Source organism: Equus asinus, chromosome 25, assembly GCF_041296235.1.
Source record: "Equus asinus isolate D_3611 breed Donkey chromosome 25, EquAss-T2T_v2, whole genome shotgun sequence".
Taxonomy (NCBI): Eukaryota; Metazoa; Chordata; class Mammalia; order Perissodactyla; family Equidae; genus Equus; species Equus asinus.
Window position 1 is genome coordinate 45,305,081 of NC_091814.1, and position 416,520 is coordinate 45,721,600.

Genomic DNA, 416,520 nt, shown 5'->3' on the forward strand with positions numbered 1-416,520 from the left:
GCTAGCTTTTGGATGCCTTTGTGTGCCCACAAATAGTGCTGAGAGTGATACATTTTTCTGTAGGCCAATCTGACTCTGCAGTAAAACAGTTTCTCAGATGCTCCCAGTAAGATCATAAAGAAGTCCTCCTGCCTCCAAAGGAGGCAGCACAAGCAAGAGTGGATCTTGACAGCAAGAATAAGAATCTGTTGGCTGAAGAAGAGTTATTAAGAATAAAGGGCATGGGGGCTGGTCCGGTGGCACAGTGGTTAAATGCACACGTTCTGCTTCTCGGCAGCCCGGGGTTCACCAGTTCGGATCCCAGGTGTGGACATGGCACTGCTTGGCAGGCCATGCCGTGGTAGGCGTCCCACATATAAAGTAGAGGAATATGGGCACGGATGTTAGCTCAGAGCCAGTCTTCCTCAGCAAAAAGAGGAGGATTGGCACTAATTAGCTCAGGGCTAAGCTTCCTCAAAAAAAAAAAAAGAAAAAAAGAATAAAGGGCATAGTAAAACTACATTTAAAGACGATATGCTTTGTAAATAGCATATTTACAAGGAATCCACAAAAAAACTTGGAACTAATAAACAAGTTCAGCAAGGCTGCAGGATACAAGATCAATTTATGAAAATCAATTGTAGTTATATACACAATGAATAATCCAAAAATGAAATTAAGGAAACAATTCTTTTATAATAGCATCAAAAAGAATAAAACACTTAGGAATAAATTTTAGCAAAAGAAATGTGAGACTTTTAAGACCAAAAACTATAAAATAACATCAAAAGAAATTAAAGATTTAAATGGAAGATGTTCCATGTTTATAGATCAGAAGACTTACTATTGTTAAGACAGCAATATGCCCCAAATAGATCTATAGACTCAAAACAATCTCTATCAAATCCCGTTTGCCTTTTTTGGCAGAAAATGACAAGTCGAACCTCACAATCATATGGAAATACAAGAGATCCAGAACAGCCATAACATCTTGACAAAGAGAAACAAATTGGAGGGTACACATGTTTTGATTTCAAAACTTACTACAAAGCTATAGTAATAAATACAGTGTGGTACTGGCATAAAGATAAACATATAGACCGAACAAATAGAATTGAGGTTCCAGAAATGAAGCTATACACTTATGGTCAATCAATTTTCAACTTTCAACACATGTGCCAAGATAATTCCATGGAGGAAGAAAAGTCTTTCCATCAAATGGTACTAGGATGACTGGATATCCACATGCAAAAGAATGAACCCCTCTCTCACACCATATACAAAAATTAACTCAAAATGAATCAGAGACCTAAATATAAGAGCTAAAACTATAAGACTCTTAGGAGAAACTATACGCATAAATCTATGCGACCTTAGATTAGGCAGCGGATTTTTAGATGTGACACCAAAGTCACAAAAGACCAAATAGATAAATTGGACTTCATCAACATTTTAAACTTGTGTTTCAAAGGATACTATCAAGAAAATGGAAAGAAAAGCCACATAATGGGAGAAAATATTTGCATTTGTAAATCACATAATGTTTGTGTGTGATACATAATGTATGATTCCATTTATATAAAATGTTCAGAATAGGCAAATCCATAGAAACAGAAAATAAATTAGTGGTTGCCAAGGACTACGGTTTGGGGAGAAATGGAGAGTGCCTGCCAGTGGGGACAGGAGTTCTTTCTTGGGTGATGTAAATATTCTGGAATTAGTGGCAATCTATGCACAACTTTTTGAATAAAAACTACTGAAATGAACAATTTAGAGGGGTGAACTTTATGGTATGTGAATTATATCTCAAGAAAGCTGTTATTTTAAAAAGAAGAAGAGAAAAATAAAGAGCACGAGGGTAGACATGGAATGTGAACATTAGGCTGACTCATCATTGTGTCCATGAATGTGGGCCTGGATATACGCTGCTCCCACTTCTTAGAACATTTTCCCCAGCTTTCTGCCTATCCATGTCTTATAGTTCTAACATAACTGGAGTATAAACTCTGCCTCCCTCATGTCTGTATCTAAAAACCTTATGGCAGTACTACACCCTGGTTCTCCATCAAGGAATTCAACTAGGAATTGACTGCAATCAGGTACTTGCTAAAAATGCACTTAAGATGCGCTATTTGAAAGAGACAGTCTAATGGGCATGTTAACTAGCCATTCTCTTGACATTGCAAACTCCATCACTGTAATAAGTTATATCATCAGAAACAACGTACCTGGGCCACATGACTCAGCCAGACACAGGCATTTTGGTGATGGGTGATGTTATGCTATTATATTCTCTCCTTTTATAGTGGATCTATATAAGAAATATCCATTTGACGCCTTATCTATGTCTGCCACAAAACTGTAATTGAAGACCTTTTCCATTATATTACCAATGACCCTATGTAAGGGCCCAGATGATAAATTTCTCTTTGTTTCCAAGAAGAAGTTTGCTTCTGCAGGTGGGTAACATGGATATTTCTTTTTCCTTTCCTTTGCTTCTCTTCCCTTTACTTTTCCCAAAACATAGGAACTATCTAATGCAATAAAATGATCCACACATATGGAGTATGTACTATAAGCCTGCCCCGCCCTCTATATGCTTTATCTTATTTGACCATCGCAACATCCTGTGATATACACACTGTGATTGCCCCTCTTTATGGATGTGCAAACTGAGGCTGAAAGAGGTTCATGACATCCCACCCTTCACAACTTGTAGGTGGCAGAGGTGGGATTTGGACCTAGGCAGCCTGACTCCAGAAAGCGTGTTAAGCCCAGCTTCTGCTTTCACTTAGTTGGATAGCCCCCCCGAATTTCCTTTTCCAAGGCATCTGCAAAATTTTTGAATTAAGGGAGTGTACGTACTAAATACATGTTTTCTTTATTCCCCACATCTCCTAGCTGAAAATCTTCAATAAATAACATTGATTGATTTATTCCTCCAAGTTCTGTGATCCTTGGAAGAAGGACCCCACATAAATTCTGGTGGCTGTTTTTATTAATGATGTAAGAGTAGTAATCACACAGGCTGGAGGAGAGGAGGCCAGAATTGAAAACAGAAATAACTCATTTTACTTCCTAGATAAGGTGCCTAGAGGTGGCGCGCACCTTAGCAGTCTAAAGTTTGGAGCCTCTGGGTGCTTGTGTGTTGCTGGTGTGGATTTAATCATCTCATTTGATGTATGTTTCCATAGAGTGACAGGTACTCCCTGTCCCACTTCTGAACAGATTTACTCTGATAGCCTTGCAGGAAAAGACCTTTACTCAGCCAGCATAATTCAACTGATCTGTGGGGCTGCTTGTCTGTAAACACATTCATAAGCAAGATAGTTCTCAGCTCGTGGAGTTTGATTTATCTGTTTCCTTTCCTTTTCTTTCTCCTTCCTCCTCTCTTTTCTGACCTTACTGGTGAACATTGGTCAGACACCTGGCCCCTAATTGGTTGAGAGATTAAAGGCCAGTAGAGCAGCAAGTTTTTCATAAGTGAGGTCCTCACCTCCTAGCCAGACATTGTTGACCTTTTGGTTTCTCAGCCCCTGTACTTCCTGGGAGGCTCCCATTTTAGAGTCCTGAGCACTGCAGGAAGATGACAGGCTTATTCTCTGCAAGCTTCCTCCTCAAAGTGTGGTCCGTGGACCAGCAACAGCAGCAGCATCACCTGGGAGCTTGCTAGACTTGCAGAATCTGGGCCCACCCCAGACCTGCTGAGTCAGAATCTGCAGGTGAGTCATTTGCACATTAAAGGCAGGGAAGCACGGGTTTCAGGACACTGCCACCTCACAAGGCAGTCTCCTGAGTGTGCCTTGGACTGAATAAAAAGGTGCTGACATGGTGCACAGGAGTCACAAATAAGAGCACCAGCCAGATGTAGCGTGTGCCTTTAGTGGGGCTCTGCTGCTGTCGTTACTCTTTCCTGCTCTCTGAGAAGGGATGCAGACGTACATGTTAGATCTTTCCCTTCACTGATAGTAAAACATCTGGAGACGTGGAGTATTGTTTCCATAGTTATTAGAAGGTTCACTATAAATGTGCTTCGTCCAGGCAGTCATTGCTCCCTTTCTGGACTCCATCAATACTTTGCTCCCCTCTACTAGAGAATGCACTGGTCCAATTTGTTTATGCATTCCCCACCCCACCCCCCACATTATATTGTGCAATTCTTTATGGCCCAGAAACATGCTTCATAGAGTTTTGGATATCCTGCACTTAACCTAGTGCCCAGCACTTAGCACATAAAAGAAGGAAGGAAGGAGGGAGGGAGAGAGGGAAGAGATGGATTGAGTTTTAAGGAATTGAAGGGACACATGTACTCTGGAAGTTGGAGAGTATAGAGGAAAAGTATGCAGAGAGGTGAGTGTTCAGAAAGAAAAATTCTAGGGAGGTGAGTTGGCTTACAGATTAAGGGGACAAATTAAGAAGTAAGGTCACTTAAATATAAGTGTGGAGCCAACATGCAAATCCAGGTCTGTCTGACTAGTGGCCTCTCCTGCCCCACACTGCTTTTCACACCGTAAAAGGATAGCACTAGAAGGACCCCCAGTACCTGCATAGGAAATCCACAGTGAGCAAACCTGGCCCCAGAGAAGTGGAGTGACTTGCTCACAGTCACAGAGCTGACTGGCGGCAGAACCAGAACAAGAAACCAGAAGAAAGTTATGTGTCTACAGCCAGTCACACTACCTGAATTTTCCAACCTATCCTTCCAGGCCAGGAGCACAGACCACAGTTGAGAACTGGGTGTCTCCTCCAGTCTGCGTTCTCTTGGTCTACTGCTGGAAGGAGAAAGGACTCTTGAGTGCGCAGCAGAGTGTTGCCTTATTTCTCTTCTCTGCCATGGTCCCAGACCTAGGTCAGACACTCACCATGGTGACTGCTCAGCCTAAGACTTTTGGATGCTGGTGGTACCCAGATGTCTCCAGCCTTCACAAGGAAGATGTGCAGAAGTTATCAGATTTGTCAAGACCTTCAAACTCTAATTGGTAGTCTATACAAAACATCAAGAAATTGGAGGCAGGATGTTGTAATTAAAAACCATTGAGCTGATAGAGTCATCAGGAAACCAGCAAGTTGATCCCTCTATCTCCAGCCTAGATAGAAACACGTCTACTCTGTGCTTAAAGCTTCTCAGGGGAGAAACTTCGCTGTTTTTCTCTCACCCATGAGAGCAGCTAGCAAGCCCTGGGGGTCTAGTGGTTAAGATTCAGCGCCACTGTGGCCCAGGTTTGTTTCCTGATCAGGGAACCACACCACCCGTCTATCAGTTGTCACACTGTGGCTGCTGAGTGTAGCTGTGATGCTGAAAGCTATGCCACAGCTATTTCAAATACGAGCAGGGTCACTCCTGGTGGACGGGTTTCAGCAGAGCTTCCAGACTAGACAGACTAAGACCTGGCCACTCACTTCCGAAAAAATTGACCGTGAAAACCCTGTGAATAGCAGTGGAACGTGGTCTGATACAGTGCCAGAAAGTGAGAGGATGGAGCAAAAAGCACAGGCAGGGTTCCGCTCTGCTGTGCACAAGGTCCCTAGGAGTCGGAATCGCCCGGAGAGCACTGACAATAAGTTATAGCAGCTGATTATTTCTGCTAGAACCAATCCCTGGGAGAGATGTGAAGATACTCCCACCTCTTAGTAGTCCTCTTCTCCTGCCTAGAAAATTGTCTTCCCTCCTCCACCCTTACACTCCCAAGCCCTGAACTGGGTCCCTGTTGAATCTCAGAAGCCAGAAGTCATTTACCGGCAGAGAGGTAGAGAAGGAAGCGATTAGACTGCTATTCCTGGCTCTGCTAATAGATGCAACCTTGGGCAAGTTCTGCAACCTCTTCTTCCTCGTGTCAGAAATGAGTAGACTGGATGACCTCTAACAACTCTCCACTGCCAAAAATCTAATCCTCTATTTTGCCAGTGGGTTAACTTCTAAGACTTATTTCTTCCCAAGGGCATTTTAATTTTCATACAAAATATAATAGGAAAAAAGATCTCTCTTATATGCAAGAGAACAGACTTACATGATGAAATCACAGACTTTGGATGTGACATTTTGGGGCAGAACATCATTTAGGCAATGTATTCCATCTACTCATAAGGCAGCTGTGGCCATCATGATGACTATTTTCATATTTGTGAAAAGAAGCCGAGAACTGGATCTGAACTATTTGTGATACCCAGTACTTGAAGCAATCTTCATTTATATTTTTGGCTGCGGGTGCATGAGTATGTTTGTAGAGCATAGCATTCTATTATTAGCAGCAGGTATTAAATATAGTATTTAGTATTAGAAATATTAGTCTCAAGCATTAGGGTAGATTAGCATTTGATGTATTAGCTCTTTGGGGTTACAATTAAGGCTTGAATTCCTTATTGCTCTATCTAGTAACTGAATTGTGATTTGGTTCTTAATTCCACAATGAGTTCACCAACATTGACAACTCAGTACTAATTAATTAATGACAATTCTTTATTTGCAACTGTGTTTGAGAATAGGTGGTTCACATCTTCTAATTATTATAGACTTTTAAGGCAACAATTTTGACTGGGGACAGCCTCTACTTATTATGGCATTTCCCAGCCTAGCGTTCTGAGACATTCTATGCTGAATTGATGGTTTCAAGCCTTTAAAAGCCTAAGGAATCCTTCCCATCCTTTATTCCCCTCCCTTCTTCCACCTGCCTTCTAGAAGCAAAGTCTTTGGTCTGCTGCTTTGACTCAAGCTCTTCTACACCAGACACCCCACCACTGTTTCAGAACAGAAGGGTTAGGCATCCATCACAGATAACAGATGAGTAGGTCAAATATAAACATCTCTACTACTATAATTAATTAATAATGTCTTTTAGGCCTCCCATCAATATGGTACTTGCATCTGGGCTCGGAAGGGCCCTCCCAAATATTTAACAATGTGTAATAGTATTTTAGGTGGTGTTGAGACACTCAGCTTCATACACTTGATGCTTTAAACCTTCAAGCAGGCAAGAAGTGGAAATCTTGTAACTGGATGTGTATATTTCTAAAACCATAACACATCATACCGTGATCTTCCCAGAGCCTTCCTAAGACAGGAATCTGATAAGGAGATACAGAAACCTTCCTAATAACTCTATAGATACGCTTTTCCCTCCATCTAGTCTCTGATTTAGAGACTGCCACCCAAGGATTTCCATCCCTCAGCTGTGGGACTGGCCCAGGTGGGCCTCTGTTCCCACCAGGGCAATTACCTTCATGGTACTGAGGGTCCATGCTGCTAACTTTGTGCACAGCACATTCTTGATTCCTTTCTTCCCCACTCTGAATATCGCTGTGCACAGCGGGCCTGTAATTCATGAGTGAAATCCTCTGCTCACCCACTCCTATGGCATGTAGACATGCACACTCACAGTGCTAAAATCCAAATCTAGTGTCCACCTTACACCTCTCAAACCCCATCACTGGAAGGTACCAAAGACTTCCCACCACTTGCAACCCCCTTCCCAACAAAAGCTCACTCCTCTGGCAGATGAGCACCCCCACTGATAAAGGTGGCATCTGTGGTTCCATCTTCCACAGATGAGGAGCTTGATACAAATTCCCCACACTCCCTCTGGACTCGTTAAGTGGCTGAACTAGAAATAGACAGGCAGTACTTGTTTCACCCCTAGATCATCCCATCACTCCAGATTTCTACCCTAGAAGCCTTCAGGGGACTTGTGAAGAAAGAAATGCCCTAGGCTGCTTATCTACCAAGGATTGCAGGTCCTCGTGGATTGAAAGATGGCGCAATGATTAAATAGAATGCTGAAGTCTTCCCTCTGCAACAATAACTGTAGAAGCCTCTTGAGAAGACAGACATGACCATCCTTTCTGTCTCCCAGTTCATTTTGTACCAACTGAGATGTTCCACAGGTCAGGAATGAGGTACTTAGTATTTAGATGGTGACATTCGCCTGAATGAAATGAGGGTTGTCATGCCTACGCATTGTACTTGGAACATGAGGAGAATAGATGGAGAAGTGATTCTCCAAAAGATTTGCTATGAAATGCTTCCCATACCACCTGGGGAGGTCCTAAGGGGAGAATGATGCCTTGTTCTTTGTAGTGTATGTCAAACCCACTTTTTAGGCTGGGAAAGTGGCAATCAGCCAGAATGGAGAGAACCAATACCACATCTGCATCTTTCCCAAGTTCCTCGGAGGGTGATCCTAGACCATAAGCTTCAGTCTGGGAAATTCTCCTGATGTCCTCAGCAGTATAGGCAAAGAGGAAGCCCCCCTGAGCCGGTGTTTGCCCCAGCACAAAGGCTGCAGTTCCCCTTGTAAGAATTTTCATACTACTCTCCAGAGAGTGGGAAATCCTGGTGCAGGATCTGTGTCAGTTTTCACTCCTGGGGAAAAAGGAGATGGGAGCAGCCAGATAACTCTCTGGGAGAGTTCTGCCTCAACCCATTCTTCATTCAATACCCCCCCACCCCTACCCCTGATACGCACACCCCAGTCAAGCCAGACGTGCATTCCCTTGCGTATACACCAATCAACCAGCCTCCCACACAGCAATAGCCACCATCCGTGGACACCCACATTTCACACACACAGCAATTAAAATAAAATCCAGGCAGCCCAGGGAACTATACTCTTTTTTTCTCTTTTCTCTCTCATTTTCCCCCTAAAAAACAGCTTTTAAAAAAATATATTAAACCAGGTAAATTTTTACTCATATGTTCACGTGGCTGGAGCAGATTGACAAGGAAAACAATCACAAAATAAATATTTTTGCTTTTTGTGTTTTTTTTTTTTTAAAAAAAGAACATTTCCCTATACATTGTCTCCCTCTAACTTGACAGAGCTGCTTTCTCCAACAGAATAGTGCTGTTGGAAGAGGAGCTCTGGCTGGACCAGGAGGGGAACAAAGAGGAAGCCAGGGCCTCTGAACCAGGGTGGCAGAGGAAGCAAGGGGACCAGAGGGAGGGAGGAATGAGGAGGGGCGCCAGGCTGCCTGCCCGCTCTCAGCGGTCTTGGTCTTCTATTGGTGTCACTTTTGAGTTATCCAACGGAGGCGGCTTCAGGAGCAGTCAGTGTTCAGGACAGTGCAGAGGAGGCCGCGTACAAAAAGTAAGAACCAATGTGGGGAATCACGAAACAACGCCATTTTGAGAAATCTGGTTAAAAAGAATACAAAAGCGACTCCACAGAGGGGGAGGACGAGCTCCTCCCTCTCCTGTTGTTACTGTCCCCTCTGGCTTTCTTGAATGATAAGAATCACCTTTAAGGATTCGTTTGTTTCATGGTTTGGCTGGTTCTTTTTCTTAATCTCTCCCTTGGCTCCTCTCCTTCAACTGCATTCATTTTAGAAAGCACTGACTTCACAGATTCGAGATGCTGAGTTGTAGCCTTCCCATGTGAGTGTGTGTGTGAGTGCACGCATGTGTGCAGTGGCTGTCTCTTTCTCTCCTGCCTGCTTCAGTCCAAGCCCCAAGGTCCTGTCTGCTGGGTGCCTTCAGTCTCAGTGGAGCACCGTGTTGGCACTAAGGTGAGGGCTTGGAGGATCTTTGTGGCCCCGATTCATGGATCCCCGCCCTGCCCAGTACTGGCATGGGCCCCCCATTAGCTACAGAGTTTGCCTGTCTCATACTCCACGGGGTTTGGCAGCTTGGAATTGAAAGCCCTCAGGGAGGACTGGATCCTGCCCACCTCGTTGTTGGCCAGCTTGAGCCGATGCCGGAGCAAGCAGGAGAAAAGGTCGAGCCGGACTTTGCCGGGTGGAGAAAGCTGGTTTACCCGGTCCCTAAGCTCTATGAGCTGCAAGAGGGCAGAGTCCTGGGAACCTTGAGTATATGGGTAGTCTAACTGGAGAATTAAGTCCCGGATAGCATCTGGGTCAAAGGGCAGACTGTAGCCAAAGACCTGCAAGGTGTTGATTTTCATGTAGCCCAAGTTCTTGGAGGGATCGGTCATCTCCAGGGGCTCGTAGTAGATTGTCTCATTGGAGCTGTCATCCAGGGACTTGATTCGGCTCCGTAGGTAAACATGGACTGTCTCAAAGAAGGTCTTCCACCTGTTTCCCAAGGTGATAGTCCAGTTTTGGCACTGGGCAGCTGCATCCACGTTAGTCCTTTCCCAGTCTGGGAAGTTGCCCTCATTTACGGGCATGAACCAGCTCTCAGAGTGGCTGCCCCCAAAGGGGTTGACATAGATGGCCATGACAGGCTCCAGGGTACTGTTCTTGGTGAGGCAGATCTGCAGGGACAAGGCCAGCATCACGTGCACCAGCCCAGGCTTGTACTTGTTGCTCTTCAGGGTGAGCAGCATGCGCTTCCTCCAGGAAGGGTCAAACCAGCTGCCCAGACGCATGTCGTTGCTGATAAAGATGGAGTGCACCTCGATGCGGCTATCCCGCTTCTGCAGCAGGTACTTCAGCTCCAGGTCCTGCAGGTCTGTCTCCAGCCCCAGAAAGTTCTCCAGGGACTCGGCCACCTCTGGTCGGCACAACCCCTGGGCCAGCACGTAGCCTGGGTTGCAGCTCCCACAGCGTGTGCTGTTGTCTGGAGCACAGTGGGCACAGGCAGGCCCTTCACCCAAGGCACATGGGATTGGGCCCTGGCAGGAAGATTGGTCATAGGGGCAGGTGCAGCTGTGGCTCTGTTCCAGGAAGGTGCCAGGGAACGTGCTTTCTCCACAGTAGAGGAGAGACTGGATTCGGTTCCACCAATAGGACAAGGACCTTTGGGAGGGAAGATAAAATGAAGCAAGAGTCATAGGAAGCCACACACTGCCACCTTCCTGAAAGGTAGCAGGACATTGACTAATAGGTAGGAAAGGCGATGAGGAAGATAAAAGCCCAAGTTTTCTGAATGATGGAGACCCTACTGCACCACTTTGGAATGACTGAGTAGGGCCTAGAGCTTGGTGTCTGATGGATCAGCACCAGAAATATTTGACATCAAACTTGTCCTGGAAGCAGCCAAGCTCATCCCCGCAAGTACCACCTCATTCTCTATTCAAAAGCCTAGAGAAGATCTCCACCATCTTCCATATCAGATCTAGTTTTCAGCCTTCTAAATAAGATCTTCCAACAACTGCTCTCCAAACTTTCCAATGTCATGCCAACTTCTTTCTCACTTCATGGTCTCTGTCCTTTCTATTTTCTGTTTCTATCACTCTTGCACCAAGAATAGGAATTTTCTGTGGCTAGCTCTCTCTCAAGATTTAGATTTCAGCTCTTATGATACCTCCTCAAAGACATATTCCAGAACTCCCCTTTCAAAAGAACCACCCAGTCACTCTCTATCGTATAACCCTGTTTTTATGTAATCCACAGCAATGATCAGTATTGGAAATCACTGTGTTTACTTGTTGTTTTCTTGTTCACAGATGACCTCCCAGCAAATGTCATGATTGCAGGGACACTGCATTATTCACCAACATCTTCTCAGAAACTAGGATTGTTCCTGGTGCATGGCAAGCATTTAATAACTATCTGTTGAAAAAAAAAAATGAACCCCTCTCTAAAGCCCTTGCTGGTCTGTCCTCTCCACGCTGGCTTCCCTTCTTGCCTGTGCATCACTTAGAGTCGCCCCTCTGGGTTGCTGCAAGAGCAGCTGCCCTCTTCTGGAATGCTCCGTCTCCCATACACCCAGTCCGTTTCCATCTCCTCCCACACAGTCTGGCCAAGACTTTCTTCTCCAAGGTGGCTTTTCTCTCTGGCCTTTGCTTTTACTAGACTGTGCCTTTGATTTATATTCCATGATCATGAATTTAAGTGGCTTTAAGTGGCTGCCACATAGTTATAATTTTCTAGTTTTTATGTTTCTGTATATTTATTATATCTTCCCAATTAACAAATATCCCCCATTGTATAATATTAGGACTTACAATGTGGACTTAATAAAAACTTGTTGAATACGGGAGTGAATGAATGGATAAATGTGTGCCCATGAGCATACAGCCCCACCCTGTTCCCTAGGCCATGGGGCCTCAGCTTTCTTTCCTCCTGTGACTCAGAGCAGCCACTTATTTGAAACAGTCCAATGTGTGTATTTCCCACCATACGCAATTGGTGTACAAACTTTAACTCCACCCCTTGTTTTCCTAAAAGACTAATTAAAATGGAAATGAGTGAGAATTGGAGTATTAGTAGAATAACATCTGAATCTACTATAATCTATATAAAAGAAAAATTAGCCTCTCTCTTTCTTCTCTCTCTCAGTTCCCACGCAACTCCTAATGGAGAATGACATACAAGCAGGTCAAGATAACAGGAGACTCTAAAAGGCTGTGAGTGGGTTCCCACTCCCAGCTCTGCCATGTGGACAGAGGCTTCTCCCTGGCCTCAGCAGCTGTTGGGGGAAGGGGCTGAGCTCTGACTTGGGGGTCTGGGGGTGCTCACCTCTCCTTGGGCAGGCGGAAGCGAGGCTGCCGATGGCAGCGCTTGCAGAGGTTGAAGAGCCGGCGGACGATCCGATGGGTCTTCTTGAAGAGCACTTTCAAGCTGGCTCCCAGCTGCTGGTAGCGGTGCTGGAGGCTGGTGTCCATGGCCCAGAACTGGGAGATGGCAGTGGAGTTTAGGAACCTGTCGTCCGGCAGCCTTTTCAGCAGAGCTTGGAATTCCTCTGTGGGCAAGGACATAGGACTGAGCTGACGGGGAGCCATGCAAACCCTGGGAGGGGCAGGAGGGAGTTCCCCAGATCCAGCTGTCCCTTCAGAGTCACCGCATGAGGAAGGACACTTCATATCCACTCTCCCAGACCCTTTTATTTATTTCTTTTTAAAGAGCTTTATTGAGAAGTAATTAACATACCATAAAATATGGCTTCAGGATTCTTTCCCATCCTTCCTGTTCCTAATATGCTTCTGAATTTCAAAACGGATCTCTGTCACCACCCAAGGGGCCAGAGGTCCTGCTTTTGCTGATGACACTGGAGCGCATCTCTTTTCGCCTTGATACCTGCTTATAAGCCATTCACAATCCTGTCTCAATCAATCTTCTTCAATAAGACCACAACACCCTTATGCAGGATGTGAGGCACTCGTGAAGGGGAGAGTGCACAAGACTGGCCAATGTTGACACGGAGACCAAGCACCCAGCTCAGAAATCTCAGAAATCTTTCGGTCCCTGAGATCAGCCCCCACCTCCCCATCTTTCTCTTTGACTCTGGGATATACTTGCTCTGTTTCAAGCTTTAACTCTTGGCCAGATACCTGTTCTTTCCTGAAGCTAATCCAGAGCAACACGCTCTCTGGTTCTTGGCTCCTACTGCAAGTCTGAGTTCTTCTCAGAGCTTCCTGGGCACAACACGTTTTCTGAATTCATGCTTAGATCTCTGTCCAGGGCTCTGCTTTTACTTGGGACCTGCAGCTACCCAGTCTCCCGGTGGGGGTCCAGACAGCCCTCATTTACTCATTAGCAGTAACTTATGGTGGTGAAAGCCCAGCATCATCTCCCATGCACTTGAGACTTACGGACACATTCCACCACCTTTAGTCCAATGCAGCTGAGCTGGGGGACAGGACTGTGATGTCTTCCTTAGCTACTAAATACCTTGTCTGGGACTTGAAATGGCAATGCCTGGGGCCTCAACTCATCCTGATTTCCCAAGCCCCTGGTTCTTCATGCCCCCTCCCCCCACCAGACATTGGAGAATCACACCTAGTAATGACATTCACAACTAGCATGTACATAGTTCTGTTTATAGAACATTGCAGCATACAAAAGAGCATGGAGAATAACAGGATAAAATCCCACATGCCCACCACCTAGATTTTGCCATACTAGCTTCAGATTGTTTTTTTAAAGAAATAAGGCAAATCAAATATACTCAAAGGCCCTAAACTCCCCCTCCACCTCCATCTAGATGTAACCACTTGCTTGGATTTTTTTTATCATTACTATATATTTTTTAACGTTTTCTACAAACATATTTATCCATTAAAAATATTAAGTGCTGCCTAGTATGCTTTTAAACATCATATAAATAGTATTAAATACGTATTATATTAAATAAATTATTATATCAGTGTATTATGTTATCTATATTATGTATATAATACATAACCTTTTTCATTTTGCTTTGTTTTATCCAACATTATGTTTTTGAGATATATCCACGTAACTATCATTTATTCAGTATGAATACACCATGCAGAGTTCTTTATGGATTAATTTTATCCTCATTGTCCCATAGGAGCCTCTCGTCCACCTATTATTATCACTTTCCCTCTTTTACAGATGGGGAAACAGAGGCATTGAGAAGCCGCACAGCCAATACATCACAAAGCTGGTCAGTAACAGAGTGTCTTAGTCACTTTGAGCTGCTGTAACAAAATCCCACAGTCTGGATGGCTTATAAACAACAGAAATTTAATTCTTAGAGTTCCAGAGGCCGGAAGTCCAAGATCAGGAGGCCAGCATAGTCAGGTTCTGGTGGCAGAACTCTTCTGGGTTGCATATGACTGACTCTGTCCTCACATGGTGCAAGGGGTGAGAGATCTCTCTGGGGCTTCTTCTGTTTTGAGGAAGATTTGCCCTGAGCTAACATGTGTTGCCAATCCTCCTCTTTTTTTGCTTGAGGAAGATTAGCCCTGAGCTAACATGTGTGCCAATCTCCCTCTATTGTGTATGTGGGTCACCAACACAGCATGGCTGATGAGTGGTGTAGGTCCTCACCCAGGATCCGAACCTGTGAACTTGGGCCCCCAAAGCAGAGTGCTCAGAACTTAACGACTATGCCACAGGGCCGGCTCTGGGGCCTCTTCTATAAGAGCACTAATCCCATTCATGAGGGCTCTGCCCTCATCTCTCAAAGGCTCCACCTTCTAATATCATCACCCCAGGCATTAGATTTCCAACATACGAGTTTGGTGGGGATACAAAATTTCAATCCTAACACAGAGATTCAAAACCAAGTTCTCTGAATCTAGGTCTCAAGGTGACATTGAATTAGTTATACCTGCAACAAGCAGCATGTACTGGGCGCCTCCTAGAACTAGTCTATGTGCTTCATTCATTCAAGCGTATTCATTGTGCACCTTATGTTCAGGCACCATGGAATCCATAGCAAACGAGACAGACAAGGCCTATGCCCTCAGTTATGCTGACCTTAGCTTATTAAGTCCTTCAAACATATCTCTTTGGTAGGGATTATGTCCCTGTGCATATACAACAAAAGAAAACAACTTGAGACTTGGGTAGTCATATAACCTGTTGGAGGTCACAGAGACAGTAGGTCACTGAGCCAGGATCCAGGCTGAGTTCTCCATGTTCCTGTCCTGCACTCACCCTTTGACAGGGAGGAAATCTGGGCTGCCCTGCTGCTCACCTGACTCCTCAAACTGCCGGTTGTGAGTGGCCCAGGAGTCCTGGATCTGCAGCAGGCTGTCCTCCATGGCCTGGATGTCGGTGTCAGGACAGTTGCATTCTGGGAAGGTGGGACTGCACTTGCACCAACAGTCATTCCCTTTGCAGACGAGCTCGCCCTCAGAGCTGCAGGTGATGTAGCTGAGCGCCGCGGCCACAAAGCGCTCACGTAGGTACTCGGGCAGCAGCACCTGCAGGCCTAGGGAAAGGACGGGTCAAGGAATTGCTGGGCAGGACCAGCAGGGACTCAGTTTCCCACACCCAAGGCTGCAGGATCCCCAGCTGGGGTTCTTCTGACTTGTGCCTCCTGGGTCCAAGAACGGTCACCCCAGGGCCTGATCTTGCTGAGCTGGTTGGGAGAGAAGGCTACGGCTGCCCTCATGACAGATGGGGGAGGATCTGAAAATGAGGAATGTCAAAGCCAAAGGCTTAGTCAAGCTCCTCACATCAGCCACATTGAGAGCATGTATATCATATGAACGGGTTTATTGGCTACACATCAGCGTTTCTTGGATGGAACTGGGACAATGTTTCAGATAAAAGAAGAACTTACAGCCCTCATGGGGGAAGAATCAAGACTGATGGGCTCTGCCTCCAATAGCCATCCTGTTTCTGGCTTCACCGAGATTAGCAGCAGGCATCCTAGGATGTTACTGAATGCTGACCCTCCTGGCCTCCCACCCTTGCCCTGAGGACCAAGGAGGCTGCCCTAGCTAGGAGGTAGGGACAGGTGTTGTGGGTACGGAGTGGCCAGGCACTACACCAAGTACTTTCCAGGTATGGGCACAAGTCACACTCGTGGTCACGCTGAGGCTCTTATAGATGAGGAAATCCAAGCCCAGCCACCACTGTGACCTGCCCAGGTCACAGTACTACTAAAGTTGACTTGGTATCAGACCTGTCCTTGTCCCATCAGCTCAGACTGCATAACTGGCACTGGCTGCCCCATCTCAATATGAGTTGACTTTTAAGGCGATTTGAAAGTAGGATGGTGGTAGACACCCCAAGTTCAGTCCAGCCTGGATAGAGATGAATGGTTCTCAGCTCCTTTCTAATTAGCTGCCTCTGATGTTGGATATAATCCACTAAATTGCTCCACGCTTCACTTTTCCTGACCATCTGTGGTGGATATTAGTTTACCAAAAGCAGAATCTACTCCTAGTTGGCTTCAAGCCACAGAGGGTGGCTGTTGGAAACCGTCAAGAGATGAATGAAGGACAGGCACGCCTTTGTACGCAGCCCGGGCCAGGGTCGAGGTCAGTCCTGCAGGAGGCTCCCCTGTAGGGACATTGTGAGACGCTGCGCAAGGAGAGCAAGGGACATGAGGCCTTCTGCGTAGGATGGGCTCCCCTTCCCTCAAATGTCTGCCAGCTCTTCATTTGCATACCCTTGACCTTGTCCTTGGCAGGAATTCAGAGAGCCCAAAGTATGTACCCCAGTCTCAGCAGACCTCAGAACACAGCTTAGGATTGCAGCGGCAGCGGAGGTTTGTTCTTCTTGTTTGAGGTCTACCTCCTGTTCGGGACTGCTCCTGGATTTTCCTTTCTTGACACTGTGCCCGCAGTGGCGCTCGAGCAGCCGCCCCGCACACCCTGTTCACATGCTTGCTTTCAACACTCACCCTCCTCCAAGTCCTTTCCTTTCACCTCCCCCAATACCTCCCTCCTCCTCACCATAACATTTCCCATTGCTATAAAATAAGTGCCCCGAGCTATGTCTGCATGAGTGATGGGCTATAAAATTAAATGGCATAAACTATTCCAAATGAACCACCAGACATTCTGAACTTCACTTGTCGCTAATTTCCAGACACAAACCCAGCCCATCCAGGCACACAGGAGAAAAGGGACGCTAATGGCATTAGATGGCTCGAAATCAAGGAGTCTTTTACTCCTTTTTATTATATATTCCTTGATTCCTAAAGCATTGATGGGTCGCATCTGGCTCAGGTTACCTGGAATTTGTAATCGTAGATCCTGGGTGAGGGCTATTGATTTTATCATACAGAGACAATAATTTCTTAAATTCCGTTAGGTTTAAGAAAAATGAACTTTTCCCACTGCCAAACAGTTCCTTCTGAATCAGTTTGCATAGCCCTGCCCCAGGATGTGTGGGGGACAGAGAGAAGGAGCCCAGTGCCTCCCCTTATCTCCCAGCCTCCAGACCTAGTCTCGTTCCCTTTCCTTTCGCTTTCCTATTTAGGCTTCTTCTGTCTCCGGTCAAGGTTTCCATTCCTCTCAAGTTCTTCTCCTGGCTTTATCTCCCAAGGAAGATTGAAGATAATAACAGAAAGTAGGGACCACTCTCAGGGTAACCAACGGTCCCATAGTTTGTATAGCTCTTAGTTGAGCTAGAGATGGTGGCCCCATAACCACTTTGCAAAGGCCAGCTGTTCCCCAATGTGTCCTTAAAATAAAGCAGAGGGTTCTTTAGGTAACAAAGGAGATCACTGAACCAGATCAAGGTGTAAAGGATGGATGTGCTGTGGTTGTAGGAGAGTCACAGAGGCCTTGGGAAGGACTATGAGCTGGGAGGATTTGGGAGTCGAGCGGTATCAGCAATGGTCTTGGGTGCAGGGTAAACCATGTCAGCACTTTTCTCAAAAGAATGATGGAAAGTTGTTAAATACAGGTCTTTGAACTCTTGACAGTTCTTGTCTTAAGAAGAGTTTAGCCAAATGGTGTGGCCAAGACTGTTTTCTGCTCCTTGGTGAGCCAAGTTTTTCACCAGGTGTGAAAAGTGTGAAACCCGTCACCGCACAGCTTACCAAGTAACTGCACTTTGTTCTCCGGACTCTGCACCAGGACAGAGCTGACGGAGTCCAGATTGTCGTAGTTGCTGCAGCCCAGAGGGCCGGTCCTGGTCTCCGAGACCTAGAGAAATAAGCACGAGTGTGGATTTAGATAACAAGCAGAAACTTTCCCTTTGCACCTCCCTTCTCCAGTCATCCAGTCTCAGGCTCTGTGTCCCGCCTTTGACCAGCCAAAGGAGCAGCCTGTGTTTCCCCACACTAGCAGCATAAAGCCACTTTTCTTCTTTGTTCTAAGATAGTGAGTATCCTTGGTACATGGCTGGCAGGAGCAGTTTTACGTAAGTGGGAGCCTTTCAGAGGGCGCCAAAGGGAATTTGCATCTAGGAAAGAAAATTCAGTGCAGAGGAAGCTGGACTTTTCAGCTGGAGACCCCATTCTCCTCCTCAGAGGAAGACAGGAGGCCAGATGTGGACGCTGTCAGCCTGCTGGCGAGCCCAGCTGCATCCACTTGACGTGGTGCTTGCAGGCTTTAGTGATCCTGAAGATGAAGAGCACTAGAGAAATTTGAGTTATGAGTATTATTATTGGTATTAAACATTTAAGTCCCACCTCAGCACTGAGATGTCCTTAGAGAAAATCAGCCATGGGCTTAGTGCATATTTTAATAACTATATTAAATATACATAAACTCTTACAGCCATGTAATATGCCAAAACACCAGAGTCATTTTAAAATATTATAAAGTTGGCCTATCAGTTTTTCCCTGATGCTTAAAGTATAAGATGAAAAATGGGGAGCTTTAAATGCACTGAAATAATTATGTAACAAGAATGATGGGGACCTGAGGCCCTTTTTTCTCAGGATCTCCGAAGGCTCTGCCAACAATCAATCAACCAATCAACAAGTATTTATTGAGCAGCCACTGTTCAATTCCATCCAATTCATCAGACAGAGTGCTGCCTTTCTCAGAGTTCTTCAAGGAAGTCTGCCCTGGTCCCTCTGACCTTCTCTCCCAGATCCAGGCACCTCAGTTCTGCAGCAGGCATACGAGTTGTAGTTTTCTATCCTTTTATGCAAGTATTTGGTAAAAGTCTGGGTCCTCCACACACTAAAGTTTCCATAGAGGCGAGCTCATATTTATGTTGCTCGCTATGTTGCCAACAGCAGTTAACACAGAATCTGGCACATAGTAGGTACTCAATAAATTAGAGAACATATAAGTAATATGGTGCAGGCTTTGAGAGGTGGAGACGTGGGCACAAAGATGCACAAGTGATGTACTGTGTCCTCCAGGAGATTACAGCCCGTGGGAGAGGCAGGTACATACACAACTGACTGATACACATCCAAACGGAGCAAAAGTGACATGCCACAAAGAGCCCTGACAAAACACATCTCTAAACAAAGGGAAAACAAGGCAAGAAGTAGCAGAGGAGACACCAGCAGAATTGGTTCATAAAGCTAAGTAAGAATAGGATGGGAAGAGAAGGGAGGGAAAGGTACTCTGAGAAAAGAAGAAGGGGCAGCATGATCTACAACCCGCCAGCTCAAATGTGTGTAGCACATGTGTCCAGTGCCCTGCCAGTTACCACGGTGAACACCAAAGTGTAAGGGACATCCTTCTAGGGAATTAGTATACTTAGGCTTAAAAAATACACATGGAACAGAGTAATCAAGTGAGAGATGGTGTGATACTGACTAAAAATACAGTGGGGAGAGAGGCAGGAGAGATCCTGTGGTTTAAAGTAGTCTGAGAAGGCTTTGTGAGGAGATGAAGCCAAAATTAGTCTTGAAGGATAAGTGGGGATGGGAAGGAAGGAAGGGGAGTGGGAGAAAAATTGATAACTGCAGACAAAGACCAAAGGGCCATGATGACACAATGCATGAGAAGCAGTAAGGCCCAGCCTGAGCCAAGAAAGGGACCAAGACCATGACAGGGGCAGGAACAACCTCTCTACAGTTTGCCAGATCATCCTCCAAGACCATCGCAGTTAACCTTCACAGTGACTCCCGAAGACAAATCTCACTACTACCCTCTCCAAAGGAGGAAACCAAAGTTGGGAGAGTTATAGAGCCCAAGCTCACAGGGCTGCTGAGTAGCCGAAGCAAGATGGTAATTTTTGAGTCCTCAGACTCCAGTTCAATGCCTGTGTCTACTGTGAGGGCACATCAAAGGACTGCAAAAGATAAATAAAAATCCCTTTGGATGACATCACTCCTAAAAACAAACATTTTCAACAGACCAGTCCTCCCAATGTATTTTAGTGATCTGCCCTCTCCTCAGAATGAACCTAGGGCGAAACAGTGTAGACTTGAGATCGTAGTATCCCTATATTACACATGAGGAAATCAAGGCCAGATAGTCATGTGATTTATTCAAGATCACACAGCCAGTCACCTGCAGGGCTAGGATTCATTCAACTCACACATTCATTCTTTCCTTCCCTCATTTATTCATTTAACAAATATTCAAGGAGCGAGCAGAACTCATAGTGAGTAAGACCCAGTCGTTACCTTAAGGAGTTTACAGACAAGCGGAGACACGTTTCCATCATCCCGGTGTTCTGGTTGCTTGTTACCATGGGTCTGCCTCTCCCCACAGGTGGGCACTAGGTGTTGAATAGTGTCTCTATTGAGTGAGTGGGTGACAAGCTAAGTTGTCCGACTGCAGCGGAGAAGGCAGAGGCAGACTTTTCTCCAAGTAAAGTCTTTTTTATCTATATGGTATAAAAACCCCTAGGAAAAGAGCCATGGCTAAAGAAAGCTCAGATATTCTGGGGGAGACTGCCCCTCTTGGAATGAGGTGGCCAAGGTGGGATGGTGAGTGCAGTATTTGGGAGACTTCCCTGTCCCCACCTCCAGGTAAGCTGGCCACTACACTGTCACTGAGTCTTGCCCTGGATTTTCCATCCACCCACCCCTGAGTTGGTCACTCATCAGCATCAGGTCCAGGCTGGGCAGGAGCTATACACCTTATATAGAAGTAGGATGGCTCCCAAGGAGGAGAACAGCGACCATCCCCGTTCCTCTCCCTTGTCTCACCACTATCCTTACCTATCTACCACCAATCCATCTGCTTCCCTACCACCACCACCACCACCACCATCTTGTTCAGCGTTTAGGGGCTGGCTGTGATGCTGTTATCTGACCTTTACTTTGCTATTTCCAAAGGTCACTTCCCCAAGAGGATGATCAATTAGGTAAATCCTTGAAAGGGTGTGAGTAGCTTCCCTTTGTTAATCGTGGCACAAGGATGGGGATGAGGATGAGACAAAGATCATAATGCCCAGGCTCATTTCCTGTTAGGGGGAAGGATCCAAGCCAGATCTCCGAGCAAGGAAGGCCCATCAGGTTTCACTACATCCCTAAGTCATTGCTCTTTCCCCTGCTCTTCTGCTCTGAGCCACCTCTGTCCTCTCTAGAGAAGGAGGGAGGTGGGAAGAAGAGAGGGAGCTGGAGAGGGTCCTCCTGCACCTAGTGCCTGAGCACTTGATAGCAGGATGGCCTGAGGACCCCTCCCCCCAGTGAGGAAAGTCCCGGAGTCTCTGGAGGGTTGGTGCAGAGAAACCCGGGCCTTTCTCTGTCGAAGAGGCAGACAGCTTCGGCAGATTATAAAGAAGGCCCAGAAAGGTAATGGAAAGTGCAGTTCACTCAGGCGTGTGTGTTCAAAGAGCGCCTCAGATAAGCCTTCAGAAAGGGAAAATAATTGTGTGCTAATTGGTCTGTTGACAGAGACCGTCCTGCTTTCCAAAAGCCCTGATGGATCTCAGGTTCATTAGCAGATCCAATTTTACATAAATACCAGATCATGCAAACCCTCATTCCGGAGTCTACTCCCCGCACCCGCCCTTCACTTCCCCGTTGCTCTTGTCCTACCTAGGGGACACCTGCAAAGCTAAGAGCCCAGCAAAATGGGCTTCTGATTGTGAGCGATAGACTGGTCAGGAAGAGCACAGCTGATGGTGTGTATGCTTAAAAGAGCTGCAAATTGAAGCTCAGGCTGCTGCGGAGAGGGATTCGGACAAGTCAGTGTAAGGATGCTTTGTGAGAACCGCTCCCTTTCGCCATCCTGGGATCCACCTGAACTGTGGTGTGGGCTCTTTTCATCAGCCCATGAGCGTCTCAAACCCTCCCCACCTAGTCCTTCCTCAGCCTCCGATTAAGCACAGGGTGAGCTCCAATTAAGAAACAGGCCCCTCTCCTCCTTTACGGCTCTGATCCCTTCCCGGGAATTACGGACAGGAGGGATAAGTGTTCAGCCCTTTACAGTTTGCAAAGTATTCCATGCGGACTATACCATGTGGTGTCACCCCTACCCTATGGTAGAGTCAAGGGTGACAGTCACAATATTTATCAGCAGGTAGGACAGAGTGTGCTGACTAATCAGAAGATGGGCCAGCCATAATGTCAAAGCAGAACTCTGGAGGCTTCCAGAGGGGTATTACCCCTTTGGTTACCATGAAGGGGGAGATCTGGGGGTTCAGGGGAGGGATCAAGGTGGTTAGGGTGGCACACAGGGGGCTTGGGTGAAGACTATCTACAAGCTGGTATGGAAGTGTTTTAATATTTTCATAACTGGTGCACCCATATCTGCTGAATGTACGCCCCCGGTACAGGTGAGTTAAAGAGCTGGGAACTCCATGTCAAGGAGTTCAATAGCTTCTCAAGGTCATAGAAATAGTAAGCATCAAGGCTGAAACCCAATCCAAAGTCTTCTCACTTGAGTAAGTTTGTTTCTCACTAAACCATGTAGCCTGCCTTCCCGCATCAAGCATTTTATTGAGTGTCTCACCACATGCCAGATACTGTGAAGGGACCTGGCACTGTATGACACTGCAGAGTTTGTACTGCTCTAAGATCTCCTGTCGTGGTGGGGGTTGGGAGGAGGATACACGCACGTAAGCAGCTGCAACATAATGTGACAAATCCTATAAGAGAGGTGTGTGCTGACCAGGGGAAACCTTGCAACCGAGGGGGTTATTCAGTGGGATCTCAGAGGAATGTGTCGGGTAAACAGAAGGGGTAGAGTGCCTCTTTCTCCATGTTGGTGAAAAGAAGTCGTTAACAAAGGGTAAAAAGTAGGAGCACACCAGCTTAGAGAAAGAAGAAACAGGCGGATAGGCCCAAGGAATTTTTTTTCACCAAGGGTGAGCCTATGAGCAGAGCCCCTCAGCCTCAGCCACCTCCATCTGGAGCAAGGACAGCGCTGGAAGCCAGCTCAACTACTGCTAAGGCAGGTTCAGTGGAGGGAAGTAGGTGGTGGGTGCTGCATGGCCAACAAGAGAGTGCTAGCTAGCCAGGATGCTAGGTGCTTCCAGCCTGCTGGCCCTGGTTCTGTGGATCTGTAAGTGCTAAGTATATTAGAGCAAAGAGATGGGCTGTGGTGAGACACCTTTACTGTCAAGACAAGATGGGTGGGTCAACTCTATCAAGTGAGCAGAACTGTGGGATGGGATACTGACACCTCCCTTTGCTCCTTGGTCTAGTGGAGTGTCCTTGCACAAGTCACGCAGGTCATCAGAGCTCACAAAGTCATGTGGAGATAAGGGGCTGGACAGTGGAGGTCAAAGAGAACACTAAATGATCCTGTTTTCTCACGGTTCTCTGAATTGCATCCCATGAGGAGAACCCATTGTAGTCCTCCACAGAGAAACAAACGCTGGGTCATCAGCCCAAGGGAAGCTGAACACTCATCTCACATTCCATGTGTGATTGATTTCAAAAAGAGGCTTCCGAGGATGGCAGCTCCTCTTTTGAGGAGATGGGAAGTGGCTCTAGTTCTGGAAAATGCATCCACAGCACTATAATAGATGTGGATTGGGGTGCCTGCCCACCTCTTACTCCACTGCCTACACACCTTGCTGAGGAGGTGAGTCCCATAAGCCATGTTGAGACTAAATAACCCCTACTCTTCATATTGGACTCAGGTGGACCCTGAGCCAGATTCTTTCTCCAGGGAATTTGGTACAGTGATACTGAGAGAAAAAATTTAAACAGTGATTATGGACACAAAATTCAGAATAAATAATTATCAAGCACCTACTATGTCCCAGGAACTGAGGATACAACAATGAACAAGAGCATGGTCCCTGCCCTGATGGCACCGACTGAGAGATGAAACAGAAAGATAATACTCAGTCAAGGCCAGAGTCAGTTCCAGATCAAGATAAAGCTTACTGTAAACTGAAGTCATTGGGGCACAGAAAAGTCTAGAATAAACAGAGGACAGAACTTGGACAAGAGAAGCAGGAAGACGAAGCAGGTGGAGACGAAAAAGTAAAGACGTGTTCCAACAAGAAGCAGAGAGAGTAAACTGTGAGTGTTACTGTCCTTTTACAAGGCTCATGCGTCTGGATTGGATTTAGTGTCTTGTCCTTGGAGACTGTGATATTCTTCACAAGATCCTCTTAATAAACCAGCTTTACATTCAAGCTACCTTGAGTAGATTTGTTTCTTTCAACTAAAACTGCTTTTATGCACTTGTGCACACACTGAGAAGAGCCTAACCCATGTGGAAAATGGGGTCAATGACTCATTCATTTATTCACTCATTCATTCAACAAACCTCTCCTCATTACTCAGAATGTGGCAAAATATGTATTCTTACTGGAAACCAAAGATGAATGAGACCCAGTCCCTCCCACAAGGACCTCACAGTCTCAGAGGTCATCATGTTAGCCCACAATTATAGTTCAAATGATACGCCCTGTAGAAGAGGCGTGTGCTTGAAACACTGAGGGGGGGGCATTCGACTACCTTGGGAGTCAGGAACGGCTCCACCAAAGAATTATCTTTTTGAGCTGAGCAAAGAAGGGTGAGGAAGTAGAAAGTGCCACTCAGGTGAACAGACAAGCCTTGCAAGCAAAACAAACAGCAGGTGCAGGGAAGGGAGACACAGAGCATGGGATGTCTGAATGAAGACTGGTAGATAGGACTGGGTTACATGATGTAAATGGTAAGTGAAGGGATGAGGAGGGAAATGGGGTAGAGAAAAGTGAAAAAGGATTTTTTTGGAGATGAAACTTAGAAGACAGTAGGGACAGATCTTCAATGGCCTTACCGTTTTGTTAGGAAGAAGAGGAATGACCTCTTTTCCAGCTCCAGTTGTGCTGTGGCTCATGCATTCTATATTCAACAATTTTAGGATGAGCAGGCTGAGCTTCAGAGAAGTTTGGTAACTTGTTCAAAGCCCCACCATGGGCAGTGGCAGAGCTCAGACTCCTTGGGACTGAGCATCTGTTCTTTCCATTGCAACACAATGCCCACCCTGGCTGGAGTACAGGGGTTTGGACTCTGTCCCGTGTACAGTCAGGAGCCACTGAAGGATTTTAAGCAAGGGGATGATATTATATGATGATTTGCACTCATGCAAGCAACATAGAGGTTGAATCAGGGAGAAGAGCTGAGAATGGAGACAGGAAGCCTAGTTAAAAAGACAATGCCAGAAAACGAGGTCCTGAATCAAAAGAATGGCAGTGGGTATGAAGAGGACGCAAAGGGCAAGTTAAAGATACATGCAAGGGAATGATTACAGTGATTGACCAGGGAACCTAAGCTGGGTAAAGGGGAAATGAGGCCATGAAGCGGTGATAGAAAGTGAAAAGTTGGTCAGGTCAAAGGATAGGAAGGAACATTAATGGAATCCTTGAGTTGTTGATCTAGGCCTACCTTTCATGTCATGACACTATCAATTCTTCTCCAATTTTGACACAGCCCACACCAGGACCAGGGAGTGAGGGGCTTCCACAGGGGTCTATCTTCTTAGTAAAACCCACTTCAGGCTACTAACAGTTCTTTTTCATCATCTTAAGCCACCTAAGATACTAGCCTCCCAAATGTACCCTAAATCTCTGTTAACCTCAGTCAGCCTCCTCTCTCAGACTCTCCCTCCAAACACTGCACATCCCCTAAATGACCCCTTCTCTTCATGTTAACTTCCATCGGGCTCTCTGAATCTCATGATCAGCCCTCAGCAAGATCCCCTATGGACTCCATCTCTTCTCAAGAGTTGGCTTTACCATTTTGCGTTAACCACAACCTAGTGGATCCTGAGGGCATGGTTTCCTCCGCAGTCTTCTCTAGTTCTGACTGTCTGCTTTCCCAAACCTCACCTCCTGGGCATTGAAGTGAGGTGGGTCTGCCACTGTTATCCTGTACGCTGTTACTTAGATGTCTAATAGGAATGCCAAATTCAGTATGTCTAAAACCGAACTCTTGCTTTACTTCTTTCCAATCAGTACCTCCCCACAGTGTTACCCTTCTCAGTAAATGGAATCCCTCTTCATCTAATTGCTCAGGCCAAAACTCTTGCTGTTAATCTGAACTCCTTTCTTCCAATTCATTAACCAATCCTGTAGGCTTTACCATCAAAATATACTCTTAATCTGCCAACTTCTCACTAACTCTATACAGCCAGTTTTGTCCAAGCCACCGTTATTTCTCACCTTGACCATGACAATAGTCACTGCACTGGTCTCCAGGATCCCCCTTTGCCCTCTCTTCCCTAATCAGTAATGCCCTCATGATCTGGCCCCTGCAACCTCTGTAGCTTCATCTCCTTCTTCTCTCTTGACTCCACTCCAGCTATGCTACACGGTGTTCCCAGGTCATACCACACACACTCGCACTTGAGGACAACTACCCTAGCTCTTCTCTCTGTAGAATGCTCTCACTCAAGATCCCTGTGTGGCTCGCTTCGCACTTCATTCAGATCTCTGTTTAAATGACATTTCTTCAGAGAGGTCTTCCTTAAGTACCATGTCCCCATCACTCTCTATCCTCTTCCCTGGCTTTATTTCTTCATACCGTTAATGTCACCTGACATTGTGTATTTATTTATGTCTCCACCACTAGAATTTAAGCCTCATGAGGGCAGGGACTTTACATATTTTGTTCATGGATTTTCAGTCCCCAGAACAGTGCCTGACACATCATCGGTGCTCAATAAATATTTATTGAATGAAAAAATAAACGAACGAAACCTCTTTGTGAATTGTGGGTGTGACAAAAGCAGGCTTATAAGACAAAATTGACCTTGAATGACCACCCTAACTTTATATTTAGAATAAAAAAATCCAGCGTTCTCTAGTATTTTCACTGATCTTCTCTTCTCTAAAACTATGAACTTTCCTAGAAATCTCCTAGATGTAAGTAGAGAAGATGGGACGGGGGTTATAGGTATTAAAGTTACAGTAACTATTGATCTTTTTAAAAAACATACATGAGATCATATCACTCCTCTGTTTAAAACTCTCTGGTTTTGACATTGCACTTTGACAAATTGAAGTTCCTTATCATGGTCATGCTCCATGTTTCATGAAAACCGGTTCCAGCCTACTTCTGAACCTCATCTTGTACCAGCGTCTTTCTTCTTCTCCTTACTGCAGTCACAGCAGTCTTTTCTGTGTTCCACCACGGCACCGAGCTGGTTCCTGCCTCAGGGCCTTAGCACTTACACTTCCCTCTGCACAACGCTCTTCCCTCAGATCTTCACGCAGCTACCTTATCATTCAGATCTCAGCCTCAAAGTCTAAACCCAAACTGCCCTCCCTTGACCAATCTGGCTAATATTAGCTGCTCCCTTCTCTCACCCCAGGAAATCTGTGTCTTAACACTCTGCCCTTTCTTTATATCATTATCTGAAATTACTTTCTGATTTTTACCTGTTTATTATCTTCACGCCCCACTAGAATGTCACAGCTGGAGAGGAGGGACCTTGTCTACTTTCACAACAGTCCCTTGGCTGGAGCCTGCCTCAGAGTAGATGGCACATGACTATTTGCTGTACAGTGGAGACCCAGACCATTTTTTAGGGCTGGTTGTGCCTACATCAGAAAGCGTCTTGAATCAGTCAGTCCCAGTTGACGTGGAGCTGGTTAAGACTCCGGCCTCTCCCTCGGTTTCTCTCTGCCTCTCTGCCTCCCTCTCCCAGTACCTCCAGACGGTTACCTTGATGGCCCCTGTGGCTATCTGGATATGGTGCAGCCGTCGCAGCGTGCTCTCTCTGTCGATGAAGTAGGAGGCTGCCAGCTGGTGCAGGATCTCCAGGGACACAGCAGAGCTGTTCCCACTGCCCCCAACTACAGGGGCACCTCCTGCTGTTTCTGTCTTTCGGCTCAGTTTCCGCTTGTCCACAAAAATGGTCAGGGACTCTTCTCCTGTAGCAAACAACATGGGTTCATTGGTGAGGCCTTCTGCTCCTTAATCCCCAGTGAATAAGAACATGAAACCCTTGGCCAGGATCGATGGAGCTGAGAAGGAGTCTGGGGCCCCTGCTCTTGCCCTTTTCCCCATCCCTTGCAAACTTTAGAACACTGCCTTCTGACTGTGCCACAGGGTAACAGGCATCAGTGCCTGAGAGGCCCTCCTCTGTTTCCTTAATTCTGTAAGTCTCCCAAAGTTCCTCCCCCTCCTCCCCAGCTTATCCCTTTAACATCCTTTATTGATCTCCGTCTCAGGCAAGCTACCTCCATAGGGGAGATAAAATTCTCTTTCTCAAGTTGTTTATGCGAAGTCACCCCGGATATCTCTGCTCCTTTGGAAAGGGCAAAATCCTTGAAGCTCAACCTCCCTCTTTCCCATCAAACACTTGACATCCACCACACGCCCCAGCTGGCCTGAACCCTTCGAGAGCTCCTTTTTGTCCATCAGACAGCGAGCTAAATGTTATAATAAATCCTGCTTTCTTCTTCCCAGGGCAGAGAGAACTCTGCCTCTTCAGAGCTTTGATTCTGCCCTGGGTCCTAGCCACAGGTTGTACCATCCCCACTCCCAACCTCGCCCCCATCCAGCCCAGAATCATTGGAAGTGGTTTGGCTGGTTACCAACCTTTACAGAGAAGAAGCAGGGGTCAGGGACTCAACAGACATTTACTTCTTTGCCTATGGGTCTGACAGCTGCAGCCACAGCAAGTATGAGGATGTGGAGAAGCCTCGGGGTTCGATGGCTCAGTCAAAAGAAAACTGGGAGCGCCCCCTGCTGGCACGTGCTTAGTAGGAGCCTGTCCGCCCCCCAGCCACCTTACCCCACACCCCCAACTTAGGAGGATGCTTATAAACAAACAGCAATGTTCTGGGGTGAGTTTGGACGTCACGACACTATACTGTTCTCAGACAAACCAGAAAGAAAACATTTCTCAGGCAATAATAGGCCGGGAAGCACAGAGACCCGGGAAGACTACTGAAGCTATACTCAATGGATCTTAAAGCTATTTTCAATGATCTGGCAACCGATTAGCGTCGGATCACGACGTTGCTTACCTCCAAGGGTGGCAGAAAGTAAGAAATGAGTGCCGTACTTTTTGATCAGGTTTTCAGTAACCTGTTGCAGGTTGGGTCTCCTTCCGAGGAGGCGGATGTTCCGGATAAACTCTGGGGCAAGAGGCAATGGCAAACTGAAGAAGTCCTTCCTTTCCAGAACCAAGTTGTTCACTTTCCACCGGGCAAACTCCCTGGAGGAAAAGTCAAGGGATGGGGAAAGGCTCATTGTATTTGGGAACAGGAGGCATAAAATCTGAAGTAGGTGATGTGCTTCCTGCACTTGCGCACCTCATCATCTCTCTGTACACGTCTCTCCAGATGGAGGCACCCAGTCCCAGAAAGAGGCCCTTTCAGCCTCCCCCCCGGCCCCTCATTCCCAGGCTGTGAGAAAACACTATCCCAGTCGACCCCCATCAGGGCCTCCTGCCACCAGCTTTCTCACTGGAGAGGAGCTGGTTGGCTTATTCGTATGAAGGTAGTCATGGGAGGAGCGTAGTGGCAGAAAACAAACAATGAAAACGTTGCCACAGAGGTTTGCAGAGATATGATCTAGTCACGACTGCCACCCAGTGCTTGAGTCACCTCATCTATCACGGTCTCAGTTACCCATTTGCAAAGTCAGGAAGTTGGTCTACAACAACCGTTCTCAAATTTTTTGGCCTCAGGACCCCTTCACACTCATAAAAATGATTGAGTCCCCATATATGTGTGGCTTATATCTATTCGTAAATACCATTTTAGAAATTAAAACAAAATTTAAATTTATTTATTATTTCATTTAAAGATAGCAATAAATCCATTACATATAAGATAAATAACATATTTTTATGACAACATATGTTCTGAAACAAAACAAATTTATCAAGAAGAGCATCATTGCTTTGCATTTTTGCAAATCTCTTTAAGATGTGGCCCAGCAGAAGAGAGCTGCATTCTTGTATTTACTTCTGTATTCAATCTGTTGTGATAATTATGGGTATTCTTCTTTGGTTCCACACTAAACTCAACAAATGAGGTTTCTCAAAGGTTAGTTACAATGTGGAATCTGAAACTATATCAATGATATAGTTCACACTTTGTAACATTAAAATCCAGTGTTCTATATTGTACTTTGAATGGATCATTTTACCCTTCATGATTTTGTAACATCGTGCATTGATCATCTGGAAAATATGGGATCACTGAGTTATTCAGATCTTCCACGTTTTGACACTTTTCATTATACAATAGCAAAACATCATTTTCGTTAATATCACCACAAATCTCATCAGAAAAGTCTTTAAATATTGGAAGGCTGTCAAGCTCACAATGACAAATACGAGTTTTCCAAAATTCTAATTTTTGTTTGAAAGCTTAAATGTTATCATTGGTAACAAATACTGTCAGCTGTTTTCCTTGAAGAGGCAGGCTTACTTCATTCTTTTTTTAGGGGTGGGTGAGGGGGCATCTCTGCCAAACACTAAAGTCTGAATAACCATAATTCATCTGTTGGTTGTTCTTTCAAGAAAAATTCAGTTCCATGAAAAAAGTGGCTAGTTCATCTCACAACTCAATTACAAAAGTATTTTTCCCTGAGAAAATCATCATTCTCCAGTAGCCTCAGACATGCTTTATGTATACTTTCCATTTCATCATAAAGAATATTAAACAGATGTACTCAAGGGTCAAGATTTAATTAAATTAATAAATTTTACTGCTTCGAGGACATTGTTCCATGAAGCTGGTGTGCATGACTGTGTGTGCTTGTGTAGGTGCAACTGAGTAACGAGGCAGAGTGCTTGACGACTAGTGTCATTTGATGAGACTGCCTTTATTCAAATTAGATGCCAGCAGTTCTATTCACCTTTGCTTTTGAAGCTTCAGTGAAAATGTCAACATGCATGTCCTGAAAAGAACCACGAGGACCCACATTGTGAGAAGCCCAATTCCAGAGGATGGCAGAGTTCCTTTCCAGTTCCATCTAGAATTTTAATCTTCATGCTTTGCTCTTCAGTGAAATGTTTGTACTTTAAAGGGGACATATTCCCAAGGAGAATCTTTCCTGGACATTAATTTAAATGATCATATCCATGAGTAAGAAAGTAGTTTTCCATTGTCTCCCAAATTATATTAGCAAAGACCAGCCCCACTACCTTAGGAAACAATAAAATGGAAAGTCTTCTCAACCTTCTCACTCATCCCCACTCTGCTCTTCACGACAGGGCTAAACCTTGGCCCAACCTTCCCCCAAATCCATGGAGTACAAGTGACAGGACAGCAGAAAAATAAAGTGAAAATAAATAAATAAAAATCCATGCCCAGTTTGAGGCTATAGACTCCCCCCATCTAACTGCAGAGACTAAGACAGAGAGGAGGGGCGTGTGCCAAACGTTGCCAGGGGAACAAAAGAAATAGGATGACTAATCATTTGCGCTTCCAACAAAGTCTTTTAAAATTCCCACTGTGAGGTTTTATTTATCTAAGCAGGCAAGTTCATAATAATACATTATTATTTGCTTCCTTTATGCAGGAAAGGCTAAACCGTAATTAAAGTACAGGGTATTTGTCAAAAGTGTTTTCTATCCCAAATCCCACAGCAGTGTAAACAACAGTTGCTTGATCTCATTTGTCACTGGCTGGATGGCCAATCGAGACATGGAGTGGCTTAACAGATAAAAAAAAACAAGACCCAACTATATTCTGCCTACAAGAGACTCACTTCAGCCTTAAGGAAACATATGCTAAAAGTGAGGGGATCACAAAAGATATTCCATGCAAATGGAAACCAAAAGAAAGTTGGGGTAGATATACTTAAATCAGACAAAATAGACTTTGGCCAAAGATTGTAACAAGAGACAAAAAAAGTTATTTTATAATAATAAAGGGATCAATTCATCGAGAAGGTATAACATTTGTAAATATTTATATTTACACCCAACATACGAGTACCTAAATATATAAAGCAAAGATTAACAGATCTGAAGAGAGGAATAGACAGCAATACAGTAATGGCAGGAAATTTCAACATCCTGTTTTCAACAATGGATAGACCATCCAGACAGAAAATCAACAAGAAACACTGGACTTAAACTACAAGTCAGACCAGATGGAATTAACAGATATTTACAGAACATTCCATCCAATAGCAGCAGAATACACATTCTTCTCAAGTACACATGGAACATTCTCCAGGAAAGGTCATATGTTGGGCCACAAAACAAATCTTAACAAATTTAAGAAGATTTAAATCATATCATGCATCTTTTTCAACCACAATGGTATGAAACAAGAAATCGATTACAAGAAGAAAACTGGAAAATTCAAATATGTGGAGATTAAACAACATGCTCCTGAACAATCAATGGGTCAAAGGAGAAATCAAAAAAATCTTGAGACAAATGAAAATGGAAACAGAGGAACCAAAATTTATGGGATGCAACAGAAGCAGTTTTGTTGACATGGAATGGCTTAACAGACAAAAAAACAAAACCCCCCTCTTCTAAGAGGGAAGTTTATAGTGATAAACACATACATTAAGAAAAAAATAAAGATCTTAAATAAACAACCTAACTTCACACCTCAAGGAACTAGAAAAAGAAGAACAAACTAAGCTCAAAGTTGGTAGAAGGAAGGAAATGGCAAAGATCAGAGTGCAAAATGCATGACATAGAGACTAAAAAGACAACAGAAAAGATCAATGAAACTAAAAGCTGGTTTTCTGAAAAGACGAAAAAAAAAAAAAAGACAAATCATTAGCTAGATTAACCAACAAAAAAAGGATAGAAGACTCAAATAAATATAACTAGAAATGAAAGAAGAGACATTACAAGTGATACCACACAAATACAAAGGATCACAAGAGAGTGCTATGAATGATTATATACCAACAAATCAGACAACCTAGAAGAAATGGATAAATTCCTAGAAACATAAAACCTACCAAGACTGAATCACGAAGAAATGGAAAATCCGAACAGACCAATTACTAGTAAGGAGATTTGAATCAGTAATCAAAAACCTCCCAACAAAGTCCAGGACAGGATAGCTTTGCTGGAGAATTCTACCAAGCATTTAAAAAAGAATTAATATTTATCAAAAAACAAACTTTTCTAAAAAACAGAAGAGAAGGGAGAACTTCCAAACTCATTTTATGAGGCCAGCATTACCCTGATGTCAAAACCAGACAATGACACTACAAGAAAAGAAAATTACAGGTCAATATCCCTGATGAACATAGATGCAAAAATCCTCGAAAAATTTTTACAAACTGAATTCAACAGTACATTAAAAGGATCATGCACCGTGATCAAGTGGGATTTATTCTAAGAAAGAAAGGATGGTTCAGCATCCACAAATCAATCAATGTGGTACACTACAATAACAAACTAAGGATAAAAATCATATGATCATCTCAAAGATGCAGAAAAATCATTTATGATAAAATTCAACACCCATTTATGATAAAAACTCTCAACAAACTGGGTATAGAAGTTACGTAACACAACAAAATAAAGGCCATATATGACAAGCCGACAGCTAACATACTCAATGATGAAAAGCTGAAAGTTTTTTCTCTAAGATCAGGAATAAGACAAGGTTGCCCACTCTCACCACTCTTATTCAATATAGTACAGGAAGTCCTAGCCAAAGCAATTAGGCAAGAAAAAGAAAGAAAAGGCATTCAAATTGGAAAGGAAGAAGTAAAATTGTCTCTATTTGCACATGACATAATATTATATATAGAAAACCCTAAAGGTTCCACCAAAAAACTGTTACAACTAATAAACAAATTCTGTAAAGTTGCAGGGTACAAAATCAACACATAAAAATCAGTTGCATTTCTATAAACTAATAACAAAATATCAGAAAGAGAAATTAAGGAAATGATCCCACTTACAATTGCATCAAAGAAAATAAAACACCTAGGAATAAATTTAACCAAGGGGGTGAAAGATCTGTACACTGAAAACTAGAAGACATTGATGAAAGAAGTTGAAAACACAAATAAATGGAAAGATATTCTGTGCTCATGGATTGGATGAATTAATATTGTTAAAATGTCCATACTACCCAAAGCAATCTACAGATTTATTACATTCCCTATAAAAATTCCATTGGTGTTTTTCACAAAATAGAAAAAACAATTCTAAAGTTTGTAAGGAACCAATAAAGACCCCTAATAGCCAAAACACTTTTGAGAAAGAAGAATAAAGCTGGAGGAAGTCAAAACTACAATGAGATATCACCTCATGTCTGTCAGAATGACTATAATTTCCAAGGCATAAATAACTACCAAGACAAGAAATAACAAATGTTGGAGAGGATGTGGAGAAAAGGCAACCCTCATACACTGCTGGTGGGAATGCAAACTGGAGCAGCCACTATGGAAAACAGTATAGAGATTTCTCAAAAAATTAAAAATAGAACTATCATACAATCCAGCTATCCCACTACTGGGTATTTATCCAAAGAACATGAAATTAACAATTCAAAGAGATTTATGCAATCCTATGTTTATTGCAGCACTATTCACAATAGCCAAGACATGGAAGCAACTCATGTGCCCATCAACTGATGAATGGATAAAGAAGATGTGGTATACATGCACAACACAATACCACTCAGTCATAAAAAAAAAAAGACAAAATTGCCCCATTTGGAACAACATGGGTGGACTTTGAGGGTATGATGTTAAGTGAAATAAGCCAGACAGAGAAAGATAAACACTGTATGATTTCACTCATATGTGGAAGATAAACAAACACACAGATAAAGAGAACAGATTAGTGGTGACCAGAAGGGAATGGGATGGAAGGGTGGGCAAAAGGGGTAAAGGGGCACATATGTATGATGACTGACAAAAATTAGCCTATGGGTGGCAAGCACGATGCAGTCTATACAGAAACTGATATATAATAATGTACACCTGAAATTACACAATGTCATAAACCAATACAACCTCAATAAAATAACTGAAAACAAAAGAATAAAGCTGGAGGCATCACACTTCCTGATTCCAAACTGTATTACAAAGCTATAGAAATCAAAACAGTTTGGTACTGGCATAAAAACAAACACATTGATCAATGGAACAGAATAGAGAGCCCAGAAATAAACCCACACGTATATGGCCAATTATGACAAAGGAGTCAAGAATATACAATGGGGAAAGGATACTCCCTTCAATAGACGGTAATGGGAAAACTGGATAACCACTCATAAGAATGAAGCTGTAACTCCACACCATACACAAAAATCAGCTCAAAATGGATTAAAGACCTAACTTAAGACCTGAAACCATAAAACTCCTAGAATAAAACATAGGCAATAAGCTCCTTGACATTGGTCTTGGCGATGATTTTTTTAATCTAAAACCAAACCCAGCCTCCCTGTTTTGCAATAGGCCACACCTAGACTTCATTAACTGACAAAGAATTTCTATCGTATCATTTAGATTGCTAGGGGGAAAAAAAGGCAGGCATTCTTCCATTTTCCATAATTTCTTACAATGGTCAAAGTCCCTCACTGAAAGGAAAGGCCACCTTACCATAGGGGTGGCTCCCACTTCGATTAAATCTAATAAATAAAACTTGGTGGTCACATCACTTGCTCAGTCATTTCATTCAGGACTGCTGACCAGTACTTCCTACAAGAAGCTGGCCCTGACCATCCCATCCAAAAGAGCACCCTCTCTCACCCTCTGTCCTCACGCTCTGCTTTATGTATCTTCTGAGCACTGATCACTACCCGACATAATATATTTTTTAATTTTCTTTCTCTCCCACTAGAACATGAACTCTTTGAGAGCAGGATTGATTCTTTCTGTCTTATTCAACAGCAATAGAAGAATGTTAGATGTTCTAACAATAGAACAATAGTAGGTGTTCAATATATTTTTGTTGAATGATTGAGAGATTCTCTCGTTATTTTATTTGTTTAAAATAAATAGTCACCCATTTTATGTCATGACTTCCCTAGTCCTTTAGTTGTTTGCAAATTATTGACAACTTGATAAAAAAGAGTTACAGGATGAGAGTACACAGAAGCAACCACCAACTAGTGATTGATCTGGAATGAAAGTAAAGCATTTTAAGTATGTACACATACCAATGAGAAATTAGATTTGACTTACAAAAAGGTAACTTATAAGCATAATTTTGTGCTTTTTTTAATACATAAATCAAGGCACTCATGGTATTTTCTTACGCTTTGGGTAAGTCTGGGTTCTCTTCCATTGTCTTCAGTGGACACAGACAACTTCCAATGGCTGTCCACAGTCCACACTCTGAAGTCCAGCGAGTCCAGAGGCCCCATTCAGACTCTGCTGTGCTTTATGCCCAGTGTTAATGATCAACAGCTCCAATCCTTTACACTGGGTCTAACAACAATTTCTGCCACACTTGTAGTATTAAATATCCCCCCAAAAAGCAACAATCTTGGAGTTTTGCACTTTTCCTTAGTCTTCATCTTCCTTTTTCCAACATCAGACTTGGAAAGTTACATATTTTATCCAAACCAAAAGGAGTTTGAGTATATCTTACTTAAATGAGTGAGGATATCAAAGTTCAGAAAGCTAAGTAATTTGCCTGATATCACACGTCTACCAAGAGGGAAATTTGGGCTATTACAATTAGAAGAAACATTTGAGTAGTATTGCCAATCTTTTTCACGTTATCGTGTATGTTGAAAATTCTCTTTATGTGATACACCAGGATCAATGAATGAGCCTGCTCAGATCCGAGGAGAGAAGCACAAGGAGTCCTGCTACCCCAGACCCCACCCAATTGCTCCAAGGGCCAAGGGGTTCAAGATGTGGACACACCTGTAATCCATTCGCAGCACCACCAGGTGCCAGCATCCATACCAGTTGAGAAGGTCTATTCCATTCCTCTTTTGTTATGAAAAAACCATGAAACAGAGAGGGAAGTGGTTTGCCCAGAGCAATATAACCAGTTGGCACCAGTAGCAGACCAAAAAGCTAGTGTCCTGACCTTGTTCCCTCGCCCCCCACCCCACACCAGTGCAGCAACTATGATGATGGTGGCAATAGCGGCGATGAGACCCAGAGATGTTAAGAAAGTAACTTGCACAGTCACATAATAAGTGGCAGAGCTGAGATTAAAACCCAGGTCAACACCACACTGCTGTTTCTATGACACTATTTCCCCCTCTATAGATGGGTTCAGTGTATTTTATTGCATCCCAATTCTTTTTAAATATTTACTATCTTTTGACAAAAATATTTTCATTACCAGGAACATTTCATTCCTTCAATTAACTACACAAAACATGAATTTATTGTATATCCAAAACACAGTGCCATATATACACTAAAGCAAAACACCTTTTTGGATTAACGTGGTTTCAATACATCCATTTGCAGGAGGGGAAATTGAGGCCTCGAAAAAAATCAAGCCCGTACACGGGGTACCACGGGAGGAATCAGGGATAAAGGGCTGACTCCAGCTGCCATGGCTGCTCAGGAAATCATAACAGAGAATAATAAACGACTTCGAAAAATGAGTGATACTGTCTTAGGAAGCTTTTTATGAGCAAATAATAAAAAATAATGGTTAACATTTAATGAATTCTTAGTATGTGCCAGGCGTTCCAAGTATCTTACAAGTATTAACCAATATAATATTCAAAACACCCCATAAGAGGGAAAATATAATTATCTTCATTTTATGGATAAGGAAATTGAGGCACATATAAGTCAATTTGCCCCGTAGGTAACACCCAGCAGGTGGCAGAGTCAGGATTTCAACACAGGCTGTCTGGCTCCATGATCCACAGTCTTCCCCACCTCCCCTGTGAAACTCAAACAGGCAATCATGATTTTGTGAGTGGAAGAGTGTGTGTGTGTGCACACACGTGTGTGTTGAGTATGAGACAGAGAGAAGGTGAGAATTTCATTGAAGAAAAAATAGATACATAAGGATGGGAACTATGTTTGCAAAAAAAAAAAACCCACACAGCCCAAAACAATAAGCAAAACCTGCTTCCGGACACTGGCACGGGGTGTCAGTTCAGAGATAGGCATAAAGCCTCAGCTGCTGCAGAAAGGCTGAGGCTCTGAGGGCGCCCCGTGCCTCTCTCTTCTGCTTCACTGTTTCTTCCCTTTGGGGCCCTTCACTGAATCAGGATAATGGGGGAAACATCTGTGAATGGAGTTGCAGCCAGAAAGTGGTAAAAATGTGCTTACAGAACTTATTAACCTGGTTCTTCCCAGTATCTGAAAACCTCAGAAGGCAATACTGGAAGGGAGCCTGTGCCATTCAAAGAATAAACGTTCATTTCCGATTTTTCATTTAGTAGTTTTTTTCCAGTAATAAAATAATCAAAGCTCTTTTTTTTTTTCCCCTGGGAAAAGGATGTTTTATATATATCAATTATATTAACACACACTACTTCAACTAAGCCATCAACTTTGTTTCAATTAAGACATCAACTAAATCTCGATTTCAATTTAGTCATTTCTCCTAAAATTTTCTCCCTCTGCGTTTGTTACACGGTAAACAGTCTGAGAAAGCAAACATTCCAAGCCCCTATGGAAAGTGCCTTTAGAACAGCAGAGGCCACTACATAAAGGGCTCACAGGTTAAGCCAAAGGGTGACCAGAGATCTCCATGGTGGACTCTGCCTGTAAAGGTGTCCACACAGCCCTTCAAAAGGGCGCTTCAGCAGACTGCTACAATTAACGGAAGTTTAGTCCCCCCCCCCTTTTTTTTTTTTTTTGAGGAAGACTGGCCCTGAGCTAACATCTGTGTCCATCTTCCTCCACTTTATACGTGGGATGCCTTTCCACAGCATGGCTTGATAAGCAGTGCATAGGTCCACACCCAGGATCCGAACCAGTGAGCCCGGGGCTGCTGAAACGGAGCGGGTGAACTTAACTGCTGTGCCACTGGGGTGGCCCCAAGTTTAGTCCACTTTTTTTTAATCATGTTTTAGATGAGCCTAGAGTGAACAACATATATTTCTGTCAAAGGATTGACATACCTATAAAATCATTAAAAACATCCAAAACAAAGTTTAGGAAGGGATATCCGAATTGAAGGGTAAAATGCATGGTGTTATAGCAACCGTGCACACTGCTACCGATGCTGAGAATGTTGTAGATAGAAATCCTTCTATATATCTACATTCTGAAGGCATCGTAGTCATCTTTCTCCCAAAGTGCTTAACACAAATGGTCCAGATTGCCAATAAACGATGCTTCTGGTTGTACATGAGTTTAGGGATTTTTCCGAAATCCAAAGGGGCATGTAACAGGAGAGCTGAACCACAGCCACGCCAAGCCTCAGGCAACAGGAGCTTCAGCAGGGCTTTGGGAACCGGCCAGCTCTAGGTTTGAAGCAAACGGGTCTCCAATGAGAATACTAAATGGCTACAAGGTGTTCCTAGTTTGAAAGATGTAAATAAAAAGGGACGCCTCCAAGTCATAGTTACTGACTCTAATGTCACCAACCACCCTGCAGCACTGTGTTCCTCCCACGTTACACAAGGTCAACAAGAACTCTGCCAGCAAGTGTCCCCCACAGGGTCCTGTGCTCCTGGCGGTGAAAGACTCAGAGCACAGCTCGGGTCTTCCATCCCAGGTGCGGCTTCCAGCAGCTGCAGGCTGAGGCACCACCCTTCGGTCTTGTAAACTGAGAACACTGATCTGGCTTCCATGAGGAGTCATTACCTATGGAAGCCTCCCTCCCAATGAAGCCTTAAGGGAGAGAGTATTTTTTAAAAAATCCATAGTTTAAAAACAAAAACAAAACCATATCTCAATGAGGCTGAAATCAGTAGTAATGAATACTGCAACCAATAACGTGGGTGGTTGTGCTGAGACCTCATGCTAACAGTCAGATTATTCTGTGATCAGTTCTTCCAATGGACATATCTTTCCATCTGTGTGGGAAGCACATTCAGGCCCATTTCCAATTCCACCGATATGGCTGTCATTTGGAAAGTCCTACTTACTGTATCCTGAGTATGCAGCTCTCCCCATCCCACTCTGCTGTGGCACTCCTGCAGGCTTGGCATCCTCCTATCCCAGTGTCACCGTGCCCCTGAGTGCTGAGAGCCCATTTGTTCCTCCTGAGTTCGACTCCAGGCTGGGCTTACTGGCGAAGGAATCAATGCTCTTTCCTGCAGAGCCAACCAATCATTACCTGCTCACTCAGGCGGCAGTTCTCAGAATAGGTCCTAGGGCTCCCTGAGAGGTTGGGGAGAAGCCTTAAGGCAGCATGGAGCCCAGGATGCACAGCTCCAAGCACCACTTTGAAAACAATGGCAGAGAGAACAGGCTGTCACGGTGGGGAATATTGCCTTTCTCTATTCTTTGGCCCTCCTGATATATTTCCAATAACCTTTTTCGGGAGGGTATCTTCCTCCAACATTTACAGTTCAAAGGGACTGCAGTGCTGAAAGGGACAAGCTTACATTCTCCAAAAGGTTGTTTTGGTATGAACCATACTTGTAAAAAAAAAAAATAACCGGTTTTCCTTGAAAAATGAAGGGAGACACAGGACAGGTCATTGAATAAAATATTTAAGAACTTTAGAGCAAAAAAGATGGATTGGCCTTAAGCCAAGGGCACAAATAGTTTTCTCGTCATTTTTCCTGTGACTTAACTTTGTCTACGTAAACCACCAACCAATGATCATGGAAAAAAATTCTCACCCACCAACCTAGTTCTGGATAAATGCAAACATCTTTGTGTTCAGAGCCCACCTTTCTCTTGGAGAGTTGCCTTTCCCTAACTAGCTTGAGACTTGCCAATTTGACACAGGGGTCTCAGTAAACGCCACTGAGTACTGCTCTCTTCCTGCAAGTTCCAGACGCAGAGAAGCCTTTTCTTTCTTCACCCTTCTACTGATAGACCTCACATCCGGGGTTACTGCTCCCATCACAGAACTCAATCCACCAAGATAAGACAAGACCACTTTTTTTCCCACAAGGCTCACATTCTTCATCTTGAAAAATTCACATGAATGAGTTAGCCAACGTAGACATTGAGGGATACCAGTTATTTACGTCAGCAGCTCAGCTAAGATGCCTTCATGTTCTTTAGCTGGACATTTTGGAGGCTGGGATCATGCTTTGGCTCTTATAAAGAAAGCAGTATTTCCAGACACTTCACATCATGAGGAGATTTCTATCTCAACAACAGATTACTGTAATGTACTTGGCTATTACAGCCTTTACTGCTATAATGAATAAGACATGATTAATATGAGCTATAAAAAGAAATTATGAAAAAACATAATCTCATATTGGTGTGGAGCTTTCCTTTAGTTTTTAAAAAAGTCTGTACACATTTTCACACAAGCTCAACTATTTTATCTATGTGAGGACCTCAGGAAAGAGAAAGAAGAACTATCATTATTCAGCTATTAACCCTTTATAGGTTAACAAAGAGACAGAGAAACTGAGAGAGGGGACGCCAGTCTCAGTTGATCAGTGGCAGAGTTTGATGAGAACCCAGATCATGTTAAAAATGATTTCTGTCTTTGTCTATGACCTGTGTTCAAGTTCAGAGACCACTGTACACCTTCTTCATAGTTTCCAGGAAATTCTTTCTCCTCATTCACCACTGCAGCAGGGAGAAATCCCCAGGCAGGAAGGCTGCAATCCAGGAGCCCTTTGGTTAAATAATATGTCCACCCCTGCACCTCTAGGAGGCACAAGAGCAGAAATGAGGCTAGCCCTCTGCCAATGCCCCAGTGTCCCCATCCTTCCCACTGTCTAGAAGAATTCAAGAAGCCTGGCATGGAGGTAATTTAGCAGCCTGCTGTGTTCTCAAACAACGGCCCATAAACAATGATTGGCCAATTTCATTCTAATCTTCCCAATTTTGCACTAATTAAAATCAAGCTGTAGCTTTCAAACAGTTTAATTAAGGCTGATTGGGAGAAATGGGGAGGGGAGACTCAAGCTTCAGGAGGAGGAGGAGATCGTCACTGGTGAATCTCACGCTGCCCAGTTGGGGCTCGGGGGCATGGAGAGGGTACTGAGAGTGGTGTGCTTGTAGAGTCAACATGAAATACATTCCAATACTACATTGGAATGAAGGACCAGTGAATCTATGACACCAGAAGAAACTGAAAAGTGAGCTAAGATCTATCAGGCACAGAAACCCCAGCTCTGCCTTGACCTCCCAACCTGCTCCCCACAGCTCATCTGTTCCACTGTGGAGAAAACAGCTCTGTTCACCACTCTGCACCTCCTGTTGTGCTCATCTTCACTCAGCAAGCCGACAGCCCATGCCACGCTTCTCCCCAGCAAATGTCCACAGGCTTCCCATTATCTACTTAACTCTAAGAGAATTCCCCCAGACTGGCACTTCCTTCCATTATTCTACAAGTTGACTCCTTTTGCAAGGAGACAACCCTTCTGGCATTTGGGTGCATTTACTTTTTATATGGGCCATTCTTCCTTGGACTAGATATTTTTAGTTCCTTCAATACAGTTTCCAGATCCCTAGGCCTTTATGCCCCAAACTTCTCTACTTGCAATCTAGTTTGTCACTGTATTTCTTTTTAAAGATGGCAACCAAAATTAAACCCAATTCAGTAGACATGTTCTGAGCCACTGAGAGTACACGAGGATACAATATCTGAATACATCATTATCATCATCATTGTGACTATCATCAGAGTGTCTATTTACTGAGCCCCTATGTTGCCAGTCATAGGACTGGATGCTTTACATATGTTTTAATCACCACCACAATCTTACAATTGTCATTGTGGTAGATTGAATCCCCATTCTCGCCTGTATTAGAACGTCCTCTTACATGTGACTTTGCAGTATTACACACTGATAGAGAGGGAGCTTATTTCCCTCCCCCATCGATATTGAGCTCAGCTATGTGAATTTGCTTTGGATAGAGGAATACAGACAGAACTGAGAGCGTGCCAATTCTGGGCCAAGATCTCATGAGGCATTGCATGTTGCCACTCTCCTTCTTGCATCCCTGCCCTCGCCATGAGAATTGCTTCCCCCATGTAGCTTCAGGTACTGCCCTTTCAGCCTGAGACCCATAATAAACATCACTGGAGTAAAGATCTAATGGCCGCCTTGCAAACCTGCAGCCTGAAGCACAGCTAATGCGGCCAACATACAGATACGTGAGTGAGATAAATGATTATTGTTTTAAGCTACTGAGTTTTGAGGTTATTTTTATATCCATAATTGTGGCAATAGCTAATTGATACACTGATACACACCACAAGCTTTAGTCCTATTTTATAGCTGAGCTAGCTGAGGCTCAGACAATTTAAGGACACAAAGCTAACGAAAAGTGAAGATAGTCCATGATCTTTCTCTTATACATATTTCCTTTATTAATGCATCTGAATATTGCATTCCTTTTTTTTTTAAGACAAAAATAGTATGGTCGACCAGAACCCCACATTTTTTCCAACCCTAGATATTTTCTTTCAGAGCTAAACCAGGCCTCCTATATCCTACATTTGTGAAATTTGAACTTAAATTTAGGGCTTTGCATTTCACTTTCTTCTTGCATTCCACCCCTTGTGGCAGAGACTAGAAAGTTGTGCTCTAAGCTATTTCTGTTTTCCGCCTGGGCTCACAGACTATTTTTCCCGGCTTCCTCTTCATTTAAGTGTAGCCGTGTGACTGAGTTCTGGCCAGTGGAATGTGAGCCCAGGCCTAGACCATAAGACCTCCCAGAAGAGGACTCTGAGACCCTGGGTGATGACAGAGTGACCAGATAGAAGGAGTCTTTGTCCTGAATGATTTCATGAAGCAACCTCCTTTTAACTCTCCCATAAATTACATTGGACATGAGCAAAAAAAAAAAACTTGCATTAAATCACTGAGATTTGGGGACTGTTTGTTCCAGTAGTTAGCCTGCTCTGACTAATACTGCCTTGATCTTGCCAATCTCACATTCCAGCCTGACAAAGTAATCTTCACTCTTGGTTTTATTGCCTGGCTGGATAAGGGTCCCTTTCAATTACCTGATTTTATTGTCTTTATGGTCAAACATCCATGCTCCCATTTCTCCTCAGCTCAGTAACATTCCCATATGAGGTCTCTCTTCTTCTTGTTTTCTGAGTCTAGATGGAAATGGTGTTGGTCTTGAGGTCTGGACTTCTATGCTGTGGGATCATGGCATGTGAGTCGTGCTCTACTGCGAAAGCATCCGTCACTGTTAAGGATTTACTTGGGACTATCTATAACTATAAAGTCAATGAATAGATAGCAGGCTATAGTTAGGGAGAACAGTATGTGGATTTTAAGTGATAAATTTAATTGTGTATGGAGATCGCAGTAGAAACGGTTTGACAGAGTGAGATTGCCCCTTCTTTATTTCTTCTTTCTCAATTAACCTCTCCGCATTTTCTCTTCTTTCCTCTTCTAAAGATTGCCCACTCTATGATTTTCCACATTTATTCTCAGGAGACTCCTCACAAAAAGAATAAGTGCTCATCTTGAAATAAACCAAATTTGTTTTTTGGTTATCACCAAATAGTCCTATAAAGCAAGTCCTATTATTCTACCCATTTTACTTATGAGAAAAATGAGGCTCACCTGCAAAATAACTTGTCCAAGTTCACATGGCTAGAAGTATCAGAGCTTCCATTTAAACTAAAGCCACTGACTTTCTGCTGCATCTAATTCAGTGCCAGAACATCCTCCCCTTACTGAGGGGCTTCATTCTCTTATGATATCCTTACATGTGGCTGACATGGTACTGGGAGCTGGAGATATAAAGACAAAATAAAACGTGTTCTTTGCCTGAAGGAGCTCAGAGCCAAGTGAAGAGCAAATAGAGATAGGTAAACAAATAAATGAATGCACAAAATAAGTTCTATAGCAGAAATATGAACAGACTGATGGGGAGTCATAAGTAGGAAAAACTAACTCTCTTGCAGGAGCCAAGGAAGATTTCATAGGGAGGTGATATTTAAACGGCTTTGAAAGGCAAGTAGGAACTCAGCTGGCAGAGAAACTGGAAAGAGCTTTGCAGGAAGAGGAACAGGGCATGGAAAGAGCCTTCTGTGTCTGGTGAATCTGGAGATGTTCCCTGAGGCTGGAATAAAGGATAAGTAGGAAGAAATGGTGGGGCATAATCAGCGGAACAGGGTCCATATTCATTGAATATTTGTTGAAATAGTGAATGGATGGATTTGGAATGGACTTTCATGCTAAGAAAATGCATTTGGGTTTTACCCTTTGAGTACAGAGAGACCAAAAGAGGACTTTAGGCAGGTTGGATAGGAGAAGAGAAGAAAGTCCAAGTGGTAAACGAAGCCAGGAGAAAAGAGAAGAGACTGGCTTTGAAAGATGGTTCTGAGATGGAAGTCAAACGACTCAAGTAGGAGATGGGGACAGGGAAGAGGCAGCCAAGTGGCTGGTCATACCGGGAAGCACAGCAAAGAACAGGGGAGACAGAGTAAAGTGTATATGAAACCTGCTGAGTGCAGTTCTGGCTATGGTTTCATCACAGAAACTCAATCTGGCGGTCCAAAATCAAATCAAGTGGGAGGTGGATGCAATTCTTTGAGAAGCTGGGGGGAAAGTTAGGATTTTTTTCCCTGAATTTAACTTCAATGAAAAACTGGTATCCTCTCACCATTTGCTCAGCATGTATTTCCAACTTTTCTTAAAGCATTGATGCTTCAGTTCCAGAGCAGGGTCCCCACAGTTCTGAGGTGTGCCTAAGACCTAGATCCACCGTCACTAACCTTCAAGAGCTGCACAGAATTCAAGACGTGAAAGAAATCTGTGGAGAGGAAAATGCCTGATCTGAGAGACTCCAGAATGGGCAACTGATACTGATCGGTGACAAAGTTCTTGAGTATTTTGAAAGAGGAGCAAGCAAGCAAGCTCCCTAGAAGCCAGAATTTGTTCAGGAAGAAAATCTTATGTCAAAATAAATTTCTTACATTGTCTTTATGAAGAAAGATGGAAAAGGAAGAGTCAGGAAAAAGAGATAAGGACAGCTTGAAAGAGAGAATGTGAGAGGAGAGGGGAGAGGAAAGAACTTCTGGAGTGCTAAGAAGTCTAAGAATCGGGGTGAGTAACAACGACCTTCAAATATCTAGAGACCTGACGTGAAGAAGAAGCATTTAGACTTAACAGAAATTAGAGAAAGCAGAGTCAGGACCAGTAAGTGGAATTATGGTAAGAAAGACTGTGATTCAGTTTCAGAAAGATCTCTATAGTGTTTGGGGCTGTTGAATGGAAATGGGCCTCAATGAGCACGCAGGACTGGAACTGCTCAAGCCAAGGATGGTTGACCTTCCTGGGGATTTGTAGAGTGGCGTCCGCTTTGGGTAGGAAACAGGTGATTTTAAAGTTTCCTTCTAATTCACAGATTCAAGCATCACTCAGTTCTGTTATGGCATCCCCCATGGTCAGGCATCCTTCCACAGCCAGACACTGTCTGGCTTTGCAGCTTTGGCCTCTTGTCCCAGGCCAAGCACTGAGTCTGCAGTTCCCAGATTTCATCTCCTGGCCTGCAGGCAGCAAAACGAACATCGTTCTACTTAGTGTAACTGAAGACAAAAGAACGTATTATCAGCCTCTAAAGCCACATTTCTTCTACCAAGTCCCATTTGAGTCTGTTTCTCAATGACTGAGGTGGACATTAAAGGACTTGCACAGCCTCCCTTCCTTTCCACTCTGTCTTCATCAGACTCACAATTTAGAACATATACAGACCCAACCGAGCAAAGACTGGCTTATGGTGTTAAAGTTTACCTCCGTTACTAGTAAACCAACCATGCAGCCCATGTCGAGGGATCATTAGGTGTTTACATGCCTCTGTGGATCAAGGAGAGCTCACTCCCCAAAGTGTCTTCCTTCCTGTCCCTCCTCCGTCACTAACATGTCCCCAGGTAAGGCACGGGCTCTCCTGACACACAAGAAAAATGAGAATTCTCCAAGGCCCTGGGGCTGGTAATGAAGGGGTTGGAGCAGCTCTGGTTCTGGCTACCTCATTTTCCTGCCACAGGGCCTCCTGCCTGGCCAGTGAGACTCCTTGCTCACCCTGCCTCATTCTGACGTCTGGAGCTTGTTTGTTCTTTGCATGGGGGAGGGAGAAAGAGGCCCATTTCTGGGCTCAGGGGAGAGCCTGGCACGGCAGCACAACCAGGAAGCGTTAAACAGGTGCAGAGCGGAAAACACGGCAGGCGGAGGGAGCTCTGCCAGATTCCAGCATCTGCCCCAAACCACGTCCTGGGTGTGACAGCCCTAACCTGCCCACACCTGGATCTACAAATCCTAAAAGTGACCCAGGAGTCCCAGCCTGTAGGTCTCTTCCACTGCTTCATCTGATTCCATGGTGCTGTGGGGGCCAAGGGTAAGCGGAAGGGACCCAGAGCATATACCAAACTTGTCACTGTAAGAAAATCTAAATTTGCGAAGTAGCCCAATGAGCAGAGGTTATTTGCATCCCCAAAGGTTTCTTCTGGCTTTATGAAAATATTCCTCGAAATATAAGACATTTCCAAGTGGATATGTGTGCTTACAAGTCAGTAGCTACCTGATCCTAAAGTCAGGGGCTAGAGATTTACTTAACACTGAATTTTTATAAGCCATTGCCAGGCAAAAAATAAGATACCGCATTTTGGAAATGTCATTAAGTGTCCCTCTAGTAGAGGATTCAATTTATGGAAATTCAATTTACACTGCACCCTTATAGGAAAACACCGGCAGTGCAAAGTCAACACATACAGAATTTGCTGTGGGTGAATTGCTTCAGGAAGACCCATCTGTAACTTCCTCCCACTCAGGGTTCCCCAGAGCCCAAGTGCAGGTGGAGATCTCTGGTGGAAACAGAGGACTGCAGGGTCTTTGAGTGGGATGAGCCACTCTCCAACCCCCATCTTCTATATCCCAAAGATCTACTGGAATGCCAAAAGAAAGAGTAGGAGGGGCAGAGAACACAGGTGGTTACAACTGGAAGCACCATTCTCTCAAAGCATTAAGAATTCCAGGTTCAGAATATGTATTTGATTCAATAATAATCACTTAGTGGTCAGATCCTCTATTATATGGGTTGAATGTTGGCACTTCCTCTTGCCAGTTGTGTGACACCCTCTAAAACTCAGTGTCTTCATCTGTAATATATGTATACAAAGGGTATCTCCCTTGTAGATTTCTCCTAAGAATGATTTTAGCATATATACATAACAACTTAGTAAAATGTTGGGCATTTGATGAACACTCAATATATATAGTTATTATTACACATTAATGTTATTAATATTTCATAGTACAGAGGGAGTACTTTGCTTTCTTTCCCTAAGTTAAATAGAAACTTTGGCCAACGCGTTTGCCCTCTCAGAACAATCTATTTTCCTTGCTCCCTTACTCTTTTTATCCCATGGGGAAGTCGGGGAGGTTGGTGAGAGCCTGCTGTCCTGTGTCCAGGCTTCAATATTGTGTAGTCAATGCACTGAGATCTCTCCTGACAAAAAGCTTTTGGCTCTTGGACATCCATGCTCTCCAGTGGGCAGTCCCTTTGAGGGTTTCCTCCTCCTCACAATTAGCTCGGTTGGTGGAGCTCCATCTGAGGCCACCTGCCCAACCCATACGCAGTACGCAGCCATGCCTTCTCCAGTTGCTTCACTTAGGGCTGAGCAAATCAGTCAGATGGACCAACGGGCTCCAGCTGTCTTCCATTTGAGTGAGTGATGGATTGTAAAGATAGGAATCCTTGTCTCAAACTCAGGTCCAAACCTTCATCTCCAGCCCAGCTTTAGGGTAATAAATCTGCCCCACCTTCCCTCAGCTCCTTATGATTGCGTTCACTGTTTCTAATCCTGGAGGGGAAGATGGATGACTGACATGGGAACCAAACTCCTCACATACCACTTTTTACTGGTTCACAGACCTCAGCCTACTTCCAACCACTTGCTCCCATGGGTCCTCCTTGAGGGCAGAGCTCCCTGTAGCCTGGGCCATGTGTCATTCATGGCTGTGTCTCCAGCGCTCGTGGGAGTGGCCAGCACACACAGATGCTCAATAAATATGTGCTGAGTGAATAAATGCCCCGCCACATGCCACTCACTGTTCTAAGCAACATGGACTGAAATAATTTTCTTGTGGGAGATGTGGGAAGCGCTGAGGTGGGATAAATGTAGCAGAAGCTGAATAAAGAACAAAAAATTGAGAATCACTGACCCAGAAAAAGCTCTTCTCTGGAGGAGAAAAAAATGAAAAGAAAAAGAAAAGACCGCATAAGTAGCCAGTGTCCCTGTCTGCCTGCATCTGCGTCGTGATGGTTTCTAGATTAAGCCTACCTCACTCTTTCCTACATATACACGTCTCTAAGTAGCAATTCATTCATGAATAAAATTAATTATTTCTCGAAGCAAAAATTAATCCTCTTTTTTTCTGCCTGATTGACTCAAGATCTCTCTACTAAATCTCATCTGAAAACAAAACCAGTCTTGCCTTCTCCCCTTGGCTTTCCCAGATTTTCCCTTCATTTCTTGCACATTTTTCTTTTTACATTTTCTCTTTACAGACCATCTTTGCAATCCTATTTCAAGCCAGGGTGGATAACCTCCATTTAGCCCCCAAAAGACATGGGAAAATGTAGGGCAAGGGTCATTTGGTCCTGGGGGAACCTAGGACTGGCATCCATGGACCAAATCTATCCATCCATCACTGAGAGCGTACTAAATGACTTCTTCTCCCCAGTTATTGAGATGCTACATTCCAGTGTTTTCTGGTGTGTGTGCTGTCACTCAAACTAGACTGCCAAACCCCTGGAAATCAGTAGAACCCTGTTTTCTCTATCTTTTGTAGCCTGATGTAGTGCCCAGAATAATGCATTGCACAAAAGAGATGCTCCATAAATACCTGTAAGAGGACCAAGTAAGAAAATACACAGTGTGGTAAGCTTACCTGAATTCAATTTTTTAAGCATAAATGATGCTGGATTTTCAGTTGAACCAGTAGCTTCATAGGACCTTAAGGCACTCTTTGCCATTTTCTCACCAGGTGAATAGTCACACTCCAGTTTTCCAATAGCCTTTGGTCCTTCCTTCTCCAGATATGCAATTACTTTTCCTTCATTTTACTCACCCCTGATACAGGAAAAATGACATTCCCCTCCTGGTGAGAGTTTTTCGAAATTGCACCTTGGAAGAAATCACTGTCTAAGAGTCCCTTTTGGCATTTTGGAGGGACAAGACATGGCAGAAGTAACAGGGTGGGGTAGAGCAGATGAAAAAGGGACACAGTCACATGCTTCTTGACATTTGCCTTAGGCACATGGGCTGGCAGCTGAGTTCTTAAACCACACCCTGTGCTCCCCTGCCTGTGGCTATACTGCCGGTGTGCCTACCACACCATTCCCCAGCTTCTCCACCTGGAGGGCTTCCACTCACCCATCAGAGCTGGGCCTATACCTCACCTTTTATTCCAGCTTTCCTTGACCTTTCTATGCAGAGTAATCTAGCACGTTCTCCAAATGTACTTATGTGTAAATTCCATCAGATCAAGAACTGTGTCCTCTTTGTTCATGGTTTATTATCAGAATCTTGTAGAATCATAAGCCTAGAGTTGGCCCTCAAAAGTACTGATTGATTGAATATTGCCCTTCCTATGCTCTTGAATTGTAGTTGTTTGTCTATGTGCTATTTCTCCTGGCTCCAAGAGACCAGAACACTTTCTCATTCAGTTCTTTGTACACAACAGAAGCGTCATAAAGGTCTGTTGCACTCGTGCGGTATTTTCCATGTCAGAGATGGAGATAGGATTCTGTACAAGGATGAAGATATGCAGGCTTGATGCAAGCCCCTTGTGGAACTCGTCACCTGAGACTTCTAGACTGAAACTCCTTGGGCGAAGGCCTTATATTGGGTCTGCAGCCTACATTGCATATTATGTATCAGAGGTGCTATACATTTAGCCATCACTGAACTCTTGATAAAGCAAATTCTGAACATTTTGTTCTGTCCCTCTCCTACTCACCTCCGTGGACTGAGAAATGGTGCCTGTAACCATACTTGCCTGCACTACCACATTGTCTCACACTTTTCTCTAAGTTGTTTTCTAGTGTGTGCACCGTTCCTTTCTCTCCTTCCATCTTAAGGAACTCCCTTGTTAAACTATAAACCCAGTGAGGAGCACAGAGATCACCCAGTTTACTCTGGTGATCATCGTTTCTCCCGAAAGGCCCACCTCCTTCCCTGCCTCTCCCGTCCACGCTCACCTGAGAACCACGGCTTCCCTGTGGTGCCCTGCAGCTGCGTGATAACACAGCCCTGCTCCACCTCAGGAGCTGTCATGAATGCCTAGGAAATTGCTGGGACTTACCCAGGGCAGCAGAGGTTGCCTTTGGTTTATGTATGTGGATTGTGGTCTCTCAGTTGGAGATGGTGCCTCTCCCAGGGTTTGCTGTTTATCCAAATCAGTTAGTCCATGAGACGTGGTCTGGGTGATGAATCAGCTCTGGAGCTCGTCCTGTGATTGCTTCCACAGCTGCTCTCTGCCTTCTCGCCTCTCCATCTCCCAGGAGGCATCCACAGGCTGGTTCTGGGCCTTCCAGCCTCTTCTGCTTTTAAACTTTTCTCCCTGCTTCTGGGTCTATTCTTAGGAGTTTGTGTGCCTCGGCACTGATAACTCCTAAGTTTAACCTCCCTTGACTACTGTTCTCTTTCATTTGTAATATCTCTTGTAAATATCCTCACTACCTCAAATGCATCATGGGGGATGCTGCCTTACCATTAAGCCTGCTGTCCTTTTCCACCCTAGGCACTCCTGCTCTCCTCATCATCTCCCAAGCACTCAGTGTAATCAAACACAGTACTTCTTAAGCTTTAAAGTCATACTGTTCTTCTGGGGCTCTTGTTAAAATACAGATTCTGATTCTGTAGGTCTGCGGTGAGGCCTGAGGTTCTGTCAATTTTACCAGCTCTCAGGTAATGCCAATGCTGCTGGTTCACAGACCACACTTGAAGCAGTATGGATCAAATATTTGGTTTTTCTTATTTCTCACTTCCCTCACATGTAAGCTATTGCCAAATCCTATTTTTCATCTTGATGAATTGCAAACAGATTGTCTTCTCTTGGGGATATAGCTCTCCTGCCTGCTGAAAAGTTCTTTTGCCTCCACTGCCCACGTTCACCACATCCTCTGATTGGACCCCTGCTTGTCCTATTGGATGTTTCAGATGCACCTGCCAGAATACCTTCCTGCCTCAACACCACTTACGTCTGGGTACCAGTCCACCCTCTTGGTTTTCAGCTTTGTTCTACCTTGGTTCTCAAAATTTGCAAACTTTGCCCAGAATATGATCAGAATATAATGTCCCTTCTTGTCAATGAAGATATCTACTAATTTCTTTTTTTGTTCATTTGTTTTCCTCCCCAAAGACTTCTAATGTATCCCCAGACCCTTCCTTTCTAAGAAAGAGGCAGATATAAATGGAGGTAATAATGACTACGGCCCATAATTTGGAAGTATACCTAGCCTTGATTCTCTCTTAACCACCATATTATACTCATTGTTCTGTAGGATTTCTAACTTTCTCTCTTAATTTTAATTTATTCTTTCCGAGTTTTAAGTGTTTCATCATAGTGGCTTGGATTTTTTCCAATCTCATGATTATCTCTCTATTAAAGCCTTAATACAAAAAGAAATTAGAAAAAACAGACTGCTCATTACTTTGATTTGTAGCAAAGAGAGAATGGAACATTACCGCTAGAGTGTTTCAAGAAACCATATTTACATTTGCATCAGCTCAATTTAGGTGCCTGATTAAGTTGCGTGTCATGATGAAGATGCACTTACCAGTCAAAGGGAAGTGGTGTAGTCTAGGGTAACGAGCAGGAGACGTCAGGTCGGGAGCCCTGAGTGCTATTTCTGGCAATGACCTCTCCGACCTTGCCCACGTCCATCTCACTGCCCTGGACCATAATTGCCCCCATCTGCCTCATAGGACTTCTGTGAGATGTTGATACTTGAGTGTTTATTGTAGTGGGGGCCATGGGGTGGAGCAAGGAGGGTGGGCTTGGGGGTCACAAATGGAATTCGAGACAGGATCTCTGCTCTTATAGCTCTTACCATTAGCCTGTTAATAGTGTCTGAGAAGTGGGCTGATTGTTCAGATCCTGGCCTGACAGGGCTGGAGACATGCTGGGAGGTTGGCTAATGGAATTCAAAAGCTTGCCAAAAATTGGGTGAGATGACCAAGCCCATCCTGTTACTTAGGAAGGCTTAACAAGAGTGCATATTGTCTCTCTTCTCACAATGGTGCCATCCTGAGATTGTTCACTTCATCCCTAGGACCAGGCAGCTGGCAGTGACTAGTTTCTGTAGGATGTCCTAAGGAAGGCTTGCTCAGTTGACCATTCCTGACTTTAGGAAAAAGATCTTTACCTGCGGTGACTCTAAAACATGCTGGAGAACATCTAGCTCCCTCTGTAGCCCACAAGACCAGTAAAAGTGTGCCCCAGAAAAGATTCATTCTTTCTCCAGTTGAGTTTCTCTCCCAGCAGAGATGGATCGAGGGGCATCGGGTTAATATACTTTAAAAAGGAAAGCATGAGAACAATTTTTTTCTCCTTCTAATATAGGTTGTTGAATGCTAAGACCTCAGCAGACATTATGACAAAGATAGCACCCATGGCTCTCATCTCATTACCATTCTTGCATTGGCTAATATTTGTTGAGGACAATCTAATAACAGTAGGCAATATTTATGAAGCACTGTTCTATGTGTTTTACATCAATGAAAGCATTTAATTTTACATCACTCCATTAGGTGGGCACTATTATTGTCCTGATTTTATAAATAAGGAAATTGGGAAACAGAGAAATTTAATAATTTGGTCAACATTATACAGCTAGTAAGCTACACCTCCAGGATTAGAACCCAAGTCATCTGGCTCCAGAACCTTCTCTCTCAAGCACCTATGTCTACCTGAATGCAAACTTGAAATGGAGAGAGCAACAATCTCCACGGGGGCCCATGGTTAGAAAGGCCAGAGCTATTCTAAGACGAGGAGTTATCTCCTTAAAGTGAGAGCACACTCCGATGTCCAAAGAAGAATAGGGAGGATTCGGAGCTTAATATTAGAAACTCGCTGTGCAATAGTTGTGATCTGTTCACACAACTAGAAGGGAAGGCGGGTCTCTCTCCTGTTGTGTTTAGTAACCAAGTATCATGTGATTCTACACCAAATATCCCAGCCCCCCCGGCAAGTCTTATTCCTCCCCATCACCGTTCATCTCCTTCCTTATATGGAAGGCACACGTGGGTACCCTTCGATTTCTCTGTACCAAAACGTTTCTTAAAGAATTCAATGAAACACCAATTCTGTTCAAGACCCAATATTTCACAACAGAACATTTCCGATAGTCTCTGTAAGCTTTTTCTCTCTCTGCCCTTCTAGACAAAATGCCCTTCTGGTCATTGAGAATGACCCTCAATGTGTGTTTTGCCAGTTTTCTGTAACTCGCTTTAGTCAGAGTAAGCAAGGTCTTGAATTTGCCAGAGGGAATTGCCACTGGAGACAAAAGGGGAAGGGATAAAAGTGAAATCCCACAGGGATGATAGAGAGCCCCACAACAAGCATCCATGGATCCACCATTTTGCTTAATAACTAAAAGCAAAACTCCCAGAATGCTCCTGGCCCAGCTGTGTGTGACCATTCTCTCGTCACCCAACCAAAGGGTCACAAATCAGAATGCTGCCTTCCTGTCAGAATGACTGGTTACTGTTTCCCCAAGTACAGGTTCATGTGCAATAACTGACCCCAGAGAAACAGAATGGCACAGTGTAAGAGCCTGTCACATTAAATGATCAGAAAACCATTACCGACTGATAGAATGGTTGGTGGCGCAGAAGTGATTACAGACAGTCCCCACGGGCCTGCTCTGAGCGGCTGCTCAGGCATACGGGGGCTGCCAGGCCTGGGGCTGGGGCTTGAGGAAGAAAAATCTATTGAGGGGAGAAGAAAACTGATGGTTTATTCCCTCTAGTTTCTGGTTTCCACAGCCCTCTGAAGTGGATGGCGGTGTTGGGATTCCCAGCCCGATATTTCAGTTCTGGTATACATTTTAAAAATATATTTTGAGTGATAGCAGTGCTTCTGAAAGATCTGGGATAAACTGAGAAGTCTAAGGTAAATTAAATCTTGTTTTCCTGGACTCACTGCTTAAACACATTCTAAGCTGGATTTTCTCTCTCTCTCTTTTTTTTTTGGAGAGATGGAAAAAGAAATTCTTTGATAAAGAGAAGCATCGCCCTGAATTTACTTTATAGAAAATTTGTGGGAAGCCTATGTCTAGCTTCTTGTATATTTATTGAAGGTTGAGTTAACCTCTTCTGCTCATCTACCTCCACCTGAGCAGGTGTTAACTCAGTCCCTCCCAGCCTGAGCTGGCCACTCTGCCTCAGTGGCCCTATGTGAATTTCCACTGCAGTCTTTGGAGGATGGCAAGGACCAGAGCCCCCAGAGCAGAGTGTGAACTGCAGTCCCTTCTAAGACCAGACAGCATCCAAGCAGAGTGGAAGAGAAGGGGCTGAAAGGAGAGCTGGGCAGACTATTCCTAGAGCAGGATTTTGTTTCTGTGCCCCCATCAAGCACCCATCAACACCAGACCCTCAAACCTGACCTTGACCTTTCTCTCCATCCGAGTGTAAGAATCATGCACCAGGAGAAAGGCCTCTATAAATGGCTGCTCTTACCATTTGGGAATCTTCCAGTGCTAAATACCTTGACACCTTGTATCTGAGACTCTGTACTAACCTAAACAGACTGTATGGTTATTGCAGAAGTTAAAAAGCTCAGAAACAGAAAAATACCTCTAAAGATATTTTAAGAACCCAGACTCTGGAGTCTGACAACTGGGCAGTGAATCCTGGATGCATCAGTTACTACCTGTGTGCCCTTCAGCAAGTTCCTTAACTTTTCTGGACCTCAATTTCCTCCTCTGTACAAGGGGGAGAATAATTGTTCTTCCAACACAGGGCTGTTGGAAGGATTAAACAAGTTAATGTGCATAAGGCTTATAAAATGCTAGATCTAGCAAGAGGGCCAAAAACTTTAGTATGTTCGCATGACTGGAAATGAAGCATGTGCCAAACAATTCCTAGATGCTAAAAGAATAGGTGATTTTCTGGTTTTGTTTCTCTTTGTGCTTTTTCATGTTTCTCTCTCTCTCTCTCTCTTTGCATTAGAAACTAATTTGTAATTTGAAAACAAATGTCTTTAATAAAAAAAAAAATTCAGCAAAGCTCCCAGGGTAGTCTAAAGATTATGGGTGAAGTGAGGAAGAAAAGGGAAGGAGGACGAGGGGGCAAGTGGGCAGAGGGATGAAGGGTCTGAATTAAAGGATGCACTTGTGGGAGCCCCGAGGCTCACCAGAACGCCAGGTAAGGATTTCGAGAAACTTTCTGCTTTTGAAGTGCTGGTCCAGCAGCTGGGAATGTGTGCCTGGCTTCTCCCTCATCAGATGGAACAGGAGGGTCTCATGTTTGACTGTGAGCTCTGATGCTCCGCAGGACCGGCCTGAGGGGCCAGGAAGACACAGCCCACTTCCACGCGCAAGGCCAGCCAAGGCTGTGACCCTGCAAGGCTCCCCAGACCTCTGAGGCAGGAGCTGGAGCTGCCTTCCTTCATTTGCATGTCTAGGTAATTACAACTCATAAAAGAATCTAACCCATTAGTTAAAACCCGGCCCCAGCATTTGACTCTGACCTCCTGCATAGCCTGGGCCACACGCTGACTCTGTGCCGCCAGATTTGTCCTCAATTTATAAGCAGCACAACCTATAAATAGAAACCCTTTTGCTAAGTTCCCCAGGAGGCATCAGCAGGTTTTCCAGCTTGTGTGTTTTCTTCTTTCTTTTTTTAAAAACCAACATGGTAGGCTTTTTTCCCTGCCTGCTTCTCCCCAGCTCTCACTTTCAGTTCAGGCTGCGAGAGTGGCAGCTGGTGTGTGGCTGGGGCCCCGCCTGCCCAGGTTGGGCTGTGAGGGAAGCCCCTGTCTGGCTGGGAGCCCCCACTCACCTGTAGATCCTGTACCTGGTGGTGAAACCCTGGCGGTACCGCTCCATGAAGTCAGCATACTCCTGAGCGCGGTGGAAGGGGCCCCGGTCTGTGAGCAGCCAGTCCAGGGGTGGCTGCCCGGCGGAGGAGGCATGCTGCTCGGGGACCACTGCGGCGGCCGAGGCCGAGACAGCCAACACCCAACCAGGGAGGCCCAGTGCCAGCAGAGCTGCCCATGGGGCCGCCGCCAGCCGAAGCCCTCTAAACCGAGTGCCACACGGCCACCTCATGCTTCTCCCGGGCGGTTGGTCTCTTCATTCTCTCGCCACACTCTCCCGCTCTGTGCCGCTCCTCCGGGGCTCCTGGAACTAGAGAAGTACAACAGTGAGATGTCAGTTGAAGCCCCTGGTCTTACTCCACGGGCTTGTGGACATCAAACATCCCTGAGCAGGGCCCACTCTAGGAATCCTTGATCCCAGTAACACATCTTCATTCTAGGCATTGAGCTAAGCACTTGATGTATATTTCATTTATTTCTTAAAACAATCCTAAGGGAACATCACTGTCATCATTTTACAGATGAGATGAGGTTTAGAGAGATGAAGAAAGTTGCTTAAGTTCATACGGCTTTTAAGTGAAGAAACCAGAATCTTGAACTCAGGTGGTCTGACTCTCAGCTCTTAGACTACACTGCTTCCATGTTTCCTTTGTTGACTCAACAGCATCTACTGCTGTTTTCCTCTCTCAGAGAGGTTCCTCATGTCTCAATAATAGCCCTGTAGGTTGTGAGCTGCCTCTAGAAGCTTGGTGGAAGGTGACTAGCAACCCCCTTTTTCAGCTGGCAAATTGTGGGGCAGAGAAGGAGTGAAGTCCCATTGCTGCTATGAAGCTGGGTGAACTTGGGCAAACCACTTCCCTTCTCTGGGTTAGGTTTTCTCTTACAGAAAATAAAGAGGCTTGACTAGAGACTATCTAGGACTCCTTCCAGATTGGAACACCTGGTCCTTTCTTTTCTAGAAGGCCTTCCAGGGATGGAGTTAGAGCGGGCAATCAAACTGCCTATCACCATCATCAGAGAGCAGATCCAGGCAGACAGGATGCCTGTGGGGCCTCTCTCTCCTCAGCCTGCAGCATGAGAGCTCCCTGAGGGCAGGGCTGTGTAGCCTTCCATCCCAGTGCCTGAGAGCACATGGCAGGCCTTCAGAGATTCTTCTTGAAGGAATGAATGAGTCCAGGCCCTGTCTTCTCTGAGAAAGAGAGAAGGTGAGAAGGTGCCAGCAAAGATTTTGGCCACAAAACTCTTGGCTGCCTTGTGACTCATCACAGGCCTTTGATGTCCAGTGCCTGCACCTCATCTAAGGATGACTAGTCACCTTTAGAAACCTCTGGGCAGATGCAGGGGACTGATTCAGTACTGTTGGGGTTCTTGCAATTGCATGCGTTTCTTCCATCTCTACTTTCTAGCACAGGCTGCCAGAGTCTCGCCCATGTCCCCTTGCCAGCAGCACTTCAGTGTGTGCTAGAATGACTTCCAATCCCCAGAACCTGTAATTTGTGGCTTTGAGGACTTTCTCTGGACGCCAAAACCCAGAGATGGGCTCCCTGGAGATGAAGCAAGGGGTGTTGATTCCCCAGCACTTCCAGAGTCCCGAAGGGCAGGCAAAGTGGGCTTTGGCGTTTGATTCACGGCCCCTCCACAGTCCCCCAGTGTACTCTGGGGTGGTTCCAGCTCAACAAAACCAATAGACTTCCCTTGGACCAGTGGGAACCCTGAAGAGGCTGCCAGGAGGCTGGGGCCCAGTAGTAATCCTGGATACTGCAGGCCTAAAGGCTGACTGGAGTCTGAGAGATCCGGACCTGAGCATTTGTCCAGGATGCTTTCAAAAGAGCTGCAGAACCTGCTTGGAAGGATGGAGAGACAGAAGCATGAGTGGCCGGACCTTCACAGTCACTCCTCCGCTCCAGCTAGGAGGTATTGACCACCTACTATATGCTGGGTGATTCTTAGAAGTTACCCCAGTTAATTCTCACGGTAAGTTTGTTATATAGGCATCATTATTATAGGTTGACATTTCACTGGGACCCAGAGGAGTTGAGCAAGGAAGATGCAGCGGTAGATTATGAACCCAGATCTGGCTCCATGTCCAGACCTTGCAAAAGATGCTGCGCAGGAAGATGGACCCTCGCTTAACCAACTGGCTGTGAGGGGCTGGGGAAATAGGGAGAATGAGGTGACACCTGCCCTACCGGATCTTGAAGCATATGATAATGCTCCAATCATCAAAATAGGTGATCCTGGCACACAAATCGGATGGGCTGATCAACGATACAGAACAGATAGCTCAGAAAGAGAGTTTATTACACGAGAACGTTGAATATATTAAAAAAGGCATTGCAGACTAATTGGGTAGGGGATGGAATATTTTATACATCATATTGGGGAATTAGTTCCAGATGGATTAAAAACTTAAATATAAAAAACAAAATCCTATTTTTCAGAAGGAAGAAAAATCCCCAAGTGTTTCATAACAAGCATGCATTACTTTTAAATCAGGGGGAAAAGGATATAAACTAAAAGGAGGAATCAGCCTTGCGCATGGGGAGGTAGGCAATTTTTTTATAGGATGCAATCTGATGAGGATGCCCAAAATATTTCTAATTTAATCATTCACGCATTCGTTTATTGAGAAACATATACCGAGGCTCGTAAGTGCCAGACGCTGCTGAGCAGTGACAGGACAAAAGCAGGTGCTCATGACGTCATCTGAAACTCTACCATTAGTGATTAATTCCTCTTAGAAAACATTGTTCCGTTTTTAAAAGCATATTGATGGAGGGGAGGGGAGAATGCTCATTTTGGAGACTCGAGCCACTTGACACAGCAGCCAAGGCAGCAAACACAGTAAGGTGGACATGCCCTGACATGGGTGGGAAGACACTGTGGAAGGCAGGATTCTAAAATGGCCCCCAAGATTCTGTGTCTTTCTGCTCATGCCCTATGCAACCCACTCCCTTTGAGCGTGGGCAGGATCTGTGAATATGATGGGATACTATTCCCATGATCAGATTACTAGTCAGTTGATTTTGAGTTAATCAAATGGGAAAGAGTCCTGGGTGGGCCTGATCTAATCAGGTGAACCTTTAAAAAGAAAAGTGAAGTGTCAGAGAGACAAACTCCTGCTAGCCTGGAAGAAAGCAAAGAGCCATGCTGTGACCAGCCTAGGGGTCCGTGCGACAAGGGGTTGCAGTCAGCCCCTAGAAATGGAGAGCAATTCCCAGTCAACAGCTAGTCAGAGCATGGGAATACTGATTTCAGTTCTACCACCACAAGAAGAGAAATTCTGCCAACAACCACTGGAGCTTAGAAGAGAGCCCTGCTGCCCAGATGAGAACTGCTTCCCTGGCCGACACCTTGACTTCCGTCTGGCAACACCCTGAGCGGAGGACTCAGCCAGCCCGTACCTGGACCCCTGAAACCCAGAAACCGGGAGACGGCATGTTCTTATGATATTGTTTTACGTCGCTAAGTTTGTGATAACTTGTTACACAGCAATAGAAAGATAATATAGACACATAAAGGACAATGACACCCTCTCCCATTCTGCACAGGCCTGGGCGGGTGCGGGTTCCTCATGCTCCCTGAAGAAGACCAGCTGTTATTCTGGGCATGAGAAAAAGCTAGCATGGCGGTTTCCAGACGGAGCAGTGTGGATCATCTCCCCAAAGCTGATCCTCTCTGCTGAGTAATATCATGCCCCTGCCTAGACTGTGGCCCCCTCCAGGCCAGGGCCGGGTCTTCCCTTCTGTCACTCCAGCACTCACACCTAGTCTGTCCTTAACCACATCTGATGAGTCAGTTCCATACATTTCACAGAGGGATCATCGTGAGCCCGTGATAGTGTGTGGCCCTGGCCCAGCCGCCAAACCTCTCCATGCGCTGTGCTGTGACATGGGGGTGGCAGCCGCCACCTCAGGATGGGTGAGAGCACGTGTGCGAGAAGCTGTGTGCTCTTTGAAAGGAGTGAGCTCTATGAAGTCACCGTGTGCTTCTTGTCACTCTTTGTTCGCAATTATGCGTTTGCAGAGCACACAATGTGCTGGAACCCGCCTGGGTGGAGAGGATCAGCTTTAGAATCAAGCAGTTTTGATGGCGGCCCGAGGCTGCTGAGCACAGCAAGAACGCCAAAAACCTGGCCTGAGCATCACACGGTTTCCGCTTCGTTGGTTTCCCTCAGGATCTGAAGACGTTTCGACTAAAAAAATCTCTTTTTTAAGAAAGAGAAATTTTAAACAGATTTTAAAAGTTTCTTTAAAAGAAAAACTCCTGGAACATATTCCTTCACCTTTAAAAAAAAAAAAGGACAAAATAATTGCTACATTGACAGTTGTATAAAAATTAGGCTTTTTAAGGAGAACAGCTTTTGACCATATCTTGTTTAACCTCCACAAATAATATCAGTAGCAATTTTGTAACAGCGACCTGTCAAGCAAATTTTAACTGTCTAAATTCTCATGATTTCCGGTGGAACCACTAATGTTCAGCAGGTTAAAACAGCACCTTCCCCATGAGGCTTCCATTGGCTCTTTTTGTCCTAAAGCCGTCTGTAAGGAAACCTCCACGTGCCATGTGAGTATATCAAAATAATGGCCAAGCTAGCTCCTTGACGGGAAAATTATAAATTTCCTTGTGAAAGTCAAATACCTAAACCATTGACTTAGACCATCCTTAAGACAGAGTTTTACACCTACACAAATCATCAGTTAGCTTTGGACCAAAGGTTCAAATAAATGTCACGGTTTTCTTTTGTGAGTACATTAGCTCGAATCTGTCCATTAAGCCATGAATTTCAGGGGTTACAGTCTTGTCGATAGAAAAGACCAAGTACAGACAAGATCATGTGAGAAGCAGGCAGGGCAGTCTTCAAAATGGGAGAGCTTAGAAAAAGCATATCTCCTCCGCGCTGAGATGATCACCCAGCTGAGGACGCCGGGGACCCTTTTGTGTCCTCCTGATGGTCTCAATCTCCGTTTATGCTAAGTGGGTCAAGAGACAGAGCAATTAGGATTTGGGGCATCAGCTACTTATGTACTAAATCTTGGCGAGTGAGAGAGAAGTAGTTTCCTCTTTGAAAATTATTGCAGAGGGCAGGTTACATGTTGGAGGAGTGAAGGATATGGCTAAGCTATCGTTAGAGGCCAGAAGAAAAGGAGAAATAGGTGTGAAATTATATTTAGAATTAACAAAATTGTTAATGACGTTAACAACGATCATTAATAAGTGTGAATATAAATCATTTAATATTTGTATGGTAGTTACTGGTTATGGAGCAGGGATAATAAAATTACACTCAATCTTCACCTCCCGGATTTTATGTTCCCCTTTTAACGGATGAGAATAATGAGGCTAGGAATGGATACGTGAATGGCACAAGGTCATGTCTTTCAGGGGCAGATCCAGGTCTGCCTACTCTAGACCTCCAGTATTTCCACCTCACTGCACCACTTACGTGATTTACTGCTATAACGCATGTAGGCTTTGCCACTTATAAGTTGGTGCCCTTGGGAGCAAGTCACTTCCCTCTGGGAACCTCCCTATGGTCATCAGTAAGATGACTTGAGAGGTAAGATGTTCCCTAGGATCCTGCCCAGTGTCGAAATTCCATAATTCTATGCAAATATAAGGGGCCCAAATATAAGGGGACAGGCCTTCAGATTTTCATCTTCATTGGGAGGAGTCTCTGTGTTTCAGAAAGGGAGTGAAGCATAAGAGAAGTGAGGTATAAAGCAGAAATTCTTGCCTATTGGAGCAGTGACATTTAATAAAGTGATTAGGCAGTGACATTAAATAAGTTTTCAAGCCATTTGAGTGGTTAATTGGCCAACTCTATTAAGGAGATGTTTTCTGGAATAAATCCGAGGGCGTCAGTGGTAAAAACTCACAGAAAGTCTTCTTTGTTCTTGCCATCCACAACATCTTGATGCAAAACCTCCTGTTTTGACTAGAGAGGGAACAGAAGTGGCAGGCCATTCCAGGGTGGAGATTCCCGTTTAGATCAATGACTCTCATTCTCGTTTGTTGGGAAGACCTGCCACCCTCCACAGAAACTAACCACAGCGTTTTCCCCCAGATAACATGCCCCTGGTTGCGCCTCAGAGAGCCTCAGCCATGTCCATCATTCCCCCACGGCAACCCAGGCAGTGGCCACGGCCCGGCCGCCACCGTCCTCTCCAGGCTGTGACAGGACCTTCAGCCTCACCCGCAGAGCCGGCATGGAACCAGCCAGCCCTATCAGATGCCTTTCCCCACTGCTAGTCACAAACGACCTAAAACAGGTGAGCATCTGGATACACCCCCTGCATAGAATCAACTTAGCAATATTAATGATTATTTGTGCAATGGCATGAGCTACTCACAACTACTATTTACTAAACGTTCTTACATTCGTCTGAGACCTTTGAGGGGAGAGGCTGGGAGAGGTGAACGAACTTACTGGAGGTCACGCTGCAAGGAAGGGGAAGCGAAACTCGGATATTCTGACTCAAAGACCTATAAGTTGGCTCTCCTCATCCTCGCTCACCTCTGTCCATCGAACAGGCAATCAGTTATTAAGCAATTTCTATGCACCCTTGTGCACAGAAGACAGACCCAGCACTTTGGGTCATGGAAGAGGAATGAAACGTAGAACTTGGGGGTCCTGTAATGAGCTTAAAAGAATGATAGACACACACATGTAGCTTTAGTGACATTAAACCTTGTAGGCTGCAGCCCCTCAAGGCCCTAAATTTATAGGTTTTGCCGTGTGATGACCAGGACCTCACTTATCAAAGGATGGGTTCATCCGCCAGCGGCAGAGGCTCCATCCTTGCCTGCTGGCTGTCCTTGCCACTTTCCTTGGAGAGATGAGCTAACTGACAGGCTTGCCCAGAGTCTCACAGGACAAAGCGTGGGTCACAGTGTGCAGATCAGGGAGGCCCCTTAGCCCCAGAGCTTCCTTCAAGGTCACAGTGTCTCCAGGAAAGAGGCAAAACGCACTGCCGATCAACTAGAACCTCTAAATGGCAAGTGCCCATTTCAAAGCCCTGAAACCCTGATCTCCACACGAAGTAACCTTCCTCAAAGCTGTTTCCATTATACTTCTTTAAGAAACCCCAGCAGCTCTTTGTGGCGTTGAGAAAAAATCTGCCTTCCTCCGCCCATGGCACTGAGACCCCACGAGCCACTCCAGGGATGCTGAGGGGTTCTGAGCACGGACGGCGGAGCCAGGATGCCCCGCTTCTCACACTGGCTCCACCTCTCTCACCTCAGCTTCCTTATCTGTGAAAAAAAAGAAGAGCGCCTCCTCATAGGTCGTGCGGATGAAATGAGTTCACATCTGTAAAGCCCTTAAAAAGCGCCTAGCCTGTGGCGAGTGTTGGGTGTGTTCACTGTTATTTCTTCGATCCTTCAACATAGGCTGTTGGAGACCAGAAGAGTCCAGAGTCCCAAGGCCCCACCTCGGCTTTCGTTGGTTTGTTGTTGTTGTTTACAAGTGAGAAAACTGAAGGCTGAGAAGGTAAAGTGTCGGCTGAAAAGTGTGTCCTCATCAGCCTTGGAGGTCCCTACAGGTCACTCCAAGTGACTCACGGGTCCTCCTCCTCTGGTCCTCCATATTAACGACTGCAGAGGTGGGCAGTCCTTTTGCCTTTATCTGTGGCCTCCGTCACTTGATCCCCAAGTGTCCAGCTATGGGCCCTGCCATTGTACTCACTCCTGCCTTCCTTTCCTCTCTGTTAGTCTATATCTGTCCATGATGTCTTTTAGACTCATTTTCTACAAGAAACCTTTCAGAGCGAGGCCATATGTTGGTTAGTTGGTCACCCTCCCTTCCTACAGCCGCTGGCTCCTGATTAATTTCCACCTGATCCTGTCACAAAACTGGGGGAAAGGGTGAGATCCTAGAGGTTACCTGCCCAGTGATTCTTAGCCCCCTGTGGTGTGTGTATATGTGTGTGGGGGTGGGGGTATGGAGACAGAGAAGAAGGAAAAGAGAAAAATAACTGGTACCTTGGGTTGAGGTATATGTTTATATTTTGGAATATTTTGAAAACTCCTCCATGAGATTTTAACACAGTGCGAGTCCGTGATGGACTGCCCTTCACTTGGCACCGTACATGAGAAAACATAGGGCCACAGAAGTGCAATGAGTTACTCAAGGTCACACCACTGATTTGGGGCAAAACCATGACTTGAACCTGGTTCTCCCAATGTTAAGCCTACAGCTCATTCTGTCTCTATTTTACTCGTGTCCACGGTAAATTGAAATTTTCAGAAGCCGTAACACACGAGTCCCAGAAGTACCATCATCGTCACTGTCAGTTGTGCTTAGATGTTGGTTACTATGTGCCAGACACTGGTCTAAGCACTTCCCATTCATTGACTCATTTAATTCTCACAAAACCCCATGAGGTTGATGTTATCATGCCCATTTTACAGAGGAGAAAACCCAAGAACAGAGAAGCGAAGAATGTTCTCCTGGGAAAGTCCTCCCTACAGTCTAAATGACCCGTAAAGCTAAGATGCACAGACTGTGCTCTGATAAGGGAGCTGTAGTTACAGGAGGTTATCCTGGATTCCTGCACATCTCTCTCTCTTGAAATTTTGCTATGGATTCATGAAAAGTCTAAAATCTTAGAGTACAAAAGCAGGACTCACCTAAAATCATTCTCCTGGCGTGGATAAGGACCTGGAAGCAAACACATTGTTTCCAGGACTGTGTTTGTAAATATATGAGTTGGCCGACAGTTTACATGGCCGTTTACATGGCCTGTCAGCATGGCCTCATGAGAAAACAGTTATATTTCATTTGTGCTGTCTTAAAAACCATAAGGTCAGGCATGTTCCCCCAACCAGGGGCCTGGTGTAGGGCTGTTTCCTGTGTGCCCCTGAGTTGCAGTGCTTTCCCTCAGACCCCAACCCAACTGAGCCTGTGCTCAAGTGCCCCCTCTCCTTCCTTTCTGCTTAGTTCTCCATCCTGCTCCTTTCTGCCTCATCTCAGGGTGTGCATCCAAGGTGTAAGGGACCAGCACCCTGGCTGGCTCCTGTTCCTCCTGCTCTCAGCTGCTATCCTACTTCCCCAAGATTTGCTTGCCCCTTTGCCTGATTCCGAATTTCCCCACCACCTCTTAATATAATCTTTTTTATATATTCTGGCCAACAGATTGGTCCTCTTGTTACCAAGATTGCCTGAATCATGCCATTTGGTCCCTGCCTCTGGGTTCGCCCAGCCACTCTCCCTGAGCCCAGCTACTGAAGCTGGCTTAGTCATCTGCCCCACACCCCTGGGAGACATCTGGTTCTATCCTCCAAAGAGGAAACCTTCTCTGTTCCAGCCTCCTTCCCAACAGCCTGGCTTCCATCGCTTACTCCCCAGCTTGTTTCCCAGCAGAGCCAGCCTCTGTATCCACATAGCAGAGTTTAAGTGTTTCTCTTAGGCCTGGGAAGCCAAAATAAACCTAAGCCAATCACATAGAAATTGCTCATCACTGTGCAGGCTGCAGAACTGAGGTGGGGCTGACAAGCAATGCTCCATTCTGACCTGCAGCCCTCAACGTTACTCTTGCTCTTGGCTTTCTGCCAGGCCTGTCAAGGAATCTGAACTTTTAGTCCAAGCTCTGCCCTATTTGGGTTTGGCACGGACCAGAATGTAAAATGACAATACCCTGAGCTGTGCCAAACAGCAAAGAGCTCCTGAGATGTTACAGATGCAGCTGTGACCAGCAAACACATTGTTTCCAGGACTGTGTTTGTAAATATATGAGTTGGCCGACAGTTTTTGGAATTAAATATAGATGCTACATCACAAACTCTAGCTAAAATAAACTATATGCTGCTCAATGAATGTCAATAAGTGCACTGAGAAAGAATCATTATCCCTTTTTGTAGCGTTGTCTAAAAAACCATCCCTAAGCAGATTTTTTTCATTATTTTTTTTTTATGAAGGAGACTTTTTTCCCCCACAGGCTTTTGACTGGTGCCGGTGGGCAGCTGGGTGGACAGTGGCGCAAGGAGACAGAGTTGGTGCAGTGAGTAAGGTGACTATGTTGGGTATAGTGTGTGCGGTGTGGTGGCAAGGGTCAACTTGGAGGTTTCCCAGGCAGACTAGGAAATCGCACAACCTTTTGGGCTTGCTGGCTTTGGGGCACCATTTCTCAAAGTACAGTCCAAGGCGCACTGGTGTTTTGGAAAGACCTTCTGATGGAGAGCAAGCTTATCCATCACTGCGAGTCCTCTTCTCAGTTCTTGAGCCAAGTGACTCTCTTTCCCTCACGTTGATTTCTATAGGTTGCTTGTAGCATGTATATTAGCACCCTCTTAAATTAATAATAACAGGTTACCAGAAGTAGATAGTCATACACTAAAATCAGCACGCTAGAAGTTTACTGAGGACTCTCATTCAGTCTTCAGCTGAGAAGGCTTGTTGCCATGCAGTCCTTTGTGTTGATGCCAAGTCCATGATGCCCTGCCCAGATCACCAAAACTACACCGCTAGGAGGTGGTGCAAAACAAAGGGTGCTTCGAATTTAGGGCAACTTCAATGTTGTCCTGAGGAGTCAAGGTTCTACTTGTGTGGAGTTTTGAATTTATGCAATTGCTGTGTTGTTGCCAATTTCATTAATTTATTTATCTATTGTGCTACTCTTCAATTCCTTAACACCAAGGTCTTCCTCCACTAAGAAGTGGAGCTTGGACTTAGATAGACGGCAGCGACTGGGGCACTGCCTGCTGGTCCTTTTGCAAAAAGGTTTAAGAGCCTCCAATGGAAGAACTAGAATAATTCTTTAAAAATCTTAATCCAGACTTCATTCTAGCTCATGCTGCTACTGACTACTTCAACTATTTTTCACAAATTAAACCCTTTATAAGATGTGGTAATAGGTTTCCCACTTCCTTCATTTTAGGAAAGTGAATAAATATCTACTCATTCATTCCACTAATGTTTATTGGACAAAGAACACTCTATTTAGGTACAATAGAAAAATGCATGAAGCGGACGGTAGAAGAAAAGACTAAAAGGCAATGCTTGGATTTCTTTGAAAGAAAGGTGAGTGCAAATCCTTGTTATAATTCTCTTATGTGAGCCTTATTAGCTAAAGTCACATTAGGAAGACTCTATGCTGACCAGGATCTTCATTCACCCACAGCTCAGTGATAACTGAGGCTCGAATCAGCAACTTCTGAATCAAAACTATTATTTTCAGCCTAATTTTGAATTGATTTTCAGCCCAAATATTTGGAAAAATAGTATTAAGTAACTCTATTAAGAATTTTAAAAATTAAATCAAATATTCCATCCTCAAGTGTGGCAAATAACAGAGAATATCCTTAAGACAGAGCCAACCACTTACCTCAGTGGTTCTCCACTGGGGTGTGTGTTTGTGTGTGTGAGATATTTTTGCCCCCAGGAAACCTTTACCAATTTCTAGAGAAATTTTTGGTTGTAATATTGAAGGGTGGTGCTACTTCTAGTGGGTTAAGGCCAGGCAACTGTTAAACATCCTATAATGCACAAGACACCTCCCAGAACGAATAATTCTCTGACCCAAAATGTCAGTAGTGCTGACGCTGAGAATCTCTGACTTAGGCCAACAAATTCCAGAGATTCTGGACCCACAAAGGCTCTCCGAATAATGGGAGACCCACCTTTTAGGAAAGTTTTTCATGCATATCTGGTTGGTCAAGACATGTCACGGTGGCAAACACCAAAATTCCTTATCTCCACAGCTCCTTCTTCTAGGGCTCCTGTTTCACGATTAATTGGTCCTTAATAACAATAAGAACAAAAAAACTTTGAAAAGCCCTATTTATTGAGTGCTTATTTTCTACAGGGCACTGTGTTAAGCACTTTACTTCCAACAAGGTGGGTATTATTAATCCGTGAGCAATTAATATAAGGAAAATGAGATTCTAAGAGACTAAGACACTCGTATAACTTCCTCTTTCCTTTCTTCCTAATTCAGTCAAAAAACCAATAGGCAGACCTGTGTGAGGGGGTAAACCAAGTAAGGGTCTGAATCCATGTGAGGTTGGTGGTGGAGCGGGCCAGCAGCCCGGTGGAGTCAAGAAATTGTTTACATACAGGGAGATTTAGCCAATAAGTAAATATATTGAGAATAATAGGAGCTAAGGTTCTCATGGTCAAAGAAGGGAGTTATATATATGGAAAGGGCAAAAGCTAGAACAAACCCCATGGTGTGACCTTGGGATTAGAGGTATGAACTCATGGTTCTACATATAGATAGAGAAGTAGAGGGACAGAGAGATGGAGAGACAGATAGATAGGGAGACGACTGATAGATAAGTAAAAATGTGTGTGTGTTTGTGCGCGCGTTCGCTAAATACAGTGTAATATTCTGGATCAGATGCTGGAACAGAAGAATGATATTAGCGGAAAAACTGATGAAATATAAAGTTTGTAGTTTAGTTAATAATATTACACCAGTGTTGATTTCTTAGTTTTGACAAACGTACCATGGTTATGTAGATATTAAAATTAGGGGAAGATGAGTGAAGAATATATAAGAAGCCTGTGCTCTTTGTAACTTTTCTATAAATCTAAAATTATTGCAAAATAAAATGTTTATTTAAAATTAAAGTGTATATATGCATATATATGTATACATAATACATATATTCCCTCCTGGGAATCCATGAGGCCACATTTTATACACACACACACAAAGAAAACATTTCTTCTTGTAATAGAATACCAACTAATAAATGTACAAAAAAGGATGGACTTAGAAAATCATCATTTAGGAATTATCACAGTGATAATCTCTTCAGGGAAGAAACATAAATCAGTGCTAAACTAGGAGGTAAAATTTGGTGAAGAATTGGGTATTTCATAGTCTCAAAATATCTCCCTTGAAATACTTAATTGATTACACAGAGAAAAAAATCACTTTACAGTGGAGAGAACTGATAGACCATCTCTCTCAAGTAATCAGAGTTAACATTACCAGATTTAGACAAATAGAAATCATGGGCCACCTGACAGGATCCAGGAAGGTCACAACGTCACTCCTATGATATTCCAGACAAAAATTCATAACTTGAAGTCAGTGTGAGGAAACATCTGACAATCCTAAATGGAGGGATATCTTATAAATTAACAAGCCTATAATCTTAACAAAGCTTAAGGTCATCAGGTCAGAGAAGGACTGAGGAACTAATTCCTCAGATTGAATCAGTTCCAGATCGCAGGGTACTGAAGGGACACGACAACTGCGTGCAGCGAGTAATCTTGGGTTGGATCTTTTGTTATGAGACATTATTGGGTCAGTTGCAAAACTTCAATGGGGTCTCTGGGTAAAGGGCATATGGGAGTTCTTTGTACTCTTGGATAACTTTTCTATGAGATTGAAATGATTACAATGTACAAAGGAAAAAGGAAAGGAAAAAAAAAAGTCACGCATGGTTACACAGCTCATGCAGCCAACACTGAAATCCTAGTCATTCTAACTCTGACACCTATGCTATTTACCAAGCCATGATTCTAAAATGTTTGTCTATTGAAATAAATTTGGCATGTCTAAGGTATAGTTTAAAGACAGACAGACTCTCACTGTTTACAGCTTAGAAGATATAACTGGAGACTTGCCACATGTGGCTATATCCAGTGTTGTCCCATAAAAATATAATCCAAACTACATGGATGTAAAGGTGCTAGCAGCTACGAGTAAAAGGTAAAATGAAATAATTGCAATCAACTTGAATAATATATTTTATTTAACCTGATGAATCTACACTATCATCACTTGAACACAAAATTAATATATGAAAATTATTACCAAGGTATCTTATAGTTTTTCACACTGATTCTGAAATCTGTGGTGTATTTTACACTTATAGCACATCTCAATGTTGACGCTAATTTTTCATCAGAAATACCAGATTCCGTATTTAGATTTGAAACAATTTACAGTTGAAAAAATAAATTCATATACCCAAGTGATTCCAAGCATACTTAAAAATTTTCTAACAACCAAGTTGATATGTTTTAAAATTTATATTAATTAAAATTAAATAAAATCTAAAAACTTAGTTTCTTAGTGGCAGGAGTCACATAATAAGTGCTGAATAGCCGCATGTGGCTAATGGCCACCAAGTGGACAACACAGGGTCTGATAGCTCCACAATGCACCTGCTCCTAGACATTCCTGTGCATGCACATTGCTTACACCATTGCCGTAGAGAGAGACACACGGTAACATTACAAGGAGCAGTATAGTCTTTTCGTTTTGTTGCCTTAAGCATAAAGATTTTGAGTGAAGCATGGTTCTGCACAAGTGAAGGGACCAGAGGTCCTGGCTCCTGGTTTTCCACCTCCAGCTACTAAATTCATCTCCCTTAAATCATGGCTGCCTCTGAACTAGAACTTAGGTGAATAAGTATGCAAAGTACATAGCAGAATGATACCACAGGAAAAGTTCTTTACAACTGAAAGCACTAGGTGAATGTCAATTGTTCCTCTTATTATAAATTATTATAAATAAATTATTAGAGGCCAGAACCAGTGGACAGAAGACATTGCCATCACACAGACTTTGTACAAGTCGGTGAGTGAGCTGTTTGACTTCTCCATAATGATAATGGAGAAAGGATGCATTACCCTCTTCCAACCAACCTTCACACACCTGCAGTGCCAAATGAATTAGAAAATATCTGCAAAATGCTGTGCTCTCCAGAGAAAAGCGTTGCAAGTGAATCTATATTGATAATTGTTGCCAAGTGCTGCATTATGGAGACATTTTATTTTCTTTGTTAGGATTTTATGTATTTCCAAATTTTCTACAAAACAATGCATTAGTTTTGTAATCAGAAAAAAAACATTTTCTAATTAAAAAAATTGAATGGAAGGTGTTAGGAGTACTCTCTGGTCTCCATTTTTCTCATCGTCTACAGAACCGAGTGAGACTGGAGTCAGCTGTTCTGACTAGAGAGCATCAGCCACCAATTGGAGCAGCTGTCAGACCATCCTTTCATCTTCAACCATCTCAGCCTCACCCTTGGTTGCTCCACTTGCACGAGGCGGAGCTGGGGTTTAGTCGAAACAAACAGAAACAATTCATTGCACTCATTCACAAATGTCGCTCCTTCAGCTCTTGCCTGGCCACACCATCCTTGACATTCTGCCCACTCTACAGCCTGGTGCTTAGACAGTCCTGGGCCAGGCAGCCTGGGGGCATGGCCCAGGCAGAACCTGGAACTGGCGCTGGTGATTCAGGAGGACGGGCTTCCTGTCTCACCCCATCCATCCTCTCTCTCTGCCCTAATGAGCTGCCCAAAGGTTCAACCCACCTCCTGACATTGCAGCTGGTGCAGAGGGCCTAGGGAGCAATTAACCATATGCTTTCTGTGCTTGCTGTCCCCGGAAGTTTCAATTAAAGATGGTCTCCGTTCTCATGTTTTTTCTTCTCATCGTTTCTCAGAACCCTCCCCTGCCCCACAGGGTCACTGCATAATGGCTCAGATTGCCCTTGCACAACACCAAGAGACACCATTCCCATCGTAGTCTAAGTAAATGGCATCCCGCGTTGGTGAGCAGAACAAACCTGTGTGGTCACATCTGGGGCCATGACACATCCTACATTTTCTCTTAACTTCCAGAATCACAATTTAGCCTCCCTCTCGGTGATGCAGCACAGTTGTAGAGAGGTAGGGAGCATGTGCAAGAAAAGACGCAGACGGCAAAGAAAATCAAGAAAGTAAACTTGTCTGACCATGCAGGACATCTCGGGGTACCATCGACACACTGAAAGAACAGAGTCCTCTGAGGTGGCTTAACAGGGTTAAAACCTTTGAGGCTGTGATACAAATATAGACAGTCATGGAGGAGAGGCCAGAGAGTAACGCACACCGTTTATAGATTCAGTCCCTGCGGGGTATTTCTCTGAAGGGCAGTTGTCAGCAGTTAGTGGGTCATAACTGCCACCACAAGGGGTGGGGGGGGGATGGTAAGCACGCTTCTTAAAATACTTATCTTCCCATTTCCGTTGGGGTAACTTATTTCAGAGACACAAAACTATCCCCCCGAGACTGCCTCTCGACACTGTTCTTGAACCTATGCACATAGAGTCTCGCGCCCATTCCACAAACATCATTAAGCTTGATTTCTTCAAAACCCACAGCAATTTCCAGTCTCCAAAATGGAGGGACTTTTTACTACCTGTGGCTAATGCTTACTGAGTAATAACTGGGTGCCTGACATCGTTCTCATTGCTTCAGATGAGGACAATAAAGAGCATCGTGTTCTCCTGTTATTTTCTTTTTATGGACGAGGATATTAGGAGCTAAAGAGATTAAGTAATTTCTCAAGGTGCCAGCATTCTATTGCTAGAGTGGGTTGTCTGGATCCAGAGCCCAGGCCGTAACCCCTGGGTTCTGCCCTCCTCGGTCCACTTCTCCCTCACCACCCTGACTTCTCTGCAGCTTTGGCACTGCCGGCCTCTCCCGCCTGACTTCTCTCCCCCTGCTTCTGTATTTCCACCTTCTCTTGCTTTCCCTACCTCCTCCTCCAAACACAGCTTCCTGATCCACTCCCCTCACTTCATATCATCCTCCATCCATCCAGTGTGGGCCTGTTCTAACTCTCAGCTCTGGCAACCAGCCTTCTTGAGGGAGTGGGGAAAAGGGACCAACCGGAAAAAACTGTAAAAGATGCAGATAGAGAAAAATCCCAGAAAGATGGCTACCACATCAGCAACGAACATCTGGAATTCTAGACTCGTAGAAAGAAGGGCCCCTTGTTTCATAGAGGAAGAACCAGAGTCCAGAGTATGGTTACAAGGTCCAGGCTGATGTAGCCAGTGAAAGGAGAGCTGGGATTTGAATCAGGGCAGGTTTTTGCCACTCAGTCCAGAGACCTTCATCACACCCCACTCTTCTGAGAAATCTGTATGCTTCCAACAGAGACCTGAGGGACCCTGTTACCATCCACCAGGGACATCCACATGCCCGCCTTTACATAACTGGATCCAGGGCAATGTTTATTTTCAGGAGCCCCACTATTCCCCTTCAAAGCCTCTTTCTACCCTGCATTCCCACCTTCCCTTTGTCTTAGGCTCTGAGTTTTCTCAGAGTCTTTCTCTGTCTACCTGCCCACCTGCAAGCTTGGTTTTTCCAAGCTGTCAGCCACAGTGGCTCTAGGTAACATCTTTCTTCTTCTACAGGGTTGTTTTCAGCAGGATACAAAGGCCATTAGTAAATCAATAACCCTTTATTTAGAAAAGAGGGGAGGTAGGGACCTGGAGTTTTTAATTCAGATCTAGCAACTCCTGGGGCATTATCAGGAGCATTCTAAAATTAGGCCTTTGAACAGCCCAATGCTGCTACTGTTAGAACTTTATAGCCTCCTGCCCATAAACAGGAACAGCTTGCTATGGGTGGGATCATTAACTGAAATCTCCCTCTCCTGCAGCCATTATGTCTTCCCCTAACTCCAACACCGTATGTATTATCTATTGCCTTGGGCTCTTTGTTTCTTTTACTCTTGCCTGCTCCCTCTTCTCTCCATGCATCTCGTTCCTGGTCTCTGCATCTGTCCTTTTTCTTCTTTCTAGGAATCTTTGAGTTTCCATCTATCAGTGTGTTTCTATCTAACACACCAAATATTTCTGCCAGCACCTTACATTTCATTTGTCAACGTAGCCACATTGAGTATCCACAAACACATATGTTTCTGATATATTTACAAAGATGGTCCTCCAAAAGTCAGCACATGCCCTAGGACCCCTCATACTTCCTACCACCTTTGGGGACTCCTATTGTTGTTCCGTCCCTACTCCTATTCCAGTTCAATTGTCTTCAGGCAGAAAACAAAGACACAGCCCCGCAGACAAGCGTGTGAAGGGGACAAGATTCGGGATGGTGTGACCTCACTCTTTAAGGCTAATGCCATGATTTCTCAGATAACACACTTAAGATTTAATCGTACAACATTGGAATTCTGCATTTCCTTTGATCTAGCACAAAGATTCAGCTACAAGGATGTTTATTGCTTGGCAACTGAGAGAGAGAGAGAAAGTGCCATTTATGTCTCCAAAGTATATTAATTATTATTGTGTAACAAATTTTCACAAAGCTTAGCAGCTGAAAACAATAAAAAATATTGACTATCTCACACAATTTCTGGGGGTCAGGAATTTGAGTGGTTCTGGTTCTGGGGCTCTCACGTGGCTGCAGTCATGATGTAGCTAGGGCTACAGGCTTCTGAAGGTGTGACTGAGGACAGAGGGTTGGTGCCCATGATGGCTCATTTTCAGGGCTGACAGGTTGGTGCTGGCTGTTGATAGGAGATCTCTGTTCCTCTTCACAGGGACGTTTCCATAGGGCAGCTTGAGTGTTCTCACAACATGGAAGCTGGCTTCCCTCAGGCAAGTCATCCAAAAGAGAGCAAGACGCAAGCTGTAGTGACTTTTAGGACCTAGCCTTGCAAGTGCCATCATTTCTGCTGTATTACTTGCTCATGTAGACCAACCCTGATACACTGAGGAAGGGGAGCACACAAGGGTGTGGATACCAGGAACTGAGAATCATTGAAGGCCACCTTGAAGGCTGGCTACAACAATGGGGGAGACTTCACCAAGAGAAGTCCCCCTGGTGTCTCTCCTCACCAAGACTTGTTTGTACTGTGAGTCTGAGAAAGAACAGAGCTGGTCTGGCCCTGTTAGTTCTAGACATCTTTCTCTTTGCCAGCCGGCTGTCTGCTTGCAGTGGATGTACATTCTGCCTGCTCTGTCGTCCCCTGAATTTAGCATAGCAGGCTCTGCCTCTGTTGCATGGTGGTAGGTTGGAGGGGTAGCGATGGGCAGGCTTGTCTTGTCTAAGCCTGATTTAATTCCAGACGTAGGTCACTTTCTCTACTCACCTTTTTCAGAAATGAAGCTGATCTTCAGTTGTGTCTTATTCCTCTGTTGGATCCCAACTTTTAGGTATTTTTTTGGACTCCTCACATTCCCAATTATGTTTTATATTTCATAATGTGATCTTTATAATAGTAGAAAATTCAAAATAAATGGCAAATGATAAATTGTTAGAACAAATTATGGCATATCTATACAATTCAGTATAATGCAATTATTTAAAAGTATGCTATACAAGAATATTTAATGATATGGAAAATTGTTTAGGATATATTAAGTGAAGAATACAGGTTATAAAAAAGTATACAAATTATTATTCTGTTAAAAATAGTGCATATATGCTTAAAAAAGAACTCTAAGGAGATATATATACATATATATAAATATATACCAGTGTACCAATTGTAATTATCATTGGTTGGCAGGTGTATGAGTTGTTAAAATTTGTTTTTCCTAAATTTCCTACATTTTACAGTCATTACCTTCATAATGAGGAAAAAAGGAGAAAAAGTTTGCAAATGCTAGTCTGGGGATCAATTAAAAGTAAGGAGACATTTCTAATACCCTTTCTTGGAGAGAGCTTCAGGCATTCGAGTGTGGCCCAGCCCACTTCCGTAAGTTCACTTGACACCATTGACCACTGCCTCTTTCATAAACACTCTCTTCTCTTGGCTTCCTTGACCCCACCCTCACTGTTTTCTGCTTTCTCTGTGACCACTTCTTGTAGACTCACGCTCCTATACCAAGTCAACGCCTGTTGGAGTTTCTCAAACTCAGCTCCAGGCCGTTAGTCCTCATATATGCTCTGCCCCTATATGACCTCACCCACATCCATGGCTACCTGAGGCAGTTACCTGTAGATCGTGTGAAATCCATATCTCTAAGCTCAGGCCTCCTTCCTGATCTCGAATGATTTGTGTACAACCTAAGCGAGTACTTTAACTGGATGTCTCGAAACTTCCTCAAATTCAACACACCCAAAAGTGGCCTCATGATCTTATGCAGTTTGCTATCAGAGTGAAGGGCAAAATAATTCATTCATTCTTGTGGTTCTTAATCCTGAGTGCATATTGGAATCACCTAGAAAACGTTTTAAAAAAGGTTTATGCCTGGACCCCCAAAGATTCTGCTTTAAAAAGTCTGGGGTCAGGCCCTGGAGTGAGTACTTTTTCAAAGCCCCCCAAAGGATTTTAATGAGTAGACAGTGTCAAGCACAACTCATCTACTTATTCAACAGAACGCTGGTAGTCATTTTTGACATCTTCCTCTTCCTTGCTCCTTAAGTGTAACCTATCACTAAGTTCCATCAATCTGACCTCTAAAACATGCTCAAAGTTAACCGTAAGTCCTTGTCCTCTCTGTCACCACCCTAATCTAAACTATCAAAACTCATCTGGACTTTCAATGCATTCTCATAATGCATCAGATCTGAACATGTCATCTCTTTGTCCCTCCTGTGGTGGACACACCCTAAGGTAGCCCCCAATGAGTCAGACCCTTGAATAATCCCCTCCCTTTGAGTACAGGGAGCACCTGGTGGGAGGTCACGCTTGTGGTTACACTATGCTATATAAGACTCCATTCTAGCAGACTGGAGAGAGATTCTCCTCTGGCCTTGAAGGAGCAAATGGCAACGTGGTGAACTGCCTCTGCAGAGGGCCATGCGGCATGGACCATGGACAACCTCTAGGACCCAAGGGCAGCCTCCAGCCAACCTGTGGCCCCCAGACGTATAATTGCAAGGAAATAAATTCTACCAACAAGCTGAAAGAGCCCAGCAGTGGATTCCTCCCTAGAAACAGTCCTTTTTGATACAATTGATGAAGCTCAAATTGCTCGAAGACTTCTGTTCAAGCCCATCCTAATTAAAAGGGGGACAAGTTAGGAGAAGACAAAGTAAGGGCACAGATGTGCCATCATAATTTAGCTTTCTACAACTCTTAGACGTCCAAGTTCTATTCAATGCCTTTTTTATACACTATGAGGCACAATAAATGTTATTTTTATATCTTATATTTATCCCACAAAATATTGACTAATTGCTACCTGCTAAGCACTAATCAACACGTTGTTTAATTTACATTCTAGTGGAGAAGTCCAGACAGTAAACATTTCCACAAATAAATATGTAATGTATCAGGTGGTAATAGTTCCGTGGAGAAGAATGAAGCAGGGCAAGGAGATAGAGAGTCACAGGGAGGGTGTGCTGGTTCTCTAGAGTACTAAGTAACGGGGGTATTTGAGCGAAGACTTGAAGCAGGTGAGGTAGGCACCTGAGGGGACATTTGGAGGATGAAGGCATGCCAAGCCAAGGGAGGAGTAAGTGCAGGCAGGAGCTTGCTCTGCCAGCTCGAGGCTTGGCCAAGAGGCCGGAGGGGCTACAGAGCAGTGAGGGAGTGGGAGAGGGGGGTGATTTGAGGCCAGACAGGGAGCAGACAACCAGATTCCGTAAGACCCTGTAGGGATTTGCACTTTAATCTGAGTGTAGCATTATGCTGTACCAGGCTTGCTCTGTCTGCTATCCTGAGACTAGACTAGGATGCCAGGAGTGGAGCAGAGAACTGTCAGAGGTCACAAAGAGCGGCCAGGTAAGAGATGATAGTGGCTTGGACTAGGGTGGTAGCTGTGGAGGTGGTGAAAAATGGGCAAATTCTCTCTACATTTACATGTGGAGCCATCGGGATCTGCTGCTGCGTTGGCTGGGAGAATAAAGGAAGAAGAAGAGTTTGCCCGTATGCTAGAATTCAGGATATTTGTTCTTAAGAAGACATCCTTCAATCTCTCTTCTGCTCTGCTTTCATATGGCAACATTAACCAAACAATCTCGGGACGTGCCTGAATCCCAAATTTCTCAACCTAAGTAAAATTTAAAAATTAGAATGCTAATAAGCACTTTTTACCCTGAAAATGCTATCTTTTTTCCGTCTCCACCAAAGAAAGATGGGATAAAGGGCTTCAGCTGGAGCATGGTGAAGTCCACTTGAATACAAAGGAAATCCAGATCGGATGCTGTGAGTGACTAAATATGGGAATGAATCCTTAAAATAGCCCTGAATTCCAATCTGCCTTGGACATTCGGGGGAGGGTTGATGGCCCTCCGGTTTCCTCCCATCTCTGTGACTTGGGCTTCAGAAGGTCCTGATGATCAAAATGATCAGCTCCTCCTCCTCTCTGCTGGCCTGCTGCTGTGCAAAGTTGCCCTTAAGAAGTCAAACAGAAAGCGCTCCAGTGCAGACGGCCAAAGTTGGAAACCAAAACCACCACCCGCGGCAAATAGGTCATTGATTTTCTTCAAGTCTGGCCTACGACTCCTGTCTCTAAGAGAATTATCATGCTGCCAAGTTTAAAGGTTTATGACTTCAACCGTTTGGGAGCAATAAGGTATAAAAGGGTGAAAGATCTTTACATACGCTTAACCCCACCCCTAGCCCCATCTCACAACGAGAAAAATCTCTGAAACCGTTTTATTTTCTTTCCTAAAATATGACCTCGAGGATAAAAAGGGAATGCAACGTCTTTGTAAAGCTTATGTGGATGGTGTGTGTTCGAGCATCTACCAGTGCGTATCTCTCTTCAGGATTAGGAAGGCAGATGTCAGATACAAGAAATGACTGAGAGAGAACAAAATAAAAATAAAAATGGCCTTTCTTTTGCCTCTCAGAAATCTCCTAATTGACAAATTTGAAGGGCGTTGTGCAGGGCTAGCCCAACTTTTCTAGCAGCATGTGGCATCGATGTCACTCCCCTTGCTAAAACATATTCTTTCATTTCACAGCTACCGCATGGCCGACTGAGCCTCTGTCAGATGTCAAGAAGGCTTCGAGGTACAATGAGGGATGAAGAATCTGCTTCCTCAGCATCAGGGACCTTCTTCTCGTGCCCCTTCTCTGGCTAGTCCTTCTATGTGCTACGCTTTCTCGGCCTGTCCTTTAAACAGGGTGGGCTCCAGCCTGCCATCTTCCGGGGACTTTTCCCCTCATCCCCAAGGTTGCCAAACTTCCACAGTTTTTACTATCACCCATACAGCAATGTCTTCTAAATTTACATCTCATGCCAAGGTCTCACACTCGAGCTCCAGAACTGCACGTGTGTCTAACTGTGTGCACCTGCAGCCATTATTGGGTTTGTTAAAAAATTAAGTAAGTACGGCAGGCTTATTGCAACAAATAAAACAACACAGAGGTAATAAGGGCACAATCAGTTCTCCTTTCTCTGTTCAGTGTCACCACTCTGACCTCTGTCTGATTGAGGAATGTTAAGAGCTTAGTGCATGTCTTTAAGCAGATTTCTCGCATCCATATTCATACAAATCTACACGTCTGTTTACATGTTATATATATATATATATACATCTCTACATTTCTATATAAATTTTTCATATGCATCTTAATATCAAAGCATCTTATATTTAGACTTTAAACCCACACTTCTATGACCTTAGTTTATGTTTTCTTTGCTTTGAACCTGGAATCATACAACTGTTTCCTAACTCATCAGGCTACCTCCCAAATCACCGTATTCATATCCATTCATTTCCCTCCTACTAGTTATTGTTCTAAAATGCAAATCTGATCTGCCTAAAATCGTTTAGTGGTTCCTCATTGCTCCTATAAAAATGTTTCAACACCTTTCCCTTGCATACAAGGGCCTTCGGGATCTGACTTCAATCTCTCCAGCTTTAGTTTTTGTCACACCTCACACTCCATCCTGTGAACTTCATCCAATGCCTTATTCCCCCCCATTCATGCTGTGCTTCAGGTGTATTTCATGCTTTCTCCTGTCTCTGCTCTTTGCGCATGCTCTTCCCTCTACTTGGGTGGGGGTATGCACTAGTCAGCCTGGGCTGTTATAACAAAATATCATTGACTGGGTGGCTTAAACAACAGAAATTATTTTTGTCACAGCTCTGCAGGCTGGAGGTCTGAGATGAGGGTGCCAGCACGGTTGGGTTCTGGTGAGGGCTTCCTCCCTGGCTTGCAGATGGCTGGCTGCTTGCTGTGTCCTCACATGGCAGAGGGATAGATCTTTCTCTCTTCCTCTTCTTATAGGGCCACAGTCCTATGGGAATAGAGCTCCACCCTTACGACCTCATTTAATCTTGGTGACCGCCCCAGGATCCTGTCTCCAGATACAGTCACACTGGAGGTTAGCGCCTCAACCTGTGGACTTGGGGAGGACACAATTTGGTCCACAGCAGAGTTGAGGATTTTCCCTGCTTCTCAGCACAGAAGCTGAGTGGGTACTCTGAGCCAGACTGCCGGGGTTTGAAGCTTCCTGCTGCTATTTAGTCTCTGAATGACTTTCAGTAGGTTACTTACCCCATCTGGGTTTCAGTTTCTCTGTTGCAGCAGTTCTCAAGCTTGTGCATGCATCAGAATCAGCTGAAGGGCTTACTAAAACACGGGTGACTGGAGTCCACCCAAAGAGCTTCCAGGTCAATAGGTCTGGGGTAGGGACTGAGAATTTGCATTTCTAACAATGTCCCTAATGATGACGATACTACTATTGGAGGCACCACATTTGGAGAACCACTTCCCTATAATAGAATGGGGCTAATATTAGCACCTGCCTCAGAAGTTTCTCACTGTAATGATTAGATGAGTTACAGGGCAAAGTGGTCAGAGCACTCAGTGTCCAATGAATGTTAGCTGTCATTGTTATTCTCTGCCTGGCAAAATTGTATATGTTCGTGACATCACTCATCTTAAATTTCACATTTGCTGAAAAGCCTTCTTGAAATTCCCTGGCAGAATTTGTAGTCTTCTACCTATAACCTCCTTATACCGTTATAGAACTCACCACGTGGAATCGTAGCTACTTACTCCTCACACGAACGCCTGTGTCTTCCACGGGCTGAACCACTTAAGGATGGGAACTTTGTCTCATTGATCTTTGATTTCCTGGTATATGCCTGACACAGAGCAGTTGCCCATTGAATATATTTTGATTGAAGAAATTCATGCAGAGTCTGACGCATCTGCGAGTGTATATGCAGCCTTGACTGGACTCAGTAAGAGAAGTTATCCGGCCTCAGTCTTTCACCTAAATCCTAACACAGGAGATGTCTTCTTTCGGCAGAGGTTCTCAATTCCGACAACACATTAGAATCACCTCTTACACCAAACTGACACCTGGGCCCCTCCCCAGACCAGTCAGTGCAGGATCTTTGGGTACAGGGCCTGGGCACTGGGAAGTTTACAAAGTTTGTCGGGAGATTCTAATGTATAGCTAAGGTGGAAAACAACTGGACTAGAAGAATGCAATCTATTAAAATGTGCATTTCATTCAACATTATGAGTCTTCTACTCCTGACCGTGAATTTGTTTCTCTTATCCCAATATAAATTGCCAGCTTTGAACAGTTTTGAAAAGGGGTAAATAGAGAAATTAGCATTTGTAGAGCACTTTACAGTTTTCAAAGCACTTTCATACTCAGCGTGTCATCAAAATCTTAAAATAACCCAGTGAGGAAGGTATCATTATTCTTTACAAATGCTTTGAGGCAACGGTGTAGGGAGGGGGGGTACACACCAAACCGTTTTAAAAGAAGCAACGAATCAGCAGAATGCCATCTGCCAGGCTTTTTTGCTCTTGGCCTATCATATATCGACAATGCTCCCTACAGGCCATCTTTGCTGCTCATCTCTCACTTGGATTCCAAACGCTTTTCTCCGCTTGGTTTTTGGCATACCTTATTCCATGGCTGGTCAATGACTTCTCCTTTGCCCCTTGGCATCTCTAGGTTGGCGTGGATCTTCGCCAGCTGCTTTTCAGGGATTGACTCCCTCCCCCACTGGCAGGCGGTGGTGTTGGTTTGACTTCACTCTGCCCACAGTCAGCATCCCACAATTTCCCCAATCTTATGGTTAATGAAACTTCCATTCAGAGCAGTTGAATGACTTGCCTCGAGGCACAAGGTGAGTGAGTAGCAGTACTGGGATTCAAACCCAGATGAAGTAGGAAACAACTCAAGAGGACTAAGTGCTTTGAGATAGAGCACAGAAGAGGGAGAAGGATGCTGTAAGGAAACAGAGGACATTGGACACCTGCTTGTCCTACACAAGTCTGCCTGGGGCGCTTCTGAGTCTGTGGGCATAAGATCAGACTATCAACTAGTAACAATACTATTTCAAGATGGGTAAAAGGGGTCAAAAGGTTAAAAAAAAAAGTCAATTAGTTCATCACTCAGCATAACAAAAGAATCACAATTAAGCAATAAACCTAACCTTATTAAATGCTTCTTTTGATATAGCTGTTAAGTGCTTAAATAAGAAAATGCCACCAGCCTAGAAATAAATACAGCACAGAGATAGGGTAAAAGTAGAAAGTAAAAAGTCATCATGGTGCGTTGGCAGCACTTTTTCTACTCAGCAATCAAGAATAGGGTAAAAACAGGGAAAGTAGCAAAAAAAAAAAAATAAGTAAACAAATAAAAACACATGTAATAAAAGTGTTTTTAAAAGCGGTGAATGCAGCATACTTTGGAAGATTGTTATTTTGGGGAACGGATGTGATAGTTCTTCTGTATTGTATTTAGAGAAATGTTTAAACCCATGTAGTAAAAAAATAATAACGTAAATGACAGTGTCAGACAGAGTGACCTGCACTGCAGTAAAGATCCCTTACTGGGCCGTGAGCTGAGCTGTGGGCTGTTTCAGGGTTTCGAAAGGGAATAGTAGAGAGCAGCCCTCCGTGTAAGGGTAGGCGCTGTTTGGTGACCTGGTGGAATCAGTCGCGTGCGTGTGAGGATACAGTCAGCACGTGAGTCCACTCCATTTGGTGGGAAGAGTCAAAAAATCATGAGACCAGCGGCCGGCCCCGTGGCACAGCAGTTAAGTTTGCACATTCCTCTTCAGTGGACTGTGGTTCACTGGTTCGGATCCCGGGTGCGGACATGGCACCGCTAGACAAGCCATGCTGTGGCAGGCGTCCCACATATAAAGTAGAGGAAGATGGGCACGGATGTTAGCTCAGCGCCAGTCTTCCTCAGCAAAAAGAGGAGGCTTGGCAGCAGATGTTAGCTCAGGGCTAATCTTCCTCAAAAAAAAAAAAAAATCATGAAACCAATGGTATAAATGGATATTTAGCGATATGAAATAGGGTTTAAAAAATAAAATAAAACAGTAACAATAGTCAGCTAAATATGCTAGAATTTAAACATCCAAAAAGAGTATTTTGCTCATCAGAGTCCCTTAGGTCCACTGTTCTATTCCAGGAATGTGGCAATGACCCAAAAACACTTTTGGAAGTGCCTCCAAAACCTGATGCACATCCTTGTAAATATAATTAATCGTGGCAAATGGCTACCCTTTCGGGGGATAATTTACATTTAGATGAAAAGTCATTTAGAATAAAATATGATAAATAAGAAAGAAAACAGTGAAGATGAGTGGGGTTTGTTTAGGAAACACCTGGGTCATAAGCTTCTCGAGAATGGCGAGCATGTCATATTTTATTTTATACCTTTAGGCTCTGCCATACTGCTTGATAACTGACCAGTAGGTGTTTGATGAAACAATGAGCAAATGAGTGGAAATATTGTGTTATGAGGCCTAGAAGGTGATATTTTTCAAAGGATACCCAAAATGTTCTAATTAGTAGAGTATCATTGGAGGGAGTGTTGAGCCTCTCAAGCAGACTAGAGGCTGTTTGAGAGGCAGCTCTCACTGGGGAATGCAGGTCCTGATGTATATGCTTCACACTTGTGCACACACACACACACACACACAACCTCATCTCGTTACACTCCTACCTTTTCTATCCATATGTAAATATGTATGAGACATCCCTATATGTATGGAAGGAGAGTTAAATCTTCTTAGTCATGGGTAGCTGTTCAGGAGAGAGAGAAAAATGAAGCCTTATTAAAATCAAAAAGGGGATAGAAGGAGATTTGATACACTAAATGGTTAGACACAAGGTTTTGCCTGCAAATTAAGAATGTATCTTATCCCTACTCCTGATACCAGGCAAATGAACATTTCTCATCTTCTTTGCTGTCCTGTCCATTTAAACCTTACATATCCTGGTGAGGTGGAGTCCAGGACACAGCACAGTGTCCTCGGTCTGGACCTGGGTTCTCAGAAACATTTTATTGGGAGAAAGAACTCTACATCTATCCTCTTTGAATTGTGGATGACAAAACAATGGCAAAGTAAAATATCCTGTTTATGGAAAGAAGCAAGACTAAGATCATATTATAGAGAGATTTTTAGGGTGTTGGGAGGAATAGAAAATTTGTTTTCTTACAAGTTACCTTGGAAATGTTACTGAGAAAGATAGAAAACAAAAAAACCTCCCATGTCTCTCCTATTGAATAATAATGGGAGATAAAGAACATCAGTGTTATTCTTTTCTGCATGGTATGAACAATAAGATATATAGCTAAACATCTCATAAGCATCATTAGCATCTTCTTCACGTGTCAGTCTCTGTCTAGTCTTAACACTGGTATTTCTATTGCAACTACAGCATGTAAAAGTCCAGGGTCATGGACTGGGAAGAATGGAACCTTGGTTCCAGTGGCAGCTTTCGCCAATAACTAGCTCTGTGACCTTGAACAGTTACCCCCTGAGCTTTAGTTGCCTCCTGAATAAAATAAGGTGACATGAGTAGATAAGGGCTGGGTCTCCTTCCAGCACTGGCAGGCTGATACTTTTTAAACACAGTTTCACCATGTGATGGGAAAGACAAGCACAGAACAACACAATTCTGTAAATGCCGCAACAGTATCTGTTGAAAAGACCTCATCTTCGTTGAGAGTACAGACTGGACACCGCAAGGTTCTCACTGTTAAATTCTACCCGAGAGATGCTTTAGTGGCATGGTTCAAGTTCAACAAAGGACATATTTTATTTCCTTCCCCATGCAAAGAGAGGCAGATAAATAAATATTTTGTTAAATTTCCCAACAAGGGGGAAACTAAGAATTTCATGCAATTATATGGTTTCTGAAGGTTCTTCTAATTGAATTACCATAGGCGCCTGTTGGGCATTCCTGGCCATGTCCCCTATAATTCCATTTGTATTACTTCTGTGAATCCTATAAATGCCATTAACATAAGGCAGATATTTGCTTTCAATAAGATAATACAGATGACTTTGTCTAATTGTCTCTCTAATCCCTCCTTCTCACAGCCTGGAAAATCACTTGCAATTGCTCAAATTCAGGCATTTATTATTGCCGATCAAAACTGCTTTGGAAACATGACAGTGTTATTGAGGAGGATTGGCTCCTTCCCTTCACCCATCACAGGCTCTTGTCCTCCGACCATGCTCCTGTCTTCCAGGAGGATGAAATGAACTGTTTGTACTGAGATTCCCACATGGAAACCCATGGGGAGGAAGGAGAAAGGTGGACAGAGGCTGCCCCATCCTTACTGCCCTGCCTATGGACACAGACTGGTCTCAGGAGCAGTTTATGCCTCACAGCACAGGGGGGTTTCCTCTCCCTCTCCCTCTTCCACCCAATGTGAGCAGTGCTTTGCTATAGTTGGGTAGTTACAGCCACTGGAACAGGCTCACCCTGCAGCCTTTGTAGGCTGGCTCTCGGCATTCAGTCAAATCTCTGTCATTCTTGGGCTGCTCAATCTTGGATATTCCTAAATCCAGTCTATTTTTACGTTATTCAGGGTCTTTGCTTGCTCACTGTATGTTTTCAACTACCTGATTGCTCGTTCATTTCTGCATATTGGCTGAGCAGGGTAAACCCTGATCTCTTTTGCCCTTGTTCATTGCTCCAATGAGGTATTTGTAGGAAGGCTAGGATAAAATAAGTTTTAGGTATTCAGTGAATTGCATTTATTCATGTTCTCACCTACCACCATAAATAATCGAAAGTTGAACATAAGGCCTGGCCACTGGTCAGTGGTAGTAATAAACGTTGAAACTCAGTTGTACCAGGGAGATGAGTGATATTCTTAATAAGAATAGAGCTTGGATGGGCTTATTTCCTCCCCACAAACCAACATGTATGCACACACTCAGGCAGTGTAGGAAGGGGGAAAAAATAAGTTAGACTGAATTTGGGACCAGACGGCTCTCACAGTGGGTCTCTCTAATCTCTCCTATATTTCTGCAAATCACTTCCCTCTTAGACTAATCCTTTGATAATTACCAGGCCCGTCCACACACAGCCAAAGTGGGTATGCCCGGGAACACTGAGAGGCAGGAAGACATAAGCAGGAGGCTGTCAGATAAAGACTCCGGTCTCTTGTCTCAGCTGCGAAAGGTCTACCCTTTCCATGTTCAAGGAGTTTCAAATCAGAACACTGTTTCCAAGATTGGTGAGGAATCTTCATCAAAGACAGGAAGTAATGGGAGGAAATGAGGTTCGCAGGAGACCCCTATTATCTCCGCTCGTGGCAGAGCAATTATTGGAATAATTGCTCCACTGTGAACACAAATCTCACACTTAAAGTTTCCCCATTATTTCCATTAGTCCAATGGATCGATGCCACTTTGAAACCAATTTGAAAGAAATATGGCTTTTCACTATAATTTTTATTTTTTAAGGTAGATTAAACCAAGATATGTATTAAAAAATATTAGAAGAAATACATATTTTATATAACATAGAAAATAGATCTGATCTTTGTAAGGGTTATTCACTGCAAATTTTTAGCTTCAAAATATGCAGCTAGAGAACTGCAAATTTTTGTGTGTTTCCAGTCTGCTTTCTTCTGAACACATTAGAGGTGAAAGACACTTGAATCGAATGGACTAGATTTGGAAAGGGACCACCAGGCCATTGAGTCCTACGTCCCCAAGGGCTACTTCAGTTTGTACCCATCCTCACACTCTGCAGAGTTTTATCGAGTTTAGTTTGAAACGTCTCAAGCAATGCATTTCCCAGAGGAAAGGGGTAACAGAGCTCGCCGTTAAAAACTCTTCCCAACACAAGCCCTGGCTGCTCTTTGAAATTTAGCCCCAGAAACACCCTAAGCACAAATTACCACTTGCCCAATTAGGACATGAGTTTTGATAGAGCTTCAGTGATGAGATCCTGGATTAGCAAACCAGTACAGGCACACCTTGTTTTATTGTGCCTCACTTTATTGTGCTTCACAGATACTGCATTTTTTTTTTTTTTTTTTTTTTTTTTTACAAATAAAAGGTTTGTGGCAACCTTGCACGCAGCAAGTCTTTTGGCACAGTTTTTCCACCAGCATTTGCTCACTTCATGTCTCTGTGTCAGATTTTGGCAATTCTCGCAATATTTCAAACTTTTTCGTCATTATTGTATTTGTTATGGTGATCTGTGATCAGTGATCTTTGATGTTCCTATTGTAATTGTTTGGTGGCACCATGAATTGCACCCATATAAGATGGTGAACTTAAGTGATAAAGGTTATGTGTGTTCTGACTGCTCAGTGACCAGCTGTTCCCCTGTCTCTGTTCCTCTCTCTTAGCCTCCCTATTCCCTGAGACACAAAAATATTGAAATCAGGCCAATTAATAACCGTACAATGGCCTCTAAGTGTTCAAGTGAAAGGAAGAGCTGCTTGTCTCTCACTTTAAATCAAAAGCTAGAAATGATTAAGCTTAGTGAGGAAGGCATGTCGAAAGCTGAAATAGGTCAAAAGCTAGACTTCTTGCGCCAAACAGTTAGCTAAGTTGTGAATGCAAAGGAAAAGTTCTTGAAAGAAATTAAAAGTGCTACTCTAGTGAACACATGAATGATAAGAAAGTGAAACAGCCTTATTGCTGATAAGGAGAAAGTTATAGCGGTCTGGATAGAAGATCAAACCAGCCACAACATTCCCTTAAGCCAAAGCCTAATCCAGAGCAAGGCCCTGACTCTCTTCAATTCTCTGAAGGCTGAGAGAGGGGAGGAAGCTGCAGAAGAAAAGTTTGAAGCCAGCAGAGGTCGTTTCATGAGGTTTAAGGAAGGAAGCCATTTCCATAACATTAAAGTGCCAGGTGAAGCAGCAAGTACTGATGTGGAAGCTGCACAAGTTATCCAGAAGATCTAGCTAAGATAATTAATGAAGGGGCTATACTAAACAACAGATTTTCAATGGAGACAAAACAGCTTTCTGTTGGAAGAAGATGCCATCCAGGACTTTAGTAGTTACTGAGGAGAAGTCAATTCCTGGCCTCAAAGCTTCAAGGTGCAGGTTGATTCTCTTGTTAGGGGCTAATGTAGCTGGTGACTTAAGTTGAAGCCAGTGCTCATTTACCAGTCCAAAAATCCTAGGGCCCTCAAGAATTATACTAAATCTACTCTGCCTGTCCTCTATAAATGGAACAACAAAGCCTGGATGACAGCACATCTGTTTACAACATGGTTTAGTGAATATTTTAAGCCCAGTGTTGAGACCTACTGCTCATAAAAAAAGATTCCTTTCAAAATATTACTGCTCATTGACAATGCACCTGGTCACCCAAGAGCTCTGATGGAGATGCACAATGAGATGCACGTTGTTTAGATGCCTGTTAACACAACATCCATTCTGCAGCCTATGGATCAAGAAATAATTTCGACTTTCAAGTCTTGTTATTTAAGAAATACATTTCATAAGGCTATAGCTTCCATAGATAGTGATTTCGCTGATGGATCTGGGCAAAGTAAATTGAAAACCTCCTGGAAAAGATTCACCATTCTAGATGCCATTAAGAACATGCAATTCATGAGAAGAGGTCAAAATATCAATATTAACAGGAGTTTGGAAGAAGTCGATTTCAATCCTTTGGATGACTTTGAGGAGTTCAAGACTCCAGTGGAGGAAGTAACTGCAAATGTGGTGGAAACAGCAAGAGAACTAGAATGAGAAGTGGAGCCTGAAGATATGACTGAATTGCTGCAATCTCATGACAGAACTTTAACAGATGAGAAGTTGCTTCACATGGATGGGCAAAGAAAGTGGTTTCTTGAGATGGAATCTACTCCCGGTGAAGATGCTGTGAAGATTGTTGAAATGACAACACACAATTTAGAATATGACATAGACTTAGTTGATAAAGCAGCAGCAGGGTTTGAGAAGATTGACTCCAATTTTGAAAGAAGTTCTACTGTGGGTAAAATGTTATCAAACAGCATCATGTACTACGGAGAAAATGTTCATGAAAGGAAGAGTCAATCAATATAGTAAACTTCTTTGCTGTCTTATTTTAAGAAATTGCCACAGCCACCCCAGCCTTCAGCAACCATCACCCTCATCAGTCAGCAGCCATCAATGTCAACGCAAGACCCTCCACAAAAAGATTATGACTTGCTGAAGGCTCAGATGATGGTTAGCATTATTTAGCAATAAAGTATTTTTAATTAAGGTATGTAAATTTTTTTAGACATAATGCTATTGAACACTTAATAGACTACAGTGTAGTGTAAGTGTAACTTTTATATGCATGGAGAAACCAAAAGATTTGTGTGACTTGCTTTATTGCAATATTCATTTTATTACAGTAGTCTGGAACCGAACCCACAATATCTCTGAGGTATGCCTGTACTCTGTGGCTAGGAAACCAATGGAGACGTTATACTTTCCTGGACGGATAATGCTCCCTGGACCAATAATGACACAGCCAGGACCCTCTGCAATATGAAAGTGTTGGGGCACTTCTCTCGATTGTTGAGGGAAATCTTGGACTTTTGCCCATTGGTTTGGGATGATATAATAAGAAGAGCTAACATTTATGAGCCAGTCAACTGTGCTAAGCTCTGAATTATCTCATTGAGTCCTTACATAGCCCTGTGAAGAAGATATAGTGATCATCTACATTTTCTATATAAGGAAGCTTAGAACTGTTAAGTGACTCACCCATGGTCACATAACTAGTGGAGCCCAGAACTGAAACCAGGCTGTCTAACCCTACAGTCTGTTCTCCTAACCACACCCTATTGTGTATCACTTTGCCTGGGTCCAAGTAAACAGACTGTTACCCCAAAGCTCACTTCCTATCCTGTGAAACTGCAGTTCATTAATGAAGAAGGAACCATCAGATGGGTCCAGTTTGCCTATAGCTGCTTCAAAGGGGATCCACATGCTTTTCTTGACTGACTCCCACCAGGGAAGAAAGAGAGGAGAGAACAGGAGCCTGCCAACCTCGACAGATGGTGTGTGGGCTGTTTTGGAGATGGGAAGAGAGAGATTTTTGCTGGCTGACAAAGAACAAGGGAAAGAGATGGGAGAGAAGTGTGACATAAGCAGAAAGAGCTAAACTTGAAATATATGTGGAAAAGAAGATTAAAAGATAGGGACTGGTCTAGGGGACAGATGGGTAAATAGACTTGAAAGGGCATTTTTTAAATGGCACATAACTCCAGTCTAGTGAGGAAAAGTGAGTGAGGAGACATGATCAGAACAAGAGAAGCAAGCTCCCCTCCATAGTATTTTTGCAGTCTCCTCAATGGAATGATTCAAAAGACTCGTGATGGGTCCCCCTCTCCAGGGAGTTAAGGATCCACATTCATGTCCAAAGAAAACTTGCCCTAGTCATTCTAGCTTGGAGTCAGCCTCGCAGAAGAGCAAGAGACGGGAACATTTTGAGGAAGCCCAGAACTGTATCAATCTCCATTCGTTGTCAACTGAGTTCCAGAAAGGGGACAATAGATGTGACGAAATTTCTGTTCAGTCAAACCTTATGAGTACACCTTTACAAGCTCCAAGGACCTTCCCAAATCTTGGCTGAGAGATTACTGATGGTGTGGTCAGTGTCCCACATACTTTCCTTTCCCTTCCCCTCACAAGCCAAGCTTAAATTATTTGTGCACATGACTTAACCTTAAGATGGTTTATTCATGAAGTTGTCTTAAGAGACAGGAGATAGATAACCCGCTTTTGTGAGGGTCTCTCTGGAGAGTGGCAGCTGCACGAGGTGTTCCTCCATCAGGCTCTAAGAGGACGAAACATCTCAATGTAGAGGCCTCTGTTTAAAACGATGTTCAGTGTTGTGTAGGTCCCAAACTGAGAAACGTTTACATTGATACAGTTGTTTGAAGAAAAAAATCGAAAGATTCTATACGACCAGAAGGGCAGGTCTGTGTTAAGGAGGACAGATCAGTACTTCTGACTGGTTGGATCTGTAACAAGCCTGAAAGTAACTTACCATTCTTGGTTGTGGTTCTTAAGATTAGGGACAACCAAATGACTCATTCTGCTGCCTCTCTACACTATTCCCTTTAGACAGGGGCTTGTCCAGAGGCCGGGCTGTCTTGGACCCTATTCTGGGAGGTTTGGTTACTGAAGGACCTGATTACGAAATGGACCTTGTTGACAAACAGGTCTCACCTGTCAGAAAATCTTGCTGACTGCATCACAGGAGAACCCTTTTCTCTCAGATATCTTTCTTTCAGTTTCCTTAATAGCAGTCTTTGGCCATTTGTTTGGATTTTTGGAATCAAATCTGACTGAAACTCCTGCTTTCAGTTAAGGTCACATAATATATAACTGCAATTCTTAAGTTGCATTAAGACTTTTTAAATGTTTTGTCACAGTTAAGACCGCATTAAAGACATTAGTTGTGTCTCTCTCTTATCCTCCTCCACCCTGCCCTTTTTCACCTCTTCAAGAATTCTCTCCAGCTACAGATTTCCCTACTATTAATTTGTGCTTTGTCCTGAATTAGCTTAATTGAAAACATCAAGCTAATAAAACTAGAAAAGATGAATGTTTTAGAAAGGTATGGGCGGAAGGAGTGAGTTTTATTGTAAACCTATACACCGCATTTTCTGCTCTTCAAAAAAAAAGGAAAGGAACTCTCAGGAAAGATAGGTGTGGGTTTATTTTCTATAAACAATTACTGAGTTCTTAACCTACGCATAAGACTGAGTAGGGAGCTCTGTGAACTAGCACAAATGTAAAGTATAATACGCGCTCTGAGCTCTCAAGGAGCCTACCGTGGGATAAATCATGCACACCTTGGAAGGTAAGAGGTAATATAAGAGTTGAATAGGTATCAAAGAGTTATTAGACAAAATATATTAGTTTTCCACTGTGGGGAAAATTCTCCAGATAGCCACATGGATCACTCTCCCACCTTCTTATAGTGCCTGCCCAAATGTTATCTCCTCACTGAGTCCTACCCTGACCATCCCATTTAATCCTGCTGTCCTCCTCCAGTGCTCCAACCTCCCATACTATATTTTTTTTCCCATAGGATTTACCACCTTCTAACAAAAAATACAACTCACTTGTTTATTATGACTTTTTGCTTATTTTCTGTCTCCTCCCACCAAAATATAAATTCCATAAGGGCGGGGATTTTATTTTTTGTCTGCTTCGTTCACTGCTATATCTGCAGCTCCTAGGAAGTGGCTGGCACCTCGGAGGAGCTCAATAAATATTTGTGATTCTCATTATATGAGCTTGGAATTGAACTAGATAGAATGAATACGAAGCTCAATAAGTTACAGTACCTGCTGTAAGGAGCTCTCAAAATGATACTAACAACAAAGATACGCAATAATAACAGCAACAATGAGAGTCGTTATCGATGGAGCACTTATTATGGGCCCGTCACTGGGCTAAGCTCGTTATTTCACTATTTCATTTAATTTCCACAATAATCCTTTTAGATAGATATTATCTACATTATATTGATAAGGAAACGAAGGCGCACAAAATTTAAAGCATTGGCCCCAGATAACACAGCAAGAAAATGGTTGTGCTGGAATTGTGGGAATCAAGACTCCTTCACTCCAGAATCCATGATTTTTTTATCCTTTTAATTATAGAACTTTCTCAAACATATACAAAGTAGAGAGAATCATGTTATGAACCTCTCTGTATGCACCACTCAGCTTTAACCAACAATGATAAACCCATGGCAAACCTAGTTTCCAGAGTTTGCCATTTTGACCACTTGCTATGTGATCAAATAAGTGGAATGGAAATTTTACTCCTAATAAGTAGAGGAAGAGCAGGACTCTACACAGGGAGTGTTCAGGAAAGCCTCCATGAGGTCTGCTTTGGTTAAACTCCCCTCCTGTCCTTTTCCTCCTCCTTTTCACCAGCTGATCAACAAGGCTTAACATGAAGCCCCGGGGGATGGAATGTTCTGTTTCTGCTCTAGTCCTGACCCTGTGCTCAGGGTGTGTGAGGAGGCCCGATCCAAAGAAAAAATTGCATGAGAAGAACTCATTCTGGTAAGCGTACGTGCTCAGTTTGGGAAGGAAGAATTCTCCACTAAGCCTCATTACTGTGAACGGATTCAGAGTCCAGAGGAACAAGTTCAGAAAGAGAGACCTTCGAAGTAGCCAAGGACTAAGACCAGATCTCTCCATGGGCTTCTGGGGCTGGTGGCTGATGGTAGGTCAGTCAGCCTGGATGCACCAAGCATTTTCTGTTAAGGGATGGGCACAAAATTCTAAAGCAGGGAATAGCTGACTTAAGAGAGTCACAGAACGTGGGGCATTAAGAGGTGGGCACAGGGAAGGCTTATTTCCCAAAGGTCCTGATGTGATCTTGAGCAGCTCTTTCTAAGCTTCCATCATGGCAGAGCCAGCCCTCAGTTGTACCTCCTGCCTCCTTTCTTCTCCATACCTCTTCCAAGTGGTTGAGAGGAAGAATCAAGGATTTGGGTTAGACAGATATGACTTGGGTTGAGATTCTGCCTCTCCCACTTGTGTGACCTGAGGCTAACAACAAACTTACCTAAAACTCAGCTTCCTGATCTTAAAAGGGGGAAGAGTTTACATTTGTATAGTTTACATTTGTAGGGTTTCTAAAGTGATGCCCGGCACATGTTAATTCTTTGGAAATCTGGTTGGGAAGTTCTCCCTCATTGTCATGTGACACCTCTCCAGCATTCATTAACGAATAAGATGCAGAGTTCCCCAGTGGGGTTGCCTGTAACTAATATTATTCATAATTTTACAAAGATGGAAGTTAAAGTAACCAGGAGTCCTGGTTGGATTCTAAGTCCCAGTGCCCCACATCCCCCAGGTATGGAAGAGATCCAGGATCTGGGAGCCAAGATGTGTCTTCCTCAATTCCCTCTCACTCCCCAGGGCCATAACTTTGACCTCCTGCTACCTCCACATTAATACCTTTGAAGGCACTGATGAGGACATGTCTTCTACTGCCACCATGTGACTCCCAGGACTTGATAGTACAAGAGGCTGGACACCGTCCCTGTGCCAAGTGTTGGGATATGCACTGTATATATACATATAGTGTTTATCCGTATATATATATATGTATATGTATATATGTATATATATACACATATACACACACGCATATGTAGACATATGTAGACATGTATGTGTGTACATATACAGTGTATGTACATATACACACAGCATATGTATATATATATATACACACACAATATATATGTGTGTATATATACACATATATACAAATTTATTCCTTATAATAACATAGGTATTGTTAGTCTCCCTTCTCCTCTTTTTCTATCAAGGTTAGGAAACAGAGGGCCAAAGAGGTGAAGTAACTTGCCAAAAGCTAACATTGGAATCATGTCGTGCAGCCAGCTTGCCCCTTCAGAGACACCTCCATGCTCCAGGTCAGCGAGGGGGTTGAGAGTGGGGCAGAGTGACAAGGACCAGGCTATTGCATTCCCCACCAAGATGTCGGCAGGATGGTCAGATCCTCAACCCAGTTTGGGGATTTGGTAGGCACAGGATTCTGCACCTAATTGCTCTCCATGCATCATCGTTGTCAGGTTGTTTGGCTAAGCATATTTTGTGTTTAAGGACAGCTAAATCTTTCAGAGGTTCAGGCAGTCATTATAATAAATTCTCTGATGAATAAGGGGCAATGATCACACACTCTCATGTATGGAAGAGAATCCTGAGGCACTGAGGTAGCATGGCTCCTGAACAGGCTATGTCTGCTGGAGCTGTCACTTCTCCCTGGCAGAAATTTCCAGAAGCTGGCTTCTGAAGCAGAGGCTGTCTGATAGAGCAGTTAACAGGGCAGGCTCTGCAGGCAGACTGCTTGGGTTCAAATTCCACTTCCTAACTCTGTGATCTTGAGCAAATTATTAGCCTGTCAGTATCTCGGTTTCATCCTCAGTGAAACGGGCTTAATAAAAATGATCTGACTCAGAGGTTGTTCTGAGAAGTAAATGAGTTAACACATATTAAAAATGGAGAATCATGCCTGGTAAATAGTAAATGCTTAACAAATTATGGCTATTATAACAAACCCTTCTCCAGACTATAAGAATCCCCTGTGGTTAGTGACTTCCCCAAGTCCACACCCCCTTTGCTCATTCTCTCCTTTGGCAATTTAATAGGAGTAGTAGAGCTGGGTTGCAGTGTCCCCCTTGTCCAGTAGGTGTTGCCCACTCCCTTATGGCCATGTTTCCCATGCCAAATTCATCAAAAGTCAATAGGTTTTGAGCAATTAAATAAATAAGAGTTTCAAGGTCAAGACATATTGGGAATATTTGGTTAAACAAAGTTAAAACGTATTTTTTACTGCAGAACATTTCAGAAGCTCTAACACGCTAAGTGTGCTGTAAATATATGAGGGATGGGTGGGAGCGTACTCTGTTCCCAACTTCTCCAAGAACACAGCCTTTTTTTCTATATGACATCCATTAAGTACTTCAGGGACACTAATCTTCTACCAAACTGAATCGGGTAACATTTTATTTGAATTGCCTTAAAATGACGTTTCTCAAAGTGTGGCCTTTATATCACTTCTTGTTAAAATGCAGTTTTCTGAATTTTACACAAGATCTATGGAAGCAGACTCTCTGAAGGAGGGGCTGAAGCTTCTGCATTTTAACAAGCTCCCCAGGTGCACATTAAATTTTGAGAATCACTGCCTTAAAGAAAACGCTTCCCTAATTTTGGAATTCTATACCTTTGAAATCCTGAATACTAAATTTTCCTTAATAGGAAGGATACTTGTTGACTTCCCAGAAACCCCTATTTTAAGGAAAAGTGGGTGCTGTGGGGTAGATGGTGAGGTTTGTTTGTTTAGTTGTATAAACATTAAAAGTTTTCCCTGTGCTAGGTATTGTGCCAAGGAGCTGGGGACATAATGACAAATAAGACTCAGCCCCTGCCTTCAATGTGTTTACACCTATAATTAAGAAAGGCACCAGGGACACTGCTTAGTGTCTGGCCTAGCATCACTGTGGGGTCTCAGCTTCAGTTGCCTTAACAGTCAGTTGCACGTGGGATACAGCAGCTCATTCTGGAAATCAAAGTAGGGAGAGGAAGAATTAATTTCTCTTGTAAATGGCTCAGTCATGAGTGAACCACCAAGATATTGTTTTGTTTTGTTTTTGACATCTTGCAAAAAACTGCAATAGGAAACAGGACAAAGTCAAATGAAGCAAAGGATGAGAGTGGAAAGTAAGGGGAGGAGAAACCTAATCGCTAGATGAATTATGAGAAGGAAAAAAAACCCAGCCCTGCTGACTCTGTTCGGTTTAAGGTGAGAAATAACAGGATTAGAATGTCAAATTGCTGAGTCCTGCAGACCTGAACCATAAACCTTCTCTAAGCTGTTCAGCTTTTTCCCTGTGCAGTTGCTAATTAAATATTGCCTTGAAAGAAATAAAATAAAATAAAATAAAATAAAATAAAAACCCAAAGGCTTTTTGAGTCAAGCAGAATGCAATCCTTAGCCTGTAATGGGGGTGGGTATCTGGTTGACCTATCCTGGGAGCTGAAAGTGGAGGGCTCCACAGGAGGGACATCAAGATAATATCTCTGTCTGAAACTTTTCATAATCACTTCTTCTGTCGTGTGCAACCTTCCTAGTGTTTTGTCATGTGTAATCTCTTTGCCCTAACTAGCAGTAATCGAAAATATGTGGGGTTGTCCTTTCAGTGTGATTTATGCAGAGCTGTAAGCGGAGGATCCTAAAGGGCATGATAAGTAGTATCTGAAGTCCAAACGTCATCCAAGTGTCTGACAGGAGAAATGGCCAGGCAAAGATCAGGAGCTGCTTCGGATACGGGTGGCTCAGCAATTCAGCAGCCGCAGCCTTGGCACTATTATCGCCTTTTATCCAGATAATATCTTTATAAACTATTAACTTTCTTGCCCCTAAAGCTTGCTATATTGGTAGGTTCCGAAGTCTCTTCTCACTCATTTCATGAAAACATAGTGTCTGCGTCCCAAGCTTGGTAGTTTGTATCTTTACTACAAATATCTGACTCCAGCACCAGAGGCCACAGTGAGTCCATTTTCCGTTTCACCCTCCTCTCTACATGGAGCAGGTGTGCCGCCAAATAAGAATTTCACTGACAAAAACTCTAACAGAGATCTCCCTGGCCCTGTGTTCTTCTGGTGTTTGCCTGAGCAAAATCTATCATCACTCTATATGCATATGGCATGTGTCAACTGTTTTAAAATTAGCCAATTTTCCTAAGCATAAAAATGGATTTTTGTCATATCACATGAACCATATATCACAGAAACAAACCAATTTTTGTTGTGGTTTTTTTTCTTTCCAAGATGCATTAAGTCTTTTTAAGTCTCTGCCAAATCCACTTTGCTCACTGCATTTGTGAGATACATTTAAAGAAACCAAGCAGAGCAAAAAAAAAAAAAAAATCTCATACGGTGCTGTCACCTGGAAAGAAATCTAGTTCATTACCACACCAACCACGCCTAGGAGGCTGGGTTGTTTCACCTGCTTTCAAATAATAAATACAGTATTTGTATGCTTCCCTGCACTGAAAGTTTGGGATAGGGCAAAAATAATAAAAATAAAAATAAGAGGATTAAGGAAAAGAACTGTCATTTATTGAGCACTCTCTATGCACCAGACATTATAGGAAGTGCTAATTTTGCATTATTTCATTTCATACTCAAAACAATCCTGTGATATGAGTCACAGGATATATCGTTTACAGATGTGGAAATGGAGGCTTACATGGTTAAGTAACTTGGCAAGGTCACATACCTAGTGCATAGGAGAGTCTGACAAAGACCTGAACCCCACTTCATCATCCCTGGACCTATCCTCTCAATGACTAGGTCAACTCATGTGTGAGCGAAGGCCCATTAGACTTCTAGACGGATAATATCAAGACGCCAGTAGGCAGTAATGTCAACTCTTGCATTCCAGCCATCCCCTCTTAATGAAGGTGACATGGGTGTCATCATGAGCTAAGTTGCCCTGGGTTCTCCCCTTTGAGCTTTGGAGAAGGAAATGGGAGAGATGGGGTCTCCTCTGTTCTCCCACCACCAGCACAAGGCACTGTTTTCAAGGATTGCGGATTAGAGCAAGTCTTCTTTGGGAAACTCTGCTTGAGTCCCTGCATGATGCCTCCTAACATTGCTAAGCTCAGGAGTGATGCAGCATATGTACTGAATAGGCAGCTGTCTGTGCGGGTCCTTTTGAGGGGCCCACAGTTCTTCTCAAAAGGGAAAAACATGAGTCTCCTGCTTGGGTTAGAATCTGTGAATTTCTCTTTTGAAATGCTGGAGTGTTAACTGAGAGGGCAGCACATTAAATCATTATTAGTCATTAATACTTCAGCACGAATTAGTTGATCAGGTTACTGAGAGGTGTGAAGAGCCCTGAGGGAAAGAGAGGTGTTGATGGAGCGGGAGGGGAGTTGCCCAGGAGGGCTGACTTTGGGTGGCTGCAGGGGTTGAGGGAGGTGCTGGCAGCAGAGCAGCAAAGGGAGAATGGGTGGGGTCAGGAGGGAGGGAGGACCACAGTGTTGCTTCTACAACACACCACACACACACACACACACACACAGATCCTCCCTTGTCCTTTTGGAGCTTGCAGGACTGTACTTAGAGGCAAGGGTTTTAAGAAAGGTACCAGCCGCTCCTCAGCAGCCTCCAGGTTGAACCTCGCCGGCGCCTCCTCGGCCAGGGGGCTTGTAACACAGCCTTTTGCCTCTAGGGGTCTCCAGTGCCCCGAGGCTTCAGGAGGAGGCTGACCTTGCTCGTTATCCCTCAGGGCTCAAATCCCAAAGGGTGAAGATTGCGGAAAGGGAAAGGGCTGCTTGCAGGGAGCCCCGAGGACCCCAGCACCCGCCGAATGCTGCTCATCCTTCTCCCCGGCTCCTGCCTCACGGCGTGTTTATAGTATACTAAATGGCTGAACAACGACTGGGGAGAACAGACATTAACTGCCCCCACACTCTTTACTGCGTGCTTAAGCATTCCTATCCCTCAAGGGGATTCCAAGGACTTCCCTCTGCAGTAAGACCCCACTTTCTTCCGGTAAGCCCCGGCTTACCGGACTACAGCTGAGCTGGAATCTCCCCATCTCAGCCCGGCAGGCTAGCGCTCAGGAGGCTGCACAAGGCCCAGGAGTGAGGGATAGAGCAGGGTCCCCCTAATCAGCAAGGTTCCTGCTGCCACTAGGGCTGGACTGTGATTGCCAGACCCTCGCTGAAGTTGCAGATGAGGAAGGGAAGGGATGGGGAGAAGGACCACAGCCTGGGTCCTGGGAGACCTCAGTGCCTATGAAAGCAGAGTCATTGAATGTGAGAAGGTCCAGAGTGAGTTTTTATGTAAAATCTGACAACTGAGGAGTATTGGAAAAAGTAAGAAACTTTCAGAGGGGCAATATTTCTCCCAATTCGTGTTTGAACAGCCTGCAAGGGTGGGGGTCAAGACTCTGGCTCTCTAATCCATCCTATGACCTGGGTTTGAATCCCACTCCACTACTCATTAGCTGTGAGTTCTTAGATAATTGACTTAACCTCTCTGTACTTAATTTTTCTCATCTTCAAAATGGGAATAATAATATCTACTTCATAGGGAGTAGTTAGAATTGACTAAGATCTTAGAGCTAGTAGTAGTGTCTAGGACTGTGCCTGACACACAGCAGACATTTATTCATAGGCACTGGATTTCATGCATCTTTAATCATTGAGGACAACAGCAATTTGTCCTAGGCCCACTGAACTTGACAGGTGTGTTGGGGTTGGTGAGAGTCATGTTTTAGAATCAATTTTAGTATGTCTCCTATTTTAAATGAATCACAAGTCTTGCTTTTTAAAGGAGTTCTGTAGTGTGGTGTTGTCCATTTGGAGCTTGCAGGACTGCACGTACAGGCACAGTGTTGCTTCTACAACACACACACACACACACACACACACACACAGGTCCTCCCTTGTCTTTTGGAGCTTGCAGGACTGTACTTAGAGGCAAGGGTTTTAAGAAAGGTACCAGCCGCTCCTCAGCAGCCTCCAGGTTGAACCTCGCCGGCGCATTTCTGTGTTCTGAACAGCCTGTAGGTTCCAAGGAGGGGCCTCAGGGACCACTCGTGGGTGAGGAAGGAGAAGTGACAGGTGGAGGAGCTCCGGGCCCCCAGGCCTGCTCCAATCAGGGAGGTCCACTCTTATCTGCTTCACATACTGGGGTTCTAGATGAGTGTTTATTTGATTAGAGTCTTCTGCTTTTTTAAAAGGTCAAAAACCACTGCTATTCTATCCTTGTGCAATTCAGAGAAAACTTTTCCTCCAAGCCTGAGGACACTCAACTCTTATTTTATTTGTTTTGAAAGCCTGCTCTTTTGAAAATGGAGCACACCTGTATTCAGAAACAGGGGCACTTGAAATATGCAGCCACACATTAAGTACCCAGAGTGTGTAAAGCATTGCACTTGAAGCTTTGCAGCATTTTGAACTTGCACCACCCCTCTTGGCCCACCCCAGACATCCCTTGAGGGTCTAACAGTGCTTCCCTCTACTCCTGAGGGAGTTAGCCCAGACCTTGGAGAGCTACCCTTACTTTGACCACGAAGGTGCCCTTTCCCCTGGACATGACCCACCACAGTGACCACATTGCAAAGCCCAATGATGAAGAGCATGGGCTTTGGGATCTGACAGACCTGGGTTCAAATCTGAGCTCTGCCACTTTCTAGTTGTGTGACCTTGGTTAGTTAGTTAATCTCTCTGAACTTGAATTTCCACATCTATAAACAGAAGACAGCAATGCTTCTCAGAGAGTTTAGACGGTTGAATGAGATGATGCCTGTAAGCACTGAGCATGGTGCCAGGCACATGGTAACTACTGCCAGGAAGTTCCCGATCCACTGGCATCTAACAGAAGGTGCCGAAGCTATTACCTGAGTCTTGCTGACCACAGCTAAAGGCCACCATTGCTCTCCATGGAAGTCAGTGTCTTCTGAGCTTTAACACTTGGGGACACAAAAACAGCAGCTGCCATTTTCTGAATGGCCGTTGTGTGGCAGCTACTTTGCTGATATTTTTCAATCATTGACTTTAATCTTCATGATGTTTGTGCAAGATAAGGGGTTATCATCTCCATTTTACTAGATGGGGATACTGAAGCTCAGAGAGGTTGTGTCATGCATCTAAGGTCAAACAGCTAGTAACTGGCCAAGACTATATTGAAGCCCAAGTTTGTGTGACTCAGAATTTAGAAGCCTGTTCTCCCCCTTGCTGATTCTCAGAGCTTTCCTGCGTGGAAGGCAGAGGGCATGGGGTGGGGGGGAAGAGCCCTGGTCTGAAGGACAGCTCCTCTGTGCTTTGTCCTCCTCAATTTCAGTCCAAGAGCAGGAAGGACACTTATTTCATAAGGTTGTGATAAAAATTCAATGAGATAATATAAGTAAAAACAAGCCTAGCACAATTTTTATCATAAAGTAAGCTCTGGATGAATATTAAATAGGTATGAACTTGCCCCACCCCAGTTTTATCTGATCTCTAAATCATTCCTTTTCTTAACGTTGTTATGAGAAATATTCATGAGAAGATACATATATGTGTGTGAATATGTATTTGTGTGTCTCTATATGTATATGTGTGCATATATATACACATATATGAAAAATTATAGTGCAAACTGCCACCCAAGTCAAGAAACAGAACACTGCCATCATCGCAGAAGCCCCCCGCACGCCCCTCCCTGATCAAATTCCCATTTCTCCCTCCAGTCTGATTCACTTCTCATCTTGTTAAAAAATAATTTTCTTTTCTCCTTTTGCTCACGCCTCTGGGTTGTCTCCAGCCTTTTTTCTGAGCCTGTGCCTGTCACTTCACTCAGGTTCTGAGTGACACGTCATTCAGAGCAGAGTAGTGAAATAAGGTGGTTCAGCAGAGCAGGGACACGTGTGCATGTGTGTGTGTGTGTGTGTGTGTCCGCATTTTCTACCTTTGTGGACAGCAGAAAACCAGACGCCCCATGAGATACGTCTTAACCCAAATGAAGAGAAGGGACAAGTGGACTGATGGGAGAGGGGCTTGGTAACATTTGGACGATTTGCCGCTCCCCAGCACCATCCGGACTGAGTCTGGTACCTCCAGCAGTGGGGGGAGGACAGCTCAGCAGCTAGAGCCTTGCTTACACAGAGCACACCATCTCTCTTCTTTAGATCCCAGATACTGCCCTACCCTGGGATTCCCACCTTCCTCAACTGACAAATCAGATCTCAATTTAAGTGTTCCCTCCTCACAGAGACCCTCCCTGACCACCTCCTCCATCACTCTCTCCTACAATACTCTATTTTAGTATTCTTCATTATCAGCACCTGAAGTTATCCCATTTATTATTTGTTTACGTTTATTTTTCTGGATATCATACTAATAAGAATAAGGACTCAAGATCTGAACTGGGTTAGAATGCCACCTACCCCACTTCCTAGCTGTGTGACCTTGGACAAACTGTTTAACCTTGCTGGACCTCTGATTCATCATCTATAAAATGGGAATATAGGCTTTATTAAAGTGGGGATCATAGGATCATGGGACGAAGTGAATGAGTTAATGTGTGCAAAGTCTTCAGTGCAGTGCCTGACCCATAAGCACTATTAAAGTGTTAGTGATGATCAGCAATGTCAATGATAATAATTATGATGGTTATCATCCTATCTTCCCTCTACAATGAAGGCAACTTGATGGCAGGGCTTTTATCTGTTGCTGAATGAGTATTTCCTGAGAATCTGTTTTAGATCCGCATCCCCACCCCTGCCTCTGAGTGCAGGAGCCATATAACAAACCACCACAGGGTGGTGGGGGAGCACAAAAACAGAGTTTGAGTGAGACGTGTAGGAGTGTAGAGGAGGAGGCAACTATGGCTTTCCCAGAGTCTCGGGGAAGTCTTCCCAGAAGAAACAATCCTTACAGAGTCTTGAAGCTCAGCCACCCCCCAGGAAACAGAGAACGGGGCAGGGGAAGGTCCTGGAGGAAACCCACACAGCACAGCTGCCAGCCCGGGAGTACTGAGGGAGCTGCCCATTGTTTCAGGGGGAGGGGGCAAGTGGAGAGAGGCTGTGCAACCAGATTGTGGAGGATCTCCTGTCTGTTGTGCTAAGAGATTTGGATTTTATTCTGACGGTAGTGAGGAGTCATTGGAGAATGACAACAAGGGGAGAATCATAACCAAATTCACCTTTTTGAAAGATCACCCTAGCTGCAAGGAGGAGACTGGACTGCGAGCCTTCAAGAGAGCAAACAGGGAGGCCGGGTATTGGGCCAGGGCAGGTGAGAAGGGATGAGAGCCTGACAGAGAGAGTGGCAGGAGGAGAGGATGGCTTAGAGCTCACGAGGAGGTAGACCTGGTCAGGTCTCGCGGGTTGACTGGAGTGGGGGGCTGGTGAGAGAAAGTGGGGCCCAGGACAACCCATATTTCTTTTTAAAAAAATTCATTCATTCATTATTTTATTGAGGTAACATTGCTTTATAACGTTATATAAATTTCAGATAGACATTAAATCATGCCTCTCGGGATTTGGTTGTGCCACTAACCAAAGCAGGGAATTTGGAGGGGAATCATTTTATGTGTGAAATTGGTGCTTATTGAGCTCACCTTAGGACATTTTCATCTTGGCCCTTTCGAAGGGAAGCCTTTGGTAGGAAAGGAGGTTGATATTTGGTGAGCATCTAAGATATGCCTGGAACTGTGTTTGGCACCTTATATATTTTGTCTCATTTAACATTTAGAACACCCTTTGAGAGATGAGGCCTTATTATTTTTTGTGTTATGGATGATGAAATTGAGGCTCACAGCAGTAATGATCCCCACTTTACATAGCTAAGTTGAGGAACAGTAAGTAGACCAGTTCGACTAAGCAAGACTGAATGAAGTGCCTGGAAAGAGAGGGATTAGAAAACAAAGTAATAAAGGTAGTTTGGGGGCAGAGCACGGAAACCTGTGAATGGAGGTAATCACCACGCCATAGGGGTGTTGCGAGAATCAGATGAGAGAAAGCTTGTAAAACATTTTGTAAATGCTGAGCAAATATGAGGAATTTGAGTTCTGGCCAAACCTTATTGCAATGAGTAATAATTATTAATAAGATAATAATAATAATGAGTGAATTATAATGTTCAAATCTATAATTATTAAATAAAATTCAATAGTGATGTCTTCTCCCCATTCCTCTTACTGATAGGTCCACAAGAGAATCTTTAACACATAGTAGTGACTTTTCTTTCTCCCTACCACACTATCAACCTGTCTGGTTTGAATGAAAACTCTCATAAGGAAAGATGATAATGTGGAGGAGATGAGAAGGAAGAAGGGGATTTGAAAATCAAACAGACCCAGCTGATCCCAACCGTTCTATCTTGACACTTTGGAGTGAGACCCTAAAGATACTTTACTTGGCTATTTCTACCGTCAGGCAGAAATACGAAAATATTAGGATAAAATTACAATGCCTCCCACCTGCCAATTGTTTGCATGTGAACTGAGAGCTGCAATGCTCTGCAAACGCTTTGGGTGGGCTGAGTCAGAGTTGATAAGGTCCCCCTCAAATATAAGCCAATGCAAGCTATTTGTACTCTCCTAGACTTCAGATTTCAGAAATACACGCCCAGAGGCTCTCTGGCTGCTCGTCATCCCACTCTCCATGTTCTCTCTCTTTTTATATCTCTGACTCCTCCTGTCTCATGCCCCTGCCCTTTCTCCACATTATGTGTCACTACTCTGCAGGGCCTAAGACCAGCACTGTCCAAAAGAAACACAATGTGAGCCACATATATAATTTTAACTTTTCTAATAGCCACATTAGAAAGTAAAAAGAAATGAGTGAAACTAATCTTAACATATTCTATTTAACCCAATATATCCAGAATATTATCCTTTTAGCATGTAATCAATATTAAAAAATTATTGATGAGCTATTTTACACTCTTTTTTTTAAACTGTCTTCAAAACTCAGTGTGTGTTTTACCCTTACAGCACACATCTCAAGTGCTCAAGAGCCACGTGTAGCTGGTAGCTAGTGTATTGGTAGTACAGTGCATGTTAGAGCTCAGTCATGAGAAGATCAGATTGCCCACTCCCTTTGCTCAGGCCAGCATTCCAAATATATTTGCATTTCATGTGAGCTTCAGTAAAGGGAAGGATGGAATTGGCTGTTGAAGATTCCATGCTGTAATCATGTTACTCAACTTCGCTTCCATCTGCATGGAAGGGTGATAATTTCAACAGAGATCAAGATGCAGATCCTAATTGCTCAGATGAGACCGGTCCCCCGCAGCTCCCAGACTGAAGCATAACTGAGCTGCCTATCTCTGCACTCCCAAATAGAAGAGGCTTCAACCCACAATCGCTAAAGACACCCCCATGTGCCTGGACCTCCACCTTAGCCCCCAAACATGGCAGTGGATACTTGTGAAAAGTCAAGAGAAGAGGCATTGGTCCCACATCCTGCTACGTGGTCATTTAACACAGGAAACAAAGGTGACAAGGCCCAGGGGAGGATTTTCAGGAGAAAGCACACATCCCTCAGGACTTGGCCCCAGAGTGAACTCCTGGGAGTAAGCAATCAAACAGACTGCGTTATTGGGGATTTTCCTCTTGACCTGACAGCAAGTATGCTGTGACTTTAGTCAAGTCATTCCACTCTCCGTGCCCAATAGGAACTTCCTCCATGTTGGAATGGGACTACCCACGCAATCACGCAGGGTGACTAGCTCTCTCTAACCAAGTGAAGACCAATGAATAGTCTGGTTGTGTCACCAGTTCTCCCACAGGACCTGTGCTTTGCCTCCATCTTTTCTCAAGGAGACAAGGCTCACTGTTGGAGCAAATGGGTATGGCTGACCGGTCACAGCCATCTCCTGGTGGTCTGCAGCCTTTGGCCCTTGCTTGGCACTGCCCAGGCTGGCAGACTGCCTCTCCCCTCTGCTGCTCAGCTGAGCAATCACAGTACCCCGTGGTACAGCTGCAGGCAATGCCACACCCCACCTCTCCTGCTTTTGTGGTCTCCTCCTTTGTGCCTGCTACAGCATATGTTTTATTAAAAGGGAAGGAGGAGGGGAGACAGGAGGTTATGTACATGGGCCTGCTCAAGAATCTTAAGATTGAAAATCTCCTGCTCAGTGCTAAATGCCTGAGGGCTTTGGCATTTTGCCGGCTTCAAGTAAACCCCAATAGGGACAGTTGGGTGGGAAACAGAGACTGGAGGAAAATCAAGACTCTCTCTTAGGAGATTCTGATTCTAAAAAGTATGTGAAGATTTTCTCATGTTCTCTTGAAATCTGCCTCCTTTCCCCCCCAGTTTCTTTACCCAAATTTTTTGATATGCTTTTGATAAGCTCCCCGACCTTGGTCACTGTTTTCCTCATAATATATGGATGAGACTTGAGGGTGGGTGGAAGGCTAGGTAACTTGCAATAGCCAATGAGACGCCCAATGTTTCAGAGCCCTCTGACTGGCCTGAGGCCAGTCTGCCTCTAGGCCAATATAGGCTTCAAATATTGAACCCAGGTGTCCGGTACTTCCCGGATCCAGGTGGAGAAGTGGTCCTGGGTAGACCCCAAGGAAACATGAAAGCCTTGAAGTTTCCAGCCTTCTCAACTGTGCTGCAGGGAACATCTCTGTCAGCTGGAGTCCTTTCCCATTCCTCCCTCTCCAAACAAACCCCACCCCATCCCCTGTGGCCCCACTCGAGTTCCCCCTGCTTGGAACACTGATGGCTCTCATTATCAGTAGAAATCAATCGTAGATTAATTAGGTCAGCCTGTGAAGCTCCTGTATTGAACTGCTGTTTAGCATGTATACTGTCATTTACCTTTTTCCCAGAGGTAAGTCTGTTTTCCTAACTAGACTGTAAGATCATTGAGGGCAAGAGCAAGGTTTTATAAGACTTTTGTCCCTCACAGCCCTTAGGTCAGCACCAGAGGAAGAGCCCTACATCCCTGCCACCTCCCATTCCTGAATAATACAGAACAACTGAATCAAGTCACAGTTCCTAAGATTAAACCAGTCCTTAGGAGAAGTCGGTGGAGGCTGGGGTTGCTTTAGGAGTGAGGAGACACAGACCCCACTCCACAGGTTCCCTTATTTGCCGTGTGCCCCAGAGTAAAGCAGTTCATCGTTCCGAGGGTCTCTGCCCTCCCTTTCCCAAGACGGAGGCTAGAATCACTCTAGCTCTACTTCTTAGGGTGATCAAAGGTACATGACACAATAAGCCGTGTGAGGATTAATTAGACGAGCTCCCTAAAATGCTCTCAGCCCTTTGGAAAAGGATGCCATTATAAAACATATACAAGGTCTTATTATTTAAGAGAAAGAGTTGAATCGCCAAAAATATGCCGCACAGTGGGGAAAACAAAACCCTAACCAGGAAACCTCAACACTAAGCATTCCAGTCAGCACAACGTGTCCACGCTGATGTCTCCAGTCCCTCCAGATTACCTCTTGTTTGTGAGCTGGGGAGGGATTTTGGAGCGCCGTCTCAGAGGGGTTCTTTTTCATGCAATGCTCTCCAGTGGCTGGCCTGTGCCTTGGGAAAGGGGATCAGAAGGAGTTGATGACGCAGGGGTGTTCTTTGCCCTCTGGCCTTGCTCAGTAAACAACCTGTTAGGAGGCCAGAAAGGAACACCCAGAGGATGAACTTAAGGGCCAAAAAGAAGAAGATGCTCCTCATCCTTGAGACTGGCCCAGGGCTAGCAGAGCAGGAACCTACTTCCCTCCCTAGCCCTTCTCTCTCTCCTCCTTTCTTGTGTCCACACTGCAGCACACATCACTCCATTCTGGGAGACAAAGCCAGCCCCATTTTTGGTGAGGAGGGAGAAGCAAGAGTCAAAGATGCTTCTGTCTTCTCCATGGCTGCAGCCCAGCTCTCAAACCCTTGGAAGCCAGCTGCCCTCTAGCAGGGAAGACCATGGTCTGACATTTACTTCCTTTCCCTCAAACATTTCACAGTATCCATGCACTGCACCTACTCAAATCATATCCCTCCTCAAAGAAGCAAAGCATGCATCTTTCTCCAGAGTAGGCAGCAGCTATGCTATTGATACCATTTCAGGATCTTGTGACAGCATTGCTTGGTCATGCCCCCAGTGCTGCAAAGCAACTTATTCTGCGTGAAAGCAAACTCCAGAGGGTCCTGCCTTAAACAAATAACACACACACAACTGCGTGAAGTCAAGAGGGAAAACACACAAACTCCAGCATCACTTTGCTGTTGCCTGATGTCATCAGACTGCCCCCCAGGGGATTTTGTAAAATACTTTAGCTGCTTGGTATTAACTTGGTATACTGGCACAGCATGTATTCTAGAGAGCGTGGCCAGAGAGCATTCCTTCAACATGCACATGTCTGGAGAAGGACAGAGGCAGAATACTTGACTTACAATATACCTTTCATCCTCCTGATTGGTCTATGCTGACATATTCTTGTCCCTGCTGGATAAGACCCAGATTACCCAGCTATAAGCATGGCTTGTTATAATTGCTATCTCTTTAACAAAACATTTGTTCCTGCTCAGGGCACCCAGCTCCCAGGGCTAGAAAGAGCACACACACAGTTCTTTACAGAGGGGTCTGTTCAATCACGTTACAGTGCATTAGCTTGATTATTAGTTAATATTAGGCTTAGGTCTATATACCCTGGATAAATATGTACCAGGCAGAAGCACTGCTTAGTGAAGAGAAAACTCCTCTGGGCTGGAACAGCAGCTCCCAAGTTCATGCTCCTGCTAGAAGGAACACTCCAGGCATCTGGGGCCTGGGCAGAGAGCGGCACATGCATGGTTCTTCTGTCGGCAGCCTGCTTCCTGCATACAGCTGTGAGCACAGGCACACACACACACACACACACACACCATAGGCAACCTTAGACTGTGTACCCAGATGATCACAGAAGCAGGGAGAGAGATCGCTAGGTAAGCCCAGCACACGCCTTCTTCCAGCACAGCGATGTTCTCCCCTGTGTCTCCAGTGCGCTGCCGGGCTCAACTCAATCAATGGGGTTTCTGCCACCACCCTGGGGAGACTATTTGCAGCCTACAGGGTTCACTCTTCAGAATTTTTTTTCGTGGCTGCCTGTGCATCGCAGAAAGACAGGCCTCTACAGATATGCCACAGAGCTCTACAAACATGTGAACATAGCTCTATGAACATGTGAATATAGACGTATCATGTATCAAGACCTCAGCTCTTTGGGGTCCTTCCCAAACATAGTGAACCGCGTACAGCTCAGTCCAGCATTGGCTCGGCAGGCAAAAGTCCTTGTCATCTTCTGCAATTATGCAGCCCGATTGGATTTTCTGAAGCTAATGGGAGTTGCGCTAACTTTGAGGACTTAAACCAGGCAAAAGCAATATAGGTCAGGCAGAGTGCCCACGCCGAGTGACAGCCATGTAACACCGGGAGGCAATAACAAGGCGATCTCTACCAAACCCAGAGTCCACTGCTCAGCTCCACAAGACAGAAACTAAGAGGTGGGATCATTCTCCTCGCCTGCAAACCGCCAGGCACCAGAGCAAAGGGCTGTAGGAGGGCAAAATAATCTTCTTCCCCGGGGGCACACCAAAGGACAACGAAAGGAGGATAGAGAAAAATCACCAAAACCCTGCACTGTTACCTTGAAGCCTTGCAAGAGCCCTCCTTGCTGTATCAGCTGCTCCCCAAACCTCCACCGACTGGGAGGAGACTCCTAAAGGATTCCAGGTTTTTGTGCAACATCTTCCAGTGGCAGCTCTCCAAAGTTTTTACTTCATGGTTTCTTGTGGCTCTTTCTCACTTGGGGAAACGCGAATGCCTCCCCCTCAGCGTGTGAGAGGCAGCGGATGTCTCTTTTCAAATTTTGTTGCTCCCCGCTTTGCCGCCGCCGCCGCCGCCGCCTCTAGACCACTTGCCTGCTGCCTTCCCGCTGAGCAGCGAGGGGCCCCGGCACCCACAGCATGTCTGAAGCGGGGCTTCGGCGCTGGGCCGGGGCGCACGCGGTAGGAGAGGGAAGCAAAGTGCAGAACCCAACCGCGGGAGTCCCCTGTCCCTCCACCGAAGAGAAACCCGAGATCTTGCCTTCCTTCCAACTCTAAAGAGACTCACCCGGCCTCTCTCTCTCCCGAAATCTCTGCCTTGCACATGAGCAAAGACAGTTCCTCGGCTTCACCGCTCACTCGGTTGCCTGCAGACCTGCCCCTGCGCTCGCCCCGCACGGCAGGTGCACATCCCCCGGCAAGTCCCAATGGGATCCTCCGAGCTCAGCCGAGGCGCCGCTCCAGCAGCCGCCGGCAGCTTCCGAGGCGAGCCGATTCCATCCCAGGGCTGCAGCCCGGCGCGTCTCTGCTCCGACTCCGCGCTCCGTACCTAAGCAGTGTCACCTGCAGACTCAGACACCAGATGAGTGTCTTAAGATAACAATGCTGCCCTGCCTGCCTCTCTCTTTCTTTCTTATGCACGTAGGTTGGCAGCCAATGGGACACAGCGCCACACTCCCCGCAGACGCCCATTGGCTGGGCGGCGTGGCAGGGGGCGGGTTCGGAGTCTCTCCGCTGTATCCTTTGGTTAGCTGGCAGGCTGGGGTACCAGCTTGGTTAACCCTCCCAGCTTTGCAGCAGGGACTTTTTGGTGTGGATAAGGAAGCCTTGGATAAATTCACGGCTGGGGAGTTGGAGACTGTAAGAAGGCTGAGGAACAGGAAGAAGCTTGGGAGCTAATTACATTTCTTCTAATCTTCCTGAGTTGCAATAATCATTTGTCCCAGACCATTTTGTTTGCTTGCTTAACCAGAACTCCCAAAGATAGGGACCCATTTGAGCCATTTTCCTTCTAATTTAAAGTTTCATTCAGTTGTTTTGTGCATTTTAGCCTCTTGGTCCTGCATTACTTAATTAAAAATGAGTCCCCAAGTGAGAAATACTTATCCCACAGTGTACACACACACACACACACACACACACACAAACGCACACATCAGAGATACAGCAGAGAGGCAAAAGATAGCAGGAACTCAGTAAGAAGCGCAGAGAGAGGAACAGATTTAGAGACTCTGAACAGCTAAATCAAGAAATATTCCGTCCCCAAACCAGGATTGTGAAGACAAAGAGAACTTCAGATTTCTGGGGAGAAATTAAGGGGAGAAAATGTCCTGCTTCCAAAAAAGGGAATTGTTTTGCCTGTGATGTTTTCCTTCTGTGTGTCCCCTTTCACTTCTGTGTGTGAGGAAGAGGGACGATGGCTCTCCATTTGATTTTTAAAGGAAGACTAGAGAAATCAGAACAGGACCTGCCTTGTTTCTGTGAAGCAGGTGTTCTTGCTGAGCCTGTGAACTGAGAGAGAGACAGAGAGAGAGGAAAGGGTAAGGAAAGAAAGTATTAACTTTGAATCAAAGAGTGTGAAATACATTCTTGATGTCCTAATGAGGATGCAAAACTGAATTATGTCCAGCTAACTAGCATACTACACTAAATTTGGCGAGAGCATGGGAGGGTAATTGTTGAAGAAAAGTCCAATTCAACAGAAGAGCTGGGGGTTGGAGCTGGCAAAGGAATTTGGGGGGCTCGTTCTAAGTCGTGTGATAGGGGGAATATGGAGAGGAGAATACATAGTCAGAAAGGGAGAGAAGCACTTCAATTTAGTTTCCTTGAATGGAGAGCAACATCAAAGATTATTTTGTAAAAAACTAGAAAAAAGAATAAAAGAATGCAGAGGTTTATTGAGTTCCAAAGTAATAAAAACTAAAAAGCATCAGGGAACCAGATGTTCTGAATGAATGAGGAAAAAGTTTGACCTTCTCCATACTGTAGGTATCTGTTTGCTGAGCTACAAAACATGTCAGAGAGCCGTGGTCCCAGAAGGTCCCCAGCTCTCCTGTTGGATAAAATATCCAAGTGAACCAGTGAAAGCCTACAACTGTTGCTGTCCAACTGTTGAGTTATTGACTCCTAAGCTTCTTAAGACAGAGGCCCCCTGAACTTGTCCCAGGTGACAAGACACTGGATGTTGAGACTCTTGTAAAATAGGAGAATAGAGTAGTTGAACAAACGGCTATTAGTCTCAGTGGACAGAAAGTTAAAATTTCCAAGATCTCTAAAGGAGAAGGAAAGGGGGTAGAGTTGGGAGAGAAGAAAACAACTTGCAAAAAGAAAAGCTTGACTGCTTTCTTCTCTTAGGGAGGCCCAAGCCATGTAAAAAAAATTTAATGAGGTATAACATTAAAAATTCCACAAGTGTACAGTTTGATGAATTCCTGCCTATATATGTGTCCATGCAATTGCTACCCACATCATTTCTAGGGCCCCAGGAAGCACGCCCTGCCCTTCTCTGTCAAAACCCCCACCCTCCGTAGATAACAACTACTCTGACTTCCATCATCAAAGATTAATGTTACTTGTTCTTGAATTTCATAAATATAGAATCTGAGTATACACTCTTTTGTGTCTGCTTTCTTTCACTTATCATTATGTCTGTGAGATTCGTCCAGGTAGTTGCATGCTTATTTTTCAATGCCGTGTAGTATTCCATTGCATGACTATATGACATTCATCTATTCTCCTGTTGATGCATATTTGAGCTGTTTCCATTTTTTTTGTCTATTATGAATAAAAACCTGCTGTGAACGTTCTTGTCAACTTCTTTTGGTGGACACATGCCATCATGCATCCTTCGTATGCAGCAAATAGTATAAATCACTTAATTTGCTTTTGGCTACTACATGGGAGAAAATCTCATGAAGAAGATTCTGAAGCCTACTTTCTTTCTGAAATAACTGAAGAAGGGGATAATGTCAAAGGTTATCACTACTGAGCACCAACTAAATGCCTAAAATGTGTCAGATCCTTTACATGCACAATCTCGTTTCCTCCTCATAATTACTCTAAAAAGTAAGTATCATTGTTTCTCTTTCGTAAGTAAGAATACGGAATGCAAGACATTGTATTAGGAAATGGCTCTTGGCCTCCTAAGGGGTGTGTGTGTGTGTGTGTGTGTATACGTGCTCTGTGAGAGAAGCTAGGAGGAAAGGAAGTGATGGGAGGTCTCACTGCATAGAGGAGGCTGGAGATTGGTCTGTGGAGATGGGAGGATCTGGAGAACACAGAATGGTGCATTCCAGGGGGGCAGAATGGCATGGGAGGAGGGAAAATGGGCTTTAATTTGATTGCAATGTGTATGTGTGATGTGGGCGAAGCGGGCAGGGATAGTGTAGTAAGCAATAAATCTGACAGAATAAACAGTATGAGATTGGAAGAGTTTTTAAATTTCCAAACCATGTTTGAACTTTATCCTGTAGGAAAAGGAAAACTTTAGAAAGGCATGATGAAAGCAAGATTTCATGACGATCAACCTGGTAATTGAGTAAAGAGTAGGTTAATAGCAGAGAAAGCATTTGAAAGCTATTATAAGAGTCAAGGAAAGAGGCCACGTGCATTTGAATCCAGGAAGTTGGACCTCAAGAGAAACAGTCAGCATTGGCGATAAGAGCACCTGCTGTTTTGTAGTGCCTTCGTGAATATAAGTACTTGAACTTATATGATCTGTGGCCTGTGGGATGGGCAGAGATCACTGACCCTATTTTATTGATAGACACACTGAAGATCAGAATGGTCCAGGCTCACCTCCAAATAAGCAAATTATGGAGCTGAGACTTGAATCCAAGTCTGTTGTTTCACTACATCATGTTGCCTGTACCCAAAGGTAATGATTGAGAGGCATATAAATTTCTCCCAGTCTCATTTAAATGTAAAACATCACACAGTACAGATGGTCTGGTTTCCATGAACTTCAACCTCTCCCACACCTCTAGGTATTTAATTCCCTAAAAGGAGGCCATGTGATATTGTATCCTTGTTTACTGGAATCCAGTGCCCTGGCAAAATACCAGCTCTTTTTATTTGTATAGTTCTCTTGCTTGACCCTTCCAAAGAGAAAAAGGTCTATAAAGCTCAAGGCACCAACTTCCAACTATTTCCAACTCTACATTTTAAATGGCCATTTAAGTCATGCACTCTGTTTCTTGTAAATGTGAATAAGAAAGCATGTAAAGATGACTATAGATAGGCAAAGAGTACAAGATATTGACTATCAGAAAGTCAATCCCAATGGTTCATGTTAGTTTTCTAAAATGACTCAAGACACTTCAGAAAATTAGAAAGATTTCAAAATAAGAGTAGATTATATGCTACTCAAGGAGTATTTTTCCTCTAGAATCTGTCCATGCTTAGGAGGTATGCAAATGTTAACTGAATGAATTACCATCATCCATGAACTTCAATGATTATCACGTGTGCACCTAGATGTACCATAACTGTGCAGTGGAAAGAGCACTGGGTGCAGAAATATTGTTTGTGGTCTTAGCTCCACCCCTTCTTAGCAGATTGATCTTGGATAAGTCATCTCACTATTTAATTGGCCTCAATGTCATCATCTGTTAAATGAGCAATTGAACTAACAGACGATCTGGTAGTTTCACGCCATTTCTCACATTCTAGGACTAAGTGTGTTTTCATGGCATCCACTCTAATTTTTCAAAGGTAATCTTTGCATAGCTGAGTTTAATACTGCTTTTTATGCTAGGGAGAGTAGGAAAAAAGGATTCATGGAGTCTTTCTCTCCCTCAGTACCTCCTAGGGGAGCAATGAAGATGAAGATGAGTTTTAGAAAGGTCATTGGCTGATAAATCTTTTTTTGCAGTAGTTTGCAAAGCTACATGGTAATATACCTCTGGGTTAGTTATCAGATACGTCAGATTCAAAAGACTCAACTTGTAATAAACTATTTCTGTTCCTTTTTGTGGTAAGTAGATCTTTCACCCCTTAAACATGACCTTAAATATGGCTCATTTTCTCTATTATCCATCAACTAGATTAACCTTGTGAAATATGTGGCAAAAGCTTTTTTCTTTTAAAGGACATGCATTCACATATACCAATAAATTCACACCAGGTAGAATGAGCAAGAAATTGTTTCTAAAATGGGGATCCTCTTTGAAAAGGGAGGTGCATTAAATTCCTGGAGAGCGGGAACTACCTATCACGCTGTCTTGCAGCATCTCGTATTTAAATCAGCATTGAACAAATGATGTTGGAGAGGCAAACTTTATAAATGTTATTGGTTATCACTTGAGAGAAAGTTCCATTAAACATCAGATTCCAGCAGGTACAAACGTCACTTTCCTACCACTGTGTGTTTATTGCATACTACCATCATTTTGCCAAGGCAACTCTGCCCAGCACTAATGGGAACAAAACTTATGTGGATTTTTATTCTTATCTACCCTGTTGTACTCTTTACTGGGCTAGGATTGACTTGGCCCATCCCCAAGGATATTCTTTTATTCCTTTTCCATTTGTTAAGGGTACTTAGAAACTTCAGTATTTCTCACATTTTCTTCCAGCTCTGTTCTATTTACTGGATTCTCTAAAATTAAAGGCTCAACATTTCTTTGAGCTAGCTCTACTTTTCCTATCAATTATAGCATTCCCCTAATCACCTTTACATTGGTTACCAAAGATAACATTTGTAACAGAAACAAAACAAAGAGGCAGAGAGAAGTTGCAAATAAAAGTTCTGATCTCCTGCTTAACTGCATGCAGTACACTGGCCTCGTTCTCTGTTGCCACATCTACCTCTTGATCTATCTACATCTATACACCAAATATTTCCTTTAAACATTTCTGCAAAGTTAGTTCTGAGTAAAAATACACACGTGCCTGTATTCCAGCACTCGCTTATCCAATATACAAATCCAACTAGTGCGTAAAAAAAGACAAGAATGGGACCCCGTACATCCACAAAATAAATAACTGGGAGTGGATTTGCATCTAGAGAAAGACTCCCCCCCACCCCGCCCCCACCTGCTCTGAGGAAGCGCCTTTTAAGGTGTGTGCCCTTCCCAAACCATCTGGATGATGATGCGAGAGGGAAGATTTTGCATTGCAAAGACAGCTTTTTAAAGAATGCTGTGCAGGTAGTTAATCGCCAAGAGCGTGCTTATCCTGGGGGATGCAAAGGAGGAGAAAGGCGGCAGCACCGGCTGCCTGCTGGGGGCTGACCTGATTCCCTAGAATCCTCAGCTCGCTTCCTCCTTCTTCCGACGTCCTTCCTTCCCCTTTTCTCCTCTTTCCTCCCTCTTCCCCTCCCCAGAGAAGCAGCTCCGAGAAACAAAGAACGCGGGCTCTCCCGGCATCAGCGCTTAAGCCCAGCACACTGCCAGCGGCATCCCGTTCCGGGGACCAGGGCTCTCCCGCTCCACATCCCCTCCCCAACCTCCCCCGCCTCCCGCGCTCGCTCGCTCGCTCGCTCCCTCCCCTCTCGCTTCCTCCCCCACCTTCGCGGCGCTGAGAGGAAGGCGGCCCGGGCTCAAGATGGCTTTAGCCGGGCTCTGCACCCTGCTCGCCTGCTGCTGGGGGCCGGCGGCGGTGCTGGCCACGGCCGCCGGCGATGTGGATTCATCCAAGGAGCTGGAGTGCAAGCTCAAAAGCATCACGGTGTCGGCGCTGCCCTTCCTGCGCGAGAACGACCTGAGCATCATGCACAGCCCCTCGGCCTCTGAGCCCAAGCTCCTCTTCTCGGTGCGCAACGACTTCCCGGGAGAAATGGTCGTGGTGGACGACCTGGAGAACACGGAGCTGCCCTACTTCGTGCTGGGTGAGTCCCAGGGGAGGTCGAGGCGGCCGGAGGCGCTGGCCTGGCGCCCCCACCCCCCACTCCGGCTCGCAGTGCACACCTACTAGCCGGCGACCTCCCCTCCCCCACCGCTGCCTCCCTGGATCCGCCCCGCTCGCAGACCGTTCTCCACACCCACTTGCAGGCTGGTGCCTCATTGCGCTTGACTTCTCCCGAAATCCCACCTGGATGCTGGGCCCTCGACCTCCCCTCAGCCGCCCTGCCCCAAAGGAACAGGTTGCAGGCGTCTCTCTGAAACCTTTCCCAGACTTGACCTCCCAGATTTCATTTGGCAGCACTCTGGCAGAGCACTTCTTGTCTGGTACCAGCTCAACTCCCATAAGCCCTTCTCCCCACTCCCTGGCCACATGCTCCGTTCTTTGCTTCACATCCCCTGGACACCCATCACCCAGAGCATTTCCTGGGGGAGTTAGAAACAGGTGTCCCCTGTCACCTTGCCAGGCATGTGCAGGCCAGATCGCTCTGGCTGAATCTCTAGTCTTCGCTCAGTGAGATCTCTTTATCTGTCACCAGGTTACTGACACTCTCTCTGGCCTTCCTTCAGAACACTCAAGTTTCCTATACCCCTGGTGTCCATCCTGGCAAGTCCTCCCTCCATGCCCACGTGTCACAGTCTTCTCATTCAGCCATCTCCACATCTCTGTGTCATATCACAATTCCTTGGATAAAGAAATCATCCAACTGTAGCCTGTTAGTGGTGGTATCTTCTTTGTTCCCAAGGCTGCCTTAGGTCGGCATAGACATTCCTGCACACAGGCTGACTTCCCTGGGCAAGAGGCTCTTCCTTCCTTCCTTTGCTTGCTTGTTTACATCTTTCTCTCTGTCTCAATACCCCTATTTTGGTTTCCTTAGGTCACAAAACTCCTTCAGATAACGGGAAGTCTACATCACTTCTAATCCACCCCTCTTTTTCTCTGCCAAAGATATTGCAAAGATATTGTGGTCCTGCTCCAGCATCTTGCAAAGCCCCACAGGTTCATGTGACTTCGTTAACCAGAATTGCCCCCACTTCTCCATGTGCAGATGTGTCTCACCCTGCTGTCCATGCCCACCGTACGATCCATTTCTATAGTGGTGCTGTCAATCATTCTTATTTTCCCCAGGATAGAATTCAAAGATAACCACAAGTAAGTCTCTGCAGCCAAGAAAAAAAATGAAAATGCCCAGGAGGCTGTTCCATCTACTGAACGCCCTCCCAGCTAGAGCCTACTGTGCAGGAACATGGCTTCCTGACAACCATGGGTAGGCTAGAGCCCCAAGTGGAATACCACCTATCGTCTCCCTCTTGCTCTTTCTTTACAAGAGATATCGTCACACTGAAAACCTTATGAAGTGGGTGAGTAAAGCCCCACTCTCCAACCCCTGTACAAAAGCAATTTCACAAATTGCTTGGTCCTTTGAAAAATTGGTTTATAGTTCCTGGAGTGCAGCTTAGTCAACCCCATTAAGCCCAACCTACACTCTTGATGGGTTTATTTATTTTTGCATTAAAAAACACCAATAACATAATAAAAACTGGGGGCTGGCTGGGAATGGGGACATTGTGGGTATGCTGCTCATTAAAATGTACAATTGCTGAGTTATTCAGTGGATGTAAATTTCATGTTGAAGTCATGCTGATGTGCAAGTACAATCTGTTCATCATAGTACATAAGAATAAGAATAGGGAATTACTTCCCAATTCCTAGCCCAAAGAGCCTGTTTTGGGCCCTACATGCAGTGTTTACTGTGCATGAAGAGGGATATATGTGGTACATGAAAAAAGGAAGATTGGATGAGCAGGCATTCAAAATTCCACTCCCCTTTTTGCAGAATCCCAAAGCCAAGGCCTAAAGCCATGATGTGCCTACTAGGATCCAATGTACACAGCAAAAGCCCAGATGTTAAAGAACGGGTTTTCTGCACCTCTGTGCAAAGCTGCCCACTGCAGCACCCTGCTGGAGTTGCTATGGTAACCTCCTGCAACTCGTCATTTACACACAGGAACAGACTCTCACTTCAAGGCCAGATGCATTTGTTAAATGCATTGATTGTTCCCTGCAGTCCCAGCCCACAGGATATGGTCAGAACCAGAGATGTGCTGGTACCTATCCATTCTGGCCCGGTATTCCCGGGGGAGGAGGAGTGAATCTCAGCTTGAGTGGTGGAGCAGAGCTGGGCAGAAAGGGAGGGTAGTCCAGGTTCATGGAGGGTAGACTGAAGTGTAGGTGTTTTTGAAGTTAACTTTTGTGGCCCTGGATCCTGTCTCTCATGGCCACTAGTAAGGGCTGTAGTGACTTTGGTTTAGAGCTTTCCCTACTTTTATCTCTGGAGCCAAGTTTGCTTAATCCATCCCCTGGAGGAATCTGAATCACTCAGTCCTGGGACTTTATTGAGCATTCATGTGCCTGGCACTCTTAGGCACTATTAGGATACAGACGTTAAAGGAAAGAAAAGGCTGCTGCCCTCAGGTGCTCTCTAGTCCATGGAAACGCAGACTGAGATACCTGTCAGAGCTATATGTAGTAACACCTGATTGTAGGGGGTGGATGTTAAGGGGTATAGGGGTGCTGAGGAAGGAGATGCTTGCCTGGTAAGGGCAGACTCCATGGAAGACATGTGCTTGTCTAGGGCCTTGACCAAAATCAGATCCTTTGGCTTCCTTTTGTCTCCAAGGCCAAGTCCTATCACTTCAAGCAGGCAAACAAAGACCTTCTCTCTGACTGCAGCCAACTTCTCCAGCCTCTTCTCCCTGCAACCTGCCGTGGCCGTTCAGGACTCTTTCAAGACTTTGCACATGCTGTTCTCTCTTCCTAGAATGCTCTTCCCCCTTCTCCACTTGGCAGTCATCCCTTCTTCTTTATAACCCCTGCACACGTTACCTCTCTACGAAGCCTTCCCTACCCTTCCAAGGCAGTCTTAGTCCATCCCACTTCTGTGCTCTTTGTGTGGATTAAAAAAACAAAACACAAATGAACAAAATTAAAGATAGATTAGATTTGGCTTCGCCTAGGAAACGGTGAAGCCATTTGAGGTCATGGAAATAAGGATGAGCAAAGGATGGTGGTGGGAGTGAATGTGGGAACGATGCATGTGTATGGCACCATACAGAGGTCAGCCTTGTGGTAGGAGAGTAGTGAGGATGGCACCTGGCCCCATAGAATGGGGCATGGCTATCCACTTAAAAGCCAGGCAGGAGAGGGCTGCCAATGTAGAGCACAGTGAGGCCTGACCCCAAGAGGCTGGCTTAGCCATCAATGGGGTTGATTCTGCTTGTGGGATAATCCCAAGAGGCACTGGGGGAGACAGCATCTCCTGTTCTCTGAGGTCAGGATTACAAATTGTGGTGCGAGGGCTATATGTGACTTTCTGTTGTGTTTTTGTTTGGCTACACATAGTTTTAAAATGTTTTGAATTTGATTGTTTTTAGTCAAGGCATGCCGTCTCTAGATGGCCATACTTGCTGCCAGTACTGATGGTACTACGGCTGACCCTCTTCATGCTGCTTCTCTGGCAACTCTAAGCCTGGTAATCTAAGCCCTTGCTTTCAGAAGTGTTGTAAAACTCTCTACAGTATCGCAAGATAACTGTAATTTCTAATTTAAGGTATTTAGACACATAGGCCTAATTGCCCTCTCAGGAGAATATAAAAGGTTTGCCAAATTAGTCAATTAAAATTTCATATCTCAACTAAAATGTCAATTTTCAAAACAGTAGACATTCCTGCTTTGGGGGCGTTTTTGGTTTTGAGACAACTGGTTCACCTAAAGTGTGGCTTCCACACCGAAGTGTGGTTTTCTGGGCTGTGAAGAGAACGCGTTGATCAGTCTCATTACTGTTTGAAGGGGGTGAGCCTCTGTTTCAGACCCAACTGCTGAGCTTGTGTCTGCGGAAAACTTAGTGAAGAAAGCTGTTTCTCTTGGGCCTGGGAGTTTAGCTTTAGCTGTCGTGGCTTTTGATTGAAGGAAGTGCTCCTGAAGATAAATCCCTCAGCCTCCGGAGATGTAATGAGCTCCCACGGGCAAGGTGCTGGTTAAAGTGTTTGGAGCAGTCCAGTGTGCTGGCTAAAAGGACAGGGTTTGAAGACAGATCTGGTGTCAACTCCTGGCTTTCCACTTCTTTCAACGGTGGAGAAAAGTCAGGATTGGAGAGGTTAAATAACTTACCTTCACATGCCTAATAATTGATGGACCCATCACTCAAATTCAAGTCAATAAACCTTTCTCTTAGTTACTATTTTATATGCCTTAAAATTTTTCAAAATCTGTTCTTTTTCACAATTGGATAAAAGGAGCCCTGGCAATGTTTAGAATAGGGAAAGCTCACTCATCTAGTTTGCGTGCATTAGTCCTTTATGGTTTCAATGTAAATGCCTTTTGAATATTCTTGCCCATTGAGTGGTTTCTCACAAAGCCTTAATGCAGAAGAGGGTGAACTTCATCAAGAAATATTTACCTAAGTAGGCACACTTACCTAAGCAGAATTGGGGAATTCTTATTTCATTCATAGTTTCCAGGTTTGGGTACCATGTTCCATGGTGTGTCATGGCACCCACAGTCAAGACGAACAAGATAGGATCATGGGGTTGAAGATCACATGTCCCGTGCTCTTCTAAGAAGGGCCCCAAGAAATGCAAACTGAGAATCCCAGAGAGAATGCTCCACTGTCAAATGGAGCCATCCAGAAGGTGCTGTGGTCTTAGCTCCTTGTCCTAGGTCACTGACCTTTGTATTAGCTGGCCTTGTACTTAGAATCCATGGTTAGAGCCCAGTGGAGCTGCTTGAGTAGCAGTTCCTGAGCTTTTTGATTGGCACCAAAGGTTATATTGGATATAATTTTCTATATACCGGTGAGTGTTTGCCTAATAGGAAGCATCCCTAACTTTTTTCACACATCTTTCCGTCTTCCCCTTTGAGAAGAAATTTTAAAATTTGTTTCTTTTCCTTCCTTTTGCTGTGTGCTACAGTGAGCTGCCTAGGCTAACAGTAAATCCTTATAGAGTGGGAGCCCCATCCAAGCCATGGGAGGGTGGATGGTAGCAGACTTCAGGTAGGGTCTGCAGCACTTAGATAACTCATACTAGCAGAATGCACTAATTTAATAGTATTTTGAGGGTTGTTATTTACTGTTTCTCTAAAGAAATGTAGATTTTTATATCAAAGGAATTTTGAATGCAAGAGTGATGAATTTTGCAACACTTGAAATGCTCTTCTAGTTATCCTGATATGGCTTGAATTCAAGTCATTGGAGTTTTGAAGGAAAAATAAAATACAAGCTTAATTTCCTTATTCATCTTTGGAGGAAAGATTGAGGTCTTGTTTTATAGAGCTTATATATATTTTTTCTATCTTTTCTTTTTTTTTTTTTTAAGGAATGTAATTAAACCTAAAAGGCTAGTAGTTTCTCAGATTAAGGCCACTTTACGAGAACAGAACTTGGCACCTTCTCAGCAGGGAGATGCCAAGTCTTTATTTCTTCACTTTTACACCAAGTTCAAATATATGCACACAGATGGCAGAAAAAGCTCTATTTTGAGCAAGTTAATCTCCTAGGACAAGTTAAGGCCTATAGTAATTTCTCATGTCCCACAATTTGGCATCTATCTCCATTTTTTATTACTAATATGAAATAGTTATTTTATTTTTTTCATCACATACAGTTTAAAACTTTAAGAAAAAACAAAGTGCCTCTATTGATCCCTAGGTTTCCAAACAAAATTTGGAAATATTAAAATGTTGCTGATGGTAATCTAAATTGACGTGACGACTTTCATAAAGCAATTTGGTATGGTGTAGTAAGGTTGAAAACGTGCATGACTTACGACCTATCAATTCCACTTCTGGGTATTCAATACACAGGAATTCTTACGTATATACACAGGAATATTTGTAGCAGCATTGTCGGTCATAGCAAAACCTGGAAGCAACTCAATGTCCGTTAACAGGAGGCTGGACGTATACAAGGTGTTTCAGTCATCCGATGGAATGTTATCTGTCCATGAAAATAAGGGAGTTGCAGCTACATATACCAACATGGATAGATCTCAAAGTGTAACGTTAAGTGAAAATAAACAACTAGCTGAAACATGCTTACAGTACAATTTCATTTATATGAAATTTAAAATAGCATATTCTTTAAGGATACACACCGATGTGGTAAAAGTTTTTATTAAAAGCAAGGAAGCAAAAAACATAAAATAAAGAATGAGTGTTACTTCTGGTGGAAAGAAAAGATAATGTGAAAGAAGAGGGCTTCAAAGTTTCTGGCGGCACGTAATTTTTCTTTCTCTTTTTTTAAAAAGAAAAACCTTAATTTTGTAATGACAGTTTAGATTTACAGAAAAATTATGAATATAATTACAGAGTTATATACTCCACACTTAGTTTCCCCTGTTATTAACATCTTGTGTGAGTATGATACATTTCTTACAATTAAAGAACCAATATTGATCCGGTCCTGTTAACTCAAGTTCATACTTTATTCAGATTTCCTTGTTATTTACCTAACATCCTTTTTCTGTTCCAAGATCCCACGTTACTATTAGTCATCACATCTCCTTAGGCTCCTCGTGGCTGTGTCAGTTTCTCAGGCTTGTTTCTGATGACCTTGACAGCTTAGAGGAGTACTGGTCAGGTATTTTGTAGAATGTCCCTCAGCTGGGATTTGTCTGATGTTTATCTCATCCTTAGATTGGGACTGTGCGTTGGAGGCAGCAAGTCATAGAGATAAAGTGTCATTTTCATCACATCATGTCAAGGGTACATTCTATCATTATGACTTGATGTTGACCTTGATGACCTGGCTGAAGTAGAATTTGTCAGGTTTCTCCACTGTAAAGTTACTCTTTTTCCCCGTATTTATAATGTACTCTTTGAAGAAAGTCACTAAGCATAGCCCATGTCAAAGGAATGGGGTGTTATGGTCCACCTTTCTGAAGGCTGAGCATCCATGTAAATTATTTTGCAGTATTCTGCATGACAGAATCATCTCTTATCCCCATTTATTTATTTAATCATTTATTTATATCATATGGACTCATGAATATTTATTTTATACTTAGGGTTATTATCCAATACTACTTTATTGATTTTATTGCTCATATTGTTCCAGATTTGGCTAATGGATGCTCTTTCAGATGGCTCCCGTGTCTCTGTGACAGACCACTGTCAATTTGGGTTTTTGTTTTTTGAGCACTTTATTACTTTCTGTCACTACAAGTGGCTCCAGGCTCATATTATGTATTGCCTGTCCTCATCCTAGAATCAGCTCTTTCTCCTAGGAGCCCAGATTCTTTTCATTGGAGAATGGTATTAGAAACCAAGATCTGGGTACTAGATGTACTTATTTATACTGGGGTGTTGTTGCTTCTAGGACCTCTCAGCTGACAGAGCGAGGAAATATATGTGTGTATGCCAACTCATATGTACACATATCTATGAATATTTCTCTGTTTAACCAACTGTATCTTAAGCTAAGCATGAATTCATACTGATGTCTCCAGCTCTGATCCATTATCTAATTGTCACTATCTAATTATCGTTATCTAATCCATGGATCATTCTAGCTTCCTCCCCTTGAAATCCCTCTCCAACAGTGAGAAACCTGGCTCCCAGTATCTTCTATCCATTTACTTAATTGTTCAGTTTCACTGTGTGTGTATAGCAGTATCAGAATTGTTTACCCATACCCCCATAAGGGAAAACTTTATCAATTAGAGTGCAATTGTTATGTACAGCTTCTTCTGTCTTTAGTCTTACGGACTCCACGCGTTGCCAAAGTTACTTGGGTCAACACCTTTGCCCCCACCCCTCCAGTGAGGTTGCTTCATGTATTTTTGATATAGTGAGTGTTTTGTACATTCTGCATTCCATCCTGGGATCACCCAACCTCCTAAATGATTTCTTTTCTTTTAATTTACACACGTTAAGGTTGGCTCTTTGTGTTCTAAAGTTCTATGGGTTTTCACAAATGTATAGTGTCATATATCCACAGTTATAGTATCATGCGGAATAGTTTTGCTGCCCTACGAATCCCCTCCCCTCACCTATTCAACCCTCCCCTCCTTACCCCCACACTCTGGTAACCGCTGATCTTTCACTGTCGCTATTGCTTTGCCTTTTCCAGAATGATATATAGTTGGAATCCTACAGTATGTAGCCTTTTCAGACTTGCCTCTTTCACTTAGTGTTGTTTAAGATTCATCCATGTGTTTTTTTTTTTCATAGCTTGATAGCTCATTTGTTTTTGTTGCTGAATAATATTCCATCGTGTCGATATACTGCAGTTTGTTTATCCATTCACCTGTTGGAAAAAATTTGGATTGCTTCCAGTTTTTAGCTGTTATGAATAAAAGTGCTATAAATACTAGCATACAGGTTTTCGTGTGTTTCCTTTTTTTGTTGTTTTGTTTTGCTTTTGTAATCTCAATGCAGATTTTTGAGTTACTCATACTCCTCAATTTACATTTTATCATAGGTCTACAAAAGCCTTCCTCCTTCCAATGCTTCATTTATTTGCCTGTTTGTTTCTCTTTGTTGCTACTCCCAATTCCCACCTATCCTTTCCATAGGGAAACATTCTAATTTTCCTAATATTTGTGTTTTTTGGGGTATGTGTTCTTGCAAAATGTGAGTAGTTTGGTGTTCGTGTATTTTTAAATTTAACTAAATAGCGATGATATTATAATGTTCTGATTCTTACTCTTTTAGTCAGCACTAGATTTTTAAGATCCACTCATATTACTAGGTGTGAATTTAGCCCACACTGTCCAAACGAACTTTCTGCAATAATGGCACTGTTCTATAGCTGCCTTATCCAACATGGTAGTCCCTGGCTGCGTGTGGCTCTTCAGCACTTGAAAGGTAGCTAGTGCAACTGAAGAACTGAATTTTTATTTTTAAAAAATTTTAATTAATTTACATTTAAGTAAGTGCATGTGGCTAGTGGCTACCATATTAAACAGCGCATATATAGAACATTTCCATCGTTGCAGAAAGGTTTATTGGACAGCACAGGTCTAGTCCATTGATTCTGACTGATGCAGAGTACTGCATGATGGGCATCCCCCACATTTTACCAGTCCTCTCAGTGATGGACACCCGGGTTCCCTTCAGCGCCCCATCACTATAAGTAATGCTGCAGTTATCATCTTTGTCCATATTTCCTCAAGGACTGTTGTGAAAATTTCTCTGGGATATATAAGCAGGAGTAGAATTGCTGGTTCATAAAGATTATGTATGCTTAATTTGACTTATACTAAAAATTGTGCTCAAATGGCCATATTAGTCTGCACTCTCATCAGTAGTGTTTGAGGGTTTGTATATTCCCATCTCCCACCAACACTTGCCATTATCCAGTGTTTTATTTGTCAATCCACTAAGTGTAAAGTGATATCTCAGTGTTATTTCATTTGGTATTTTTAGCAGCACTTTAAATACTAAGATTATCCCTTTGACTGTAATGTGAGTTACAAATAAGTTTTTTCCCAGATTGTCATGTGTCCTTTGATTTTGCCTATGTTTTTGTGTAGTTGATTGGTTGGTTGGCTGCTTGGTTTCCCAGAAGCTTTTGAATTTTGCATAACTTAAGTTATTAAGTATTTATTTTTAGCTTCTACATCTTAAGTCTTAGTTGAGAAGTTCTTTCTCACTTTAAGATTATAAAAGCATTCACCAATTTTTCTTCTCATACTCAAATGGTTTCATTTTTTGCATCTAAATATTTGATATATTTCGAACTCATTCTGGTATATACTATGAAATAAAACCTTCTCCAGATGTCCTGTGTGAAGCACCAACATTAGCTCTTCTGATGGCTACTTAGATGTCTCAGTGCCATTTATTAAATAGTTTGTGATTTCCCCTCTGACTTGGGATGTTACCTTTATCATATACTAAATTCCTTAGTACATTTGGGTCTAGCTGAACTTCTGTTCTGTCACTGTATTTGTCTACCCGTGTGTCTGTCCGTATTGTTTTAACTATTGAAGCTCTGTAGCATGTTACAATACCAGAGAGGACTAGTCACCCTTTGCTACTATTCTTTTTCAGAGTTCTCCTAACCATTCTCTCTTGCTCTCTTAATTTTTTTTCATATAACTTTCAACGAAGCTTGTCTAGTTTAAGAAAAAAAAAAAGAATAACAAAAACTAGAGGCCTTTTTATTTGAAATCTTGTTAAAAGTTTAAGTTAACTAAGGAAGAAGTGAATCCTTATGATGCTGAATTTTTCTGTTTGAGAACTTGACATGTTTATATTTGTTCAAATCTCCTAGTCTGCCCTTTAGTAGAGTTTTAAAGGTTTGCTTTTTTCCCCGTTGTTTAGTTCTTGCACGCTTCTTGTTAGATTTACTTCCTGGTATTTTATCTATTTGTGCTTTTGTAGGAAGAGTATTTTCTTTAATATGTATTCTAAATGATTACAGTTTGTATATATGAAAGCTGCTGAGGTTTGTGTGTTAGTTTTCAACCCCCACCACCTTGTTGAGTTCTCCAGCTGTAGCTGTGGTTCAGTTGGTTCTCTTGGATATTTTAGTTATACAGACATATCATATGCAAATACTAGTCATTTTGGATCCTTTCCTCAAGTTTTTATATCTTTAATTTTACTTTCTTGTGTAATTAAACTAGTAGTAACTCCAGTACAGTGTCAGATAAGAATGTGATAATGTGAATTCTTTTCTTTTCCTGACTTGAATGGTAACAACACTCCTGTCTTGCAATCATGATAATGGCTTTTGGGTTGAGATAGATAAAAATTATCATGTTGAGAAAGAATTGAGTGTTTTTTTCCTTATCACAAATGATTTTTTTAAAAAATTAAAAATATTTTTCAGTCTGTACAGATAATCGTATGATTTTTCTCCTTAGATTTATTAAAAAGATGAATTATAAGTAGATTTTCCAATATTGAACCATCTTTGCATTCCTTAAACAACCCTCACTTGGTAAATGATGAATTATTCCTTTAATATGCTGATGGATTCTGTTTGCTGATATTTTATTAAGGATATTTTACATCAATATTCCCAAGTAAGGTTAGTCTTAGATTTTCTTTTTGTGTGTATGTAATCTTTGTCAGGATTTGGTATCAATTTTACATTTACTTCATAAAAATAATTTTTGTCTTCTTTCTTTGTATGCTTTAGAACAATTTAAATAGCATTGAAAGTATCTATAGAGCCTATCATCTGAGCCACTGTACTATATAGTGTGGTGAATGTAATGACTGAATTAAGAACTGGTTATTTTGTTAGTAAATAGTACCTAAATCATACGGGAGACTAGGAAATTCTTTTCAGAGAAAATGATCTAAATTGAGATTAAAGGATGGTGAGATTTAATCTGATAACTATGGAGGTTATGAGTTTTGGGGAGAAATTATGAGCTCTGGCCTAAGGGAGCAGGAAGTAGAAAGTATGAAAACCAAAATGGATGAAAGGATGTACAGTGTAGAAATACTGAAGTGCCACCTTTGATACCTCCATCAAAAGTTGACAACCTTTGAGGGGGCATGAAGCTAAGCATGTAAACCATAGAAGTGCCCACTGAAATTCTTTTACCGTTGCCAGTTTCTAGGTGGATTTCTTAATTCTAAATAGTGAGAGAATACTCACAGTGAGTATGCCACGCTACATAGCTCCATGAGGCACCATTCCCAAGGAAACTTATGTACATTGTACATTGAGCATCATCTGGAGTTGTGCAATGCAAGCCTGTGTGCATTTAGTGGCCCTGACTGATTACTTCAGATTGTCCTGTTCTCTCCTGGATATCTACTCTTCCCCCAAATTCTGAGAATTAAAATTCTCTCTCACTCATTTTTCCCTGTCATAAACTCATCCTTTGCTTTGACCTTATTTTCTTTCCCATGTGCCCTCTCCTGTCCTTCCCAGTGTTCTCTGGATGGCTCTTTTCAGTCTAGCACTAATCATGGATATATCCTTAAAGGATGCAAGGGCAAAGAGTGGCTACTTTATTGAGAAGCGCCCTCTGTACACTTTCTCAGACGTTCCCCAAGCACATGGGAGGAGCAGCCATTCCCTGTTTTCTTCACTGATGCTCTATACCACAGGTTCTTGGCCTCAGGACCATGTATGGGCTCCAGTGTCCATTGAGTATAAAATTTATGTGTAAGTGCAATTTCCTGAAAAGCGAGTTCATAGCATTAAAATCATATCTTTAAAGGTGTACTATAAGTAGAGAGGAGGTTAACCTTCTGGAACAAAGAGACCTTAAAAAATTGACTTAAAGAAGAAAAGTTTATTCTTCCTCAGATGGCAGTTCTAAGGTGAGTGGTTCAGTTTGAAATGACAGCACCACTCCATGCAGTTGCTGACAAAGCCAGGATTCTTCCATCTTGTTGCTCTGCCATCCCCCAGGACGTTATCCTCTTCTGCATGGGAAAGCAAGTTCACCAGCATGTGTGTTTCAGCTCACAGGAAGGAGAAGGGCAGAAGTCCAGGGTAACAATTTTCTTTTTATTTAAGGAAGGAAGGAAAGAAGGAAGGGAGGATGGAAGGAAGAAGAAAGAATGGATTTTTTTTTGAAAAATAGCAGTCCCTGTCACAGGAACTTCAAAAAAGTTAAGAAGCACCCTTCTAGACTCGTACAATTCCTCTCTCCTTCCAGAAAGCACCTCCTTTTTGGAAGCACACATCTTCAGCTTTGCCACCTTCTGCCCCTCCTAGTGCCTCCATCTATTAGCTCTCAGGCCGCTCACCAATCTGCTCGGCACTGCACCTCTCGTTTTTCTCTCTATCTCATATCCTGCCTTTACCCAAGAATATTTCATTAACTGTGTTGATCTGGGTCAGCAAACTTATTCTTAAAGGGTAAGATAGTAAGTATTTTAGGCTTTTCAGCCCATAGGTCTTTCCTGCAACTACTTAAATCTTTGTAGGAGAAAAGCAGCCATAGACAATAGGTAAATGAATGGATTTGGCTGTTCCATTAAAACTTTATTTTCAAAAACGGGCAAGTGGCCTACATGCCATAGTTTGCAACACCAGAGGTAGACAATACATCCAATTTCCTACTTTATAATTCCTTGACTCCCGCAACTCCATTGACCTTCAGAACAACATTTCATTCACCCGTAACTATGGTCACAACCCTTCATCCCTAAAAGTTCTCCATCTCCAAAACCAGTCCTCATGCCACAGTTTCATCTTTCCAGCTCTCCCATGCCCTCCTCTCACTCTGACTGACATTTGGTCCTTTGAATTAACCATTTCATTCATCTTTTTATTTTCCTTGTGTCTATTAGAAAACTTCTGGCATCTCTTCCTTTTCTGGAAGTATCTTTATATCAGAGTCCTCAATTTCATTGCCCGTGTCATTACACAGCAGCTACTAGTCAAATGTCCGAATGTGGATCCATTCTCCCAGATCCATGTGCTTTGTTTCTACCTCCAGACCGAATGCCAAGATCTGTGTGGATACTCTCCTGTTTGCATGGATTGGAAGTATTGCAGATATCTGGGTTCTAACCTCAGTTTGGTCCTAAACCTTGCTTATTAATTTTTTATTTCCTTGGTCAACCTCTCCTCTCATCCCCCAAGGGACTATTTCAAACCTTTAGTAAGATAGTTAAGCTCTCAACTTAATTTCTACATTTTACAATTAACATAAGACCTTACCTCATACTTTACCTAAAAATTGAGGCTATAAGGCAGAAGTTCTGTACACTCCCAACTCTCAAACCTGTAGACCTGCTTTCACATTCATTTTTACCTTCTCATCTCCAGTTGCCAATATTTTCTGAACAGCTGCTAAGTACTGGTCATGATACTAGGCTCTCGGGATGCAAGAGAAATAAAAAAAGGCACAATCCTGTCTTCACAGAACCAAGAATTCTGTTTCTTCTGGGACCTCACTGTATGTATTATTCCTCGTTTCTAGATTTTTATTTTTTCTTTCCCCTTCTGTTTCTTAGATCTTTCTTTTCAGCCTATAGATGTGTTAATATCTTTCCTATCTTAAGAAAAAAGATCCACTTACTTGTGTATCCTCTTACTGAGCACGTTACCAGTCTCTCCCTCTTCATAATGACTTTTCCTGTCTGCTTCAGGACACTCAGGTTGCCATTGACCCCCCCAAGGTTAAATCCAAGGAATACTCTTCTGTCCTCATCTTAAGGGCCCACTGTTGCATTTGCCACTGTTGATCTTTCTTGAAATTGTCTCCTCCTTTTCTTGGGTAATGCACAACCTCTTTATAGGTAGGAAGGAACTTTGTAAAACTGAAAGAAAGCCAGTGTGGCCAGGGCATAAAAGTAGAAAGAGTCTTCCCCAAATCAGCTGGGGAACCTTCAAAAGCCTAGCTATTTGCTAGCTTACAACACCGTATTGACTCCCAGGACCTGCTGGAGAATGCCTAGTTCTTAGCAAGGCATGAAAGGTACTCCATGATTTGGTTCCTGCCTCTCTAGGACCATCTCAATTAACCTCCTATTGGTTTGAAACTTTTCCATTGCAAATAAGAGAAAATGTGGCTCGAACTGATGTAAATGATGAAGAGGATTCATAGGCTCAGGTCAGTGAGAGTGGTAATCAGGCTTGCTTTTAGCAGGGCTCCGACTCTGTGTCTCTGCAGTTCTCATGGGTTTGGCCTCTTATGCACGTGGCTTCATCCTTAGCCTGGTAGTAAGATAGCTGCAGCAGTTCCAGAATCGCATCCCTATGGAAGAAAGCCCAGAGGAAGAGTCAGGGTTGCTTCTGAGAGTTCTTTCACAAGAGGAGGAAGGCTGCTGTCTCCCAGCAGCCATCTGCAAGCCACTCCTTCAACTCTTTGGCATGAGTGGACTTAGGCCTTCCCATTCCTAGACCAATCTCTGTATCAAGAGGGATGCAATAACTGGTCAGCTTTGACTACTCAGGGCCCATCCTGGAGCTGAGATCAGGCTCCCAGACTGTGTGGGGAGAGGGCGGTGAGGAGGAAACCTCAAAGTCACTTCACAACCCCCTCCACTTCATTCTTCAGGAACGGTGACTTGTTCTTCTCTCTTTTATTTTTTCCCCCTAATTCCTTTCATTCTTCAATGTACATCTTAGGTGCAACCTCCTCTTCTCAAGGTTCTTCAGTCTTCTTCCATATTCTCATGGCACTCCATACAGACCTCCCTGGTAATATTCTGTCATTCTAAAATCATTTTCTTCCCCATTTGCATGCCCCATGAGACTATAGGCTTCTTAAAGGCAGACAGTGTCATAATCACCTCAGTCTCCTCAGCTTCTAGCACAGTGCTTGTTTGGCTTGGAGTACGTCCTTCGTGAATACATGTTGAGCCTGGTTCCACTGAACTTTGCCACACTAACTCCTGAGCAGCCCTCAAGTCTAGCTCAGCGGTTCTCACAGTGTTCCACAGATCTTCCCAGCATGGATGAGACTCTTTCCAGAGGCTCTTTGAAGTGAAAACTATTTTCCTCCTAATCCTAAGATGTTACTTGGTTTTTCAGTGCGTTGATATTTGCACTGATGGTGCAAAAGCAGAGGTGGCACTCGCTGCAGGCACCATAGCAGGAATGATGCCCACCTAGCAGGTACAGTGACACCAAGCCATTCGAGTAGTCAATTGCACTTTTCTCCACGCTCCGCAGGTTTTTTAAAAAATCCAGTTTTACTTACAGATATCCTAGTTGAGACAGTATAAATTACTAACTTATTAAATACTGACCCTTGAGTACGTGTCCTCTTAATATTCTAAGTGACAAAGTGGGAAGTCCGCATACAGCATTTCTGCTACAAGCTGAAGTGTGATTGTCTAAGTTGCAAGCTGAACTCTCTGTTTTTGTCTTATACCCCAGTTTTTGTTTGAAAGAAGAACTTGAAAGCATTCGCAAACTGTAGTTACTCAGACTTGGGTATTTGACTGACATTTCCTTAAAGATGAACAAACTGAGCTTGGAAAACAACTGACAATATTTGTTGCCAATGATAAAATCAGAGCTTTCAAGAGAAAGAAGTTGAATATTATAAAAACTTATAAATGCCATGCTGAGCTTGACAGCTTTCCGATACGTACAGACTTTTCTTATGAGACCAGTAATGCTGTTAATGAATGAGAGCTTTTGAAATGTATAAGGAAATGTGCCAACATTGGGAAGATCTGTGTAACTCCATGAGCCGATATTTTACAAATGACCAATGCGTGACGTTTCAAAACCATGAATGAGTAAAAAAGTACATTCAGATTTCAACATGGATAGTGGATTTTAATCAAGAGTATACAAAATGCTGACTATATGGTTTCTGTTTCCACATTGCCATTCACCTTTAAAAAATTAATACTCATTGAGTTTCCATGTAGTGTCAAAGAATATCCACAATTATCTGAAATGGCTATTAAAATACTGCTCCCTTTTCTAACTTTATCTCTATGGGAGGCAGGATTTTCCTCATATACTTCAGCCCAAATAACATCTTACAGTATATTCAGTGCAGAAGCAGAGATGAGAACACAGCTGTCTTCTATTAAGCTGGATATTTAAAAGAGTTGCAAAAAATGTAAAACAATGTCACTCTTCTATTTCTTTTATCATAAAAACATTTTTTTCATAAAATGTATGGTTTATGTTCACATGTGGTGGGTTTCTTATTGTTCTTAAATGGATTAATACATATTTAAAACATTTCTCAATTCTGACTTCAAGTGTGGTAAACTGATTACAGCCTACATAAATAAAAGCTCTTTGTATTTCTCAATAGTTTTGGGAATGGAAAGGGTTGCTGAGACCAAGAAGTTTGAGAACCACTGACCTAGCTCACCTGGCACCTCAGCTGGGAACTGACCCTGAAATCCTGGGGAGAGTGAATCCTCTTTCATGTGAATGTAGCGACACTTGATTTGCATGTCTATTACAGTGCTTCCCACAGAGGAGCATATTAGTTTGTACGTATGTTTTTTCTAGCCTATGAGCCTAGAGCTGGGGCATATCTGATACTCAGTACTTGATGGATGAACAGAAAAAGGAATGAATGAATGAATGAATGAACACATAAAGTTTCCTGGTCTCCTCATTCTACTGCCAGCTCTGTTTTTCGTTAGTGAATTTTAATGAGTGTCTTCTGGTCCGTATTGTGTAATAACCAATCCCAGTGAAATTTGCTATGTTTAGCCCCCCACCTCCTCCAGCCATGTGGGGAGTTTCTAGAGGTCAGGAAGGAAAGAGGTTGATTAAGAATCTGCAAATCATAGCGCTTAAAGGTGCATTCAGAGGTGCTTTTCTTTAGCCACTTTCTTTGGGGTTTTGGATATACAGTGAGCCTGGAAGGCATACTGTTACCATTACATAAAGGTCACGGGGGAGGCCGATTGAGAGACTATTACATTTAAAGCAATTTGGGCTTATTTCCCAGGGGTCTTGAGATTAAAGGCAAGGGGGATAGTTATTGTTCTAGAGCCACTTGGAAGAGTTTGGGCTATTTTAAGACAGAGACTCTAAATTCGAGGCGTTTTTGCCTTCATTTACCACCAGAGGATCAGAGCTGAAAGTTGATTTCTTCAAGGTTACAGGTTAAAGGAAGCTATTGAATAATCCGAGTTTCTCAAGTCTTGGACTACACAGTCCTGGGGATTAGACACTTGGAGACCCAGAGATTTAAGGATTGAAGGCACTCTGAATGCTTCTAGGTCAGTGCTTCACAAACTTTTCCTGACAGGAGAGCTCTAAAAACGATGATTTCTCTGTCTTCCTAGAGTATATTACATGTCTTCTCATGGCTGGAGGTGATGGTTTTAAGGACCAGATTCCGCCAGTTACCCCAATGGTTGGAGGTGAACATCACGCACATCTGTAATCCATTTGCAGCATTACCAGTATGCTGTGGCATGCTTACTGGGAAATTCTTTCCCAAAGTGTGTTTGTGGGAAGAAGCTGGATTCTCTTTATACCCTGTGTGGATTCCTTGTGTTCAGTGAGAGATCACTAGTAACCTTCCCAGGCGTCTGGTAACTGTGGCATCTCCAAATTTGACCAAATTGTCCCTAAACCATTGGGGCTGTTATCCAGTGGATTAAACCAGCTCAGAGATAGCGCCAAACCATTGGGCCCCAAGCTTGGCTCCTGATCTGTTTTGTGCTCAGCCTTAAATATTATTCACTTTTAGTCCAGTAATCTGCTTAAAGAGCATGTTCCAGAATTTCTCATGACCTCATCAACAACAAGTTATAGACTGTGGAAACATGTAATAACTGTAATTGCCACAGGGACTTGATAAAGTTCTAACCCAACCTAAAGGCAAAGAAACTCGACATTTTGTTTACCTGTGGGAACTTGTTTGATGTCAGCATTTTCCCATAAATGGTAACTTATTATTTTGAAATAATGTTAAGCCTACAGAAAAGTTGGAAAAATAATGCAGTGTATGCCCGTATACCCTTCTCCCAGTTCTCCTAGTTAACGTCTTGCCCAACTGTAATGAATGATCAAAACTAAGAAATTAGTTGAGAATATCTTCAGTTGGTACATGGGCTATTATTTAAAAAATAGGATATTTAAGCATATATTAGAAAATATGTGTGTTAGAAAATAATAGGCATATGAAACATAATTTCATTGATTTTGTCACTAAGATTCAGACTAAGCAAGAAGTTGATTTAAAGTAAATTTTAATTAAAAAATATGAAAGTGACAAAAATTTCAGGTGGTATGTGGACATGGCAAAATTAAGTTATGATGATATTACTTGAATGAGTGACATTTGGAAATCTGTGTCAAAGTTAATGCGTGATTTGGAAATTTTAAGAATTTGCCTCCTTTCCGTTACTCCCTTGGATGCTGGCTTCCCAGGCTGGGCTTTACTGCTTCAGAGTGCCACTTCTGAGTGATTTGTATTCTCCATCCAGAAGGCTGATGATAGTCAAGCCTAGAATAATGCCCCTGCACATGTCCATAGCAAAGTTGACTTGCCTATAATGCTCCCATTACAATGTAGATTGATGATTATGGTGGTAATCATGGAAGTTAATGTTCTTCCCAATACTGGACATTGACAAAAGCTTGGAGATGTTCGTACTAGAGGGAGATTTGAGAGGGAAATGTAAATTATCCAGTTAATGGGTTTTTCCCAATATAAATGCAAAAACTGCTTTCATCTTCAGGTCACCATGTAAATCACACTGCCACCTGGCAGTTTTACGTTCTCCCAGGTTCTGTACAGAGGTGATTACTAAGAACTTTGGAGCAGGGTGGCTATTTGAGGAGTTTAGATGGCCATGAGGGGTGTGCAGAAGGCTAAGAGGACTTGTGTTTAATCTGGAAAGGAATTTGCTGACCACATCTGTCTTCTGAAGTTCAGCCTCTCTTCCTCCCTCAGGAGTCAAAAACACTTTAAATAATTTGTGACCCTTGAAACTCAGCCTTCCTTGTTATATTTCCTCCCTCCTTCCTCCAGCTCAAAGAATCCTGATTTCCCATCCTCTCATTGTTAGTGAATGAAAGCTTGGTGAGACATAGGGCTTATATTAAGGCCCCCCAGTTTCATTGTCCTTATAGAAGTCAGGTATTTTCTAGATTAAATCATGACCCCCAGATAAAGCAAAAGTGCTTTTTGGTACAGGGTATACTTTTGGAATTTTTTTTTAAACCAGAGTCTTTCTCAGTGAAAGTAGACTGAGCCGCTGACTTTCAGACACTCTTGCTTTTCCCTATTTTATTTTTTTTAATAAAATCTTGGACACAAAGAGTGACAGTGATGTATAAAGGACTGTTTGATTGGTAGTTACTGCTTGATAGTCTTCTTCTGTGTTTGTCTTGTTTATATTTGCCTGGCTTTCCAGATCATTCCACATCATCTGGTATTCCAAAGTAACACCAAGTCCTGGGGTGCTCTGGAATAACCGGAGAAGGATTCTGATTTCTGAATGTCAAGCACATGAACTGCAGTTAACTCAAGTCTCTATTTCTGCCATTGGCTGTTGTTTGTTTACTAATTTTTTTATTCTTTTATTTCATTTCCTGGGTTTGCTTATCAGGTAACAACTTCTGGCACTACTACTATGCATAATTTAAAAAAAATGCAACAGCAATTTGACCACTGAGCCACATGCTGACCACTTTGCCTAGAATTTGTAAATTTACTGGCAATGTGTAATTATTATTTTTATTGCCTCAAACAACAATAACTGCAGAATAAAGAAGACCAAAGGGAGCCATCATTGAGCATGGCTACATAACCGTTAGAGCTGGGGTTCCCGTATGATGACGCACACAGTCCCCTGTGGCTGTTGTTATACTGAAGACACTGGTACTGCCCCCTGGATACATGAGGGGCATCCAGTAAATTGGCTCATTTATTCATACTGACTTGGCAGGTGGGAACCACCACACTCACGTGCACTGTAATGTCCTGCTACCCACTGACACTGATACAAACTAATCTGTTGGGTGACTTCACACAGTCAAGTGAGACAGTATAGAGCATAGCTAGGCTTTGGTTTTGACTCCAGGTACCATTTGTGAAATACTTATTGTTGGGCTTGAGCGGGCAATGAATGTCACCCAAGTTCAGGACCAACTGAGAAGCAGAGACAAGAGATAGGCGGTTGGAAATGAAAATATCACCTTTAATACTGATAAAACTATGCTGGGAGACGTGGCTTAGTTTTGGTCAAAAAGCTTGCCTAATATTCTTTTTAACTAAACGTGTGTTCCCAAATGTCAGGTCTCCCTCCTGGGAAACAGAGCTCGCCCTCTATGTCCTTGCAGAGTGTGGAGAGCAGAGCAGAAGATGCATTTTCCTCAGGCACACAGACACCAAACACACATAGTGAGGAGCAGAGGGCTGAGTCTAGTCGACCCAGCTCTTTTTCCCATTCTCATCACTCAGATTGGTTCCCCCTCTTTCCAAGAGGAGCGCAAGGGCAGAGAGACCAGCAGTGCCACCCAAAGGGAGGCTTCTTGCATGTGGAAGCACGGATCCCCCAATGCTCACTGTGTGCCAGGGCCTGTGCTAAGGACTCCACTTCCATGATTCCAAGTGCCACGACTATGCTGTGAAGTTAGTGCTCGTTTACTAATCTGGAACTAAGGCTTCATGGGGGTAGTTTCCCCAAGATCACACAGCTAGAAAGCACGTGAATAAAATCCATTCTTCAGTCTGCCTGATCCCAAATCCTATGCTCTCAACAGAGCACAGTGAAGTCTCAGACATTTTACATTTAATAGTGCTTCTCACCTTAGCATGCACCTGAACATAATGCCATGTGTCTCCAGTTCTTTTTTTTTTTTTTTTTTGAGGAAGATTAGCCCTGAGCTAACATCTGCTCCAATCTTCCTTTTTCGCTGAGGAAGATTGGCCCTGAGCTAACATCTGTGTCCATCTTCTTCTACTTTTTATGTGGGACGCCTGCCACAGCATGCCTTGATAAGTGGTGCATAGGTCTGCACCTGGGATCCGAAACTGCAACCCTGGGCTGCCGAAGCGGAGCGCACAAACTTAGCCACTGTGCTACCAGGCCAGCCCCAGCTAGTTCTTGGTTTCACTATCTGCTCCATGGGGAGAAGAATCCTGGCTTAGATGGGAGAACTCTCATAGGGAATAGATAGTAAAGAAGGGTTGTAAATTACGGGTAGCTGACACACACATGGATACTCACAAATGCACATATGGATGAAGGATATGCACTTTAAATAGGGAAGAGAGTGTGCCCGTGCTCTTTTCAAAATGTTCTTTATCTGTGAGCTGACATATGTTGAGTGGAGGTTAGCCTTGTTTCTCGTAAAGTGGTAAATTGGCTCACGCTGTGCTTGGGAGATTCTTTCATTCACTTGTCCATCCATAAAACACTTATAAGGTCTCCAGTCTGTACCAGGAGGCTTGGGGCTAAATTAGGGGGATGCTTTATGGGACAGATAATGCTCATATGGTGCAGGACTATGAGGTTCTGTACATACCCATAAAAGGACAGGTAGTTTAGAAGATTATGATGTCTGTCCAGCTATGGTGGATTCTTGACAGATCTGTTTTCAGCTGGCATAACTTTCATTCTTCTCAAAAACACTTTCACTGCATTTGACTGCTAAAAGAAAAATGCTGTTTCTACTCACAACGCTTCTGACACCAAATGTGTAGGGGTTTTTCCGACACCAACCAATTTTCCAACTCTCTGGACACCAGCTGGGTGTGCTACAATTTAATCATGACACTAACTACCTGGATTTAGTGCAGACCCCACAGATTAAGGGCTCAGTCCCACAAGACTGCCTGCTACTTCGGACACCAGTTGTAAGTCCCAGGTTATCACCTGTACTTCCAACCAATCAGCTGCAGACTGGGGCTCCCACAACCTCCTCCTCAGTTTCCATAATTTGCTAGAATGGCTCACAGAATTCAGGGAAACAGTTACTTACATTTACCTATTTATTATGAAGGATATAATAAAGGAAACAGGTGAACATCTAGATGAAGAGGTACATAGGATGAGATCTGGAAGTGTCCCAAAAATGAGAGCTTCTCTTCCCGTGGAGTTGTGGTGCACCACTCTTTTGGCACGTGGGTGTGTTCACCAACTCAGAAGCTCTTCAAACCTCGTGCTTTAGGGTTTTTTTATGGGGGCTCCATCATGCAGCATGATCAATTATTAATTCAGTAGGGCTGGAAGTTCCAAGCATCTAATCATGGCTTGGTCCTTCCCAGTGATCAGTCCTCATCAAGGAGCCCACCAAGAGTCACCTCATTAGAATAAAAGATGCTCCTCACCTAGGAAATTCTCAGAGATTTAGGAGCTCCTTGTAAGACACTCCTACTACCGTCATCACTCAGGAAATCACAAGGGTTTTAGGAGCTGTCTCAGGAACCAGGGGCAGAGACCACATATGTATTTCTTATTATGTCAGAACTGCTTATAGCATCACCACAATGAGAGAATTCATTCATTCATTCATTCAGTTACATGCTTGAAGATGGCTGTGAAGCCATGTGTTTATTTCTCAAGACTCTCCCTGATTTGGGCCAATTGGAAAAAAAATTTTGAGTTCAGAATGGCGGTGTTTTGGGGATGCTGTCACTCATTTGGTGGTTAGTGAGATTTGGCTTATTTACAGGTAATTGTTTTCTTTCTATGCCAAATGCAAACGTCTCTCAGCTATGTATAGAAAACTTCCCAAAGTGATTTATTTTGTAAGTGATAAAAATACCCTGATAAAGAAAGCAGTGAAAGTGCTTGGGATATTTAGAACAGACCAAGGCTCTGTGACTCATCCTGTTGGGAATATTTTCTCACTGGGGCCCCTAGAAGAGAAACAAGAAAGGTGCGTGGAGTTATGTCCTGGCTTGGTCCTACCCTCTTGCTGCTCTCTGTAGACAAAGCCTCTGGATTTCTGTCCACTTTTGAGTCTTCTGCTTGTAAAATTAGAATAATAATTACTATCAGATAAATCCTAACAACTCACTAGGTTTTTCCCTCATTTCTAATAGACTTCCTGACACTCAAGACTCCTGGTCATTCCCACCATGTCTCTGCTCCAGCAAGGCTGTCCCCATCACTGCATCCAAAGTGCCCTCCTTGATTCCAGCTCTGAGCTTCTGTTCAAGGCAGATGCATTGGTCCTGGTTTGGTTCATATGATGTCTTTCTTTCAGGAACGTTCTTTTTCCCTTCTCTACTCCCTGAAATACTAGCCATTCTGCAACGACCAGCATGAGTCCCTCTCTTTGATAAAGCCCTCTCATAATTGCACTATCTCACATAGATTTTCCTCATTTCCAAAGTCCCATAGTTCTTATTATCTGTCATTATTTTATATTACTTAACTATTCGCTTTGTGTTTGTTTTTCCTTCCAGTTAGGTGCTAAGTTCATGTATAGGAGGTACTATTTCTCTGTGTCTTTTGTTAGAGCGCTTGTCTTTGTTGGAGTCCAGAACAATGGTCTGCTCATCACAGATGCTCATCTGCTGAGTTTCACTCAATCCCGAGCTCTGTTGGTGACTCACACTGGGAAGCGTTTTTCAATGGCTTGTCCTTTCCTTGTTCGCTTTTCTGCGTGGTAGAGTGGAAAGAGCATAAACTTTGCTGTCAGAGAATCCACCACTTGCTTATTCATTAAATGGCCACAGCCAAGTTTTATTCAAAGCCTCTAAACATCAGCAGCCTCATCTGCATAGGAGAGATAATATTCTTCTCCCAAGAGTGCAGGAAATCACTTTCCTAGGGAAGCTGGCACAGTGTTTGGCACCAAAGAAATGCCTCTTCTTACCACACACTTGGACTCCATGCAGGCTGCAGCTTCTTCTCTGCCTTGAATCAGGTAGCTCCCAGTGCCCATTCTGTTCAGTGATATCCTGATTAATGAAAGCTTTCTAAGGAAGCTCAGCTTGGTGCAAACAAACTCACAAAAGCCTCCCCTAAATCTTGTAAAGCAGAGCTGTCTGGGTGCATTAGCATGACAAAACCACCTCGGGACACAGCTATTTGTCCCAGTCCAGTTGAAGAGGGAGCCATGTTGGCTCAGCAAAATGACCAAGTGTTCTAAATATATCTGGACTCACAGCCTCTTCTTTCTACGCTTTCCCTCCCTCTTTCCCCTCCTCAGCAACCAGAGATTCCTCAATGACTTTGCCTCCATCTCACCACGAAAACTGAGGGATCTGATATAATTAATGCTTTGATTAACTGATTATAGTTGAATGCAAATAAGTTTTACCCAGTATGTTACTTCAACCAGCAGTTATATTTTAAGCCTTTTCTGTCTCGGGTGGTATAAGAAACTTTGTCCCAAGATAAGAGATCTCCAACATCAGCCTGCAAAGAAGTTTTCTGGAGCAGGGAAATTTTACATTCCCAATACACCAGCTCTAAGGTTGACTTTGAACATAACCAAACTTAGCATTTTTAAGATGATAGGATATGTTCGTTCAGAAGGGGAATCTCTCTTCTTCCCTGATGGCTTGGCTCCCTCCTGTCCTGGGAAGAGTTGACCTAGGCTGGGTTCTGGAGCTTGGTCTGCTGGCTGGCAGGGACTGGATAGAGAAGTGAGTACTGTGTCATAAACCCCTTACAGCCTCTGGACGGTTCTATTCTCTGCCGTAGGTACCTTGGAAGGCACCTCTTCCCTCCCTCAAGTGAGGTATCTTCATTCATTCTAAACCCCATCCTTATCATTTTCTAGTCTAAGACCCATAGATGCACATTTTATGTTTCCTAATATACTAGATGCTATTTTAGTTCACATTTTATTAACAGACCTTCCACACTCTAAAAATCTTCATAAATCACAACAGGCAGAGTGGCATGATATAACATATTAGGCTGTGAGGCTGGAGATCCAAGCACAGCTGTCATTGGTCCCCAGCTTTCTCCAGGCCCAGCACCCAGAGCTGGGCCACCAAAGACAGTTAGTGACGAGCCTGAGCCTTCACAGACCTTGAGGGTTTGTGTCCCAGCTCTGCCTCTGGGTAACTGTGACCTTGGCCAAGCACATTCACCTCTCTGGGTGATGTGTGGAATGCCGGCATTGGAGTAGTTTCATCTAGCGCCCATTCCAGCTGTAGATTTTACAAATCTATGTGCAGCTGACCTGCCTCTGAGAATTAATACTTCAAAGTGACATTTTCATACTGTAACAACCCTTCTTGTGTGACATCCTTGAACTTTTGTCTTTGTCTCTTACATTATTTGCATCTTAGTTAATAATGTCTATGACTGAGAAACAGCCTGTGATGAGGCCCTCTGCTCTTCCGTGAGAGATGTTTGCTGGAATTAGAGGTAGCCTGTTCCCCTTGGTGTCTCCTTTCTGAATCAGGTGTCTCTCTTGATTCTTCCTCCTATCTTCATGAGCTGCTTGACTTGCATGTGTTATTAACACCTCTGTTTATTTCACCCACGTGTATAATTGCTCGGTATTTCTACTGTGGCTCTTTTGAATGACATCCCCATGGACTTCTTCCTTATGCTTTCCTGATTGTCCACACTAGCCCACCCAGTGGTTCTCAACCAGGGGTGATTTTATTCCCCATCCCCAAGGAACACTTGGCAATGTCTGGAGACATTCTGGTTGCCACAACTGAGTGATGACTGTTATAGACATCTGGGGAGTACAGGCCAGGGATGCTGCTGAACATCCTGCAATAGGGCCGCCCCTACAACAAAGAACTGTGAGGTCCAAAATGTTAATAGTGCTGATGTTGAGAAATCCTCGTATAACCATTTTTAATTATTTAAGTGCAGAAACCAAGTATGTCCACTTCCACATGAATAGCATGCAGCACAGAGCAACATAAGAAGACAAAGAGGAGTTATTTATTATTGTTTGGCTAACTAATCCCGGGTAGGCGAACAGAGCCACCGTGACTGTAACCTTAGTCATGTTACAATCTCTAAGCACATCTAGGAAGGGAGGTCTGCCTAGAACCAGTTTGATATTTCATATAATACTTTGATGTATCTAAGGACTATTCTGTTGGGACACTTACCCAAATGCAATAAGGCTAAAGACCCGCAGGCAACCCATTTGAGATATGTTCAAAGGAGGACCCTCCATGTGACGATATCCAGGAGGACCATGGCAATGACTGCTGAGGCTTGGAGTATCTCCTGTGAGGGAAAACAGGGAGCAGAAGCATTGAGCAGGATGGGATTTGATTTGATGACAAATGTTAGCACAGTGTCAGCCCTCTTAACGGGCAACAGTGATACTTTCTTCAAGAGGAGAGATCATCTAGTCTGGCATTTGTTTTGCTTTATTTTATAATTCTCTAGTTAGAGCTGATGATTCTCTATAAACCTGTGATGAAATATTCTAGAACAATGCTGGTAAAACTTTAATGTGCATATGAATCACCTGGGGATATTGTTAAAATGCAGAGTGTCATGAAGTACTTCTGGGGTGGGACCAGGATGCCACATTTCTAACAAGCTATAGGTGATACAGTTTGTATAGGTGCTGCCGGGCCATGGATACACGCGGAGTGACAGTTTTAGAATGTTAAAGCTGGAAAGAATTTTAAAGGTCATTTAGTCCAAGCCTGTATTTCACAAATGACGAGACTCTAGGGCAGTCATGGACAGAGTGTGGTGACCAGATGTCCGTGCCCAGCCCAGTCCCCACTCCTTCCCCACTCCAGCCTCGCTGCACTTCTTTGGCAGATCACATACGGCTGCTGGGCCTTGTATTTCTCTTTTTAGAAACATGTGGGCTGTGGTCTCTTTGAATTCTGCTGTAGCTGGGACGTCATTTCTCCAAGCTCTGTCATTTGGATGTCGAGGGTCACCACTGCTCATATCTCTTTTCCTGTTGCCTGCTGCCTCTAGGGAATGAATCCGGGGGATGCAGGAAGCAGGGCTGGGTGGGCAGAAGCTTGCTGGGGCCTAGTGATGGGGAACTAGCAGGATACGCAGGTGCCGTCTTCATTTCGTGAGTGCACCTCTTTGAGATGGGCTCTAACCTTGGTCACAAATGAGTCACAGCACCCGTCAGGCTGGCTTAGGGCCACCACTGATGTGATGAGATGCACAGAGCTTAATGTGAACTGGCATTGCTCGCTGCTGAGACACAGACAACAAAGCAAAAGCAGCATCCTGTGGCAGTAAGCACATCTACCTGCCCCTCTGCATGCAGCAAAGGTTCTCTTAGGATCCCAGGGATGGCACTTCTATTAATATTGCATTGGAGGGCAGCGAGCAGAGGGAAGGATGGAGAGAGAGGGGACCTTGCCTTCATTCACTTGAGCCTCTTCGTTATTCATCTGCTGTAATGTCTTCCCTGGCATCTTATTGTTTCTCAGGTCATTGTCATAACCAACCACTATGGTTAGCTTTGGACATCCCTCTGGGAATTCCTAAGGCATTTCTCACAACTCATTTGAAAATAATGATTATACCTCTTCTCATAGGATGGTTATTATTGCTCAAGTTTCCTCTCCCTCCTGTATGCGTTCTTAACATTTCCTCTTTGCATTCTGTGGTAGCATCCAGTGAAACCATTTTTAAAACGTGAGGGGAAAAAAAAAATCAATATTTCAAGCAATAAAAATCCATTGTTTTTTGCAGGATTTTTCTTTGAGAATTTGTGCAGACATAAGATAATAAATCTCCTTCATATCCCTTTAAAGTATTAAGGAGGGTAGCTCTTTTCATTCCATCTTAAGTAATAAGACTGAAACATAGCAATTTAGTGTTGGCCTAAAATGACTCTTGAGGGTTGGCGGGGAGTGGACCCACATCGGGAAGAAAACTAGGTTCTCTGAAACCCAGACACCTTGTGATTCTCAACTCCTGTGAGGTTGCTCCCAGTAGTATATTAGGCAGGCCTCCGGGGGTGGGAGATCAGTGTTCTCTAACAAGATCAGGCCTGGAAGAGCTGATTAGATCCGTGAGATGGAGCAGGAGTGGATAATGAGTGGTGGAGAGGTCAGGTAGGTGCTGTTGCTTTCCCGGGCCTGCGTTTCAGAAGCAAGAAGGCACTCAGCGAAATGAAAATGTAACCCACTTAGTGTTGACGAAATGACATTCTTAGGTTTGCAATCCACTACTAATCTGTGGATCTCAGGGCTCCTTGGAAGCACAGAGGCCAGCTACGTACATGGAATGATGAATTTTGTAGACGTTACAGCAAGAGACTGGGATTTGTGGATCCAGAGATCGGAGCCCTCATTTCTGCTAGTGTTATCTGTAACCAATAAGTGCTTTCAGCACACATTCTCTGGGTGACTACTTTGGACACAGCACAGTCCTAGGCACAGATGATTTTGTCCCCCTAGCATCTGATACATGGTAGGTATTCAGGATAAGCTCATTGAGCAAATCAGTGTATGAATGAATTAACGTATAAACTAAGGCAAATGAGACCTGTTCCTTGCCGTCATACAGCTTTCAGAAGTGTGTAGTCTGTAGCGAGTTAGTCATGTTCTTGTGTCTCATTTTCTCCACTTCAAAATTGAAAATAAACTAGGCCTGTATAGGGCTAACCTGTGAACTCATCCATTCCCACCTTTTTGGATAAGTAGAAATGCTTGCCTACAAATTACCGTTAGATGTTTAAGTTTTTATGTTAGCTGGGCTACAGATAGAATAATAGCCTTCATCTTTGTTCTGATGATATTCAATGTGCAAGTGATATTCATCACAAGATGTAGCCTCATTCCTGCCCCATCATATGCTTTGACCATCTCTGTCCTTGCTTTACCCATCACCAATTCGAGAGAAGAGAGAGGCAATGATGAAGTGTTTGGGATTATAGGGCATTCGTGTCTTCACGGCACATGGATATTGTGCATGCGTTTTGTTAAGTAGGGAGGAGTTTTTTCAGTCTCAGAAAAAAAAAAAAACCCTAATATTTTTTGAGGTCACGGAACGTTATGGAAAGAGAAGAACTTTGACTTTGTATCCAGATAGATCCTGTTTTGAATTCTGTCTGTGGGTGATTGCTATCCAGTGACTTAACTTCTCTAAGCCTAGGGGGCTTTTGGACCATGGGGAAGTTTAGAAACAGTAAATTGCCTAGCACATAATTATTGATTAATAGCTCTTCTTATTCTGATTATTACTTAGGTCAAGGCTCAGAGGTATCTTTGCAGATAAGATCTAAGTTGGACAACTAAGATGATATGTGTGATAAAAACAAGATCCAACAGGATGGGTACCTGTGTTCATAACTCTAGAATATTAGGGCCATTCTAGAAGCTATCTTTAAAAGTATACTGTGTGATCAATTGTGCTCTGTGAACTAACCTAAAGGATTATTTTTCTGGAGAGTCTGATCCGAGCCAGGTGACATGGAGAAGTGGAGTACCAGCATTGGAAGATCTCCCTCATTTTTTTACCCCCTTCTCGCTCTGGGTATGAATATCCATTAACACCTGTAATCCTGCTTGTGATCTTCAGAAGCAAACATATGTGATTCCAGGTATTCAGCGAACAGCTTTTTTGGTGTCTTAGCAGTTCACACCTGTTCAACACAGGCAGTTTGCTAAGCAAATGCTAGAAGGTATACCAAGGCAGGGTGGTGTGCAGAGAGAAATTCCATTAGCTTTGTTCTCTTTCGGGACCTTTGGAGTCCAGGGACCCCGCTGTTCCCAAGCTTCTACTTGGGCCTTGGTGGGATTCTGGATTATTGCTTCTGGACCACTGTTTGGGTTTTCTGTGGAAGGGGTTATTTTAGTGAAGAATGGAGCCCCGGTTGCTGATATACCTGCACTCTCCTCCTGATGAGTCAGGAGGGGGCAGGCAGGGATTCAGCTGTAGAATCACAAAGCCATCTGAATGAAGCCACAGGATGAGGAGGCAGACTGTCACCATTCCTCTGTGGTGACTTCCTTTGCTCCCTACTCACCTCTGCTTGGTGATTAGTAAGTCCGGGTGGGAGATAGTGACTGGAAGGCTGAAAGGCAGAAGGGAGTCTTCTCAGCCAAGATAAGAGTCACAGTTTCTACTCAGGGAGAAAGCAGTTGGATAGCTTGTGTTTATCTTCGTCTTTTCGCATGTTTTTAGAAATGCAATACTTTCCCCACCTCCTTCAATTACGACCGTAATATATGTTCACAGTATTTGTCAGAAAAAATAGGAAAGCATAAAGAAGAAAAATAAATCACTCTTACCCTCACCAATCGGAGGTCATCCTGTTGACACATAGGTGTAGTTCTTTCTTTTTTAGGCATAGGTTTTACGTGCTTGAAATACTATTGTATATATAATTTAAAAGCTTGAGATTTTACTTGAAATTTTAATATAAAGAAATTCCCGTATTATCAAAATCTAAAAACATTAGTTTTATAAACTCTGAGAAGGCAGTGGATAGGTGTAGACGGTTTACTATTAAAGTCTCAGTGCCTAGCAAATAAATATTTGTTGAATAAGATGAACAATGATCTTTTAACATGGATGTCCAATCTTCTACTGAATAATAGTGACATTTCCAATTTGTTTGCTTTTATACATAATGCTGCAGTGGATATCTTTGGTATAACAAACTTCTTTTGTAGTTCTGATTATTTTCTTTGGATAGATTTCCAGAAGTATAATCATACACTTGGTCAAAAGGCTATGAGAATTTTTAAAGGTTTGGGGACATATTTCCAAACTGCTTTCCATTAAAAAGTTGAATTAATTGGCACTTCCACAAGAAGCACATTTCACCGTACCCCAGGCAGATAGCGATGTAACATGGACATCAAGGACCACTTGGGGAGCTCCATCCATCTGGGAGGACAGACAAGAGCAACTTCTGGTGAACTGAGGGGAAGGTGTTTTTAAATAGGATCTAAAGAGTGAAGTATGTCAGGTACTTTAATTAAAAAGTCCAATAAGTGCAAAGTGGGGCTCAGAGTAGAGCAAAAAATGTTTTAGGAAAACTACAATAAATACAAAGCTTTCTTCTACTCAAGGGACCTAACAGCCAGCCCCTGCAAGCCTCAGAGCGGAGCCTGCCAGCTAGCAGCTACCAGTAACCTTGTCTGCCTTCACCACTCAGTGTCAAACACTTTCCGTGGACCAGGCTCACGCCAAACTCTCTCGGTGACACTAATCCCTGATTTAACTACCTTTGACAGTCTGTGATGGGCCTTAATGAGCTAGGGTCCCTAATTAGCTGCATCTTGGGGTTTTAGAGCATTACCTGGTGGGTGTGGCCCTCACCCAGGCTGACTCTGGTGGATGCAGAAAACCAGCTCCCAGCTCAGGGACCTCAATGCAAGTGACAGGGCAGCATCTGGTGACCTGCAGTGTGATGCTTCTAAGTGAGGTGTTGTGTGATGTTTTCTTGGCGCTCAAAGGTTGGAAAGGAAGAACTGCAGGGACAATTTTGAGTGTCGGTATTATGATGGTGCCATGTCACCTTCGCTGTCACACAGCCATCTTTCCGGGGCCAGGGACCATTTTCCTTTTTTGTTCTTCATTAAAAGTCTCTTTATTGACTTACCACGGGGCTGGGGTGGGAGGGTGCACCTGCTGACTACTCCGAGAGGGTATCCTACCTTATAGCCAGGGGCGCATAGACCACCCTGTCCAGCGCTGGTGAGATTTACCCCTGGTCTTCGTTGTTAAATGAGGCAAGATTACTGTTTTGAAACAGGAACTTCAACAGCGAGAAACCATAGAAAAAGAAAAAGTCAAATGAATTTGAAAAAGTAGATGAGTTTACAAAATAAGGTTTAGCCGTGGATGAGGGTGTCTATTCATAATCTCTGTGACCTTCTGAACAAGTTAATTAACCTTTGTGGGCCTTAGTTTCCTCATCTCTGAAATGCAGATAATAGCATTCACATTGCATGGCTCTTGTTAACATCAAAAGATAGAATGCACAAAGAAGAGAATAGAGCATGGCTTTCAGCACCTCCTAGGGCTCGAGAAACGGCAGGTGCTTTCTGTTGTTGTTGTTGTTAGGTTGTTACTATTATTTTGCTGTTCTGTTCTTTATGCAGCCCTTTCCTCAGGTGCATGCTATCCAATGACACTAGGACTCCCAGTCTGAGGAAGATTTGGGTTGACAGTGCATCTAGATCCGGTAGCGACTTAGATCCTTTCCAACAACCTACTTCCTTGTTGGGTGGGATCCTCAGATCCTACAGAAACTGCTCTCAAGTCTTATTTCTGTAGGTTCCACCTCCCTAAACTACTCCCCTGTCCTTAAACTGATTTTTAGTTTGACTTTGAAATTATAATTCTCTCTTCCATTCACGTCTGGTCCCCAATGTCCTGGATGTGAATTTCTCACTTGGAATTGAGACAAACTTGTTTTATGAACTCAGTGATCATACAGCCCTGGAGGTTATACCCTCATCCCTTACACGAGAACTTTTTACATTGCCTGAAGCTTGTTCTTCAGTTTGTTTCCCCAGTAAGATGAAATATATACAATGAATGTTATATATAGCCTACCATTTGATGAAAGGTGGCGTCTTCACCTACTCGTCTAGTTGGACACATTGACCTTGTCTTAAAGCCTGAATAATCCTGGCAGTGGCACCATCTTTTCTTGGGGTTCATTTACACTTTTGACAATCAGAGGCTGATTCACTCTCTTTTCCTAGATTCACACTCTTTTTTGACTGTTCATCATATTCCTATTTCATGCTGATAAGAAATTCCAACCCTCATATCACATTCAGAACTGAGATTGCTGTGTCTTAAGGCCAGTTGCTGATCCACACTTTGCTGGTTTGGTTGCTACTTCTACCCACTTCTCCAGCTTCTCTTCAATCCGTTCTTCAAAATTAAACAACTCTTTCCCTCAGGTGCCTCCACGGGGATCAGTCTTTTAGACTCTTGTCTAATATTCAAAGAGCATAAACACACTGTGCAAATCACAGAAGAAAGAGAGGACTCATTTTATCACAGATGTTTCTTCTAGATTTTAATCTGGGAGCTGCTTATAGCATGTTGTATTTGGTGCATACATGTGCAGACAAACATATACCACCTTCAAAAACAGCAGCAGTACTGTGAATTCCCCAAAACAAGGGAAAGAATATTTGAAAAATTGTGGACTTTTTCTAAAGTAACTTGTTTGACTTTTGAAAGCAATGTATGGAAAATTTGAGGGTAAAAATGTTAACTCTCTAATATTGTTTGACTTTTAGAATTTTGATTCAATTAAGCTAATATTAAATGTGGTTAGCAGTCTTTGAATTCACCACAAAAAGACCAGTCCCAGGCATAGAATCCCTTTTGTGCATAATAAGGAAATTGGGAGTGACTATAGCCTAGAAAGGTAAGAAAGAAACTTGAGAGGCTTGTGAAAAGAAGGAAATGGGTACCATTTGTTTTATATTTTGTACAGTACTTGCAAGTTATGCCTCCTTTTCAAAAATGTATTATTTGCTTGAATTCATCTCATGACAAGAAATTATGTGAATAACCTTAAATCCACATGTAGCGTTGTACTTAAGAATCGATGAAGGCCCCCAAACCATTTTGCTGTTCAACTGAAACTTACATTTGTGTTATTATTATTAATTGTTATCAGAACCTGATGATTACTTCACCAGGGCATTGCGAGTTACTATTGGTAAAGAAATTGCATCTCTCTGGGATAAAGGTCATTTTCTGTTGGTACATAACTTGACGTGAAAAATTACCTCTACAGCAAACTTTTATGTTTTGAATCATATGCGTACAGGATGTGGCTGACCTGACAAACTGTTTAAATAAATCATTAAAATGGGATGCCATCCATCCAACAGTTTTGAAAGAACTTGAGAGTGAAATTGTAAAACTATGGGCCAAATGTGTCAGATGGCTCCTCCATGAGCAACCTAATTCACTGGATTGCCCCTGTAACTGTCAGAGACACCCAGGGATATGCAGAAAGGACCTCTGGGCCCTCAGATCCCCCTTCCGTTGCAGGAAATAGGTAGAACACTTATAAAGACAGGGTCACTGAATGGATACAAAACCATAGCCAGAGTTGAAGGACAGTAGAGTGGTTAGGATCTTGGGCTTCAGACCCAGACACAGTGGGTAAGATATGCCAAAGCTATTTGATTATGGAGAAGGCACTGGGTGTGGATACAATGGCAGAAAATACCGTGACATGGATGAAGAACTGGCTTAGATGTCAAGGGAGACAATAAATGGGTACTTCTCGGAAGAAAAAGCATTAACCGCGGGGCCTTCTAGAAACCACTACTTCAAAATTTTTAATTTAACATTTTAATATTTTTATAGAAGAGAGAGGCCATAATGAAATTTCTTCAGTGTGCAATGGACATTAAAGTCTTGCACAGACGGGAATGTCAAGCCAATAGAAATAAATTTCAGAAATATCAGAGAAGATTAGATGAGGGAGTTGAAAGGTAACGTTTGTAAAAAAATTAAAGCTTCCTTCTTTGCCGCTCAGAGGATCATGGCCTACCTGCACAAGATTTGTCTCATGGTCCAATGATTGTTCACCCTTCTTAATGCCTTTTATGCCTGTTGTTTATGCTATTAATTTGGCGTGGAGCATATTTTAGCTTTAAACTATTATTTACCTTTCTCCGTATGTATTTTAAATCTCCAGTCACATTGTCTTTTTCCTTCTAGTATCACTAGAACCCCCCACCAAGCCCAGAAGCCACTAGAGTCTTAATAAGCCTTTCATGATATTCTTTTTTTTTCTTTTTTAAAGATTGGTCCTGAGCTAACATCTGTGGCCAATCTTCCTCTCTTTTTTCTTCTCCCCAAAGCCCCCCAGTACACAGTTGTATATTCTAGTTGTAGGTCCTTCTAGTTCTGCTATGTGGGATGCTGCCTCAGCATGCCTTGATGAGCAGTGCCATGTCCATGCCCAGGACCCGAACTGGTGAAACCCTGGGCGCCAAAGTGGAGTTTGTGAACTTAACCACTCAGCCACAGGGCCGGCCCCCTTTAGTGGTATTCTTCATGATTATCTTAGTCCAGTTTCCCTAGAAAACAGGGCCGAAGGACTAAGTTCTGATGCTTATTTGCAAGGCAAGGACCATAAAAGTAAGTAGAAAGGGCAGTGAGAGAGGGAAGAATGAGATGTGTGATCATACATTACCATCATGGCCACTGCTTCATGACACCAGCAAGAAGACACAGCATGTCACTTGGCACTCACATTTGGCTCTGCCAAATGGGAAATCTTTGGACAGGGCTGTACTACACCTTGGAGCAGTCCATGGAAAGGAGGAGGGAGAGATCATTTTTCCGCCTAGCTCCCTCCCTTCTCCTATTTCCATTGGTCAAAGTCTGTACCAGGGGGTTAACTCCCCTGTGCTTCTGGGTTGCATCCACTGGCCCCTGCAGTGGCCACTCAGCAAGCCAGATCTGATCCAGAAGTTGCAGAAGATCCAAGATTCAAGGGGTGCAGCTAGTTAGCCTGGTTGTATGTCCCCAGCCGAGAGGGAAGGTCTGTCACTCCCAGGCAGTAACTGGTTGGCCTCATGCTGGCGTAGGTTAATTCATCAGTCACGAAGACAGCTGAGGTGGAGCAAGGAGCTGAGGGTCTCAGAGGCAGGTGAGGGCAAGGGAATCAGATGAAGCTCATAAGATGTATGATGATGATTGGGGGCCAGCTCCGTGGCCGAGTGGTTAAGTTTGTGTGCTCCGCTGCAGCAGCCCAGGGTTTGGATCCTGGGCGTGGACATGGCACCGCTTGTCAGGCCATGTTGAGGCGGTGTCCCACATCCCACAACTAGAAGGACATGCAACTCAGATATACAACCATGTACGGGGGTGTTTGGGGAGATAAAGCAGAAAAAAAAAAATAGATGTATGATGATGATAAAGATACACTGTCAGCAAGAAATGGAGCCAAGAAAGCTCCAGAAGAGGCCAAGAAGAATCAAATAAGTAGAGGAAATTTTTAATGTAAGGCTAGGTTCAACACTCTTGTTTGTAGAGGTGAAAGCCAAGAGTAGTTCCAATTAAATGATATGGATTTGCTCACAACATCTTGGAATCTTAAAAATAAGGGGCATTCTTTGAAGCTTGAAGGAGAGACTTAATTTGGGCGAAATGAAAAGGGGTATTATTATTACTTAATATAGTGAGCAGTAAACATGTAGAACGTATTACCCTCAGAGGTGATACTGTCAGAAACTACAGATTGGTTGAAGAATAATTTAGGTAAGTTTATATTTTATGGAGCAATAATCAGCTACTAAGAGGAAATTGAGGATATTTGGGGTACGAGCCTTAACCTTTTGAGATTGAGATCACAAAAGACAGTAATGTCCTTCCTTTAATATACTTGGTGTCATTTTCAATGACTGAAGCCTGGTCTGAATGGATCATTGGTCTGAGCCAATATGGAGTGTTTTACATACCTATTTTTATCATTAATATCCATGGTAATTTCAGGGACTTTTTCCCTTGAAGGAGGCATTGGAGATGTGGAGGGGGCATCAGAATTGTTGTCTCCACATCTTGGGAAGCATCCTGCCTTCTCATAGAGGGACAATTTTCATTTTAAGGATTGCTCTGCTTTTGTCAATATGCAGTCTATTAGCATTGAATTCTCCTCCACAGACCAGAGGGGAATTAAGTGGACAATGAATCCACTTGATCTTTGCATAGTTGTGTGAAACACAGATATAATAAAATACTTTGGTTTCATCACTTTCATTCTGAATGATCTCTAGTTCTTTGCCTAAGATAATCTCTATATTTGGATTTCCTTTTCCGTTTCTCCAAATCCGTGCACCGAAAGGCTTAGGCCAATTCCCATGTCTCCATAAAACCTCCTCTGACCACTTCATTCCTCGTGGCCTTTCACTGCTTTAAATCATTTGACATTTATTGTCTTTATCATAAATACTAAGCTTTATGCTGTCTTGAATTGATTGCTAATCACTTTGTTTGTGCATAGATCATGTCGCTCTAAGTAGATTTCAAACCCTTGTACAACCAGGAGTGAGGTCTCCCAGTCCTGTCAGGTGCCCCAGCATGTAGCACAGTGCCAGGCACTTAGTTGATGCTTGGTGAACACTCGCTGAGTGACAGGTCGGCAGGTGAGAGGAGTGTATGTGTTGCTATCCAGACAGACTGAGAACAGCGAACAGCTTTCCCTCTGTAGCCCTGTGTGAAGATGTTTCCTCATTGCCTATGGATAATAGAAGCAGTCCTTAATTTTCACTGAGAGTCATAAACGTTACTGCCCCTTTTAGTAGTGCTCACTCACTCCCACTCCTCCTCCTCCTCCTCTGTCAAAACATGCTGGTGAATCCTAAAGGCCTCCTAATTGATCATAAAGAGAATTTAATCTCCAACCTGATTTTAAAAAAGAATTGACCTGCCCTATCTTTGTCCTGTTGTTCCTTGGGGCATTGGCTTCTGTGGTAGCTGTTAGCAAAATGCTTCAGGCAATATACATCAGATACGGAAATCCATCTTTACTAAGTTCCTCCCAGGCTCAAATCTGAGACTATACCCCAGAGTTTAGCCAAAGCAACATCAACTCACACTCACACCCTCACCAAATGTGTGGTGTGATCTTAAGGGCCTTCTTCATCTTGTCTCTCCTGGAGAGAATTTTGAGAGAGGGGATTCATCTGCAATAGAGAAAAGGCTTGGAGCAAGAATGACTTGAAGAATGTGGCCTGGAACATGCTACCGAACTTCTCTCAACCTCGCTTTTAATATCTCCCAGCTGCTTCTTGGGAGGATGAACTAAGATGAAAATACACAAATACACAGGCAGGTGAGGATAGTTAGTGCTTCGTTGGCCGGGTGAGCCTCCTAACCAGGATTCTGGCTACCTGCTTTAAGCTAATGTGTTCCTCCTAGCAGGGAAAAGATGCTGAAGTCGTGCCCTGTGCTTCTTAGAAAGAGGACTGTGGTATACTTGGAAGGAAGAGTCAAGCTCTCCGTGGGAAGCAGGTCCCGGAGCCCTGCGATATTCAGATGCACAGCTGAAAGGCTTCCTCGAAAACATCTCCATCAGAGAGAACAAAATTAAATGTCCTTAAATGAAACCTTTTACTCTGGACCTGTCCCTTCCTGGGCAAGATGGAAATAGACTTACAACTCTGGGGCTTCATTCTTTTACTCCTCCTCTCCTCACTGAGCAGCCACTGAGTTCCGCATCCTGCCCAGGGTTAGCTCACAGTTGGTCCTTAGGCCTCTCAAAGGGTTGGCTGTACCAGTTGATCACTGCACCACCAGCCGAGATATAATCAGATCACAGAGCCAGGAAGGGTAAGATGCAGCTTGAAATGAATAACTGCTGTCAAGAAAGTTTGCTGTCAAGAACCCTGATTTCGTAGCACAAAAAAAGAGGTAGCCCGTGGGCCACCAGGAGCCCACTGGGTTGGTGTGAGGGTAGGCAGGTGGGGCAGGAACGTGAGGATGCACCTTTCGTGATCTGTGCTCGCCATCTTTGGCACATTGGCTTAGGGTTATATATTTTGGAGCCTCTGTTGCCTACCTCATCTGTAAAAAGGGAAAAATAGGACCTATCCTACTTTCTCCATGGGGTTCTGATGAGGAGCAGATGCTCCAATATATTTGCAAGAACTCAGTAAACCACAAAAGGTGTTGGGCAGTTGGTGGGTATTAGTTGTCATTAGTGGAGATAAAAGTCTGACAATGATCATTATTTGGTGAATTTTCTTTTAAATGAATGCTTTGAAAAATTTTTGTGCAAATTTGTGTTGACCTTCCATATTTCCCACTGACTGTTGGAATGAAGCCATACCCTGTACTGTGAGGGTTTGCTTATTCAACTCAGCATATGCTGGTTTCCTTGACTCCCTCTACGAAACCTCATGGAAGAGTGTGTTTCTTCACTCCCAACTGGTAACTGACCCCTGTGCTCAAGTCCAGCTGCGTGTGGCTGATGCGCGGTTTTCAAATAAGCGAGGCAGAGCCAGCTGCACTGCGTGTTCCCTGGAGTGTTGAGAGGCCCCCCAGCCTTGAAGCTGGGGCTGGTGCTCCAAGGAGCGCTTCAGCCACAATAATCCCTCGAGGGAAGAAGGGTGAAGGGCCCCGAAGAGGCAGTGCAGATTGGTGTTCTGAGTCTAGCTCACTGTCTCGAGGGATCTTCTCTCTTAGCTTTTTCCATAATTTATTGCAAGCAGCTGAGAAGGCCTTTTAGCTCCTCGGCATTTCTGCCTCCAGTGCTTTGAAATAAGGAGGATATTCCCATCACCTCCCTTGTGGGAATGCGGTGAGTTTGACGAGTTAGGTAACGTCTGGACAGAACACTGACCATTGTGAAGTAAGGAGCATGGGGTGGCCAAAGGCAAAAGAACCAAGCGGTGACATGAGGGGTCAAGTCACTAGGATGGGGAGTGTGGCCCTAGCCTTGCCAGCAGGAGTCCGAGCTGAATGTGGGGTTGTGGGTGGCAAGGAGGAGATAGGGGAGAGGGAAATGGAAGTGTCTCCATTTTACTCCATGAAAGTCTTCTCTCTGGCACCCTTGACCTTGCAAGTTGAGGCTCTGCCCTGCTGTCACCTTCCAGCAGCAATCAAGTACTTCTGAGCTGTCATTGCTCAGCTCCAATGTCCCCAGATATTACGCCTAATCAGGTTGACAGGAAGCAAAGACAGTTCCATTCTCTGGACTTTGTTTCGGTAGCATCATGCTCTGCCTCTTAAAGAACAGGTGAGACATGGCTCCCATCACTCTGGTCCCCACCTCCCTCCTTCTCCAAGCCTCTGGCCGTCCACTTTGATTCTCTGCGCTTTCTCTCAGTCCCTCAGTAACACAGGGTTTACCCTCACTACCTCCTTGTTGCAACTCATTTTAAAACCCACTTTGACTTGAGAACGAGATTTGGCAGGTAATAGTGGGCTCTCCATCGATCTCTTTTTTAACCTGATAACCCCTAAGTGCTCCAGGTAGCAGCGGTACTTCCTTCCCTCAGCATTTATGCCTCTGCTGGAGCCCAGAGTGAAACTGCCAGCTCTGTGCTAAGTGGTTGAAGGGGTCCTCTCCTTTCGTTGCATCTGCTTCCACCCTGTTGACAACACCCCTGAGCCATTCTGTCCCACCAGCAGGGCCACCTTTCCAGTTCTTCCACCAGAACTCCCCCAGCTTGAACTCTTGACACATTTACCCTCCCTCCCGGCTCAAATCTGGGTCCTCACCACAAACCCAGACTCTTGAAAGGGACATGTGGAAAATACTCCCTATGCCTGCCTTTTCAGCTAATTTCAGGGCCTCTTAGATCAGCAAATCACATGTAATGTGTGAGCTACTGGAAGCCTGAAGGAGCTGGAGGAAGGGAAGGAGGTAGAATGGAAACACTAACTTTTATAGTTCTCTTCTTTTATGCTACGAGTAGTAAAACGCTATCTCCCTTCATTTTCACTCCAAACCCCATAAAGTGTAAGAGCAGATAGATGAGAAACTTCAGGCTCAGAGAAGATAGTATCTTGCCCACCATCACACAGCTATCAAGGGGCAGGACCTGAACACTAAGATGCATCTGATTTCAAGGGCAGTGCTCCCCTACGAATGCCCTTTTCCTGCCTTAAAGTTCACCTGGGCCCATCCTTCCAGTTCTCTGCTGAGCAAATAGCGTATCACTTGTTCAAGGTCTCTGGCCTTTTTTTAGGGACATAGATCTCAATCTTTTACCAGCATCCTTCCTATACGGCATCCAGCACTCCCTTCACCTCTGCAGGATTATGAGGATGTCTGCGGGCCCTGTCTCTGAGTCACGATCAAAACTTGAAAGCTTTTATCCTCATAAAGCTCACACGTAGTTTGCGTGGCGCACAAGGTCAACTTGGATGTTCCGACACTGGCAAGGCTGCTCCTTAAAATGAAGGAAACAGCAGCGGCAGCACCCAACAATAAAGCACAAACAAACAAAACCTTGCCTACGGAGTTTTTAAGCACAAATCTTCTGATTCCTCTGAAATGAAAATGCTCCACTCTTGTGAGCCTCCATCTCTGAACCTCAGCTCACAACAGTCTAACGCACAAGAAGTGGGGCGACCAGAGGACATCTTGGTATTAGATCAGCTGAGCTCAGTTCAGAAGAGAGAGGCTCTCGCTAAGGATCCTTAGGCACAGGCAGGATCCTGCGCCAGGGAAATTCTTCACTCGGTGCAGCTGGAGCACGTCGTTTGGAGCACGTCGTCCGCTCAGGTGGAAGTCCTCTTTCTAATGGCTGGACATGCAGCGTGGGCTTCTCCCACGGGATTCCTGCAGCTAAGAGGAAAGCTAAGGCCAACACCAACTTAGAAGAAGCAAGAGACAGAGCCTGTGTGTGTGAGATAGGAAGGGCGAAACTCATTATAGAAGAAAGGGCCGTCTTTTTGCAAGGGGGGACCCTCCTTGTGTCTGGGAGTCGTGAATATTGCATCAAAAGAATAAGCTTATTTAAGAAAAGGAAAAAGAAACCCAGAAGCTGAAGAATTAAATAACTCCTGGGAACTAGCCTTAGGAAGGTCTTTTCAATTTGATTGTGGAAGTAAGTTCCTGTAAGGGTTGTGCCCTTGGATTTTTCACTTTGTGTGAATCCAGATCAAGAAAACCCCTTTGGGATGCCCGTGGTGAGGGGAGAGCCCATCATGAAAAGATAGCGGGCAAGCGGCTTCAGAACCAGTGGGGCTCATGGTGCCAGCCAGGCTTCTCCATGCTTGGTTTCTATACTGTTTTTATGTAACATTTCCCAATGTTTAGATCTCACCGGGGTAGTTAAGGATGTTTTAAGGTGAATATTATTGTTGCAGCTTAGCATGTTATTACTTCAATTAAATATCAAGTAATGAAACAAACTTACTTTTAGGGGGTTTCCAGCACGAGGTGGAGGTAAGAGTTCCACTGCCGCTCCATTTTCCAGCTCCCAGACAGTGTGCTGCTGCTTTTTGTGTAGAGTGGAGCAAACATCGGCAAAATGTCACTGCTTTCTGTGTCACAGAGAACAGGGAAGAGGAGGCTGTTTCCTGGATTGTTTATTAAGTTTTTGACCATGACTCTCTGGTGGACCAGGCAATGAGGCACGTGGCTTCTGTATGAGGGGAAGGCTTCTTTTAATAGCTTCCGCTCAGATCTGCCCTGCTTCTTTCCCTGCCATTTTAGGACTGAGAGGCCGCTTCTGCTCGCTAATAGTCATCAAGAAGAGGCAAGGTGTTAATGTTAATACTTGGGGCAGGTCTGTGTCACATTGAGAATGAGACAAAGTGGAAGGAGGAGCCATAATAACAACAGCAACGAAAGGCAGAAGGAAAGTAAGGGAAGTACAGAAGGCATTAAAAATAGCCCAGAGCTAACTCTACACTGTTCTGTGTGGGCAAGGCCATTCCAGGAGTATATGGACGTCTAGGAGAACCGGCTCCCAGAACTCAGCTGGTTTCAGCTTGCACATTGCTCAAATGAGTGAAGGGTTTGGGAGAAAAGGAGAGGAGGAGGGGGAATCAAAATACCCCTTGTATTTCTGTAGCTTCTTTTGAGTTGGGAAGAGCTCTTTAGCCAGAGCCTCCATCCAGAACCTTGTTTCCATGGCAACCCACTCGCAGCCTGCAAAGCTGTGACAGCCCACTCTGGAGCTAGTGTTGCTGAACCAGAAAATGCAATAGGAGAAGTTTTGTTTCCTGGATTATTAGCATTAAATACATACACATAGAGGTATATGAGAATCTATGTATTTGGTAGCGAACGCTGTTTTTCCTCCTTGACCTTAAACACACATTCTCTACTTTTATTTAGCCTTTATTCTGCACAACACAGGTCAGGTCCTGGGCATACAGAGGTGAATGAGACAAAGTCTTTGACACTGATGAGGCTGCAGTCTTGGTGGGGTCACCACACCATGAGATCTGTGCCACAGAGCATTTGCGCGCTGGGTGTTTCACGGGCGCAGAGGAGGGTGTCACTTTGGTAGGAGGTGGGAAGGCTTCCCAGTGACAATGACATTCAAGAACTGACAAAATGGAGTGAGTAGGAGTTTTCCAGGTGGAGAATGTGAGGAGAGGGAATTCTTGTGGGAATAACATCTATTAAGCAGAAAATAAACCAAATTATGATATTTTCCTCTTGACATGTTACTGAGGCCCTCCTGCCCCCCGGGAGATTCTGCCCTCTCTGGAGCTTCTGCCCACCAGCTGTTGAAGGTCTGGCTGCAGCATTACCACTTCCGATTGAGTACAGTCTGTGGACCCACGGCATTTCCCAAGCCTTCCTGGGGCTTTCACGTACATACTGGCTGTAAGGGACAAACACATGTCTGACATTATGTGGAAATGTGATACTGGCAAACCAAATGCCATGGGGGCTCAGAGGGAAGTCAGGGCTGATTTTTAAAGACAGCTTGTAATTAAATATTTAAAAAATCATTTGAGGATTAGAATGCTTTCCCCCTAAGACATCCCCACCATTAGTTGGACTCGCCATGTAATGACTTTTTTAAAGGGGGACATACCTGTTCTGAACTGCCTTAGTGGTCTTTACTTTAACTAGCTGGTTTCTTTAGGCTCCTAGGAATATACTAATTTGCATATTGACACCAAGAATATAAAGATAAATTACTTTTTTTAGAGCACTGGAGAGCAAGGCCCACCTCAGTAATGTTCCACAGAAACCCCGTCGGATCAATGCCAGTCATCCTGCAAACACTCCCTGCATATTAATTGGTGATAATTGAAAAATAACACCCGTCATCCTTAAAGAAGAAAGTCGCCTCAACTGATTGCACTTTTATACAAAGGCTATTTTTATTACCTAGATTCACTAAATAATCAGATTGTCATTATCATAATCAATATTACTACTAATATATATTTAGTCTTTTATTTGTTCATTCAACAGTGATGTTCAAGGCAACGTCATGGGGATATAAATACAAAAAAGAACAAGTCCTATTCTCAAGAATCTTACACTTTACTGTGTTTGTGGAAGGGAGGGTGGAGATGTATAAATAAATCTGATACAGAGCAGAATGAAGCAGTCGCACTATACGTGTGTGTGTGTGTGTGTGTGTATAAACCTAGCACTGGCCTCACACGTAACACGTCTTATAAGTGTAAAATGATTGATAGGGTAAATAAACATGCTGTAAACATGCAGAGAAGAAATGATTCATTTTGATGGGTGTCCAGGACTTTCAGGACAGAAAGGCTTTATAGAAGAAGTAACATATACGTGGAATTTTAAAGAGAAGTGCTATTTCGTAGGTATAGAGGAGAAGGGCAGTATAGGCTGAGGAAGCAGGCTGGCAAAGGCTGGCAGGTGGGACAACGCAGGGAGCGCCTGGAAAATGGTGAATGGTCCAGGGAGGGAGGAGACAGTGTGAAACACCTGGAAATCACGCACTGGATTTTTCAGGAATTTTAGACATCATCATGCTTAGGAGTTGTATTTTATTTTTATGATAGAGAGGGTGGGAAATGAGTAGCCACTGAAGATGTTTAAGTGGGGAATTGATGGTATTATGTTTATTGCTTCTTGTCTGTTCTCCCAGTAGTCCATAAGCTCCACGAGGTGGGGCTTTTTGTTTGCTCTGTTCATCTTAAGGGCTTAACCCAGTGCTTGGCACGCAGTTGATCCTCAATAGATAACAATTGAATGGGATTCTACTAAGCTTTAGGAATTCATCTCTGGGGATGATGTGAAAGTAAGGAAACAAGAAGGATTTTAGGCAGGAGATTCAAGGTAGGAAGCTTTTCCAGAAGCTCAAGAGAATACCTATGAGACTGAAGTTCTCAGAATTATGATGTCCTGCCCAGTGGTAATGTGCCTGGGGCCTACGGTGGTAGTGATATTAGTTATATGGGAAAGAGTCTCATGGAATTTTATGTAATTGTTTTTTATTTTGGCTAGCTAGAGAGTAGAGTTGACTTAGAAAAAATTGGGAAAACATTTTCCCTTTTTTTTCTTGACTAAATAATATCACCAAATAGAAGCAAGTAAATTTTTTTATCCCTTTCCTGAAGTTGAAGATTTTATCTTGTCCTGTGTCTTCAGAGCACTAGGATAGAATTATTGTATGGAAAGGTGAAGTTGGCTAAAATGTGAGCAGAAAGGATTCTATAGATTTCAAGGCCCTCTTCAGTCCAGAATCTGGACAGCACTGTCTGGATCAACTTGGGCGTCTGGGTATCCCAGCTGAATGGAAAACACATGGACAACACAGAAGTTGTTAGTTTTTTTAACACCATTCAAAAACAGAAGTAAAAGACTGCTGCACACCAATGCTGAAAACAGCACTGATGCAAATTCATCATATGCAGTTATTTAGCATATTGAAAAATGTGGTGGAAAACCAATAAAATGTTCAAGGGAAAATCCAGGATACAAATCTCTACAAAATATGATACAAGTTTTGTGAAATTAAATGTTGCACATATAGACATATTTGCATAGGAAAAGACCTAAGGGAATGTTATACCCCAGAAATGTTAACGGTAGTTGTCTATGGTGATGGGATTATGAGTAATTATTATTTTCCTCTTTATATTTTTATGTACTTGCCAAGTTTTACATCATGAGCATACTTTATTTGTATAGTCATTAAAATTATTTAAACCCGAACCTAAATATCACAAAAGCGTAATTGCACATGTGTTCCCTCATATATGTTTTTCTGTTAAATCTTCATCTGAATAGGGTCTGGGTTTGGGAGGCCTAATTTTACAACCCCTGTGGGCTTGTGTTTACAAGCAAACCTCAGTATGAATCAGAACGGGCTCTGTTTAGAATCTAGATTACAGCAAATCAGAACTGACCTACTCACCAGATATTTCCCTGTGGGTGAAATGAGTGGGCACTGAGATTGGGGAGATGGTGGTGCCACTCCTGGTCTGTTGGACACAGAAGGGGCTTCCAGGACTTCTCCTCTCCCTCCTTCTCCTCCTTACCCACGTCCTCAACCACCCTTCCTCTTATTCCTCTCTCTTCTCCCCTTCCTCCTATTACTCCTCCCCTTCCTCCTCCTCCTCATTTCATTGGAGCTGCTTCTCAAGTGCTCTTTCCCTGTGCTTGAACCACATGCGCTGATGGATGAAAAGCTGGCTCAGGAAAAGTTCATAGGCATCATTGATAAAATGCACCAGGAACCAGGAGAAAGGCAAAATGAGCATTTTGACTGTGGCCACCTAAATTGGGCTGTTTAAAAAATTGATTAAAAGAAAGTGTGTGTTTGTGATGATGAAACTGTTGTGCATCTTGACTGTGGTGGTGGATACAAGAGCTACACACGTGATAAAATTGCATAGGATAAACACACAAACACACACACACACACAAATGAGTATAAGTAAAACAGGAATTCTGAATAAAATTGGTGGGTTGTATCAGTGTCAATATTCTGGCTCTGATATTGTACTATATAGTTTTGCAAGATGTTACCATTGGGGGAAAGTGAGTTAAGGACACATGTTATCTCTCTGTATTATTTCTTACAACTGCATGTGAAACTACAATTATCTCAAAAAGTTTAATTAAAAAATAAAAAGTGGGGGCCAGCCCCATGGCTGAGTGGTTAAATTCGCACGCTCCACTGAGGTGGCCCAGGGTTTCGCCAGTTCAGATCCTGGGCACAGACATGGCACCATTCATCAGGCCATGCTGAGGCAGTGTCCCACATGCCACAACTAGAAGAACCCACAACTAAGAATATACAACTATGTACCAGGGGGCTTTGGGGAGAAAAGGGAAAAAAATAAAATCTTTAAAAAATAAATAAATAAAAAGTATGTGTGAGCCATTCACGTCATGTAAGATCCATTGCCCATGTGGCTCAGGATTCTGCTCTGATAGTAAAAATAAAAAAGGGTTTTAAACAAATACCTGTTAAGAAATTATTATGTATTAGGCAGTATGCTAACTAGGCACTTTATATGCATTATTCTGTTTTAATCAGTTCTTCAACCTTATGATGGGTATTATTATCCTCGTGTGACATATAAGGAAACTGAGGCTCAAAAAAGTTAAGTAACTTACCCACGCGCATGCAGCTAGTAATTACAAAGGAAGGAACCAACCCGGGCTGTCTGACTCCAAAGTGTGCACACTTCATCACCGTGCTGTGCTCCCTCCGTGTTCTGTCAGGGAACGTGTTTGCCTTGAATGGTACTTGACTCAGGTAGGTAGCGGCATCTTGTCTCCTCCCAGCCATCACTTCTTCACATTGATCCTTTGGGGCTCGTTCCCCTATGAGTTTATCTAAATACTTACTACACTTATTTATGTGATCAATTTTATTCTCTCTACTTTACTATCTCAATTTTACTATCAATCAAGTTTATGCCCCACTCTGTAAAGACATATGTCTTTTTAAATTGAACTCTTTCTCTTAGGTTTCTGTGGGAAACTCCCCACTCCCTTTCTACCCGCTGATTAATTCTCAAGATTAGGTGGGCTTGTCTGTATAAGCAGCTAGTGCAGGGCATGTGATCTACTATGGATGAAACCTGGAGCTGGAACTGGGAGAGTGTGGCAAGGTTGGGAGGGCCTGGAAAGGTATCAGGACAGAGCCCAGCTTCTGGACAAGGGCAGGGCTTCAGCGTGTATAGATGAGAGCCAAGAAGTGGGTTTAAACCAAGGAGGTGCCCTGGAAGGGGGAAAACAGAAAAGATAAAGACCGAAGCAAGGCTAGCTCTGGAACTGGCACATCCAAGAAAACAAGGTGGTGGCAGACAAAGGTAAGCAGGAGAACAAATCCAAGGTCAAGAGGAAACTTTCTCCACGCTGGAATTGTCACACGTGCTTCCCATGAGAAACAGCCAGCTCCAGGACATGGACAGCAATGCACAACACCCAGCTGGCCCTGACTCCAAGTTGGTGTAAGACTTTCATCACCGAACCTTGAATGTCCTAATATTATACGTGATTGTTTTTTTAGTTCTGGGGGGAAATGGCCTCTTTTCTGCCACATGGAAGCTGGAAACAATCTGAAGTGTCTATGGCTTGTTCTGGAGCAAGTGCAGTGTTTATGAGTTTTTGTCTCCTATGGTGAATTGACTTCCCTGTGCCACTGGGAGCCTGAATTCCTTGCCATAAAGAAGCAGTTTCCAGGCGATCTCTGGGAAGATGCTGAGCATGTGCCGAGAAGGCTGGAGAGGGGGGAGGGCTGCTGGCCTCCTGCGGGTTGGTTCTGTCTGTGCTCGTGTGTCCCTTTTCATGGGATGCTTTGTACAGGATTGAGAAAGAATTGGTCGGCTAGTTAAAGTTAGTGCTACAAAGATCTCCTTGCGGGGAAAATGGAAGAGAACCTTCACAACCGGTCACAGGGGAGAGAGGTCATTGCAGAGGGAGGAGCAGGACATGATGTAGGGAAAAAATTAATGAGAAGAGCACCGAGCATGATAACAGACTGACTCGAAAAAGGGAATAGAGGAAAGAATCCTGGGCTGCCCCGGGACTGTCTAAGCTGCGTGAAATGTAGAGATAAAAGGTAACAGGGCCATCTTATTAGAATCGGGGGATGTCTGCACTGCATGTTTTTCTCCCCCACTCCCTTCTCTGACTTACTCTTAGACCCAAGGGCATTAGAGATGTGAGATGAAGAGAAAGGAAATGCCTGTTTGGGAGGGTGCAAAATCCCCTCATTGCGGTGATATTGATCAAGTGCAGTTTGAAGCCATTTCCACCATCTGACCTCGTTAAACCGCCGCTGCCTTTGAGTCCGTATTCCCCAGTCTAATTGTCGCGGGTGGCACCCTCCCCTGCTGGACATGGGCTGAATGCAGAGTGTCCTCTAGGAACTCCTCCCTGGTGAGCGGAGCCTCAGCCGGCCCACGGAGGGGGCGTGGTGGGTAGGAGCCAGCAGTTCTGGAAACAGCTGGCTTGTGTGTCATCAACATAGTCCTTCTTCCTGTGATGTGAATGATTCCCTCCACAAAAGCCACTGTCAGCTGCAAAAACATGGTCCTAAGTATTTTTTTTCCTGCTGATGTAAAGCAATTACTGCAGACCTTGCAAACACTGAAGTGACCCCAGTGGTAACTAGAGCAATTTGCTGTGAAGTTGGTTTCCACTGTAATAGCAAAACAGTCCATGGAAACCCATCTTGAAGCCGGATTGCAGACATGGAGGAGGGTCGCTTGACATTGGGCTCTGATAATGGATAAGGAGGCTGTCAGAAACCTTGGAGGGAGAGGGGGCAGGAAGAAAAGGCATGAAATGCAAAGCAGAGCCATGGAACATGGCAAAGCGTAGCAAAAGAGTTTTGCCCCAAACCCCTGAAAGTTGTCAGCCCCTCTCTTGGCTGAGTGCTGAGGCCCCTGTGGATGCGCGCCTGATGGATGGGATCGTGATAACTTGAGAACTGCCGCAGCCTCCAAGATCACAGGAGACATACCAAAGTTTCCCTTACCAACAGGGACTCCTGCTGTAGACTCCTTCCTCTGCCAAGCAGTTGTCCACATGTTTGCAGAACTGCGGTCAGGGCTTGAGGGATACACATATGGTACACCTAAACCCCATCCTAATCTTTTATGTGCCCCCACTATCTGTCTCAGCAGCTCTAACAGAGAAGATTACCATCCCACCACTTAGAGCAATAATTGAATATTTTAGAAAGCACAAAGTTTCCACTGAAGCCATCTGGCAGAAGATGCCATGTTTGGGCACATTCTTGTACGGTTTGCTTTGTAAATACTTACATCATTTCTTCTCTTAAGAGTGTTCTGCAGACCAACAGCATCAGCCTCAGCTGGCAGGTTGTTAGACATGAAGAATCTGAGGCTCCACCCCAGACCAAGTGAATCAGATCTGTGTTTTAACAAGATCCCAGGTGATTCATATGCACACCGAAGTCTGAGACGCACTGCCGTAGGTGTCTTCAGTGCTGCTTCTCTCAACGGCATCACTGTGGAGCAAGCCTTGTCTTTGGAATTAGCCCTAGAACCACATCTTAGCTCCATTACTTAATGACGTTGATCAAAAAACCTAACTTCTCTGAGACTCAGTTTCTCCAGTATAAAATCGTAATACCAGGGTGATTGTGAGAATTCAGTGAGCTGCTGCATATCAAGTGCCTGGCAATCAGAGTGAATTAACCGTCTCCCTACTACCAAGTCTCCTTGTTAAAGGATAAAATACCCTGCCTTCTGTCCCTAAAAGGCTAGCTTCTATAGAAGCTGGTGTTGTCAAGTGTTACAAGAGAGTTACACAGAATTCCACTTTGCTTGATCGATCTTCTCTCTCAAACTCAGCCAGGCTTTCATAGCAATCTTTTTCTAAATCATGTCCACTTCATAATTAAAGGCAAGAGATCAGCTTATTTCGTGATCCGTTGAGCCTGTGTTGGAGGCAACCTGGAATCAGAGGCTTTTCCGCATTTCCTTCTCTAAGGCAGACCACAGTACAACTGCGTGGGCTTTGAGAGTCTTGAGTCCAGGCTCTAGTTCTGCCATTTGCTAATGTTTGACCTGGAGGAGTTCTCTGATCCCTGCGAACCTTTGTTTCCGTACATAGAAAATGGAGCTGACGAATCTTTCTCTCATAAGGTCATTGTGAAAAGGTATATACAGCAGAAAGAGCAGAACCCTGCACATAGTAGGTGTTCCATACATACTTATTTCCTCCTCCTTTGTATCTAGAAGTAACTCTAACCATTTTTGGGGATAATTAAACTAGTATTTATTCTAGAACATCACTTGAAAAGGAAAGTTTGCATGTCAGGGACATATGCATAATTTTTGATTCTCTTATACTCACTGGCCACTTCAGAATCAGAGTTAATGTTACGTTAGACACTCCAGCCAAAAATGGCATAATGATGTATTGGTCTTATGACTCATTTTAATAAATTAACTTTGAAATGTTACCTATTTTTACACCTAGGAACTCATTCTAACTTAGTCCTCATTTGATCTCTATAACTTATTTTAAAGGTCTCTTTGTATGTTATCTTTCCTCTGTAAGTCTGTGATGGCCTTTGGCCAAAAGCAATAAAATTCTAACCTAGTAAAATCCCTATTAATTTTTTCTTATGTCTCACATGCCATGTATAGTTCGTCTTTACCCACCAACTTTGAGTTCTCAAATACGATACTCCAGTGAGAAAGAATCAAATATTAATGTGTTTTATGGGTAGATAAATAAGGTAGAGAAAGGATGGTGAAGGAGGGCAAATAAGTGAATGATGACAAGTAATATAAGAGAGAAATATTCAGAAGTTTAATTAAAGATGAAAGATGCCTTCAGCTGAGCTTTCGAAGAAAGTGGAAACATCATTGAGTCTGAGAGACTTGGCTGGGCTATCTATTCTGGTAGATTGGAGATTGGAAAGATAGATAAAAAGTCTTCCACCAAAAGTGGTAAAACAGTAGAGAGAATCATATAATATTATGAAAGGAAGGACCCGTCTGAGATCGTCAAGTTGGTCTTCTTTATCTTGAGGCATGCCCACACTTGGAAAGCTCCGGACAGATGAGAACCCAGTTCTGCTTTTAAACAGTGTTAGAGGAAGATATGCCCTGGTCTCTTGATTCCAATCAGCATTCAACGATTTTGAATGTTCAGTCACAGAGAGCTTTTTCTGAAATGTAACCTAAGTCCCATGTTTCTTGCTTAACAACGATTTTCATAGATGGTATACTGCTCAGGGCTGGAGTTCAAAAATGCCATCCTAGAGCATTCCCACAGTGAGGTTGTCTGTCTCTTGGGATATTTTTATTGTGTGTGTGTGAGAGAAACATGATTTCTCGCCTTTGAAACTTTGAAAGTTTCTTCAGGTATATCTCAAACATCTTCTAACAATTTGTCACAAATGTAACATCAGTGATTTTATACATACCTTCCTTATATTTATATTCTACTATTTCTTGAACAAATTTGCTTCTTAGGTTTGCTACCTATTTTCTGCACGCTTTAAGGAGATACTATTAAATGTGGCGTACCATATTTGAAAAATCAATATTCATAATTTAATGAATTTCAATTGTATCTATTCTCAGTCTTAGCTTTTACCCAACTGATGAGGCCTGACATCCTCTATCTGTTCCAAATGTTCTTTGGAATCAAATAACCCCAGTCTATTGAATGTCTTTCTATTTTTCTGTGTGCTGTTCTGCCTCCTCCGATAGCTCCTCTTCCTCTACTCCCCACAAAGTCCGAGTTTTTCAAGACCCAGCCCTAGGCCTTTGCTTCGTGCCCTGCCTGTTCTTCATCAATGATCCCATTCATTCTCTTAGTTTCCATTGCTATGTAAATGCCTGCAACTGCTAAATCCATGCCTCCAGTCCAGATGTTCTTCTGAGCTTGAGCGCCATATGTATGTTTGTATATTGAATATGAGCATTTATATATTTCACAGGCACTGAAAGTTAACATGCTCCAAACTGAATTCACCATTTCTCCTTTCCCTACCTCTTCCTTCTCTTTTCTTTACTTCGATAAATCACGCCACTCATTATTCACAATAGCCAAAAGGTGGAAACAACCCAAGTGCTCATCAACAGATGAATGGATAAACAAAATATGCTATATCATACAATGGAATATTATTCAGCCTTAAAAAAAGGAAATTCTGACACATGCGACAACAGGGATGAACCTTGAGGACATTATGCTAAGTGAAATAAGACAGTCATAAAAGGACAAATACTGTAAGATTGCACTTATATGAAGTACATAGAGCAGTCAAATACACAGAGGCAGAAGATGGAGTAGTGACTGCTAGAAGATGAGAGGAGAGGGGGGTGGGAAGGCGGAGTTACTGTTTAGTGGGTACAGAGGTTCAGTTTGGGAAGATGAAGAAAGTTCTGTAGATGGATAGTGGTGATGGTTATATGACAATGTGAATGTACTTAATGCCACTGAATTGTACACTTACAAATAGTTAAGATGGTAAATTTCATGGTATGTGTATCTTACCACAATTTTAAAAAGAAAAAAAGTAAGAGAACGTGTTAAAAGACACCACAGAAAGCAATCAGCCAAATCCAGACTGGAACATACTACAGGACAAATGACTGAGTTTCTCAAAAAAATCAAAGGCACGCAAAAAAAAAGACAGAAAGAGGCAAGGACTATTATAGAATAAAGGAGGCCTAAGAGGCAAATGTAAATTACCCAGTTTAAAAAAATGGGTAAACAACACCACCTTCCACCTGGCTTCCTTCTTAAGCCAGGAACCTAGAAGTCATCCTTGAATCTTCTTGTCTTGTATATCCATTGCCCATGTACTCTGCTTACAGGAAGTCCCTGGGTTCTGACTTAGAAGCAAGCAAGCTCCAAAGGAGTTGAATAAAGGAGACATTTTTATGTTTTAAAGTTGAAAGGAAGACTTAGGTGGGCCTGCTGAGGATCTTGAATGCTGCATAATGCTGAGTTACTTAGGAACTGGCTGTTGGAGATAAGATTCTAGCGAGAGGGACAGAATGAGGATGGAGTGGGAACAGGCTTGACGCATGAGTGGCAGTGATGGATGCGGAGCTGCTGGGAAGCCTTTTGACGTGACCAGCCTGGTCGCACTGCTGCTGGTAGAAGTGTGCCCTCTGGAGTGGTGTGTGCCATATCCACTCGGTGGGAGTCCCATTGTATTTTGTAGGTAGGCCAATGAGTGTACACATTTGACATTCTGTGATGTAAGGGAATCAGAAAGAAATTTGATCAGATCTAATTCTGGAAGCTTCTGGAAAATGGGGGTCATGCTATGCAAAGGAATGGGGGACCTGAACAAGTTGATTGTGAAAGGATAGACCTTACAGGGAAACCAGTGACTTATCTAATCAACTTTGTACTTTAGAAGGGTAGGAGAGGGGATATTTTCGGGAGATGTCTTATCTTTCATGGAGCAAGCCAGATGAGCACCTAAATGGAAGACACAACTGGTATACACCCGATAAATAGAGAATCTGGATTGAAATACAGTGGAAACCCTATTTTGAGAATTAGGATTCTTTAACAGATGAAGGGTGAGCTTATTCTTAAACACATTCAGAGCATGTTTCCTGTGTTTGACACCTAATGTGATGGAGCATCAGCCCTTGGTTTAATTGGTTGCACCCTCTTTCCTCCCGGATCATTCTTTATTTTAAGTCCCCCCCCCCATGATAGATTATTGCTTTCCGTTCTTTCTTTCTTTGAACCAACAGTTTTGTCTAAATCCATCAATCAGGGTCCCAGCAGAAAACAGGTTATATACTCCAACTGAGTTTTACAGAATTTACTGAGGGATTATTTAAAAGGTGCAGGAAGGAATAGTGCTGTGTACAGAGGCCAATACCAGCAAAGTGTTGTGACCAGCCTTGGCCTGGAGGGGAGGAGAAGGGGGCAGTTGCTGGAATCCAGAGATGGTGAGCACTGTTTGGAGGAGCTGTGACTTCCACTGAGGGACACAGCCAGCCCATGGGGAGCCTCACTCTTCTCTTTCCCTCTGCTCTCATGCAGGTCAGCCTCTCTCGGCACAGAGCAAGAGGAAGAAAAGTGGAGGGTGGATCAGAGCAGCAGATGCGATATCCCTGTTGGGTTTCCATGCAGATCCCTTGCCATCTCCTCTTTGGCGTCACTGCATTTATCCTGAGCATAGTTTTAAACATTTTTTTCCTTTCCTAATTCTGCTTTTATATTATCATATGTATGACTTATTTCTTTGAATCTTCAAAGTGGAGTCTATTTTATAGCTAGGTCGGCCCTGCCAGTCTTAACCTGAGCTATGAACCCTCTACCAGCAGCTCTCGGTACATAAGGCACTCGAGAGTAACAAGCTTCTAATGCGGATTCTGATTCAGGAAGTCTGGGGAGGGGCTGACAATCTTCATTTCCAACACATTCCCAAGTGATGCCCATGCAGCTGGTCCATGGGCCACATTATGAAGAGGAAGGCACTGTGCAATTTGAAGATGGTCTTTAGATAAACTACCAGCTGCCCCAAATTAGTTAGGTGAGGCAGTGGGCGGGTCCACCTTTCTGCTGATGGCCTGCCATATGCTACTTCATTATTTCTTGGCTTTGCCACTAGTTCCCAGGATTCAGGTGTACCATGTACTTCTCCAAGCCTCAAAATTTCTGCCTTCCATGTGGGATTTAATGTTGTTCTTCTTCCTGGATTTGTGAGGGAACGATGACAGCTAATTACTATGATTATCTTCTGGGAACGGTGTCTTATAAGTCCTGCTCTCCACCCCGCTGTTGCTGTTGTTTGAACATTCAGCTTGATGCTTACCTGAGCCAAGTAAGCTGATGGTACTTTTTTTGGTGATTGGATCAGTCAGTTGCAGGAAATGAGGAGTCTGTAATCTTAGGGTAAATTTTCCTTTAACAGGGCAAGGCATTACAGACTAAAATTTTGGGGTATCTTAACATATCCTTGGTCCTATGTTCATTGGAATTTTAGCAAAACTTATAAACAGCACTTATAAAATAAGTGACCGGTTTATCAGAGGCTGAAGCTCTACAAATAGTGGGGAAGGTATAGGGGAGAGGGGGGACTTGTTCCTCTCAACTTTATTTCACATAGTAAGCTGATGTGTCTGTAAGCAGAACCCTGACAGCCAGGACCTAAGGAAGTTTCAAGATGCATTATAAGGAGAGTTCACTCTGGATGACCATGGATGCCACTGGACATTCTGTCCATGGGCTGAGATAACAATGAGCCCAGTGGAGTTAAAAATATGGGAAGTTAAGGTAGAGAAGAAGAATATATAAAGGATGAATTTGTGTCCTAATTGATTGGGAAAAGCAACAACATTTAAGAAAATAGCTGTGTTAATCTAAATAATATAAAAATACTATTTACTGGACCAGCCCTGTGGCCGAGTGGTTGAGTTCGCACACTCTACTTTGGTGGCCCGGGGTTTCGTTGGTTTGGATCCTGGGTGCGGACGTGACACCGCTCATCAGGCCATGCTGGGGCAGCATCCCACAGAGCACAACCAGAAGGACCTACAACTAGGATATACAACTATGCACTGGGGTGCTTCGGGGAGAAGAAGGAGGAAGAGGAGGAGGGGAGGGGAAGAGGAGGAGGGGAGGGGAAGAGGAGGAGGAGGAGGAGATTGGCAACAGATGTTAGCTCAGGTGCCAACCTTTAAAAGCAATACTGTTTACTGAGCACTTAAAATATGGCCAGTTCTCTGCACCGTCTTTCGGATTATCATGCCAACTCTACAGAATAGTATAAGTGAGAGCCCAGACTCTAAATCGCCTGGGTTTAAATCTGGCATGCACCTATTCCTGGAAATGTGGCCTTAGGAAGCTTTTAACCTCCCTGTGCTGCATGCTCTTCATACAGCGAAATGGACTCGAAAATAGTAACAGTCTCACAGGTTGTCTTGAAGAATAAAGGACTGGGTAAGTGAAAATTACTGAGAACAATGCCAGCGTAGACTAATTTCCCAGTCAATGCTACCAATGATTATTATTATCATCTTCTCAAGTTCGATTTCCTGCTTCAATGTGAGTTTTTTCCATGAAGCCACGTCGTCTCTTCCAGCTTGGTGAAAATTCAGTTTATAATGGGATGACCAAGTTAGTTATGGGGTGGGGGGAGTCTTAATAGTGTTGAAATACCACTAGGATATTTTTGCTTTATGTTTACAGCATAACAAGCATCTATCTAGAAAGGAATATGGGAAAAATGATTTGAGACTAAAACATAGCGGTCATGATTCTTTAGTGATTCTGAGGAGCTAAGGTGAGGGAAATCCATTCTTTAATGATATATCGAGGCTCTCAGTTTTTGGCATAGCTCTTTTGGGGAATGAGAAGGTACTAAGCCCTCTTAAGGAAGCATTTAGCCCTTGAATCTGGAAGGTATTTCAGGTGAGTTCTGTGAGACTCAAAAGGTAATTATTACAGAGTATCCAGTGTAACATCAAGTATTGGCTAAGCCCCATACAAGCATATTATTTAATCCTCTCTCACTCCGTCATGGCAGCTAAGTGTTGTCACATAATCCCCTATCAGTGAGGAAATGATGGGCCTAGAATTCCTAAGTGACTCCCTCTTCAAGGGCAAACAGCAAGTCAGAGAGAGAACCATCGCTTGACTCCAAAGCCAGTGGGTCTCCATTCTACCTATTAACTCTGTGAGCCAGGCTAAGTAGTGGAGGAGGCATGCCCGTTTGGGAAAAAAGAAACTCATTTCAAAATGGTACTTGGGGAAAGGTAGAGGTGATCAAGAAGGGATGAAGATAAGGCCCATAAGGGGTACTGTTTTACAGTTGTAAAGCTGGGGAAGACATGGGGACCATCTCATCTAAATCTTTTCCTTGTACAGATGAAAAAGGAAGGGTCTAGACCTCAGGGTCACTTGCAGTTAGTGTCAGTGAGGAGACAAGAATCCCTTCTTGAACTGACATTTATTTTCCTCTCTCACTTTCCTTATAGCTGCAGTCGCTGTAGCTGGACAGGAGAGGCTGTGAGCATAAGCGTTCATGGCATCTTTCAGTAGGAAATAAACTGGGAAAATCATACTTTTTAATTATTGAAACCATTTATTGATGCTGAGACACTGTTTGTTTGGTGAACATATGTGGAGAATATTAATAGACATTATATATTCCTGAAGCTCCTCCTTATTGACTTCTGCATCACAACGTAAACACACATGGGCCAATAAAACATGACTTTGTCTTAATAACATCATGAATAAATTATTAAGGACTTTTTTTTCTTCTGAAGTAATTTTACTAGTTTTTTTTTTTAAAGTCAAACCTTCCATAAGACTGTGATTAAATGTAAAGGAATATACAGCAGTTTTTAGCCATAATCCTCAGGAGATTAGTAAAGAACTGTCAAAACTCAGACTAAAGAGTATGCTCCATTTGCTGAGGGGCTCCTTGAGAAGGACTTTCAAGGGGGCCATAACTTCTGCGGTGGCTTACGTGTCTCACCAGCTGTGGCTGACGTCTGTGCTGTAGAGAACTTGCCCAGAATGGCTGCTGTGCTGTCCTTGTTGGATTTCAGTGGGCACTGCCAAGGCTAGGGTGCGGTCTTCTTTTTCCGCATCATCCAGGTCTAGCACAGCTGGCCCGCAGTAGGCCCCCTCAAACGCTTGCTGGATGAGTGACTGTACTCCAGACCATACCCTTTAACTCCAAAGCCATCCCATGGGCTGGCTTTCTTAGTGCATTGGCCTAGGGATCTGCTCAGAACTAGTACACACTGTGAATAACTGTGATAAGAGACAGGAGCATCCAGCTTAATAGGCAAGGGCTCTTGGGTCAGCCAGACCTATATTTTAGAGATGGCTTCACTGTCTTAGGCAAGTTACTTTGTCACTTTGACCCTCATTTCTTTAAAAATGATAATACCCACTTTTCAGGGGCTGGTGTGAGGACTGTGTAATAAACATGTAAAATGACCTAACTCAGGCCTGGGAGGTTGTTTTTATTATTCACTGCTGCTTGCCTCCGGATGAGAGCCTTAGAAGAGAGTCACCTGATCATGAGCCAGCTGTTAAGTTTGATTTATCTATTGTTTTGCTTTTTTTTTTGAGGAAGATTAGCCCTGAGCTAACATCTGCTGCCAATTCTCCTCTTTTTGCTGAGGAAGACTGGCCCTGAGCTAATGTCTGTGCCCATCTTCCTCTACTTTATATGTGGGATGCCTGTCACAGCATGGCTTGACAAGTGGCGCATAGGTCCACACCCAGGATCCAAACCGGTGAACAGTGCGAACTTAACCACTGCGCCACCAGGCCGGCCCCTTGTTTTGCTATTTTTGCGTGACCATTGAGCATCTGCAGCCCCAGCTCTGTAGCTCAGTGTATCCTATTCTCTGTTCTCACCTTAAATCAGTGTTAGTTCAAAGAGTCTCTGTGGTTACCCTCTCCTGCCCAGCCCCGCAGCGTGGTTTCAGTCAATTCTTCTCGTGCCCAGTCCTGCTAACCCAGACAGAGACAGTGCAGAGGACAAATGTCCATCTTGTGACTTTGTAGGCAAGGGCAAGTCTTACTATAGATCTCCTCTAGCCTGGTGAACTTCACTCTAATCTTTTTTTTCTGGCTTCTTGATCCATTCAGTCCCCAAATATGACTCCACGTCCTCTGGTTGCCTTAATGTCTCATATTATGAGTTAGAAAGTTGCTTGCAAACTTTCTCAGTTGAGAAGGGAACATGTGTGATCTGTGCGAGACCAACACCAGTCTGCGTTGCTCCAGGCTCCCTGCGCTAATGGTCACTCGATTCTTGGCACTTACATGGTACTTTTTTCTGCAGACATTAACTAGTTCCTTTAACACCCTTGAGGACAGATAGGAATGGTTATCACCCTTTTGCAGTGTGGGGAAACTGTGGGATGAGAGTCAGATGCTTCTTCTAGGTCATAGCAGCAGCCGTGATGGTCAGGGAATAGCTTTCGGGGGACGCCGGCTCCCAGTCTGAGCTCTGATACCTCAAGGCAGTACACTGGTTTATGGTTTCTCAAGTCTTTTGAATCGCCACCATTCATTTTCTTCTCTTTGGATGTTGGCCAGTTCTCTAGTGCTCGGAATGATTTCTTCTTGGGTCTAAGAGAAGCTACCCACATTGGACTTGGACACCTAACCTTTTGAGGCTGGGTTTTTGGAAGGTCTCTCATAGACCACAACTTCGATACCACCATTTACAAGAGAATGTTGGGCCGGATTGAGAAAGTGTTCTGACCCAGTGATAACAATTATTATAATCTTAGACCCTTACTACCCCAGCTATTTAAGACTTTTTTTTTCAGGCAAAAGGGTGGTTGTGTTTTTCTTTGTATTTGGAATATTTTTGGGTATTAGGATAGAACTCAAGCAGAGTTGAAAAGAACCCTTTGGTTCTTTTCTCTAGGGAATGCAGACATTTTGGTGAAGGGCTACTGACCTCTCTAGAAGTTGTGTGATGTGGAAGGAGCCCGATGAGTCAGTGGTTCCACATTTGAATCTTTCTTCCCTCATTTAGCAGCAGTATAACTTGCATAGGCTTCATCCTTTCTCAGGGTTTGTTTCCTTCTCTGTAAAATGAGGTCGATAGTACCTACCACTGAAAGCTATTGTGAAGATTATGTAAATATTTAACACGGTATTGACTCATAATAGGTACTTAAAAGTTTGTTCCCCTTCCTTCCTCCCTTGATTAAACCTTGAGGAAAGACCTCTGTGTTCCCCCAATAGACCTTACAGATGGAGTACAAAGGACAAATGCCAATTAGTCCCAAAATGATGTATGGTCCCTGACTGTATCTGATTTCTCTTTGTAATTAAGGGACACATCTCTGATACCACAGAGTACCAGTAATCAACTTGAAACGACAGATGTGAACTCACTCATTATCCTAATAGGTCCATTTTTAGTATATGAAAACTGAGACCCAGTCTTGCCTTCAGGCAAAAAGAAGTGAGTGCCTTGGTTCCTGCATAAGAATGTGACACTTATACATTTGTGTTCCTCCTTTGCAGGCTGGTGACCAGTTTCATAAGTAATGAGGGAAAAACAGGTCAAGGGAGGAAAGGCTGCCTGTGGGTGCCGTCATTCATCTTATTGATGGGCCATCTCTTCTGCTAATTTATCACTCTTGCACTATCATACTTTTATAGGGAAATTTTTAGGGCTTCAGATTTTTAAATGACAATACATACACTCATATAAACTTACAAATCATAAACGTATTGGTCAGTGCCTTCTAACAAAGATAGCAACCCTGTCTCACTAGGACTCTGATCGAGAAACAAAACAGCATCAGCCACCGCCCCCCCTGCAATTCCCCTTGTGACCCTTCCAGTCATGGCCATCCCTAAGAGAAGCACTAACTTGATTTGTAACACTATACGTTAATTGACCACTTTTAAATTTTATATAAAAGAATCATACAGTGCAAACTTTTTGCATACGTGGCGTCTTGTACTCTATATTATGCTTTTGTGAAAGTTTCTTTGTGTTATTGAGAGTAGCTGCAGTTTACTCATTATCACTGCAAAATTGTATTCCATTGTGTGAATATATCATGATGTATTATCTGTCCTGCTATTGATAGCCATTTGAGTAGTTTCCAGTTTGGGGCTATCTTTTTTTTTTTTTTTTTTTGAGGAAGATTAGCCCTGAGCTAACATCGCTAACATTGGCCACCAATCCTCCTCTATTTGCTGAGGAAGACTGGCCCTGAGCTAACATCCGTGCCCATCTTCCTCCACTTTATATGTGGGATGCCTGCCACAGCATGGCTCGACAAGCGGTGTATAGGTCCATACCTAAGATATGAACTGGCGAACCCCAGGCTGCTGAAGTGGAACGTGTGAACTTAACTGCTGTGCCACTGGGCTGGCCCCTGGGGCTATCTTGAATAGGGCTGCTATGAACATTCTTGTGCATGTCTTTTGACTCCTATATAAGTGCATTTTAGTTAGAAATATACCTGTGAGTGGAATTTCTGGCTTAGAGTAGATGCAAGTGCTTAGCTTTCATAGCTACTGCCAAACAGTTCTCCAAAGCGAGGTCTTTGGTTTTTACAAGACAAAGTCATCTTAGTGGTAGTATTAGGAAAAGAGCCCAAGACCAAGCTTGCATCTGTAATCAACTTCTACTTAGAAATGAAATCATCCTCCTCAAGTTGTAGTTTATGTGCTACTCGGAAGTGGCGTTTCAGTACCCAAGTTCTATCACCGTAGTTAGTATCCTTCCCCAGCGGTAATGATTTTCTCTCATCCTGGATTCCTGAAGGCAAAACATTTTCCATGGAGGTACCAGCCTTTCTGTGGATGTGAAAGCCTCAGCTTGTTCATTTTTATGGTCCAATAAAAGCCCACTTTTAAAAATTGGCCAGCAGGGGATTAGGGTATCAGTAGAAAACTTCGATCTGTATGCGGTTTCTAAGCTGTCTTTATCCTGCTTGTCCTGTTCTGGAAATGTATTACTAGAAACTGTCACTTGTCTTAAATGTTTTAATGAATGATATTTAGTTGCCTAAGGCTTTTTTTAAAGCAAAGTATATAGATTTTTTTTTAATGCAGAGAGAGATGGAAAGTAATAGATGTTCTGCCTTAACAAAAGCATCGCCAAATGCCAGCTAACTGACCTCATTTCCCTGTTTCCAGCACAGTGAAATTTCATTATCGTCATCATCTGCATTAACTAATTTTTATTATCTGTCCATAAAGCACTAAGGGGTTTACAGTAGAGTGTGGTGAAGTGGAATACTTGTTGGAATTGGAATTAGGTGCCTGGGAAGAAGTCTGTCTGCCATTCACTAGTTCTGCATCTTTGGGACAATCACGCAACTTCTTTCATCTCAGCTTCCCCGATTTTAAAAGGGAGCGGTTAGGTTCCATGACTTGTAAGAATCTTTCCAGTGATTCTTGTGAATTTGAATTTGAATCCCGGGATTTGAATTTTAAGCAATTTGGATTTTTTTCTGAGGAAGATTAGCCCTGAGCTAACATCTGCTGCCAATCCTCCTACTTTTGCTGAGGAAGACTGGTCCTGAGCTAACATCCATGCCCATCTTCCTCTACTTGATATGTGGGATGCCTACCACAGCATGGCACGCCAAGTGGTGCCATGTCCGCACCCGGGATCGGAACGGGTGAACCCTGGGCCACTAAAGCGGAACATGCAAACTTAACTGCTGCACCACTGGGTTGGCCCCCAATTTGGATATTTTGATCAAAATGCATATAACCAAATTTTTCTTTTAATGAAATATATAATTCTTTGTTTTGTCTCGTTTGGTTTTACCTTCATAGCTTAAGAAGATAGATGCTCACACTTCTCTGAGGTCAACAACCTTTTTCACGGACGTTCTTAAATAAACAAGATGAGAATGCTTCTCCTAAGTGGATTAAGTCCAATAAGAACCCTCCTACTTCCCCGTGGTAGTTCCCTTGAAATTACTCTTTCTTCATTTAGCAAAGGGAGACACGGAGCAGGGGAGGGGAAAATCCCCTAGGCAATCATATTGGCAAAACATTGAATTGTCCCAACCTCAAATATCTTTTTAGTTTTTATTTTTAATATTAATATTTATTTATTCAGAAAATATCCATTAAGCACCAGCTAGATGTCAGGGACTTATATCGACATAGGTTAACGGAAACCCACACAGTCAATGAGTGTCTTTTGTGTCTAAAATACACAACTGATCTGATATTTTATGAGATTATCCTTTGTAAAAAAAACAAAATAATAATGGAAGATAGTATATGTTCATTGCAGAAGACTTTAGACCTGATTTTTTTCAACGGACTGTACAGATCACAAAATGTAAGCTGGGACTTTAAAGAAAGATTATATGTTAATTTATTCTCTTTTGCCTGCCTGTTTTCCCTGGAATATAATTACATTGAAAAGCTGGTAAGAATGATGTTTTTGGAGGAAAAAAAAGAGTACATAAAAATTAGCTTTGGAGTTTCTTCAACATAATACTTCGTGTTTAATTTTTAATTATAGCAGTGCAAAAGATTACATCCAGTGTGTTGAGAATTGATGTTGCTTAATAGGAATGTATATTCTTCCATAGTAGTATATGTATTATTCATAGAAAAAACAGTCTTTCATGAAAGGGCATCTGGTCCTTTAAGAGACAGGAACCTCCTGAGTTGGAGTTGCTGCTAACAGTGGTTTTGATTTGCTGCCCAAAGTGCACTTACAGGCTCATTTAACATTAATGGAAAGTGATCTGGGTCCTTCATGACCTCTGGGAACCTAACTCACAAACTGGTCATTGAAGAGAGTTGGGTTGAGTAGACAGCCCGGTAGCAACAGTCATGGAATGAGGGTTCTCCCTTTATTCCCCTCATGGAGCCACCCAAGGAGATTCACTTCCTCATCCTGGGGCAGACAGAGAGTGGGAATGGAGATCGGTTTATCACAAGAGATTATAAACAATGATTTTTTTTTAACACTTTTCTGCTTTGTCCTTCTCTTCCCCTTCGTTTTCTGTATTCCTAAGGTGTCTCTTTGCTTCCTTCTTCTCAGTTGTTTGCTTATTTGACATTGACCATCTCTCCTAATGCCACATGAGGAAAAGTCATGTTATTACTGTGTAGAAAGAGACTATGAGACAGAGCAGAGTGACTGAGCCAGAGGATCCAGAGAAGTAAATAATAATAATTAAGAACAGCCACTATGTGGGCTTTGCTAAGTGCCAGGCACTGCATTATTTTATTTCATCTTTATGACAAACCTTTGAAATAGGTGTCGTTATTAAACCCACATTTTGGTGAGGAAATTGAGGCTTAGATTCATTAAATGAGTTGTGTAGAGACATTCAGCTGGTAGATGATGGGACTAGGATTTAACTCATGTTCTAACCCCAGAGACTGGGTTCATGGGAGCTGCAATTGTCAGGCTGAACCGATATCGAGAAATTTCTGTATGAAATAAGGTGAAGATATTTGGCAGTTGGGAAAAACATAATAATGGGACTTTTCTCTGAAAATACCACAGCCTGTTCCTAGTGGTGGTGATGATTGGAGAAATGATAGTGATGAGAAAAAATGGTGGGAGTTTTGTCAAGACTGGGGAAGAGGTGAGGAAACCATTGAAGATCTCTGTATGGGTTGTTCTATACTGAGTTTACTCTTAGAAGTTAGCTATATTGGACTTAAGGTGTCCAAGCAGGCTTTGGTTGTTTCAGATGCACACATCTGAGTGACCCACAAGTTTCCTCTCAAAGCTAATGTCCAAAGAGAGAGTGTGTCATAGACCTGCAAAAATTCCTGCTGTGGTCTTGTTAGGGGGTTGAACTGTAAGAAGCAACAAGAATGAAAGTACTTGTTGAGCTTTGTTCTTCTTTTTCAAGATTGTTTCAGCTGTTTGGGATCCTTTGTGGTTCCGTATGAAATTTCAGGATTTTTTTTCTTCCCTATTTCTGCAATATGCCCTTGGGATTTTTATAGGAATTGCATTGAATCTGTAGACCGTTTTAGGTAGTATGGACATTTTAATAATAGTAAGTCTTCCAATCCATGCACAGGGAATGTGTTTCCATTTTGACCTCTAAACATATTATTAAACTATGGTAATCAAAACAGTATGGTATTGGCATAATGACAGACATAGACACCAATGGAACAGAATAGAAAGCCCAGAAATAAACCGAAGAATACATGGTCAAATGATCTTTGACAAAGTTGCCAATACTACACAATGACGAAAGAAGTGTGTCTTTAATAAATGATGTTGGGAAAACTGGATATCCATGTGCAAAAAAATGGAGTTGGATCCTTATCTTACACTATACACAAAAATCAACTCAAAATGGATTAAATACTCAAACATAAGAACTGAAACTATAGAACTTCTAGAAGAAAACATGGGGGAAGCTTCATAACATTGGTCTTGGCAATCATTTTTTGGATATGACATCAAAAACAGAGGCAACAAAAGCAAAACTAGACAAGTGGGACTACATCAAACTAAAGAACTTCTACATAGCAAAGGAAACAGTCAACAAAGTGGAAAGGCAACCTATGGAATGGGAAAAATTACTTGCCAGCCATCTATATGATAAGGAGTTAATATCCAAAATATATAAGGAACTCCAACTCAATAGTGAAAACCAAATAACCCGATTTAAAAATGGGCTAAGGACTTGAATATACATTTCTCCAATGAAGACATCCAAATGGTCCACAGCTATATGAAAGATGCTCAACATAACTGATCATCAGGGAAGTGCAAATCACAATGAGATCTCACCTCACCCTTGTCAAGATGGCCATTATTAAAAAAACAGAAAATAATGAGTATCGATAAGGCTATGGTGAAATTGAAACCTCTGTGCACTGTTGGTGGGAATGTAAAATGGTAGAAAACATTATGAGGAGCCTTCAAAAAATTAAAAGTAGAACTCCCATATATCCAGCAATCCTGCTTCTGGGTATTTATCCAAAAGAATTGAAAACAGAATCTCAAGGAGATATTTGCATTCCCATTTTCACTGCAGCATTATTAACAATAGCCAAGCTATGGGCACAATCTAAATGTCCATTGATAAACGAATGGGTAAAGAAAAAATATATATATATATTATTCAGCCTTAAAAAAGAATGAAATCCTGTTATATGCTACAACATGAATGAACCTTGAGGACATTATGCTAAGTCAAATAAACCATCACAAAAGGACAAATACTGCACGATTCTACTTACATGAAGTAGCCAAAGTAGTCAAACTCGTAGAAGCAGAAAGCAGAGCAGTGGTTGCCAGAGGCTGGGGGAGGAGGAATTGGGAAGCTGCTGTTCAGTGGGTATAGACTTTCAATCAGGCAAGATGGAAAAGTTTTAGAGCTCTGCTGTGCAACAATGTGTATATAGTTAACAATACTGTACACTTAAAATTTTGCTAAGAGAGTAGATTTCACATTAATTGTTTTTACCACATACGTATACACACAAAACCACACATTGAGCAGGAAAGTACATATTGAGAATGTGAGAAGGATAAAAAGGAAAAGTAATGGGCTTGAGATTATGTACATTTGAACTGGCCAAGCCCAGGGCAGGGGAGTAGAGTAAGAGGAGCAGCTGAATTATACTCAGGAGACAAGCATGTGCACAGGAAGCCTCTTTTCATTCAAAGCCACGCTGTGCTCACTTATGGTGCATTCTATCCTTTTGAGAGGCAGGATGTACAGTGAGTGGCTAAGGGCGTGCAGTTTAGCATCAGATAAACCTGAATTTGAGTCTTGGCTCTGATTATGAGTTGAAAACTGTCTTAACTTCTCTGAGCCCTACTGTTCTCATCTGTACAGCAGAGGACAATATCTCTCTCAACTGAAAATATTAAATGAAATAATTTGTGCAGCAATCTCATATGAAAGTGGTGATGGTTATTTAGTAACACGGAGGCAGCATGGATACATCAACCCGGAATGATTGACTCAAAGGAATTGCCTGAAAAGTCATGAAATTCCAGGCAAGGATATTTCTACAAGTCGGGCTGTCTTGGGAGCCAATGTCAGCATCAGTATTTGTATGTAGATCTGCACCCAAAATGTAAACCTCAAAATATAAACCTTCAATTAATTCAGATACCTAACAATCCCATGTACAGACACAGCTGAAAAGTCAGCTGCCGCATACAATTAAGGAATGAACTGAACTTTGAAAAAGAAAACTCTGTTAGTCATTAATCTATGGAAAATGATTGAAATCTCTCCTTCTCTTTGTTGATTTTTTTCATCTTTTGATGAAATCTGCCCACCGTGTCATTTTTCAACCATCCAGGTCCCATTCAGAAGCAGGAAGAGCCCTGGCAGAGCCAGTCTTGAAAGTGTATGCAGAGTCTTACTTGTTCTCCATTGCTGCTTCCTGGGCTTGCTCTCCAAAAGGGCAAATGTGACATCTCAGAGTATTAGCTCACTAGACAGGGTTTTTTTCTTCACTTGAACTACCAAGTGGTATGAGTGTGGTCGCCCTAGGATTTTGCAATTCTCCTAAGTTGGTAATATTGTTTTTAGGTGTTTAAGTAATAGAGGATTTCCTTCTAAAATCAACAGGCGAAGTCCAACGTGTCCCAGGAATGGTTGAAGTAATTGTTCTTTTGTTAACTCCAAGGTGACAGATGTCACATACAGTATTCTGACACTAACGGTTAAAATAAATGCCCTTTAGACTTCAGCAAGGCATTTGGCAAGGTCTTCCATATTGGCTTTCCAGACACGATGGAAGGAGAAGGCAGAATACTCACCCAACTAAGTAGATTCACATGTGGTTCAAATTTGATAGTGGAATCTAATCATATTTTTCATTTAATCATTCATTCAACGTCAACAAATATTTATTCAGAGCTTTACTGTGTGTCAGACCCTTTTCTAGATAGTAGGGATGCACCAGTGACCAAAGGAGACAAAGCTCCTCCTTCCTGGACTTATACTTAATGTCATGCCCCAGGGCTCTTTCCTCACTCATATCTTGTTCAACATTTTCATAACTGATTTCTATGACATTCAAAGACATGTTGGTCCTACAAAGCCACAGTAGCAAAGACAGTGTGGTACTGGCATAAAGATAGGCATATAGAAATGAAATAGAATTGAGAGCCTAGAAATAAACCCTTATCTTTATGGAAAATTCATTTTTGACAAGGGAGCTGAGACAGTTCAATGGGGAAAAGATGGTGCTGGGACAACTGCAAACCTGCTTATCCCACATGGAAAAATGAAGAATTCTGTACCTCATACCATGTACCAAAATTAATCCAAAAGGGAGTGACTATCAAAATGTAAGGGCCAAAACTGTAAAATCCTTAGAAGGAAGCATAGGTATAAGTCTTGATGATCTTGGATTAGGAAGTGGGTCTTAAATATGACACCAAAAGCACAAGAAACAAAGGAAAGAGTAGATAAATCAGACTTCATCAAAATTTGACATTTTGAGTTTCAAAGAACACCATCAGGAAAGTGAAAATACAGCCCACAAATTAAGAGTAAATATTTGCAAATCATGTATCTGATAAAGGGTTTATAGACAGCACATATAAAGAACTCTTACAACTCAACAATAGAAAGACAACTAATCCAATTAAAAATTGGACAAAGATTTGAATAGACATTTCTCCAAAGAAGATATACAAATGGCCAATGAGCCCATGAAAAGATGCTCAACATCATTAGTCATTAGGGAACTACAAATAAAAGCCACAATGAAATACCACTTTATAGCCACTAGGATAGCTAGAATCACAAAGACGAACAATAATAAGTGTTTACAAGGATGCAGAGAAATTGGAACCCTCATACATTGCTGGTGGGAATGTAAAATGGTTCAGCTGGTATGGAAAACAATTTGACATTTTTCCGAAAAGTTAAACATAGAGTTACCATATGACCCAGCCATTACACTTTTAGGTATATACCCAGGAGAATTGAAAACATCTGTCCATACAAAAACTTACACATGAATGTTCACAACAGCATTATTGATATTATCCAAAAAATAGAAACAATCCAAGTGTACATCGATTGATGAATGAATAAACAAAATATACTATATCCATGTAAAATACTATTGTTTGGCCATGAAAATGAATGATGTATTGATCCATGCTGCAACATGGATGAATCTTAAAAACGGTATGCTAATAGAGAGAAATCAGACACGAAAGGTCACATGTTGTATGAATCCATTTAAATGGGATGTCCATAATAGGCAAATTCATAGAGATAGAAAGTAAATTAGTGGTTGCCAGAGGACAGAGGGAAGAGGTATGGGGACTGCTAACGGGAATAGAGTTTCTTTTTGGCATAATGAAAATGTTCTGGAATCAGATAGCAGTGATGGTTGCACGACTTTGTGAATAAATTAAAAATTACTGATTGTGCCATTTTAAAAGGGTGAAGTTTATGGTATGTGAATTATATCTCAATGAAAAAGACATGCTTATAATTATAGGTTCCACAAAACTTGCAAAGGGAATATTTGCATTGGATGGCAAAGAGAGCAAAGTCAGTACTCAGAAGAATCTTGACAGATTGGAAAGATGGGCTGACTCTGACAAGATGAAATTTAGTAAGAATAAACATAGAATCCTAAAACTGCATTCAAGAAAAACAACTAATAACAGCCCCGTAAAAATAATTCCAGGCTTTAGTTCACGGGGAGCCTGATGTGAGTCAACAGAATGTCACATCCTAAAAGGTTAATGGGACGTTTGCAGCATTCGTAGAAGTACAGTTACTCCAATGAGCAATTAACATCATTTATTTGAGTGCTGGTCAAATGACACCCAGGCTTTTGGGGTCAGTTCTGGTTGCCGTGTTTAAAGAAGCATCTAGTGCAGTGGGTGAATCTAGTCCACATATGCATGATATTTGGCTTTCACAAAGTCTGTTTTCTCCTTTGAAGGCATTTTGGTAGACAGGCCTCTGCCTTCACCACCAGCCCCCTCACTCCTTCATTACCTTAAGCAGCTCCAGTCTCACATGTGTGTGTCACCCACCTGCTTTTTATTAACATTTGAATTTAGCCTCTCTCTCCACCCAGTCTCAAAAACAAAGATGGGTAAAAAGAATGGTAAAGGGATCCCAAATCATGTTGAAAGGATAAGGAACAATAGAATGAACTAGTTGTGTTTGATCAGAAAAAGATCTGGGAACTATGGGAGCTGAATTCAGATCTTTGAAGATCTTTCATGGAGATGTGGGAAAAGACAAATGAGTACAAGGATTGATGGGTTGAGGCTTTAGAGAAGATGTTCAATTGAGCTCCCCATGGATGGTGGTCTTTATCCAAAGGTGGAGGATTGGTTGAGCTTTATTGGCACAAGCTGGTGACCATTTAGATGGAATTTATGATCAGGTGGATATAGGGTGTAGATGACCTTTGTCATCTCCGCTAGTTTTAAGATTTCATGGTGATGCTAATCTGTCAATCCACCCTCCTGGTTTATCTACTGGACACTCTATCAAGGACTGGAAACAGACTATTTCATGGATCCTGTCCTTTAGGAAGCTCATATTCTAAAAAATAAAGTAAGAATACCAACACTATGGAGTTATTTGGAGAATTAAATGATATAATGTTTGTAAAGCAACATCTATGTCTAGCACTTGTATATACTTGATTAATGTTAGCAATATTTTAAATTAGGGAAGACAGAGAAACTAAGTAAATCTAGGAAATGTGATATGTCTGTATAGTAGATGAACAGAGTGCTGTCGTGTGGGTTACTGATTGTTGAGAGTGTGAGTTCCCTCCATCTAGGACATTGTCATATGGTGACGCTTGGCTCTTACGGTAAAAATGGATTGCAGAGGTTATCAGTTTAACTGCATGTAAGTCATAATTTTCTTACTTGTTGGGGCCTTTGTGTTGTGTTATATTGTATTAAATTGCATCGGTGATGGTGATGGTGATTGAGGGGGGTGTGTATGTGTGTGTTTTACAAGTGTGTACATTTATGCTCGTGTGAGCAGGGCTAAACAAATATATGGGCAACTGACGTTTTTGGTGTCAGAAGTGAAGAGGATGTTCTATTTTTGTTAAACAAAGTAAAAGCTTCACTCAACCACTGACTGATAACACTCTAGGAACGGTGACTATTTTCAGTGACTTCTAATTTCTATTTTAGTGTCTGATTTCAAGCCCTTTTCTAAGGGTCCATTTTGATGGGGTTTGTAGGGTTGTGGAAGCACCCGAGAGGGCCCAGTGCTGACGGTGCTGGGGAGAGTGTGATATGCGGGTGGAGAGCAGGCCCTTGGGCTGCAGGGCAGGGAGGAGGCCAGAGTGAGTGAGAACAAAGGTACAACAACCCTTCATGTACGTGTCTATGTGTGAGTAGTGAGTGTGTGTGAGAGAGCGTGGTACAAGTGTGTAGGTAGGTGTATCCTGGGGGCATCAGATAAGATTTCTAAGTGTTTTGTCAACTGGACTCTGAGAATTGAGGAGTACTTGTACTTGTTGATCTTATTTGTCTCAAACATTTTTCAGGGTATCGTGTCCCTATGGTGCTTCTCTCTCTCTCTTTCTCCCTCTCCTTCCCGTCATAGCTATGGATCCAAGATTAATACATTAACCAAATGGTAACAAACGGCTTTAACGTCCCCCATAGGAGCTTTTGTTATTGGAAGGGTCAAATCCGGTCTCATTCAGAAACAATCTAGAAACTCTCCTGGGGCCTTCAAGGACCACTCTGTGGTGTGAGCTTCCCACTGAGCAGGAAGATTCTTGGCATCAGACAAATCTCAGAGATCAGGGAGTTCCATGCCTCCACATTGATGAGATTAGGGTGTGGGCTCCTGGGTAACCTCCTCTGCTTTTGACTGTGGCTAGTTAGTAAACCAAGAAAAATCACTATCCTCTCGACCTTGCTCACTGCGGATGTATCTGCCCATTGTCCTTCCCATAAAGGGGAGGGGAGTGTGGCAGGGGGAGAGGCAGAAGAAACACATGCAGGAATGTGGCTAGTTCTGACTCTGGGCCAGGTGAAATACTTCATATCAAATGAGTAGTACTGTTTTCTAAACCTTATTGGAAGCATTTTCATGTTTTTATTACCCTGTTTTGTTGAGGAAGGAAAAAAAGAGGAAAGGAGAAAGGGAAGAAAAACTCCACATGCGTTTGTATGTATTTGCATGAGCTTGGAGAAGGTTATGCAAAGATATATTTCCAACTTTAATAGCACTTACTTCCAGGAGAGGGGGTGAAGTCTTGCTTCAAAAACTTCTGGAGTGTTTGACTTCTTAGAATGAGCATGTTACATTTTAAAATAGAAATGTTTGAAATAACTTTTAAAATAGTATAGTATCAATAGAGTGTAGGGTTTTTCAGGAAAGTTGCATCTCTTGGTTTGTTGATAACTCCAAAAAACATGTATTTTTCCCTGTGAATGTCCTGCCTGCTTGATTTTTACTGATGGTGACATGTGCTACATTCAGCAAAGTGTCCCATCAGGCATGTGGGGAATGCCATCACTGTTCCACCCTCTCTGTGTCTTTGGCTTATTGGCCTGGTTCCTAAGCTCAAGGGAACTGCCTCCATCTCCCCCCTTGTGAAGTGGGGGGAATATCAGGACACTTAGGAGTGAGTATTATTCAACTCTGGTGATGGAACCATCCACATAATCCAAGTTTGTCTTGGCTTCTCGGAGGAGGCAGAAGCGTCAGGCAGGCATCTCCACATGTAGCAGTCGGAAGCTTCCATTCTCCTTAGGTGCTTAAGTAGATCTCTAGTCCAATTCTGTCACATCTGAGGGGTTCAGACATATTTTCAAAATCCAAGCCTTTAGGCTTGTGCTAAACTGAAACTCTGAGGCACACGAGGTTGGTTCCTCACTGCTATTACCGGAGTTGAAGATAGAAAAAGATGAGGTGATAATAATATCTTCCAGGTATACGACTTCTTCAATCCAAAGCTCTTTGCAAACAGCTCAGCAAACCCCAGGATGGAGAGCCCAGTTCAGCTGGTGCTGAAATGCAGCCATGCCTTGAACGAAGCCGCCTCCAGGGTCAGCGAGCCACCCTCAGAGAGACCTTACTCCAGACTGCTCTCGGTGAGGTGAAAATGAAGACCGCATCTAACAGCAGCAGCAGGGACACTTTTTTTTGAGGCAAAATGTAATTACCAGAGTAGGAACTGGCCTCGCAAGTGGGGATTAATGCTCCCCAGCTCCCATGAGCACCTTGGGCTCTCTGAATGGCTTCAGCAAGATGTGGGATTTTATGCTTCCATCCAAAAGGTGGCTCTGTGTGAAACACAGTTGAGGACTAGCAGACTACAGGGACATTGATTCATTGCAACGAGGGGAAAGGATTTACTACTATTTCCTGTAAACCTAGTCAGCCTGAGGGTGGAGGTGGGGATTAGAGGAGATTCACAGAGTATGAAGGTTGTAAAAGAGGCCATGGTCACCTCCAAATAATAAATAATGTTCGGGTTCTTGCTGAATGGGCAGAATTGCACATATGGCTTGCTGAACGCACTGCTGAGGATGGCTAACTCTTCATGGTCAGCATCACAGGTCCTGTTATAGTCTTGGATCCCAAGAACATCACTGACTGATGCTTTCCACTTTTAGGCAAGTTTATAATGCAACCAGCTTAGGAGTCTGAAAATTGGGGTTTTCTGTTTCGCTCTGGTCAGGAAATCTGATGACTTTATGCAAGTCATTGCCACTCTTGGTGCCTGATTCTTCATCTGTGACGTGGAGAGGTTGTACCAAATCAGGATCCTTACAAATTATGCTTCCCAGAGTCCTAGGGATTTCACTAACGTGCTTTAGCTGCCACCAGGAGGGCGGGAAGATGGGGATGATGGGACTCTGGGCCCATTATCCCTGCTGGAATAAGGACCACTCTTCTTTTATCTTTGTTGACATAATAAGCGTCTCTTTAAGATTTCTTTTGAAGAAAGAGTTTGCTGTTAAAAAATATATGGTTTGAGAATAGATGCCATTTTCCTGTTCTCTCTAGCTGTAATAGTCTATGCCCATGCAAATAGCTTTGGCAGTTTCACAAACACAATACCCAGAGTATGAATATTAGTTACCATGGAAGATACCTAACAATTTATGGTGTCGAAATAAAAACTATTATTTTCTTTTCATTAAAAACTATTTATTGATCATAGAAGCATTAGGAAAAACACACAAAAAATATAAAGAAGAAATTTAGAATCACTTATGACCCCACTCTCCAGAGATGAACTATAAACATTAGTTGCATATTTTGCCAATTTCTTATTAATATAAAATTTCTTTTTAGAAAACTGAGCTCGCATTTTACACAAGTAAAAAAAAAAGTTTAAAAAATTATTTGACCTTATATTGTGATTCGCCATGTCATTAAATGTTCTTTGAAACATGTGATGGTTAATGGCGTTTAGTATTACATGGTATTTCATCATATGTCCATACCATCATTTATGTATCCCTTCTCCTAGTTCTGAGCATCTAGATGGATTCCAGTGTCTGCAAGTTAAATTCTAAGAGGAGCTTTTTTGGGGAATAATTCTTTATCCACCACAGGTATATATTTAAAGTTAATTGTGGATGCTGTTGTTGTTTGATTTATTTGACTGTTTAGTTTTAGAGTTATGGCTATTTTTTCCCCTTCTTGAAAAGTTGTATTTATGTCTAAAAATAGTTTATATGAGAAAAAAGCTAAAGGTGGAGAAAAAGAGTTGGTTGAATGGATCCATGATACTATGGAGAAGATACCACTAGAGAGACGAGAAAGAGGAAAGAAGAACACTAGGAGAAGCGGAGGCGGGGGGGAGTCTTTGTGTCAGATCATAATGATAGAGTTTGAAAAAATATTCCATTTCTGAGGAACACAAAAGAAGCTGTGTAGCTCGCCCCAAGGAGCTTTGGGAAGGGCTTGACTAAGAACCGCATGAATAGCAAACCCCCTGGTTGCTGATTGTGATGTTACCACTAACACCATGATCTTGGGCAGGTGGTCAAACTCGGTTATTTCATCAAATAATGAGGGGTTTCCAGTAGGTCAGTCATTTCCCATGAAAGACACCAGCCCACCTAGGAGCCACTGAGAGAATAAAGTGTGTCTATGAGGTATTTGCAGTATTTGTGATGAACCTGATAGAAACTCTGTCCTTGCTGTTGAAGAAAGAGCAAACCGGGCAAACTCCTGTTTATTCCATGCCTCCTCTATGCCAACCATTGTGTGAACCAGGTTCTTTATCTCAATCACCTCTCACAACAATCCTGGGAGGCAGGGATTTTTCAGGTATATTTTACTGCTTTAGCTGCGTTTTGTAGATGAGGAATCTGAGGCTCAGATCAGTTAAGTAGCCTGGCCAGGGTCGTGTGGCTAAGTGGCTAACTCAGATTCAAATTCATACAGCCTGGCCTTAAACATTGTGATCTTGTCACTAGGTCCTACGGCCTCAGTCATATATGTCTTTGAATAAAAAGAGAAAAAAAAATTGTTATCCACTTAATAAGTTTGATAAACGGGAAGAAAAATCTAATACAAGTCTTGCTGTCAGGTTTAAAAAAAGATGCCTTAGAAACCCAGGACTATTTCATCTCTAAGTTCTACTCCAACATATACAACCAAATGCTTTTCTTTCATATCTTTTAGGTGTCAAGGAACATGAGAAATCTTTTAGTCCAATCGCTTTGTTTTATAGATAAGAAACTAGGGTCCAGCAAAAGGTAATTGGCTTGTTCAGTATCATTTAGATGGTTAGGAGGAGAACTGAATTAAGAACGAAAGTCACCTGTGATCAGATGAGACAAGTATTTGTGACACCTAACAGTGCCTGGCGTGGATTAGTAACAGTCATTCCAGAAGGGTCATTCCTTATACATAGCCTCTGCTACTCCATCCCTTTCCTGTGTTGATGCCTTCATCTATTCGACATTGACTGCTGTATCCCAGCCATGTTTCCAAGAGGATCTTGGCCCAGTTAGAACTCTTCTGCTCACACCCCATATCATTTGGGGAAGAATCCAGAAGTTAGCAGCTTAAAAAGTAAATGGGAAAATGAGTGAAGAAAATGAATTTGTAGGCTCAACTTTTGAAGGGTTAGCAATTAATGAAAAGGAAAAAAGGCAGTAAGAAAAGTCAAAATCAAGGTGCAAAGTTTCTTTTGGAGCAGATGGAGGTGAGAATGACTTTTAGTATTATTTTAGACCAAGGAGGAAGAAATACTGGAAAGACAGATTGAAGGTAAAAGAGATAGGGTAATAGAGCAAAATCCTGAGAGATAGCAAGTGAGGAAGAAGATGAAGGGCCTAGGTAGAGGGGTTGAACTTTGGGAAGAAACAGAATAGCTTTCCCTCTGAAATGGAAAGAATTTGAAAGGAAAAGTGAAGAGGTGAAAAACCTTAAAGTGAAAAGCAAGGCAGTTATCGGAGTTCACCTTTCCTATAGATAGGTTGGGATTAGAATAATAGGTTTGAGTTATGAAAACAGGAATTGGACTCAGAATGTACCACCCTGGAGATTTTTATTTTGAGAGGGACATGCTCTTTGGTTGAGAAGTCGCATAAACCCTGGGAGCTCACATTGACAGCCTCTATCTTTAGTGGAGACATGTAGGGTCTTGGATTGTGGTGAAGCATAACTAGATGGTTGTCTTATCCTTGGTCAGTGCAGTCATTTGCCTTTCTTTCTTCCTAAGTGGAAATTGTGACCCCCTCCCACGGTTCACCCCTGCTGGAGTTTCAGAAGTATGACTACGCGAACTTAGCTTCCTCTTGTGAAGTGGAGCAGCGCTGGGCTTTGCAGTCAAAGACATTTGGGGCTGCAGAGTGCAGTGGTCGTGCATTTGCAGATATTACGAGGGGCTCCCAAGTGGTCAAGTGGTTACCTTCCATCTCCACAGAAGACAAAGCTAAAAAGAACAGATTTAAATGACAGCAAGGGAGCATTTGCGCTAAGGAAAAAATCTTAGTAAGGCAGGATAAGCGTGCTGTGGAATAGGATTTGCCAGAGGATGTGGAGCATCTCCCCCTAGAGACCACAGGCCCTCGTTGGTCTGGAGCCCAGAGGTGCAGAAGAGCTTCCTGCAGAGGTTTGCTCCAGGTGGTGTTAAGATGCCATTATAGTTCTCTGTTTAATTTGTAATCTTGATATCCTGACCCCAGGTGGTTATTGCTGAGAGTTGTCCACTTAGGAGACCATCGTGACAAATGAGGATTTGGGAAAGAGTTCCATAAAAAACAAGGGAGAAAAGAACTCTTCTATTGCTTTCCTGATATGTAATGGGCCTTTGCAAGAGGAAAGTATTTTATCCCAGGGCTTAGTAACCTAATGCCTAGTCGCAGTTTATACTGGGGAAAACCCTAGTTGCTATATTTTCATTCACCTCTGACTTTACACTTGGAATTCTTAATTTCCAATACCTAAAAACGATGTTTTTATTTTTAAAGATGAGATGAAGCATTTTTTTTCTCAATGGCACCCGACCTGATTTAGCATAGAGAGAAGAATGATGCTTTTGGACCCTCAGACTTCCTACAAGAATTATAGAAAATCCTGAGGGCTGTCATCTCCTGATGCTGGGTGGTGCCAGAAAGAGGGCGATGGAGCACGATTGTTGAGTTTGTATGTGATGAGCAGCACATTTTACACTCTGCCTGGACAACCAAAAACATATGGCCCTGGGCTCACATAATAAGGAAAATATACTGATCCATGGCCAGTTGTTGTCACCAGGTCACTAAACCTATTTCTCCAGATATAAATGAGACTATCTTGCCTCTCAGTACAAATGTAATAAAATCTAGTAATTCAGCCATGAAAATAAGCACTGGCCCATAACCCAAGGGCTTAAGAAGTCAAGGCTAATGAGAAACGGGCAGTATACAAAAAATAAATTGAATTTTCTCCTCTTTATCTTGGGTTTAATAGGAATTTGGGTGTATTTTCTGCAGAGAACATCTACATGTGCCTTATGCAGGCGGGATGTAGAAAAATAGAAAATACTGTGCATTGATAAGAGGAAGAGTGGGCAAAATTATAAACGAGGATATGGCCAATGAAAACTTTATGGTACTAATAATTTTTAAATCAACTAGCAAGTAATGAGGTACCAGTACCTTAGGCAGAAACTGTAGTGGCAGTGTAAGAAGGGAGAGTATGGAGGGGAAGCCAGGAGATTTAATGCAAAGTGCCAGTGTTACTCTTCTGGCTTGTATCAAAAACACCTACCCTGAACAACTGAGGAGTGGGAGGGAACTCCATGCTCTTGTGGCTTCTTTGAAGGCGTGAGAAGGGCCACGTCCTGGAGCTGAGACCTGCCCTGATTCTCGCTTGCCTTTTCTTCTTCTGTGGAGTCTCCCTGCTGTACTCTTTGCATGCATGTCCTCATGACAGGAAGATCAAGGGGCCACTTCACAGGAGCTTAAGCTTCAAACAACCTTTTCCAAAAATAACAAAGGTGGAAGAAAGAAAAGAGAGCCGTTTGTAAGTGAAAGTCTGAGCCGAGTATAAAAGCACGAAATGAGACATTGTAGAAGAGAAAGTCACCTAAGAAAGCACAAAGCCCATTCTTCTCACTTGATAGAACAGGAAACTGAGGCCCAAAGAAGCCTATGCCTTAAAGGATAGTGTTGTCCCTGGTATCATCCCTGGCCCCTAACCTTACACAATGCTCACTCGGAGGTGAATTCATCCATTCCCATGACTTCAATTTGCCATAACTTGTACGTGACGATAGGTGAGAGTTTTGCTGTGTTCCATGTGCTTCTGACATGTCCATTTACAGATCTATGGGATGTTTCTACCTGGAGGTACAACATGTAATTCAAACTCAGCCTATCGAACTTCCGCTTCCTCACTCACAGCTGCTGCCATCCTGTGTTTCCTCTATGGGTGAATGGCGTAAACCTCACGTCAGCCTTCCAAGGTTATCCACACATCTTCCCTTCCCCTCATCCCCACGTCCAAGGAATGGCTCACTCTGTTAATTCTTCCCTTTCTATTTCTCCTCTGCCCTTCCTGTCATCTCCTTTCCATAGGGCAAACCCTTTACCCCTCTTAACTTGACACTTAGTAGTTGATCTTCCCTTTGTCTTTGATCTCAGCCCTTCTGGTCTTACATTCCACAGGTACCTTTCTAAAAGCACAAATCAGGTCTTGTCTTTTACTCCCTTTTGCTGGAGAATAAAGTTCAAACTCTTAAGCATGGCACACAGAGTCTTCTGTAATCTGGCCTCCAGTGAGCTCTTCAGCTTTGTACAGCCTGCCACGCGCCATCTTGATGGCCTAGGAGGTGCCTTACTATTATTACATGGCTTCACATCATAGCCAAGAGTAAGACGAGTGTGTCTTCCCCTTGTCACACACACTGTGCTTGGATAACCACTCTTACCTTATACTTAGTGCAAATATCATCTCTCTTTTGAAACCTTCCTGATGGTCTCTCCTTTGGAAGAATTGGCTAATCTTTCCTTACACGCTCACTCTGTCCTGTGTACACATCTCTCACAGCCCCTTCATTGCATTCCTAGTTGTTGTTTGTTTGTTTTTTCCCTGCCCATTCTAGAATGTAAACTCCTTATGGGCAGGCTCATTCATATTTGTAACCTTTAGTATTTGGCATGAAGTTAGGATGCAGTAAAATACTTTTTAAAGAAATAAATGAATGCATGAATGAATGAATGAAAGTTCGCACAGCCCACTAGTGGCCGAGTCAAGAGATCCTTGGTTTTCCTTTTTCCAGTTCACATTTTCCCTACTCCATGCTGCCCAGTGAGAAGGCACTAGCATTCTCACTAGTACCATCAGTGCATTTTCTCTACAAAATTTATCTAAATTCAAGTTGAAATGTTAGAATTCACAAGCTATTGGGAAATATGTGAGGATGGGTCTCCAATTTCTAATGTCATCTCTCTCTTGTGGCCCAGTTACATTTTAATTGTCCAGGAAAAAAAATACAGACAAGAAGTTTGCATACGTGTATTGAGTACCTGCTGTACACTTCATACCCAGTCTCATTTAATCCTCACATACCCTTTGAAGTATGTGTTATTATCTACATTTTACAAATGAAGACACAGAGGCTCCGAGGTTATGTAAGTTGCCTGGGCTCGTGTGACCAGCAAATGTCAGAGTTGGGAGTCTAACCACGTCTGTCTGATTCTAAAGTCCATTCTCTTTCCTCTTCACTACACTTCCTCCCTAGGGAAACAGAACAGAATTAGGGGCATAAAATCTCAAGAAGTTTCACTGAAAGACATTCCTCTGTGACTCCAATAACAAATTGGACAGAAGAGGCAGGAGCTGTGAACTCTAACTCTAATTTGTTTCGTGGTGTGATTTAGAGAAAGTCAGTTAACCTCTTCTTTTCCATCTCTTTATATTCACAAATATGGGGGATACACAGACTTTCTTCCTCAATTAACGAAAAGGAGTTACTTCATAAATGAGTTTGCGTCATTTGCTACAGAAATGCATTGGATGCAATTACTAACCATAAAAGTTACTTTATTTCTACAAGAAACTATTTTTGGTCTAAAGGAAATAAGACTGCTGGTCTAATGATAATCAAGCATTGGATAAAAAAATTGATTCCCTTTTTATCTAATTTTCTGTAAAGTCTTTGTTGAGATGTGCGATGCCTATATTCTTTTACACCTGGTGATGGGATAAAAAATGGAGGAACAGAGATATGCTTAGGAGGGGAAAAGGAAGGACGTAGGAGAGTGGCTGTTGAACATCTTATGGGCCAAATTGATTTTTTTTCCCTAGGTCTAATAACGCCAAGGTGAAAATTGACATTTTTGCTTGAGCATTAAACACATAACATTCACAGCATTCGTTGGACCACAACAGTTACCGGCTGTTGACAGAACTTGAATTTTGACAGCACTTTATAAGGTGCAGAGAGTCTAAAATTAAATATACTGGATGGAGCAATAAAGAAAATATTCAAAGTCGAAGCATCTTGGAATATAAAAATTATATTTTCAATTTTTTCTGGATTTTGAGAGGCAATATAACAGAAAGAACCTTAGCCTGAGATTCTTTCCTTGGATTTCTTAAGAGCTAATGCTCCGTGTGACCTTGGGCAAAATGCTTAACTCTCTGAGCTTTTGTTACATTTTAAATGGGGGATGTGGAGTTTATTCTGTTGAAGGATTGGACATCTGTAAAATGAGGACAGTATCTCTAAGTTTCTTTGTGAGACTGTGTGCTTAGGTTTTATGGTGGCTGGGATACTCGATTCCATCTCCAGCCCCCTTCAGAATGCGCCTGATGAGGTAGCAGCAGGGAAGCAGAAGAAGAGAAGTGTTTGAGGGCCCAGAAAATGGAACACAATGGGGAAATGGTGGCTGAGGGTTTTCCTAAAATTATGATACTTCTTTCAAAATAGAGCCATACATAAAGAGACTTAAATGGGAAGGGAGAATTAATCCCAACTCCTAGAAGTGAAATTCCTAAAGGGTGAAATTCCTTTAGACATTTTTATATAAACCCCCATGATTATGGGATGTGAAGCCTGGGAGAGATCTAGCTTGGTCCCAATACTTGGCCTTACAAATTGCCCCATAGCCCATGCTGTCATTCTTCTGGGTCCTGGGAAAGACACCAGCTCCTTCACCAACGGTCTGTCATTTTTACATTCAGAATATTCTCTCAGACATTCAATCCACTCTTTCCTTGTTTTATAGGAAGTCCAACCTTTATACACCTAATATGATTTAGTCCTGGTTTCATTTCCTGAATCTTTGTGTTGCTTTTTCTTCCTGGATCTCATGTTCAATGCTGCCAGTTTCTTTGTCCCTGCAGGTGCAGACAAATTAGCATAAAGAGTAAGTTGCAGAACTGGAGAACAGCAAATTTGATTTCAAAAGCCATTTCAGATTGAGGTCCATTTGGTGGCATTAGGAGCAAAACTAATAAACAAACCAGATTTTTTTCTACTTAAATTGATTTTTTTTTTACCTGCCAGTATCCCGTTAGAAGTAGAACATTTTATCAAATTCTGATTTTAGCTGTCATGTACAGAGATTTTTTTGTTTTCTTTCTCATTATTGCTGACTGTTAAGTTATGTGGGTTGGCAAAGGAAAATCTCTTCTTTTATAATAAAGGAGAATGCATTACCTTCCAGCACCATTATCTGCCTGTGTGTTTCACGACCTTACAGATGCTGTGTATTGTGGTTTGACAGTATTCATGCTATTACAACTCCCATTTTGCAGATGGAAGAAAAATTACAGAGAGACTTCAGGGCTATACCTAGACTTTGAAAAGACACAATTCTCAAGAAACCTGGGTCCTGTTTACTCTTTCACTGTCTAAACTAACATTGTTTTATGTTATGACTTCTCTCATATGGAGTGATATATTTTTACCTGTTGTTCTGGGGAAATTAAAAAAATAAAATCTTCCTCTGTAAGCTGTGACAAACCATCAGAGAAGGCCTGTGCTGGATGCCATGATCAAGGCCAGGCCGTAAGGGGCCAGAGTTCAGAGTTCTCTGAGCATCGCAGATCCTCTGAAGGGTGTCCACATCTCAGTGGGTAGGCTCCTTTGATTGCAAGGCACAGGGACTGACTCAAGTTACTCCATGATGGGGAATCCTTGTAAGGACTCCCGTATGTCAGCAGGAGGCAGTGAACTTGCAGGAATGAAGGCATGGGAGCCATGCTCCTGCCGGGCCACAAGGCAGGTGAACTGGATCCAGGACGGCTCTTGGGGCTCCCTTGAGGGCTTCGGGGTCTTCCCCGTGTTGTCCTGCATTAATGTGCCTCACCGCATCTCATCTCCTGCCGCGCATCTGCTCCTTCTCTTCCCCTGCCATCTTGCCTAGCGTTTCCTCTATGCCTGATGTCTTTTCTCTACCTCAGAGCTTTGCTGGCTCGTGTTTTTTCTATTTCCTCATCTCTCTAGCTTGAAGTGGCTCTTACGGCCCAGACTCCCATCTGTGCTTTTACTATGCATCTCTCTGAGCTCTGCTTCTGCTGATTTATGCCTGATTTCTTCCATATTCCCCATTTCAAATTCCTAAGAGTGAGAATCTGATTAGCTCATCTTCTTGTGCCAAGCCACATCATGGGTCACTGCCCAATCTACAGACAGGCTGCCCTTGAGGGAGGTGCCCACCCCGAGGGAGTCAAGTGCAAAGAAGAGCCTGAGGAAGGGGCTGGGGAGGAGGAGCAGCTTCTTCTGGAAGGAACATGGGCAAGCCCTAGGATCGGCATGCTCAGGGTACTGGCCTGCTCGTCTTTTCAGAAACCATCCTGTACTGTTCCTCAGCCTGAAGTAGTCTGGCAGCCTTTGAGGAATGACTAAAAATTAATTCTAGGAGCTGAAATATTTTCAAGGTCAAAAAAGGAGAAATCATTAAAGTGACTGTAGCTACCAGACAACGTATTAAGAGGTTTACACATATTATTTCGTTCCCTGCACACAACAGCTTTGTAAAGTACATGTCATAATCCTTATTGGGCTTGTTCAAGATAAACCAGTACTAAGTGGAAAGGTTGGTATTCAGACTCAATCTGTCTGACTCCAAAATCATGCCTGCAAATTATACTCCTTCCACATCTAACATGGTATCTTTACCTCCATTTTCTTCACCCGAGTAAAATTTAGCATCTATGAACTAATCTGATTGGAATTGGAACCGTGAGGGGAGAGCATCCTAAGCCAGTGCTGGGATGGAGGGGCACAGTTTCCTGAGGCTGTGGAGACGTCTCCCAGTGGTCGGACTGCCTGACGTCAGCATTCTGGAGTGGCAGTGCCCCCTCGAGGTCGTTTCCCAACCAGCAGACATGAACGTGCCATGTGGAAGCCTTCTGCGACTTATATTAACACAGATCCATCATTAATATGACAAATATGCACACCTGCAGACTTAATTGCTTCCATTTTCTTGAGTCACTGATAGGTTTATGGCCTGCTTCAATTCCAGTAAAACTGAAGCAATCTAGATTGGACGAAAAAGTGTCTTACTCCCATCAATCTTCCGAACAGACCAGACTCCAGCCCTGATGACAGACTCTCCTCCTAGACAGGGTAATTAAAGAGGCAGAGCCAGCTACTTTTGAAAGTCCCTTCATCTTAGTTTTATCATCTGTAGCACAGTCTTCAGAACTCTAGACGGGAAACGTCTTTCCTTCTCCCATCCCTCCCCTAATGACTGGCCCTCCGTCTCGGCATGGGCTATATTTCGCCCTCCATTTGTCTCATTCAGAGGCCAGTCAGTGGAGCTTTCTGGTTTTCTCCTGTGAGGATAGTGGACGTGGTGAGGGGTTTCTACTGCAGTTTAGGGATCCCTCACCTAAGGTCGAAAGGTTTGCCCAGAAAAAGAAAAGCTGTCTTTATACCAGAAAGTTTTTTCCACCAAATCCAGGTCTGGCTCTTGATGAAACCAAAGATAACACAAAGGGGGATATCAAGTATCTATGACATAATTGAAGAAACCTCTAGCAAAGAAAGAAAAGCTACTTAGTATACGTTTTGTGCCAAAGGAACATTTTAAGTATCAAAATTAAACAAAAATAAAGCAAAGACTTAGAAAACTCTAATAGGTTCTTCAATGACTATGTATGAAATAATGCATGTTAAATAGAAATTAATTGACCACAAATAGATTTTTGTAACCATCAGGGGCATAAGAAATCCCCACACAACAAAAAGAAGTTCCAGTCAGAAATCCCCCAAATTCTCCCATGATTACAGAGGGGAAAAATGAGAAAAGTAACTCATGGAATGAACTTTCTCAGTTTTTAGTGAAGAATTTGTGAAATTCCAACAAGCATGCTACTTCGTGAAATTTAAGTACTAAAACAAATAATAGTGAGGACTAGGAATACCCCAAACCGGGTAACAAGAATAAATTACTGGTGCTGCAGAAGATACGCTCATGCATCCTGATGGATTTCAGAGATGAAGTCGGGGAAGGTAGAGTTGAAGTGTCTATTTCAGCCCCATCTGGCAGACCATCCCCATTTGTGAGGACTCTGAGCCCTTACTGGGGGCAAACCACCCAAGTTGATGATGATGGATGAGGTCTGTTAATACTTTAACACAAATTGAACCTAGTGCGAGTGTAAGAGGTGGGTCCAGTGTTAGTAGAGAGACATGGTAATAGTGGGAGTCTATAAAGAAAAATCATGTGAATGATCACTGTTCTGCAGGGGTGCAAGATACATGCTGATCGAAAGGATCTACTTAGATTTTCAAAAAGCTTTGGCAGGTTCTAGCTTTAAAACTTTTTTCTTTTTAATTGCAAGTTACCACCATATTTGTTGGGCATGGAGCCTCACTTATGAAAACAGTATAATTAACAGTTTTTATACATGATTTAGATGATGCTAAACTTTATATACTAAAAAGTCAAGTTAGTGGAGACAGGATTGCAAGAAGATCATTAGAATCTATGTTAGAAGACAGAAGAGATGGAGGCAATTTTCATGTCATCAGCTTCAAGGTAATGCCATCCTAGATAAAGGCTGAAGCTATAGTTATAAAATAAAAGGCTCTCTGTTATATCATCAATGATTCAGGAAAATATCCTAGAGTTCATTAAAATCATTCTCTGAAGACATTGACCCAATATGCTATCCTGGCTAAAAAAAGGGGACCCATGTCATCCTGAAGGGTGTGGAAGCACACCAGTACTCTATACTTACGTAGAATTATATTGATTTCTTACCAGGAATAAAGTCAGTTATTCTTGTCACTAATCTCTAATGATTGTATTAATATTAACAATAACTACAACTCATATTTCTCATATTTCAAAGCATTTCCATATGCATTTTCACTTCAACAACCCTGTTTATGTTATTTCCATTTTTTTGAAAGATGGAGAAACTGAGACATAAGGATTTCAGAGGTATTAGGTGCAGAAGCCATGTCTCAGACTTCGGTTTTCCAATATTAGAATCCTTCCTATTTCTGCTGTGCTGCATTACTCCACTCTAGGGAACGCATTTAGTGAGCCCAGAGAAAGTGCACAGAAAGGCAGCTGTAATGGTCAGTAGGAAGTAGCCGTGGTTCTGTGAAGGCAGAATAAAAAGCCTGACACATAGTAGTCACCACAGCAAATATGGATGAAAGAAATTTGAAGAGTCTGCTGATAAAGACAAAGACTGGAGAGGAATGTGATCCATATTTATCATGTGAAATGTATGTGACCTTGTTCACCAAATGCTCAAGTGCTAGGATTCAAAACTGTATTTGAAATCCAAGGAAAGTGAGTTTAGGGCAAATGAAAGGAAGAACCACTTCACCCAGAAGGTATTATTCATGTGGAACCTATTTCCCAGGGTGTGGTACAATCAGAAAATATAGATGCAGTGAACAAAACAAAAAAGATGCTGAAAATTTCGTGAATGAAAAGGACATAGTTGCTAAGAAGCTCAGATGGACCTCAGCTTTCAGACTGAGGTCAGAGAGAATATGTGCCCCTGACCCAGAATTGCCTCCCAGCCCTCTGCCTTTTTGGCCACAGAATGAGGACTAGGTAAAGAAGCTATCAGCTGTCCCTGAGTTCCTCTCTTTGTGTCCTGACTTAAATCTAATAGTCCCCTCATTCTGGTTATCATCACTGTGTTCACCATCTAATGGCTTGATTATGAAACTTTTGGCTCTATTCCTTTAGAGTGTGCTCTTACACTTTAGAAGCAGAAAACCCAGCACTTTTTTTCATTTTGCAAAAATCAACCAACATTGTTTCAGTTACAGCCTCTAATTAATGAGCCAGTGCTACTAAGTCAGGAATGGAAATGGCAATGCCACCTCCACCTGTTAGTTTCCTTATTTTTGAGAGTGGTAAGGTGTGACAGGATCAGCTAAGAAGGAAAACTATCCATGGCGGGGGGATCACACTGCAGTGGAAATATATGTGGAGCATTGCTGAAAATTAAAAATTAAACTCCAGAAGAAATGTAATGCCAGTTAAGATATGAGAATAGTAACAAGGCTATGGCAGAAAGTCAAGAGAAAAGGGGAACAGAATACATAGTGAACAAGTAGGTTGATTAGAAATTAGTCTTATGACAGGGACCACATATTAGGATGCCCACAGGGAAGAGTCAGGGAAGCATAGCGGTTCAGAACCCATACTCTGGAGTGAGACATCCTGTTTGAACCCAGTCTCCTCCACTGGCTAAATGTATGATGCTAGGCGTGTTACTTAACTTTTCTGTACCTCAACCCTCATGTAATTGTTACCCACCTCATATAGTGGCTGTGAAGATGAGTTGAGTTGATATATTCAAAAGCCCTTAGAGCCTGTCATATTGTAAATACTTCATAAACATTAGCCATTATTCTATATTGAATTAATAGACAGTATGTGTTTGGGGACCAGTGTTCATCCATGCACCCATACAGTGCCTTTCTACTCTTGATCAAGGTCAAAGGGAGAGAATATATAGACAGATTATCAGGTCCCAGTTCATGTGTCACCACTCTCCATTCTCATGGCCATGGCAGAAGATACCAAGGGGTACACTGCCTCTAAAAAAATATGGCCTGCATACTGGTGATCTCTCACTGGACTTATCACTTAACTAACCGGCAAGTGGAAAGAGACTTCAGAAAGAATGTGTTCCTTTTCTAGAGTCACAATGCCAAAGTCATATGACCAGTTACCTAATCTCGTTGAGCCTCACTTTCTTAGTCCTAGGATAATAATAGCACCGACCTTATAGGCTGTCAAGTAGCTTGATGAAAATGTATGAGGTTAGCCCATTACCTACCACATAGTTAGTGCTCAATAAAAATTAGTTCTGAAAAATAGTAAGAATTATCAATTGTCCTTCTTCATTCTTGTTAGATTCAGCCTGACCATCACAACACAAAGCACTTTATGAACTCTAGCCTAGGCCTGTGCATGGCATGAATTTAAACTCTTGTAAAGAGAGATGAGAAAAAGAGGAAGACATCCCTGGCAACATGAGGTGTATATGATAATATAAACACACAGATTCAGACACACATCAGAGAGCAGTGACCAGCACAATGAAGGGGTCAAAGAATAAAGTAGGCGTGAGGAGTGGGCTACTGATGAATGCAAAATGGTGAACAGACTTCATCTGTTTTCAAAATACACCTTTCATGAAGAATGCATGGCTCCCATTTCTGGCTGCCAGCCCCTTAATGGGTGTTTTGTGTGGAGGGCCTGTAGAGGAAGGAGGGCTTTGGAATTAAGAATAGAGAGAGAGAGAGCTATAGTAAAGAAAGAGAGGAGAAAAGTGGAAAGATGTTAGCAATTGGTACTGTCAATGTATGCTATTCCCAGCTGAGCAGCAACACATTTTAGCAATCAGATGACCTTGTATTGCTTTTAAATCATTATCATGCAGGGACTAGATGGCTAGATGCACATTTCCATGGGGGTATCTGTCAGGTCATTTAGAGGTCACTTTGACCCCTTTTGCCATGAGCACTTACACAAACAAGACTGCAGAAATGGGCCCAAGGCAATGTCAAGAGAGTCTTTAGAAGCAGATCCGATCCTCCAGGAGAGTCTGTCACAGGGAAGCCATATCAGATTGCCATGTGATTTGTGCGCTAGTGTGAATTGGTTAATAACTCAATTTCATTCCCAGGTCTATAAGCCCAAACTCTTCAAACTCCTGACAGTGTTTACTGTTGATGTATATCTTCTGTATATCCAATTCATTAAGCTGAAATACAAGCACAGTGGTTCATGATTTCTCAGTATAAATAAACATTGCTTTGTTAGACAGCACAGTTTGGTAGAAAGAGCACTGTGCTAGGAGTCGGAAGGCTGGATTTGAGCCCTGTTATGTCCGTCTCATTAGCTCTAACCCTGGAGATGTCACTTCCCCTCTGGCCTTCTGATTCTAATTCTGTAAAACCTACGACACAGGATTGATGAATGAATAGGGAGGGCGCTTTATGAGAAAGGCCCTTGCAAGCTGTAATAACAGGGATTATAATAAGGAATTTTTCACTTGCTTGAGTCTTTTTAGAATTCCCTCTTCACTCCCCTCTCTCAAGCTCAATAACATAACAGAGATAACTAAGATTATCACCATCTCTCATCTTCACTTTGTAGGAACCTAAGGTTCAGCCCTGAGTATGACAATTGCAGATCACAGGAAGATGAAAAAGTAAAATCAGAGAATTTAGAGGGAGAAGAGGCTTTAGAGTTCACTTAGACCCCCTTTTATTTTTTTTTAACTTTATTGAGGCATAATTGACAAATATAATTTTATAATTTAAAGTGTACGACGTGACAGCTTGATATACATATCCTTAGACCCCCGTTCTATAGGAGGGAATCATTTAGAGAGAAGAGCCTAGAGAAATGCCTGGTGCACTGAGTTTTGGGCTCCCCAGCTGTGTGTGTATAAGAAGGCGATGCTCGTGGTCAGCAAGGTGAGCTCACGGGTCTGTAGGAATGGGGTGGAAAGCCTCGTTCCCCGAGGTGAAGATGAGAATGGAAGCTTCCACTTGAGTACAATACTTCTTGGCATTTATGATAACAAGCACTTACACAGACTAGTCTGCAGAAAAGGACTCAGTTTACTGCTGAAGGAAGCTCAGCTGTTGTTTTCACACCATCTCCATTGGCTCCTTCCTTCTTCCTTGACCACAGTCACCATTCCCGCGTCCCTCTGGGAGAAACTGCCCATTTTAATTCATGAGTACCTTGCTAAGTGCCTGACAGCAAGCTCACTGAAGCTGACCTTGCGTGCCAGCTTTGAATGGGCACGGATAGCATGGCATCCCTCTGTGAAAGCCCTTGTGGCTGGATCTTAAAGCAAAGAAGGTATAAGTGGAGTTTTATCAGAGCTATCTAAAGAGTATTCAGTTTGCAAATGAGCCTTAGAGAAATGGACCAGTATGACTTGGCTGAGGTTCCTTGCCGGAACTGAGGAGATTCCTGGACTTATGGTTCCTGGACTTACAAAGACTCTTAAGCAGCTGGAGTCATTTAAAGGTACTGTTTGTTCGCTTAACTTGGTTGAGGATTATTGCTCAGTTTTCGAATTTATGTGAGTGGTACTAATAATGACAACAACAAACAGTATTAATAATGATGTTGATTGTTGTTCATTATATGCCACATACTGCTAAGCACTATTACTCTGGGTTTGAGATTTGCAAAGTGAGAGAATGGGAGTTGAAATAGTGGAAAGGAACAGTGGGCTTGAAGCCAGGAGACTTAGCATTTTATTCTAACTTTAGTATTTACTCCCTGGTGAACTTGGTCAAGTAGGTTGACTTTTTCGGAACTCCTTATCTGTAAAATGGGCATATGAATACCCACATAAAAGGGTCACTGAGGATTAAGTTAGCTCGTGGATGTTGAAAGGGCTTCTTAGCAGAGCCAGTGCATAATAGGTACATCATTACTTGTTGAGTTGAATCAACAAGATAAGAACAGAAATACAAGTGGATGAGAACTAATTAGAAATGGAGATGAATCAAGACAGTTTAGGACAAGCAGTGGACTATTCTCCTTTCGTAAGTCATTTACAGATGATATTTTGTCATTATCAGTATCCATTTTATAAGGTGAGAGCCATAGGGGGGACCTCAGTGAAATAGTTCAGAATCAGAGAATTAGAGCAAATACTAAACTCTTTGTTAAAGAAAGACTAGAGTACAAGAGAGAGGATTCAGAACTAGCAGAGCTCTCACTGGGTGTAGCAGGCAGTCTCCCTGAAATCAGCCTGTAACCAGTGCCCCCACTTCCCCAAATCCAGGCGTCCAGCTTGTTTCCAATGCCACACTGCAGGGACGCGGCCCCAAAGGACTTGCAAAGCTCAAATCAGAATTCCAGTCGTGAAACTGCAGGCTTCAAAATGACTTATTCTCATTACAATGTATGAAATGATCCGTAAATACATATTTTAACATTACAGAGTTTAAATATTATTACACATCTTACTTGATGTCAGATTTTGTTAAATGCGTGCCGTTATCTCAATTTACAAAGGTCAGTCGGGTGGCAGTGGAGAATAGAAGTAGATGTATTTAAAAATTTTCTTACCAGTACATCTGTGGCTCAGATAACCCTGCCTTTTTCAAAGAACTTTGGGCTTATTTTTTTCCCTTTCAAATGAGACTTTAATGAGTATCATGTGGATAAACTCTTTGCAGAGGTTTGAAAAGATCCAGAGAAACACTGTGTTAGGAACAAGCAAACCGTTCTGGATGAAATCATAAGCCATTTGAATGCCTCCTCATCCCTCTGGTTGTGTCAGAACCTTTTGGCTGCATTTTTCCCCCACAGGAATGTTTTCATCTCCATGGCTAGGTAAATAGAATGTTCGTGTATTTGCTCGATTGCTATTCGTGCCAGCACAGAGTAGCATAGAGTGACCTACTTCTAGCATAGCCATAGAAAGCTTTGCTGCTTTCTGCCAAGTCTGGTTTAAAAAGCCACCCTCTGCTTTCCACAGTTCTTGCCCTTGCCTGCTCCCGGAGACAACATGCCATGGACCATTGAGGGTCCTTATTTCTTCTCTCACATCACTCCTGCTTTCCGTGTTGATTCATTTTAGTCCATTTTCAACTCCTTCTGGAAAAATAGAAGTGGGTGGGTGGGCAACAGTAAAGAAAGTTACATTTCTGATTTTTAGAGTATAGGTCTATAAAGCGATATGGTGGGGCTGCAGAGGGAGATCAGATGAAATTTTCTTATCTAGACTACCCTTGTCCATGCAAACATAGTTGATCAAAGGTACATAACTCATTGGAAACCATTTGGAAGCATCTATATGTGGATGATTTCTTATTGGGGACCACTGATTGGTGTTTCCATAGGTCACTATCATGAGTTTAAATACAGTCAATCCTTACTCTATAAATTGATAGGCTGGACTGAGCTGGAAGCAGTCCAAACTCCAGGAGGAGAAGTCTGATTTGAAAAACTCAGAGACTTTTTTCCACTTGGCATGCAAAAATATACCAGCCTATATCTGATTTGGGGTCTAACTAGAGCCAAGTGTCTTGTGTGGTTTTGTGTCATTAAATACTATGGTTAGAGCTGGGGAGTCCTTAGAGACCTTCTAGTTCCATCATTTGAACATGAGAAAAGTGAGCTCCAGAGAGTTTACAGAGCCTTAGTTCCCCAGCTCCGCATCCAATGCTGCCTTTAACCTGCTATTCCATTTCTCATCATTGGATCGTTAATGTTTGGAGGCTCTCTTGTTTTTGACATTGAGAGCAAATATCACCAAGCAAGGGAAATAGAAATTCAATTATCTTTCTCCTGGTCATAAGTGGAAATTTCTATTTCAAATCTCAGCAAGTCAAGAAGGTTCTAGTTACTTGAAAAAAGAACCTCCTGTGCTTCTGTTGGGTGAGAGATTCTTGAAACTTTAAGCCATTTTGCTATAAAGCTTTTGCTCACATGGTTCTGTGCCTGCTGCTCAAGCGTGTTTGGAGGCAGAGGACTGAGAATGAGAAGATAGGAGCAGCAGACAGTGAGCTAAATGGAAGAGCCATCATGGCAGTTCCACTCCCAGTTGGACTCTGAACATCTTCACTAAAGAATTTCCTGGCTGTGCTAGCTCCCATTTTGTTGTTCGCTCAGCCCAGCATAGATAGACACAAACTTCAAGCAAACCATTGGTGTTCCTGGCATCTGTGCTGGTTGAATTCAGGCCCATCAGAGTGTCTTGTTTTATGTGGCTCTCACTCTGGGATTTGGGACTGTACCACTTCAGAACTCCATGCCGGATGGTCCCCGTGGCGAGAGGTATGGAGGCCCAGCCAACTCAACCCAAGGGACCTCGCTTTTCTGGCTAGTCTCCTCTCTTCACTTTCCTTGACTTTGTCCTTGCTCTCTGCATTCTTCTCCTTTGTCTGCTTTTCATCTGTCCCTCATCTTTCGTCACAGATGGCCAGGACACTAATGTGCTGCTGTCATTATGTTTATGGAACAAGTCAGGGTCTTTAGAGGCTGACGTTCCAGAGGCATTAAAGACTTAAGTCACGTTTGATACCAGGGTAAAGATTTGCAGGATAATTAGTGATGCTCTACTGTTATTAACCCCTGACTTAATCAGGTTATTTTCTTACAAAGGGGCTGAAAGTTAATGCCATTGTTAATAGTTTCGGTGGGAAGACCATAATGAAACCATGTGGGAAAGTAGGCCTACCATCAATATCTTTCAAACTCTGAAATTAGGAAGGAGGGAAGGAAAGTAAAAAAGAGTGGAAGAAAAGAGGGTAGTTCTATCACAGGCCTACCTTTGGTAACTTTATTGATAGTCACTGGTGGACAACGCCCATTTGTTATTCTTCGTTTGGGACAGTTGGCTTATCTACTAAAGTTCTGAGCTTCATCCTCATCACAGAGGGAAACTCAGAAAGACAGCTGAGATAGCATAGGGTACAAGGGTGGCTAGATTCTATTTTTAGAGATGTTCCCTTTTCCTTGTAATTCTTTCATCAATAATACGAGGTTATTCACAATGCCACACTTAGACTTGAAAAACGACCAAGCAACACTACTAACCCTTAGACACCTCCCCACCCCCTGCCACAATCCCCTAACAGCAGGGAATTTTGCAGTTATGCATTTTATTTGTCTTCCAATTGATTCAGCTCTTTTCTAACTCTGCTCTGGGAAACCTCCTCAGAAGCCATATTAGATTTGGTTTAAAGGAAGGGTTTCTAAGATTAATAACAAGTTTGCAAATCCTGATCTAAGCAAGGTCTTCTAATAGCCAGTAATGGCCATCAGGGAGTGTCACCCTCAACCTTGAAAGACGGCAGGGTCATTCATCAGGTGCCCTCAACATGAGGCTAAGACTTGACAAGTTAATGCTTCCTCCTGGCTTGACCTCACCACCTGAGCAACCTCATTACTGCTCAGCTGGATTCAGCTTGAAACTCAGCCTTTCCAGGAGAAAAAAGGGGCCCAGAATGCCAGGACTGCTGTAAGACACTCTAAATTATTCAGTGAATTAAAGGACCTTTGAGAATTTCCCCAGTTCAGATCCATATTTGACTTTAAATTGCCAAATTCTTTGAAAGAGGGCATCAGGGATCTGATCCTCAGTGAAGTTGTCTTTTGGGGAAATTCTGATCCTGATATGATGTGTTGTCTTAGTAGCTCAGCTCTGGGACTCTCAGCACGAGAGGATGCCCAAAGAAGGACCAGGGCACTTGAGTGACATGAGGAAGTTGCAATGCCTGGAAAAGGAAGTTTTGTAGCAAGTTTTGGGTGTCCTACGCTAACCCCACAAAAAGACAGTCCCGTAAGCTCACAGCACACAAGCTAACATTAGAACAATGACTAAGGCTAAGTTAAAGTGATTTCATCTCACTCTCCTGCTCTCTGCCTTTCCCCATCCCAGATTATTCTCGAGTGTGGCTGTCCCTGCCCAAGGTCCCGTTTTCCTGGTTCTCTATTGCTTGCGGAAGCTCTTTCTTTCTTAGAAACCACACATCTGTGTCAGCATGAATGAGAGCCTTTCTCACCAGCCTGACGTCCAGTCTGAAGATGGGCCTGGCTCTTAACGGCTCTCATCAAATCATCCCAAACCTTTCCACCCTGTGCTCAGAGGGAAAGGAGAAGTGGAGTGCAGGTTAGACTTGAAAGAAGACGTGACTTTGCTTGGGACATGGAAACGATCATCTTTCTAGGCGGTCTTGTGAAGCACACACTTTTGGACTTATAATCATGGAATGTCAAGATACCAAAGGATCTTGAAATTCATCTATACATCTCTTCCTTATTCAGATGAGAAAACTCAAAAGCTAGGCATGCCATTCAAGGTTACTCCAGATCTGGGTCTCGTGAGTCCCACTTCAGTATTTTGGTCACTGCAGAATGTGGGATCAGAGTTACAGTGAGACTGTGATTGAGTCTACTCTATCTGCTGCTCTTTCTCAGTCTTCTTAGTCTTTGTAAATCATGGCTTTGTTTGCTCCTCTGCCTTTTTTTTCCTGACAAAGATTTGCCCTGAGCTAACATCCGCTGCAAATCTTCCTCTTTTTGTATGTAAGCTGCCACCATGACACGGCCACTGACAGACAAGCAGTATGGGCCCACACCTGGGAACTGAACCTGGGCTGTGGAAGCAGAGTGTGCTGAACTTAATCACTAGGCCACCGGGGCTGCCCCTCACTCTTCTGCTTAATGAAACCATGGGTGACTTTCCCTTAGCTCTAATCTCCTTAAAGTGGCTTTCACTACTGACACCAGTCTGGGTTTTTGGCCTCAGTCCTCCATTCCTCCTCCCTACATCCTCCGCCCTGCAGCGTCACCAGACCTCCCGCAGTCCTGCAGACGTGCATCATTCTGCTGTTCCTCTGCACACACTGTTCTCTTCATCTGGAATTGCCTCCCAACGTGTCTTCCTATTTTATCCCTTCCCATGAGTTTATGCCCAGCCAAGTTCCTCCCTCTCACTCAGCACAGCTGGTACTGTTTAGAGTACTTATTCATGGCTATGTCTTCAGTTTCTCACTAGATCAAAAGCTCCTTGAGAGTAGGGATCACGTAGCACAATATGCTGAAGGTGGCGAATATAGTGTGCTCCAAAAATCTGTGTTGTATGCGAGAATAAATGGCACCCTGGTTTCTGTGTATTCCAGGCAGTCCCAGAATTTGGGGAGGGGCTGAGAGATGTGAGGTTTGTAGAGGGGAAGAATGAACGTGCTCAAAGTCAGGGCAGTCTCAGTCCCACGGTGCAATGGTGGCTGTGGTGCTCATGCCACCTGTGGAATCTTGCGATGACTGCACAGGCTCCTGCTGGCACTTGTTTTATTCAGTACACGGTGGGAAAGGCTCTGTCTGAGCCTCAGCCATAGCCCTCAGAAGGCCTTGGACTACTAACCATTCTATCACCTCCCATATTTGTTCCTTGGGAGTCTCAGGAGAGACTTGCATTGGTGAAGAAATTTCTGAGTACTTCCTCTTCTTGAGATATTCTGCTGACATCCAGACTGCCATGATTGCACTGATGTTCCGAGCTCTGATCTCATGCGCATCACGATGAAATTCACAAGACATTTACTATGTCCTGTGTGGTTTTTTTCATTAGCTGACCCAGGCCAGATATAGCAGAAGTAAATAAGTTCCCTGGTTTAGTATTTCAGCTTGCCCATGTCAGATTCTGCCAGCAGGGGGAAAAAAGCCTAGGAAGAAGCTATCATTTCATAATTATTTTGAATCTAAAAAATGACAGGCACCTTCACTGGCAGGCATGGTGCCCTCCTTCATTCTCCCTTTGCCCTCTATGATGAGGCCTATCTGGGCAGAATCAGGATATCACTGTCAATAGAGGTGGGCATGAGTAACCCAGAGAGAGGTTCAGAGGGCTGGCCGGGAAGCCCAGGCCAGAGAGTCTATGCTCTGAGCCCACCTCTCCATGGGAGCATTTAGTCAGTACTCCCTCTGCACCCATTCTTCCTTGGTACCACCACTCCTAGAACCCTGGAGCAGAACACGTTCCTTTCAAAAAAAAGTCTTGGGCTGCCAATGGGTACAGGGTTTCTTTTTGGGCTGACGAAAATGTTCTGGAATTAGAGCGGTGATGGTTGCATAACTTTGTGAATATTTTAAAAACCGCTGAATTGTATACTTTGAAAGGATAAATTTCATGGTATTTGAATTATGTCTTAATTTTAAAGGAAGTCATGGAGTACTAAGACCTTGTTCAAAAAATTAAAATAGTGCAGCACCAAAACTCCTACAAGACCACATGGACGTCCTACGCCATTGCTTCCTCACGCTGTGCGTGTTCGAAGGTCATGTCATCTGCTGTGCGTGTGGGAGTGGAGGGGATCTGATAGAAGTTCATCCATCTTAGTCCCTGTTCTGTGTTAGGTGAGGGTGACCTTGGTCCCTGTATTTACTTCTCTTTGCTTCCACAGTTAAAATAGAGGTAATGAGCCTGACCTACTTGATGACGATCTCCTAGGAAATGAAAATCTGGTTTGTTCCATGCTTTAGAGGTATGAGGTGCTATATTCCTCCAGAATAGTTACACAAAGGGCTGAAGTGGGACCAGACATGTGTGGAATAAAGGCCAGGCTGGGCGAGAGCAGGTGCCGGCAGGAGGCTGGACGTGTGTTGCCCTGGGTGATTTCATTACGCCATTAGGTGCTTTTAGGAGCTGTTGCTGCTTGTGATTTTCATGGCGGTGGTGAGAAGGAGAGGGAGTTTGCTTTCTGCTGCAGTGGCTGGAAGGGGACTTGGGAGAGAAGGGTGTGTCTCCCAGGACGACTCTTCCCTGAGCTTTGATGTGAAGGCTTGATGAGAAGTTAGAAAGGGTAAGTACCGTCGAGCGGGGTCTGTGATTGGAGGGCTTACGGTGAGGTGTCACGTGGCTGTTGAGTGGGGTCTGTGATTGGAGGGCTTGCTGAAGTGGCATGTGGCTATCAGTGGGCTTTGAATGGGCTGCTTGTGGTGAAGTGTCACACTGCTGCCGCTGGTCGAAGCAGGCACTCTCCAAGTTGCGCCCAAGGTTTCCTGTTCTTGGGGAAATCTGGAAAGGCTCTTTAAGAGACAGGTGAACTCCAGGAAGCCTGTGACATCACCTCACTTAACAGATGGGGCTGCACCTGCGGAAACCAGCAGCAGGATGCAGGGAATCTTCCCTTCTCACGCCCTCCGCCCACTGCAGCTTCCTGGATGCTGTGGTGGTTACTTCCCCGAACATGGACAGCTTACCAGCCCAGAGGGATGACTGAGTCCTCTGGGTGATTATGGAGAGGGGCTAAGGTTGAAGGGGACTCTGATCACCTTGTCTTTGCTGCCTTTTGTCCTCCCTCACACTCCCAAGTTTACCCTGCTCCCTGGGCTGTAGGATGGAAGGAGGAGAGAGGGAATCATAGCAACGTCTTTTAGGGCAGGCTCATGACCTGCGGCTCACGCAGATCCTTCTCACTGACCTACCCTGAGAGGACCAGCCAATATTCTTCTTCCTCGTCCTCATCATTACTCTCGTATTAGTGTCTGAATGTCCTCTCCCTATTGAAAGGAAATTCACTCACAGTTCAAGGTTCAACGCCATTATTATCTTCTTCTGAAAAGGCTACCATCCTCCCCTCTTCCATCATCTACCCGAGATTCCTCTTTCCTTCTTCTATATGCCCATAAAACTTTGTTATGCACGTTGTGTGGCACTTACCACGTTCATTTACAGTGGGTTGCTTGGGAGAACTTGTTGAGAGCCTCATTTAGATTCGTACCTTAGTGGCTAGAACAGTGCCCGGTGCATAATACATGCCCAATGTCTGTTAAGTAAATTAATGAATAAATATACAAGTAAATAAATAAAGCAGAACATCATTTGTGCCCTCCCACAAATAGTGAAAGATATTTATAAACTCCATAAATATTTAAAATTGCTTTCCTCTTTATGATTGTGGTACTTGATGAGAATACTATTCTAAATGTGTCTTATTAAATCTTTTTTATGTATATGGACTTATTATTTTTTTGGCCAAAGGTGATAAATTTTGAGAGAAGAAGCCATGCCTTTGGGAAAAAAATGAAATTTTATAAAGCAATGCTTTGCCAAAGTGTTCAGCAAAATATTGGTTTCCTGAGGGTGGTAATAGTTGTTAAGAAAAAAATGGTTTGGGGGCCAATTGAAGTTTAGAAAAGCTGTGTTAATCAGGTCTCTCTATTGTGGGATGTCTCAAAGCTTTGATATGATGTTGCTTAGGAATATGAGCGAGAGGGTCACGTAACAGTATACTTCTGCAACACCAGCTAGCACCACAGTGCATAGCACATAGTAGGGTTTTGGTGTTTTGTTAGTAATCTGTTCATGATAGTCCAGTGCCTCGGTCTAGGCCCTGGGAGCAGGTGAGTGCCTGTGTCTGTGATAAGGGCCCCCTTCGTCACCGCCCTCTCCACGTATGTCACCTCTGCTCTGCAAAAGTGAAAAGAACAATTAAAGGGAATTAAAACATTAATTTCCCTGCCACAGCAAGTATCAAACATCTCCAGTGGACTATGCAGCAAATGATTGTGGTTTTAGAAATAACCTGTCAGCCCTAGTTGCTCTGCTAACCTCCCAGGACTGTTCTGTAAGTGCCAGTTTTGTGCACAGTAATTACCAACTCCTTCCTTGGTAGATTCACCGGTGTCTAGAAGTAATTGCTAGGGGACTCACACTTTCAAATTTACAAGAGGCAAACAACCTTGTATTTACCTCAGGGGGTTATCAGGGTATTCAAACTGTGCTGGGTAAAGGATGCTATCGATCATAGAAATATAAGGAAGAACTTGAATTTTCACCTTGGTATTTTTCTCAATGGGTGAGAGCCTGGCTCACTAGATTATAGTGCAAAGACCTAGAGGGGATAATTCTCCTCTTCTCAGGGTCTCCTCCCTTCCTTGAGATTTGGAGCAGCAGTAAGCCTGACCTAACTATCGTTGGAACCCTTTGTTATCTTCACCTAATGCTGGCAAATTGGTACCAGTGTCTGGGAAGAAGATGAAACAGAAGATCTGGACCGGTGCAGTCAGAATTTTGACCTGTGCTTTTGTTGTATGTCCTCTAGAGATCTCAGGGAACACGGAGGACATCCCTCTGGTGCGCTGGAGGCAGCAGTGGCTAGAGAACGGCACTTTGCTTTTTCACATCCATCACCAAGATGGCGCCCCGAGCCTCCCTGGACAAGACCCGACTGAAGAACCCCAGCATGAGTCAGCAGAAGAGGAGCTGAGGATCCTCCACATCTCGGTCATGGTAAGAGCCACATGGCCTTAGCCTCTCAGGCCATAGCTTATGTTACCTTGACATTAAGAGTCTTGGTGCCATAGACATAGCTCTATAAGACCCAACTGCATAATGATCATTGATTATGTTAATAAGTAACTTTCCCATTTATGAGAAATGCCTCCATCTGTGGTATAAGTAAAAGTTGTAATTATTTCTACAGCACCATTATCCAACTGTTCTCTCTCTAGGAACATGCCTAGACATGGAGTAACTTTTATAAACCCAAGGCATATCAGATGGGGGTAGTGGATACTGGTAGTCAGCATCCTGACTTTCTCTCCTCTTACACTAAAGAGTATGTTAATAGGTACTTGCCCCTCCCTCTAGCCCAGCTCAGAAACTTCCCCATCAGCATCCCTTCTCTAATTCAGAAATTTGAGACCTCAAGAAATGAGAAGAGCCTTCCTAAAGTTCTAGGAACTGTGTTTTAGAATCTCACTAGAAAGTAAGTGCTACAGTAGCCGGCAGGGGTTATCTTTGGTGTTGTTTTGTTCATGGTAGATATATCCTCAGCACCTGGAACAATGCATTCACATAGTTAATACTTAAGCCTTACTTGTGGAATAAATGAATGAATTTCCAAGTGGAGATAGAAAATACCTGTTTCACTTGGTATTTTATATGTTAGCATTGTGTTGGTAAAACCAATACATCTTCTGCTCCTAGGGTAGCCTGAGAGCAGGTTCAGGCTTGACTGATTATCACTGGGCCGTAGGTTGGGAGGGCATGAGCTATTTCACTGTTAGGAAACTCAACAGAGAACCAGTCTAGGTCTTGTCTAAACTTTGATTCATCTATTACTCTGGTACCATCACTACATGCTGTTTAGTTTGTGATGTACATCATAACACATTTTGAATTCTGTGTGATTGCATCATGTTCAACACCCAAAGACTACTTACAATCCATCACCATACACATGTGCCTGATCACCCCTTTCACCTCCTCTCTCCCCCTTTCCCCTCTGGTAACCGCTAATCCAATCTCTGTTACTATCACAGTTATAAATTAATTCAGGTTTTTTTTTTTTTAAGATTTTATTTTTTTCCTTTTTCTCCCCAAAGCCCCCCAGTGCATAGTTGTATGTTCTTTGTTGTGGGTCCTTCTAGTTGTGGCATGTGGGATGCTGCCTCAGCGTGGTCTGATGAGCAGTGCCATGTCCGCGCCCAGGAGTCGAACCAACGAAACACTGGGCCGCCTGCAGCGGAGCGCGCGAACTTAACCACTCGGCCACGGGGCCAGCCCCTAATTCAGGTTTTTAACGTAGTATCCATAGTACCTGTATGTCCTTAATCAACAACCAATATTTCCTCTCTCAGGGAAGGTTGTCTTCTTCGTTGTAGCTTGTAGTTTCCAGAGAGTGGTGAGACCAGGCAGATCAGCCACATCAGCCCTGGTATTGACTAAGGCAACAGATGTAGAGGCCACATTGTCTTCACATTTATAATATCTGATTGACAAGAAGGGCACAATGGTGGACTTTCCACCAGCTGTCCACATCCTCCCATCAATGTGGGAAGCAGTCATGGTCACGGGTAGTTTTTGTTCTATTTCTTTTGGTCCAAGACCGTTTCAAAGAACCAGTCTTTGTCACACCAAAGAAATGTGTAAGGTGAAGAAAAGTATATGGAGATTCTAGAGGACTGATATTGGGTGTGATTGTGTCTGAAAGAAAGACCCTGAATACAAGAGGTTTAAGACAGGCAGTGTGTCAGAGGTGTGGTTAGTGGGGTCTGGGGAGTAGTGTGAGGATCCATGAAAAGGCAGCTAAAGCTTGTCCTAGTTTCTACATCATATCTTCAGTGTAGCTAGGACCCCACCTTCTATCATCACAATGAGGTGCTCCAGTAAGTTCTCTAGAGGACGTGCATGTGTGCACACGCATGAACATTTATGCAGGTAGGTGGCAGTGAAGATAGAAATACACTGATTAAGGATGCCAATGGTTTTGAGGAACTAGGTTGCGCCCTTAAAAATATAATAACCCCTGTAAGATGCCCTATATCACTAATGCTTTTTTTTGAGACTCCCTGGGCAGGGATTAATGGACAGTGGTTGTTGAAATGGAGAGAGAACAAGAATCAACTATAAACCTCTCTCTGAAATCTGCCCTTCATATGCTACTGATCCCCCTTGGCAGACCATCAATAATGTTCCATTTTCCAAAGAAAATGAAAGAGATGATTCCTTCAACTTTTTTATTCTATGTTGTTTTCAACTAGGCTGGAGGAAGCAGAGGTTAAAAGGGCCTGGGCAAAGGGCGAGGGTGGACAAGTTTTGTGTTTGTCTCTGGCTTGGCGTCTTGAATGTGGATGGACCCACATCTCCATGAAAAGTTCAGGAAGGCCTTTGACTTCTGCAGGAGAACATGGATCCCAGGGTGAACTAAAGATATAAATACTCCCTTCCATTTTGGTTAAAGATGGTTTGGGCAATGGAGTCTCCTGCAACCCAGCTTGCCCTCTCACCTTCCTCCATTCTCGTTCCATGCCACACATCCACGCACTCTGCCTCTCCTATCCTTAACGTTCTGTTCTAGAAACATTTTAAAATTGTGTATCTACCCTCAGCTTAGAAATCAAGCCTGAGGGTATCTCATTTGAAGATGTTGTTCCTAGAGTCTCTGATGGCTTCCTCTTCAGAGAGTCATGGATTGGTAGACATCATTTGATACACTTCATACCACATCGTTTGGAGGTAAAGTAGGCAGCCGTTTGAGACATCTGGAATGACAGCATTATAAATGTCAGGAGATAGCAAAATCCCTTGACTAGTAACAGTATTGGGCAGCAAAACGCACTTAAATGAAATCTTATTACCCAAACCCTGTTAGTTATGAAATAATAATAGCAGGGCTATTTTTCATTAACTATAACGATCGATATTGATGCAGTTTTCAGTTTGGATCCAAATAGCATAATTCAAAAGAGAGAAAAGTTAAGGTTATTATCAAAATATGAATACACCCAACTTTTTCTCTCTTGTTAAGAAAATGTCTATCTAAAAGCTTAACTGATAATCCTAAATATTTCCAATATGTGCAGAGAGAATTAATGGTTCTATGAAAACCTTAAAGTATACATTTCTCTCACTTTGTATTTATACTTTTCTCATCCATATTGCCTCAATGCAGGGACCACTGTTTGTTTTTATATTTTGCATTGACTATGTTTTTTTAAAAACACAAAATATAAATAATGTGAGAATGAGATGAAAAGGAAAACCTTTTTTTGTATCCTTATGACAGTGTATGAATGAGAATCTGTAAGTCCTCTCTTATGCTGTGCCCAGTATAAATATACCATCAGCGAAACCTCGGGCTTGCAGAAAACCAATACCTCAGCTGGCAACCTGGCAATTTAAAACTTTGAAAAACCTTTTGCTTTTCTTATGTTTCAATCACATCCTAAAATTTTTGAATTATTTTTTTCGAAGAGATGCTATTTCTTCCTTGCGTAGAATAATTGGATTTCCCTTCTGAAATCTTATGTTATTGCTTTGAGGGTCAAACAATGCATTTTAACCTCCTGCATGATTCCAACTTGGCTGAAGAGATTTATTTCGAATTTTGCAAGATAATTGACATTTAAAACTAAGAACGTACGCAAGGATACGGTGGCAGACTCTTGAACAAGTGAAAGCAAAATCATCAAATGAAAGTTGACTTGTGAGTTTAAACCAGAAGTCCAGGAATTCTTCAGTTATAAGCAAATTGTTTACCCCAAGGAAGATCAGGTTCTAATATGACTTTACATTAGATATGCAGACTCTGTGTGGATTTAAATTTCCATATTGTACTTTTGCTAATTTACCATATGATCTACATTTTTCTTCTTAAAGTATGCAAAGGAATTTAATGGCACATAATAGAATTTTAATGTATTATCCATATATTTCATCTTTGTAATTAAAGATGGCAGTGTTAATAGACTTCCTATATGCATATAGGTTGGTTAAGTACATTTTTCACAGCAAGTAGCCTTTCAAAAATGCTTCGGTTTGATATATGTATATATTTTGTAGTGGTAACTCCCACTGGCAGATAATATCTTTCATAGTTCAGCCTTCTTAGGCACAATTCACAATTGTGGAAAAAAATAATCTTTGAGCGTTTGTCTATCCCCCTGAGGATTTTGTGAATAGAGCCCATCAATCAAGCCTGGGTGTTGAGCTAGCCCAGTCATGTGGAGCCCATTGGCCAGTGTCTGTAGGTTCCTGTGGCCTTTGATTGCTGGCTCCTCAGGTGTCCCCAGCCTCCTTGTTTCTGGGAGCACCAGGTGAGCCAAAGACACAGAGTTTTCTTTTGGGAGAAATAATGTAGAGAACGAAGTTTGAGGACATAGGTGCTGGTGTCAAGTCCCAGAGTCCAGGAAACAGAAAGGAAGTTCCATTCTGGGTAACGCTTGGGCTCAGTTACAAAGCCTCCAGAACACACCCATGGGAGCCTCCAGGATTGTGTTTCCAGGACTACAGACAACCTTGTGCCAGAGGACCCATCTTCACACTTACTTACTTACTCTTACTTGAACATCCTTGCTCAAGTTCAGTTCAGCTGCCTGAGCATCACATGTTACTTTGCTTGAAGCTGTCTTCATTTCATTCCTAAAGCTCAGCCACTTCTAGGGCAGAGAAGAGGAGATCCAAGGATGGTCATTGCTATGTGCCACCAGGAACATCCAGTACTTGTTAAGTGTTCGTGGGAACAGGAGAGAGGGCTAGGTGGTTTATCTGTCAGTACCTTTTGCCTTCCGCAAATCTCTTACAAAAATTCATTAGCAAATTCATTAATCAAGGTCACTCTTACATCTTTATCGTCAGCTGATATTTTTTGTTCAGTTCAACTGAGGATGCCCTAATTTATCAGAACCAATCCTTCTGATCTTTAAGAAACCAATGGAGGAGTTTAAACATGTCTTGTGTTACCACAAAGGACAGAACTAGAGTAATAAATTGGAAGGTACAAAGAGACAGGTCCTGATTCAGTCCTAGGAACTTTTCTAGCAGTTCAAGCCATCCGTTACGGGGCTGGACCAACACACTGGCCATACTGCCCACCGGCCAAAGCCATCATTGTGTACTTGGCCTCCTGTTAAGAAAACAGTGAACAGTTTCTAACGTAATCAGCAAGATCCCTAAAAACAAAACCTGTTTGCTTTTGGGTTGTCTCTGATGGCTGATGTGCAAAAGACTGGAGATGCCAGGGTCCATTTGGGGGCTATTCCAAGTGCCAAGGGAGAGTTGGCTTGCAAATTCCCCCACCTGGCACCATGGTTGGGCTGTGCATCTCTTGCCAAGATGCGTTAGGTCCAGGTACATATGAGTCCGTGAGTCATTTCAATTGCTCAGCTGTTCCGTCTTGGTTACTACCCTCCAGTATTCCTGTGGAGTGGGAGCTGGGGGCTAGTGGAAAGAGCACTGGGCTTAGAGTTGGAAGATGGACTTCAGATCCTGCCTTTACCACTGTAGGTAATCTGCTGACCTCTTTGGAAGCTTCATTATGTCATCTGTGAAATGGATGTGTTGGTTAGGCTTTTTAAAGACCGGAGATCCACTCAGGCCTTCTCCGTAATGGAGTTTTACTATAGAAATTCATGTGAAGCTAAGGGAGACAGGAATGGTGTGATTTTAAAAAAAAATCTAAAAAGCAGGATTTCATAAAGGCTGGAACTGGAAGGTCGTGCAGGATCCAAGTCGTCTTGTCAGCCCCCAGCCTCCGCAGTTCGTGGTTTGGCTCTTTTGCACCTGTTTCTTTGGCTCCTGTTGCCATGAATTAGCTCCGTCGTCCAGTTAGTCTGTAAATCTTTTCCCCGCTTTGATGTTTTTATATGTGTGCACTATCCATTTACTCATCAGGTCACCTCACTTATGACCCCTCCTGACTTCTCAGCTTTATGATGTTTCCAACTTTGTTCCTCCGGCTGCCAGAATCCCTGCTTTTTCCCTTATTCTAACTTTAGGGAGACGAGCAGATGGACCTAGCTAGTTCCCATAGTTCCTGTGTTCAGAACTTTTCCTATCAAGTTATCTCACAGGTGGATGTCACTCTAACCTTCTCCTCTTGGCTGTGGTTATGGGGAGGTTGGCTCACGTGGGATGGAAAATGACCGCTCCTGCTCCAGGCACAGCCCGGAACCACTTCCTTTAGCAGAGGCTGAGAAGCCGTGATTCCATGAGTCGCTCATTCAATATGACAGGCATACTGTGATCTAACTTGTAGAGATGTTAGGAGGATTGAAAGATGTCATCAGCGTCATCATCATCATCGCCATCTTATCTTGTACTTATTATGTGCCAGACACTACTCTAAGTACTTTCAATATAAATTAGCTTTTGTTTTTTATTCTTATCCCAATACCATAAGGTGGGGTTTATTATTATCCCATTTTACAGAAGGGACTGAGGGCCAGACAAGCTAAGTAACGCACCTGAAGTTAAACAGCTGTTAGGTTGCAGAGCCAGAATTTGAACTGAGGCAGTTGGCAGAGTCTGGACTTCACACTCTAAGAAGCGCCAGCTCGAGTACCGGCCTGTAATGAGTGCCCAATATGTATTTGTCACATGTCCTTCACCCACCTTTTGTTGTTTTGTCAACTTGTGTCTGCTGAGACTCATCTGAACTTTTCCCATTGCTACTTCAAAACTAATAACTCTGTGAGCACTATAACCAAGGTGGGATGCAGAGCTTTCTTCCTGTGACTACGCCAGGCAGCTAACCCCAAAAGCTCAGATTCTGTTCAGCTCGGCTACACCCACCTGCTAACCTTGGCTTCAGCCACACCACCTCACAGCTGGCAGTGGGTTTATTGGCAGGGAAGGGCGGTTGGGGACTTCCAACTCCAAAATTGTGAATGTCATGTAATAATAAACTTAGACTTCTTCATGCACTTACTTTCGCAGTACATTTTTAGAAACTAAAAAAGCATTTTAAAAGCATTATTGACCTATCATTGATTTAAAAGAATCATTGACTCATTCATTCATTTGGACATTGATTCTTTCACTTAAGCGTATCTGTCAGGCTTCAGGTATTTTTTTAGCTACTAAGGAGATAGAAAATTAATAAGACAAGATTCTGCTTTCATGGAACATTTAATCGTATTGTTAATACTTAACATCTGAGGATAGCCTTTGGCAGAACTGAGAGTGAGGTGGAATGTCTACCTTCTCTTCCATTCTTTACATCCTCTTTACAGCTCTGTTCTTCTCTTTCTTGAAGCTCATAGAGTTACCCTTATTTCTCCAGACAGCAAGGGAAATAGCTAAGAGGCCAAATTTTCACAAGGATACTAATGTCTTTTAACAACTTGACGTAATATTCTGTTCAGCAATTTAGTTCACGACATAGAAGCCAACACACTGCTTTTAAGTATTTAGTTCCAAAGATCTCTGAAGATTCTTTTGAAAACAGGGGTCATAATCTCTGTGGGGTTTAAGTCAATATAAAGAACTAGTAATATTCATAGTAATGAAGCCATTATTTCACTCACTGTGTCTCAGGCAATGTAGGGGATTATTTTTATGCATAATATCGATCAATTCCCACAACAACCGTGTGAAATAGTAATTCCCCCATTTTTCAGAATGTAAACACTGAGGCTTAGAGAAAGTAAGTCACAAACCCAAAGTCACACAGATGGAGCCAGGATTCAAGGCAAGCGTATCTGACTTCGGACTTCACTCTGCTGCTTGATGGCTTCAGAGTCGGTTGGTTTCTCCGGTTTGGGCTGTGGAATAATTTTGCTTCTTTTAGCAATCGCAGCAGAAACCCTTCAATTGATGAAAAATAGGAAGGCACATAGAGAATCGGGCACGATGTTGTCATGGTGGAGTCTCTGAGCCACTTCAAAAGGTGAAGAGCCGGATTGGGCACAGATTAAGCATTGCAAAGAAGGCTGGGGTTGGCTCTAAGCAAAGGTCATTGAGAAGCCAAGAAGCCAATGAAGACTCTAAGTTCTACGGTACTGAACTTTAATGAGGAAGTTCATAGCCAGGACTTTGCTATCAGAGAGACCAATTTAAATCCTAGTTCTACCACTTACTTGATTTTCTAGTGTCCTTGGACAAATTGCTTAATCTCTCTAAACTCACTTTCCTTATTTATAAAATTGGAATAAAAATAGATTCTACTTCATAGGGCTGTTTTGACGATTAAATGAGATGATTCTTATCAAACACTTCCTATAATGCCTGGCCCATGGGAAGTGCCCAGTAACTATTAACTTAGGTAAACTCTTGGGGTGCCATGCAAGCTGCCTGTAACAATTCTGTATGCAGTGTGTCACCCCAAGGCCCTCCACCTTAGGGAGCCAGAAAAGCAGCTGGGATCATGGCAACCTCTTAGAGAGTCCTAGAGGGTTGTGCTCAGGGAAAAGACCTAGGCAATTAAGGGCATCAGAGCAACAGAACTGGCCCGTTCCAAAGCTGGGATGTGGTCATGTACATCCAGGGCATTGTTAAGCCACTTCTGTTTCATTGTTTACCGGGTTTCCTAGCAGCTAACCTATGGTTTAGGATGATAATCCTGCTCCAAACTTTCCTGGAAGAACTTCACTAATTTATTTATTTTTTCATCAAACCAAATGATGTCATTGTGGGAATTCCTTTTCTGCCTGGGTATCACACATACGCAGATTGTTATTACTCACATTCACAACAGGGAAAGGAAGGTGCAGGACAGTGGGTGACGTTCATGGCCTGAATTTGGTGGAAAAACTCAGAGATTCTTATTCCTAATGCTATTATCTTTCCTCCTGATCATGCTATCTTCCCCTCTCTTTCTGCTCATCTGTAAAGTTTTGGGATTCTCTCACAGGCCTGAAATTTGCTTTTAAATCTGACCTCAAACCCACACCCATGGGCCCTGGTTGGAGACAGACTAGATTTGGGTATAGTAGATGTAGCCGGCCATATGCCCGTAGAGAAAATGCAAGCATGGATAATGACAGGAAATTAAGCCAGGGGTCTGCAAAGGGCCAAGTGGCAAAGATGGTCAGCTTTGTAGGCCATATAAGCTCTGTTGCAACCATCTAACTCTTGCCACTGTCATTCCAAAGCAGCCATATACAATATAGAAATGAATCAATATGGCTGTGTTCCAATAAAACTTTATTTACAAAAACAGTAGGTGGACCACATTTGGTCTAGAGGCCATAGTTTGCTGACCCTGATCATGTACATTCTCATAGTGTCTTCAGAGCCTAACTAGAGCCTAAAATCTAACTTAGCAGAAGGAATAAGTGTCCCATTTGCAGTGTGAAAGATAATAGTTTGCTGGTTTTAGTCAGACTCCCATAGATTAATTATAATTGTCACTTAAGCCAGGCATAGACAAAGATTGTTTTTGCTACAGATTCAAGGCATGTGGTATTCCCTATTCAGGTGAAATGCCAGCACACTAGCCTTGCCTGAGAGGTATTAATGGGTTTAGTGAAGACAAAAGTTGATGAAAACAAAAATATGCCTAGATTTGACAAGAGAAGTATTAACAGGGTAGCTATTAGTAAATATGCTATTTTTTTTTCCCAGTGAGGCTGGTGGCTCCTGCTTGGTTTCAGCTTTTACACACATAGTAGACTTTTATTAAATGCCTGGCTATGTTAGACCAGCCTCTTATAGGAAAACACCTAATATGGGTGTGCATGTATGCATGAAAGTGGAATTATGCTTCGAGACATGTCGTGATCAAGTTGGTTGGTTTGTGGGGGACTGATAATTAAGGACTTTAAGAGTTACTGGTGGTTCTCCACCTTGGTGAGGAGGCTGAGAGTGGACAAAACATTTTAAGATCTCGCCTCATAAAATCAGCTATGACTCTCTCAAGTTTTTGCTAGAGTTCATGAAAAGTCTTGCCTATTTGAGAGGCTGATGTCAGTCGCCCACCTCCAGGTTGCATAGGGGTCTCCATGGTACATGCAGGGAGGTTAGGAGCTACTTGCTGCTGCCTTGCTATTTATGATTCTCTTGCTACCTCCATCACGGCTGCTGACATCCATGAATAGCAATAGAGATGAGTCAAGGAGCCTTCTAACTTGGGATGAATCAGATGCTCAGTTTGTTGGTATATTGCACTGTGGCTGAAAGCAGTGGGTGCTTCACAGAGCAGTATCTGGGACCTTCTGGGCTCTGGCTCCCAATCCCCAAGGTTGCTTAAGGTGAACTTAAGGTGAGTTCTGCCTCCCCAATACCATAAAGAAGATAGGGCCATGTGAGATCCCTAAGAGAAATCAGAAACCAATATTTATTAAAGGATTCAACCGTTTACTTCTTTCTTTCCTGTATCTTGTCTGAGGAAGAAGATGGAAGGCTTTGGGACTAAGACATATATGCGTTTTGGATTTATAAGAGTGAACATGTCAGAATTTGGTATTTATGGACCTTAGACACATTCCTATAGAGTGAGGTAAGCTGGCATACAGAACAAACTCGAAAGGGTTCTGCACCCCACAGAGATGTTAAAGCATCCCTCTTTTATTCTCCTTTTATTTCCCTGAGTGTCATCCAAGTCACCATCCTGGGCTTTCAGCTGGCTGTGTCAGTCCCCAGCCCTACTCGCCTCAGTGCTCTGGGGATCAGAGCCAACAGCTTTGGCATCTGAGGCCTCCAGCCTCTCCAGGGCATGGTCGCCTTCCCTGAACTTCAGGACGTGGGTTGGGATGGGGCAGTACCAACGTGTCCCAGCCAGGGCTCTGCTCAGAGCTTCCATAGCAGAGAGATGCAGCTGAGAACCCAGCTGTACTCATGTAGACTGCATCTTCTCTTCCTCTCCTCAACAGTGATTAAAGCTGGGCAGAGGAAACGAGCAGCCTTGTGTTGGATAAAACCACTGAATTCTAAGTCAGGAAGCTTTCCTATAGTCCTTTTCCCCCCAAAGTCTGTGAAACCTCAGGAAAGCTCCTTGACCTTCCTGAGCCCAGTTTTCTCATCTGTAAAATGAGTGTCCTTGAAACTTTAGGCATTCAGGGTTTTTGCCATATTTTTGTACAATCTGTATTAATATTTCTGAATATTTTAATTTAAAGTGACTGGCTTTTCCAGTATGAACTTATTATAGCCTTATCTTAGATGAAAATGCTGATAAACATCATGGGGTTGGAGTTATAGTAGTTAATTATTTCAATACATTTTAGGAAAAATAATATTTTATAAGATAAGCAATAAAATAAAAATGGTCCACACTCTCACCAGCCATTGGCATGCCATTGACCAGGAGTACATAGATGGTCTGTGGGTACTCTGCCTTGGGAGTCCCAGGCTAGATGATCTTGCAAGTTGCCTCCAGCTCTCACTTTCTAGGAATATGAAAGTGAAGGACATATGGGGCACTAGCAATCCCTGCTTAAAGCAGACTTCAGAGTAATATATGAAGAATCTTTATTCCATTCCCTGCAGCGACTCTGCTTTTCTTTTCTCTCTGTATGAACATGAGATGATGGTCTGTGGGGAAAATGGCGGGCTTGTGTGCCTATAGGTTGGGCTGAATGATAGCAGTTCTGCCCTGGGAGAGAGCTGTCGCTTCACACTGTGCTGACCCCCTGAAATGAGTTTGGTGGCTGTCAGCCCTTTCCCCAGGCCCAGTGGGGCCTGTCTGTAGGCATCCTGGGATTTGCTGAACTGCTGGCCCAGGGCCCTCTGTGCTCAGCCAGTGCTACTCCTCACAGCCTCCATGGAGTCCCCCTATATGTGCCCCCATCTTTGCTGGCAGGAAGTGCTCCAGGAGCCTCCTGGGGTTGGCCTCAGGATGGAGTGATCCTTAGGGCCACGTGAGGGAGCAGGTGATGGGAAGGGCCCGCAGCCTCCAGCTTGGGGGATTTGGCAAGAGGAAATGTCCCAGGGGGCACTGTGGAATCACCTGTGGAGGAGTTTGGGTGCTCTAAGAAGAGGACATTTATCCTCCTACATAAATGACCTCTGCGAAGCCAGAGAGCGATTCCTGGTAGGCACAGCCGAGTCAGTGGTTTTATATTGCTTCCTCTCCTATTTCTTCAGTTGTCCTGTGCGCTCTCTTCTCAGGACAGCAGTTATATCTTAGGGAGAAAAGTCTTCTTTAGGAGGAAAATTCTTAACAGGATAGTGGACTCTGCTTTGCCAGATAACAGCTCCGGACTGCAGGGCGCCTCCAGGCTGCCCTTTCAGGCGCGCCTCGCCAGTTCTCAGGACAGCCTCCGGACAAGGGCGAGGACAAGTCAATGCCATATTTCCATCGGGAACGAGAGGTCCACTCTCAGCTGTGTTCCTCTTCCCTGCTTCTCTCTTCCACATGCCCTTTGTGAATTCCTTTGCCTCTTTGATCAAGCTTGGAACTGATGTTCCTTTTCACCTGATTTCATCAAATGAAAAAGTTAAGAGTGGGCTGTGTAGCCATGCCTGTGTGATACTGTGAGCACATTCAAAGGGCTGTTTCTGCATCCAGAAATTTTCACCAGCATCTGTGTTAAATGCTGTCTTACCCAGCCAATATCATTCCAGGTCACTAGGGTTGCAGAGAAAGAACAGTCGAAAGGAGAAAGACAGTTATTTCACCTGAGAAGCAGCTACACGAATAGTGCCTTTTATGATTTGGGGACAGAAGAGTCTCAGTCTTCATTCCTATTGCCCAGGATCCCCACTTCTGCACCCTCCTGCTCACTGTCCCTGTACCTGCCATGGCCATGGCATTGTCCTCTTGTGCACTCCCTGCCCCTCCATGTGTGTGTTCAAATCTTACCTATCTTCCAGGTCCTACCTCAGACACTCCACCTGGCCATCTTCCCCAATCTTTCAACTAGAGGCCGTGCCTCATTCTTGGTTTCCTATGGCTGGGCCTACAAGAAGGACTTCTCTGAGTCTCTCTTATGGCTGGTATCTTTTTCCAACCAATGTGTTAGTGTTTTGACAAGTATTTTCTTCCTGACTAGACTTGAGGCTCTTAAATGGCAGGATCTGGTCTGAGTCTGATTCATCTTTATATTTCTTACAGCTCCCAGCACAACACTTCACACAGGGAACATCTCCAGTTGGTGTTTGTAGAATGAATATAATTTGTTTGTATCATGTTTTTTTCACTTGGTCCTTACAACTGTCTCAATCTCCAGTTTTGGCCTTTCTCCCCCAAGCTTCTGACTTGTAGATCTGTCAGTCTGATTGTCCAGTGTGCATTCCAAACAACATGGGTCAAATGAAACGCATCATCTATCTTCCCAGCCACTCTCTCCACCTCTTGTGGAGAGTGTTCTCTGCCTCAGTTGGTGCAAGGACCATTGACATGGTCACCCAGGCTAGATCCCCTTTTCTCCCTCTTGTCTCCATTCAATCCAGCACCAAGCTCTGCTGATTTTTGCCCCCAAATGTCTCTAGAATCCCTCTCTTCTTTCCCTCTCCACTGCCACTGCTGGTATGGGCTCCCATCACCTCTCCCCAGGCGGCCACAAGGGTTTTCCTCCTGTTCACTCCGCCTTCTGGCTCATTCCCCTCAGAACTTCCCTCTCACTGTCACCAGACTGTTCCTGGTAAAATGCAGCTTGGAAAACATCATCTTCCTGGTGAAAAGCCTTGAGTAGTTCTCTCCACTCTGAAGGGTAAATTCCAAGATGTTAAACTTTTCATGACCTGACGCTCATCTCCTACCAATCCTTGGTTTTCACTCTCTCTTCTAGCCATACTGACCAGCTCAGTCGTCTTTCCTGGACCTCCCTTGCTATTTAATATTTCTATGATTTCACTGATATACTTTGGCTTAAAATATCTTCCCTCTGAGTAGGGTTGTTTCTAATTACTCTCTTTAGAATTCACCCCATGAATTCCCCTAGGAAGCATTTCTGACACCCCTTCCCTCTAGGCGCGGCTGAGTAGCTTGTGCAATCCCTGGTGCATACCCCTGCCATTGTCCTCATCCGTGCAGGAGGCTGTCTCCCCTGAGCATGAGCTCCTTGCTAGGAGGGATTATGCATCTCTGTATCCTAGTAGTGGAGGACCTGGCCTTTGCTGGGAGGCCAAAAGGGACTTTGGGAATGAAAGCACAACCCTGTGAGGAAAGCTGAGCAAGTCTGACAAAATAGAAAGCTGAAGCTCAAAGAGGTCAAAAGGCTAAATGACCGCTAAGTGGCACCATTGGGACTGGGAGCCCCGTGGTCAGCCAGTGCCCCTTTCTCCGTATTGCGAGACCTTCAGTGCAATGTTCTGTTCAGGTCTCCTCTCTGGTTGTTGTGGCTCCTTTCTCTCCACTAAACCCTCACCTTCCTTCCTCCCTTCACATAATCGTGGAAAAGGAACCTTAGGGAAGACTGTCACACACACCAGAGCTGGATAGGTCACAAGGCCATTTTTCTCCATTTATCTATCTTTAAAAACATTTTTTTTAATGGACGCTGAACAAAATCATTGTGGAAGATTTCCAGAGTGAGAACCTCAGTTTTGAGCGTTACAGGGCATAGCATAAGGACCAGGGTGGCACCACCTGGTGTTATAAAATGAAGAAGGTCCCTCCCAAGACCTGAGGACTGGATAGTCCGTAACCCGGCCTTCTGGGTAAAGCAAGCAGCAACTAGTTCTTCCTGTCCGCAGTGGCTGCGGTCACACCTCTCCAGTTGGCAGCCACAGTGCCCTGTTCCCATCAATTGTAAAGTGTGGCAAGTGAATGTGATACTGATAATAGGGAAAGTGCTGAAATTTGTGACTGGTTTCCTTTTTCCCTTAGAGTGGAGTCAACATTGTAAATGACCTATAATAACCTCACTCTCGCTCAGCGTGCATTCTGGTAAGGCTTCTTGACTGAGAGAGAAAAAAATGGAGGTACAGCTGGTGCTGGGAGTGCATGGACCCCTCGGGGTGCCTGTGGGGTCCACCCAGTTTGGATCCCCCAGCTGTCGTGGTGTGGTGACAGAGAAAACTGTTGAAAACTGTTGGTCTTGACAGGGTTTGGCCCTCTTGGGAAGCCAAATGTAGTTTCTCTGACTACAGAATGGAGTTAACAAGAACTTCTCCATCCTACCTATAGTCACTCTGCAGAAACAGAAATACAAATGTACATTTATACACAGACATAAATACATATATGCATATATTAATAAAATCAAAAATTAAAGCTTTAGTTTCTAAGAGAAGGGACTTTTTTTTACACCATTCTCTTTGTAAAGCACGTAGTATAGCTCCTTTTGTAATTAGGTGCTAAACAGATGTTTTAAAATGCAGTGACAAATTTCTTTGACCTCTCTGGTGATGAGGCTCTTCGTTCAGAGCTCTGTGGAGCAGAGCAAGAACAGTTGGACCCAAGTCCAGCTCAGTTAGTTTTTACAAGGGAAAAAACCCCTGTTAATTTCAAAGAGCCCTCCGCCACCTCACTACATCTTGCTAATGGTACAAAAAGGTGCAAACTAGAACAAGGTTGGATAAATATACACCATCCTGCTTTCTGAAAACACAGCTACTATCCTCCGGACCATGGACCTATAGCGTGGACGTCCTATTCAAACATCCTTGAGGGGTGGAAGCTGACACCCTACCGTAGCTGACTTCTTCCTAGGAGGCTCTGCAACCGAGGGAGCACCTCGGATCCAGCCAAGGAGCCAGCTGAGGGGCGCAAAGATGGACTTCCAGATGGAGGCCTTACGTCTGAGCTGACAAACTGTAAACGTCATGCTGTTTGTGCTTTTTCCACCTCGCCAAACCAGCTGAATGTGCGTCTCATTAATCCAGCAGTGCCCTGTTTGCGGAGGGTCAGCTCTGGGCTGGGCCCTGTGCTGAGGCTGGGGCTGTGGAAAGTCTCTGAGGCATAGTCTCTGCCTGCAAGTGTAATCAGAGCTGTGATTTGGGAAACAACAGAATTAGGGATTAAAGATTAAGTGATGCCCACATATGCGGTAGGCTTTGGGAGAGAATGACGTGTTTGAGGATTGGAGAAATCAAAGTGGGTTTAGGAAGGAGAAGGCCTATGCTGGGACTTAAATGCTGTGAAGGACTTCAGTAGAGGGAGAGGAAAGGCGAGTCTGGGAAGAGGGAGGGCAAAGGCTTGGAAAACGGCATCGACAAACCCTGGCACCCTAGGCCCGTTCTCTCCCTCTGCCCCTTCTCCTTCCTCCTCCCAACCTCTCTTTTTCTCTTTTTTTTCTCTTTCCCCTTCTCTCCCTTACAATGGAACTGAATGTTAAGAACAGAAAAAAAATAAATCACACTGCTAAAAAGTAGAAAAATGAAACCCCATGAACACTATGATCTAAATTAGGTCATAATGAGGTTGCAGCTTGGCTGGGAATGGCCCTTTCGGGGCGGGAACACATGCCCACCCCCTGTACAGAATTCTGTATTGGCTGGGCAGATGATATCTGTCTCGTCAGCTGCCTTGGAAGCAAGAACCCCTGACGGCCTTTGGATCATATGAATGTCTCTGGCCAGGTCAGCCTGACCTATGGAGTCCCTCTACATGATCAAGCCAATGATCAGTAAATCAAAATAATAGCAGAGTCAGGCTAGCAGAGTTTGTCACTTTCCACATGGGGTCGGGCAGAGCTGGGGCTCAGCTTCTAGCTTCCCTTTGCTCTGGCCCGTCTTTGGCTGGTGAGCCCTGGGCCTGTGCCGAAGGTCCTGGTGTGTATGACCAGCATCTGGACAGGAACAAAGTGAGCTATGGTCAGCTAGTGAAGAAATCAAGCTTACAGGTGACGGGTTCTCTGCTCCACCTCATCTCCTCCCCCTCAAAAGCCAAATACAGGAGAGAAATCCTGGAAAACCAGAACGAAGCTGATGGCATGCGGAGCTGGGTGGGTGGGATGCCAGGGAGGGAGGAGGCAGAGCAGGGCAGTTGTTGTTTTCTTTTTTCAAATTAATGATAGGAAGGATTTGAAGACTTGTGCAATGGCTTTGCCAGCAAAAATATAATTAGCTGAACACAATATGCTGCTGATGTTGGAGCTGGTGGTTTCACGAAGCCAGCCCTAATGAGAATGTCAGTGTCTCGCTCAGAGATTGCTTTCACAAACCAGGCCTCTTCTCCAGATTTTGTGCTTGATTAGCTCCAGAGAAAAATTGAATTATAATAATTTTTTAAGAGGGAGAAATAAGAGTCGCAGCACTTAATGCATGGCCCAAGAGGAGTCTCTTTGGACTGTCTATCTTCCCCTCCCTCCCCTGTTTGATGCCAGACAAAGCTTGCAGGCAAGGAGTGAGGGGCTTGGAAGGGATCTTAGTGTGTGATGCACTAATTGTGTTTGTACATCAGCATCTCCTCTAGTCCTTAATCCCCTCGCCTGTCCCCTCTGCTGCACTTCTTCAGCTCTCGTATGCATCTTACTTGGATGCCAAGATTGAGTCACGTTTGGAGTGTTGTAAGAGATGTGACCAGCAATGTCCATTCTTCTCCTCAGAGTTGTGGGTTAAATAAGTTACAAGTTAGAGGAGATTTACAAGCAGAAAGCCATGTGTATGAGTTTTGCTAACCTCTGTGTTCGACCAGCCTTGAATGACTTGCATTGGGAGTGCCCATTATCACACTTTGGGTCCTAATGCAAGACATGACTTGCAGGGTTTCTCCTGCCTTTTTCAAATCTATTAGCCAGCAATCTTTGGGGTGACCTGACTGTGATGCAGTTCCTAATTTCCCTGAAAGTGTTCAAGGCCAAGATTTTCTCCCTGGTTTGTCTTCCACATGTGTTGTTATATTATGGAAAACATCTACTGTTCCTCTTAGGTCTCTAACCCCAGAACAAGGACTTACAGGCAGCAGAGAGACCTGAGTCTCTGTGCATGTGTGGCAGACTTTTCTCAAGGAAGCAGTTGAGCATCTTTAGCTGCTGACCCTGAAGACAGTTGATTTCACTTAGAGAACATTTATCAAGAACAGATATCTCCACAAATTTTCTCTGCCCGTGTCAAAATGGCAGCCTGATAAGTATAGCCACCCTTGGCACAATTAAATTTTTGCTTGAAATTATACATTTGGTTAACCCAGTGATGAAGTTTAACTGAGGGAGACTGGGGGCCTCTAGGGTAGGCAGTGAAGACAATACTGAGTGTAGACATTTGAGAATCCTGACTTGCGTAACTCCAAGAGTTAGGTGTGGGAGCAAGGCCATCCAGGGCTCACTCTAGAGAAGATGGGAACATGGGAATTGGGGCCTAGGCTACAGTGCTGGGCCCCTTACTGCTCGCAAGGTACTAAAATAACAACGTTAAAATGAGTGGTTGAGCTTGGTTTGGCCTCATACTACCACATAAACTTGGGCAGATTGCTTAACCCCTCTGATCTTTTTCCTCACCTGAAAATGGAAATTATAATTTCTACTACTTATATTTGTGGGTAAGATTAAATAAAATAATGAATGTAATTCACCATGTGCTACATTTGGCACGTGGTAAGTTCTTCACAAGTGGTGGGTTTTATTATTATTCCTTCTCCTGTGGGCTGATACCATAGGAATAAGGCCATGTGTGCACTAAATAAGGCAGGAATTCAGGGGAGGAATTAAGCATCTATATGGGATTGCTATAGGAAGCTGAGAAATGCTTTCATAGTGGTTGGTAGCCTTTGAGATCATTGCACAACTAACCATCAGCTCTATAGGGTCATCACTTCTCGTAGTACAGACACTGGAGGTTCCACCGTGGAAGAGAACCTGGGCAGGGTCCTGACTGGACTCTGGCACACCAGACCTTGTGGCAGTCATGATGAGGAAGTTGTACCTCTCTGTGTGGGACAAGAATATGATCAAGGCCCGCACTCTATGTGAAGGGCCTTCCCCCTGTCCCCTGACTATCAGGCATCTCTGAAAAGCGCGGCCTTTAAGGATTCATTTCAGTTTTTAGCTGGGGAGGGAACAAACCTTTTAAATCTTCACTGGTTAAGAGAGTGATATTGATGGGTATGTACCAAATTCAGGGAAATCTTGACATCTTGACTCTCTCTCCCCTTTTATTCCCAACTGTTTTCATCTGAGGTCGCTGGAATCCCCACAGGTCAGGGAATCCCCACAGGTGCCTTGCATAAGGTCTGCCCTCAGTGACTAGTTTTTAATGTTGATATGCATTTGCTCAGCCCCAGCTACTACCCACAGACCTACTCGGTCTCTGAGACCTCCTTTCCTCCCTGGGGGCCGCACGGCCCCACTTTTGGCGAGATGGGAGGGAGAGGGACTTAACAACTCCATTATGTTCAGAGAGAGAGAGTTAAAGTCTGATGGTCATTGGTCTATTCTGTGCCAGCTGCCTCTTCTGTCACTTGGTCAATAATTCCCTTAATGTTTGGTCCTAATGGAGCAGATTATTGTTATTATTTTATTTCATCAAGATCACCTACTGCATAAAAACAAAGAGGAAAGGAGGAGAGAACGTGGCCAAGAATAGGCATTGAGCATTATCCAGCTGGAGAAATTTATTTATTGGCTTCATGCTTGGCTTGTGAAGTTTGGAAGGGCTGATGCACGTACCCACGGAGGGAGCCTGTCTCACACCGCTCTGCCCACATGCTGCAGAGAAAGCGACCTGGAGTGCTTTTGCTTCTGCGTGGACCCTTTTATCCCCTAGCCTGCCTGTTATGCACAGCACACACATTCATGCACGTGCGTGCACACATACACACCCACACACATGGGTTATATGTGAGACCAGCCTCTTAACATAGCGCTGATTGGGGTCCCAGCAATAAAGTCTGACTAAGCAGTGTCATCTCTCAGAAAATTGCTAAATCTACCTGTAGAGGGATAGGAAGACCTCAGCTTTGCCCTGGTGGCCTGATTCCTCACTGCTCTCCCACTCTGCAGAGATCCAGCCCAGTCTTTGGAATTCAGGGATCTATTAGGGTAGCCTTGGACCTGGAAAACCCAGCCCACAGCAATCTGCTTCTCTGTCACCTTGCTTCTCCCAGCCCTACTCTGCCTGAGCATTCTCATTAAGGCAACCGATAGGTCGCTGACGCTACTCATGATCAGCAAGGTCTGAGCTCCCTATGAACAAATGCACTCCTTTGCTTTTGCTCTGGGACAGCAAAGACAAGGCTCTGAGGCAAGAAAAATCGCAAGAACCAAAAAAGCAGCTCTATAAAAAGAATCTGAAAGAGGACAACTTGAAATAGCCCGGGCTGACTCCAGCACACAGCCTCCAGCCACTTTCTCTGTAGGGCTTCAGGCTCTCATTAGATGAAACTCCTGAAGTCTCATAAGGAAATTGAAGCCACACTTCCCGGATTAAAGAAGTAAGACCATGATCAAACCTAACAGAATTAAAACTTTTAGACCTGGGAAAAGCAATAAATAAATAAATAAATAATTAGAAGATAAAAGAGCTCTAAAGTCAAGTTTCCTACTGAGAAGAACTAGAACTTCATGCTCAGAATCTCTTTAGGTTGGAAGGGTCATCAGATGTCAACCTGCCTAACCTGGAAGGCTCTTAGTCTTAGAGTTTGTCTCTTGCTTATAGAAAGTAGTTTGCTCCCTATCTTTACCCAACAAATGGCATTTTAGTGAGACAGAATCTTACTTCTTCTCTAAGCTTTGGATACTTAGACCTCTAAGGATGGGGAAGGGGTTCTAGAGCATCTTGAGGCAGCAGGCCAAAGTAATATCATGCCCCCGTGAGAGGCTAACCAGGCAGGACAGGTCTGTCCCCTGCCAGTGGGATGTGCAATTCATGTCAGAAGCCCCAGAGGACATATGGAGGCCTTTTAATTAACATGGTGGCCGAGGCAACTGGTAAGCATTTCCACAAAATTAAAGACTTCAGAAAACCCTCATGGGGTGGTAATGTTACTAATAATTTGTAAAGTGAACTCGTTGCTTGATATGCTTCATGTGTTTCTCTCTTCTTCCATTTGGGAAGGAGATGGGCAGGGGCTAATGGATTTCTATTCACCTGCCACCACAGAAAAGAGAATCTGCCAGAAGAGCAAACCAAGGGGCTTTCTCTTCTAGTTTAGGTGACTCCTTCTGGCAGTAAAGGGATTTGCAAGGTCAAGAACATGTTACTACAGTTTCGATGACACCATCTGATTTCAAAGGCCTATTGTGCTACTGGGGAAGAGAGTGGGTCTGCTTATCAGGAGCTCCATTGGCCAGCTGTGGTTGATGGCCCACCTCTAAGGATCAGTTCCCTCATCTTCTTGGTCTATAGTTTCTGGCTTTACTTGTCAGGAAGAGCTTACAGACATTTTCTCTACCATTAGTTTACCAGTTGAGAGCTATTTCCAGTTTGATAGGGATCAGTGTTACAATCAGGACATTTTCAAGTTGGAAGAGCCAATGCATTTCCCTCAGTCACCTCATTTGATAGACGAAGGCCTGGGGTAGGTTCAAAGAGATTATGCGACTTGAACCAGTGGTTCTGCTGGTTAGCTCTGCTATTTTGTTGGTGACCTTCAGTCTATTAGTAATTTAGGTCTAGTTTTCCATTGGGCTCATAGAAACACAAGAACAGATGGGAACTTCAAAAGTAGTCTCTTTAACTCGTGCTTTCCTTACCCTTGGAGCATTTGGATCTAGGCTAGAATATGACCAGCGATGCCATCTATGGATTTGCAGTTTTTCTCCTCTTGGTCTGTCTCCTTTGAGAGCTAGAGATGGAGGTGAGTGATCACTGTCATAGATGAGAGAGGGCCTTTGCCCCAGACCTTCGGCATTGTTTTTGGGGAAAAATAGGAGACACGGGCCACCAAACGTGTGTATTTGATTCTTATTTTTTTAACCACCATTTAATTCCTTTAGGAGTATAGTTGGAATTCAGCTTGTCCAGTTGCCTTGAGGGATAATTAATTATGTCTCAGATTCAGTCTTCTGGTTACCCCCAGGATGAAACTCAGCTTTGAGATGCGAGCTGATTGATTGGCTCCAGTCCCTTGACAGATGGTAGCTGGAAACATAATCTCAGCTTTTCCATTCCTCTGCCAAGGGTTCACAAAACTCAGGTGACTCTCTAAACTTTGGTGATATTTGATAGATCCAGAGTCTTTATTCTGGGATTGACTGTCCAGAATAAACACTGATTTGAAATAAGAGGAGGATTCCCACTGGCCCCTGCTGTATTGCCTAGACTGTGACCTTTAGCCCAAGATATCTTTACCTATTAGTTTCTTTTGTTATAAGAAGAGGAGTGATGACTGGCTATTTACAGCCCTTGAGATCTGTTTTTATCTTCCTTTTGTGTCCGTGTTTACCTTTAAAAACCAAATTACACCAATTATTTCCTCTAACTTGAATGTAAACTCTGTGCGATCAGGACCTGTACCTGTATTATTCACGGCAGTATCCCCATAACAGTGACCACTAGAAAAATCCCCTGCTGAAGTGAGTAAATACTTGTTGAATGATTGAGTAATGAATTGAATGAATGAATCATATAAGCCACTGAGTTTCATAAGCTTTGCTTGCAGGCACATAGAAGATGCCCATGTTAAATATATTCAAAGCTGACCTCTCTTTCCTCCCTCCCTTCCTCCCTCCCTCCCCTTCTTCCTTCTTCTTTCCTGCCTTCCTTCCTTTCTTCCTTCCTTCCACAATTATTGAATGCCTGCTTTATGCCAGGCATTATGCTCAGAGCCATGAGAGATACATCAGACATGACGCCTGCTCTCATGAAGCGTAAAGTCTAGTAGATGTGATTGACAAGCAAATCAAAGGAAACAGTACTTGTGGTTAGAGTTATGTGTGGGTTCTATGGGTGCTTCAGTAGGACTAGGGAAGAACTGGCTGAGGTTATGTCACTAAATTGACTTTGAAGGACAAATAGGAGTTAGTTAAGGGAGGGAGGCGAGACCTGGACCCGGGAGGAATACACAGGTCAGATAATGAGACAGTCTTGTGGTTGGCCTGTGTGAGTGCGATGAGCATAAAAGAGAGACCTGCACGGAACTTTCTTTCCCTGGGCAGTCACCATCAATGTTATATAAAACATTGTTACATAAAAAATTCAAAGTCTGCAAATTATCTGACAAATCTCATACTACTCTCTCAGGTAAGTACCGAAAATGTCAGTTTCATAATAAAACAAAAGCTGATTTCATTTGTTTGATCTCTATTAAAGTCAGTAGAAATGATTTACTGATTTTTTAAAGAAAAATATATTTTTAAATGCCACTTTTTTTGCAAGCTACTTGTTCATAGATGTGGAGTTCTCATATACCTCAAACGTGCTTATAGTTACAAAATGTTAACAGTTTTGAGGAAAATCAATGGAATAATCAGAAAACTCATGAAAAGATGAATAAAGAGCAAAAACAATTCCATATCTTGCAGTCAGTGTTATTTTTTTTTTTAATGTTCAAAGTTTGCAACTTGTTACACGTTGCTTGGATCCTTAACTTGTTTTGGGTTTTTTTAATGCCATTAAAATGGAAACTAATACACATAAATAAAGAACACACTCTGAGCACAGCTGGGGTAATACAGAAACTCAAAGCCAGGCGTGAGCCCTGTGTGAAGGCTTGGGACGAACTCCTGAGAGTTCTCTGTACGCCTTGTGTGATGACATCATCCACTGTTCGTCAGTGGGCTCGTGCTCACACTCCACGTGGTAGTCCCTTGGGGGTTGAATGCTTAGATGTAGTTTGTTCCTCTCAATGAACTTTCTTTTGTCAGACAAGAAGATACGTGCAACTTGGCTTTCTCTTTTTGACTTGGTTATCAGGAAGCTCCCAACTTTAGCCCTTGGGCTAGGCTTTCTTTCAATTCCATCTGCTACATCTTGATTTCATTAGATTATTTGAAAGAAAAATCCTAGAGCATCTCTGACTTTCATTGAGACTGCTAAAAATCCTCTTTGGAAGTTTAAGGGTTAAAAAAATGATTATATCAAAGAACTATGGTTCAAAACATGAACACAAAAGTAATCGAACGTGAGCACTGGGTTTCTAGAAGTCCCTACCATAGAAATAAAGTTATCAAGGTGACTACACGCGAGCCTTTTCCTAGATAATGGAGGGCCTGTATATATATTTCTCCAACCAATGACCTTGCTGGATTGAGCAGATAAGTAATTCAGATGAATTTGTGTGTAGTGGTTTTATAAATTATTATTATCATAAAATATTATTAAGTAATATTACATATTAATATATCACATTATGTATATTATTATTTACATAATAATCTACAATTAGTAAGTCATCACAAAGTGTTGTGACACCTGCCACCAATTTGGGTTGTTCCACAGCTTGAGTGACTGAGGATTCCTTTTCATGTGTCTGTGCTGGGTTTCACCTAATGGCTGAAACTCATTGCTGGTAGCTGATTATTAAAAAGCTGAGGTCGTTGGGAGTCAGTGACTCAAGCAGAGGAAATGTTTCGCTAAAGCAAGATAAGAGATGCTAAATACACTGGCTTAGCCAAACAAAAACGTGTGGTCTAGCTCCTTATAAGTTTTTGTGCGTTTTTTTTTTTTTTTTTTGAGGAAGATCAGCCCTAAGTTAACATCTGTCACCAATCTTCCTCTTTTTGCTGAGGAAGATTGGCCCTGAGCTAACATCTGTGCCCGTCTTCCTCTATTTTATATGTGGGATGCCTACTACAGCATGATTTGGTAAGCGGTGGGCAGGTCTGCGCCCAGGATCCCAACTGGCGAACCCCCAGCCGCCAAAGCCGAGGGTGTGAACTCAACCGCTGCACCATTAGGCCAGCCCAGTTTTTATATTTTTTAAAACAATAAACATAAAGTATTTCCAGTTGAGTGTCTTGGCCCATATGTGGTCAAGGGAACTTTAGATTAACCTAACAAAATGGTGCCAGGAAAAGAGCAGTGAAAGAGGCGCTGGATCTGGAACCAGTTCTGCGCTGTCTGGTTCTGTAGTTTCTGTGGGCCTTGGTTCTTGGGAAAAGGAGGGGCTGAACCTGGGGAATTTCAGTGAGTCTTGCAGGTGAAAGAGAACTCAGACTACTTTGTTGAAATTCAACTAGACTGAAGGCCTCCTGGTATCCTCCAGGCATGTGGTGATGTGTGATGCGCTTAGTCTTCTTTTAAGCACAGAGAGCTTGAAATGTGAGTGTTGTCTCTGCATGACCAACTGATCTTGGAATGTGACACTTAGTGGGTGCCTAGTCAAAGGTCCTTTGTTGATGGTCGTGCCTCTGCTGACCCGCTGTCGGCTAGCTGTGCACTTTGGATCGTTTCTCTTTTCCCTGGAGCAGTGAGGTTGGATCTAGGTGGGATCCCTCTAGTCTCCTACTCTACCCCCTTATGAGATAGACGCCAGGGTGGAAGTCTCCAGTGAGCAAAGCTCCTTCTGGATGACTGTAGCCTAGTGGTTAAGATGGCAGGCTCTGCAGTGGGAGTCATTTTGTCCCCATTCCAGCCCTACTATTCATTTACTGTGCGACCTTGGGCAAGCTATTTGACCTCTAAGCCTTAGCTTTTCCAAATGTAAAATGGGAGCTGGTTGACCCTTCCTCTTAGAGTTTGAAAGTGTAGTGCAGTTAGAACAAACATCTGCTACACAGTGAAAGCTCCATAATGGACAACCGTTCTCGTTGGATTACTGCATTGCAAGGGGAATGAAGCTATGGCCTGGATCTTATCACAGCCCTGTTGTGACCATCTGAAAGGAGAATTCAAGAGGAGGAGTGGAAAGGGCTCCTGAAACCTCTATGTGAGCAGGAAAGATGGTCTTAAACACTTCCTGGGAGATGGATGTTTATGCTGCCTTTACAGCTCTGTAGGGAATAAAGTTACCTCTCGCTTTCACTAGGCTAATTCAATGTCTGACAACTTCTCTCACTCAGGAAGTTATTCCTTCTGTGTGGCTTAATTACCTATTGTTGCAGGTTCGATTTGGGGTGAAGGAAAGGATAATGGGTCTGGCTCAGAGATAAAGGGTCTGCCGAAAAACTGCTGGGTTGGACTCGAACACCCACTCTCAGCAAACTGGAGCCGGGTTGGTTTATGGCTCGGTTGAGGTGCTCTGGGTCTCTGTGTGCATGTCTGCACGGCCACCAGGAGGGATGATGGGTGGAGGGAGGCGGCAGTTGGGCAGGACCTAGAATCCTTGGCTCTGGACACCCACCCCCACCGTAAGCTGAGGAGCTTCATATTGATGCTTTCTCTGTACTTGGGCAGTAGGGATCTCACCAGGAGAAAGGGTTCCACCAATAAAAGAACAGTTTGAAAGCCAGGAGGCCAGCGTATGTCTCTGACCAGCCACCTGACATGACCTGTCACTTGGCAGCTGACTTTGGTCTCAGCTCCTCTGTGCTGCCTATTTGAAAGTGGCAACATCGTGTGTGTGCGTGTGTGTGTATGCATGCTCCTTTGCTCATGGTGATAGTGGGAGAAGGAGGATAAATGGGAAGATTTATGGGGAGAGGAACTTTATAAATCCAGGAGATAATTATTATGAGACTGGAAAAAAACCCCTTTAATGTGTTTGAGGGACTAATCTTGACCCAGCTTTGTGTGGGTGGGCCTCCTGGGAGTTAATAGGGGGTTTTCATCTCTAGCCTATGTGATGGGGTGGCAGTGATTGAAGTGCAAGGTTGAGAGCAGAACCATTTGGCACACCCCCATCTAATGGAATAGGTTTGGAGGGATATTGACCAAAATAAAGGGAGTGAAGACAGATGGTGCATGGGAAGATTTATGCCTGCTGAGTGCTGTACAGCAACGGGCTTGCAAGGCCCTCCCTCCAAACCCTGTCCAAGGTGGACGTCAAGGTGAGGTTTCAGTCTCTCTGGGCACTATATCCTTGCCTCTGACAGACAACTGAGTGGTGTCCTGGTTTTTTAGGTAATGGCCTCAGTGGACGGCCTGGAAGCACAAGAAGGTTCAGAAGGAAACCCCTCTGCCGGCCTGACCCCAGAATGTGGGTCTCAATTCCTCCCCTCGAGCTGCAGCAGGAATGCGAGCATCACTCAGGACTGTGGGATTGGCGCAGAGCGGTCTCCTAAATCAGTAGTGACCCAAAAAGTCATGTTCAGATGCTGAGATTCCTCTGCACACCTGGTTGTAAATACCTGATGGATGTAAACTTCTCTTTGGCTTGGTCGGTGGTTTTCCCCTGATGGGGCACTTACTCTAATTCAGACATTTAAGGTTGGGCTGAGGACAGCCTGGATTCCTGTGATGCTCTCGATTGAGCACTTCCCAGAGGTGCCTAACTCGGTCCTTACCACCACTCTGTGAGGGTAAGTGGGGTCTTCTCCATTATACAGGTGAGGAATCTCAGGTTTAGAGTTTATAGGACTCGCTGATCATTGGTGGAGCCAGAGTTAGAATCTATACACGATTGATTTTAAGATGCAAGGGAGGAAGAAACCAGATGACATCCCGCTGCTAAAAATTGGCCTGAAACCAGCTTTATGCGTGGTAGATTTGCCTTAGCAAACTCTCTCCCCTTTTTCTGCAGCTGAAATGATACACACACACACACACACACACACACACACACAATTACAAAGACTTCTTTCTTCTTCAAATTGTTTGCTAAGCCAGAAGCAACCATGGATCACTTGAAGTAATGCCCTGGTCATCCCATTTTTCTCTCACCTTAAACACTGATCACAGAAGACTGTCCTTCTGCTGCTGAGTGATGCTTGCTCTAAGTGCTTACCGCACCTGCATGAAAGAATTAATGAGTGAGTGATGGATGGTGGTCGTGGGAGGGGCGATGCCTCTTTGTGGGACGAGCTCACCCATCTTCCCACATCCACCTGCTGTCCTTTCTTAACAGGGTGGCATGATTGCTCTGCTGTTGTCCATTTTGTGCCTGGTGATGATCCTGTACACTCGCCGGCGCTGGTGCAAGCGCCGCCGGGTGCCCCAGCCCCAGAAGAGTGCCAGCGCCGAGGCAGCCAACGAGATTCACTACATTCCTTCTGTGCTAATCGGAGGGCATGGGCGGGAGAGTCTGCGCAATGCCCGCGTGCAGGGCCACAACTCCAGTGGCACCCTGAGCATCCGCGAGACGCCCATCCTGGATGGCTATGAATATGACATCACTGACCTGCGCCACCACCTGCAGCGGGAGTGCATGAACGGAGGGGAGGACTTCGCCAGCCAGGTCACTCGCACCCTCGACTCCCTGCAGGGCTGCAATGAGAAGACGGGGATGGACCTCACGCCAGGTGGGGAGGGGAGAAGGGCAAGGGGCAATTTGGTCCTTCCTCTCAGGGAGCTAGGGAGTGAGTAGAGAACAGCTGTTTTCTAATTTCGTGGCTGGTTTTCATACATAGCAGGATGTGCTGGTGCCTTTTCCCAAGTGAGCAAGAAGAGTAAGTGCTTTCCTGGGATGATGGGAGCTGTTTTCTAATATAAGAAATCAGAAGAATAAGTGTAAATTGGATCCCTCTCCACTTCCACTCTGCATTGGAAGCAGAGATCCTTTTACACCCAACAGAAGAGTGGGTTAGAGTCTTTACAGTACATAATGAGCAATCCTTGGGAAAATAAGGAGATAGCAAGAGAGTCAGCGTGTGTGTATGAGACTTCTGTACAGAGGATGTTTACTAAGGCAATTTAATTTTCCACTGAAGTGGAGAGGACAGAGGTATCTGTTCTTTTCTATGACTCCTGAGACTCTGGCCTGGGGGTTTTGGTTGTGTTGTCTTGCCCATGGCTCAGTGGTCTTCACAAGGGATGTACTTCTTCAAAAAAGATGAAGGAATGCAGTCAAGCTGCCAGACCTCAAACACTTTGTGTATCTCTGGAGACACTGGGGGAAGAGACTTGGACCTAATTAGCTGAGTGAGACAGGGTCAACAAAATTCAGAGGGGAAACAAATCCTTTTCTTTTCTCTTACAGTAGCCCACCTGTCTCTTTCGCTCAAATTTATATAAATAAGCAGCTCTCCATAGGTAAAACCCCAAGACAGTGATCCTTCAGGGTACTGCCCAATCATCTTTGAAGAAGACTTTTTTTTTTTTTTTGAGGAAGATTAGCCCTGAGCTAACATCTGCTGCCAATCCTCCTCCTTTTTTTTTTTTTTTTTTTTTGCTGAGGAAGACTGGCCCTGAGCTAACATCCATGCCCATCTTCCTCTACTTTATATGTGGGACACCTACCACAGCATGGCTTGCCAAGAGGTGCCTTGTCCGCACCTGGGATCCAAACTACCGAACCCTGAGCCGCTGAAGCGGAACGTGCGAACTTAGCTGCTGCACCACCAGGCCAGCCCCTGAAGAAGACATTTTTGATACTGACTATTACTTAAGATATATGGACTTTCAGTGGGGCTTGAAGAGAGGAGAATTGTGTCCTAGAGGTTTCCATTCTGCTTGTTATCTAGAAACGATCCTTTTTGAATAGCCACTTCCTAATAAGATTTCAAGTCTGGGAACTTCTGGAGAATATGGGACCCATCTTCAATATCTCATATTCCCCATAGCACCTAGCATAGTGCTAAGCCCACCAAGTAGCTATATGATACTCGGGGATAACAAACAAATCATTCAGGGAGCAGGTAAATAGCACAAATGTGTGAAATAGCTGGGTGTCAGACGATAGGGAGTGGTGCAGACTGTGATGAAAGAGAGAAGACATGTTCTGCCTGAATGCACTCAGATTCAAATTCTGTTAAAACTCTGTGCCGACCAAAAGAAAGAAATCGGCAGTCTGTATGTCACCAAAGGGCCACTCGTGGTGACCCTGTCAATGCAGAATTAGTTGAATTGGATTTTTGGTTGTAATCACTCTTACTTCACTTCTTCTCTTGTAACTTTGTAGTCCTCTAGAAATCAAAGAGGAGTATTTCAGTCTTGGCCAGTCTCTCACTTTAAAGGCTCTTTATTTCAATTCTGTGAAACTCCATCTCCTTGGTTCAGGCACATTTCCTTGCTCTCACTTTCCTTTGGCCTTTTCTGTTAAAATCTTTCCCTTGACTTTTCCTTATGCAGGAAGTGACAATGCTAAGCTGTCACTGATGAACAAGTATAAAGATAACATCATCGCCACCAGCCCTGTGGACTCCAACCACCAGCAGGCCACTCTGCTCTCTCACACCTCCAGCAGCCAGAGAAAGCGGATCAACAACAAAGCAAGAGGTACCCATGTCTGCTGTCAGGGCTTCCAGGTGGATTCCTCAATATTGGTAGAGGCGGGGCCGTTAATGTCCTCAGCCCCTCTCAGGCAGGTTAGAGGGATGTGTCCTGGCGCAGTCTTTCTGGAGGCCTGTTGAGTGCTACTTACCAAAAAATTTAAATATGCAAACCTTTTGACCAAGTAATTTCAACAACAAGAATTTATTCTCAGGAAATAATTGAACAAGTGCACAAAGATGTGTATAAAAAGCTGTTCATCACAACATCACTTAAAAGAGCGAAAATTGGAAATAGCTTCAATGTCCATCAATGGGGAATTGGTTAACTATGTGCACATCTGTCTACTGTGCAGTGCCTTAGCATGCAGCCATTTAAGATGATGAGATAGATCTATATTTGTTAACATGGAAAGTTGCCCACCCATCTATTAAATGGAAAAAAAATGAGATTATAAAATAGAAGATACAGCAGAATGCCATTTTTGAGGGAGATTAAAAAGCCTTTATGTGTTTCTGAATCAGAAAATGATGGCGGGTATATACATAAAATGTTAACATTTTTTTCTCGGATTTAGGGGACATCAGAGTTGTTCCCTTTACACAATTTTGTGTATTTTCTTTATTCTTTTTTGCCTTTTTCACATTAAATATATGTTACTTCTAGAACCAGAAAAAAAAATATCCTAGGCCCCTTTAGAAATAATTGCAGTATCGTGTCAACCAGAATCATGACCTGTAATGAGAGAAATTTCCCTCTTTTCCTTTTCCACCCACCATCCGTGAAGGTCCTCTCTGGCAAGTAGCTGCCAGGAATGGCCCTCCTTGATAGGAGCGTGGGCCGGTGGCTGTAGGACCCTAGTGACTGCTATTATGTAAAGGACTGCTTCTCCAATAAATCTTTATATCAGTAAACTTCAGGCCCCAAGGCTACTCCTCCCGGAATGTCAGTCAACCCACCCTCATTTTTATCGATTTTTCTCTTCAACTTGCCCAATGACTTGGTGTCATGAAGACAAACCTGAATATCTTGTCTTTTCCATGCTTCTTTTCATTACAGCTGGTTCCGCCTTCCTAAACCCTGAAGGGGACTCTGGCACAGAGGCAGAAAACGACCCCCAGCTGACCTTTTACACCGACCCCTCTCGGAGCCGGAGGCGCAGTAGAGGTAGGGAGGATGAAGGGGCAAAGCGGAGTGGAAGGGGCTCTGAGGAGGGAAGGCGGGGAGCTGCCGAGGTGCCGGGTCAGGCTGGGGCTCTGTGGACCAAAGCCAGTTTCTGCAGGAAGAATTCTTGGACCACAGTTGGCGTTTCCTCCTAAGGAAGAAAGAAGAGCCTAGAGTGGGAGCTTTCAGAGAATCATCTCTCCCAGATAATGGCACTCTCAAACAAGTTTCCAAGTTGTTTGAAAGGCTATTTCTTGGTCAGAAGACTCTCCATTCCTTCTGGAAGCCTCAGGAGTCATATTTTGCTGTTTAGACATAGGAAATAAAGTTGATAAAGTGTTTTATGTGGAAAAATGGACAGTCTGGGTACCCGTGCTCACCTAGCCACGCCGGCCTTGGGATTGGGCGAGGCAGGCGTTGGGGGCAGGGTGGTTGAGGAATGATCTATGGCCTGGAAAACGTATATAATGCTCTTTGGCCTTTCAGCCCCTGCCCAGTAGGCTCGCGGGACCCCGAGCCTGCGAGTCCCCTCCTTTCTCCTGGCAGGGTCCAGGTTAGTTACTTCATCCTCCTCAACATTGAAAAGGGTTGTCCTTTCATGCAGCCACCGTCTGTGCCACGCCACCCTGATGTTTAGCGGCTTCATGTGTAGCTATTGCAGCTGTGGCTGCCACTACCTATGACTTTGCTGGTGTCACCATCATCACTGAGGGAGGTCTGGCGCAAGCACCAATCAGCTTCCATTTACCTGCTCTGTAATGTTGGATAAGGACAACAAATTCTCTGTGCCTCAGTTTCCTCACATATTAAATGGGTTAATAATACCTCACCCATAGGTCTACTGTCAGAATTAAATTCTATTAAAATGTGCTTTGTTGGTGCCTGGCAAAGCACTGTGAAATTCTTATTGTTGCTGTTGGAACTCTCCCCAGTGCAGCCTGCGATTTCTACAGCACTCCGTCTTTAAGAATTTTAGACAACCAATAACCGACCAGTGCCCCCCAAAAGACACCTACATTTTGAGCGTCTCCTCCCTCCACTTGAGTTCCTTTCATATGGAGGGCATTCTTCCCAGAGATTAGAAGAACCCCTTTCATTTCCTCAATTCCAGTTTCTGTAGGCTTTGCTGCTTTCAGTACAAAAGTTGTTCCCAGCATTTTTTCTTAAGAGATCACTGGGGCTCTGGGCAGCCTAATATCTGATGCCCCAGTTTCCCTGAGGTGAGAATGTGGATCCCCTGATCCTCATTACATATTTATAGACAGCAAATAGTCAACCTAGGCTACACCAAAGAAGGGTGTGTTCTGCTTTAATAAAATCCTGTTTAAGAAAATCCATAGTAATGAGTCAGAATGAGTTTCTTTGCAGCGTAACACTGTTCCTTTTAAATACCAAGCGCTCCGAGTCCCTCAACTCTTTGCTGCTATTAACTAGATTGTAAGCTTCTTAGGGATGGGCATGTCTAATTTATTTTTCCAGAGTGCCTAGTGAAGGATTTTGCCTATAATAGAAACTTGTAAGGGTTTGTTGAATTGAACTGGATACATCAATCAGGCCAGCCAGAAATTCTATAACCTACCTGCCATGGGTCAGGCTTTGTGATAGGTGGTAGAAACATGAAAACAGGACACAAGGAAAGGCTTAATTTAATCATATAAATAAAGTGAAATGAATGCTCAGAAGAGAGAACAGTTAATTCTACCTGGCAGCAACAGGAGGCAAAAAGGAGAAAATAATTAGACCTCGGTTATATACAATGTACAGGATTTCTTGAAAGAAGAAAATTAGGGTAAGGGCATTCCAGTAGAGGAAAATAGCATATAAAAAGCCTTGAAAGCACAAAAGAACATGGTATTTTCAACAAGTAAAAGCAGTTCAACATGGCAGCTGTAATCCAGGATATAAACATAGAAACACACGGGGGTAGTTGGGATGGGGATGGATGAGAGGCTGGCTGCCAAAGGACCCCTTATACGCCATGTGACTGAGTTTGCACTTGGTTCCATAGGTAATGGGAAACCACTGGAGATTTTGAAGACAGGTAGAGATGCTGGATGATGGGTTGATAATGCAGAAGGACCAGAGAGACAAGAAAATCAGTAGCAAGTTAGTGCATTCCCATGAGAGCAGTGGCGAGTGCCTGTAAACAGTGACAGTGCTGGGTGATAAGGGCTACAGCAGCAGGGTGCACCTGGGGGCTGGAGGAACAGCCAGGAATAAGGGAGAATCTATTCTTGAAGGTTTCAAGGAAGTGTTTACAGGGAGATGTTGTTTGAGCTGTGACTTGAAGAGTAGGTGTATACCAGGCTGACAAGGTGACAAAATGGCATTCTGTGGAGGAGGAAATAGTATGTGCAAAGTCACAGAGACGTAAATGATAATGGTCTAGTCAGACAGCAGTAAATAGTTTACTAGAATAAAGCTTATGGTACAAGCTGATAGCTTGCTTAGGAAACACAGCTGGAGGATCAGGAGAAAGTACACGGCCTTGACTGAAGGACTTGGCCGTGAGACTTCAGTTGGAGTCATTGAAGGCTTTTACAGAGCATTGCCTTTGTCCACTCTGCTTCATGGAGGATCCAGCTAGGGCACTGTGGAGGAGAGGTGAGAGCAGGGGAAGGTTGAGGCAGGGAGTCTGGGTGGATGGCTATTGCCATAGTCCAGGTATGAGATGATAAACGTAGGTAGGAATGGAGAGAATAGAGGCAAGAGAATTTTTGGATGCAAAATGAGGAAAGATTTCAGGCCTGCCCAGTGGCATAGCAGTTAAGTTCATATGCTCCACTTTGGCAGCCTGGGGTTCACGGGTTTGGATTTTGGGCTCAGACCTACACACGGTTCATCAAGCCATGATGTGGCAGCATCCCACATACAAAATAGAGGAAGACTGGCACAGATGTTAGCTTAGGGGCAATCTTCCTCACCAAAAAAACAAAACAGAAAGAAAAAAGATTTCATGGCGTTGGTGATAAAGAGGGCGTGGCTTATGAAAGAGAGGGGAGAGTTAGATGTGATAGAGTTTTCGGACTTGAGAAACCAAGTAGATGATGGTGCCATTTGCTAGGCAATGGGAATAGGAGTGGGAGGAGAGTTTGAAGGAAGGTGGAGAGAGTTCAGTTTTGGATATTGCATTTGAGAGCCTGAAGGACATTCTGGTGGGCCATCTGCTGCTCAGGCCTGGTCCGGGCTGGAGGTAGAAATTTGTAAGTGTGGGGAAATAGATCCTGTGTTGAAAGGATGCTATCATGAATAGAATATCTCCAGGTAGCAAGGGACAGAGGATCTAGAGGCTGCTGGCCACCCCGGAGAATCTCCCTCTCAGCTACTGCCAGCACACCCTCTCAGGGCGTCTCCTCCCATGAAGCACGGGTGCCGCCATGGACCAAAACATTCTCTGCATTCCTGAGAACAGCGGCTCCAGAGACTCCGCTGGGCCCAAAGATTGATTAGTACATTGTCTGGGGGCTCTAGCCTCAGTTGGACCTGTGCTTTGATCCCCTCTCCACTCCTTAGTAGCTGCTTGACCCTGGGCAGCCCTATAGCCTCTCTAACTCACTGCTCCTCTGTGGGAGCTGCCTTATCAGATTGTGGTCATTGTTCAATGCCGTGAGCCATGTAGAACCCTGGGCGCTGGTGCCTGGCACATACTCACACTTCGTAAGTGTCAACGATCACTGTGATGTTTATCTCTTTGAGACTTATTTTCCTTACCTGTGAAGTGGGCAACTTGCCTTGCTTTCTTACTTTCCTGCATCTGTTCTGCCTCCATGTGAAGAGTCCTTCTTGTTACTACCGTTTTATCCTTTCTACCAAAACCAAAACCAAAACCAACCAAAAAAACACACCCAAAAACCCTCCCTTCTTGTCCCTGTGCCCTCCTACCCGGGAGTGTTTTTTGTTCCCAGCATTATTATTTTCTTGCTAAGCTTCCATTTATAACCTTACCCCAGTGGCTGCAGGACTGGGGAGAGCCTTCTGGTGCGACAATGCCCTCTACTCATGCAGAGCAGACTTTCCTCCTTTTCCTCCTTCCAGGCCCCACAAAATAAGAGTCACTTGTAGGACTCCCCACCACAGAAGTTCCTCCAGAGAGGTTTGAGCCCTGGGAGTGGAGGAGCTGTTTATTAGAGCGCCCTATACAGAAAGCGATGGGAAGTGCAGGGAGTTGCAGCGTGGGGTGAAAGGGTTCCTGCCACCCTTGGACAAGAGGCTGGAGCCCCACCAGGCGAGTAGAGGGCAGAATGCCCTCTTTCATGAATTCTCTTGTGAATCTGGCCCAGGAGGAGTACAGAGGAAGTGCACACAGCTGACCCTTGTTGACCCTAAGGGCCACCAATAGGCCGAGTCTCCTCTGACTCCAACTGATGACATGTGTTCCATGAGGCTGAATAGAGACATTTCTCAGTGGGCTAAGTTTGCCAGCTGCCTCCCCTGTTTGTCGGGCCAGGCAACAAAAGGCCAAGTTGGCCTTTCACGGCCAAGAGTTTCACCACCCGGTGTCTTGCTTTTGTCTTGCTTTCAGTGGGCTCTCCCCGAAGTCCTGTGAACAAGACCACCTTGACGTTGATCAGCATCACCAGCTGTGTGATTGGCCTCGTGTGCTCCTCCCACGTCAGCTGCCCTCTTGTTGTCAAGATCACCCTGCACGTCCCTGAGCACCTGATTGCCGATGGTGAGCCCACTTCTGAGGATGCAACCTCCTCCCTAAAGAGGAAGGGTTCAGATTGGGCAAGGAAGATACAGAGAAGCCAGGGGTCACTGTTGCCTATTACTATAAGTGAGGAAAGAAGTATACCCAGAGAGTAAGGCTTAGGACAAAATTGGATCGTCCACAGATGAAATCAGAAAGCAGGTTTAAAAAAAGCAGAAAGGAACTGAACAGATCTCCTCCCTTCTCTGCGCCCACTCCCATTTCCAATTTCTGTTTGTTTTTATATAAGCCTTGTCTTTGTAGAGAAATGCAGAGCATGCTGGCTACAGGTAGGTCAATACCAAGATTCTCGCAGCCTTTGAGAGGGCAGAAGCTCAGTGGAGAAGTAGAGGCGTTTAAGGATGAGCCACACTTCGGTTTGGCATGCCCGAGTGAGACATTCCTAATTGCAATAACTTGCTATAAGCCTAGAACTCTGAAGCAATAATTTACTTTCATCCAGGGAGACCCCAATATAATGAGGGAGTAATATAGGTTCTGAGAGTCCCTGAATTAGTTAAGCCCAGAGCACATAATTGACTTGTTACTGTCTGTTCTCTTGGTTGCTGTAAGGCTGCAAACAGGTGGGGACTGTCCATGGTGTTAGAGGGCCTGCTATTTCGTGGCAAGTGAAGACAGGCAGCAGGTCCCTGTTCCTTGGACGAGTGCCAATGCCTGTGGCTGGATCTGATGGAGCCGTGCCACGGCCATCACAAAGTGGCTCTGTCCCTGTATCCCTTAGGTCCATCCTGGTAGAGATGGGATGGAGCAAGGCAGCAAGGGACGAGATGGTGGGAGGTCTGTGTGGTAGCCAAGCTTTCACCTGCTGATTTCTTGCTTGGGGGCTCATGACGGACCAGGACTTGTGGGAGTAATGACCTCAGATTGCGGCTAACCTGCAGAGTGTCCCTTACTCTGTCTTCAGTGATGTGTGTATGTGTTGTACACGGCATGCCTCCTCTCCCCCTGCAGGGAGCCGCTTCATCTTGCTGGAGGGGAGCCAGCTGGATGCCAGTGACTGGCTGAACCCTGCTCAAGTGGTGCTGTTCTCTCAGCAGAACTCCAGTGGGCCCTGGGCCATGGACCTCTGTGCCCGGCGGCTCCTGGACCCCTGTGAACACCAATGCGACCCCGAAACTGGTAGGCGGGAGCACCGGGAAGAGGGTAACTGTCAGAGTTCATGCCTCTTGCAATCACCCCCTTGAAACCCAGGCCATCCCTCCTGATTGTCCCACTGACATTGGGAGCCTAGACTGTGCAAGCTGCCAGCATGTTGTTGGGCCCCTGAGCATGTTGGCTTAAGATGTGGGGTCATCTTCTAGCATGGAAGCTTCTAGCATCTTCAAGCCTTGGAAGTATCCTAATTGTAGCCCCACGCCACACAGATCAGTTGGGGGTGACCTCCACAGCCCACTTGCCACCCAGTTAGGGGATATCAGCTACTGGGGCTAGACTTTTCATGCTTGCTTATTGTAGAAAATTTGGAAAATTTAAAAAAGCTTATAGAAGAAAATGATAATCATCTATAATTCTATCTCCTGGAGAAATCATTTTAAAATTTTAATGTCCTCCCTTCCAATCTTTTATCTATGCATGGTTCTTAGAGGCTTACAAGCTCACTAAGTCCAGTAGAGTTTTCTTGATTTTTTTCATTTAACATTCTATCGTGAGAGTTTTCCAGAACCATTAAATAACCCTCAATAGCATAATTTTAACGGTCATTTTGTATTCTATTGTATGTCTATATCATAGCTCATTTAAATAGTTGCCTATTATTTGACATTTAGGATGCTTTAAATTTTTAATTTTTACAAATACTACTAAAATGAATATCTTTCCACATAAACGCAGGGCACATTTGAAGCTATCTTCTCCAGATAAATCTTAGAAGAGAGATTACTGGGCCAAAGGGTGTAGACATCTTTCCGGCTGTTATATTTTCAAATGGGGCTGGGGCTTCTCTGAGGGTGGGCCCTGATTCAGACACAGCATGCACTGGGACCCTCACGGTGCTTCTTGAGCTCCAAGATATCCAGGAGTATGGATCCCTCACTCCAGGTTGCTTTGCACTTTCATTGTAGAAGGGATTGCGTCTACGGTAGTCTTTATAGAGACCTGCACCCAGTAGATTCAGTACCACAGACAGAGCCTTCCCAGCGAAGAGGTACCTGAAACACGGGCAGGGGATGTAGTGACATCTAAGACCCCCACGTGCAGTGTTGCTGCAGATGGGGCAAACTCCTCCGGCTCTCTGTACCGCATGTGCAGCCCCTCCTCCACCACACACACACACGCATGCACACACACACATGCACACACACATGCACACACACACATGCACACACACGCATATACACACACGCATATACACACACATGCACACACACGCATATACACACATGCACACACACGCATATACACACACGCATATACACACACATGCACACACACACACATGCACACACACGCATATACACACACGCATATACACACACATGCACACACACGCATATACACACATGCACACACACGCATATACACACACATGCACACACACGCATATACACACATGCACACACACGCATATACACACACATGCACACACACGCATATACACACATGCACACACACGCATGCACACATGCACACACACATATACGCACATACACACACGCATGCGCACACACATGCACACACACATATACGCACATACACACACGCATGCACACATATATACACGCATGCACACACATATACACACACATATATACACACATATACACACACGCATGCACACACACATGCACACACACACATATATATACACACACGCACACACACATATATATACACACACATATACACACACATGCACACACACATATATATACACACACGCACACACACATATATACACACACACATATACACACACATGCACACACATATATACACACACACATGCACACACACACATATACACACACATATACACACACATGCACACCCACACATATATATACACATGTACACACACATATATGCACGCACATATATACACACGCATGCACACATATACACACACGCGCATGCACACACATACACACATGCACACACATATACACACACATGCACACACACACGCATGCACACACACATATACACACACATATATACACATATACACACATGCATACACATATACACACACATATACACACACATATACACACACATATATACACACATATACACACACACGCATGCGCACACACATGCACACACACGCACACACACATATATATACACACACATATACACACACACATATATATACACACACGCACACACACATATATACACACACACATATACACACACATGCACACACATATATACACACACACATGCACACACACACATATACACACATATACACACATGCACACACATATACACACACATGCACACCCACACATATATATACACATGTACACACACATATATGCACGCACATACATACACACGCATGCACACATATACACACACGCGCATGCACACACATACACACATGCACACACATATACACACACATATATACACACACATGCACACACACACGCATGCACACACACATATACACACATATATATACACATATACACACATGCACACACATATACACACACACGCATGCGCACACACATATACACACACATGCGTACACACACATGCACACACACGTCCCCCTACAGATGCATCTTCTTCAGGTGGTTGGGTGGAGGGATATTAGTGGAGGTCAAGTCCAAGAGATCCAGCCCTTACTTCTGTTATAATCTGTGACTGTATTTCTTTGAGGGAGTTCCAGGTAATCGCACCATCTAAAGATCACCTTCTTAGGTCTAAAAGTTGTTTTTACGTGGGCCCGTCACAGAGATTCTAGGCCCCCATATGGAGGAGAAAGTACAACATTTCAAACATCTGATGTCTAAGACTGTGCTTACTTGCTGCTCCTCCCACACTATCAGGCAAACACCAAACCAAACAGATGGGCTGTGCACCAGGCCCAAAAGCCAGTGTGCTCGGGAGAAAGGAAAAAGGGCTCATCTCAGAGGTGGGGCCTCTCCTTGCAACTGAGCTTGTCTCTGGTCCCCCTGCTGACTTGAGTTAGGAGATTCTGGGATACTCTTAGCTATTAATGTCACTTCTGAGAGAAGCATGATCTTCAGAAGGCCTTGGAAGCTTCCACTGAGGTTTTAAAGAACAGAAAGCACTTTTTGTTACATGTGGAAAGAAGGGATTGGGGTTTTAGACTTGGATGGGTTTTAGAGATAAGCTGCCTCCTTACTTTAGACCAATGCTCGAGTTCCCTGAGAAGTTGCATGACTTGCCCAAAGTCCCACAGCTACCTATGGCAGAGTCTGTGTTCTATCCATCGTAAACCAGAGCAGAGGTAGGATTATAAAGGGTTTCTTAATTTCACCAGACATGTCAGATCTAACATATTTGTTGTTCAAAACTCAGCAACCACCATTACTGAGCATCGCGCCTCCCAGCCAGGAGCGGAGGAAGCTGCTTGTCCACAGCAGAGCTCCCATCTCCTCTTCAGTCCCTCCCAGATGTCTCATTTCCTATCTTGGCTGAAAATGACGTTGGGAAGCCCAGCCCCTTGTTAGTGGCTTCCCAGTGACTGTGATGATTAATGAAGTTCCAACTGGAAAGCCATGGAGGGAGAATACAAATAAGGACCCAAAGCCCACAACAGAACCAAGGTGCAACATCTTCATTTGGGGTAGCAGCTGAGAAATGATGTTGTAGAGATTTTTATTTTCATTAATGCTGGAATTGGAAACCCTCCCCCTTCCCGCCCTCCTTCTTTCCACACATGGGATGATGTGGTCATCCCACACGCTCATCAGTAAGAAACTTTATCGCCTCCCACACTCCATCCTAGAGCCTTTCTCCAAAGAGCTGAGTGTGGGAATTGGCTGCAAGTCAAGTCGACATTATTTTTGCAATCCTCCAGCTAACTCGCTTGGAAATGTCATAGTGTTGGGACGTGTGCTTTCCCAGCCTTGCTGAGGGGTCTGCTCATATGGATATGTGGAACTGTGCAAGTGCACGTGAATACTTTTTCACACACACACAAACGCACAAATATAGACGCTCAGTCACTGCAGAGGAGCAACCTCTGAGGCCTAGAGCTTTTCACAGGCATCCTTCCAAAGCGTTCCATAGTTAAGCATGTGTTTACTCGTCACCTGCACAGCGTCCGGAATACCAAGTGTGGGCAGAATAATGGGTCCCCAAAGATGTTCATGTCCTAATCCCCACAACCTGTAAATGTGTTACGTTGCATAGCACAGATGAATTAAAGTTGCAGGTGGAATTAAGGTTGCTAAACAGCTGCCTTTAAAATAAGGAGAATAGCCTAGATTATCCAGGTGGGCCCAATGTAATTGCAAGTGTCCTTAAAAGTGGAAGAGGGAGGAAACCAGAGTGCTGTTATATGAGAAGGACTCAACCAGCCATTACTGGCTTTGACAGTGGAGGAAGGGGGAATGAGCCAAGCAACGTGGGCGACCTCTAGAAGCTGGACAAGGCAAGGAGATGGAGTCTCCCCTCAAGCTTCCAGAAAGGAACATGGCCCTATAGACGCCTTGATTTTAGCCCAGGGAGACTCATGTCAGACTTCTGACCTACAGAACTGTAAGATCATAAATTTATGTTGTTTAAACCACTAAGTTTGTGGTAATTTTTATGGCAGCTATAGAAAAGTAACACACCAGGGGAGGAGAAAAAGGACAGTGAGAGAACAAGCAGTGTTATGTGACTCTTTATATAAATTTATATAGGATTTATAAAGGGTGGCTACACAGACCTCCTGCAGATGTGTCAGGGATCTATGGACGAACTGGAGCTGGAGGAAACACTGATTTCTTTTCCATTCCAGCCTTCCTTTTACATTCTAGCAACATGCTACTCAGGAGGGCTGTAAGGTACCCAAAGCTCCTAGCCCGATGCCCGGAGGCCCTTTGCCAACTGCACAGTGACACTGTCCCCAGATCCTCCCAGGTTTGTAACCTTAGGTGTATCTCCAGTCAAGTTGGGCTAAAAGCAAACCACTAAGCTTGTATGGGTTAATACTCTGGCAGGATCCAGCCAGAGGTTGACTTTTCCTATCCTTTCTAAAGGTGTTTGTTGTGGTTGTGTGTTTGTCTGATTGTTTGTTTTTTGATGGACAAAAACATGGTTTTTGTGATTTCTCTCTTTACCCCATTCCTGGCCTTTGTTCTGCCACATGGACAGCTGAGGAGGCTTCACGCAGCTGCTTAATTTCACAGCCCCTATTAGTCCTGGCCACAGACCCTCACTGCCCTTTTCAAGATATGTAGCTGTTATGGGTCTGCAAGGAGCATGGGCTTCCAAGCTAAATCAAGTTTTAGTCACCATTCAAGATGTTCCCTGAAATTCCTTCTGTCCCAGATCTTTCCGTACATTAGTCCCAACCATGTGGAAATGTGTAAAACCTGGGGAGGGGCAGTGGAGCAGATTTTCAGACTTGATCTAGCCCTCTTCCGCTGCCCTTCTCTGAACCACTGCCTCCCTCTCTCTAGCCTTCCTTGTTTTCTTGAACCCAATTAGCAGGGCAGCACAGATCCCATTTTGTTCTAGCCACCTGGATTGCCCACTCACTCCAAACTCCCTTTTGTGGCTTATTAAAGCCCCTTCCTTCTGGATGTCCTTTTGGTATATTTCCATCTGTCTGCCCTCCCGGAGCCATGTGTGGCTGTTTGACTCTGGGCCTGCCTCTTGCCTTATGTCTCCACAGGGGAGGAGACCAGGCATTCGGATATTGCCCAAGTCCAGATGTCTTACAAAGATTTCGCTTTTTAGATGAAGCACACCCAATTCCATTTAATAAAAGCCACAACTACCTGAATGATAGAGATGACTCAGGGCTTTTGGTCTTGATCTGTAGTTACCTCATGAAGAACTTGTGGTGAGCCCAGTCATGTCTGAGGAGCCTTGGCTTCAAGGTCTTTCTTTAACCCTTTGATGAGATTTGTGCCTCAGTCCTTCATCTGAAGGATGGGAAATGACCCAAGGCACTGTCCATCATACAAGGTACCTCAAGGCATCTGCCCTCAGGGTACCAAGCACAAATCAAAGTATAGGCATCTCCAGGCGCTGCATAGATCTCCTCTCGGTGGGCTTCTACTCTGTAGCAGTGTGGTTGCCTGGGAGTGCCTCCTGCAGGGCACACTGCATCCCAGTTGGGCGCTTCACCGTGGCCATGACACGTCTCTCCATTGGATTCCTATGAACACTGCCACAGAGTCAGCACGTCATGTGTTCCCCACCATCTGTCACAGCAGATGCAGAGACTGTAACACTTCTAGCTTAGGAGGGCATCCAACACCCTTGTGGGGTCTTTAAAATTCACAGCTAACAGTCGGAGCTTGTGCTTGCACGAAACCCCTCTTAAAGTCAAGATTTAGCAGTTGGTTGCCATGGCAACTTTCCTCATCAAGTCTGAACTCTCAATGTAGATGGCCAGACTGGTTTTGAGGAGAAATACAGAAGAGGGAACTTTGGTGGTTTCCGGAAATGAGGATTATTTGAGAGGCAAATTTTGGATATCCTTAAACTCTAGCCTGATGTGTTTGAAAATTTCTCTGTTGCTCTGACTTTGGGCTGCGTATGACATTATATGGAGAAAAGCTTTATCTGTCATCAGCAGTGTGTCCCCACATAGTAATGAATGATGGAAACCTCATAAGGAGATAATGACTATGAAGGCAATTTGAGAAAGGTAAATGTGCTCCACAAATGGTAGGTAACGCCGTCATTAGGAAAATCAGGCTCTGCTTGAACTCTGAGTTGCTACTGAATTTATTTTTACATGTTTTGTGGTAACTAGATATTAAATGTGGAAGAAGGACTCTCTTTTTTGTCAATCCTTAATTCTAGGCAAGGCAGCCAGCCAAGACCATTCCAAGAGTCAGAGTGATGGGTTTGACAACCTCTCAAGGTTACTTCCTGTTTTTTAATATCATACCCATGCCTGATGTCCACAAGGACAGTTGGGAGAGGATCTCCTTAAAGGAGAAGCATGTCTGGCCTCTGACCCATTGATTGGCTTAGATATCTGCATCTTGAGGGGAGGTGGTGGTGGTACTTGCCTTCTTTATCGTTAACTTCTATCAGAGAAGCAGCCTTCATCTGAAAGACTTATCATCCACGACCTAATTTCAATCCTTGTTCTCCAATGTTCAACTCATAGCTCCCTGACTATTCCTAGACACAGCTCAGCACCACTGAAGCCAGTAAATTTGAGCCTATTGCGAATTTAACCCATATGGAAGCCTGGATTTGCCATATGAGAAACCAAGTTCTGATCTAATCCTCTCTGTGGATCCCCACAAAGAAGCTACTCATTTTCACTCCACTCCTCAGCACCTTGAGCTGAGCAGGTGTTGGGGAAGAAGATGAGTGTTATCTGGGAGTGAGGCCCTGATGGGCAGTAGCTTATAGGTCAATCTTGAAAGGAATGGTTGAATTTGGATCTTAACAAAAAAACTCCTTTCTCAGAGCCTACCCAATTCCTTCCCTCATAACTGTGAGGCCCCTTCACTTCATTTTTATTGGTTTTTATATTTGAAAGAGAAAACAGTACTCAAAGGTATTATTCTATCTATATCCTTTTTAAGTGGCTCTTCCTAAGGAGACAAAGAAACTGTCTGCCCCTTGCCTCCTTAGTGCATGGCACCTTTGTTATTTACAAATTCCCGGAAGTCACACCCTGTGCTTTCTCTGCCTGCAAATTAAATTACCAGCCGGTGAAATAGTTAACACTAGTGCTTCAGTGAACTGCCTCAGAGTGTAGGGCTGCCGAGCATTGCCTAAGGAATTATTCACATAAGGAAGCAGTAGCAATTTTCTTCAACATCAGTACTAAGTAGAGCAATGATTCTTAATCTTTTGGGGGTCTCGGATTTGCTTGTGAATCAGATGGATGTTATGGCACCCTGCCACAGAAAGATGCGCATACGCACATACGTGTACAGTTTTGCAGACAATTCCGGGGGGCTGTGGACCTCTTGTTCTACTAATGGAGTAACGAATGATCATGAAGCATAGTGATGTGCTAAACAAATAGAGAATTATAGATGATCTTTCTGTTCACCAGCTCCAAGATAATTAGCCATTTTCACTTAACAATGAAAACCCAGAGTTCCTATAAAACCGTAATAGGTATAAGTGGCTTCCTCTAATTACAGTAGTTATTCGGTGGGCTAGCAGCATGCCATGGTGGAGGAAAAAGGTCTGAAGTCAGACAGACATAGGTTCAGATATTAACTCTGTCATTTACAAGCTGTCTCTAGATCCCTTAATTTTTCCGAGCCTCAGTTTCCCCCATCAGCATAGCATAGCTATTGATACCTACTTTTCAACTTTCTTGGAAATATTTGATGAAGTAACTCACTTATGTGGTCTTTCAGCATGTATTGATCAACTAATAGGTATAAACTGGGCGCTGAGAAAATAAAGATTCAGAAGTCCCTTTGCTCAAAGAGTTCTTGGTCTTTGTGTTTACAGAGCACATGTAACAGGTGCTTTGTGAATGTTGGACCCTCCATGAGTGGAAATTATCATGTAGTGGAAAATGGAGAGATTGGTGGTGTGCTCATTCACGTGGGTGGTGGAGACGGCATGTGACATAATGGGATTTATTGTCTCATCCGTGCCTCTGTTACAGTCAGAGTTTAATCTGATCATTTCATATTAATTTTCTCAAACACAGACAAGTTAATCAATTCCCTCATGTTTCTTTTTCTTCCTCCTTGCCCTGCTTCTAAGGGGAATGCCTCTGCTACGAAGGTTACATGAAGGATCCAGTGCACAAGCACCTTTGCATTCGGAATGAATGGGGGACAAACCAGGGGTAAGTGAGGGGATGGCAAGTTAGCCAGTTCTCAGATGTCACTGCTCCGTCACGCAGACATGACGTGGAGCAACTGCGTGCAGAGGAGCAGAGCTAAAGGGTGGTTATATTCTGAACAGCAAATGGGTAAAACTGTCACTGTGCATTTCCATATTTATACCATTCCAGTGACGTCCATATCATCTTTTTCTCCATTTACGAGTTCAGAGATGATGCCTCTGACTCGCAGCCCTGCAGCCTCCAGCTGGGATCTGAGACTCAAGCTGTCCCTCTCTTCCTTTTCACATCACCACCAGCCACGAGGATTCCACAGGCAGAACTTAGCTGATGATTTTCTTGGAGACACACGAAGCCACACAGACTCCAGTGTAGCTCTCCCAGAGCTTGACGAGCTTTGCAAGACTGACATGAGCAGAAACTTGTTTTCCCCAGGACTGTCAGCAGGGGTGAAGGGCAAAGTCTCAGGGAGAGCTCCGTGTGGAGTAAGAGTAATTTTGCCTGATCCCCAATTACCCTCTCTCTGTGAGACCTTGCTTTCCCCCAAGCACACATGACTGGGATAAAAAGTTACCTTGTCTATTGCTTTTTTATTTTATCTTTTTTTTACATTTTTTTGAATTTATTATTATGGTAAAATATACATCACATAAAATTTACCATTTTTAAGTGTACCATTCAGTGGCATTAAGTACATTCATGTTGTTGTGCAACCATTACCACTGTCAATCTTCTACTGCTTTTAAAAAGCAACTTTCTGCTTTGTTTCGGGTGCTGAGAGCTTGCTTTTGGCATTGGCTGGGTCATGGAGGAGGCTGAGAGGAGAAAGGGATCAATAAACGCTAACTAATAATAGCAATCAATGGAACAGGAACAACTAGAAAGAAATCAAGGCAAATGCCATCTCGGAGTGATGGCTTGGACTGCAGATTAGAAATGTGTTTGCGGCCTGACAAGGTGGAAGAAAGAAACCACTGTCATTTCACACCTTGCCAGGGAGCACTCATATCCCCGAGGTCGATGATCAGCCCTCTCTGTGTGATTCTGATGAGACCAAGCCTAGAATATTGAATGTAGTTCTGGACTTTCAAAGCAATAAATATGGAGACAAATGGGTGAGAGTTTGGAGAAGAGCAATAAAAATGATTGAAGACCCCAAGGGAGTGATTTATGATGAAGGGATAGAAGAACGCAACTCGGAGGACTTGGGCAGCTGATGACTAAGTCAAGGCATGATGGATGCCTGTAGACATTGGAGGAGGGCAAATGTTCTGGAACGGGTTGAGGTTGAGGGATAAGGACAAGAGAGAATGAAGTTAGAGATGGGAAATCTGAGTCACAGGTCAGAAAACTTGGGGAAGTCAAAACGCCATGAAATTTTTCTGTTGGTGAAAATGAAGGATTACTCCATTTCCACTGAATTTGAGATCATGTTGGAGAGGCAGTCCACAAAATTTAGAGGGAGATGTTTGTAGAAGGATAAATAACATGTGAGGTGGCCTGTGGTTGGAAGATTGGTGAGGAGGGCAGAAGACATGGCTAATAGATGTCAAGCGGGGTATGAATAAAGAGTGCCATTCACTGTTTAAAGTCCCTTAGATTCCCTACTCTCAGACCCCTGAAATGTTTGCATCATTGCTGGGGGTCCAGGATTGTAGCTTACATGATGGCCGAGAGTCTCAGGTGACTCTGGTTCTCATTGAGTAAAATATTGTAAAGGGTAATGCATAATCAGCTTTCTAGCTCTTAGCCTGCAAACTTGCTGCCGAAGAAAACAATGACAAAATGTCGTTTCACTTTTTGCCCTGAATGATCCAGACTGGCTCTCTGCAGTGATTGCATTTGGTGGCTAATCGCTCAAGCCTCCACATCCCTTGCCTTGTAGACAGATCACGCAAGGATGGGCCTGACTTCACTAGGTAATTGCACAAGCCTTCATCATTCCCTCTGGCTGTGTGTAGAGACAGTCTTAGGATGTAGACAGAAGCCTCCAGGGACATGATGGAGGCCCCACGTTGGTGTCATTTAAAATAAGACAGGCGAAAGCACTGAGTTACAGACTGACAGGAACATTAGCCCCAGGAAACAGACAAGGAGACCTAATCTGTCATTTCCATCTCTAATTTCCATTATTCTCTGATCATCACTGTCTATGAGGTCTCATTCTGGACACTAATAAAATAATGGAGCAACTGTTAGGAGGAAGAAGAAAGTGACTATCTTGAGGATAATGGAACCAGCAGTGATAAGCAGCATGAGTTTATATGTATATACAAAAGTGCCAGACAAATGACTGCATTTTCCTCATAAAGTGACAAGATAAATGAAAAGTGGAAGACGCCATACATCTTGATTTAAATCAGAGAACTGATGCCACGTTTCTTTAAATGATTCTTACAAAATTAATCGAAACTGATTTGAACATGAAGACTGTCACTTGAATTGAAAACTCCCTGACAGATTGCCAACTAACGATACATATTGGGGGATTACGGAAAAATCAATGTTAAGCCTGATTTTCCTGAGTATTTTATTTAATTTTCCAGGAAGCGGAGGTAAGCAGCATGTGTGGTGTTTATGTTTTTCACTTTGCATTATTGTATTACATACATTAAAGTAGTTGAACGTTCTTTTGAAGTAAAGCAACCAAATCCTAGGCCAGTTAACAGTTAAAATGAATTCCCTTGTGAGAAATCTAGGTTAATGGACCAGGAGAAAAGTAGCAATAAGCATTCATGACTTTCAGACAAGGAAGAAACTTGATAAAGAACACTAATACAAAAAATTACAACGGGTGATTCTGTGAGGCAGAGTTACACCTGCAACTTATCCAGCCTCTGCCTCATGCTCCAGCTTACCTGGACCTTCATTCATGTTTTCAACGAATTTTCACTCCATTACCTATTGTGGCCCAGGATAACCTAGGTTGCTAATTATAAGAAGATGTGGTCTCTGTTTTTCGAAGAACTAATAATCTAGATAGATAGATGGGCACATAACAAGAAATTTCTGTGAATTCTAAAACCTATTAAAATAAAAGTGTAAGCAAAGGTCTATGGGATTACGGTTTAAGGGGTGATTTATGTGACGTCTAAGAATCTGGACTAGGGCTTCATGGAGAAGTTAGATTTTGAATTATTCTGTCTAGCAGGTACCAAAGGTAATTCTAAGCAAAGGGAACAGCATATGCCAAGGCATGGAGAGATAAGAAACATGGTTTTTCCAGGAATGGAAAATAAATACCTCAATGTAGCTTACAAGTACAATTTATAGAGCCAGGAGAAGAGGCTGGTAAGGTGGAGAAAGACTAGATCTGGAAGAGCTCTTGCTTACGAAAGGCTTCGGACGTTAAAGCTCCACGTATTGGCCCCGAGAATTGTTAGCAGGAGGGAGGAGTTCCAAGGTGACTGTATATTTGGTGGGATATTTCCTCTCTACGTGTGATTTTTCCAGACCCTTCAAAAGAAATTAAAATAATACTAAAAAGAAAATAAAAGATGAAACAAACGCACCCAAAACCTCTTGAGACTGTCTAAATCTTTATTTATCTGAATTCTGCAAGTAAAGTATAGTTCTAAAATTGTCCTCTAGATAAAGTTTTTAAGACCAGACAGCAAAGAAGGACAGAGAATTGGTGACCATATGTACAAGATACGTGAATCGAGGGGGTTGCAACCATTTTTTTGGAGACTGGTTCAGCCAAAAACACCCAAGGACAAACAAAGCGGGTTGAGACGTTCGTGTGTGGACCCGGGTGGTGAAGCAGGTCTCTGTAGCTCTCCCAGGTGACAGGATCCAGGTGGCAGGTTGTAAAATCGTTGAACTCATTACACAAGAAGCTCCTGTTCACTAAAAGTAAAAATAACTTCAGAAAGATTTAAATGAAGCCGTGGATGACAGGTTTCTACTGAGTTAGTAAAACTGCATGGGATGTTTGAGATTACATCTTGGTCTTTGTGATTGGCATCAAAATCCGCCATTCCCTGCCACAGCAATCCCGGTGCTCCCGTGCCCAACAGAGGACCCGGGATGAAGGGTCCTACCCCAGCGTGGGGCTTTACCTCGTCTTCTCTCTAACCTGCCTGAATTCACTAAAGACCTCCTCAGCCTCTCATCCCTGTGGCCACAGCCAGGGACTGTGATATTCATTTGCTAACGCAACAAGGACAAATTGAAAATTTTCAGACAAGAAATGAAAACAATAAATGAGCTTAGAGGAGACAAGAGAGATTGATTTACAGGAAAATATTAGAGGAGAAAAAAACAAATTTATTTAGCTACTTTGGAAATTATTAAGAAAGACTCCAATAATGTTTTTTGTTAAATTAGAAGCATACCCAAGGGCCTCCAGATACTTTTTTCTGAACACTGCAATTAGATTAAACTCATGCGTTTGAAGATTCCTGGTAAATAATAGTCTGATTTCTCATTCTGGCATCTCAGATACAGAGGGCAACACCAAGGAGATCCCCCTCTAGAGAACTGTGGTGTCCCAGTAGGTTTCAGTGGTGAAGGGTGGTGATGGAGTGATAACTCATGAGACGGGAAGAGACCTGCCATGGAAAATGAACAGGTGTTTCTCCAAGATTTTAGAAGCTGTTGTCAGGAGTGGCCCTGCTCATCTTAACACCTCCTTCGTTTTCTGCCCACTTAGGAGGCAACACGCTTACCATGACATCCCCAGATTAGTACACATGCGTGTGCATGGGCGTGCGCACACACGCAGAGCCCACAGTGTCTTAATATGTCCTTGCCATTGTCCCAGGTGCTACTGTTCTCTTCTTCTGTTTCTATAACTCCTCCCTGCTGCTCAGCATCCCGGGAGTGACTGCTTAGGGATTCTAAATCCGTATAAAGAGCGACGTCCCACGCCGTAGAATCCAGTTTCCTTTTCAAGACAAGAATGAGGACGGTGTCTGTCATGGTTGGCCTCAGCCCCTCTGTCTTGCTCAAAACATGTCCTTGACAGGAGGTAATTTTATTTCGGCCTGGCTGAATGGTGCCATCCTTAACTTTCTCCTAGAAACTGCTCACAGAACAATGACCAGAGTCCGGTGGAGAGGATGACTTTGTCGCTGGGTTCTAGGTGTTGAGCAGGGACCAGCCTCCACTGATTATTCAAAGTGATCCCAAACCCATCCTCACTTCTCCCAGCCAACTAAAACTGAGCAAGAATCTCCTGTCACCCGTCTGCCAATCAAAGTGCAAAGGCTGCGCCATTGTAGGGCTGGACTGAAACGCCTGCGGGTAGCTCTGACTCTAAGTCCGGGTCTTGGACAATGTTTGACCTTCTTTGACCTATCTAAAGTCTCTTCAGAAGTGACTCGGATGGAATCAGACCATCCCGTGTGACATATGACATTTCCTGACTTTCCTTTACCCGTTTCTAGCTCGTCATCTGGCTTTTATTTCCCCACACACATGCCTGTTTTTGAGTCACTGATGCCCCACTCGCCCTCCTCCAACCCCTCAGACAAGATTTGCAGGCCAGCCTGCTGCTGCTCTTTTATCTCTGGGCGCCCTCCTCCCCTGCCCTGCAGCCTGACTTCATTGTCTGGACCCAGCTCCTGTCATTGCCACGCCATGCACAAATGGGATTATCTTCCCATTAGCTCTCTTTTTGTTCTCCTTTTCTCTGTTTCTCTGTGTGTGTGTGTGCATGTGCGCCCATGTGTGCGTGCATGTGTGTGTATGTCACTCTTTCTAATTACTCCTAACTTAATCACTTATTCCTAGCAAGAGTTTCCAGTGTATTTATTTGGCCCTTTATTTCCCATTCTTCTTTGCTTCCTTCCTTTTTTCTTTACTTCTGTCTCCTCCTCTTCCCCCAGGAGTCAATGGAAACGTGGCTGTCCTTTCTTCCACCCATTTCAATGTCAAACAGATGAAGGAAGCTCTTAGAATTAAACCTAAAGTTCCCGATCCCTCCTCTCTCCAGAAGCCCCACTGTAACCTGATTCCAGATGAAATATTGCCGCTTAGAAGGAGAACTGTCCCCTCCGCAAGTGAGCAGGCAGGAGCTGAGGGACTGAAAGTGGATCTACACCTACCAGGACCTCCCCAGACTGGCTTAAAGGGATCAAGTCCCCGAGTTGCCTTGAGAAACTCTGCACCTCATTCTCAGGGATTTTCTCAAATGCAAACATGTTTAACGTAACCCATTTTCACAAAAACTGTGTGGTCAATCTGTTGAGTACAATGATACACTTTGTACGTTGCTGATAGACATCTGGCTGAGAGAGCAACTGAGGGCTGAAGCCGAGCCCGTGCTTGCCAAGGCAAGCAAACCCCAAGACAAAGGGTACATTCGTCCAGATGGCCACCTCTGTCTGATTTGACAAAGGCATCTGGTGAGCTAGTGCTGACCCTGCTGTTGTCATTTTAGGGGATGCCCTCTGCTCCCCTCTTAGAGGCAACTGCGACCTTCTTGTTTACCCAGAATAATACAAGAGCAAAATATGCCCTAGTAATTGACTCCCTGATGCCAGTTCATGGAGCAGATACTTAAGATTCATCTCAGGAGCTTATTTAACATACTGATTTCTGATTTCTACCCCCAGAGATGTTAATTTCATAGGTCTTGGAGAGGGCCAGAATCTGTATACACAAAAAGCTCCCCTAAATGATTCTGAATACTTAGCCAGACTTAAGGACCCTCCCAAGCAAGATGTGGCATCTCCAGACCCCTCAGGAAGGAGTTCTCTGACTAGCACACCATCCCCTCCAATGAAATAAGAATGGGTTTGTAGACCAGTGCTTGAGTGCATCCTAAAGGGTCCTTGCATTTTACTGATTGGGAAACAAACAGTCAGCGAGGTGAAGAAACTTGCTCAAGGTCATGTAGCTGGTGGCCAAGCTTTACAGTGACGGGAGGGAATTGGAGATAAATCAGTTGGATAAATACAGATTTCAAAGAGAGCACAATGTGAAGAGCATATGGCGCTCTGAAAGTCAGTTACCGCTGTGGGTGAGTGGTGGACATTCTATGGTCCCTGCTTCTCCGCATCCTCCTCCCCCAGGACTGAGGGGACTCATCTTCATCCCGCCCTTCCCTGAGTGACAAATGTCTGCAGTCCCCCAACAGTACTGCCTACCCCCCAGAGGAGGGTGAAACTACCGCAGTGTTCTCTCTGACTAGTCCAGTCACTGGCTTGGAGACTTATTTTAAACAGTGCCGGGGGCGGGAACACTCGTATTTCCTGACCACCAGGGTGAAAAAAAATCAACCTCAATTTACCCTCCCATCTGCTCAAGAATGGAAGATAAATTGTTTCAATTTTATAGAAATGAATGTTTTATGTCTTGCCCATGCTTTCCAGATAGTGTCCTGAATTTATATATTCTACTGAATTCATGGATGTTTTCCACTAGGAGTGCTCGCTGGGTCCAGCCTCCTTGGGTTTCTGTCTAAGACTGGGTTTGAGAGAACTGTCATTTACCCTGCCTTTGGAGATCTTGACTATCTATCTTTTTTCCTTTAAATAAATAGGAAAAAAATCCACTCATTATCCCATACTCAGAGAAAACTTCCATTACCATTTTGGCATATTTCTTTTTCTATGCATCAAAAGTTTTGCGTGCCACCACCCTCCTCAATTCTGTATATATTTTTCTTCTCTCTCATAATTTAACAGTGAGTATATATTACTTTTATAATCACAGAATTTGGGGGGAAAAAGATAAAGAAGGAAGCTTTAAAATTATCTTTGTGGTACACTATTTTTCTCAAAACTTTTTCCATGTGGGGAAGTTATGTTTAATGTCTAACTTAAGACCCTCAATTTTAACCTGATTTTGGAGGAAAGAAGAAAGTGATTCAGGGTCTAGGATTCAGGTCAGACTCCTCTGCTATAAACATCTCTGTAAGTCTTTGTGTAACAAAGGGTTGTGTGGACACGCAGAGTGACCCTCACGGTCAGCACAATATTTGACGCAGTACAGCTTCAATGTCACTGAAGACTTTCAGCCGCCCCTCGTGTAGCACTAATTAATAGCTGTCATTTATTAAACATGTAATGCTGGGCTCAGTGTTTTTTTTTTTTTTAATATCACCACTAATCTTGATAAAAAATTCTATAAGCTGGTTAAGAAGTGAGCAGTTGGTAATGGTTATTCCACCTACAATTTCTGTGAAAACAATTTCAGTAAAAGTAACCTCAAAGTTTATTCTTCCTACATAAATACTTGGGATTTTTGTTCAAACTTTCATACCATAATTATTTTTTTCCTGAGTATATAGTTTCAGAAATTGGAGAGCAAGCATTTTGACACTGCACATCTCATTTTTTAGTTTATCTTTTGTTTACAAGAGCAATTCACACCCTGCTCTCCACTGAGAGTAGTGTTGCTGGCATGAGGGGATGTGGCCCAAACCAGGCCTTCCAGTCAAGGTCGGCCTTTGGCTCTAAGACCCTTGGATATAGGCGGGTCCCCAGGTTCCTGTTGTGCAGGACTGTGAAAGGAGGTTGTGAACAGCTCCAGTGACACACTGGCCCCTTTAGCCCTGGAGGTGGAGAATTCCCATGGGGCCACCCCGACCACAGTTCTCAGCACTCACTTCCTCCCATCCTGCCGTACAGCAAGGACTCCCTTGTTTATAACCACCGAGAAGGGGGACTTTAAATGGAGTGAGTGCCACCACTGTGGGATGGTCACAAATGGGAACCTATTCCCCACTGGGAGAAGCCTACCTGGGGTTGAGTTAACATCCGTACTTTGCGTGCCTGGTACTATAGCATTCCCAACGATCTGCCCATCAGGTACAGTAGTAATAGAGTGATACTAATATTAGTAATAATAATAGCTGACACTTATACAGTCCTTGTGATGCGCCAGCCACTCTTCTCTTTATATAGTACCAAGCTGCTTTTCATATACCAACAAATTTAATTCTCCTTTCAACAGTATGAGGTAGGAACTATCGTTGTCCCCATTTTACAGGTGAATCTATTGAACGTTGCAGCAATATTGAGTATCAGAGGCAAGAAAAGAGAATCTTGGTCCCTAAAGGGAACTTTCTCTTGCCAAACCCCTCAAGGGCTACTGTTCTGAGAATCTCAAAATGAAAGCACGAAGCCGAGAGAAGCCGCAGCTCAGCCTTGAGGCTCTGGGGCCAGGGGATCCTGAGTTGATGCCTAGATTAAAACAATGACAAGTATGTAGTCTGTAGTTAAGCATCTCTTTCAGAATGATGTAGAGTCCTAGGGAAAGTGACAGGTCACTAGAGGGACCCAGCTGGAGGCCTAAACACAGTAAATGCCATTGGCTGCTGCCCAATCTTGGTAAAAAGAGCACTCAGTTAGACACGTCCTGGGGGCCCCAGGCTGGTGACTGCCTGTTGAGGACAAGTGTCTGTTACGAGTAGCTCTGTGCTGTGGCTAGTGTGAAATCATGACCATAGGTTCAAGTCAAGATGGCCCGTTGGAGCAGAGGGCGTGGCACAGCCTGCACCATGGACTCTGCAGGAATCGCATTTTCCCATTTGCTGGCAAAAATGTGGGCAAATAAAACACCTAGGCAGATCCTTGCTATTGGTAAAGATTCAGAGCCCTTGCCCAGTGGGTCACGAGTGACATCGTCACGTCTGAAGGATGGGGCCATCTGTTTTCCCAAGCTACTTGCCTACAAAAGAAGGTAGTCAGGGATATGTCCAGAGGTTTTTCTTTCTGGGTATAGCCTTGGATGTTGTTAACTAGACTTCCCTTAATAGCTTTGGTCAAATTATTTCATCCTAGCCAGGAGGCCATGGACACCTCGCTCCCAAGAGGATTAATGTTCACCTGCTCACATTTTTATCTGTATGGAAGGCAACAAAGCATAACGGGAAGAGCACAGAGGTGGAGGCAGACAGACTTGGATTCAAATCTTATTTCTTCTACTTGAAAGCAGTGTGTTTTTGGCTAGCTTCATCACTTTTTTGAGCCTCAATTTCCTCATCAGTAGAAATAACGTTAATAGTATCTACTTCATAGAGTTGTTATCAGAATTATGAAGAAAGCCTAAATGAAATATGTTGCACTCAATAATGTTACATAAAATCTGTAAGCACTCAGTAAGTGATGCATTAAGTATCCCACTGATGGTGTTTGCATTGGTCATGGACTCATTTACGTTCTTTGAACTGCTGCCAAATGATGTGATCTTAACATCAATTTGACAATTTGGGTTTAGAATAACCCACTTCCAGAATGTAAATTCCATGAGGGCGTAAACAATGTCTCTTGGATATCATTGCATTGTCATATCCTAACATACTGCCTAATGCATAATAGGTGCTCAATAAATATTTGTCAAATAAATGAAGGAATGTGTCCATCTTTGGTCAGGAGGTACACAGACCTCTGTTTTCTGAACCTAATTCGATCTTTAGATTGTCATGAGAGTGGTGAGTCACCTCCCCAATTTCAGGAGGTGGGAGTAAGAAAATCAGCTGAGTCACTGACAATTCTACACCCTCAGCTAGAAGGCCACCTCGAGATCATCTCATCTAACCTGCCACCTGGAGCGGGAATCCCTCCTACAGCCTTGTTCACAGGTGGTCACCACCCAGCCACTGTTTGAACACTCTTAGTGACGGGGCTAAGTTCTCTGAAAAGGCAGCTCTTGCCATTGTTGAAATGCAGATTCTTATGCAGTTATTGTCTAAGAATCTGCATTTTTAGGCTGAGCCAAACTATGTTGTCCTATAACTTCCGCCTGCTTGGTCAGCTGTGTCCTTTGGAACAATAACGAATATGTTGATTTCCTTTTCTGGGCTCGGAACTGCTAGCTTATACGGTGCCTTCGTGTGGATTAGGAATTGTGCCCATCTGCTGCAGAGGGCGGTGTGGATGCCTGCAAACAAACAGGACCACCATAAACGGGGTGGCTACAAGTTAATGTTTCAAATAATTGTGATGCTCTCTCCACCAAGGCTTCTGTTCCGAATATACCTAATTCCTTCAACTGTCCTTTAGATTGCAAGTTTCCTCAATCCCTGACAGGTCCTACTGACTGTTTGCTGCATCTCCCAAGTTTGTCGTTATACCTTTCAGACGATGTTGAAAGGCTGTATCGTGCCTGTTTCTTCCTCCGTATTTTCTATTAGTGAATTCTAAGCTAAGTTTGTGTTAGGTCCTTTAAGAGAAGAGTCATGGGGTTAGCTTATATCCAGTTTGTGGTCAACTGAAGATCTTTTTCACAGGGACTGCTGTCAAAAAGAGAAAGTATATTCAAGACTAAAGTCAATTGTCTTATATAAGACCTAAATGCAGGACTTTTATACAATTCCATTAAATTTTAGCTTATAATCATTTAAATCCTTTGGACCTTGACTCTGTTATCCCATGTATTAGCTATCCCTCCTTCTTTCTTATCTATAAATTTAATTAACACACCTTTGGTGACCTTCTCCAGGTAACCCCTGAAATTGTTAAAGAGAACATCGCCAAGCCTTGCTCCCGTTAGGAACCTTCCTGAAGGTTGACCTTGACCCCTTACTCAAAACTTGTTGGTTACACTTGTTCAGCTACACAGGAATTTGTCAAATGTACAGTCATTCAATGCACATATTTCCATCTAGTCCATATACAAGATTTTGTCAAGTGCCAGATAGCCCAGAATGGATGCTTAATACATTTTCTAAACCAATGAATGAGTGCCTTTCTAACATCAATCTGGAGGACTTCTGTGCCACCCTTTGAAATGCCCTCCTAGAGATGCCATCAAGAATGGTCATCACCTTAGCTTGAAACTCCCTCTTGTTAGTGAATCCATCTTAGCTCTCAGACATCTTTGTATTCTCATTTTTTTATATTGATCCATCCTCTTTCTCTAAAGACCTCAACGCTGTTGAAAATTTACCTCCACACTCTCAATGTGACCCTTAAGCCATCTTTTCCTTCAGGCCATGCAGTTTTATCTCATTTAGAGTCTTGCTATACAAGCAGTTCTAGCAATGTGACCCTTACTGGGTTCCTTCTCAATGAGTGAAGGTAAAGATAATAATAATAACTAATATTTACTGAGAATTTATCCTTTGCTTGGCATACTTCTAAGATCTTTATATATTTTAATCTTACCACACCTTTTTGAAGCTATTCCCTTTTTACAGATGAGAAGACTGAGGCACAGAGTTTAGTAACTTGCTCAAAGGTTATATCATAGTAAGTGACATAGGTGGGATTCAAACCCAGGCAGTCTGGAGCCCATGCGCTTAACTCCCAGGGTGCTGCCTAACAAGGAAAGCAGTGTACCCTATGGACAAGCAGATTGGTGGGTGGCAGAAGCTCCCTTTTCTTGTGTCTGGTCCCACCCCATACGCTCCCTCCTTTGAAGGGCAGTCACGTGAGTCAGACAGCTGAGCTGGCTGCAGACACAGTGGTCAGGACAGCCCTCCAGCCCGTGTTGTCCAGCGTTGTGGGATCGAGCTAGTGTAATCATCTTCTCCCCACTTTCAGCCTCTTAATGGGTTTTTTCTCCCAGCTCCCCGAGCACTTGCACTTTGAAAGAAGGCTGTGGAGAGGTGGAGTGTAACCGAGAGGAATGAACTGCTTCAGGCATCAATGAAGTACCTTTAGACATTTGAAGTGCTCCCTGGGAGCAAGAGGGGGAGGTCAGTGTGTCATGGGCTCCTTTCATGGGTCAGGCACTCTTCTAGGTGCTTTATATCTATTATCTCATTTAAATAATAATATTCATTGAGTGTTTTCTATGTGACAGGCATTATTTGTAAATGGCTCTGTGAGTGTTCATATCATTCCCTCCTCCCATTGGGCAGATGAGGAAGCCATGGTACAGAGGGTTCCAATAACTTGTTGGAAGGGAAGGAGATGGAATGACCCCAGCACTCTGGCCCTGAGTCCAGGCTCTCAGTGTTACCTATGAGGACGAGTGTGGCTGCCATCTACCCTCTCAGGAGAGGTCTCTCCCAGCACTCAAGTCTCCTAGCATTTATTTCCAGCCCGATTGAACTGCTTGCTCTTGATCCCACTTTTCTTTTTACTTTACCCCCACTCCACTTTTGCTCAGAACATTTCTTCCCCTTCAGCTCCTTCCCTTCAATGCCCCTTCTAGTTAATTCTACCCATTTTCCAAGGCCCAGCCCAAATACCTGCCCCTCTGTAAAGCCTTCCCTAATTCCCCAGTTGGAAGCCATCTCTTCCTCCTTTGTGCTGGCTCAGGCCTGGAACGCTCTCTTGTGGCAATTGCCACATTGTGCCTTGTGTTATTTCTATCCCTAGACTTGTCTTGACCCCTGGTAGACCAGACGACTTTTTAAGCAAGGGCTTAATTTTGAGTCTCATTCTCATGTACACAGTGTCTTATACATAGTAGGGGCTCAATAAAAATTGAATAATTGCTACTGGTGAGGTTTCAAGCATTATGAGACATGACTAACAGGGAAGTTATTTGTGTTGGAGGCAGGAAGGAGGGAACATCTTGGTACCATTCACAACACATCATTTCCACTGAGGACTTCCTCTGTGTCAGACACTGTATTCAATCTTCACGACAGTCCTATGAGGTCCAATCCATTAGGACCTTAAAAACACGAGGAACTGAGCCCATAGAACATAATGGTAAAGACTGAACAAGCAGACCACCTGAGTCCAAATCCTGGCTCTGCTGCTTACTGGCTCTACCATTTCCCTCAGGCAAATTACTTAAGCTCTCTGTGCCATAATTTCCTCCCCTGTCAATTAGGGCTCATAACAACAACACCTACCTCATAAGGTTGTACTGAGAGGTAAATGAGAATCACGGAAGGGCGTGTGTAGCTCATGGAGGGTGCTTGGTAATACTGAAGAGCAATGGGAGCGGAGGGTCCTTCCTCTGAGCGTCAGAGACTCTAGCACGAGGCATCGTAATACCTGTCAGGGGATGGTCTTCAGGAAGGAGTTCCTGCTTTCATCATTTAAAATCTTTCAATTTTGACCACTGGCCAGGCTGGGCTTTTTTTGTTTGGTGTCATTTGATCTGGTTTTAGCTTTTCTCTTTCCCTCCGCCAGCATCAAAGCAGCCGTCCTGAAGACACACTCTTGCTCTTCAAAAGCTTTCTCTCTCCCTTCCCCAAATTGTGCTTTCCACTGGGCCGAGGAGAGTGTTGCTGGACACACGAGCCTCGACTCCAGTCTCCTGCCTAATTACACTGCAGGCAGATTTTCCACGCAAGCCCCTAGCATGGCAGGATGCCCTCTTTGAAGTCATTAGTCTTCGCAGCAGGGAGAACACATCATCAAAGACTCCGTTTCCCAGCAACCCCTGCTGTGCCCTTGCACACCAGAGGATTGCAGAGGAAGAGAGAGAAAAGCCAACGAGTGCAATAAGTCCGCTGTTCTCTCCTCTGGCCTTGAACCGAGATTCCTTTGAACTGAAGCCCAGGGAGAGGCTGGTGATGCTATCGCAAAACCTCTCCCCATTCTTTCAGTTTCAACCAATTTAGCAATTACACTTGCTAGGGCCATAGATGTGGAATGTAGGACATGGTTAAGGTTCCAGTTGGTAATCTAAGGCACTATGGGATGGGGGTTGGGAAAGGAAAGAAAATGTCTCTGAGGCTCCAGATACTGAGGATGTATTTGATAATGACTATGAGGAATCCCCTGTGAAGTTAAAATTCATTGTGTGTGCGTGTAAGACAGAGAGAGAGAAAGATTGAAAGAGCGAGAGAGCACACCTGGTCACTGATCATGCAAACCTGGGTTTTATCCTGGCCTTACCTCTTCCCTGCTGTTTGCCTGGGTAGCCTGTTTATTTCTGACTGTCAGTTTCTTGATCCCTTTGAAGTTCAGTGACTACTGTGAATGGAGTAATGGTTAACGAAGCCATTTACTTAGACCCCGATTTTAGATTTCAGTGTGAACCTGGGCCTGAGATGTCAGCCCTGAAGTTCGCAGACTCCAACCAGACTCACCTGCTCCATCTTCGGAAGATCAGGTGGTGGAGCTCTCTCATGGGGTTCCTAAGGGCAGGGCTGGAGCTCAGATCTCTGGGGAGCCTTGCCAAGGACCAGGGGATGCCCTAGTGGGCTCCAGCATTGAACGTCTCCTCTTCACCACTGTCATTTTTATCAAATTGGCCCCTCATGCCTGCACAGTCTCATCTGCGCCACCGCTCTCTCAGGCCAGCACTTTGTCCCACACCTGTACCCTCATGAGAGACTTCTCACCTGGCTCCCTGCCCCCGACTTGTCCTCAAGTTCTTCCTCTTCTGCCAACGAAAAGATCTGTCTAAACAAGCTGTCCATTTTACACCCTGCCAAGAACTCACCAATGAAACGTCTGGCCCTCAGAATACATTTGGAGCTTCCTAAGGTGGCCTGCAGGCTCTTTCTGACCTGGTCGGCCAACCCCTTCAGCCCTATCATTTCCAGTTGCTCTTTACCTGGAATTTTATGTTCCAGTGACACTGAATCTGTCGTAGAGCCTGTGCGTGCACATGCTGTCCCACATGTCTGGGCATTGGCTCGTGGGGTGTGCTGTGCCTGGAAGGGCTGTTCCGACTCCCCTCCCTAGCCCAGTGCAAACTTTTCTGGCTATTCCCTGCTTACAGAGCGCTTAGTCTGCATCCAGATAGCCCCTTCTGAGATATCTAACGATGCCACCCAGTCTTTACAGAGTGGCCCTCTTCTGTGACCCTGTGACCCCCACACGTGTCTCTGCAATAGTTTTCACACCGATTATAATGATCTGGTAAGCTTAACCACTGGTTCACTTATCTGCCCTGCCCCTACTATTCCAGCTTGCAGGTCCCTCAAGTTCAGGACTGTGTCTTATTCATCTTTGTAACCCTATGGCTTTTCCTGTCACATTCAGCATTTAGCACAGAATACATGTTTGTTGAATGAGTAAGTGAATGGTTGCACATGAAATATACGTGTAAGTTCTATGCAAACCTCTGCATGATTTTCTCAGTGCATTTCCTGGTGCTTAGGTGTCTCCATCCATAAAAGAGAAATCAGTTTATTTATATTTAATATTTGGCATGGTGTTCTTTTCTGAGTTAACTCATTTGTCTTCCAAGTGCCATTAAATTAGGATATATCCATCATTCATTCATTTGAAAAATCTTTACCAATGACTGTCCATGTCTCAGGGATTGCGTTGGGTGCCTGAAAAAAAGAGATAAATAATAATAGCCAACAATAATGTAGGGCTTATTGTATGCTAGGCACTGTCCAAAGCACTTAATATTAACTCATTTAATCTTCACCACTTTGTGAAGTGGGTACTATTACTATCCATTTTCATTTTATAGTTGAAGATATTGAAGAACATAGACTGTCCCGGGCTGAGTACCCTAGACATGGAGCTAATGTATTAAGATTTTATAAGAAGATACAATCCTGGGTAGCACGAGTGAGGGGAAAAGATAATTGAGACAGGGAAGGAAGAAAAGCAAATGCTAGGTGGTGCATTAGTAAGCTGGCCACAGCTTTTTGAGAAGCTGGGTTTTGGACACAAGATGTAGTATAGATAGGCCTTATGGCAATCTGTACGTCTCAGTAGTCCATGGGGATGGAGGATAGGCCGGACGGCAGAAGAATTTATCTACTGATTCTTTCCGGTCTCTGAGTTCTCATGGGGGGTGTTAACTTGCACAGACATCCACAATGTTAGAATGAAGAGAGCCTGTGCTATCCACTTCCTTCAAACATACACACACACACACACACACACACACACACACGTTACTACCTGGTGAAGCTCTGATAGGGCTCAACCTCAAGTGAGGAAGCAAGGGATCTCCATCAGAATTGTGATGAAAATTCACATGTGGCTTGGATCAATGTGTAATGTGCAGGAAGTACAGGATACAAGAGAGTTGAATATCGGAAAGTTGGAGGCTGATGAGAAATATAGTCTGTTGAACGAATGAATAAATAAGTTGTGATGAATAAAAGAATGGGAAGGAAGCATCTTGAAGAGTGATTTAGGTAGACACACAGAGGAAAACAGAGGTAGTCCCGAAATGGCTCCACTCATAGTCTGAGGACTAAAGCAGTGGGACAATGGCTATCACCACGGAGAGATGACTGGCTAATCGAGTCCCCACTGACCTAGGTTAGGCCACCCAGTGTGCGTTGGTGAGAGGGCTGCAGCTAGACTTTTTAGCAGGTGGTTTTCTGGAAGGAGAGTGTTCCTGGGAAAGCTCCTAGATTTTTTTTCTTTTTTTTGCTGGGGGCGTGGGGGCTGTATTGTTTGAGGATAAATATTATCCCGCTCCTCTCTACCTCTAACTCCTATTGCAAGAAAACTTCCAGAACACTCTTACATTTGTTCTGCTCTTTATCTCTGCTGTAGTGGATGTAAAAGATTCTTCCCTGGGGTTCCACAGCACCTACATATAGCCGAATGAGAGCTCAATTCAGTGTAATCATTGGTATTCTTGTCTGTTTTCCCACTGGACAGTACAAGCAGTGAGAAACTCCTTAAGGACACAGATTGTACCTTTTCTCAGCTTTTAGGGTTTTTTTGGCTTTTTTGTGTTTGCGATGCCTAGTCCTCCTAGTCATACAGTAGGTGTTCAAAAAACATTAAATCAATGGTAGAATCAGTGAACAAATAGTGCCAGATGATTGACAACTCCACTCTACAGTGGGAGGGAGGAGTACCGGGAATTGTTCTTGCCCTTGTAAATCTCTCATCCACTCTTGGACCCGCAACCAAAGTAACACCCAATGATAGAGACTGCAACGAAGGTCATCTTAGAAGAGATACCAAATCTTATTGGAAAGACAGCAAGGGAGACAAGAGTTTTGTTTGATACGTCATTCCAGACAGTTGAGAAGGATGCTCTCTGATCCTCATCTAACCTGCCTTTTCATGACAGTGGCCACAAGGGCCCACCTAGGGGTCCCTAATGAGTTTGGAAGCAGAAGTCTCACTCTCTACAGTCGTCTTTGTAACTCTCTTTCACAGTGTTCAAGGAATATGTTTTTCTGAAGGCAGGGATCAATTCAGGAGGTCTCTTCTCTAATTTTCTTCCAGCTCCTCCCAACCCGTCTTAATGGAGAAGCAAATGAGTCTGGATGGCTCAACTTCGCTTCACTCCCTTAGGTCCAGCTTAGATGCTGGGGGATATTCCGATTGGTGGCAGAAAGAGCTGCTGTTTGTTGGGTCCCTACTCTGTGCTTGCCAATAACTTTACTCACACTTTACTTCCATGGTTCCCCAACTACGCACTGAGGGATGTGCAGCACCACAGCCATCTTACAGGGCCCCATGGGATACTTTAAATTGTCAAGGGAAACAGGGACATCTGTCAGATCACACAAACTGCTTTCAATTTATGAGTATTATTTTTCCAAATGGCTACTAAGTTGTTAGGATGCAAATACTTGTTAAGTAGCTTGGACCTAACTACCTAATAAATGAAACCAGTAGATATTTCTCTGGACCTCGGGGAGCTGTGAAAATTGAGTCCCTTTGTGTGCTATGAGCCAAGCAAGTTTGGAAACCTCTCTTTACTTCATACAATGTCCCCAGTAAGGTTGGCATTATCTTCTCAAGTTTGTCTCTGAGTAGGCTAAGGATCACAGGAGTCAAGTAAATTGCTACAAGGTCAAATGGCTTAAGTGGTGGAGCCAAGATTTGAACCCAAGACTGCCAGACTCTCAAGTCCACGTGCCTCCTCAAAGTCACTCTGCTGCGGAGTTAATAAAGATCAGATCTTTCAGATCTTAGACTGTCAGAGCCAAAATAGGCTTCAGCAATAACTCAGCCTCACTGACCCAATCTGGCCCAACGTAGTAGTAGAATTTAGTCTAGATCGGGTCTCCTGACTCTTAGTTCTGCGTTATTTCCTCTCCACTCTCTCTCTTGCCAGCTTTGCACAACCACTCATTATTGCTCTTCAATTTTCATGATGGAAATGTTGAAGGTGCTTTATTACCTGAAGCACAGAGAAATGAGGGTCTTTGGGGAACAGGCCCAAGACTGTTTATGGCGGCAAAGGTTTTGGTTTACAAGGAAAGATGAAAAGAATGATCATGAAGCATATAATTTGGGTTAAGCAAACGTCAATGGGATGTGGCGTCATCTGTTAGTATGTAAGTGGTATAAATGTCAGAGGAAAGGGCAGAGACGTTATTTAGGGCATATAACTAGGAAATGGGATAAGAAGGAGAAAGAAAAACTTAGGCTGAAAATGTGATGTTGATATTTATTAGCTGGTATGGGGAGGGGGCAGCGGAAGGCTCTGTGGGTCCTGAATAAGGTAAAGCTGGATTGGACAAAGCTCAGTGGAAGGTACCTGAGGGGGTGACTACACTGACCCTGGGGCATTACCTAGAAGGTCTTCCTATTCTCAATTTTTATGGTTCTTTACCAGCCATAGTTTTTCATTTGCCTTCTACTGTGTTCCTTACCATTTCTATATTTTCCCTTCCTGTTCGTTTATATCCATTTCAGGCTCTTCTTTCATTTTTTTTTCTTCTCTTTTACTTCCTTTTGCCCCTCACCCTCACATCACTTTTGATTTGCTCTTCCCCTCTGGTTATTCTCTCCCTGCCCGTCTTCCTCCTTGGTGCTCCCGAGTACCTGGCATATTCCAGGTTTCCGGGCCACTGCTCTTCCTCTCTCTTCTTCCAAAATAGAAAACGAAATTTGCCACTCTGACAAAGAGAACAAAAGCTGAAAGTCTCTGTCAAAGTTACAAGGACAGCATTTTCTCTTTTTAGGGAGTTTTAATTTTAAAAGGAAAAAAAATTGCAGCCTCTTCTCCCTTCGCCTGCTGTGTGTTCACTGCTTTCTGGGCTGTGAGCATCAGTTGAGGGACAGCCAGATGAAAAGCCACTCCTTGGTTCAGAGCATCTCTGCTCTCACGTTCCCTCCCATCTCAGCTCCTTTATACTGAGTTTTTCTGAAATCCAGGCAGAAAATGGTAGCATTAGCATTTTTAATAAAGGCAGCTCGAGAAGAGAGAGGCAGCTCAAGAAAGCTGAAGGAGGGAGTGAAACCCAAATCCACTGACAGTCAAAACTCCCTTTAGGAGCCAGAGAGAGCGCAGGCTGGGGGCAGGGGAAGGCGGACAAGAGAAGTAGTCGTCTTAGCAGAAGCATTCAGGCTGATATAATTGGAGCTTTGAGCACAAGCAGACACAGTTGGGAGGTGGGAAATTGCTGTGCTGGATTGAGTTTGGCTCGACTTGCTACCGAGGCCCAGCATTGTAAAATGTTTGCTAATTTAGCCCATTTTCTCTGTCTTCCTGGAATGAGCCATTATTTGTCCATTGGTGGCAAAAGTCATGGTCCTGGATAATCCCTCTTCTTCTTTTCGCCTCTTCCTCCCCTCCCTGTGCTCTGTAGGAATGGAGAAGAAATAAAGAGGAGGGAAGGGGCCACACATATTCTTGATTTAGAAACAGCAAGAGAACCTCAGAGACCCGGAGTGGCTGACATCATCTTTCCGTATTTCCTTTTCCAGGGATATAAATGCAAAAGTTTAATGGGGTTGCTAGGTTTATGTTTCATCTGTTAGGCCATTGTACCTCTGCAGGATGAAGCTTAATTGGCTCTTTTCCCACCATTGAAAAGGAGGAAAAATATCTCTTTCAGAGGTTACTATTCTCTAAAGAAAGTGGCAGTGATTAGATCTAATGCCTTTGACAGCTGGATAAAAAGTTGCTAAATAAGAATAAATTGAATGCCTAAACCTCGAGTCAATCAGAAGGTAACACCAGTCCCAAGCACTGAAATGAAATGTCTCGTCATAGTATTCTTCTCCCATCACACTTATAATCCTATGTAAGTAAAACAGTGGCAAATCTATCTTACTTTCCTAAATCCAATTCCATAGAGGGCCAGGGCGAAGTCAACATTGAAGGAATACCCCTTTTTACTCCTGGTCTTCAGCCCATTAAGTGCTTAAGACCTGTGAGTTGGTGAAGTGTCAACTCAGATCATTGTAGACGTTGCATATGTTTAGACGAGATGCAAATTCCATTGTTCAAAGCCTTGCAATTTTAACAAAAGAATGACTATCACAGCCAATGTTCCTTATACATGAAATCAATCATTTTAGCCTCATCTGAACAGACAAGAGAATGTGTGTACTTGTACAAACCTTTAGTTGCGTCTGGCCTCTACATCTTAATGCTGCATCTTGATTTCCTTCATCGGTGAGTTATTTCTCTCGCCCCTGTACTTATAGCTGTGACCGGGTACTAGGTGCCAGGCGTATGAATATACATATCATTATTAACTGCAACTCTGAAAAATTTCCAAGATCTTTAAACCAAAATATCCTTGAAGAGTGCAAAGAAGCTAATGGAGTTGTCTCTCTTAGCTTCCTTCAAGGAATAACTGCTGCCTCTGCGCTTCATATCCAAGGGCAGAATTAACATCACTTGGAGACTCAAACCTATTTAGGTTTGGATAGAATGTAGGTTTGTACCCAGAGCCAAGTTCTTTTGAAGGAGTCAGGAATTAATTTGGAAAGTGCTTTGTTGCTCTACCTAGCAATAAGAGGGGTTTTTTTTTCATGTCTATTAATTTGCAAATAACATGAAGTGAGAGCTTGGTCTTCAGCTTTCCCCAAATTAAAACTGTCCTGGACAAGGGTCAAACATTTGAGCATCTGAAAGGGAGGTTTTTTTTCCCGTAGCATCCTTCACAATTCCTCCCTCTTCCTAGGTTTTGGCAGAGTCCTTGGTTCCCTTCTGTTACTTGACCGTCCTTTTTCCCTGGGGGCTTTTCCCCTCTCACAGCCTCAAACATGATCTATAAATATGCTTGTGTTTTCCAGATCTTTATCTCCAGCCCGAATCTCTTTTCTTGATTTCAGGCCTCCATTTTCAGCTGCCTTTTGGATATTTGCTCGTAGATTTCCTACAAGAATCTCAAATTAACTTGTTCAGACCTGAGCACGAAACCCAGTCCCACCCTGGTACTTGCTCTCACTCCCACAATTCTTGGTTTATATAAATAACATCAACAATCAGTTGGTCTCCCAGATGAGAAACTTGGGCGCCTTCTTCATAGTCCCCCACACTTACCCTCCCCGCTCACTCTCCCATTCACACATCCTGTTAGTCACACACAAATCCTCTTAGTTCTTCTCAGAAATGTCTGTCAAACTCAGCTGCTTCTCTCTAGTCCCAAGACTACTGCCTTACTCTAAAACAATCCATGACCTTTGACAGTTTCTAACATCTCCCTCCCTGCTCTCACTGCCTGTTCTGAGGCACACCTGCTGAAAGGGAGGGAGGAGGAGAAGGAAAGAGCCTGGGAATGAGAGGATGTGTATGAGAGGGGAGTTACTCTGGGCAGAGTGCAAGGGGCGGAGGAAGAAGTGCACATGGCCTGCTCAGGAAATAGTGGGTGTGAAGGGCAGCAGATCTGATGGGAGAGACCTGGAGGGTAAGGGTGGGAAGACAGGCAGGGACCAGAAGGCTTTGAATTTCAAACAAGGAGTTTAGATTTTACCTAGTAGGAAATGGGAAGCTATAGAGTGCATTTTGAGCAGAAGAGGGGATAATGAAGACGGTATTTCAGGAAGGCACAGGAGGCATGAGCTCAGGGTTCAGGAACTTCTGCCCTCAAGCCAAAGCTGGCCTGGGCCTGTTTGTGTAAATAAAGTTTTATTGGAACACAGCCATACCCATTCATTTGTGTGTTGTCCCTGGCCACTTTCCTGCTGTAGTGGCAGAGTTCAGTAGTTGCTATAGAGACCGCATGGATGCAAAGCCAAAAATACTATCTGGCCCTTCACAGAAAAAGTTTGATGACTCCTGCATTAGATCAGGTTTCCTCAACCTCACCGCTGTTGACATTTTGGGCTGGATAATTCCTTGTTGTGGGGGGCTGTTCTGTGTTGTGGCATGTTTAGCATCCGATACATATGTGTAGCACTCCAGCCCCCAGTTGTGACAATTGAAAGTGTCTCCAGACATTGCCCTGTCAGGAGAGGAGGTCAAAATCACCCCCAATTAGATTATGGTGAGGCCAGCAGTAGAGGAGACAATTTAGAAGGCAGGTGCACCAGGTGATAAGAATAATGACAACAGTAAACACTGATGTAGGGCTCAGCATGTGCCAGCCACCATAAGCTCTTTCCGTTTAGTAATTCCTTTAATCTTTTTAACAATCCTATGAGGTGGGTCCTATTTTATCCTTAGGATCCTAAAAGGTGAATATCATTATTATCATTGTTTTACATTGGAGGAAATGAGACACGGGTAAAGTGACTTACTCAAGGTCATCGCGCTAATAAGTGGCAGAGCCAGGTTTTGAACTCAGGTCACCTGGCTCCTGAATGCATATGCTTCACCATGATACTAGATTGAGTGACACTACTAAAAGAACTTATATGTCCTGGTGGCATTAATGGATACTGAGATAGTTAGAAAAGAGACATTTTGAGCCATATCCTTCTCCCCACTTCCAAACCTTTCTTACTTCACTCTAAGGACAAACAGCTAGAGAATCTCTTCAGCTATCTGCATCTTTAAGGCATGACACCCAGCTACCTTCTTGCTCCCCACCCACATCCACCACTCATCTGGAGATGTCCATAAGTCAGGCATAATACACACGCATTTGGACTATCAAGATGCTCGTGGTCATTTTTCTCTTGTTCTTAAAATTTTTCATCATTCTACTGCATTTTTTAAGTAGTGATTTTTTATTCACTCTTATGAAGTGATTAAAATCCCTTTCCTGTGGTTCGGCACCATCTTTAACTTCATTTCCTGTTTGGACCTGGCAACAGTTCTGTCATCTTCCTGGTTATTCTGCGTGCAAATGTTGTGAAGACAAATGGGCGGAAGATGAGTCTGGGAAAATGAAATAAGCTGGAAGGAGTTCATAAAGGGAGACGATCCTTCTAGGGACAAAAGAACAGATTTGAGCATCAGCTTCAGAAGCAGTGCCGGGAGCCAGATCTCAGCTGCCACTTCTGGAAACCTGTCATCCTATCTTCCCTGCTCATGGGCCTGCTGAGTTCATCAGGGCTTCAAGGTGAATGTGAGGGTTGGCCACCTCTACAGCAAGAAGAGAAAATGCTGTGTCTTCCTCAAGCATAGTAGATCCTCTTGTCTTCAGAAGATGGCCTGCATGGAAAGAAAAAATACTATGTATGTATGTGTGTGTGTGTGTGTGTTGGGGAAAGGGTGGTAATGAAATAGCTAGGTCTCAAGATTGCAGTTTGAAAGTAAATTGGCCCAGCTGATGGAGAACAGGAGTTGAATAGCTGTACTCCAGAGGGGCAAGATGGAGTGGATGAGTAGTCAGTTCCCAACCAGGTAGAGGAGTTTTCAGCACCTGGAGCTTGGACAGAGGAATGAGGCGCCCAGGAGGAATCAAGCCTACAGGCCTGCTTCCTTGGCTTTGGGCTGGTCCAAGGGAGATGCCAGGTAGCAACAAACAGCAAAGGAGCATGATGAAAGCAGGAGTCTGTCATATGGGCCTCCTAATCCACTTGATCTGGCCCAGATTCCTTGTGGGATCAGCTCCAGGTCTTCCTTAACTGCCAAAGTGCGTCAGGGGTGCAGTGACTGTCAAGAGCAGAGAACTCACATCAGAAGCAAGAAGCTGCAGTGATCTTGAGACTAGGGAGAGGGGGAATGAGGATGGGGTTGGGGAGAGAGGCATAATAAATCTGGGGCAGCCCAGGATGGAACAGCACTGGAGAAGAAGCTGGTGAAGAAGGGCCTAGAACAGTGGGGAAAGGGAATGGAATTCTTCGGCTAAGTGGAGAATGGGCTCTGAATATCCCTCTCTGAGATTTCTGTGCCCTAGGAAAGACTTTCATGTCATCTAAGCCTTGTTTTACCCCTAGGAGGCGAAAGTGAGAGAAGGCCTTTGGGGCACACAGAACAGACGATTTCTCTAGGCCAGACAGGTGTTTAGAAGGCAGAAGTCTGTAGGTTTGGAGGAGAAGATGAGAGCTTACAATGATGAAGGGACAAAGTTACTTTCACATCAGGCTTGGAAGCCAGACCTGAGGCCTACGCAGAAGGGAGGTGGAGGTGGGACTGCCTATGGTAGGTCAGCTTCCGCAGGATACAGACCCTGAGGCAGGATTTGCAGGCAGGGGGTTTACCTGGGAGAGTTCTCCTGGGGAGCTACGCCTGTAAGCGAGTGAGAGAAGCAGATTGGGCAGAGGGAGATGTTCACCTGCCAGTCCTATGGGAATTCTGGAGCTGGGACATTAAGAGTTGTCCCAAATTGAGGCAAGGAGATCAGGCTTTTGACCCCGACATGGACCAGCCATTGGACATGGGCTGTGCCTGGGAAGGAGGCCTACACTAGGCAAAGCTGAGGGCAGTGCCCAGAGCGGGCCTCAGCCATGGTCCATCAGAGCCACAGTCCCAGCTTGTGGGGGTGAGAGCTTTGGAACTGAAGGGGCCCTCTGGGTGATGCCTTGGAGCATCCACAGCAGCAGACAGAGTGGTGAGAACAGGGTGTTCTCGTCGGCATTTGTCCCATGTGCCACATTTGTGGGGATGGTGAGAGATCTTATCTGCTTCTCTGCACCATGACTAAGGCTGTCTCTCACTGAGTCGTAGGATCAGGGGTCCAGGGAAGGGAGTGGGGACAGGACTTGTGTGAACCTTACTGTATGGTACACTCGATTGGTCAATCGTAGATGTCAAGTTTTAGGTCTGGGCAGTTCAGGGACAAACTGGACAGTGTCCAGATGAGAGGGACATGAGGCTGGTCAGTCACTCGCAGGACTGGGTAAAGCGCCTGGAGGTGTTTAGAGAAGGAGAAGTGAAGGGAGGACATGGTAATAATGGCAAGAAAGTTAGGCTCGCTCTGTTTTGTGTCAGAAAGGCAGACCCAAGACTAATAGGTACAAATTAGAGGGAATCAGATTTTAGTTCAAGTAAAGTGTGGAAAAGTGTTGAATGTTTAAGAGCATCTCAGAAGAGAATGCTCTTCCGTAGGAGACAGTGTCCGTCCTCTGAAATCTCTCAAATTTGGCAGCTGAGGTTCTCAACGGTTTGGTGGACATGTGGTGGCTTTGCAATGAGGGATGTGGTCCCTAAGGCCTGTGGTTGGATGATCTCCTGAAGTGCAGTCTTCCCTGGAGCTATGATCATCTCAACAACATTTCCAAAAGGCTCCAGCTTCTTTGCTTTCAGCGCGATGGTGACCTTACTACCTACAAGGCAATAATTTTCATTTCTGGATAGTTCTGAAGGAAGTAAAGCCCTACCATTTCTTTTTCCCCAGAGCAATGCTTCCCATCCCCCATCATTTAAGTTGGAGGGAGAGGAGATCAGAAGGGAAATGCTGCAGAATGGCACTTTCCAACACTCCGCTCTCCTGGCTGTCAGTACTGAACAATGACTGAGCCCCAGCCTTTATTCCTGGCTGCTGCACCGGTGGTGTGGAGGGAGAATAGACGCCCCATCTTGGAGACTGCTGAAAGACCCAAGAAATCGCAAAGCTTTCATGGTATCAATGAGGCACGGGGGCCAGCCTCCGCCGTTGTGTCTCTCTATCTGGCTCTGGCTGGGCTGTTAGAATCACTGGACTTCCTCAAGTCTCTGCTTGCAGTTGGTTGACAGAATGAACTAGGCTCTGGCTGGAATATTCTACAGTGGCACAATACAAGAGGGGCAGGTCCAGCAGCTGTCATTTGTGTGAGTGGATCTGAGGCTCGTGGGAGATGCAAGAGGGACAGCCACAGGAATCTGAAAACCTTTGTTAGTCCAGAGACCCGAGGCTGCCCGACCACCGTGCCCAAGTCCAAGGTCAGCGCAAATGCTTTCCAGGCTTGAGAGAGAGAGAGAAAGAGGCCCGTGCGCACGGCACTGGGGCACTGGGATGCAAAAAGTAGAAAACGCATCCTGAGCTGATGAGCGAGTTGCCTTCAGCAAAAAAAAATGGCCTCCGCAAGGAAACATCCATAAACCGCAAATCAGAAAAGTTTTGGGAGAAAGAAAAAATCTGTGAATTTTAACTATGTCTGTGACCATCTTTCATAGGAAAGATAAGGGCGATGAGTGCAGAATGAGTTAATGCTGCCAAAGGCATAAGAGGGATAAAAACAGTGTTTACAAATATACCAGGGAAAAGAAGCACTTGGGAAAAATAGGCCCGTAAATAAGTCAGGGGGATTGAAATCTGCTGCGAGTCTAACAAGATCGAGGTGCTGAATTGCTTTTTCCTGTCTGTCTTTTACATGAAAAGTAACAAGAAAACACAGGGAGTTGCGAAGACTTTCTGTGGAGGCTATAACGGTGAGGCGAGGAAGGGAGCCCAGTGGGAATGCCAGGGACACTGTAGGGAGCTCTTCATGGCTCCGCATGACCCCCAGTGGCCCAGAGTCTCAGCCTGTCATGCATGCCGCTTCCTGACCTGCCCCCTGCCAGCCCGACCAGCCTCATCCCATTTACCTTCATGGCCCTGGTGTATCTGCCATGTTGAACCCTTGCATTATCCAGACAAAACACATTCTCAAACATCAAACATGATCATCATCAAACATGATGACATCATCATGTCATCAAAACATGATGACTGGAGCCCCCTGTCATCATCAAATGTCTCCCACCCCAACATCACCGTTGCCCTCCTTTTCTTCATTTGTTGACCTGGAGAAGTCAAACCTTTCTTTCTTCCAGTCTACCTTTCCAAACCTCGCCTCAGTCATCATCCACTCTGTGGCATCCGCTGCTTCCCCTCAGCTTCACACTGCACTTTTCCAAACCTCCATTACTCACCTCCCTTACGTTACATAAATGTATGCACACCTATCATTCTCCCACGAACCAAGAACTCCTTTAAGATCTGGGCCAGGTCTTTTCACTCTGTGCTCCTGGGTATCTAGCTCAGTGGCAGGAGCTGAGCAAGGCTACTGTTCTCTACCCAGGCTGCACATTAGAATCTCCTCGTGTGTAGTAAAAGCTGTCCATGGCCACACCCCATATCAGACCTATGAAATCAGACCTTTCGGGGGATTGAGCCCGACATTGGTATAGTTTAAAAGCTTTGCAGGTGACTCTGATGCCCAGTGAGGGTTATGACCACTAGTACAATGGTTCTCAGAGTGGGGTCCCCAGACCAGCAGCATCAGTGTCACCTTGGAAATTGTTGGAAATGCACATTCTCCAGCCTACCCCAGACCTGTTGAATCAGAGACTCTGTGGTGGAACCCAGCAATTCACAATTTAGCAAGCCCTCCAGGGGATTTAACCTCACACTGAAGGTTGAGAACCACCGTTGTGCTAGACTCAGGCCAATCAACAATCACAGAATGGTGTCGTTGATACATTCAGTGTGACCATCTGCCCTCGGCATACACAGCCTTCAGTACCTCCCGGAATACGTGCGGCTGATAGAGCCATGGATTTAGAATCTTGTTCTCTGTCTCCCCCCTTTTTATTCCCCACAGGACTCAATTAATAGCCAACCCTACATGACTCACAGGATTTTTCTGTGGATTGGCCAGCTCCCTGGAGGAGGAAATTTCCGGAGACGCTGCCTCACACTTATGTTGCAACTGGAAGCTTTGGGGCATAGTTAATTGTAAAAATCTTTTTTCTAATTGGATTCTGCACAGTCAGGCCACTTCCATCTTTCTACTGACCTGTATTTCCAGTTGCGTCCTGATTTTCTACTTCTCAAGACTATTTGACGTAATAAGATCTTCACCTTCTCGCCTTTCATGACCTCACCCTACCAGCTTAAACAATTCCAACTCGGTGTCTCCAAAGCTGAACTCGCTGCCAACATCTTCCTCCTTTCGATCCCATCGCACAGTGAATAGAACCACCACCACCTGGTTGCTCGAGGCAGAGATCTGGGTTCCATCCTGACTTCCTCTCTCTTCCTCACTCTCACATCCAGTCTATCACCCCTCTCCCCCCATCTGGCTGCTCACTTCTTCCCATCCCTTCTCACTTCTCATGGGGATTACTTCCTCAGCCTGCTAACCATTCTTCTTGCCCCTATGGCTTAAAATCCTTCAGCAGCTCTCCATTACCTTTCAGGATAAAATTCCAACTCCTTATGTTTGCGCACAAAGCCTTTGCTACCCGGCTCTGCTCTGGCTTCATCTCCAGGGCTTGGCATCTGGCTGCTGGGCTCCAGGAGGACAGCTCCACCCGCTGTGCTATATCTCCGTGACAAAATGCACAGCTTTGTCTCTCTGTGGACTGAACATCCCCCCATCTTTGTTAAATCAATTCATAGTTATCCTGCAGAATTGGGTTTCTTCCGCCTTCTCTGCAAAGCATTCTTTGGCCCCCAGGTCCCAAGAGATACCCTTCCTCTGTGGATCTATAACACCTCAAATATCCTTCCACTGAGTGCATTTTACCAAATGTCCTAGTTTCATAGGGCTGTCATACAAAGTGCCCCAAATTGGATGGCTCAGAACAACAGAGATGCATTATCTCAGTTCTGGAAGCCAGAAGTCTGAAATCCAGGTGTTGGCAGGACCATCCTGCCTCTGAAGCTTCCTGTTTGCCTCTTCCAGCTTCTGGTGGCCCCAGATGTTACTCGACTTGCAGCTGCATCACTCCAATCTCTGCCTCTCTTTTCACATGGTCTTTTCTCTGTGTGTCTGTGTCTTCACACGGTCATCTTCTTGTTAAAACACCAATCCTATTGGAGTAGGGATCCACTTTTCTCCCCTGTGACCTCATGTTAACTAATTACAGCTGCAAGGATGCTGTTTCCAAATAAGGTTGCATTCTGAGGTATGAGGATGAGGACTTCAACGTAACTTTTTTGGGGGACACAATTCCACCCATATCACCAAGTATGATAATAATCCATTGATCTGTCTGGTTCATTTATTAGACTATAGGTCCTTGAGTAGAGGGGCCATGTCTTACTTGACTTTACTTCCCCAGTGATGAGGGTGGTGTTTGACACAAAGTAAATCCTCAGTAGCTGTTTTGATGAATGAAGAAACATACATGTTATTTGCCCTTCTAACAGGTGTCTCGGTTCATCCGTATCTTCCAATTCTTCTCTATTTAGGTGATTACTAGCAAGGACACTCCTTGATGGCGTTATTATTTGAAAAGCACTACACCATTAAGCTTTTGAACTTTGAAGTTCCCCACAGCCTCCCCAGCTTCTCCTTGCCCCATTCCATCCTCCCAAAGGTTCTACTCTTGGACTTCATTTTTCAATACCCATCAAATCCATTGTCCCTTTCCCGGCTTTATTGTCTCCTCAGCCAGCCCAGGCCCCATGCGAAGCCATTTATAAAAATACAGTCACAGTCACTTCCAAATGATTGTACTTTTTATCTTCTGCCACTCCTGTCTGGCCTTTCCAAGCTTTATGATAGCTTTTTGCTTGCTTCTCTGCTGCTCTGGGGCTTCCTAGAGCTAGGAAGAGCCCCATAGAAACTTCTGATGGGTAATCTTTCTGTAAGTCCAACCAGGGACTCAGAGCAGCATCACAATCTTCTTACTCATCTCTTGTCATGGTCATGTCAAGCGTTTTTACTCTTCACTGTCCTCAAGCACCCAGTTCTGTCCTGGCCCCTCACTCGCAGCCCAAGACCTCAGATCTAACTTAGCCAAATCAGACCCATAGGGCACAGGCTCCCTTACTTTCCTTCCATGTTGCTGTCAGTCTCTCCACATTTTTACCCTTTCTCACTCCTGTCTTTGAAAATGGATGTGTCCTTCTCACTGCCACAGTTAAATTCTCCACCTTAATTTGTCATTCTGACTCTTCTTATTTGCTCTACAGTCTTGCCCCCCCAGCCATTTTCTTGCATCTACTATTATACGGAGACACCTCCTCTCCCTTGTTCAAATGCCAGATGATCCCTTGACCCTATTATCTCTCCATATTATTTTTCTCATTTACTTTCACTGCCTAAATGTCTTTTAAAAACCTACATGTTTTATCTCTGCTTTTATTTTCAGTTAATTTCTTACTGAAGATTGTTGATGCTGGTGTTATCATTATTACCTTGAAACCTTAGACTCAATTTGGTGATCTCTCTCTCTCGCTTCCTCTCTTCATCTCTCTTACACACACAAACACCACACACGTGTAGAAACTGCTCTTTCTAATACCACATACTTTTGCTTATTAATAATCACCAAAATCATTCATTAAACAGTGATTTTTTTTCCTGAGGGCTTTACTATGTGTTGGCTCTGCTATGAGCTGCAGATACCTTGTGGAAAAGACTCACAGAGCTCCTGCCCTCAAGGGATGACCACTCTGGTGGGGAAGGCACTAGAACAAACAAGGAAACAAACGTATTACAGAACACTTAGGGCTGTGAAAAGTACAGTGAGGGAAAATAGACAGAGGGCTAATGGAGAATGATAAAGTGAGGGGAGGAGCAGAGTAACTTGAAATCTGGGAACCAGAGCCTCAGAGGCTGTGTTGAAGTTGAAACTGAGAGATGAGAAAGTACCAGCCAGACCTGGAGGGAGGGTAAGGTTTCCAGGGCTGCCACACCCTCGATGGCCCTGGAGGAGGAAAAGCCCTGGCCCCTTCTAGGAACTGTCAGACGCCATGAGTCTGGCATATGTAATAAGCAGGGAGAGAGAGGCTGGGGGAGTGTCGGAGAGGTAGGCAAGGGCTAGGTGGTGCGGGGGAGGGGGGGCGGGGGAGGGGGGGTGCTTGAGGGCCAGGAATTGAAAGGAGGGGAGTGACTCAATCTAATTTGTATGTAAAAAGATCCCTTAGCCTTTTTTAACCCTCACCTTCTCAAACAGGCAGTCCTTGACCTTATATACTCAGGGACCACATTCCTTTCTCAGAGCAACTGTGACTTCATATTCATTAGTACAAACTCCAAGAAGCAGAACCTCACCATCTTTGCTTTTGTTCACCTCTATGTCTCCAGAACACAAGCTTGGCCCATGCCAGCTGCTGAATACATATTTGCTGAATAAATGGATGAACGAATGAATGATCTTACCTCATTTATCTTCTAAATGATTTTTTGGCAATTTCACCGCTATGAGCTTCAGTGATCCTATCTATGAAATAGGGGTAAATGGAGAGAGAAAATGCTTGATCAGTGGCCACGCTGTTGTTAGTACTATCTCTTCTACTCTCATGGCCTTGGTCTTCCCCCCGAATCTCTGTGCCTCTCTCTCTTTTAAGTGCCAGCCCAGTTTATCTAGCTACCTGCTGCACATCTTGCCAGATGCTCACAGTTAAAACTCAGCCTTTTCAATCCTACCTTCTTATTTCTGCCTGGAACTGTGGATGTGTCCTCATCTTGCTAACCCCTCCAGCTGCTGCAGCTCAGTTACTCCCTTTGTGGTCCAGCAGCACCTGGGAGAGGTCATACCTGGAGGTCAGAGCAGGCTTTAGCATCTGAAAGCACTGGGCTGGATGTTTTAGCTAGGAGACTTTGGCTAACGTTATTTAAATTTCCTAAGCCTCACTTTCCCCATCTATTAAATGGAAATAATAGAATGCCTATGCCTCAAAGTTTTTATGAGAATTAAAGTGAAGTAATAAACGTAAAGCACTTGGCTTGTTGACTGCTGTAAACGTACATAAATAATGGCTTTTACTTGCTGTCTCTTAAACATTGACAAACCCAAAGGCATGGATTGCTTACTCGTCATTCTTGTCCCATTAGACCATGATCTGGAAGAGGGACCCAGCCTTTTACTGCGTGTCCCAGTGCTCTCCTGTGTCAGGATCACAGTAATGAAGTCCTTGATGGCAGAGAACATGTATTAATCATTTCTGTGTCCCTTGACAGTGTTTAGCAAAGTGTTTTTTACATGGAAATTGGCTAATTAATATTTTTCAAGTAACTACAGAAATGAATAAGTGAATGAGGGATTGAATTAATTGTGAAACTTGCTAAATATATGTTGAATTGCAACAAATTAGTAGATAGGAAAGTACTTTGGGGAGAAGGTAAGGCTCTATTTAAGTCCTCTGTGAGAGTCTTCCCTGGTTTATTTACGTGGTCAGTTTCCCCTGATATAAGATCGTAGAAGCATAAGAAGCTGTCTCTTCTGCACGTCCTCTACCTCTAATCGTTTACTCTTCCCTCTTGTCACTGCTTCTCACTTTCTTTCCTTCTCGCTGGAACTGGACGTGTGTGTCTGTGGAGGAGGAGGGAGCCCCGGGTGTGTGCCCCGCTTTGTACAGAGAGGTCGCACACAGCAGCGAAGAGGCGCGGGGCTGTTTTTCTTGCACAGGGATGGATTTGCACAGATCCATTACCAAGCTCATGTCCTTTTCATTTGTGAGCACACGTGGGTGTCCAAGAACGCCTAGCACAGGCTGTGCTCATGGACAGGAGCAAGCGAGACAAACAGGCTTTCAGGAGGATTGAACTGGAGACCTTGGCTGCAGTAGCCCAGGGTGAAAATCGACTGAGCCTTTAGATTCAGAGTCCAGAGAGAAATGGGGGAAGGAAACTTCCATTTAGAAAGTGACAACTATTTCAGTCGTTGTACTGGAATGGTGTTTATTCACTCAGTGACTCTTCTTACAGTCCTAAAAGTAACAGGCAGTTTTTGGTATCACAGAATTTCGGTATTTTAGTATTTAGAATTTCAGTATTTCACAGAAAAAGAAAGAGAGGCTTGGAAATGTTAAATATCTGGTCAGTTTCGCACAGCTGGCAAGGAACTCGAATTCAGAATTTGGACTCGAGTGGAGATCTGTCTGACTGCAGAGCCCACCCCAAAAATCTGAGCCGTGGTGAGACCTTTCTGGGGTGACCTGTGTGAATGACTGGAGGCCTGGTGGTCGCCTGCAAGGGACCCTGCTCTCAGCGGCTCTGTTCTGCAGTCCTGCTTTCAGTGTCCACAGCAGCTGCCAGAGGTAAAGAGAGGGAGAGGAAAGCAATCTGAGTCCTCCCAGCCATCTGACCGCCCCCCAACCCCAAAGGAAATGTTGCAGCCATGGCAATGTGTGTGAGTTTGTGAGTATGTGAGCATGTGTGGAGCGTGTGCATGGGCACACGTATGTATGTATGGGGGGTGGCAGTTGTTCCTGTGGATAAATGTCTGAAAATATCAATTCTGTATAATACTGTTTTAATGGAAATGTTGATCCACTAAAATCAAAATGACTGACAATTTAAAAAGAACAAACGTGTATCTTATATAATTGTAATGAGATTTGGGATAATCTTAATTCGTCAATAAAGGGGACAGGAAGGAACTCAATATACTTCACCTCTCATTATTATTCAGAAATTTAAAAAGTGGGTTCCAGCAAATTCTTAGGCTAGATTGTAATTTCCATTTGGAGGCAATTGTATCTTATAGAACACCAAGCTCATTCATAAAGATTCACTCATGGCGTGAGTGGGCACAGGTCAGGTCAGTGATTCTCAACTTCTTGTGTGTTTAGAGTCATCCATCTAACTTTTTAAAAATACTGATGCTTGGGGGCCAGCCCCACGGCTAAGTGTTTACAGTTCTGAACGCTCCACTTTGGCAGCCCTGGTTCCCAGCTTCGGATCCTGGGCATGGGCCTACACCACTCATTGGCGGTCATGCTGTGGCAGCAACCAACATACAAAATAGAGGAGGATTGGCATGGATGTTAGCTCAGGGCATATCTTCCTCAGGAAAAAAAAAATACTGATGCTTGACCTCATCTTAGATATGTGGAATGAGAGCAACTGAGAACTGCTGTGCTCGTATATGGGGTGAATCTGATGTACCCCAAAGCTTGAGAGCCATTTTGCTAAATGTCACTTATGAAAGACACAAGGATAAAGGAGATTCAGTGGCTATGTCAGTGAGAGAACATTTAAAGAGAAAGACAGATACACAGGTGACTTTAATACCACAGGGAGTATGCTAGCATTACTCCGTGAAAACACAGGCAAGACAGCAGGTAATTCTTGTGCACTACGGATACAATCTACCCTGCCCATCACCCTACACCTGCCCCACCCACCACTCTGCACCTAGAGGCCAGTCATGGGCAAGCCAGGCCAATATCCAGGTGACATACCTGCGTCTAGACCCAATGCTGTCTTTGTGTATTTTCTCCAGCAGCTCTATGTCCATGATTGTGAGAGGAGGAAGGCAAGCTGTGAAAAAAGTAAGGACTATGTGCTCCATGATAGCACTCACCTCTGTCCCTTACTAGCTGTGTGACCTTGGACAACTTACTTAACCTTGCTGAAACTTTGTTTACCTTTGCAACCTGAGGATAATAACCATATAGCTGCATAGTGATACAGGTGGTGTGAAATGATGCATGGATGGCCCTGAACTTGGTGCTTGCCTGCCACGTGGTAAATGTTCATTCAATAAATGGCAACTACTGTTACCAGCTTTTTCTGACTGTTCAAGATTTCTTCCTTCTGCCTTTATACAATCCTTGATCCCAGAATATACAGGGAAACTGCAGGTTTCTGGGCCAACTTTCCCCATCTGAGCACAGATGGACTCCGACTCTGCCTTCTTTGATGCCCCCTGGGTTTACAGAAGCAGATGTCCGTCCTTTCTCCCCATAAGGCATGCGGTAGGGATCAAGGTACTAATGTCTCCTGCATAACTGGGGTCCATACCCATATCCCCTCACTTCGCTTATTCCCTGACATACTTTGTGTTGACAAAAAGGTTAAATGTGGGTTCCATATTTGTGTATGTATATGTGTGTGTTAGTCAGCATTCTACAGAGAAACAGAAACAATAGGGTGTAGAACATATAGAAAGATTTATTATAAGGAACTGGCTCACGCAGTTATGGAGGCTACAAGTCCCAAGATCCAGAGTCAGCAAGCTGGAGACCTGGGAGAGCCGATGGCATAGTCCTGCTCTGAGTCCAAAGGCCTGAGACCAGGAGAATCGAGGATGTAGTTCCAGTTTGAAGGCCAGAAGATTCAAGACCTGAGAAAAGTCAATGTTTCAGTTCAAGTCTAAAGGCAGAAGAACTGATGTCTCAGTGCAAAGGCCACCAGGCAGAAAGAAGTCTCTCTTATCGGGGAGAGGGTCGGCCTTCTTGCTGTATTCGGGCCTTCGACTGATCAGATGAGGCCCACTCATATCAGGGAAGGCCACCTGCGTTACTCAGTCTACTCACTCACATGTTAATCTCATCCGAAATACCCTCATGGAGACACCCAGAATAATGTTTGAGCAAATATCTGGGCACCCCGTGGTCCAATCAAGTTGACACATAAATTTAAGCAACAGGATTGCGTGTATTTGTCTTTATTGCCACTTTTTGGGTCAAAGTTGTATCTCTGAATTCCAAAATGGGGGGGGGGGGAGTCACAACATTTTGTTCATTATCATCATTTTCAAAATCATTTTATATACTTCTAAAATTTTTTCAGGAAAAGGCCCTTTTCAACATTTAGAAGCAGCCTTCTTAATAATGTGTGAATAATAACAGCCAACATGTATTCAGAACTCACTGCATCCAAGTTTACCGTAAGCTGCTTGCCCATGTCAGATCATTTAGTCCTGTGCAGTTGGTGGGCTATCATTATCCCATTTTACAGATGAGAAACCTGAGCCACAGAGAGGCAGAGGCTGTCAGTTCTCACGGTTCTATCTGTAAATGAGATCGTTTATGGTAAAGACACACATGCACATACATCAAATATAGAATGAAAACCGCAAAAAAGTTGATTAAGAAATGAATAATCAAAGATTATCTAAGATCTGAACTTCGTTGACATGCTCTTTGTCCGACAATGGAAGTTCGTGTGGACTATGTTATACCTCATGATTTCCATTCTACATACAAAGAAACTGAGGCTCTAGGATGCTCTTATTTGCTTGAGGTCCTAGTAGCAGAAGGGAGTTTGGACTTGTGCCTTCCACCTGGGGATCCTTTCCCTATATCCCAGTGCCTATCGGTGCCAGAGGGTGAGTTGGGATGGCAGCATTCTAGACAAGAACACAAACTGTTCCTGCCTAATTACTGGAAGGAGGGCCAAGTAATCGGCACAGGGGAAGGCAGGTGGGCGGATGTGGTGGTAAAAGCTTTTAATCAGATTGCCTCTGTTTTCTCAATTAATAGGAAGCAGATCATTAGCTGAGGGTGAGGATGGGGGAGGAGGTGTCGAAGGTTTGAGGAGAAAGAAGACAGTACGAAATAATGATCTAGAGGATGGGAGAGTGAACAGCCAAGGAAAATGTGGTTTGATCACTAGGCAGTATTCAGAGCCCACTCGAGGTCAGTGGTGTGGGATTTTAAATGAGACCCATCAGTGTGGTTGCCAGTTGCTTTCATTAGTGCAAACACAGAAATGAAGCCACAGGGTTGTTGAGTTTAACCCGTGTTGGAGTGTTTCAGACAAACATGATGAGGCAATGAGGGGTGAGAGAGCTAAGGTTATGTGAAAGGATGTGATTATATTAATGGATCACAGAATTTAATCTGAGTAAAGAGGGGAGATAGTACGTGAGGTGAATGAGGGTCAGTAAAGCGGTGGTTGGATGAATGGATATTAAGTCTCAGCAGGGTGGAAAATCGTTATGGCCTCAGGAGGAGTGAGCTGGGAAGATAGGAGGTCGTGGTCAAATACTGGGTTCTTCAAATTGTGACCAAGAGGGGTTGCAGATATTGGTAATGTAGGCTATGACCATGGTTGTGAGGGTGGAGGACAGGATCATTTGAGGAGAAAAGTCAAGGCGCCGAGTGGTTTGAGAGTTGAAAGGATCATCTTAGTCGCTACTGAAGTCACCAAAAATGATGGAGAGGTGTCGGAGAGGACAGTGATCCAGGCTTTGAAATGTGGAGGGAACATGGGGGTGGGGTGGTGTTGGCATGACTGGAACAAGGAGAGGAAGTGGCCAGAGCAGTCTGAAGGCAGGAATTAACGATCTTAAGCAAGGGCACAGAGTTAGTAAGTGGTAAAGCCAGGTTTTAAACCTACTCAGTCTGGCACTAGAGCCACACTCCTAGCTACTTTGCTGGTTACTAACAGATATGTATGTTATTTTTCTGCATGAAAAATTCTAAATGAGGTGTCCAGCCTGGTGATGTAGTGGTTAAGTTCATGCACTCCACTTTGGTGGCCCAGGATTCCCAGGTTCAAATCCCGGGCAGGGAGCTAGCACTGCTCATCAAGCCATGCTGTGGTGGCATCCCACATACAAAATAGAGGAAAATTGGCACGGATGTTAGCTCAGCGACAGTCTTCCTCACACACACACACACACAATTCTAAATGAATTTGTTTGCCTATTAATAGACAGAGTGACTAAAATTGCATCAGTATTTAATTTTTCTTTACATGAGATTCACATGTTTAAAGATAACATGAGTTTGTAAAATATACCATGCTCCTTATGATTGATTTTTTAAAATGCAACGTTAAAAATGCCTTTTCTATTCTCCAGATGGGAATGTTAATTATAATGAACAATAACTAGTATTTGGTGAGTTTGTTCTGTGTGGCAGGCACTGTGCTGAGTACATACATGCTCACTTAACAACACTAGGTACTATTCTATCCACATTTTACAGATGAAGATACTGGGGCTGAGAGAAGTTAAGTGACTTACCTGCAGTTGCGTAGTGCAATGGACCACCCAACGCAGGTCTCAAACCCAATCTGCCCGACCCTCAACCTTATGTGCAGTGCAGTCTAGTTCTTTGTTGAATCCATGCTGTGTGATGGTACAAGGCTAGACCGTGAGGATACAGCAATACTGATGACAGGGTTCTTTACATCTGATGAGTGGAAAACATTAAGTGAATACTCAATATATTAATTACAGTTATCAGTTCTATAAAAGAAAATGCGAGTGCTTGAGTAACCAGGGGCCATAACCTAGTCTTGGAGCACCAGGGGAAGCCTATTTTGAGAAGTCATTTTTAAGCCAGACTTAAAGAATAGTAAGTTATCTAAGTAAATGAGAGGAGGAGAAATTCCAGGTAGAGAAACAGCATCTGCAAAGACCCCAAGGCCCTAAAGCATCCTGTAGAAACCTGGGCATCATTATCCTCGTTATTGATCTTCTGATAAAGCCACAGGTTTAGCAGATAATCTAGGCATCAGGCATTCCAGTACTTCTTCCTCCTAGAGCTGGTACGGGTTGTGAAGATGGGGGCCCATAATAATCTCCCTATCTTATCATTAGGGTAAATTGAGGCATAGAATATTTCAGCCAACTGCATAGCTGGAAAAGTCATTTATACCACTTTTCTCCTTACTTTTTCTCCTATATATCTTGCAAACTACCTTTTCCAGAACTGCTTTTTTAATGAACCTCTATTCTCTCCTTGTTTCACTGCTCCTTCCTTGCAATGCATTTACCTGGATAAGAAAAAGAACATTTTCTCAACAGCTCTCCCATTACACATGGATATGATATCCTATACCAAGACCCCAAAGTGTTGTGAATAGCTGGGCAGAAACTTTGGAAACCATACTTCCACCCTCATAGCCTAATGGGGGCCAGAGGCAAGCTTAAAATGATGTGCTTTCATTTAACCGTGAGCAAATTATTATCCTTTGGAAAATGCTCTCTTTGGTGATAGGTGGAGGAATATATACGTTCAAAAGAAGCTCCTAAGTTTCTAAAAGCTCATCATGAAATGCCTCATTCATCATTGCCTCCAGCTGGAACATTCCCTCTTCACTGAACTGTGTATGCACAGCCACCATATACATACACATGTATATACATACATACATATAAACATGCGTAGACACCTGTGTTCTCTCTTGCTCTCTCTATACCTGCACCTATTTTGTATCTGTCTGTCTGTCTGTCTATCTATCTATATCTATTTCCGTGCCCCCCAACCCGTAATGAGTCTTCATCTCTCCACAAGGAAACCCATCACTGGGCACACTCACCAGAAGCTTCCAAGTTCCATCTCCAGGTGCCATAGTTAGGTGGAAAACTGGGTCTAGCACTTAATCAAAAACATCCTTTAAAGGGTTCTTGTCCAGGCAGAAATGGTCCCTTTCTGCACTGGGAAGGCCAGTATGAATGGGTCATCCAGTCGGGCTGGCCATGCAGAGTTCTTACTCACTCAGTTGGGTCTAGGTTACATAGTGAAAGAAGTGCCTTGCAACGAGTCAGGTCAAGGCCACAGGCAATTTATGGCCTAGCCCAAGGCTAAAACTAAAGAAAAAAACCCTGTGACAACTGATGTGTCTTGGGGAAGAGGAACAGGAGTTGAAGAGAGAAGCTGAAAGCTTGAAAATTGCCAGTGCTTAGGGAAGACTGCATAAACCATGGTATTATGTGAGACAGGGAGAGAAAAAAGGCAAATAAACGATTACTAATTGTTCTCCGTATACACAGTTTGCATGTGTGTCCTGCTGGCTGCTGTGTTTCCATTACAATGGGGCTCCTCTGTGGCATGGATTATGTTCCTGCTTGAGGCGGTGGATCCCAGATGGTTCCTGTGCTAGACCGTGATGCCCCTGAATGTAGGCCATCTGTAGCTCCCACAAGGGAGGACAAGCTTTAGGGTCTTGATTTGTCAGAATGAAGATATTAACAAACAAACAAACTAACTTTATTCTGACTTCTAATTCTGCTAATTTCCCTAAACTAAGAAGATGTGACTGGGTTGCCTAATGCAGTTCAGAGAATATTGGAGGCCACATATCTAAGTTGGAGTCAAGAGACTAGGGTTCCTTCCAATTGCAGGGTTCCACCTCCTGCCCCCATCTAACCTGACACTATCTCTGAGCTCCTCGATGGGCGCTCTTTCCACAAAACTAATATTGGCACCATCTGCTCAGTAATCCACCCACTCCTGACGGAGGCACCACTCTTGCCACCATAAGCAGACAGAAGCTGAGGGGGAAACTACTACTTTGTTTGATGTTCCCCCTCCTCCCAGCTCTAGCCCTGAAAACCAAATGGGAGTTGTCCTCTGCTTAGATGCTTCTACTTCTCTGGCGCCAGAGAGTGGTCCAGGTTGCTCATCTCGCCCAGGATATGTCAAGCAGTTCTTCCATGGATTATTTTTTCCTAATAAGAAGAGGGAATGTCTCCTTTGTGGTCTGAGCCTGTAAAGATGTGAGCTGGAGCTGCTGGAGGCCACGTCTCCACCACGTACTTCAGCCATTTTGAGAGAATCAAGTCTATAGAGTGAGAAACAGAGCAAAGAGAGGAGAGGAACAATTATAAAGGCCCATAGATCCTGTTTTCAGGAGTCGGGGAGGAAGAATATTCCTCTACTCTCTAGATTCTTCTGGCTGGTCTAAAAATTAAATTGACATGAGACAGAATAACAGGAAAAAATCAAACAAAATTTAATGACATGTATATACGGGAGAAACCCAGGAATACTGAGTAACTCACCAAAACGGCTGAAGCCACCACCTTAAATACCATCTTCAGCTAAAGACAAAGGAGGATGTTGGGCGTAGTGGTTTGGGACTTCAAAGAGGAGGCAGGCAATTCACATGGAGATGGAAAAGCAAATGTTTGATAAACAAATGTTTGCCTTGCAAAAACAATGGCATGTGGGGAGGACTTTGATTAGATGGGCCTGGCTAGGTTCCTCCTTGTGTACCACACTTAAGTTCACATTATACTATAGTTATTTATGGTGATAGCTCCTTCCTGAAGCAGGCCTTCTATCTTAAATTCTTTTAGGCAGTTAGGGGGAAGCTCAAAGTTTCTTTCTGAGTCTTTTGGTCTTAAAAATAATTAAACCAAAGGGACACATTTTGGGGTGGCAAATTCTGATCCCCCACACAGGCTTCCCCTAGGCAACTTCCATCTGAGCCTGGACATATGACTCAGTGATGGGCCTCTTTTTGGTGAGGGCAGTTCAGTTTTCTTACTTGGCCTTACACCCCAGAGCACCCGATACAGAGGCCTTTGCTCACTCAGTCTGTCTCAGGTCACTCAGCTCCAAAGTGTTTTTGATGCTTTTAGGTCCAGCTCTCCATCACTCACCCCTGATTTTTCCTGTATGGCCCTATAGCCTCTCTACTCACATGCACCAAGCTCATCTGACTATTGCTCCAAGTGCTGCCAACACACAGCCTTCCCAGCACCCAGGACAAGTGAGCTAACACTGCCATTTAGCTTATCTCCTATAACTCCACTTCCCTTTCACTCATTCTCTGCTGTTTGTCTAGACATATATGTGCTTCTTCAGAAAGAATGGAGGTTCCTTTGAGGGCATGAATCTATTTATCCCAGGGGCTGGCCCCGTGGCCAAGTGGTTAAGTTCATGTGCTCCGCTGCAGGCGGCCCAGTGTTTCATTGGTTCAAATCCTGGGCGCGGACATGGCACCGCTCATCAAACCACGCTGAGGCAGTGTCCCACATGCCACAACTAGAAGGACCAACAACGAAGAATATACAGCTATGTATCGGGGGGTTTTGGGGAGAAAAAGGAAAAAAATAAAATCTTTAAAAAAAAAAAAAGAATCTATTTATCACAGCTCTGTTGCCTAGTATCACCATTCACACACAATAGGCCCTCCATAAATATTTGCTAAATAAATCAAATAAGAATTCCCATCTCTGACAGATCTTCCCTGACTAGTGGGAAGAAGATAAGCAAATTCTGCTTTATTCCTTTGCTGGAGCAATTTGCAACTCTCACTTCTCTTGCCGTTTCACAATATGCTCTTCCCCTTTCTGTATTTAATGTCAATATGGTATGGTCACTGCCCTGTCAAGTGATCGCTGGGTGGGAGGTGGGCTAGGTGTGGTGGTCTTCCCATATCATCATTGCCTCCTCCTCAGCCAATACACATACATGTACTGTCTGAGTTTAAGCCTGGTGTTAATTTTGTATTTGCACCTTCAGGCAAGACATCTTTTCCTCAAATTTGAGATTCTCCTTATTCTAGTTCTTCCTCATAACAACCTTGCCAGGTAGATACAATTATTACGGTCAGCCTCATTTTACAGATGAGGAAGCAGAGACATAGCCTGATTAAAGACTTGCTCAAGGTCCCACAGCGATTGATAACTAAGCTGGAATTCTAAACAGGAAGGCTGGTTCCAGAACCCACACCCTACCACTGGGCCCTGCTGCTTCCCAATGTGATGGCGGGGAGTCTGGGCTGCACGTCTGCGCCCCTCTAATCTGAGTTGCCTCCCTTATTGTTCAGGCCTACAAGAGCGGAGAGTCTCTTTGACCTGACCTACCCAACAACATGCTGACGCGTGCTTAATCAATGTTCCCAGGCTCACTGATTCATTACCTATGGCTCGAATGCAGGTTTATTTATGTTATTCCATGCAGTTAATTGTTCACGCTGTAATCAACGCTCGTCCTAAAATTTGGCTCCTCAAAATATATTTTCAAACAACCTAGGAACCATGCCAAGAATTAACTCTAATTACACATTGTACCAGTTTTGAGTACTAGAGATGACTCGAAGGCAGAATGTGTTATTTAAAATTATTAAACTGAGAGTAAATAAAATGTGATTTTCCCAAGAGACAAATAAAGTTGCACATCCCTCTTCTCTTTTTATTGCCCTTTCTACGTGTCTAAGATCAGATGGGACATTTTTTCCCATAATTTCTAAACTTTTTCTTGAATTAATACATATTTTTTAGCTGCCTATAAGCCACCACTTACTGTTCAGCAAAAAAGAATCAGATTCCAGCCCCACTATGTGGGTTCACCTCCAATGAAGAGAACAAACCTGGAGACCACGTGGGGAGAGCTGTTCATTTGATGCAGGGGTCATTCATAGCACAGTGTTTGGGTACTTTGGGGATCCAATTCCAGTTGCCTCATGGTATTTCTGAGTTGAATTCTAGGAATAAGTGGTTATAAATAATAAGCATAAAAAATGAACGCATTCATCCCAGCCACTCCCTTATGTAGTCCCAATGGCATCCCCTTGCAACTAGTTAGTTAATCACTTAGCTGGTTGGGTTAAGAGCCAAAACTCTATTTTATGACAAATGTTGTTAACCCCTTTTATAATGCTGAAATGAAATTCATAAATAATAACATCTCTATACACAAAATTTCAAAAATAAATATAATGCCTTATGAGTAATTAAAAGAGAAAAAATAAGAAAGTAATTTACAATGATATTATAACTATTTTAATGAAGAAATATTCTGCTATATTACAATAGGAGAAATATGAAGTTGACAGACTTTTGCAACTAATGTAGGTTCACCATAATGTAATATGGAAAGTAACATATACGATACATGTAGGACTAACATAGACTGATACAGACGGGCTGTATTGGCGATTCAAAGGCCATGGACAGCATTGCAGACAATGATATGATCTTCCAAAATTATAAACAAATCTTGGTAAAATTTTTAAGTAATAATGTATAGTCTTCCCTTAATTTACATGGTAGTTAGGCAGTTAGAAAATTCATCATATATTAAAATACTGAAAGCTGCTTGGTGCTTATGTGTAAATGGAGTTAGCATCTAGTCTCAGATAATTGTACAGAGGTTTTCACCTACATAAATGTGCAATAAGACATTCAAAATTTTGCAGGATGTGGGGCAATTTTTTGTAGTGCAGAGCTGTCCTGAGCACTACACTATTCTAGTCTTTCTTCCTCTACCTTCTAAACGCTGGTAAAATCCTCCAATATTGTGTCATTCAAGAGCAACTGTCATTCATTTCCCCAAATGCTCTCCATTGGGTGATACCACTCTCATTGACAACCATTGGGTTAATTCTTGGTATTAGGTTTAGTCCCAAGTACTTATGTCGATTCATTCTCCTGACTCTTTGCAGTCCTTGAAAACCAAAGGCATGTCTACAGTAAAGTCCTCAAAACTTGAGTTATTGCATTGCTATAATTGGGTTATACATGGAGACTATACGTTCCATGAGAACAAGGGCTCAATTCGTCAAGCATGCACAATATCTAGTACCCAACAGAAGTCCAGGATTTACTAAATCTTGCTTGAATAGGTAAATAATTTAAGAGTTGGACATCTGGGTTAGTGAAAAGATACCTACTATTTAAAGGAAATAGCTTTGTTACTTCAAGTGTATGGGACAACAGCTAGATGCTCGCTAGAGAGACTTGTAAATAAAGATCCTTTAAAAATACCATTTCAGTTGTTTCTGTTTGAAATAGTGACATTAAAATGTTTGAAACCATCTAGAACCTGTCAAAGACCCAGAATATTCATGTCATTTTGAGTAGGGAACGGAAACATGCTAAGGTCCCTGTATGAGCTGTGGCCTTGGACTAAAAGTTAGGCTTAATCTTCACAGTTGTCTGTGAGGCAGCCATTAGTAACCCTATTTTTACAAGTGATAAAATTAAGCCCAACAAGACCAATAATCTGCCCAAAGTCAGACAATTGGTTTAACAGAAGACCAGGGTTTGAACTCAGAGCTGTCTGATTCCAGAGGCCTCATCTTTCCCAAGAAATCATGCTGCCCCTCTTTCTTAAGTGAGGCAAAGCTAAGTTTATGTTAAATTTACATCTGAAGGACCATGAATTATGGCTGTGCGAGGTCTACATTAATATAATTTTACTCTATATGTAGTTCCAACTGTCATGTCTATTAGATTCCACTTTCCTCGTGGGGCAGTGGCTTTTCCATTGATCCTGTTGTTGGTTGGGTTCCAGCATTCAAGGTCTTGTGTGAGTCCACGTTAGTAGGATTTTTGAGGACAAGGACTAGGTCCTCTTCGTCTTTGGGTCTCCAGAACCTAGCATAGTGCCTGGCACGAAGTGGATGTTCAGAGAGTGTTTGTTGAGTTGACTTTAATTGAATGATGTTTCTCCTTTTAGGCCTTGGCCTTACACAATATTTCAGCGAGGCTTTGACCTGGTTTTGGGAGAACAGCCTTCTGATAAAATATTCAGGTAAGTGGTTGTCTAGGAGCTTGCTTGTGTACATCTGCAAGCACCGTGTCCCACATCTCATGGAACTTTCTTTCCTAGTGGTAAAGTATAAAACAGGAAATACGTTCAGTCGTTCTGCCCTCCCAGTAACAAAAGTGCCTGCCCCGCAGTCATGCCCAGTGACAGCATGGAGGACTTTGAGGTCAGACAGATTCTGTTTGGGTCCTGGCTTCCTTCTTTGCCTATTCTGTGAACCCCAGTAATTTACTTCAGCTCTGGGAGCCCCCAGTTTCCACACTTGTTAAATGGGCTACGTTACATGCCTGGCTCTATTGTTGTGAGGAATATATGAGATAATGCAGGGAAAACCCCTGGCATAGAAACTGGCACAGAGCAGGCAATTACTGTCAGTTTCTGCCTCTCCATTTTGCACCTAATTCGCACCTTCCTCATAAAGTCTTAAGTTGTTCAAAATGCATCTCTCCCGCCCATGCCTTCCCCTTTTCTCACCTCTACTTCATTATTATTTTCTTTTATCTACCACCCTCCTTATCAAATTGGATGTTTCTAGTCCCTCCCAAATTTCTACCTACATACCTAGTAATAAGACATATCAGAAAAGTTAATAAGCAGGGGAAGAATTTGGGTGCCAGCATGAACTATTTCGTTTTCAGAAAGTTTAATGTACACCAGGCCTTAGCTGGAACACAAGTTTATTTCCAAACTAAGATCTTATCATCCATTTATTTTTGTCAGTCTGACCTTCACCTAATGTGCATTTGCTGAGTACCTACTAAGTGCCAGAGATTGTGCTTGGCCTGGCAGTATGGAAATGAATGCATCTCCCTCCACTAGCAAGCCCTCTGGGAGAGGAAGTAAACAGTCTTGCACAGCTGTCTGATGTCAAAGGATGCATTAAGCTACTGCATGACATTACTGGAGGAATGGTGAGCAGTGTGGGGCAAATGGAAAACTTGCTTCATTTTCACTGCACTCAAACAGTGTGCTGAGTCTCACGTATTCACTGCTGCCTTTCCAGACTCCTTCCCCAGACCCTCCACATCAGCCAGTCCTGGCCTGGGTGTCAGTTTTGCTCCTGCATTTGCCTTCTAGAGCTGGCTCCTCTGCCCCAGCTTCTCCTGCTCCTCCCTGTTGGCTCTGGATGGATGGGGCTTGGCCACTGCGGTGTTTTCTCTCCTAAGGCATGCCCCTAGCTAGACTGCAGATTTCAGAACCACTTCCTCACAGAGCCTTCCCTTCCCTTTCTCTCCCGAGTGTCTCTCTCGGGGCAGGCCGGGTCACATTAATGGCATTGGCCGCAGGCTGCCTTTGAGGATTTGTGCTACAAGAGATGTCAGCTATATTCCTTAGACTATGACTTGGGCATTTAAACTTTCCAACAAGGATTTATCATCTGGCTGACTTTCCTCCCACCTTTTTCTTGCTGCTGGTCTGCCAGGACCTACGATGGTGATAAAGATAAGGCAGATGGAGGGCCTGGTGGAGTCGGGCTGATTGAAACGGATAAGTTTTCCCTCCTCGAAAAGTCAGAAACTAACACTTTGAAAAACAAGGGCCTTACTGAAATTGCTATTAAAACAGAACCTTCACCAAAACTGTGTTTCCATCCCCACAAGCACTGTTTACTCTTCTCAAGTTTGTTAGCTGCCAACTGGATGTGATACCCAAACGCTACAGAGGGAATCAGTTGCATGGTTTGACCCATGCGGTCAACTACCTCAGGAGGCCATGGGTTAATCACTAAGTGATTAATCATTTTGGGCTCTAACATGACAATAACTAATCTTTCAGATAAAAGAAATATGTGATGATCTCCTTATTTTAGGTATTAAGAACTCTAACGGAAACCACTCTGAGATCTGAGTAAACCAGTTGCCAATGGCCACTCTGGAAAATTCTATGGCCTGGTCAGTGACTGTAATTTCTTAAAGATGCTAATGACTATTTACTTGCTACTCTGCTCCCCTATGATTTAGTGTCCTGATGAATTCCAAGCCACTGCACGTTTGCCTGGGCTGTGGAATAAAGTTTAAATTCTGACATTCAAATCTTTCTGCAATTGAGTGCCGATGTACTCCCTTTTAATAAGCTGCTCTTCTCTAGAACTTTGTATTCTTAGTCAAATCGATCTTCTAACTGATCCACTACCCCAACAACCTGAACATTTCCCACTTTGCATGTTTGCTCATACTCTTTCCTACAGCAAGAATGCTTATTCTCCTCCTAACATAACACCACCCGTTGTCGTGGTCTAGACCAAGTCTCAGCTAAACCCAACATCTATCGAGCATCTACCATCGCAAGGCGCTGTTCTAGATGATGTAGATGTGACCAAACAAATATGACCATGATAGTCCCTGACTTCAAGGAATTTACAGTCTCATCCAAAAATTGTTCTCCAGCACGGACCCTCCATGAGAATCCCCAGTGTGCTTTAAAAATGACCAAGAATCTTACCCAGCACAAACCAATTAATTCAAAATTTCTGGGGGGTGGGACCAGGGCATGAGTGTTTTTTGAAAGCACAATGGTAATTCTAATCTGTGCCCAGGATTGAGAAACGCCACTCTAAAGCTTCTCCAACGCACTTCGTCAATCCACAATGACTCTTCCCCCTCCAAATTTCCACAACATGCTGACTATAATGTTTATTTGTCAGTTATTTTATTTCATATTTATTTTTAACTTGCCTATTTGTTTCCCCAATGAAATGGCCATCTTCCTGAGGGAGTGGGTAGTACCCTATATGGCTTTAAGTATTTAATATCTAACATACATTTTTGACATACAATTTAATATCTAACATAGAATTTTAAACACAGTAGGTCTTCAACAAAGATTTGTAGATGATGACTTCAGATTTCCTAAGAACTTGAAACCAGACTAGGAAAAGACCTTGATACCCAACCTAATCCTGGTAATCTACAATCCCAAAGTTCCTGGGAAGGGTCCAAAGGGACTCTGAACCTCCAGCCTGAGTCTTCTGACCAAACCCAGTCTAGTGCTGAAGACCACCTTTCCACTGTGGCTAGGATCACTCCATATCACTAGACCCTCTGGTGGCAGGGACTACTGTAGACCAAATTTATCTCTTGGAGACCTTCCTCCCAAGTGTGTACCTGCATCCCTGGGCACAATACCTCATCCCGGAATGGCCTGCTTTGGGAAGAGTGGAGACGCCAGGCTAAGAGCTATTTATCAGGTTTCCCACATTCTACTTGACGCCAAGGCACAGTGAGAACACAGGCTTGTTCTGTCCAGTGCTCTCTGGCAAGTGTTTGCCTCTGAACAGTAGTTTCAAGCTCTAGTTCAACAGGGCCGTGTGCAGGACTCAGGCTACAGCTGAGCCATCAACTGTGATAGTCACCACCAGCTGTCAACAGAGAAGGCCCAACTTGGGAAAGCATTCCAGATGCTCACCCAACTTCTCTTTGGTGGCTTTTTGAAATAATTCCTGCCAAATCTGCATGAATGAGGGACAGATGAAATTTCAGGACACAGCTTTTCTCTGACAGTTTGTTCTATATTTGGTTTTTGGAATTACTCAGTAGATTTTGCAGATAAAAGAAAAACTTTAGAATTGCATAGGCATGAGCTAGCATGGACTGGAAAGCTGCTGTGAGCCACACTTAAGAATTGGACCAACCCCTAGCTTTCCCACTTAGGGAGAGGTGACCTTGGGAGGTCGCTAAACTTCTTACAATATTAGTTGACAAATTGGTAAAATGGGGCCAATCGATTAACCTCAGAGGGCTGTTGTGAGGATAAATGAGCCAGTCTACAGAGCAGCTGCCCCTTTGAGAGGTCTCGATAAAGATAGTCTCACTGCCCACCTGGCTTTGCTTCCCCTGCAGGGTTTCACCTTGACCGCACCAGAGATGGAAGATTACACTGTTTTTCTTGTTAACTTAGTACAGTGTTACATCTCAGAAGCCTTTGTGTACTTTGAAAATTCCTCACAATATCAAACCCAGATCCATCTTGACCATTAAATTCATTTAAACCCAGAGGTTACTCCATGTCCTGCTCTAAATGAAGGACCACCGCTAAATGAATCACCACCGCTCCCATCTTTAAATTTGAAAATTGAGATTATATTCCCCAGTAGCCTGTGCAAACTAAAGAGCATAACTAAATCTCTTTGTTGATCAGTCAATCAAGATTGATGGAGTGGCCTCCTTGGGCCAGAAATTGTGTTAGGCAATAGGGATACAAAGATGATGAAGAACTGTCCTGTGCCATCCAAGAGAGCACATTCTGCTGAGGCTGATGGACGCATGAAAAGATGGGCACAACTCAGTCTCTCGGGGGGACAAGGGACTGTGTGCATGCGCATGGAGGAGAGCCCCTTGCTTGGCCTGAGGGTTGAGTGTGAAGGTTCTGGAGGGTTTTCTGGAAGGGGTGGGACCTTAACTGAATCTTAAAGTGAGTGGGAGTCCTACAAAAAAGAGAGGAAGGAAAATTCAACAAGAAGGAATATTAGGAGCAAAAGCAAAGAAGTGTGAAAATTAGGACGATTTTAGGAACTACAGTCAGATTGCATTATAGGAGCACATAGTGTGAAGCAGGGTTTAGTGAAAGAAGGAGCTGCGGAAGTGGGTGGCAATGATGTCTTTGGCGATGTGAACTTTGTTCTGTAGGCCTGGGGTGTCATCAGACAGTTTCAGTTGGGAAAGATCTTTGCTTTTCCTTTCGCAATATTACTGCCTGTACAGGAGGAAGGGAAAACTGTGAGATTGATGGATGTGAATCTCTCTCTCCAAAGAAAAATTAACCATCAGAAATGTGCTAGTACTCCCAACAGTTTCCTAAAATCTGTTGCATAAATTATAAGCTACAGATCACAGATCGGTTGCTCTGCATCAACGCAAAACTTGGTCATTTTAAAACCGAAACAGGAAACAAAAACTCACCTCTATGTCCAAAGAAACTGCCTCCTCCCTGGTACCATGCAAACTTGTGCATGTTCTCTCTGAAACTATATATTATATACAATATTAGTGGCGCCCCCACCCCAGCTTGCCTATCATAGTGTTGCTAATCTCAAGAATGTCCATTAGGAAATGCAAAGTGAATACAAATGCTTGCATGTTGTTGCCTTCAACTCACATTCATCCTTAAGTCCCAGGTTCCGGGCACCTCACGGCAATCACTTGCCCTGAACTGGGTCCTTAATCTTGTCAGATGACATGTGTGCACGTGTGTGTGTGTGTGTGTGTGTGTGTGTGTGTGTGTGTGAAGGGGCTGTCATGCCTTCAGTTTTGCCAACTGCTTCACAGAAGAGTGAAGTAGTGGGTCTCCTCTTCTGTCCCCCCAGTAATGTCCCTCCCTTACCTGGTACAGAGCCCCCTGTGCAGACCCCGTGCCACCTATTGCCTCATGTCCCTGTGGGTGGGAAGAGTTGAGAGCCTCCTTCAGAGCAAGAAGCGTCTGTGGTATTTCAATGCCGCTTAAGGCAGAGGTTTGCCCAGCAGGTCAGAGAAGTAGAGATCCAAGAGTAAGAGTGGGAATAGGGAAGAAATCTCCCAAATCGTGGCCACATCCCGCTTGCTCAGTGGTCTGCCTCTCCCCTGGGCACCTGCTTCCTCCCCTTTCAGCTGCTCTGGTGCCTAGGGCTCTCTTTCAGGGAGTGGGTGAGAATCGTGTGGCTTGGCTGCTGGTAACGCCTGAGCCTCCGTCAGTGGGCATTCTCTGAGGCCAGCATTCTAGAGGGGGTTGCATTTCTCAGAAAAGATCTCACGTCATCTCTCTTGTTTCCTAGCATCTCAGGCATCCCGGGGAGTGGAGAGGGGAGCATGTGGGTTAAGGGAGAGAAAGGAACAGCATTCTGAAATGGTACTCTGTGACCAGCATGATAATCGAACCAGTGCTGGGTTCTGTTTAATTGTGCGCATCCTTCCATTGTTCCTCCCTCCACATTAAGTTGGAAGGGGACGCCAGACTGCCACAGCCTCGTGATATCCCACCCACACTGGCTTTTATCCCATAGACTATTTTTGACTGTGAACACAGAGCATTTGAATGCCTTTGAAATAAAATGAATGAATAAATAAACAAATAATCTCTCATGGTTTCCTTAAGCTCTCCCTTGAAATGCTGATTGATTCTTTTATTCCTTTTAGCCCTTGTTGTAAGAATAATAAAAAAAAATCTTCCCTGTCTCCTGAGGGTTAAGGCCATTATCTGAGGGTGTGGGTGGGAGTGCTGCAGAGAAGACATCCAGGCCTGTCTGGTTCCCTCTTCTCTCCTCCCTGGAGGCTCCTGGCTCTGGTCATTTCTGTTTCCATCACACAGAAGTCAGAAAAGGGGAGCTTTCCTCCCTCCTTTTCCTCGGTAGGGTTCCTGCAGGCACAGAGAGGAGCCATCACTTCCCCCGTGGGTGTGCAACCCAAGGGATGCGGATGGTGGGATGCCGGCATGTCTCCTCAATTAGAATGCTTCCAATTATATCCGCCTTAAGATAGGGGAAGCCCAGCTTCACATCTCAAGGAAACTGGGACTCAATTTCTCACAACTTAATAAAAACCACTTCTAGCAGCTGGTGTGTGGGTACCATAATCAGTTCTCCAGCTGTCTCAACATGTGAGCAGGAGTAGACCTCTCTGCCTCCATCAGGCTCAGTCATCTCATCCATAAAATGGCAATAAACTCTCCTTTCTGAAGAGGACTACTAGGGGTGAGAAGGAAGCAGCTGGAGATAGAATGCCAGGCTCCCCGGTGGGGGTGGTTATCCCCTCAGTCATAACCACCTGGTGTTGGGTGTACCTGCAGATTCACCTACACCCTTGGGGAAGGCATGTGGCTGCCTCTCAGCAAGAGCTTTGTGATTCCACCAGCTGAACTGGCCATCAACCCATCAGCGAAGTGTAAGACAGACATGACAGTGATGGAGGACGCTGTGGAGGTCAGGTGAGCCCTGCCCCAGCACGCTGAGGCCTGCATTTGGCTTGGGAGGCTCAGTGAGAAACGACCTGAAGGTCCAAGGTGCTGGGAAAAGAATCATGCCTAGCCGAAAGGAGAAGTTGGCAGGCTGCCCTCCAATTCCCCAGACACCAGGCCGGGGTCTACTCTATCTGGGTCAATATTGCACACCCCAAGCCTCAGGCACTGGGAAAGGACATAAAATTCGAGTTTGTAAGCACTTCCTGCAGCCCCGAAGGACTGACAGGCAATAAAATGTTAATTTCCTTGCCCAAGTTTAGACCTCCTTTGACCAGGCGTTACAGCCCTGGCTCGTTTCCCAGATATGGAGAATGTCCATAATTCGTCAGTTCAAGGCTCAGAGTATGGTTGATCTTTCCTTTTTGTAAGAGAGAGTGAGACATGAGCCAGCTGGCCAGATAGGAACGCGGACTATGATGCTACTTGTTGTACGTGGAGCCCTTGATGCCTGCCATCTCCTGCTGTTTCTCCCCGCAGGGAGGAGCTGATGACCTCATCCTCCTTCGACAGCCTGGAGGTTCTCTTAGATTCCTTCGGTCCAGTGCGTGACTGCAGCAAGGATAATGGGGGCTGCAGTAAGAACTTCCGTTGCATCTCAGATCGCAAGCTGGACTCCACTGGTTGTGTGGTATGTGTGCCCTGTCAAGCTTGTCATTTTGAGGGTGGGGGAGCAGTGCACAGGATAAGACACAATGCAGGTACATGGATGAAACTATATTGTGAATGAAAGAGAGGGTCAAGAGTGATCCCTCCCTAGGTGTAACCACCATCTAGTCTAAATTATGAATTTTCCCTTGACAGACATGAGGAGCTAATCACAGTCCATTAATCAAGAAGTATTTATGGAGTACCTACTGTGTGTATCTATCCAAGGGAAATTTCTTGAACTATATAGCATGATTCTTTCTTTCCAGCCTTTCAGGCTAGTTTGTAAGGGATACCCCAAACAATCTGAAAACTAATTAACTGCTAAATAGTATAATCTTGACTCTAATAGGAAATAAACTATGTTTACTGTAATAGGAAATTTAGAAGAAACCTACCTTTGGCTAGAGTCAAATTACATTGACTGTAATGGGAAATTTTAGGAGGAACTTGCCTAAGGCCAGAATGATGAAGGAAGTAAGTTACTCCAGGAATGGCAGAAGAAAATGAAAAACAGTCTCCTTTGAGATGATGTCAATGAACTCCTACTTTGTCAAAGATGGTTTTCTACTTCGTTATCAGCTATATGGTTTTTGGCTACCTTTAAAATACGTGATGCTATTCACTAGAAAGACTATTTGGGCTATGATAGACTAAGACAGCTCCCACGCCAAAGGTATGAAGATTGATCGAACCACACAGATAAAAGGAGGCAGGAGCAGATGAAGCCATCAGCTGCTGGTGCCTTTCTATTGGTCACTTTCATGCCCATCAACACTATTGTCTGTTTCCAGCCCTCTCTTCTTTTAGGGGCAGAATGATGAAATCCTCACTGAGAGGAGAGGGAATGGGGCAGAGAAGGGAGGCAGGAAGGCTGTGCATAAAGTGGGCACAAAGGAGAGGGAGAGATGATTTATTGAGACACGTAGTTCTGCAGTGTTTTGGGGGCAGGACCAGGAGCTTACAGCTCCACAGGGAGAATATGGTGCCTCATCTTGCTTCTCAATCTGACAGCTGTGCTCTTGCAAGGGGACTCAGAGCAGGGGCAAGCTGTGAGGATGCTGGGCCCATGCCATCTTTCACACCCTCATCTTCCTGTCTCTGAGCACCTGCTCTGTTCAGGGAGCTGCTCTCCATCAAAGACGGATATGTCCCTGGGATCCAGGGTGGGACTCTCTCAGCCCTTAGGCTTCCCCAGACTTTCACAGGCTAGGCAGTAGCTGACAGGAGCCTGATTCATCTGAGAAGGGAGAGAAAATGAAGAAAAGAAAAGGGAAAGAGAGAACACTGAGGAGCAAGTAGATGGAGAACCTGGCAGGTCAATCAAAAGAAAGGCAAACCAGAACAGATAGGACTATCAGGAAAATACAAAGAAAAGCACTCTGTAGGTTGTGTCTTCCAAAGGCAGCCAGGGGTGAGCTGATGCTCCACCATGCTCCCCTCCCTTTGCCTGGTCCACTTTCAGATGTCTTAAGCAATGAGCTTCCCAACTGGGTCCCTCAGGAGACGATTTCACTGTCTAATGGAACTCCCAGCTGAGACGTATTTTTTTTTACTATTCGGGCTTCATTTCTTCATCCGGATTTCAGCCTTTCATTCCTTATTACTCTCTCGGGTCATTCTAAGTACTAAAATATTGTGTGTGCACATGTGTGAACATCCCTCCCCACCCCCTAAAGCTACCTCCATATGAGTTTGAGGATGCTCACATATTCACACACATGCACACGGATATATTCTCCGTCTCTTCTCACTTCTCTGCCCCTTTCCTGAGCCCCTAAGGGTTTGCCTGTCAAACGCCTTCTGTTGGTGATCCTAGCCCCTTTTACTTGGCACATAGCCATGCTGATGTATTTTTATATTTTTAACACTGTGATCTGTGAGACGGAGCTAGCAGGAATAGTTCCGATGAATATGCATTTGCAATAAGATCACTGCATTTTAGAATAGGAGCCACTGCAGAAAGCCACCCAATTATACTGGTGCCTGGTATTAGCATAACACTTTGAAGTCACTGGTCCATGTGGTTCTTAGAGGGAAGAGGGGGCCAGGCTGACTGGCAGGCCCATTCAATTGTCTGTTTCTCATTGGCTACGAAGCACATGATCCTTGAAACAGAGGACCGATGGTTTGAGAGCTGATGTGTCACATCATGACCCTTATGACCCTACTGAGAAGACCGGGGACTTTACCTTGAGCTGACCTGCCTCCCCTGGGCATCAGTACTATCCCGAAGTCCTGGTGTATTAGCAGAGCGGTCCTGTGTCATCTGGAGGTGGACCAGGGACAAAGGCATCAGCTGCACCAGCTGCACTTGGGGGAGAACTGGGCTCCCTTCCTCCTCTGCACATAAACCCTGACGCTCAGTCCTCTGGGTGCCGAACTGAAAGGCTTCCCAGGAACTCAGAACATGCTGGCCCTTAAGAAACCCAGGAAAGAGGCAGATATGGGAAGAGACAGTGTATGTGCATATTTGCCTGACTGAATTCAAGCCAGACAGGTGGGGTTGCTCAACCTTCATTCTTTCCAGGAAGGCAGGGCATGTTTCTCAGTTATGCATGGACTCCCACAGGGTTAATTGCTACCCAGTTAATTGCCCTGTTGTTTATAGAGTCTCTGGGGATGGGAAACAAACACCCGTGAAAGGCACAGACCTGTACAAGCCACAATCACTCCATTCCAGACCAAACCACTCTCCAACAGAGAGATTACAGAACCTTTGGGAGGGCTCCCGGAGCAGAGGTCCGCCACCCACTGCTGATAACCACGTCTTACTTCTACCCCTTGTCCTTACTGCTAAGGCGGGGGCAGGGGTCCCTACCTGGAAGGCACAATAGCAGTGGTTCTCCGTTCTGTGGAGCCCCATAAGGTCCTGCAAAGTTCCTGTAGTAGTTTCCTATGGTTGCCGTAACAAATTACCACAGGTTTAGTGGCTTAAAACAACACACATTTATTATTTTTCTTTTTCTTTTCTTTTTTTTTTTTTTGAGGAAGATTAACCCTGAGTTAACTGCTGCCAATCCTCCTACTTTTGCTGAGGAAGACTGGTCCTGAGCTAACATCCGTGCCCATCCTCCTCTACTTTATATGTGGGACGCCTACCACAGCATGGCTTGCCAAGCAGTGCCATGTCCGCATCCTAGATCCAAACCCGTGAACCCTGGGCTGCCGAAGCAGGAACGTGCGCACTCAACTGCTGCGCCACGGGGCCAGCCCCACAACACACATTTATTATCTCACAGCTCTGTAGATGAGAATCCAATACTGGTGTCACTGGGCTAAAATCAAGGTCTTAGCAGGGCTGTGTTCTTTCTGGAGGCTCTAGGAGAGTATCCACCGGCTTGCCTTTTCCAGCTTCAAGAGGCAGCCCATATTTTTGGCTCATGGTACCCTTCTTCCATCTTTAAAGCCAGCTACATTGCACTTTTCTGACCATTCTTCTGTAGCACATCTCCCCCTCTCTCTCTCTTCTGCTTCCCTCTTGTACTTTTAAGGACTCTTGTGATGACATTGGGCTCACCTGGATAATCCAGGATAATCTCCCATCTCAAGATCCTTAACTTGATCTGCAAAGTCCCTTTGGTCATGTAAGCTGACATGTTCACAGGGTCCCAGGATTATGTGGCAGACATCCTTGGGAGGCCATCATTGGGAGATGGCAGTAGATGACAGTGGGGATTGGAGCAGACTTGGTCAGCAGGACTCTCATCTCCCCACTTTCAGCTTTAACCACGGCATCTTCCTTCTTATCAAGCCTACCTCTTGAGCTTTAATATAAAACTTTGTTTGAAAGTCTTGAAAATGATTTACAAAGCCGTAACAAAAGTGAAAAGCCCACGTTCTAATATTCCTTTCTCAGCTTCCCAAAAGTAGCCAAAACAAAAGCCTTTGGTTTGTGAGATGTCTGCATGTACTTAGGTGAGCAGACTGTGGCCTTGGAAGGGAGAGGTCGGCTGTCCCGCTTTCTCGTGTATTGAACATATGACCTTCCCCACCAGAGCATTATGCTCTAATGAGCTTCGAATTACCCAATGACCCTGCTGCCCTCTGTCCACATGCTGTCCACAATGGTCTCCCACGAAATGTGTCATTTCACCTCTACTGGAGCGCAGATGTGCAGAGACCATCACAGATGACCAGCTCTCTTTCTCTCTGTAGGACAGGAAGCAGAAGAGTATGCCTCAGAGGTTTTCAGAGAAAAGGGGGCAGGAAGCTGAGATATAAATTTAATTCCATCAAACTTTTCCCCTTGGGAGAAGGCCTGCGTGGCTTGGGCTTGCATGTCAGAGCCCATCCGAAAGTCAGGGAAATCATTATTTGTGAGAGGAAGACGACTGCCGTGTAGAAAAAGAGAATCGATTTTGAGTAGGAATTGTGGGAATTATGGTTGCGTGTCTTCTGAATCACGCAGGTAAGGCGAGACAGGCTCGACGGCAGGAAGTTGTTCCCTTCTCCCAGGAGCCCTGAATAGGCTCATGTGTCCATCACTCATATTCAGCAGCCATCAGACATTCACCTCCTAATCTGGAACGAAGGTGTGTGTGTCTCCGGCTCAGTGAGATCCGACTAGGCTCCTAAGTAATTAATCAACCAAAAACCATTGGTGGAAAAAGAGGGGAAAGATGGTGAAGAAAAGGGATTGAATGGGGAAAACCATTTTAATCTCATTAGCAAAATGTGCCTTAGACCAGTAATAAGTCACGAAGCCATGAGTGTCTCATGAACGATGATTAACCTTGTGTATTTTAGGGGTCACTGAAATATGGGCTCATTTATTAGGCCTTCTTGATGGAGGAGGGCTGTTGCCATGATAAATGGAGTTTTCTTCTCAAGCCTGTAGTTGATAAAGGCCCTGGGACTGCCACATGTAACCTCTGCCGAGAGAGGTTAAAATATGACCTTGGGGCTCAATCCTGAGCAAACAGTTCTATTTTAAGGAACAAGTGGAGGGATTGTCCACAAGCCAGAAGAAGAGAATGGCCGGTGCTTACGAAGAGAAAATACAAGCTCCTCCTGGAGACAGGATTTCTCTCCTGACAACTGGGCTCTAGTAGCAAATACTTCCAGGAAGAGGGCATGGTTAGGAGCCTGTGGTTTCCTTGTAGGTAGACAAAGATTTTCAGGAGCCCAGAATATGAAGAAGCAGCACAAGGAACATTTAGGCAAAAACAAAAACAAATTTATACCATGGAAATGAGTGATTAGACTCTTTGGGGAGTGGCAGTTCTGGTTCATCAAGGGTTAAGAAGAAAACTATATTTTTGGTTTCATTTTTTTTTTTTCTGGAAATCTTTCAAAAATGTTCTACTCTGAACTGCAGCCCAAGTAAGCTATAGTGTGGTGAAGATAATTGCATCTTTTTCGGTGATTGAGGATCTTGTCTTGCCTTCAAGGTCACGGCTCTGGACAGTGTGCAGTGTTTGCCTTATAAATGTATGGACTCATAATACGGGGTGTGTGTGTGTGCATGTGTGTGAAAGAGGAGAGAGAGAGAGAATGTTAGGCTGAACCTACAAATCCATTATTAATCCCAGAATGTACTCCAGGAGTTGCTTAACACAATCAAACAAACAACAAATCTATAGGATCGCTTTAACTGTTGACAAATTGACCTTATTTCTTTGGATTCCAATGAATCCAGGTTATCTCACACCTGTAAAGCAACAGGGCAGAGCGGAAGGGACACACAAGAGCTTTGGGGTCAGACAGATCTAGGTCCAAGTCTGATTCTGGCATTTTCCACCTCTGTGACCTTAAACAAGTTACTACTTAATCTTTCTGAGTCTAAGTTTTATCATCTGTAAAACGGGGGGAAAAAAGTCTCTCTGTGTGTTGGGATGGAAGGTAATATATGTAGATTGTCCTGCACATAGAATTGCTTAATTCTGGATAGCTGTTATTATTATTTTCAGCTTTGCTTATAAGAACAAAAAAAGTCCGACATGGACAAGGTAGCTAACTGTCTTCTCTCCAAACCTCCTAAGAGGGTGCAAATATCAGGTGGTCCAATTTGGCACAGCAACAGTCATCTAGACACCAGGCCAGGCAAGACATAGATGTGCCTGGATTTGGAATGCTGGAACAAAGCCTGCTGGAGTTTCATTTGATGAAGTCTTTGTCAAAAATCACACTTGATGGGGCATTCCGGAAAAAAGCAGGTGGTTGAGAAGATGGGGCGACCTGGCTGGTGACTGAGAAAGCTAGCTGGTACCAGGATGGACTGGCTTTGTCCCTACTTTGATGGCTTTTCCCCAGCTTTGTGGAAAGAAAAAAAAAGAATTCATGGCAACTAGTGTAGCCCCTTTAATTCCGGTCAAACTTTTGTGTTTCAACCTACATGCATGCCTGGAAAGCCTCACAGTGGTGAAGCCAGCTCCTTTCTGGTGGCACATCTGGCCTAACAGCTGGGTGGCCAAGCAAGTGGATGGGTGGGGGGGCTAACAAAATGTAGGGTGCAATCCTCAGCTGCCTCATTTGCTTGTTTACCATCTCTGGAACATCTGGGTTTGCACAACATGAGGCAGCCCTTAGAAACTTCTTTAAATGCTGTCACCTTCCAGCATTCCAGCTGGCTTCATGGGGAGAGAGAGGATGGACCAGGCTGGGATCCTGGGAGGCCCACAGCGGGGCTATTTGTTTGGAAAATTGCAGAATTAGTGTCAGCAAACTGCACATCCTGCTGTGATCTTCCATCCGGAAGCGGGGAGGGAGGGGGTTGGGTCTTCAGAGGCACACCTGCGGCAGCTCTGGGCTACCAGGCCAAGGTGCTTGGCAGCCGTGAAAAAGAGGCAGCCAGGCAGCAGGGCAGGAGGGGAAGTGTTGAACACGGTTCCACCAAGTTTTGAAAGAGTTTTTTTGGTTTGGTTTTGGTTTTGGAGGAGTGTGTTAGCTAGCTGACAGTATGTGTATAACACAGTCCTTAAAAGCAGGTCAGATCTAGACAGACCCCCAGCGCTGCCCCATACTAGCTGCCTGACCCTGGGCGAGTTATTTGCCCCCTTCCAGCCTGTTGGAAAGAATCAGCTGTAATGCAGATGTGCAGGATCTGTTGCATAGACAAAAGCAGCAGGATGGCAAAAAATGTTCATGGGCTTTCAGACGGAATCTAGAGCAGTGAGAAGTTCATGCTTTAATTGGCAGTGTTAACAGTTTCCACATCGATTAAATGAGACTCATATAGGGTGCTGTGAGATGAAATACCGAAAGCACATAGCATAGCGCCCTGCTCCTAGTAAGTGTTCGGTAAACGGTAACTGTTGTGTGAGAGACCGAGCATGGTGTAAGAGAACGAAAGAGCAGCTAAGTCAAGGATGTCATAGCCAGCCTCCAGGGCTTCGGGTGTGGTCCTGCGGTGATCAGCAGTGCAACTTTAGGAACAGGAACATTAAGCTCTCTGTGCTTTTTCATATGTAAAATGGGGTTGATCACACTGCTTACCTCAAGGAGATGTCCTGAGGGTTAAATGAGTAAAATGAGTGAGTTAGACACTGCCCAGCACATGATGTGTGCCATATGAGCGCTCCTACTGCTCGCCAAGCCCCTTTGTCTTCCCCAGATTCCGGTTGACATCTTTTCCTGGATTATCTCCTTTGCTGTCGTTCTTGGGGAGTTTATTGATGACACAGCAGTGCAGAAAAGCTAATTCCTTCACACTGAGTGTCCAGAGCACTGGGATAAAGCTCGAGCCCAGTGCAGCCCCTGTGGGTGCTCATGTAGCAGCTGCCTTGTCTGTGCGTCTTCCGCAGGGTGTCCTTGAAGGGGAAGGTCATGAGTATGGTCACTCCCATGAGGAGAGCAGTCACACCTCCCTCCAAGGTCACAGGGAAAGTCCACTTCGTCCTTCTAGCTGGAAGCCCTGGCTCTGTCCGTTCCGTCCAACACCGCTGTCTGGTACCAACGTTGACAAAGTGCTTTGGACATTAAAAGAAACTCTTATTAATACTAAGTCCAAACAGAAGCACTCCCTTCCCCTAGCCAAAAGGAATCTCTGCTAATGCATTTTAATTCTGGCCCATCACTTCCACTCTTCTGCCAGCCTGGGCCCAAGCGGGAGGCCTGCACACCTAGCTGTATCTTGCTACAATGCTCCGTTCCAGCCTGTTTGGAGGAATTGGCTTTAATGCGAATATGTGTGATCTGTGCCCAGAGAGAAGAAGCAAGATGTCAAAAAAGGTCACTTGCTTTTAAAGGGAGTCCAGCGTAGTGGGAAATTCATGCATTGCTTGCCAAAGTTAATGATTTCAAGACTGAGTGCTAAAAATAGGCACCAGTGGTTATACTCTGGTTCCCAGAGAACCTGGTCCCCTGATTCACGCAACTGTGTGCATGTTTTCTGATTGTGCCAGTGCCCATCCGGACTTAGCCCGATGAAGGACAGCTCTGGCTGCTACGACCGCCACATTGGGGTGGACTGCTCTGACGGCTTCAATGGCGGCTGTGAGCAGCTGTGTCTCCAGCAGATGGCGCCCTTCCCAGAGGACCCCACCTTATACAACATCCTCATGTTCTGCGGGTGAGTTGAACTGCCCCTGAGGCCAACCAGCTTGCTGCCTTGCAGGACTTTCGATGCTAAAACTAGGAAAGTAAATCTGAATGAGCTGGCCACCCTAGACCGGCTCTCAGACTCTGAGGAGCAAGCCTGGAGGACTGGAAGAGGAGCCCTTTTAAAGGCAGAGTTGGGAGGGCTCTTAGGGAAAGTCTAGTCCCGCCCCTACAGATGAGGAAACTGACCGCAGGCATTGCCCGTTTACACCAGAATTTTCCAAACTGTGTTTTTTGGAACTAGGTTAATTAGGTGTTTTGTGACAAAAGGATTCCACAGTCCAAAAGCTTGGGAAAGATTGTGCGAGACTAATCAATTGTCAAAGAGGGGGAGGGGGAATCTTTGGAGGAGTGGATGTAGAATTAAATTCTGCTCCTAAAGTCCCTGCATTTTGTGAACGCAGCCACCCTGCTCAGACGTAGCAGCTTCTCACCGTAGTTAAAGAGCCCGACTGTGGATCTGCTCTTTCACCCACCTCACTTCATTTGTTCTGAGGATGACTCCGTGCGGGAGCAGGCAGGCAATGCTATCCCATTTTACAGATGAGAAAACTAACGCACAGCAAGGTTAAGTGACTCCCTCAAGACTGGGGAGTCAGTAAGTGGGAAGATTAGGATTAGAATTCAGGCCTCCTTGGTTTCTTGAAAGTTCTGTGGTTCCCTCAACATTTAAATTTACATCGCTGACTGGAATTATATTTAAAGACATTTGCACGTTATATTTATAAAGTAAATAAAGATTTGGCCCATTCTTCTATACCCATAGTTTGCTTGTCTATCCTCCCCTCCCCTTTCCTTGCCCTCAAGGATCTTGCAATCTAAAAGGATTGCAATGGAAATCAATATTTGTAATAATAAAGCTATGCCAGATTGTTGCTAAAAGCCAGTGCCTGCTGAATAATCATGAAAAGATTATTTGGTGGAGTAGTAATGTTATTTTATTGTATTTCATTTTATTCTATTTCTTTGCAATTGAGCAATTTTCATATTCAGTTTCTTGTAAACTCCCATCCTATAAATGGGAGTTTGATCTACATTTTAATGTCTCTCTAATGTTATCATTGTGGTTGACCCACTTCAATTAATAGAGCTAAATTCAGCCGAAGTCGCATAGCTTTATTTATTTAATAAACATGCATGTGAGCACGAGTTTTGCAGAGATCCTAGTTAAGTGTTAGGTATAGCAGTGACAGCAGGATACGAGACTTGGTCTCTGCCCTCACAGGAGTTTACAGTGGGACACATGGCCGTGAACACAAAGGAGAACGGGGGAAATGGGGCAGTGTGGAAGGGGAAGCTGTCGAGATGTTCAGGATGGACTGAGAGGGAACCAACCACCTTCAAAATTCCTTCCAGAAACACTATGTTATTGCTCAAGGAAGGAGCTGCTTCACTTTCTTGTTCCAGATCTAGGCTGGTGCCATTAAAGTCCTTTGGGTTTCGAGTCACATCTGGTGCCTGGACTAATGCAGTAGCTCCCTAAGTGGATTTTCCCCTTTCAAGCAGAGTTTGGTACATGTGTGTATTTAGCGGTCTCCAAGCCACTCTCTGTAGCCTGCCAATAGAAGTCCTTGATGTGAGGTTCTTATACGAAGGCCAGATCACGTGCACTTACGACTGAAGAGCTCTACTCACACTGTTCACACAAACATGTAAATGGGGAAAATGAGCTGTTAAAGTTGCACTAGAGTGGGCCTGTTTGTACCTCTGCTAATAATAACGACAGCAGCATTTAATGAATACCTGCTGTATGCTAGGTACAATGGACGTCCTTTAAGTTCATTATGTCACTTAATCTTCTCAACAACCCAGCGAAGCAGCTAGTTTTTCCCCCTTTCACGGATGTGGAAACTGAAGTTCAGAGAGTTTAATCAACTGACCCAAGGTCACCCAGTAAAGGACAGTGACATTACCATTACAATATTCCTTCTCATCACTTAAAACTATGATTATTTATTCCTCTATATAGAACAGACATTTTTATATTATTACAACAAATATCTCAGATAGTAATAAATGATGTGTTTTAATGTCATGATCATCTATAAATTCTAAATCTGGTATATTTCTGAGGAGAGACCCAAATTAAATCAGTATGCTTTTTAAATGACAGCTTTATCAAAGGCATTCATACGTGAATTAACGGATTATATTCTTCTCATTATACACATAGGGTCCAGTTAATGACTTAAGGGTCACTGACCCATGTTTACCAGCATTAGTATTGTTCTTCATTAGAGTGACTATATGCTTAATGGGGAGGCTGCTAAAGAAGTGTTCACACAGCGTGCCGTAGCATCTATTTAGTTCAGGAAGGCCACACTGATGGAGGGGAGTTAATATGGGTTGATCTCGTGTTTGGATACATTCAAACAGAACACAGCCAGAAAATGATCAATGTTTCTAATTTCTTAGTTGACTTGTCACAGGACCAGATTAGAAGGTTATTAATTTCTTAAGCACAGTGTCATTCGTTTTGCTGCCTATTTACCCTCCAAACAGATGCAGGGTCTGGCCATATAGATGGTTCTGGAGAAAGGCTCTAGAGTATCTTGGGTTTAAATGTGTTAACTTATTTATAAGTTATCTCCAGTGATTCTTACCCTGACCTATCTGGGAAAATATGCACTTATTAGAGGAGAGAGCACACCAAAAACCTGACAGGAAAGCTGCAGAGGAAAGGCGAGAGGTTCTGTGTGATCACATCATGGAAGGAGACTCGCTTTATAGGCTTAAGAAACTGAATTATAAAGGGGACAAAATGGAACTGGGATGTTCATAATCTTTAGCCATCCAACATTCTCCCAAAGGCATTTCTTCCCGGTCTATTGGGTTGAGTTGACGGCACAGCTCATTGATGGAATAACTTCTTATCTTGAGTTTTCCACTGTGTTAGGTGCATCGAGGATTACAAGCTCGGTGTGGATGGACGCTCTTGCCAACTCATCACGGAGACCTGCCCCGAGGGAGGGGACTGTGGGGAAATCAGGGAGCTTCCCATGAACCAGACCCTCTTTGGGGAGATGTTCTTTGGTTACAACAACCATTCCAAGGAAGTGGCCGCTGGACAAGTGCTGAAAGGCACATTCAGGTGAACCTCACATCCACAGAACTGATTATTCAGGGCTGTTGATGGATCTTCTTCCATGAAGAGCTTTAAAGTCAGGAAACAGTTTTGTATCTTGGAGCAAGGTAAATGTGATCCTAAAAGGATAGGTTATGTTCTCTCCCATGATCTTCTCCAAGTCGACATTCCTCCTTCCAGAATCTGAGAACCATGCTTCCTCTTGGGGAACAGGAAAGTGTTAGATAAATTTTTGTCTTGCCCAGGCAAGGACTGCAATATTTTCCATGACAGCTACACCCAAATGCTCAAGTTCTGTTCCCTCTGAGTGGAAAGATCAGTGTGTGAGTCAGTCTACAATATCAGTCCTCAAGCATGGTCGAAGGATCCCTTAGGGTTTATGAGAGCCTTTCAGGGGATATTCTTTTCCACGTACAGAAAGGCTGGATTTTCTTCACATAGTTCAACTCAAACAGTATGTTGCAGAGGTGAGAATTCAGCTGTCTTCTAGTAAGTCAGACAGTATTAAAATTTTCAAAAAATGTAAAATAATGGCACTCCTCTCCTCATGTTTCATGGTATATGTTAACATTTAATAGATTTATTATTGTTATTTTTATTTATTTATTTATTTTGCTGAGGAAGATTAGCCCTGAGCTAACATCTGTTGCCAATTTTCCTCTTTTTTTCTTTTTTTTATGTGGGCTGTTGCCACAGCATGGCCGCTAACCAATGAGTGGTGTAGGCCTATGTCCAGGGTCCGAACCCGGGCTGCCAAAGAAGAGCGTGCCGAATTTAACCACGAGGCCACCAGGGCTGGCCCTTATTATTGTTATTTTTAAATGAATTAATAAATATTTTAAAAATTTATCTTTCAATTTCCAAAATGTTAAATGTTAATAGATATAATTCACATTAACAAAAGCTACTTGGGGCCTTCAATTATTTTTAAGGTCCTGAGAACAAAATATTCCAAACCATTGGAATTCCAAACCATTGGTTTGGAATATTTTAGGAGATTTTCCTTTTGACCTCTGTCCCTGTTCTATCTTAGGCTATTTGAATATATCTCCCCCAGAACCCATGCTGCTTTCCAGGAGATGATGATGATGATGAAAGTGTTGTAGTAAGGACCAGCAGTTGATAACAACCCGGGCCTCGACTCTTAGAAGCAAACTGATAGTGATTATCTGAGCCAGTTCTTAGAGTCAGTTGCTTTTTCTGTTACAGACAGAAAGACTTTATTAATAGTTCCTCGTTTAGTGAAAGGCAAGCAGTGACGCATCATAACTAATCTTGTGGTGGCTGGAGTCTTCACTGCAGTCTACAGAGGAGACTGAGTATGTCCAGATCTCATGGAGAGGGAGTCAGGGCATAGGGACTGGGATGGGAGGGAGGGAAGAATATTGTCTATCTTTTGAGTAGACATTTTCAGCTGGTTGATTTCTCATCTCCCTGAGCCCTCATCCTACCTCTTACTCCAGATGTGTACATCAAGTGGGGTTTGCGGGGAGGGGAACTTTTTGGCCCAGAAAGAATTTTTTCATTGCAAGTTGAGTTATAGATTGCCCACCAAGGAGTGGGGTTCACTCCTTGAATGAAAGTCTCATTCAAGAAATGAAGGTCTGCCTCTGTTTCCAGGCAAAACAACTTCGCTCGAGGTTTAGACCAGCAACTGCCAGATGGTCTTGTGGTGGCCACTGTCCCTCTGGAGAATCAGTGCCTGGAGGAAATCTCGGAGCCCACCCCTGACCCCGACTTCCTGACTGGTGAGTGTGTTCCTGCCCTTACTTAACTGGCAAAAACAGGCAGCTCCCTATGGTTTCATGAAATCCAAACTCGACCTCACTTATTTTGGTTTCAAAGCCAGTGATTTCCTTAATTCACAATAAAAGCTCAGTTCTAAAACTGAACACTAATGGGATTATTTGTCAGTAAAATTGCCAATGTTATTATATAATCATCTGCAAAATGGTCATAATGATACCTTTCCCTGCTCGTCTCATCAGGACGCTTGGAAAACACATGGGATAATTGATATGTAAGAGATCAGAGCTCTCAGTGGATTCGCAGAAGTGACCAGGTCGTGGTAGAGGCAGAGAGAAGGTGGATTGCTACCATTGCCTAACTATCTGACACTGGGACTGCTGGGTTCCCCAGCGAGTACTTATGGACCCATGGAGGGGACTAGAAAATGATAGAGCTTTGTTGTCAAATGACACTGGGTTTGAATCCCGGCTCTGCTACTTTCTAGCTGTATGACAGTGGACAGTACAGTCTCTCGGGACCTCGTGGCCCTCATCTTAAGATGGGACCAACACCCCCTGCACGTCAGTGCTGTTTTGAGCCCCGTGTTGTTCTTCTCCTGGGCGCATTATGGAATGAAGTTGTGGGTTGATTGGAAGAGGCAGGAATCTCAGGGGATGCTTCTCCTTTCTGTGCCTCTGAAGACCCCCAGATAGCACCTCTTGGACCAAAGAAGACAGGTCAGAGGGTTCCATGGACCCATAAAAGGCAGCCAAGCAGAAACCCAGCATCACTTGCTGGAAGACTGGACATGAGCTCAATTCCATTGCTGGCTTTGTTCCTTTCTCCACTACTTCTCTCCTGTCCTCATTCTACGTCTTTCTTATTCTGTCCTTTTCTCCCCTTTCTCTTTCCTGTTGAAGAATGAATTGAGCTGAGGGTAAGCCTCTTTCAGATGTCAAGTTATGTTCAAAACTCTAGTGTAGACCTGAAAGGGATTAGAAGGAGGTCTGTCTGAAGTAGTATGGCACAGCGACTAGAAGCATAGGCTCTGGTGCCTGTGACAGCTGGGCTCAACTCTTCACTGGTTGTGTGATCTTGGACAAGTTGCTTACTCTGTGCCTCAATTTTTTTACCTACATAAATGGACATTATAATACTGTCTTCCTTAAGGGATTCATATGAGGAATAAATAAATTAATATTTGTAAAGTTTTACAATAGTTCCTGACACGTAGTGAGATATATGTTTGTTAAATAAATGACTATACCAAGGAAGAAAGAAAATCTGAACATTCAAACTACCAAATAGTATTTTCCTGTAGGAGGAGGAGAGAGAACAAAAGAGAAAACAATTAGATGTATTTCGGTCCAGAAAGAAATCTCGTCAAAATCAGCTGCCCTCTGAGAGACCACAGAGCCACAGACACACACACTAAACTGAAGAAATTAGAATGCAGCCTCTGGACACGTCAATGAAGCCTGCATCTCTAGTGTTAGGGCATCTCATTTGCTGAGAAGCATTTCCCATGTGGCTATAAAATGCCTTCCTTGTAAAGGAGGTGTAAGATGGCACTGCAGAGCATGGCTCACACCAACCATAAACTACCTGGCTTCTGTTCAAAGAGCCGCCAGGACCTCACACACAACTTATTGTGGTGGTGAGACTTTCCTGCAGTCACCAGGCCGGGCGGACACAGAGAAGTGCTGGATGCTGCCTGAAGCTCTCTTGGGAGAAGTAGGTGGATGGGTCTGAGGAACATCAGAAGAACCATGTTTGAATCTACATCTTTGGAAATAAGGAAAAGATCAAAAGCGGGGCCTCATCCACAACAGAAACGTCCTTCTTCCCTGTGCGCTTGGACCTCTCCTAGTTTGGCGTATTGGGGGCAAAAGGAGTAGAAGGATGTGCGGATGGGTCACTTCCATTTGTCACAGCCTTGAGGTAGTGAAGTCTAACATTCCTAAAACTGTAGAGGAAACTCTCTTGGCCTGCTGCTTTTCTACCGGCCTTTGTTTTTAACCTATTTTAAGAAGTGGTACCAGTTAGGCCAAGAACATATATTTCCTTTGATGTATGACGGAATCAGTCTTGTATTTTTAAAGCCCCGGATAACTAGAAGAACCAATTAAACAGATGGTTGACCAAAGTTCCTCCATATTAACTTTCTAGTCCTTGTGACATTTTAATTGCATCTTTCCTGAGAGTCATCCAGAGAATATCATATCACGTCTCGCTATGTGCTATTATAGGTCATAATGCCCACAAACCTACAAGCTTGGAAGATTTCAGAGCTAAAGCAGTCCTCAGAATCTTCTGTATCTGCGCTTCCATGTATTTTTTTTTTTTTCATGAAAAACCAGTGCTCCACTCATAACTAGGTTCTGACTTCAAATACGTTTGGAAAGACTGTAGAATCACCTCTCAGCAATTTGCCACACCTTAGTGTAGAACGGCTTCCCAAAAGCCCACAGGAAGGAAATCACTTTTCCTTTATTTAATCCAGCAATTCTCAAACCTTTATTTAACTAGAGAATCCTCTGACATGTAACAACTATTTTCATTTTTCAGAATTATTGGTTTGAAGAACGTACTGGAAAAATACTGATTTATGTGTTTCTTCTTGCTGATTGCTTCCCTCTTCATCAAAATAACAGTTAAGAATTCTGAGCTTCACCAGCCCTTTTGGTGTTATAAGTTGTGTGGAAATAAATGAAGACCAACCAAATGAAAAGAGACGAAGGCTATTTATTCACAGCTCGCTATAGCAAGGGAGTCAGCCACCATCACTTTAGTTTGGCAGAGGCTGAAAGGCAGGCAGAGGAGCGGGAATGCTTTAGAGAGGAGAGAAGGGAGGGCTTCAGACACGCCCTGACTGGGGGCTGTTGGCATGTAGGTGGGCGGACTAACCAGGAGTGAGGTGTTCTAGGTAGGTGATTAGGGGATATATTTAACTTTCTCTGGTTGGACCTAAGTTGAAAGCAAGAATAAAAATTACGGAAGCTGGGGCTGGCCTAGTGGCACAGCAATTAAGTTTGTACGTTCCACTTCAGCAGCCTGGCGTTCGCCGGTTCGGATCCTGGGTGTGGACCTACACACTGCTTGTCAGGCTATGCTGTGGCAGGCGTCCCACATATAGAGTAGAGGAAGATGGGCATGGATGTTAGCTCAGGGCCAGTCTTCCTCAGCAAAAAGAGGAGGATTGGAGGCAGATGTTAGCTCAGGGCTAATCTTCCTCAAAAAAAAAAAAAATTAAGGAAACAATCAGTCATTAATCAAATCCTGGTCATTTTGGCCCCAAAATTATCCAGTTGTTTTGGGTGATTGTTTGACTTTCTGGACTGGTTGCTAGAGACAGTAGTCTGACTTCCTACAAGTCTGACTTACAGATGGTAGGCTAGCTTCTTTGGCTAGTCACTGTAGATAACAGTTTGGTTTCCTGGGCTGGTTGCTGCAGATTGTGGGTCAGAGTTCTATTTTTAGATGTGGTCTGTCCATTGTCCATTTATATTTTTAGTCTCTTAGTTGAGAAAAAGAAGAGACTCTAGAGGCAGACAAAGGAGGGAGAGGAGACTGCTGGCCACATTCATGGGCCTACTGGGGACACACTTGCTAAATCTGCGTGAAGATTTAGAGCTTCTGAACTCTTTGGAACTTCTTGAAGGTCATCCAAAGGAAATGGACTCTTGGATTTAGAACTTTTGGAGATAATACGTCCCCTTGGTATTGCAAATAAATTACACGAGAAAACTAACTTCCTTCCTTCTTTCCTTCCCTCTTTCTTTCTTTCATGTAGGTCTTTTTTGGTCACTCTTTTTTAAAGTGTAGGTAGGGAAAAAATAATTTTCTTTCTTGGGGAAATCTAGAAATATTTTGTTTGAGAAAAGAGTCATTCAGAAATGTATCCCAAATAATAATAAAATAAAATAAAAAACTAGAGCTGACTGCATGTCAAGGACACACTGATAAAGAATCAAAGTATGCCTTTCTTTTCAACTAATGGGAAAATTATCTGTAAGTGGGCCCAGAACAACATTCCTCGAGTACTGACAGTTATGTTACTGTTCTCCTGACTGGTGTAGCATCAGTGCCAGGTGGAATTGCTGTTCAGCAGTTAAGTAAGGCAGTTCACGTGTTCAGCTCATCCTGGGTGAATGTGGGCCACTGGCACCCCTTCCCACGCCCCGACATCCCATCTGAACTTCCCTTATTTTTTCTTTCCTCTGTTCTGAACTAAAGCCTAGGAATTTATAACATAAGCATCAATTAAGAAATGTCAGGTTTGCACAATTCGGGCTGATGAGGGCGAGGTAAGGAGGAAGAGGAGGATGACAACAGTATGGAAGCCATATGTATGTCTACGGCACTTTATCTTTTCTCGACGTACTTTTACATCCATAACTTTATTTTGCTCTGACAACCTACCTGTATAGTAAGCAAGAGGGATACACCTGTCCCCAATTTTCAGATATGAAAACTGAAGGAAGTGGGTCCCCTAGCCCAAAGGCACACAGCTGGTTGGAATAATAGAATTGAAAAAGAAGCAAGAGGTCATCTCAGCTAAGCCTCTCACTTTACAGGTGAAACAACTGAGATCCAAAAGGTCCCCTAGCCAGATAGCCAGAGAGGAAGGTCCAGCCAGCAATGGCGGTCAGAAAGCATCCCCTGAGGTAACCTGGCCAGCCTTTGAACTCCAGCCGCCTGATTTCCTGCTCGTTTCTCTTTCCACTGGGAAACAATTCAATTAAAGTGAACGTTTTCTAGTATATTGCAAAATCTTTGTCTATTGAGCTTGCTGTTTTTTTATTAATAGACTTTTTGAAACAGCAAGCTGAAGAGCTGACGTCAGTAGAGAAGGCATGTCAGCTAGAACGTTCTACAGAGCACGCACATTTGAGGCTCTAATGAAACGTGCCTTTGAGGTGTGTGACTGGAGACTTAAACTTGCAAAGTTAGAATTTCATTTGTATGCTTTTACAATTAACATCAAGGCTAAAAGCCAGAGTAGGTAGTGGTATGACTGTCATCACAAAGCTTAGTGTTAACCCTCAAAGAAGAACATTTGAAAAAGAAAAAGCGCTAACACACCTTCTCTTCGTTTAACTTACCTTTGATTGTCTGAGACAAAATTTAAGCGATTGATTCATGAAGCATCTCTCCTGACCTTTTTTCTTTTTGCCTTACCAATAATTATTCCCATATGATTCACACAGCAATGGAAATTTGGCAATTACTCTGCTAATTTGATCAGAGTTGACAAGCAGCTAATTAATCCTGCCCACTCCTCATCCAGTTTAGGTAATAAATAAGTTGATTTAGCCTGAAGGGAGCACGGGTCAAATGGCAAGACAATTCACTATGTATGTATTACTGACCGTATATTTATACATATACAATATCTATCTACCTATGTACATATCTGTCTAAATTGACTATATATATTGCCATTACATTTGCATATATATATATATAGACACACATATGCATATGTGCATATGTTTGCATATATATTTATTCCTATAATGGACACATATAGCAAACTTTAGGCTTACAAATGAAGCTAAAATTGGTTTTCTAGACTTAGCAAGGTGTTTTTTTCTTATTTCTTGTGGCCTAATTATTTTGTGTCTGTAGCATTTTATATTTATAGTAATGGCTAGAATTTCAACAAAGTGCCACTCTTTCTCCGAGGTGCTCAAGCAAGAACAGCCCATTGTAACCTCTCTAAGAGGCTACAAGGGTGCGTTTATTGAGAGGGACCTTGGACAAGCAACTCAGCTTCTCAGAGCCTCAGTTCTCCCCTCGATAAAAGGGGGACCACAAATAAAGTGTCTATCATGGTGTCTGGCATGGGCATGGGACTCAATCCAGGGCCATCCCTGTCCCTTAATGACCTAATCACGCTGACACTGTCCCTCCTGGTAAAGAAGAAATAGCATTATCAGCTTCAGAGTAATTAAAACTTAAATGCTGAACACAAATCAGTTAAATGGGACAGAAAAATCAATGTTATCAGGTATGTGAGCTGAGTCAATTACTGCAACTATTAAAGAGAGTAAAACTGGTGTGTTACAGGAAGCCGAGAGCTTTATATGAATTTATTTAGGGAATATTATGGTAGAATGGTTAAGAACCCCAGCCCTGCCTCAGACACATCTGAACTGCATCCTGGCTATACCTGGTGGCCTAAGGCCCTTATGCAAACATCCTCTCTGAGCCTCAGTTTCCCCATTTATAAAATGCAAATAGCAACAACTATCTCACAAGAATCAAATGGCTTTCTTTATGCAAAGTGCTTAGCAAAATGTCTTGCACAGAGTAAGGGTTCAATAAATGACAGCAGTTGTTTTATGATTCCAGAAATTCTCTCCATCAAAGAATGCTGTCTCATTTTCTCGCCATTACACCCTTCACCTGGTAGACTTCGGACTTGTGAATCAGTCGTGCACACTGAGCCCCCTCTCCTCTGTCCCTAGGGATGGTGAACTTCAGTGAGGTGTCTGGATACCCCGTGCTGCAGCACTGGAAGGTCCGGTCTGTGATGTACCACAGCAAACTCAACCAAGTGACCGTCTCGCAGGGTGAGCACAGCAGCAAGCCGTCCCTCCCCCCTGCTCCAGAGGCTTGGAATTCCTTTCCAAGGGCACAAGCCTTTTATCCCATTGTTGAAGATGCAGTCTAAAACGTAGCCACTCCATGAGATACGTAACCTTTTCACCCAGAGTCACACTTAAGGGCAAATACCTGGAATCGGATCCTTTTCTAAGTAGAGATTAAATTGCAAGTTTTATCTTGGACTGTAGAAGAGATGGAAAGGGCAAGCTGGGAATTGCTGAAGATAAACACCTATTTTGTAATTTTTCCTGGGGTCACCCCATGGGTAGAGAGGACGCGCAAAAGCAGATTTTTTAAATAAATTAACAGAACAAAACTTTCCAAATGCAAAGAGCATAACTTAGAATTTCTGTACAATGAAAGAAATCAGGGAAAGAGATCAAGAAAGAGGAAGGGGAGGAGGAGAAGTAGAAAACAGCTTATGACCCTAAACAACAAGTAAGCAAAACAGAGACAGAGTGAGGAGGGGATTTTTCTGTGTCTACAGCTAGCAAGTTAGGAGCAGTGAATTCTAAAGCTTAGGACAAATTGTTCTAAAGCGGGACAGAGAGACCCCTTGTACAAATATTCTTTAAATTTTAGTGGTAAATGCCTTGAGTCAAGATTTTCCTAGCACTTGGGCAATTCTAATGTGCAGTTTGCGAATGGGAAAATTTTGACAAATAGGGCCTTAATATAGGTACACATCTCTATTCCACCTCATCCCTTTGGACTAGGAGAACACACTCAACTCCATCCTCTGAAGCTACCTAAAGAATGTACCAGATGTGAAGTTTATGTCAAAGTCTGGCTTCTCTGTGTTAGATGGAGGCTAACTACAGCCAGAGGATATGTTGACACAGGATGACAGACAAGGAGAGAGCTCTTAGGGTCAGCAATAAGCAGGCAGAGCCTTAGGGCCAACAGGAGAGAGATAAAGGGTAGGGGACAGATAGAGAATTATAAAGAGAAGTGAGACATATATACTCACAAAAGATAAAGCTTCATGCACAGAGAAGGAAAATGCATCGAGGATATAGAACGTTTCCATAGACACAAAGGGCCTCAGAACTTTTTTTTTGACATGAAATTATGCTGGGCAAGAAGGGATTGAGATGGGGATCTTACTGAAGGAAACTCTCCTGGTGCAGAAAACACCTGGAAAGAACTAAGCTGCTCTGCGTTTTAGAAAAACATGGCAGTACAGACTTGAACCTGTTTGCAAGCTCATTTTGCACAGGTGCTGTGCCTATCAGGGGTTAGCAATGGGATATCTCTGTTGCCTCATGCCTTTCAAAGCCACATGTGGTATCACGGGTCGTGTAGACTTCTGCGCTTGGGGTCTCATGTGTGGGCCAGGCTTTGCCTGGTCCTGATAGGACACAGGTGTGTAGAAAGGAAGGCCATATACAGTTGGCCTGGTTCACCAGGTATTGAATTTGGAAAATTTGCCATGGGCTATCCTTCCAACAAGTAGAATTTTCTTAAACAGGGAAAGCAAATCCAAAGAGCTTTGGCTGGAGAGGAGAGCGAGGAGGCAAATAGATCCTTTCCTCCATTTGCCATTTCCCAATCCTTATACTTTGGATTTTCTGAAATAAATATAAGCAGTGTATTAGTGACTTCTTGCCTTTCTTCTTTCATTATCTTCTCATTATCAATTTCTATGTTTGTAGGCAATATTCTACAAACGTTTTGGTTAGGATACATTTTACACCATGACCTTGTACATACAGTACTCCCATATACACACGACAGAAGTTTTATGAAGTGATAACTTCATCTTACGATGTCAAATGTTCTCTGCCGGTATTTGTGTTTCTATTTCAGACTATGCTATCCTTTTTCATTTTTTTTTTCAAATGCTATATTTGAGCTCACAAATTGACTTAATGTCATGACTTGTGACTTGGGAAAAAAAATATTTACTTAAGCAGAGGGCGTGGTGGATACTTGGCAGTGTACTGTGTAACTTGGACGCAGTTAACAACATAACCAACTGACTTGAAGAGATTTTCACTTAGGCACCAAAACGTGGGATTTAGCTAAATGGAAATATTCACCTGGCTGTTGCAGCCAGCTTTCCAGCATCACTTTGGGACACATAGGCACTCCCACATTTGAGGCTGAGTGGCCTCGGAATCCAGGTACCCACATTGTGAGTCCTCATTCTTGCTCTTGGGTGATGTTTCTCCATAGCCCTCAGCAATGCTCTCCACTCCCTGGATGGGGCTACATCGCGTGGGGATTTTGTGGCCTTGTTGGACCAGTTTGGCAACCATTACATCCAGGAAGCTATCTACGGCTTTGAGGAGTCCTGCTCCATCTGGTACCCAAACAAACAGGTCCAGCGGCGACTGTGGCTGGAATATGAAGACATCAGCAAAGGTGAGTGACATGCTCATCAGCAAATTCTACACCCCATGCAAGTACTGGCTGCATAGGTACAATCCATAGGACCAAACTTAAGGAGTTTGTAGGCAAAGAATTAATTCAGTTGTTGCCTCAATGCTCTGTGCCCATCCTTAAAATTGGCAAGATTTGCTTGCTAAACCAAATCTCAAAATTAGAGTATTTGGGGAAACTTTAGATGCAGGATGGGGTCTAAACTGTATGGTCATTGTGTTAGTTATCATAGAGAGGGTCCTCCAGAGGTTTTTACCGGTCACCATATGTTCTGCTATGATAGCAAGGGAAAATATTAGACTGTTCTCATGGCATAGGGGAGAATGAGGAGAGTGTCGCAGTCTCCCCACTACTTCCTGCCCCCAGCACCCCCAGCCTATGCTGGCTGGCAACCCCATACAATAACTACATAGTAAACCCCGTCTCACTCCATCCTACCCTGACTTTACGCCCATTTTTCCTCCTGATTTATGTTATGAGGAAATCTCCATTGGCCCAAGTGTTTATACAGCTCTGGATAACAGCCTCACAAATAAATCCTTGTCCACTGTTTGATGACAAGTTAGTATTCAATCCAAGTAAGTATAAGACATTTGAATTTTTCAAACTTTCTGAATTTACCTTCTGATATAGGAGGAGTACTGGCTGGGAAATTTGTATTCTGATCAACCAAGACTGGTTTAGAATTGCCATTCATGGAATTTCTTCTCCTGAGCTTATGCTCACGGCCAGCATTCTGATGAGACTAAGTCATGGATGTGTGAGTTGCTAAAGGGCAAGTGATGAAATTAGCACAATGAAAACTCGAGAAGTAGGTCATCCCAAGATTTAATGACCAAGAGTCCCTCTGAGACTAGGGACCCTCTCCTGTCAGTAGTGCTGCATTGGGGAACAATGTGCCCTCCTGTCTGAGAGGCTCTTGGTTCTCTGAGCTCTGCACAAATTCCTGCTTTGTCTTGCTCAAGAGGTAACAGAGGCATGAGAGCCTCTCTTCTGGCTGGGCATTTTCTTCCAGAAGAAGCAAGAAGCTTGTGTCTGGGCTGCAGTTGCTACAGGATTTCCCCCCAAGCCCTGATTCCTCTAAACTCGAAGACATACCCACAGGTTTCTGGTATCTCTTCAAACTCCAGCATCTTAAAATTGTTCTGATTCCAATTTGCCAAGAAAGGACTGTAATGTAAGCAAATGTAGATAAGACCAGTTCCAGCTGGCAAAGCTTTCTTATGTTTCCATGCCAGAGCCTGGTGACTGAACCAAAGGGCTAAATCCTCCTCTCTTTCTGTTGGCCACTGGTTCAAGGATTGCCAGGCCCTGGGACTGCTGGGAGAGGAGAGTCTGACCTTCCCCGGAACTCCTGGTTCTACCCATTGCTTCTTTCCTGAGCACTGCAGTCTCCTGAAGATTAAACACTGAGCCCAGGAGGGAAATTTGTCCATGGCCTTGGCTCTATGCCCTATCCCTCTTGATCTCAAGCCTTTCTTGTCACTCAGGAGCTAGTATTGTCATAGTCTGACTGTTGACTTTAGATCTTATAAATATGATGTACACAACCCATTTCTTGTTATTGAGCTTAAAAGATATTCACACATTTTGGTATGTCTATTTTGATCTTCCTCAATTGTCCATGGATACCATCCCCCACTCCTGAGTCTCACCTCTACATCATAGGGTTTATCTTTCTTATTATTTAGTCCAATTCTTACTCTTAAATATTTTTCTCCTCCTTAGCTACTAATTTCCTTTTATTCCAAAAGCCTGCATGGAGGCATTCTACTGATTAATTATAAGGGCATAAGACAAAGGAAGATTTTTTTCCACTCTTCTGCACTCTGAGAGGATTGGTCCAAAATGGGATTTATACAGTAGTGGTGACAAGTGTTCTGGGAGGACTATACCTACCATGACATAAAAGTGACACCTTTTTGACTCAAGTCCTTTGATTATATGTTCTTGCCTGTTCTAACTTTAAAAACCTTCCTATGGTGAAAAGAGTTTCTCTGTTCTTTACTTTTGTACCTATGATCCGATACCTAAAATTGCTTATGCATTGAATGGAAAAGAGGCTGCTCAGGGGTGAAATGAAATGGAATGGAAAGAGCACAGGACTTAGGGTGGGGATGCTAGAATCAGCCAGGTGACTTTTGTTTAGTGCATTAACTATCGGGTCCTCACCTGTTATGCCCTCTGTGGTCCCTTCCAGCTCTGATGGTTTATGGACCCTATGAGTCCCTTTTATGTGAGAAGCTTTCTCAGCTCAGGCATTTGAGTAAAGATTTTCCTCTTCTCTCTGCAAATCCCGATGAAACATCTCAAAGGTAGATTTCATACCTTATCCAAATTTAAACTCCCAGAGTCTAACACGAAGCCAGCACACGGAAAGCCTTCAGCAGTTGTTTACTGTTATTGTGGCTGCCATTGTCGTTAGCCACAGTGGTGGTAGCGGTGGTGGTGGCTGTAGGAACAGTGGTGAAAGGCCTTCTGCTGTGGTGATTTCCCCTGTGGGTTTTATTACAAACATGTAACATGCTTTCGTTATGCCTGACTGATGAAAACTCGGATTTTTGGCCACATCTTCAGAAGGCAGCCTTCCCCTCAACAGGCACTCAATTGTCACACTACTACTCTATGGTTTGGCCATACGAATATTTAGGAACACCTGTCTCACTGGAGCCTGTGAGAAATATACTTCCATTTCCTATTGTCTAAGATTAGCCTATCTTAATTTTTTTTCAGAGCAAATAAAGACTATCAGAATTGGAATTTCCCAGCCTCCCCTCTCTGCACTTCTAAACTTACTCATATCTTCTCTCATCCTCCTCTGCCCTCACGCCTCAGAAAATGTAACACGTTCCTCCTCTTCAGGTTAACCTCTCCCCCTGTATACCTGCTCCTCTGCCCCCCCGCTTCCTCCTACACCTCACTCATTCAGTACTCTTCCTTTTTAATCTTTCCAACCTCTTCAGTCACTGAGTTATCCCTTCCCCAACCTTACATCTCCCCCCAAATAATGTTTTTATAAACGTGTCACTCTTTTACCACTGTTTCTTTTCAATGTATCACCGTCAAACTTCTTGAACGAGTAGTTTGTTCATCTTCTCTCTACTTCCTTTACTTCCTTTCACTCTTTAAATGATTGCTTTCAACCACTTCACTCCACAGAAACAGCTCTGGAGAAAGAAATAGAGCTTCTTAATCAGAGGCTCACTTTTCTCTTCTATGACTATTTATCTATCTCAGCTGAAGAATTTGTCCCTTCTGACCAGGTCTGCCTTCCTGAAACTTCTCGCATCCCTTGGTGTCCCTGACGCTATTCTGGCCAGATTCTCTTCAAAAATCTTTGACCTTTATTTCTCATTCTTATTTGCCCCTACTCCTCTAAAGAAATCATTTATATTTTGGTCATTTTTCAGGATTTCATCCTTAAGGCTCCTCTCTTCTTCACTGTTGCTGGATGATTCTCTTCTGTATCTACCTCAACCCACATCTCTAATCCTTCTTTTTTCCTGAGATTCAAAACCTCATTTGCCCTTGAGTGTGTAGCACTTTTACCTGGATATCCTACAGGCACCTCAGTGATTAACATCTCTCTTCTCTGTAGCCACTAATAGATTCGTGAACTACATTATGTGTCAAAATATAAAGTGAAGAGTCTTTCTTAATGCTTGTTCCACCTCTGCATTCAACCGCTTGCAAAGTTCTGTTCTTTTTACCACCTAACTATTTCTTCAACAGGTGTCTTCTGTCCATTTCTCAAAACTGTATGAGCTGACAGTATCAGCTCTCATAAGAAGTATTGAAATAGCATCCTCATGTGTCTCCTTTTCTTCAGTTTTCTGCCACTCTAGTCCCTTCTATGTTTCACCATCTATTATCTTTTTTAAATGTCACTTAATAACGTGACTCCAGCTTGAAGCCCTTCACTAACTCCCTACTGCCTTCTCAGCATAAACATGACTTCATTCCCTGTGGTAGTTTCCTATGGCTGCCATAAAATATTACCACAAACTTGGTGGCTCACAACAACGTAAGTTCATTCCCTGACAGTCCTGGGGGCCAGAAATCCAAAATCAGTTTCAGTGGGCTAAATTCAAGGTATCAGCAGAGGTGGTTCCTTCCGGAGGCTCTAGAGGAGAAGCACTTGCCTTGCCTTTTCCAGCTTCTAGGGCCAGCCTGTACTCCTTGGCTTGTGGCCCCTTCCTCCATCTTCAAAGTGCATCACTCCCATCTCTGAGTCACACGGCCTTCTCTCTGACTCTTCCTCCCTCCTCTTAGAAAGATCCTTTTGATTACATTGGGCTTACCCAGACCCTCCAGGATAGTCTCCCCATCTCAAGAGTCTTAATTTAAGCATATCTGCAAAATCCCTTTTGCCGTTCACAGGTAACATTCACAGGTTCTGAAGATTAGGACCTGGGAGCCATTATTCAGCCTGCCACATCCTCTGTCCTCTCTAGCTGCTGCATCACTGACCACTCCCTGCCCCAAGCATCCTCCACTCCAGTGATACAAGGCTACTTGCTACCAATCCCAAACCCTAGCATTTGCTTCCAAACAGTTTTAAGGTCTCAGAGACGGCTTCCCTGCCCCTTCAAGGCCATAGATATGCCCCATAAAGTCTCCAAAACTACTCTGTCTCACTGAGAAATTTTCTCTTGGGTCCCTCTCTTGCCCTCCTCTTGGAACTTTCTATCTTTCTCCTTTCCCTGGTGTCTGTTCAGTTACCTAATTTTTGGGAGGGTCTTCCTCACTTTTCAGGCCCTTAGGATCAGCAAATTAACCTTCCTGGCTATAATTTCTGCTTCTTGTTTGCATTTTTTTTTTTCCTGAGAAAGATTAGCCCTGAGCTAACATCCACCAATCATCCTCTTTTTTTCCTGAGGAAGACTGGCCCTGAGCTAACATTCATGCCCATCTTCCTCTACTTTATATGTGGGATGCCTACCACAGCATGGCTTGCCACGTGGTGCCATGTCTGCACCCGGGATCCAAACTGGCGAACCCCGGCCTGCCGAAGCGGAACATGCGCACTTAACTGCTGCACCACCAGGCCGGCCCCTTGTTTGCATTTTTTAATTGCCTCCTTCAACTCTATAAATTGCCATATGTAATTAAATGATACCCCATCTCAGTGTCAGGCCCCAACTTTGGTCCAGAATCAAGGTTCGCACTGGTTTGGAGGAGGGCGCTGAGCCTTGTCCACAGGCCTGAGCATTTGCGCATGCGCTGCCTGTCTGCCCTTGTCCTCTGCTCCTCCTCCTTTCTACCATCTCCCACTTCCTACTCTTCAAGAGCCAGCTCCAATGTCACCACTCCCACCAAGCCTTCCCTGATGCTCTAGGCAGAGTTCCTTGCTTCCTGTTTTGTGCTCTCATAGCTCCTCATACGTGTCCTTTGGCGGCACACTTCACATTTCCCTGTATTGTCATTTCCCTGTACAACTGTCTCCCATGATAGTAGACTTGACAGCACTTCCATATTTCTCTTCTTTTTTTTAATTTAAAAAGTTTATTTATTTAAAAAATTCAATATGTATAAAACAGAATGAAGTGAAAAATAAATCTTCCTCCCACCATTATTTCCCAGTAATCCAGTTCTACTCCCCAGAGGCCACCAGGCCACCAGTGCACCAGTTTACTGTCCTTCCACCCAGAGATAGTCTGTTCCCAGCCATTTGGAGGTGAACAAAGCAAGTTGCAAAAGAGTGGATATAGTAGGGTCTTGTCTGTTTAAAAAATTTTGCATTTAAATATATGCATATACACATATATAAAAATAGATGTATGATCTTTTAGCCTCTCTCTCACTGTGTATATTTATATATGTGTGTGCATATAGTATATATATAGTATATATACATAGTATATACAGAGAGAAATGTGTATATAATCTCAAGATAGCTCCATACATATATAAATGAACAAATTATTTGATTGTTCTAAGATAGAGATGTGGGGTAGGGACTTTTATTTTTTGTACTAAAAACTTCCAAATTGCTTTTCCCACAAGAAGCATGTGCCACTTTTACAATAAAACTCTTAACACATTGAAAAATATATCCTGAAAAGTTTGTGTTACCTTGAGTGAAGACTTATAAAGTTAACTGAAAAAAACAGAATGCACAATTGTATCTACAGAGAGCTGAACTTCAAATAGAATTCTGGAAGGAAGTACAGAGCAATATGACCATTTCTTGCTAATCTTTGGGTCTTCCTCGCTGACACAGTGCCTGGCATATAATGAGCACCCACTGTTTGTTGAAGGAATGAATCCTTTATTTTGTCCTTGCTTCAGAAGAAACCCATAAAGAGCTATAGATCTGTAGATTCCAGAGAAGTGTCCAAAAAATTGAACCTTCTTCAAATAAGAACTTCCAAGGGCTTAATTTTAATCCTCCACCTGACACACTAAGCAGAGCACATTTTTCTTTTTGATGCTCCGTTCAGGAGTGGATCTCCTCGGGTCTTTCTTCCTTCCCTTTTCCAATATCGCTTTCGCTGTTACTTTAGATCTGACCTTTGCCATTGCCTTTCTTTTCTTGCCATTGCTTTTGGTGCACAGCAGTGGGGTTATCTGGGTTGACAGTCGGCAATAGCAAGCTCTTCCTTTCCACTGCACATTTTATTCCATAGTCCACTGTTTTTTGTTTTTTTCTAGCTGGTTGTTTCCTTTCCATGGGGAAAGCTAAGAAGAATAGCTTCCTCTTCTTCCAAAACACAGCTGAGAGTTTTTCCCTTAAGATGACCCTCTGGCTCTGAGAGGTCTTAAATCAGATTAATCTGAGTCAAAGAAAGAAGTAACTCACCTCCACAGCATTGTATTTCTACCTCACAGGATGCCATGTCTTCCACTTTCCATCAGTTTGGTTTTGGGTGGATGCAGTCCAAGACAGACTCAGTTGGTCCCTCTCCCCAGGATAGTGAACAGATCTTTGCTATCGCTGAACCAAAACCAGTAGCTGGACCAGCAGTCAGCCTTCTGACCCTGGTCTGTGGGTGCTGGTCAGCAGAGTCCCCAGTCTTGTGTATCTGATGCTGGTGCAGTTTGTACGCTAACTTGCATAATTGTGGTACGTGGCATAAAAATCTGATTAAGTTAAGGACACAACATAGAAATCGAATGAAGAGTGATAACTTAAGTTTCTATAATGCTTCATGGTTTACACCCCTAGGGTTGCAAATCAGTTCCAAAGTCTCTTTTTATGCACATTTACAATAACAAAGTTAGCTCTCAAGTGGCAAAGTAATTATGGCATATAGCTATTTTCTTTAAATGATTAATTAATTCATTCAACAAACGTTTGCTGAGGGCCTGCTGCATGCAAAGCCCTGTAGCGAGCAGAGATGGGGTTTAGAGGAGACAGCTGTTCTATGGCGTTCCCAGGCACACAGGCCTGATGAAGGTGTTGCTGAGGCTAAGCCTGCTGCTATCATAAACAGAGGCTTCGAAGAGGATCTAAGCTTTCCTAAACATATGTGTGAGGATTTAATTTGAGTCTTCAAGTCCCAGAGGAAACTGGATCTGTAGGTTGAGGGAGGAAGTTCCTATGAATAATATTACCAAACAGCATGTTACATAGCCTTTCTCAGCTAATCCTCAAACGTACATATCACTTAAGTCTTACCCTCCCCATTTTATAGATAAGGAAATAAAGTCTCAGAAAGCTTAACTATCTTGCATATGTCACACAACTAGTAAGTGGCAGAGCCACGATAAGAAGAACACTTTCACCCACTGAGATATTCTGTGAATGGCTGCATGCTGTTTAGCTTGCCAGTGGCGTAAGAGATTAAGATAGGAAGGTTAGTGGACAAAATGGAGGTGGGGTTAAGACATAACTGAAGCCAGACCGCTGGTCTAAGGTGAACGCAACAGGGCCAGATGTTAACCTCGTGGCAGATCCACTGCCTTAAACTTTGAGGTTTCTGAATTTTTTATTGTTTCTGTGGGATTTTTTTTTTTTGGCCGTGATGTATGATGACGACACAGTTACTGGGGTAGTTTTTGCTTTCTTGTGCAGCTGTGCTTCTCAAAATTTAATGTGCCTTTTTATCACCTGGGATCTTGTTAACAGGGAGATTTGGATTCAGTAAGTCTGGGCGGGGCCTGAGATTCTGCAGGTCTAACAAGCTCTCAGATGACACCAAAGCTGTGAGTCCAAGGACCACATTCTGAATAGCAAGGCTGTGTACTTTTCTCAAAGACCAACAAGGAGCAGGCGCCCTCATTGTCCCTATTCACCCTGTCCAATCCAGGAAGTTCAACACTGGAGCCATGGCATGGTGGCCTCCACAGGTCTGTCCTGGTGTCATCTCCACAGAGGAGTGTCACAGACAAGAGGACCAGCCTGTATGATTTTCACTTGGATCGGGACTTTTCTCTGATTAAGCCATTGATCATTAAGCTTGTGTGCAGAATTGAGCAGTCTTAAGCCGCTTGACACTGAAAGGAATTGGAAACATGCCAACAATCAGGATTAAAGGCTACAAGGTGATTTGTTTAAGGCTTTGTACGGTAGGCAACACCGTCCTCATCTTGCTATCTCAAGCATTCTTTCTAGATTTTTAGAAATAGTATTCAAGAGGTCCCCATTTTTTCCCTCTAGAAACCACAGATTGTTACAGAGTTTCATATTTTAACCAGGCTAGCGTTTTAGTTGATGGGGCAATTCTGGTGGTGACGTCAAACTCCTTTCACATAATTATGGGCTTGACAATAGTAACATATTGTCCATAACAATTTAGTAGTTAATTTTATGGTATCCTCTACTCCAAATATGTAAGCTTTGTCTTCACAACTTGATTGATTGCTTCCCAGGAGTGGGCTTATTCATTCATTTATTCAACACCTTCTGTATTTAAGCATCAGTCCAGGCACTGGGCATGGAATGGGGAATGACATAGAGAAGTTTCCTATTTTTATGGAGCTCATACCTTAGTGAAGAGGGACAGAAAGTGGCAAGTAACAAATGAAAACAATAATTCTGGATAATGATAGCTACTAGGAAGAAACTAAAAGCAGGTGTTGTAATGGAGGTTGGGGAGCTGATTAAGATGGCATGTACAGAGAAGGCCTCAGTGATGGTGATGAGGGGATGAGTTTGAGCTGAGACCCAAAAGACAAGAAGGAGCTGACCATGCAAAGATTTGGGGGCAGAACAATCCAGGTAGAGGAAATAGCAAACATAAAGGCTTTGTAATTTTTTTTTGAATTCGCATAGCTTCAAGCATAATGTGGGGCATACAGAAGTTACTCGGTAAATATCAAACTGATAACTAACATGACTGTGGAGAACACAGAAGCCTGATTTCTCTGATGGGATATGAGGATAAGAAACTCTACTTCTGGCCAAACTTGTTCCATTCCCCAGATTCAGCAAGCTAAGAAGGACTTATTTGTTTAGCCCATCCTCTTTTATCCAACATGTAGATCAATGCTTTAGTGGGCTGGCCATGATAACATAGACCCAAGAGAAATAAGCATATGGCTACAGGCTTAATAGTACAATACATATATCTACCAGGACTTTTGTCTTGATCTTAAGTTATAGGCTCCATCCCACAACTAACAGTTTATCTTTGCAAAAAATATGTTGGGAAAAAAAATTACAAGATAAATGTTGATGCAAGGAGAGAGTCTACATCAAATGTGAAAATCTGAACTTGACATCACTTGGGTTTTTCACATCTTTGGGGATGAGTGCCTTGGGTCTTAAGCAGTAATATGTGTATATTGCCCATTTTACTATAAGGCAGCGTGTTGAGGGAAGGAGCAGTAGAAGAGGAGTCAAGATACCTGGGTTCTTGGTCTCAGTTGAGCCATTGGCCAGCCAGGTGACCTTGGGTAAATTACTTAACCCTCTTCAAAATAATTTTCTCATGTGTATAATATGCTTGAATTAGATGATATTTAGAATTTCTTCTCCTCATGTTCTGTGACTCTATATACTCAGCAAATGATTTCTACTTCTGATAACAGAATGCAACATTCAATAACGCCTGGCTCAAGGCTGCATAGGTTAACTCAACTGACGTTGCAATGGAAGGAGTTCAATGTAGTTGTTTGTGTCAAGGATTTAAAGTCAGACAGATATGCATCAAAATTTTTATTAATTGTGGCTCTTGAGAAGATTCCTTAATGGCTGTGAGACTCAGTTCCATGTCTGTAAAATAGAGCTATTAATACCTATCTTCCCAGTAAGGATTATGTAAGGATTGAATACAATATTATATAGAAAGCACAATGTCTAGCATTTGGTAAGTGTTCAAGGCGTTGTGTCTCATATTATTATTACTATTATTATTAGCATTATTGTAATGAAATTTGCAGTCCAGCTCACTATTTTTGAACAAAATAGGAACTAATAAAAATTTTAAGGAGATATCAGTAAAACTTGCCCGGGGTAAATTTGCTCTTCACAGAAACACCGACGTATATTTTAAAGAAGTCACAAATGCCTACAAACCAGGCTAATGTAACGGGGTGGGGGGGGGGGTGTCAAACCTCCATTCTAAAAATCAGGATCAGCATCACATCTTTTGGCAACAATTTTCAGTCCCAGTTGCAGCCCCTTTCCTGGGAAAAGACCCGGAAATAAGTGCAACTTCCCCCTCCCATATGAGAGGGATTTTTGGGGGGGAGGGGGCGGTTGGGGGAGTAGGGGCGATAAGCATGTGCTCTCTGTGGAAAAGGATCCATAGGGAAGCTTATGTGATAAGCAGCCTGGGTGTTACTGCCTTTTAAGTGCAAAGGAGCTGTCAGGTGCATCCTCCAAAGGGGGAAAAATTTATGAAAATGTCCAGCTCTATCAGCCTTCTCTTTTACCTGAGATTCAAAGCCTGTGCCTTCTGGCTCCGCTGCCTGCATACAGATGCAGACACTGATTCCTCTTGTGCCCCAAGGGTGGGACCCTGGCCCAATTAACAACCCAAGTTTCGACATAAGTGGATGTGGGAGTTGAGAGACAACTTATTAGTAGTTTTTGTGTTTTTGTTAGGCTCCTATCTTTTCCTGAATTCCATTAATAACCTGCTTTAGAGGAACACTTTTGTATTCTCAGAAGCAGGAGGAGTCGACAATTGTTGAAAGATGGGGGCTACATCTATGAATCTCTGGGTTCACTCCCTACTCCTACCCCGCCTCTTGCAATGCAAAGCTCCATGCACAGCATCTAGCATGCAGTCAATAAATATTGGTTGAATGAATAAATGAGTGAATGCCATACTTTTTTTCTCTTCCTCTTGTCTTTCAAAGAGAAATGACAGCATATTGTCTAAAACAGCATCTCCCCAAACACCTGCCCCTCCAACCCCCTGGCACCAGCCCACCCTTTCATCATCCCTCCACACCTCCAGGTTTGATTGGTGTGTGTGTGTGTGTGTGTGTGTGTGTGTGTGTGTGTGTGTGTAGGGGGCAAGGCTGGATGATGTCATGTGTCAGGATTTAGCATTAGAAAAATAGACTAGACATTAAGCCAAGTGATCAACACAAGGTAGGACTAGGATTAAATACCAGGATCTGGAGTAAATCCATGTGTGAACCTCCAATTTGTGATTGTTATTCCAAGTTTCTGGCTACCAGTTAGTGTTGTATGAGCCAACAATAGCCCTTCTTTTACCATCCTACTCTAATCACTTTTCTTTTGTAAAGGAAGTTGGAAGGTTTGCTTTGTGGAAGGAGGGGATAAGGGGATATGTGTTAGGTATAACAGGAAACGTGTTTAAACTAAAACATAAGACAAAACTGCTTTGACCTAAACCAACAAATCAATAAACCAACCCCTTTCATCTAAGCTTAACTGTTTGGCCACTAGCCATTTCTGGTCCATTCCTAGTTTCCATTCCTCTGTTGTCAGAGCCAGTCTCCTTGAATCTCATGGAACTCTTTGGAAGTTGGTTCAATTATGAGAAGATATAAATTAAAGGGAAAAATTAAAAATACATAAGAAAAAACTAATGTCAAGGAAATTAGCAAGAAATGGATCAAGTAAGTAATTAATTTTGAAGAAATGAGAGTAGTTGACATCATCTTCAAACCTGGCCCCAACTGCCAGCTACACTACAAAATGCAGATGATTAATGGTACCACAGTCAAAGGCTGCAGAATACATCATGTCTGTCTCCGTTACTCATGAGAGGAAGATAGTTTTCCAATCAGATCAACTTCCTTTTCTTAAAAATTCCCACGTGCACTTTGACTTTACTGCTGATATATTGCTGTCGGTAGAGCCAGTGACATGCGGACCTCAATTAGCAGCACGTTGAGGGAAGGTTATGAGTTCCTTTGCAAGGTAATGATGTTTATTCATTCCTTCAGAAGTGTGTATGGAGCGTTTACTATAGATCAGGCAGAGTGTCAGGTATCAGGGATACAATGGTTAACAAAAGAAGGCTCCTAACGCACTGTGGAATTCTAGATGTTGGAGATAAAGCATAACTATTTCCTTTGCCAGCCTCATCTTACCTCTTCTCTCCTTGCAATCGCCTAGTGAATATCTACAGGATAGCATGGTTGAGCCCTCAGGGAGACCCTCCAAAGAGGCAAAGAAAGCTGCTGCAAGGTCCAGAAAACACTTTCCACCTTGAGAGTTCATCCCATTCCTTGGAAAGTTCCTCGGGGGGCAGGCTTGTGCACATTCTGTCAACTAGCGAAGTGCCTATTCTGAGGGTGGCTGCCCTGGGGAGGAATCTGGGAGACACTGAAGGAGGGAGGCAAAGGAGCACATGTGGAGAGCTTTAGAGGAAGGACCCTGGCAACATCACTCATTTCTGGAGGCAGGAGCTATGGGGCTAGATCGGGCCATCCCTAGGACACGTGAGATGCCCGAATGTGCCTTGCGGCTTTGTGAAGGGCTGTTTGTAGACTGCTGTGGTCTGGTGACTGCCTGCTGAGACCAGAAAGGGGACAGGACCTGCCTAAACAGAGTTCGTGCCTCGAAGCTCCAGAAAGTAGTCATGCTGCTCTCCCCTTAAAGCCCAATGTAATTACTAGAACTGTCTAGAAAGGACTAGACAGCTCAACTAAGTCATAACCACACATGGCCCATCAACATGGTTAAATCTGGCCAGGGACAGCGTCCATTCCGCTTGGTTAGTGTGTAATAACAGGAGCCCTCAGGTTAGAGCTATCGCAAAAATCAAGCAGGTGCAAAAAGACCTTTAAAATATTTTTGCCTTTGCTGATTAAAAAAATCACAAAGAAATAACGAAAAAGAAAGGTAGAAAGAAGCATTTCTCCAGCTCGATTTCTCAATAAATCTGCCAGTTAAAATATGTGCTTTGTGGGTGAAACGTGAGTGCCAGTGACAGGGAAAAACAACCTAATCGAGTAAACCAGCAGCCTGGACTCCCTTGACATTTTTCTGTTTCCGTGGAGTTTTTCTTCAGTCAGGTTGATTCCACAGAGGCGGCTTATAGACTTACTCTTTCTCTGTGCTTCTATTGCCCATACTGACTGCTACAGCCCCTCCTGTCAATTTATTACAAGTCTAGTCAATTACTGTGCTAATTGGTTCTATGTAGATTGATGTGTTTGGGACATTGACAGCTTTCTATATTTTTATTTGGCCTGTTTTGCCTCCTCCCTTAGACAGCAGGTTCTCTGGGCCCACTTCTTTGTAACTCCCCACCGGCGTTGCTGTAGATCTCGCTCACAGTGGGTTCACACTCAATATTGCTCACAGCACTGTGGACAAGGGTAATCAGGAGACACCAGTCCCCAAGCTTCAGTGGTGTCTGCATCCTTTTACAGGGCTAGGTACAAAGAAGAGGTGACATTCCTTCACAATTTCCTTAATATCTCTCTTCAAGGGTAATTAATGTGTTGGGACCTGTGTAGATCATGTATCCTGCGTTCATTGGGCTGGTAAAGGTCATTAGTAATCTACAGATAAGCATAAAAGCAAATTGAAACCAAAGAAAATCTCTCTTATAATTCAATCAGCCATTCCTTTTCTTTTTAATTCTTTCATCATTCTTTATTTTTTCAACATGAGTGAATATTTGTTGAGCTTTGACGTTGTGCAGGCCTTGGGCAAACAACACAGGGAAAGGGACGCGATTCCTGCACTCATGGAGCAGACATGGAAGAGACAGAATATAAACAAGTAAATAAAGAATAAACAAAATAATAGGAACTTTGAATGGGCTGTGAGGGTAATGAAGAGGGTGCTGTGATTGAGGGTGACAGAGGCAGTGCCCACTTTAGAGACGGCCATCAGGGAAGGCGTGAGTGGCACTGGGCTCAGATATGGAGGATGAACTGGAGGAAAGACATCCCAAGAAGAGGGAATGGCCAGTGCAAAGACCTGAGATGGGGAAACCTAGTGGGGTTGGAGCAGAGTGAGCGAGGAAACTGTGGGCTGGCCGGAGGCTGGAAAGGCCAGGGATGGCCATGCAGAGCAACACAGACCCCAGCTAGGATGCTGGCAAGGAAGCCACTGGGACAAGTGCTTCAGTCACATGTATGTTTTAGGATCCCTGCCACACTGGGCACAGAATAGCTTCAAGGGAGGCCAGAGTGGACACAGGGACACCAGTTAGAAACCCAAAGCAGTAACCCATGCAGAGGACATGGAGAGGAAAGAACAGAGTGAGGTCTGTCTATGGAAGAGAGAAACTTGAAGACAGGGTGGGTCTGGGGGAGGGAGGAGCAGGGGAAGAGGAATCAAGACAATTCCTAGGTATTTGCTTGAGCAACTGATTATGCCGAAGTGCCATTTACAAATTGGTGGCCATGGGATGGAACAGATTAGGGGAGGGTGGGGAATAAACAGCTTCATGCAGACTTATTGATTTTGAGTTTCCATAGAGACAACCAAGTGGAGAAGTCAAACAGACCTTTGGATATGCAGGTCTGGAGCTCAGAGGACAGGTCAACGCTAGAGATGCAAATCTGTGAGTCTGCAGAATTCAACCAGTTTCTAAAGGCCCGGAATGGACGTGCTCATCTAGGGAGGAAGACAGAGAAGAGGAGCAGGCCCAGGACCAGGCCCTGAGTTGCTCCCACAGTTAGAGATCAGGTAGAGGTGGCAGGTGGGGGGAAGCTCAGCAAAGGAGACTATGAAGGAGCAGCCAAGAGGTGGGAGGATCAGAGGAAGGCTGTGGTAAAGAAGTGGGTGGGCAGCTGTGTCCTTTCCTGCTGAGCAGGAGAGTGAGATTAGTAGGTCAAACATCATTGCCTAGTTCACTTAGAGAGTCATAAAATAGTACAAATGTAAAAGCCCTGAGAAATAATAATAATCGTAATACATATGCTGGAACTTACAATTATTGGTATTTTTCACATATAACATATTTCTCACCACTCTATGAACTGAGGAGGTAGGTTATGTATTATGACTCTGTTTGGTGAAGGGTCTTTTGTGAGTTGTGCTCAGTCTCTTTGAATTGTGAAACCATGAAAGGCACCTTGCAAAGCAGAGCTCTCTCCCTTGTGGTCTCTCCAGAGTGAGTGTTGTCCCAGATCCTTGGGATGCTGAGCAGTAAAACCACTTCCCACTCGGGACATCTGCCCTCAGACCACATGCCCTTGCAGTAGCTCGCTCTCACTCCTCCTGCTGGCAGTCCAGCACCCCTAATGTCAGAGGGCAGGAATTGAGGCACACAATGTGAAGACACTAATCTGTGGTCACACAGAGAGTGGCAGAACTGGGAGTGGAGCCCAGGCTTGATCGCTCATCCTTGTCTCACAGAGCTATGCAGCTGTTTCTCCATGTGCTAAAAACCAGGAAGGCTCTGGGTCTTGTTCCACTGCCCAGGTGTATCTCTTTGAATTTTGGATCTGCCCGCAATGCTGTCCCGGGATAAGCACCCTCTCCCAAAAGGATGCCAGATCCAACATGAGATCGTCCACTCTTAACAGTTTTATTATTACTAGGCATTTTTTAACATAAATAGCTAACAAAATAAGATCCTTACTCTGCCCAGTTGCCATCCCACCCCTGGAGAGAATTCCACTCCACAAGCCAATAAACACTCACTAAATACCTACTGCTAAAAGTGTATTGAGTACCGGGCCCTATGCTAAGTGCTGGGAATACGTTGATGAACAAAAGCCACACCCTACCCTCAGGTTGCTCATAAAATATGCGGGAGGATGTCCAGTAAACCAGAAATTATAATAACATGTAATAAAGGCTCTAAGAGACCTGAGAACAGGAAGCACCAAAGACAGGCTCCTAATCGAGACCGGGGCAGGATTGAGAAAACCTTCCTGGAGGAAGTGTTGCCTGCACGGAGAGATGGAGGGTGAGTGGACACTGGTGAGCGGCACCTGGGAAAGAATATTTTAAACAGGAAAAAGACCAGGCGTGTGAAACACAGGGTATGAGAAAGCCCCGTGCACCTGGCACATGTCAGGGAATGTGGGGAAGTGAGACTAGAGAGGGGCCAGGGGATAGGGGGACAGGGCCAACTGGCCATACCCTAGTCTCTTCTTTTTATCTTAAAGACATGCACAAGTTATCAAGTCAACAGAGAGAAGACACGTTCTTGTGCTTTAGAAGCATACATTTGGTGACAGTACGGAGGAAGATTGGGAGATGTAAAAACTAGAGATAGGTTGAGCAGTCAGGAAAATTTTGGAGTAGACCAAGCGGGAACTGCTGAGGGTCTGAACTAAGGGGGAAGAATGTCCAAGTGTAAGGTGGATGGGACAGTAATTTGGGACATATCACCAATAGGTAACTCATTGGATGTGGAGGGTGAGGGTCGTAAGTCATGGTAAAGCCTATGCACGGGAATCTCCTAGGTAGACACAACTGGAAAACCTGAGGGTCCTGTGGTGATTTCTCCAATTACAGAACAGCAAGAATTTAAAACTCTTTAGCCTAGACATTAAACTAAGCTGACATGGATTGCTGAATAGCAGAATTTTTGCTTTTTATGATAGTACAATTTGTTTCCAGATGCTGAGATGGCGGGGGATGTCAAAGGCAGTAAATTCACCTTTCCGGGGTGTCCACCCTAGCAATACCTCCCTTTTTAGGGGTTTCCGAACTGCAGACACACCTTGTTGCGATATAATGGAGGATGGGGAACCTACAGAGTCACCTGTATCCTTATCCCACAAACAGCCTGTGCTTGGGCAGGAACATCAAGTAGAAGCACCTTGAACCCAGCCCGAGTCATGATTCTAATTCTTCCCGAACCCAGCCCAGACTCAGTCGTCTGACCTAGCGCCGAGCAAAAGGCCCCACAGTGATCTCCATGCGCTCTGGCTTTCAGACACAAGGTGGTCCATCCACTGTAGTAAAAATCATGGTGGTTTTTCCACTGAAAGCCGTTTGGGCTAGATGAACTAGGGACATGGGTGAAAAGTGGAGAAGGGGTCATGGGAGGATTCAGGTTCGTAAAACATGCAGCAATGCTTCTCTACAGCAGCTAGAGGTCATATTTTCATAAACACTCTGATTCTTGCCATTCTGAGCATATGTTTCCTTGTTATCTTTTAATTGGTTTTTATTCTATATTTAACACTCAACAGTTTGTGCTGGTAGCAACTGTGAGCACTGAGGTGGTACATGTCAAATCTAGGGACGTCTGAGACATCAGGACCTTATTGGTGCCCGCCCTCTCCTCCCCACATCACACCAGCCTGCATTAAGAGGCTGGAGATTGCTCATTGTGCCCTTTCCTGCCTGTGTTGTCATGTTTATAGATGTCAGGTTCTGGGGAACAAAGGGAAAGGAGTAATCTAAAATCCAAATGATACCACTGGAAGCCGTGTGTAACAGCAGGTGAATGCCAATAGATTGGAAGCTGGTATCAGGAGGCTCACTATACATGAAATCCTGTGTCCCAGGAAAGGACTTCCGAAATTGTTAAAAACAACTCAGCAGATGCAGTAATTGAGTACTCTGGCAAAAGCCAGGGACGTCTGAGTTTGAAGATCTTGTGTATCTATGGTATGGAAGGAGCATGATGCAAAGGGAGAAGGAGGATTTGGGAGTTAGACACTCAGTGGCTGGGTGATTTTAAAACAAATGACTCAAAGCCTCTGAGCTTTGGTGTCCTCATCTGCCAAATGGGAGAATGAGAATAACACAGAGGATTGTCAGGACTAAGTGTCTTAAGGCTGTCAGAGCATCTGGCGCATAGTAGGTCCTCAATAACGTAACTCTTAGGTTATTTTCCACAATGGGCTGTGTAGCACACTAGTCCAAGACATTCTGCAAGAAATAAATTCTGCATTCAAATTATTTCTGACAACACTGCATGCTATATTTCCTTCTCAGAGATTTGTAATACATATGAGAATTTTAAAGGCTTTTCAAAGATTTACCAAAAACCTGCTTACCTTTCACTCAGCTTGCCCCTTCATATTAGAGCTTGAAAATCTTTTTGTTTGTTTGCCTCTTTGTTATTTTGGGTAAAGCTATTAACAGATCCTAAAAACAAAAGTCCTATGAAATCAATTCAGGAAAATCTGAGTTTTTGTTATAAGGTAGAGGTTTTCTCTTTAAACTCCTCTATCCAGAACTGGCACAAATCCTCTTATTTCTTCTGAAATACTTGCTTGCTTTGCCCCTCATTCTCTACACATGGTTGTCACCCCAGTCTGGCCCCCAGACCCTCAAGCTTGCGTTGTTACTACAGCCTCCTGGCTGGTCGTTTCTGCCGCAGTCTCCCATTCATCCATACATCCCTCCATTCTGAGTCAGTCTGTGGTTCACTGCCTGCCTCGTCTTCCTCAGCCGTTTTCATCCTCCGTGCCATTTCCCATCCAGCTCTGGCCAAGGCTTGCTCCTAACCATGACTTCAAGCCTCAAATTCCCGGTGGGCTTCTTCAGGGGCCCATTCAGTATGGCCCTACCCTATCTACGTAACTTTAATGCTCAGTATTTTTTCAGTTAAAACCTCTGTGTCACAGAGTTAAACTCTTGAATGACCTCCTTGTCCACCTTCACCTCTATTTTTTGACTTTATTGCCTGTACCCTGATAATCCACGTTGTTCCTACCTACCTGGTCAGCTCCTGCCACTTCTTCAAAACACAGTCTTCCAAGGAGCCTCTGTGACTTCTCCGGCCCTCCCTGATAGCCTGTCCTCTAACACTTGCAGTCTCGGCCATATAACGTAGGCCTGGTTGCAGCCCCAGAGTCAGACAGACCTGGGCACAAGTTCCACCTCTTCTACTGATAACTCTGTGAATGTGGGCGAAGCAATTAAACTCTCTATTGCTCAGTTTTGTCATCTCTAAAATAAGGACAATTTTGGAACCAACCACTAAGGTTGATAGAGAGAACTGACAGTGTTGGATCTTACCTGGACGTTGAGAAATCCACTTCATCCCTTTGTGTCCTGAAAAATGGCTTACTGCAAAGAACCACCCTTCCCCAACAGACTCAGAGAGAACTCACAGATGTCCCCCTTGTTTATCGATGACAAGGCCAGACACAGACTCTCAAAATTCTCATTCTTTGCCGTATAAATGATTAGCTGAACTGCTTGTCCCCACTGATCAATCAGAACAAAGTGCTTGTTAATCAAACTTTCATGAAGCTTCTCTCCTTCCTTCAGGCCCTTGAATTCTGGCTCACCTTCAGTCTGATCCACCATACAGCCCTTCCTGAGAATAGGCTGGCCTCACCACTTCCCCACACCTGGTTCTTTCTAGCTTTGTTTACTTCTCCTTTAGAAGAAAAACTCTTTTTGCCCAACTCTCAAGATCCTATCAGCGTATTTTCCCAATTGTAATAGTTCCCCTCCCCTTCTGAAATAGTGCCCCCACCCTCCAGGCTTGCAATAATCTTATTGAATAAAGTTCTCCCTACTAAGTCTAGATTTGTTTTTTACTTGATAGAATATTTACAAAGTGTTTTGTAGGGTGCCAAGGAGTCTTATCTTGTCTCATCTCTCCAAATACATTGCAAATTCTTTGAGGTCAGTATCACACTTTAGAGCTCCCCAAAGCCCCTAGCACAATGCCAGGCACACGACAGATTTTTAATGGACATGTACTGACTGACTGATGAACCTGTCGGTATCATATCTGGAAACTGACCACCCAGTGTGATCCTACATTTGTGAAAAACTCTACAGACAGTGTAAAGGACACTTTCATTCTGTTCAGAGAAAGAAGATGATCAAAGAAAGATTGAGACCACCCCCTGATGTAATCTTAACATGTGACGAGAGACATGGCAACTCCTGTTTTCCTTCCTTCGTCTCTTGCACATAAAATTGCTTTTAAACGAGAGACAGTAAAGAAGCCATGTAAGAGAAAATCGTCACTCAAAATGGTGAAGGGTGAAGTTAGCAACTTTGAGAGAATTGTGTCTCCAAGCATACCGGTTACCTGCAGGGGCTAGCCAGGCCTGCCATGTGTGGGCTTTGGGCAACCATGGGGGCGAGTGCGGGGCAGAGAGGTTGGAACAAATGCTAGAGGCCTGTTCTTTTTTCTTCAGATATGAGAGAATATTATATCCCAGAAAGCAGGAGTTATTAAACATTATATCCATCCTCTGCATGACTGTGAAGAGAGAACATGGCGATAACAGAGGTCTAAAATGACTTTACTGTGAGCCAGCCATGATAGCAAACTTCATAGTCTTTGTCAAAGTATTGTTAGATTTTAAATGCCTCTGGCTAAAGAAAACCTATTCATTCCACCATTCCCATGAGTTCCTTACTGTTACGAGGAGGTACCCTGCCCTAGTGGCTAAAAGGAAGGTCTTTGAAATCTGTTCCACCTAAGTTTTTTAAGCTTCTCTTTGGATATCTAGAAAATGGAAATGATAATATCTACATCACAGAGCAGGTGTAAGAATTCGAGGAGATCAAGAATAATAAAACATTGCATTTACAGCGAGAACTCCCTAGATCGGGGGTCAGCAAACTATGACACCAGGCAAAGCTGGCCTGCTACCTGCATTTGTATGGCCTGCAAGCTAAGAATGATTTCTGCCTTTTCAAATAATTGAAAAATAAAAATACAAAGGAAAATAATATTTTATGACATGTGAAAATTAGACAGGATTTAAATTCAGCATCCATAAATAACGTTTTTAATAATGAGCCATGCCCATTTGTTTATGTATTGTCTGCCGCTGCTTTGGCACTACAAAGACATAGTTGAGTAGTCACTACAGAGATTGCATGGCCCACAAAGCCTAAAATCTGTCCTTTTCCAGAAAAAGTTTGCCAACTCCTATCATGAATGGTAGCTCTTGTTAGTGAGAATGCTCTCCTCCCTCGAGGCCAAACCCAACTGCCTCCTCAGTGAAGCCTCTGCTGGTCTAACATCCGGATAGCATCTGGTCCTCATTTGACCTTTTTTAAAAAAAATGGTACTTAAATTTTGTATGTCTGTCTTATCTCCTCTCCTCTATAAGATAATATATCCTTTGAATGTAGGGATTACACATAATTCATTTCAGTACATTCAGAAGACCTACACAGGACCTTGTAAATAGACATTCAATAACTTAGTATTTGCTCTATCAAATTGAATTGAGTTCCAGTTTGGGACTTCTGACTTTTGCCTCATGTCAATCAACTTTTTGATGGAAAGAAAGTCCTGGGAGGCTGAAGACAAAAGCACAAGAAAGGTCGAAAAAGATTTGCACTCAAAAAAATAAATAATGGTAACAACCTCGAGATGAGTACTTACCATTATACACACACAACTTCAGCATCAGTTACGTGTTGACAGCCTTCACTTCCCACTGTTTCTGAAAGTACAAAGTTAGGTGTGCCTCAGGGATGTGGAAATACTAATGGGAACTTTTCTTATCAACCACCTTAAAAGGGTTCTGTTCCCTCAGCTTTCTTGACACCATTTAAGTTCCTGGCACTGAAAGGGAGGTTGTATTTTGTTAGATGTGTGAGTGTGTGCGTGCACACATGCATACAGGGGCAGACTTCATTCCATTGTGTGGCTTTACTGGTTTGACACTAGACTACAATAAAGACAATATCTGAGTTGTCCTCCGGTAGACTTGTTACTGTAGGAATGAAAATTAAATACAAGATCCTATAGCTATAAGCTTTAGAATCAGATAGAATTCATGACTTAGTATATCTGAAGTGGCTTATTTTCCATGTTTCTCTGTGGGTTTCTGATTCCAGATTGATGCAGGGGAAAGATACCCCTGGGGTCTTGCTGATACCTAGGAGGGATTTGCTTTTTCTCTTTTCTGTGAAGATAAAAAAGAATCTAGAAATCCTAGCACTCTCTTAGTACTAACACCTAAGTATTATAAGTAGTTATTCAAGATGTGGAATGGATGTCCTTAAAATGCTGCCATTTATATACCATCCACCCCATGCAAGTACCATCCAAGTAGTATTGCATTTCAGGGAGAAATATTTTGTAACCAGAAAGGTTGGCTTGGGGAATCAAAATTAAATCTTATTCCACTAGTATTGTACTTTTTATTATTTGAAGTAGTAAAGCTCAGCATGGTCAATAGCTACTCATTTTTTCTCCTAATATTAATTAGAGAATCACTCAACTCCCAGAGAGATTGGTTGCCAGGCTTGAGGGTCCCCTGGGGACCATAGATAGGGATCCTGCCACTCTGATGAAGCGTGCTGTCAACCACAGGGATGCCTGAGAGACCACCATTAGGCAAACCAGCCACATCTTTTGATTGATGTCATGCCTCAAAACTGTAAGTGGAAGCATATTGTCACAAATTATGAATTTAGCATCATCTTCTCCTTCCCACTTTCCCATCCTGTGTTGCTATTGGGAACTTGGTAGCTCTGGTACTGAAGCCAGTGGGTCAGCTGGGCCCATATTCTGGTTCTATACCCTCCTGCCATCTGGGGCAGGCAACTCTGTACTGTCAGAGGCCTGGACTAAGTCATGGCTTCCTCAGCCTCATTTTGGGGGGCAAGTGGTGGAGCCATTCCTCAATCCTAGTTTTGTTTCCCCACAAGGTGGGGGACTTCTGATCCCTTTACTATGTAGGAATGACCTCACAGCAACCTTGGTGGGTACAGCTCCTGCAGATCTGAAGCCTGCCAGTTTAGGGCTCGCTTGCTACTGAGTATTCTCTTTCTGTCTCTAGCCTGTGGAGATCCTTGTTTTGTTTTTGAGCATCAATGGCTTTTTCATTCATTGTTTGTGTACTGAGTACCTACTGGGTGCCAGACTGGCTGAGTAATGGGGATATAGTGGTCAACCATAGCTATCGTTGAGAGCCAAGATGCCAGACACCATGCTGAGGGCTTTGCATGTATTATCCCATTTAACTCTCAGAACAACCCTGTGAGATAAGTTCTGTTATTAAGCCATTTTACAGATAAGGAAACTGTAGCCCAAGGAGTTTAAGCATCTTGTGATATGTCTCAGAGCTCTGAATTTGAACCCAGATCTAACTGCCTCACATCATGAGATAAGGAATTCCAGGTGAAGATGGATCTTTGTCAGCTGATAGTGGCCTGGGACATGATATGTTCAGAGCATCTGCCTCGGCTCCTTACTCTGAGATCAGACAGAGGCTGCACCCCTCTCTGGCCTTCTCCTTCATTTCCAGGGCCAGACGTCCGCTTTCCTGCTTTCACTGGTAGTCCAACCTTTGGGGTCCCGGAGACTCTGGGCTCCTCATAGACCACATCCTCACACATCATTGGGTCTGGGAGGCTCTGCTGGCTCAGGGGCTGAGCAGGACCACGGCTGCCTGGCTGGCTGTTTGCTGCCATGACTTCTGCTGCTGCTCCCCATCAGCTGTCGCCCAGGAGTTTCTTTATTGAATAAAAAAACCGTGTGTGTGCATGAGAGATTTAGACGTTAAAGGAGACCTTGGTCTCAGGGGCTGTAATGGGCAAAGTGACAAGATAGCCATCTTTACTGGTTATCATAACTGCCAACCGGACCCTGCTCCATGAATAACAGCCTCTTCCTTCCTTGGCAGGGGCCTGTCCCAGAACCCCATAGTTGCCAGCATTAGATCTGGCTTCTATATCTGCCCTTCCCTTGTCCCCATGAATGGAGCTGTCTGTATGGGTATTACCTTCTTATCTGACTTGGCCAGGAAGTCCTTTCTTTGTGAGATGAACTGATATGATTGAGTAGATCTATTCTTGGTCAAGAGTATAAAAGTTTTCTGACTTTCATTATTACCATTATTAGGACTGACCACACAGTGCTTTTTGTCTAACAAAATCCAAGAAGTAAAGTGACAATAGATGGTCAGTGATGGAATCTACTACTTGTGACAATACCCTTCTCAGGGCCAGTAACTGGTCCTCTGGGCTGGGGAGCATGCTTGGTTACTTCTGGAACAGTTCAGGCCAATGTCATCAGAGTCTGAATCAGTAGTTTTCAAATTAGGCTGCTTGTACCCTGGGGCCCTGAGTTGATGCTTGCAGGGCTCCATAAACAATAGAGTTGTTATTTTTACCAAACATAATGATGTTAAATGCTGAAGGAGTCTCTGCCCCACTTTTCTCTCTTGTACATATTGGGGTTACTTGTAGAGTTTTTAAAAACTGTTCTGATAATCTTTATAAAATAAATTATTCTTGTTTAGGGGAGTGAATCCCAACTTGTTGTCTGAAGACTGCCTGAGCCAGGATTATTTGGCATGCCTGATAAAATGCAGATCCCCAGCTCCACCCCACTGATTTAGGGAAATACTAAGAAGGTCAGATCACAGAATAATAGAAGTTTAACATTTGACTGTGAAAAGGGATTTAGAACCTATTCTTCGGAAGTGCTCCCCCTGCTGTGACATCCCCGACAAGTGGTTGTCTGGCTTCCACATGAATAGTCCAGAGCTCAGCGTGTCCAAGGCTGCCCATCCTACTTTGTATCACCTATGAATTCTTACAAAAACTGTCCCTAAAGGAATCAAGAGTCTTCCTTCAGCCTCCCCCCGCCCTCCAGAGTAGCTTTCTAGACTTTCTCCTGAGTATGCCCAAAACCTCGCTCTCATGCCTCAGTATCACTCCTTGACATATCACTGTCCACTGTCTACTCTTCTATCCACTCCCCCCAGCACCACACTGGAAAATGGGCTTTTTCTTATTTATCTGTGTGTATGAGCACTGAGTACTGTATCTAACACATAGTCGGCACTCAATGAAAATTTGTGGTTCAGTGAACTCATCTCCCTTCCTGTCTTGGATCTTAATTCTGCCCTCTGAAATATACAGAATTCATGTGATCCCACTTCCACGTGACAACCCTTCAAATATTTAAAGAGAGAGCTGCTAAGCCTGCTTCCAAAGTCTCCTTGTATCCATCCCAAACTTCTCAGTCCCTCCATTGTTCATAGGACACTGTCACCCAGATGCCCTGGAATCCTGGACCACCTCCCTTTTGTTAGAGTCTCTCTCCACTTGAGTCACCCAGAACTGAACTAATTCATGGCATATGGCTTGACACGGCACTGTTTCTCTCCATCACCTTGCCCACCACACTCTCTTAGTACAATCTAAAATTACATCTGGTGGCTTGGCAGCCATGCTCCACTCCTTGCCAGCCTCTTCGTCTTCTAACTTTTGCTTTCTCGTGCATCCAGCTGTTTCCACCGTTTACAAACCATGTTGCAACCAGACTGAGCCATGGACTCTCCCTCACAAACCAGTGTGTGTTGCCGCTCTGGGTGAAACCACATTTCATAACAAGAGTTTCATTAAGGCTGGACAGCCAGCTGCAGAGACCTAGAGGGTCTGAGAACAGAGGGCTGTCCACTCAGCTGATTTTAAACTCACCAAGAGGTGAGGGACTTGTGCAGAATCCAGAATCACAACCAGGAGCTACAATCTCTCTGAGCTGGTGGCTCCAACGGGCAGGAAAGCAGCATAAATTTCAGTGAGGCAAAGCTAAGTGGTAACGGGCTTTAAGTTCTGTCATATATAGTTAATTTGTGGAATAAATTGGTCAGGGCAGCAAAAGGATTTAACATCCAAATTCATTTGAAAAACAGAAGCTAGATGAGTATCAAGAGGAAAATGGAGACCGTTACAACATTCCCTTGCCGGTTGGAGTAGTAGTATTATTGAATAATATTTTTATTAAAAATTTCTAGACCGTTTGGTAGTTAAAGATATTTATAAGCCAGCCTTCGCAGCATCTCAGCAAGGCATTGAATTTCTTGCTGTGGAACCACATAAGCCCCAAGAGGCTCCCACCTGCACATAACTCATGTGAGCATCCTCAGCCACACACATACACACACGGTACACACAAGGTGCAGCTGAGTTTTTATAATGTAGGGCCAAGGCAAGTAGTGGTCATGTGTCGGCTTTACCATTTCAGAATTGTCAAGGGATTTCCCTGGACTGTGCTCCTCTTCTCCGGTTTGAAACCAGAAAGAAAAGAGAGATGATGAGGCAGGAGTTGGAGCATAGAGGGCAGGAGATAGACTAGGTGGAGTAAGGGGTAAATGGGTCACAAAGAGCATGTCACTGAGCTGATGGTTCCGGCAAAGCTAAAGGGACTCATGGGCACCCCCTAGCTGAGAAATAGTGCTGCCTGGTAAATAGAGGGAAGCACCACTAATTCCGCTCGCGCCACAGATAGGGCCAGAAGCTCAGAGAGGCCCCCGTGGAGCCCTCCACATTAGCAGAGGCTGAGGCTGGTGCTGGGAGCCCCCTTTCCTCTGCATGCTCTCTGTTGTCTGTTTCTCTCCGTTAGTTTCCTCCCTGTATTTAGCCCTGGGCTAGTTTCCTGAGTTTTCTTGGCTCCTTCTTGCGAGGACCAGGAAAGGGGGGAGGCACCTGCTCTTGAGTGGTCTGGGGGTGTGCACTTGGCTTCTCAGCTCAGCCTCCCAGAAAGGAAAAACAAGACTGGAAAAAAAAAGCCTTAATCTCCAGAGAAGTGCCCAGGAGCCTCTTTCCCAGTAGCCTGCTGAGCACGCCCACTCCTTCACGTGGTCTCTCTGCTAATGGAGATTTGAAAATAGCAAATCCCGCAGGTGTTCCTCATTTTCACCTCTCTCTCAGCCTCGTCCTCTCCCCGCCTCCCTCCCTCACTGCCACTCTGTCCGTGGTGAATCAGCAGGGATAATCCCATGCAGCTTTGCACATCCGGAAGGCTGTGACTCTGAATCTCTATGTCAGGTTTATTTTGATGTTGACAAGAAGCTGCACACAGCTGCGGCTCAGCCTCTGGACACTGATGGAGCCAGAAACTTCTTCCCTCTTCCTATTGCCTGTTGCCCACGGGATGGTCAGTCAGCTCCCAAGTGGCCAGCAAATGAATTGTCTCTGGCTGTGGGTCAGGGGAGGGCTCACCTACCAATGTCACCATGTTAAAGGCTATGGACACTGCTGTGAGTTGAACAGGGCCCCCCAGATTCATGCCCACCTGGAATGTGACCTTGTTTGGAAATAGGCTCTTGCCCGTGTAATTAAGTAAAGATGAGATTATCCTGGACTTAAAGCGGGCCCTAAAGCCGATGACTGGTGTCTTTATAAGAGAAGGGAGAGAGAGCCTTGGACACAGACACAGAGAAGAAACCCATCCAACAACCGAGGCCAAGATTGGAGTGAGGCAGCTCCAAGCCAAGAAACGCCAAGCAAGAGATGCTGGAGCCACCAGAAGCTAGAAGAGGCAAGGAAGGCTTCTTCCCTTGAGCCTTCAGAGGGAGCGTGGTCCTGCTGACACCTTGATTTTGCACTTTCAGCCTCCAGAACTGGAGGAATAAATTTTTGTTGTTTTAAGCCGCTCAGTCTGTGGTAATTTGCTATGGCAGCCCCAGGAAACAAGAGCGAGAGACTTGATAAGAACAAAAACCTTGGTGATCTGCCCAGAGTTGCATGAAAGGCATTTGGTGAAGAAAGAAATGTGACCATAAGAGGCAAATGAAAAAACAGAATCATGCAAATATTACCAAAGGTGGGTGTTAGCACACACCAATTTATTATAGTTCAGCCAAGACAGAGGGAGGGCCTACAGAGTTCTGGGTGCTAGGCTCTAGGGTCAAACGGATGAGTAAGTCCCCACCCTGGAAGTGAGTGGGACAGACAAGACCTAAAACCAAACTCAGTCTGATACAGTGTGGCACGTGTTCCTCTGGACATGGGCACAAATTACCAGTGGAATTACTTAGACTAGGAACAGCGGGAGCAGAGTGGCTCTCGGTAAGTATATAGGAAGGACAGACGGGCAGGAAGGAATGGAGGGAAGGAGAGAAGGAGAAAGGAAGGAAGAGAGAAGGAAAGACTTTTAAGGATGTGTGGGGAGGAGAATGACATCAGCCCAGCCTGCGCACTTAGTAAGTGCTTTCAGATAAGCTCTCTGAGCTCCCGCAGGTCTCCAGGCCTGGCCTTTATGGCAAACCCTAATGAGGCTTTGGACTGCAGCCTGGAGGAGTTGCAGGCAATCAGAGATTAGGAAAAGCTAAAATCCCTTTGCTTCTTTCCATCCCTGTGCATTTGTTGAACGCTTACCAAGCGGGGGGCGTTGGGTGAGAGCCATGACAATCCAGCAAACATAAGGCAGCTTCTTGCCCGCTGGGGACTGACAGTCTAACTAATTAGAAGAGTTCATTTTTGAAGCACCAGCTTTAGGGCTTCCTAGTCATTCTTGCATTTTGTTTCTGTTCCTCTTGAGATGCATGGGCTGTATAGAGAGAGATCGCCAGGCATCCTTTAAGTGGTGGTTGCATCACTGAGCTGTCTTCGTTTTTTCCTCTTTACAGTAAGTTTAAGATTAAAAAAGGGGTACAATCAGAGTCATGCCAGGCCAAGGCTATCTGTTTTTATTAATGCTTTGGTGGATGCTGCTGTCCTGCTGTTTCTTGGGCTTAACCTCTTGTTCCAAATGGAACATCACAATTATTGACCAGAAAGAGGCTGACAGAGGCTTCAGCAAATTTAGTCAATCTGTTATGAAATTAACTATTCCGATGCCAAAGCTGCCTAACAACTTTTGGCAAACTTCTGTCTCCTACAGCTTCCAAATCTGCATAGTCATAATTGATGAGCAAAATCACCACCTGGGGGTCCCCTGGAGAAAGGTTTAATTCTCTTTGGTGGGCAATGCTTCATAAGGCAGTTGGAAAATTGGAAAACGGCATTTTTAGAGAAGAAAAATGTCAGCAAGGATTGGGGGGAAAGTAAGCATTTTCTGGGTAAGTGTCAATTAAACAAAAAATTCAATTTTCCAGACGACACCTTTTCTTGAACCTCCCAGTTAATGGAGCTTTGCTGAAATGCCTAGTGGGTATTTGATGGGCTAATTATGACACTGAACCTCGCCACACCCAGAGATGCTGCTCATGCCTGTGACAAAGATTATCTGCTATTTCCAGAAACTTCTTGAAGAAATACCAAATAACTAGATCCCAAGCGTACAGTAACTTTAATTTTAGAACAAAAAGTAAGGGATACATCCTGACAAAGGATTTGTTTTTAAATTCGGAGTTCATTTGTAGGGAGGAACAAGAATATAAACTCTTTGGAGTTGGGACTGTTTTTGAACATGCGAACCAGCATGTTTTCCTGTATTTAACCCTAAAAGAAAGATATGCTTCCTCTGAGCTAATGGGTACTGAGGAGTGTGTGTTGGAAATGTGGATGGGCTCCTGTGTGCAGGCTGAGATGGGGCAATGTAGAGAATCTGCAGAAGACACAGGTTTTCATCTTTTGTTCATATGACCATCCTTGGGGTCCAGAATGTTTCTCTCTTTTGCTGTCACAACCACTGCCTTTTTGGCTGGTGAAGTGGAGCACATGATGCTGAATCTCAGTATGATGCTCTCTCTCCTCTCCCAGAGCTCCTAGAACCCCCACATCGATGTCCCTTCCAACTGCTGCTTGGTCCCCATGGCCTCACAGGCCCAGGTACCAGTCATGTCCTTTCAACATTTTGTGACATTACTGGCTACAACTTTCTCACATTTTTCTGGCCATAGGAAAACCACCATCTGCTCTTCAGCAGCACAGTTGGCTATTCCTTTTCTTAGGCTCCAATCTTGAAATCCCAAGGTAACAACCCAATGCACATTAATGACCTTTGAGATGCATATGTATGTTTTATAAAATTTACAAAATGTACTTTTGAAGTATTTCCTCAAATCTCTGCAACTAGTTTATCTCTGACCAATTCCCATTTGTACCTGAAAGAAGTGGAACTCACTCTGGATTGATGTCCCTCTTAGAAGAAAACCAGAAAATCTCAAAAGGACCCAGGACAGCAAAGCAAGAAATGAATTTAAACCCAGCCTGTGTAGTTAGTACCTGCAGAACACTTTGTATACAAGTCATGATAAATGATTTATTAACTCCACAAACATTTGCAGGCATTCAATAAATATTTGTTTAATAAATTGTTGAATGCATTAGTTACATTACATGTTAGGCACCGTGGATTATTATAGCAGAGAACAAGACGTAATTTCACCCCTGAAGGAGCCCACCATTTGATGGCATGACTAGTGGGCAGGGCAGGTAAGTAGACAGCCATTGTGAGAATAATTAATTTTAGAGAGTGCTCATTATGTCCCAAGCACTGTTCAACTCTGTTCATGGATTGACTCAGTTAATCTTTATCACAGACTTACTAACTCAGGTCAGTTATTATCTCCGTTTTATATATGAGAAAGCCCAGGCACAGGGAGGTTAAGAAACTCACCCCAAATTACACAGCCAGCAAGTGGGAAGGTGAGAAATCAAACGCAGGCAGTCTGACTCAGACCTCACACTTTCAACTACCATGCCCTTGGGGCAGCAGAGGGCAAGCAGAGAAGTGGATGGTTTGGGGAGGTCAGAAATGGAGACTTAAGAAGACTGGGCGATTGATTGGGAGAGTGGGAGAGAACCGACAACAAAGCCAGGATTCCTGGCTTGAGAAACTAGGAAATTGGTGCTGTTTGCTGGGCTAGGACCTACAAGAGGAGGAACAGGTTGCTGGGGAGGGTGTGGAGGAAGTGACATCTGCAGTTTGGGACTTTAGTAAGGGGCTAGAGGCTGTTTTCAAATGCTTTTTGTTTGACTTGTTTTTAAAATTTAAATCTATGGTCATGACTTACTATATTCACCCCCTTTCCCCTCCAAAAAATACATATATCCATGGATATATAGATGCAGATAGAAAGATAGAGATATGGATATCTACACCTGAACTAGAGAAAGGAGTTTCAAAGATGAAGACAGTGCCTGACCCCAGAGCTCTCATCATCTCATATAGAGGTGTAGAGAGAAGTGGCCAGTTTATACTCTATCCTATTTTCCCTGATTATTAATCCATTGTATTGTATTTTGTTCAGGTCTCAGGGTGTGTCCCATGGCAGGTCTAGGAGTTCACATTAAGACCATCCAGAGTGACCTGAACCTCTCTGTCTCTGTCCAAAAACATCCTGAAAGACTGATTTGAGCCTGGGCACACGGATGGAAATGTGAATTCAGATAACTCCAGGATGTCCCGTGTGTGAACAGGAATAGCCCGGGGTGGGGACGGGTGGGGGTAGCACCTGGAATGCAGGGTGTCAGGGACTTCAGGGCGCAGTTTGCTATGGCCGTGCTTCATTTGCCCCATGTCAAGCTTTCTTTCCTGTGGATCGTAAGCTGTCTCCAAAAGCTGGGATCTGATTAGTTTGCATTTGATTTCTTTGCTGCCTAATGAACTGCCTCTGTAATTCTAGCTGTGATGTCATTAGCATCTCATTGCCTTGGGCAACAACTCAGGAGAGAGATTCTTAAGCAGTCCAGAATCCTATAGGAATTGTACCAGTTTACTTCATGACAATGAATTCACCTTTATGGCCTGTCAGTTCCCACCAGCAGAGTAGAGCCTGCATGAGGATGGGACAATCACCTTCATCACTCTCATATGCTCCTGAGTCTAGGTGGGTGAGTATGTACATGCCTAAGGCCATGGGCACATCCACAGTGAGATTTTGAACAGTGAGGATGCCAATATTCTCAAACCACCATATTCTATTGGGGAAATTCATCCACTGAGTGCTGTAGGATACAGATTTAGCCCAGAGCAAATGGCATTTATTTATAGCAAACTGTATTTGCAAAATGGTTTGCAGTTTTGAGATTGTTAACTACATTCCAGGTTGGCTGTTCTTCTGCTTGTAAGAGCACTAACTGTGCTGGCTGGACTCCAGAGCCTCCCCTGAGAGGAATGGGGTGAATTCTGCCAACGGGGTGGGGGGGGCACACCTGGGTATTCTTAATCAGAAGGTACTTTTTTGTGAATTATAATCTTTTAAGACCTTAATTGTAGCTTCTTTCTTGTGTCCAGAGACTGTGTACTTGTTGAAGTAGAATATTCATTTTATTAAGAGACAATGTAGCGTCTCAAGTTACTAGAGCATTTCTACCCAGGAGCTGCAGGGCAGAAGAGGGCAGAAGTACCAGTGCACTGTATTTGGAGTGGGCAGTGGAGGGGGAGCCACGGAACCATGAGGAGGTCAGGTGGGGTCTCCTCCCTGGGACTCGCCACACCCAACCTCTCTGCCACCCACTTAACCCTGAGGAGGAGTTATAAGCAAGTCTCAAAGATCAGACTCTCCTGAAGCTTTTGGGATTTGGACCACTCTTCCACTTGCCACAGACATGATGGTTATAGGTGCTCTCTTTGGGCACAGGGAGATTTATCGAGGCTTTCACCACCAGACTCCATCATTCTAAGGAGTATTTCCCAATTGTATCTTTAAGTGTGCATGGAAAATGCATTTCCTCTCTGAAAAATCTCCTCCTCACACACATCTCTATTCTTTGCTGGAGCCTGAATAGATGGCTTTGGGGAGTTCGCTGCTCATTACTTCTGTGTAAATCCAGCTCTTCTCTAGACAGCTCCATCCTGCATGGCAAGGGGACCGGAGGGGCAGTTACTCCCGTCCTCTAGCAGGGCTCACTGTATGTGGACCTGAATATTCAGGAGAAGGAAAATATGATTCTGAATTCAAATAAGAGTTTGGTGACCTCTCACCATCTTCTTCCGTAACCTCCTTCCCATGCCTCTCTTCTCCCTAACCTTGCACCCATCCAGGGCTGAAGGATATTGAGGGGAAAGAGCTGCCTCTTGGTTTTAATTGGGATAGCCAGAAGACAGCAATGAGGGGACAGCCCCTCAAATGTTTACAGCAATTACAAGCCTTCATGATGGAGCACTGGAGGGCAGGGAGGCTGTCATTCATCTCCAGGCAATGTTTGGGCTTGCAGTGCCCTCTAGTGGCCTCATTTGTCTGTCGGAATAGTACATCCTAAGTAATGAACAGGCAGAGGGTATGTAGATAGGTGTGTATGCAGAGGGTGGGGAGTTCCTGGATATTTAGGGATTAAAGGTGAGAGAAAAGGAATTTGGTGGCATATTATTTCCCCTGAGGTAACTTGTTCTCCCTGTGAAGGACAGTGAGGGGCATTTTTTAAAATTTTCCCTTGTGAGTTTTATTTGCCCTTCGTTGTCTTGTGTCTCTCACAGTTACTTTACATGTCTCTATTATTCTCCTTAGGATAAATTTTATGGAATTGTTTTACTCATTAATATTTTATTTATTCCATTGAAAAAAACCTGTGCCACCACAAATTTTTTTAAGTCTCCAGGCATTACTTTTCCGTAAATTTATTTTCTCTGGTGCCTCAGTGGCCACACAGGATTGATCACACCTTCTTCCCTCTCACAGAAGTCATTTTAGACTTGATGTCACCATCTAGTGGTCATTTTGTGGAAACGCTTTGCCCAGCCTCAGTCGAATACATTCTCCCCCAGGAGGGCTCTGGGTCGACCATGCATCTGATTGTAAGGGGCCTGAGGGCTGCCAAGAGACCCTCAAGCTCTCAGGCAAGGCTTGCACAGCAGAATTTTAAAAACCTTATCTTGAAAAGAAGCACTGCATCTCTACTGTTTTTTGTTTTTGTTTTTGTTTTGGAATTTTATTCACTTTCCCAATGAATGAAGGCCTGTTTTTCAAGAAGTCACATTAAGGATCCAAAGGCCTCACCCCACCCCCAGTTTATCCCTGCCCAGTCTGCATAGCCGGTTGAAGAAGATTGGAGGCCTGGCCAGGGGCTGGGTGAGGAGGGTCCTGCCAGATCATGGCCACTTCCCAAACACTCCCAGCCATGAGTTGCATAAGCTAAATGTCAATCAAGAGTCACATGTCTGGGGGCCGCCTGGTGGTGCAGCAGTTAAGTTCGCACGTTCTGCTTCTCTGTGGCCCAGGGTTCGCCGGTTCGGATCCCAGATGCGGACATGGCACTGCTTGGCAAAAAGCCATGCTGTGGTAGGTGTCCCATGTATAAAGTAGAGGAAGATGGGCATGGAGGTTAGCTCAGGGCCAGTCTTCCTCAGCAAAAAGAGGAGGATTGGCAGTAGTTAGCTCAGGGCTAATCTTCCTCAAAAAAAAAAAAAAAAAATTACATGTGGCTTCGAGCAACATGGGGGCTAGCTCGTGGGGGCTTCTGGGCCTCCTATTTGATGACATCATTGTTGGTTTTGGCATGTGCAGTTATGCAGTTCTCTTATAGCCTAGGAAGGGCTTGAGCTCAACTCTGGGTCTGTTATTAAACAAGATGCAAATGTGAAATGAAGTATAGCGCATATTGATGGTCACTGAGTGAATCCTTTGCCTTAGTGCACAAGAGGAGCCCCATGTCAATGGAGCTTCTGGGTACAAGCACCTCATCTGCATGATGATGATGCTCATCTGGGAAACAGCAGGGCTGAAATGCCTCCTGACATTCCACATGGGCTCCTATTACATGCAAACAAGAGGGAGGAAAGCAGAGCTCCCTGGACCCCAAAAGAGAGAACTCCTTTATGAAGTCAATGAGTTGCATCTCACAAGCACCTTCTGGAACCACTGTGCAAATCCTTCCAACCAGTTCCCCTAAAGATCCACCCCATCAAGTATAGCATTCTGGATGGGTCTGAGAGGACCAGAGTGAACATTCTGTGTCTGGCCATTGTTTCCAAAAGCGCAGGGGTCTCCCTGAAATTGTTTCATGTTCCAGATGACGGCTGTGCCACGAAGGGTCAGGGATCTCTTAAGTAGCCCAGGGCTTTTTGTCAGCAGACTCTACTTCCATCTTGCTTTAGAATTCATAAGTTAAATGGAAAACCATGAAGTCTTGGAAGAGAATTATCAAGCAGGGCCTTCTCCCATAGGGAACAGAGTATTATTTGCTAGTAGGCATTTCCTATGTTTGTCGCCAAAAATAAACCAAGAATTTCCCTGTCTTTTACTTCTCAGTCAAGGGTGATATGAACCTGTCTCTGAGGTTTCGGAGTGCAATCTCTTTGAAAAAGCCAAAGTATGCTCCCCATCTTTGATACATTGATTAATAATGAGGCAGAGAAGTCCTCTTCTTCTATGATTTACAGGTTCAGGAATCAGACAGAATTGGATTCAGATCCCAGCTCTCACAATATCCTAGTTGTGCGATCTTGAGGCTGTTGGCCTCACGTTCCCCATCTGTAAAATGGGTGTAATGATAGAACTCCATGCAGAGAGCCGTTATCAGGGTTAAAGAGGTCTTGAGCAGCTCCCACTTTCATAGCACAGGCTCAATAAATCTTACCGATAGTTATGATTAAAACTATTATGATGAATCGGTGACGTGCGCTAGCCACTGTGTTACGTGCTCTAAAAACATTGTGCCATTTATTCATTACACAATGCTAGAGGTAGGTACTATTAATAGCTCCGTTTTATGGATGAAGAAACAAATCCTAGACTAAGCCCCGCCGTTATTGTTTGTATTATTGGTGACAGTCATAAATCCTGCACACATACTGCAGAAGCGTCCCTCTGAGAGGAGCAGTGGAGCTGACGAGTCTCAGCAAGGAAACAACCTGGTCTCACATTGGGAGGGGCCACTCCCAACTCTGTGGGTCACTGAGAGGAGGGGCTCCCCAGATTAAGTGGGACGACAGAATCACATTCTTACCCCCTCAGTGACATTGCCGACCCCTCAAGGATTTGACTCCAGCACTCAGGGGCCACGAGGTCGTGCAAGTCCTTGCTCTTTCACCTTCCTCACTGTTCCTTTTCATTTTGTGTCTGGCAGGCAACTCCCCATCTGATGAGTCGGAGGAGCGGGAAAGAGACCCCAAGGTACTGACGTTCCCAGAATACATCGCCAGCCTGTCAGAGTCTGGCACCAAGCGCATGGCAGCTGGAGTCCGCATGGAGTGCCAGAGCAAGGGACGATGCCCCTCGTCCTGCCCTCTGTGTCATGTGACGTCCAGCCCTGACACCCCGGCCGAGCCAGTTCTGCTGGAGGTGACCAGAGCAGCCCCCATCTATGAATTGGTGACCAACAACCAGACCCAGAGGGTAAGAGGCCTGGGACTTTTGGCTCAGAGAGGCATCACCAACTACAGAGGGCCCTCCAAATGGCCTGACGAGGTGACAGGGTGCAGTTGAGCTCCATGCTAGAATATGGATAGTGAGACTTTTTGTTTAGGTAATCCAGGCACCTAATTTGCTTAGATTTGCATGTTTGCATATTAAATCAAATCAGTGTATCCACAGCACCCATGGTAATGACTCAGGAGTCACAGCTCAGATTTGTATAGGTCTTTGAGCAACAAGGGCTGGAAAGCAGAAGGTAGATAGGGCGGCATAGCAGTTGTAGTCACCAAAGTCATTGTTCAGAAAGCCTTGGGGGACAGTCACGGGAGGAGGCTCAGCTCTGCCTCCCCTTTATTGGCATGGGAGGTAGACCAGCTCCCCTAAGTGGTCCAAGCCTGGGACCAGCTTCAGCTAGACTGGAAGGAGCATGTCAGGCACATATCCCAAAGGGATCTGGAGGGGGTTGGTTTCCCGCCCATCACTCTGACTCTAAGAACAAAACGCCAGTCCATGCAGATCTTTCTGCCTTATATTATGCAGCTAAGCTATGACATTTCCCAAGCACCCTCCCTTTCCCTCTGCTGCTCCCTTTCCAAAGGTGCTGGGAGAAAATGAATTGACCCCAAAGGATAAGCTGGAGAAATGTGGCAGAGACAGGGTCTTGGCGCATTCCTTGCTCTCCGATCTGCTCAAGGACATAAAGAATAGAGTGGATCAAAACACACACAACAACAATGACAAAAATAAAAAGATGAAGCTCAGAGTGTGGGACTTCTGAGACTATAAGCAAAGGCGACCTTGGGGAACAAGACATAGTCACAGCAGTGAGCCACTTACCTGCCTGAGAGGTGTGCCCATCCAGGTGCGGTGATAATTGCTTTCTCTTTCCTCCTTTAAGGGACACCTGGTGTGTCACAGTTTGTTTCATAGGTGATGCTCAAACCAACGGGAGGGATTTTGCATGTGTGTGTGTTTCTCTCACCTATCTGCCTCTGCCACAGATATTTCATTGAGTATTTGAAAATAAGGTTTTTCACAGGAACAAATTCCTCTTCAATCTGATAGAAGTGACTATAGGAAGTGGAGCGGGAGAGGAGAGACAACTGGAGGGGGCTTGGAAGGATGAAGAGAAGGAGGGGCTTGTGTTACCATGGAGACCCAAAGCTGCAGTGGCTTTTATCCAGTGCCCAGCCCTCCCCTTACCTGCCACTTTCTCTTCTATGAACACCCAAGGCTGCTGCAGCTGGTACCCCGAGCTTCTGTGCACTTGCCTAGGAAGTGCAGCGTCAGGGAGCTCTCTCACAGAACCATCCTATGGGACAGGACATGCAAAGCTGCAGGACAGAGAAGAGCTTGGCAGGAGAGGAGGGCAAGGAGTCCCTGCTTCTTGCAGGGGCATCACGAGCCAAATGAGGAAGCTGAAGGAAGTTTTGTCTTTAGCAACCCCCTTTCTGGATCCTCTGCTTGCCAAACCTTGGCCTTCCCTGTCTCCCTGCACTGATCTTAAGAGAGAGGTTGGGAGATATCTTCCATCTGGCCATCTTTTGAACACTTGAATTTCTAAACACATAGACAAGGTGGCCCAAGCTGGAGTTCAGTGCCATCGTATGTTTCTTCCCTTTCTTCTTCCTTAGACATATTCTGTCTTTGCTATTCTCTCTGCTCCTCTGCTTTTCCTTCTAATTTTTCCCTTTTCTCCAAAGAATGGAGATGAGTGAAGAGGAAAGGAGAAGTGGAAGCGTGCTAAGTCATGGCATTAGTAACTCAGTGTGTGTTCTTATCTCTACCTCTCTGGTATATCTTTGGGTGAATTTTCTAACCTCCCTTGGCCTCACTGTCCTCCTTCTGTTGGACTAGATAATCTCTGACACCATATTTCAGTCTCTCTGTGATTGCAATCCAGAAACAGGTAGGTCAAACCATACAACCAACCAGGTGTCTCAAACCCAGCACAGTTGCACTCACCATCTTCCACCCCAAACCACACCTATTGTGCTTCCATCCCAGTGAATGGCATTATTTTCTACCAAGTTGCCCAAACTGGAGACCAGGTATGCTTCCTAGACTTTCCTTGTCATTCCCTAACATCCATTCCATCACCAAGAATGAAAAATAACTCGAATCCATCCTCTTTTTATCATACCCCCTGTCACAGCCTGACTAGTTCAGTCATCCATTGTACCACCAGGCCACCATCTTCTTATCATAGTGGCCTCCTTACTGGTTTCCCTGTTAGACCAGTCGGAGTCATCTGTCCAATATGGGCTTCTGATCATATTGCAGCAAGTTAATTCAATGGTTTTGCAGACTCTGTTGAATACAATCTGAAGTCATTAGCACATCATTACAAGCACAGTTCATTATCCAATTTTGTCTTCACTTGGTTAGATTGTACCCACTCTATATTTATACTCTGTCCTGCAAAATTTAACTCCTTGTACTTACTTAAACACAACACATTTTCTCTCGTGCTTCTGGCCCTTTAGACTTGAGACTCTCTCTCCCAGGAATGCCCTCTCCCACATTCCTGACACTGGCAAAGTCCTACTATTACTTCCAAGTTTCAACTCAAATGTCACCAGCTGTTGAAAGCCCTCCCTTACTCTCCCATGCCGACCCAGAGTCCCTTCACATAGCTCTCATTGTATATGTGCATACATCTTTTAAAGCACGCATCACCTACTATCATCGTTGTTTACTCTCCTCTAGACTATGAGAAATGCTTTTTCTTCTATGGAATTCCAGGGCCTAGCAATAGTTGACACATAGTTGGCACTCTGCTGAATAAATGAATGAATGATGAATGGGTGGAGAAATGAACGTATAGATGAACTTGGCTTGAAAGTTCAGCTGCTCTCCTTAGAGAAAAATAATAACAAAAATGGGAAAGGCCTATTTCTTTTTGGAATCAGGATTGAATCTAATAATAATTAGGTTGTAATTAACATGTAACACCTGGCACATTGTAGGTACTAAGGAAAATGTAACTTTCATTTCTCTTCCATTCCCAAAAGGGTTCCTTCTTGATTTCTCTCTTCTACCTTCATCCTCCCTTCTACAGTTACCTGTAGCCCAGGATTCAGAGAGTAGGAACTCTCATGGAATGGTGTGGATCCAAGATGGAAAGTTAAAGCTTTTGAAGAAATGGCATTTAAATGTTGGTCATCAGAAGTGTTGGTTCTTGCTCCTTTGGATTGAAAATCTGACTACATTGCTCTCCTGTTTAAAACATTTTAATGGGTTACGATTGGTCTTAGACTGTGACACACAGCCCCCTTACCATGGCCTCCACAGCCCTCCGTCATCAGCCCTGCCTCCCTCCACTTGTTGAGCATCTCTTTGCCGCCACTGCCTCTTACAGCCAGATGAGCCTTTTCTCAGTTGATTTTAGAACCAAGTTTCATCCAGGCTGAACACTTCCCCAGCTGTTGTGACCAGATGACTCTCGATCTGTCCCTCTGAGCGCAGATAAAAACTCACATCCTCGTGGAGCCCTTCCCAAACTCCTCTGTGAGATTGTCCCTACCCCTTTTCCATCCTGCCACCATTTTACTCTTTTCCTTTGGAGCCCCTACCACAGTTGTGGTTATTTGGTTATTTATGTAACTTTTGTTTGTTTGTTTGTTCATTATTTGGCTGTAAGCTTTATGTGGGCGGGGGCCATATAGGTCTTATGCACCGTTGTACCCTTAACACTCAGCACAAGAAATGGTCCCTTGGAGGTGCTTAGCCGTTTGTTGATTGAAGACTCTAAGGCAGCAACCGCAATTCCTTTTTATCCCACCTATCTCCAAGGAAGTCTGTTTTCCTGGTTTAAAAAAACACACTTTTTAATTTGAATTAGGTTCAGTCAGGCAAAGCTTAAAGTGAGCACCTGGTGTGTACCAGGCTTCATGCTGGGAGCTGGCGGATACAGCGTTAATTGAGAGAGCTTGATGCAAAGAGCCTGAGAGGTCGAATCGGTCCCATGGGGCTCAGGTTCTGACGCTGCCCCACTCACTAGGCTGTGACCCTGAGCAAGTCACCTAATCTCTTTGACTCTAGATGTCCTCTACTGTAAGTCACAATACTGCTTATCATGGAGCCCAAACGAAAGTGTTAGCACCTAAAAGGGCCTTGTCAATTCTGCGACTCTGCTCAAATCCCAGCGGTAACCAAGAATTGGTCTCTGTTCCCTAGAGGCTCCCAGTCTGAGGAGGGGGCCAGTATGGACCCTTATTTCAGGTGGAGCTGGAGTTCTCACGGGGCAGACTGCTCCAGAGTGCAGTTCTGAGCCTGTTTGCCACGTTGCTTCCACCTTCTACTGGGAAAGAGAGGCCTACTGCATAATTACAACCCAAGAAGAACTGCAAAGATATTGTAAGTGAGAGGAGATACCGGGGCAGGGTGAAGATAAGGATGCACAGAGAGACATTTGAGAAAGGGCTCCATGCCTCTGGGCAGAGAGAACAGTGGTCAAGGCAGGCCCCCTGAGTGTATGGGAAAGAGGTCATTCTTGCTGGAAGCTGAAGTGAGAATGATAGAACAGAATAGGAGGGACATGGGAGGTGGAGGAAGACTTGCTTCCAAGGTAAGATGGCCTGTGTTGAGCTCTGGAAGAATGGAACATAAGCTACCGGCTTTGGGCTCAGACATTTTGATTTTTTTTTTTTTTTTTTAAAGATTTTATTATTTCCTTTTTCTCCCCAAAGCCCCCCCGTACATAGTTGTATATTCTTCGTTGTGGGTTCTTCTAGTTGTGGCATGTGGGACGCTGCCTCAGCGTGGTCTGATGAGCAGTGCCATGTCCGCGCCCAGGATTCGAACCAACGAAACACTGGGCCGCCTGCAGCAGAGCGCGCGAACTTAACCACTCGGCCACGGGGCCAGCCCCTCAGACATTTTGATTTTTGCAGAGTTATCTCCTTTTTTTTTTCTTGTTCTCTTCTTTTTTTTTCTTTTTTGTTTTTTCTTTCCCTTCCTTCCTTTCGCCCTCCTTTCCTCCTTTCTTTCTTTCCTGCTTTTAATTTTTTGGCCTAAAGTTTTCCAGGATAGCTGTTTCATTTCTCTAATTTAGCAATTCTGTGTGGGGGTGGCGAGAGCAGGACAGAGAAGAGCATCACAGGAGAAGCAGAGGCTGCAGATGTCGAGTTGCCCCAGAGTGAAATCTCTGACCTTGGCCAGCTTGGACAGCCATGTGCCCTGCGGCCAGTCTCACCCTCTCCCCCATCTTGGGCTCGCCCCCCTTGAGGCAGCGAGACCCCAAGGCAAGGTTGGTGCCTGTCAGGATCTACTTCGTCAGCAGGGAATTGCCCCTATCACAAGTTCTCTTCCCTCACTGGTCTAATTTTACTCTTTTGTCCTTTTATTTAATAGTGAATTTCTGCTGTGAAATTGTATATGAAGAATTGTTCTAGGCTTTGTGGCATTCACAGGCTTCCACATAAGACCCAACCCTGTCATTCAAAGACAATAATAACTGCTGGCATTTACCAATGATTCATGTGTACTATTTATGTGTGACTAATGTGTGCACGGCATAGTCCCTATGCTGTCCCTTTGGCATATGATATATATTATTTCATTTAATTGCCACACCAACTCTATGAGGAAAGTGCTATTTTTTTCCCCATTTTACCACTGGGGACACTGAGTGTATGTAATTTGCTCAAGGTCACACAACAGTGATAGGTGGAGCTGGAGTTCTCACGGGGCAGACTGCTCCAGAGCACAGTTCTGAGCCTGTTTGCCACGTTGCTTCCACCTTCTACTGGGAAAGAGAGGCCTACTGCATAATTACAACCCAAGAAGAACTGCAAAGATATTGTAAGTGAGAGGAGATACCGGGGCAGGGTGAAGATAAGGATGCACAGAGAGACATTTGAGAAAGGGCTCCATGCCTCTGGGCAGAGAGAACAGTGGTCAGGGCAGGCCCCCTGAGTGTATGGGAAAGAGGTCATTCTTGCTGGAAGCTGAAGTGAGAATGATAGAACAGAATAGGAGGGACATGGGAGGTGGAGGAAGACTTGCTTCCAAGGTAATGACCTTGATCACAGGGATGAACTGTTGTACTAATGAGAGGGAGGCGCCTTTGAGGTCCTATGAGGTCTAGGCTTCCCAGAAACGATCTCCTGGGATAGGAATTTTAGATCAAAATATACTGAAGTCGGGGCTTGCCCAGTGGTGTAGCGGTTAAGTTTGCGCAGTCCCCTTTGGTGGCCCAGAGCTCGCTGGTTCAGATCCCAGGTGCAGACCTACACACCACTTATCAAGCCGCACTGTGGCAGCATCCCACATATACAACAGGGGAATATGGGCACAGATTTTAGCTCAGGGCCAATCCTCCTTAGCAAAAAGAGGAGGATTGGTGATGGATGTTAACTCAGGGCTAATCTTCCTCAAACAAATAAAAAATAGTGGAGTGGCGCTACAGCCTACTGGCTGGAAGTTATTGAGGGCCAAGCAGAGCCTTGATGCTCTGTCTCTTGATTCTGGTGACCCAGCCCTGCTCTCTGACACTCACTCTTTTCTCTGCCCTCTCTTGAAGCTCTTGCAGGAGGCCACCATGAGCTCTCTGTGGTGCTCAGGGACTGGAGATGTCATCGAGGACTGGTGTCGATGTGACTCCACTGCTTTTGGAGCTGATGGACTCCCCACCTGTGCGCCTCTCCCACAACCTGTGTACGATTCCCCTTCTCTGCCTCTCTCTTGCACGCATGCCTCACCATTATTCTGCGAATGTCTACTATTTGCAAAGCAATAGACTGGGTCTTGGGGAACAGAAAGAAAAACATGATACATGAAAGCTGCCTTCAGGGAGCTTTCAATCTTCTTGGCACTTGAATTTCTCCTTGAAGGTGGAGAAAGTAGCACAGCATGGCTAGAATATAAGAGGGTAAAAGTGCTGCCTTAGTGGAGGACGTTAGAGATCTATAATGAGACCCTAGCTAGGCCTACACACACTTGCTGGCTGTCAGGCACTGTGTGGAGCAGCTAGGTACTGTTTTCACCCCTTCCCTCCCCATTTAAAAGACAAGGGCATGGATTCAGATGGACTGAATAATTTTTCCAAGGTCATAGAGCACAAAGCAGAGCAATGGCTAAGAAGCCATGATCTTAGCCATCATAGTGTGGCGAGAATACAACTGAGAGATGACTGTGGGTAGAACCAACAGGGCTCAGTGACTGATTGACAGTGGGGGTGAGAAGGAAGGAGAAGTTGACAATAGACTTAAGACTTATGATTTGGGTAGCTGGGAAGATGAATAGGCCACAGCTGAAAAAAGAAGTGTCAAAGGATAAACAGGTTTAAGGAGGAGGCTGGTTGTGTGTGGACCTGCCTTGGAGTTGTAGTGGGGCAGCCCTATAGAGATGTTCAGTGGTCAGAGGGAAGGATGGTCTGGAGGTCTGTAAAAAAGCACATTAGAGAACATTAGAGATAAGAAGATTTAAATCAACCCCAAAGAAATAAGAAATGAAGCCACAGCTATGAGAAAGGATGCTCCCGAATAAGTATCACTGGGAAGAGCAGAGAGTCAGAGATGAGCATTAGGGGGTATCTGCATTTGAGGGGTGAACAGAGGACAAGTGCTGCAAAGGTGGCTGAGGATAAATGTGTCCACTTTCCTTCCTCCCCGGGGAAGGCTGAACAGAACTGGCCGAGCTCATGTAAATCCTCAGGCTAGGGCCTGAGGCAGGAACACATTTTAGCCTCTAATATGGCATCTGCCATGAGAGTGAAGCACAGAAATATCATGTCTACAGAAGAGTGCTGGTAGGATGGGCTGGCAAGGCAAAGAAGGCCCGAAGTAAGGATCAGGACCCACGGTAACTGGAGGGCTGAGCAAGCAGGAGCAAGATGGCAGCAGGAAACCAGCAAGGGAGAGGCTGGTCTCAGTGAACACTGCCCTCTGGCCTGTTACATGGAAGTGCGAGTGGGCATTAAAGGGCCAGGATTGAGCAGGAAGAAAACTGAGAAAGAGGAGAACACAATAGCAGAATATCATTATAAGCCAAGGTCTTCTCTTGTCTACAAGCCTTCTCTCTGTGGGTAGTTTTAGATACACCAGCCATTGGCTTCTTGCTCTTTACAGCCATGGCTTGGACCTCTTGAGTCAAAAGAGAATCAAGCTCATTATTAGTAAAAGTCTTTTCTTTAGGTAGAAAGGGAGCCAGTAGAAGAAGGTGGTGCTTCTCAACTGATTCATCAACTAACAAAGCTGCCTTTGACACATAACACTGAAGCCACCAAACAGTTATCATCAGGTGGACACAAGATCCAGCCGTTAGTGTCCTAGGGCTGATTTCATTTCTAAACCTGCATTTGCTAAATGTCAGAGCTAAAGAGCAAATTGGGCTACATTTCCATAAACAGGAACATCTATTAAGGACTTCACTTTCCTTGTCAAATCTAATCACTTCTATCAGTGGCAGACCTTAGATTTTGAATTTTTATGGGTAGTTGGAAATAGAAATGCACTCTAGTTTTATACAAGTCTATGTAAATCATACACATTTATTTCATAGTAGAGGCCTTAGTCCGTATTTTCACAGGATCTGAGTTCTCAGAAAGGTTTAGTTATTTACTTAAGCTTCCTACTGCTTTTTCTTCAAAATAGCATTCTGCATATGACTCTAATTAATGAATTTGTCAATATCTGCACTGTTTTGGGTCTATTCCATCTTTAATGTCATATGCAAACTATGCACTCCTTCATAGTAAGCCACTAAGGAGCATGTGTTTTGCATTATTTTCCCACTAGTTGAATTCCTTGCTATTGCTCCTACAGCCTCCCGTGATTTCTTGTTAAAGTTCTTATCACACATTATTATAATCACATGTATAATTGTATGTTTGTCTATTGACCATTTCTTAAAAGAAGGGACTGGAGCTGGCTTGTGCACCACTGCATCCTCAGCACTGAACATATTCTTATAAGTAATGTGTGCTTAATAAATATTTGTTGAATTGAAATTGAATGTTGCTTTGGCGTCATCCATCCATCATATCTTGCCCAGTGATTCTTGAGATCAGTGACAGTCATCTGTGAGCTGAGTGGAGGCTAGAGGTCCAGGATTATGGGTGGTTATGGAATATAGGAACCAAGGATGGCAGTGAATGCAGGGATGCAAGTAAGGGAGGGAGGCTCGAACGAGCAGGAACTGGGAAAATTCCCAGAAGTCAGTGGTCTAGGAAGAAACAGGAAACTGGAAAAAAGTGAGAAACCTGAGACACACACATGACGTCAGAACTAGGCAGCGAATTGAAACCACTTGGACCATTAGGAGATCCATACGAGTGAATGTCAATGATGTTTATTGAGTCTCTTCAGGGTACAAAGAGATATGAGATGACAAGGCAAAAGAGTGGTCAAAATGGACAATTTACATGGAACGAGGAGACTATTAATTGGGAAAAGCAGGGAAAGACTAGAATCAGGAGTCAGGATATTCATAGAAACCCAAGAGCAAAGACAGCAACTGAAATCAGATCCTGAGTTTGCAGACACAGGACGTCACCCTGAGGAGAACTTGACTTGTGGCCAACCTTCTCCTACCCAGTAAAGCCCCTATGAGCATTACTGCCAAACGGAGTCTGTTCCAAGGCCCAGCCAGCAGAAGGCCTGGGAAAGAAGATATGTTAGTACCCACAGCAAGAGGGGAAGCCAGGGTCCTCCAGCAGGGCAGATTCTGGTAGTACTACAGGAATTGAGCTGACTGTGACCTCGTTAATGCAGGGCTCTCCCAGACACCACCTTCAATGGGCCTCAGTATGAGCTTTATAGGCACATTCTCTTATTTTTCAAGAGCACATCCAGATACTATATTTTCACACCCTATAAAGGGCTACCCTAAAAGCTGTACCCACTGACCCTGTAAGATGCAGGCATTCATTCATCTTTGACTCACCTACTTATTTATTTATTTACAAACATATGTTGAGTTCCTAATCTGTAACAGGCACTTAGATAAATAAAATATAGATTTCAAGGGTCTTCAAGAACCTTTACCCTCTGGTGAAGGAGACAGGCCCTCAAAGAGATCATTGTAGTGGTTGGTTAAGAAAGGTTAGAAAGAAGAGTTTATGTTGTCAATGTTGAGAAGGTGGCCAGTGGTGGTATCAGAAGACCATTACAGGTCTCCACTGGGTCCCCATTTCATGTTTCTCCCTGTCTGTGTTCAGGCTGAGACTCTCCACAGCTCACGAGCCCAGCAGTACCCTCGTGGTCCTGGAGTGGGAGCACTCAGAGCCTCCCATCGGGGTGCAGATTGTCGACTACCTCATCCGTCAAGAAAAGGTCACTGACAGGATGGACCACTCCAAAGTGGAGACAGGTAAGCATCTCTCCCTTCACAGGCTCACCTTGATCCAGGGTGGTAACAGGAAAAGAAAAATGTCCTGCCTCCTGGCTTTGTCCCAGGTCCCCCACATCCCAGGGCAATGTGGGAGGAGTAGGGAGCAGCAGCAGCAGCCATCTTGTCCATTTAAGAGTTTTTGCATGGTGAGCATCTGACAAAGTCTTGTTTTGATTCTGTTTTTCTTTTTGTTTATAAAAGAGGTGTCCATTTCATTGCCTCTAGGCACACTCACAAAGAAACAACAATACCGTACACTAGTTATCCTAGCCCACAATTAGGAAACAATTCTGTGCTAACCACTGCCATGATTACAGACAAAAAATTCCTTTGCTAATAACCCCCCTCCAGGCAAAAGCATGTGCAAACAGATGAGCTTAGCCCATGTCTTGTCCTAAAGCAAACTCTGCTTTTGCCAGGTCCAGCTAGAAGAGGGAAGTCTTAAAGGAGTGGAAACACCCCATGAAAAATGTTCCATGCCTTCGTGTTTTGCTGTCTGCACATAGGGAAAGGTCAATATAAATCAGCCCTAAAACTTACGCATGAGTGTAGTCATCAGCGGGATGGTGGCATCCACAGTCTAACTCAGGGTAAATAGCTTCTGGGGAAACTATCACCAGGCTGGGAGACATATGCACTGCCATCAGGCATAGAGAGCTGTCCACAGCTTCCTCCAGGGTCCTTTCTCCTGATGCGCACAGGTACTGTGAAGGTCTGGCAATGACCATTGACCAGAACAGCTGTTCTCGGCCCATGCCAAGAACACTTCATTAAAGAGCTTGCAGATGTGGTATACACATCTTGCCTTAGTTGTTTCTGAACTAACTATGGACAAATGGCTCTAAATTGATTAGTGAAATATGAAACAGTCAGAAAATACCATTCTTCTAGGTCTTCTTTCTCTATTAAGAATTTAAAAAGACTTGGGACCGAGCGATTTTAATGTTGAGTTCTCATTGAGTTGATCCCATTCCTCATTGCTTGGCTGTTTCTCATGTGTTTTCCATTCCTTCCCCTCTGGGCAGAAACGGTGCTGAGCTTTGTGGACGACATCATCTCTGGAGCGAAGTCTCCTTGTGCCATGCCCTCTCAGGTGCCAGACAAGCAGCTCACCGCCATCTCTCTGATCATACGCTGTCTGGAGCCTGACACCATCTACATGTGAGTGACACACACCTGCCCGGTTCTTCCTTACTCTGAAGGTCCTGAGGCTTTTAGCTGGTTCCTTTTTGCTACTTGAGTTCCTTCAGAGGCTTGGAAGCACATTTTGAGTCTTTCAAGTCTTGTCCCAATCAGCATTATAGAGAACCTTCTAGGCACTGGAGGGGGAGGACCAAGAAAGACAATATAGTCCCATCAAAGAGTTTGCAACATAGAGGCGAACTATATAAACAACCAACTTTAACCTCAGGCAGAATGAAATAAATGCTAGATAGAGGAGCAAGGAACGTGTTGTCAAAGAGAAAAGAAAGAAGCATTTAATTCTCACTAGAGTGGACGTCAGCTCACTTGGGTTGTGGAATTTCAGTAGGTAGACTAATGTTAGAAAAGGCACACCAGGCAGAGGAAAAAGCAAGGGCGAAGGCAAGGAGACATAAAGGTGAGTAGCAAGTGGTCCAACAGGGTGGAAGCATTCGGGGAGTTAAAGGGAATGGAAGAAAGGGAGCCTGGGAAAATCGAGTGAATGCTGTAAGTCAGAGGAGATTATTAATTTTTTTGGAGGAAAGAAATAGAATACCAAGAACTCTGCCTTGGAAAGCTAGCTCTAGTGGTATTGAAATAGAGAGTTTATAGAGGTTAGAGAAGGTCAGCATTTTTCTTCAAAGAAAACACAGTGAACTCCTCTATCATGGCACTAGGAACAGCCCGCTTCTCTCCGGGAGCCCTTCTCCATCTTTCCCTGTGCTCTGGGAACAGTTGTAAAATCTTTGTGAGGCAGACACATAAAAGACACCAGAAGAGGAGAGATAGCGATGGAATCTAAGTCACGATGGGAAAATGTGGGGGCTAAGGCAGAATTCGTAGTGATGTAGTTCTGGAACCTTTTGACCCCATCAGTATGAAAAACATTTAACAGTTTACACAGGAGATCACAAGAATAGAGTCAAGGCTTCCAGAATAAATCATTTCCATTTCCACAGTTAAAGAGGTCAAAAAGGAAAAGCAGGAGAAATGTGAGTGGCATTGATTGCAAGATGAACTCAGATGCTCAGGCTGAATGTCTTCAGTAGAGGAAGCAGAGATGTAACCAGGGGGCCACGCTGATGGAAGTAAAATACGTGAAGAAGAGTGACGTTCTAGAGGAGCTGGAAAATATAGAGATGTAAATGATACTAGTAGGACGAAGGCAGTCCGCTTATGGTTAGCCTCAGCTCGCTTGCTGTTGGGCATTTGTGGCTCCTCATTAGGATGGGAAGAGACAAGAGGAACAAAGATTTGGGAGTGTAGACCACCTAACCTGGTGTAAAATGCCTCGAACTCAGTGAAACTGGAATGGCCATTTATAATAAGGGCTCAGTAATTCCTGTCACTAAGTCACAACTGTTAATTAGGAATTTTCAAAGTTCTAGGAGCGTGAGGCTGGCATGGTTGTCTGTGGGAAGAACCAGCTCTTCCCCACCCTGGGACCCTCCTCATGTTGGCCTGATTTGGCTTCATTTCTTGATCAAAGATCTGAAGCTGACACCTTGTCCCACTCCTGCTATCCTTGGTGAACTTTCAGTATTGCCCTCTCATGTCTTGTAAAACTTGAACGTTTGTCAATGTTGTTTATTGAAGAAGTTAGAGACAATGTGGGGGTCTGAGGGAAAAATCAGCCACCGTCCACTAGATGGCGCTGCAGTTCACACGAAGAGGCCAGTGGGCCCGCCTGGGAGGGATGCTCCACCCTCAAAGGAGCCCGGAGGCTGACTTCACTCCCGGGTGTAAGGAGAGGAGCCTGGATTAAGAGTTAAGAACATGTGGGTCCCAAGCCTGGTTTTGTTTCCAACCAGTAAGTGATTGTAAGTGAGACAAAGTTTCTGCACCTAAGTTTTCTTATCTATAAAATGGAGGAAGGCAGCCTTCATTTATAGAGTGCTCACTATGTGTGGGTGCCCCTGGGAACCCTCCCTGACCCTGTGGGATTAGGGTTATTGTTCCCATTTTACAACTCAGGAAACTGAGGTTCAGCAGCACTGAGTTACTTCCCCAGAATCACACAGCTGGTTGTCTGGGGCGAGGCAGGGAGTTAAGAATCGAATCAGGGTTTGCATTTTCTTCACGTACTGGGACTCACTCCCAGCCACTCTGGCCACGGGAAGGATCTAGGAGCCTGATGTTATTACCTCACATTAAAGCACAGAGCTGGCTCTTCACCTGGGGTCCATGGCGGTGGAGCTTCATTTCAGCACAGCTGGCTTACTTTGTCATCCTGTGCATTTTATTTAATGCATTTAAAAAACGTCATTCTGAGAAGGGTCCATGATACAAAAACAGTTAGGAATTCCTGGGTGAAGGGATCGTAGGGTGTCTGGTCCAACATCTTCATTTTACAGGTGAGGAAACTGAGGCCAGGGTAGGGAAGTGACTCCCCCGCCTTCTAGCCCAACCCCAGTTCGTCACAGCATGTGCTCACAGGAGAACCACATGTGTTTTTGGGCATGTGACAGAAGATGGATAATTCAGAAAAAGGGAGCTGGACAGGAGCAGTCAGCAGAAACCGCCACCCCAGGAGGCAGAGAGTGTGACAGGGGCAGACAAAGGCATCGCTCTTGACAGGAGGCCCGGGGACACTCCACACACATCAAGTTTCAGGCCTTGGAGACCCCGGCCCTGGACCAGAGCCAGGCTGCGTGGGTTCTCTCTCTCTCAAACACACACACGCACGTGCACACACATGATGCAAGTGTCATCACATGGGCTCTGAGGACGGGCTGAACAGTTGCAGCCAGGCAGCTGTGGACAGGGCCCCGAGCTTCGGACAAGGCAGTAAACCTGCTTACACAGCAGCCCTCCGGGTTGGGGCAGGCTTGTCTCTTCTGTCCAGTAATTCCAGCTAACCCCTTCCTGTCCTGCGAGAGTCAGTGGTAGAACGACGATGCTAATAGATGGAGGAGGCCTTCCTGAAATGGCCGCATGTGCTGTTTCCCCAGGAGAATGTGTAAAGTCTCCCCAGACTTCAACAGTAAGAATAAGCAGGCGGCTCCTTCAGTGTCCCTCCAGGACCCAGGGAGCCGGGACAGCTGGGGAACAGCTCTTAGGGCAAGGGTTGTCTCTACTTAGAAGGCTGCGGGACGATTATATTTGTCAATAATTCCTCAATTAAGTTAAGAATAAAAGGTTATGGAAAGCATTTCCTTTCCTAATACTTTGCGTTGCTATTAAAAATAGTTAGGCCTTGGGCCGGCCCTGTGGCGGAGTGGTTCAAGTTCTGCGCTCTCCGTTTCGGCAGCCTGGGTTTGCAGGTTCAGATCCTGGGTGCAGACCTACTCCACTCATCAGCCATACTGTGGTGGCGTCCCACATACAAATTGGAGGAAGACTGGCACAGATCTTAGCTCAGGGCTAATCTTCTTCAAGCAGAAATAAAGGAGGATTGGTAATGGATGTTAGCTCAGGGTGAATTTTCCTCAGCAAAAGAAAAAACAAATAGTAAGGGCTTAGGACTCTAAGTTTTATGCAAATTGCCCCTTCAGAGTGATGTGCGAATTAATTTAAGCACAGGTGTGTTCATCCCAGCTCAGAATCCCATAGAGTTAGCTGGAACTTACTGCAAGACAGGACACAAAGCAAAGCTGCCCAGAGGAGTGGGACCAGCTGAGGCAGGGCGAGGAGCAACACCATCCCAGGCACTAAGAGAGGGCCCCTCTGACAGCCAGTTTGGTATCTGAGTCTTAGGACATTTCTCATCCCAGTCCAGGGAACCCGCTAGACATTAAAGGCCCAGAGTTAAACAATGGTGGCCTACAAAAGGTGGCTGGAGTCCAGCCACAGGCAGTCTAGGGCAGGTGACCCCTAAGCCTGTCATATACAGGCAGGCCCCATCATGTAGCCTGTCAGCAGGTAGCAAGCCTCCAGCCCTAAGCTGCAGATCCAAGGCTGTGCTCCATCTCAGCCTCAGAACCAGGGCAGCCGCTCAGGAGCGTGGGCTCAAACACACGGTTGGGGAGGGGACAGTGAAGGAAGGGAGCCCAGTGGTGAGGACTGGGGCATAGGCCAGGCTCATGCTAGCAGCCCCATGACCTTGCTGGCCAGAGGGCATCAGCCTGGGGGAGCACAGGGCTTCCTATCTCCTGACTCCAGGAGAACTGATGCAGGAAGAGGTGTCAGGAAAGAGTCTGCAGCAAAGATCAAGGGACCTACCTCTGGGTGGTGAAATCGACCTTCCTACATATCAGGGGCCCCATGGCTGGGCTCTCCAGTGAGAGAAGGGGGCTCACCTAGGCCCCAGAGGCAGTCCAGCAAGGTGTGGAGGACAATGTCCATCCTTGGACTCTCCCCCAGCACTCCTGCTCTAGGGAGGGGACATGGACGGGTGGGAGGGGAAACTTCACCTGTGTTTGGGTACCCCAGACCATGAGGTACAGGGCTACACTCTGCTCTGGCTACCTCTGGGCCCATCCCTGACGGTCTGGAGCAGGAGGGCAAAGGAGGAAGTTGAGGCTCTCTCTGCCTGAGACCCCGGATGTGGCATAGAGCTTGGAAACGGAGCAGGTGCCACACGGGGCCAATCCGATGCACCAGTTTCAGGTTTGGTGGCTTCAGTTGCAATTCTAGAAACAGTACCAAGAGGCCAATCAAATGTGTTTGGGGCCAGATGATGGAAGATTCTGGTGGCTGCCATGGAAGGGATCCAGGCAGCTCACTGTGTGGGGCTGGGAGAAAAGAACCTACTGGGACCTAGGAGGAGAAGGATGGTGGGGAGAGAAGGGAAGCAGGAGCCTGGATCAGGGTGGATCAGGTCAGGGTGGGGTTTAGTACTAGGCAAGACAGTGGATCTGAGCTAAGGAGCAGGGCCCGAGGCAGAGGCGCTGGAATGGACTGAGCCACCTTGTGTGGATCAGGGGAAAGCTGAGCACTGGGTCCTGGTCTCACTGACAGTGAGGAGGCCATGCAGTCCTGCGGGAGTCCACAGGCACGGTCTGGGCCCTGCACCCACTCAGGTCATCACATCCCAAGTCCTACCAGACCAGGGCTCCTGAGCCTTCTCTGTGAGGTGCCCATCACTCCTAGGGAAGAGGACCTGGGGAAGGCAGAGGGAAGGAAGGTCACACCTGGGGAGCACAGACTCTTACATGGAACATTCTCTGGGTTTCTCTGTGGGGAGGGAGAGGTGGATGCAAGGTTGTCTTTTCTCTGCTGAAACACGTATTTCCTGGCGGTCTCATTAGGCAATTTCCACTTCTTTTCTACCTCACTAGACCGTCCAACTGTCTAAGGACCAGCCATGCTTACCTGGGCCACTCCATCTTGGGGCCTCTTTCTTTCACCTCTCTTCCTCCCTGTAACTCTGCCAAGAGGAAAGAATATCCAGACTTGCCAATAAATGCAGCCTCCCATGGCGACACAGCAAAAAAGATAGGGACAGGAAAGGCAGCGTAACGATTTGCTTTGGACTCACTAGGTTAGTCGGTAGAGGCCCTGGGCACCAACACCACAGCTTATGTCCGTGGTTATGTTCGAAATCCTCTCTGAGTAGCTGAAGCTGGAGTCTCTCTATTTTTCTCTCCATCCAGCTCCATCACCCAAGGGGAAAATTTACGTGCAGACTTTGAAAGCCAGGGCTCCATCCTCTTCCTCAGGGGACTCTTAGAACCACATCTTCCCATTGTCAGGGGTGGTGCAATGCTTCCACTGTGGACTCCTGGTCCACGGCGGGTAGCGTCTCAGTGAGGCAGAAGGAGCTACTTGGAGGAAATAGAGCCCCCAGCCACAGGCAAGTCAAGATCCCTCAACTCTGGCTGTTTTGCTTCTGACATTAAGGAGGAAAATCATCCTCAGTCCTTTGCATGAAAGTCTCAACAGAGCACAAGAGGGAACAGAACAGAATTAACATGATCCAGAGAGTGTTGCGGGTTCCAGGTACCACACTAGATCTTTCCATACAATGTAACCTCATTTCATCTCCACAGTGACCTACAAACAGTTTTATTATCATCCCTGTTTCACAGATAGGGAAAATAAAGCTCAGAGGAGTTATCTCTTACTCCTGGTGGGGAGCAGAGGCTTACACCCAAGTTCTGACCATCTGTTTCCGTAGATAGCTACTCTCACTCGGCTCAGTGGTTGTCAGAATGGAACTGGCTTCAGAATCACCCAGAAGGCATATGGCACAGATTTTCTGGTCCCCATCTCTAGAGTTCCCATCTCTGATTCAGTTGGCTGGGGCAGGGCATGAGAATTGTCATTGCTATCGAGTTCCCAGGTGATGATGATGCTGCCTTGGGGACCCCACTTTGAGAACTGCTGCTCTATACCACGATGCTTTCCATCAACTAACATACTCAAGACAGCAAATTGCATCCAAGACCCACCAGGAAGCAGTGAGAGGCTCTAGACTGCACACTTTGTGACCTGGGTAGTGCGGTAAAGTGTCCCACAGGGTCGTGAGAACAGCCAGGGGCAAACCCATCTATCTAGCCAAAGCTTGGCTCTCAGCCAGGGCCTCTGGTTCTCTGATAATGATACCCTCCTCTCCCTGCCAGGTTCACCCTGTGGGGAGTGGACAACACAGGACGACGTTCCAGACCAAGTGACGTGATCGTGAAGACCCCTTGCCCTGTGGTGGATGATGTCAAAGCCCAAGGTAAGAGACACTGAGGCTAGCAGAGTCTGCAGAGGGATGCCCCAGGGACCTCCCCTCGTCATGAGGAAAGCGGGAACAAGGGAGGCGAATGGAGCAACCTGGAGTTCATCCAGGAAGGGGGAGAATTCCAGGCCCAGCACAGGAGCGTCACCTCTCCAGGGACACTCCTCAGCCTCTGCCTCTGGCAGAAATCCTCACTGTGTCCCGTTATTCCACGTTGTCAGTAAGTCAAGGAGCCAGTAGGAGATGTGATGAAAGCCCCAGGCACAAGTGGTCACATACCAGGTGCTTGGGATGTGGTGAAGGATCCGTGACCTCTGCCCTCAGGACGCCACTCAGGTCACTTACACCTTTCATGTTTTTTTGTATATCTGAAAGTTTATCTTGAATTAAAGCACAGAAAGCCTACGGATTTGGAATTAAATGCTATGTTCCTCCCTACCAAAGATGTGTCAAAATCCTTAATTCTATATTTTAGAGTTATTATGGACCAGTTCTTTGGTAAAGCGTCCGTCTTCAGTGCACCAGGATGGGCCCTTGTCAGTTAGGAAGAGTTTGTCTCAGTCAACGTCCATTGCTCAGACTAGCAGCACGCTTCTCGGTGCTCCTTTCCTTGTGATGCTCCCTGGCTGGTCTTGATCGCGTGCCCTGCTCTAAGGCTGAGCACATCCCCTCCACAACCAGGATCTAGCTGTCCTGGGCTCTGCTTCTCCAGGGCTCTGGCACTAGTTAAAGTGATCTCCTCAACCACTAACATCCAGTCAGTAGAACTGGACTGGTAGCATTTGCACATTCATGGAGTCCTTGATGATGCTGGAAGTTTAGGCTGTGCAAGTTTCCGTAAGAGAAATATTGTGACCAAGCTGATTTCTGGTACCCCTCAAAGCACCTTATATGTGGCTCCTGACTCCAGTTGTATCAGGTTGTCCACGAGGGACACAATCCCACAATTTCAAGGGGTGACACCTTGATGATGTGAAAACACAGACAGAAGAGTGACCTAGACTGACTTTAATTAAAATCACTGATGTTGTAGCTCTTCACAGCTTCGGAAAGGATTCACACATCTATTGCCTCATTTAACACGTGTGGCACATTAAAGGCATTGTTATTTTCAACACCGAAATCTGATCATATTAAGGCCCCTTTTTAAAACTCTTTAATGGATTGCCATTCCTCTTATGACAAAGATCAAGATATTTAACAGACGTGTTAGGACCTAAAGGGAGTGGCCCTTGCCCACTTCTCCAGCCTCTTCTTGCCCAGTCTCCTGGTCAATCTCTGCATTTCAGCCTCTGTCTTTCTCAGTTCCTCCAACACACCATGTCCACTTCTACCACTGGGCCTTTGCACGTGTTGGACTCACTACCTCAGATGCTCTCCACCGCCACCCCTTTCAACAAATGAACTCTTCTCAGCCTGCAGATTTCAGGTCAAGTGTCCCTTCCGCAGTACAGAAGTGGTCGAGGGTCATTGCTAGATATCCTCATAGTACCATATTTCTTTCATTCGTCTCGGGTTATTATAATCATGTGTTTAATATCTACCTCACTGCACAGCGAGTTCCATGAGAGCAGGGTCCCAGTCTCTTTTTGCCCACTAGTGTGTCCCTAACACTTATAAGACAGCATGGTGACTGATTGGTTAAAGAAAAACTTAGGTTCTGGAGTCAGACCACCCAGGTTCAAATTCCTGCTCTTCCATCTAACTACTTGACCTTGAGCAGCTTACTTTCCCTCATGCCTCAGTTTACGAATCTGTAAAATGGGGGTGGGATAATAGTTCTCTAGCTAATAAGATTCTAGTGAGAATTAAATCAATGAATTTATTTAAAGTATTTTTGTAAAAGTGCCCATCCCATAGTAACTGTTAGGTTAATGTTAGGGAATATACATTTTGGGATTATGTCCCTCACAGTCAACCTGATATAACTGGAGTCAGGAGCCATAAAGAAGGTGATTTGGGGGGTACCAGCAAATCAGCTTGGCCACAAGCAGATTTCTCTTATTGAAACTTGCACAACTAAACTTCCAGCACCAGTCAGTGCCTCTGTTAACACGCGAATGCTATCATTAACCATGCGTAGAGTCTGCTTTCTAACAGGAACTCAGTAAGTATTCAGTGGATGCATAGAATATTGCCCCCATTTTAAAGATGCAGAAATTGAGATTCAGAGTTGAATAAATAAGCTGACCAGGGTCACAAAGTTACCATCTAACAGAGCCAGCACTCAGACTCATTATTGGACACCAATTCCTATTTTGCCTACAATGTTAAATTGGCTATCTAGAAGGTTATTACATAAAAGACTGAAACCCTTTTTTTGTCTCTGAATGCCAATGAAGGAAAGACCTACATTAAAAAGCGTTCGCGTTAGATACCAAAAACGTTCTCCCTTTCAGGACTAATGTGTCCACGGGGATGTTCAGTACGACAGACATGCTTCTCTCTGGAGTGAGTCTGCCTGGCTTAGAGGGTATGGACTGAATGACGTTTGAAGAGCTCCACAATCCCTGGATGATCGAATCAGAGTCTGAGGTTGAAAACCTCCAGATGGGAGACCGTCTGGAGACGACCCTTATTTCATCATCTGTTGATTTCTTACTCTAAGCCGGAGAGGAGCAGGTGATGAGAAGCTGCCCCAGCTATTCCTGTTTTGGGAAATTTGCTGATGTCCTTGCCATCAGTGGTAGGCTCCTTGGACCTGCTTGCTGAACAGGCATCAGACTGTTGGGACATCAGGGAGGGGATTAGCAGGGAGCAGGGATGCAGCATAATGCTGCCTGCAGCCATGGATGGATAGGCAGCAAATCTGGAATAAAGAGCGGCCACCATAGAACAGTGTGCGAGGAGAGATCATTATACTTTTTCTCTGTGGGGCTCCTTTGGGTTAACACCAGCCCCGAAGTGTATCAAGATGTGCTTCTGCCCACTTGTGCTCCCTGGCAAAGAAGGGCTCCTGAAATCCCAGCAGACCAGCTTGGAGCATGAGAGGCAATTTAGTGCTGAGAGAATGAAACAACATTCCCACATCCACTTATTCTTCAGCAGGAAGGAGTCCTGTACAGGGCAAATGTGGAGATTCATGAGTTGAACTAATTGAGGGTATCCTGGCAATTAATACAGTTCTAGCAGCTCCACGAAAAAACCATATGCTTTGCCTCCTTCCAACCCAGATGGTGATCATAAATATAACCCACCTGGGTCTGAGTTTAAACCTAATAACAAATGAGAATTATGTTTTAAATGACCCAGAGCATGACTTCAGCTCCTAATTATATAGCAGGAAGCCAGACTCCATTCCTTAAATGAACACTTTTCCTAAACTAGATACTTCCTCTGAAGAATTTCACCACATCATGACACTAAAGCCACCGTGCAAGTAAGTTTCTACTAATGTTTCACTGAAACCATCCTTCCCCCAGTAGGGACAAGCCAGTGTCAGTAATAAGATCAACCCAGTCTCCAGGTTGGGCCATGGCTTTCCAAGAGTTCTTCATGAAGCTTCACTAAGTGAAAGCCAGTTCTCGTCCGTCACTCTCCCGACATCCATCCTCCTTTCCTGATGCCAAACATGAATACTTGTCCATTCCTTCATTTGCTCCTTCCACAGCCATTTACCGAACCCTAATATTAGATGCTAAAGAAACAAAAATAGTTAGACTCAGAATCTATTTTCAAGAATTCTGTAATCAGATTTCACAAATTATCAAATCATACAACATATATTCAGCCCTTACTAAATTCCTGGACTAGGCATTAGAGGGCGAAACCCCTGTCTCATAGAGTTTATAAATTAGCAGGGGTGACAAACACCATCAAATAGTAAAATAAATATTATTTCAGATGGCAATATATGTTAGGAAAACAAATAAGCAGGGAAATGGGATAGGAAGTGCAGAGGGAGGAATTTAATTTTAGAGTGGTTTGGGAAGAAGGTGAAGAAGGAAGACACACAGATGGCTGGGGAAGATCATTCCAGATAGAAAAGCAGCAGTACGGAGATCCTTGGTGTGTCAGCAGAAGAGAAAGGAGGCTCCTGTGATGGAGAGGGATGGTGAGAGGGAGAGAATTCACAGAGGAGCTCCGAGAGGCTGCGGGGCCGATCCCATAGGGCCTGGTCCTCAGAGTAGGGAACGAGACTCTGCCTGGGATGGGGATAGGAAGCCCTGACGACTTTGAGCAGAAGAGTGACATGATCAGACAATGTTTCACAGGACCATTCTGTCTGCTGTGTTGAGAATAGCCTCCAGGTAGCAGGTCTAAGGGATTAGGGAGACAAGTTAGAAGGCTATGGCAATACAGAGGAGAGATGATGTTGTTTTCAACTAGGATGCTGTGATAGAGTGGGTGAGAAGTGGTCCAACTCTAAGTTATTTTGATGGTAGAGCCAAAAAGATTTGCTAATGGATTGGACGCGGAGCAGGAGAGAAAGAAGAGTCATGTCACTCTTACCAAATATTGTGAAAAGTGCTGTACAGGGGTATGTAGAGAGTGCTGAGGGAACACGGAAGCGACCACCTAGCTCAACAGCCAGTTGGGATTCATTATCCTCAAGTCTTCCTATGGAATTCTCTGGTCACTTACTTCAATGTGGGGATAGACTGAGGTCTCAGGTAGCTCCCAAGGAATAATGAAAGTGATGACTTAGGACCTCCGTTCAGGGGACTTTTGTTATAGCAGCCAAGGAAGGCATCAGGAGAAGGTGCAGATGCTTTCCTTATTTCATGGTAAAACAGCAGCCGCCCCTGGGGGTTAAGAAAGCTCACTTCTGCCCCTGAGTCATTCCTATCCTTTAAATAAGACTACTTCCCTGGTCTCTTGGACTTCATGTGTGGATCTCTCCCTTTTTCTCTCTCATGGCATTGGGAAAAGCATGATCTAGTAGAGAACTGATGATAATAAAAATATTCTCTGCTCTTGTCCGACTCTCCCCCTCGCTCACCTTATTCCAGACACCATGGTTATTTGCTATTTTCAAATATGCCCACCGCCTGCATAGCCTGGGGCCCTCTGGGCTGGCATTTCCTCACTCTGGCATGCTCTCCCCCAGATATCCCGCAGCTCCTTCCCCTCTTCCTCCAAGGCTTGGCTCAAATGTCATCTTTTCAATGAGACCTACCATGATCACCCTATTTAAAATTGCAGCGCCCCACCCAGCACTTCCAATCTTCCACTTTATTTTTCCCCACTTTCTAACGCACTATATTTTACTTATTATGTTTATTGCTTACCCGAATGCCTCCTATCACCAGACCATAAGTTCCATGAGGCTGAGGAATTTTGTCAGAGTTTCTCCCTGATGTAGACCAAGTGCTTAGAAAAATGTCAAGCACATGGTAAGCACTCAGTAAAAATTTTATTGAATGAATGAATAAATATACGCATCTTGTGTCCAGACATTGTGCTAAAGGAAGGCTTTACATTTAATATCACTTTTGGTCTCCCAACAGTCTTAGAAGGTATATTGTTAACCATCATTGAACAAAGAAACTAAGACCCAGAGTGGTTAAGTAATGTGTCCAGGCCACACAGCTAGTGTAGTGGAGCCCAAGTCCATTTGATGCCATGGTGCCTGTTCTTACCTGTGCCCCCAGGTCTGAGGGCTTCGGTCCCAGTCCTGTTCATTTATTCGATTGCCTGAGAGATCTTGGCTCCCTTCTAATAGCTCAGTTTACTTTTTTGTGATGAGGCTGTGTATATAGACTCCCTGCCATCTTTTCACCTGCATTTTAACTATTCCTGAGCATCATCCATGTTATAAAGAGGGAAGGCAGATCTCTATTTCAAATAACTCAAGACTCCTGTGAAGCTGAAAGCTGGATAAAATGATAACTAAAAATACCTTCTATTCTTTTCCATTCTTAGAGTTAGTGAATCCTTGAGATGCTACGAAAGCAAATAATATCTCTAAATTCTCTCAGTGGAGGTAGGAGGAGCCAGAAATATTCGTGCTCTAGGAGCCTAGCACATAGATCTTTCTGAATATAGCATCCCGTTTACTGATGTAGGCTTTTAAGCACACCTTGGAGTTAGATTCTCTTGCTTTCAGATTTATTGTGGAACCCGGGCTTATCCCACCTGGTCTCAGGCATGTCCATTGCTGCTAGTGGGGAGCATCAGCTTTGTCTAGCTGGGTATTACCGTTGTGTTATGAGAATAGTAAACTGCCAGAAAACACTGTCTCAGCCATCACTGTTCGTCAGTGGAGACTGTCACAACCAGGGCTTGGGGCCTAGGGTGCTATATCGCATCACCAGAAATAAGAACAGAGTGATATCAGTAAAAGGGTAGAGAAAGAGCCCCAAACCTCCCTCTCTGGGATCTGGTCTGATCGCCCACATTTTTCGTCCCATTGGTCATTCTCGCAGTACACTCTCTGCCTTCCACTGAACACAGCACTGTTTTAGAATAGTCCCTCTGCTTTTTCTATCTCAACTCCAGAAATGATGGACTCCCTGCATACCTACTAGGACTCCATCTTACTTGGCACCTACGGGCCAAGCAGAGCAATGTCCTCTACTAGAAATAGTTACCCCAGAATGCATCCCCTAAGACTCTGCCTCCTGTATCTTAAATTGGTTAAACTACCATCCCCTGAGCATCGGTGCAAAAGAGCAATGGAAAGCAGACATAGTTTTAAATCTTGACTCCAGCCCACACTGGCTACGTGATCTTGGGCAGGTAACCTGGCCTCTCTCTGAATGTCCTCGTTTGTAGGACAGAGACATTCATATCCACCTTGCAGTGGTGGTGTAAGGATTGGAATTCACATCTGTAAAGCTCTTGGTAGTCGATAGGCCATTAATAAATAGCTGGGAATATCATAGATCTTTATATTCCAAATCACTATCCACTTTGTCTCTTGATCCTATTTTAACAAACTGAGAATTTTAAAATCCTGAAAGTCTAAATGGATTTCTGGACTGAAATTATTTTTAATGCACCCGAGGGTGCTGGCTACAAGAGTTTAGTTGCTAAAGAATTGGTATATCCTGGTATGCAGAGACATCACTGGAAACCTTGCCCCAAAGTAGATTCAAATTGCTCCCAAAGTTGTGAATTCTATCCACTTAGCTAACCATTTTTGATCTACTATGTTGTTTGGCCCTGTACTAGCCACTTAGGACACTGGGGAAGCAAGATCTGGCCCCTGGCTTCATGAGCAATGGGCAAGATGGAAAAGTAAGAAAATCATTGCAATGTCTGGGTAGAGTAGGAGTAGAAATTTTATCCATTCCAACCCAGGAACCCCCTATAATGATGACTGTGTCATTACCAGCAATCCTGAATTCACTTGGAATTGTGGCAAGGAATCAAGCTACAATGCCTTTATGCTAACAGGGGTCAAGCGGGCAAAGTTCTGGCTTAGAAACCTGTAGACTTCGTTTTTACATCCCCAGAATTAACACTGAGACAAAGAATTGCTCTCCAGGTCTCAGTTCCCAGCTGCTTAGGAAGGAAATGTAAACAAATCTCCTTTCTGACAGGTTTAATGAGAAAACCATTAATGACAAAGCTTTGAGCTCCATAGGGAAAAATATGAAGGCTATCCAAATTCACTGCCACTTTGCCACATCACCAAGTTCAGTCTTCGCAATGTATGCCTTGGAGGTAGAAATATCAAGGATACAGATTAAATTGAAAGATTACTCATTTGGAACTGTAGAATGCACTAGATTAATTTATGTGTCACCACAGATCAACAAGCTTGTCTGCATATTGGTCTGGATGGTCCTAGGAAAGTTTCCACATTCCTGCAGTCATGGGCCCAGGCTGCTGTGGTACTGCGGCCACACTGCGGCCACTCCAGATTCTTCATGTTGCTCAGGGCATGTCATGACAGTGCCTCGCTGTGTCCCTGAACCAAATGCCTGCCTCCTGCTGCCTGGGGCTTCCCTATTGCTTTTGCAGGACCTACTTGGTACCCAAGTATATGCAACCCAGAAGTGCAGGGGAGTTAATGCTTCATGGGGGCAAACATGAAAGGCCCCCATGGACCATTCATGCATGGGAACTGGAGAGAAAGTCTTCTTCCTTTTTCCCCCTGGATGGACTGGTGGGGATCCAGTAGCTTCGTACATCCTCTCCTGCAAAATGTAGCCACCGGCTCCTTATGTTTGCACTCTCTTATATTTACTCTGCCTACCTTCTTGCCTCATCTCCCTCAATTCTCCCTCCTGCTTTCCTGGGGTTGCACTTGCCAATAAAGTATTAATCTAAGCACTTTTGCCTCAGGCTCTGTATTTTCAGGATACATGGGTAAAGACAAAGAATATTATAACTGAAATTGACCTTAGAGATATTCTTGTTGAAGGCTTTCATTTTACAGAAGAGAAAACTGAAACCAATGGGGCAGAAGTAAAGTGAATTACTCAAACTGTTTGCTGCAGACTCTAGGTTCAGTATTCTTTAAGTAACATCATACACCCACATATTTATATGTATATACGCATATATACATATACATATGTGTGTATGAGCATGTATATATGTGTATATACATACATATATATAAAATCTTATTTATTTCCTTTTCTGCCTTCCTTAGAGATAGCAGACAAGATCTACAATCTCTTCAATGGTTATACCAGTGGAAAGGAGCAACAGACCGCCTACAACACGCTTCTGGATCTGGGTTCCCCCACCCTACATCGTGTCCTCTACCACTATAACCAGCACTATGAGAGTTTTGGAGAATTCACCTGGCGGTGTGAGGATGAATTAGGCCCCAGGTAATCAATAAATTTCCTTGCCTCTTTTAAAGACCTCAGCTCTCTGAAATTTTGTATCTCCTCCACTGTAATACTGCGCCGACGAGTTTCCAGAGATTTCCTGGATGAGCTTAGGTACTTGGAGAAGTAAGTCCTATGCTTTTAGACAGCTCAGTTCGTACAGAATAGTTTTGGATAAACTATACTTAAGTAGTTGAGTCATGAATGCATTTCCTGAACTCTGCAAAACACATTGCCCTCGACCTGTTTTACCCCCTCTTTTTCACAGTGACACAACAGTCCGAATGTTAAAACTAAAGGAACTGAAAGCTTAGTCTTGTGAAAGAAAATTAGAAATTTTATTGAAGAATTTTAGAATTGAAGAATTTATTGAGGAATATCAAAAGAATTTTATTTTATTGTCCATAGTATTTATTGGTTATCCAAAAAATATTTATTGCACATGAACTTTTTGTATATTATAGGCATTATACAGATATATCTTGAGCTAAGTTCCACATTGTCCTGAAAGACAACATGAGGTCAGCCAATGACCCACCTTGATATCTATCTTGACCAAAGTTAGGATAGTGTTTGCCAACCTCCTCCGGCCTCAAGGCTACAACTTCCCAATACTCAATACCCACTGCTTTTTAATTGCACACCACCAATAGAGATCTTTAAAAGAGAGGAATGGGAAGAATGTATAGAGATATCATCTTTCTTTTGTTCTGTTCATCATGGCTGTATATTACTGCTTTGGGAAAAACAGATTTCCCTGGAAATATGGAGTTTTCCCATAGATACGGTGAAGAGGCTTTTCACAGGACTGTTAGTCCCTATCTGTTTCAAAATTATTTAGGCACCCTTGAAGACAAAAAAAAAATAGGGCAAGGATTGTGAGACTAGAAAAAAGAAAGAAGGAAAATAAAAGAAAATCAACACTGTAGAATCTTCCAGCACTTAGAGAATTCTTGCACTCCAGTCAATAGGGCTGAATGAAAGTATGGCCCAAAAGTCACCCCATTTATCTGACCTCTGACCAAACTGGAGGGAGACTCAGCCTCAGGGTCCTGAGACCCAGCCTCTTATGACCTGAAATTATAAACTTTCCTAGAAGACCAGTGTGCAGGACATTTCTCCCTGTTTTCTTACTTTTGAAGGAAGAAAGAAATTTAGGATTATCTTCCTGAAATAAAATGATTTCATGTGTAAGTTCAGCTAGAATCTTTCTCCATTCCATAAATTATTTCCTGAAGTTTATAAAGGTTGGGAGCCCTTGAGCAAACAGATGCCACTGCTATGGACCAGGACACGGAAGGAAATATATAAGGGACTTTTAATTTGTTTTGTCTCAGTTTTGGTAAAAAGCAAATCCTAGGTTAGAAAGCAGAAACATATTGAGAAATATCCTGCTGCTCAATACCTTATCATTACTCCTGCCCTTGTTATTACTCTCACCTAATGTCATCCCCTCTTTGTAACTCTCTCCCCCACTGCTCACTGCCTTCCACCTCTCCCTCCAATCCCTCCTTCCTCTCTGCTCCCGCCCCGCCCTTCGTCTTCCTTCTGACATCTATTGAGTGTATATCTACAGTTCTTTGTTAGGGAACATAAACGCCACGATTTGAATAGCACTAACATTGCCTGTATCATCTTGATTTCTAAGGGTATTTGGATTGTTTTAAAAATTTCTCTCTTGTAACTCAAGAGTCAGGAGGAAAATTGGTTAATGAAGAAAGTAAGCAGGGGAAGAAATGTGGATCTCAGCACAAAGTAAGGCCTGCTGCTGACCATACGCTCTTTTCCCAAAACTCTCCTCCTGGGAGACTCTTTCGTGTGTAATCCTGGTTCTCAAGGCTACATATTAGAAAAAAATGTATAGTTTCATCAGCTGGTGGAAAATAAAGTTTTACTTTTTGGTGTTGTGGATCTCAGGGAGAACCAGAGGAAAGAGAAGGCCCTCTGCATGGAGATACGTCAACCCACTCTGGAGTTAGCCATGAGAACAAATGGAAAAGGGTCTGTGGGGTACACAGCTCCTGTGAGCAGGCAGAAAGGTCCCCTCAGTTCAGTTAAATCCAATTCTGTTAAAATTCATGGAGGCCTCCGGATTGAGTTGAGGGTTGACATACTTTGACAGGGCCACAGACTCAGAGATGGCCAAGGCAGACCCAAATTATTATTATTAAAAAAAAAAGTAAGCAATAAAAGTAGTCCAAAGACCCATGGGCTAATTAAATCCATTTGTTTGAAAAGATGGCTGGGATGTGTTCCTGTATCCATTTCTTGAAGATGATGCAGATACTGCCCCTCATTCTTCCTTCAATCCCCCTTCCTCTACCTCCCAAGAATTTTTCAGCAACTAATGACATGTACAGGACAGATTAAGGGGAAGGACTGCCAGAGTGCTTGGTGATGATGACTTTTGGAAAGCCCGCTTGGCCAAACTGCAAAGCTGATAGGCAGAGGAGAGAGCATCTGCCTAAGATACTATTTAGTCGGCAGAGTGTTTGTTTGATTTCCTCTGACCCACCCTTGAAGTTGGAGAAAATATGACTTCCTCTCCAAAGACCTTACACTCTCTTAGCCCCTTGACTTTGCTGCTAAAGCTCAACACCTTTCCTCCCGCATCATCTCCACCCCTCTCTCAGCATGCCCTCCCAGGAATGCAGTGAGCTGCCAGGACAGAAGAAGAGCAATGAAATGAACGTGGTTATTGTTCTTTGAAAGCTCATACTAAACAGGGTGCAGAAACTTCCAGTTTCTGGAAAGAATTGTTGATTAAATTAGAAAAAAGATGGTTCCTCACATGAGAAAGTAGCCTAGAAGTTGATAAATGCTGCAAGGGGTACCGTTCATTGAGCTTTCCAGAACAGCATTTTCCAGCCTCACTTAAGCTTGTTCAAGCAAGTTCAAGCTTCCATGGGTCTCTGGTCACTAGGTCTCTGAAGAAGGGGAACACAGCTGAGTGAGGGACTCCTGCTCCTTCACTCATCCTAAGTGTTCAGAGTCAATGCCAGTGAGGTCTGAGAATTGGCTCTCTGACACCAGAAATGCATGCCAAAAGAAGCCCACACAGCAATGGGACAGAGCATGGTAATAGCCCATTTTCCCAAGCTATGCATAGAGGCTCAACTCTCTATTCCTGGCCCGCAGGGATCACTCCTTTCCAGTGCATGTGAACTTAGGGAGAACTTGCCCTCCTCTGCTCCTTTCTCTCTAGGGATCTGCAGCAGCTCAGGCACCCTCTCATCACCTCCTTTCCCCCTCCTTCAGTTGGAGCTCCATGGCAGTGGCCTCCTTACTTCCTGAGGAAGATGGTGGAACGGAGCAGGAGCTCACCGGGAGGTTAAGTGGGTGATGTGTGCCACTGAGAGTCTGCATTTTCCCAAAGAATGACCATGTGTCAATGCGTACCAAGGGAATTATTGTCCTCACCCTCAGGCTATAATTACCTCCACATAGGCATAATTAGTCACATTTCATATCCCCTGAAATTCAATATATCGGCTGCTTCTACTCAGTTCAGAAATAGCCTTGCAAAGGGAAGTATTCAGTCAAACACCTTATTTGTCATTTAATGATGATAAATTACTGGCTTTAAAGAAAATTGATTTGATTTGTCTCTCAAGACTGCCAACTCTATGATTTTTAAAGGGCATGCATTCCCACCAAAATATTAGTTAATTTCTCTTCTTTATTTTTTGTTATTGCATTTTGTTTCTCTGTTTCATTTTGGTTCCTGCCCCACTTTGTGCATCCATCCTATTATTTCATTCATGCATTCATTCACTTACAAATGTTTATGGAAAACCCCCTGTTCTACATGCCAATGATAGAACAGTAAGAAAAACCAATGAGGCTCTGCCCTCTTGAAGTTGAGAGCCTCACACTATGTGCCTTTCTCGCCTTCTCTTCTTTCTAACCTGAGTCTCCTCCATGCTCAATCCACAGGAAAGCTGGCCTCATCCTTTCCCAGCTTGGGGATCTCAGCAGTTGGTGCAATGGACTCCTTCGGGAACCCAAGATAAGCTTGCGCCGCAGCTCCCTCAAGTACCTGGGCTGCCGCTACAGCGAGATCAAGCCCTATGGACTTGACTGGTCAGAGCTCAGCCGGGACCTCAGGAAGACGTGCGAGGAGCAGACCCTTAGTGTCCCCTACAACGATTATGGGGACAGCAAAGACATCTAGCACCATGATGCCAGAGAGCGGCTGCCGAAAGGAAGCAGGAGAGAGGAGGGGGACATTGGGGTTGGTTTGTGGATTTTTAATATTTTTTAATGAAACATTAAAACCTCCACAGGCAACATCTAAACCAGGGAGGAAGTGATCCTTGCTCCTTGCAGAACCTCTTCGGACTGATGTTCTTCATCTGCATGGTCAGTCAACGTGCCAGCCAGCGGCTTCATGCAGCGCCATTTCTCTTTAGGGGATTACTTTGGGGCTTGTTTTGTGGTTAATTTGTTTTGTTTATTTTTCTCCCAAGAGGTTCATCAAAATGCAGAAGAGTTCTGTCATGCTTCCCGTGAAGGTCCATCAGGTTGAGGCACCCCATGCTCATTGAGTTCCTGAGTCCCTTGCAACTGGGGACAGAGATGAGGCCAGAAAGTTGTTAGACCAGCCTCAGGCATTCCTCAGGCAGCATCTGGGAGCCTAAGCTCTGCTCATAGAGAAAGACAGTAAGAACATTGGGAAGGGGATGCCTGTGTAGGTCTCATGAGTCTCCCCCCAGGCCCTCCTATTGCTATCTTCACACCTCACATGTGACCTCAGCCTCTGTTCTGGGCTCCAGTGGGTCTTCTGGATTTTTAGCTCCTTCCCCATTTTAAGACAGGACTGGCATTAAATCTCCTGTGGCCTCTGCCCTCTCCTCCAAACAATATGATCTTTAAGAGGCAACAACATGATACCTGTCAAATGCATCTTCAGAGTAGTCTAGCTGGGAGACTAGTTAGCAGTCCACATTTTAGAAAAGGAGCATAGTTCATCATTTTAAAACACTCCTGTGCCTCCAGGATGGACTTCTCCAGCCCACCAGTATACATCACATGGCTGGATTCTCTTCAGTGTTTGCACCGCTTAGCTGGGACAGATAAGCCTTGGTTGATGTCTGCTGTGGTCCAGGAGGGGTTAACACCTCCACGTCAGTGTTTTAGTGAACTAAGGCTATTACTGATCACAGAAAGCTTCTGTCCATTCCCTCCCTTCTTGCTAAATTTGCTAAATTATGTTGCTAGTTTTGCAAATCATTGCTCTGGATCACCATCAGCAGAATTCCACCAATTTCCCCTCCCATCTAGTGGCCAGGAGTAGCAGTGATTCTGTGTAGACAGGCTCCATGGACCGCAGGTAGGGGCCAGGCCCCTGTTTCTGCCCCACTGGCCGAGGATTGGCACAGGCACAAATGGTGGCCCAGCTAACAGAAAGCCCAGCCTTTCAGAAAGAGCTTTGCAGGGCTAAGTGGACCACCAATGGCCTTCGCTGTCCCCGAACACCTTGGAGGCCTGAATACACTCTTTCAGCCACCCTGCCTTTGACCAGGGCTCCTCATTTGGAAACATAAGAGAAAGGTCAGGAAGGAGATGCAGGATCCATAAGACCAGTCACTGAGCCATATTAATTTTTTTCCGAATAGTAATAATGACAGATTACATTTATTGAGTGCTTACTGTATGCAGATGCTGCTCTGAGCACTTTCATACCACTGAATTCTTACAGCAACCCCGTAAGGGAAGTCCTGTTCTCGGCTCCATTTCGGTGATGAGGAAAGTGAGGCAGAGAGAGGTTATGCAACTTGTCCCAAATGCCTCATTTACTATCTGCTGGAACTACTGTATGGGTTCAAGCGGTCGGACTCAGAGCACAGGATTTCAACCCCTGTGCCATGCTCAGCACCACACTCAGTATTGCCGGGGCAGCTGTCCGAGCTCTAAGCTCCATGGGGGGCCTGCCCAGAGATCTTGGCCTCTCCCACCCTCCATGGTACAGATGTGCCACAGTGTGCTCTGCCGCTGGGGCAAGTGCCCTTTGGGACACGGTCTGCAGTATGAGCCTTCCCCTCTGGAGCCTGGACTGAAGCCTCCGGTCAGACTGCCAGCACAATCTGCTGTCTGGGTCTTTCCAGAGAAAGATCTAAAGGTTTATTTTGCCCTCTAGAATGCACTTGCCTCAGAGACTCCCCCACATCTGGAACGAAGGCTGGCAGAAAACTCGGCCCTGCCACTGTGGTCAATGCAGGGCCTCAGGTAAAATGCCTCAAGGGACAAGCCCCTCACCGGGAGGGAGCAGAGAGGAAGATGCCGTAGACAGTTGGACACCCACCAGCAGCAGGGCTGAGGGCAGAGCTTCTGTGCCGCTGCTCCTGTTTGGCTGTCCTTTTATTCAAGTCTGCACAGGAAGGGGGTCTGCGCAGTGTGGGTGGGAGGCTGCCAAGGCTGCGCTACCTTCCTGCCCAGGCAGGGGGTCCGGTACGAGCCCTGGGCCAGGAATGAGGACAAGGGAGGGACCTCAGGATCACCCTTTTTGGTCCCCTCCTTCTGTTTTATTAAAATAAAAGAGGCTCACTCTCCCCCTCTCTCCTTCCATCTTTTCCCGGCTCTCCCAGTCCCTCCACCTCCTTTCCATCTCTTTGTCTTTGTCTTCTCCTGTCTGTGACCTTTCCTCCTGGCTGGGGTCCCTTCCTTCTCTGTGATTCTCTTCCTCCTTCAGTGTCCCTGGTGCCCTCCTCACTGCACACCTGTGTGCGTGTACACCCACAGACGCACATGCTACATACACACTGTACGCAATCCCACACACCATACACACACACCACACACACACTACAAGCACACTCCGTATACACCCCCGCACCCTCACACACACACACACACCACACACACACACACACCACACACACTACAAGCACACTCCGTATACACCCCCGCACCCTCACACACCATACACACACCACACACACACACACGCCACACACACACTACAAGCACACTCCGTATACACCCCCGCACCCTCACACACACACACACACACACTATACACACAACCCCTAGGGCTGGGTCCCACCTACTGTCAGTTAAAAGTAAAGCCAAAATGAATAGGGCAGGAGAGAGTCTTAGGACCCCCTGAGGATGTAACAGGGGGCTTTTGCCCTAGGAAGACACTCGCCATCACCCCCTGACATTTCCCGAAGCTTGCCTGGAGGAACCCATCCTGACTAGAAAGGGTGGTGGTACTGGGCCAGTAATCAACCTCAAGTTTCCAAGCTGCCAAACAGGTCTTAATGGGGTCCCTTATGTCTACCCACCCTCTCCCGGCTCTGGGGCTCCCGCGAGACCGCCGGTGTCTCCTCTTGAATGGACAGGACCCACTGTGACAGCATTAGACCTCTGAGTGTGCAACCATTTTCCATGGAGTCCGGTCCGGCCATTATTTTTAGTTAATTACACTTCTTGATATTCAGATGTTCTATTAAAAAACTGAGTGTGAAAAAAACCCACTTTACTTCTATAGAAGGAAGAAAGACTATAATGTGACCAGCTTCGGGTATAACAGTATTGTTTAAAGGGATTATTGTACAATTATAAAAAAAATGGAATAATCAACTAAATAATAAACAACGCTGTTAGTAAGTGTTGGGTGTGTGGATGCTACTGCGTGTCTTTCAATCATCAGAGTGATCTGGTTGGACCCACTGGGGAACTGTCAGTTTTAAATGTTTCATCTTAGATTCCAAATGCATGAGCCTTCTAGCCCATGATCCTAACTAAAAAAAAAGTTAAATACTTCACAGCAAATTCCAAACCTATTGTTATGAAGTGATTCTCATCTTCTGTCAGCGTCCAAATAATTAGCCAACGAAATGTATTTATTGCATATCTGCTGTATTTCAGCTGCTATTCACAGTGCAGAGGATACGCTGGTGAGTAAGATAATCTTGTTCTCCATCAAAGTACATGGGATTTTACGGGGAAAGTTAGACATTGAACCCGTCATTACAAGGGTGAAGAGAACTATGACACAGAAGCACACCATGCTTTGGGAGTTGCTGAAATTTACACTTTGGGTATCTAAGAAAAATGATGCAAAAGGCCAGCCCTGACACATTGCTGTCTTACTTTCTATAGAAGCGTTTGGGACAGGCCGGCTGTTATGAAATGCTTCATAGTGGGTAGCCCAAACACTCAAATTTTTTTTCTCTCTCTAAAATATAACTTTAAGAAATGTTATCTCTGATGCCACCCAAACATATAATTCCCTTTAAATTCTTCAATAACCAGATATTAAATGTCTGCACACTTTAATAGGCCCTCTTGAAAAGTAATGATAAGAGTTCTAGTCTCCACACGAGCAGGAACTATTAACAGAAAATGAAGACTGTGGCAGTTTTAAAACATGGCCATCAATTCTTTGACACGTCTCCCATCTAGAAGTGTGTTCTATTGCCTGTCCCCTGAAAGGTTTATGACTGTTTTGACCTGCAGATTATGATAAAAGTGACACTATGTGACTTCCAAGTCTGAGTCATAAAAGCCCTTGGGCCTTCTGCCTTCTTGTCTGGAAGTCTTGCTCTTGGAGCTCTGAGCCATCACATGAGAAATCTGAGGCCACCATGCTGGGGCCACCGTGCGGGAGAGGTCACGAGGAAGCACTCTGAGTCACTGCCCCAGCTGAGCCCAGCCTTCTAGACATTCCTGCGGAGGCACCAGACACGTGAATGAAGCTGCCCTGGACCCCCAAGACTGATCTCCCTGCCAGCTGCATACCACCCAGCAACTCCTATTAATGTCACATGGAAGAGAAGACTCGCCTGCCCAGCCCTGCCTGAATTCCTCCCCACCAAATGATGCAACAGAATAAAGTGGTGGTGGTTTTAAGCCACTATGGGGATCAGTCTGCTAAATAAACGGGAATTGATTGGGGGCCAACAGTGCCTATTCCATCCATCCAATGACAGAGCATTCAGTAAGCCCTGTCCCAGATGTGAATTCACCATGAACAGGAGAGGATATTTCCTGCAGGCTGGGCTGCATATGCATAACATCCCTCTCACCAAAAAGGTGAGTCTCTCCTCCAACAGAGGAGAGCAAAAAGAGGGTTGGACGTTTCTTCCCAATACTTCTGAGAGGGTGAACCTCAGGAACCGAGACGGAAACCCCAGGAGGGGGGACAATTGTTCCAGGATCAGCAAAAGAAGGAGAAGGGAGAAGACAATTTGAGAAAAAGAAGAAATATTGGAAGGGAAGGGTTTCTTCCAATTACTTTGTTTGTCTGTCCTTTTGTATTTGGAACTTCCTGGATGTGAATGTGGACACCCCACACTTAATATATGCCAGGCACTGTGCTAAACCCTTTAACTGCATAATATTCTTCAATCTTCATTGCAATGCTGTGAAATTCATACTCTTAATAAAGAGAAGCAGAGTCTCAGAGACTGTATATAACTTGCCCAAGTTCACAGCTAAGTAGAAAGAAAGGCATTTCAACCAAGGGCTGTCTCACTCTAACCATCACAACACACTGCCTCTGCCGTTAATGAGTTTGTTTTTCATTGAGTTTCCTGGAAAGGGAAAAACTCCTCCCACTGAGACTTTGCAAATCACTGGCCAGTCACGCTCTGTCAGGCAATAAGAGAGAATGTGGCTGGAGCAGTGCAAACCAAACACTGTCATCAGGAAGACAACACAGAGTGCATAGCTTGTTTCCACAACTCAAGCATATTGTCACCTTTTGTCTGTTTGTTTGGGTTGGTCTGGGGTTTGTTGGGCTTGGTCTTTTTGTCTGTCATGTGAAGACGATGCAGAGCAGAGAAATTCTGACTCTGGCTCTATATGTGCAACATAGCCTGTATTGGGCCATAATGGTTCCTTTGGCCTATTCTCTGTGTTCTCCAGGCATCCATGGTAACTCCCAATACTTGAGTAGAACTTGGGGAACAAAAGCCTCCTGCCCTTCAGGACAGCATAGGTTGATATGCTGATCCAGGACTCAGCCCTGATTTTGATAACCTACTGCCTCCCACCGCTGCTTCCATCATCACCTCCTATTTTATTGTTATTTCAACTGAACCAATTAACCAGCAGCTCAGCGTTGAGTGCAACCTCAACATTATGAAGCAGCTGATGATTTTTCTTACACTTGGGAGTCCAGGACTGGGCTCATGTCTGAACTATTCCAAAGTGAGAAAAAGTGAACCTCTTTCTCCTGGGACTTCACAGTGTGTGCTGTAATTGGATTGATTCCCATAAGGATGGAGAGGTTTTGACATCATGTTTCTTCAGCAAAACTGCTTTTTGTTAGAGTTTATAAATATGCCTTTTCACACAGGGCTACAGATTAGTGTAATTGGTTCCTTACTATCTTTCCCAGTAGGAGATCCTCAGCCATATTCTCTGCTTAATAATTAGGAACGACTTCCTTTGTTTAGAAGGATTCAAATGTCAAGTAACCCTGAGGCTATTGCTATCCAATGAGTCGGACAATGCTCTCTGAGCTACCAATTTAGAGATGAAACCACCTCACACCATGTCCTTGTGATGGCAGGACCTAAGTGCCCATGGGTAAGACTAGGTCGGACATGCCTTCACTGTCATTTTGTCCTAGTGACTGTTAAGCATTACGTGGTCATGCATATACTCGTCAAAAGTCAATTGCCTCTTTGTCCTCAGATCTGTTTCTCAACCTTCTGCGGCTCCACTCTGTGTCACACAGAGCTGACTCTTGCAAACTACATTTCCCAGACTCCCTTGTCAACAGGCTGCCAGCCCTGTGGGACCATGGGAGGCACTTGGGGTGGATTGGAGGACAAGAAGAGGTGGGAAGCCAGGGTACTTCTCCCTCTCTGACTTGGATGTTGTCTCTAGCATCTCTTGTGATTCCAGCTGCATATCTGGCCTAGAATTCCTCCAGCAAATTCCTTCCATACTTTTGGCTCCCTTCAGGTGGCTCCAACTCCTGAGTTTCAGTAACGTCTCATCTCGAAGCAGGAACTGCTTCCTGCGGCTGCTAATCTTTGGGTTGCCGCACAATTCTCTATATGCCCTTTCTCTTATTCCAAAGCCTTACTAATTGCTTTCCCATTTTGAATTTCCTCTATTGGATTACCTAAAATGTGTTCTGTTTTCCTGATTGAGTCTTAACTAGTATATACTTCAAACTAAAAATTATTACATATCATCTGGCATAGGAGCTTTGTAACTCTTTAGGGTCTGAATGACAATCTGGAAGATAAAATTTTGATGCCCAAAGTAAAGAGATTTCCATGAACTCTAAGACTGATTGCAGGGATAGCAAATAGGCTTCCGCTTGAATGCTAAATTTGTTCAAGTGGTAGTGGCTGCCTGTGACTTGAAAAGGCTTCTGAGGATGGATCTGTATTTGGCTGAAAGAGTGATGAGCTCCATGATCAATGCCTGGTATGGGTATGGAAATGGTGAATAGCAAGATGCATGCCATGCATTTGTCTTCCCTGATTTATATGAACAGAATAGGTACAGCATACCTGAAATCAGGACTATCCAGGAAAATCTATTAGGCATGCATCATATATTGTACATGACTTACGATACACACAAAAATGAATACAGGTTCATTGTGCATTGATAATGGAAATAGAGTGAGAATGGAAAACACATTTTCGGGACCTTCTGGCCCCATTACTACCTCATCAATTTCACAGCATTTCATTTATGTTTCCTGAACTGTCATTTTTATTTCTACATCAGTATTTTAAAATAGTCTTAATGGTTTTAATTTGGTATCTTAGGTGGCCTAAAACAAAGGATTTCAAAGTCTCCGTCTGTTCCTTCCACTTGAGCAGTGTATCAGTTAGGAGGCAGTCAAGATTTCAACAGGGAGAATTTAATATAGGAATTTGGTTAAAAGATATTAGAAAATCAAAAAGGCAAAAATATTTGAAACACTGAGATAACATAGAGATATTAAAAATAACTACAGGAAGCAGCCACCACTCTTGGGCCAGGAGAACAAAGGGAGGAAGTTGGCTTCACAGAAAGTGGATGTCCTTGAGGAAGAGAAGCCATTTGCCTGGTGCTAGAACCTCTTTGTGGGAACATAATGAGGCTGGTTCTCCAAGCACACAAAGATAACAGAGACTAGAATGAACTGCTGCTGCTGCCACGGTGAAAATCCACTGGGGGATGAGGCTGACGTGAACAGCAAGCAAACAGCCAGGAACCAGCCCCTTCTCTCTCCATCTTCCTTCCAGTCTCCCTCTAGTGCCTCCTATTGACAAAACCTAGCACAGAATTGACTGACAAAAAGGAACCGAAGTTTGCAGTGTTCCCACAGCAGCAGCCTAAAGCAAAGTACAAAAGGGTGGGTTTCAGCTGAGAGTAGGTAGCTTAGTAACTGGCAGATGCAGTCTGGGGATCGAATGACATAATGCTTCTGAAGGCACTTAGTGTGGTGCCTGAACATATCTCGTAAGTGCTCAACACTGTTGGTGCCCCATGGCCCTCTTCAGTGTTCCTTAGACACAGAAATGGAACCAAACGTGTCACTGATATTATGCTTTCCCAGTTGCTTTCTCTTGACAGCATTGTAGGGTAGCAAGAAAACATGGTCCAAGGTCGTATTATGCATTCTTTATTATGTGACAAAGATCTTTTCATATCTTTGAAATTGAACTGCCTCTAAGAGGTTGCACTGTTTTATGTGAGATTTCTTTGGTTGCTGAAGATGCTTTTGTTTTCTAATAAGAAGTAACCTAGATTGATTGCTTCTTATGTGCCAGGTACCATCTAAGCACTTTTACCTGGATTCTCTTGTCTAATTCTCCCGCCAACTCTATGTGCAGACACTGCTATGGGCAACATTTTACAGATGAGGAAACTCAGACTTACCGATCCTCAGTAACCTGCCCAAGGCCATATAGCAGTAAGTATGGGAGCCAGGATGTATCCTTCTCCCACTCTACAATGCTGCCATGTGGCCCACTTAGATCACCTTCTCTTCATCCTTAGCACCTGGAATTTATATTAAGTCAACATAGTAAAAGAGCTAAACTAACAGCAAAATTTGACTGAAAAGGTTTTTTTTTGTTGTTCTCTTTGCTGTTTAGCTTTGTTTTCTGATGAGGGGGAAGGGTGTTTCTTGCATGCAGTGAAACTGACAACACAATCTCTACATGTCCAAGTCTTGCTGCTTCACCCGGGTCATCAGCACAGTGTCAGCCCCTGCCGTTGAAAAGGTGTGACTGTGGAGCAGGGCCTGGGCACTTTTGAGGCTCCTTGTGACATAGTTTTTTGGCATACCTGGAAATGGAACTCTTCCCATTTCTGATCTCACTGAGTTTTGGTCTATACTGGTATAAGGGTCAAGGTGTAACCCTCATCCCCACCATCTAGCCTGATCAAATTTTCAGACAGACCATCCCAGCCACTCAGATGTCCTTACAGTCATAGAACAGAAGCATTCTACCACACCCATTGATCTGTTGTATCTATACCATGGTAACCCCCGAGCAAGAAGTTCAGTCTAACGCACTGCAGACCTCCGGATCTTCCAAACAGTCTCACTCCTGGGTATCAGACAGGGAAAGATGTTTTGATCCTCATTCTGTAGCCTCCATGTCCTTTGGCAACCAGGGAGGGATCCGAGGAGGCCCACAATAGAAGTGTTGGTGATGGAGCTGACTGGAGTCGCGCGGAAGGAGAGGGGAACAGAAAGAAAGGGTATTCGGTTGCCATGGCGATACCAGCAAACACTCAAAGGAGAGGGTGTGGCCCAGGACTTAACGAAGTGCCACGGGGTTTGAGCAGCAACTGGAATGTCTGAGTGTAGCTGCGTTCCTCGCCACAGAGCCTGGGCCAGGCCATGAGCAAGGACTGCCCGAACCTCTCAGGAATGCTCAGGATGAAGAGACATGGAAAAGACAAGCAGGCCTCCCAGGTGTGGGTTTTCCTACCCCCAGCCACAGAATGGGGGCCTCCCAGAAGAAATTTGGAAAACTCCACAAAGAGCCAAAAGAGACTTGATCTACAAATTATTATTTTTTTTCCCAAAAAACTGTGAGCCTGACATTCTTCAGGGTATGACAAGGCACTTTGAAAGTTCTTCCCTGCGAAAGTTCGCTTCTGTCTTTTCTTTTGCCGCCTGCCCTTCTCCAAGGTGGTATCCTCACTGTGGGGAGGGACCTGGGATCTCAGAACCCTCACAATTTGATCAAACAGCAGACAGACTTTTGGTGTGTGTTAGAGATGGGAATGTGGGTTGGCAATGGGTTGAAGAGGCAAGTCTGGAAAGACACTGGAGCCAGAAGAGACAAGACCACAAGGGCAGTGAAAGGATGAGCTGGAATGACATGAAGAGTGGATTTAGAGAGTACGCAAAAGCCTGAGGTCAAGGCAGGGTCTGGTTTCAGAAGCCCAGTTGTCAGATGAAGCTTTCACTAGCCAGGAGATTCATAAAAAACCTGATAAGAATGTGACAATGAGGTCAACTGCTAGCCAGTTATCCATGAGGAAGGAGGGCTGGAGCTCCCCCAAGAGCCTGGAAAACAGATATTGCCA

General features: G+C 44.0%; 2 protein-coding genes across 3 annotated transcripts; one reads left to right on the forward strand and one right to left on the reverse strand.

The window, feature by feature from the left end:
* Window positions 1-9,257: 9,257 nt before the first annotated feature.
* On the reverse strand, window positions 9,258-111,681 carry BRINP2 (BMP/retinoic acid inducible neural specific 2). 2 transcript variants are annotated; one of them, XM_014845330.3, is made up of 8 exons: window positions 110,864-111,681; window positions 57,294-57,640; window positions 29,311-29,501; window positions 28,001-28,209; window positions 18,068-18,173; window positions 15,263-15,499; window positions 12,334-12,556; window positions 9,258-10,668 (listed from the first exon to the last, which is right to left on the reverse strand). In XM_014845330.3, the coding sequence occupies exons 2-8, from the start codon at window positions 57,560-57,562 to the stop codon at window positions 9,552-9,554; spliced, it is 2,352 nt and encodes a 783-aa protein (XP_014700816.2). In that variant the 5' UTR covers window positions 57,563-57,640; window positions 110,864-111,681; the 3' UTR covers window positions 9,258-9,551. The 2 variants fall into 2 exon arrangements, with proteins under 2 accessions (XP_014700816.2, XP_044614408.2); XM_044758473.2 differs by having other exon boundaries at window positions 111,331-111,634.
* A 5,747-nt stretch (window positions 111,682-117,428) lies between these two features.
* Window positions 117,429-409,620, forward strand: ASTN1 (astrotactin 1). Its single transcript, XM_014845333.3, has 23 exons — window positions 117,429-117,870; window positions 217,450-217,637; window positions 245,278-245,671; window positions 247,440-247,586; window positions 248,640-248,747; window positions 253,267-253,416; window positions 254,407-254,574; window positions 263,299-263,383; window positions 308,934-309,008; window positions 315,780-315,917; window positions 316,428-316,578; window positions 324,941-325,107; window positions 328,033-328,227; window positions 329,842-329,969; window positions 336,423-336,527; window positions 338,740-338,928; window positions 374,867-375,135; window positions 381,680-381,813; window positions 385,316-385,467; window positions 386,514-386,649; window positions 393,174-393,274; window positions 401,826-402,009; window positions 405,946-409,620. The coding sequence occupies exons 1-23, from the start codon at window positions 117,588-117,590 to the stop codon at window positions 406,181-406,183; spliced, it is 3,885 nt and encodes a 1,294-aa protein (XP_014700819.1). The 5' UTR covers window positions 117,429-117,587; the 3' UTR covers window positions 406,184-409,620.
* Window positions 409,621-416,520: the final 6,900 nt, after the last annotated feature.

What these genes read in the sequence shown, in the direction of transcription:
- ASTN1 (XM_014845333.3), top strand. Translation starts at nt 117,588, where the DNA reads ATGGCTTTAGCCGGGCTCTGCACCCTGCTCGCCTGCTGCTGGGGGCCG. An exon ending in GCTGCCCTACTTCGTGCTGG is followed by an intron (nt 117,871 to 217,449) that starts GTGAGTCCCAGG and finishes TATGTCCTCTAG; the next exon opens with AGATCTCAGGGAACACGGAG. An exon ending in GGGGATGGACCTCACGCCAG is followed by an intron (nt 245,672 to 247,439) that starts GTGGGGAGGGGA and finishes TTCCTTATGCAG; the next exon opens with GAAGTGACAATGCTAAGCTG.
- BRINP2 (XM_014845330.3), bottom strand. Translation starts at nt 57,562, where the DNA reads ATGAGGTGGCCGTGTGGCACTCGGTTTAGAGGGCTTCGGCTGGCGGCG. An exon ending in ACCAGGTACAGGATCTACAG is followed by an intron (nt 29,502 to 57,293) that starts GTGAGTGGGGGC and finishes CTTTTCCTCCAG; the next exon opens with GGAGTTTGCCCGGTGGAAAG. An exon ending in GAACAAAGTGCAGTTACTTG is followed by an intron (nt 15,500 to 18,067) that starts GTAAGCTGTGCG and finishes TCCTTTCCCTAG; the next exon opens with GCCTGCAGGTGCTGCTGCCC.